This window comes from Euleptes europaea, chromosome 11, assembly GCF_029931775.1.
Source record: "Euleptes europaea isolate rEulEur1 chromosome 11, rEulEur1.hap1, whole genome shotgun sequence".
Taxonomy (NCBI): Eukaryota; Metazoa; Chordata; class Lepidosauria; order Squamata; family Sphaerodactylidae; genus Euleptes; species Euleptes europaea.
The window spans coordinates 18,831,262-19,403,357 of NC_079322.1; the positions used below are offsets into that span (position 1 = coordinate 18,831,262).

The following is a 572,096-nucleotide window of genomic DNA, read 5'->3' on the forward strand; positions in this document are numbered from 1 at the left end:
TGGAGGTTGGCAACCCTAACTACCTGAGACCTTGGAAAGCCGTTGGCATTCTGGATGGACAGTTCTGAGCTTGATAGACCAATGGTCTGATAGACCAATGGCAGCTTCATGTGTTCTTTATAAGACTGCAGGTCAGGGATAACAAATTTGAATGCTCATCCTGGGGGGCGGGAAATAGCTAACATGTAGACAACTACCATGGCAGAGAATTAGCCAGAATTTTTTCATTGTTGCAGCCTCAACCTGCAATCTCTGGAATATTCTAGGACAACTATATTGTGTGACACCACTACATGTGTTGATCAGTGTTCAGCCAGGCTCGGGATGAAAAAGCATGCTTCTTTTTACCTTCAGAAGGAGTTCAGTACCTTCCCAGGTGATGATTGCCAATCATCTGTCTGTGCCAGGACTTCTCTATAATGTATTTTCAATCCATCTTCAATGAACTTTGCAAAAGGATTTGACTGTGTGAAATGGCAAAGTCCACTTGCAAACAATCTCGAAAGTGGATTGAAAGTGTATTATTCAGCATGTGTGAAAGCCCCATACATTTGTGGGGGAAATTCCTCAGTCTCCTTTTGAATGGGTTGGTGGCAGTGGCGGTCAGGAGTATTACCCACCCGTTTTAGTTGGTGAGCCAACCCTGGCCATTTCTGGGTAAAAATATCTTGCCACTGTGGTGCATGCCCTCGTAATATCTAGATTAGATTACTGCAATGTGTTCTGTGTGGGGATTCCCTTGAAGTGTGCCTGGAAACAACAGATGGTACAGAACGCTGTCGCGAGAATGCTGGCTGGAGTGGCTCTCAGGGGCTACACTTGAAGCTGCCATTGTGGGAATAATGAAGCTTGGGAATGACAAGAAGGAGTTTGTATCTGTCTCTGCCTGCTTACAAAACGGACTTTCTTAGTTTGAGTTGGTATAGTTGTTAGAAGGCCATACAAAGCAGGCAGGGTGGATTTGATTTAAATCGAATCAATTTGAATCACAATTTAAATCACGAATCACTAGTCAGTAAGACTAGATTTTCATGATTTAAATCACTAGTCAGTTAAACTATATTTAAATCTTGGTTTTCTACATAAACAGCACTTCTCATGATATTGTTTCACTTGGGCCACCAGGCCTTGCATTTCTTTGTTGCAGGGTTTGCATTTTGCACACATGCCCGCCCTACCCATAGGGAGAGGAACTTTATTAAAATATTCCCAAACTGGGTCTCTTTTATGGCCTGCTGTCATTATAGGTTTTCTCCCCCAGGGAGAGAATAATATGTTACCCCTCAGGCTATACACACAAAGATCCCAAGACTGGTGGATAGTTCTGCTCAAAAAGTTTCACTATCATTTTTACTGCTTGCCCCTCCCTCCTCACACCTAGCTCCTTGTGCAGATCTGCTCCACTCCAATCAATCTTCTATTTGTTGAACTTCTTGAAACTTAGCACTTAAGAGGTAAGGGGTTGATTCTGTGTACATATATTTGCAAAGGAGCAATGGGATTAAGGTCTTTTTCTCAACTCTGTATGTTTGTTTTATAACATTTTTGCTGTGAAGAAGAGGCATACTATTTCTGTAGACTAGGGTTGCTAGGTCCCCCCTCTCCTCTGGTGGGAAGTTTTTTGGGGAAACTGAGGCAAGAATCGTGCGTGGCTGCGCCGGCGTGATCATGTCACTTCCAGTTTCTACCCGGAACCACCCCATCGCGACAGGCCACTTGGGGTTTGAGTGGTAAAGTGGCCCATCGCGATGGGGTGTTTCCGGGTGGAAACCGGAAGTGACATTGCGTCGGGGCAGCTCTGTGCGTGCATGATCCCCACTCCTGAGCTGGCCAATGGATTGGCGGGCAATTGCCCACCAGTCCAAGCAACCTGGCAACCCCTACTGCAGACACAAATTCAGTTTTGAGGTCTGCAAAACCAAGCATCTGTGATAATATCTTCTAGAAAAACTGCCCCAAATAATCTTACAGAAACCTCTGGAAGAGCATGACATTGAATGGATTAATGGAATTCATTTACCAAAAAATGTAAACATTGCATCAATATACAGCCTCATGCTACATAATTAAAAACTAATCCTTATTTCATGATGAATAACCTTTGGACTATAATGTATCTTAAACAGAAAACTATCTTCAGATAGATTTTTCCTCAAAAAGCATTTTATTTAAAAAATCCTGTTTAAATAAAAAAATTTGATTAAAAAAATAATTGTTTTTTATCCAAAAAGAACTCTAGCAGTTGCAAAAAAAGGTCTCCTTTTGTTTATTGCAGGGATGTCGAACTCATTTGTTACGAGGGCCAGATATGACATAAATGTCACTTGGTCGGGCCGGGCCATGCCTTGCTAGACCAGATCGGGACTGGGGGGATGGCTGCCTCGGCTGCCTCGCAGGCCGGATAAGAGCGCTCAAGGGGCCGTGTTCGGCCCCTGGGCCTTATGTTTGACACCCCTGGTCTATTGGGTAATAAGTGATTAACAACAGCTATTCACTGCTCAGGATCGATGTATCATACAGCTTTTATTGGATGAAAAGAAAGGAAAGATTCTGGACTCAAATCAAGTCGAGTGCTTCTGGACTCAAATCAAAGCGGGAGCCATGTGTCACTCCGAGCTCCTAGCAGGAAGGATGAGATAAAAATCAAATCCATAAATAAAATAGTTTGAAGAGAGTGATCCCAGGTTCTTTCTGATGTGGGAAACTCTCTCATTTGACCTTTTCCCTTTCATTTTGGTTCTTCTGCTTTGGACTCCACATGGGACTAGTGGGTTTGTATTATACAGATGATGGGATACTCCTGTTGGAGAGAGTCTCTCTCTCTAGGGCGAAAGATTGGATTCATCATTATATCAGGTAGTGGGGAGGGATGGTACCACTGATACCTTGTTATGTCTATTTCTGTTGGCATTTCCCCAACCCCGGGTGGGTTAAAGTGCATGCTTTCGCTCTCTCTTTGAAAGAAGCATAGTGGGAAATATCTATTTCTCCTTTACAGAAAAAAGGCTTTAAAGGAAGGGGTGCATTAAATCTCTCTTCTGGAAACGGATTTCTGTTTTCTAATGAAATGCTTTTCTAGTGACATTGCGAACACAAATTTAGGAGCCACAATCCCCAGGATGTTTGAGTGTCTTTTGTTTCGTTTTTTATTAAGCAGGCATGGTTGACCGAGAATTTTTTTAGCAGCGATATTCTTTGGCTTTTACCATGCCAGCGTGTGACACGGCTGCCAATAAAGGCCAGGGTGCGTTTATTCCCCTTATGCAGCGAAGGACAAAAGGGTCAGAGAGAAAGTGCTTCGGCTGCTTCGTTTAGCCGCTCGGTTTCGTTACGAGAAAGTTGCTTTAAGCCAGCCCTGCTCAGCCCAAAGCCCTGTTGAGACGCCGGAATCGTATCTGGCTGATCCGGCTACTCCCGCCTTGCATTAGGCTCGCCCTCCGCAGGTGCCTGGAGGTTGGAAAAGGCAGCGTTGAGACTCATGCCGTTTTGACAGAGAGCTTAAAGCGGCTCAGCGAGTTGCAGTTGGATGCGGGGTGCTGGGGCAGCCTGGGTGTGCTGTGTTTAAACTCTGGGCTCTGCAGATCAGCATCTTAATAGTGGGAGGTTCTCCTCCCCCCTCCTCCTACCTTCGCAAGCTGCTAGGTGGCCGGAGCCAACTGTTAATTTTTGCGCCTCTTCATCTGCCTGATAAGGCTTTCCTAGGCTCAAAAGCCACAAGGGCCTTAGAGAGCATGCAAGCCTCCTTTGTAGTTGTTTTAACAAGGATACGCTGGGATTTCTGCAGTCGGGTTGGGTCGCTCTTCTTTCAACCCCGTGCGAGAGCACTAAATATAGAGAGATCTTTCTAGCGGAAGGTAATATGTACAAAACAGAGGTGGTTCAATCCATCTCAGACAAAGATGGGAGAGAAGGAAGGGACTGGAGTATACAAGAAAGAAGCAAATGAGTCTTCTACATGTTTCCAGTTAGGAACAGTATGTCCAAATGGAGTCAGAAGTGTGTACAACACAGTGGGGTTTATTTCCGCCTAAGGCCAGGTTCAGCATAATGCAAAACTATGGTTTATTTAAACGATTTACGCTTTAATGTGACTTTCTGAATGCAGGCCACTCCACTAACTATGGTTGGTTAGGGTCCGTCAAGCCAGGATTTGAAGTTGTTTTCTTAACTGCAGTTAGTCTTAACTGTGGTTTTGTATGATGTCTGAATGCAGACATCTAGGCTTCATAATAGATTCATAGAGTTGGAAAGACCCATAGAGGCCATCTAGTCCAACCTCCTGCTCAATGCAGACTCAACCTAGAGCATTTCTAACAAGTGTTTGTCCAGCTGCTGCTTGAAGACTGCCAGGGAGGGGGAGCCTTACCCACCTCCCAAGGCAGACGATTCCACTGCTGAACTACTCTTTCTTACTGTAAAAAGTTTTTCCTAATGTCCAGCTGGTACCTTTCTGCCCATAATTTATGTCCATTATTGCGAGTCCTATCCTCTGCCACCAACAAAAACAGCTCCCTGCCCACCTCTAAGTGACAGCCTTTCAAATACTTAAAGAGAGCAATCATGTCCCCCCCTTAACCTCCTCTTTTCCAGACTGAACATTCCCAAGTCCCTTAGCCTTTCCTCATAGGGCTTGGTCTCCAGGCCCCTGACCATCCTTACTCCTTTCTGTCCACATCCTTTTGGAAGTGAGGCCTCCAGAACTGCACACAGTACTCCAGGTGCGGCCTGACCAATGCAGTTTACAGCGAGACCATGACATCCTGCGATTTGGATGTTATGCCCCTGTTGATACACTCCAAGCCTGCATTAGCCTTCTTTGCCGCTGCATCACACTGACTGCTCATATGCAGCTTGTAGTCCACCTGTACCCCTGGATTTTGTTCCCACCCAGTGTTACCCAGAAGTGTATCCCCCATCCAATATGCGTGATTCTCATTTTTGTTACCCAGATGTAGAACGATGCAGTTGACCTTGTTGAACTGCATCTTGTTCACATCCGCCCATTTTTCCAGTGTGTTCAGATCTTGTTGAAGTCTATCTTTATCTTCAAGGGTGTTCGCTACTCCTCCCAATTAGGTGTCATCTGCAAATTTAATGAGTAGTCCCTCTACCCCTCCATACAGATAATTTATAAAAAATATTGAAAAGTACCGGGCCCAGAACCAAGCCCTGTGGCACCCCACTGGACACCTCCCTCCAATCAGATGAAATGCCAATGACTCTTTGGGCACGGTTCTCCAATCAGTTCCCTATCCACCTGTGGGGAGGAGCTGTGGCTCAGTGGTAGAGCATCTGCTTGGCATGCAGAAGGTCCCAGGTTCAATCCCCGGCATTTCCAGTTAAAGGGACCAGGCAAGTAGGTGATGTGAAAGACCTCAGTCTGAGACCCTGGAGAGCCGCTGCAGGTCTGAATTGACAATACTGACTTTGATGGACCAATGGCCTGATTCAGTATAAGGCAGCTTCATGTGTTCATGAACCTAACTATCCTAGAGTCTAGTCTGTAGATTGTTCTCTGGTGATTGTTCTCTAGTGATGCCCTCCCTGGCAACAGAGAGAAGGAAATGAAACCAGCATTTGTTGAGGCAAACGAGGATTTGAGTGATTGGCTGTGAGGCAGATCCGGATTTCACAAACAATCCATAGTTTGGGTCCACATACTCAACCCCTGCGCCCTCTACCCTATCCTATAAAAAGCATTATTCAAAGTAGGGGTTTGTATGACTCACTAAAGAAGATAATAACAATAACACTTCAAAACAGTAACAATTGATTGCACATCTATTCAAAATCAAATTAAAACTTTTTAGTTGAAATTTACTCAGCAAAACTGATGAACCTGATCCAGTGGTACTAGCTCTTCAAAGTCTGGAAAAAAATTCTGATAGTTTCCACCAAATTTGCCAGCGTGATGCCATAGCTTGATCTATTGTGAATTAGTGAACAACACAGTTGAAGGGGCCCACCTCTAGCGCCCCCTTGCTGCCCCCTTGCCTCTTAGTGCACCCCTAGGTAATCCCACCCCCCCAGGGGGTGGTACTCTCCACTTTGAGAACCCCTTGTTTAAACTAAGCCATGGTTTCATGTTATGTCTGAACCAAGCCTAAACGTGCAAATGGTTGCAGCCTCTTCCGAGAAGCTCAGACTGGCATAGAACAAGGTAAGTTGGGTTGAAAGGTAGTGATGTGCCCAAGCACACCCAGTAACCTTCATGACTGCCCAGGGAATCCGTCATCCCATAGCATACCACACCACAAAGCTGCTCCCATATGGCTTTGCATCACAAGGCCTCAAAGCCCCAAACCCACAGAACTTCCATTACATGACATTTTGCAATGGGATGGAACGGCAGTCTGAAATTCCTCCTTACATTCTTTTCAGGCATAAAGTATAGTACACCCAAAATCATGTTTTCTGAAGTCTTAAGTGTGACCTCTGACAGGCTTTTAAAAGTGGATTCACAGGATGACCGACCCAACAGTTAACAAGCCCAATTTATCCCATCCTTTAACTGAAGACGTATCAATAGAGTTTACCGGGGCCTGACCATGATCCGCATCTCTTGAATTTCCAGCCTAGTTCGTGTTCATCCTTCCTTGGTCGGATCATGTTAAAGCTGCACTGCTGAGATTTACCTTGCAAACTCTATTTAAGGCGCATGCCAAGGATACTCGCTTAAAGTTAATTCTAGTGGTCTGGAAAGCCAAGCAAAGCTAAGAAAGTCAAGGTTAGAGGTAAACCTCCGCTCCACCTTTAGAAAATGTAGCTGTTTTCGGCTTATGCTTTATAGAAAGTGAGATTACAAATTGTTTGGCTTGTCTTGATGTATTACAGCTCTAAGGAGGATAGGTTGTATTTCTGAGAAAGCCGTTCACCCTGAAATATGGTCTGTGAAACGTTGCTGAAAGGATTAAATGGCAAAACATCTGGGCTGAAATCCGTGAGCTGTTTACTCTAGAGTAATCTCAGTCTGACTGCTCTCAAATAAGTGGCTTGATCACTGAGACCAGGTGAAGCTTTTGTTCATTTACTTGCTTTTTTGGAACAGACACAGGGTAGTAACAAGCTCGCTAATAAATTCCTTCGTACCTCCCTCTCCCTCCCTCACCCCCTTCCTTGGTTCCGTTTGTTTATAGTGAGTAATTTGCCAATTATTCATTTACTCGAACAATTTATATCCTGCCCCTCAGCCTGAAGACTCTCAGGGCATCTCACAGCATAAAACAGATAGAAGTATATGAAAAGCCCACCCAAACCTACATCGAAACAATATAAAATAAGAGAACCAATTCTCTCATCCAAACAGCAGTCTTATCACAGGGGACTGGTGTCTAGCTCTGTATGTGTAGCCCCTACCAGGGCCCCCGTTTTCATAATTTTATTTATGTGATTTCTGTTTGTTAGTTTGGTCTTTTTTCTGTTGCTGTTGAACTCATCTATATCGACCAAACAGAGGCAATCAATGGAGTACCCCCTACATGATATCAGCATCAAATCCAAATCAGCAAGCCTCTAAAGTTTTTCATGAGTGTATTCCTTCCACACCTTCTGCATCTTAAAACTAGTCACCGTTTATCATGGGAATTTAATGCTGTTCACTTCATTGTTTTTGCCTGTTTCTAAAATCTTATCTGCCCACTCTTCTTTATTTTTATAGAGCCATAATTTTCTTCCCCATTGCAGAAAGTCCCGTTCTAATCTGTTGAATGTCTTCTTGGCATCTAAAAATACTAGGGCGGTTGTGATATCTCTGTAATTTAGGCACTGGGTAACATTTAGCATTCTGTGTATGCCGAATGACCTTTTCCCATGGAGATGAAATCATTTTGGCCCTGATAGATGTATACTTTCCTGTAACTATATTTGATTCAGCTGTTAAAATTATTGCTGTCATCTTATAATAATAATTTCATAATATGTTGGTTGGTGTGATAGTCTGGTTTGTCTATTACAGCCCATTCCTAAAGGGGGGGGGTAGTTACATCACGGCCGGGAACGGCATAGCTGCACCACCTCCTAAGAGGCTTCCTGGCCGGAAAATAAATTTTTTAAAAGCATTTAAAATAAAAACCCATGAAACTCGCCGATTGAGTTTTACGGGGCTATGCCAGCTATTTTGCAGGTGTAGCTCCGCCGCAGCATAAAGAGGTATTCCTGGGCCAAAAGGGGTTTGGAGGCTGACTAACGTCAGCTCCGCCCCTGGGAATGCCCCATGAACCACCACCCCCGGACGCCAGCACTGCCGCTTATGCCAAGACAATGCTGCTGGGTAGGCAGTGGCTGTGCCCAAGGCCCGCACCGTTCCCGGGGGCTGGCGTAAGTTGCCCTGTGCTGGCATCCGTGCCACTTTGCACGGTGCAAGTGACAAGGATGCCGGTGTAGGGGTCACGCCAGCTCCTATGTAGCTCCACCACCACCCCAATTCAGGATTGCACAGTTTGTGCTATATTTGCCTCAGTCCCAGAATCACCCAAGTTTTCTTTCAAATGCATTTTAGGTATGTCCTAAAATGTCTGATACTACGAAGTGAGAGGTGGCAAGTGAGAGGTTAATATGGCACCTGCTTCCTTTGCTAGTTGGATTTACCATAGGAACAAACCCTGTAGGAAAGTGGGGGCTGGGCTTCCCTCAAACGGATTTATTTTTGGTTTTTTGTTTTGTTTTTACTTCTGATTTTGCTTTTATTTTCAGGTTGGAGTTGCTGCTGGTCACTGTTTACCTTGTGGGTTGCTAGTCCCTGTAGGTTTTTTATTATTTAATTATTTCACGTTATTGTTTTAACTTTGGAAACCACCTCCTGAATATTTAAACTCAAAGTCAGGCTACAAATATTGTCTATTGTATGTTTATTTTAATGCATTTTTGGTTATCGATAATGTTTACACTGTTTTATAATTTTATTGGATTCTGTTTCGCTTTGGAGCTGCCTCAAGCAGATCTCTGGAGAGGTGGCACATTAGAGTTGCCAACTTCCAGGTGGTGGCTGGAGATCTCCTGCTATTACATCTGATCTCCAGCTGATAGAGATCAGTTCACCTGGTGAAAATGGCTGCTTTGGCAATTAGACTCTATGACATTGGAGACCCTCCCCAAACCCCGCCCTCCTTAGGCTCCACCCCAAAAACTTCCCGCCGGTGGTGAAGAGGGACCTGGCAACCCCACGGCACATACATTTTCTAAATAAACATAAATGAAAATAAATCAAGCTACTCTTTACTAGGACCTATGTTGAATCATCTTCAGCAGCGGATCTTCTGTGGTGCAATTAGAATGCCATTTTTAAAGATGGTCTGCAGTAAAGAAAAGTAATGTTAGCAACTGGGAGTAGGGTGGGGTATAAATTAAATAAAGTAAGTGTGATATGGCTACCTACTCAGGGTGTCATGTCTCAGAGCACCCTGCTCAAGATGTAACTTCCCCAGTTAGGGATGCCAGCCTCTAGGTGGAACCTGGGGATCCCCCGGGATTACAGCTCATCTCCAGAATATAGAAATCAGTTCCCCTGGAGAAAATGGATGCTTTGGAGAGTGGATTCTGTAGCATTGAACCTCACTGAGGTCCCTGTTCTCCCCAGGCTCCACCCCCAAATCTCCAGGAGTTTTCCAATCTGGAGCTGGCAACCCTAGCCCCACCCCACCCCCTGCCAGGGGTAAGGAGGGACCTGGCAACCCTACCCCAAGTGGAATTCCTGCGAAACGTTCTACATGTTGGGTTGGATCCTATCACCTTTTCCACCCAGTCTCGCCTGATTTCCCTCCTCGCTGCAGTGCCCGACCCACGTCGCTGTTGTCCATGAGGGTCCCATGATTCCCAGCTAGGGTTGCCAACATCCAGGTACCAGCTGGAGATCTGCTGCTTTTACAACTGATCTCCAGCCGATAGAGATCAATTCACCTGGAGAAAATGGCTGCTTTGTCATTGGACTCTATGGCACTGGAGTCCTTCTCCTCCCCAAACCCCACCCTCCTCAGGCTCTGCCCCAAAAACCTCTCACCAGGGGCGAAGAGGTACCTGGCAATCCTATCCTCAGCACAGCTTTTTGTGGTGATCAAAAGTGTTCCCTCCTCCTTTTCGTTTCACCAGAGGAGAAGGTGGTAGGATCTGACCCAGTATGTGCTTGCAGTTCTCTTCTGTAGTGACATCTTCCCTTTATGTTTTACTTTCAGATTTGGGAGTCTTTGTTCAGGAAGTCTTGGTCTCTTGGTCTCTTGCTCATATTTCTTTTCCTTCTTATTAGAATTATGTGCAGCTGTTCCTAGCTGCCCCAGTTAGCTCTTTGGACCATGAGCCCATATTCAGCTATGTAACTCTGTAAAGTGCATTTATTTCAGTGGGATGGATCCCACTAGTGCATGTGACTTGTAGTGGAAGGAGTCTTCCCCAGATACAAGATGCTCTCCTGTTTTTTCATCGGGGAAGGTTTCTTTTGCCAGAGGAAAATGCCTTCTCTAGTAGAATGGAAATCGCCCCTGCTGCTGGGATCCAACCCACTGAAATCAATATAAAGGAGCCAACCTGCTATATAAATAATCCTCATTGAGATAATAACAGTGATGGGGTACTTGCCGTGGTAGTTGTACTAACATATTCCCAGTGCAAATGCTTTGTTCAAAACCGAGCTAATAAAAAAGGGAAGCATTTTAACCTATATAAACACCACTAGAACAATTTAAAAGCAAAAGCGGCTTATTCCTTGCTGTTTGTTTATTTACAGACAGCTTCTGCCTTGATAGGCTTTTTTTTAAAGGGTGCCAGCTGCTTTTTTTTAAAGGGACAGCTGTCATAACCATTCCATTTCCTATTCATTTCCTTTTGTAGTGACAGCATTCCAGCTCCAGATGTTGAGCTCCTGCTTCAATGGCAGCTGAGCTAAAGGGAGAAGGAACACTTTAAATAAATAAAGGCTCAGGTTTTCCGTTATAAATCCTGAAACAGGGGTAAGTTTGCCAGGATATTTCTGGAGGCAATCCAAACCGAAGGCATTTGTGGAAAGTCCCGTGTTGGTCCACCTTGAAAAGTTCAACAGAGTCTTAATGGCCTGTCTTGTAGGTGTGCTCACATCCACCTATATATATTCTAGACTGAGTCTGTGGCATCCATTTTCTGCCCAAGGAAAGAAATTTATCCCTTGTTGCGCTTTCCTGCAGAATTATTGGCCCCTGTATCCTTCCACAGGCTGGGTTTTAAAGCTGGTCCGTCTATCTGTAAAGGCACGGTAAGTAGGTTCTAAGCACCCAAACAGTCTGTCTCCTTGCTGTGCTGAAGTTTTAAATGGTGCCACAGTTTTGTTGGGTAGTGTCTTCAGAGGTTATAAGCCCCTGAAAGGACTGTCTCTGTTTTATGTCCTGTAATGGGCCTTGAGTCCTAGTGAGAAAGGCGGACTATAGATAAAGTAAGTAAATAAATACCAACGGCCTGAATTATGGTAGGGGAGTATACCAGTCACTGACATGCTAATGCGTCTAGGTTATAACTATAATAATTTATTATTAGGTCTATGACCGCAGCCTTTGACCAAGGGAGGAGGAAAGGAAGGGAGGAGAAGACGAGGGAGGATAGGAAGCATAATACATAGTAAACATGATAAGGGTAATACAATCTTAAGTTAACAATGCTAAAAATTAGGCGTCAGCCCAATAAGTAAAAATCCTAACTAAAATAAACTGGGGGCGGAGCGAACTGACTAAAAATTGCCAGAGGTAGGCGTTGAGAGTTCTTTCTTCTTAAGAGGAGCCACTCTGGCCAAAAAGCGGGCAACATTCAATGTGGCTGCACCATTAGTTGAGTCTCCAAGCAAAAAAGGCAACACCCAGGCATGTAGAGGGAGGTTCAAGCTGGTGAGGATTGGAGCAATGAGACCAGAGAGGACAGCGGAGCATCAGATGGTCCAACATTTCAATTTCATCCATGTTACATGGGCAGAGACGGTCCGGAAAAGGTATCCTGGTATATCTGCCCAACATGACCATGGATGGAAAGGCATTTAAATGATCTAAAAGGAGAGCCCGACAATGTGAGAAGATTGAAACCGTAGAGTGGAACTCTGGAAGCTTCTCTGGTGGGGGGAGTCCCAAGACCAGACCGGAGCAAATATGTCTGGCCCTCCCAACCGTACTGGCCCAATCTAACTCCTTCAGTCTCTTCAAGATTGCCACTAAATGAGATGGAACCAGGTTGTCAGAGGGAACAGAGATTGGGAGTCCCAGTACTTTTAGTTTTTCCGCTAACGTCTAGGTTATTTATACTGCGCTTGACAGTGCTTCACATATGTACCTGTAATCCTTACGGCAACCTTGCAAGGTAGGCCAGTATTGTTCTCACATTGTGGAAGGGGAGGGTAGAAAGTAGATGAACTAATCACAGGCTCAGAGTGGGCACAATGCTGGAATTCATGAATGCACCACCTGCTATTTTCTTTTTAAACGTTAAATTGCAGTTGTCTAGACCCTTGCTTTGGATTAGGGCTATGGCATGGGGGAAAAGGTTGACTCTTTGGCCCCTTGTGCCTCTTTTTGTGATCTGAATTGCCCCCTCCTTGCTTGGAAATAAGAGCCAGCGAATGACAGCCCAGGGGGCAGCCAAAGCAGGTGCAGGGACAGAGTGTTAATCCCAAAAGTTCCCCCAACCTACAGCTCCAGTTCATATCAGGGCTGTCATTTAAAGCTTTTAAAAAACAGAGGGGGATCCTTTCAGCAGTCTCCTAGTGTTATGTCTAATTTGGTCTTTAGACAATTAGTGAGAGAGGCGATGGTTTATTTGGGAATCTGTTGATGTGTAGCACATTCTCTGATCAGTACCTGCGTTGTCTGCTATCAAGGAGATCAGTGAATTGCATGAGAGACGTGGCAACTTTTCTCCTTATAGTGTCAAGAAGAAATTAATCTTCATTCCCCCCTTTTTTGAAGTGTGAAATGGCAGATGAATAGCTAATGGCTGTTAAACCTAGGGAAAGGAAGTACCTTTCAGCTTGCCCTAATGGAGCAAATAGTGGTATCATTTTGCAGTGAGGCCACTTGAGGTCAGGAAAACAGTCAGAGCTCAGCCTCACTACTTCCCTCTTGGCACAGTTCCAATTGGAATTGGGCCCCCACTTGCTTGATCTTCACACAGTGCATAGTTAAATTGTGGAACTCCCTGCCCCAGGATGTGGTGATGGCTGCCAACTTGGAAGGCTTCAAGAGGAGAGTGGACATGTTCATGGAGGATATCCATGGCTACTAGTCAAAATGGATACTAGTCATAATGCATACCTATTCTCTACAGTATCAGAGGAGCATGCCTCTTATATTAGGTGCCGTGGAACACAGGCAGGATAATGCTGCTGAAGTTGTCTTGCTTGTGGGCTTCCTAGAGGCACCTGGTTGGCCACTGTGTTAACAGACCGCTGGACTTGATGGGCCTTGGCCTGATCCAGTATGGCTTTTCTTATGTCTTATGTCCTTATGTTTACAGGGGACACCCCCCCCAGTGGCAGCTCCATTGAACCCCTAGCACCTCATATATTTTGAACCTTAGTCAATATGTCTCCCCCATTTTTCACTGCACTAAGCTCCAGTTTTGTTTCAGGCTGCATCCAACTTCATGCTTTCTAATGGCCAATCTGTTGCAGTTCTTAGGTCACAGGACGAAAAAGTGTTAATTCACCCTGTTTCACTGCACACTCTCTCAGTCATCCTGACACTGGGCCCTGTAAGATTTGTCAGTATGATTATATTGCAGATCGGAGATCGAGACTGAGGGATTGTCTTGACAAAGGCTGCCGGAGTGAGTGAGTTTGTTGGCAGAGGTGAAATTAAAACCCGGCTCCTACTCTTAGTCCACCACACCACTGCATTTCTCACAAGTATCAACTCTGAAATCACAACAAATTAAAAGTGATTTCTACCAAGGATTTGACAAAGCATTCTTTTTTGCACTCTGTGTTCATTTCATTTGGTTTAAAAGCTCAGAGTTTTGTAGCCCTCTAGAAATTCTTCGGTTTTATGAAAACGGTCTCTTGATTTTAGGAATGTAAATCGATGACCGAGTTTCACATACAGTGGATTTTTACCCGCTTTGGGCTCTGTGCCATTCTTGAGCAATGCAAAGCAAATGTAGGTGTCAGGTGGGTTTTTGGTATTGCATCCACTGTTTCTACAGCTCCTTTTCATCTCAGGGGACAGACAAGATTAAGCATGATGATGAAAAAAGAAAAAAGTTATCTGCAGCAATAGGTTGAAGTATCTCCTATCGAATTCCAGGTTTCCTTTGATTTATCAATGTCGTGTTTCACATTAAGGCACCCCACTGTCCGTTTCCTTCATTTCCTTTCTAATTACAACTCTTCAGCTTAGTAATTGGCTGTTGCTCTTTTATTCCCCCCCCCCCCCCGTTTATTCAGTAAAGAGAGACAGAGAGAGACAGAGAGTAAAGTAAAAGGAAGTAACTTTGAAAACAAAGGTTCCGGAAAGACTGTTATTTCCTATCCACAAGATTTCTAGTTCTAAGTGAGTGGAGGAAAGAAAACATACACTGCAGAGACTTGTCTTCATTGAATTTCCCATGTGTTGTACTCCTATTATCGTGTTGAGATAGAAGTTCTTTTTACTGCAGTAGTGACTTGTATATATTCTCCCATTTGATCAGTCGTCCCATACCAACATGTGTATGATGTGAAAGTTGTGTTGCAGTTTTCTAAGGCCTAGTTTATATATGTCACCATGACAACATGATTGCTATTTCCATTTAGCTGGCACTTCAAAGTACAACATATGTTGATTAGCACATGCAGTTAATTTTAGGGATGCTGCCAATTTTGTGTTGAACATGTTCAACTTACTTGCAATAATGGGTATAAAATATGGGCAGAAAGGTACTGGGAGTCTTCAAGCAGAGGCTGGACTAACACTTGTCAGGGATGCTCTAGGGTGATCCTGCATTGAGCAGGGGGTTGGACTAGATGTCCTGTATGAACTCACTGGTGCTCACGTGGACAAGAGCCAGCCACAAAGCCAAGTTCACAAAATGACTAGTCAAAATGTGGATGATCTAAATATGGTGATCCAGTTACCAGTAAAGCAAGTTTGGTCAGGCACTGTTCATAGCACCAAGGTCAGTCCAGGAAGCCAGGTTCAAGAATAGGATACTGGGGAGATAGAAGAAAGTACACCAGCAAGATATTACACTGTCTTCATAGTGCTGAAACTCAATTATCTGCTATGACATGGCCATAATTGCAAATGGAGGATCTAATCCAGCTCTCGCACAGTGTACTCACTAGGAGATTGACAGTGCAATCCTGTACAGGGTTACACCTGTCTAAATCCTTTTAAATCTTAGTAGGATATACCTGTTTAGGATTGCACCATGACTCTTGTTAGTGATCCACCAATTTGGAGACTTCTTATTTGCTCTTGTGATACTGCCTTTTCCCATATTAATTACCCCATACTGAAAGCATTACATAATTATATTGTTCTCTTTGATGCCAGTGTCATTACTCCATTACCCCATCCTAGTTAGACTGCTTAATGTTCTTAAGCTGTTTACCATTCCATCTTCGTTCACCTCTCTTTGTATTCCCTCTATTTGTGCTGAGTTATTCTTAGACTGCAGAACACTTTAATAAATGAAGAACTTTCTTTGCTTGAAGTTTCAGTCTGTAATATTGCTCACTGCATATTTTTTAAAAACACACCAAAAAAGCATGAAGTCTGTTTAATTTCCGTATATTTTTATGAACTCGAGGATTGGGAGGGAGTATGGAGGAAAGAGAGAGAAACGCATAAAATGAAATTAACGGGAAGAGTGGGTTTCAGTTTCAGAAAGATACCTTAAAGATGAGCAATGTGAGTTGACAATTTCAAGAACATTTTGTGTTGTCAAAGTGTAGCTAGATAAACGTTTGCCAACGTCTGAATCTTTTCCTTCTCCATTGTTGAAAAGGTCTCGATGCTTTTAACACGCTCTTCATTAATTTGAAGACGCTGACAGAATCCACAAATCAAGCTTTAACATTAGGTACAAAGTGTCCAATTTGTTCTCTTGTATTCATATGCAAACTCCCTTAGCCCATTCAATTTATTTTCATGTTAAGGATCACATCCAACTCTCTTGGATGCCAACAGTTCTGTTTTTTTCAGGCTTATATGTTATTTCCTTGGCATTTTGCTGCTATTCTTAGGAAGAGTAATACGATTGAGCATGCAATACAAGGTTGAAAACCAGAAAGTGCCTGAAATGGAACTGGGAAACCCAAGTTCATCCAAACTTGTTTATAAAGAAGGAGACAATTCCTCCAGTAATTGGCGGAGGTCAAAATAAGCCATATTCAACACTCATACTCACATATATGATTAAAGCAATAAAAATTCCACTTGGTTTCATGGGTACAGTAGGATACTAGATCTTGTGTGTGTGTAAAGTGCTGTCAAGTCGCAGCCGACTTATGGTGACCCCTTTTGGGGTTTTCATGGCAAGAGACTAACAGAGGTGGTTTGCCAGTGCCTTCCTCTGCACAGCAACCCTGGTATTCCTTGGTGGTCTCCCATCCAAATACTAACCAGGGCTGACCCTGCTTAGCTTCTGAGATCTGACGAGATCAGGCTAGCCTGGGCCATCCAGGTCAGGGCATACTAGATCTTAAGTACCAAAATAAGGAGAGAGCTGCTGAAGAAACATTATAAGGAAAGTATATGACATCTTAGGAATCCCATTCCAGAGCTAAACATATTAAGCCCCCTGGACTTTCAGCTTCTTTAGCCCAATATGGTCTATGCCCTTACCTAGGTAACACTCTCGTCAGCGTTTAACAATCTCAGAAGCATCTGGATATCACTGTGCAGTGTCAACAAGATTAAAGTCTCCAGGCTGCATTTCTGAGAAGCTTTGTACCCATCCCATTTACAGCGGCTCATTTTTCTCTTGGTAGAGGGTATGCACAACCTTCTGCAGGTGAAATACTGTTAATGGGCAAACCTTCTTTAGTTTGGTGAGGCTGTGTTTTTAGCTGTGGTGGGGGTACCATGAGCAAGAATATACTGGCATCCATTTCTATAACTCCTTTTCCAATACCCGTGCCAAATTATGCGGTAATCCACAATTCAGTTACTGTTTCTTTCCCCCACCCCCAAGGAACTTTGCCATTTTCCTCTGTGGTGCCTGCACCTCCCAAGTAATCTTCAAGGTGCCTCCTACTTGATCAGATAATTCTCTTGTTGGATTCCAACCTGTCCTGTTGTGTAGTCCATTGCATTGGTCTGTGAGCTCAGTCAGGAGTACAGTCAGGAGTCTTGGCACAACATAAATGGTTCATTTTGTAATAAGGATATCTGCCCAAGAAATCCATTCATTTATTTAAGTGTTTGTACTCCGCTTTTTCCCCAAAAGCAGCTTACAACAATATCAACAAACAGTGTCTTGGGCTGGTCCTGGATTTCATTTCTGATTCATCCAAAGGACCAGGCTATGGGCCAAAAGTCCTTCTCACCTTTTGGCTTGCATCTCTGGCCATATTACCTGCAGCAGAAAGTGGAAAACATATGCTCAGCAAGATGTTACATCTGGCTAGGGTGAAACAAGACAACATGATGGTGGAAGCCTTCATCAACTGACTGGAAAAGCATGTCAGGTAGCTTTCTTAGGGGGGCTCTCTCTTCAAGAGGGAAGACGGATATTCTTTTCCTAAGAGGAGAACATCTAAAGGGTACATTGACTCTAACTGGATTGGTCAACAGAAGAAGTTGGACTGGGAGAAGCAATCCTTTGCTCACTGAATATTTCAGCAATTTTTTTTTTTTTTTACATTACAAAGATGAAGGGACTGCAGATAAATCGCATGATTTATATGCAAAATGTTTCCAGGTTCAGTGTCCCCTGCCTGGAGAACTGTTGCCAATTAGATTAGACCAGTGGTTCCCAAACTTTTTGAGTCATGGAACACTTTTCAGGAGAGAAATTCGTCACGGAGCACTAATTTTCACCTAGCATCTATATGAATGAATGGTTTTATTTGCATTTAGCCATAGGCCATTACAAACCTGTCAAGGATACCACAGATACATAATGAAAGGAAATATTAGGTTAATAAAACTCTGGATTAATAATAAATATACATAATAAAACTATGCTAAATCGATGCATACAAAAAAAATTACTAAAAATTGTGGTGGTGTCCCAATCAGCCAATGGGACCTAGCGACCATTAAAATCAACTTGAAGGATCAGCTCCCATAGCAGCCATATTGGACCTTATTTTCTTTGCTGCCAGAGCATCTAGCACCTATATGCTAAACTGAATGACTGGGCTGCATCAGGTAGGAGGAGCTGAGAAAGCCCTACTCTGCTGATTGAAGTTTTTTTCCATCAATGCAGATTTTCTTTGGGATCCAAGCCTTCAAAGACATAACGGGCAGCCCAATCCTAAGCCGAAAATACATTTTCCAAAGAAATCCCATGGAACTCTCCATAGAGTTCCATGGGGCCACAACTGCCTTTGTGCAGGTCTAACTTGGTGTCTGAAAAAAGGGGTGTTCCTGGCCTGAAAGGGCTTTGGGTCAGCTAAGGTCAGCTCTTCCCCCGGGAACACCCCCTTTGACACTGGAGCGAGCTGTTGCGCTGGGAAAACACTGCCGGCGAGGCTGCGTCAGCTGCTGCGCGGCTCCCCAAAACTGGCGTAAGTGTCCCTGTGCTGGTGTTAGTGCATCTAGCCGGCGCAAGTGGCACTAACACCCACACAGAGGTCAGGCCGGCTCCTATACCCCTTTGGTATCCCCTTTAGGATTGGGCTGTTAGTCTCCCCCCCCCCAATTAAAAAAACACACATAGTAGTGCCACAACATCTTGTGGCAATTAAGTCCATAAATTAATTGTATATTGCATGAGAAAATACTACCATTTGTTTGTCCTGAACCTTCTCCCAATGAATTTCATTAGATGACCCCAAGTTCTGGTGATTTGATGGCTGGAGAATAACTTTTCTTCATTCTCTGTGCTCATAATTTTATACATTAATTAATGGGGAAGAGGCAAGTGGGTTTTTTTCTTAATCCCTAACATAATGCTTGTAGCTTTTGTTTATCTTTAAAACAATGCTTGCAAAAATCCCAATTAAAAAAAAAAGACACAACCAAAGTGGAAACTGTGATTTCCTCCTCGTTTGCCAATGATGCTATTGCAACAGGCTGGAATTTCTCAAAGAAGTCCTTGCACATTTTTGTTTTATTACATCTCAGAAAGCTTCCCTTTAAAAAAATGTTTGCATGCTTGCCCAGAGCATTTAGTCAGCTGGCTGTGTTCAGACCAGAAACTGAGGACTGAGCTGATCTTGAACATTTTCCATTAGATTAGTCAGTATGCCGAATTTACAAAGGAAAAAATTAAATGACAAAGGAAGGTCCCAGCCCGATGTGGAAACTATGCTGATCTTTATCCTTGAACTGGGTCTTCAAAAATTTCTGGCAACTTATAGTGTAGTGATTTCCCCCTTGTTTCAGTCCAGTGAAGAAAAGTCTATTTGCCTAGATGTAGAAAACATTGCAATACCAGTAGCCTGACCATCTTTTTTTTTTCCTGGGCGTAACAGTAATGAGCAAAAAGTCCAATCAATAAAATTAAGAATTTTAAACATGGTCCTCAAATGATATTTATGTTTTGTATTTGATTCTATCCCATCCTAATGGAATAGATTTTGAATATGATTCTGTTGGTTGAGACTCCTGTTGGCTGAGACTCTAATAAGGGCTTACTACCAACCACATCTTAGTATCCCTATCAAGTATTCTGTATGGGAAAACCATCCCAAAAGTTAATAAAATGTCTTGCAGAGCTTCAAAAATAATGCTCATGCACTGAATGATGCAGTTTGGCAAGCAGTGGAAACTGAAGAGACTTTAGTGCGTGTTCTCGCAAATTTATTGAATTTAGAAGAGATCTCTGAAGAGATGGGATGGTTAACGCATACCGCCATTATGTTAAAGAGTCTATAGGGATGCAGTAGGAAATTCTATGCAGGTCTGCTTGACATGAGTTGTGAGCAAAGCCCTTTGAAATTGTTTTAAGAGTCAAACAGGAGAACATTTGGAAAAGCAGAGGTTGACGGAAAATAGCCAACACGGTTCCAGGAAGGGGAGGTCATCACATCTCACTAACTCAGCAGAATTCTTCTTGCATCTTTTCAGCTATGGCAGACAAGGGAGAACAGAGTATGCATCATATTCATCAGTAGGTGTTTCTAAATGCCAATGTGCATGTTTCTCAATGGAAACTAATGTGCAAGGTGTCAGGTTTATAGACTCAGAAGAGGGAAAGGGAGACCAATGGGCACAGTTGGATAAAGAAAAAAATTCTCACAACTAAAAGGTTTTAAAAACTTTGACAAGACAATGGTAGAATGCACAAAATGGCAGTAGTGAGAGAGCTGTTCAGATTAGTGAACAAATGCCAACTGTTACAAAACCAACAATGAACAAAATATGCCATAATCCTTTAAAACTATGGTTGCAGTCTGATGCTTAATCTGTACTTGCCACAGAACGAGATCGAGCTCTGGGGTGATAGAAGGGACTGTCCTACTTCAGATGGCAGATAGGGAAGCTGAGAATTACTTGCCAGACATGTTCAGCAGGCAAAGATACCATTTTTGGCAGGCGTGATGAGATGTGAGCTGAGCCTTGGACTTCCTTGCCACCATCCAACTCAAGCAACTGTCGAATAGTTTTGCGGCTGCGCAGTAGCTGTGGTTTCTAACTTGAGTTTCTTTATGATCGGCTTACATGGCAGATTTTATTCCCAACAGGGGAACTTGCTTTTAAAATGTCCTTTTTGTTGTTGTTGGGTGATTCTTGCCATACAATCATTTTTAAATAGTTTGCAACTAGAAAACAAATCTTTTTAAACGCACGCGGGAACGTGGGGAAGTGTTACCCCAGCCATCGAAAATCCAGATTGTGTTTATCTGAACAGCTCTGAGGTCTGCTTTTTGTTCAGGCAAGAATGGGAGTGGGATGTTGGGAACTGGCTCTGCACTGTATTCATACGTGTGGTGCCTGAGTCTTCAATTCCTCATTTAAGAGACAATGAACTCTTGGGATGGTCAGATTTTATATAGTTAACTATTCCAATTTTGCCATCTGGCTTTGCTCAAAACGGGAGGGTAAAGATTACTTTTGATTTACTTCACTGTTGTTTGAAACTAAACTAGAATATCTCCTTTTCCATGGCTGGGTAAACATTCTGACATATCTAATTTTTATTCTTGCCTTAATTCCTGCCCAAGTGAGAAAGAAATTACTTGGTTCCATGGCTAAGTGGGCCTGATCCTGGCCAGGACCTAGATGGGAGTCTAAGGTCGTAAGTTAAGCTTCTCTTTACTCCTTCAAGAAAAAGATGATGATGAAGAAGGGGTTGGGGTTGTGATAGAAATGCTGGTCTAGTGTGTTAATTTGAATACCCTCCCTAAGGCCACATGTTCAAGTAGGCAGTAAAGTTAGTTGAGAGTGCTTGCATGAACCTGTTGGAGTTGCTGCTTAGATTAAAACTGTTTGAACTACTCCTTGTTCTTCTGGTCTCTGTTTTTGGAACCCAGAAACATTACAAATATTAGAGAGGGTTTAGGAATAGGGGTGTGGTGTGTCTGTAAAAGAGACAACTTTCTCTGTCTTAAAACCCATCCAATATAATTGATTGGCAGGATTTTCTGAGTAAGCAGAAGAACTTTTTTTGTTGTAAATAGTTAGCTTATGGAATTCATTGTTACATGGTGATAGCTTCTACCTCACCAATGGCAGGCAGGCAGTTAATTGCTATTAGCCATGATAGCGAAATGTCGAGTGCAATGTTAATAAAGTTACACCTGTCTAAAAGCCCATTGAAGTCTTAGGGAGGTTGTAACTCTTCTTAGGATTTCAATGGTAACCTCCCATTTTCAGCAATCACCACATGTTAGGCCTTGCCTAGACGGACCTTGGAGGCACTAAAACTGGCAAACGTTATTTGACGAAAGGCAACAGTGGGGAAGTAAAAATTAATGTGTATACTGCAGGCAAGTGAGCCGGCATGGGATAGTGGTTAAGAGAGCAGTGGACTCTAATCTGGAGAACCGGGTTCAGTTCCCCACTCCTCCACATGAAGCCTCTTGGGTGACCTTGAGCCAGACACAGTTCTCTCAGAACTCCCTCAGCCCATGCGGAGGCAGGCAATGATAAACCACCTCTGAGCGTCTCTTGCCTTGAAAACCCTACGGGGTCGCCGTAAGTCAGCTATGACTTGAAGGCACACATACCACAGGCAAAGATGACTGGGGGGGGGGACACTTAGTTGTCCAGAATTCAATCTCCACTCTCACCGTACCTGACATATTCTATCAAGTAGAGATCAGAGTCACTAATTAATTTTTTTAAAATCCCAACAACAATCTTTTAAAGAGTGTAGGCTATAACTATGCCACAAGAACAGTTAAGGATCAGCCTAGGAACCTTTGAAATTTCTTGTCTCTGGGATTTCCACGGTGATACAATCTAAGACATTGCGGGGGAGTGGCTGGGAATGAATTCTGTTCTGCTGAGATATCCACTTTATCTATTGATTTTATAATGTTCATGAATCTTAACCAGTTCCTCAAAGAACTCTGAAAACTCAGTTTAACCATTTGCATTTCGAAAGTGAAGTTGTGAATACGTAGCTCAGAGAATGGACGTTTCACTAAAGTTTCTTAAACAGCTATTCTGAAATTAACGCAACTGTGCAACCCAGTATGAAAAAAAACCCCATCTAGATGTTACTTTTTTCATACAAGAGGGTATATCAATACTCAAAAGTTACATTGGGTTTATATCTTTTTAACTGTGTTGACTTCCCTCAAAGATTTCTGGGAACTGTAATCTGGTCAGAGATCCCATACCCATAAGGTTGCCAGGTCCCTCTTTGCAACCGGTGGGAGGTTTTGGGGGCGGAGCCTGAGGAGGACCGGGTTTGGGGAGGGGAGGGACTTCAATGCCATAGAGGCCAATTGCCAAAGCAGCCGTTTTCCCAGGTGAACTGATCTCTATCGGTTGGAGATCAGTTGTAATAGCAGATCTCCAGTTACTACCTGGAGGTTGGCAACCCTACATACCCACCCCTTCCATTCTCAGTAAAATGGAATGATTGTTAAACCCATGTAAAAACATAGTGCAGCTATGCCTGAATCTCTGTTCCCCCTTTCTCTTTTTCCCCCTCCAGAAATATCACCTATGAGAAAGCTGCTGAATCCATCAGTTGCGCTAGTGCTTATATGGAACACAAAACTCCGTGGATCACTTCACAAGTTATGAGGTACGTGTATTTTCTAGCACGAGGATTAATCCATGTTTTTAAAAAAAAAAAAAAAAAAAACCTTATCACTTTCTGTGCCATAAAATAAATGTCTGGAGTGATGCAGCAACATCACCGGCAAGAAATAACTTCAAATTCTTAGGCAGACATGCTGGGGCCAATAGGGTGCCACCCCTCTCGTTTCAATGACAGGATGATGGCTTCGATCCAAATTAGCAGGTTTACATGGTTGGGAGCAGGGCTTTGTTTAATGTGGATCCAGACCCAGAATGCATTTCTGTACATTTGTGCAGTTCAGACTTCCAAGGCTTCTGCCGGAGGACCTTGTCACTTTCCCAGTTTGAAGGATTTTCAGCCGCTCTGTGTAGGCTTGTATGCATACATGGAAAATGCACAGCAGTATGAATTACAATCACATATTGCTGTGCAACACCAAACTTTAAAAATCATGCTGGTTTGGGGATTATAGTGTGCCTCTTGCCTCTTGCAGCGGAAATGTTTTCTACAAGCTTTCAAATTCTGGGGATACCTAGGGACGCCCAATGAGGATTGGTTGTGTCAGCTTCGTGCTCTGCTTCTGGGCTTCCTGTGGGCATCTGGGCAACTGTGGTTGAAAAGAAGATACTGGACATGATGGACTGTCTTTGGTCTGATATAGCAGGGCTTTTTAAGGATTGTGATCTGAAAATCTTGGTTATGCCAATGTAATCAAAGAGCGATCAGTACAATTTAATTGAATTCTGCATGAATAAGAGCACAATCTACCCCTTTTCACTCCATCCAGCTCCAAATCTGGTTTAGCATTTCAACTTTCCCCATTTGATTGTAATATTTTCTACTCTTCTCCGAATACTCATCCTGAAATCATACCTAAGTGCCGTCTCATTTTTATGACTTCATTTCATCTGCCCCGGATTACTGCAATTTTGTCCCGGCAAGACTGATGGAATCTTCCATTACAGAGTTTCCAATTAGTCCAAGGGAAAAAAGCTGCCAGACTTTGCGTCTTTGCTGTTACCTCTTGCGATAAAACAGAGAGGCGGAATGAGAGGAAGGCAGTATATATTTAACGGCAAGAGACGAATCTGTCAACACAATCTCATTTTAGTTATACATTTGGGGTCATTAGCCGCAGCACTAAAGCAAACTTCTCCTTGTTCCTCATTGTTTTAGGAGGCCTCTACCCACCACCCTCTATTCTTGCAGTAAATTGCAGATGGTCACATTGCAATTCACAGGAGCCTAATTACTGGATCTGTCATTCAGCTGCTTAAGGGCGTATGGTCTCTCATGTTCCCCACCTGGTTGACCTCCAAGAGTCACTATAGAGCCAAGGAGGTTGACGCGAGGAAATATGAGGCATAGCTGGAAGGGAAGGAGCCATGAGGAAAATCCTAGGTAATCCATTTAGGAGCAAATGATGGCAGAAACAGCACAAGCTTTGATACCTGCAATCTCATAAGGACTTCCTTGGCAATATGTCATAACCTTTGCATTGAAGGTTATTCTGTTAGGCATAGGGTGACTTGCTTAAATTGGTGTTGCACCAGAACTTGTGATGCCTTTTTGGCTCACCCCCCACCCCCAAATTGGACGTGCCATTCCTTAGGAGGAGATAACTATATCCATGGCTGCTTTTGTTTAATTTTCATTTATTTATTTACAAAACATATATCCCGCCTTTGTGGCCTTACAAGGGCTGCCAAGGCAGCTAACAATTTAAAACATACATTATGAAATTACGTTACAAAACCATTACAATAACTCCCCTTTCCAAACAGACCTCATTAAAACAACTTCAAAAAGAGTTTTAAAACCGAGTTAAAGTACATATAAAACAGTTAAAATACATGTGTGTGTATTAAGTGCTGTCAAGTCGCTTCCGGCTCATGGCGACCCTATGAATGAAAGTCCTCCAAAATGTCCTATCTTTAACAGCCTTGCTCAGATCTTGCAAATTGAGGGCTGTGGCTTCCTTTATTGAGTGAGTCCATCCATCTCTTGTTGGGTCTTCCTCTTTTCCTGCTGCCCTTAACTTTTCCTAGCATGACTGTCTTTTCCAGTGACTCTTGTCGTCTCATGATGTGACCAAAATACGATAGCCTCAGTTTAGTCATTTTAGCTTCTAGGGTCAGTTCAGGCTTGATTTGATCTATAACCCACTCATTTGTTTTTTTGTTAAAATACATACAAAACATAAAACATTTGTTAGGAAGGAGGGATCATTGAGGGAATGCCAAATGAAACAATAGAAGTGGCCAGATGAATCTTCCTGGGGAGGGAGTTCCATAGCGTTGGTGCCATGACCGAGAAGGCCCTCTCCTGGGTTCCCACCCACCTAATATCCTTCAGGTATGTTGGTCTCAAACCATATAGGGCTTTGAAGACAAACTGGAAGCCAGTGGAGGTGGGCCAAGGCTGATATGGTTCCTATGACCCCGTCCAGTCAACAGCCTGGCTGCAGTGTTCTACACAAATTGAAGTTTCCAAACACTTTTCAAGGGGCAGCCCCACACAGTGCACATTACAGTAATGTAATTTAGATGTGACCTGGGCATACACCACAATGGCCAGATGTTTTCCTTGAAAAAATAGAGCTGAGTGTCATCCGCATATTTGTGACAACCCAGGTGACCTTAACCCAGCGGTTTCATGTAGATGTGTCAGCTGGGGTTGCCAACCTCCAGGTACTAGCTGGAGATCTCCTGCTGTTACAACTGATCTCCTTCCAATAGAGATCAGTTCACCTGGAGAAAATGGCCACTTTGGCAATTGGACTCTATGGCATTCAAGTCCCTCCCCTCCCCAAACTCCACCCTCCTCAGGCTCCACCCCCAAAATCTTCAGGTATTTCCCAACCCAGAGCTGGCAACCCTAGTGTAAGCACATAGGGAACAAGATGGAACATTGTGGGACCCTATAAGCCAGAGGCTGAGAGGGTTGCCAGGTCTCTCTTTGCCACCGGCAGGAGGTTTTTAAGGGCGGAGCCTGAGGAAGGTGGGGTTTGGGGAGGGGAGAGATTTCGATGCCATAGAGTCCAATTGCCAAAGCAGCCTTTTTCTCCAGGTGAACCGATCTCTGTCGGCTGGAGGTCAGTTGTAATAGCAGGAAATCTCTAGCTGGTGCCTGGAGGTTGGCAACCATAGAGAACAGCAATTACCCCAGCACCACCTTCTGAAACCTACCCTTTAGGTAGAACCGGAATCACCCCAGAACGGAGCCCTCCCAATCCTATCAGCATTTCTGCTGGGGAGAAAGGGACAAAGTGTCCTGTTTGACCACCAGAAAGCCTCTGCTGGGACCTGCGTAAGGCCCTGTGGGACAAGGACTGAAGTGAAGAAGGGGAATGAGGTGAGATTAAATAGAAAAGCAGATAAGAGCCAACTCTCTGACTTAGTTGCAATCAGTGACAAATGGCTTTAAGGTTTGCATTTGGTGAACAATCTGGGAATGAGGATAGAGCTAGAGGTAGTGGAGAACACACTTACACGTCAGCTTCCAGCTTGATTTGCAAACTCCATTGATCTCTCTCTGATGCACGTACTGGGTTGGGTTAGCTTTGCTCCCAGCAGAGCAAAAAAAAAAAGGAGACCGTGTGTGGGAGAGAGTGGTGAAATAGGATGAGTGAGCATGATTCTCATGATGTCATGCTCATGACAGCTTATAATGGAATAAATTGTGTCACTATTTAAGGTGGGTGGATTTATTTATTTGTTCATATCCTGCCTTTCTCCCCAGTGGGGACCCAAAGCAGTTTTCATCTTTCTTCTCTCCTCCATTGTATCCTTGCAACAACCCTGTGAGGTAGGTTAGGCTGAGGGTGGGAGGCTGGCCCAAAGTCACCCAGTGAGCTTCCATGGCACAAGTGGGATTCGCACCTAGGTCTCCCGGATACTAGTCCAACACTCTTAAACACTACACCATGCAGGCTTTCATAAATGAAAGAGTACGTGGTGGAAGGATTAAATCTCCCGCTTCCCTCCTGATGTGTCTCCAGGTGGAATATTATTTTTTTAAAAAAATATTTAGAAAATGCTTATGCCACCTCTTCAGAGGACCTATATAGGGGCATGTATGCCTGGAGGGGATTCAGGCATCTTGTCTGTTTTGTTGAAGAAGAGTTAGTTTTTATATGCCGACTTTCTCTACCTTTTAAGGAGAATCAAACCGGCTTACAGCCTCTATCCCTTCCTCTCCCCACAACAGACTCCTGGTGAGGTAGGTCAGGCTAAGAGAGCTTGAAGAGAACTGTGATAGCCGAAGGTCACCCAGCAGGCTTCATGTATAGGAGTGGGGAAACCAACCCAGTTCACCAGATTAGAGACTGCCGCTCATATGGAGGAGTGAGGAATCAAACCCGGTTCTTCAGATTAGAGTCCACCGCTCCTTTATTTTTTTAATACATTTTTATTATTTTATATTATTAAAAAAACAAAGAATAAAAAATAAACAATACAAAAGGGTACATACAAATTATTAAAAATTCATAGCATCTTAAAATTACAGTATTCAAAATACCCTTAAAACCCACCACTGCTCCTAACCACTACACCATGCTGCAAATTCCAGGAGAAGATCAGTAATGGTTGGCAAGGACAGCCTACCATTACAGCTCTCATTGCAGTACCCCGATAAACTTCCGAAGAACTGGGGCTGGTTCTCCATCCAAGCCATCCAAGTTATTTGTGGTGGCACAATGTGGTGGGTGGCAATGTACTGTATACTGAAAAAAGAGCAAGAAAATGAAATGCAGGACTGAGGAGAGAGGGGGCGCAGAGAGGGTAACAAAGGTTGCGATGGTAACCAAGACTTCCTATTGGATAAGGCTTCTATTTCCTTTAGGGAAGTGGCTTTGAGGACAGACTTTTTAATTGGTGAGTGTTGCTTAAGCAGCAGGCATGCAACTCCAGACACCTGGCATCGCTGTTTCCCTGGTGTGGTTTGCTGTGGACCTCCAAGGACTGTGCAAACATCTGAAATTCATTCTTGAGATCTCAAAAGCCCTCTCCATCACTGACAGAATTTTGGGGGCTGAGATTCTTTCTAGGGCAGCTTATGATTTATATGTGTGATTGTACAATGGGGGCCATTCATGTTTCATATTGTAATTACTGTCACGTATAAAATTAAAAAATGAAGACAAATATAGCATGGACGGCATATCAGATATGTCTCATGGTGGACTTGTCACAGGGAGAGTCTGCAGCATAGCAGTGGTAGGGTTTGCATTCCTAAATTCAGTCCAGAGTGTGTCTTATTAAAAGTATAGTAGAAGCTGTCAGAGTCCCTGTGGAACTGCTGTTAGGACTCAGTCAGACAAGAGGATGATCACACATTTTGTCTGTCTATAAAATGCAAATTGCAGTCTTGTGCAACCTCAATTTGCCTTGGAGCCGTATGGGAAACTGCAACGAGAGCCTTTTAAAACCATGTATTTTTTCCCTTTTCCTTTAAAATGCTGATAACAAAGCAAGAAGCCCAGTGTTGGTCAATTAAACCACACAGAGTTTGAAGGGTTAAACCTCTTTCTACTCCACACTGCTCCAAGGCAAACTGAGGCTGCACGAGTCTGCAATTTGCTTATTGTAGCCACGTAGAAATATGTGATCATCACCTTGTCTGCTTGAACCTCCTACTAAGGATTGGTGGTAGTTTGCAAGGTGGAGCAAAACTGCTTCACATGATACAATCCCCCCTCATTCCAGGCTTTGTAGAGTGCCCTTGCATGGCCGCCCTGTGAACCAGCAATCTTTCAAGAGGAGGTGCTTTAAGGGCCGAAACACATAGTACCTTGCTGCAGGAATGCACCCGAGTGGCAGCTGTCTCCACCCTTTGTTGTACCATTTGGAAATACTTGCTGCACCAATTGTAGCCGTCAGTTTTGTGCCACTGCGTCTTCATTCCTGTTCCTGACGGCTTCAGTGGAGGAAGTAAAAAATATATATCCCTAGTTCACATTCTGAATATTTCCAAACATGATGGTAGTGACATGTTGCCATGGAGACACCATGGTTTGGGGCATCTCCATAGCAAAAGTAACACCCCCGGCCTTTTGCCCGGGAAAGGAAGGGACCAAGTAACTCACCTCAAAGTTCTCCATCTTCTAGCAGTCTTAAACCCACACAGTTTCAAACAGAATATAGTAAAATAGAGTAGCCTAAAGCAAAATTTCAAGGAGAATATATTGATTCCTGCTTAGCTGAAATGTCTGAGGAATTTCAAGGAAGGCAAAGAGGGTGTTGATAAGGCTACTTATCAAATATCTCAGCGTACTTTTGTACAGCTCTAAAAATAAGCTAAAGTGTAATCGTTTTCTGTTGTGTGAAATTGAGTGGTTATCCGCACAAACTGTCAGATGAATTTGACTTATTCATTTGAAAGGATGTTTTTTTGTATTTGCTCCAGTTCAGACAAGAATGTGACTGTAAAGAGTTAACTTTAACAAAGCCAAAAGCTGTAGTTCAAGGTACTTTACAGGCATGTTGTGCCGGATCCAAATATCCAACGATATCATTGCGGGGGATGTTTATTGCCCTCAATAGTTGTTTTAATCCATCTGAACTGTGTGTAAGTGTTTCACAAAACACTGGCATAATGTCTGGATCTTCTTTGTGAGAGTTCATTGCTGAGACAGAATGAAAATTGGCAGCTGTCTTTGAAATCCATAGATGTTGTTCAGTGGGCCCCCGTTTAGGGGATGCCTTGTTAGACGCTGATTGAGAACACGATAACCGCCCCCCCCCTTCCCAAGCATCCTTTCCTACAAACTCAAGCCAGGCTTCCAGCTCCTTCTGTTTTAATATGTGTGTTTTTCTTGCCTAATTACATTTCAGGAGGGATTTCTCAAACCACCTGAGATGAGGTCATAGCCACAGCAAAATGAATTGAGAGAACTTGCTTGCTTTTACTTGTTTCTTTTTTTTTTAAGTCATAGCTAACAGATGCTTGAAAAAAGTGTTCCCTTTCAGTAATTCTTTCAAAAGCCACGCGTGATCTCATGCATTTTGTGACCATTCCACTTCGCTGTGTAGGTTTTAAAAAACCGTATTTCCATCATGCGCTTCTTTGAAATACCATCCATTTCAAAAGGGAGGGCTATGAAAGAGGAGATGCTGATGATAACCCATGGAGGCGACACCCCCCCAGGGTGCCTCTGGCGGTAATGTTGAGTCTGAAGTGAAATTTCGGCTGCCATCATACTTCACTGTTCAAGTTTAACAAGGATTTCCACTTGTTCAGTTGAACACAGCGACACCCGGGAATGGCTTAAAACTTGTTTTCAAAGACTGAGTCAATCTCTAGCCGATTGGGTCCCTTTGCCTTCAGAAACATTTCATGTGCCAACGAATGTTTGCTGAGGCATTATCAGAAGCTCCTGCTCAGTTGCCCCAGCTCTTGAGAACTGAAAAATGCTGTTACACTGTATTGGCCTATCTGTAGTCCTTTTCAGATGATATCGGGAGCGGACCAAACCCACAGATCAGGAGTGCACACTACCTCCAGTACTTCCATATGCGTGGTCCCCATGTTTTGTTCACGGGGGCAACATGTGTGTTTACCATGCATGCAGAGCCTCAGCGTGTGTGAACATGAACCTGAAAAATCCAGTGGTCAGTTAGCACATACTGAAGCTGGATGTGCAATGGTTAACACGTCCCCCGCATTGACACCCCTGCATATCGGGAAGATTGTGGGCGGCAGGTACTCCTGTTATACGCAGTTGGTGGTAGGCTCCTTGTATGTCTGACCGTAATGTCTGAAAAGGTCTTGTTCTGTGCATTTTCATCCCACCCTTCCAAAGTGCTCAGGGTGATGCATGTCATTCTCCTTTCCCCCATTTTATCCCCACAACTACCCTGTGGAGTAGATAGGGTTGCCAACCTCCAGGTACTATTTGGGGACCTCCTGCTATTACAACTGATCTCCAGCCAATAGAGCTCAGTTTACCTGGAGAAAATGGCCACTTTGGCAATTGGACTCTATGGCATTGAAGTCCCTCCCCTCCCCAAACCCCACCCTCCTCTGGCTCTGCTCCAAAAACCTCCCGCCAGTGGTGAAGAAGAACCTGGCAACCCTAGTTGCATCCAAAGAAGCTGTTCTGTTTGTGTTATAGCCTTTATACAAGGAGAACGGCATTTCTATTGGCAGAGGAGGGGGCTAATTTTTGCTGATTCTTCCTCCCACTGCAGACTTCCCCACAATTTGTGAGGGGGCCCTGACTCCCAAGAGCAAAATTGGGGGGAGGGGTTTCAGTAGGGGGCAGGAGTGATTGCGTAGGTGGGAAAACCCTGCTCTACAAATTTCACACCACTCATGTTAATTTTGATCTAACTCTAGATATTTTTGTTTTCTTTACAAAAGAAACTGTGACATCTCCAAATTGTTGTGATGACAAGAAATTACTGGGGTATATTTTTACAGCGTTTTAGGGTAACCAGCTGCCGGTACAAGTGCAGAAGGTTAGTAAAACTTCCCAGAGGTTACCTATTACAGTGTTGCAGTTTCTGTTTGTGTAAATGATAATGACTGAAGCAGATGAACACAGTAAGTTCAGCAGTTAGTTGATAGTGCCAGGTAGAAGGTAGCCATTTGGTAATCAACCGTATGTCCTGGATAATGTAGATTTTGCATTAGAGATGCAAAAAGAGAGACTTGGCAACCCTAGAAGTAGATGAGACCGAGAGGATGAATAGCCCAAGATCATCCAGTAAGCTTTATGGCAGAATGGGTATCTGAACACTAGTCTTCCAGATGTTCTAAACATGACACCAGACTGGCTCTCCCTTGCCACCAAGTGAAGTGAGTACAAAGTTGTTGTGTAGTTAGTTGGTACCGGTGCTTATGGGCTGAGCCCTGAAGGCTAGAAGATACTGGGTTAAATGAAACATTGATTTCTTTGGTTTTGTGGGGTGGAGAGAAACCCATTTGGAAGCTGGGTGTAGCTAGTAAAGGAAACAAAACCTGAGTTCTTGCAGGCAAGAACCTGGCTGGCAAGAATCAGCCCAAGAGAGCTGCAAGAGCTGAATGCTGTTTGCTTTGGAGGGACTGTTGCTTCCATAGATAAGCGCTGTCAGTCTCGGGGCTCTCTTACTCCCACACATTCAACTTGCAGATTTGTAACAGAAAGAGACATTTTACAAAAATACCATAAATCTCAAGCGCTTTCTCAGCGTAAGAAAATGGTAACTTCCTGTCACTTGGAGAAATGTGTGTGTGTGTGCACGGAACATTATTACTATTTTTTTTACCAAGCTCCCTAGCCACAATGCTCATAGGGATGTACAGTTCCCTTCAGAAACTCAACAATGGCTGGTAGTGGCTCACCTCAGTTCACAGAATGAGTCCATGTCCAATGCGGGGCTTGGAAAGATAACTTCATGGGGGCGGAATAATTAAATTGAGGAACTCCCAGCCCCAGGATGTGGTGATTGCTCCCAACTGGGAAGACTTTAAGAGGGGAGCGGACATGTTCATGGAGGAGAGGGCTATTCATGGCTACTAGTAAAAATGGATATTAGTCATGATGCATGATGAGCCGGCTCAAAGTTGACTCAGCCTTCCATCCTTCCAAGGTTGGTAAAATGAGTACCCAGCTCTCTGGGGGTAAAGGGAAGAGGACTGGGGAAGGCACTGGCAAACCACCCCGTAAACAAAGTCTGCCTCGTTGGGATGTGACGTCACCCCATGGGTCAGGAATGACCCGGTGCTTGCACAGGAGATGACCTTTACCCTTTGCCATGATGCATACCTATTATCTCCAGGATCAGAGGAGCATGTTTATTCTATTATGTGCTTTGGAACACAGGCAAGACAATACTGCTGCAGTTGTCTTGTTTGTGGGCTTCCTAGGGGCACTTGGTTGGCCACTGTGTGAACAGACTGCTGGACTTGATGGACCTTGGGTCTGATCCAGCGGGGCTTTTCTTATGGTCTTATGGAATGATAAGAGGTTTATAAAATTATGCAGAGGGTGGAGAAAGTTGATAGAGAACTTTTTTTCCTTCTCCTATAATACCAAAACTTGGGGGCACCTTGCAAAGTTGGTGGGTGATAGGTTCAGCACAGACAAAAAAGAACGAATACTTTTAACACAGCTAATAATTAAATTTTGGAATTCACTGCCAGTTGGCATAATGATGACCATCAGCGCAGGTGGCTTTAAAAGGGAATTGGACACGTTCATGGAGGAGAGGTCCATCTATGGTTACTAGCCATAAGGACTAAAGGGAACCTCCACATTCAGAGTGAGGGAATCTGTGAATGGCGGTGCTGGGTGACAACATCAAGGAAAGGCCGTGGCTTCTCTGCCCTGTTATTGGCCCTCCAGGGCAACTGGTTGTCCACTGTGTGGAACAGAATGCTGGACTGGATAGACCACTGGCCTGATCCAGCAGAGCTCTTTTTATGTTCTCATGCATATTCCTATGAATTGAGGGCTTCCAAGCTAGCTAGATATAGGTGCTACACTACTGCCCATCCTGTTATCAAAACTTTATGGCCGCTGTCTTAAAAACACATTCTGTGCCACAGTGCCCTAAATTCTGAAAGGAGCTAAATTCATGACCTGTATAAATTATGCGGCTTTATAGGCTTAATGGGTTGCACATTGATCTGGGGGAACCGAAGTATGGGGTTTCATATCTGCAACATCTGTTTGTGCAAACAATTCTTCCTCAAATCCTGTGCTAGATGAAAGAAGCCTGTGTCTGGATTAGAGCACATGTTATTTGTGGATATATGTAAATCCACCCCTAAAAATCAGGATCTTGAAAGTGCAACTAAAGTTTAGGGAAATACACAACCCTTAAGTCAAGTCTAGGGATTTGTCTTTTTATGAAAACTTCATAACAGTTCCATCTTTGTGAACTAGCTGAGAAACTAGCTCAAACTTGAGGAATGCATGGATATCTTTCTGTAGTTAAGTAATCTGGCTATATTTTGGGATCTTTCATACAAAACATCTCAAAGGGGGGTTTGATTGGCAAGATTTTTTTTTTTGCGATCATTATGGAATTCCTTATGACTAATGTTTGTGCAATGCTTTTTCTTTAATTGTCCCTAAATCAAATCTGCCGGGGTTTGTTTTACAGCAAACAAGAGCTTTCGGTCCAATAACAGTCTCCAAAGGTTGTCCCTATAATCTGTCGGAAACTCACCAGGAGGTTATCTGATGTTTTGTCTGAGGTATACTATTGTGTCTTTAAAAAAAAAAAAAAAATCTCACAATCTTGGAATCTAGAAACTTGGAAGGCTCCTTTCCCCTGTTTGCTGAAACAAGAACTAGCATATAGAATGTTATAAAGAAGAGGAGGATTTACCACTTGAACCCGGTAGGCTCTGTGTCAGTCTGGTGTCTCATCTTGGGGACATTATAGATGTAAGCATCTGTATGTTTGTTTGTTTTTTGTTTGTTTTACTTTACCTGCTTTCAGGCAAAAATAAAATAAAATAACAGCTTCCAAGCTTTATTGCCCCTGTTGTTGCAATACAAACGGAAGCTTTGTTCAGTGATGGCCCTCCTCTTTTCTCTGTCCCCCTCTCTGAAGGGTGTTTTTTGAGCTTACAGGGTTAAGTAGCCCTGTTCTTTATACTGGGAAAACACAGCTGCCCCTGTCTCATCTTCAGCCGTAGTGAATTTCTTTGCTTAAGTGCCCTATTGCTGATTAGGCTGAACACAAACTGTCCCCCATCGTACCACACTTATTGACTTTGGACTACGAGTGCTTTGAATGTCAATAAAAACAGCATTCTGCGAGCAGCTTTAAATACCACCGGACATTAAAAAAAAAAAAGGTGGCTGTTTAAGGGCACTGTCGCACCTCTGAAGTGGTAGGCTGGAGTTAATACTCGGAGTGAATGAATGAGGAAATGTAAATAAGAGGGTGATTTTTGTGTTCTGAAATCTGTTGCCCTCAATCTCTCAATGCTCTCAATCTCCCTTTGCTCATCGGTCCTTGACTTGGAAGGTGGAAATGATGAGGCTGCCGTGTCCCAGAGACATCTTTGGCAACAGAGAAGTATGACCTAAAAGAGAATGCAGAGGACGGTTGTGCCCTAAGCAATTACCTCTTTCCATGTCAAGCGGAGGGATACTTTCAGGCCTATTATGCTCCACTTTTCTGGCTTCTCCACAGTCAAAAGCTCAGAGTTTCCTATTAGCCTCCATTCCTACCCCAGTCATTAACCCTTCACCTACAGGCAAAGAAAACAAGCAGTTGGCTCTTCGGTTGCCCTGAAAACATCCCCTTCGGTGCCTCATTAGCATTGTGTGGACTGGACGTTAATTTTGCAGAGACAGGGAAGCTGTTCTATTTGGACTGGATCCATTGAGAGGCAGGGAACAAACCTTTTTTCTTCAAAGCCGGCATCCAATTTCCCTCGAAACGTTCAGCAATCAGCAAATTCCTTTCTTCTGTTAGAAGGGTATCCCAGTATGGTTTAAAGACGAGGAGGGGGGTGGGGAGGCCCCCTTCCAACAGAAGAAAAAGCTAATTTTTGTTGTTTGTTGTGTAGGAAAAAATGCCCAGTGCTACCATTTCAGGTGAATTAGGAATAATGTGACCTGGTTCACATACTGGCCCGGTGTGTCAAATGCACATTGTAAACCAACCAGGTAGTACAACTCAGGAAGGAATGCCCTTTCCTCATGTGTAGGTTATTTTCTTTATTGAAAAAAATGTATCTCCTGCTCCTCAGCTCAAAGGTTTACAACATACTAAAATACAAGAAATGCCATGACTTGCAATAAAATTAAAAACATACAATAAAAATACCAAAGGCATAAACCCATCCCGCCAACAAAGTAGTTAATACAATACCAAATTAAGACTAACATAAAAGTACCTAGAATGTAGAAAACAGTAGACAATGGAACAGAACGGCTGAAACCACCCAGTCTTAACAAAATAGCTAGAAAGTCACCAGATGTGGCACTAGGTGAACCTCGGAGGGAGGGTATTTTAAAATCAGGGGTGCCACCACTAAAAATGACCTGCTTCTAGTCACAGTGAGTTGCTCATCTGCTACTGATGAAAGATGAGGCAGGGCCTATGCATGCAGATTTTAATTGCTAGTGAAGCCTTCTTAATCCAGATCTTCTTTTCTGGACTAAGTAGGTGATTTTGTTAAAAACAGAGAACCTCCATGTTCAGATGCAGTATACCCCTGTTATCACCTCCTGGAAACAAAGAGAATATGGCTGTTGCCATCATTTCATGTCGCAGACATCCTTGGAGAATCTGGATGGCCCTTATTGGAAACAGAGAATTGGACTTTTAGTCTGCTTCCGCACAGCAGTGTTCTTCACTTAACCAGAAAGTCCTGCAGGAATCTGATACAACAGATCTGGCATATCTGAGAGCTTGGAATACCCTGCCCTAATTAACTGCAAGAATAAACTGCATTCCAGATCATTAAGCAAGCTTATTTTTGTCCAAAGATTACTAGTACAAACAAATTAAAAACAAAACAAAACACGGGCAGAGCAAATCCAAGGTGTGCCTGTGCCGTGGCGGCGAGCCACGGCATAACTAGGGCGCTGCTAGTCTGCTCCCTGTAGGGTTTGTTCATGCAGTGGCTGGCAGGAAATAAGTGTCAACAGCTGACATTCAGTGGCCAACTTTCAGTGGCCGCAACCACATCAGTATCTACAGCAACCACGCCGTGACACTCCTTGGAGGTGTTGTAGTGTGGCAGCAGGGGTATGACGGACAGGGCAGCCAGAACCAATCGGGCTTCCTGGCATGGGGGCTGAGCCAAGCGCCTGTCAGAGTCAGGGGCGGAAAGGGGTGTGGCCAGGGATGTTGCCTTGTTGTCAGTGGAAACCCCCTCCCCAATGGGTCCAAGTCCTGCCAGAAGTCCCTGGACTTCTGCCAGTATTGGCATTGGCCCCAGCATCCCCTCCCAATGAACACCCTAAACCAGCCACCTGCCCACATGGAATAGCGGGGAAAGGGGGGATGTTGTGGGCAGTCTGATCAGTCACGGCTGCCCTCCACTCACCAGCCCTCATAGCCCCCCAGGAGGAACTATGTATATTGAAACTGCCATCGCTTCTACAGTCCTGCGATCACCAGGGCATCTTCACAGACCTCATGGCCAAGTTCCTGAGCAACATCCACGATGCACAGATTTTTACGGTATCTGGCCTCAGCTGCCTGCCTGGTCACATTGCCTGAGGTCAAAGGTGGACTGCTGGGTCAGTAGCTTCTGCCATCCTGCTGGACTGCCACACTGCTGGGCTCGGGTGCAGGAGGCAGCATTGCTGGGGCGACTCCTGGCCACTGGTGGAGGAAAAGGGGGAAGGAGGTTGGAAGAACAGACCCCTGCTTACCTGTCAGCGTGCAGCTGCCCCTTTGGGTCCTGCTTCTGGAGATGAGGTACCTGTTAGGGTTCAGAACTGGGAGAGGTCACAGAGTCCGGTTTCTGCTCTCCCTGTTGAGTGTTAGCACAAAGTGCTCACCTGGTATTGCTTAAGTACCTTCTCTGTGTTGTTCTCGTCACCAAGGTACCTTGGTGCTCGCTCTACATCCACATGGTAGGAAGCTGTCAGACAGCGTCCTGTGCCATGTGCCCTACCTCATGAGTTGTGGGGCATTCTGGCTGGAGTATTTGTGGGGCTGGGGGCCATGATTGGGTGCTGGGGAGGAGGGTGATTGGCCGCGCCTGTAGTCGGCATCCTGAGCTGCTTGGGGCCTCATGAGTGTTGCTGCTGCAGTGGGGGGCATTTGTTTTTTTATGCTCAGTGGGCCCCTATTTATTCATTTATTTTTGGCTGTCTCACATGAACACATGAAGCTGCCTTATACTGAATCAGACCCTTGGTCCATCAAAGTCTGTATTGTCTACTCAGACTAGCTTTCCAGGGTCTCAGGCAGGGTCCTTTCACATCACCTACTTGCCTAGTCCAGGGGTCTGCAAACTGCAGCTCCCGAGCCGCATGCAGCTCTTTGGCCCGTTGAGTGCGGCTCTCCGAACTTGGTTTGGAGCCCCTGCTCTCGCACCCGCTCACGCCGGCAGCCGGGCTGCGGAGCCAGCGTGCCTGAGAGAGAGAGAGAGCAGGCGAGCGGGCTCGCTGTCTCTCCCCACCCCCCCCCGTGCCATGGAGAATGGCCAGGTCCCCCTTTCCCTTGCCCTCAATGGTTGGGAGGCTAAAGCCTCCCCTCCCCTCTAGCCGCACGAATGCTGGGCGGGTGGCTTGGCGGTTCCTCTCCCCCCCCCCCCGCCTATCAGCTGTTGGGCAGGGCGGGCTTCCTTTGGTAGACCTGGCCTCCGGCTGAGTCCCATTGGGAGGCCATGTCTACCCACTGGCTTTCTTGGCAGTAGACCTGGACTCCGAGGAGGGGAAAAAGTCCCCCTTCAGAGGCCAGGTCTACCCATTGGCTTCTATGGGCCTCCAGAGGCCAGGTCTACTGCCAAGAAAGCCAATGGGTAGACCTGGCCTCCCAATGGGACTCAGCCGGAGGCCAGGTCTACCAATAGGCTTTTATGGCGGTAGACCAGGCCTCCAGACGAGGACTAGGCGGGGAGGGGGAAATGGTGGGGACTTACAATTTAATTTTTACCAATAAATAAGATCACTATTAAGTATGATATCAAGTTTTATTCAGTGTACCTATAGTTTAATTAAGACTTTAAACTTTAATTAAAGTTTATTAAGTTAATAAACAGTGTACCTACCTATATAGTTTAAGTTTAAGAAATTTGGCTCTCAAAAGAAATCTCAATCGTTGCACTGTTGATATTTGGCTCTTTTGACTAATGAGTTTGCCGACCCCTGGCCTAGTCCCTTTAACTGGAGATGCCGGGGATTGAACCTGGGACCTTCTGCATGCCAAGCAGATGCTCTACCACTGAACCACAGCCCCTCTCGCTCTACCACGGCCAAGGCTGGGCTCAGAGCGGCTTACAGCATTAAAGCATCAATACAAACAGCAGTCAAATACACTAACACAAAATAATTTACAATTAAAACCATAAATCATAATTCTAAAATCCAATTGGTGCATAATTTATGCACACAGGGTGGCAGCCAGCCTGGGGAAGAATGGCCAGGGGCCCCAATCAATTGGTTCAATCAAGTGAAGGAAGAAGTTGGTGCAACTTTGTGCCTCTGTCCGGGGGCCTTCCTAGGCTGAAAGGGCTTTGGGGGTGGACTAACTCCAGCAGCACTCCGTGATCTGCTCATGACACACCAGTACAGCGGCCTATGCCTGAGTTGCGCTGGTGTTCAGCCACAGCAGAGCTCTGAGAGCCGCACAGTGGTGCTGGGGTCCTGCACTGGTGTAACTGTCCTTTACTCCAATGTATCGCAGAGATACACCAGTGTAAGGATCAGTGGACTTCCTGAGAGCCAGCGTGGTGTAGTAGTTAAGAGCCGTGGTTTGGAGCGGTGGACTCTGATCTGGAGAACCGGGTTGAATTCCCCACTCCTCCACATGAGCGGCAGAGGCGAATCTGGTGTACCGGGTTGGTTTCCCCACTCCTACACATGAAGCCAGCTGGGTGACCTTGGGCTAAACACACTCTCTCAGCCCCACCTACCTCACAGGGTGTCTGTTGTGGGGAGGGGAAGGGAAGGTGATTGTAAGTCAGTTTCATTCTGTCTTAAGTGGTAGAGAAAGTCGGCATATAAAAACCAACTCTTCTTCTTCTTCTGAAACTATTCCCCTCCCCTTGAATTGTGCTGTAAATGTGCAATGTGTTTTTGATCAGCCTACCTCAAATGATGGGATATCAGCCAATTTTTAAGCCTTATTTTGACAAATAAGCCAAATTCTCCTGATTTTCTTAATGCTCTTTTTTATTGAACAATCACTCTCCTGTAACGTTGGAGAAAGTGGCACAATTTCTGAGATTTGCTGTGAAAGTTTGCCAGCAAGTTAATTAGAGGGTTTTTATTAATTTTAGCATCCTTTTATCTATCTGTGTTCTAACCTTGTCAGCAATGCTCAACTGCAACAATTTCATGTTATTATGCAGTCACCCCGTGTTTTGATTTTATGCCAGTAAAGGAGATGGTGTGTATATGATGGGACGCCCCTGGTCTTAATACTGGGGTTGTCAACTCCAGGGTGGGAAACTGCTAGAGATTTGGCGTTGGGACCCGGGGAGGGTGGGATTGGGGAAGGGGAACAACCTCAGTGGGCCATAGTGCCATAAAGTCTACCTTTCAAAGCAGCCATTTTCTCCAGGGCAACTGCTGCCTGTCGTCCGGAGATCAGTGGTAATTCTGGGAGATCTCAAGCCCTCACCTGGAGGTTGGCAACCTTACTTAAGACCCCAGTGGTATGCATCGACCACTAACATTTGCACAAACATTCCGACTGATTAATACTACATACAAAAAAATCATTAACCCAGACAAATAAAAGAATATAATAACTTATTATTTTTCTTTCTCAGCAACCTTGGAGCGTGCCCCAAAAGTACTTTAAATATATTATCATTTTAAAACCTCTGGAAGCCTTTGTTCTTGTGAAAGAAAACTGCTGTTTCATTTCCCTGAAGCCATTGATATAATATGATGCAAGAACATCAGAGGCGATCTAATCCAAGATAGTTGCCATCCCCAAGGGAACCCACTCTCCTTTTGTTTTACATTTCCATTGGAAATCTGGGAGATTTTGCATGCAAACGTCTTATTTCATGGAAGTGCTTTCTCAAATTGACAGATCCTATCTAGGGCTGCGTTCCGGGCTTTCCAGCAAAGTGGGGGTGCAGAGTCTTCTGTTTACAGAATATTGATGCATCATCTGATAGGGCCGAAATTGCTAACTTCTGTTTCTCTGAAGCTGAAGGGATTTTCAACCAAGCCATTATCTAATCAAGAAGAACAAAATTCTCTCCGCATCTTGTTTTTTCACATACCTGCCTGGCAAGCGGCACTTGGGCTGTTATACATCACGGCAGATTTTTGAATTAGTTGGGAACGTTGCTTTTTTGCAGAACTATTCATCACAGGCACAGGATTTGAAAAGATATTGGAAGTTCCACAAACAGCTATTATCATCTTATTTTTTCCACCTCTCTTACAGATTAACATTAATTAGGGCAGTGTTACCCAATGTTCTGATAGCCGATACGCTTTCTTTTTCTGAATTAAAATTAAAGGCACACTCCCATCTTGCATTCAGAAAAGGTTTACGAATATTTAACTGAATTAATTTCACACTCACAGAACAGCTTCAGGAGGGTAGCCATGCTGGTCTGCAGTAGAACAGCTAGATTTTAGCATTTAACAGGTAGCATTTTAGAGACCAACAAGATTTTCAGAATATAATCTTTTGATAATCAGAGTTCCTGCATGGGAGTTTTACCTGAGGTTCCTTGCTCGCTTGACCCACACTTTCCTGTTGGGAATCTATGCACCAGCAGTCTCCAAGCTCAAATCAAGTCCCCGCCCCTTGAAATGCTGCTTTGTAATTGGCTTACTTGTAGTGCTTACTGTGAGAGAAAATTCCCCCCAATTGCCACATAAAAAAGCATTTTAAGAACAACAACAACAAATGGCCACTTTTATTAGTCTCCTGAGATTTCGGGGCTTGACCCTTCTCTGGCTTTCACAGGAAGAGATTCTACAACTTCATTCTGCAATTTGTTCCGCAGACTAACTTTTTCTTATATTTAACAATGTTTCTGCTGTTAACCTGAACTCATCCTGCTGTGTGGTTTGCCCTTCGCTCTTTGGTTCAGCTGTTTCTCTGTATGCAAATCCACCACCCTTTCTTAAATCTTGTAATCGAGGGGAACAAAATTCTCAGTTCTCTTGACCTTCTTTGTAGATCATATTCCAAGTCATTTATTTTCTTTCCTTTTCCCCCTTCTGTATCCTCTCCAACTTCATTATCTTTTAAAATATGTATTGGCCATAACCAGACATTGATGCCCATCCAGGGACCCGTGAGCACCTCAGAAGGCTGCATGCCTGTGTTCTCCTGGAACATTCAAGGGAAGAATCTGCTCACAACCACAGCTGTAGGGAGCAGGTGGAAGAGGGGAATCTTGGCTCATGGTGAGCATATCCCAGCACTGCAACTGCAGAATGAAAGAATTCTTATGAGGATAATACCTTACAGCTGATGTCCTACTCAAAGGGCTGGGCTGAAGATTGGGTGGATATCCCTGTCCCTGTGCTCCAGTTCCATTTTGCATCTGGTTGGTGCAATGAAAGTCCTTCACCTCTGATCTGCTTCAAAAGGTAGGGGCAAGATGGCAATCACCTTCTGCTGACATTAAGACAAATGGGAGAATTTGACAAAAAAGAAAGAAAAGGAATTACCAATTATACTCTCACGCCTTACAGTAATATCACATGAAAAGGGACTAGGTGTAAGACCACTGCAGTAGAAAGAGATAACATTAAACTCCATCCTCCAAGCTGTACGTTGGAGTTCAGAACTGATTTCCTCCAGTTTTGTGGTAAAGCCCGACAAGGAATCCACACTTTGAGAAAGATGTAAGCAAAATGGAACAGCTTCAAAGGAAGACAACAAAGAAGGTTGGGAGGAGGGGGTCTGGAAAATAAGTCCTGTGAAAACAAGCTGAAAGAATTGGTTTCACTCTCAGGTTCAGTTTATTGCATATGGCCAAAGGCCGTTACAAGAGTTAAACATACCTAAAGGGCTGTTGCACAGAGGGCAAAGATTTCTTCTCTGCCATTTCAGAGGGCAAGATTAAATGTATCGGGTTTCAATTCAATTCCCAGCATCTTCATTTGAAGGTTAGGACAGAGTTTGTGACAGTGAAAGCAGTTTGACATGGAACCAATTACTGTGGGGAGGGTATCTTCCTCCCTGGATGTTTTCAAGCAGAGGATGGACCCTCCTCCGTTGGAATTGCTCTAGCTATGAATTTTATGCATTGAGCAGGGGGCTGGGCTAGGTGGCCTATGAGGCCCCTTCCAACTCTAGGAATCTATCCTAGATTCCTAGAGTTGGAAGGGGCCTCATAGGCCACCTATATTTTAAGCAATGAACAAACAGTTCTATTTTCACCATGCTTTAAAACACATTGCTGAATCACCTGTCAATGAGGCATTTGAAAGGTAGCAGAACATAAAATTTATGCACAGAACATCTCAAGGAACACAAAACAGGATACTGACAGCATATGGCACCCCAGTAAATTTCAATGTGAAGAAGGAGGAGTGGGAGGAGTTCGTTTTTATATGCCGATTTTCTGTACCTTTTAAGGAGAATCAAACTGGCATACAATCTCCTTCCCTTCCTCTCACCACAACAGACACCTTGTGATGTAGTTGAGGCTGAGAGAGCTCTAAGAGAACTGTGACTAGCCCAAGTTGGCTTTTCCCTCGTGGGTAATGTTTCTGTGAGTTTTCTTGCCACGCCCATTCCCCCCCACCTCCAGACCATTTTTCGGCGACTGGATTGTTGTCATCATCAAACCACTCCCTCCCCTCCCCCCTAAAGATAAGTGGTTTTGTTTTTGATTTTTTTAAAGGCCCTATATTGATATATTGATATAGTGTTGCTGTGAGAATTTAACCAGGTTCTCTGAATTCCCAGCTTTCATGTTTTTAAACACGTAAGTCTCTAGCGTTTTCCCTCCCTGAGATATAAAGAAAAAAGCATAGCTACAGGAGGGAAGAGGATGGAGACTTACTTTAAAAAAAAAATGACAGCTGGAAATTCAGACAACTTGCTTAAACTATCACTGCAACACTGTAGCATGCACAAAAAAATTAAAAAGGAGGTTGGTGCTGTGATGCCACCAATGACAGCATCACCCTCATTATTTAAGGCACATGAGGAAGAATCACCCTTTCTATAAAACTGGTTGTTGAGGTAAGTTGGATTGGCCATCATGGCTTCACAATCATATCTATACAAACTCCATAAATATTGTTACAGGCTTGCTATTTGCCTGTTCTTGTCTTTGAGAGCCAGCGTGATGTAGTGGTTAAGAGCAGTGGTTTGGAGCAGTGGAAGACTTTGATTTGGAGAACCAGGTTTGATTCCCCACTCCTACACATGAGTGGCGGAGGCTAATCTGGTGAACTGGATTTGTTTCCCCACTCCTACACATGAAGCCAGCTGGGTGACCTTGGGCTAGTCACAGCTCTCTCAACCTAGGGTTGCCAGGTCCTACCTCTCCTACAGCGGAAGACTTTTAAGGCACAGCTCGGGATCGCGCATCACTTCCAGTTTACAACCGGAAGTCCCGCCTCGTGAGAGGCCTTATGCCACTCAAACTCTTTTGAGTGGCATAAGGCCCCTCGCGAGGTGGTATTTCCAGTTGTAAACCGGAAGTGACCTGCAGTGGCGTGTACGTGCGTGCACGTTTGCCCGCCGACCATCAGCTGGTCGGCGGGCAAAGGGGCAAATTGCCGGAGGGTTGCCCCCTACCACCGGGCACATGGCAACCCTATCTCAGCCTCACCTACCATACAGGGTGTCTGTTTTGGGTAAGGGAAGGTGATTGTAAGCCGGTTTGATTCTTTCTTAAGTGGTAGAGAAAGTCGGCATTTAAAAACCTCTTCTTCTTCTTCTTCTCCTTCTTCTATGAAATGTTGTTTTAAGCCAAAATAATGCTTTTCAAAAGCATTCAGCATTTGTCTGTGTTCATACCAACACCAAAAACAAACAAAAAAACCCCACACCTGAGTCAGACCATTGCTGTATATTTTAATACTATCTTAGAATTTTTGAAACATTCAATCTTAGTATAATAACTTCATTTCTCATTACAGAAATCCATGAGATCACAAACACACAAAAACCCTACTGTCGAAGGAGTATATAAAAGAACTTTCATATGCAGCACATGAAAACCATTCCCATTCTGTCTAGCATCAGTCTAAACTAAAGTAGCTTTTCTCTCCTTGGCGCCCCCCACAACCTTCACCTTCTTTTTAAAATATGTTTATAACATAAATATTATACAGCCCACATGGAAGCCATAGTTCATTCAATCAGTACTTCTTCCTGGACCAACCATGGGCCTACTGGTGGTCCCATGCCCCCCTTCTTCTAGAGGAGGCTGAATGGAGCTCAAAGCTCTTTGAATTGGCCCAGTGTGTAAGTAAATATGGAGGTAACAGTAGCTTGTACAGCACAGATTGTCACGTCTTTATCTTGAATTCTGGGGTGCGACGCCCCTGATGTGGAAATCTAGACAGAAGATTTACCCTCATTGTGTTCAGAATGGAAGCAATTAAGTATGCCTTAGAAAATTTGGTCAAGCATTTTTCCAACATGATTAATAAGACACACTCCTGTTAATTCCTAGTAGTACAGAGGGATGCAGTCCTGGGTCAGATAGAACATGTTGCTCCAAACTAAAAGACTGGAAGTGGGACTGAATTTGAGACCAGATTTGTCAGCCTTAGAACATGTTTCAGTGCTTGAGACTGAGAATGTGAAGGACTAATCAAGAGGACCATGTCTTTGACTATATGTAGAAAGGTTCCTTCTCACATTTGATGAACCACAACCAGACTTCATACATTACAAATGAGAACTTTTGGCAGCCCAATCCTGAAGGGCGGGGGCAGGGGAGATTAAAACTTAAGAAAGGCCATGCTGGATCAGACCAAGGTCCATCAAGTCCAGCAGACTGTTCACATAGTGGCCAACCAGGTGCCTCTAGGAAGCCCACAAACAAGACAACTGCAGCAGCATTATCCTGCCTGTGTTCCACAGCACCTAATATAATAGGCATGCTCCTCTGATCCTGGAGAGAATAGGTATGCATCATGACTGATATCCATTTTTAATAGTACTGGTGGCTGGGAGTGGCGTGGCCGTGCCGCCTCCTCACAGGCTTCCCGGCCACCGCGGAGGCAAAAAATGTCGTTTAAAAATTAAGAGTAGTTTAAATATTAAAAAACTAAAAAGGGAGGAAATCCCCCATTGCCTACAATGGGGCAGTGCTGCCAAAAAAGTTGGCTCAGCACTGCTGCAGCATGAGGGGGCATTCCCAGGGTGAGGAAGCTGCCTAACGGCAGCTGCTTCCCCAAGAACCCCCCCCCCCATTTCATCGCAGCCTTTCCCTTCTGGGAAAGCCCTGCCAGCATGCTGGCACTGCTGGTGGGGGCCAGTGGCTCCTGGACGCCGGCATGTTTGCCCCTGTGCCAGCATAGGTGCCACCTTATTCTGTGATAAGGTGGCACCTACGCTGGCACGGGATCACGGTGGCTCCTAAGGAGCTTTCCCCCCCCCCTTCAGGAATGGGCTCAAAATTACAAATTAGGACTTCTGGGCAGGGTCGAGCCCTGGTACCGTTATTTAAGAAATCAAGTTCTGGTTGGAAGAAAAAATTAAGACATTACTGATGAGCAAAGGCTAGAGATTGTATTATATAGAACAGATTTTAAACCTATGTTTCAATTATGGCACAATCTGGAGGTCGCCGTGGCAATCTGAAGCAGGAAAGGGTACAGCAGAAAGAAGAGCTGATTTTTATTTCAGACATAAATTATATACTCATCATGGCTGGAAGGAGGGATGGGTGTGGGAAACTGTACTTGGGGAGGACAAAAGGGAAAGATGATTTCAATTTGAAGTATATTTATTAAATCGTAATTCAAAACAGGACTTGGGTGGGAATCTGCAGCTGGAAGTGATAGGCAAAGGGAAAAGATAGCTTTAAAAAGTTATTCTAAACATATGAATCAGAAAGCGATCTAAGCAAAGCAATGAGTGGGGGATTTGCATGTTGAGTATCAAGGGAAGGCAAAGGGAAAGACTGTTTGGTTGACTTCCATTTCAGCGAAACTTAAACTTTACTAATGAACTACTGAACTGACATTTTTGGCTGATGGAGTTCCTGTGTTATATACACTGGGGTAGAACCCTTATGTGCCTTTTGACCTCTGCCCTTCCCTCTACAATACAACTTTTAATGGTCTTGTAGCCAATCAGTGACTGAGTTCATAACTATGATTATAGTTGTACTAACTAAAGGCCCATTGAATTTGACAAGCCAGTGAAGGGGGAGGGATGGAGAATCCCAGTCTCTTCCCTATCCATTGAGGCTGGTTCCTCAGGCAGAGCATTACATTGTTCCGTTGAACTCAATAGAAACTCCTGAGAACTAAAGTAGCTCCTATCTGTGTAGCCCTGCCCTTGGTTCTGTTTCTGAGGCCTCGTTCCTAGGAAGAGTAAGAGAAAAGGTAGATAGTTTCTTGAGTGCATTGCTTTAGGATGTAAGTCGGGTGCCCATGCAAAAGGATGCTTCTCCATGTAGGGGTTGGAAGTACCCCCCCCAATTCTCACCAGGGACAGAGCTCAGCCCCTTGGGGGAGGGAAGCCAGTTGCTCCACTAGGTGGTAGTGTTCTGGCCACAGCAGGGAGCCCCTTTGGCCATTCAGCCAGGCCAACAGATATGGCCCAGTAGCTTGATGAAGATCAGGAGTACAATTGTGGGGTTCAACCGGGAAAGGAAGGGGTTAAAAAAGTGAGTATGAAGCTAGATCTACCAGCCAATCCGGTTGTTGGACTGGTGGAAGGGAATCAGAGTACAGAATGTGGCACTCCATGCAAAAAAGAGTTCCTCTGAATCGAAAACTATCAGGGAGAAGAGTTAAGCTTTAAATACTATGAGCCACTACTTACAGCCTGACAAAGACAGTTGAGAAATACATTAATCTCCTCATTTACAAAGTTTGTTATGCTGGGTGGCAGAAAGTTTGCTGTATACATGTAGGCACATACATATGCAAGCTGGGGTACTGCAAAGGAATTGTAGTAGGTAAGGTAATTTGAAAATCTTGGGTTTGAAAAACCCAAGGTAATCTGAAAATCTACTCATCCACCAAAAATCTCTGCTTCCGAAATTCTATAAACTCTCAGGGGTAGGGTTTTTTCTCCTTGAACACATTAAGCTGCCTTATACTGAATCAGACCCTTGGTCCATCAAAGTCAGTATTGTCTACTCAGACCGGCAGTGGCTCTCCAGGGTCTCAGGCAGAGGTCTTTCACATCACCTACTTGCCTAGTTCCTTTAACTGGAGATGCTGGGGTTGATCATGGGACCTTCCGCATGCCAAGCAGATGCTCTGCCACTGAGCCACGGCCCCTCACCTTCTCCCACAATACTAGAATTTAGGGGCAACTAATAAAGTTGTTGGAGAAAAAGGTTCAGGACAGAAAAGAAGAAATACTTCTTTAGCTCAATGAATAATTTAGCTATGGAATTCACTGCTAGTGCAGGCCATGAGCATAGCTTTAAAAGAGGGTAGACAGATTCACGGAGGAGAGGTCCATCAATGGCTATTAGCCCTCAATCTACAGAGGAAGCAAACCTCTGAATACCAATGCTAAGAGGCAGAATCAGGGAAGGACCCTGATCTCTACGCCTAGTTTGTTTGGCTCTCCAAGGCAATGGGTTGGTTGCTGTGTGAAGCAGTATGCTGGGCTAGATGGACCATTGGTCTGATCCAGCAAGACTCGTATGAAGACACAAATCAATATGTACATAGACATATTGAAGTCTATGTACAAATCCCTTAAGAGCCTTCTTCTCGGGTTGATGTTTTCAAGATGTTCAGCATGATAATGTGACCAGGATCTCCCATGTGTGAGATCCCCCACCCCCATTCAGATCTTTTATTAGCAAAAAGGAAGTGTCAGCAAGTAATGATAAAACTTTCCCTCAGCTGAATTTGTTGCTTTCAGATATTTTAGACATTCAGAACTGTACAGTTCAAATAAAGATTTCCTGCCCTTGAAGTTCATGTTTATAAACCGAGTCCCCCCATAGCTGAGGTGAGAGTCTACTTTTTACAATCTGAAAGGAAAACCACGGCCCTCATACATGATAATCACTGTCTGAAGGCTTTTGTTTCCTAAAATTTCTGTCACAAAAGATTAGACTTGCATATATGAAAGGGCAACTTCACTGCAAATCTTTGCTGCAGATGTATGCATCCAATAGAGATCACAGCGTTCAATGGGAGTTTACCTCCAAATGGCAAGGCTTGGGGGGGGGGTCACAACAGAAGGAGCCATTGGCTTCTGTGCTACCACAGAGAATTCCTTCTCTGGTTATGCACTCAGCTGAAGGTGAGGCACCCAAGCAAAAACCTTTGCTGAACAACCTGGCTGATGGGCAGGTTCATATGGGAGAAGGCGATCCTTTCGATACCTTGGCACCAGATGTTTTTGGACTTTATTGGTTGAAGTTAGCAATTTGAACTGTGCTGGGTAATGGACCAAGAGCCAATGAAGATCTTCAAGTACAGATGAAATACATTTGCCGTGGTGAGTCCTGGTTTACAGTCTGTTGGCCATATTGTAGATCGGTAGCAGTTTTCAAGAACATTTCAAAGGCAGCTCTGTGTGTAACGATTGTAGTAATCAAGCCTGGACATTATCAAAGCCTAGATTACTGTGCAAGGTCAACTTTTTCAAGAAGAGGATGCAGCTAGCATATTAACTGAATTTGGTGAAACACATTCCTTGAAACAGATGCTACTTGCGCATCCACAAGCAAAGCAGGATCTTATATCTCCCATAAGCTGCAAACCTGCTCCTTATGGAGAGGAGAAACCCCAGCCAATGCCAGTCAAAAACTATTTCTGTCCTTTGTTGAGACACCTTCCAACAGGACTCGTTGCAGCTGGTTCTAGCAGGGATTTTTCCTCTGTTCCTTATTCATCGATGCATTGTTTCCCCTTGCGAATTACATGAGTCTGAAGTGCTGCAGGGAGGTAAGGTGGCGCGGTATAGCCCAATCTAATCAAATCTCAGAACCTAAGCAGGGTCAGAACTTGGATGGGAAACCACCAAGGGAGGCTCTGCAGAGGAAGGCAATGGCACACCACCTCTGCTTCTCACTGGCCTTGAAGGCCCTTTGCTGGGGCCGCCATGAGTTGGTTGCGACTTGACGGCACTTGCATACATATGTGAAGTGCTACAGTCTTATCCTCAGTCAGTGGGCTTTCAAACGCGTACAGGATTGGGCAATTAGGGGGACTCACTCCATTGTTTTGGTGTCATATCATGATATTCTTGCCAAAGATTGAGTCTTAAAACAAGAACAGATGAGCAGTGCTGGCTCTAGATATTTTGCTGCTGGAAGCAGAGCACAAAATGGCACCCCTGCCCTCCCATCTGGACAGCCTGCAGCTTCTCCTCTAAGTGTTCTAACATCCCTTGTGTGGACACTCTTTCCAATGCCTATAGCTCTGACCAGGTGTCACAACAGCTAACCTTCCTGGTCCTCTGTCTTCCAACCCTCCTTTAAAACAGTGTGGTAAACTGGCACATCAACTGAAGCTGACAAAAGGTACTACGTGCCATGGAGGAGGCCTTAATCTCCAACCATAGCCTGGGTCCTATTAGTACTGCCAAGCTCCTTCAAGGGAAATGAAGTCCCCTCCAGGACAGGCTGACTCTTCAGTTCTCAAGCAGATTTATCATTAGCCACGGCCTCAGCCTTGCTTGGATAGTTTCACCCGTCCCATTACCTTTGCTAGGCAGGTTCGCTGACCCACCTGACTCAGCTGATAGGAAGCTGGGTGTCATCCCCATATTGGGATTCCCTCACTCCCAGTCCACAGAAAGTCTCTCCAAGTGGGTTCATGAAGATGTTGAACAGTTTACCCCTTTGTGATGCTGTCCTGAGGATAACTGTAGGGACCTTGTGTGACTAAGTCAGCTGGTCTATAGAAGCATCATGTGGGTATACAGTAAGTGAGATAAGGGTAAGCAAGGATACATAATGGGACATTTTGCTGTGGGCGGAGTTCCAGCCCTGGTTTCTGGGCTTTAGCTGGGCCAGGCCGGGTGCCACTGTTGATGGGATGGGTCCAAACACAAAGAAAGTTGGCAATTTGATGGCATCAGGCAGGAACCCAGGGCAAGGGAGCCGGAATGTTAATCATTGTGGCTGAGATCTATTCTTCAAGGCTAATAGTTTGGAATCCCTTTGATGTATGGCTTGAATATATTAGAGCAATGATATGCCTAAAGCACCTCCCCTCATGCCGATCTCTGAAGCCAGATTTAATTAGGAATCAGGCCGGAGAAAAAGAACAAATGACCCCGTATGATGCAGATCGGTTTGTTCTTACCGGTGCCAATCATTTAAGTAGAATTTTAATCAGCTCCACATAGTGGCCGGCTAATAATATGCAGCAGCCTCATGGTAGCTTTCATCCCTCGTAAGACCCTTTAATTATTCATCAGTATGCACAACAAATTCGTAGATGCCGAAGGTACCCCACACAATTCTTTGACCTGCCTGAGTGGGGTATTTGCTGTCTTTCATCCTGAGCTAATTCCATTCTAGCTTGCGTCAAGATGTGAGACATTAGTTCTAAATCTTCGGCAAACACGTGGTCTTTGAAATACCACAGCAAGAATATTGTGGGGTCCAGAGGTGAACTCTGTCTGGTTATATTTCTTGTAAGAACAGTTACTGATCTTCAGATTCTTTTCATCTCATCCTTGGGCCCCCAGCAACGGGTAAAGTATTGTTTCCTTATTGTTTCCACATTTGCAATATCTAATGTTTGTGCCTATGCCCAAGCCAAAACAGAACTCATACAGAGAATGTGGAATGCAGCAGAGACCGTTAAATTAACAAATCTAATGAAATTTGGAAATGGAAATAATTTAGCCAATAAATCTGAAATACAATGGCATCTGGAGCAAATTTGTAGGATACAACAGGCCGTTGTGGGTTTATTTGCAATCAGTAGGAGTTAACATTGTATCTTCTCCATTCTGTAAGATTTATGGTTTCTCATGTTTTCTCCCTTTTTTATAAGACCAGCAAACAACCTTGGCAGAAAAGAAATGTATGTCCCATGCCACAGATGTGTTAGTTCATTGCAACAACATTTAAAATAAATTTCATGGCACCTTCAAGATTAACTAACTTTATTCTAGCATAAGCTTTCATAAATCAATCAACGTTCACTTCATACAGATGCATGCCCGGTAGGATCTCTTCGCTGCTTTTCAGTTGGTATGGTCACCTCTAGTTTCAGTCATTTTCCTCTACATATTTGGGATGTAGATGAATTCACATAAACATATCTTGTCACCATGAAGTGACCCCCACCCCCATTGGTAGTAACTTCATGGTTGAAATCTTTGCGAAAGGCATTCATATAAATGTGTTCAAGACAGAAACACTAGCTCCACAACTATGCACATGATAAACCTCAAACAAAGTTAAGCGATATATACTTTGCACACGAATGTGTACAACAGTGTGTATAACAGTATCCCAATTAGGGATGCTGCAGATTTCACAATGAACGTGTTTGGCAAACGAGCACACTCCTGATCAGGCGTGAGCCAGTCCTGGATCTGTTTGCATCTACACCAAACAACTGGAGCCGTTGCCTAACAGGTTTGAGGCTGCCCAGTTGCTGCTAACTTTGGGTGGGAGTCTCCCACCCAGCAAAGCCAGCAGGACTCCCCCCCCAGTCAGCTGGCTGGCTGCTAGCAAGGAGGGAAAGCTTGGAGCAGAACGAGCACAGGATGCTCTTTCCACTGCAACCCTCCTGGGGTCGGGCTTGGAGGGAAATGTGCATCTGATGTGCTTTGTGCTCCCAGCCCAGACCCCCTAATCAGCTGTCTGGTGATGACTGGTAGAGGGAGGCTTGCAGCAAGAAGGCCATTCTGTGTGCTTTCTACTCCATTCCCCCTCTTTTTGCTACCACTGGCTAGCTGACTGGAGGTCTTTCAGAGGAAAGCCGATGGGACATGCTGGTCCCTGCTTCATCTCCCTACCACTGCCTCCTTCTTCCCTCCTTCTGTCATCTCTTGCCATTGCCATCACCTGCCCCTCCTGTCACTGATGGTGCCGACTCCTTCTCTTTTCTTCCTTCCTGCTGCCACCTCCCCTCCCCTCACTAATGAATGCCACTATTACCTCCTCTTCCTTCGCCCCTTCTATCATCATTGTTGCCTTCTTCTTCCCCACTTCCTCGCTCCCCTCCTTACTACTGTCTTCTCCATTACTTTGGCATTCCTTGTTTTTAAAGTGCACGCTTGTATGAGGTTGCTAGACAACCCTGGAATACTGACCATGATCTCATGAGAACTTGGTAAGCATTTTTTGAAGTTGCAGTTTATGTATGGCTTTCAGATTTTTTATAAATCAGCCCCCCAGGTTTTCGACTTTTTTGTAAGCCTGGGGGTTCTCCTGAGTTCCTGGGGGTGGGGGAAATCCCCCCTATTGGTACTTGGCCCCATTGTGTAGATTTTTTGATCTGCACTGTGGGAGCTCTATTCAGGATTATAGATATGTAGATGGTGGAAGTGTGGAAACTCCCCCCCCCCACACTTGCACCTATACCCAACCTCTGTCTGTTACAGTGGTTCTTTCTGAAGCACTACTCTGCTTTCTGAGATTTCATCAGACCTTGTTTTCACACTTTCAAGGTTATGGTTAGATGCATGCTTTTAAACGGTGAGAGCTGAGAATCTCAATATGCTGAATTCTGTGCCCATTACCACTAGAGCTGTGCTTGCTACACGGAAGTTTACGGAATAGAATGGAGAGACAATGTTGTATAATGGTTAGGTGTTGAACCTGGGAGCCCTGAGCAGAAGTCAGCTATGAAGCATAAATAGGCAACAAAAGGGGAGATGGGGGAAAGGGGGGGACAGGGAGGGAAAATTCAACCATAAAAGTACAGGGTGCCTCAAAGACTGAGCTGGAAACTATAACTTCTTATAAGATAATTATATTTATTAAGTGTACACAATAGATATGATAAAAACACAAGGCCTGGAACACAGGCTACATATATAAGGATTATTAAAAACGCATCCAGAAATTAGAAAATCTTAAGAGAGGGGAGAAAAAGGATTTAATTTAATTTGGCTTTCCTTTTCCTCTCCCCACTTAAGGAAGGGGGGAGAAAGGCACAAGAGGCCGAAACATGAATGGTCTATTGGTCTTTTATATTATGTGTTTGGGAGGGGCCTTGGCTCAGTGGCAGAGCACCTGCTTGGCATGCAGAAGGTCCCAGGTTCAATCCCCAGCATTTCCAGTTGAAAGGACCATTAGGTGATGTGAAAGACCTCTGCCGGAGACCCTGGAGTGCCACTGCCAGTCTGCGTCGACAATTCTGACCTTGATGGACCAAGGTTCTGATTCAGTAGAAGGCAGCTTCATGTATTCATGTGCGTATGGTTAGATCTTTTTTGTGAGGAGGGGCTGTGGCTCAGTGGTAGAGCATTTGTAGGGATACAAGCACAACGGCCTGTTGTATTCTTACAAATTTGCTCTAGGCAGCTTCATGTGTTCATGTGTTCATTGTGCGTTATCATCAACTGTGTTGAAAATGTCTGTAACAGTTTATACTGGTGGTTATTTGTAGCCCATGTTTCAGCTATGAAGCTCACCAGGTCATCTTGAGCCAGTCACTCTCAATCTGTTCTATCACAGGGTTGTTGTGAGGATCAAGTGTAGAAGGGGAGAATTGTGCACACCACCCCTACTCCTTGGAAGAAGGCAGGGTAAAATTGTAATAGATATGTGGAACCCATGTGGCTTTACAAACTGCTAGCTCCTCTGGTAGCTGTAGTGTAAAAACATATTACCTTCTAAAGAGACCTTCTAAAAAGACAAGAACAATGAAGAAGAAAAGTTGCTTTTATATGCCAACTTTCTCTACTACTTAAGGGAGAATCAAACCGGCTTACAATCACCTTCCCTTCTCCTCCCCACAACAGTCACCCTGTGAGGTAGGTAAGGCTGAGAGAGCTCTAAGAGCTGTGACTAGCCCAAGGTCACCCAGCTGGCTTGGTGTGTAGGATGGGGTTAAACAAATCCAGTTCACCAGATTAGCCTCCACTAACGGAACGGGGAATCAAACCCAGTTCTCCAGATCAGAGTCCACCACTCCAAAGCACAGCTCTTAACCACTGCACCACGCTGGCTCTGTTTTCTAGCCCCAGTCTCTCCCCGCCAGCCTGTAGAAGCACAACCTGTCCACCCCATAGGGCAGTGATGGCAAACCTTTTAGAGACCGAGTGCCCAAACTGCAACCAAAAACCCACTTATTTATCGCCGAGTGCCAATGCGGCAATTTAACCTGAATACCACCCCCAGAGGGGGCCCAGAGGGAGAGGCTAGGGTTGCCAAGTTCCTCTTCGCCATGAGTGGGAGGTTTTTGGGGTGGCGCCTGAGGAGGGCGGGGTTTGGGGAAGGACTTCAGTGCCATAGAGTCCAATTGCTAAAGTGGCAATTTTTTCCAGGGGAACTGATCTCTATTGGTTGGAGATCACCTGTAATAGCAGATCTCCAGCTAGTACCTGGAGATTGGCAACTAGTTCCTTAGTGTTTTCTCTCTACATATCAAGACAAATGGAAAGGTGTTTGGAGGATAGCTTGTGGGCACTTCAAAGGTGGAATAGGACTGCACGCCCCTCCGCCCGCACAGACCCAGAGGGTGCCGGAGAAGCCGCTGGAGGGAGAGAAGGAAGGAAGGAAAGAAGGGAAGGGAGGGGGAAAGGGAAGGAAGGGAGGGAGAGAAAGAAAGAAAGAGAGAAAGGGAGAAAGAAATGGAGCAAGGGAGAGAAAGAAAAGGACAGAGGGAGACAGAAAAAGAAAGAGGCCATTTATGCATGGGAGGTTTTGCCTTGGATTTGCCACTCGGTGGGGCGCGGCAGCAGGCTTGTGAGAGGCGAGCAGGGTGGGGCAGAGGGCGCCTCCTTCGCACCCACCGACCAGCCATGCCCCTCCGCCCGCACAGGCCCAGAGGGCGCCGGAGAAGCCGCCGGCCATGCCGAGTGTGAGCGCTCGGCTTCTGTTCCCCGCTCTCCCACCCGCCTGGCTGGCCGCGCACGCTCCAGCGGCGGCAATGGCGGCAGCTTCTGTGGGAGAGTCCGGGGGCCACCGCCAATCATGTCGGAGGTTCCCCACCCCTGGGCTACAGCCTCCCCCATCCGGGGTGGGGCAGAGCCGGAAAGACCAGTGGCTTGGAGGAACCGTGCGTGCCGGCAGAAAGGGCTACGCGTGCCGGAAGTGGCACCCGTGCCATAGGTTCGCCAACACGGCCATAGGGGATGTGGCTGCACAAAAGAATTTGCTGAACAAACCCTTACAATTTAAAACGAGACTGCCATGGACAACTCTGAAAAAAATTTAAACAGAAGCATCTGTTCTAAGTTCCAGATAAATGTGGTTGACACTCCCTGAGCTCCACAATCTTCCTGTTATGAGGTTCTGGGCTGTCTTTTGGCTGGCATAACACGCTGGAACAAGAATTAATGTCATGCATCATAACCGGTACAATTTAAAAAAAACACTGGCCGTGATCCAGCCACAGCTGTGCACTTTTAAACGCATGTAAGTAAGCTTGCTCACATTCATTTCTGGTTATCCTCACCTCTCCCTATTTTCTGCTTCTGCTGCTTTCTTGTCACCAGCGTCAAAATCTGAATTGTGAGCTTGGAGGGATGGTTAGGGTTGCCAACCTCCAGGTGGTAGCTGGAGATCTCCCACTATTACAACTGATGTACAGCCGATAGAGATCCGTTCCCCTGGAGAAAATGGCCACTTTGGCAACTGGAGACTATGGCATTGAAGTCCCTCCCCTCTCCAAACCCCTCCCTCCTCAGGCTCCACCCCCAAAATCAACCCAGAGCTGGCAACCCTAGTGATGGTTAAATTTTACTCTGGATTTTTTTAGAGCAAATGGTAACATCTCCCCATCAATAGCCATGTGTTCTGAACTCTCACATCATATTGTTCATTAATAGTAATTTGCCTGTTTGTTTCTCGGCTCAATTTTAAGAGTTTAGTTCTGATAATTAAAACCTAACATGATCTGGAACCTACACATCTGAAGATCTGTATAAGGGTACTGTGCTCGTCTCACAAACTGTGCTCTTCTCGCCAGCCACTGTGACAGTACCACCCTCTAAGATGGGTGGGGAACCTTTTTTCCGCCAAGGGCCATTTGTATATTTATAACATCATTTGCAAGCCATACAAAATTATCAGCTTAAAAATTAGCAGACCAAGCCCCAAGCAGGCAGCTGCCCCAGATGACGCCCCCGGCATGGGCAAGCAGGCAGGCATCCAACCGGTGGTGCAGTGGCCCACCTGGTGGCACAGGATTGTCTGTCGCGCCAGCCGGACGTAGCTGTCCAGCTGCATGCCGGAGTTGCTCCTGCTCTGCATGGTCGGGGCCGGATTCTACAGCCAGCTCCTGCTACCTCTGCCTGCAGGGATGAAATGAGGGCTGTGCCACTTCCACCCCCAGCCCTCTTGTAGTACAGAGGAAATACGTTTCTCCATGGCCTGGGTGGGAAAGGGTTAACACAGTTTCTTGGGCGGTCCTAGCAGCTCCATAGCTAACGACTCTTCTGCAAGGGGGGGGAGGTTCCTTTTCTCGGCAAAAAAACTCACATCCGCCTTGAATAGAGGCTATTCCTGTCCGCGGGAGGGAGCGGATCACCAGTCTTAGATCCTTTTGAGCTAGAGATCTGCCAGGACCCACAAAGGGCCAGACCAAATGATTTTGCGGGCCTGAAACTGCCCCCGGGCCGGACGTACCCGACCCCTGCTCTAAGAGTATGCAGATTCCCCCATCAATGCACATACTATTTTACAAAGCTTCATAAGCAAAAACAACAGGTCTCTGATATCAAGAAATGTAACATTTAAAGTTGATGGTGGACAAGAAACCAGAAAGGAAAAGGAGACCAGGATAACAAGGGATGAATAAGAGTAAATAAAGTTAGGTGTTCTTAAACTTGGTCACAGATAAGTGTGAGGTCAATTGGGCAATGCTCCCATGGCTATCTGGAGAGGAAAGAGAAGACCAACCAAAACTACATGACCATAGGTGCATGAGGACAAACCTTACAAGCTTCTCCCCACAGGGAGTTGTGTAGAAGTCAAAAGCAGGAAAGCCTAATCATAACTCAGTCCTTTTTCATAATTAAAGAGACTTAACAGCAGCCCTCAATTGTCAAAAGCAGGAATGAACAATAAGCCCTCTTTTGACTTGGTGTATGAGTTATGTGCCATCAAGTCGCTTCTGACTTATGGTGACCCTATGAATGAAGGACCTCTGAAACATCCTATTGTCAACAGCCTTGCTCAGGTCTTGCAAATTGAAGGCCGTGGCTTCCTTTATTGAGCCAATCCATCTCATGTTGGGTCTTCCTCTTTTCCTGCTGCCTTTGACTTTTCCTGGCATTATTGTCTTTTCCAGAGACTCTTGTCTTCTCATAATAAGACCAAAATATGGTAGCCTCAATAGTCATTTTAGCTTCTAGGGAGAGTACTGTCTTGATTTGATCTAGAACCCACTTATTTGTCCATAGTATCTTGATTGGGGGGAGGGCAATATCATCTGGATCACATTTTACTATCTTCCCCCATTCTTGAGGAAATTGTAGCAGAAATGTTGGTGTTAGCTCTTATTTACTTTTTTATGAGAAGATAGTAACAAACTCTAGCAGTGGATTCCTCACCTGACTTTGAAACTTGAGTAGAAAAGGTCACTTTGTATGAGGGTATGCCTTACATTTCTCATTATACCCTGATGAGGTATTTCATAGAATCATAGAGTTGGAAGGGACCACCAGCGTCATCTAGTCCAACCCCCTGCACAATGCAGGAAATTCACAAATACCTCCCCCCCCCCACACACACACCCAGTGACCCCTACTCCATGGCCAGAAGATGGCCAAGGTGCCCTCCCTCTCATCATCTGGTTAAGGTCATAGAATCAGCATTGCTGACAGATGGCCATCATCTAACCTCTTCTTAAAAACCTCCAGGGAAGGAAAGCTTACCACCTCTCGAGGAAGCTGGTTCCACTGAGGAACCGCTCTGACTGTTTGAAAATTCTTCCTAATGAATGAATGCAGACAATCATTTATAAAGTGGCACCTTGCCATCGTGGGCATGCAACCATGTAGCAAACCTAGGTGGTAAATGTTTTAGCAATAATCAAAAATGTTGGAAAGCAGATGAATAAGAAAGTGTTATTGTTGCTCTGTTTTCTCAGATATGGACTTGTGGTAAAATGCTCCTTACTATATGGACTCTCCATTTTGCATTATACCCACTGTGTAACATTAGAACCTGGTCAGATGTATTCACTTCATTGCTGTCCAAAATCTGTCCCCTTTAAGCACTGTTGGCCTTCTTTTCTTAATGTTGCTCCCTCTCAGTTTCTTTCTCAGTAAATAGAATGCCTAGATAAGTTCTTTTTCAAGTTGTTTTGACCCACCTGCATTTAATTAAATGTTCCTCTCATGGCATCCTGGGATGTCTACAGGACACAACAATGGATGCCATTGAAGTGAAAGGGGTCGTAAATATGGTCATGGTGTTACTGGTATCTCATTCGGTGCTTTGTAAAGTGTACTCTGAGAAGGAAAGGCATTATATAAAATCTAATTCTCTTCCTTTGTGTCAGTGGCATGGAACAAAAAAAAAGGCTCAACTGGGGGCAATGTAGTAGCGTCCATACTGATTCCAGATGTTCTTCAAAAAGGTGCTATTTATGAGAGGATATTTATGGGAGGTTATTATTGGGAACAGTACTAAGCTAATGCCTCAAGGATTACACAAGCTCAACATTGTGTGTGCGAGTGAGCAGATGTGCTTTCCCTAACAATACGAGAATTCTACAAATGTTGTGGGAAAGAAGGTACAAAATTCACTCCATTTCTAAAGCATTTGAGCTGCCTAGGTGAAATCCTCACTGATGTCAATGGGTCTATTAAATTATACGCTAATTAGCAAATCTCATCACTAAAATTAACTGTGGATATTGGCATGCAAAAAGCAAAGATACCAATCAATCTTCTTTGAGAAAATAATGGTCAACTCGCGAAGAATCAGAGAATACATGAAATTGAATGGATGACATTTGACTTTGTGAATTCCAGATCAAAGGTTTCTCTAGTGGATATTCAGATCAGAGTATGGAAAAAATTGGCATTTTAGCAATAACATGCAAAGCTGAAATGTGAAATATATTGATGAGAGGACAGTAAACTCATCTTAAGCAGAGTTACCATTCTAAGACCACTGATTTCAACTTGGTCAAACATACTGGCTCTGTTGCTGCTTAGGATGACATTGTTATTAGAGGAGTTCCCAAGTTTAATGCTTATGGCCTCACACACTTTCTTGGTGGTGGTGGAGGAAAGTGCCATCAAGTTGCACCTGACTTATGGTGACCCCTGTAGGGTTGTAAGGCAAGAGATGTTTTGAGGTGGTTTGCCATTGCCCACCTCTAACTGTAACATATATCAATTTCGTCACAAAATATTTTGAAGCTTTCATTTAGAGGTGTATTAATTGCTTTTCCATTATGAGACTTTTTAAAAAAACAAATAAATCTTCAAATCTTCAAGAGAAGGAAAAAAAGGATAGGCTGTATTCTTCACTGAGGGCTAGCTGGCAAATGCCACAATCCAGCACAGAGCCCAGCAATGTTGAATTGCTGTTTTGGTATACTGTCCTTCAGTGAATTTCAACACAACAAGTCTGTGATGGCCTGTTTTCAAAGTTTGGGAGCCCAGGGGGGCAGATATATTGAGCGATGCTCTTGGGTGTTAGTGTGACATTACTTCCAAGTTTTCCTGGAAGCGATGTCACCATGCCTCTCTATGAATTGCTGGAAATGCTATGGTAAAAACATAGCATTTCTGGCAATTCCTATAATGGACTGATGCTAGTTCTGGGTCTCCCCCAAAAGTTTTGTAACACTATAAAAACCAACCCTTCTTCTATTCATTATTAGATTGCTATGTGGATTTTCCTTGAAATATTGTCTTTCCATTGCATGTTACATATGATTATTTTGTATTGCCATGATGCCTGTTTTTTTTTTTAAAAAAAAAAAACCTTGGCACAGAATTAATTGTCCATCTGAAAAACAACAACAATAAATCAAAGGTTTTAAACAATTGAAAGCAGCTACATTTGGATGTACTCACATATGTTACTTGTTCCAGTGGTGACGGAATGCCCCAGCACCTTACCTAATCGGGAAGCAATTAAATCTTCCAATGTGTCAATTAACCACTGAGCGAGTAGATTTCCTGTTTGCTAGTGCGCTGGCTGAAGTGTCAAGGGACTCTGGGAAGTTTCAAGAGTGTTGCTGTCTGGGCTTTTCACACATTGGGGCGATTTCTTGAAGACATTAAAAGCCCAGCCAGGCGCTGCCCAATTACTGATTATTAAATGTCATCTGAAATCCATGGGCTGAGGACGGAGTATGGAGACTTCAAACCAGAAAGTGAATTGCTGCTTAATTATGATCCTCGAGTCAATAAAATCTTCTGATGGCAGATTTAGAGGGACTCATTAGGAATTGGAATCTGGTCAGGCATAACTCAAGACGCTTTGGCTCTAGATCCTGGCTGTTTCATTAAGGCCTGGTAATGGGATGGAGGGGGGTTTGCTGGTAGTGGCTACTGCATAGTACACCTTCCAGGATATTATTATTTAAGAGAGAAGAATGGCGGGATTTCATTGTATACAACAATAAGCAAAAGCTACGGGATAGTGGATGAACTTTGAAAAAAGGCCTTTGAAAGCTTTTCGGTGACTTTGAGCAATTTTAAACCCTTTTTTTACTACATTGTCGAGTGAGGTAATACGTATTACTGGGTGACATAAGTGCAATCTTTGTGTATATGTTATTTTTTAAAGTTCGGGTATTTGCAGTGGTCTGCATGTGTAAAAATAATTAGCTACCTTATTTATCTGAAAGGAAGATTAGGATTCCCCTCTCCCACCTGGAATGCCATTAAGAAAAATGTAATTTTTCCTTAAATTCACATATCAGTTACAGTTATATGTGTTAATAACATGTGCGTGTGTTTAGCCTTTTAAAGGGGGCCATCTTACATTCTGGGCCGTCTTCCTTTCAGGTAAATATAGGGTTGCCAGGTCCCTCTTTGCCACCGGCGGGAGGTTTTTCAGGTGGAGCCTGAGAAGGGTGTGGTTTGGAGAGGGGAGGGACTTCAATGCCATAAAATCCAATTGCCAACACAGCTATTTTCTCCAGGTGAACTAATCTCTATCGACTGGAGATCAGTTGTAATAGCAGGTGGTCTCCAGCCACCACCTGGAGGTTGGCAACCCTAGGTAAATATGGTAAATACCTACATCACAAAAGGCAAAATGCTGTTCACCTTGGCATGTTCTCTATATATTAATCCCTCCATTCTTGCTAAAAATTGTACATGTGGCATACTAGCTCCAACATTGTTCTAGGTATCTGGGGTTGTTCTACCTGAAGGGACAAGTTTAAGCAAACTTCCAAGCATCAATTAAACATTTTCTCCTAAAGCTGTGAATTTATGCAGCCTACTTGTGTGGTTAAGTGTTGTGTTTCTATGCTAAGCGAACAAAACACAGCTTTTGACTCACCAAACATCATATCAAATTCAGTAATTTTCTATCAAGGCAGTTCAAAAAATCATGTGTATGATGAAGCCTCCAGAGATAATCATGTATACATCTATCAGTCTTCTTCCAGGAATCCACTGATAGTCTTGCTATTAATTTCCTACTGTCCTTCTTGTTCTGGCATAGGCTGTTTTCTAGTTTTGGTCATGTTCATTTTGAAGGCACAGGAGATTCACCTTCTTGCCTGGCTGCATGTGTAGAGGTATCAGGCAAGATGGCCTGGCCACAAAATGCTTTAGGTTAACTGACATCTCAGAGAAAATCCTCAGACTACATCAAGACCAAAGCCAGATTAAAATTCATAGAGGGAAGGCGAAACAAAACAAGGAGGTGACACTGCAACTCTAGCTATGATTGCTTCCTTTCCAGTGTCACAGCCAGATATTCTACCAACATGTCAAAACCTAGCTTACTTTTTAAGGTTACAGTCTTAAGCATAAATATCTGGAAATCAGAAAGAAACTGAACTTATTTCTGAGTAACTCTGGTTAGACTCTGGCTGTTAAATGCTTTCTGCTGCTTCTGGAAGGTTTCCAAGAAGTCAACTTGAACTGAACTCAGGTATTTTCCAGTCCTGAAACTGAGATTGGGTCCATCATATTTACTGACTGCCTATTATTTCTTCTGTAGGTCTGCCCTATGGGTTACCAGGAATGTGGTGAAGTTGGCAGATGTGTCATTATCTTAAGCAGAAGACCTTCGATACAGCAAAGATGCCCAGAACTGGAAAATATTTTTTTTAAGTGTGCAAGAACCCTCTATGAATTCATGGCTTGCACTGGATCCCTCTTCAAGAACAGCAGCACTCTCCGTCATTCAAGGGGCATCAGGTGCCAGTTCAAACCAAAAATCAGTGATCTAGCTAGCTTAGTATTATCTATTTTCCCTTTAATAGCTCCACAGACGGTAGAGGGTTTCTTCCAACACATGCAATCTTTTGTGGACCCACGGGCCAGCGGCTCCAAGGGAAGGAGAGATACTTTAAGTAAACACACATACACATGCTCTTTGGGTGTAAATGGCCACAGTTTTTTATTGATCACAACAGAATGGAGCATTGGCGGAAAAACATGGGGGCGGATCCAAGATATCAAGTCACCACCCTGTAACTTGATACACGTATCGAAAGCATCGATAAACAGCCCAACCACCAGTGGGCACCACACCGGAGTAGCACTTATGAGGCCCCACCAGGACGGACATCTCTGTGTGGAGCAAGTGCCACTTGGGATTGGAGTACCCACTGCAGGCCCCTTACCTGGGCATCGTTGCTGTACTCCATCCCAAGACCCCTTATGGGGGTCCCCATAAACGGGAAGGAAAAGCCCCTTTTCCCTTCTTGGATCAGACCCCATGGAAAAAACCGCCAGAACAAACTGTGACGAAGAAAGAACAACATAACAAAACACAGGGAGGGTGGGCGGGTGACCTCGCTGTCCCGTCGCAAGAGGACGGCAGCTGGGCTGCGCCGGCTTAAAAAGGCGCGGGGGGTGACGTCAGGACCCCCCCCCGCATTGGAAAAAAGGGGGGGGAGAAACCGTGAGGCCAGCTTGGCCTCGCGAGCGGCAGCAGCCCCACCCAGCGAGATCAACTCCCCTCCCCTTGTCTCCAGCCCGGTAAGTCCACAAGGGTGGGACCTGTTTATTCAGGTCCCCCTTTTTTGTGGACCCACGGGCCAGCGGCTCCAAGGGAAGGAGAGATACTTTAAGTAAACACACATACACATGCTCTTTGGGTGTAAATGGCCACAGTTTTTTATTGATCACAACAGAATGGAGCATTGGCGGAAAAACATGGGGGCGGATCCAAGATATCAAGTCACCACCCTGTAACTTGATACACGTATCGAAAGCATCGATAAACAGCCCAACCACCAGTGGGCACCACACCGGAGTAGCACTTATGAGGCCCCACCAGGACGGACATCTCTGTGTGGAGCAAGTGCCACTTGGGATTGGAGTACCCACTGCAGGCCCCTTACCTGGGCATCGTTGCTGTACTCCATCCCAAGACCCCTTATGGGGGTCCCCATAAACGGGAAGGAAAAGCCCCTTTTCCCTTCTTGGATCAGACCCCATGGAAAAAACCGCCAAAGAGCAGGGACTACCGCCCTGCTCCCGCCAACGCTCCTACTGCTGTGACCAACAAAGTAGCGAGCCCCGAACCTCATGCAACCACAGATCCTGACCCCACTCGGACAGGTGCACACCATCTGGGCGATACAGCTCCCGCAACCTGAATGATATCTCCTCGTGTCGAATCACGATGCCGCCTAGCGACTCAACGAAACGGCCCACTGTACGGCACACCTTCTTCCTGGCAAAGTCCACTCTGTCCGGCTCAGCCGCGCCGCGCCACACGCGCCGCTCCAACAACTCAGACCAAAACAGCTTTATGCCCGGCCACTCCGCATGTAAGTCCCCAACGTCCCGTATAATCGAAGACCGCAGATCCAGCCCGTTCCGTCCCGGCAGATCGTTCTCCCCCAACTGCACCACTATGGCGTCCGGAACGCCAAAACGGTCCATGTTCAATCGCACAGCCGACGAAAAGGATTCCCAGCGCATCCCTCGGCGGCCGATCCAATGCATGGTCACAAACTCCTGCAGTCCCAGCGCTCCGCCCCATCCTGAGGACTTAGCATAGCAGCCAGCCCAGTGCACAATGCTGTGGCCCAGGATCCACACCACCTTCCGATGCCCTAAAGAGGAAGGAAATACAAAGACCATTGCCAGGACAAAATTACAGGCACATCACTTACGGAGGTAGGTGCGAAACGCACCAGACTTCCACCGACCAATCGAGCGAATGACCTCAGGTGACAAACCGCAATCGGCGGCGTAGGATGCCGCTCCAATCCGGAAGGAATGCGTACCAAACTCCTTAGGGGGCAAGCCCGCCGACCTGAGACAAGCTCGTAGCACTGCCATGAATTGGTACCTGGTCAGAAAAGCACCATCTGCATGTAATAAAAGGGGGCCGGCGACTGAAGGGCGAACCTTTAGGTAAGACCGTAGCGTGGCCACCGGGCAGCACGGCCGACCTTTCACCGCATGAAGCACCACCGTGGCTCCGCGGCCGGACTGGTCGGTCTTAGACCACCTCAACGTGATGGTAAGGGAAGATTCATGGACCGTAACGTCCCCCATCTCTATGGCACGACCGGAGCCATCCTGGGCAGAGCCCGGGACGATCTCACTGCAGCGAAAAGCCCCGTAAAAGGACAATACAAAGGCCGTGGCGAACAATTTTGCCTCAAATTTAGAGTGACATAAGGAAGGGAGGAGTGCAGTCAGTTGGCTGAGGACAGAGAATGTAATAGGGCGCCTGGCGTCCGGAGGACGAGGGGAGATCCTCTTCCATCCCTTTATGGCACGCTGTATGGCAAATCCACGGCAGGGATCCTCGTGGCCATATGCCTTACTAAAGAAGGCCACGGCAGCCATGTGCAGAGACATCGTCTTGGGAGCCAGGCCCCGTAGTCTCATCCCAGCCAGGTACTGAAGGATCGTGTCCTGCGCCAAAGGCAAGGTGCCATCGCCCCCAATACTCAAATCAAAAAGCATTACCTTATCGAAGGCCCCCGAATATGCCCTCAGAGTAGCAGATGAGATGGAATTAAATACCCCCTGCAAAATTATATCCCTCCAAGTGCCCACAGCTCGGCCGGGAACGGATCCGGGTCGTGGTTCGCCTCCGGTGCCAACGTCCGGAATCTCCCCTCCTGAAAGCGAGATAAGGCATCTGCGACCTCGTTATTAACGCCTGGGATATACTTGGCAGAAAAGGAGACATTGTGTGTAAGACAGGTTAAAACAAACCTGCGCACCAGGCGCATCACCCGCTCAGAGCGTGAGGACTGACGATTAATCACCCGAACGACAGCCTGATTATCGCACCAGAAGAGGACCCTGGAATCAGCCAGGGAAGGACCCCAAATGGCGACAGCCACTAATATTGGGAAAAGTTCTAAAAAAGTGAGGTCCCGTAATATCCCTGAATCCTCCCAATGCTGAGGCCATCGCTGCGCACACCATCGCCCATTGAAGTAAACGCCGAAACCTGTGCTGCCCGCTGCGTCTGAGTGAACCTGCAAAGAAGGACTGACCTCCTGGGGGGACTGCCATAGAGATATACCATTGTAGTTCGCAAGGAATGACTGCCAAACCTGGAGGTCCGCCTTCATGCCCTTGGTCACCCTGATACGATGATGTGGGGACTTAACCCCTGCTGTGGCCCTGGCGAGCCTGGCGCAAAATGCCCGGCCCGGACGAACTACCCTACAGGCGAAGTTAAGGTGACCCAAAAGAACCTGTATCTCCCGCAAAGTGCATTTTCTCCTAGCTAGAGCCAAGGAGATGAGCGCCCGAAGTGCGGCCAATTTCTCCTCTGGCAGGCTGGAAGTACCCGCCACCGAATCTAAGAGAATGCCCAAGTACACCAATTTTGTGGTGGGACCCTCCGTTTTCTCGGGAGCCAAAGGGACCCCCAGCTCCCCTGTGAGGTCCCGGAAAAGTTTCAGGCTGTCTGCACAGTCAGTACCCTGACGTGGCCCGGCGAAAAGGAAATCATCCAGGTAATGAGTCACCCAGGGGGAGCCCGCCCGTATCTTAAAGACCCATTCAAGGAACGTGCTAAACGCCTCAAAAGCAGCACAGGAAACTGAGCAGCCCATTGGCATCGCCTTATCCACGTACCAAGCCCCGTCAAGCTTAAAACCCAGTAGGCAGTGGTCCCTCGGGTGTACTGGTAGCAGCCGGAATGCGGACTTAATGTCGCATTTTGCCATAAGAGCCCCCCGGCCACACATCTGAACTATCCGCACGGCATGATCGAATGACGCGTATCGTACCGTGCAGTATTCAGGGGGGATGGCATCATTCACTGAAGAGCCTCTAGGGTATGAGAGATGGTGGATCAACCTATAATCTCCCGGGGTTTTCTTGGGAACAACACCTATGGGTGACACCCTGAGATTGTCAAATGGGGGGCCCGAAAAGGGGCCAGCCACCCTGCCCGCGTCGCACTCTTTCTTTACTTTAGCAGCGACCACGGCCGGTAATTCCCGAGCCGAGCGCAAGTTGGGTGCGTCAAAAGGGGTGCGCGGGCCATGAAAGGGGATCCTAAAGCCTGAGGAAAAACCTTCTAATAAGAACTTAGCCGCCTTCCGGGCAGGGTACAGCGCAAGCCATTTCCTCAAAGGGAGGAGACGAACGGGGGAAGGGGAGAGTGGCAAGAGACTGCCACTCCTGGCGGCACTATTTACTTGCGCCAGAGTTATCTGCTGCGGCGGCGCTGGTACCGCCCTCCTTCCTGACGGCACCTGGGAGGGGGCGGGCACGGCGAAAGGGCTGCGGGGTATTCCGGTCCCGGGGGCAGGAAAGCCTGGGATGGGGCCCAAAGCAAACCTCACAATCGTGACCGTATTTGCAACGGGTCCGATTGCACCGCCCTTGATTAAACTCCCAACATACCTTCCTGTTGGAGTCCCCCCTAAAACCAACCCTGGCCGGCCTCCGGCCCTCAGGTCTACCCCTCTTGGGCCCTACCAAGCGGATCCACAACTTGTCATTTACTAGATCCCACCTAGTATGCTGGCTATGTGAAGCCCTCTTCCGAAATGCTTCATCATACTTGAAAGCAGCCACCTCACCAGCCACGTCCACTGCCGTCAGCACGTTGGACATGTGGTTGTTTAAGTGCCAAGCTCTTTCCGGAAAAGCCGCTTCCACTACCCCCCTAAACACCGCGTACCCTGCCATCCAGTTAAGCAAGGTACGCTCCGCACATTCTGGTTTGCCCCGGTGCTTACTGGAGCGAGGTCCCTCCTGCCCGTCATCAGATTCCGGCTTAAGCAACGAAAAGACATTTACGTAGTAGCCGTCTAAAATTCTCTCTCGAACTTTCCTGGCTAGGTGAATGCCAGGGGGGTCTTCCGCATCCAAGTAGGCAGGGAGGGTCCGTCCCGGGCCGGACGGGGCATCCGGGACCCACCCTGTTGCCGGGGAAACCTCTTGGGCTAACTTACGCCTCCTAATCACCCACCTGGGGAGCCCTGGGACCCGTGCACCCGACACCCAATAACAACCCCCCGTATGTGCGGAGTCATCATCAGAGGAAGACTCACCCGTGGAGGATTCATCCGTGGACAGGTCCCTGGTCCGTCGAGGTCTACGCCGTCGCCTTCCCCTCCTCGTCGCAACCTCCGATGTCCCCACTGCATGAGCCGTAGGTTCATCAGATGAGCTGGAGGACAGGTCTTGTTGTCCTGGCCCGGCCCTGGTCCTAGGAGCCCGCGTGCTCGTGGTAGGGGGATCCATTGGTATGGAAACCACCGGCCCCTGCGACCCATGGGGGGCCTCCCACCTGTCCATCCTCTCAACCAAGCGGGCCACAGTGTCAGTTAAACCCACCAGAATATCCGGTGACTGGAGCCCAGCTTGGGTTGCCATCGTGGGGGCTGCGGCTTTGGCTACGGGGACCCGTCCCCGCCCAGCTGAAGCTGGCTTATCAGGCCTGGCAGGAGCCTGAACCCTATTAACCTTAGAGGCAGGCCTAGCCGGGGCTTTTGGTAATGCTGACCCCCGCGATGAACGCGCTGAAGCCTTGGCTGCCCCCGGCTTCGCCTTTTTGGCCGTTGGAAAGGCCTTGCCCATCCCCTTATCGGCAGTGGCCTTGCGCTTAGGCGCCCCAGCCCGCGTAGGAGGCATGGGAATAGCAGTAGTAAGAGGTCCAACCAGGAACTGTATCCAAAGCCTTGCCCCTTAATGAACCCAGGCAAAACCACCAGGCACCACTTACAGCTGAAGCAATTACCCCCCCGATCCCAATCGATTAACAGAGGTGAGAATACACTGACGTTGAATTAGTGAAAGTGGAATCAATTAAACTCAATTTATTACTATACACCCTCAATTAATTAGCACCAGAATGAACTACTCCCAGGTAAATGCCCTGTAAACAACAACAATTAATATATCACCAACAGAACGAAACCCCCCAAAACTGGGAAAAGAAAATAGCCACAAGGTAGCACAAATTAGGGAGGCGGGGGGGGGGGGTTACCGCATGGTCAATAGCCACCAGAATCCACAAGCGAAACAAAACCCCCAGAAAGCACGCTCTGTTTTTTTTTTTTTTTTTTTTATTAACCGCGTTTACAAATGGGCGGCTGTTCCCAGCGAGTCTTAGAGGGTGTGTGGGGCAGGGTGCCTGTGAGGCTGCCTGCGCCCGCTGGTGAAGCCGCCTGGGAAATTACAGGAAAAACAAAAAAAAAAACCCCACCGCGTGTCCAGGACTGCAGGGAATGGTTTAAAGTCAGTATTGACTACTCTGACTTGCAGCGGCTCTCCAGGGTCTCAGGCAGAGGTCTCTCCCATTGCTACTTGCCAGGTTCCTTTAACTGGAGATGGAAACCAGGGACCTTCCGCACGCCAAGCAGAAAATCCACCCCAAAGCGACCGTCCTTCCCCGGAACCACCCAAAACGTGGGGGGGGTAGCAATTGAAGCCCCTGCCCCGGCAGTGTAAGCCGAACTGAAAAACGACCCCACGCGCTGCCGTGCGCCAGGAAAGAAGGCGGGGGGGGTGCGGGGGCCCCGACCGGCGCCAACAATTGCCCCCAAGGAGAAGTCCTGCTGCTATAGAGCTGCCGCCGCAAGGCGGAAGCAAAATCCCCAAGCCGAGCGTGGGGAGATACGGGGGAGGGGCGGGTTGCAGCCGCCGCTGCAAAAGGTCCAAAGCCCCAAACCGAGTGAGGGAGGAGAGGGGAGGCGGGCTAGCGTGTTGCCAGCTAACCTTGCCGCCGTTGCCAGGAAGAATGGAGGTCGCGGGGGAGGGGGGGTAGGAAGAAAATTAGCCACCACAAGGAAAGTTAAGAGCCTGCTACTTGCGCTTCCAGAGCTCCTCTCGATCCTCCGCACAGCCACGTGGTCCTGAGCCCAGCGTTCCCAGCTGCTCTCCTCGCCCTCGCTGTCCCGTCGCAAGAGGACGGCAGCTGGGCTGCGCCGGCTTAAAAAGGCGCGGGGGGTGACGTCAGGACCCCCCCCCCGCATTGGAAAAAAGGGGGGGGAGAAACCGTGAGGCCAGCTTGGCCTCGCGAGCGGCAGCAGCCCCACCCAGCGAGATCAACTCCCCTCCCCTTGTCTCCAGCCCGGTAAGTCCACAAGGGTGGGACCTGTTTATTCAGGTCCCCCTTTTTTAAGTGGAGTCAGGAGAGAGTCAACTTGGACCTTCTGGATGCAAACAATCTGTTCTGTCTACTGCTAAGCCATGGCCACTGTCTGCTAACTTATATAACATGAATGATTTTCTCTCCTTCCACCCCACTATTTAAATTCACAGAATGTGTTGGATTGTATCCATGGAGAACCATGAGCAGAGTTCAAACTATATAAACTATATAACTTGCTGTGCACCAACCAAAATGCCCCTCCCCCCGAGTTCAAGGCAGCCCCCAGGAAGAACACTGGATACCATGTATAGGGTTGCCAACCTCCAGGTACTGATGCAAATAAAACAGTAGTAGGCAAAATTGAATGAGGCAATAGGCAATGGATAGCAGGCAGCAAAACAGCCAAAGCTGTAGCTATATTACAAAAAAATTAATATCCAAATAAAGCTAAGCAACAAGGGTTACAAAGCAAGGAAGCTCCACTTTAATCCTAGGAATAGTAATATTAAGCCTTTTGGCTGATGAAGCTACTTTTGTAGTGAAAACGCTGGAACACGTCCGGAGCCGCGTTACCATCTGTATCTCCGTTGCCTGAAGACACATGACATTGAAATTGACTATAATATGACTCTATGTCTTAAATGAACCTTTTTGCACTCATTATCAGCAACTCCAGCTGATTTTTTTCTTGACGTTGTTATTTCCTTGCTTTGTAACCCTTGTTGCTTAGCTTTATTTGGATATTAATTTTTTTGTAATATCGTTACAGCCTTGGCTGTTTTGCTGCCTGCTATCCATTGCCTATTGCCTCATTCAATTTTGCCTACTACTGTTTTATTTGCATCATTACTATTTACAGTAGAGTGAGTTATTGGCATAACCTCCAGGTACTAGCTGGAGATCTGCTAGAGTTCAGTTCCCCTGGAGAAAATGGCCTCTTTGGCCATTGGACTCTATGGCATTGAAGTCCCTCCCCTCCCCAACCCTGCCCTCCTCAGGCTTCACCCCCAAAACCTCCCACCTGTGGCAAAGAGGGACCTGGCAACCCTAACCATGTAGGAATGAGGTAGTGGCATAAATCAGCCCCGCCCATGCTAACATAAGTGTCTGCACGAGGGGAAAACACAAATGGATCTAAAACGAGTGCTGCTGCATAGCTGATTCATTTTCAGAGTGGTTATTTGCAATCTTAGTTTCAAGGTTTTTTTATAGTTATCTTTTGTTGCGTTTTGTATGGATGTCATATACCGGGATGCTGCTTTGTTGAGAAGAAGTGATAGGAATGACCGATACAGTTTGCAGCTGAGGGAAAACTGTTTCAAAATGATCCACCAATAGTATCTAATGCCTGGAGAATTTTAGCACTTTTTTTTGCAAATTTAGACTGTGTAGATGAAGAAAAACATAAATGAACGTGCCTCAGTTTTTTAAAAAATCCCCTTAATGTTGATAACAAGATGCCAGGGAGAAGGGACAGAGACATTTGGTGGGCAATCTAAGTGCTTCTTGACAGAAGAAAGCAGAGGGAAACACACTCCCTTAAAAAGATGTAGGCCTCTCAATTATGCCTTCCTTTTGTTGAATGAAAACATCCCTCTCTTTCTTTCTCCCTTGAGCCATAAAGGTTTAAGCTGAATCGAACCAATCTTCCTGTGAGCAGAGTTTCCAAAGCTGTGTTTCTGGAAAATACAATCAGTGTCTGACTTAGACCTATGAATATGTAAAACTCCTTGCTTATTTATTATTTGCCTGCCATGTCTCTTCAGCTTACTGCCCAAATTGGAACAGGCAGACTGGCCTTCTCTGTGAACACAGCGCAGAGTTTTCCACGAGTATATTAAAAATGTAAATGTGTGATGGCCTCCGTTGCATCCAGTGCCTTGGTGTGTGCCTGTTCTCCCTCTGTTTTATCAGGGGGGCTCCCTGGCAAGAGGCTTGGAGAAGAAGCAGCTGTTTCAAGTGGGGCTTGTGAAGTCTCTGCAGAGAAGGCATTTAAAATTATTTTTAGGATTTTTGTGCTGGAAATCTAAGTAGCGTTGTGAATTTGGCCTGCGAATGACTGTCCAGAGACTTTAACAGGAGGTCATTAATAGTCCTTAAAGATGGGGATGATTTTCTATACGGCATGGAAATCTAAAGGTGACACCCATCAGAGCTCCACAAAGGCAGGAGGGAGACAATGCTTGGGGCCGGGCTAGCACAGAGAACTGTGGGTTGGCTGAAAGCTGCAGAGCTTTCTAGGAGTCTGGTGTAGAGTCAGCAGGTTTGTTGCTTGGGTAGGAGTGCTGATTTTCTTCCAGCATGTTCTGGACTGTATATTACAAATATTATGAAGACATCATGAAGCTCCAGTGCTCTCTCACCTGAAGGCAACTAACCCTACAGCGTTGCCGGTGAACCTTTTGCCAGTTGGGGAAATGGGTAGCACATAATAGTACTATGCATGTTCCTGCTGGAAGTGGAAACCTACCACATAGCATTTGTCTGTCCCGTGCGATCAGTGTGATCCAGTGAATGTGATCCAGCTCCTGTATCTAATGTGCTTACTTGGAATGAGGGGCACATTTTATTTGGAAGAATGGAGGGAAAAAGCAAAGCCAGCAGGTACAAGCAGATTATTGTTTAGATTTCACATTCTGAGCAGCTGTAACGGTTTCTGTTTAAGCCCTGCTTAATACAATCAAATCTACGGTTAAATTCAAATTCAGCAAGTATTTATGCTACAATAAATCTTTGAGATGTCACAGAACTTCCTTTTGTTTATAAAGGAGCGCAACTTTAACTCCCATTAAAATGCATTTGGCCACGGAGTAGTGTGATCCCTGGCAATTAGTGTTGCCAACCTCCAGGTGGTGGCTAGAGATCTCCCGCTATTACATTTGATCTCCAGACGACAGAGATCAGTTCACCTGGAGAAAATAGCTGCTTTGGAAGGTGGCATCTCTGGCATTATGCCCCATTAAAGTCCCTTCTCAAACCCTGCCCTCTTCAGGCTCCACTCCCCCAAAATCTCCAGGAATTTCCCAATCCGCAGCTGGCAACCCTACTTGCAATTAATTAGTAGACATTATACATTTAATGTTAAAGAAGAATTCCAGAAACTGTAGGTTATTTTTCTTGAACCTATGAAATGCTGTTTGGGAGGTAATGGTATGGTAGGGTTGCCATCTCTGTCTTGGGAAATTCCTGGAGATTTGGAGGCAATGTCTGGGGAGGGCAGAGTTGGGAAGGGGAGGGATCGTATTTGCAATACAATAGGTTTTGCCCTTTAGATCTGCTATTTCCTCCAGGGGATCTGATCTTTGCAGCCTGGAGATCAGTTGTCATTCTGTGAGAACTCCAGCTCTCACCTTAAGGTTGGCCACCTTAGGTGTGAGGGAGGCAGCAAAATTCTACCTTGCTGGGGATGACAAAATACTTTAAGTGAGCTCTGCCTCCAGGGCTGCAATGTTTAGACATCCAGTTAAGGTTTTAAAAGCCTCGTAATAATGATAAAGGTAACCTTAAATAAATGGGCAACTGTGCCTTTTTTTTTTAATTTAAATTATTTTTGATAGAAGGACTCTGTCTGACTGGTACCTTCTTGGGAAAGACATTGTCCTGTCTCAGTTGTCTTGCTAAAACGGGGTCATAAGAACATAAGAAAGGTCATACTGGATCAGACCAAGGTCCATCAAGTCCAGCAGTCTGCCTCTAGGAAGCCCACAAACAAGACGACGGCAGCAGCATTGTCCTGCCTGTGTTCCACGGCACCTAATATAATAGGCGTGCTTCTCTGATCCTGGAGAGAATAGGTATGCATCATGACTGATATCCATTTTGACTGGTAGCCATGAATAGCCCTCTCCTCCGCTGGTAGCCATGAATAGCCCTCTCCTCCACGAACATGTCCACTCCCCTCTTAAAGCCTTCCACGTTGGCAGCCATCACCTCATCCTGGGGCAGAGAGTTCCACAATTTAACTATGCGTTGTGTGGAGAAATACTTTCTTTTATCTGTTTTGAATCTCAGTATGGCTTTTAAGGCTTTTAAAACCTTTTATCTGTTTTGAATCTGTTATGACATCTCAATGCATTATCTAAAAACCGTTGGTATTTAAACCAACCCTTTAGAGGCATTGTTAATATGTTCTTAATATGCAAAAGTATGCAGGCTTAATTGATTTCTTTAGTCAGGTGAAATTTCGCTGGTATCCTAAATCTACTCTGCTGCATTCTTGCGAGCTCCTTATTGGAGCCTCTGTAAAACGAAGAGTATATGGAACAGACATTAGTAGCTTGCATTGAATTACACTTGGATTACTTTGCTTATTACTGTCAGGAGGTAATCCACATTATAAACCACAGGGGAGAATAAGGGCAGCTCTGTGGGCAGCGGTAATCCAAGCGGTGGTTTGCAGACATGGAGCCTTTCAAGGAGTGCCACAAATCTCCTGGATTTCATGTTGGAATCTATAAATGGGCTAAATAATCACTGCGTAGCAATGCAATTCCCTACTGAGTGCGCATCTTGTTATTTAAAGCTTACATGGCCTTTCATTGTACCTTTGCGGGAAAATTTGCTCTCTATCTTTCTACAGAAATAATTTGAGGAGAAAAGATGCATATGCTTTCTTTCAGGATCTTTAGAAATAGATGTAAGTGACTTAACTGTGTTGCTAGGAGGTTCCAAAAGGCTTCCTGAAAAAAAAAACTTTTATAGAATGGTAACATGAGTACAATGACATTGTTGAAAGGGCCAATTCTCTCATTTTTATAGCTGCCTTTCAATGGAAGGAGTCCATTCTCCAACAGAAGACCCCTTAGTTGAGGAAAGGGGAACTGTTAGGTCGACCTGAAGTAGCCTTTTCTGCTAGTGAAAAAGAAAGTGGGGGTCCCCTCTGATCACCCCAAATGTCTGTAGATCATGGGACCTGCATGTACAAAAGGCACGTTGGACGGGAGCTATTGTAAGGAGGAGAACTGGAAGAGACTGACAGTGCCATCCTAGGAACACTTTCCTTGGGAGTAGGCCCCCACTGAATAAACTTGAGTAGAGTTTTGAATGAGAGCCAGCATGGTGTAGTGTTTAAGGTGTTGAACTAGGATCTGGGAAACCCAGGTTCGAATCCCCACTCTGCCATGGAAACTTGCTGGGTGACCTTGGGTCAGTCGCACACTCTCAGCCTCAACCCTGGCAAGTATTTGGATGGGAGACATCCAAGGAATGCCAGGGGCATGACGCGGAGGCAGGCAATGGCAAACCATCTCTGAACATCTCTTGCCTTGAAAACCCTATGGGGGGTCACCATAAATCAGCTGTGACTTGACAGCAAAAAAAACGTGTTTGAATAGACCTGCTTAGGATTACATTGTGACTGGAAAACAATATTCAAATTCCCCATGCATTAAGTCCAATTTCTGCAGCAAGTAATGTGAAATAATGTCTAACTGGACAAATTTGTGTGGTTTTATTATGATTCTGATTTTGATAGATTACAAGAACAGTGAATCCTTTTATTCAGCCATTTCTCTGGTATCTTTCAGCAGGAACTGCCCATATACTTTGAAGCGTTTATTTGCAGTCATAGAGACTAGAAAATTGTTCTTTTTGGGGAAAAAGAGGATGAAAGTTTCGATTTTCAGGAATCACAATCTGCACTTTCCCCTAAATTCCTATAGAATCAGGCACATGCCCCTTGCGTATAGCAGAATATTTGTTTAAGAGTTTATTTGATTTTTCCTTTGCATTGGTCTCTGTTTTCTCCAGCTATGTGGGTATATATAATGGGTAAAACATATTCCAGAAGGCTTCTCTGTCTTCCCATCTTCCCCATTACTTCCAGACATCATGGACTCTGTCATTTTCTTAATCATGTGCTTGGTTTCAATTTTATTAATTTTGGTTGTGTTTGATCTTTGGAAATGATTTATCCTTTAGGATGAGAATATATATTGCCGAGTGAATTGGAAGATGTTTCTAATTGCTGGCTGATTGGGGCTGTTTCTATGAAGTTTAACAACTGTGTCATATATACGTATCTGTTATATTGTTCAACCTCAAGTGTGTTTTCAATAATTGTGTTACCGCCTATGATATGCATGGCCATCCTACAAAATCTTAATTTAATGCATATTTTGTCATCTTAAAGCAGTACCATTGGGGAAAGAAGCCTTTTAAAAAATCTTGCTCTATCTTTTAAAAGTTAAAACTTCCAGTGATCTGGTGGAAAGACACTTTTACAGATGCTTAGTTTCTTTGTACAAAACACTAGCATTTGTTTCTTTGGGCAATTGTACAAATAAGAGCCTCTTAGCAAATGGTCCTGCCAGCCTCCACCAGGCATACTGGAACTCTGTTTATTATCCTCTGTGCTGGAGATTGTAAGTTTTTTGGAACTGCAACATTGGGAATATGACATTGGGAATATGACATAAACCAGAGGGTTGCAAGTAATTTGCATAGATAATTATAAGTAACCTAATTTACACATCATGTTTTATTTATGGGAGCCAGAGCAAACTACAGTTGTGTTGACATTATGAGTTTATTTTACTTGTAGCCTGGTCCTGTGCTTTGCTGCACAGTGATAGTAGAATATTTGATCATATTCTTGGCTCCTATTTCCTTAAAATTGGCTTCTAGCTTAAGAAAGTATATATAGGACATACGAGGTCAACTTGTGGCATGAGTGCCAGTAGTAAACCCATGAAGCTGCCTTATACTGGTATATCAAGGTCAGTGGTGTCCACTTTGACTGGCAGGGGCTCTTAGGGTTGCCAACCACCAGGTACTAGCTGGAGATCTCCTGCTATTACAACTGATCTCCAGCTGATAGAGATCAGTTCCCCTGGAGAAAATGGCCGCTTTGGCAATTGGACTTGATGACATTGAAGTCCCTCCCCGCCCTCCTCAGGCTCCACCCCAAAATCCTCCCGCTGGTTGCGAAGAGGGACCTGGCAACCCTAGGGACTCTCCAGGTTCTCAGATGGAGGTATTTCACATGACCAGTGACCTAGTCTTTTTCATTGGAGATGCCAGGGATTGAACCTGGGACTTTCTGCATGCAAAACTCTGCCTTTGAGCCATGGCCCCACTCCAACAAAAGTGACATAAGAGGTGGGTTTCTGGACAAGAGCAGGAGGGTCTATGAGCCCAGTATGATGTAAAGTCAGACTTGCACTCCTATGTGCACTATAGTGTAACATGATACACCAGATGTGCCTTGTGATACATTTGCCAAAAAGATTGGTCGTTGCTGATTCTGGAGAGCACCATGGAATGGATCCAGGCTCATTTTTTGAACAGTGAGACGAAACTTTCCAGACTCTGCCCTCCCACTGTACCCGCTAATCTCCATGAAATGCTGCTCCTGTTGGGTAAGGGACCTTGAGGAATATCATGAGAGGGGTCTGCAGTGGGAAGGGGGAATTGGTGGAAATGCCAGTTTAGTCTGGATTATTAGGGTTGCCAGGTCCCTCTTTGCCATCAGCGGAAAGTTTTGGGTGTGGAGCCTGAGGAGGGCGGGGTTTGGGGAGGGGAGGGACTTCAATGCCATAGTGCTCAATTAGGTGAACTGATCTCTGTCAGCTGGAGATGAGTTGTAATAGCAGGAGATCTCCAGCTAATACCTGGCGGTTACAACCAAAGGAAAAAGCACCTAGTGCTGTATCAAGCCTATGTAGGAAAACGGCAGCACACATGCTCACAATAAACTATAATAAACAACAATCTTCTAAGTTTCAATTCTTATTATTATCACTATAATTATTTACAATATTTACAACATTCAAACAATATACTCAGAGGTGTACAAAAAACGCTAAGGTATTCAAAAGTCTTTATATAGCATGGAAGCGAAAAAGACTGAAGAACTTGCAGTCCCCAATGGAGTGGTGAAGAATAATAAAGCTTTGGCAGGGTGCAAACCCACCGGCGAAAGTATCACAGTGTGATCGTTTGGAAGCGTCCAGGACTCACAGCACAAACGCCTGGCTGGCTGAGGCAATCTTCGCCCCGCGAAGTGGGGCGGGAGACCGGGAAACTCCGGCAAGACAGGAGGTAGATGGAAAAGATGAATGGGAACGCTTTTCCTGGAATAAGTTCCCGCGTTTTCGCTAATAAGCTTCGTCAGCCAAGTAAATACAAGTTTTCATTGCCCAACCTACTGGTTCTCTAGCAGAATTCACAAAGGCTGTTACCGCACTAAACATTCCCAGCGATGTATCAAAGAGTTTGGAAATGTTATAAAAAACATCGCTTTAAAAGGGTTTTTGGATGCCACGGTTAAAAAATGGTTGGAAGACGTCTTCACAGCTAAAGGGGCCAAACAAAGTGCGAACAGTATTTTTTATAACAGTTTCAGACTCTTAATACATCGGTGGGAATACATAGAAAGTGTGAAGAGTATTTTTTATAACATTTTCAAACTCTTAATACATCGCTGGGAATACCTAGTGCGGTAACAGCCAAAGATTGCCTCAGCCAGCTGCAACTTCTTCAGTCTTTTTCGCTTCCATGCTATATAAAGACTTTTGAATACCTTAGCTTTTTTTGAACATCTCTGAGTGTATTGTTTGAATGTTGTAAATATTGTAAATAATTATAGTGATAATAATAAGAATTGAAACTTAGAAGATTGTTGTTTATTATAGTTTATTGTGAACCTGTGTGCTGCCATTTTCCTACTACCTGGAGGGTTGCCAACCTCCAGGTCAGGTTTGGAGTTTTCCCAGAATAACTGCTCTCCAGATTACAGAGATCTGTTGCTCTGGAGGAAATGGCACCGCTGGCAGGTGGACTCTATGGAATCATATTTGAGCTTCCTCCAGGGTTGCCAACCTCCAGGTGGTGGATGGCGACAACTGATCTCCAGATCAGTTCACCTGGAGAAAATAGCCACTTTGGAAGGTGGATTCTATGGCATTGAAGTCCCTTCCAAACCCTGCCTTCCTAAGGTGCCACCTCTAAAATCTCCAGGTATTTCCCAACCCAGAGTAGGTAACCCTACCTTCCTCTCTTCCCAAAACTCCACCTTCTGCAAGCTACAACTTCAGAATTTCCCAAGCCAGATTTGGATCAAAGCCCATAACTGTTGTACCAATTATTTAGGAAATCAAACAGGATGAATAGTTCGGTGATGTAGATGGAAGACTGAAGGAACAACGACCAGGATGTGTTTCAGAACAACAGCAAAGACAGGCAGGAGGTTAAGCAGTTTCATTTAATTAAAATAGTTTGTTGTCAGAGTCCTAATTGACAGACTCTTAATTGACAGTAAGCATCTCTTGCTACCACTGTTCTTTCTTTTGCTTCTGCACAGAAGGCTGAAACTTACAAACTGGCAGTTCTTTATCTGAGATAGGGCTGATGATTTTAGGCCCCAGGAACTCTAGCAATATGGTGCTTGGGCCATGGAACTGTTGCCTTGTCCCTTCAGCCTCCACTTTGTTGGTATTAGGATACAGAAAAGAATTACATTGAGTACAGACTAACCCCACATTATGGGGAAGCACTGGAGGAGCAGAGCCAGCATATATGCTCCAGTCAAGCCAAAGAGATAAAAATTTTATACATCCTAAATGAATGAGCCCTTGAACAGTTGGTCATAGACCAAACCAGAGGGGAGGTGATCCTGGATTTAATACTCTGTGGTGCTGCCGGTGACTTAGTGCGGGATGTGGATGTAGTTGAGCCAGTTGGCAATAGTGATCACAATGGCATCAAATTTAATTTATATGTAAGTGGGAAAGTGACTGGGAAATCTCACACAATTACCTTTGACTTTAAAAGAGGGAACTTCTCTAAAATGAGAAAACTGGTACAGAGGAAGTTGAAAGGAACGGTTAAGAGGGTTAAATCTCTTGAAAAGGCTTCGGGGTTACTCAAGTACACATTACTAGAGGCTCAGCTAGCTTGTATACCGCAGGTCAGGAAAGGTAGTAATAAGTCCAAGAGGTCACCACCATGGCTAACGGGTAAGGTGAAGGAAGCAATTATAGAGAAAAAAAGTCTTCCTTCAGAGACTGGAAGGTTTGCCTAAACAAGGCGAACAGAAGCAAACACAAACTTGCACAAAGGAAATGCAAGCAGATAATTAGAGATGCAAAAAAAGATTTTGAGGGGCATATTGCTAAACACATCAAAACAAACAATAAGAAATTCTTTAAGTATATTAGGAGTAGGAAACCAGCTAGGGAAGAGGTTAGACCATTGGATGACAATGGGAGTAAAGGAACTCTAAGGGAGGATAAAGCGATTGCTGAAAAACTAAATGAATTCTTCTCATCTGTCTTCACTGTTGAAGATACAGGGCAGATTCCTTCTCCTGAATAGAGATTTTGGAGAGGGGGAAATGAGGAACTGAGGCAAATAGTGGTAACAAGGCAGGAAGTCCTAGAACGTCTAGACAAACTGCAAACTAACAAGTCACAGGGACCAGACGGTATTCATCCTAGAGTTCTTCAAGAATTCAAATGGGAAATTGCTGAGCTTCTAACAAAGATATGTAATATGCCCCTTCGATCAGCCTCTGTACCAAAGGACTGGAGAATGGCAATGTAAAACCCATTTATAAAAAAGGTTCCAGGGGGTACCCAGGAAATTACCCAGGAAGTTAGCTTAACGTCTGTTCCGGGTAAATTAGTGGAAAGCATTATTAAAGATAGAATTGTCAAGCATATAGAAGGGCAAGGTCTGCTGGGCAAAACCCAACATGGCTTCTGTAAGGGTAGGTCTTGTCTCACTAACCTATTAGAGTTTTTTTGAAAGCGTCAATAAGCATGTGGACAGGAATGAGCCTGTGGATATTGTGTATTTGGATTTCCAAAAAGCTTTTGACAAAGTCCCCCACCAAAGACTGCTAAGCAAACTTCATAGTCATGGGATAAGAAGACAAGTCCTCTTATGGATTGAGAGCTGGCTGAAAAATAGGAAGCAGAGAGTAGGAATCAATGGTCAGTTCTCCCAATGGCGGGATGTGAGCAGTGGGGTGCCTCAGGGATCTGTGTTGGGACCGGTGCTTTTCAACCTGTTCATCAATGACCTGGAGTTGGGGTTAAACAGTGAAGTAGCCAAGTTTGCAGATGACACCAAATTATTTAGGGTGGTTAAAACAAAATCGGACTGTGAAGAGCTCCAGAAGGATCTCTACCTACTGGAAGAATGGGCATTAAAATGGCAAATGAGATTCAACGTAAGTGTAAAGTGATGCATATTGGGGCAAAAAGTCCCATCTTCACATATACACTGATGGGATCTGTGCTGGGAGCAACAAACCAAGAAAGGGATCTTTGAGTGGTAGTGGATAGCTCAATGAAGATGTCAACCCAGTGTGCGGCTGCTGTAAAAAAGGCAAATTCCATGCTGGCCATAATTAGACGAGGAATAGAAAATAAAACTGCTGATATCATACTGCCCTTGTACAAATCTATGGTGAGACCACACTTGGAATATTGTGTACAGTTCTGGTCACCACACTTAAAAAAGGATATTACAGAGCTTGAGAAGGTGCAGAAAAGAGCAACCAAAATGATTAGGGGACTAGAGCAACTGTCCTATGGGGAGCGGTTAGGACGCTTAGGGCTGTTTAGCTTGGAAAGAAGGCGGCTGAGGGGAGACGTGATAGAGTTCTATAAAATTATGCATGGTTTGGAGAGAGTGGACAGGGAGAAGTTTTTCTCCCTCTCCCATAATACTAGAACACGGGGTCATCTGCTAAAGCTGGAGGGCGAGAGATTCAAAACAGATAAAAGGAAGTATTTTTTCACACAACGCATAGTTAAATTGTGGAACTCCCTGCCCCAGGATGGGGTGATCGCTGCCAGCTTGGAGGGCTTTAAGAGGGGAGTGGACATATTCATGGAGGAGAGGGGTATTCATGGCTATTAGTTAGAATGGATACTAGTCATGCTGCATACCTATTCTCTCTAGTATCCGAGGAGCATGCCTATTATTTTGGGTGCAGTGGAACACAGGCAGGATGGTGGTGCTGCAGTCGTCTTGTTTGTGGCTTCCTAGAGGCACCTGGTTGGCCACTGTGTGAACAGACTGCTGGACTTGATGGGCCTTGGTCTGATCCAGCAGGGCCTTTCTTATGTTCTGATGTTCTTTTGGTGTAGTTGTTAAGAGCAGTGGACTCTATTCTGGAGAACCGGGTTTGATTCCCCATTTTTCCACATGAGCAGCAGACTCTAATCTGGGGAACCAGGCTGGTTTCCCCACTCCTACACATGAAGCCAGCTGGTTGACCTTGGGCCAGTCACAGTTCTCTTCAAGCTCTCTCAGCCCCACCTACCTCACAAGATGTCTGTTGTGGGGAGAGGAAGGGAAGGCGATTGTAAGTCGGTTTGATTCTCTTTAAAAGGTAGAGAAAAATCAGCATATAAAAACCTTCTTCTTCTTCTTCTTCCTTCGTCTTCCTTCTTCCTTCGTCTTCTTTCTTCTTCTTTCTTCCCAGTAGGAGAAAAGCAGCTGTGAAGATGGAGTAGAAGCAAAAAGCAGCATGTGGGGGGCATGTTCAGCACTCTCTGTCTGCCCCTCATTTATCTGCTTTAAATTGTAGCATTTCACCACGTTTTATATGAATTCGATGGCAACGATGTCCTAACGTGTGTCCGCTGCCATTTGTATGTACGTATTCTCTGAGACATAATCATCATCTGCAAGGTTTTTGCACAGAATTCTGGAGCTGTGGCTAACGACTTTTGTGCATTCCCTGGCCATTATTCTCAGCCTGTTTGCTTATAGGTTTTGAGTGAGCGGGTGAGGGAAGAAAGGCAAAGGACATGAGAAATCAAGTCCATGAGAAATTCATCCATGAGAAATCAAGTCCAGCAAATGAATTGATAGCTGACGCAGCGGCTGCCAGAATATCACAGCTTGCACCTTTGCGGGTCTAGGCTGATGTAGGCTAATACCACAGACATTAATATGAGTATTTTTTTATGGCTTTATCAAGTGGCACAATACTGCTAGGCTCTCTGCCACACAGAGGACCCTTTGAATTTAAAATCACAAAATGATAAAAGGAAACTGCTGTTACATTTAGGATTTTTGAAAACCTCTTTTTCTTTTCCTCCCCCACCCCACCCCGCTTCGCATTAAGCCCAAGTTTTGGATCAGCTGTAATTTAAAAGTGTCCTTTTGACATTCATGGGATTTATGGGCATACAAGAAGGCAGACTACATCCTTCTGACGGATTTGAGTCAGAAAGATCCCAGAGGTATATATTGTACTTACGAAATTTGCTTCTGCTTTTCATTGCTAATTCTAGGGCCCTCGTTGGCATACATAATTGATTAATCTGTATTTTGAAAGGTTTAACACATTTCCGCGGTCTAATCCAAAGGCCCAACATTTTTCATTTTCTTCCTAATTTTCAAGGTCTCTGACTTTTAGTGTGTATGTTTTTAAGTGTCCCTAATGTCATTAATTAGGATCAAAACTAGATGTGATGGGGGAAGACTGCATTTATTCATTCATTCATGCGTAAAGTTGAGGGGGGGAATGCATAGGTAAGGCGACAGTATGAACGTTTGTGAAGTGGCTAGATAAATTAGCTTGTTTACCTAATTTATAGACTGCCTATCTTGGACAGATTCAAGGTGGGTTGCAAAAATTAAAAACCGGCATCACAATAAAAACCATAAACACAACTAAATCAGCATACATGCAATAAAAACTAAAATTTCCACAGACATTGAAATTTAAAATGACATATTAAAGATACAGAAATGCCCTCCTAAACAGTTCCGTTTTGTATAGTCTGCAGAATGATAAAAGTGTGGGAGCCCTCTATCTCCTCAGGCAAGCCATTCTGCCAGGTGGGAACTGCAGTAGAGAATGTGAGGGTACTTAAAGCGGTTATCAATTTACAGACAAGATATTAGTTCAGGTAGTTTGAAACCAGCACAGGAACATTTAAGTTGCAGTGCCAAATGATGCTGTAACCCTGAACCCCAGAAAAGCATATGGATTTCCATCCTGCCACTTCTCTGCCTGATGTTCTGATTTCAGGATCGAGCCACTGAGAACAAACAGAGGGCTAGGGTTCACTCGTGACCTTTTGTCAGTTGTGCTGATCATTGATCGTAATAAAATTAAGAAAGTAAGTGTCCACCAGTTGATGACTACCAGGTAGGGTTGCCAACCTACAGGTTCTAGCTGAAGGTGCATATGTGATCTTGGTTTATCTATTACAGAGGTCGTTGTACCCGTTTACACGTTTGATAACCCCACCGGGGTAAGGAGAACTAGAACTGGACATTTACAACTGATGAAGCAATCATAATTGCGAAACGCCTACTTATCCGGAAGTGACGTTTTGTATTTCTTATTTGTGATTTTTTGGACTTTGCACCTGGAATTCATATTTCTCAGTTGACTTATTGGACGTTGCGATATCACCGTTTGTCTTCTGTATTATTTTCTGACCAAGGATTTGGCAGGGGTGAAGCAACCGTTCATTTTGTTATACTTTTGTGGTTTTGGCATATCTTCAATAATATCAACTAATGATGTACAATTAATTGTGATATTTCATGGTTATTGTTAATTAATGAGCTGGTGCTGTGGTTTCATCAACCTACAGGTTCTAGCTGGAGATCTCCTCCTATTACAATTGATCTCCAGCCGGTAGAGATCAGTTCACCTGGAGAAAATGGCCACTTTGGCAATTGGACTCTATGGCAATGAAGTCCCTCCCCTCCCCAAAACTCGGCCTACTCAGGCGCCAACCCAAAAATCTCCCATTGGTGGCAAAGAGGGACCTGGTAACCCTACTACCAAGCATGAATGACCCATCACAGATATAAACCCACAGGATAGAAGGTTCATATCATGTAGGTGTCTAATACTTCTCTTGATACTAAATGCTGCATTTTTTATTGCAGGTGGAGAAATGCTCTCCACCCTAGAATTCATCCCAGTAATTCAGTAATGGGGTTTACACTGTTTCCATATTTCAGGAGCCTCTCTGCAAATCTGTAACCGGTAGACAGGAAAAGTACAGAGAATGATTCATTCATCCCCCAAGCACCCAGTACTTCAGTACTTACAAATGCTTATGAGTCTGTTCCATCACTCACCATACTCTGGCTAATGCCTAACCAATTATGTCATAAGTTGTTTAAAAAATAATACTTGGCATCTAGCCTAGTACAGTATTTGTGATGATAGCCAAGCAGATATCCTAGGACAATTCACAGAGCACCATGATGATAGGCCATCCCCTATTTAGAGTTGCCTCCAAGCTTCACCAAAAAGGGAAATTTGTCAAGGGATGTCTTTAAAAAATCAGAAGATTAACAAAAATTCTGAGATGGATTTTGCACATCTCTAGTTGCTGCCAAATGTTGCACAAAGTGAAATTTGAGGCAAATTGCAAAGTCCAACTTAGTAGTAGTAGTAGTAGTAATTTCAAAGGATGTTAAAATAATTTTGATAAAGGTAAGGAAGCTACTGGTGGGAGGTTTTTTGGGTGGAGCCTGAGGAGACCGCAGTTTGGGGAGGGGAGGGACTTCAATTCCATAGAGTTCAATTGCCAAAGCGGCCATTTTCTCCAGGTGAACTGATCTCTATTGGCTGGAGATCAGTTGTAATAGCCAAAGATCTCCAGCTAGTACCTGGAGGTTGGCAACCCTAGCTACTGGGAATGGGGTGGGGGCTGCATCTGTCTTTGGCCCTGTTGTTTGTCGCAGACATCTGATAGCCAGAGGTATGCTATTACTGTCTTTGAACATGAAGTTTCTGTTCTTGACTATCGTAGCGAATGGCTACTGAGAGATCTGTTTTCTCGGCCAGTTAGGCTAATGTCTGTACATGATATGAAGTCTCATAGGAGACTTCATTATCATTCTTTCTCGCTCTTTACTTGTGGTATGGAAGGGGGGCATAGTTCAACAGCAGGGCATATTCTTTGTGTTTATAAAGGCGTCTGGTGTTCCCTGCTATATCCAGTTAAATGGATCTCAGGTAGCAGGGTGGGGAAAGAGTTCTGCCTGAAGGGCTGTCTGTTATATCCAAACACATTTCACGGAGCTGCAGGAGAGGGAGAGGTGCTTAATACTTTTTTTTCCTGTTTCTTTGTTCTAAATTGTGAGATTATCCACAAATGCATTTTCTCCTTGCAGGTTTCCAAAAGTATGTTTCCTCTGGTAAAGAAAAGAAATAACTGGAAGGGGGAGGGTTGCCACCCTCCACGTACTAGCTGGAGATGATCTGCTATTACAACGGATCTCCAGCCGATAGAGATCAGTTCACCTGGAGAAAATGGCCACTTTGGCAATTGGACTCAATGGCATTGAAGTCCTTCTCCTCCCCAAACCCCGCCCTTTTCAGGCTCCACCCCCCAAAATCTCCCACCAGTGTCCAAGAGGGACCTGGCAACTCTAGGGAGGGGGAATTGGACCAGAGGATTGGGCCGGGGAGAAAGAATTTAGCGATCTTCCTTCTCCCCTTCTCACTCTGCATATCACTTCCTGGCTGTTAAAAATGTTAGATCTGAATTACAAGCAGTGTCTGGATTTATGTGTGTGTGTGTTAAGTGCCGTCAAGTCGCTTCCGACTCATGGCGACCCTATGAATGAAAGTCCTCCAAAATGTCCTATCTTTGACAGCCTTGCTCAGATCTTGCAAATTGAAGGCTGTGGCTTCCTTTATTGAGTCAATCCATCTCTTGTTGGGTCTTCCTCTTTTCCTGCTGCCCTCAACTTTTCCTAGCATGACTGTCTTTTCCAGTGACTCTTGTCGTCTCTTGACATGACCAAAATACGACAGCTTCAGTTTAGTCATTTTAGCTTCTAGGGTCAGTTCAGGCTTGATTTGATCTATAACCCACTGATTTGTTTTTTTGGCAGTCCACGGAATCTGTAACACTTTCCTCCAACACCACATTTCAAAGGAATCTATTTTCTTCCTATCAGCTTTCTTCATTGTCCACTGGATTTATGCACAAGCTAAATAAGTAGTGTTTAGGGCCTCAGATTACAAGGAGTCTCTAAATACCATCCCTCCCCTTCAAAACTAGAAGTTACTAATTTCCCATGTTTGGTAATGACATGGGGCTTCTAAACTTATTTGTCTTAAACATTTATTAGCTGCCTTTCTCCCTTACAGAACTCAAGGCGGCTTACAGTATAAATAAAACATTAACAATAACAACAATTTATAAAACCTATAAATGTCACAGTATAAAAACTCCAATCGGGACTGACAATAAGAAAAGCTAAATCAATCAAAATGCAGCCCTAAATAATACTGTCTTCAACTGCCTCCTGAAGATCGACAATAAGAGAGCCAGGCACATTTCCCTGGGGAAGTTTGTTCCATACTTGTTCTTTGTAAGTTTCCAATACATATTCTTAATAGCATTAATTGCTATAGTTTGGTCTTCTTATTATAGAAAGAATTGTTTTGTGCTACTTTCTTGATTTCCACACTCCCTACTTAGCACTTGCAAGCCATTTTTTGATTACTAACCTCCAGGTACTAGCTGGAGATATTCTATTACCACTGATCGCCAGCCGATAGAGATCAGTTCACCTGGAGAAAATGGCCACTCTGGCAATTGGACTCTGTGGCATAACTTCGGATTCGTTATTTATGATTTCACTTCAGCAAGTTGTTGTTAACATTGTTTGCCTGTATTCCCTCGGTACCGAGTATTCATATTTTTGTGGTAGTGTGTTGTATACACCTTGTTTAGATTACACTTTTGTAATTTGATAAGTTTGGAGCTAGTGCTGTCTTTTTCTTATTGACTAGTCACCATTACAGCGCTGTTTGTTTATTGTATTTGCATTTTGAACCTCCAGGTACTAACTGGAGATCTTCTGCTATTACCACTGATCTCCAGCTGTTAGAGATCAGTTCACCTGGAGAAAATGGCCACTCAGGCAATTTGACTCTATGGCATTGAAGTCCCTTCCCTCCCCAAACCCCGCCCTCCTCAGGCTCTGCCCCAAAAACATCCCGCCAGTGGTGAAGAGGGGCCTTGCAACCCTAATTAAAAGCAACAACTTGAATTTAGCTCAGAAGCAGATTGGCAGCCAGTACAATTGCTGTAGTTTCAGGGTCACATGCTCCCGGTAGCAGTCTAGGAACAGCATTCTGCACTAGTTGCAGTTTCTGAACACTCTTCAAGGATCGCCCCAAACTTGACAAAGCATAGGACTCAGCATATCCTAATCCAGCCCTGGCAGTAGGGCTGCCAGTTCCCTGGTTCCCCTACCCCCATCTCTAATTTTCTGTTCTCAGTGACAGTGGGAGTAAAAGAAAAGAAAAAATGGCCATCAGGCCTATGGCATGATGTCACTTCTGAATGACATCTGGAAGTGATGTCATTCTTCTCCAGGACTTGCTGGAAACTCTAATGGTAAAACCACAGCATCTCCAGTGATTTCCTAGAAAGGACTGATGTCACCTCCTGTTTTTCCCTTAAGAGTGTTAATTCCCAGGGTCTCAAATTACCTAACTGTCCCACTGAGCATAAACTAATTTCATATGTTCAGTGCTCCCAAGTAGAAAGAGTACTCTTAACGTTAACATTTTGCAGGTATTTTTGAGCCCCTCGGAATAAAGCAAGGATTTCAAGTAGTAGACAGTAAAATCTCTTGGCTTCCTCCCTTGTACTTTAAGACTTGTCCTCCAACCATATTGCTAATGACTGGAAATTAGTGTCCAATTCCTCCCCCCAAAAAAGTATTGATCATTGATGAGGAGTTTCATTTATGAGTAGACCATTGAGTTTTGTATTTCCTTGTGTACTTTTTGTATTCTTGCCCAGCTGCCTGGCTTAGATTCTCCTTATCAGAAATCACTAGTGTAAAGCAGCTGGTTCAAGTTTTGAATTGGAAGGTACGATGGGACAGGATGACAACTGCAGAAATTGGAGGGATGAAAATATAATTTTGGGCAGTGAATTAACAAACAAAGCTGTATTTTTCTAACACGGATGAATCTGTTTTTAAATTGAAAATACAATGCATATTTCTACTGCCGAGAACCACATCATAACTTCTATTTCTCCAGCGACATAAGGTTGCTCAGAAGGACAGCAGAATTTCATAAATAGTGTCTGCATTAGAGACATAACAATTACATATCCAAAACTGTAGCAATCCTGTGCCACCATCATTTGAAAAGTAGTGTAGCTCAGTCCGCAAGTATTTGGGACACTTCCATAAGCCCTTCCCTGCTCATGTTCCCTAATCAGCAATTAGATATTCTGGAGGGCTTTGACAATGAAGTCAGCAATGGAGGGCCTCCAGCTCCTAGGTCAATGGAATTTGCTGACAAGTCCTACTGATAAAAATGTCACTCACTTTGTACCCCTTAGTTTTCTCTGGGCTGGCAAAGGGAGTTTAGTTCTCCTTGTGTGTGTGCAAAGTGCAAAGTGCCGTCAAGTCGCAGCCAACTTATGGCGACCCCTTTTGGGGTTTTCATGGCAACAGACTAACAAAGGTGGTTTGCCAGTGCCTTCCTCTGCACAGCAACCCTGGTATTCCTTGGTGGTCTGCCATCCAAATACTAACCAGGGCTGACCCTGCTTAACTTCTGAGATCTGACGAGATCAGGCTAGCCTGGGCCACCCAGGTCAGAGTTAGTTCTCCTTAGTAAGGCTATTTTTGCTAGGGTTGCCTGCTTCCGCTTTGGAAATTCCTAGAGATTAAGGGGTGGTGCATTAGGGTTGCTAGGTCGCTTGGACTGGGGAGCAATTACCCACCAATCCGTCGCCTGGCTCAGGAGCGGGGATTGCGCGCACGCAGCCGCACCAATGCAATCACATCACTTCTGGTTTACACCCAGAAGTGCCGCATCGGTTTGGGTGGTAAAAGGCCCATCACGATGCGGCGCTTCTGGGTGTAATCCGGAAGTGTTGGGATCGCGTCAGTGTGGCTGCATGCATGTGATCCCTGCCCCAGCTCCTCCCCAAAAAAGGAGAGGGGGGACCTGGCAACCCTATGGTGCATGGAGAGGGTGAAATTTGGGGAGAGCAGGGAGCTCAGTGAGGATGCGATGCATAGACTCTACAATCTGCAACTGCCATTTTCTTCAGGGGATACTGATCTCTTGTCGTTTGGAGATCATTTGGAATTACGGGATAATGTGTGGCCCTACCTGGAACTTGGCAACCCCGCTTTGGCCCCGAGGCCTCCAGTTGCAGATCCCTACTTTAGGAAAAAGATCACAATGCACTGTGAAGTGGCATAACATTTGAAGGTTCCTTTTCAAGTTCTTTGGCATAATCATATGCAATTATATGTCAGCACCAGCCTTGTGTGTTTATGTACACATGCGCATGGTGCTCATATGAACACACAAGCAAGTTAGTGCACAAGATAAGAAGCTCTCAGCACTGTTTTGCTTTATGGAGCTCCACCAAGTAAAAACATGAGGGATAGGGTTGCCAACCTCCAGGTGGTTAGCAAACCAAGGAACAGCATACAATTGCAAAAGAACAAAAATTACTTCTTTATGCTACCATAAGCATATAAGAGTACAACCAAACTTTGGTACAGACATAAATAATGTCAACAATAAAACAATTGGCCACACTACAAGGAAAAGTCCTAGAATGTAACTAGGAGCATAACTTTCTTTCCTTTTCTTTTCCAAGAGGTAAGGAGTGATGGAACAGAAGCCCGGTTTCCTTTCTGTTTCGGCTTGTACAAACAGCCTTCCTCAGGGGGCCACTATATAAACAAAACAGACACTATGCAATATATCGGCATATAAAATAATCATCGCATTATGTTGTTACATTTGAAAAGAAATCAGATACTTACACGCTAGCTGTAAATTACATTGCTTCCGCGTTGGCAAAAAACGCCATGTTAACATCTCATTTAAATATTCCCACATCACATGGGTAAGCTGACACAGAACTAGCCGCTTAAAGTTACAGTGTCCCAATATCATAACAGCAACGAAACAAGCTATAGAACATTATAAATAGCAAGATAAATCAAGCGCAGTATTTAGACCTTTTGGAGATAGTGTATCAAAGAACTGGATGTATTTAGATTCCTGTCGTCTAAGGACTAAATCCAAATCAATTTTATCATGATTTTGTGTGCTGACAAAACGCCATAGGATAAAAAAGGAAAGGTCTTCATCAGAGTGATTGTGTTCCATAAAATGTGACGTCAGAGGAGCCTCAATTACCTGATTCCTCAATCTCGATCTGTGCTCGCTGATCAGTTCCCCTGGAGAAAATGGCCACTTTGGCAATTGGACTCTATGGTATTGAAGTCCCTCCCCTCCCCAAACCCTGCCCTCCTCACACTCCACCCCCAAAATCTCTAGGTATTTTGCAACCCAGAGCTGGCACCCCTAATGAGGGATATAGGGTTTGAATCAGCCCTAAGCTAAGTGTACACCAGCAATACATGTTCCTCACACTCTTAATTATACTGTGTTTATATTGCACTTTGCAAGAACAAAATCAGATTTTTCAGGTCATGGTGTTATGACCTGATCTTGCTGACCTGAAAAATCTGCTTCTCTTACTATCTTTTAAAATTTTGTAACATCCAGACTGACGAACAGTTCTGGTGAGCTCAAAAGCTTGCACAATGTTTTGAGTCAATTTGGTTGGTCTTAATAAAAGGTATTACATGGATTTTGTTTTTGTTTGGGTGAGAGGAACCAATATGGCTGTTTACTACTTATTGCACTTTTAATATTCTAAGTCTTTTCACATACATAGGGGTTCCCAGGTGCCCGCTAATGGCACGGAATTACTCACCAATTCCTGCTGCCTCCCACCAACACTCACCTGATTGGCGGGGGGAAGCAGGCCGGCTGAAAGGAGGGGAGAAATTGAGGCCCACATGCGATGACATCATTTCCAGTGCAATGCGGAAGCGCTGGCATTGCACCAGGGGGAAACCATAGAGGTTTTGGGGCAAGTGCTAGTGTATCCCGGTGTGATGCCGGCGCTTCTGCGTCGGAAGTTACATCATTGCGCGTGCCAATCGCCGCCCTCTGTACTCGCCCAACCAGATCTTCTGCCTGTTGCCAGGAGGGACCTGGCAACCCTACAAATACATAATGTCAATTATCCATACAACAGCCCTGTAAAGTATGTCAATATTATCACCCTCTTATTGCAGATGTGGGGTGGAGACTGCCAGACACCTAATAAACACACTGAGTTGAAGCAAGATTTGAATTTAACAGTTCTGTTTTACACTCTTAGCTTTTGTTTTAGCTTTTAGCAGAACTGTAAATCTGACACTGTTTATCTTTAAAAATGCATTTTACACTTCAATAACAAAGTGTATAATTCCATTAAAAGCATTTTTTAGATTTCTTTTTCTTTTTGTTAACAAAACAACATTCTTTTGAAGTGGGAAGAAGAAATCAATTATGCTGTATCACGATACAACTGAAAAGAACATTATAGTAATTTCCTTTAGTTTGCTGAAAGAAAACAAAGACTAATTGTTTTTTTTAGAAATGAAAATAGAAGTAGCATAGTTTACCAAGCTGGAGAACTAAAGATTGGTTTTGATGTGTGTTGCACAGCTGGAAATAAAACATGTGCGACACACACACATACACAAGGAAAACATAGAAACCATTGAGTGATTAACTCCAACAGTGGAGCAGCAGAAAAGTTAGTGTGTGTTTTCTTTGTCCAATAAAAATACTGTTTTGGGATAAATGTTTGCATTTCAATCAGGCTTTTTAAAGCGCTAAACAAAACTTAGTGAAGAGCAGAAGCACAGAAATAATTAAGAATGTGATTTCAAACGAAGATGTGATTAATTAGGGGCAACGCCCAACAGCAGGAATCCAAGAAAGAGGCTGAAAGAAGAAACAAATAAATCCTTGTTTGATTATTTTTTTGGGACAGCATTCGGAGATACAGGATGCAAATAAATAAAAAACAAAACGTTGCTAAGGAGGAATAGGATTGAAAAAGGTTTTCAAAATTTTGTTTATAAACAATATGTCCCCCCCTCCCACCCTGAAAAGCTATAACTAGATCCCAGGAGGTTAGGCAAACAAATGTTGCATTCTTAAGTGTCCAAACAAAGTCCTTTGAAGCCTTCTTGGCATCTGGATGCTGCAGCCTCCATGTCTTTTCAAGGCTCAAAGGCAGATAGTAGCACAGCACTGGAAACTCTTTGGTATAAAATGTGGCAGGATGGGTGGAAGTTGTTACATAGATAGCTGGAAGAAAGATCTCTTACCTCTGTGCTTCAGCCACCGTCAGATTGTGCAGGCATATGATTGCTCATGAATGGGATTCTTTGGAAAACCATAAAAACATTGGTGCAGAATGGGAGAATTTATTGCTCTCCAAGAGCACCAAAACAGAAGCATTCATCATCCATTCTTGGACCATGAAAGGTGTCATCTGGCAGAGGAGCACGGAGAATTGCTCTTATCACGATGACTCACAGATAGAAACTTTTCATCCTGGCTGGAGTCCACATCCTCCTAGAAAGCCAAGATCAAAGTTGGCTTCAGGTACTTTCGCACTGTAGGAGAAATGTTCAAATGTATTTTTTCCCTCCCAGGGCTGCCAAGAGCTACCATGGGCCCACTGGACAAAAGACTCCTCCTAAGACCCTTCACACCACCCAGAGCCAACCCAAACATCTTATGAAAACTAGTCACATGAATTGCTTGATTCCGTGGGCCCCAGGGTTTCCAGGGCCTTGGGAATTTTGTCCCCATAGTTCCTTACTCTTGGCAGCACTTTTCATTCTTCCCTCTCCCCCAGCATCTTTCCTGCAGTGTCAAAGGTTCACCTTCCTGGACCCAATGTCCCAGGCTAAGTCATTCCATAGGGGATATTGCTTTTTGGGAGGCAAAAGCTTAAAGCACTTCATGTACTGCTCTCCTTGAGCCTCAAATTCATAAAAGCTCAAACACTTCTTAACAGTGTTTACAATCCGGAAAAGTAGACTAGTACAGTCTATACTCCTACTGACCCCTCCTGCCCTGCACAGATACCTTTTCAGTAGGATAGAAACAAAACCACTCCAAGGGTGTGAGCTGTATACATACATACAATCAGTCTCTTAGTCACCTGCCTTTTCTGGGGCGCTTCTGGGTCAAAAGGGCTTAGGGAGCTAACATCAGCTTTGTCCCCCGGGAACACCCCATTTGACACCAGCACGGGTCCCGGTGTGGGGAAAACGCTGCTGGCGAGGCTTTGCTGGCGCCCAAGCATGGTGCTTTTGTGCAACACCCCAGAGCCAGTGTAAGTGCTCATGCTCCAGTGTTAGTGCCACTTTAGCCGGCGCAAGTGGCATTAACACCAATTCAGAGGTCACGCCGGCTCCTAACCTCATTTGACCCTCCTGTTAGGATTTAGCTGATAATGTAACGTGGACTTAAGTTATACTACTGCAGAACTAAAGTAGATTTCAGAGCAGCAGGTGCATACCATACCTCTGTGTTCTTCTGTAATGAGCAAAGACCGACTCTAGGAGGCTGAGGGTTTAAAAGGGGGAAATGGCATAGGAGAAAAGGGGGAATGCTCTTCTCCAGTAGCACAGCCCTGATCCATTTTTATGGGATTTGTGGCTCTCAGTCCCAACACACTCAATGCAACTTGGCTCTACATGCTCTCAAGAAAGGTGAACTTAGGCAATCAGCAAGGGGCTGGCAATGGCAAAGGTGTGCACAGCAACGGTCCACAGCAGTGCCCTCACACTGCCAAGTGTATGGCATGTATCACCACTTGTGACCCACCCCCTTTAGAGTCAGTGTGATGTAGTGGTTAAGAACGGTGGTTTGGAGTGGTGGACTCTGATCTGGAGAACTGGATTTGTTCCCCCACTCCTGCACATGAAGCCAGCTGGGTGACCCTGGGCCAGTCACAGCTCTCTCAGCCCCACCTACCTCACAGGGTGTCTGTTGTGGGGAGGGGAAGGTGATTGTAAGCCGGTTTGAGTCTCCCTTAAGTGGTAGAGAAAGTCGGCATATAAAAACCAACTCCTCTTCTTCTTCCACTATATCAATCTGTCTTTTTTGGTTTTCCTCCTAGGTTCTGCCCAGCAGGCAGGTCAGTTGGAGATTGATAGACTTTAGGTTTCAACATTTCAATTTCTTGTTTTGCTTTTGAGCCACAATGCAAGTGGTTCCAGTGCACCACCAATTTAACCGATCACCCTATACCAATGGGCAAGAGGAGGCAATGGGCGATACAGCTCAGAATGTGCCAGCGACAAAAGGAACCTCCTCTCACAGAAGCTCTCAGCTCTTGTAGTTCTCTCTCCCTCCAACGTGCCTCTTAAATCGTTAAAACTTTTTCTACTTTCTGTTTGTCATGCACCATTGTGGCCAGTCTGAGCCCAATGAGAGCCTGATTTTCATGAGTTCATAAGTACAAAAGTCTATTTATTTTACTAAAAGGGTCTTCTCATTAAAGCAAGCTAGCTTCTGATTTGATATGTGTTGACATGGATCAGAAACAACCTTGCAAGATGAGATATTGTAATTACAACACTGATGAACAAACAAAAATAATTCCTTGTTATCTTCAAGATATGACAGAAACAATTTACATACCCCAAAAGATCTTGACACGTGAACATAGTTTATTCATCTGTCTGTCTGATTATAGCACATTAGCTACTGTATACATAATCTTGACTTCAGATACCAAAAATTATTACTGCCGTTTAGTGTACTGATTGTTTGTATTCGTGGATGTCTTTGTATATCACTTTCAGTGCCATTTTGGGCAGGGAATGTGACCTGTAAGTTAAAACTTCGTAATTCAGCTTGAGTCTCAATGAGAAGAGTGGGCTAGCTATGATGTTAATAATAATAAATAAAACAAATGCTAGTAAGACAGTTGGTTAATGATAGACTCTGACTTCGCAACAGATCCACCCCACGTTCCCAGGTACCAGTTCTGATGTTTTAAATTCCTCTCCATTGACAGGGTGCTAAGAGCCACCAGGGGCCCTGGGACAAAGATTCTATCTGCCTCTCCCCACACATATGACCCTGATCCAAACCAAATATCATAACAACACAAATCACGTGGCTGGCTATTACCAAGCATCTCTAATAACAGGATCCGCATGTTCATCTGTCTGTCCATTTGTAGCAGGCATAACTAACCAGAAAATAAAACCAGACATCTCAAAATTGGCCAGCAGCTTCAGAATGATTGTGGGAGTTCCAGGGCCAAAATTGAAGTAACCGGAATCTCCTGGCCAGGTTATTTCCAAACACCCACCATGCCACATGCAATGGAAGCTAAGCTAAGTTCTAACTCCTGTTCCTTGTTTATTACTACTGTTACCATGCATGTGGAGGGGGGAGCATCCTTCTACTACTTTGATAGATTATGGGGAAATATTAACTCCCCCTTCTGTTCATAATATTAGCAAAGTTTTGCTGCTATACTACTATTAAATATCTTAAATTGCCAACCAGGATGGATGAAGAGCAGAGACCAACACTGAAAAATAAGGAGGTGGGAGATAGAGGGAATAGAGGAATGGCAGATCTGCGGATAGAACTGGGGATAGAGGAATGGCAGAAACAAAGGAGAAAAAGTGTGGAAAAGAGAGAAATTAAGGAAAAGACAACAAAGGGTTTGACATTTTTTTGCTACCACACACTAACAAAGTTGAAGTGCAGACAAAAATATGGACTCGGGTGGAACTAAAGGAAGAGGGAAACCATAGATTGTGAGAGATAACAACCTTATTAGGAAGCTGGATCCTGGCAGTGACTATTGCTTGTCGTGGCTGGTCTTGCCTTGCTCCAACGCTGGCTCGGCTGATGGGTTTAGCAGAATCTGAGAAGCAGACTCCCTCAGACGTAAACATTGCATAGTAAACATTGCAGAAAGCCTCAGTCAGCAGAGTCAGAACAAATCGTGTATACTTTGGCCTGACTTCCCTGCACCCCTAGTGGCTGTACTGCAGAACTGCATTAGAAGTAAAATATATCTGGATGCAGTCTAACTGCAGCATGATGCTAGTTTCAGGGGCCCTTCAGCTGACTTAGACCCTAGGAATTTTGTCCCCCCAGTCCCCCCCAACTCTCAGCAGCCCTGCTCACTGAAGAACTAATGTAATAACCTTATGCATCTTTGACTTTTCAACAATTTGCATGAATGTAGTGGTATGTTTTCCAGCTACTGTAGGTCTGTAACACAATGGACCAATAGCACCAGTATTGCAGGGAGGAATTACAAGTATCTCAACTACTGCCAAGAGTCACGTTTTAACTTCAAAGATGCAAACAGCCTATACAGAAGACCCTTATTATAACACAGGCTCTCTGCTCTTGAGGTAGGGTTGCTAGCTTTTTTACTGCTCCTTGTGCCTTTAATAGCAACTGACTACCCCAAAGTTTCACTAGTGATGCATCTCCTATTATGAAATACCAGAAAATATTTCACTTGCTTACTGTACAACCATCGGGCTGTTGTTAGGTCACTAGAGTGTGCCATACAGCTATGGATAATCCAGCATTTTGGTGCACACCCCAAAAAGGGGGAGGGGACAAACTGGGGGGTCACAAGAAATCACAGGAAGGGCAATTTGTAAATCCCATCTCCAAAGCTCATTTTCCAGATTGGTAGGGGATGGTTTCCCTTTTAACTCAAACTCATCTGCTTTCAACATCTGTCTAGTACATTTTTATCTCTTCCTTGTTCCAAGATGCTCAGAACAACGTACACGGTCTTCCTTTTATCTTCACAACAGTCCTGTGAAGTAGGTTAAGCTTAGACTGTGTGACTGGGCCAAAGTCTCCCAGTGAGCTTAATGACAGAGAAAAAGAAAACTTGGTTTTTATATGCCGACATTCTCTACCACTTAAGGGAGAATCAAACCGGCTTACAAGCACCTTCCCTTCCCCTCCCTACAACACACACCCTGTGAGGTGGGTGGGGCTGAGAGAGTGTGACTAGCCCAAGGTCACCCAGCTGGCTTCATGTGTAGGAGTGGGGAAACCAACTTGGTTCACCAGATTAGCCTCCGCCGCTCATGTGTAGGAGTGGGGAATCAAACCCGGTTCTCCAGATTAGAGTCCACTGCTCCAAACAACTGCTCTTAACCACTACACCACACTGGCTCCCCGTCCATCTGTCTGTGTTCAGTGTGGATCTGAACCTGGGTATCGCACATCCTAGTCTGACACCACAGTGATTCATACTTCTATGTGAGCCCTGTTCCTCCTACTCTCAGTATCCTCCTTTTGGGAGAAGCATTTGGCTTCCACAAGATCTATGGCTTTCTTGGTGGCAGCATCCACTTTTGCAACGGCCTACCAGAAGAGGTCCATAAGGCATCTTCTGTGTCAAGGTTTAAAAAGCTTTTAAAGGCCATTTTGTTCCTTTGAAAATTAAACCTAATCATTACTTCGTTTTTCTCTGAAAATATTGCAGGGCTCTGGCTGTTTTGGTACTTTGCAGGGATAATGAGTTTATTCCCATTTGGGTTGTTTATTTTAAGGGGCAAATCTTCTGTGACTGCATTGTAATTATTATTATCTAGTGATAGTATGCCTTTGTGTTGAGCTTGTTGTTGTTCTCATTGCATTTATTAATCTTGGAAGCTGCTTTGTATGCTGTAGAAATTGGGTGCCAATTTAAAAATAACTAATAATTCCATGCCTCCTACAGCATTTTTAGACATCAAATTGTTGCTTAAATATTGTTGTTTCTTTTTCTTGGTTCATTTACAGTCATATTTTGCTGCATAATTGGGGAATCCCCTGACTATGTAGAGACCCCTTTCTTGTCCGATGGCTTTTTTGCTTTCATGATTGGCAAGGGGACTAGCCACTTTAGGACTGCATATAGTGATGGCACTTTCCACCGCCACATAGTGATGGAGTTAGGAAGTAAGAGGAAGGACACAGGTACAGAAGAAGAGATGTACAGGTAGAGATCAAGAAGATAGCAGAATTGAACTACTATGCCTCTGGGTTGCCACTGGAAAAGTTCCAAAATAAAGAACACATGTGGTTGGAGCCCATGACGTCATCTAAGCCAACTCCCTGCACAATGCAGGAAATTCACAACTATCTGTCCCCCACACCCCCAGTGACCCCGAGAGCCAAACACTGATGCAACCTCCCCCCCCATGATTTGTTCAGATGGCAATCTAACCTCTGCTTAAAAACCTCCAAAGAAGGAGAGCCCACCACCTCCCGAGGAAGCCTGTTCTACTGAGCAACCGCTCCGTCAGAAAGTTCTTCCTAACGTTTAGCCGAAAACAATTTTGATTTAATTTCAACCTGTTTGTTCTAGTCCGACCTTCTGGGGCAACAGAAAACAACTCCACAAGATCCTCTATATGACAGCCCTTCAAGTTCTTGAAGATGGTTATCATATCACCTCTCCATGCTAAACATACCGAGCTCCTTCAACCTTTTCTCATAGGGCTTGGTCTCCAGACCCCTCACCATCTTCATTGCCCTCCTCTGGACACGTTCCAGCTTGTCTACATCCTTCTTGAATTGTGATGTCTTACCTCATTGCAGGCCTCAAAGGTGTCTGAATGTCTTCATGAGGGACTGTGACTTCACACCTACCCCCTTGTAGTGTCCTGTCTGGCTTCAGCGGGGATTTTCTTCTCTGTCAGGTGATGTTTACTACTGGCATCCTTTTCTTATGGTTCTTACCCTTCTCTGAGGCAACAGGGGAGGACTTGAGGCTCTTATCTCCTTCAGATCAGTCTCAAGCCGCTTGGTGCTTTGGCTGCTCTCCAGCTACCCTGTTCCCCTCGGCATCTTTATCATAAAGCCTGCTGCCAAAGACATCACTTCTGGTGGAAGCTGGTTGACTTCCAGTCACCACCAAAACTGCTCCGGTGGCCCAAGAGGGGCTTCTGTGCAAGGCATGCCACAGATCTGTACAACACCCTATGCTATAGGTTAAAAGAATCCACCTGGCTCCAGGCTAAAACTAAGCCAATATGGAGAATGCTGTGAACCCATACCTGTCTATCTTGGCTCCACTGACAAGGGAAGCAATACAGAAATGTATTCTAGAAGTTGGAAAGCACAATCCGGTTGATGGCTGGTACCAAATGAGATGCTTGGTAGAGTTTTCCACTGGCAAACCACCCCATAAACAAAGTCTGCCTAGGAAACGTTGGGATGTGATGTCACCCCATGGGTCAGAAATGACCTGGTGCTTGCACAGGGGACCTTTATCTTTACCTTTTTAATTTCTTTAGGTCTGTTTTGCACATCGTATTGGACGGGTGACAGCTAGTCTTCTCGTGAGTTAGAGCACACACGTTTTTTGCAAGATTTAGCATGTTTGAAAGTGCTGGAAGGAGGGAAAGGAGGAACTTGTTGTGCTACTGAGAAATGTAAACCCACTAAGTATTTGTAGATGGCACAAGAATGAAATGTGGAGGAGAACTGAATCTATAAAGAATGAGAAAAGCAGCTGATGGATTGATTCTCAAACACCAGACAGATCCTTACAGACCCAGTTGGCAAGATGCCTGATGGCAGAGTCTCCATTGCCTTGGAGGCACAGAGGAATAAATTTTAGGATGCCAAATTATTCAGCCAGCTTCATGCTCAGTCAGCAACTTAGTGAGGATATACGATTTGTTGTATCATCAGTACATGGATCATACCGACTCGATGTTATTCCTGTCTGATTAATCTGATAGCAATTGAGTGCCTCTCCCAGTGTCTGCCTGAGATAGGATATGGATGTGAATCAGCTTGTAGAGACTCATTCTTGATAATGCCGAGCAGATAGCAGAGAGATGGAGAATGCCTTTCTATGATGTGGCACTGATTTCTCCTAACTCACAAAATGAGGGTGTGTGCCTTTTATAATGTGTTCATAACTGACTGCTGGGTGGTCAGATTACAATGTTAGCATGAAAATATTTGCACGTTTATGATGGCCCGGGAGTTCACAACAGTTGTACTTAGATTGTATCTTGGCCTTGGTACAGTAATTGGTGTTTTATTTGGGTTTTATCTAGCAAATAGGTAAACTATAGAATGCAGCAGGCCAGATGCTAAAGAGGCTGCTGAAGCCTAAGGATTTGAGAGCCTGCCATGGTAGCTCAGGTCAGTAATCTCCTAGCTCAGCACTATGTCTTCTAACTGTGGGCAGCAAAAATAATATCTGCCTTTTAACCAAGTAATTGACTAGATTGATATAAATTGGTTTATTACCAAATTATTGAAATAGGTGGGGGGTTTTTTGTGTGATTTTGAAGGGCTAGATACCTAACAGCTTGATAAACAAAGGCTGCCAGTGTCGTTAGAAGGAAAGGCTATCTTTGGTGTGTGTGTTTTTTTCTCATTCACTCATTCAGCAACTCAATAGAATCAAAACAGCCTTTTAAAAAGTAAGCTTTTAATTTACACCCCACACAGTATTACCAACCAGAGCGTTAATTGACAAATGGAACAATTTAATGTTTGCATGCTCAACCCTAGTTCTGATTTTCCCTAATGGTACAACAAAGAGATATTAGACTTAAAGATCCCCCCAAAAGAGAAAACCCAGCTGTTTAAATCCTCTATAAGAAGCATGATTGGTACCCACAAACAGAAGAGATGCTGGGAAATCCATGAACAGAACTCACAGATTCCACACACACACCCAGCATTAATTGTGCCAGAATCTGATTCATGACTGGAAGATGGGGATTACCTTCACGCCAAACTATTTTACTTATCCAAAATTGCCGTGGAGAGCTGCTATTTTCCCCACTGGGAAAACATTCTGGTACTGATATTGTGTAGAAAGGTAGTAGTTCCATGTGATATGCTGACTAGTCTACAGTAGAAAGAGGCAGATCTGTCTCCAAAAACTCTAAACTGAAATTTTGTGTTCGGAGTGTGGGGGGAATCAGTAAAGAGTGCATGTCTCTTCTAGAAACTTCTTATGTCTCCCTTTGAGGGCTCTGATAGCATTGGCATACTGCTGGAATTTCTTTTATGCAACAAAAATGCTTACATAAGATAAAAGTTGGGAATAAGCAGCTTTGGAAAAGTTGATAGGGTGCTGATAATGAAGAAATCCAATTAATCCTCAGTAGACTTGCTCAATATAAATGTTGCAGCTTGTCTGTAGTATCAGCCAAGTTCCATTCCAAGTCATCACCCTTCCACCTCATCTGTATAAGAAGCCTCAAACATCCTAAGAAGAGTAATGCTGAATATTTCATGAGCTCTTGTTGAGAGCTGTGCTAGACATTTTATTTGAAATTGAGAATACATTTTCTACTTAAATCTTATATATATTTCTAAATGACTTTTTTGGGATATGATTATAGTTTCTTTCAAAAAATCATCCTTTTTTCATTTCACAATGCTAATTTCTTTTACATGGGTACAGAGATTATTACATAAATAGGACTCACCTCATAATTAAGGAACTATTTCAGATGTGGTATAACTTATATTATTGTATCCTACCCATTTGTATATTGGAAGTGACAATGATAAGGTTCACAAGATCATCTCTGTTAAGTTTTTACTGTGTTATAGTACAATAATATCCAATACATAGATAGATAGATAGATAGATAGATAGATAGATAGATAGATAGATAGATAGACAGACAGACAGACAGACAGACAGCATTTGTGGTTCATCCTTTAATACTCTCCAACTGTTATGCTTAGGTCTTTGGGAAACTGCAGCTTTTATAATGTAGAGGCTTGAAAATATATTCTTGACATGTTTGTTGTGAAAAATTTATATGCTATAAATTAATATAGGTGATATTAAGAGGTAATTTTTGCAGTATTATTTGTACACCAGAGAACCATTCCATTTGAGGTTAAAAAAGTATAACAATATCTGCACAGTTTAGATCAACGAAGCCTGTTTTGAGGAGGTACTTCCTCTGAAAGATCAGATTTTCTGCTTGGGCTACTATTATATTATCCATGTGAGCAGTTGAATAATCATATTTCTTTAAGTCACTTTACTGGTTTACTAGGTCCACTCTTCCTTGAAAAAGTAAGATCTGCCTGTAGTTGTCCAGGCTCTGATCATGTCCAGACTAAATTAGTGCAAGGTGCTGTACATTGGGCTGCCTTTGAAGAATTTTCAGAAACTTTAGGTGGTTGAGAATATAGGTGCAAAGTTGCCAAGTGCTAGATCTGCCTGAGAACATCTCATGCCAGTTTAAAATGCGCTTAACTGGCTACCAATTTGTTTTTGAGTACAATTGAAAGTTCTGGTGTTTGCCTACAAAGACCTAAATATTTAAAGAATGGGGTACCTTATGGTCAAAAAGCCTAAATGTATCTGGGATTCGATCCAGACTACATTATCCATCAGCAGAGTGGAACTTTCCTGCTTCTCCTTCGCACTGCAGCCCAATGATATCCTGGGGGATAGGGGACCCTGTGAAGTGATGTGAAGGGAACTGCAGCAGGAAGGGGGAATTAGCAGAAATTACCAGTTTAGATCCAGTCTCTAGTTTGGCAGCCTAGTTGCGCGTGTTCTGTTTAATGAAGTGAAGTGAATTGGGGGGGCATGGTTCAGGGGTAGAACATCTGCTTTACATGTAGTAGGTCCCAGGTTCAATCCCTGGCATCTCCATTTGAAAGGACCAGGTAGTAGGTAGTGTGAAAGACCTCTGCTTGACAACCCGGAGAGCTGCTGCCAGTCTGATTCCGTATAAGGCAGCTTGTTCATGAGTGGCCATGAGAGGCAGGGTCTTTTCTATGGTGGCACCATGTGTGCAGAATTCCCTTTAATCAGTTATTAACAAGGTTCCTACTTTATTAAGTTTGATTATTTTATCATGTGATTTTATCTTTGTTGATCACCTTGAGAATCTTGGGGTGTAAAAATGATTTTCTCCTCAAAAAAGATGGTTTCAAATGCATTGGAAATCAAAAGCACTGGCTAAAGACCCAATACTCGTGCAGTTTTTCCCCATGGAGTTATTTCAGCTGTCTGGTCCCTTTTTGGTTGCTTTAGGAATCCATATTGTTGGTTCAATCCTTGACAAAAAGGCAAGGATTAATTTGTAATTTGTTTAGCAATCACTGTGGATCTTGATTTCACTGAGTAACTTAAGCAAAAAGACAAGTTCCTGCCTCAGTAGAACAGACACCAGGAATCCTGAGATATTTAATTTTCCCAGGACGCCTGACTTTCATGTCAGGTGCCCTGTGAAATATATTTCCCAGCATTCCTGGCAAGGGAAGAGGTGCCAGGGAGGGGGGGAGACCTCTTTTTTCCCACTGCTACAACAGCTGCCATAGGAGCAGCCAGATAAAAAAGGGTGGGGTAAGAGTGGAATGCTACCCTTGCTTAATATTGAAGGTAAGTAGCCATGAGTTGGAAGCAACTTGGCGGCACTTAACATACACACACACACAGTGCAAGTTCGAGTTGAACATACATTATTAAGGTTTTTACTCTGAGCCCAGAAACTACAAATTTCAACAGCTGTGAATATGATAAAATTTTACTTCCACTTAACAGATTACAGTAATAGAAGGTAAATCCTTAGGTGTCTGTTCGGGTATGTCCAAGCGGTTTCTGTATTTATCAACTTTTGTTGGCTCCCGATACAGGAATCCCCACCCACCACGCCCTTCATCAGATCCACATTGCAGCAACAATACTTACCTTAACATTGCTTGTTCTCTTCTACCATCCCTGCAGTCCAAGCTACTTGACTGCTTTATTGTGTCATTTCTATGAACACAAAGAATTCATTTACAGATAACATTCTGTTTAGCATTGAAAGTTAGATTTTTTTCAGGAAAATCAGCATAATGTGATTTATCTCATGTGTGTCCAGTATTCCTGCAGTAAATCCTGTTTTTCTGCTGTGAAGAATTCTGTTTTAAAAAAAATGTGCTCTAGGCTGAGCCATGTGCCATCGGAGGACTTAGGACAATCTTTTGTGCTTGCACGTAAGTGTTCTGTTCCACTGGATTCAACAGGAGCCGCACAGAGTTCCTTGTTCCTTTTCATCTTACAGGCTGATCCTATGATCCCACTATATTGGGTGGCTGTTCCACAGCAACTTACTAGTGATCCTATGTGCTCTCAGCAGTGCTGCCAAAAGCATCGTAATTGCAACAGAGTCAGCACAATAGCACTGACCACCACTCTCTCCACAAAGTCCCTGCAAATCGTTGTCGGCCGTCAGTCACAAAGACTCTTGCTGTGATGCACTCACATTAGACATGCATGAGAGACACAAATCACATGGCAATGCCTAGAATGTCGTGATGATGTCAAGGACCCAGTCCCAGCCCCCACTTCACACACACAAATACTGGCAGTACAGCCACAAGCTGCAGGGGTTTGAATGCCCCTGACCGTCCAAACACAGCCAGCAACAACATACAAACAGCCCTTTTGTCAGAGATGAACAGGGAAGTAAAAACTGTCACTGAAATCACAGCTGACTTCAGAGTGGGTTAAGAGGCTTACATATGAAACTGCTATGTACCAAGTCAGATCATTGATCCATCTAGCTCATTATTGTCTGTGCTTACTCTGAGATCTCAGGCAAAGGAAGGTCTTTCTGAGCACCTGAGATCCTTTTAACTACAGATGCCAGGGCAGGGTTTGAACCTGAGACCTTCTGTATGCATATCGAATACTCTGCCCCTGAGCCGTAATAACTCCTTATAAGCATGTGGTGTTCTAAATCTCTGCTGCAACAGAAAATACCTGTGGAATCCGGGAAAATAGTGAGAGAGAAAATCAAAACCAATAAATCCAAAAGACAATGAGCAAAATACTGTAAAACACAAAATTGAAACTTCAGTAAAGGCTGCAAAACAAAACAGATTTGAACCTTTTCCTAAATATTGTCGAAGGCACTGTTCCTGCAGTGTTACTCCTCTGAAGATGCCGGCCACAGCTGCTGGCGAAACGTCAGGAAAGAAAATACCAAGACCACGGTTACACAGCCCGGATAACCTATGAGAACCTTTTCCTAAATATTTGAGGGGGAGGAGTCCTCCTTACCTTCTTCAGCAGGCCATTCCATAGAGTGTGTGCTGCAGTGGAGAAGGTACGAGCTCTGGCAGATGATGATGAAGAAGAAAAAGAAGAATTTTATATGCTTTCTCTATCTTTTAAGGAGAATTAAACTGGCTTGCAATCTCCTTTCGTTCCTCTCCCCACAACAGACACCTTGTGAGGTTGGTGGGGCTGAGAGAGCTCTAAGAGAATTGTGACTAGCCCAGCAGGCTTCATGTGTAAGAGTAGGGAAACCAATCTGGTTCACCAGATTAGAGTACACCGCTCATGTGGTGGAGTGGGGAATCGAACCTGGTTCTCCACATCTGCTGAAGCGTTGGTTTTTATACCCCTTTTTCTCTACCTTTAAGGAGTTTCAAAGCTGCTTACAATCACCTTCCCTTCCCCTCCTCACTACAGACGCTTTATGAGGTAAGTGGAGCTGAGAGAGCTCAGAGAGAATTGTTACTAGCCCAAGGTCACCCTGCAGGCTTCATGTGGAGGAGTGGGGAATCGAACCCGGCTTTCCAGATTACAGTCCAATGCTCTTAACTGCTACACCACGCTGGCTCTCAGCCAGTAGACAACCCTGAGAGGGGATGGAGAGAAGTAGCCTACTGGAAGAACACAACTGGTGCATGGGTTCATATATGGACAGATGGTCCTTGAGATGTGGGCCTCAGGTCATGAAGCACTTCAATGGTGCTACCTTTAAAGTGAGTGTGGAAACAATGCAGCTGTTTTAGCACAGGTGTAGTATGTATTCTCTAGCAAGCACCCAAGAACACAACAAAATAGGCATTTTTCAGAAACTGATATTCCCTTTAAGGGTAGCCCCATGTAAACTGTAAGGCATAGACTCTGATAGGGCTTTTTCAGCTGTTCTCCCCAAATTATGAAAATACACAGTCTCTTCACATCTTCTGGAGGAAACTGAAAACGTTTTTATTCTTCAGTGTCATTCTTTGGGTTGGGTAATCTTTTTAGTGTACTGTGATGTAGCTGTCTTCATTATATTGTATGTAAGCAGCTTTGGGTATGGAAAAATAGCATATAAATACTTTAAAGGTAGAAAGACTCACCCATCCATTGCATGGAGTTATACTGGAACTTTGTCTTCAGTTACTATTTTTCTGCAAGAAATATATCATGAGTGTTTAGCAAGCATTGCCACTGTAGGCAAAGGGTTTGATGTTCCCTGATAAAGATGGCTGTGCTCCACATAGTGTTTCCCAGAGTATTTTGGCAGTTCACTCAATATGATGGTTTGTGACCAACCACTCCCTGAATGGGTGGTTTCTTCATGGTGGTTACTGCTACAGAGTTGTGTAATGGAGGATTATCGAGCCTGCACATAGTTTTGTGGGGGAGGGAGCTTCTCTGTGGCAATGGATGTTTGAGCATTCTGTATACCTCGGAAACTTAGGGGCTATGGATGGAGGGAGTTAATTACTCATATTTTGTGGTTTGGCCTCCTTCTCTCTGATGTGTTCTCCAACCATCTTTGAGTGGTTGTATGGGGTGCCTTAGCTTGCAGTCCCAGTTTCAGGAATGGAGCTGAGGTTCTTGGTGGTTGTTTCTGTCTGGAGCCCCGAAAAGTCTTGTAAGAAATCTAAGAAGATGTGTTATTTGCAGATACACCTACCAGATTAAATCATTCTTTTTTAGCTAGGCTCTGAAATGCAAAAGTTTACAACATATTTTAATTTTTCATAAAAATGTGAGCCTGTGATGGTTAGTATTCAAACTTGAAACAGCAATCAATTAATTTATCAATCAAATTTTATTTTGATACAATATCAGCTCTGAATAAAAATCAAAGTTAGGTTAAAATAATAAAAGTTGATGGTTCTGGGAGGGATGATTTGAAGAAGAGGAGGAAAGATCTTCTATGGGGAAAGGTTTTCAATCAGCCATTTACGAAACCCACAAGACAAAATTTGGCAAAATTTGGCTACTTGAGTTGTTATCTCCTGAGAGGAGTCTGCTAAGAGAAGGGAAATGTCAGCTTCTTCCGATCTCCCAGTAAAGGATGACAATACGGGGAGAATGTACTGCGATCTTCTATCATTGTAGAAGAGACACTGCAGCAGAACATGTTCTATTGTTTCCACTTTCTGTTTTGCATGGGCATAATCGTTGATGAAAGGGAGTATGGAGATACTTGAAACATAGAATCATGTACTGAATTTCATTTTGATATCCCAGTGTTCAAGAGAGTTAAACGTTGCAAACAAACAGACAAAGAGAATAGCAAACTAACTGGTTAAACCAAAGGCCTCAGTTTGGTTAGCTCCACTAGCTCTGAGTGATATGGAGCTGGGGAAATGGATGAAGTAAAGCTCATTTTTAATGGGCTTGTGTGTCTGTTGTATGAAGCAGAAACTTTAACCTCCGTAGGCAGAAATGCAGATGAAATCTCTTATTGCAGAACGTGATAGCAATGTTTGGAGGTAATAGTAAACCTGTTCCCAGTACAAATGTTTGACAATAAACAAGTGGGTTTTTTTCCTGTCTAGGTAATGGAAATAATGACACAAACTTTCTGGAACAGACATGAAAGATAGTTAGGAAGGTTGTTCCTTCAACAGAGAGTTGCCTGTTTTCATTTTGTTTTGCTGAAGGGCCTAGGATGTTCTAAGCTTCTGCTAAGTATTTCATTGTCAAGGTGATGAAACATTTATATTACGTTTCAATTGGCAAAAGTAGGTCTCTCTCTTTAATTTTTTTTGGCTTATTAGCCTGACCTATTCAGCCATAAACCACCAGAAAGGCCTGTTCCTCTTCTTCTCTCAAGGTTTCCATACCTGTGATCTTGATCTGCCCAAGGTCTTTTATTTTTTTATCTCTTAAGTAAAAGTCAAAACACCCTCGGTGCTGTCTCGAGAAAGGCATGCTTAACAGAAATAGTAATTAAACTGTACATTGTACAAAGGCTTTTTGGAGAGAAATAAATCAGTGGAGGAGAAGAATGTGCTGGGGGAATAGGGCCTCACATTTGCAAGATCTGGACAGCCGTTTTCTTGATGTGCAGTAATTTGTGTGGTGAGTTCCTACACTGTGAGGGCTGATTCACACATGGATGTGTAACCTCGAGGCCCAAATGGCAGAGAACAAGATGGTGGGGTAAAGTCCTTGAAAGTGGGCCATATAGTGAGCCCCTTCCCACCAGCAACAAGGTCTGGATAATCGCTGTTATCTTCTTCAATGGGGTTGTTCTATGGCAGATGTATTGCTTCTTTCTCTAATAGAGAGGTAGAAGGTTATCAGAGGGGGCTCGTTAGGATAAAGAGGTGAAAATCTGATTATTTTTGTGTTAAAATCCACAAGCGAGATGTAGCCTGAATTGAGAATTCAGATGTCTTTTTATGGTTCTGATTGGCTCTAGCCTAAGGGCTGAGCTATAGAACTATTAAGTCGTGCACCAATGAAGGATCTGAGGATCCAGCTGCCAAAATGTAGGCTACCAATAGATTCTGGTGAGCTCAGTGAGCCCATACAGCTAGGGGTTCGGGTGCTGCAAGCCCCCAAGAAAATTTTGAAATTTGACCAATTACAGGGACATTTTGAGGCCATATGAAATGGGTATTAGAGCATATTCTAAGGTCAATATTAATTACTTCAACCCATTGGCTTATGATTCTATCACTAAAATAACCAACCCTGGCAAGAGGGTCGGCCTTGCCTTCATCAATCCTGGAGGGAAAATATAGGAAGTTATCAAAATCTGAGTGGGGATGCCCCTGCAGATCAGGTGAAATTGAAAGTATAAGTCATGTTCTATTTAGGTGTATCTATTACGAGGGACTCCTTCAGAAGCTAATTCCGCCTCTCATTAACACAATGGAATCCAGTCCGGAGGAAGAGAAAATGAAATTCCTCTTATGGGAGGGAGACTTTCAGTGTTACTTACAGGTAGCCAAATATTGTTCTGCATCAATTAAAATCCGCTCGGAAAAGGTTACTAGTGTTAATAAGGTTAATTTTAATTGATATAATTTTATCTGTATTTTTTACGAAGAGATTGTTTTATCATGTAATGGGTTTTACTGACAAGGTTTTTATGTTTTCTGGCTAATGCCGTAATAATAAATCTCTCACTAATATAGCCTTATTTTAATAACTAACACTTAAAAAAATTTCATCGATTTTGTTGAAAAATTCACTCATAAAAAAAAAAGTTGCTTCAGGGCCCCTCTGGGATTAGGGGCCCTGAAGCTTAAACTTCATTAGTTTCATAGTAGATCCGCCACTGATGGTGGGAGGGGGTAGGGAGCTGCTGGCTCCAGGCCTTGGTACCGCCGATGGACAAGGATATTAATTCATAGTGTGCAGTACAGGCATTGTGGTCCGTTAATGGGACACAAGTTTAAAGTTGTATGATTAACGTCTTCTTTAAATCCTGTCAGTTTATCTCTGTGACTTATTTGGAGATAACGTCAAAAGCCTAATTTTGAGGCCCTCCGTGAATGTGAGGCCTGGGCCAAATGGCCCTCCCTGTGATAGACCCTGATCACATGCCTCAGACAGATTTTTGGTATCATCTCTTATTGTCGTGGAAGAAAAAAGAGGAGAATAAGACCCAACCTAAAAACAGAATCTGGGTACCCGAGGTTGGGTAAAAGGAATAAATAAATAAATAAATGTATATAAATACTGTAAATATAATTTATTGGAAGTGCTATGTAAAGGTTAAAAAATATTTTAAAAACATTAAAATAGCACAATGGCATTATCCTAAGGTTGACATCTGTAACCACAATCAAATGCGTTTCGGCCTAACCGCGTTTGGTTGTGGTTATGGATGTCAACCTTAGGTTATGCCATTGTGCTATTTTAATGTTTTTAAAATATTTTTAACCTTTTTACCCAACCTCGGGTACCCATCATCTCATATTGTCTCCAGGTCAGTGTTCATCCATGGATAGTCTAACCATTACTTTTACCACAGGTAACAGCATTATAATGATGATAATGCAAGCATGTACAAAAACACACTTCATGCGTAGAACACACATACTGGCATTATCATGAAGCAAAATCACCACATTAATTACACCAATTACATCAGGTTCTTAAATCCTTCCAGTTGCCACCATTTACCATAAGTGATGAACATTCATGTGTGAGCCAGCTCTTGAAGACTCTCCGCTGGATGTGTGAAGTGTCTCTATCAAGACAACAATGTAGAGGAACACAACCAAGTTCTTTTCAGGGATGTTCTGGTGACTAGGGCTTGGATCCTAGGAAAATGTTCTCCATGCACTTCCTCTTGCTTTAGCACATCCATTTGTGCAAGGGCTCATTGAAAACCACTGATCTTGTGCGAGTGGAAGTGTTAGTGCAAGAAGAAGCACACTCTGCAGTGACTATTCAATGCACACTGAACTTATTCATAGGCTCCAAGCCTAGGTCAGGAAGTACAGTTATCGAACAGTACAATTCGAAATAGCATCGCACCCCTCTACGTCCATTGATTTCAAAGGGATTTAGAAGGGTGTAACTCTGTTTAGGATTGCACTGTTAATCCAATAAAAATCTTCTCCTAGAAGTCTTGATTTTTTTCAATAAACGGTATAATATAATTTTTTAAGAAAGAAATATAAGAGGTAGATGGTTAATTTCAGTGTCCATTTCAGGAGGAGTGTCTGGCACCTGATCATATATTGTCAGGCATTTATGTTTCTAGATCCCAGTCCGTACATATACTGGAATTACTGCCCTTGTACAAATCTATGGTGAGACCACACTTGGAATACTGTGTACAGTTCTGGTCACACCTAAAAAAGGATATTGCAGAGCTTGAGAAAGTGCAGAAATTAGCAACCAAAATGATCAGGGGACTAGAGCAACTGTCCCATGAGGAGCAGTTAAAACACTTAGGGCTGTTTAGCTTGGAAAGAAGGCGGTTAAGGGGAGACATGATAGAGGTCTATAAAATTATGTATGGTATGGAGAGAGTGTACAGGGAGAAGCCTTTCTCCCTCTCTCATAATACTAAAACGCAGGGTCATTTGCTGAAGCTGGAGGGTGAGAGATTCAAAACAGATCAAATGAAGTATTTCTTCACACAACACAGTTAGATTGTGGAACCCCCTGCCCCAGGATGTAGTGATGGCTGCCAACTTGGAAGGCTTTAAGAGGGGATTGGACATGTTCATGGAGGAGAGAGGTATTCATGGCTACTAGTAGAAATGGATAGTAGTCATGATGCATACCTATTCTCTCCAGGATCAGAGGAGCATGGCTATTATATCAGGTGCTTTGGAACACAGGCAGGATAATGCTGCTGCAGCTGTCTTGTTTGTGGGCTTCCCAGAGGCACCTGGTTGGCCACTGTGTGAACAGACTGCTGGACTAGATGGACCTTGTTCTGATCCAGCATGGCCTTTCTTGTGTTATACCTGCCCTGTTTAGACTTTTACTGTACTGCGAGTCTATAACCAGAATACAAACTAGCTCTTGGTCAGTGAGGTGTGTATTGAACTGATCAGATCTGAAGTCAATGCTGATCTGGTGTTTATACTTATTTAGATTCTTCTGTGTATCAGGTGTATTGTATAATGTTGAAACTTTGAAATGGGTTTCATGGGGATTTTTGTTACGGACAAGAATAGACCGTCTACTGCCAAGTCATATTGATTTTCAGGATTATTATTTTTCGTTCAGATGCAGAAATCTAATATTAATTCATTTTCTTTAAAAAAGTGTTAACAATCCAAACAATTTATTAATTATCAAAATATTTATATCCCATCTTTCCTCATGGTTCAGGATGGCTTCCAAATCATAATTCAAAATAGCACTATTTAAAACCAACAAAATAAAACCCCAAATGACTCTTCAGTGGATTCACTGAATAATAAAAGTGAATGCTGAGTATATATCAACAGTCTAGTTTTTACAAATAGCAAATTAGGAGGCAAAGCTGTTTCTAAATTATAATGTTTCAGATTATATGTGGGGGTTCACATGATTCTTGACCCTCCCCCAGATCCCTACAGTAGAAAAGTAACGTGTCAAGTGGAGGCTTCTAGTCTAGATTTCTCCCTGATATATTAATTGAAGTCCTTGAAGACTGTCTGGAAGCTACAGCTGATACAGATTGCTGCATCGGCAAATGAAGTTGACTTAGTCCATTTATGCACGGGAGGTTTTGCCTTTGATTGGCCGCTCTCTAGATGCACATTTCCCCCCATCCAAAATCTCCAAACTCAACAAGAAGCCCTCATGCAGAGTTTGGAGAATTCGGATGGGGGAAATGAGCATCTGGAGAGCGGCCAATCCAAGGCAAAACCTCCTGTGCGTAAACAGCCTCTGTGAGTCACAAGTCTGCAGTAATAGTAAAAGGAGTAGAGGGCTTCCGGTTTCCGGTGCTAGCCTGATGGTCGCTATTAGTTTGTGCTCCACGAAGGAGCTTTATTTTCTTTTCTTAGCTTTTATCTGATTTTAATTTGTTTTTAATTCATTTTGGTTAACTCTGCCTGCTTGGTATAAGCTGTTGGCTTGCTTTCTCTTCTTTTGGTTTGTTTTCTCTTTCCATGCATGGGTAGAACTGAGATGTAACAATGAGCCGGTGCTCACTTTACGGACCATTTTGTTTTGTTTAATCTTATCATTGTTTTGTTTTGTCTATATTTTGTGGTGTTCCCGTTTCTTGTAAAAAAGCCTAGTCAGGATATTTCATTACCCAACTCACCAGCACCAATTCCCCTTGAACCTAAAATTCAAATTCAGTCTTTTAACCCTAGTGTTGCCTTTTCAGCTGGCCCAATTGAAAATGATATATCTGGAAGTCAATGATAATACTCCCATAATAATATCCTTTCCTGTTATTTCAAGCTCATCCATCCAAAGATCTTGAGCGCAACATACACAAGACATAAACAAAATTTACAACATCCCATAATAATATAAGAATAGTAAGTTGGAATATGGCTGGTTGGAAAACAAAATACCTTTTCTCTGAGGTCAACTCTTGTCTACATTTGACATTATATTACTATAGGAGACTTGGTCAAGTAATCCCATAGATTTTCCAGGATATGTTACTCAAGAGAGGCCCAAAAGGGTGTGAAAGGGGGAAGGCCAAGAAGCGGACTTGCTTGCCTTATATCATCTACTCTTAATATTTACAACTTGGAAGTAGTTGTATCATCTGATTTGATATTGGCTGTTTTGATACAACAGGCTGACTTTGATGCTGTAACAACATCCATATATATCCCCCCTACCCAAAATAAATATACATTGTCCTCTTATTGGGCCTCTCTACTGATGGTCTATGACGAATTGGTCTCTCGGTTCCCTAACTTTCCAATCCTGATTGCAGGTGATCTTAATGGCAGAATTGGTCAAGGTGATGAGCAGTTGATTAAAAAACGGTTAGGGGATAAACCTGAAGAATCTATTCCTCCTTATCTATATAATACATATTCAAAAGATAAGATAGTTAATGCTGCAGGTCTTAAGTTATTCAAATTTTCTATCCAAAGAGGGTTGGTCATTCTGAATGGACAAAAAGGAATTGATGGAAAAGAGGACATTACCTTTTTCATATATAGGGGAGCTAGCTTGATCAATTATTTTATTATAGCTGCAGACTACCTAGACAGTTGGAAAAGTCAAAGGGGAAGATTATATGGGAGGGGATCATCTCCCAGTTTCCCTTAACCTTCTTGTTTCTGTAAATAACTGTTCACATGACAGATATTTGAACAAACTGAATGATAAACAAACATCTGTATATTGATTTTGATGGTCTACAACTATTGAGGAGGCAGTAATTAACCAGTTTAACTCCCAAGAGTTTCAAGATAAGGAAAAATTTTAATGAGTAATTCAGAAAATGATTACATTACATATTTGTACTCTCTATTCAAAGTTTTTGAACCCCCTATATCTAAATATCTCAGAAATAAATAGATCTAATAGTTGGTTTGACAGAGAATACAAACTTTCAAAGAAAGCAATTCATCGCAAACACCGTGAATTTAAAAGGAATAACACATTGGGAGTCCTTAGGGATTTGCTGGGCCTCAAAAGTCGATACAGAATAGGAATAAAGAGGAAGTGTATAGAATGTGGGCCTCTTGATTTCTGCAACTGATAATAACAATTCTAGTTTGTTTTGGTCATTGACTTCTAAAAACCTGAACAGCAGACTCTTTTCTTCATGTGTATTGACTCCGACTGACCTCCCTTTTGGACTGCTGTTACTAAGCAAGAAGTTATCTGTATGATCAAGCGTTTGCGCCCAGGGAAGGCTCCAGGCTTATATTTAGTATTTAACAACTTATTTAAGATGAACCCAATGCGCTGGGCCATGATTTTAGCCCCAGTTTTTGTCGCGAGGAGCTTGGCGGATAAATTATAGAGTCCTTAGCATAGAATCCAGAAACAGCCAAGCTACAAAAAGCCAGTGATTGTTTATTTACAGTGCATAAAATCCAACTCACACACTCTTGACACTCCACCAACTATCTCCCGCGTGTTGGTTACATTCCTCAGTACTTTTATACATTTCAGGTGTACAGGAACCAATCAGCACACAGCTGACTCATTTGCTTAGTCGTTGCACCTTCTTGCATCAGCTCATGAGCAACACCTGCTCTATCCAGCTCAATCCAGTTTCCCATAGTGCAATGTGTTCCTGACCTCACAGTTCCTGATATGCAATGACTTGCTATCTTGACACTCCTTCTCAAGCCATGCATATCAGGTCTGTCAATTTTACAAACCTCTGACAGTCTATAGTCTTGGTGAATAGATCTGCCACATTCTCCACACCTGAACATTTTTTCACACTGTGGAGGTTCCTCTCCACAGCATCAGATAGGTTTTCATACCATATCCTGATCTGTTTACTCTTGTTCTTAAAACACTGTTCGTTGGCTAATTGTTTCGCTGCCTCATTATCTGTGTATATCACTACAGGTAGTGGCACACTTACACCTAATTCCTTTAACAAATACACAAACCACTCAACCTGAGTACTGCATTCACTGATAGAACTGTACCCCGCTTCACAGGTGCTAGTAGCCACAAATGATTGCTTCTGTAACTTCCAGTGTATTGGTGCCTTGTCTAAATAGATTATATACCCTGTGGTAGACCTGGCGTGTTTCTCATCGGCCCAGGAAGCATCTGCATATGCTTCTAACTTTCCACTATTGGCCTTCAAATAGTCTTTTGTTTATGGTACCCTTTAAATACCTCAGCACTCTCTTTGCTGCTTTCTAGTCCCTTTCTTTGGGATCAACACTGTGTTTCCTCAAACAATTTACAGACTGATATATTTCAGGTCTTGTCCAACAAACTTCCAATCAAAGATTGGTACAATGTTTTATTACAATCATTGCTATCTGTTTCATCTTTTGTATAGCCTGCTGTCATAGGGGATTCCACAACATTTGCATCCAGCATATTATAACGTTCCAATAATTGCTAGCAAGCTAGCTTCTCTTCTTGGAGATCTTTGCGGGGAAACACACTCACTTCAGGCTGTTCACTAATTGGCAAGATAAGAGTTTCATTTTCCTTTTCTGCTCCATGCAGCCTTTGCCAATTCTGAGCTTCTGCAAAGCTTGCTGACCTACTCAGTTATTTTATTGAAGTCATTTGCAAATCTATAGGATTTAGCTGCATTCTGGTACCCTAGAAACAGCATTTGCTTAGATTTCTTGCCACCTTTCCTTCTCAGTTGAAGTGGTATATTCACCCATGCCTTGGTATCAAACACTTTCAGGTGTTTTAAAGGATTCTTCCCATAAAGTACCCTATAGGGAATGTCATTAATGGTTGAAGTCCACAGTCTGTTTATTAAATAGCAAGCTGCTTTAATTGCCTCTGCCCAGTATGTAGGCTTCAGATTAGCATCCTCGAGCAATGCTTGCATCATAGACTGTAAGTATCCTCCTCTCCTTTCAGCAACCCCATTTTCTTGTGGCACACAGGGGTTAGCCAAGCGGTGCTCTATCCCCTTACTCTCTAGCCATTGGATCAGGGCCTGAGACTGGAACTCACTGCCTCTGTCACTCTGAATGGCTCCCACTTGCAAATCTAGCTGCCTCTCCACTCTGGCAAGTCAATATTTCAAGGTTTGATAAGCCTCAGTCTTCTGTTTGAGCAAGTAGACCCACCCGAACCTCGTGAAGTCATCTGTGACCACCAAAAAATACTTGTTCCCTGACACACTTGCCTTGAAAGGGCCACAGATATCTACATGGACTAATTGTAGGGGTCTTTGGGTCACTCTCTGGCTTGCTTTAGCTATGGGGCACCGTTTACTCTTAGCAGATTTACAGACTGTGCAGTCCAAAAACTTACTGCACTTATTTAATTTCACACCATCACCCAATAACTCTAGGGTCTTTTTTATGATGTGGAAATTGGCGTGACCCAGCCTACGATGTAATAAATGAACACATCCATCATGGGGATTTACATTCTCCACCCCCAAAACATTCTTGGCTTCTAGAGTCTCTCTGCTAACCACATATACATTCTGCTTCAGGTCCCCTGTTAACAGCAAAGCTCCTTCTCGACTTACACTGCATGCTTTATCTTTAAACACTACAGTGAAGCCAGCTTTTGCAAGGGTTGACACACTGAGCAAATTGTTTTCCAGGGAAGGTATGCATAATACTTTCTTAAAAGTGTAATTTAAGGTAGGAAAAAACAAATCCCCCTCACACTTTACAGCCAACCTTGTCCCATCAGCTAGGCTCACATGTGTTCTGGCTGACTCTGTTTTATTGCTCAAGTTAATAGCCTCATTAGTGAAAACCTCACTTGCTCCGCTGTCGAGCAACCATAAATCAGAGTCCTTACTGGCTTCTGCCAGAACAACAGCTGTAGACATATCAAACGACCTTGTGCTGTCCTGTTTATTTTGCTTTCTTTTCCTTTGCAGACAGTCTCTTTGAAGATGCCTCGTTGAGCCACAGCTGTAGCATTTCTTTACATAACACACGTGCTCCTCCAGCTCCTGCTTGTAATCTTCATGCCCATGGCCCCCAGCTCCAAGAGCTTGCTTCGGCGCTTTCTGCATAGGGAAGACACTTGCTTCTCTGGGTTGCCAATTCTCCAGGGCTGTTGTCATCTGCGTAGTCTCCCAGAATCCTCCCGGGTGACCCCCCGCCTGGGCTGACGTAATCTGCAGGAATCCTCTCGGGTGAACCACCGGCTGGGCTGCCGTCATCCGCGATGATTGATGAGCTGCTCTAATCACCGGTTGTGTTCGCTGCATGGCTGAGGTCCTCTGCCCTCGGCATTCCTCCCGTCTTGCTTCATCCTCAAGGATTCTCCCGGTCACATACTCTGGCGTGAGCTGTGTTGCATCCATGCACTCGAGACGTAATTAGCACATGGAATCCCTCGTCTAAAGACCCGAGCATGACATACATCCGGTCTTCAGGAGAGTATTGCTTTCCCCTCAGCTCCAACTGTCTAAACAACTCAGTTAGCGTTCTGAGGTGCTCACTGGCTGGCGTCATGGACGATTTATGGCACTTCTATAGCCTCCTTGTTAACGCAAGGACAGTCCCGGCCGAAGTGTGTAGGTGCACGGCCCGCAAAGCCGCCCACACGTCCTTCGCATTGTTTTTACTAGCCACATACGTTAGCTGGCTATCAGCTACTGTCAGAATATTTGCCAGCGCCTTCTGGTCTCGGTCCCTATCTGCTGCACTAACTGGGGCTTCCATCATCTTCAGCAGCAGGGCCCCCCTCCACAGCACCCCACAGGGACTCACGCTTTAAATACTTCTCCATTCGAACTGACAAGACGTGGTAGTTCTCAGCAGTCGGTTTTCCACCGGAATTCCAGTCTGAGCCATGTCTTCACTCAGACTCTCACTGCTCTGTAGCCTTCTGGATCTTCTGACTCAATGCCACCCCTACCTACTCTCCTGTAGCATAGCGGGCTGGGCCCATAACCCTGTCATGAGGAGCTTGGCGGATTAATTATAGAGTCCTTAGTATAGAATCCAGAAACAGCCAAGCTACAAAAAGCCAGTGATTGTTTATTTACAGTGCATAAAATCCAACTCACACACTCTCGACACTCCACCAACTATCTCCCGCGCGTTGGTTACATTCCTCAGTACTTTTATACATTTCAGGTGTACAGGAACCAATCAGCACACAGCTGACTCATTTGCTTAGTCGTTGCACCTTCTTGCATCAGCTCATGAGCAACACCTGCTCTATCCAGCTCAATCCAGTTTCCCATAGTGCAATGTGTTCCTGACCTCACAGTTCCTGATATGCAATGACTTGCTATCTTGACAGTTTTTCCTGAGATCAATCACATGGAAATGATCCCCCCAATCTGGAAATATTCCATCATAGTGCCAATCTTCAAGAAAGGCTCCAAGGCAGATCCAACTAATTACCGCCCTATCAGTCTCCTCTCTTTAGTGGAAGTTATATGCTTCATATTTATATCTTAAATTGGAAGAATGGATAATCTCAAAAAATATTTTGGAACATGAACAAATTGGTTTTAGGAAGGGTTTTGCCCCTCAAGACAATTGCTTGATCTTAGCCCATTTAGTTGAAAAATATACCCTTTTACCTAAAGGTAAACTATATGTTGCATTTATAGATCTGGAGTGAGCTTTTGACACTATATCTAGGAACAGATTGTGGGGAAAACTGGAGCACACTTCAATCGATAAAAGACTCCTTTGGTTGATCAAAATTTTTTATTCTTCTTGTGTGGCCCAAGTGCGTTGTAGTGATAAGGGACTAATTTTGGGGACTTTCTGCCTGGATAGAGGAGTGAAACAAGGTTTTCAAGGTGCCCTTTGGCACCTCTACTTTTAAATCTATATCTGAATGACCTTTCAGTTAATCTCTCCTCAGCAGAGTTCCACCCCCCATATTTATCTTCAAAAACACTAACTTTACTCCTTTATGCGGATGATGCCATTCTTATGTCTTGCACTCAGGTAGGCTTGAAAAGACCTTTGCAATCATTTTCAAAGTATTGTAAATCAGAGGAACTTAAAGATCAATTACACAAAGTCTAAAGGTATGGTGTTTTCAAAAGCTAAGGAAGTCACCTCCATAACTTGGAGAATTGATGGTATTCAATTAGAACAAGTCTCCCCATTTCCATACCTGGCATGATTTTTAATTCTAACCTTAAATGGAAACCCCATCTTAAATTTATAACCAAAAAAATCAAACCTCCAGTGGCAGTGATTAAACATTTCTTCTTCCATAAAGGAGGTAAATATATTCCTGGGAGATTGAAAATGTTCAACATGAAAATTATCCCACAGCTTTTATATGGTACTTCAATATGGATTCTTCAGGTCAATAAGAGTATTGACCTCCCATTGTGACAGTTTTTGTGGTGAATTAGAGGGCCCCCAAGATGTGTAGCTGGAGTAACTTTAAGGTTAGAATTAGGCCAAGGTTCTATTGAAGCTAAAGTGTGGCTACAAGCCTTCATAGACTATAGGTCATATTTTCAAATGAGAAGGATGGCCTTATCTGCAAACTAAAACAAGACCAGTTCTGCTCCCACTGGATGCAATTGATAAGAAATTATCATACCTATCTAAGGATACCTTATTAAGTATGGAAAAAAGAGAATCTGTTTTAACCATCAATAATTATATTAAAAATTAGAGTATTCCAGCTCTATAATGAGTAAAATATTGTCGAAGGCTTTCACGGTCAGTTTTCATTGGTTCTTGTAGGTTATCCGGGGTGTGTAACCGTGGTCTTGGAATTTTCTTTCCTGACGTTTCGCCAGCAGCTGTGGCAGGCATCTTCAGAGTAGTAACAGTGTTACTACTCTGAAGATACCTGCCACAGCTGCTGGCGAAACGTCAGGAAAGAAAATCCCAAGACCACAGTCACACAGCCCGGATAACCTACAAGAATCTATAATGAGTGTTTGGAGAGTATACCCAATTTTGGGGTATCCTTCCATCACAATCCCTTCCTATCCCCACAACAGGCACCTTGTGAGGTAGGTGAGGCTGAGAGAGTTCTAAGAGAACTCTGACAGGCCCTACGATACCCAGCAAGCTTGTGTGGAGGAGTGGGGAACTGAACCAGGTTCTCCAGATTAGAGTCTGCCCCTCTTAACCACTAGACCACAGTGGCTCTTAAAATGTGGCATCAAAACTTTGCAACTCCCTCCAAGATGAACAGATGACTCTCCCTCTATCGTTGTCTTCCCCAAGCAGGTGAAAACTTTTTTGTTTTGCTTGGTGTTTCCTCACTCTTGGCCCCTCTTCCCTCTTTGTATGTTTTATGTGCTTTAACTATGAATTTATCATGTAATATTATATTATTATTTATATGGCCCTGGTTAGTATTTGGATGGGAGACCACCAAGGAATTCCAGGGTTGCTCTGCAGAAGGCGGCACTGGCAAATCATCTCTGTTAGTCTCTTGCCTTGAAAACCCCATGGGGCTGCTATGAGTAGGCTGCAGCTTGATGGCACTCCATATACCCACACACACATTGGGGATCCTAATTGGGTGGAGAGGTGGTATAGAAATGTTTTAAATAAAATGAATAATTTTCTGTGTATGCTGGATTTTTTTCTTTCCTGTCTCAAAAAGCAGACTAAAAATGCTGCAACTAAATAAATACATATGGGGGTGGGGAGAATTCACATTCAGTTGTGTGAGCTTCCATCTTAGCCCAAAGTAGTACACTCATAAATAGGTTTGCCTCTCAAGCTACCATTTGTGAGAACTGTAGGGTTAGTGAGCTTTCACTATGGACAAATGGTCCTGTTCAAACAACCTGGTACCTAAACATTTGTCAGGGATGCTCTAGGCTGATCCTGCATTAAGCAGGGGGTTGGACTAGGTGCCAGTATGGCCCCTTCCAACTGTATGATTCTGTAATAGAGATTGTTCGCCAGGTGCACATCCCAGTGCCACACCGTCTCTGCTACAGCTTCTTGGAGATTACCTTGTTGAGGTTGAACAAACTGTTCGGCACACCTCTGGGCCCTGATGGAACAAATATCCTTCCCTGGATATGCCTGTATGAAACAAAATCAGAATTAGCCCCAGATCTCAGCGCTTGTATTGGCATCTTCATCTTGCATTTTGGAAGTATCTTGAGGCATGATGCGTGCTTTAACACTAGCAACATTTTTTTTTAAAGTAACGTAAGATTGTAAATGATGAGGCCTTAAACCAGGGGTGGGGAACATCAGGCCTGGAGGCCGTTTGAGGCCCGCGAAATCATTTGGTCTCAGAAGGATCAAAGACTGGTGATCCACCCCCCACCCCCGCAGACAGGAATAGCCTCTATTCAAGGTGGATGTGAGTTTGTTTTGCCGAGAAAAGGAACTTTCTTTCCCCCTTGCAGAACAGTCGTTAGCTATGGAGCTGCTAGGACTGCCCAAGAAACCGTTTTAACCCTTTCCCACCCAGGCCATGGAGAAACGTATTCCCTCTGTACGACAAGAGGGCTGGGAGTGGAAATGGCGACAATGGAGGGGTTAAAGGAGGCAGGGCCAGAATGTGTGTGTGTGTTCTTAGCCAGTGTGTCCTCATTTCATCCCTGCAGGCAGAGGTAGCAGAAGACGGTTTTAGAATCCAGCCCTGACCATGCGGAGCAAGAGCAACCCCAGCGTGCGGCTGGACGGTTACGCCCGGCTGGTGCAACAGACCATCCTGTCATCCTGTGCCACCAGGTGGGCGAGTGCGCCTCTGTTTGGATGCCTGCCTGCTTGCCCATGCCGGGGTGGGTGGGTGGTCATCTGGGACAGCTGCCTGCTTGGGGCTTGGTCGGCTAATTTTTAAGTTGATAATTTCGTATGTACCGCGAATCATGGTATAAATATTCAAATGGCCCTTGGCGGAAAAAACCCTGCCTTAAACAGTGCCAAAAAACTCCACCCCTGCCTTAAACAGTGCCAAACAGCTAAAAAGTGTGACATTAATCCCATGTCATGAAGAAATAACTGAATTTGAAGGAATGAATACACAGAGGTTCTTCCGCTCTTTCAAAAATAGAGGTTCTTCCGCACTTGTATTCCCAGCGATGTATTAAGATGGTTCTCTTCGAGACACTGTCCTTCAGTGTTACTCCTCTGAAGATGCCTGCCACAGCTGCTGGCGAAACGTCAGGAAAGAAAATACCAAGACCACGGTCACACAGCCCGGATAACCTACAAGAACCGATGAACTCTGACAGTGAAAGCCTTCGACGATGTATGAAGAGTTTGAAAACGTTATAAAAAATACTGTTCGCACTTTGTTTGGCCCCTTTAGCTGTGAAGACGTCTTCCAACCATTTATAAGCCGTGGTATCCAAAAACCCTTTTAAAACGTTTTTTTTTTTTACATTTTCAAACTCTTAATACATCGCTGGGAAGACAATGTGCGGTGCCCCCAAAGTATGGGTTGGGGGGGGGATCCTTTTCTGATCTTGAACCGCCTGACAGATTAAAAACAAACAAGCAGGCGTGGTGGAGCCCACAGAAAAATCACAGTGGATGGCCGTGTTAGTCTGTCTGCAGTAGTAGAAAAGAGAAAGAGTCCAGTAGCACCTTCAAGACTAACCAAAATATTTTCTGGCAGGGTAGGAGCTTTCGTGAGCCACAAAAGACTAACACAGGCTCACGAAAGCTCCTACCCTGCCAGAAAATATTTTGGTTAGTCTTGAAGGTGCTACTGGACTCTTGCCCTTTCTGGTAGGGTATGAGCTAGAGTTCTTCGAAGGGAGCTGTGGCTCACGACAGCTCCTACCCTACCAGAAAATATTTTTGTTAGTCTTGAAGGTGCTAGTGGACTCTTGCTCTTTTCTACTACTGCAGAAGTGAGCTGTGGCTCTCGAAAGCTCCTTCCCGGCCAGAAAATATTTCGGTGAGTCTTGAAGGTGCTCCTGGACTCTTGCTCTTTTCTACTCCTCAGGGTCACGAAAGCGCCTACCCTGCCAGAAAATATTTCGGTGAGTCCTGAAGGTGCTCCTGGACTCTTGCCCTTTTCTACTCCTCAGGCTCACGAAAGCTCCTTCCCGGCCAGGAAATATTTCGGTGAGTCTTGAAGGTGCTCCTGGACTCTTGCTTTTTTCTACTACTGCAGAAGTGAGCTGTGGCTCTCGAAAGCTCCTACCCTGCCAGAAAATATTTTGGTGAGTCCTGAAGGTGCTCCTGGACTCTTGCCCTTTTCTACTCCTCAGGCTCACGAAAGCTCCTGCCCTGCCAGAAAATATTTCGGTGAGTCTTGAAGGTGCTCCTGGACTCTTGCTCTTTTCTACTGCTCAGGCTCTCGAAAGCTCCTACCCTGCCAGAAAATATTTCGGTGAGTCTTGAAGGTGCTCCTGGACTCTTGCTCTTTTCTACTACTGCAGAAGTGAGCTGTGGCTCACGAAAGCGCCTACCCTGCCAGAAAATATTTCGGTGAGTCCTGAAGGTGCTCCTGGACACTTGCCCTTTTCTACTCCTCAGGCTCTCGAAAGCTCCTGCCCTGCCAGAAAATATTTCGGTGAGTCTTGAAGGTGCTCCTGGACTCTTGCTGTTTTCTACTGCTGAGGCTCTCGAAAGCTCCTACCCTGCCAGAAAATATTTCGGTGAGTCTTGAAGGTGCTCCTGGACTCTTGCTCTTTTCTACTACTGCAGAAGTGAGCTGTGGCTCACGAAAGCGCCTACCCTGCCAGAAAATATTTCGGTGAGTCTTGAAGGTGCTCCTGGACTCTTGCCCTTTTCTACTCCTCAGGCTCACGAAAGCTCCTGCCCTGCCAGAAAATATTTCGGTGAGTCTTGAAGGTGCTCCTGGACTCTTGCTCTTTTCTACTCCTCAGGCTCTCGAAAGCTCCTACCCTGCCAGAAAATATTTCGGTGAGTCTTAAAGGTGCTCCTGGACTCTTGCTCTTTTCTACTACTGCAGAAGTGAGCTGTGGCTCACGAAAGCGCCTACCCTGCCAGAAAATATTTCGGTGAGTCCTGAAGGTGCTCCTGGACTCTTGCCCTTTTCTACTCCTCAGGCTCACGAAAGCTCCTGCCCTGCCAGAAAATATTTCGGTGAGTCTTGAAGGTGCTCCTGGACTCTTGCTCTTTTCTACTACTGCAGAAGTGAGCTGTGGCTCTCGAAAGCTCCTGCCCTGCCAGAAAATATTTCGGTGAGTCCTGAAGGTGCTCCTGGACTCTTGCCCTTTTCTACTCCTCAGGCTCACGAAAGCTCCTGCCCTGCCAGGAAATATTTCGGTGAGTCTTGAAGGTGCTCCTGGACTCTTGCTCTTTTCTACTACTGCAGAAGTGAGCTGTGGCTCTCGAAAGCTCCTGCCCTGCCAGAAAATATTTCGGTGAGTCCTGAAGGTGCTCCTGGACTCTTGCCCTTTTCTACTCCTCAGGCTCACGAAAGCTCCTGCCCTGCCAGGAAATATTTCGGTGAGTCTTGAAGGTGCTCCTGGACTCTTGCTCTTTTCTACTACTGCAGAAGTGAGCTGTGGCTCTCGAAAGCTCCTGCCCTGCCAGAAAATATTTTGGTGAGTCCTGAAGGTGCTCCTGGACTCTTGCCCTTTTCTACTCCTCAGGCTCACGAAAGCTCCTGCCCTGCCAGGAAATATTTCAGTGAGTCTTGAAGGTGCTCCTGGACTCTTGCTCTTTTCTACTACTGCAGAAGTGAGCTGTGGCTCTCGAAAGCTCCTGCCCTGCCAGAAAATATTTCGGTGAGTCCTGAAGGTGCTCCTGGACTCTTGCCCTTTTCTACTCCTCAGGCTCACGAAAGCTCCTGCCCTGCCAGGAAATATTTCGGTGAGTCTTGAAGGTGCTCCTGGACTCTTGCTCTTTTCTACTACTGCAGAAGTGAGCTGTGGCTCTCGAAAGCTCCTTCCCGGCCAGAAAATATTTCGGTGAGTCCTGAAGGTGCTCCTGGACTCGGGCCCTTTTCTACTCCTCAGGGTCACGAAAGCTCCTTCCCGGCCAGGAAATATTTCGGGGAGTCTTGAAGGTGCTCCTGGACTCCTGCTCTTTTCTACTACTGCAGAAGTGAGCTGTGGCTCTCGAAAGCTCCTTCCCGGCCAGAAAATATTTTGGTTAGTCTTGAAGGTGCTCCTGGATTCTTGCTCTTTTCTACTCCTCAGGGTCACGAAAGCTCCTTCCCGGCCAGGAAATATTTCGGTGAGTCTTGAAGGTGCTCCTGGACTCTTGCTCTTTTCTACTACTGCAGAAGTGAGCTGTGGCTCTCGAAAGCTCCTGCCCTGCCAGAAAATGTTTCGGTGAGTCCTGAAGGTGCTCCTGGACTCTTGCCCTTTTCTACTCCTCAGGCTCACGAAAGCTCCTGCCCTGCCAGGAAATATTTCGGTGAGTCTTGAACTTGCTCCTGGACTCTTGCTCTTTTCTACTACTGCAGAAGTGAGCTGTGGCTCTCGAAAGCTCCTTCCCGGCCAGAAAATATTTCGTTGAGTCCTGAAGGTGCTCCTGGACTCTTGCTCTTTTCTACTACTGCAGAAGTGAGCTGTGGCTCTCGAAAGCTCCTTCCCGGCCAGAAAATATTTCGGTGAGTCCTGAAGGTGCTCCTGGACTCTTGCCCTTTTCTACTCCTCAGGCTCACGAAAGCGCCTGCCCTGCCAGAAAATATTTCGGTGAGTCCTGAAGGTGCTCCTGGACTCTTGCTCTTTTCTACTACTGCAGAAGTGAGCTGTGGCTCTCGAAAGCTCCTTCCCGGCCAGAAAATATTTCGGTGAGTCCTGAAGGTGCTCCTGGACTCGGGCCCTTTTCTACTCCTCAGGCTCACGAAAGCGCCTGCCCTGCCAGAAAATATTTCGGTGAGTCCTGAAGGTGCTCCTGGACTCTTGCTCTTTTCTACTACTGCAGAAGTGAGCTGTGGCTCTCGAAAGCTCCTTCCCGGCCAGGAAATATTTCGGTGAGTCCTGAAGGTGCTCCTGGACTCTTGCTCTTTTCTACTACTGCAGAAGTGAGCTGTGGCTCTCGAAAGCTCCTTCCCGGCCAGAAAATATTTCGGTGAGTCCTGAAGGTGCTCCTGGACTCGGGCCCTTTTCTACTCCCACAGCAACCGGCGGCCTGTAGAGTCCCTCTGAGGGGGAATCAGCGACCGGCGCGGCAACGGTCAGCGGAAAGGGCGGGAAAGTGGAGCAACCGTCGCCTGAGGGAAACGCCCGCCGGAGGGAGAGGAGAAGACGAGGCCTCCCCGGCGGGCCCTCCCGGCCGAGGGAGCGGCTTCTCCCGTGGGAGCCGGAGGAGGGGGGAGAAAAGTGTGGAAAGATGAGGACGAGGAGGAGGAGGAAAAGGGGTCTCCACTCCCATCCATTTTGTCTGCGGGGGGGGGGGCGAGGACGCCGCGGCGGCCCTCGTTCCCCTCCCCCCCTTCTTCATCCCTCACACCGATTCCCGCCATCCGCTGCCTCCCTCCCGCCTTTTTTTGGGCTTTAATAATCAGCAAAGGCCGCCCAGCCGCCGCCAGAGGGAGGGGAGGGGGATTCCTCGCCTTCCCCCCCCTCCCCACGTGCAGACCCGCTCCGGCCAAGGAAGTTGAGCGAGCCGGGATAGCTGCCCTCCCCCTCCCCTCCCACCGAAAGGCGGGGAGGAGGCGGCGGCGGCGCTGGGCTAGGCGGGGAGGGGCGGCGGCGGAGGCCGGGGCCGCCCCCGGGACCTCTGCACAACTTGGGGCGAGCGGGCCCGCCGAGAAGACAACTTTTCCGAGCACGTGAGTAGGCGCGCCGGAAAGGTCCCTCTTTTCTCCCCCGGCGGGTTGGGAAAGGAGCAAAGAAACGTGGAAGGAGGGGGGGATAATAATAATAATAAAACCGCTCCGTGGTTGCAGGAGGAGGAAGTGGCGGCGGGTCGGAAATGGGTTGCCGCGTGCAAGTTTTGCAGTTCTTTCTTTCCCCTACCCTCCTCCTCCTCCTCCTCCTCTCTCTTTAAAAGAAAAAATCTCTTCTTTTGCTTTCGGGAGAGTTTGTGGTTGGACCCGGTCAGGGAGATGTCACTCAGGGTGAGCCGAGTGACTCGGGAGGGATCGGGTTACGGGATCCCTGGAACCGAGGCGAGATCTGGATGGGGAGCAGCCCGCGCCCACAACGGGGGGGAGCGGGCGGGCGGGCGCGCGCTTGGGCGAGTGTTAAGAAACATCCAACAACCTTAAACGCGCGCGCGCGCACCCCAGCGCCCTCCTCCTCCCCCTCCCCCCTCCTCCTGCCTCTTCCCCACTCCAAAACAGAAGCCAAAAAATGCCCCCATTCATCCTCGGGGATCGGTGCTGTTAAAAGTGTCGGCCGCCGAGGAGCCCATTGTGTTGCCGCGGCGGCGGCGTCTTGCGGGAGGCAGATCCCCCCCCCAAATCTCTTTCCTATGGGAAGTTCGGGGCTCCTCCTGACCCCAGCAGAAGCAGCGGCTGCAGCAGGTACGTTAAGGGGCGAGTTTTGGAGACAAACACGCGGAGGGGTGCGGGGGGGGGGAAGAAGAAAAGTTCTTTGTTTAACTTGCAGCGCGCCCGGCGGGGCAGGAAAGAAGCTAGAACGGGATTTTTGTTTGTTTGTTTTGGGGGAGCGGGAAGATCCTTTTCTCCCCCCCCCCCTTCTTCTTCTGGGTTTGATTTCTCATGGAGTTGGGCTGGAGGGAGGGGATGCGAGGGACCGCGGGCGGCTCTTTTGGGAAGTGCAACCCCGAGCGCGCGGTTCCCTGCAGAAAGCGTCGCAGTCCTCTCTGCCCGCTTTCTCGGGAGCGAGTCCCGTGGAAACCTTAAGGAAACTAGGAGTAAGAGCGGGCTGCGGGATATTCCTTCTCCCCCTTCGACTGGCAGCCTCGGCCCCGCTGCGCTCGGAAAGGGTTTGCAGGCTTAGCGTCCCACAGTTCTGCTTAACTGCACGTTTCGCAGGCTTGGAGCAGCTGCTTGGCCTCTTCCAAAAAGGGAAAAAAAGAAAATAAAAAAGGAAGGAAGGAAGGGGAAAAAATATATCCTGCCAGTAGTTTCTGAGGTGACTGGAAGTTTGCCACATCTGGAGTGGTGGAAGCAAGTGATCGGATGTGGTACTGTACACAACCTTGTGCTGTTGTTTGTAGTGTCATGAATCTGCCCCTCTCCTGTTACTTTTTCTTTCTTGCTTTCAAAGTTTGATTCCCGTGCTGGAAAGTTTGGGGGAAGGAATTGAAGTGGGAGGGGAGATGAGGGCGAGGCTCCTCGCGCACAACTGGAGGAAGGTGAAATTTTTGCTTTTAAACTTAATGGTCATTTCTGTTGCTGTTGCAAAAAAGGAGGAAAAGTTCCTGTGTCTACTTCAAGGCTGGTTGGTTGCTTTTGGCATGAACTTTTGGACCCAGGAGCATCAGATGCTTAAATTTCCATTGTGGTTAGTTGAGACTTGCTAATTTTTTGGCAAGGTGCAGACCGAAGCTCCTTGGTTTTGAGTATTTTTCTGTTGTCGAGACATCTCTCTTTCCCTTTGGTTTTTGGCTTCCTCTTCTAAACCTCATTATTGGATGGGGAGGTCTGCGTAGCTGGAAGAGTTATGTGAATCGCACCGGGCAGTTAACTTTCTCAAATTTGGAAAGAAAGCTGGAGAGGGAGCCTTTGGACAAAGGAGGCAGAGTAAATACATGAAAGCAAAGTGATTTGGACAAGCAAACACATCAAAGGAAACTTAGAAGGGTTCAGCAGAGAATCTGTTTTGTTGTGTTAGTTTAGCCCTTCAACTTTGGGTTGTTCACAGTTGCAGCGTTTCTAGCTGAGGGGCTGCCAATTGGGTATTGTCCCTTGCAAACACCACATGAGAAAAAGGGGGGGAACCCCCTCACACACCCTAACCCCAGCCCCCAATTATTTGAATCCTCTGGTGTATTGTGTTCATCCCATCCTTTGGGTCTTGTGTTTGTGGCCTTCTGCCAGTTTATATGTAGAGATATTTATGTAAAACATTTTCTCACTGCTCTTTGCCAGCTGTTCCACATTTTCCAGCTGCCACATCAGTTTGAAGTGATGCACCGTTTGCATCCCAGCCTAACGGAACCTCTTTTTAAAAAAATTTTAAGCCCAAGGTATGGGTGGCTATCTGTTTTGGCAAGTTAATGTGTACATCCCATTAAATAAGCCTGCATATCTGGGCATATAATAATAACAACATGCACTAAACTTCTAGGGCCTTGTCAGTTTTTGAAACTTGAGCCTGTAGTTTTGAGTAAATTTTCAGGGATCATATTGAAATCCAGTGATTTCCATTTAAAAAATAAAACAAAAAACGAGGTTCATTAAAGTACAAACTATTTTTACTAGAAGGGATTTGATTTCTGTTTTTCTTTGTCCGTGTTCTGTTAAAGCATCAGCTTGTTCGGTTCAAATGAACTCCAAAGAACAACCCAAGTTTATTTCTTTGAAGGGAGTAGTGTAAAAAAGTGTAGAAGAATTTCCCCCCCTTCTCATGATTATGAGCTGAGACTGTTTGGAGCATTTATACAATTATATTCTTAATTTGGAAAGGTGCCTTAGTGATTGATATCTGTAATTGTTTCCTTTAGGCTCTTTATTAAAAATTAATTAGAATCTGACAGTTTATTAATTGTATATCTCAAAAATTATTTTGAAAGAAGAAGAATGCAATGTTTAAAAACAAAGAAATCTGAAACCTGTGACATACTTTCTTATCACCTTACGGTAACTTAGTTGAGGCTGTCTGTAAAATCTAACGGTGAATGACTTCAATAGTGTAAACTCAAATATTTCAAGAATTTACTTATGAAATGAAAATTAACTTGTGGTGCACTGGTACATAATGATTTTTAGAAGATTTGTTTTCTTTTTAAATTAGGCTACAAAACAATGTTAAGTAACTTTGTACTGATTTTAAGAGGAAACTACTTTTTTGTTTAACAATACGGTTGCCATCATCTGCACAATCCCCCAGTGGGACTTCTGAATGATGGTGCAGTCCTAAAAAGAGTTACACGGTTCTAAGCCACTTGACTTCAATGTGCTTTGAAGGGTATAACTCTGTTTAGGATTGCACTGCCACATGTGTAGGTTAGTTGCAGTTTAGGTAAATGGTTAGGTACTGTGCTTAAGCACACACTTATAAAGTTCCAGTGAAATCAGTGAGATGTTAGTTATTTTGAAATAGTTATGATAAGGATTGGGGTGCCAGAAATCTAATGATTAGTAAGGGAAAGATGAAGGGTAATTCTTATAATTCTTAAAAGGAAAAAAATCAGAGCTGGAGAGTAAGTAGAACTGTTTTGAGGTGTGAGCGTGTGTACACACAGTTTACTTAACATCACTGCACATGGTCACCGGTGTAACATTGTTTGCTGAAATGTTTGTCTCCTGAAGAAAAACAAAACAGAAGAAGATATCACATTGCATTATCTTGACAAAAATTTGTGCAAAACTCATACGTTAGCCAGGACCCAACATTCTGTTTCAGAAAAGTCAAAACTCTTTTGAAATGAAAATGTGTCACTTTCCTAAAAAGTTTAATTTTGAATCAAAAGTATTTTGAAAGAGGCAGAATTTTCTCAATGAAAATCTCAGCTTTTGCAAAATAAAACACTTTCTCCAAATGTTGAAAAGTTTAATAAATGCATGTGGGGAGGGGGACCAGCTTTCTACTAAAGCCGCTGCCTAATCCCCCATTGATCCCAGTGGAGTTAGGATGGCTATCCTTGCTGCAATTATTATTTATCTTTATAAATAGTGCTTTAAAGAGTATACATTGTTTTACAGTTCTTATCTCATTTCTCTCTTTCTTGCTTGTAATCATGTGTAATTACTTGAACACATCTGCATTGCTGCTGAGGTATATATATTTGACGTTAGAAAGCATTTTAGAAAACTTTTCCACAGTTTTCTCTCTGAGTAAAGCATCTGATGCTTATTAAAGGTGGGGATCCACTCTAGTAAGGGGGAACGCTTGAGAGTTATGAAAGGAAACGGTTTAATGGCCATTGTTGCATGCATTCTGGTGTGAGGAGACAGTAATGTACTAAGAAGAAGCAGGCTCAGAGCAAGAGTGAATCAGTGAGTCATGAAATCCTCAGGAAGACCTTAGTAATGGAATGTTAATGCTTTTAGACTATAGTAGATTATCTCAAAAGTCAGAGTTTTCTTCTATATGCAATTGTGGTAAATCCCCTAAGCTAAAGAGATACTTTGAAGAAGGCTTTCCTATAGCCGGCCCTCATATTCTGCACTTTATTTGAAGAGTCATGAAGTCAAGACATCTTGTAAGAAATTAAGATGCTAAACTGACCCAGAGATCCTTTTGTTCAATAACAAGCAATGGCTCAGCTCTAATAATCAATTTCAGTTGGCTTTTTAACTAGAGTGTTTCTAAAACACACACCTTTGCTTTTATCCTCCCCACACACACTCACACCATCTTTGTTCTCTTGTTCTCTTGCCATTGGGATTCATTTGTTCCAGTTTAAAATTCAGATAAAGAGAGATGGAATAAACAAAAGAAAAAATGGGAGGGAGGCACACAGCAAAACTTTTTTCCCTCCTCCAAGTTCTCTGAGTGTATTTTCCTCATCTTTACTTTTATTTGATAGGTCTGTGAAATAGAGCTGTAGACTGGCAAAGACTTTAAATGAAATTTCACACTTTGATGATTTTTTTCCAACTTTGATATATTGACAGCAAAAGGAGCTGCAAAGCTTTTATATAACTTGAGCAGTAACGCCAAGCAGCAGTCAAACGTCTCTCTGCATTTGTGTTTAACTGCAGAAGAAAAACATGTCCATGGGCAGCTGAGGTTCTTATCAACCCCCTAATCCCAGATCCCAGCAAACCTTGAGGGCATGCCTCAGATCTTGCTGAAATCATTGTAGACTCTCTCACAGTTTGCAGATTAAATATGCTATGTGTTCCTGGCTCCAACAACAGTTTTATGAGCTTACTAAGCTTCCTGTTTTAAGATCTTTCTCTCTCTCTCTGTCTTTTTCTTCCCTGAGGTTTTTAGGAGCTGCTAAAGGCAGTGCTGTCTGGGCTAAGTGGCTCTTGTTAATTTAGAGACACTTCAGATATTTTATTCTGACTGTAAAAATAGTCTAAATTGTTGTTTTTTAAATTTGAAGGCTATTTACATTGAAGGCAACAGCAACAACAAATAGTTGCTGTTGTCCTGGGGGCATTTGTGGTGGTTGAGGGGGGCACACACCATTGCAAAGTTTTACATGGGACTTGATTTATTCGATAACGATTGCTCTGTTTACAAATTAGACCTATTTCTGCTTGAACTGCAGCAGTTAAGCAAACTCTTAGTGCTTGCTTTCTTACTGCTTATTTTATGGGTTCTGGAAAATGTGTTTCTTCTCCTCCCCATTCCTCCTTACCCATGTGTTCCACCACTAACAATAAATTGTTATAATTCATATACTTTAAAAATGGGATACTTTTCTTTACAACCTACCCTCCAATTGGGAAAAAGCTGTTTTGGTTAACCTTCTGGGTATTATTTTTTCCATATCTAACCAACAAGTAAGTTAACTTTAAGTTTCATTCCCCGCAATCGTGTTTATGTATTTAGCATAAGGACGGCTCGTTAAAAAGAAGGGAAATGCCTCTATCATTGTTCAACAACATGTGTCAAGTTATTCCCAAGGGAACTTGAGCCAATTTTGTGCTTAAAGGTTATTCAGTGAATGAAATTGTGAAAGCCCATTTGTCAAGGTGTACTGCATGGTTTCTCTTAGTTTTCAACCCCCAAATTCATTGTCTTCCTGGCCCAGTCATTAGTCATCAGTGTATTAGTGATGCCTTTGGGCAATGCTGCCCAGCACTTCTTCACACCATGGTAGCTCTGGAAGTGTACTCCGCCGACTTGTAGAATTACTGCTCTGATTTCCACTTGGCTGGGTTTTGAGGTAAGTTCCCTCTCTCCCTTCTAGCTCACTCACTAAGCCCGTGCTCTCTTTTGAAGGCTGCCTTGTGCAGTTTTTGGGGAGGGGGAAGGGTGAGGGTTTTTCTTAAGGACTTCGTTAGATTCATCCTGTGGGTTTGTTGTGGCATGAGTGATAGGAATTATGGTAATCTTGAATTGTATACTTTGCTTTCTTTCTAGCAATCTCATAGCTGTTTAGTGCTTTATATTCTATTCCAGTGTGAGCACTCATAGTTAATGTAAGTCCTGGTATTAAAATCAGCATTTAGTTCGCAGAGTTTCTGAATATGTGCAGGCCTGTCCTGTACATGTTTAATTGAGAGTAAGTTACACTGAATTAAATGGAATTTGCTTCCTGATAAGGTGCAATCCTGTGTGTAAATCCTATTGAAACTGCTGTGACTTTAATTCTGAATAAATACATTTGCTTTAAGCTGCAATCCTGTGTGTGCTAACTTGGCCAGTGTGTAACATGTGCATTAGTGCTGGTCTTCAGTTTCCAACTTGTATTTATCTTACAAATTCTTAGAAGGGGGAGGAGGAGGAGGAAGTAGCTGCAGAATTCTTTGATTATTGTAGAATACTTGGGGGATAATTTCTATTGCAGCAAGCAGCATGGTTCTCTTTCATCCCCATCCCCCAACCTTACAAAATTTACCAACCAACCCTCTCTATAAAACATTCCGATACTTAAAAAAATACAAGACAAGTATAAAGCCTAAAATGAAGTTTATAAGATGTAAGAAGGAGAGACTTTATAAAGTCCCTTTTTTTTACAATTGGAAGTTCTTCTTGGTGTGTAAAGTTAGTCATGCTCTTTACTGGGAAGGTGAAAAACATCTGGGTTTGCTTTACCATGTGAAACTGTGCTCCACCTTTAACCAAAGTACGTAGAGCAGAGAGAATTCCAGGAGTTGGACCCCCCCCAACACTCTTAATATAAAGAAATCTTGCCTTGACACCTCCATTGGTAAAAAGTGGAATGCTAGATGTCAGTGATTTGCACATTTAAGATCAGAATAAGGCCTTGTGCAAGCTGTGGCAACATTGCCATAGCCCTGCGTCAGAGTCCATTGTATGTTAAGTATATTTTTTATTGAGCTGTGTTGTTGGACCTTGATAGATTTTAAATTTCAGTTTGATTGGGATTGGTGCCATAAAGCAGTGCATCAATGAGAATGGAGAATAAGCTATACGAAATTCCTTGTGCCACTGGGATTTGGCAGTTTGCAATACAAGGGAGAAAGATATCTTTGTCAGAAGTGGCTTTTTTGTTGTTGATCAAACAATAGAAACCAGGACACAAATAGTAAAAAAAATACAGGTATTTGTAGTTTATTTACTACTCAGTTATGTGAGAGAGCAGGAATTGGCCTCTCTTGCCACCAGCTCTGTCCATGAATATCCTTGCTCACAAGCATGTGTGGTAATAAGTGGAGGAAGTATTAAGGCCTGTTATCACCTTAGCAAGAGATGCTGATTGTTCTCTTGGATGTATTTTCATCCTTTTGAATCTGCTTTGGGAGATCAAGATTATAAAAGTACTTTTACGATAGGACTTTATATTACTGAATTTAAAGTTTTTTGGGGTTTGGCAGTTGGCATGAGCTTACATTGCGATGGAAGGATGTTAGTGGTGACTTGGGAGAATCATTTAAAATATGCTTCATCCAAGAGTTTGCCCATCAAAATATAGGTGTTTTCCTCCCCACATAAATGCTTATTGCAGATTTTCTTCTCTCCCTAGTACTGTGGGGTTGTAAACAGGGCCAAACAGGAGAGCTTTGGATGTATTTCTTAGAATTCTTTAGGTCAGAGATATGGGACCTTTCTCCCAGTTCTCTGCAGTTGTCAGCTATACTATAGTATCAGAACTGCTAAAATACAAGAGACAAGAAACCTGAACATCTCTCTCTCTTCCTCAATTTTCCTTTTGGTTAGGCATAATATTTATGAATTCCTGGCCACTTGTTCTACATCTTTTTTTTTAAACTCTTGAATATTATATAAGAAGGCATGGGGTTAGAAGAGGGAGTTAAAAAGGATATCTAATTCAAGTTAGGCGTGGAATTCATGAAGACCCTCTTGTTTCATGTCAGTATCAATTTTAAGAGATTCTGAGTGCTTTATCAGCTGCTGTCAACAGGACTTTAGCAAGATATGAGTAAGTCTTTTTAAGACTTTGGTAGGATACGAATTAGACCCTTGTTAGTGCTTGAGTAAGGTATGAAGTTCACCCATGCACTACTGCATGGTAGTAAGTCCCAAATAGTTGCTGTGATGTTTATATCTGTGCTTAGAATCCGGATGTTAAATTCTCAAACACTTTAAATTCTATTAAGAGATGCTTGTCCATTACGTAATCTAAGGTCTTGATCCGGCCACATTTGCTCATGTGAGCACACGTGATTAACTCAGAGGGAGATATTTCTTTGTTGGGGGAATGTCATTTTAGGTTACAACATCATAGTTTTAGGGAACACATCATCAGACTCTGAGATTATAACCCTAATAGAATATTTTATATTCCATAATGCCAGTATCGGACTTTTATTCAACCAGACAACTAAATACCTAAAATGCACAAAATTGTTGCATTTTGTTGTTAATTTTCTATAATAGCAGTTGAGTTATTGGAAAACAGACTTCAGTCTTTACTCAGGCAAAATATTCCTTCAGGCTAGTTAAAATCTGGAAAAGAACTGCAGAACGGGTCTCTGATCAGAACTTGCACTGCTGTTTTATTTTGAGGCAGAATTTCAGCTTTTGAATTAGTAGGAAAACATTCCTAATCAGTATCTGGCTAATTGCTTCCTTTTTGATTTAGTCTTGTAGTACAACAGTTAAACCTTCTGTGGTACTATAGAAGTGTAGCATAGTGTATAACACTAGACTATGAAGAATCCCATTATTGTTTGTAGTTTAAGACATATACCGTAGTTATTATAGCATTAGGAGATTTTCATAGTTGGGATAAAATTTAGCAAAAAATGAACGGGCAACATAAAGTGATTGAGAAAGTTTCCTGCAGTTGTATCACAGGAAGAAAGTAACTGCCGTGCTGGATCATACCAAGGCCCATCAAGTTTAGTATTTTCTTCTCACAGTAACCAGCCATATGCTTTTGAATACTCTGAAGCAGAGGATGAAAGCTTTCTTTTTTTTGTCTCTAGTACCTAATATTTGCCTTATTATATAGAAGTTTCATTATAGTTTCATCCCTAATTGCCACTGATAGATTCTTCATTAATTATCTGTCTTTCATGGAATCTGTGCTGGTAGCCATCGCAAGACCATGTGGTAGTGAAATCTAGAGATTAATTATTTGCAAACAAAACCCTGAACCTACTCTTATGAGCTTCGATGGGTGATCCCCACATTCTAGTATGATAGACAATTTTTTTCTTGTATCCTCACACACCATACATAAATTTGTCAATAATCTCTGTCATGAACTCCTATAGTTGTTTTTTTAAAGAAAGCAACAAGTCCCAAATGATTCAGCCTGTCTTTGTAGGAAAGGTGTTCTGATTCCCTTGATAATTTTGTCTTTACTTTATTGTATCTGCCTCTACTTCATACCAATTTTATTTGGATTTCTGTGTGGTATTATTTGATTTAAACCAATAAAATGGCAAGTAATGTACTGGGCCTGAATTTGTTCCAGAAAAACAGACTGGAAACCAGAAATGATTCTAATGAGTTCTTTAAAAAAATTAAGCAGTTGAAGTAGTTGAGGAATGTCTTATCTCTGCTTATTTGCTAAATGTTTGATTATTTTTAAAAATGTACTCTTTTTGCAATTTTTACCCTTCCAGTCAGGATGCATTTTAAATGCATTAAAACAAATAAAACATTATCAGGGAAGAGTGGGCATCTCCCTGAACTATAAGAACATCTAGAATACAAATGGCACTTTTGATATGATGAGTAGAATCTTGTCTGTACTTCAGAAGATTTCAGGGATATATGAAGAGAATGAGGAAGGATGTGTATGTGTTTCTGCAGATCTTCCTCTCTGTATTAGATAGCGTAGAGGCAGAAAGATTGCTATTGGTGCGTCCATGTGAAAAACAGAAAGGCAGTTTTAAATGTGCTTCTGCACGTGTGAAAAACAGATTGAAATGGGCTTGTCAGGTTTCTGGATCGATTTGCAGACTTTCAGGAAAGTCAATTTCAGTTGTGTTCCAGTCTTTCTGTGCAGTAAAGGTTCCATATTAGCTTTAATCTAGGAATTTGTGAAATTTGCACCTGGAGTACATTGCCTGCACAGCTCAAATTCCAGATGTTTTGCAATTCTAACCTCACTCCCAACAACCCTCTGCAACAATGTAATTGTTATGTCCAGTTGTACTGAGGGCACAAGAACATGAGATGCTGGAAATCTGTGATTGAATAGTCACGTGGCATTAGTTTACAAGCAGATGGTGGGGGTAGGATACGATTTGGATGAGCTTGCCTCATTTTTGTAAGTCACTCTGAGCCCAAAAAATTGAATAAATAATAATAATTTTTCAGTACTAGGGCTAATAATAGCTTAGAGGAGGTATTTCTATCTAGGGAACAGTACGGGGAAAGGGTTAACTCCCCCTCCCACCGCAGTGTGTTGGTTCTGATTACATTGGTACTCTCTCATAGCTTCCTTTAAAGAAAAAAGAAATAAAAAGACATTGAGCTAGCTGATCACGGATAGAATGTATGAAATGGCCATCAAAAGATAGAGTAAATGTCTAATTCAAATTTGTGTTCAGACATGAATTGACTGGGTAGCCTTTGAAAACTCACAATCGTCATCCAGGTTCTCTCAGGGCACAACCAGACAAGGTGTGAGTTTAGTTGTTCCCGGGATGAACCTGAAGAAGTGTGAGTTGTTGAAGACCACCCAGTCAATTCGTGTCTGAACAGGAATTTGAACTGGCCTTTTAATTTGTCTACTGGGCATTATTTCACACATGACATAGAAGCTAAACCAGGCTTGCTACGGAGTGATCAACCAGTGTCAAACTGCAGCCATTCTCCCTGCCTGGTGTACCTAGATTGTTCCTGTATTTGTTTCATTAATATTTTACACTTTTATGCATGTATTTTAAAAAATCTAGATGTGTGAAGTAGCCTGATACGTCTACTCTGATGTAGGGTTTTTCTTCAGGGGGAGTAATTTGGAATTATTCCCACAAAGAAGTATGCACAGAGGGTGCTCTCAGAAATGGAATCTGCAGGTAGGGTCTTTTTGACTGGAACCAGCAGAAATTGACTTACGCCTATGGAGGAGCAATGTTAGGTTGGCATTTCCTTAGAGATAATTCAGAAAATAATTCTCAAAACAGGGAGGAAGGGAGGCAGTTTTGTTGCGACAATTTGTGAAAAAAAGAAAGGGGCGGTAGAGTTGAAATGTGATGTCTTTCTTGCGTATGTTTAAAGAGGGCCTGTAGCTTAGTGTAGCTTAGTATATGCTTTGAATTTAGAAAGTCCTTAGTTCAGTCCTCAGCAGCTCCAACTGGAATGACCTCTGGGTGAGATCTGAAACCTGGGAGAGCCAGTCCTGTTTCGTGTGAACAATACTTGGCCCAGATGGACCAATGTTCTGACTTAAGCAACTTTTCCTTGATGAGACTTCTTTTCACACATTAGCTTAAATGCTTTAGTGTTTGCTTCATCTTCCCTCTCTGCTGCTCCCATGCCCTGCTTTCTTTCTACATCTCTTTATTTTTTCTGTTTTTAGGCCTCCCTCCTTTCCTTCCTAGAGCACTCACGTTCCCCCTATGAATCACACACAGTAGCCACACTGAAGGTGCTGCAAATGTTTAAGGAAAAAGGACAATTACTAAAATTTCATTTTAGAAGAGTGTAAACATGCTCCTTGTTGTTTATTTCCAGTAACATTTTTCAATAAAAACACAGTTCCTTACTATAATAAGTATTCTTTTTCGGCCTTAATTTTTACTTTTACATATTGGTTTTATAGGGAAAGGACAAGTTTTATACTGGAGTGGTAAACTGTAACAAGTGGAGAGCAGAGGTTTTTTTAAAAGCATATCATGGAATTACTTCTGGTTTTCAGGGGAATTTTGTCACTGCAGATTTGCCTGAATTGGTGTTAAACATAACTGAGGGCTTTGGCTTTTAAACGTAACAAGTACAAGCTTGAATGAATCTAAATAAAATAGCTCTCATATTAAATTTTCTCATGTACATTTTGAACTGACCAAGATGGAGCTTTCTTCATCTTGAATATTCCCAAGGAATGAAGTAAACAGTTTTGATGCATCTGATAAAAGGCTCTTTATGCTTGAAAGACACTGTAATTTTCTGATTGTTCTACATGCTGCTCCTTGTGTGTCCCCCCCCTTTCACACAGTTTCCCTCTTTTGAGACAGATCCCCAAAGACTGCCTCCAGTAGTGCAGATCAAAACGGTGCATGTGAATGCCCCAAATACCCAGAGATATTTCTGGGGGAAAATTAAACATCCTATGTTTGCTTGCACACTGATCAGGCCACTCTGGATGCTGATAGCAATCAGTATAAACTTTCCCTACTGCTGATGTAATGATGATGAATGCCGTGGTGCTCTTACTTCAGACAGCTCTTCTCAGCGGATGCAAACCACTTGTTAATGAATGGAATACAATTCCGGTGGCATCAAATAGAATCAGGGACGAGAATTTGAAAGGAGGCAATCAGTTAAAAAGAGAAAAGACAATAAACCAACAGAGTTGGGAAAGGGTGTGTGTGTCAGGAAAAGATTGTTAGAATTTTGCAGCACACCTTGGGAAACCCGGTAGGCTTGTTAGAGGCTTAGAGATCATCTAGATCAGGGGTGACAAACATAAGGCCCGCGGGCCAGATCCGGCCCCTTGAGAGCTCTTATCTGGCTGCGAGGCAGCCGAGGCAGCCACCTCCCCTCGATCTGGGCTGGTGAGGCATGGCCAGGCCAAGGGATATTTATGTCATATGTAACAATTGAGTTCGACACCCCTGGCCTAGATGATTCTCATTTTTCTGCACTCCTGATAACCCCGTGTTCAGATATGCAGAATGTTTCAGTCTGAACTCAACCCCCAGTTTGTCCACGCAGTTGAAAGGAACCAGCATGTGTGCTGTACAACCCACATGGCTGTGTTTCCTTGCACGTAATAGAGTGTTAGAAAAAAAAGATATCTGCCCTTCCCTGTGACAGTTCCTTGTTACTTTTTGTACAATACAGGACTATAGCAAGTGTGCTGGAAGCCACTATCTGAATAAGCCATAGTCAAATAATGGAACTTACATGACCAGAAACATTTGTGTGAAAATGGCTCAGCACATTACTAGGAAGTTCTGAAAAAGATAATACAAGGGAAACTCATGCATCGTTTTAGGGAGATTTATGTGCTTCTTATATAATTGCGGCATTTCTCCATGAGAGAGATAGATCTGCCCTCCCCTTGCAATTTCTCCCAGGAAGTACAAAGTGAGGAAGAACAACTTTGGCTTCCTGGTATACTTCTGTTGCATGTTTGGAGACTTGTATCTTCCCTTCCTGTTTTATGCGCGCTTCTTACCAGGGAACTCTGGTATAAATATGGCATCCTTTGTAAAAAGCTTTGTAAAAAGCAATGAAAAATAAAAGAGGACTTGTATGAAAAGACCAGACTGCAGAGGCAACAAATAGCAGAATTTTCTCACATAGCAGCGTTACTACAGCTGGATTATCCAGGACAGTGTCTACTTTAAATGAGCAGTTCTCAGACTGCAAAGGTGACATATAAATAACCTGAATAAAAAAATGGACCTTGTGGTGCTGTGCTGTTCTGTGTACAGTGGAGAAAACTGTCCACACAATTAACTATTGTACATAAAACAGCTTGTTCCCAAAAGAGTCTTGTGGGGAGCTAGAATTGCCCCTCTATTTATACCCAATTGTTTCTAAATGTGGTACTTTAGAGGTTAAGAAGATGCTCTTTGTCAGTCCCAGAGATTTCATTGGGATACAGAGATGATTTCTTGGTATGGAGCCAAGATATCTAAGGTTTTTACAGGCAGGGTTGTGGGTGCGTTATATTACCTTCTCCCCTCCTCCCTCTTCATAGAAGACTTTGAAGCTCAGGAAGAACTTAGCAGTGACCTGTTCCTCTCAGAAGAGGACGCAGACCCAATGCTGAAATCGTCCTTAGTTAGAAGGGAGTGGGTGAAGCCCCAAGAAGACAGAGAGGAGAGAGCTGCAGGGAAGAGCAGCGATGCTAAAACAAAAGTGCCAAACTGTGCAACCAAAAAATGGCACAAAAAAGGAGATTGGCCAAAAGGAACATTGGCCCCAACGACCACCAGTTTGGCCCAGAGCGGCTAGGGTGGTGAGCCTACCCCTCTGGAGGCCATTCCTTGACCCAGATGGCAGCAACGGAGCACCTGAGGGGTAATGTACAGCCACCCCCCTCCCCTGAGGCTGTGGGTGGGCAGCCATATGGCTCATCTGAATTATTGGAGGTGATTAGAAAGGCCTTAAGGGAAGAGCTAAAGCAAATCCACTCTTCCCCATTGTCGCCCTGGGGTCCTATTACTCCCCAGAAAGATCCTTCTGCATGTCTCTGTGGCATGGTTCAGGAGGAAGGAGAAGGAAGGAGAAACTACTACTTACATGGAGGATTCACATCAGTGACCCGCTAAAGCAGCAAGAAACGCCACATACGCTGGCACCAGCCACCGTGCAGGCAATGAGACTATTCTCATTGTCAGACAATGAGAGGAGGGGGAGTTATATGAGAAAGAGCCCATAGTAGAGGAACAACCAACCCATCTGTTCAATGAGCCCATAGTGGGAGGATTACCAGTCACTGCTGGCCAAGGCCATTACAGCACTGGACCTTTCGGAGGACCCTGACCCCCGGGGGGAAATAAAAGGGGGCAAATCTCATCCTAAAGGGATTAAGGAATTATTTCCCTGACTAACCTTCTCAGAGAGATCAGCTCCCTTCCCTGAGTACTTTGAATGTGTTGTCAAGGAAGAATGGTTCAAACCTTTGTCTAACAGACAGTTGCTCAACGCTACAAAAAAGCTGTATGCCTTAACTATAGAACTGCTGCAAGTACCCTTAGTGGATGCTCCCATCACAACTTCGTGATCCACAGACCTGTTATCTGAGGATGGACAGGGATCCATCATTCTTACCACATGCTGTTGCAATCCAGACCTGACCAGCGGAGAGTGCAGTGGTCTAGTAACAGAAGGTCTTTTAGAAGAGGATCTCACTTCAGTTGGTCCCCTCCATTCCAATCCTATCGATCCCCCTTCAGGATTGCACAAGATAAACAGTGACACCAGGCACCTGCCAGTGGATGGAAAGCTCCAAGAATTTCAAGCTAAGTGGCTACAATCACAACCAGACCTCTGGGTTCAGCAAACCATTCAGTTCGGCTACTCCATAGAGTTTCTCAGTCTTTTCCCAGACCAGTTTCTTACATCTCCCAGATCTCTGCAGGAGGAAAACGACTCCAATAGTAGCCATAGAGCATCTTCTGAAAATTTGAGTGATAGAACCAGTTCCTCCATGCAAGCCAGTTCCTCCATGCAAGCATCACTCAGGCATATACTCTGTCTTCTTCAGCATCCCCAAGAAAAATGGGGACTGGAGAGCCATCTTAGACCTAAAATATATAAAGTTTGTGATGCACAATTGCTTCTGCATGGAGACACTATGGCCTATCACAGAAGCCCTAATGCCCGAGGTCTTCATGACATCCATAGCCCTCACAGAAGCATACCTGCACATCCCCATCCACATGGATGTTTTTCTTTCCTGGATCATCATTTTCAATTCAGAGCCTTCCCCTTCGGCTTGGGGTTGGCCCCTCGGGTTTTCTCAAAAGTGCTGGTGACGCTTGTGGCGCTAGCTTGCAGACCCTTACCTGGATGACATCCTGATCTGTTCCCCTTCCTGGGAAATAGCCATCAAGGACACCACCTGAACCATACAAATATTGGGAGTCCCACAGCTAACTCTTGAACAGAGAAAGGAGCAGTCTCAGTCCTCAAAGACTAACACACTTGCGGGTCATCATAGGCACACAAAGGAATATGTTGTTCCTTCCAGAGGAGAAGATGAACTAGATATCTTCTATGGCCAAGACAGTAGCCAAGGCCAAATCAGTCCAGCTAATGGCGTTGGCACACCTCCAGGGTCTGATGATAGCATGCATTGGATCAGTCTCAAGGGCACAATTCCACTCCAGACTGCTTCAGTGGTTCCTACATCCTCATTAGTTAGACATCTTACAAAAAAGAGACAACCGAAGTAAAGTATGATATGGTGGATCAAGAACTGCAGCCTGAAAAGAGGGCACCCTTATATTCAAGAGAACCTTCTTCAAATATTCATCGATGCCAGCCTGTCTGGATGGGAAACTTCCCTTCACAACCTTCCTGCACAGGACCCTTGAACTCAAGTAGAAAGCGAAATGAGCAACGACATTGTGGAACTCAGAGCCATCAAAAAAGCTCTTCTAGCCTTCCAGCCACAAACCAGGGGTCAACACGTCATCATCAGGACTGACGATATCTCTGCTAAGGCCCATATCAACAAAGAATGGGGCTCCAGATCCTCTACTCTGCAACAAGAAGTGAAAAGCATCCTTTCATGGGCAGAAACCACTCACCTATCAATTGCTACAGGGCATATCCAGGGATCTCCCAATACTGTAACAGACTGGTTGAGCAGACAGAGGATAGACAAGAACGAATGGTCTCAAGAAGGAAATCTTCCAACAGGTCATGGACAGGTTTGGAAAACTGAGAGTGGACCTCTTCACCTTGGCTTCCAATTATCAAATACCATGGTTTTTCTCCAGGTACCACCATCCTTGGTTGGAGCAAGTGGATGCACTAACTTCTCAGTGGCCAAAGGTCTGCTGTATGCTTTCTCGCCATTACCCATGGTTCCGAATGGCTTACAGAAGATACATCAGGAGCGAGTGGAAGTGAGCTCCAGAGTGGCCCCGCAGTCTGTGGTTCCCATCCCTAGTGGAATTATCCATTCAAGCTCCATATTTATAAATGTCTCATTCCTACAGTTAACTCCTTTTTTTTTACAGAAGTAAAGAAATTCATTTACCATAATTGTGCCCATGGCACACATTAGATTTGCGGAGGGCCCTTAGGATATACATCTGATGCACAGAACCCATCAGGAAAAGGACTTTCTATTCATTTTCTTAACAGCACCAAATAAGAGAGACTGATGATGTCCAGGTCAGCAATCAGCTGTAACATCAGACAGTGTATCTGCCAGGCCTACAAAGCCAGCAACACTCAGATTCCACAAGGCATCACAGCACACTCAGTTCAAAGCGCAGCTTACCAATGTAACATTCAACCATCAAGCCTCAGTGGAAGAAATATGTAAGGTGGCCAAATGATCCTCCGTATCATTTGTCAGGCACTACAAACTCAACTCCTCTTCAGCTGATGCCGTCTTGAGCAAAGGGTGCTACAGCACATGGTAGATGATAACTGATGCCCACCCAAATTGAGGGGGACTGTTATTGGAAATCCCAAATTCAAGATGTCCTCCTCAGAGCAAGAACGAAACCTTGGATACTCACCATGAGGGTTCCTTCTGCTCTGAGGGAAGGAGGGCATCTTGCCCGCCCTGTAAAAATAAAAACATACAACAACAACAAAACAATCTCAAAGAACAGATATGATATCAAGCTGACTGCAGGAACAGAGAAATTGCTGAAGCCTTCTTTGGCTGGTAAACGACTTGTGCAACAAAGTGCCAAGGGAACACAGATGATATACCTCTACTTTCCCTAAAATACCTCTTCTTTCTTGTTACCTAACACTTTCCTATGTTATAACAGAATTTTCCACCTGTTCTTGTTAATGTTCTTGTTTATGTTCTTATATGTGTTATTATATCCTTTCTGTCATTGATCTAGCTTGGTGTACTCAAACTGAGCTCTAGGGTTTCCCGTGACGGAGTCAGGAAGTAATGAAGTTAGCCCTGCCTCCCTGAACAGCTGGTAGGAATAACCCAGATTCAAGATACCTTCCTTACCTCAGAGCCAAAGAAACCCTCACGGTGAGTATCCAAGGTTCCGTTCTCACTAGGTATTCTAGTTGGTATTCCAGGCTTAGTCCTTACATGGTGGTGCCACAGTGGAAGATCAGATGCACACAAATTTATTTTATGAATGGAAGGGAATCAAAATTAATGTTTTCCCTGTTTATAGAAGGGATTGGGTTATCTCGCGTTATATTTTCTCCAGCCCATGAAACAGAGCAGTCCCTGGTACATTTAGACACATGATTACCCCAGTGTTTCTGTAGTGAAATTGATTTGGCATAATTGAGAATTTATTTGCAAATCTATGTAATTTTCTTTGTCCACAATTCTACTTTCCTAGTCATCTTTTCAGTCTGGTGAGAGAGAGCCTTGGAGACATTCAGAAAGTAGCAAGGCTATATTCGGAGTGTCTCAGAAGTTAGCATAAAGCCACATATAGCCCTGCCCTTCTCTGGAGATGGGTGAAGCTCTTTCTGATGTCACACTGAGCCTCAGAAATGTTCAGGGAGCAGTGAAACATCTGTCCCCCCATTGTGTCCATGGTAGGGATGAGCCTCCTCCTATCACTGAGAGGAGGTTCTGAGGTATGCCATTGCAATTGTCTTGCGTCCCAATTAAAGTTCTGTGTTTTGTCACAGACAAGACCATGCCTTTCTGCTGTGGGGGGAAGGGAGGGCTGGAAGCTAATTCCAGTAGAAAAATCTGTGGACCTCTTTGTCTTCACAAATGCATGCGGAGGGAATGTATCAGTGCAAGTTATGACTGTCAGGATATTTACACATTTTATTTTAGTGGTGGTTACTTACTTTTCTGTCCATTCACTTATTTGTTTTCTCCAGTAAGGTGCCTTTCACAATTTATTCTTGTCATCGTTCTAATTTTAATCATAACTTGGTGCAAGCTTGCGTTTTGCAGACTTGAAAAGCAGAGGTGCACCTGCGAGCAGGTTGCTGGTTTGCCAGGGATTAGCTTGAAAGTGGGGCTCAGATTAATTTATTGAATGGGTTCAAGCCTGCGGGAAAATTGCAAAAGATTCCCGCATGGTTGAATGGAAAAAGACCATGACTGTTTGCTTTCACGGAGGAATGTTTATCCTTCTATTTTACCTATAAAGTTCAGGGTTGTGTTTTCTCTTAGCTACGGTCGGTCGGTCATTCTTATGCACATGCAGGCAAGCAAGGGGTAGTAATAGAAGAAACTAGTTTGCCAGTGTTTGAAAGCAAGGCTTTGGAAAAATGCATATGTGGCATTGAAAGGAGGCGATTGGGAAGGGGCTATTCAGAGTTTCAAATCCACCATAACCCCCATTTCTTGCAAAATGTGTTGGATTGTGTGCCAGTTGGGGGAGGGAATCACTTGGTTTATAGCTCCATTTATAGTTCATAATTTATTGGTGCTGAATTATTGTTATAAGTCTCAAATATTTAGAGTGTATTGGAAATCATTGTTTATTTGTATATTAGTTCAAAGACTTAATAAAAAGAAGAGAAGTTACCAGCTATGCTGCTCAAAAAGAAAAAAAAATCCAGAATATAATCCATATAGTACCTCTTATTAGGACCAACCAGATAACACATAATAGTGTGCTCCAGAATTCTTCTTCAGGTTGAGTGTTACCAAAAACAAACAAATAGATGAATAAATAAAAGGAAAAGGAAGAAGCTTCAGGGCATGGTGGGAAATCCTGGTGTAGTCTGCTGTGTTGTGCTATAGATGTTAGATGCATTTTATGAGCAAGTGGCCATACAATGGCTGCATTTCACAGGAAACACAAAGTATCCTAAGGTCACTTTAAAAAAGTCATGTCTGGGCACTGGTCCCTTCTCCTACTAATGTTCATTGCTAAAGCATCTTCTCTGCCTCTTTTTCCCACTATATTCATTATTTTGCAATAGCCTGTTACGCACTGATTTAGAGTTGTCAGAGAAGGTCTTTCCCAAATGCTCAGCATCCCCCTTATGCTTCAGTTGTCCCTGTCTGGGACAATTCTTTTTTTGTGGTTCCTGACTCTGGTGAAATCACCAACCTTCTTTTGATCCTCTTTTGTCTTCTGGGAAGAATTTTGGGTTCTCTTAATTTTTGTGTGTGTGTTGCTAGAAATTACCATCATTAAAGTTTCAAATCCCTTTTCCTGGTTTTCTAGAAGTTAAATATTTTGAGTTCCTGTACTTTGAAATGTTGGAGAATCTGTATCGTTGCTTACTTGCATCGAGGGCAAAAGCTTCTGTTGTTGCTATGGCCAGCTAGGATTTATGGTATTCTTGCATGGAACAGCTTCTGGCTTTTGTGATTTTGGGGAAGATTTTGGGGATTAGAACATGACATCTTAGAGTAGAATATCCTACAGGATTCATTTCTTTAGGAGTGCTCACATTTATTCTGTTAGGGAAAAAGAGTTACTTGGGCGTTTTTATGCCTAAATGATATACAGCTATATATGCTGACATGGGAATTTATTGGAATATAGGATTTGATTGATTGTAAATGAAATGAAACAAGGCATACTAAGAATCTCTCTTTAAAACCCCCCACAGATTTCCAATCCTGAAAATTATATGGAACAAGCTTTGAAAATGTGCAGGTGAACATAACTAGAGCCTGCTGGATCAGGCCAGTGGTCCATCCAGTCCAGCATCTTGTTTCACTCAGTGGCCAATATTGTGGCCTCCAATGAGAACTCAACAAATAGAGAACTTTGATTGGAGGATGGGTGTTATCGTATTGCCTCCAATATAAGCCTATGAATATCATCTGCCTTTTCCCCCTCTGAAGAAAGGGCATCTTGATCTTTGGGTGTTTCTCGCCCATTGCTAGGGGTAGGCAGGACTAAACTAACAACTTCCTGTCTCCTGGTGAGGAACACCTCCCCTTCCAGTTCTTCTCCTGCCTTCGCTGGGGTGAGAGCGTTGCAGCCGTAGCTGCTGCCCAGGTCTAGTGAAATTAGGTTAGAATAGATTCTTCTCCTTACCTTGCCGTATCCAATTGTTTTCCCTCCCTACCCTCCCTCTCGTTTGGGTACGTTTGTTTTTAAAATTTAAGCTCCCGGCTCTGCCGACCATCAGCTGAGCCATGGGAGAAACAGCTAAGCTGCGGGAAAGACGCAGCAAACAAAATGGCTGCCGGAGAAGCTGCATCGGAGGACATCGAGCTCCTTTCTGATGCCGATCAAGAATTGGCCTTAAAATCGGCTCCCGCCGTTAGCCGCCCTGGCTGACTATTGGAGAGGGAGCCGCCATCTACTTCGGCTGGAAAATCGCTGAAGAAAAACATGGTGGGGGAAAAGGCAGCAGCCACAAGCACCAGCTTAAGCAGAGTTCCGCTTCGACCTCTAAGGTCCCCGCTGGATCCTCTGCTGCGCCTTTGGATGTGGAGCCCAGGATACCTACAGAGGGTAAAGTAACTTCCCCTTCTGAGGAAGGGGGATTCCCCAAGAACCCCACGTTTGAACAGGTACATAATATGATAGAAGGCTCCATGGAAAGACATTTTCAGAGGCTCCAATCTCTTATCCTACCCTTCCAGCAGGGTTACCCTCCTCAAAGACTCCCTCAGCCACTTCCTCAAGGGTTTTCATATAGTTGGACATCTTCCCCTGGGTCCTCAGTCATATCTGAACCCATGCAGGAGGAGCCTGGCTACAGCCAAAGAGCCCCCTCTAGGCAGTGGCCCACTAAGGCAGCTATGAAAGCAGTGCCAATTATCCAAGAGCAGAGAAATGAAACCCTGTGGATAGAGATTCTGGGGCTGACGATAGGGAGGAAGGAGAGTTCGTTTCAGACGAAGAACTCCTCATTGTTCAAGAACAGCAGCCTCGACTGTTCTGTTCTGATGATTTCCAGCCTCTTTTGGCCAAGGCACTTTGTGCTTTAGACCTCTCTGATGAAGCTGAATCTCCTGAGGAATCTAAGCCTAAATCCAGACATAAAGGTTCCAAAGAATATTTCTCACAATGTGAGGCCCAGACTATTAAGGTCCCCTTACCAGAATACTTTGAGAAAGTTATTAGAGCTGAATGGGACAAACCCCTACATAATAAACAGTTCTCTGGCAATGCCAAGAAACTATATGATATGGCCTCATATGCAATGGATATGTTGGAATTGCCTGTGTTAGATGCTCCTATCTCTGCCCTTCAATCCTCTGACTTCCTGGCAGAGGATGGAGTGGGCTTTATTAAAGATCAGCTCAATAGAAAAATGGAATTTCTTTCCAGAAAGGTGCATGAGGCAGCTGCACTGTCTATTCAGGTCAATACCACGATCGCACTGATGGCTAGGGCTTCAAATGCCTGGATAAAGAAGCTCACTCAGCTTCTACCCACAGCCGAGGGCCTGTCTCGTGTGCTAAAGGCGTCCTCCTTTATGGCAGATGCCTCCTTGGACGCAGTGATCTTCGCTGCTAGAGCGGTTGCCTCCAATATGACCATTCGCAGGGCCCTACTGGTAAGGCCATGGTCGGCTGAGTCCAGGTTCAAGACCATATTAATGGGTCACCCATACAAGGGTGGAAAGCTATTTGGAGAGCGACTAGATAAGATGCTCTCTGAAATTAAGGATAAAAATGAGGCGATCCTTAAATCCCATAAAAAGGAACCCCATTTTGGCCAATACTCTCAGTCCTTTCTATCCTACCATACCTTATCCAGGTTCAGACAGGATCAGAGACACCCACACTGGGCTCCTCATAGAGGGTCCTTTCAACGTTTCAACAGATTCAAGCGCCCCTCACAACCACAGTCCTTTTGGGAGGACAAACCTGACAAATTCTTCAAAGGAAATAAACAGTGACGCCAGGGATCCAATGGTGGGGGGAAGATTACAACTTTTCCTTCCACAGTGGCGCCACTCCCAGATGGATGCCTGGGTACTACAAATAATTCAGCAGGGATATCTAATAGAATTTTATCACAAGCCTCCAGATCGCTTTGTCGCATTGCCATGCTACCGCAGTGCTGTAAAACATCAGAGAACGATGGAAGCCATTTCTCACTTGATCCAGATTGGGGCCATAGAGGAAGTACCTATTCAGGAACATCTCCAGGGAGTTTACTCCATATTTTTCACAGTCCCCAAAAAGAATGGGGACTGGAGGGCTATCCTGGATCTCAAATTTCTCAATCGATTCATCCAGGCCAAACATTTTTGCATGGAGACACTGCGAACCATCATAGAGGCACTGCGTCCAAACACCTTCATGACATCCATAGATCTCACAGAGGCTTATATGCATATCCCCATCATCGCTTTCTGAAATTCAACTATATGAACCTTCATTTTCAGCTCAGGGCACTACCATTCGGGTTGACATCTGCCCCCCGAGTTTCTCCCAAAGTGATGGTGGCTATTGTGGCGATGTTAAGGAAGGAAGGAATCCAAGTACATCCCTACCTAGATGACCTACTCATATGTGCCCCCTCATACAACCTGGCACTTCAGCACACCACTCAAGTCATCACGGCACTCAAAACGCACGGCTTTCTTATAAACAAAGCCAAAAGCTTGCTAAGCCCGTCGCAGAGGATCCTACATCTGGGAGTGGTCATAGATTGCACCACCAATTCAGTATTCCTCCCAACAGACAAGGCCCGCAAAATTGCAGCGGTAGCGAATTCCACGGTAAAGTCGTCACGACATCGACTGATGGCTCTGACAAGGCTCCTAGGCCTCATGGTATCTTGTCTAGGCCTGATTCCGTGGGCTCGCTTCCACTCCCGACCACTTAAAGCAGCACTGCGTCCATTCCATCTGTTCATCACACACAAGATAGACAAGATCCTCTCCCTCAGTCCGGTGGCCAGGACGAGCCTCTTATGGTGGACCAAAATCGACAGTCTAACAGTCGGACAACCGTATCTACACGAACAGCCAGTCCAGGTGTTTACAGACGCCAGCCTCGAGGGATGGGGAGCCATGGTGGCAGACTCCTTTGCTCAGGGCATATGGAGCCAGTCAGAAACATCTCTCCACATCAATCTTGAACTCAGGGCAGTACGCCTAGCCCTCATCAAATTCCCGACCTTGTCAGAAACAAACGCGTGCTAATCAGGACAGACAATGCGGCGACCAAGGCCCACATCAACAAGCAGGGTGGATCTCGCTCCTCTCGCCTGCACCAGGAGTCATCGGCCATCATGATCTGGGCAGAAATATGTACGAGGCATCCACAACACTCAGGCAGATTGGTTAAGCCGTCAGACCCTCCAGGAAGGGGAATGGATGCTGAATACTCAAATCTTTCAAGCCATCACCAGCTGGTTTGGAACGCCCACGGTGGATCTGTTCGCCTCAGTCCAGAATCGTCAGGTGGAAACGTTCTTCTCCTGGTTCTACCATCTGGAAGCAGAGCAAGAGGACGCTCTTCTGACTCAGTGGCCTCCGGGTCTCCTATACGCCTTTCCACCACTGCCTATCTTTCCGAAAGTCATCAGGACGATAAGGGCGGAGAGAGTGGAAGTCATCCTGATCGCTCCCAATTGGCTACGCCGGCTGTGGTTTCTGGCACTCACAGAGTTCTCCGCCAGGGCACCTTGGCAGTTTCCAACATCCTTGGATCTCCTTCAACAGGGACCAATGATTCATCCAGATCCTGGATGGTTTCAATTGACCACTTGAAGGTTGAAAGGGCAAGGCTCTTAGCCCTTGGGCTTTTCGTGGAGGTGGTGGGGACCATCCTTAAAGCCAGACGTCCTTCTACTACAAGGATATATCAACACACCTGGAAAACCTTCTCCAGGTGGTGTCACCAGAAGACGATCAACCCTATCTCTCCTAAGCTACCTCAGTTACTGGCCTTTTTACAGAACGGTGCGCAGCAGGGCCTTAGAGCGGCAACCTTCATTGATATTGATGGGATTCCTCTGTCATCGCACCCTCAGGTTAAGGTGACTCACCGCTTCCCTACCTGGAGACTGAACACTGTACTTTCTGCTCTAACCAAAAGTCCCTTTGAACCTATGAGGGAAGTTCCCTTACGATTAGTAAGGATGAAGACCTTATTTTTAGTTGCCATAACCTCTGCCAGGAGGGTTTCAGAATTGGGTGCCCTCTCTATTCGCAAAGACTTATGTATCTTTCACAAAGATAAAGTTGTGCTACATACTGATCCCTTGTTCACCCCCAAAGTGGGTTCCCGGTTTCATCAGTTTCAGGAACGTCACCTCCCTTCCTTTTGTCCTAATCCTTCTACTCCCAGAGAGCGGAGTTGGCACACCTTGGACCTGTGTAGAGCTATTCATATTTATATATCTACAACTGAATCCATTAGGAGAACATAATTGATGTTTATCTCCATTTGTGTATCCAACAAGGGACTTCGCATGTCCCCACAGTCTATTAGCACATCCATTAGACAATGCATCAGAGAAGCCTGCCTAGCCAGTGGTCTCCAAGTTCTGAATGGGATCACAGCCCATTCACTGCGAAGCGCAGCCATGTCGGCGGCATTTTTCAAATAAGCCTCAGCTGAAGAGATCTGTAAAGCAGCTACTTGGTCCAACGTGACTACCTTCATTAGACATTATCGAATCAATACTATGGCATCCGCCAAAGCTGCATTCGGCAGACGTGTTTTACAGCACGTGGTGGAAGATGATGAGGACTGAGTTCCCACCCATTATTTCATTGCTCTTAGAGATCCCAAAGATCAAGATGCCCTTCCTTCAGAGCAGGAAAGGTACATTGTTTACTCACCGAGAAGGTCCTTTCCGCTCTGAAGTAGAAGGGTATCTTGCCTACCCGGAGATGGCAACATCATCTTACAAGGGTGGACTGAAGCACACCAAACTAGCCTACAGATTCGATCGGCCTAATAATATTGTAGCAATAAATATAGAATAGTTCTAAGTTTATCGTTCAGTTTATTGTTGTTTGTACTCCTTGTTTGTGAGTTCCTTTCTCTGTCTCTTGAGCTTGCTGTAGAATAACTAGAAGAGGAGGTGTTCCTTGCCAGGAAACAGGAAGTTGTTAGTTTCGTCCTGCCTACCCCTAGCAATGCGCGAGAAACACCCAAAGATCAAGATGCCCTTCTACTTCAGAGCGGAAAGGACCTTCTTGGTGAGTAAACGATGTACCTTTCCCACCTTTGTCTTTTCCAAATATTTTACATTTTAAAGTATAATCCAATATAATGCAAATATATACATTATGTGTAAAGAGTTGTCAAGTCTCGACTCACTTATGGCAACCCCAGCAAGGGGCTTTCAAGGCAAGTGAGAAGCAGAGGTGGTTTGCCATTGCCTTCCTCTGCAGAGTTTTGCTTGGTGATCTCCCTTCCAAGTACTGCCTCTGCTTAACTTCTGAGATCTGATGAGCTCCAGCTATACCATGACGCCTTACCTCCTCAAATATATTAATCAAACAAAATAACCTTTGCATGAAGATTATTCTGAGCACAGAATCTGACTTTCCTTTTTAGAGCATTATTTTGGAGCCCAAGTATGCCAAGCTGTGCCTAGCTGTGATTCTACCAACCCCTGTGGTGCTCATGACTGGTTGAAGAGCACCTCCCTGCCATTTACTTGGGTTAATAAGGCAGCAGTAATACCTTGAATGAAGGAAAGAGGCTTAGAGGTGGTATTTCCTTGGCCTGTCAGGTTTCTCTACTTATAGTATCTTTGAGGCACTGCAATATATAAAACAAGAAAATCGTAAAGAGCTGTATTCTCTAAGTCTACTTGTAAATGAGAGACAGTTCTGTTCTCCTAACTGAAGGCCTCTGGAAACTGTAGTTTTAGGAAAGGAATGGAACTGTCATGCAAAAGAAAAATAATTTCACAATGACAATTACCGGGCTTTTGGGGGAAAGGCCTTGGTATTTAAACCAGTATTTTCAACCACTTCAGATGTGTAGGATGAATTGCTTCCTTCAAGTGTGTCTGGCAAAGCTGTGTTTTGCACAGATACTACCTTTGTTTTTTTAAAGTCTCAAACCTGCCTCTGATCCACTCCCATGTTACCAAGATACATGCTTGTATGCCTGTGGAGAACTAGGTGACGCTGCTTCATTGTTGCAGTGTTCATCCTGTGGGGCATTTTGCTTGTGAGTCTCTCCCAACCTCGGAGAGGAGTTTGAAGCTAAATGGCAGGCTGCTTGAGGAAAGGGAATGCAGGAAAAGATAGCTGTTCCACCAACTCCTTCAATGAACTTTCTGACTGTATCCAACTCACTGTACCTTGTCTTCTTCCTAACATGGTTTTGGTCTTTAAAAAGGTAAAGGTCCCCTGTGCAAGCACCGAGTCATTCCTGACCCATGGGGTGATGTCACATCCTGACGTTTCCTAGGCAGACTTTGTTTACAGGGTGGTTTGCCAGTGCCTTCCCCAGACATCTTCCCTTTACCCCCAGCAAGCTGGGTACTCATTTGGTCTTTAGTAGCATAAATAAGGGTTGGCAGTGACAGTGCAGGAAGAAGAATAGTTTTCTTAGTAGATGCTGGAGTTCTTCACGTGTGAACCCACTAAGAGAATTTTCTATTAGCTTGAGATCTTGCCCAGTTGTTCCAATCTTTGAACTGAAACTGCCTTGGCTGCTTCTCAATCAAGGGGTTGGATCCTGTTTTCCCTTTTGATGCTTTCCTCAGGGTGGAAAGAGCCCTTCTTCTGTTGCAAGATACTCCAAGCAGTCCCTCCGAAGTTTTCAAAGAGAGTTCATTTTAGCATGATGACTAACATACAGTAAGACCTGTTTAAGATTGACCTCTCCTCCACTTTGACAACGACTCTTTGCATGTTTATCTGTTCTGGCCAGTTTTCATGTGGATTATAAGCAATTTTGATAAGAAATGTAAAACGGCTCAAAGCTAATTTGTGCAAAACACAGCTTATGCTTTGGTTTGTGGTTACGCTTCAGTGTGTCAAATCACACTAAACTTAAATCTAGTATACTGGTTTTCATTCAGGTGGCCTCCCTGGGGAGATGAAGAACACATCCAAGGGAGGTGCGATCTTCTCCTTGGTCTCCCATGGAGGCCACCTACTGCATGCCGAAACCCAGTATACTAGATTTACATTTAGTGTGATAATTTGACACATTGACCACAGTGTGTGTCTTGGTTGGCCAGTAGGTAGAGTATCAGCACACCTCTTCTGAGTCAGTTAAACACTGAAGGGTGTGTATTCTGTTCTATGTAGGCTAATCGAAATGCTTTCTTCCTGCAGTGTTTTTTTTTTTTTTGCTTGCGTGGTATTTTTTTAATGTGAGGGAACGTTTAAAATATTTTCTCTCACCTGCAGGCCACTTTAGTGCCTCAAGACTATACCACCTTATTTGTTTCCATATGTAGCTTTTACCGTGAGTCAGCCAGAAGTTGTATATTTGGGTGCCAACACAGGCTGATGCTGATTCTGTCTTGCATTAATAGTTTGTTTGCATTTGCTACATACTCGTTAACATTTCCTGCTGTCATTTCCAGTGGGCGTCGCTGTTGTCAGTTTCAGGCATGTGTGAAAGAAAGGACCAATGAGCAAACTATGAAAGGGTGATTACAGGAGAGAGATATTATGTGAGCCAATATGGATGTCTCTCTCTCTCATGCAACTGCTTTATTGGGAATATTTGCCAGAGGATGGGTTGATTTGCCTTGCTTAACTTATAATGTATCTTCTGAAGGATGAATTTACACCAGTTGTTATCCTGGAATGTCCTTGGAAAAGGTATCTTTCTTTAAAGACTTACACTAGTTGGGCCCAGGTTTTCCTATGGATTGCCTTCTTTCCTGGCAATCTGCCTGGCTATTAAGAACCTCATTGGAGGCTGTGTTTTGGGTGTTCCCACCCTCTGATGTGGGGTGGCTGACTACTAGAGCTAGGGCATTTTCTGTTGCGGAACCCTTTCTTTACTTGAACACAGGAGCACATGAAGCTGACTTCTACTGAATCAGATCCTTGGTCCATTGAAGTCAGTATTGTCTACTCAAATGGCAGCAGCTCTCCAGGGACTCAGGCAGAGGTCTTTCACATCACCTACCTGCCTAGTCCCTTTAACTGGAGATGCTGGGGATTGATCCTGGACCTTCTGCATGCCAAGCAGAGGCTCTACCACTGAGCCACAGCCCCTCCCCTTCTGTTTGCCTGATGCCTTTTCTTTTTTAGTTCTGCATACCACATGAAAACATGTCTATTTTTTAGGGCTTTAGGTGGTAGCTAAATTTTGGGGCATTTTTTTCCCTCTTCCTGCCCTCTTGACTTGTTGATATTATACTGTGGTGGTGCTTCTTGAACTGTTGGTATTATTAGGTTGATTATTGTTGTTTTTGATATTACTGATTATCGTAGTGATTTTATTGATGATATTGATGCATATTTTTAAGTATATTTATTTTTATCTCCTTGCATACCAGCTTGATAGCTTTTTGTTGGGAGGAGGCTTGGATATACATTAAATAAAAAATTTATAGTAAAATGCTGCATCCTGGGTAGAACCACTGGTTAGTATTCCACTTTCCTATCGTGTTTGGTGTGATGGATTATCTGGATCCATGCTGCTGGTTGAGGCGCTTTCCTCTTGGAATGCTCCTGTAGTGGCACAAATCCATCCCACAGGATCCATCCCCTTGTCTAAATGGAAATTGCATGGAGTTTTGTCCACTTCCTGACTGAAGCCCTGTTTAGCCAGTTGGCCCGTGACTAACAAATGTCACATTTCAGGTGATAAGTTGGAGCCTTTCCTTTCTGCAGTGTACCAGATGTTATGCCTTTTGAATCAGCAGGCTGTGGTGCATACTCACAAATGGACCTATTGGTGGGAAAGGCCCCAGTGCTGACAAGGAAGGCCTCCAGCAGTAGGCTTCATCTTCAGGGCAGATTAGCTGTCTGGGAAATGTTCTAGCTTGTCTGTGAAGGTTCATTTACATGGAATTTAGGGGGCAAATGAATTAATCGAAACACCTGCAGTCTTTGGAGTAAAAATTATGGAAGTAGATGTCAACTCAAGAGGAGGGGAATTTCTTTAAATTAAACTAATGGTGCTGTTTGCTGCCAGCTTTCGGAAGCCCTGACTTCTAGGGCTGTGAGTTTTGGATAGAGTTGCCACCTAAAGATCTCCCAAAATGAAACACATTGTGAGATCTTAAGGAAATGATGTATTTACATATGTCAGAATATTACCAGTTCTTTACTACCCTTGTAGTGAATTAACTTAAAGTGCTTTTTGAAGAAGAAGAAGAAGAGTTGGTTTTTATATGTCGACTTTCTCTACCACTTACGGAAGAATCAAAGCTTACAAGCACCTTCCCTTCCCCACAGCAGACACCCTGTGAGGTCGGTGGGTCTGAGAGAGTGTGACTAGCCCAAGGTCACCCAGCTGGCTTCATGTGGAGGAGTGGGGAAACCAACCCGGTTTACCAGATTAGTGTCCGCCACTCATGTGGAGGAGTGGGGAATCAAACCTGATTCACCAGATCAGAGTCCACCACTCCAAACCACCGCTCTTAGCCACTGCACCACGCTGGCTCTCAAGCTGTGGTGCATCTCTTCCTTTTTCCTTCCTTTGAGTGTTTCTCAAAATAAACCATAATCACTCCTTGAAATAAGAAACAGGTGGTGAAGAATTATGGTGTTGCAGGGTTCTTTTCCACCACCAAAATGTCTATGGCCACTGCTGCAATTCATCTCTGTATTTTATTGCAGTGTATTTTTAGTTCTAAGCCTGAAAGATTGTGGTACTTGATTGCATTTATTTTATTTATTTACTCACAAAATGTGTATCCTGCCTTTCTGCCCTCACAAAGGATACCAAGGCGACTAACAAATACTTCATAAAATCGCATTTAAAAACCAACCACCCCACAAAAAATGAATAATTAAAACGATTAAAAACAGAGCTAAAATACGTGTGTGTGTGTGTGTGTGTGTGTGTGTGTGTGAAGTGCAGTCACATCACTTTCGATTTATGGCGACCCTGTGAATTAAGGACCTCCAAAATGTCTTTTTGTTAAAAGCCTTGCAGAAGTCTTGCAAACAGAGGGCTGTGGCTTCCTTTGTTAATTCAATCCATCTCATGTTGGGTCTTCCTCTTTTCTTGGTGCCTTCGACTTTTCCTAGCATTATTGTTTTTTCCAGTGAGTTTGATCGTCTCATGATGTGACCAAAATATGATCGGTCGCTTAAGAATCTTTTCTATCTCTCTCATGACCGCCCTTCCCAGTCTTGGTCTCCTTCTGATTTCTTGGTTGCAGTCTCCCTTTTGGTTGATGATGGAGCCAAGGAATAGAAAGTCCTTAACAATTTCAGTTTCTTCATCGTCAGTCTTAAAGTTGTGCAATTTATGTAGTCATTACTTTTGTCTTCCTGATGTTCAGATGTAATCCTGCTTTAACACTTTGTTTTAACCTTCATCAATAGCTGATTCAAGTCTTCACTGTTTGCTGCCAGTAATGCATTGTCATCTGCATGTCTCAAATTGTTAATGTTCCTTCCGCCAATTGTTACTCAAATACATGCAAAGGTATAATAATAATGATAATAGTAACAACAAGAACAACATTGATTAGGAAGGAGGAATCACTGCTACTGTCCAGGTGACAGTGTCCTAAGAGGAAAAGGTTCTGGAGCTACATTTCTCTGCATTCTGTTCTTTTAGCAAAATACAACAGGAGCAGCTAATTAATTCCAAGTGATGTTTAAAGGTTTTATGTTATACATCAGAAAGATTTGTCATCTTTCATGGATTGTTGTTGGCTGACCATAGTTGGCTGTCCTGCGGTCAGATCATAGTTGTGCAGAAACATTTGGGTATCTAACTTCATTCCTAAGGAGAGTTACTCCAGTCTAAGCCCATTTATTTTATTGGGCTTAGACTGGAGTAACTCTCCTTAGGAATGCACTGTTAGTTTGTATGGTGAAGTTCACCGCTCCAAGAAAAAGGTGACTCAGCCTGAGAGATATAAAATGAACTGTGAGCAGCAACAAATGACTCCAAAAGTAGAAGGTGAAAGACAGAATAACAATACTTGTTCCCTGTGGGGATTTCCATTTTAGGGTTGTTGTTTAGAGAAAGCGATCCTACTGTTCCTGGTAATCACCTCCCCCCAACCCGGGTGTGGTGTTCTAATAACCCTTTTTAGAATTACATTTCTAAAACAAACAGAATGAACTGTTTATGCGATCAACCTTGAAGATATAATTCACTGCCGTGTAGCTGGACTGATATAAATGTCGAAGTTTAAATATTTGGATTTACAGTCAAATGGGTGATCAGTTCAGCTTCTGCTATATAGTTCCAAACTGGAAGGAGAGGGGGAAATACTTGGCTTTTTGCCAGATCCCTTAGAGATTATTCAGTTTGCTTTCCTTCCCCCCTTTTTTTGGGAGCAAAGCTTCTTGCAAATGCTTTGTTCTTTCCACGCCACTTGGAAGTAACTGAATTAAGTCAAACTTGCTTCCATGTAACGCAGTGAAGACAGCAGCCAGTGGAGCTACAAGTAAGAACAACTAATAAGAATGATAGATAGTATGGCATAGTCTATACCAAGGGTGTCAAACGTAAGGCCCGAGGGCTGGATCCGGCCCCTTGAGAGCTCTTATCTGACCCGCGAGCCAACTGAGGCAGCCACCTACCCCACTTTCAATCTGGGTTGGCGAGGCATGGCCCAGGCCGACCAATTGACATTTATGTCATATCCATCCCTTGTAACAATTGAGTTCGACACCCTGGTTTAAATCCAGTGTTGGATTTGGACAGAGGAGATCTGGGTTTAGCTAAGCCTAGGCATAAACTGAAAACCAAAGTATGCAAATCAGTAAATAAATAATATTGAGCTCATTGGTGCTGATTGCACACATTCTCCATCTAATTTGCTTTGCAGGGTTGTAGTAAGGACAAAATAATAACCCTCATCTATGTTGCCTTAAGTTCCTTTGGTGAAGGATGGAGTACAGGATGTGATGAGTAACAGAGAAAGTTGATTTGATGGGTTTTGTTGAGAGGGCTAATGCCAAAACATAGCATGATGTTCTTTAGGTGGGAAGCATGTCAGGGTTTCTAATCCATCTTTGAAGGTTTATGGTTCTGTTGTTTTGTTCAGGTATTAGCGTGAAGAGAGCTGAAGTAATGAGAAGTCATCATGGAAGCCCAGTCCCATAACTCTACCACGGGTGAGAAGAAAAAAGTTGAGAATCCTATAGTGAAATGCTCCACTCGGACAGATGTCAGTGAGAAAGCTGTTGCCTCCAGCACAACATCCAATGGTGAGTAACAGCAGGGATTTACTAGCAGCCAAACCTGCCATAATTTAATGTGCTCCGCATTCCATGGGACTTGAGCGTTTGCACCTGGATTCAGTGTTTGTTCTAAAGAGAAACTGAAGCAAGTAAGCAGAGCTGCGGAGGGGGAAAGAAGAGAGTGGAAAAGAACGCGTGTGTTTCTGTGTGGAATTCAATGAGCCCAGTTCTGGCATCAGACTTGGTCTTTTTTTCTCCAAATTATCTAATTTGGGTCGTAAATAATGATGTTATTTATTATGGGAAGTTCCTATTGTGGCATTTAGGAAAATCATGATTAGCCTGGAAAGCATTCAAAATACGTTACATTTTACCATGGAAATTGCTTACCCTAGTTAGATAATTGGTTACTATAAAAAAGACAAAAGTGGCCTTGTCAAAAATTAATGAAAGGCGTTTCTTTTCTCCCCCCCTTTAAAAAAATGTAAATATACTAGTCTATTGTAAACATCCTCCCTCTCAAACATATTCCTCCTGGATTTCTTTAACCACTCAGGCAGAGCAGAGAACTTATGAAGGAAGCATGCTCTTTTTGGAAACGTGAATATGCAGTTGGAAGAAATCTACTCATTTCCTTCCAGAATGTCATTGCTTGGTTGGTAATTTGACATGCACACCATCTAAGCTTTTCCCTTTTCATCCCCCACCTGCTTTCCAGTTTAATTTAGAAAGACTAAGGTCATTGTTCAAAGCCCCTGCTGTAGTAATTGAACCTTTTTTGTTCCGTAAAACAGCCAAATAATTTGAACCCATGACTTTTGTCTGATGTAGTTTTAGAAATATCTGTAGAAACAGTGATATTTCCCCCCCCCCAAAAAAAAAGACGGAGAGGAGGTGTTCTCTTTTCTCCTCCTCTAGGACTTTCCTGAGTATTCCTGTCAGATCTCTCCAGGCGTTTTATTTAAATCCAGATAGGACATGTTGCATGTGTTTGGTAATTTGGAATACATGAAACTGGTAGAACCGTATGTCTAAATTAAATTAAATTGGACATACCAAGGGTGTCCAAGCTTTGTACAAATTCATAGTGAATGGGTGGGTGGAAGGGAGATGTGAAAAATAAGTGACTGGTCTAACTAATGGGAATGAATACAGCAGCACTGTAGGAAGTTAGTAAGAAACAGATATCCAGCTTCTCATGCTGGTAGCTTGGCAAGTCTCCAGAAAATGAAGGCTTCTTCACCAAGAGCTCGAAGCAGGAATCTATGGTTTGAACTATAGAGTCCCTATAGATTCTTGGGGTCTAGGGGTGACCATCACAGGCAGAAGTCCATTGGGGTGTCTTATCTTCTGAGTCCTGTGAATTTGTGTTTTTAGCCTCAAAATGTGGTTGGAGTTCAGTTACTTTCATATGATCTTCCCATAGTACTGCAGCAAGTAGCAACTCTTCTGTGGCTGCATGCGGATGTCACACTGAAGTTAAGTACAAATTCGTGTGAGCTTAGTTTGTTGCTGGACTTGTCAGCTCCTGGCTCCTAACTCTCACCCCTCCCTGGAGAATTGCAGATAAAATCTTTCTCCAGTTACATGTGACATACTAATGCCCGTGTGTATATTAACCAGGGTTGGAGGAAAGCATTTGTATGTCATGAATAATGGTTATTAGTTTTTAAGAGAAGTGTGAAGAGCAAGGCATTTGTGTGAACCTGGCAACCGAACCACATTCATGCATATTTTTTTTTGCTTTGCCACAGTTTAATGTGATGTCTGAATGCAGCCCATGTACTACTTACAACACAGAATGAATTCTACGAACACTCAAGGACCAAAGGATTCAGCTAGAGATGTAAAAATCTGTCAACTGTGACTTGACTGCAAAACACACACACACTAGCAGATGTACCATGGTCTGTTGGCCGATAGTTAATAACATTTACATAACACGTTTCAGAGCTCGCAATTCTTTGCATATATTACCTTATCTTGGCAAATGTTTATGGTAACCTTAAAAACTACTACTCCACTGAGCTGGATCTCTAGCTTAAGGAGACTCCCTCTAATGTAAGTGGCTCTTCCTTCAACAGATAAGCTGTTTAAGGTGGAGGAACTGCTCCTTAGGGTGGAGTAGGGTATCTGTCATCTCTGTCTTACTGATGAGGAGGTGATGTGACGAGAAAATAAGGCCTGATTGAGCCCATGGCTGAGGTGAGATTTGAAGTGAGAATTCGTAGCCACTGTGCTACATTCACACAATGTTCTAGTTGTACTTAGTCAATAAGCATGGGTGGTTCACTTTCCACCCCACTTATAAATGGACTTATGCTGACAAGAACAATGAAGAGGTTTATCAGACTGGCACTTAGTTAAATCAAGGGCCAGTTCACATGGTGCTTTTTGATATGGTAAAGATCCCAAGATGCTTCTACCTCATCAGTTTCAAGTAATGAATATTTCTTCGAGACATGGCCACATATGGCGATAGCTGGCGTTTATCATGTTGGAGATCCTGTTAGCTGTCAGGCCTTTCCCCAGATCAGCCCGCACGCTTCCTGGGCATGTGGTTCCCATGAGTTCGCGTGCAGCAGTCTCCCTTTCAAACGCCACTGAAAAGACGAGATTTCGAAGTGCAGGGATTGGCCTTTTCTGCAACATGTGAAATTGGTCCTTAGCAGTAGCTACCTGTCTTGGGTGGGGGCACACATAAAGTTTGTTTCGAGCTTGAGACCTTTCATTCACTCTGACCTCATTTTAAAGAATATTAATCCAGATCTTTGTTTAATGTTAACAGTAGTCACACGTGTCAAAGCTGCACGACAAACAGCTTCTGAAATGGAGGGGAGTTTTAAAACCACCCTGTGATATGGCATATATGCTATACTTGTGTATGCATATATGTCAGCAGCTAGAAGAAAAATGTCAAAATGTTCTTTGCTGCTAGCGCAAGCCCCGTGAATCTTGGCCAGCAGACTTATTTTGATTTACAAAAGTGAAAGATTTGGGGTCACTGTGCATGAATTTTCCCCTGGAATACAACTTTACACATACTGGCTAAAACGCTCGTATAAAAGCATACCTGAAGGCATATGTAAAGACCCTGGTGGGTAGATCCAGCTCCAGTTATGTCAGGCACCTGTGTAATAATTGGAACGTGGTTAATGGGGATATTAATTACCTTTGGGGAAGGAGTGAATTTGAAATTCATTATATAGTTGCCCCAGACTCTCTAAGGGAAGATGATTTATACAAGTAAAACATTCCTAATATATAAAAATGTTGGAAATGTTCTGTGGATTAACACACTAAATAAATACTGTTTTCCTTTCAGCAATATTGTGCAGTTTTGGAGGGACTGGGCTTTTACTCAGTTAATTCCGTCATTTGCTTACATTATTGTTTAAATAAGTTTGCCCCATTCATGTTCCCAGGAACTACCACTGCATTTTTTTTAGACAGGCAAAACAGGCCAGTCTTCCATTCCTTCAAAGTGCCATGCAATTGCCTTCAGCTTTGTACTTCTTTATATGGGAGAACAATTCCCATGTGCCATCATCAGGTTGGGTTACCAGACACAAGGGATTTTTTTTTTTTTGCAGCCCCAGGAATACATTTAATGATGGCACTTTACTGTTAATTTAATAATTTGTGTATGGATTTTGGCAGAGCTGGGCCCTAAAATAAATACCGAAAGTATAGTTAAGCACTGTAAAGTTCAGCACCTTCTTAGCTGTTCTCCCCTGTAATTTTTGACACCGGCAGGTGTTCAGATTTTGGCTACCTTGTGCTCATAGTCTCTTCCTCATAGCTAAGTAGGGCTGTAAATTTTAGTTGGTTTAAGCAACCGATTAATCAGCGGATGCTTTTGTTGAATGATTAGCGGAGTCAACTTTGATTGCTGGGACTGTAGGCTATGGATACATTTGCTTATTCTTTAGTCTAATTCAATAGCCTACTATACTGTGGAAAAGACAATATTTAAGATGGCTCTTCCCTCCTATACTGTGGAAAAGACAATATTTAAGATGGCTCTTCCTTCTATTCATCAGTGGCAGCTTTTTAAAAATTACTTTGAAATTTATCTGCGTCCTATAGCTCTTAAAAAAAAGAAGAAAAGAAAAAGCATTGATAAAGTGGGTTTGAAAGTCTATGTTTATTGAAATATAACAACGAACAGCCCATTTCTGAAGGGGGGGATAGTTAGTTGATGGCTGGGAGCGGCGCAGCTGTGCTGCCTCCTCAAAGGCTTTCCAGTCGGAAAATACACAAAATACAGTATTTAAAAATAGAAACCTGTGAAACACCTCCATGGAGTTTCACAGGGCTACGCCAGCTATTTTGCTGGTGTAGTGATACTGCAGCATAGAGTGGCATTCTCAGGCCGAAAGGGGTTTGAAAGCTGACTAATGTAAGCTCTGCCTCTGGGAGTGCCCCCAAGACGCCAGCGCAGGCCCCTGCTTCCAGGTTTGCCTGTTGCATCGCTCTGTGGTGCCAGCATAAGTGCCCCCACACTGGCACCTGTGCCACTTTATCACGGGGTTACGCCGGCTCTTACGGCGTTTTGGGCCCTTCAAGATTGCACGGTTAATGAATTGGTTAAGAGGAAGGCAGTCAATTAAAATTCTTCAGTAGCTGACTGCACTAATATTAAAGAATAATTTAAAAAATAATACAATAGTATGGTTCATTTGTGGCAAAACCACAATGGTTAATGCCACATGTGATACTGTGATATAGATCCATGTTTATACTGGTCTTAAAACTTATCCCTGCTTATGATGACCAAATGACCTTTTCTGTATTGCTATTGGGCTCATTTATGCATGTCCCACAGAAATGTGGAAACAAATCTATTTATGTAGTAGGGTCTCATGTGCGTTTCTTGACATGGGAGCCACAGCAGGAAACAGTGGGATCCATGGGGATTTTGTGTATAGTACAGCTTTATCACACATACAATGTTCCTGTTAGGTGTAGAAGTGGATTGCTGAGACTGGGAACTAATTTAGTAAATCAGTACCAAAATAAAGAATGATCTCAAGGTTTTTACATATTTTCAGAATTCAAAAATAGATATTTTAATAAATATATTAATAGTTTGCTTAATCACTATTCAGCTACTATTTTTTCCACCGATAATTTCATTTTTTTGTAATAGCGGTATACTTAGTATTAAGTCATCTCTATTCAACTTTCTAAAGTATAGCCTGTTTGCATATTTAAAACAAACAAACATGTTTAGAACAAACAAAAAAATTGCATCTGTTTAGTAGAAGGCCTGGTTGCACAGAATGCTTCTGATTTCTCTTTGATAGATTAAAAAGCAAAACAAAAACAAAGCTGAGAAACAAGGTAAGGTTGTTCAAAATGTACTAAATGACTACTGACGTGTTTTGCCAAATAAGCCCCCGTATGCATCTTCCAGCCATACCTGCATCACCTCGTAAACCTGTCTTTAAAAACAACCACCCCAAACCCCAAACAGTGTTCTTTTTTTCTGGACACCACATTCATTAGCGAAGTTCGCAGGGTAACATATGAGTTGAGTGACAGCTGTCTGGGGTATAAGCGTGCATTTTTCTCATTGGCTCCACCACTTTCTAAAAGGCTCAATCTGTTAAACAGGTTGAAATATCTTAAAGGGTATTATGCAGAGTTTCTCATCATGCAAGCGAAGAAAAACTGTCTAAAAAAATTGCTTTTATAACTACTTGTAGATGGATATTGGACACTAGCATTACATGGCTTTAAAAAAACAACAGCCTAGCCTCATGTAACTTTCCTTCATCTGTCAGTTGCTGTTAGGTATGACTGGTTAAATAGAATATTATGATCTTATAAGTACTGTTATCAGTTGCTGGGGACAATCAGGATGTCAGTCTCCAGCATGCCTTCCTTACGAGAATCAAAAGGCATCTATGGCTGCTTCCAATGGGAGACAGTCTGCTGGGTTTAGATGACCTCTGGTTTGATCCAGAAAGGCAGCATCTCTCATAGGGAACACTGGGGGGGGGGGTCCCCTCATGGCTGAGACTAGTGGTCACACCAGATCGAAAAGATAAGGAGTACTATGTAACCTGTTTTTAAGAGGGTTCCTTCTTGATCTGGTTGGCTACCATGGAGGTACCCAGCGCTAGGTAGCGCTACTCAAGATAAATGTCTGATATCTCCCCAGCTTCATGATCTGCAGCAGGCTGGAGTCCTGACATCAAGCACCTTTTATACAAGTTTCCCAGACTGCCTTTTAAGCTCCCAAGAATGTAACAGATAAGAGCAGAATCCTGTCCAGTGTTTGTGGGTATGTGTAATCCTCTAGATTGCTGCAGAATGAGTTCAGGTGTATGGGATGTTGTGGTGAATAAGGATGCTGAGCATGTGCATATCTCCTCCACACAAGCCTGTTAATACCCTTGAGTTCTAGTTTTCTGAAAATCTGTATGTGCCAAGTGTTATCCCCTTATAGAATACTGGCATTGCACTTGGCTAACCACAGACTTTGCTCTAGGGTTAAAATAGCACCAAATGTGTTCCGAAGCTGCCAGCATTTCCATTATAAAATCTTAATTTCATCTCCTCGGCCATTAAAATCTGCTCCAGGCTGAAACTTACATAAAAACTAATTCTGGCACAGGATATAGTTGGAAAGCATGTACTTAGAAACTTGTAAGCATGCTTTCGCTTTATTTTAAACAACAACAACCCCCCCCCCCCATTGCTCTACTGGAAAACAGCAAGACTTCTTTATTGAAATTTAAATAAAGTTTTGGAGATTGTTGGTCTTGTCCCCCCCCCCCCTTGCTCTTTTTAATTGCAGCATTTCCAACTTTAGTAGTGTCCAGGAGCAGGAAGTATGTCTTGGTGTTTGGTGCAAAGTTTGGAAACGTTTCAGTTATTTTTTTTTAGAGCTGTTTCATGTCATGCAGTCAACAGTTTCCCTGCGTATGTAGCCAGTTTCACTGGAGAGAATACTGTCAGGGTGCACACCCATACTATTCCCTGAGCTTTAAGAACATAAAAGTTGTATTGTTGAATCAGACCCAAAGTCCATCGAATCCTTCATCTTGTCTCAAACAGTGGGATTCGGAAGATGGCAGAAATTCATGCAAAGAGCAGGAGCCGACTATGACTCCTCATGCAGTGTGCATAAAATAAAAAAATGTTTAGGAAGGTTCTTACGGTACAGTTGAGGGAAAGTCACTGGAAGAGTGGCAACATGCAAGTTGCCTATGTCTGTTTATTACCAAAGAAATGCAACACCTCTATGTTAATGAGCTAATGTGCTAATAAAAATTCAACATAGAAAGGCTAACAATAACAGAATCAAGTACCAAATAAATATCCTATAATAATTCAGTGTATCACAACATTGTTACTAACCCATGTAACTCATTCTAATTGATATACACAAAAAGCAAGTACAAAGAATATGCACTGGCTGGTTACAATACAGTCCATATAAGGGGAAGCCATAGTTCCAAAAAACGATGAAGCTCCAGCAGTAGGAAAATGGTCCTCTAGAATTGCTCCGTTTCGGTGTCCTTCTTCAGTCCCACAACTTTATGAATCCCCTCAAAATTCTCATAACATTACACTCTCTTCCAAGGCTTTCAGCCCAGCATCTCTCAAGTTCCATAATGGATACTGGTACTATGTGTGTTTATTGCATGGACAAGAGCCTAAATGTGTGCAAAGTGTATGTGCATAGGTACTTTGCACACAGTCAGGACTCTGCGTTCACTAGGGTTTCTGATCAGGCAGACAAAGCCTATGCCTCTGCATTTGCATGCATGTAGACTTCTGTTCACAAGTTATGCCAAATACGCTCAGGGCACGGCTGGGGCCAGCAAACATGATCCTGTTCTTTATTTTGACAGTTCATACTCCCCGGATAATAATGTGTGAACTTTCGTGTCTCAGACATTGCAGGGTAATTGTTATGTTATTAATAGTCACTTTAACCATGATTTCATGGGAAATGGGCTAACTATATTCAAGATCAATAACAGTTTTATTGGTTCAATCATAAGCATAGCCAATGGGCTTGGACACGAATAATTTTATTTAGGATTGCACTGGAAATCTACTAAATACCTTTAACTTAGACTTGGATTTTCAGGATTTTGTGGTATTACACTGACATGTGATAGTTTCTCCAGCGTAATCTTATATTCCAGTGCGCTAAAATGTCTTGCAACAGGCCTGCATGTGGTCAGGGGAATCCAGATAAGCACTTCTGCTGTGCTTCATTTTACTGTCTCGCTACCGCTCTTTGCATGTCTCCTATACATTTGTACTTCCTCCTTCCCGAATTGCAGGCTTAGGAAAAAAAAGTTGGTTAATGCACAGTTATACCTACGTATGCTGGTTCTGGAGGGGATGTGTGCTGAGATGCCCCTTGAACTGTTGCAGACACTGTAAGTATTATCTGACTATCTCTTCAGTTGCTTGATAGACAAGTACTTCTTTTCATTTGGGCATGTTTTGTCTAGTTTTTCTGACCCATGAACTCTTTCTAGCGTAATCTGATATTCCTTATTAACCTATTATTCTGCCTTAAAAGAAAAGAAAAAGAAAGAGCTAATTATAAACATATGTAGGTTGTGGCCTTTGACTACCTTTATCAGAATCAGATAGTTATTGAGAACATACTTTAATGTGATAGAAAGCAGAAATGGTTATCTTACTGGTGAAGAAACTTGAAACCCAACCTGACAGATGAATAAAGGAGAGGAAGTCCATTTGTTCTCTCTGGCCTTTTTTTAAGAAGAGGAGGCATTTTGAGCATTCTGAAGAAAAAATATTCAGCAGAATCCTGCTTCATAAGGAATTACATTTCCATGCCCTTTTCTTATACATTTTAAAATTTTTGGCTTTCAGACACACCACAAAAATAGTTATTAATCCTGTTGGTCCTTTTTTAGAGGCTTTTACATATTTGATCCCATGACAAGATGCAAAAAGTTCAAAAGGATTGCTAGTTATTGTGTACTGCTTGTGGTATTTAATAATTACAGCATACTGCAGTGATTATGGGGCAGCCCAGCCATTCACCTTCCCAATAACAGCCTGCAGTGATCAAGTATTGAGTTGGTCTTGAGATTGAGCATGCATGCCACTGTGTTAGGAAGTCACTTGCCATCTGGGCATGTTGACATACATGCAATTTGCTTGACTTCAGTAATCCTGTCCCCTTCCAACAGAAGAAGAAAGCAGAAGTTAGGTGAATCATGCATAGATGTACACCTGGGTCATACATAATGTTCAGTATGTGGTTGTGTGTAACATTAAGCCTGTCCCGCATAGGCAGACCCATGTCTAAATCAGCAAAATTTGTCTGTTCTTTTCATAGGCAGCCATGGGAGTGTCTTAACATTTTGATTTGGCCTAGTATTTAAGTGATAATCAAATATGTTATTTTTCTAAAATGTGTTCTGGATTATAGGCAGTGAATATTTTAGTTTAGTATTTCAGAGATTCTCCGAAAGATAATCACCAGACGCTATCAATCAAGCTTTAGGCTTACTCACTGCCTTTGCTGTGTGGTACTTGACATAAAATAAAGCCACCTGGTTTTTGTTGTGAAGGATCCTGAGCTTGAGCGCTCACTTGAATGAGCTCACTTGAATTCAGCAATGATTGCCTTCCAAAATTCTGGTCCCATCTTTAAGCATGGCTTTAACTGTGGTTGAAACTTGAAGTCTGAGGCTCTTTTTTCTTGTACCTTGAACCAAATGATTGCTGCATCCTTAATGATTAATGCCATGTTGCTCATAGGAGGCGTGTGTCTCTCTGTACATTATTATCCTGCCCTTCCTCCCAGGACCTTAGAGTGCTGTACATTGTTCTCCCTTCCTTTGCATTTTGTCCTTCCAACAATCCTGTGAGTTAGGTTAGGCTGTAAGAAGGTTACTGGCTCAGGTCATCATGGTTGAATGGAGATTTGAACCTGGATTTTCCAGGTCTTAATCTGACACTCTAAAGTATCACCTTCCATTGTGGGTCAAGGGGGTAGGTGGGAATTGTATTACTTCAAGTATGTGTAAAGGGGAGGGGAATTGACTCATCCATTCAGCCAGGCTGGACTTCTCCTCCCTGCCTTTGACCAGCCAGTATTAGCCAACATTGTACTCTCAAATACAGGAACATCTCCAGGGTCATAGTTGGAGTACACATGAAGCTTTCTTATACTGAATTGGTCCTCAAAGTCAGTATTGTCTACTGAGACCAGCAGCAGCTCTCCAGGGGCTCAGGCAGAGGTCTTTCACATCAGCTCCATTGCCTAGTCCCTTTAACTGGAGATGCCGGGGATTGAACCTGGGACCTTCTGCATGCCAAGCAGATGCTCTACCACTGAGCCACAGCCCCTTTAATGGTTTTTTAAAAATTTTCATATTTGATATGCTAAGTATAGAGTAGGAACCGTGTAGGAGAGCAGATTTGCAGTGCTGATTGTGAGGGGTGAAAGGGTTGCCTGCGTGTGTATGCGCTGGCAAAGCTGTGGAGGTTCTTTTGACATTTAGCCTTCCTTGGCACTGTAAATTGAGTCACAAACCTCCAAGACTTGTGGCTAGTGAAGTTCAGAATGTGAGAATTTTGGATTTTCTGTAGCAAGGTCATTGTCACCAGCTGAAGTTCGAATGACTTCTGTAATACTGTGCAAAAAGGATTGGCTTCCATTCAGCAGTGATCCCAGGTGAAGCCATCCCCAAAGAGAGAGGATTTCTTAATGATCTTTCACCACTGCACTACCAAGATAGCAGAGCTTTACTACAGTGTTATAGGAAATATTATGGCAGTAATACAATTGTCAGTGGAATGGGCTTTTGGCGATAAAAGCATTTGTACTTGAAGAGTTCACTGGAAATTTAACATTTGACATTTCCCTCATTTCATACAATTTTTAAATTTTAATTACCCCAAACTGAAATAAATAAAAATATCACACAGTATATAAACAATGGTGGTAAGTCTACAGATAGGCATCTATAAAATGTTTCCAAATATCTAAAAATACACCCATGCACAGTTGTTGTCTATATGCCATACATTCAAATATTGATCCATTGGATTACTGGAGGTGGGCATTTATCTTTCCAGTGTTGTGATGTAAGTCTTTTAGCAACAGTAAGGGCAAAAAAAAACAAAAAAAAACAAAACCTTCATACAAATGGTTTGCAGCTGGTTCTCTAAAAAACAAAATACACGGGCCTAGTCCTGATGGCATTCTGGTCTACAGTTGTACAAACTTGTTCTGCAGGTTAATTGGTGAATTCTTGTTAAATTGCTTAACAGTGCTATAAATGGCATGCAATTTTATTAGTCTGGAGGTGTTCTGTATTTTTCTGTTTCCTGTGTTCAGAACTGTTCCATCATTTTCTGTAAAGCTGAAAGGTATAAATCACATATTGCAATCTATATTGGCCACAATCCAGTGAATACAGTGTTAGGTGCTCTTAAGCCCATTAATTTCAACAGGTCTGAACACTCTTATCTCTGTGCTGGATTTATGGCCATTATATTTTGATTTCCTTAGTCCTGTAAAGTAGATCACTGTTACGTCTATTTTATTGTTGGGAAATTGACTTAGAGAGAGGGAGAGACTGATTTGCTCAAATTCACACAGTGAGTTTGTGTTGGGAGTAGGACTTAAACTTGGGTCTTCCAGGTCCAAGTCCAACGTTTAAAGGATGCCATATGATGACAATATTAAAATATCTTCTGAATCATAGAGTACACTAGAAACTGGTTGGCACATTCTGTTGCCAGGATGTATACAGAATACTGAGCTGTTGAGTGTGTGAACTAATCCTGAATTTTAAATGGCACCTTCTTGAGCTTATGAATTTTCTTCTTAATCAAATAGTCCTTTCTGTATAGTTTTTCTATTGTGTACCACCTCTTATTTCTTCTTCCACTATCTAAATCTTTAAGGGAGTTTGCAGTAGATGTTGTCCAGAACAGAGGGACCACTCAAGATAGAAGTTCAATTTATATGCTAAGTATAGTGCCTGGCTGTTATGCTAAGCAAAGTTGGGGGCCTCTTCTCATCACATGACAATAGAGCCTGTGACCATAAGGCTGTGTTCTCTGGACTTGTGCGTAGACTACTAGTCTGCTCAGCATGAGAACAGAGTATGAGTACTTTGTATTTGTGAGGGATTATCCAAACAGAACAGAAGTGTGGAACATTTAGGATTACTGTGTTTCCCAGTTGGCCAGGTTTTATGTGGAATCTGGGCATCCCACCCCTGGCTGGTTGGCCTGCTAGATGAATTTCTATCTTTCATTTATTTTAAAAAGGCAGATATTTAGACCTTCTAGATCCGGCCCTACAAGTAAACAATGAAGGTAGTTTTCTGGTTATTTTGCTCTGTGGAAACATCCTCATTCCACCATCCCTTTTATTCTAGCCAACAATGGAAGTTACAGCTGTGATTGACAGGTATGGGATGCCCAAGGGAATGCTTGCTCCCTGTTGCCAGGAGGGTCTGCTGCAGAGATTGGTAGCTCCATCTATGTTTTCTTCTACTTAGGGCTTTAACTGGCTTCTAAAAATAAGTAGGTGTAAGGAAAACACCTTGGACCTTGTAAATATCCAAATTATTCCCAAAAACAAAACAGTAATGTAATAAAATAGATATTCTTAAAAAATATCAAATATCAAACCCCCTTCATAGCTCTGTCTGTAAGATTCAGAGAAGCAGAAAAAAACTAAGTATTTTGAGAACCGGAAAATAATTTTAGATAGTGTACTGCCAGGTCAAAATAGCCAGATTGGGTGGCATTATTTGGTGGGGATATTTGATGGGCAATAAGTACTGGACAGACAAAAGGAAACACTTCTTTGCTCAACGAGTAAGTAAATTATGGACTTTGCTGCCAGCAGATATAACGATGGCCGTGAGGATAGATGGCTTTAAAAGGGGATTAGACAGGCGGATGGAGGATTGGTCCATCAATGGCTACTAGCCACAGTGACAAAATGATCCTCCATATGCAGAGACAGTTACACCTTTGAACACTAGTGGTAGGAGGCAATACTGGGGAATGGTGGCTTGGCCTCCATGCCTTGTTGGTTGGCCTTCCAGAGCAACTGGATGGACACTGTGTAAAGCATGATGCTGGGCTAGATGGTCTGATCCAGCAGGGCTCTTATATTCCAGTTGTTCTAAAGAAATTTGGAAGTTTGTACGATTTGAATGTACAGGTTTTACTTTGGAGTAAATTAGGGTTAGACTTTGAGTCCACAGTCCTATTCACACTTCAGTGACAATAAGTTTCCTGGAAACCAATGAACCCTCGATGAAATGAACAGGAGGTTGGTGTGCACAGAACAGAAGCCCAAAGGTTATTACAGCAACCATGTGGACTTTCTCTTTCTGTTAACCAAGTCTATAACGTCATAAGCTTGTATGTGTTCAGTGTGTAACTGTCAGGTGCTCAAGGCTCCAGAGAAAACAAATGAACTCATGAAGCTGCCTTCTACTGAATCAGACCCTCGGTCCATCAAAGTCAGTATTGTCTACTCAGACCGGCAGTGGCTCTCCAGGGTCTCAGGCAGAGGGCTTTCATATCACCTACTCACCTAGTCTCTTTAACTGGCGTTGCCAGGGATTGAACCTGGGACCTTCTGCATGCCAAACAGATGCTCTACCACTGAGCCACGGCCCCTCCCCAAGAACCTCCTACATGAGAAATTCTGTTTGTGTGTGGACTGAATTGATGCAGAACCATGTAGCTGCAAGACTAGAGTCCCAAAGGCCTGGGGACTTGCTCCATCATTCTTTCTCTCAATCCAGGTTTCCTTTTGTCTCAGAAGAGAAGCCTGAGTAAATCCTGGCATGAGAAAAGGGAGAAAGATGTTTTTCTATGATCCCTCCCCAATTTTTTTGTGTGCATGCAACTTTTATATTTTTTGGCCCTTGGTTAAAAGGAGGAGACACAAACTAACTGGTAGATAACTCAACAGTTAATATGTTTAGATTAGCAAAATTAGCAGACAGTTTGCATAATATGCGAATTAGGTTATGGGGTTTGGGTTCTGGAGAGTGCCTCAGTTTAAGGAACTCTCATCCTTTAAAGTGAAAAGCGTGTATAAACAGGCACGCAAACTGGGATCTTTGCCTCTCCTGCAGCTAAAGCCTGCATGCTTTTTGCTTTTGCAGTGGTTTTGACAGAAAATAATGGCCAGTAGATTGAATGCTGACTCAATAGCTAGTTGTTATCTCTCTCCCCCCTGTGTTTCAGGTGAGCAACGAGCCTAAAAAAAAAAACACACCAGTTGTATTCTAATGTTTTTTGTCCCATTTTGCCACTTAAAAAAAAAGGACCTTATTGAAAAACTAGTTCTCGGGTGAGAAAGGGGAGGTTACCATCCAGTCAGTGCTGTGCTTGGCCAGCTCCTGCTTTAAACACAGAAAGCTGAGTTTTTTTGAACTCAGTTTGGAAGTGACTGTCCCACAGAGGGTTCAGCACTCGAAATCTGGAAACACCCATAGAACAGCAAGAGGGCATTTACAGTCTGATCTTTTTTTAAAAAGTTTACTACGGAGCTAGTATTCCTGCTGTATTCAGTGGACTTGCTTCTTAGTAACTTTATTTATGATAGCAGCCACATAAGTTATAATGATATCACCAGGCTTTGACTTCATACTTCTTATATATTGGATACTTTACATGCTTTGCACATGGACGATATTCTGAACAAACAAAACAAGTCTGAAATCGTCATCCTAAACCTTACACAAGCGTGGATATAGATCTAAAGATGTTATTGTGTGCCATAAGATTTGGGAAGTGTAATCTCGTTTATATTCTGTTTCCAGAAAAAAACAAATGTAATTTCATGTTTGCAAAACCATAGTTGATATTCTAAAATTTCTTTCTTTTTCTCATTGCAGGAAATACTGCACAAAAGTTTGACTCACATCCCTTGTGAACCAGACTGTTTCCCTCTTCCTATTTCCTTTTCTTTCTTCCCTTTTTTCCTCTTGTGCAACTTTCTTTTTCTTTCTTTCTTTCTTTCTTTCTTTCTTTCTTTCTTTCTTTCTTTCTTTCTTTCTTTCTTTCTTTCTTTCTTTCTTTCTTTCTTTCTTTCTTTCTTTCTTTCTTTCTTTCTTTCTTTCTTTCTTTCTTTCTTTCTTTCTTTCTTATCCCAATTATTAAATCTTTGGAGACCATTCCCACATGGTTCTGTAAATGGTAGCTTCATCCTGAGTTCTTTCATCTCTTTTCCTGCTCTCCTGGCTTGACAGTTGAAAAGGTCTGACTGCGCCACACAATGGTTTGATTGGTTTCTCTAGGGGAGGCTTTTCCCTGCCTCATCATTCGCCAGGCAGGTGGACCAGAAAGTCTCTTGATTCTTTTGTTGCCTCTCAAAGTCCGAGGTCTTTGACTGAATAAATCCTCCGTCATGGGATAATTTTCTAAAAGGAGACTGAAAGATGTGAGAGAAAAGCCTCACTACTTGGGTGCTGAATTAATGAAATAACTGGGCCTTGGAGTTTGCAATTGAAAAATCACCAGGAATGCAATGGGTGGAGACTGGCTGCGGAATGCTCGGGCTGTTACTTCCCTGCCAATAAAGTAGGAGAGCTTGGCGCTCTCTTGCTAAATGTGTTGGCGCATCCGGCATCCTTTTGGCTTTATTTGCATTTGTCACCATGTTTGTGCAGGGGAACCAGGGCAGAATAAAAGTCATCCTGGTGCAAGGTCTGGTTAGTCATTAGATTATAACAAGTGGATGGAAAAGGCTTCTATATGACAGAACTGGGGTTGAGTTAACACAGGATGAAAAGTAATTTACAGATAGGCTGTCCTCAGCCATCTTTGTAGCCTCTGATAAGGTTTCATTTCAGAATGGATAGGCGACATTTCCACTTACGGGCCCATTCTGCAACACCTGTGATAACAGCTATTGGATCCTAATTGAAATTGGTTTCAAAATGGATTTTCACTTTTCTCTGTCTGTGGAAAATATTGAATGGATTCAGAGCTGCCAGAGAATCCCAGACCTTGGAAAATGGAGCAGGAAGCCGGGATCATCTTTCATAACAGTGTCGATGATATGACAGTCTTGTTATCTGTCTTATTAATGAAATCATTGATCACCTGATGAGGGAGATAATAAACGGTAGTTTGCTGCCATTCAAGAAACTCAGATTCATTAAAAAATATAGGGGGTGGGGGAGATGGAGCGTAGAAAGCCAAAGAATAAAACTTAAGCCATTTTAAGATGTATTTACGGTGTGTTTGTGCGTGAGGATAATTTTCCAACTTTGACTCATAGCTTGCAAAGCAGACAGACCATCCTTAAAACCTTCCTAAGCAAGGTAAAGGGGTGGTTTTGTTTTGGTCATTGGTATAATAAGTATTGTTTATGATCACAGGCTAATAAGCCTTAGGAAAACTTAAAGCAAATATAATGATATTAATTTGTGGTGAGTTAAATTGAGTGAAAACAATTCCTTGACGTGGAGGAACATTCAAACAAGAGAGCCCCCACCTGCAATCCAATGTGGTACATCCCTGACAAAGATTTTCCCATCTCAGAGTGAGGCCTTAGGTTCTTGAAGTGCAAGGTTGTTTATATACAAGGAAATGGGGCTTAAATTATGGACCATGATTGAAAGGAGTTCCTTCAAGGGCACACAAAAATCTTTGCATTCGTACAGTGCTTTTACCCCTTCCACATTTCCTTGGATTGCTTGTCAAACTGTGCAGACTGCCTGTTGGAAGGAAGGGCTTCTTGGAAGCCATACCTCATATTCAGGGCTTGGTTCATGGCCCTTTAGATCGATAATGCCACCCACAATCACAATATACAGGGTTCAAATATGCTTATTTTTCAATTGGAAAGCTTATGGTGTAATTCCATAACAAAGTGTTGGGTTGCATGCAAATTCTCTGATCTTCAGGCAGTGAAAATATTACTTGGAGGCCATGAGTGATGTCTTGTCATTTCCTGTGAATTTAATCCTAGTTTTCTTCCTTCTCCTCTTGCTCCTCACTGCAAACATGGATCAGCGTGGTACAGTGGTTAAGAATGGTGGACTCTAATCTGGAGAACCGAGTTTGTTTCCCCATTACTCCACATGAAGCCTGCTGATTACCTTAGGCCAGTCACAGTTCTTTCAGAACTCTCTCAGCCTCACCTACCTCACAAGGTGTCTGTTGTGGGGAGGGGGAAGGGAAGGTGATTGTAAACCGCTTTGAGATTCCTTAAAGGTAGAGAAAAGCGGAGTATAAAAACCAACTCTTCTTCGATTGATCCCCCATTCAAATCTGAAAGAGGAGATGTCATCAAAGTCTTTAATGATGTCACTGATCTCTGAGTGACTAGGAACAGAGGTTTTTAGAATTTTGCAAGTCTGTCTTTTCCTTATTACCTCAGATCAATTAGCATTTTACTGTTATGGTTTAGCTGTCAACCATGGTTTAATATTAATTCTACAGCTGACTTTGTGGTTCATTTTAAGTTTCTCACTGCATTATATATACCATCAGTGTACATGGTGTAAATTTTTGTGTTTGTCCATTGTTGAAAGTTTGCCTAGGAGTACCAGTTTCCTGTTTCATAGAACAATAAAATCTAGCAATAAAAACAATAGCATAGCAGCAATATCAATACACAAAAAAAAAGCATCAGCCATGGACTTCCTGAGGTAGGGAGTTCCACAACTTTAGTGCGACCATGAAAAATGGCCTGCTCCACATGCCAATCAGCCCAACTTCCACCACTGGACGCATACAGAGTGGCACCAGATGAAGACTATAATTCTGGGTAAACTCATGTGGGTGGAGGCAGTCCTTCAGGTGCCATGGCTTCAAGCCGTTTCTGGAATCACAGAATTGGAAGGAACCGCCAGGTTCATCTAGTCCAACCCCCTGCACAATGCAGGAAATTCACAACTACCTCCCCCCCCCACAACCCCAGTGACCCCTACTCCATGCCCAGAAGATGGCCAAGATGCCCTCCCTCTCATGATCTGCCTAAGGTCATCGAACCAGCATTGCTGACTGATGGCCATCTAGCCTTTGCTTAAAAACCTCCAGGGAAGGAGCGCTTACCACCTCCCGAGGAAGCCTGTTCCACTGAGGAACCACTGTAACTGTTGGAAAATTCTTCCTAATGTCTAGACGGAAACTTTTGTTTTAATTTCAACCTGTTGGCTCTGGTCTGACCTTCTGGGGCAGAACCCGTTGGTTCTGGTCCAACCTTCTGGTCTTTAAAGGATTTTAAAGATGAACACTTATAATTGGGTTTGAAAAAATGGCAATCAGTTGCCGTAGCACGGGAAGATACGGTCAGAACAGTGGGAATTTCCAGACCATCTTCAAAGACAGCACCATGTAGTGGGTTATAGTAGTATAATCTGGGTATGGTGACAAGGGCACAAGTGACTGGCCATATCATCACAGCTCAAATTATACAGTTTTATTCCACTTTTCCACTGTGTAGATGCACAGTTAATACAATAACACAGCTCTGAAATAATGAATTATTTAAAACATTCCTAAAAAACACAAAAACAGAAGAAGGCTAAGACGATCTGGCAGAATAGGAAGGCCTTGTAGGGGTGAGCATTCAAAGAGCTACCACTTGAAAGGCCTTGCTTTTGCTATGAATTGTACCTAAACCAGAGAAGGTACCTGATGCAAAGTTTCTCCAGAAGACTTATAAGGAGAGAAAGTGCTCATTAGGAATATTGATCTTTTTTTTTTTTTGCCTTCAAGTCACAGCTGCTATATGGCAAGGCAAGAGATGTTCAGAGGTGGTTTGCCATTGCCTGCCTCCGCATCACCCTGGTATTCCTTGGAGGTCTCCCATCCAAATACTAGCCAGGGTCAGGGCCGAGAGTGTGTGACTGGCCCAAGGTCACCCAGCAAGCCTCCGCGGCGTGAGTGGGGATTTGAACCTGGGTTTCCCAGGTCCTAGTCTGACACCTTAACCGCTACACCACGCTAGCTTTCATTGATCGACTGCATCTTATGAAACAGCTACATGGGAACCAATATCACAGTCTGCATCAGAAGTTTAAAAAGAGCTCACATGATCAAAGTTGCTATTTCTCTAAAGGGCCATTACCCACATTAGGAGATACAAACCTGGACTTGCTATGGGACATAGAGTTCATAGGAGGCTACAGCCAATTGCGTGGTAGACACTTGCTGATGAAAGGGATTTCCATCAGCAAAGCAGGACTTCCTTGCTCCTCCCCCTGACACCATAACCTTAAATGCGCCACGAAAGGCTGCTCCTTGGGACAGTGTGAAGGAAGGTCAGAGGTTCAGATCGATTATGGGGCTTTGAGAATGCCTGTGTTCATGCATGTATTTCAGAAACCCTGCTGAAAGCTATAATGTATGTGTGTGTGTGGCGGGGGAGGGGGGAAGATAACTGGTAGTCTAAGAAAGCTCTCTGAATCTATCTGAGTTGTACTCATAATTGCTTTGGTGTTTATCAAAAGAAGGTCATTTGCACTATCTTTAGATACTCATCCCTATCTGTAAACAGTTATCACTCCCATTCTCAGGCTAGTCCACAAACTGGAAGTTTTCTAATAGAGAGAATTAGCAATAAACAAGCCCGAGGCAATTTTCTTTGACAGCCAATGGTAAACCATAAGAAGTAATTGGTTCTTGTAGGTTATCCGGGCTGTGTAACCGTGGTCTTGGAATTTTCTTTCCTGACGTTTCGCCAGCAACTGTGGCAGGCATCTTCAGAGTAGTAACACTGAAGGACAGTGTCTCTCGACAACATAAGAAGTAACTTTAATGGTGATTTACAGTTCTCTTCTGGTTTCCATCCAACTCCCCCCCTTCTTGTGCTTCTGTTCCATCTAAAAAGGAATTTTTCAGATATTCTAATTTCCCTTTCAAAATGCAATCAATCCCAACTCAAGGTGCATCTAATCCAATTTTTATGGTATGTTCACGGGCCAGTACTAAAAGAGAAGAGAGGAGGAAAGAAAGTCCTCTTTCTTTTTCCCCCCCCCCCCAATGGCCTCTACTGCCATCATAAGTCTTGTCTCCACCTGGTGTGAAATGAACAACAGTAACAAAAAAGAGAGGAAGAGGGAAGGGGAGAGCTGCCCTATCAAATGTCTGTAGGTCACATACATGACTACACTAGCAAGTTTAATCAAGTTGTGCTAACTTTTCTCTGTAATCCAAAGCATACTTACTTGGAAGTATGTACCAATGAATTTATTAGGACTTTTTTCAAAGTAAACTTGCTTAGTGTCACTCTGCACCTAACGTTGCATAATGAAAGTCCTGGGCTTTTATCAGTTAAAATAATTAATGCCCTGAGCCTTGCACTAATTGGGGTTCCAGCACAACACTGCAGGGGTGTTACATCAACATAAATGTTTATCATTGACTTGTCAAATCTTTCATTTTTAAATAGGCCTATTTCCTTTTCATTGGGTCGCTATGAGTTGGAAGCAACTTGGCGGCACTTAACATACACACATTTCCTTACAAACTGCACAATCAACAGTATATAGGAGCATGAGCAGGAAAGTCCATAGTTGGAATCTCATCTCTGTCACAAACTCACCTGCAGTGTGGTTCTAAATCTGCTAACTTCAATGAACTTAGAAGGGTATAATTCATTTTAGGATTGCGCTGTAGGCAAACCAGTATTATGTTAAACGTAGGGTTGCCAGGTCCAGGTTGGGAAATACTTGTAGATTTGGGGGTGGAGCCTAAAGAAGGTGGGGGTTGGGGAGTAGAGGGCCTTCAGTGGGGTATAATGCCATAGAGACCACCTTCCAAAGTGGCCATTTTCTCCAGGTGAACTGATCTCTGTCGCCTGGAGATCAGTTATAATAGCTGAAGATCTCCAGCCACCAACTGGAGGTTGGCAACTTTAGTTAAATGGCTAGAGAGTTAATCATTTGAATGAATGCTGAAGATTCAGAGAAGCTTCTGGAATATCCCTGAGGGGCTAGGACTCCTTATACCTCCCCATTGCTATTGCCCTGAAGACAAGGTATGAGTGTTATTAGGTTGTGTTTGCAAGAAACAAGAGCATGGGATGGTTCCTAGCTGTCACCGGCAGAGTGAGGAACTTGCCTGTCCCTCCTACTGCAGCTCACAGAGGTTCCCAAAATTCTACTTGTGTGTGCGTGTGCACAAGCGAATGCACGTCAAAGTCGGGGTCTGAATGGGAGGGGAAAATTGACAGAAATTGTCACTCCCTCCTCTGCAGTTGCACTGGTAGAGTGGCAACCTTTGGATCCAGCCCTGTGCGCACCACAGATTATGAATATGATCCCCTTCCGGAGCATTTTTGCCTTGGCAGTGAGGCTGGTCTTGAAACCAGAGGCCTGTTTTGATGCACAGGCTGCTTTTGCTGGAGTAGAGCATTTGTTTGTAATTGTTGAAGGATTTAAACCCAGTTTATGCAAAACAGCATGGAACAATCAAACAGTGGCTCCTCCGTGTCTCTCCTGTGGGTGCTCTTGGAGTTTCAGAGTATTGTTAAATCCTGTTCTGGGAGGGATCTTTTGAGCACAGGCACAGCGAATAGCAGGGCAGGGGATTCACAGAAGGGAATGTGTGCCATGTGGTTGAGCTGAATTCGAAGAATTTGAGATTAACATTCTTGGTAGATCACATCGATGCAGGGGAGATGCTGTATCTTCTTTCCAGTCATGTTCCTGCCATCTTTTTGCAATGAACGTTACCCTTTAACATAATAGGAGAGAGAGAAATGACTCAAAGTTCAGATATAAATGTGAGCCCGTCGCTTTGTGGCATCTTACTCTGTTTATGAATCTCTGTGCATCTTAGTTTATAAGTAGCATATGTTCTCTATTGAAACAACATGTCTTACATTCTGCAGTTTGTGTTCTGCTTTTGGAATGATAATAAACAACGTGGTTTTCCATTCACCAGGGGGGAAGTAGGATTCCTGGTGAGGACTGCCTTAAAAATTAAAAAGCAGAAAGCCACCTCTCTTCCAATGTATAACTTGAGAGCTGAATTTCCTAGCAAGTTTAGTAAAAAAAAACCAAGAAACGAAGTAATATAACTTTTATCCACATATGCAGATTAAGCTGTTGGATATAATACAGTTCTCTAAAAGAGAATGAGAGTATGAGAAGTAGAAGAAGAGTTAGTTTTTATATGCCGAATTTCTCTGCCACTTAAGGGAGAACCAAACCGGCTTACAATCACCTTCCCTTTCCCTCCCCACAATAGACACCCTGAGAGGTAGGTGGGGCTGAGAGTGACTAGCCCAAGATCACCCAGCTGGCTTCATGTATAGGAGTGGGGAAACAAATCCAGTTCACTAGATTAGTGGCCACCACTCATGTGGAGGAATGGGGAATCAAACCTGGTTCTCCAGATCAGACTCCACTGCTCCAAGGGCAAAAAGAAGTTGGTGTCATAGGACTGCACCCAGATGAATTGCACCCAAGGGTACTCAAAGAACTTGTAGGTGTAATTTCTGAACCTCTGTCCATTATTTTTGAAAAGTCTTGGCAAACAGGTGAGGTGCCAGAAGATTGGAAGCAGGCAAATGTTGTCCCCATCTTCAAGAATGGGAAAAGGAGGATCCGGGTAACTACCGACCCATCAGCTTGACTTCTATACCAGGAAAAGTGTTCGAACAACTCATCAGTCAGTCCTTTAGCATTTAGAAAGGATGGATTTGATCACTAAGAGCCAGCACGGGTTTCTCAAGAATAAGTCATGTCAGACTAATCTTCTTTTTTGAGAAAGTTACTACCTTGCTGGATCAGGGGAATGCTGTAGACATAGTTTATCTAGATTTCAGTAAGGCTTTTGATAAGGTTTCACATAGTATTCTAGTTGACAAATTGGGAAAATGTGGTTTAGATCCTATTATTGTTAGGTGGATCTGCAACTGGTTGACAGATCGTGCCCAAAGAGTGTTAGTTAATGGTTCCTCATCCACTTGGAGAGAAGTGACTAGTGGAGTTCCTCAGGGATCTGTGCTTGGCCCTGTGTTGTTCAACATCTTTATAAATTATTTGGATGAAGGAATAGAGGGGATGCTTATTAAATTTGCAGATGATACTAAATTGGGAGGGGTAGCAAATACGGTAGAAGACAGAGCCAAGATGCAGGATGATTTTGACAGGCTGGAGAAATGGGCTAGAACTAATAAAATACACTTCAACGAAGACAAATGTAAAGTTCTGCATTTAGGTAGGAAAAATCAAATGCATAATTATAGGATGGGGGAGACCTTTCTAAGCAGCAGTGTGTGTGAAAAAGATCTTGGGGTCTTAGTAGACCAAACACTGAACATGAGTCAGCAGTGTGATGCGGTAGCTAAAAAGGCAAATGCAGTCTTGGGCTGCCTGAACAGAAGTATAATGTCCAGATCACGCGAAGTGATGGTATCGCTTTACTCCGCCCTGGTTAGACCTCAACTAGAGTACTGTGTTCAGTTTTGGGCACCACAATTTAAAAAAGATGTGGACAAGCTGGAACGTGTCCAGAGAAGGGCAACAAAGATGGTGAGGAGTCTGGAGACCAAGTCCTATGAGGAAAGGTTGAAGGAGCTGGGTTTGTTTAGCCTGAAGAGGAGAAGACTGAGAGGGGATATGATAACCATGTTCAAGTACTTGAGGGGCTGTCACATTAAGGATGGTGCCGAGTTGTTTTCTGTTGCCCAAGAAGGTTGGACCAGAATCAACGGGTTGAAATTAAATCAAAAGAGTTTCTGTGTAGACATTAGGAAGAATTTTCTAACAGAGCGGTTCCTCAGTGGAACAGGCTTCTTTGGGAGGTGGTAAGCGCTCCTTCCCTAGAGGTTTTTAAGAAGAGGTTAGATGGCCATCTGTCAGCAATGCTGATTCTGTGACCTTAGGCAGATGATGAGAGGGAGGGCATCTTGGCCATCTTCTGGTCACTAGGTGTGGGTGGAAGGTAGTTGTGAATTTCCTGCATTGTGTAGGGGGTTGGACTAGATGACCCAGGTGGTCCCTTCCAACTCTATGATTCTATGACTGTGGCGCATGAGAGACAAATGGAAGTCTCTCACCATTCAAGTGACCTCATGAAACAGATAACGTGTAATGGATGACTTGTTCAGAGTGGGAGCAAGAAAAACAGTGGAAGAAGGCTTCTGGGAAGTTTGTGCCGCAGTCCCACAAAAGAGTAAAAAATATAGCATTGGCTGCAGAATTCAGGTTCTTGATGCTCTTGGCTTTTACTTAATTTTAAGCAAGTTACTAGTTTCTAGCAAAGGAGATAGGTTGAAAGATGAGAGGCAAATGTGTGCTGAAGTCATAGAAGTACAAGGATGGCTGAACAATGATTTTGAGAAGAAACAATGACCTGCAACACCTCCCTGACTAGCAAACTAAGAAGAAATTATGCAAAATAGTAAACAGTTCAGTTTTTTTTCAAAAAATTCAAATAGGTCTGGTATAGCTTATGTAGTGCTAGGCAGGCTTTGTATCACATGTGTCCGGGGAGGTCTCTGCCTTCCGGGTAGGTGGGGCTATATTCTGATTGTGACCATGGCATGTGTGGAAAAGGGGTTTCAGTGTCTCCCACGCCTGCCATTCTCATGAACTGAAATGGCCTCAGGGTGCTGTTATTGCTCTGCTGGGAAACTTAAGTGTAATGAAGCAATGAAAACTTTGTATTATGTGAATCTGTTTTTGCTCCAGAAAGGTCCTGGTTTGCCATAATTTCCCCTCATCAACGGGTGGGATTGGGGTAAAAGAATGGCTCCAATATGTGATCACTGATCATGTGACAGATAATGCATGATCCTCAGTGTTTTAAGGAGCATATAATATACATGATTGTGTGTGTTAAGTGCTGTCAAGTCACTTTTGATTCATGGTGACCCTATGAATTAATGTCCTCCAAAACTTCCTTTCCTTAACAACCTTGCTCATGTCTTGCAAACTGAGGCCTGTAGCTTCCTTTTTAGCATCAATCTTATCTCTTTTCCTGCTGCCTTCAATTTTTCCTAGCATTATTGCATTTTTTTTTTTTTGGCCATCAAGTCTCAGCTGACTTATGGCGACCTCATAGGGTTTTCAAGGTTAGAGAAATTTGGAGGTGGTTTGCCATTGCCTGCCACCGTGCCACAACTCTGGTATTTCTTAGAGTTCTCCCATCCAAATACCTGCCAGGGACTAGGCTGAGAGACTGGCCCAAGGTCACCCAGTAAGCTTCCATGGCGCGAGTGGGGATTTGAAACCTGGGTTTCCCAGGTCCTAGTCTGACACCTTAACCACTACATCACACTGTCTCTCCCTATTGCATGCTTAGGGAGTGAGAAAAGTAGAAGTAGGAAAATAGTTCAAGTAGATAATACTTCCCTCTCCCCCATTAAACAATCTATAGCTCAGTGAAAAGTTAAGTGGATTTTGTAGCAAATAATGGCTCAATTAGGATAAATGGGACTACCATGTGATTTTGCTCACAAACTTGATGAGTGATCAGAGAGGTAACAAAAGGGCTTTACCTCGCCTGAAGGACATGATGTCTCTCTGCAGCCTTGGGAATTCAACACCTGTGAGGGTTTATGGGAAAAGACAGGTAGCAAAAATGAGTTGAAGTATGAATTTGGATTTGGATTTGAAGGACAGAGACACTGTCCTTCAGTGTTACTCCTCTGAAGATACCGGCCACAGCTGCTGGCAAAACGTCAGGAAAGAAAATACCAAGACCACGGTTACACAGTCCGGATAACCTACGAGAACCAATGAACTCTGACCGTGAAAGCCTTCGACAATATTTTGGATTTGAGTGTTTGAGCTGGTCTGGGGAATCTGTTGGACCTAACTCTTGAAAACAAAGCCTGGAATTTGGCAGACTCCTGCAACCCCCCCTTTAGTTTTTAGAAGTCTGTTATCTACTGTTAGGTTATGCTTGTACAATGATAAAAAACAGATTACAAGTATATCACCAGTCTCTAAAGCTCTCTCATCCTAAAGCCAGTAGTGCTGCCCCATATCATATTATTGGTCCAGGCAATGTGGTACACCAAGCCTTTTGTTCGACCAAAAAAGAAAGGAAAAGAACCCAAAAACGTTTGGTCTGAACTTCACAATTTTAAAAATTAACATCATAAGAAAGTAGTCAAGAAATACCAAGGAAATAACAAGTTTATCCTACCACCTTCTTTCTACTGTGTATTACAGCATGAAATCATTTGGGATATAGCTCAGCATCTCTTGTTCTTGTTACTTCTTATTGTCTGGTCCTGGAACCATAAATAGGAATCACATTTATTTATTCACGTTTCTGGGCACACATAATGTTTCTGAAAGACTTGGCAGGTTCTTCAAGAATTTGAGTGATCCTGCATTTACAGGAACAGGGTGTGGCCTTTTTCTTTTTCTTTTTTGAGTTTCACTGACATGGGCCCCCTGCAAGACATCAAGTAATGTTAGGTAGTGGAGGTTATGTTGCACAGTGCCATGTTCCCAGAATGCAGGTGACTACAGACAATACACGTCTTGTTTGGTTTGGCCTTGTGTTGCCCTAGAGGAGATTTTGGCCTTGTTCTCACAAACCTATGCTAGGACTGTACTACTTCAGATTGCAGGTGGGAGGTTCACATGATTGAACGTTCATCCACATTTAAAAAATGCTCATCTTGGTTTGATAGTATGTCTGAGCAAGTTCTCAAAGCTTTTGGAAATTATTAAACTTTTAAGACATTTTAAAACTTTTGAAAAATGTTTTTATAAAACAGTTATTAAACTTCTGTAATAGTGATCCAAAACCTCCTTTTGCATCATTACAAATTTATAAAACAACCAACAACAAAACAAAACAACCACTACCAACAAAACAAAACAACCAAAAAACCAGTTACTAAATTGCCTTCGTTCAAATATTTTCTTATTTAGGACCGTGTTGCTAAACAGGAATCGATCCTGCTGGTAGCTACAAGAAAATGTAACTCAGTGGAAATAGTTCTGGATACTAGGGTCCAGCACAAAATTTTGGGGGAACAGTTTTCTTAAATGCTGATGAGATCCCAAAACACATTATGTAAGCCAGGCATTTCTTAACATTTACCAGCAAACCCCAACAGTTCAGTAATTTTGTTGTTGGGTATTAGAAAAGAAGGGTAGATCCTATTGCTTACTCTACTACTCCACTGAGCAAAATGTGAAGCCTTCCTAACTTAAGTGGCTCTTCCAGTAGCTGGATCAACTTCACTGGATACCTATTCCACATTCTCTTACATTACAGTTCAGTGAAGAACTACAGTAATTCATTTGGAAAATAGTACAAGCATGTGCAAGTAGCTGGTGCAGAAGATGCTGATAAATGTGACGAACTTAGCATGTTCCTGGAAAATCTAGACTTTACCTCAGAAGTGGACATGGGGACACACATACAGGCATACCTTGGAGATTATTGCAGGTTTGGTTCCAGACTGCCGCAATAAAGCGAGTCACATGAATTTTTTGGTTTCCCGGTGCATATAAAAGTTATGTTTATATTATACTGTAGTTGTTTTAAATGTGCAGTAGCATGATGCCTTTAAAAAGGTACATACCTTCATTAAAAAGGTAAAGGTAAAGGTCCCCTGTGCAAGCACCGGGTCATTCCTGACCCATGGGGTGACATCGCATACCTTCATTAAAAATACTTTACTGCTAAAAAATATGACTCAGAGACACGAAGCGAGCACATGCTGTTGGAAAAAAGTGACCCGTAGACTTGCTTGACGCAGGGTTGCCACAAACCTTCAATTTGTAAAAAACGCAATATCTGCGGATCACAATAAAGTAAAACACAGTAAAACAAGGTATGCCTGTACTTTACTTTTGCTTAGATTATAGCAAGGATTTCCAACGAAAGGGCAGGGGGGGGAAAGAGAGGAAATTTTGTAGTGGAATGATGGCCATTACAAACATCCTTTAAAAAGATGTTTACAGGAGATTCTCTGCTTATTAGGGGAATATATTTCCTTTAGTTTTGGTAAATAGGAAATGGAATTAAAATACACAGAACACAGAGAGGAAAAGGACACGGGGAGGGAAGAGACAGATTTGCTCAGTTTTATGAAATTATGCTTGCTTTTGTCATTGTAAGAAAAATGATTTTTACAAGGAAGAGCTTTTTTGTCTTTTTAAAAAGAAAGACAGTTTTAAGACATAAGACAGTTTTAGCCTGTTGTGTAAGAGCTTTCAAATGACTTTTCCGTATGCATTTAAACAACACATTTCAAACACTTGACAGGAAGTGTCCTGGATACTTCCATTCTTTTTTTTTTTTTGAGTCATCTGTCCAAGGAGACCACTTGTGTTAACTGACATCAATGGAATTGTGATGGCATTTTTCATTAGTTTGGGTGGGAGAAAACCTGTTTCCGATTAGATCCTCTTCAGTGATTCTTTGTTATAAATTAATTGCACTTGCTCAATGGAGAGCTGCCATTGATGCAGAAAAAAAAGTTGGGGCCACATGATATATTTAACCAGGACACGCAAAGGAGTCGCATGTTATGGTGAGTATGATTTAGCTATTACAGTACAGCATGAAAACTCTGTAATGTTCCAAAAAACATGTTAAATGTTCATTCTCATCCAGTCTGGATATTGTCAGCTTCTTTGCTTTAAATCTGGGCCCAGTCGATGCATCTTCATGTACCACTTTGAGACACAGGTAGAGGGATTGTGTAATTTTATTGTTACCATGTAAAACAGCTGTAGAACTAGCATATTAGCCAAAGCTGGTCCAGAATTCTTTCCCTTGATATTCTGAATGGGAGCACCATTCAATAAAGCGATTCATTGTCTGCATTTTGGAGCGGCGCAGTCCCAGGATTCCCAGGGGAGCTGTAACTTCTGAATGTGTACATCAGCCCTTGCTAGGAAACGAGCTTACCAGGTGCTAAGGGTTTGGAGCCTATTATTTACTAGATTTATTTTATGTAGATCTCATTTCAACCATAGCAACTTCCAAGGTGGTTTACAGTAAAAACAAAGCAAAGCAATTCAATATTAAAATCCTGACATAAATCCCTTATGATGGCAGAAAGGGGCAGAGCAGTATCTGTTTGACCTTCAGAACTTCTCTCTGGCCCTCCAGTTGTATTGGCTGTGTGGCCAACGAAACATCAGTCTCCCCCCCACCCCCCCAATGAAAGGTTGATCTTCCCTTAGTAAAGGGCCCTCTCCTCACCTGGTTGCTGATGATACTGTTGCCCAGGTTGTGCTTGTGATTGCAGAGGCTCTGGTGAGCGGAAGAACAGTCTTCTTTGTGGTCTCTGGCCTTATACCAGCGAACTTCGTGCCTGCCCAGAGCAGCAATCTGTAATTGTGTAGCGCTAGGTTTCAGGATTGAAATCTCCTCCCTTCAGAAATGTTGCCTCTGAGTGGGCATGCCCAAGTGGGAGAAGTTGGCCTTCCTGCTCAGTTCCCTTTCATCCATCCTGACACCATTTTAGGAACTTTGCAGAGAGTTCCTTTATCCTTTCAGAAGGTAGTATTAGCTCCCCCCCCAAAAAAAGACAGTCTGGTGGCTGTAGTGGGCAGCAAGGCTTTTATTCGTCTTTGTTGCCTTCCTTGCAGTTTCTGCCATGGATTCCGCTCGTCTTCTGTCAGACAGTGGTCTTCAGCCTTTCCAAACTGAGGATCATGTGAAAAGAGGGGGAACTACAATTCGTCATTTCAGTGGGGGGGGGGAGTGCCTTTATGCTACAAGTGTACATGAGCATTGAAGGGGACTGAAAGGCAGGGTGGGGCATGGCTGGACAAGGTCAGGCATGAGGAAGGGAGCAAAAGTAAAGGAGAAGTTTTGCATGTGCATGAAATATTGAAGGGCTGAGTGGAAGACGGGTGAATGGGCTAGGTTGTCTCTGGTGCAAGGAAGAAAGAAAAAGCAAGGAGGGTATCTCTGAACTGCCTGTGCTGAAGATGAATCCATGCCACCCTACTTTACTGCCCTGCTCTTGGTCTTAGCATGTGTTCAAGAGAGGCAGGAGGTGTAGGACCCTTTCTACACATGCACACTAGGAGAATGTCTTACTGGAAAGCGGCACTAAGAGAAATAATGGGCACTTTTACACAGCCCAAATAATGCACTTCCGATCCACTTTCAATGCACTTTGAAGGTGGATTTAACTGTGTGAACTGGCAAAATCCACTTGCAAATGATCGTTAAGGTGCACTGAAAGTGGATTGAAAGTGCATTGTTTGGGCTGTGTGAAAGTGCAGATAGTGCCTATAGGGGCTCACAACACAGTAGGTGGGGCTCCACAGTCCTCGGAGTAATGATCACTGGATTGAAGACCACTGTTCTAAGGGAACTGTTTGTGCCAGATCATGTATCCTATAGAAAACATATCCCTTATGGGGACATCTGATATATGGACTGACCCGAAAACTGGACTTTTTGAGCCGGCATGCAGGCATTACTCACAGGCCCTCAGCAGCATACCAGTTTGCTTTCTGATGGCTCAATGTACACAAAATTATTAAAAATACTGTTTAAAATGACATTCAGGCGATGTGTGTAAAGGGTATATAAAACATATATAAAACATAAGTGAATTTCGTGTTTAGACTTTGGTCCCATTCCCAAGGTATCTCATTATGTATATGCAAATATTCCAATATACGGAAAGATCAGAAATACGGACCACTTCTGGTCCCAAGCAGTCCTGATAAGGGTTTCTGAACTTATACTTGAAAAAAAAAATCCTATGCTAGTTGGAATTGGAAGGGGAAATGAAAGTGGGAAAACTTAAAACATTAAGGGTAAGTTTTATTATAATTTGGGAGACTTTTAAAAAGTTAATCAGTATTCTGACTTTGTTGCCCCTTTTGCATAATTTTTGGTTAGACTAAAAAAATAAGGTTTCCAGTTTTATTTCTCTTGTAGTCCACAAGAACCAAGTACCATCTAAGATCCTTTTGTGTTTAGTGATTGGAAAGTGTTGATTGTTATCTCAAGGGCTTGCCTTTATCTCCCTCTGATTATGCATGGGGTGAGAATTAGCGGCCTCTGGTGATGCATAATAGAGTGATTAGATAATTCAAACAACATGGGTTATTCAAACACTTTATAAACTGCCATACAGAGAAGTCAATGATTTTTGTTTCCCCTGGCAGATTCTCTCCCCGCCCCCATCAGTCATTGTATATCATTATAATGGGGCCTTAATTGTAGCATTTGTGTAACTATTTGAATACAGATTCTTCTCTCACAGTTTGACATTAGGAGAAACTGATCGGCACACTTAGACCTAAATCCCTAAGATTTACTGTGCAAACTTATAAGTATTAAGGATCAAATGTTGGCATCATGATGTTAGGTCCTGGGCTGGACTAGACAACATGCTAAAGCCAGTGTGGTGTAGTGGTTTGAGCAGGCATAGGCAACCTTTTACCTGTGAAGTTGTTGGTGTGCTGGCAAACCAAACAAGGGGGAGTGGTGACGAGGGTTTTGTCAGACAGGCATGCTTGTAGCAAGCAAAGCCCCAGTCCCAGGGATTCACCGTGGACTCTGCTGGTGGCTGTGCAGGTCTAGGAGGTGTTAATGGGCCTAAGCCATGTGTCACTGGCCACCAAGATTAAGTTAATTCATGCCATCGTATTCCCTATTACTATGTATGGGTGTGAAAGCTGGACATTAAAGAAAGCTGATAGGAAGAAAGTACATTCCTTTGAAATGTGGTGTTGGAGGAGAGTGTTGCGGATACCGTGGACTGCCAAAAAAACAAATTTGTGGGTTATAGATCAAATCAAGCCTGAACTGACCCTAGAAGCTAAAGTGACTAAACTGAGGCTATCGTATTTCGGTCACATTATGAAAAGACAAGAATCACTGGAAAAGACAGTCATGCTAGGAAAAGTTGAGGGCAGCAGAAAAAGAAGACCCAGCAAGAAATGGAGTGACTCTATAAAGGAAGCCGCAGCCCTCAATTTGCAAGACCTGAGCAAGGCTGTCAAAGATAGGACATTTTGGAGAACTTTGATTCATAGGGTTGCCATGAGTCGGAAGCCACTTGACGGCATTTAACACACACGCGTTTTGCATTCTCCCACGCCGCTGGCCCCAAGCACGCTGCCAGTACCTTGGATGCCTGGGTGGAGGTCTGGTCCTGGATGCCAGGCAAAATGGTCTGGTATGCCTGTGTTGGCAGTTGTGTCAGGGATTGCCTGCTCCTGGGTTAGAGTATCACACTAGGACAGTGGTCGGCAAACTCATCAGTCAACAGAGCCAAATATCAACAGCACAACGACCGAGACCTCCCCTGAGAGCCAAATCTCCCAAACTCAAACTACATAGGTAGGTACACTGTTTATTAACCTAACAAACTTTAACCAAAGTTTCAAGTTTCAACCAAACCACAGGCACACTGAACAAAACTTGACATCATACTCAACAACTTCCCTCCCACCCAATTCCCCAAACTCAATGGTGGGGGCGGGGAAGCCCGGCCTCCCATCCGCGCACAACCCTCGCAGCCCAATCCCTTCCCCCACGTAAGAGCACCGCGGGGGGGGGGGGGAAGAGGGAAGAAGCCCGGTTCGAGCCGAGGAGGATCCAGTCCCAAGTGGGAGGGATGATAGGCTTCCCGGCTACTCAAGCCTCCTTCCCAGCCCGACCAGGCTTCTCCCTGCCAGCCCGTCCCCTTCTCCGCAGTCTCGAACAATGGTGGCGGCGGAGGAAGAGCTCAGGACGCCCCCCCCCGAGCAAAAAAGGGGAAGGCAGCCCGGAAGTAACACCACCCCCAGCATCCAGGCCCCTCTCTCTCCTCCCCAGTCCCTAATTCGGCCTGTCCAACTCCCCCCCCAACCCAACCCGGCTTCCCCTCCCGCGGCCCGAACACGAGGAAAAGAAGAAGCCGTTCCCCTCTCTCTCTCTCCGTCCCTCCCTCCGCCGCGGCCACCACAGCAAGGCCCAGGGAGGGGAGAGGGCGCGCAAGAAAAACAAGAGAGACAGAGCCGCCGCCGGGATAGGCGGAGGGGGGGGAGGGGGCACTCCCCGGCCTCACGCGCGCTCCCGAATCCCCAACCGCCACCTGGTCTGGCCGACTGTCGCTCCGACCAACTGACCTAGCGCCCGCCTCGCTCCTGTCCGCCCCGCCCGGGTCTCCCCGGGTGACGCCCCCGGCAGATCCCTTCCCGGCCTCCTCGCCGGGGCCTGCAGCGCCGCCGAAGTCGTCAGCAGCAGGAGCGCCGCCACCGCTCCCTCCTCCCCGTCCCGCTGCCTCCCAGGCGCCGGGACGAGTGCTACCACTGCGGCTGCCCTGGGAACAGGGCCCTGGACCATCTCTCCGCCAGAGCCACACCCAAGGGGCCAAAGAGCCGCATGCGGCTCGGGAGCCGCGGTTTGTCGACCACTGCACTAGGACAAGAGATTTTGTGTGTGTGTGCCGTCAAGTCACAGCTGACTTATGGCGACCCCATAGGGCAAGAGTCATTTGGGGGTGGTTAGCCGTTGCCTGCCTCTGCGTCACGGCTGTGGTGTTCCTTGGAGATTGCCCATCCAAATACTAACCAGGGCCAACCCTGCTTAGCTTCTGAGATCTGACAAGATCAGGCTAGCCTGGGGCTATCCAGGGCAGGGCAGGGCTAGAGATACCTGGGTTAAAATCCTAGCTCAGCCATGAAGCTTGGCGGTTCAATCACATCCTCTCTATCTGTGTCTAAGTTACCTTTCCAGGATTGTTGTGAAGATAAAAATGTGTGGTAGAGGTAGTGTGCACTGCCCCGATCTCCATGGAGAAAGAATAGGCTTAACAATCTAAGAAGTAGATCATGAGGTGTCTGAAGAAGTGAGCTGTAGCTCACGAAAGCTCATACCCTGCCAGAATTTTTTTTAGTCTTTACGGTGTTATTGGACTCTTGCTCTTTTCTACTAATCTAAGGAATGTACAGATGCTGCTGAAAACATCAGGCCATTTACTGAACCCCCTTCATAAGGTCTAATGGAACTTACCTACTGATTCAGTGTAATGTCCTGTTTGGTCCCTTGGAGAGCCAGCATGGTGTGGTGGTTAAGGGCAGTGGTTTGGAGCGGTGGACTCTAATCTGGAGAACTGGGTTTGATTCCCCAGTTCTCCACGTGAGCAGCAGATGCTAATCGGGTGAACTGGGTTGGTTTCCCCATTCTTCCACATGAAGCCAGCTGGGTGACCTTGGGCTAGTCACAGCTCTTTTAGAGCTCTCTCAGCCCGGCCTACCTCACAAGGTGTCTGTTGTGGGGAGGGGAAGGGAAGGTGATTGTAAGCTGGTTTGATTCTTCCTTAAATGGTAGAGAACGTCAGCATATAAAAACCAACTCTTTTTCTTCTTCTGTAGTATTGTTGATGGAGTTTCAGGTGCAGCTGGAGATACAGAAGAGCTGGGCTTGTTGATTGCCTTCAGCACCACAATGTGAATGGTGCATGAGCTCTGTCTGTCTCTGAATCTTGTCACCTCAGCCCATATGAAGGTGCACCAGCACAAATGTTTAAGATGTAGGTGATAAAATATGCTTTTTGCTATTTGCTTTCTGCAGAGTTGTGTAGGTCAGCCTGTTATAAATTATTCCAAAAGGCTTTCTTAAAAGACAGAAATTGATCGGGTTTTCTTCTTCGATATGTAATGTCTCCATATAGTCCATACATCTGATATGCTAGAACGGCATAGTTTTATCTTCAAAATTTGATGTGAAAAGGGCAATTCTCTTTAAAGTTTATATAAAATCAAGCCTTTAACCTACTCATTTATTTTTTATGCTTGTATCTCATGTTTCCTTCAAGGAGCTCAAAGCAGTGTCCACCAGGGGGTGGGGTGGGTAGAGGGAGGCCCCACAGCTGGGCCACAACTAAGGGTCACACCTTGAGGACTGTAACATGTTTTTTTTTTTTTCCAAGTTGTGTGTGCATGTGTTAAGAACAAGAGAGAAAAGCGAAACGTACAAAAATTAAAAATGGTTCCTGGGTTTCAGGTCAGGATGAAGTAAATAATCCACCCTGGATGTGAAAACACTGGAGATTTCTGCCTAGAGAATGCTTCCTTAGTGTTCTGTTTAAATGTAAATTTTATAAAAAGCCACTTAAATGTAGATTAAGGTGAGACCTCTTTCCTGTGAAATGTTAATAAAGTCCTTCTGTGTGGCACCCTTCTTCCAAGATAAATATTAACACTGTTGTGTACTGAACTTCTCACTTTGGTCTCTGTTTCTTGAGGAGGTGTGAGGATTTCCTTTAATTAGTGTCTCAAGGATAGAGATGTACATTTGTGGAAATTTTATAGTCTTCAAGAAAAGCTTGATAAAGTGTATGGCATATTTATAGCATATAAAATTGTGTGATTTATCATATTTATGAAATTTAAACAGTATAAATTATTGTTTTGTATAGGCAAAATTTCAAATACATCCTGTACTAAAGAGGGAGACAGAGTTGCAAACTGCTGCACCCTGTACCATGTGTCTTATTTTTTGCCATCTGAGGGATAGGAAAAAGTAAAAGTTGAAAGTAGGAAATACAAAGAAAGTGTTACCTGGACAGAAACAGTCATGATAGGACTAGCAGCATACATGGACATAGAATTAAACTTTATAACATTGAAAAGATTGGACTCTTTGGTATTATATTATATATGTTATAGCATATTAGTTGTGGACAAAATTGGTCACACCTCAACAATAAGTATGTCCTTGAAAATAATAGCACGGCAGGGCAATGGTTTGCTTTCCCTCTCTAGTCTGATAGTGTCTCTGGGCCAAACTAGACGTGATGTTAAAAATATAACATTTTAAAACCAATTTAAACCCTGAATTTAATCACAACAGCTTGGGGAATTGATTTTGAAAGCACTGCAGGTGCCCAATTTGGATCAGGCTTGCATAACAAGGGAGGAGCAGTATTCTGTGTACGTGCAGCTCTAAAATGGGGGGAAATAATGCCCGGGGCCATTTAGGCTCATGAAAATGCTGCAGAAGGGGAAGGCAGAAGCCCCACCTCTGCTGGCACCAAATTCTCAGTCTGAATCAGGCCCTGTGATGCTTTAAAAATTACTCTCCTGCAGCTGCTGTGAGGTTGCAGGAAAAGCAACGCGGGTCCAGAGAAACCTACGTATGGCTCTGGGTAGAGCACACGTGCACGAAAGGCCTCAAATCCAATCCTTGGCAAAACCTCTTCTTAAGAGCTGCTGCCATGCAGAGTTGATGGTACTGGGCTAAATGGTTCGATGGATTCAGCTTAATGTAGCTTCTGTATGTGATGCGTGTGGCCTACCCACTGTGTCCTGCATGTGTAGAGCCAGCATGGTGTAGTAGTTAGGAGTGGTGGACTCTTATCTGGAGAACTGGGCTTAATTCCCACTCCTCCACATGAGTGGCGGACTCTAATCTGGTGAATTGGGATGGTTTCCCCACTCTTCCACATGAAGCCTGCTGGGTGACTTTGGGCCAGTCACAGTTCTCTCAGAACTCTTTCAGCCCCACCTATAGGGTTTCCAACCTCCATGCACTAGCTATTACAACCAATCTCCAGCCAATAGAGATCAGTTCACCTGGAGAAAATGGCTGCTTTGGCAATTGGACTGTTTGGCACTGGAGTCCCTCCCCTCCCCAAACCCTGCCCTCCTCAGGCTCCACCCCCAAAATCTCCAGGTATTTCCCAACTCGGAGCTGGCAGTCCTACCACCTACCTCACAAGGTATCTGTTGTGGGAAGAGGAAGGCGATTTGTAAGCTGCTTTGAGACTCCTTAAAGTTAGAGGAAAAAAGCGGGGTATAAAAACCAACTCACCATCTTCCCTTCTAGTAAGACATCCTTTGTTTTCCATCTCGACTTCCCAGGTTCACACTGTTTTTTCTTCACTACATAGTTCATAGTGCGTATATGTGCTTTGTGTTTTTGCTTGCTCCGAATAGGTTTTCCTTCAGGTCGTTTGTTCTACTCTCTGATACGGAACATTGATCAGGGCAGGAGAGGAAGTTATTTTATTTTTATTTTTTTAACCAGGGCTCTCTTCCAGTTTCCTCTGGTACTGCTGCATATTTCTCTTGGTGATGCTTAATAAGTCTGCGGTTAGCATAAAAAGAAGTTTTGTTAAGTCTGCACCATTAATTCACCTTGCTTGACCTGAAAGTGCTTGGCTGTGCAATCACATTTTTGCTTATGAAGAAAAATCTGGTTGTCGCAGCCTACAGACAAAATCTCCAGTCTGTGCAGCATAGTTCTCCTGCTGGAGGGGAAATGTTCAGTGCAAAAGATGGCCACTTTTTGGGGTTGTAACATTCAGACGGAACAGAGGATATAAAGAGTGCAAAACCAGGAAGAGGGTGAGGCAAGAATCCCCCCCCCCATCACTGGGTGCCTCTTTTCCTCACAGACACCCTATGAGGTAGGTGGGGCTGAGAGAGCTCGGAGAGAACTGTGACTAGCCCAAGTTCACCCAGCAGGCTTCATGTATAGGAGCGGGGAAACAAATCCAGTTCACCAGATTCGCTTCTGCCGCTCATGTGGAGGAGTGGGGAATCAAACCCAGTTCTCCAGATCAGAGTCCACCGCTCCAAACCACCACTCTTAACCATTACACCACGCTGTCTAGTACAGATATCTTCTATATGGAGTAAAACGATGATAATTAACTAAAACAAAAGAATTAAAAAGTAAAGTGCCAAATATTTTTTCCTATACTTATTAAGTAACAATAAAAATATAAAAATATCAAAGTATCACTCTCAACTCGTGAATATAATTTGTCAGAGCTAAAATGGAGGCCTTTGGGAGATCTTTTGGGGAGGGCATATGAATGGGGCAAAGATGTTGCCCAAATAAAAAAAAAATACATCCGTTTGTCAGTTCACCCTATATAATTGTTTCATTTTTCTATTCATTGAAACTGGATAAAAATGACACCAATGCTCTCAAGAATATACATCATAATCTACAAAAAATTACAAGTGGGGGGGGGCAGAAGACACCATAGGTCAATTGGCCTCATTAAATTTGAGGGATATGCCAAATATGGGGTCATAGAAGATTTATAAACAACGTTTTATCACACTTCCTTCTAATTTTCCAGATGAATTTGATTCCTTACCCTTTTTAAATTAATTAAAACAGCAACAGTCACTTAAAAAATGAGGTGGTCGGCAGCAAAATGGGCAGCATGTCCCCCCCCCCATTTTTCCAAGAGTGGAATGGGATCGGTACCTGGATGTGCTTCTTTAAGACAGCTGTTGCCGCCACAGCACTGATGCCCATTGTGATCCTTTCCTGTCTCTTGACAAGTGTTTGTCCAAAGGGGGGTGGCGGAAGGAAAGGATAATGTGTCAGGAGCAAGCCATGAGGATGGTATGCGGTAGTGTTATTGAGCTGCCTCCAGATGCTGTTGTGCTATTCTGTCCAAGGCCAGTCTGTGCTCCGTGTTTAGTCTTCATAGATTCCCATACTGTGGGAAATGCCAAGTACTCCTTCCTGCTTCTGGGAGGGGGGTTGCCTGGGTTACCAGTTATCTCCTTTTGCTCTTCCATATATGCCTGTGCCTTACTTTTGCCCCTTACTAGTGTCCTTCTGAATATGGCTTCTGAAACCTGTCGATTATAACATTTAAAACTGCTTTTGTGGACTTGCCATCTGCTGGAATCTGTTTATGGGTTTGCCGCAGGGCTAGAGCTCACATTAGGACACCAGTCCTGTCCTTACTTGCTGACCTTGGCTAGAGCCCTGGAGGGTTCGCCTAGGCACTCGTCTCCTCGGATTGGGGCGCAGGACGAGCTCCCCGAGGACCCTGACATGCTGCATGCCGTCTTGGAGGAGGCACTGCGAACGGACGCGGAGGCCACCCGGCTAGTTGGGCTGGTGACTGATCAGTGGCGTCGCCTGGCAGCGTTGACCCCTGGGAGGTCCCAGGACGCTGATCTCCGTGCCCGCAACGACCTTTTGGGGCTGGATACTTTGCTGGAGGAGACCCGGTTGGCGCAAGAGGATTTTGCTCTGCTAACTCGGTTGTTGTCTGAACTTACGTTTAGCGAGGCGCGATGGGAGTCGGCAGCCCCAATCCGGAAGCGCAAGACCTGTTTCCCAATGACGGGGGCTCGAGAGGGAAACTTTCCGCAAACTGTTCCGGATCCCACCTTATGCCACCGGGAGGCACAGAGTGTTGCCGCCCGGACAGTCCTGGCCCTCATGGACTTACCGCCAACCACGGCAACGGCAGCTGACGTCGAGAAGGTACTAAACCCTGAGTTTGGTCTTTCCTCCACGGACCTTGCTCAACAGGTCCAACCGCTGTTGGGCCAACAAAAGGAGATCCTACTACTCTTGGAACAAGCGGCTGAACCAATTGTGACGGCTACCACCGCCGTCAAACTCGAGGCGGACCGGGCGCTCTCTGACCAGAGGTGGGTGGAAGAGCAACTGTTGGCAAATGAAGACGCTGCTTGGGCATGGGCGTTGCCCCCATTTTCTTTGGGCTCCCCAGAGCTTGGTCTACCCCGGGAAGTGGCTCGCAGGCAACGGCTCACTTTTGCTCCTGATATACAGGAACATTCCGATGAGGAGGACTTGTATGCAGAGGAGGGTGACTGGAACACGAACTACCGAGTCAGCCAAGCCCGATGGACTGGGGGGGGGGCTGAGGAGGAGATCCATGCCTTGCGTTTTCAAAACCGAGAACTGTTGGATCGTATGACCCGTCTGCAGGACCAAGTGGACATATTGATGCGTGAGTACGGTAGCCTACAGCAAGCTCAAGTGGCATCGGTCCCAGGCCAGCACCCCCTCGGCCAGCAACCTCTGGCGCAGCCAGTACCACAGCAACCTCCGGGACAAGCGCAGCTGGGACAGCCGGGACAACAACCCCCCAGCCGGCAGCCTCCAGCGCAGCCGGTGCCAGGACAGCCTCCTGCACCTCCACCAGTGGCACCGGTGGTGCAGTGGAAGCAACCCCGATTGCATGTGACATTTGATGGCTCCGCGGATGCATTGCCCTGTTTTCTTCACCAAGTGGACAGTTACATGAGAGAACAAGGGCATACCCTTCCCATGGAAGACAGTCGAGTAAGGTTCGTTTCCTCACTTCTAGCTGGAAAAACTGCAGAATGGATGGTCCTCCAGTTTGATACCCGGGCCCGCTCCATACGGTCGCTTAATGAATTCATGCGAGCGTTGAGAAGGCGTTTTGAGGACCCGTTTCAAGGGGAGAAGGCCAAAGCAGCCCTCCTACAACTCCGTCAAGGATCCTCCTCAGTCTGAGAGTTTGCGGATGAGTTCCAAAGACTCGCTAATAAAATAGTGGACTGGACTGAAGCCACCCGGGTGCATTACTTCAGAGCAGCATTGCATCCAGAGATTCTAAACTGGGCATAAATGCAGCAAGACCCGGCCACCTTGGAAGAATGGATTTTACTGGCGGAAGAAGTGGAAAGCCGCTGCCAGTTTATTTCTCTTGCCCGACGACAAGCCAGGGAGGGGAGGGAAGTCAGAAAAACCCTCCCAAACCTGCCGCTCCTCAGACCCTGTGGAGGCCGGCTCTACCTCCACCAGACCGAGCATTGCGGTTTCAAAGGGGAGCCTGCCTCGTTTGCGGTACCATGGGTCACTTCGCTGCCACTTGCCCGGGGCTGCCGAGTCCCACTCCCTAGCCAGGTGGGACTCCCCGCGGGAGAGGACGCGCCCAGGGGAGAGGCACTGCAGCCGAGCGGAGCATCCCTCCAAGACGAAAAGCACCTCCAGCACTACACTCCGGAGAAATGACGACGGACCTTTCGCCAGCAGACCCGTCGGGGTCCAGGATTACAATTACTACTCCTGGAGAGGGTAGCCCCGCATCTTCAGAGGAAAGCGACCACTGGGACTCCCCAGCCCTTAACTTGGAGTCTCCCCTCGACCAGCCAAAAAACGGACTGGGTCTGCAGTAGAGGGAGCGATACCGCAGACCTCCGCAGGTGCTCCTGCAAAACCCAAGGCTCCTGTCATGGTGAGTGAAGTAGAAGAGACTGTGTATGTAGATGTTATTTTACGACATTATAGAAAAGGTCCTCAACTACAAGTTAAAGCCTTAATAGACTCTGGGTGTGCTTGCTTGTTAATTAACGAAACCACCTTTAAGGCGCTCCAAGTGAAGTCAGTCCCTTTACTGGCACCTGTTCACTTTGCTCAAATGGATGGCAGTAATTTCGGGGGGGGGGGCAGTCGACCGTCGCACTCACGGAGTGGCAATGGGAATTGGCCACCATTGGGAACAAATCAACTTTACTATTGTGCCCAATGTTCGATATGCTGTGGTGTTAGGAGCAAATTGGCTCAAAGGGCACATTCCCACCATAGACTGGAAAGCTGAGACCTTAACGTTCAATAGCCAGCTATGAATTACACCGATACGAAGTGGCCGTTAAAACCGTAATCAAAAAAACTCCTGCCCTGATCTCGGACATCTCCAGTCCTACCCAATTGCCACTCGACTATCAGGATGTATTTAATGTGCAGGAGTGTGATGAATTACCCCCCCCCCCACCGCCGGACGGACTGTGCTATTGAAGTGGTGGAGGATGGAAAACTGCCAAAGAGTAAAATCTACCCGATGAGTCCTACGGAACGGGTGGTGCTCCGTGAATTCTTAGACAAGAACTTGGCTCGCAGTTTCATCCGACCCTCCACCGCGCCCTATTCGGCACCGGCTTTCTTCGTACGTAAGAAAACAGGAGATTTACGTTTGTGTATTTACTTTCGAAAACTCAATGCTGTTACTCAAACGAATGCTTATCCCATCCCCCTAATTTCTGATCTCTTGGGACAGTTAAAGGAGGGACACATCTTCACCAAATTGGACTTAGTCGAGGCTTATTACAGAGTCAGAATCCGTGAGGGGGATGAATCTCTGACTGCCTTTTCTAGTTGCTTTGGGATGCTCGAATTTATGGTGATGCCTTTTGGATTGAAAGGACCCCAGGGGTCTTCATGCAACTCATTAATGAGATCCTCCATGATCTACTGTTCAAAGGAGTGGTGGTCTATTTAGATGATATTCTTATTTACTCTAAAACCATGGATGAGCACGTTGCCTTGGTTTGAGAGGTGTTGCAACGCCTCAGAGACAATCAGCTGTATGCTAAAGTGTCAAAGTGCGAGTTCCATAAGAAGCAATTGACTTTCCTGGGTTATATTATCTCACACCAGGGACTGACTATGGATCCTAAAAAGGTACAAGCAGTGCTTGATTGGGAACCACCCTCTACTCGTAAATAGGTCCAAAGATTCCTCGGGTTTGCGAATTTTTACAGGGCTTTCCTCCCACATTTTGCTTAATTGCGCTACCCATCACGAACCTCCTTAAGACTAAGGGAAAGGGGAATACAGCCACCTTACCCAATGCCCGGGTGGAGTGGACCCCCCAGTGTCAAGCCGCCTTTGATAGTCTTAAGCAGCTTTTTACATCCGAACCTGCTTTGCGGCACCCGGACTGCAATCAACCATTCATAGTGCATGTAGACGCTTCCAACGTAGCGATGTGGGGTGCGCTCCTGCAGCGGGGGGAGGATGGGCACCTGCATCCGTGTGCCTATTTTTCCAAAAAGTTCACTCCATCCGAACTCAACTGGGCCGTTTGGGGAAAGGAAGCCGCTGCGGTGAAGCATGCCCTGACAGTGTGGAGGCACTTTTTAGAAGGTTCCAAGCTGCCCTTTGAAGTGTGGTCCGATCACAAAAACCTAGAGGCCCTAACGGGGGCTCGCAAGTTGCCCACGAAACACGTGTGCTGGGCGGACTTCTTTGCCCAGTTTCGGTTCGTCCTAAAATATGTACCAGGGAAGCAAAACCTTCTGTCTGATGCTTTATCTAGACTTCCCCAATATCCCACCAAGGTTGATCGGCCCACAGAGTCACTCTTCACTCCTGCCCAATGAGGTCTGTTGCCCACTTTGGCCATAGAAACCCGTTCTCAGACCCGATCCCCACCGCCGCACTTTTGGTGTGTGTGGGGGGAGCCTCACGCCCGGCTGAGCCAGCAGCTCCACCCGTCTCACTTCCTCCTCACCCTGAGCAACCGACAGCTACGGTCCCCGAGGGGCAGGGACCCGAGCACCCTGTTCAGTTGCTTCCTGCACCTGTGTCGGCTCCATCCCCCGTCACGCTGCCCGCCGACGCAACCCCGGAGGGGGTGGAAGGACTGACTAATTCCTTTAAGGAAACCCTTCTTCGCAGTTATCAAGCGGAACTGTCCTCGCAGACCCTTCCAGCTACTCTCATTAAACGCAGGAACTTTTGGTACAAAGATTCTAAATTGTATGTTCCAGAAGTGTTGCGGGGGGAAGTTTTGGGTTTGGTTCATGGCGCCAAGACCGCCGGACATTTCGGGTTTCTCAAGACATTGCATTTGCTATGAAGACAATTTTGGTGGGCGGGCATGAGTTGGATGTGGACTCCTTAATCCGCAGCTGCCCCATTTGTGCAGCAGCCAAACGCTCTCAGGGCAAGCCGCCCAGACTTTTACAACCATTAGAGACTCCCTCGAAACCATGGGAAATAATTGCAATGGACTTTATGACGGACCTACCCCTTAGTGGGGCAAAGACAGTACTTTTGGTTATAACTGATCTGTTTTCTAAACAGGTGCATCTTGTACCCTGCGCAGGTATCCCTTCCGCCCCGAAATTGGCCCGCCTTTGTGTCACATGTCTTCTGTCTCCATTCCTTTCCGCACAAGATAGTGACGGAGAGGGGGCCGACTTTCGTGGCTAAATTCTGGAAGGCTTTTCTTAAGTTGGTCGGAATAGAACAAGGACTGTCTAGTGCCTTCCATCCCCAAACGGACGGTCAGACCAAACGGGTAAATGCGGTGTTGGAATGCTATTTACGCTGTTACGTTAATTACCTTCAGGATGATTGGGTAGACCTGTTGCCATTCGCTGAATATGCTTATAATAATGTGGTTCACCAATCCACAGGGTTCAGCCCTTTCCAGGTTGTCTATGGTAAAGAGTTTGGCCCCGCTGGTCATATCGAGGTTTCTGAGGAGGAGGGGGGAGCTGACGTGGCCGGATGGGTACGTTCAATTCAAACAACCTGGCCATGGCTGGTTAAAATCTGGAGCGAGCCAAACGAAAGTACAAGGCTCAGGCTGACAAACATCGCTCCCCCGGTAAGGAATGCAAAGTGGGGGATCTTGTCTATCTGTCCACCAAGAACCTGCGGTCCACCCGCCCGTATGATAAACTCAGTGCCAAGTATGTGGGTCCGTTCCCCATTTCCCAGATTATTAATCCAGTGGCTGTGGAACTCTCCTTGCCCAAATCCCTACGAAGGATTCATCCAGTGTTCCATGTCAGTCTGTTAAAACTGTATGTTCCTTCCCAAAAATGGCATCCTGAACCACAACCCTAAGTGCCTGAAATGGTGTGTGGGGGGGGGGGGAGCATTTTGAAGTGGCTAAAATACTGGATTTTCGCATTCGCTATGGTACCCTTCAGTACCTGGTCCGCTGAAAACATTTCGGTCCCACCCCGGATGAATGGGTGCGTGCCCGTGATGTCTCCCCCCCGTTTAGTACAAGAATTCCATGCTGCCTACCCTCACAAACCCACGGTGGGGGGTGAGGGGAGGTCTTTAGGGGGGCAGAATGTCAGGAGCAAGCCATGAGGATGGTATGCGGTAGTGTGATTGAGCTGCCTCCAGGTGCTGTTGTGCTATTCTGTCCAAGGCCAGTCTGTGCCCCGTGTTTAGTCTTCATAGATTCCCATACTGTGGGAATCGCCAAGTGCTCCTTCCTGCCTCTGGGAGGGGGGTTGCCTGGGTTACCAGTTATCTCCTTTTGCTCTTCCATATATGCCTGTGCCTTACCTTTGCCCCTTACTAGTGTCCTTCTGAATATGGCTTCTGAAACCTGTCGATTATAACCAATAAAACTGCTTTTGTGGACTTGCCATCTGCTGGAATCTGTTTATGGGTTTGCCGCAGGGCTAGAGCTCACATAATGATGCCTCTGCAGTGAAGTGTGTTTTTTTCCTCCTAAAACTTTGTCCTTTTGAAAGGATCACCTTTCACTGCGAAAAATATTGAAAATCTCGCACATATCTTTTGTGATACTTTGTACTTATTTCGTGCAAATTTTATAAACGATGATCATATTAACTCTCCTCCTGCCTTGTCTGTTGTGTGCAGAAGTAGTATCTTCTGTCTCTCCTGACCCTCCTGCCAATCAGTTCTCATTCTGGTTGGAGGTCATCTTGAAACTCGCGGGTATTACTATCATGTGCCCAGGGTAGGCAGGACCAAAAAATCTTTATTCTACTTCCTGCCGCCTGGGCGGGAACTCCAGTTTCTGTCCTGCCTTGATCAGGGTAGCAGCTTCGTTCATGAACTCTGACTCGTTTTCAAAGACTTTTCCTTCGTGTGTACTCCATTCATTTTAACCTTTGTCTAGTTCTCTGTGAGTCTGTTTTCCTTCCCTCACCTCCTTTACCGTTCGTCAGCTTTAGCTGCAAACGTCCCTTCCCCCCGCTACTTTCGATTTCCCCCCTCCTTCCGCTCCCCACTTCGCCCCATTGGGCAAGATGGCGGACGCCAAGAGAGACTCTGACTCGGACCTCCTGTCTGAGGAGGACCATGACTCAGCCCTCGTCGTTTCGACAGGGCGCCGTCAAAGAGAACATCCTAACAGCCGCGGTGGTGGCTCCGCAAAAGGCGCGGAAGGGCCAACCGCCCCCAAAGGGGCGCGAAACACAGCAAGAGGTGAGAGACTGCAGTGATGGCCACTCCAGCTAGGAGCGTCTTAGAAGAAAGCTCTTAACTCATTCCGAAGTCTCCACAAGGAGGTAATATAACGTGTACCGAGGCAGAAACTTCTCTAACTTTGCGGGAATTGTGCATGTGTTTAATGGGGTGTTGGATATGCAGGCTCAAATGATGATGGCCCTCAAGGAATCCCTTTCCCCTCTCATGCAGGGCACAGGTTCAGACCCTGCTCTAATCACCGCACAACACTCCCATCAGGGACAGGGAGGCCAATCTAACCCGCAGTGGCACACTAAAGCGGCACTCAAGCCCCCCCCCCACTCTCAATCCCTTCAAGCCCTGGAGGATACCTCTTCAGTGGCCTCCTTGAAGAACAACATCCCCATCTATTTTCAGCGGAGGATTTTCAGGGACTCTTAAGTAAGGCTCTGGTAGCCCTAGACCCAATGAGGATCCAGACCCTGTAGCCGACTCCTTTCTTAAACCCAGGAAAAAGGGAGCCAAGGAGTTCTTCCCAAGTACCAAACCTCGCACCTGGGAGATCCCCTTCCCAGAATATTTTGAAAACCAGGTACAAGCTGAATTTGACAAACCCTTGGCCAATAGACAGTTCCCTACCAATACAAAAGACTGTACACCATGGTTCCACAGGCCATGTCTCCTTTTCAGCTTCCCATGATTGACGCCCCGGTAGCGGCAGTTCACTCACCTGATTTACCATCTGAAGATGGAATGGGGGCAGTTAGAGACCCACTAGATAGGAAAGCGGAGATTCTTTCCAAAAAGGTTCATGAGACCTCCACCCTGGCAATCCAAGCCTCGGTAGCAACCTCCATTATGACCAGAGCCTCCATCGTGTGGCTCAGGAAAATTATTCAGCTCTATGCAGGGGAAAATTGTAAGATTGCGGTAGGCCTTAACAGACTTCTGAAGGCATCTGCATTCATGGCAGACACATCTCTTGATGCCATGTCCTTCACAGCTCGAGCCACTTCTTCCAACTTTGGAGGAGGAGGAGCACTGTGGGTTCATCCCTGGCAAAACTAGCTCAAAACCAAAACACTGACCATGTCATACCCCTACACTGGGGGAAGACTCTTCGGGGAAAGACCTGATAAAATGCTTGTTGAGAACAAGGATAAGAAAAAGGTTCTTCCAAGATCCCACAATAAGGAGGGAAGACATTCCTCTGCCTACCCCAGTTTCAGAACTTTCCACTCTCTGGCCCCCTTCAGGCCAGAACAATGCAGGGGTTCCTGGAAGGATAATAATAAGGGCTCCTTTTGCAGAAGGGGAAACAGATTTTTTCGTTCCCCCCAAAGACAACATGCCAAGTCACAGCCGGTGTGGGGGGGAAGACCCCTACGATTCCGCCACAAATGGGAAAGGTCTTACACAGAAGCATGGGTTTCTCAGGTGTTATCAACAGGTTATCTCAGAATTTACGTCTCTCCCAAGAGACAAATTTGTGAACTCCCCAAAATCTCTTCGCAGGGACAAAGCATCAGCGAACCCTGGACGCCATATCCACCTACACCAAATTCAAGCCATAGAACCAGTCCCTCACCCCGAAATTGGCAACGGGGTATATTCCATCCTCTTTACAGTCCCCAAGAAAAATGGGGACTGGAGGGCTATCTTGGACCCGAAACATCTAAACAAAGGGTCAGAAACAGGAAATTCCGAATAGAGACCCTCCGTTCCATTATGGAAGCCCTACAGGTGGGCCAGGTCCTAACCTCCTTGGATTTGAAGGAGGCATACCTTCATGTCTCTATACACCTGTCCCACAGGAGGTTTCTCAGATTTTGCTATGCCAAGAGACACTACCAATTCAGGGCACTTCCCTTCAGTCTGGCTTCTGCTCCCCATGTCTTCACCAAAATACTGGTGATGCTGGTGCCGTTACTCCGACAGGAGTGAATTACAATATTCCCATATCTAGACGACCACGGGTTTCTTGTCAATCTAGAAAAGAGCCAACTGAAGCCAACACAGAGATTAGAACTCCTGGGGGTCATCATAGACACTCACAGGAAACTGATATGTCTTCCACAGGACAAGATCACCAAAATCTTGTCCATGACTCAGTCAGTAATCAGCTCCAGCCACGGCAGGATCATGTTCCTTGCCAAATTGCTGGGGAAGACGGTAGCCTGTCTCACCTCGGTCCCGTGGGCCAGGTTCCCCTCGAGACCGCTCCAGGGAATCCTACAACCCTATCGGGATTTGATCACACAGAGCAGGGACAAGTCCATCCCCCTGCCCCTGAAATTGCGCCAATCCCTCCTGTGGTGGTACCAAAGCAACAATCTCAACAGAGGGGTACATTTCGGCATAGGGGACCAGATACAGGTATACACAGACACCAGTTTAGAGGGTTGGGGAGCTACCTGCCAGGGCCAAATAACACAGGGCCAGTGGTCTCTAAGAGAAAAGAGATTACACATAAGCATAGTAGAACTAAGAGCCATTCAACTGGCTCTACAGCACTTCAGGAGCCTCCTACGTCGCAGACACATTCTGATCCGCACGGACAATGTGTCCACAAAAGCGTACCTCACAAAACAGGCGGGGGGTCGAAGTCTTCCAGGTTCCATCAGGAAGCTGAGATCATTCTCTCCTGGGCAGAAGTGAATCTTCTGTCCCTTTCAGCGGAACATGTCAGGGGAGTTATCAATCTCCAGGCCTACTGGCTGAGCCGTCAGGTTCTGGACAAAGGGGAATGGTCTCTCAACAGGATAGTTTTCAATCAGATCGCGGAGAGATTCAGCCAGCCCAAGGTGGACCTGTTTGCCTCGGCGAGCATTCACCTTCTCCCGCGATTCTTTAAGCGTTATTTCCACCAGGAGGTGGAGAACATGGATGCCCTCCTGTCCCCATGGCCGAAGGAACTACTGTTCGCCTTTCCGCCCATTCCCATTCTACCAAGGGTAATAAGAAAGATCAGGAAGGAGGGTGCAAACGTCATTCTCGTTGCTCCTCATTGGCCGAGAAGACCCTGGTTTCCCAGCCTGAGGGAGTTATCTGTCCAGATTTGGGAACTCCCAAACATCCCAGACCTGCTCCATCAGGGTCCCTTATTTCACCCAGAACCCCAATAGCTTCACTTAACCGCCTGGAAATTGAAAGGAAGTCCCTCTTAGAGGAGGGATACAGCAAGGTGGTGGTTGATAGAAGCGAGGAGACCTTCCACTAGAAGGATTTATAACACCTCCTGGAGAGCCTTTGTTCTGTGGTATAGGCGCAAGCACATCGATCCACTGTGACCAGGGATTCCCAAGATCCTAGAGTTCCTCCATGATGGAGTTGAACAGGGTCTCAAGGCTGCCACATTGCGCAGACAGGTGGCAGCATGTCCACCGTTCTTACGATCTCCGAAGGTTTTCCCTCCTCCCAGGCATCCCCACATTCTGACATTTCTAAAGGGAGTGGTTCAAATGAAGCCTCCAGTAGTCCATCGCTTCCCCGCGTGGCGCCTCAATGTGGTTCTCACAGCATTGATGCGACCTCCCTTTGATCCCATTAAGGATATTCCCTTACGGATGCTGAGGATGAAAACCATCTTCCTCATAGCAGTGACTTCAGTCCGGCGTGCCTCCGAGCTTAGGGCACTCTCAGCGCGTGAAGGACTCTGTATCTTTCACAGTGACAAAGTGGTCCTCAGACCGGACCCCACCTTCATGCCAAAGGTGAATTCCATCTTTCACCATTCGCAGGAGATTCATTTGCCATCATTCTGCCCCAATCCGGTTCATCCCAGGGAAAAAGAGTGGCATCATTTAGACTTGAGACGACTTCTCAAGGTTTACCTTAGTCGTATAGAACCTATCAGACACTCAGATGCCTTATTTATCTCATTAACCAATCCATCTAAAGGTCAGAAAATGTCTAACGCCGCCATCAGTTGCGCGGTGAGACAGTGCATTACTGAGGCATACAAGGTCAGTAAGATTCCTCCTCCTGCCGGCATCACCGCACATTCAGTGCACAATGCAGCCACCTTGGCGACCTTTGATAGGCAGACCTCCTTAGACGAGATCTGTAGAGCGGCCGCCTGGTCTATGGCATCTACATTCATAAAACATTACAAGATTGATGCCAGGGCCTCTGCTGACGCAGCCTTCGGTAGAAGGGTCCTGCAGCACGTCTTGGATACACCATAGTCCCACCCGGTCAAGCAGCTCTTGGATATCCCGCGAGTTTCAAGATGACCTCCAACCAGAACGAGAATGGAGCCTTGTTTACTCACCGTGAAGACTCCTTCTGTTCTGGATTGGAGGTCATCTTGCCCGCCCAAAATCATAAGGGTATCAGGTTATCAAAGATTTAGCTCCTATTGTTCATTGCAGTACCTAAAGGGTGTGGTTGCCTAATGTTAGAGGCATAATACAGAGTGCTCTTTATGTTCACCATCTTACCCGAATCAAGTAGATTCTACTTACCTGTTTTTTCCTGGTATGTTAGTGTTTATAGGAGTTCATGTTCTTTGTTTATAAGGTACACTGTTGTTGCCTGGTTGGCCTTTTGCACTTACCTGTCTCCTTAGCTCGGCAAGTCTGTAAACTGGAGTTCCTGCCCAGGCGGCAGGAAGTAGAATAAAGATTTTTTTGGTCCTGCCTACCCTGGGCACGTGATGGTAATACCCGCGAGTTTCAAGATGGCCTCCAATACAGAACAGAAGGAGCCTTCACGACGAGTAAACAAGGCTCCGTTTCATTGGGTGACTCTGAGTTCTCGCATTAGGACTGAAGTGGGAGAATTTATATCTATGCTTTCCACACTAGAGCTGCTGTAGGGTTGCCAGGCATGGCCTTGCAACTGGCAGGAGATGGGGGGGGGGAGGCAGGAACTTACCAAGGAGGGGTGCAGTCATCATAGAGTTTTTGGCCAAGTGCAAGAGCATCACCCCCTGGCATGACACCGTTGCTTCTAGACCACTCGTGTGGAGACAAGGATCCACCCGCCATTTAGCCGGCCAATTTCCACCTGGTGAGCATCGGTGGTTAATGGTTGCAATTACCTGGATGTCTCCCACCATAAGCAGGCCAATGGTAACCCTAAGCTGCAGCCGTGACACCTCTGAAACTGGACTGAGGCTACACTAGATGTAGAAGGTCTGTTGCTGCAGAGACAATGAGCAGAGGTTGGCTGGGTGTATAGATGAATAAGGGAAGTGGTTCTGGGAAAGATGAGGATGGGTTTTGGTATCTTTGTGTGGGTGGGTGTGAATCAATGTCCTCCAAAACATCCTATTTTTAATAGTCTTGCTCCGATCCTGCAAATTGAGAGCTGTGGCTTCCTTTATAGAGTCAATCAATCTCTTGTTGGGTCTTTTTTCCTGCTGCCTTCAACTTTTCCTAGCATGATTGCCTTTTCCAGTGACTCGTGTCTTCTCATGTCGTTCTGTAAAACTGGGACCTTCAAATGGCACCTGCCATCTTCCACACAGGTAATGGTGCAGGATGTAGGGTGTATGGGAAGTAAGATCAAATTATTGCACATCTATTCAAAATGTTTTCACTTGGAATTAACAGAGCTATGTCTGTTTTCATGTAGTCACCCGAGGACTAACAGAGTCATCACAGAGTTGGGGGTTCAACTGGACACAACAAAAGTTTAGGAGTAGTTTGAATTGCAGGATATTATGAGTTTTGGAGAAGAAGTAGGCATACTAGAGATTGGGAATGTACGAATATGCTCTTTTTTGTTTCTAGTATGTTATAATGGTGAGGGACGAAGCCTCCTTGCTGCTGGTGCCCTGCCTGTGGAATGCCCTCTCTTGCGAAGCTCATTGGTGCCTTTATTACTGGCTTTTTATTCATTCAGACTTTTAACTGAATTTTATCTTGTTCTCTTCCCACTTTCATGTTGCTTGCTGCTTTTATATTTGATTAGATGCTGATTTGATTGGTTACTTTTTAAAGAGCGCCATTGCGGTGTAGTGGTTAGACTAGGATCTGGGAGAACCAGCTTCAAATCCCCTCTGTGTCATGGAAACTTGCTGTGTGACCTTGGGTCAGTCACATTCCCAGCTTAAGCTACCTCACAGGATTGTTGTGAGGATAAAATAGATGAGAACGACATAAGTTGCTTTGGGTCTTCTTTGGGGGAAGAGGAAGTAAAATAAATGAAAATATTACTGTTGACTGTTGTTGCTTTAGTTGACTGAGTTTTTAAATTTATTTTAATTGTGCATGTATGTAAAAACAATTATCCATAATACAATTTAAAATGTGTATATATACTGTTTCATTTAGAGGTGTTAGCTGCATCAGGCACACTCTGGAGTGTGTGCAATAGAAATCAGATTCAGATTCAGACACCTTTATTGGCATAGTAAAATAGCAACAAGGAAGCATAAATACAGGCACCCGCAATAGAAATCGTTTAAATAAATAAGTAAGTAGACTCAGATTTAATTCTTACAGGGAAGAAATACACTGAAAGAGGATTTAAAAAAAAAGTTGAACCAGCAGGGATAAGAAAATGAATACTAAAGTGGAAAATAGTTTTGGTTCTTCTCCCCTTTAATTATCGCAGCTTCTACATTTCTTAATGAGAGTATTCAAGATTGGTTGAGACAAGGTAAAGTGATGAATGGTTGCCTTGGGCTCCTTCATTGAAAGTAAATAATGGAATTATAAGCATTTCTTCCTACTTAATGAACAACACACCTGTTGGCACATGTCCTCCAGACATGCCAACATACACAAGACACCACTCTAATAAATCTGTTAATCAGAAAGGATCACTGCTTGCAGTGATAGGCACTACATGCCATAGCAGATAGTATATGATGATATTTCTACGCTATAGGCGTTATTTGTACAGCTTAAAATTCCAGCCTGCATTTCTGATTTTGCCTTGTGTATTAGGTTTGTAATTGTGTTTTGTTTTGCTCTTTAATTCCCTTGCTTGCGGACAGAATATCAAGATGTTTGTTTTTCTTTCTTGCCAAACTTAGTTTTTAAAGACTGAAAGATTCACCTGGTGATAGCGGATTTCCTAAAAATGTTAACAGCATCCGCAGGGCCTTTTTTTCTTCCTTAAGTCTTATTAGCAGTCAAAAACCCTTCCTAATGTTAAAGATATGATATATAGTGTGAATTTGGAATAACTTCATCTGTGCGGGGAAGCCTGAAATGTACGATGTGGAATACTTCAAATATTTTGTGTAAAATCCTATACTTTGGAGTTTATATAGCATATAGCCTGCAAACAGAGGTGTATTCCTTCTTGCCTTTAGAACACTCTTCCTATTCAGTTCAAATACTGCCAACATCCGAAAATGGGAAAACCCCATATATATGCACTGTGTCCCATTTTCAGACTTACGTTTATGGCAGCAAATGTGAATGCTCTCCTCTCCTCCCCAGTATGAGCTGTGAAGGGAAATGGAACAATCTGTCTCATGTTTGGTTTGGCTTCCTCCGTGCTGGTATGAAAATGACCATTGGCATGTCTTTGACTGTATGTGTACCAAATGGAAAAGAAGTAATGTACAAATTTTGATACTTCAGTCAGTCCCAACCATCTATATATAAAGTATGTGTATATTGTATGATGAAATATATATTATACATACATATGCTCTTATACGTACTATAATATACATATGTACTGCACATTGCACAGATGGCATATATACATAGCATTGTGTGTGCATGTGGGGTGTGTGTTAGTGCGGTATCGTGCACAATATGCTTGCTTGTTTTGGAGAACTGCTTATGCCTGCTTTATTTTTCTCCAGTCAAGCATTTTACAAAGTTTGCAAATTTATGGAATACTAGCACAGATGTTAAAATAAGAAGCAAAAGGCAAACCCATAAAGTTGTGTTGGGTTATAACAGGTATATGTCAAACATTCTTTCCTAACAGATCTTTTTCAGTGGCACTGTTTTACCTTGCTGTATGTTAATAGCTGTTAGGAACCATGTTGTGTTCCTGCATAAGAAGTGACTGAGTGCTGAATAATCCACATGCACCAGATGTTGAACAGCCCAAACAAGTTGCTTCTAAAGGTATTAAGAAAATGTGTGGGTTGGGACACAGTAATGGTGTTGATTTGCTGAAGACGTCTATATGTTGGGGAGCTGCTGGCATAAATTGATCACTGCTTTGTCATCCAATTGACTCTCTATACAAACTGCAAACAAGTTGGGCAGCCCATTTCTGGGAGGGGGGAAAAAACACGGCAGCCAGGAGTGGCGCAGGCACGCCAATTCCTCAGAGGCTTCCCAGCTGCAAAATAAAAAAGGGAAGAAAATTAAAAACCTGTGTAACTCCTCCATGGGGTTACATGGGGCTACGCCAGCAAAATGGCTGGCGTAGCAATGCTGCAGCATGAAGGGTTTTTCCCAGGGCGAGAGAGGTTTGGAAGCTGACTAACATCAGCTCCGCCCCTTGAAATACCTTGGGAACGCCCCTTGACGCTGGCACGGGCTTTCTCTTTCAGGATTTCACTGCTGGCGTGGCAATGGCGGGGGCTGGCACAGCTCCGTTGCTTCCCAGTGCCGGATAAAGTGGCACGGACGCTGGTGTGGGGTCATACCAGCTCCTGTGGAGCGTCAAATCCCCCCTTTGTGGATTGCATGGAATGAATTGAGAGTTTTGGTCACAGGATCACTGTTAATACAACTCTATAGTTTAAATTTGGCTGGGCCAAGCCCATTATGAGCACATTTAAGTCCCGTTGGTTTTAATAGACGTATTCAGTATATCTCGGCTCTTTTCCAGTGAACTTAATGGGTCTTTAAAAGTGCTTACCTACGGCTGGATTGCATCCGGTAATAACTAATGCACTGTGTTGACAACATTGATCATATGACCCAAAACATGTGCTTCTTTCAATCTTAATAAGATGTTTGGGCACAGAATAGTAATGGAGTTTGTAAAAACTATTGGAGCAATTTAGAAAAGTTTATGTTTGATTGATTTGAAAATCTGACTGATTTGAAAATAAAAATGAAAATAATTGTAGAGAACAGGTGATGGAATTTTGCTTGTTTGAGAGCTGTTGATAAGGAACTGAAGAATGGTTTGAGAGTAAGTTTGTACAGTTAAAATGCTCATTTTTTGTTTAATTTGTTACATTCATTTTTGTGTTCGTTTTTCTATTGTCAGTGAGAAATTTATATAGTTCAGCATTCCCCCCACCCCAGACATATTCGGATCAACATTTTAGTGGTTGTGCCCCTCATTGCTTTTGGGTTGCTTTTGGCATCTCAAGAAGTGCAGGGTGGGTACCCAGACACACATTTTGCCATCCCCAGGAAGCTGCAAGCCTGTTCATATTCTTCTCTAGATATCCATTCTTTTCTGATCAGCATACTCTGCAGACTCTGAGAGAGCAGATCTCCAAAACGTTGGAGGTGAGATGCTTTGCCTCTGTCTTGTCTCCCAATCTGCTGTTTCCTGGCATACAGGGGTACAAGCAAAATGAGTGCCTCTGTTCCCTCCCTCTGCTTCTGGGACAGCTTAGCTTGGTACTAAGCGCTGTGGGAATGGGGGTGGGAGAAAAAAATCAATCTACATAGGTCAGATAAACAAACAAACAAAAAAATCCCTAGCTGAATAGAATCAAGGCCATACCCCTTCCCCTGTTTCCCCACAGTATTTCCATTTATCAATACTCTCCTTTTCACCCTTACCCCAAGAGAGTTTGGCTTTTGAAATTACCTTGGTAGTATTGAGAGAGAGCTGCAGTAGAGCAGCTCCCCTGCTGCTAAGATACATACAGAATGTGCTTAAAATCCTATTGAAAACTAGGTCCTGAAGTTGGTTGCAACTATCACTTTACTTTCAACAAGACCTTGGTGCTGAACTTTCTCTGTGTTTGCACCTTAATGTTATATTTTTAGATGTTCGATGGAATAAATCAAATCAAATACTTTTATTGCATTGATTCAAAGTCATAGCAAACAACAAATTCAGAATCATAAAATCACAGCACAAACAGAAACATAGTTACATTGCCAGCTATAGTATAAAATTCACAACCATAATAACAATTTCATATCTTCAATAGTAATGAACTACACCATAAAATTACTTATCATAATAAACAATTCATCAGTAGGACTTACATCAAGATATTTTAATGATATCTTAGTCTTAGCAACCATGGCAATAAACTTTGCCATTTGTGATGTTATCCGTTTACCCCTATCGTTATATGGAATAAAAATGTTAAAGTCAGGATTTGTATTGGAGTGGATCTCTGGAGTGAGCACAGAGTTCTTTGTTAGTCACTCTGCAAACAGTCAGAATCTGGAAATGCTCAATGTGCAACATTGGGATACATATTTCTTCAGCACTGAAGTGACCAGGGGGCCAGCCCCCTCTATTCTACATGAAGAGCTCCACGTGCAGCTGACAGCCCCAGAATATTTCCTAGAGCTACTGAATCAGATGTATTATGTTGAAATAAGTTCCGTTGGAGTCAGTAGGTCTTAATTGCAAGTCAGGGTGCATATGCTCATGATATATGAGTATGGTCCTCTCTTTATAAATTCTTATCAGTTTACTCAATTTAAACTGGCATTAGAAAATCACTTTATTTAGCTTTTATTTGTTACTTGTCTAAGAATAACCGATTTGCCTCCCTCTTGCATATAGAAAAAACATATAAAATGAAGCCTTGCTTAAGGAAAAAAATAGAGTATTATAACGTGTCCTATAGAGAGAGCATTTATAATCTTATTTAAGTAGTGACCTGCTCTGTGATTTCCCAGAAGAATTTTCTTAACTATCCTCTCATCTCCTTAGCTCCCCCGCCCCCGTTTCAGAATCCTTAGTTGACATGAGTTTTGAAATTCTCCCATACTCACTTATCTGTCTATGGCAAATAGAGTCTTCACAACATTTAAGATGGCGGATTCTGATAACATAAATTTAAAAATACATAAGCATTCTTGAGCTACAAATACTGGTGCCTTTGCTAGGAACTACTGGAGTTGTTCATATCCTTAAAAAAAATACGCCTAGCAACAAACCACTGTTACAGAATGGACTTGAAGTTATATTGAGATGCTAATGTCTCCATGTAGCCTTTAAAAAATAAGAATATAAAATCAAATACAGGCAGGCTATTGAAAACCACTGATTTAATGTAATCTGGCTCCAAATAATTGAACCTTACGTTGTTTAGATTGGTTTGGTTTCTTCAGTTACCTTTATATCTAATTCTGAACATGTCTGCAGACTGAGGGTCAAAAACCCATACAATGGGACCATTAACAGGTATGGGTTTTTTTTTTTTTTTTTTTTTTTTGCAAGGTTGGGGGAACCTTCTGGTTTGCAGAAACAATCTGGAAGGCTAAATAAAATGTTTCTTTTTTTAAATACCCAGCCTGGAAAAGTTGTGCTTCTGCAGACAGTGCAACTCAAAGAGGAAAAAATGCCAACTGAAATCTTGTGAGATCTTGATTGGCATTATAACCTGGCATTTTAAAAACAGTGGGTTGGATCCAACCACTTTTTCTGCTGGTGAAAAAGGAAGGAGGCATAATCTTTGACCTAGGCTGAGTGTCATGGGACCTCCATATACTAAAATGTGGGGTGGGAGCTATAGTACAGAAGGGAGTCGGGTGAGATTGTGTGAAAAAGCTGCCTAGATCTATCCTAGTAATATTGTATGGGGTATAGATCTATCCTAGTAATATTGTATGGGGTATGTGTGAGAGAAACCAAGAAGAGGAGGGCACACAGTAAGGGGAGGCGGCTGCAGGGTGAAGGAAGGGGAAGGGCTGTGGAGTGGCTGTGGCTCAGTGGTAGAGCTCTGCTTGGCATGCAGAAGGTCCCAGGTTCAATCCCCGGCATCTCCAGTTAAAGAGACTAGGCAAGTAGGTGATATGAAAGACCTCTGCCTGAGACCCTGTAGAGCCGCTGCCGGTCTGAGTAGGCAATATTGACTTTTGATGGACCAAGGCTCTGATGCAGTATAAGGCAGCTTCATGTGTTTATGTGTTCAAGGAGGAAGAGACAGAAGCAGTAGGTGGGGAAGAAGAGTATGAAGGGGGGCAGCTGCAGGGTGGGGCAATGGCAAGACAAGAAGGAGATGGCAATGGCGATGGGGGCGGGCGGGGTAAAGAACAGTGGTGTTTGTGGATGATGGGATTTTCCCTGTCCTGTGACTCCCTGCAGGTTTACCTTTTTCAGGCAGCATCTGAAGACAGGCAGCTGCTGCTGGGACTACATAGTATTTCCACTCCTATGCATATTTCAAAGAAGCAACACAGCTTGTTATTAGCGCTTGAAAACTAAAATAGATAGATTTTTTTCATCAATGAAATAAGCACTGATTTTAAGGCTGAAGAAGCAGTGTAATTGCGAAAAACGTTACTATTCCAGAAGACGTTTTCCTCTTGTGGCTTTGGAGAATTCCTCCCCCCTTTACCCTTTGGGGCTCTGCCGTTGTTTGAACTTCCACTACTCCAAGGAGCGTCCTTGTCCTTCCTCAATACCATCTCTGTGGAACTATTATTTCCTACGTGAATTTCCTATTGGACTTTTGTTCTTGTTGTTCTTGATTGTTTGTGAGTGCCTCGTTGATTTGTAATACACTGTTTTTAATTGTACTATTGAGCAGCGTGCTGGTTCTTACTGGTCAGTAACTTCACAGTGCGGGTGATTTCTTTTGTCTACTGAAGTGGCATAATTATATCATGCAGATGAGAAACAAAGATGCTGTCTTTCTGTAATACGTCCTTTCTGTCTATCCAGTTCTAGACTGTGATGTGCTGTAGGGGGAAGTAGCATAATACTTGAGCCTTTTAAAAAACATATGGCGGGATATGTTGCAAAAAGTTGCAAAAATAAAAGTAGCATAACTATTCAAGGCTCTATTAGAATCAGAAGACTACTCTGCTCTAAGTCATTTTGGGATGGATCATAGCAGCAAATCTGCCATCACATTTTATAAGATTAGCCATTCAACCCTAGATATGTCTACCTGGAAGTAATTTCCACCAAGAACTTTCAAATATGTGTACGTATGATTTGGCTGTATAACATGATGAAATTACAACATAAAGCCAGCACAGGAGTCAAATTCAAAACCACCTTTACATTTCCATTATTTCCCCCCCCAGAAATCCTCTGGGAAGATGTGGTTTTGCAAGTGCTGTTATTTTTTTGCCTAAAGGCAAGGAGACTTTAAACTGCACTAAATCAAAAAGCAGGAATGACTTATGAGCTCCTCACCCACTGAAACCAGTTTTTTAAAAAAAGAAAACCAGTCACAACATACCACTCTAGTCGGAAGTTTAATTTTAACATTTAGTTATAATATACTGTGAGTACATAAAGCATTTCATACCACAAACTTTGTTGTCATTGTTCCTGTTTCTACTTTAGTGCATATTATACAGATAAAATGAACAGCCTAGCCGCTTTCTCCCCCATGCAAATAAATGAAGGGAACTACTGCCACAAATAACACCACATAATGCTATCCTTGCCAGGTTGCTACTTGTTCCTGTGTACAGTCTAGGAAGATTTTTGAATTTTAGGTTCTGCGACAGGCATATGCTACTGTTTAGTCAGCTGTGTGCTAAACTTTGACTGTGTTTACCTGAAACAGCAGTTTACATCACTTTTTCTTAGAGATAGGACTGTAAATGAATCTCATGCTTACCTGAAAATGAACCCATTGGGCCCCAATGCTTGCTTTGGTTCTTGGAGAGCCAGCGTGGTGTAGGGGTTATCATCATCATCATGTGAGCCTCCCACTTGCAATCTGAAGTGGTACAGCCCTAGCATAGGTTTGTGATAACAAGGCCAAAATCTACTGGGGAGGCGTGGGGGGTAGTTGAGAATTTTCTGCATTGTGCAGGGGGTTGGACTAGATGACCCTGGTGGTCTCTTCCAACTCTATGATTCTATGAGGCGCTGGTAGGGTTTGCTCAGCTTAGACTTGGACCACAGAGACAGCGACAATGAGTGAGACTTTACCCTTTGTCGTTGTTGCTGCAGCTCAGCTCTGCTGCAGGGGCCACTTGGCTCAGCTTGTTCATGGCCACCAGCTGCCCTTTATTGTCAGCAGCCCATGGGGATCCTTCTAGATAAGTTCAATTGCCAGTCCGCCCCTGTGCTTGGGTATTTGTTTGTGGGTTCTAGGCAGTGATGGAATGTACCAGCTTTTAAGTTTTTCCACTTTACTGAGACTTTCATTGAGTACAAGTGAATCCTGAAAGTTTTCTATAGTTTATGGAGGAGATCTAAAAGAGGGGTTATTTGGGGCTATCGTGTTAGATTTCACAAGACTCAAATATAGAAGAAGAAGAAGAGTTGGTTTTTATACGCTGACTTTCTCTACCACTTAAGGAAGAATCAAACTGGTTTACAATCACCTTTCCTCCCCCTCCTCACAACAGACATCCTGTGAGGTAGGTGAGGCTGAGAGAACTCGAAGAGAGCTGTGACTAACCCACAGTCACCCAGCTGGCCTCATGAGTAGGAGTGGGGAAACCAACCCGGTTCACCAGATTAGTGTCTGCTGCCGATGTGGAGGAGTGGGGAATCAAACCTGGTTCTCCAGATTAGAGACTACTGCTCCAAACCACCACTCAACCACTACACGACCCTGGTAATTATTATCTTGACAAGTTTGTTAAACTGAGAAAAACTTTGATAATAATGACAATGAAAATTATGGGTGCATTCTTTCCCTGCATCACTTGCAGTGCCCCATAAGGCTCAATAGATCTCCCTTTTCTCATCGTTTATTGCCCGTCTTCAGCCCCATAGTGAATAATCCAATTTAAGTTTCTTTCAAGTGTCTCTCTTTACTATGATATCTATCTTTTATTGTAAACCTTTATTCATTTCAGGAAATGAAACCATAACTTGCATACAAATACTTTGCCCTCCCTTCTCTGGATTCAGAAAGCTTTATTGCTGAATTATATGAGTGCTGCGTACATCGAACCAAACATTAAGATTCTGGCTTGATGTCCCCACAGGAAATGGACTCAGACTGAAAGTTAAAGCTATAATTCAACTTCTTCAAAAAGTTTTTCCCAGGAGATTACATGTTTTATCCCTAATTACAAGCTGTGTATGTCAGCCTATTCATCCCCAGATGTGCACTGCATATAATTTTTTGTGACTCATAACACTCTGCAAAATTGACAGAACAACTGAAATTACCTTTAATTAATTTTTTTAAAATGAGAATAATTAAAAACAAAGCTGAACAGCCATGACTGACAGCCCATTCCTGAGGCTTGGGGCTGAATTGCCTTAGGAGGTGACATGACCCCTATGCCAGCGTCTGTGCCACTTGCGCCATGCAAACTTGCATGGATGCTGGCGTAGTGCCACTTGCGCCGGCCCTCCTAGTCTGCAGCAGCATGGCCCTTGGACGGCGCCGTGTCTTCCTGACGGCGTCCTCCAAGTGCAAGTCCCTGTGCGGACGTCCCAGGAGGTGTTCCTGGGGCATTCCAGGGAGTGGGCGAGGTTTTTCTCTAGGATATATGTGATGCATATGACATGTCTCCTACATAGAGCTGTGTCAACTAATTCTTGACACTGGTGTGCTCATTGCCTGTAATTCAGAGGGGTGCATGTCTACACCTGTTCCCCCCCCCATAAATTTCCAGTTCTGCCCCATTGAATCCTGCAAATGTTTTCCAAACTTCACAGAGGTTAACTGTTTTGGTGTGGAACTGCTGAAAATGAACCCAACAAACTCCAGGTGGTTTGCATCTGTGCAGAAATACCAAGGATGTTTATTTAGAAAAAACTAGCACCCTTTATTCCCAGTACATTTTAAGGGATGTAAATTTCCAGAGGTATATAAATTTTTCAAATTAAGCAAAGCAGCAGGCTTGCGTTTCTCTTTGACTGACAGTGACACCAGTCAAAGGTGTTGGCAGTAGTAGTCTGAAAAACTCCCAAGCAAGTGGATTCCACACTTGCTAGAAATCTTGTTCCATTACTAACCCTCTGGATTTCCTGACATTTTACCTCCAGTTTTCAGCTGTAACACAAAACAATTTTTATGCAAGGATGATATCTTTCGCTTTCCACTTGGGCACCCACATACATAAGCTCCTCTTAGCTTAGATTTTGGTGCTTTTTAAATGTTATCAGCTATGGCCGTTACTCAAAAGCGTGATCTGGTGCCTGTGATCCATACTCTGATTACATCCAGGTTAGAATAACGTAATGTTTTATCGATTTTATGCCAATAAAGGAGATTGTATGTGAGTACCGTAATGTGCTTTACATGGGGCTGCCTTTGAAAACAGTCCAGAAACTTCAACTCACCTAAAATGTAGCAGCTAGACTATTGTCAGGGGTAGGATACATGGATCATACCACCCTGTTGCAGAAAACCAGGGTTCGTGGGGGGAGAGAGAGACCCAAGACCGTTGTCAAGAAAAACAGTTTTATTCGCAGCTGCGGCTCAGTTACTCTAGCAAGCAAAACACTGAGCCCCGATTGTACTTGGGAACAGACATTTATCCCAAATCCATGCTCTGACGAGGCACATCAACATTCCATGCTTATCTGGTTGTTTTACACAGACTGGAGCCTAAGAGCTCAGCGGTTCTATCCAGTTCCCGTTATCGTTCACCATGACTTTCCATGACTTTTCCCCTACTACCTTAGCACACACATAGCAAGCTTGTATTGAAGCAGACATTTCCCCCCTCCTGTCTCAACCCTAATGCTGAAAGGTCTGCACCTGCTGCCCATTTGTTTCCAGGCACACTTTGAAGTGCTGATTTTTAACTTTAAAGCAATGAATGGCTTGGGGTCAGGGTACTTGAAGGAATACCTCCTCCCATACTGTCCTGCCTGCCAGTTAAGATCCTCCTTACAAGGCCTGCTGTGTACCCCAGCCTTCAGAGGTGGGTAGCAACAAGAGACAGGGCTTTTTCAGTAGTGGCACCTCACTTGTGGCATATCCTTCTCTTTGAGGCTTACCTGGCACCTATGGCCTTTTATGCATGGCTGTTTCCCTTGTGGTCACCCCTCTGACAACTTTGGGACTTTTTTTTATTATGCATGCTGCTTCTGAATGTCACAGGTTGCCTTGCTCTCCCCCTGCGTTTCCACATTCAAGATAAAACAGGTCTCTGAAAACGCAGAGAAAACTCGGGGGAGAGAGAGAGACAACCTCTGATGGTCAGAAGCGGAATGCGGAATCATTCTTGTTGGAGCGGTGACCATGAGGGAAACAGCCATACTTAAAAGGCCTACGTTGCCTTTTTTTTGGGGTGCCAGGCACAAACATTTCAGTTCACCCAGAATTTCAATTAAGGGATTGATGTTTTAAACATCATTTTAGCCCGGAAACTATTGCTGCTGTGTCTAATTGCATTAACTTGGCTAATAACCTATGGTATAGTGCAGTGGTTCTCAACCCCATTGTTCAGAATATAATTCCCCCCTTCCCAAAATAGTCTATCTCAAAAGGTGCATTCCAAATAATATGCACTTTGCTGAATAGTAGTCCCAATCCCCCCCTGGAACCCTAAAATCCCCCCCGGGGGGAATTCCCTCCTTATTGAGAACCCCTGGTATAGTGTAGTGACTCTGTTTTCTGGTGTGGTAAAAAAAAATCAATTATTTTTCCATATGGGGTCTTTTTCACTAAAACCCCTAATCATGTGAAAATTACTCATTGAAGCTTGTGTCACAAAAATGAGTGAAGTATCCCTTAACGGATGGTGTGGCGGAAGGCAGCATGGCACCCTCCTGTTAGCCGTAAGCATTTTGTTTTCTTGGTGACTCCTTCCCACATGGATTAATTTATACAGAATCCTATATGCTTATGGCCTATCTTTTATGTCTGTTGTGGGGAGGGCAAGGGAAGGTGATTGTAAGCTGGTTTGATTCTCCTTAAAAGGTAGAGAAAGTCGGCATATAAAAACCAACTTCTCCTCCTCCTCCTCCAATGATAAAACTCTACAGGGTGAAGGAAACATGGAGTTCCCAACCTTGTGTTTCCTTCTTAGCACTAAGGAAGGGAAAATGCATTTTCAGTGGAGAATACCAGGGAGGGATTGGGGTTTTCATTCTTTTCACCTGCCATTTCTCCTTGTGGATGTGTGCACAAGCCATTGGAAATATTTTAACTGCACCCAGGATTCGAAACAGAAAGTCCACTTTGGGAACATAACTGTGGAGGATAGGTTTGTCAGGGCATAATTGGCAGAAAGGGTCCCTTCTACTAATTCTCTCTGGCAAGAGACCCTCCCCCAATCGAACTGTCTCTTGAGAGTAGATTTGGGAACTCATTTTGCTCTCAGAATGACATTTTAGTTTCACTTTGAAATAGAGTTGGCTAAGAAATATTGAGTTGTTTACTGTCATCCAGCGAGGGATAGTTCTTTTGTCTTTGCCTGGTTCTCCCCCACCCTGCCCCATGGCATGCAGTCATTCCAGATTCCCATCTTCCAGTTTTTGTTTCTTTGCATCCTCCATTGAAGTTATTGGCGTGGATACTGATGAATGCAGGAAATTGTCCACATGTAACATAAAAAGCTCACTTGAAGCCACAAGTTTTAGAGGAGAAAGTAAATAAATCCATAGAAATATAGCAAAGGTTTGGGATGCCCTTGTGCGTTTAGGTGTATATGCCAGGTGATCATCTTGGCCTGGGTATTTTGAAAGCTGACATCAATTATGTTTTTTGTGGACATTTTGATGCAATGGGACCACACCAGAGAAAACTTCCTTGCGTTTTCTAAATGCAAAAATGAGCCTGTTATCCACAGCTATGCATAAACACAGTGTTTGGACAGAAGGGAAATACCATTTTGAACTCTCTTGTGAGTTTATTGTAGCTCCTTTGATGTGACTTAATTAGTCCACTCAACAAAAGCAAAAAGTCTAACAATTGGCTAGATGGAAGGTACTTTGTCACATGTTTTGATTCTAAATCAGAATTTAAGCTTTTTATTGCTTTGGGGGAAGCAGTCTTTAAAACAATTGTGAGACAATAGCTGTGAAGTATGTATTGTCCCTCTGATGAACATCTTCCTCAGTTGCTTCAGCTTTAACTTGAAGGTTGTACTTTGGGGAAACAGGTGAGCATTCATAGAGAACGACTTCCCTGGTCAAATACAGAAAGATTTCCCATTCTGGCCAAGAAACAGGCCTGTAGACATTATTTGAAAACCACACAGCTAGTAAAGAGGCAAAGTAACACAGAACAGAATGTAGTCCTGTCTGATACTTACATTTTCTATCCAGAAACATTTCCCCTTTTCTACATTAGCCTTTAGTAGTATTGCTGAAGAAGTATATGTTGGACATGTATGTAGGAGAACTTTTTTCACAGCTCTTTTGGCATATTGATAGGAATCCCCGAGAAGATCCATTCTGCATTTTGTGTCCATGCTAGACCGTTTCTGTCGCTTTTTTTTTTTTTAACCAGATGGGGCATAATGATCAAAATTAATTATCTAGCACGGAATTAGACATCCTGAGAATCACACTTTAAAGTTTCCAGTCCTCATGGCTGTAGAGAAAAGTTTGGTGAAACAACACTGTTAGAGGGAGACAGACAGATCTCCCTAGGGAGGAAATTCCAAAGTTTTGGTGCCATGACAGAAAAGGCTCTTTTACAGTATGAATACAATGTGTGTCATGAAACACAGAGCTGTGATTGGCTGCAGCTTCCTACTGAATGTGTTTTCAGCTGCAAGCTTGGGTCTGCTTAATGTGTGAAATGGCTCTCAGAATTCCTTGTATTTTGTAATAGTCATTGACTAATGTCATCCATTGAAGAAGAGTCTAAAACTAAGACTTGTTGAGAATCTTCGGAATTTAGTTTGCCTTTTCTTCTTTTTGCTATCATTTGAGACAAAGCCTTCACAGTATATTAATATGACTCAGCTAGAAGTTTGGAGCTCATGGTAGATATTTCTGTTCCTGGCCCTGTGCCGAGAGACGACTCAGACTTCAGCTGGGCAGCTTCTCCATACAGAAGTGGGCATCTCTTTCTGTTCCCAGCTGACCTGGGTGGGATAAAGACAGATTTAGTTGCCTTTACCTCTGCCCATCCTTTTAATCCTTTTGTGAATGACAGAATAAGAAGGGATGGATAAGGAGGGTTTTATAGTTCCATGCTGAACTGAAGTGCAGTTTTTGTGCACCTGTAGGAGGGTGGAGAACAGATGTTACATTTCTGTAAAGCAGATGGAACATTTCATTATTGCAATGTGGAACTTATCCTTGAACACTTTTAATTTTGTTTTCCTTACCAACATTATGAAGAGAATTTCATTGAGAAGGAATCCGTCGCAGGATATGTCTATAACTCTAATCCTAAATGCAGTGTGGAGAAATAAATTTGATTGGTGTAATACCAAATGAGTTAGCTTTTTCCTCTCCCCACAACAGACACCTTGTGAGGTAGGTGAGGCTGAGAGAGTTCGGAGAGTACTATGACTTGCCCAAGGTTACCCAGCTGGCTTCATGTGGAGGAGTGGGGAATCAAACCTGTGTGTTCCAGATTAGAGTTCGCCACTCCTAACCACTACACCATGCTTTCCATTGACAATGGAAAGTTCTTTCATCTTCCAAACTTCAAAAGGGCTATATGTGCCTTGGCATACACAGAGCCACCCTAAGAGATTTTTGGGGTGTAGGTCTGAAAATCCCAGTAGCTCCCCTTCCCACTGGTTTCGTATAGGTGATATTAGCACAACTCCCATTCATTGCAAAGGGGCTTGTGCAAGAAATCTGCCTTGCAGTTTTCTGCCTTAAGCAAGTCCCCAGTATGTTGCCTGAGATCATTGTGTCATCTGGCCCCCTTTGTACAAATGGCTCTCAGGATGCCCTTCCATAATTACGTACAGAGCTGCGGTCTCTGGTCTTGACTCTGGTAATATGCGATTAAGTTTGGAAGAAGTTTGAGCTTGGAGGCGTATTGCATTTGACCTGGAAAACAACTTGCCTATGTCCTCCGTGTTTGTGTGTGAGTGTGTTATGTGCCGTCGAGTCGCTTCCGACTCATGGCAACCCTATGAGTCAATGTCCTCCAAAACGTCCTATCTTTGACAGCCTTGCTCAGGTCTTGCAAATTGAGTTGTTGTGGCTTCCTTTATAGAGTAAGTCCATCTCTTGTTGGGACTTCCTCTTTTCCTGCTGCCTTCAACTTTTCCTAACATGATTGTCTTTTCCAGTGACTCTTGTCTTCTCATAATGTGACCAAAGTACCATAGCCTCGGTTTAGTCATTTTAGCTTCTAGGGTTGGTTCAGGCTTGATTTGATCTATAACCCACTGATCTATAACCCACTGATGATGTCCTCCATAGGGTAGCAAATTGAGGCAACTGTGCAGTACGAGACAGTAGGGCTTTGTAAATTCAAGGAGGTAGGTAATTAAAGGCCTATTCACACACAAGGCAAACTGTGCTGACTGAATGTAGGAGGGGCAGTGGGATCACATCCACTCCTCCCTCTAACTCCATGAGAATGCAGACTGGAACAGAGGCACATATGTGCCATTTGGACTAACAGAGGAAGGTTTGACCAGGAGTGAGTATGATCCATTGTTGTCCACATACTTAAGTCTTTAGTGGAATAAGGTAAGTTCCTCATTATGAAGCACACTTGTGAAACATGCATATGCACCTGTCCAACTTCCCTGTGAGAATCATAGTGCTAAGAAGTATTATGATTTGTTTATTTCTGATGACCAAGCAATGTGCCTGGTGTTATACAAACATTACGTCTGAAATAGGTCTTGTCAGGAAGAAGCTAGACAAATCTAGTTTTAGCCAGAAGAAGGTGAACACAGAAGGAAAGACAGAAGTTAAAAAAACATTGATAATTGCAGTAAAAACTCCTGAAGGGCTGGATAATCTTGGAAGGAAAGGTGCTGATGTAAAGCCAAACGGAAAAAGATATGCTTTAAAAAAAAGAGATTTGAAGATAGAAATTGAGGAGGCGTGAATGTGATCTGGAAGGAGGTTCCAATTGTAGGGAAGTCTTTCTCCCCCTTTATAAGTTTGTGAAATAAAAGGACGAGCTCAAACTAGAACTGTAACGTGTTCAACACTGAGACTGCTATAAAACATTGAAGAGCATACTGGCCAGTAAAATATTTGCTTTCAAAATGGGGGCCTTTCTTCTACGTGCTGTGAACTTCCATTCTGATTCTATTACAATGAATGGCCACATTTTCATTGACTTTAGTGGGTTCATGATTATGAACTCATGTACGCACAACTTACTCCTTGAAATGCAGGGGACTACCCACCACTCCTAATTCTCTTGTGTGGCAGTGAGTATGAGGATAGGGTCCATTGCCTGAATGTCTCCCAGTTTTTTCTCAGTATACAATTTCTGTCCTTTTCTTCTTCTTCTTCTTCTTCTGTAACCTCAAAAGGGCCTGGGAACGAAAAGCAAACTAAGCTTCCCCACCCCCAAATTATCTAGGTGGAAAAATAAAAGACAGCGAAGGTATTGTGTATGGGCAATCCAAAGAGTGCAAAAAAAAAAAAAAAAATTACTGATAAGTTGAAAATCCATTACAAAGACGAATATATGTCTATACATTTTTAATATTGTTAGGTCCGATAGTATAGACTAGCAGTAAATCGCAAAATGTTTGTACAATGCTCAGGCACCACATATAAAGAAAGTTCAATGTTTGCTATCTAGTCCACTGTGATAATTTTGATTTATATGCTCATGATGGGCTGGGAATCTGCTTTGTGAATGGCTTCCTGTGTCTGTCTTCTGCAAGGGCTTACATCAAGAATAACTTTTTCGTATGCCTAGAACAAAGATGCTGGTTAGAAACCCTCCCCCCCTTTATACTACACTAAACTTTACAGTCAGATCATCTATGTGTTTACATGGAAACTCAGTCCCATTAATTTCCACAGAATTTACTTCCAAGTCAGAGTGTCGAAGATTGGGGGTAGTAATAGCTGTAGAATTCAGTGGGAGAGTCTGGGTGTGTGTGTTTTGTTTCCAAGAGGAGAAAAATTGTAGGGGGGGGGGATTTCAATGAACCTTCAGTATGGCCAAAAACGAGTGACTGAAGTGCATGAGAAACCAGAGATACCAGTGCCATGTGGCCATGGCTCTCTTACATCGTTCAAATAGTGAGGTCCCTGGTCCCCCTTTTCTTACATGTAGAAAATTTCTTCTTTATTAGTTATTAGTTATCTATTCTATTAAGCATCTTAACATTAAACTTCATTGGGGTGGGAGCCCGTCAGCCATTAAGTGCTACCTTGCGGAGAGAGACTGCTATTCTGCCTTCAGTTTGGTAATTTAATGATGGCGAGTTCCCTTAGTAAACCAAATTTAGAGTACTAGAATGCTTATCTTATATCCAGACCTTGAACATAAAAGGCATTTTATACCAGCAATTGTTCATTTAATGAGCAATTGCCGAGCGCAGGCCGGTTAAGGGATTGAGCTATATGCACCATTATTGCGAGAAGTATTCCGAAATACCAGAAATAGGACGTAAGCTCTGATCAGGGAGACTGTGAGCACAATTACCTTCTTTTCAAATCCTTCTGTGACACTGCGGGAGGAAAAAGGACTTTGAAACTTGAAAGGATAGAGCTTGCTTTCAACCTCAAAAGCTAGGAGGAAAGGGCTCTGAAATTTGCTCAGTATTCCCAATTCACCATTAGCCTGTTTCTTCCTTTAGCCTCAAGGCATTCTACGCTTTTTGAAAAGATGTTAAGAAATTCAGTCACAATAGAGAGCCTAGTTTTGAACATGTTTCACTCGGTCCATTGAGGTCTGGTCTTCAGCCTTTGTGTGGGGTGAATTGAGCTGAGCAGCTAGCTGGATGGGGAGAGGTGAATGAGCAGTCTCTACGCAAGTCACCAATTCTGGCAAAAGAAAAGATTACCCTTTCGTTTAAAAAAAAAAGGAGAAGAAATTTACAATATGCATTCCTGCGCAAGCCTGCCGGTGGCAATCTGTGGCGCAGAGCTTGCGCTCAAGTCAATATGGAGCACTTTTGGTTTATAGCAACTCTTGTTAAGTTTGTCTTGTAATTGAAGATGCTGTTGACCTTGCTCTAAGACCGTTTGTAAAACCGTTTATTTAGCATAAACTGAAATAATAAACCCTCCTTCTCTTAAGGCCGATTGTGATAGGGTGACATTAGTTTGATTTAATGATTAGCCGGCCTGACCCCTCAGCTTGAGAGAGCGGCTTGAATAGGGAGAGTTCACTACCAAGCGCACAGGAAGAATACTAATGAGCTTGTTAAATTTAGCATGGCACCAACCAATTTTAATTCCTCTAATGGGAGAAGCGCTGCCTCTGAGAGAGAGGGAGGGAGGCAGAGTAAGAGAGAGAAGGAAGAAAGGGGGGGATGAGACAGAGAGAGGGAAAGAGGGGAGGAATGTCCACATAAGCAGTAGCTAGTGAATTTTAGTCAAGGCAAGAGGTTCCAGAGAGCAAGCCAAGGTCTATTGGATTGAGTTGTAAGTACCTTCTATGTCTGGCTTTAAAAAAATAAAATAACCTCAGGTAACATACTCTCATTAATTGCCTGTAAGACAGTAATATTAATGGAGATATACTTATATACTGTAAAGTTCAGACCATGTTTTTTCATAGAACTTGAACTTAATAGTGGTATTTGGGGCATTCTCCCATGCCCACTGAACAAAACTCTCCTTTTTGAACTTTTTATCAGTAATCTTTGGAAATGGGAAAGTTTCTCCTACTTTGAAATGAGTGCTAAAGTGCTTTGCAGAAGTTTTTCTGAGAGGCACAATTTAGCAGATTAGCTTGGTGGTTGTGTGCATGTGTCTTCCTTCCCTGTTCTGAGATAAATGAAAAGGCTGGTACTAAATTAGACTTCTGGTAGGCAAAGAGTTCTGTGGACGAACATCCCTGCTTAGTAAAGTGTTGTGACCCTTTGGCCTTTATGTGTGATTTGGTATAATTTCCATCAATAATTCATTTCGTATGTTCCTTGGGAGAACACAGAATTGGTTTGGTAACCTTGGGTTGTGTACTTGCCTTTGTGTTTTGCTTCTTTTTTGACAAAATAGCAGCAGACAATGGCTAACAGCACAATCCATAAGGGAGGCGAAAGTAGTGAGTAGGCGGCGTGACCCAGGCGCTGGCGTAAATGCCCCTTGTGCTGGCGAAAGGGGCACTTGCACTGGTGCTGTAGAGCGGTGCGGCAGCGCCACATATGGGCGCCGGCGTACTGGCAGCACACCTCCAGCTCTAGGGCTCACGCTGGCGCCAAAGGGGGTGTTCCTGGGGGCAGGGCTGATAGTTGGCTCCTTGAGCCCTCTTGCCCTGGGAAAACCCACACCTGCCGGCATGAACTTGTGCCTGCAAAATCGTTGGCACAGACCCATGGAGCTGCATACAGCAGTTCCACAGGGATTGGGGGAGTGTCCTTCTTGGCTTAGGAGGCAGCTCGGCTGCGCCATGGCTGTGCCACGGCACAAATACCTGGCCACGGCACAACTACCTCTCCCTTCGGATTGCGCTGTAAGTTTTGTGAAGCTCAAGAGATGCCTAGACACTACACTGTCCGATGTGGAACTCTCTTTATGCTCTGGGATGGGTGGGGGAAAACTCTCTGCACATACTCAAAGACACGCTCTTCTCCACCCAGCCTGCCAGTCTAGGAAAAAGCTGACTCTCAAATAGTCATGTGGGAGAGATGGTCCTTGATATTAGTTTGACTCCTGGCTCAGCTTAAGTCCTTCAAACAGAAAAAGGAAAGAGGAGAGAGTGTATACCTGGAATGGGAGAAGGTATAAGTGTGGTGTCCTGTCTGTGCCCTTTCTCTTAGTCTGCAGTAAAGCTGAAGAAATGTATGGAATAATAGAGCATGATGTGATTAAACAATATAAAGCAAGCATAATTGAAACATTCCTGGCCCTTTGATTTTCAGGAGGAGTTTGACCTGTTGCACTTTTAAATATATATAATTATATAGAGAGAGCAAGAGAAAGAGCAAAATAGACTTTTCCTTCCGTTGACAGTAGAGAAGGCGACATCTTAAACACAAGCGAGCAGTAACAGTTCGTTTTATGTGTTTTGGCTACGAGACTCGATTGGCAGATGCTGCCAGGGAAGTGGCTTGTTTGCCTACATTTTTTCCTCTAGACTCGCACTTGTTGCCATGGCGGACTGTCTGTTTCTGTCAATAATTTGGCCTGGTGCAGCTTGTCTGCACTGACTCTTAAATTTTATTGAACAATCCAGCTGAAACAGAACAAGATTAGACAGCTTTCACCTTTTGGCTTGCTGAAGTGGTTTTACTGTGCTTGTAAGAGCCGGTGGAATTATTGCAAGAAAAGTGTGTCTCTCCCCCCCGCTTCAAGCGTGTAGAGAGTGATTTCAAACCACTTGGCTATTTGTATTCTGGAGCGCGTGTACTGTTTGGTTTTTCATCTGTCCCCTTTGAAAAGAAACTTGGTAGTGCGGGACATGCAGCAAACTCTTAACAAGCAGTTTGTCCATTGGAATTTCTTATTATTGCCGAAATGCCATTGCAAGACAAAGGGGAAGGGGTGGTAGTCTTGGCTGGCAGCTTTTTGTGTTTCATCAATAAGTGGTATTATTTTCATGCTGGAAAAATATACACATCACTGCTAGAGTTTTCGCCTCCTCACACTGTGCACATATCTGTTAAAACCTAATATAGTTTTATTTTCAACTTTATAGACACTTGCAAGTTTTTAGAACAACGCACATCTCTAAAAATCTTTCACTTAAGTCAGTGGAGTTTAACACTCACCATATTGTTTATTTGAGAGACAGACAAAAAGATGACGAACCTTTTGATTGATGTGTTGCTTTGGTACTTTTGGAGTGGCAAATTTATTTTATAATAAATTTGTACTCCAGTATTAAGCAAATTAATTTGTAAGCAAGTCCCATTGTTGGACTTTGCTTCTAATAAACTGTTACAGGTATGGTTATGATCAGTACAAAGTAAATTACATTTCTAAACTGACATCTAAAAATACACTTATTTTTAACACTTGTAAATTAAACACTCGGCTTCTTTATCTTAATATAGTGTTCCAGTCTAAACTTGTCTCATTAAAGTGTCTGGAAGCATTCTGAACGCAATATAGATCTCTCTTTAAAAAAAAAAAAAAGGATTTTCATCTTCCTTTCCAAAGTTTGCAATAGGCTTCAACAGAACATAATTACGATGCTCTAGCTGGAAAGTTCTAACTGCTTAGTTCGTAAGAATTTTTAGATATTCCATGGACACTTAATCATTCAAAACTAATTTAATTATAAAACAGATGAAAAGATTTAATAGGACACTGCCTAATCATATGAAAGCAAACAGAAAAAACTGGGATTGCTTTTCTCTAAAGAATGTCTTCTCAAAATACTATAAAATGTATCTAGTTCTGAGAGTTATATGGAAGGTGAATTGGGGCCTGTTGTCTTTCAGCATTCTTAAAAAATGATGGAATGTAATTTACAATTACATTTTCTTAAAAGCTTGCAGGCATTTCTGGTAACACTGAACTATTCCAGGGCCATATCCCAAATATTTTTCATCATCATCCATTTCTCCATCATTGTTAGAACCTTAAGTATACCTGTTGTTTTTTAAAAAAAAAAATTGCAAGGAAGTCTGAATCAGATCACACAGAATCATTCTCTGATCTATGTTCCCTTAGTAGCAGACACAGAAGAACAAGTTAAAATTGAAAAGTTGACATTATTGCAATTATGGGGTCATTCAAAAAGTTAAAAAAAAATACCCCATATTCCTCCCCAACTCTAAAAAAAAGTTTTTAGAGATAATCTTTTCTGTCCTGAACATTTGATCCTAAAATATTCTTGGGCTTTAATTTTTTTGGTATGTATGTTTTTAAGCCTAATAAAAACAACTTTTCAAGGCTTGGTGCTGCATTATTCCATATCCGGTCAGATTAATCTTATCTCATTCAAATAAAATAAATGGAAATTAAGACTATTTTGCCCAATACATAAAGGAAAACGTGGGCATGTCACAGAGTATTCACATGTAATGGAGCTGTAGCCAATCACAGCTCGCGACTGAGTATACTTATATGATAAGTATATTTACCAATGCAGGTTTATTATTATTCATTCTTTACTTTTCCAACATACACTTTAAACAAGTTAGGTGTACATGCAACAATAAAATATGTCAGCTGGCCCTTAGTGAAGAATCAGAACTTGGGTGGTGGAATGCAAAGATATTAACATATATAATAAAATCAGCTGTATAAATTTCAACACAGCTTTGCAGTGGCTGCTTGAGTAGGTTAGGGCAAGGTCAATCTGAAATGCAGGGCTGTTGATTGACCACTAATATTAACCATGTTTCCTTAAGAGCTGCTTTGAGATTCACAAGGGGAGGGTTGAGGAATGGGATTGCATCATGAGAGGCAAGTGGCTTTTAATGAACAGGAAAACTTTGCTTATTTTCCCACACTGCTCCATTTAAATACACACACAACTCTATTTTAATGTACTAATTCCTACTTGGGGCTATGGTGAGGAGCTGTTCTCCCCCACCCCCAGTTGAAAACCATTTTACTGATGCTAGGAATACAGAAGTTGAATTGCTGTAGTAGGGGACGTTCTGTTTATGTGGGGAGGAAGAGGTCCATAGAGGCTCAAGCAGGGCAGTTTGGAGAATTGCTAGCTAAGAAACCCCAAAGTGTATTCAGCTTATTCATAAGTATATAAAAAAATCTGATTCTTTGGGGTAATGGATAAAACCGTGTGTGTTGCCCCCAGAAAATGAGTTAACACAGCATTTTTTCTTCTGCTTCTGTATTTTTCTCTGAGAATTCATTGTGTGACTTCTCTCAAGTGAGTGAAAAATAAGTTAGGATGCTCTGATCCTTATATTTTTCTGAATGGTTAACTTGTGTTGATGAATCATACATACATGCATGTTTAAGAAAAACAAACTTAACAAAACAAAACTTGCTAGAGATAGCCGGTTGCATCTTGCAGATCTGTTCTGCTAGCAGACGTGCTTTCCTCTGATTGAAGAAGATGTCCTTATAGGATCTGCAGAATCCAACCCAACATTTTAAACTCTTAAACATTTTAAATATTGTACTAATACTGTTTAGATATCCCCCCCTACTTACACATGAAATACACTTACCATGAAATTTCTCATGATTCTAGTTGTATCTGAAAAAGTGAGCTGTGGTTCATACCCTGCCAAAATTTTTTGTTATTCTTTATGGTGCTACTGGACTCTTGCTCTTTTTCTCCTGAAATTTCTGTTAGCCCAGTGAAGAACATGAACTTTGTAAGCTTGGTCCACTGTTCTTCTCTTTCCCCAATGACAGAGATGGGTGCAAGTGGGATGAGGAGAGATACACTGATTTGAGCTAACAGTTTAAAATGTAACATAGGTCTGTGCATATCTTGGTTTGGGCAGATGAGTAGCATTTTAAACTGTTAGATCTCAGCATCCAAGGCATAGCAGGTGGCCTTGGATATAGTCTGTTAACTTTAGTAGGCTTCATGTGTTTTAGGAGCTCTTCCTTAATTTCAGTAACTTGCAATCTCCTTTTAGTGGCAAGGAGTGGTTCTCTTTCTATCAGTGCGTCTTTGTGGGTGTAAAGGAACATGCACTGGCCAAAACAAAGCATCAGTGGGTGGCTAGGCTTGATTTAGTCTCTGCTAGCAAAGTTCACCTTCTGCGATTTGTGACAAATTGTTTTCTCCCTCCCGGTCAACCAGCCAAAACTTCTAAGCCTTCTCATCCCAGAGGGTAGAAAATAGCAAGCCTGTATCCATTCCTTATACGATTAATGGCCCCACTGGTAAATGCATCAGTGAATGGGGGAGATGATGATCTACTGCACAACTGCCACTCGTTCTGAACGGTTAGGTCCCCCCTCCCACCCTTTATATTCAGAGACATTTTTCAGAAGCACACATGTGCCTGTCGTTCCAAACTTGCATTGTAGCGTCAAGCATGCTAAATGGCAAAGAAAACACAAAACTTTTATTTGCTACAGCCGAGCTAAAAGTTTCTCTTCCTTGCTCTTCTCCCCCTCCCCAACCTTTCCTTTTCCCCCTCTCTAGAGGATGAAAGTCCTGGACAGACCTATCACAGAGAGAGAAGAAACGCAATCGCAATGCAGCCACAGGGTGGGCAAGGCCTCTGTAAAATCAGCGAAGAGCCTTCGACATCTAGTGAAGAAAGGGCCTCATTAATCAAGAAGGAGATCCATGGATCTATATCACACCTTCCTGAACCTTCTGTACCTTACCGTGGGACAGTTTTTGCCATGGACCCCAGGAATGGTTACATGGACCCACATTACCGTGAGTATTTCACACAAGTTCATTATCTAAGGCAAAGTTAGGATGATCTAGAAGCCACCGCTTTCTGTTGCATTTTGAATCAGCATTGCTTCAAGAAGGATTGTGTTCTAATACGCTTTTAAAAATATTTTTTTTCTGTTAAAATGTTTTTCTGTTTATTTAAAAACTGGAGACGATAAGATCGGGGAAGAGAAGGGAGGGATTTTTTACATTATGCTGTTAAATTTAACGAAAGACACAGTCCTCAGGAACTTCTCCTGAACAGGGTCCACTGGAGTAAATGGGAGTGTTGTTGCGTTAATGTGCAACTCCTACCTGTTTCCTGGGAGCTCTCATAGAAGTTCTCGGCATCTTTGCAAATAAGGGAATACTGGCCATTGCGGGTTCTGTTTGCTAGAGATTAAGTAGCACGTTGCGGAGCGGTGTGACAGAGATAGGAAAGTGATGAGACGTATAAACTATGAAAAGTCCTCAGAACTAGAAAAAGTTACCTAACTACAAGAAGTATTCTGTACAGTATTACTTTTAACAATAGTACCACAAGGAGGTGAAATGCAAGCATCTATTTGTTTTGTCTACAGACCAGATATGTAGGTAGAAAGGGAGAACATAAATAGACTTAAACTTTAGAATTCCTGATCAGATATTAATAAAGTGTAAGAAATTAAGTGACACTTGGACACAGATGTGTAGAAGACTTCTTCATTGGCAAAAAAGGGAGTTTAAAAGCAGTTTTTTCATCTGTTTCTAGTTTCCGGGGGGGGGTCATTTAGTTGGGTAGTAATGAAGCACATCTTGAGGTAATGAAGCACATCTTGAGGTATCAAAGTCTGAGCCTTTTGATTATAGATTTATCAGCTAGTCAGTGTATATGCCTGCCATTTAACCTTTCAGTCTCTCATAGCAGATGATAAACTGCAGCCCATGAGGAGGGGCAAGTCTGGGTCTTGGGCCTCAGACTTGCCCCCCCTTTTTTCAACTACATTCAGAAATATTAGTGTTTTGAGGCAAAAAGTCGTTAGCCCAGATGACTGATTAGTGAGGACAGCTGATTAGTGCATTTTTTTTTTTTTTTGCAAAGAGTGCCAGGGATAAAAGCTAATTTTATCCCTTCATTAGTTGGGTTAGCAGCAAAGGAGAATGTTCACTCATCAGGGTGCAGATCAAAGTATGTCTTACACACAAATGTTAAGTCTCAGCCGAACTGCCTTTATTTAAAACAGAGTCTGATTCTGATTGATAATAAAGATGGCGTCTGGTAAGAAAAGGGAACATTAGTTTATATTGGCCTTCAAAAGGACAATTTATGTGCCACAGAAAATTTTCACATTACATACTCTAGCTGTGTTCTGAAGTGAGTGCCAATAGGAACTGTGAACACACCCCAAGCATTCTGTTTGTTTCTCTGGAGCTCTTCTGCATTGAATTCCTTCACCCCTTGAATATTTTTAAAACATTTTTATAAAGCATTTTGTGTGTATGTGTGTGTGGCCATGAAAAGCTGACAGGAAGCATGCATGTGCTATTATTTACACATGGATCATAATCCTGCACCTGCTTACAGACATGTAAGTCCCATTTAGTTCACTGGGACTTGTATGTATATTGCTAAACTTCCAAAGATGTTTCCACTAACTGGTACCTAAGTGCCACTGAATTCTGCTTGGAGATGGCAAAGTTCACTAACATCAAGCGGCAGCTCTGAAGAAGTATACCAAACAGTTCTGTCCTGTCTTTTAGATCCTACACCATTTGTACATATTTGTACACTTTGGAGTAGTTTTCAGGTAGTCTATCACAGAGTGTTAGGCTCAAGGATTGTATCCAGCATTTTGAAACATCAAAATACCGTCTGTCAGTGAGTCTTTCAAAATGGTGCTCATAGAAATGAAACGTAAATGTGTCTTAAGATGTCACAAATGCTACTTGTAGATGTCACAAATGCTACTTGGGCCCCTTGACTTGTTGCCATTCCTGCTCCAAAATATGCCACAGGTGTCACAGGTGACAGTTCATAATGTGGCAAGCTCACAACCTGAGGCTTAAAGTGATCTATACAGTGTGCAAAAAGCATTTGGTGGAGCACAATTCCCCAGGGCCCGCTGTTTCACTTAATGGGTTCTAAAATTTTGTATCTGTTTGTTATGCTACCATTACCATGCCATTGCAGTTTCCTTCTGGGCCATATACCACGGCTGTACATACAGTGCAAATGCGTTAAGAACCTTTAAACAGTACCCTGAGTGACATGCAGCCTTTCACAGGAACTGGTTTTTTTTGCATGTTTTGTGACCTATATAAACTCGAGATGTTACAATTTTCGCTACAAATTCATTTGCTTGTCAAACTTACTGTTTTTGAAGGTGTGGATCAGATGCAAGTTGATCGCTTGACCTGTTAAGCTCATGCTGAACAGTTGCAAATGTATGCCAAACTGGTTTGCTTTGGGTTTTTCCAAACTTTGCATTCACAAAGAGGCTACCAATTCAAACTGATTGGCAGCCATTAGTGTCACTAAAGGCTAACTAGATGAACACCAAAGGGTGGGATTTTTATTGAAACACAGCATTTATTTATGACTGAGCTATATGATTTGTGAGTGATCTAATTGTCTATTTAAGCAATTGCCGGCTGCGCGGAGCAGTTACCAGCAAGGGTGGGGGAAGTAGTAGAATTCAAATCGAGCTGTGGAAAAACAAGCATGCACGAAAAGCCAATTGTACTGTACGGCATGGTTAGGATAGAATACAGTGAAGCTGCCTGTCAACAACCAACAAACAAACTGTTGAACTGATTGATTGACGAATAATCAGATCCCCGTTTGTGACTGGTGAACCAGATGCGAGCCAAGTCAGTGGTTGTTCGAGCATCCCTAGTGTAAACCAGCTTTAGGTAGCTCGTTAGGTAGCTTTCTCTCCCCCCCCCTTTAAATTAATTTGTGAGAAGATTTCATAATTGTTTCTTGTGGCTAATATTGCCATACCTACACATTTAGCACCTCTTCCCCTGCTGTTAAGAATTTAGTGGTTTAAAGATATTTCAGAGAAAGTGTCCAAAGTTGGAGCACAAACGAGATAAAAAAAGAATGCTAGAACTTCCTTACATTTTATTAAATCCTTCAATCATTACATACCAATTAATTACAATTATTAATACATAAAATACATTATGTTTCCATGTACATGTATCAGGTTTCTAGATGAAAGGAAGGGTGTCCAGCTAACTAAATAGGAAAAAAAGGAGAGATGCAGTTTAATTTTAATTGGCTAATATATTGATGCTAAGTTCACTGTATGCATCTGCAGTTGCCTTTATATATGCCTTGTTGGCATGGCTGCCTCAGTTTCCACTGTTACTTGTAAGAACTTCTGCCCACATGGATGAGTTTCTTAATTTGTTTATAAACCATGCAAGCAGTGCCCAGCTTCTTGGGAGGTTTGTTGCTTGTGTTGTTTGTAAACATGCCGGATAACCAAACCATATGGACAGATGTCTTTACGTGTACTATCATGGGCTTAAGTGGCACTTTTATCAAGTTAGTGAACTTAATCTATCAAGGTAGTCTATGTGAAGAATACCAAATTATGTAATTGCATTGCGGCCCTCTTGTAGGTGCACAAGAAGACTTAGCTGGACAGGTTGCCCCTTTTCCTGGTTAGTGTCTTGCTAGACAACTGGTAAGAAAAGGTTGGTTTTTTTACACGGTAGCTGGGCATGTGGAGAGCCCTAGTAATTCCGTCATTCTCTGTGGTTGGAAAATGTGGCCTTTTCAGGATGTCTCATTTGTGCTTCTAAATATATACTTACATTGTACTTAAAAGTGTGGGCAGTTTTCCCGTAATACAGGGTAGAGGGGGTGAGGGGAATAAAAGAACATAATTTCTCTCTTACTTTTTTTGAAGGTGGACATCTGTATATTTTTATTGCACACACCCCCACCCCCACCCCGGAGCTTTTAAGTCCGTTGTGTTTGGAATGCATACCCGCTCTGGGAGTTGCAATTGTTAGGATGGTCTTGAATGCTTTTCATTTGTAAATGTCGGCATGGGGGTCTTTGCCTAGGATGGCTTCTTTTGTGTGGGTGTGTGCTTTTTAACAGGAAAGACCGAAATTAGTTACCCTTCCCACCCTATAGGCCCAATAAACTTAATCAGTGGGTAGGAGGACAACATCCTGTCTTAAAGTAAATAGCTGAGATTGTGTTTGGAGTAGTAGTGATATTCAAGAGAGCAACTGCTTAGCATAGAGCAGAAGTTCTGCAGAGAACTCTCATGGACCTATCCAGGTATAAAGGCCCGTTTCTCACAAAGTGGCAAACTTGTACCTGGGCTGTTATTTATTTATTTGCTTGTTTGTGTTCATTTTTTTGCCTTCCTCTGGGCATAGAGCAGGGGCCACTGGGGGAATGGGCGGGTAGTTGTGAATTTCCTGCGTTGTGCAGGGGGTTGAACTAGATGACCCTTGAGGTCCCTTCCAGTTCTATGTTTCTATTAATTGGGAAATTCTTTGGAATGCCACCAGTCTTTATCCTGATTATCTTTTTTCTTTCAAATGTTATCACTACACACAAACCCCAAATCTGTTGAGCCTTAAAGGACTTAGAAAAAGAAGAGTTGGTTTTTATATGCTGATTTTCTCTACCATTTAAGGCAGAATCAAACCAGCTTACAATAACCTTCACTTCCCCTCCCCACAACAGACATCCTGTGAGGTAGGTGGGGCTGAGAGAGCTCTTAAGAGAACTGTGACTAACCCAAGGTCCCCCAGCTGGCTTCATGTGTAGGAGTGGGGAAACCAAACCAGTTCACCAGATTAGCATCCACCACTCATGTGAAGGAGTGGGGAATCAAACCTGGTTCTCCAGATCAGAGTCCACTTAGAGAGTGAGCTGCTTCCCAGTTTACTTTCAGCAGCTCACCCATTCTGTTCAATAAGGAGGTTATGTAACATAGAACATGTACGGGATGCGTGTCAGTTGTGATCTGTAAATGTATAGCTTCTATTAGACTGTTTCTGGATGTATGGAAATACCCCAGAATTTACCATAATAATCTACAGTGGGTAGCCGTGTTAGTCTGTCTGCAGTAGTAGAAAAGGGCAAGAGTCCAGTAGCACCTTAAAGACTAACAAAAATATTTTCTGGTAGGGTATGAGCTTTCGTGAGCCACAGCTCACTTCTTCAGATACAGCTAGAATGTGAATCCATGTGTCTTTAAGTAGAGGTGAGTGAATTCATGGCTCATTACCAATGCTGATTTCTCCGCACCCATCTCTCCCCTGGACATCACAGACTCTTCTGCATACCACACCTAATCCCATCACGCCTGCTATTCACATTTACATACTGTTAACATTTACATACCAATGCTTGTCTGAATTCACTCTCCTCTACTTAAAGACAGATGGATTCACATTCTAGTGTATCTGAAGAAGTGAGCTGTGGCTCACGAAAGCTCATACCCTACCAGAAAATATTTTTGTTAGTCTTTAAGGTGCTACTGGACTCTTGCCCTTTTCTACTAAATAATAATCTAGTTATGTCCCTGTAAATTTAGAATAGGACTCCTGGCGTTATCTAATTCTGTTATGGACCCAACAATTGTACTGTGGTCTTAAGTCTCAGTAGGCTTATGTGAAGTCACAGCATGTTGTTGCAGGCCAGTGATACCAACTAAATATGAGACCCAGGCCTAGTGCGGCCTGGTCACTGCTGCCATAGATTGCTGCCAACAAGGAGGAGTGGAGAATAAACCTTCCCTTCTTCTGTGGAGGCAATATGTATGTTTGTAGCTTACAAAACTCTTTTTGGAGTTATAGCAGAGTCCAGTAATTTTCCCAGGATTCATTTGCCAAATCTGGAGGGGGGAGGGCAGCTCCTCAGAAATTAAATTATCTCCAGTGTTCTCCACCATCTGCCTGAAATTTAATGTACACAGCTGAATCACAATCACAGCCTATAGCTAGTTACAAGTCTCTTTGCCATTTTGTAATCATTTGACTTCTTCAGTTTCTAATATCTTAATCAACCCCATGCAAATGTTTTCCTTCTAGTATCACCTTTTCCTTGAACCCACCATTTTTTTTTCATCAGTCACAGTCACAAAATATTTGTATTGCCCTCATGGATGTTTTCCTGATTCTTTTTAATGTATTAAAGTCTTTACCCTAGAACTAAACTTTATAAAGCTATTTCTGTACTTACTTTCTGACAGGTTGTAAAAAGAATGCTTATTTCAGTAGCTTGCATAATAGAGTTGTGTAGCACTGGGCAGTTAACACTGATACTTCTCCCGCACACCAGCAAAGATAAAAGTGTTCCTTCTTTGGGTTTGCCTAGTGGTCCGTCTATCCTGGAACTGTCTGCTCTGACTGGCAGTGGCTGTCAGAGGCAAAATTCATGTTAGAGGCGAAAATGTGTAACAGTTTTGATGCCTTAAAAAAAGGCTACTTTGGGAGAGGGAAAATTAGAACAGAAAAATGGTGACCAGCAAAAGCATGAATTCCCTTCTCCACTGTATGCTGCCTCCCTCTTCTAAACCCCCCCGTCAGAAGGTGTGGGGAGAGACACTTTTACCTCTTTCTTTGTGTGCCATTTTCCTTGCCTAAACTGTCCCCAACAACTTTCATCTCCTGCGGCCCCCTCAGTGGTTCATTTGCAGACATGCATTTGAAATCCTGTGGGAATGAACAGACATTTTTGGGGATAGATTGATGTGGGGAGATGGCAGACAGGAAAGTCTCCTCCCTATCTCTTTAAAAAAATATTTGGAGTAGTATTATGATGTGTAACATGCTCCTTAGTCAAAGGTCCCTGAAATCCATCTTAACTGGATATGGTTGAACCTAAAGCACCATGTATCCAAAGTATGCAGTCTACCATGGCATGATGGATCTTCTCCAGAGCTGTCAGAAGAAGAGTTGTTTTCTAGACCCCACTTTTCTCTGCCTTTTAAGGAGTCTCAGAATGGTTTACAGTCACCTTTCCTTTCTCTCCCCACAACAGACACCTTGTGAGGTAGGTGGGGTTGAGAGAGTTCAGAGAGAACTGTGACTAGCCCAAGGTCACCCAGCTGGCTTCACCAGATTAGAGTCCGCCACTCTTAACCATTATACCACCCTGGCTCTCAGATGTATAGACCTTTCAGTTGGAAGTTAACCTATACATTGGTTTTACGTTAGCATGAAATCTTTATCCAACAACTGTAAACATCCTTTTATTTTAGGAGCAAAACACTTTTGACTGTTTATCTGCAGAAGATTCCCCCACCCCATAAAAAACAACAACACACTTTCAGGTACATTGGGGATGTCATCAAGTTTTCCAGAGACACCAGCTATAAATGAGAAGTTCAGATCTGACTGTGTTGAGAGCCTGTGTAGCTGTTTGTCTTTTTTCATAGTTAATTATTATTATTATTATTTTGGCATACAGAAAATGAGTCAAATTTTACCTTATAATTGGAAATGATATCGTTTGAAGAGAAGAACCATGTCTTAGAATTTGTTGCGAACTCTGGAACTTAGAACCTTGAAGTTCATGGTGTGAAATGGGAAACTAGTCAACACGCTCAGAATATGGGTGCTCAGTACCCAGAGCACTTTAAGGCATAATAAAAATGAAAAAACAAAACCAAAGATTTGCTGAAATTGGCTACTATTGCTGATAGGATGTCTTTGAAGTGGCCAGACTTAGAGTAAATATCTGGAACTCGGCCTTTTTTCCTTGGCCTGATCAACAGAGAGGAGTATGTTGCTGAAATATTCAGGCTCTAGTCCAAGTCCTGGCTCTGCAACTCCAGCTTGAGTTTCCAATTCTTTCAATGAACAGCAAGGTCCCTGGCTTGAAAAGCCCTGCCCAGGTCTGCAGTCCAGTATGGTAGCCCACAAGCCTTTCTCCTCTGAGGCTCGGGCATCTTGGAACTGTGGGTTATTGTCCACGCCCCTATTCGGGGAGGCAGGACCAAAAAGATTTCCTGCTGCCCCCTATTGGGACACTAACCCGCTGATCCTCAGTCTTTTGTCCTGCCTAGCGGGGAGAGCAGTGAGTTTTCACAGCTCTGTGTTTTTAGGCTAGATTTAGAGGCTTTTTTGTGTCCTTTCCCTTAATCCTTTCCTCAACCTTTCTTCCAATACCTCCCCACCCGACCTGACTTACCCGGTGTCTTTTCCCCCGACCTTCCTGGTGTTGTCCTGAGTGTTGGGGCGAGAAGAAGAAGGGGAGAGAAAATGGCGGACGCCATTTTGAACAGAGAAGACGACCTTCTCTCGGAGAAGGACTACTCTGTGGGGCTGGTCCAATTCGCCCCGAACAACAGCGCACCGGCCAAGGGCAGCGAGAACACCACCCTGGCGACGGAAGAGAGCGGAGAGCCGCAGGAGGCTCGCGGAGGCGCCACTCAGCCCAAGCTGAAAAAGGCGCGAAAAACGGCGCCGTCCCTTGCCGGCGCTAAACGGAGGAAGCGCGGCAGCGGGAAGTTCGCCAGCGCGGCGAGAGCCAGCGGGAAGGCCCCGACTGTCTACTCGCGGATCCAGCCCTCCTCAGCAACTACTTCGCCCGCGACATCAGATCCCGTGGCGACGGACGGTCTCCCGTCGGGAGGTGGTAACGTACCCCCCCCCTTTTCGGAGCAAACAGGAGGACAGCCTGCAGCACCTATTCCCGCCTTTTCGCTGGGTCCTATAGGGGGCCACTTTATGCCTATGCAGCAGGCTCCAGCCCATCAACCATTCTTTAACCCCTTTCCCACCTCAGGGGCGGCAACAGGGAGGTTTTTAACAGCAGATCAGGCTAATGACATGGTTAATATAGCCTTACAGAGGCAGTGGCAAGCCTTCCAGGCTTTTCAAATGCGCTCACCTCAGTCCTCTGGCGGGTTTTCAGGATCAGTCCCTACTTTAGTTCCCCAACCCCAAGCAGTGGGGGAAGAGGGCAGTTCATCCACCTCGGGGGGGCCATCCAGAGAGGAGTCTTCCTCTTCTTGGCCCACTAAGGCCGCCAGAAAGGCACAGTCACAGCCAATCTCTCAAACTGGCTCTGACTCCTCTAGCCATCAGGATACCATTACCACTGATCAGGAATCTGAAGGGGAAGAGCGCGAGGAAGGGGAGTTCGACTCCGAGGACGAGACCCCCCGTCCTGATGACCAACAGCCCAGATTGTTCTCGGGAGAGGATTTTCAGGGCTTGTTGGCAAAGGCTATGATCGCCTTAGATCTTAATGAGGAGCAACAGCCCTCAGAGGAACCTAAGTCAAAATTTAAAGAGGGAGTGAAGGAGTGCTTCCCTAGAAGGAGGACTCAAAGCAATCTGGTTCCTTTCCCAGAGTTCTTCATTAGGGCCCTCACGGATGAGTGGGATAACCCCTCCTCTAATAAGCAGGTTCCGGCCTACGTCAAAAAACATTATAGCCTAGCCCCTCACGCCATGCAGATGTTAAAGGTTCATGTAGTGGATGCTCCAGTGGCTGACCTTCAGACCCCTGGATTGATTCCCGAGGATGGGGTGGGATCCATCCGTGACCAGCTGGACAGAAAGACTGACCATTTGGCAAGAAAGGCTCACGAGGCTTCGGCCCTAGCCATTCAGGCTAGCGCTACTACCTCTATTTTTGCAAGGGCTTCCTATTTATGGGTCAAAAAACTCCTACAATTGGTACCGCCCGACAACCGCAGGGTAGTTGGGGGTTTGGAAAGAGTGCTTAGTGCCATCACTCTTATGGCAGATGCCTCTCTGGACACAATGTCCTTCACGGCTAGGGCCATGGCTTCTACCACATCCATTAGAAGGGCCCTGTGGCTAAGGGCATGGCCGGCCGATTTCAGATCTAAAACCATTCTCATGTCCTACCCCATTAAAGGGGGTCGGCTTTTCGGAGAAAAAATGGACGGGATTTTGATTGAAACTAGGGATAAGAAGCACGTTCTCCCTAGGCAAATTCGGAAGGAGAATAGATCTTCTTCCTACCCGTCCTTTCGCTCTTCCAAGGTTTCTCCCAGATATCGGGCAGACTACAGAAAGGGCTCCTGGAACCAGAGTAACTCATGGAACCAGAGTAGATCCTTTCGAAAAGGGGGGAAGTTCCAGAGACAAGGACCGACTAGGTCCGACAAAGGGGATAAGTTCCCCAAAAACAACAATTCACAATGACGCCTCACTGTTGGCAGTGGGGGGGAGACTTCAGGCCTTCAGTCACATATGGGCCAGATCCAACCCGGATTCGTGGGTATCCCAAATAATATCTCAGGGATATCTCCTGGAGTTTTCTTCCCCACCCCGGGATCGTTTCCTTTCTTCCCCCTTACCCCTAAAAAAAGAGAAGAGGGCCAGAACCGCCACAGCAATTCAACACCTTTTGCACATAGGAGCCGTGGAGAGGGTCCCCAACCAGGAGAGGGGGTTGGGGATCTATTCCATCTTCTTCACGGTTCCGAAGAAAAATGGAGACTGGAGGGCCATCCTCAATTTAAAATACGTGAACCGGAGAATGAGGCGCAAACATTTCCGGATGGAAACGTTAAAATCTATCATGGAGTCCCTTCAGCCTCAGACTTTCATGACGGCGGTGGATTTGACAGAGGCCTACCTCCATATCCTTATCCATCCAGCCCACAGGAGGTTCCTTCGGTTCACCCATGGCATCAATCATTATCAATTCAGGGCCCTCCCCTTTGGGTTAGCTTCCGCCCCCCGGGTTTTCTCAAAGACCCTGGTGACTGTTATGGCCATCCTCAGACAGGAGTCTATCCAGGTACATCCGTACCTGGACGACATCCTGATCTGTGCACAATCCAGGGAACAATCCCGGACCCATACCAACAGAGTAGTCCAGGTTCTTCAAGACCATGGATATTTAGTGAACTTCGAGAAAAGCTCCCTCAGCCCCACACAATCTCTGGTACACCTGGGAGTGCGGATAGACTCTCGGAAAAATACTGTAACCTTGTCCCGAGAGAGAGTGGAAAAAATTGTCAGTCGGGCAGTCTCAGCCTCCAGTTCCAAGTCAGCCAGGCTAATGTCCCTAGCGAAACTTTTAGGGCACATGATTTCGTGCATAGCAGTGGTACCTTGGGCCAGGTTCCATTCCAGACAATTACAGTGGCTCCTCCGCCCATACCAGAGGGACATAGGGATGAAGAGGGACAGAATCATTCCCTTACCACTCAGTGTCCGCAAGAGTCTGCGGTGGTGGGCATCCAGGGAGAATTTAACCAAGCCCACACAGTACCTGCACGAGGATCCTCTCCAGCTCTTTACGGACGCCAGTCTGGAAGGGTGGGGAGCCACCCTCAATGGGCAAATGGCCCAAGGACGTTGGTCTGCTCAGGAGTCGACTCTTCACATCAACGTGCTGGAGCTAAGAGCGGTGAGACTGGCTCTTCTGTTCTTCTCAGCGGACGTTTGCAACCACCACGTCCTAGTCAGGACGGACAATACGACTACCAAGGCCCACCTGAACAAACAGGGGGGCACGAGGTCATCCACGTTACATCAGGAAGCAGTCAAACTGTTCCGCTGGGCCCAGTTCAAGGTTCTATCAATACGGGCGGAACACATAAAGGGCGCTCTCAACGTGGAAGCCGACTGGCTGAGCAGGCAGCAAGTAAACGAAGGAGAGTGGTCCTTAGACCAGGACTCCTTTCGTCTCATCACTCAAAAATTTGGTCTTCCAGAGGTCGATTTGTTCGCCTCGTCAGACAATTCCAAACTCCCAAGATTCTTCTCCAGATTCTTCCACCCAGACGCAGAGAGAATCGATGCTCTTCTCAGTCCTTGGCCAAGGACTCTGTTGTACGCCTTCCCGCCTCTGCCAATCATTCCGAAGGTCCTTCGCAAGATCCAGATGGAAAAAGCCAACGTGCTTCTAGTGGCCCCTTTTTGGCCTCGCCGTCCATGGTTCGTCACTCTACAAAGACTAGCAGTTCAAGAACCATGGAGAATACCAACTCAGTGGGGGACTCTACGCCAAGGTCCTCTAGTCCACCCAGACCCCCACTGGTTCTGCTTGACCGTCTGGCACTTGAGAGGATGAGCCTAGTCAAACTGGGTTATCCTACAGAGGTCGTAAACACCATTCTTGAGGCGCGCAGACCTGCAACCCGTCGCATATATTCCGCTTCATGGAAAGCGTTTGTCAGATGGGCACGTAGAAAGAAGTTTGACCCTCTTCAACCAGGAGTTAGCAACATTCTGGGGTTCTTACAGGAGGGAGTGAGGCTAAACCTGGCAGTTTCTACCCTTCGCAGACAGGTTGCGGCCATAGCAACAGTAGTTCCAATGGTGGATGGAGTGACGTTGTCTAAGCATCGGCATATCGTCTCCTTTCTGAAGGGAGTTTCCCAGACTCGACCTCCTACTGTTCATCGGTTCCCTACCTGGAATCTTAACATCGTTCTTAAGGCCCTAACGAAGGAACCCTTCGAGCCCCTTCGGACAACTCCTCTTAGACTTCTTAGGATGAAAGTTCTATTCCTCGTAGCCATCACATCTGCTCGTCGAGTGTCAGAATTGCGAGCCCTGTCTATCCGCCAGGGACTGTGCATCTTTCATAGGGATAAGGTGGTATTAAGACCAGACCCTACCTTCATCCCCAAGGTTAACTCTCCTTTTCATCGCGGTCAGGACATTTCCTTACCATCGTTCTGTCCTAAACCATCTTGCCCAAAGGAACGGTCTTGGCACTCTCTCGACCTACGTAGAGCTTTGCGCATCTTCATTGATAGAACATCAGACCTGAGAAAGACAGACTATTTGTTTGTTAACATATCCAATCCTAACAAGGGTCTCAGAATGTCAGCGGCATCCATTAGTTACACCTTAAAGTCAACAATAGCTGAGGCATACAAAGCCGCGGGGGCTCCTCTTCCACCGGGAATTACGGCTCATTCGCTTCGCAGCGCCTCTACAACGGCGGCGTTTGACAAGCAATCTCCTGTTGACGAAATTTGTCGTGCAGCCACGTGGTCAAGCGTGTCAACATTCGTCAAACACTACAAGATTAGTACATGGTCGTCTGCACAGGCGGCTTTTGGCCGCAGGGTCTTACAGCACGTAGCGGAAGAGAACGCATAACCCACCCGGATGGGAGCTCTTATAGGTCCCACAGTTCCAAGATGCCCGAGCCTCAGAGGAGAATGGAGCCTTGACTACTTACCGTGAGGGCTCCTTCTCTTCTGAGGCGGAGGGCATCTTGCCCACCCGGACGAAGAGTCAAGACAACGTGCTATCGACCATATCTTCAGAAGACAGCTTCAGACCTAATGCCGGTCCCAATTCTTGTCTGTTTGTCAAGTTCCTTCCTGTGTTATTTGGTTAAGGTTACGTTTAATTCCGATAGACCTCGTTTTATCCTGTTTAAGAGCTAAGCAAGCCTGTGACTGAGGATCAGCGGGTTAGTGTCCCAATAGGGGGCAGCAGGAAATCTTTTTGGTCCTGCCTCCCCGAATAGGGGCGTGGACAATAACCCACAGTTCCAAGATGCCCTCCGCCTCAGAAGAGAAGGAGCCCTCACGGTAAGTAGTCAAGGCTCCAGTCTCTGCCCTGCCTCTTGCAGTGTCTTCAACAGGCCTTTTTTCCTTTTGGGAGATCAAAATAATTACGATTTATTAAGTTTGTATTGCTGTTCTGTGATATCGTGTAAATCTACATTACTATTAAAGCAGTCTTCAGTGTCTGAGATGCAGTTTAATAGGTGCACTTGAGATGCTTTTTACAATTAATTCATGTTTGTGTATCTGAATGAAAATACAGTTTGTCTTGGGTCACTTTCTGCACTCATAGGAATTATCTGTTCATCAGAACAATGTTATACACAAACTTAGAGCAACATATCTTAGTTATTTATGCATTTCCAAATGTACACTTCAGTTGTGTGCAAACATCTATGACCTGAGAGATTCTGTCGTCCTTGCTTCATTCACACTTCCACGAGTGTAGTAAAGCGTACAAAGGAGTCTTTGAATCTGTCCTATTCTTTTCTACAGATATAATTTCTCATAAAAGTCCTTTGAACTTTGGAACCTAGAATACTGTAAACCAGTGGTCTTCAACCCATGGGTCAAAGGCCCTCAGCTTCCCACTTGGCTGATTGTGCGCTAACCAGTAAGTGAGAGAAATAGTACAGGACAAAACACAACAAACTTGTTTCCTTGTGGGTGTTTATGTGCAGCAATCCTACTCTAGAGCAACTCCATTTTGCTCTGCTGAGGATCCAAGTCTTTGTTTTTGAGGTTAGCCTTAGGTTTGGAAAGTCTTTCAGTCATTCTGTGTCCTTCATCTAATTTATGCTTTCAAACTCTCTTCACCTCTGGCCAATTGTACAGTCTCAACAATGCTTTCTTTTGAAAAGCTGCAATATAGCATTTAGCCCTTCTTCATGCACCCTTTCAGTCAGTCCAACTTGTGTTTTCAAAGACTTTGAACCAGCAGAAACTATTCAATGATGCAGATTCAATCAAGGACTGAAATCACAGATACTCTCACCTTAGTTTTTATTTATTCCCATCCTTCTCAAGAAATTGAAGAGCCAGGATTGGAGATGAGGAATATTATATGGGTGGAGTTCCTGCTAAAGAACAGTTCCTGCAAAACAAACTTCTCTCCTTGGTAGGATAAATGGGAAATTTTCATTTCATACTTAGAGTTTATATTCTCACTGGCAAACAACATATGCATATGTCAGTAGCTTTGGCCTTTCCTCATTATCTATTGAAATTGATATATTAAATGTGTAAACCATGTGATCACAATTGTACCTGGCTGCAGTTTCTCTGCTGACAGGTGTAAAAAGTGCTTCAGTAGTCAGATAATTTGCTGTTAAGTGATATAGGATTGTGCAGACTGCCCATTACATTTATATCCCAAGTTTTTTACATTGTCAAGAAATTTTTTTTGTGAACTGGTCTTCAGTGGTTGTCATAGTTCAGGAAATCATTCAAGTTAGACTGGATAAATAAAGTGAAGTTTCCTAAATGTGTTTATTTTCCTACAAGTACCAATTACATGGCCCATATTGCCTTCTGCAACTTTGTTTATGGTACACTGTAAGGGGGATGACATAGGTTAAACCAGGGGTCCTCAAACTTTTTAAACAGGGGGCCAGTTCACTGTCCCTCAAACACTGTTGGGGGCCGGACTGTTTCGGGGGAGGAGGAGGCGGCGCGAGGGGGCTCTCCGGAAAATCATCCTCCTTACAAGCCCGGTCATTCCCCCTGTAGTGGTTAAGAGTGGTGGTTGGGAGCGGGGACTCTAGAGAACCGGGTTTGATTCCCCACTCTTCCATGTGAGAAGCGGAGGCTAATCTGGTGAACCTGGTTGGTTTCCCCACCCCTACTCACGAAGCCAGCTGGCTGACCTTGGGCAAGTTACAGCTCTGTTAGCGCTCTCTCAGCCTCACCTGCCTCACAGGGAGTCTGTTGTGGGAGGGTATGGGAAGGGGATTGTAAGGCAATTTGAGTCTCCCTTTAGTGGTAGAGAAAGTTGGCATGTAAAAACCAAGGCCATTTATTCATGGAAGGGTTTGCCTTGGATTTGCCGCTCTCCAGATGCACATTTTCCCCATCCGAATTCTCCAAACTCTCCCCTGGGGTGGGGGTGGGAATTTACTTTTGAGTTCTGAGAATTCGGATGGGGAAAATGTGCATCTGGAGAGCGGCAAATCCAAGGCAAAACCTCCTGTGCATAAATGGCCACAAGTCTTTTTCTTCTCCCTGGAGATATGCCCAGCCCCCCCCAAGGGGCCCCTACAATTACCTCCAGGCCACAAGGATACCCCCAGGAGGAGAGAGAGCCCCGAGCCGTGAGAACGATGCCAACTGTGGCCAAAACAGGAACGCACGGACAGGAAGGGGGCGACTGGGCGGCGTGCGAGGCAGCAAGACGCCTCACGCACTCAGGAAAGGAGGTTTTGGGCCTGGGAGGGAGAGGGGGAAGGGGGCGACTGGGCGGCACGCGAAGCAGCGAGATGCCTTGTGTGCCCAGGAAAGGGGTTTTGGGCTGGAGAGGGAGCAGGGAAGGGGGCGACTGGGGCGGGAGGGAGGCTTCCAGTTGTGCGTACACAGCCAGGAAGCCCAGAAAAGCTCTGGGGAGGGGGGCAAGGGGGGACTGGCTTCCTTGGTCCCCGGGCCGGACAAAAGCCCTCCGGGGGCCGGATCCGGCCCTCGGGCCTTAGTTTGAGGACCCCTGGGTTAAACTATTAAGGGTAGCAGTATGAAAGATCCCTAGTGAAGAAGTTGGACAACATGACTTTCTATTTCTTTACAGCCCTTCTGTTTCTATGCTTCTCTTCCTTTTGTGTGTGTTGTTGTAACATCATTGTGTCACTAGCAGCAAATTATTACCTAAAATATGATGGAGGTAATAAATTTTAGCTGTTGAATGTAATTTAGCTATCAGAATTATGATGAACTAACAGATATGTAATGGTCAACAGTAAACATTTTGTTATTTGCATCTTTGCCCCATTTTTGAAAAAATATGTGTAGGTCAGTCTGTTTCAAGACACAGTTCTTGGTTGCAAGTGTGAACAGTAGAGCTGAGTCTCTCCCACCCAGTTCTTCAAATAGAGAATTAGGCTTTCTAAATGGTTCATAGTAAGTTACAGCATGTCAAGGCAGAAGTCTTGCCCAAATGCAGGGGAGACAAGATTTGGAATTAGTCTGTGGGGAAAAACATTACTACAGTATATGAAGTGAGTTGATTGGGCAAAGTAAGAAGAGGACAGATAACTTACCCTCAAATATAGCTAGGGTTAGATGTTGTCAAGTTTCAAGTAAAGGCTGTTTTTTAAAAAATATATTTGATTAGCCCATGGAACTGTATGCCACTAGAAGTGACAACAGACAAGGATTTTTGAAGTTAGCCATTAAGAGGTGCCTCTGCTAATGCTCTTGACTTTCTGTATCTGATTTTGACTTCAAAGGGAATCTTTGCTCCTATAAATTTAAAATAGTGGATTAGCACTCTAGAAAGGCAGCGCAAGAGGACCACATATGATGGTTATGCAGCCAATTTGCTTCCTCTTTATTTCCACCCCCCATACGATTCTTAATATATATCTGTAGTAAGAGTCTTCTTGTTTTAAAGTTATTTCTGACATGTAGCCTTCCCATCCTGGCTTCCAGCAATATTGGACCCCCTATTTTCAAGTCATCCTTGTGTTAAAAAACAACAACAACCCAAGAACTCTCCAAAATAAGAGGTTTATCATTTGAGGACAACTCTATGTTGCAGAGTATAATCCTTACATTTCCCCCCCTCCCCCCCCCCACCCCCTTCTGCTTTCAAATAGCTGGGGACAGCGAGTCAAGGAGTGAGAACTCCTTTTGTTTCATGTAGTGTGCGTTTCAGGGAAAGAATGTAAGAGAGTGGAAAATGAAGAAAGACATAAAAGAATCTCAGCTCAAGGAGGTCAGATCCATCACAGGCTTAGCATTGCCTTCAAAGATGCCTGGGACAGGTGGCAGTTCAAGACAATCAGAGTAGAAGCATCCGCTAACGCTGAGATAAGGATTCTTACAGAATCCTACTATCTGGTCCCAGGTTGCTTTGATGTAACTCTGCTAGAGAAGACTTCTGGGAGCAGGCTACTGCTACCATCGGCAATAGGCTGCTGTCCTTGATCCTTTAAAGGTCTCATTACTGTGGTCCTCGAGGATTACTCCTCTTAAAGGTTTACATGGAAATGGTATTGTTGAAGGACCAGCCAGGGGACCTTGGTTCCACCTGTACAAAACAATATTATATTCTTTCCTTCTTCTGTTTCCCTGCTCTCTTTCCTTTTCTGTGTTATCAGTGTTCGACTGAAAGCTAAAACCCAATCATCTAAGCCTTTCTGCTTCCTTCTTTGGTTGTTACTGGGTTTTTTTTGTTGAGCACAGCTTGAGCAGGTCTTTACCGGCACCAAACCATTAGCAGGATTGTCAACTTCTGGTAACTGGGCTTATTTAGCCTGCTGTTTTCTGCAGGTTCCCTCCCTCCCCCTTTTCTATCTACTTTTTGTCCCTCTGGATTACTCCTGGGCAAAATTAAAAAACAAAACAAAACCAGACATGATGTTATATCTCTGAAACACTATTTCCTGTGTGAGCATATTTAGGATTGGATCTAGTATTCAAACAGGAATTTAGAGCACGTAACGGTTCCAGTCCAGTGATAGTCATGTGTAACACATCTGCTGTGCACAATTAGAAGCCTGTGGGTTGGAGATGTACATTTGCAACCACATTGCAGATGGGAACACGCAAGTTTTTAGTGCAGAAGGGAAATTGTATCGGGGGCTTTGCATTCAGATAGGTATCACAACACAGAGGCACATCTGAAACCAATCTGCATGGGTGGTTCTCTATCCAGCAAGGCAGTTTATCTTTGGAAGCTTACTTCTCCCTGTAAAACTCCTTTGCTGGATCAGTGTGGTTAAAGTAAGTTATTCATGCTAAAGGTGTAAAACTGACTTTGGCAGAATTGTAGCCCTTGTTCAAAGCTGCAGATCACTGAGTATTCCTTAAGTGTTGTGGTCAAGAATTAGAATGGCCTGTACTTCTTCTGCACAGCGGAGATTACAAATTTGGTGAAAGGGCTTCATTTGAATAGCCACAAGGCCAGATCTGGTGTACGGCTACCCTAGAAAAGTTGTCAAGATGTGTTGTATTAGGACCAATGGGGATGTGATCACTGAAGCTGCTTTAGCCACTGCTACCATTGCCAGGTGTGACACTGGAGCTGCACAAAGCATAAAATTGGCACAGAAATGGTGGCGAGTGGATGAAACAGGACTAGCCAGAGGGGTGTAGTGGTTAAGAGCAGTGGTTTTTTATTTATTTTTGAAAGTTTTTTTATTTTATCAAATGGGGGATACAGAAAGGAAAGAGGGAAAGGGATAAAAAAGGATCCGTCTGGTATAAACAAGCACAATTTTGTTCTCTGAAATTAAAAAACAATCAACATATTCAACCTTCGATTGTCAAACATATTCATTAAGTTGGTTTAACTGCATTTATCTAAATGTGTATTCTAATAATATAATTAACTAATTATCCGCTGACATATAGGTATAAAATATTTGCCATTTCTCATTGAACTGTTCTATTGACTCATTTATAGCAGGGTTCATCATAAAAGTCATTTTAGCCATGTTTGCATAGTCAAGCATTTTGTCTTTCCATTCTTCTATATCAGGTATGAATGTTTGTTTCCAAGTTCTTGCCAGTACGGTTCTTGCGGCTGTTGTGACATATTTGAACATATCTCTGAATCTCATAGGCAAGTCAGGTGGTGTTATGCTTAGTAAAAAATATTTGGGGTCCAGTCTTATCTTCATTTTGGTTATATTCTGTAGTTCATGTTGAATCTTCTTCCAATACGTTTGCAGCCTTGGACACGTCCACCAAACATGAAAATAGGAACCATCTGACTGTTGGCACTTCCAACAAGCCCCTTTTCCCCCCTTCGTAATGGCCATCTGGGAAATCATGCTGGGCGTCATATACCACCTATAGAACGTCAAGAGCAGTGGTTTGGAGCTGTGGACTCTGATCGGGAGAACTGGGTTTGATTCCCCACTCCTCCACGTGAGCGGTGGAGGCTAATCTACTGAACCTGGTTGGTTTCCCCACTCCTCCACATAAGGTCAGCTGGGTGACCTTGGGCTAGTCATAGCTGTCTCAGCCCCACCTACCTCACAGGATATCTGTTGTGGGGAGCAGAAAGGTAGGCGATTTGTAAGCCGGTTTGAGTCTCCCTTAAGTGGTAGAGAAAGTCGGCATATAAAAACCAACTGCTCCTCCTCCTCCTCCTTTTTCTTCCTCTTCCTCTTCCTCCTCTTCTTCTTCTTCTTCTAGAAATGACTCACATGCATGCAGTCCGAACAGAAGTTTGGCCGTCATGAAATCAGCTATGTTGACTCCTTCTGAAATAAGCCTCTTGGAAGACCTTTAATGGGTGTCAGGTCCCGGGCGGGGCTAGGAGGCTGGGTAGTCGTGCGGTCCAAGGTCGAGTCAGTGGAGATCAAAACAGGAGTCCAAACATGTCCAGAAGAAGAGTCGTGAATCAAGCCGAGGGTCAGAGTTTCAGGAATTCAAGCCGGTTGGAGAAAGGGTCAGAAGCTGAAGTGGATGCGAAGCAGTCCGGAAACTGAATCATTGCTTCCACAGAGAAACTTCCCAACAGCCTGGAATATATGGTTCTCTGGTGGTGCACTCCTTTGCCCCACTAATTACCTAGCCTGGCTCCTGTCAGTATTCAGGGCTTTGTGTTCGCCTATACTCCCGTGCATTCCTGCGGCGGGTGTCTAAATCTTTGCGTAGTCTTTCCCTCAGCCTAGTTACAGGCGGAGTGATTCTACCAGCTGCAGCTGTCTTTCCTCATTACTCATGCTAGGAGCGGGGGCATCAGCCTTTGATAGAGACCATTTGCTAACTTCCGAGGAGGTAGAGGGCCCAGCCTCTGCCTCTGCTGCCAACTCATCCGGGAGCTCTGTCTGTTCAGTGTCCTGGTCCCTGCTGACCACGACAATGGTCCCTGTGGCAGAACAGAGATTTAAGAAACTATCTAGTAGCTTTTGATCCTGCCCTTTCCTCAAGCAGCTCAGGGCAGTGTACTTGGCTTTGCCTCCTCTTAGTTTTCAGAACAATCCTCAGAGGTGGATTAGCCTTCAGCGAGTGACTGGCCCAAGGTCATGCAGTGAGCTTCCGTGACAGAGTAGAGATTCGAACTTGGATCTCCCTCATCCTAGTGCGGTGCTCTTAACAACTGCTGTGCACTGGCTCTCAAAATAATATGTGGCAGAAGCTGGTTGTAATGACATTGTACTGAAATGCAGCTGCTCCACCTCCCTTGTTCAGGATGTTTATATAGTACAATCCACTCCGTGTTTACAGTTGGATGCTGTAAATATATAATTAATCTTTCTCATCACTTAATAGCAAGATCTTAAAACTAAGGAAACTGGTAGTTAAGAACACATTATGCCTTTCGCAGTTTCCATAATTTCCAGACTCATTAATCAGGCATAAGTGAATTCATATATCACCCCAGTGCAGCAAAAGTAATTGCGCCTTTAAAATAAACGAACAAATAAATAAAGATACTCACAATAGAGGAAGGCAAAAAAAAAAGTACATTCTTCAAAAGTGCAACATGAATTATATCATGTTTGTGAAGGGTGCAGGCGTAATTTTCTCATAAATCACCTATTTGCATATTATTCAATAATGTGAAACGTTCCAGTTATTAAACATTTTGTAGTGAACTTTAGGTTTTCTTTTTTATGGACTGATTTGTGAGACAATTTTCGATTGGAAAGTGGGTCGACAATAAATTAGAATGTTATCTATGTACATTCTTGCTCAGAGTTCAAGTTGTTATGATTCAGTTCAGTTTTACATCCACATAATGTGCAGGATTATCATGACCAGAATCCAAAGAGCTGCTTAGATTGACATAAAGAACTAGTGGGTGCCCAATGAACTGTTCTACTCCCCCCCAAACAACTTTATCCCTCAGGCTATATCAAAGGGTGCTTTTAAAAAAAGGAAATAGTATAAAGGGCCCCTCTTCCCCCATCTTTAATAGCATAGATTTTTTGGGATGCTGAATGTGATCAGGGTTAAATTTGTAATACATACCTTTTAAAACCATTTGCTGTAAGTCAAATGTGGGCCACTGTGGTCAGAAGAAGAAAGAAGCGCTGGTTTTTATATGCCAATTTTCTCTATCATTTTTTAAAAAGGAGAATCAAAGCGGCTTACAATCTCCTTCCCTTCCTCTCCCCACAACAGACACCTTGTGGGGTAGGTGAGGTTGAGAGAGCTTGAAGAGAACTGTGACCCAAAGTCACCCAGCTGGCTTTATGTGTAGGAGTGGGGAAACCAACCCTGTTCACTAGATTAGAGTCCGCCGCCCATGTGGAGGAGTGGGGAATCAAACCCGGTTCTCCAGTTCAGAGTCCACCGCTCTTAACCACTATACCACGCTGGCTCTCAGGTGGTTAGAGGATTTACCTAGGATCTAGGAGACCCAGGTTCAAATGCCCACTCTATTGTGGAAGCTTGCTGGGTAACCTTGGGCCGGTCTCACACACTCTGCCTAGTCTACCTCACACAGTTGCTGTGAGGATAGAATAAAATAGATGAGATTGATATAAGTTGTTTTCGACCCTTTTAGGGAGGAAAGTGGGGTATAAATGAAGTAAATTAAATAAACGGATCTATTAGTCTAAGAGTTCCAATGTAAGCCTTGAATGGACTTCTTGCCTGCAGGACAAGAATGGGAGTGGTACAAGAAACAGCCCTTTCCTACCTCTATATAGTTTATGGTGAGGGAGAGGAGGATTGATGGGAATCTGAACCCACATTATACATCCCAGACGTACTGCTCTGTGCAGGGATGTTGTGCCTATTACTGGGTTTGAAAGCACCAGTCTCCGAGTACCTAACCAAATATCCCTTTCATCCTCCTTGTCCTTTCACTATTAAGAAGTAAAGGAGGCAGGCAAATTAGATTTCTTTGTAGTGCCCCGCATAAAGAGCCTGGGAGACAGATAACAGGCAGCCTCACTGATGTGTTTTAATAAACATTAGTTTACAGCTTTTGACAACAGCGAGCAAATGCACACAATTACTTGGAAAATGTCTCCAGTGTTTGCATGGGTTTAAATCTCTCCCTAAATCTTCTCAGCTGGGAGTTAGGCTAGCCCTTCCGTGCAGCGGAATCCAAGCTTTGTTCTCATGTTCGGTTTGGCTCAGTCTGGAATAATTCAGAAATGTATTAGATAGATTGCCGCTCCCAGAAGGCCTAATGGAATAACCTTCACTCCCAGCCTTTGGGAAATAGGCTCACAATCAGGCAGATTTCTCGATTAAAGAAAGAACTAACTGTGCGCAAATTGCTCTGTAACAATTTGAAAACAGTCCACTTTTGAGAATTACTTGCAGAGGGAAAGCTGATAGATATATAAGCAAAGCAGTGGGCCTTTTAAGGCCAAGGGGGTCTTCAGTATTTTCCCATTGCTTCCCAATTAGCATCTAAAAATGTGGTTTTGCATTCAGTTGAAAGCCAGTGCCAGGAAGTTTGGTTGTAGCTGTTTAGTAAAATCAATGAAATGTTATATCTAACCCATGCTTTTTAGAAAAATCCTGTACTTAATATACATAGTTAAGTCAGGCTAGCTGGAACAGGCCGGTGTTAACTTTGTGCTGTCAGTTTTTATTTTGGTAAATTTTTTTTGACTGGGTTCAACAAAGGAATGGAAGTGATTGTGTGTAATGTCGTTGTCACTCCAGGTGTTTTTCTGGAAAATTATTCAATAAATCAAAATCAGGCCTCTCACTATAGGTATTGTTTAGAATAAGATATTTAAAAGATTGTCAGTAGCTTTCCATTGATTGAACAAGACACTGGGGCCCGGCACAAAACGTGTTGTATTTTGATGAATGGCTGTGTTAGGCGACCAAGCCTAGGGACACTGTAAAGAGCAGTTCATATTTTACTTTGCATTTAAAAAAGAAAACGTGTAAGCTTATGTTGCATAAAACGTAACTTTCGCATATGCCTTCAAAACTGCTCATCTGAAACTTTAGCTTTATAATGATATAAAATCTCCCCACTGCATTAAAGAATGTATTGCGACTTATGTTTGTTAGCTTGGAACTGATTACCTCTTTAGTTAATTAGATAGTTTTAGCCCCAAACTAGCTAAACCGCACAGGAATGTATTATTGTATTTGTCTGTAATGGCTGGGAATTTTTAGTCTTCAGCTTTCTTGGAAATGTGCTGAAATTGTAGGTCCCCAGTCTCTTCTAGAAGGACTCTACAGTTCTAACATGTTTCTAAAATTAGAGGAATTACATGGGAACAAGAGATAAGAGGATTAGGCTTTCTCGGTTCCCTGCACATGTACACAAACATGTCTCCAAGGCCTTGTTCTCACATTTTCTTCTTGGGGCACCTTGGATGTATGAATCAGAATGATGTCTGGTTCCTTTTGTCTTAACCGGGATCATATCTGAGCTTGCCAAATATTTTTGTGCCTGTTTCCTCTTCAAGTTGAAACAGGCCAGGACAAAATTTGTCTAGTATGTGTTTACCCCCCACCCTTCCTCCAAGGAGGTCCAGGCAGCATAAATGGTTCTTCCTTCCTCATTTTATCCTCATAATAACCTAGTGAGGTAGAAAGTGAGGGAATGAGAAAGTGTCACCCAGCGAGCTTCATGGCAGAGTGTGGATTGGAACCTGGGTCTCCTAATCTGAAACTCTTACCATTATAAAAAGGTAAAGGTCCCCTGTGCAAGCACCGGGTCATTCCTGACCCATGGGGTGACGTCACATCCCGACGTTTCCTAGGCAGACTTCGTTTACGGGGTGGTTTGCCAGGGCCTTCTCCAGTCATCTTCCCTTTACTCCCAGCAAGCTGGGTACTTGTTTTACCGACCTTGGAAGGATGGAAGGCTGAGTCAACCTTGAGCCGGCTACCTGAAACCGACTTACCATTATACCACACTAATATGTCTAACTGTTACAAATGTAATAAATGCCTAAATTTTACAAACAAATGGAAGCCTGCATCGTCTCCTCCTCCTCCTCCTCCTCTGTTTCTTAGAGTCATCTAGTAATACAAAATGGTGCGTCACCCTGTGAGTTTTCATGACTCCACTGCACTAAGTTGGCTGCTTCTTGTTGGAGTGGGAAAACTTGCAGAGTGGTGATTTTAGGTCATCCTTTTTCTATTACCAGATGTCACTTGAGACAGAGGAAGAGAGACAGGGACCCTTTTTTCAGTGGTATCCGCCTCACTTGTAACATTTGCTTCCTGTCTGATAGCTACCAAGATGGCAAAGAGTCTAGAAGCAGGCTGTATGATATGGATAATATTTAACTTTTTCTAAAAACATTATAAATAGTAGGGAGAGGGTACTCTGTCAGTGTTTTATACAGTGATGAGGCTTATAGGGTCAGACTAGATGATACCATGTCTCTAAGTCTGCCACAGGGACACAGTCATTTTAGGCTCGTTTTTTTTTTTACCTGATCCTGCAGGGCACCGTGGCACGGGGTAGCAAGGGGCTCCTGTCACACTTTCTGTGTCATTTTCAAGAGCTACTGTTTTGGCTTTCGAAAACGGCATTGGGGGGGGCCAACAAGAGCCCCTCATTGCCCTATGCTGCAGTCCCCAGCAGGAGCAAGCGCCTGCAGTGTTTTGAAAAACTAAAAGACAAGGTCTGAAATAGCGCTGCATGCTGTGGCTGGCTCAGGGATGTGGTATCATCTAGTTTGGCCCTCAGGTAACAGTTGTGGCTGCTTAGCTCTGGCCATGGGCTCTGTAAGTGGCTCTCGTATCCCTCAGCCATAGATGCCAAGTGCAATATGGGAACAATAATATACTTTATAGCAGGGGTGTCAAACTTAGGGCCCGGGGGCTGGATCCAGCCCCTTGAGAGATCTGGCCCATGAGCCAGCCGAGGCAGCCACCCTCCCCACTCCCGATCTGGGCTGGCGAGCACACTGCAAACTTGCCAGCCAAGGCAGCCCCCCCAGTCCCAAGATGTCAATGATCAAAGAAAATACTGTAAGGCCATTTATGCAGGGCCGATTCTGCTCCTCGCTCAATGCTGATTATTTAAATCTGACCTTTAAAATGATTATTCACGGTCCTGATGCAAGAGGAGAAAGTCAAACAAATTCCACCCCCCCTTGCCTGCTCCTTCGTTCCTTCATTTGCATAGCCATTAGCAATAGGCGTTTACATAGCTAAACTGCGGTTGGGATTCTGCATGCTTCCTTCAGTGAATGCTTCGATGCAGGGGCAGAGCAAATACAAAAGGACATGTTAAAGGGGCTCTTGCCCTGGCCTGGATGGCCCAGGCTAGCCTGATCTCGTCAGATCTCAGAAGCTAACCAGGGTCAGCCCTGGTTAGTATTCGGATGGGAGACCACCAAGGAATCACGACCCCATTTGGTGTTGCGTAACTGAATGTGGGGGTCGCGAAAAAAATTGACAACAGTATAAATTTCTTTATGATTTATTATCAGTAAATGTTTGATTTGTGTACCTATTTTATATACCTGTATACCCGAGGTCGCGTAAAAATCTCACAGGCACAAAGGGGTCACGAGTGGGAAAAGTTCAAGAAGCCTTGGCCTAGACAACTGAATCGGTCCTTTCCCAAGTCTGTGGAACTCTTGTAAGTTTTCTTGTTATTCGGTGTTTCTGAACTCAAAAGTTGTGTATCAAAGGAAATCCCACTTAGTATCAGAGGCAGAGTTGTTACAGTAACCATTGAAAGATCTTCAATTAGTGTGTGAGTGATGTCAAGTGAGGAAACTTTCTACTGCAAGCAGTTTACGTTAGATGCTTGATGCTAACATGTAAAACTGCCTGTCAGCTGAAAGAGTCTGTCATGTAGTCCTTTGCTTTTCATTTGGGTCCCCATATAGAGATGACATGAAAACCCTGTATTGAGGTGTGCTGTTGATCTATGCAAGGGTTGACTTCTGTTATGCCCTGGAATTGAACCTGGTGTAGAATTATGAGTATTTAATGGAACAGTACTCCAGATGTGTTTCTAGTTTGAGGCCTGTTACACATACGATGTTTCAGTTGTTTTTTTTGTACTTCCCCGGACTAAAGTTCACATATAAGGTATATATTGATCTTTTCAAGGCTACTGTTCTCAAGTGTTTTAAGGGGTGTGTGATTTTGTACATGTATGCCTTCAGAATGCCCACAAATTTTGTATATGAGTTTGCATGCCCAAGTACAGAAACTAAAATGACAACTAGCCCTTCAGTATTTGACAATCTCGGGGCAAGGTAATGGCTTGGAGCCTGCTGAAAGTTTCCATGGTCACAAGGAGTGAGGATGAGTTTGCCGATTATCTCCTCCAGCATCAGCTAGAAACATCCACTGAAATGCAGCTCTTGGGGGTATGGGGAATCCCCAGAAGTAGCTTGGGGAGGAATAAGAGGTGTCTCACAGGAGGGGGAAATAGGCACACACACCCCGGCACCATGGAAATTCTAGTCAGGGTCCAAACCATCATCCTGATGACTTTACATTGCCAATAATGAATTTGATAATCAAATCAGAGAGGTTAACAGGTGAAGATTGGTAACTTCTGGCAACCCTTAAACACAGTCTGGGTTTCTGAGCTGACCTAGCACAGATTATGCAAAATAATAAAAATTGTAGAATACATTATGCAAAATCATAAGCAAAGTCATTCAAATTAACTCACTTCCAAGCCACAAAATCTAACTTTTAATGTAGAAGTTGGATTGTCTGCATGCAGAAATTCATTTTACACACACACACCTTAGAACATATTTTAGTGAAATGTGAAATATGGTCTGATTTGAGAGAAAGGTATTTGTCCTCGCCGTTGATAGGTTATATGAATTTACCATCTCAAAAATTGTCCAGTTTTTCATTGTGGATGAGAATTGGAAAACTACCTTAGCAGTTGCTAAATATTGCCTCTAAGAGGGTTGGATTTTGATCTGTTCAAGATCTTTGAGTCAAAAGAATAGTAAGATCAGAAGAAGAATCACTATTTTTTAGCATGGAGTACATACAGTACAGTGTAAGGACTAATCTGGAAAGCAAGAGGATAAATAAACAGTTGCAGGTAGAGTTTGTTGGGCTACCACAACAGGCATTCCCAATTGCTTCAAGGTTAACAGGAAGTTCCTGAAAATAATCATGACGGGATTCTACAAAATGTGTTCCAAATGGATTGAAGTGGGAAGAGAGGACAGAAAATTTGATTTCCGTTTGTGTTAAGTACTGTGATAAGCAGGTTACATATCCAAAGACATAAGTGGGCCAGACTTTAATTTACTTTATGGATCCTGAATAAGCTGATCTCAGTTAATTTAAGTGTGCACCTAAAAATTTACATACATGTAAATTTTTAGGTGCACACTTAAGACTACTGATGGCAAATTAAAGTTTGTTCAAGTACCTATATGATCCAGGCACACTTGTCATGAGCCAGGTTTTCTGGTCAGTATACATCCAGCACAACCTCAGATTTGCTGTTCTGTAGTGTGTGAAAGGGCCCTAAATTATGGATTTGCTGCACTTAGCTGCCGCTGAAGACGGCTTTAAAAGACCAAAGGTAATTAAAATGGAGTATTTACAGGAGAGATTTTTTTCCTAGTGGACTAACAATCCTGTTCAGAAGAGTAAAGATATAATTAACTCAGAGGTCAACAGCTATTGGTCTGTTTAAGATTGCATTGTTAGGCTTGTAGTCTGATACAGAAGTGGGAAAAGGCCATTTAAATGAGTGGGTTTAAGTATATCTGATTCTGTGTTCAATTGCAGCACAGATGTTATAATGTATAATAAGCACAGAAGAAACTTGATCATAATGTTTATTCATCAGTGATAACCACTTATTTTAAGGTTTGATTTAAACTTGTACATTTTACTTTATTCTCACATGACATTTTTCCTAACCTAGAGATATTCAGTACATATTTTTTCTACTCAGAGAATATTTCTACAGAGAAAAAATGTGTAACTTGCTTTCAGTACATATGTGGTATGGCTTCCCAATACACTGATTAGTTATAATAAAAATATTTATGAAATGGTATTCTAATCAGACTTCACAAACGGTTATAGAATAAAATAAAACAAATGCATGTGTTTGTGATGACAGGAACTGTAATGTACACAGGTTTCTTTAACAGATCATATATATTTATAGATTTGTGAAGCAGTCCTAAGTGTTGATCCTAGGTGTGATCAACTAAAAACATTCGTGAGTGTTTTGAGTTTTACATCAACACCATTCAGCCACAATTTGTTCAAATACACCAACTCCTGGGGGTCATGTCAGAATTCCACAGCTGGTTGGCTGATATTTCACATATGAAGCCCCCTTATCACCTTCAGAACTGGCCTACAGTTCTCCGGGGATCTTATTTAAGACCCCAACTATCAGACTACCACCAGGGAATTTGCATTCATAAAATAACTAGTAATTAACCAAATGCCAGGCCAAACACATCCTGCGCATTCATCTCAGAGGGGCAATTAACTGAATAGATTTTCTGCCATTTGTGGATCTGAACTGAGCAGACAATTCTGGCCTTTCATTCATTCATTCATTCATTCATTCATTCATTCGTTCATTCATTTAGTGGCAGCACCATGATAACTGAAGCTGAACTCTTCCTTCAGTTTCTGCACACTGTCTTTACATTTCTGTTTCTTTGAGATGGGGTATGATGGGGAGGGACAACACAGGGAGAAATTGGTTCAGCAGACATATGACACGTTGTCCAGTCAGAACACTTAGCCCATGTTCATGCCATGCAGTGTTGTCCGTAATAATTAGCATTTCTGTACATAGCATTTCCCCCCAGTCCCATTACTGGTTCACTGGCTTGGATAGTGCAGTTACTGTATATAAGCAGAGGCATAGTTTGTCTGAGCCATTCCGGTCTTGAGGTGGGCTGATGGCAGAAGCAGGCAGATGCTTTCCTTGTAACCAAAAGCAGCATGGCAGAAGGTGGGCTAGAGAGTAGAGGCAGGGAGTAGTTTGTTTTTCTTTTTTGCCTAATTTCCCCCTCCTGCCAAGAAAGCCTGCTGTGGGCATGGGTGATTCTTTTTAAAGGGAAACATGCAGATAAAACCCTTGTCTTTTCATACCTTACTCTCCTGTGCTCTGAAGTGTTTAATTCTCTTTGGGCAAGCTTTCTGGTTCCATGATGAATACCAGGAAGTAGTTTGTCAGTCAGGAGTTGGAAGAAAAATGCTGAAATAAGTGAACCGAGTTCAGGGTTCATTTCTGTATGTGGGGTTTGGCATTTTTTGTGTTTAGCTGTGAAAATATGTAGCAAGAGCCAGGCTTGTATCTATGATAGCATTTCCCAACCTGTGGATCCCAACCCAAAAATAGGTTGTGAAACCTGTGTGGATCCCAGATTTTTGCCATTTTATTGATTTGTGCATGCTATTTTTAATGGGTTACCATGCCAAGTAAATTTATGCTTGTACATCACCATACCAAGAAGGATCGGAACCACTGATACTGTCATAGAATCATAGAGTTGGAAGGGACCACCAGGGTCATCTAGTCCAACCCCCTGCACAATGCAGGAAATTCACAACTACTTCCCTCCCACACCCCCAATGACCCCTACTCCATGCCCAGAAGATGGCCAAGATGCCCTCCCTCTCATCATCTACGTAAGGTCATAGAATCAGCATTGCTGACAGATGGCCATCTAACCTCTTCTTAAAAACCTCCAGGGAAGGAGAGCTTACCACCTCCTGAGGAAGCCTGTTCCACTGAGGAGCCGCTCTGTTAGAAATTTTTTCCTAATGTCTAGACGGAAACTCTTGATTTAATTTCAACCCCCCAGTTATTTTTGTCCGACCTTCTGGGGGAACAGAAAACCACTCAGCACCCTCCTCTATATGACAGCCCTCATAGGACTTGAAGATGGTTATATCACCTCTCAGTCTTCTCCTCCTCAGGCTAAACATACCCAGCTCTGTCAACCTTTCCTCATGGGACTTGGTCGCCAGACCCCTCACCATCTTTGTCTGTGCATGTGTGTGTATGGATTATTCTTGCCCTCAGAATGTGCTTTGTTTAAAAAATGCAGCATCAGTCAAAAGCTTGCTTGTCCGATGAAAATTCTTTAAGAGCAAAAACCATTGACTAGTGGCACTGGAATGAAAGAAGCCATATGATTCAACTGACTTGTATAGTCTCTCCCTGGCTATGTGGAAGCAGTTCCCATACCTCTGTCTCCCAAGCAAAAACTGGGCATGACAGCCCATTGCATAGTTAACTGGAAACAAGTTATTAGGTAGGGTGAGGTAATTTGCCTGAGGCAGCAGATTTTGGGATCAAGAAATAGTCACTTTTTTGGTTTATTATTATGTGTTTTACAACTGTAGGGTGGGGGTGCCTTTTGAGTTGTCTCTGAACCAGTATTTACAGGACCAGGGCCGGATTTAGGTTTGATGAGGCCCTAAGCTATTGAAGGTAATGGGGCCCTTTATATGTCCAGCTGTCCTTTGTCAACAACAAATTGTCGCTGTTTTTTGTGTTGAATATATGCTATATAGTAATTTATGGACCTAATAGCTATCTAAAGCCATTTGCTCATAACAACATATGTATTTTATCAAAGTAATTGTTGATTTTGGAAATGTACATCCAGTTTTTTTTCTTTAAATTTTTTGGGGGGGCCAAGAGAGTGGGGCCCTATGCTATAGCTTGTTTAGCTTATACGTAAATCCAGCATTGTACAGGACTGCAGAGTAAGGGCATAGTCCTAAGTGTACTTATCAAGAAGTGTTACTGAGCTTCAGTAGAGGCTCCTTCCTACTAAGAGCCAAACTAGATGATACAGGCACTCCCAAAAACGCCTGTCATTTTGATGTAGTGAGTTTCCATCCAGGAACTCCTTTAAACTGTGCTGTGGGGCCTGATTCTGGTTGAGAGGTCATGGGGCATGGGTCTCCTGTCTTCCCCCTGTGCTATTGTTCTGACCTGAAATGGTGCCTCTAGTTTGGCCAAGTAACTGCAGAATCATGCTGCAAGTTGATAAAGCATCAGGTCTGGAGTGTATATTATTGTACCGGTAAGTGGGAGACGAAAAGGCAGGATTTTTCTATCCCCCCTCTCCAAATTTTAGTGAGAGAAAAAATGTGAAATGTTTCTTTTCAACTGGCCAGGGGAGAAAATGTTCTGTCCCTTTAATATGTGGAAATAGGCCGCTGAAGCTTTTCATGGCCAAAAGTTTAATAGTACCACCTGACCATTGCCACAGATCAAACTGATATTAAAGGGACAGCCAGAGGGACTGGTTTAAAAACTGGCAGCCCAATTTTCCACACACCAAACAAATAATGTGAGAAAGTCTTATAATTTGCTTTTAAAGTTGATTTCCCAATTCTGTCTTCTTTGCCCATTCATTAGGTGACATACATGATTTTTAAATTCGTTGTACTATGTTCAGCTGATTTCATTGGTCAAGTTACACTTGCTGCTTAGAAAACAGGTATTGCTATTATGGGGCACACCTGGCTGAAATAAGCACATTCAAATTAATAACATTTCAATCTAGGAGCTTGTTTTTTAGGTCTTGTTATTTTCTCAAAATCATAATGTCCTATTTTTTTTCCAGATTCAGCCCCTGCTTTGAATTCTATAAAGTACTGTAAGTAATCTTCTTTGTTATATATAGTTTAATACAATTAATTTTGATGTGCATTTATATGTTTCTATCTTGTATTTATGTAATGTTTTGGTAACAAACATTGCACCTTTTATAATTAAAGGATATTTGAAATAGGAAGCTGGTGAAACCCCATTCTTGCTCTTTAGAAATTTTATCTAGCATAGTTTTATCTAAGACAGTTAATTAAACATGGCTGGCCCTGGTCAGTATTTGAATGGGAGACCACCAAGGAATACCAGGTGTGCTACACAGAGACAGGCAATGAAAAACCACCTCTAAATGTCTATTTCCTGGAAAGCCCTACAGGGTCACCATAAGTAGGCTATGACTTGATGGCAAAAAAAGAAAGGCTGGCTTCCTTTCAGATTCCTCAGATATTTTGCTATAGGCAAATAATAATCAAATTTAGTCAAATATTGATGGCGTCTCATGTGGAATACATACATGAATATATGAAATTGCATTATACTGAAACAGACCATCAAAGTCAGTATTGTCTACTCCAGATTTTCAAGGCAGAGGTCTTTCATATCACCTACTGCCAGATCCTTTATCTGGAGATGCCAGGGATTGAACCTGGGACTGTATGAATGCCAACCAGATGCTGTGCCTGAGCCACAGCCCCTCCTCTCCAAAATGAAGAAGAGTTGGTTTTTATATGCCAACTTTTTCTACCACTTAAGGGAGACTCAAACTGGCTTACAATCACCTTCCCTTGCCCTGCCCACAAAAGACACCCTGTGAGGTAGGTCAGGCTGAGAGAGCTCTAACAGAGCTGTGACTAGCCCAAGGTCACCCAGCTGGCTCTGTGTCTAGGAGTGGGGAAACAAATCCAGTTTACCAGATTAGCCTCCGCCGCTCATGTGGAGGAGTGGGGAATCAAACCTGGTTCTCCAGATCAGAGTCCACCGCTCCAAGCCACCGCTCTTAACCACTACACCACGCTACATTAGGCATTGATGGAATATTGGGAAGTAAACCACCAAGGGACAGTCCCATAACCTGTTGGTCTTTTCTAATCTTGTTGGTCTAGCTCTTCTACTGCAGACCAACGCAGCTACCTTTCTGAAACTAACCTGTTTGTGCTTGATATTATCTTCTTTCTCCGGGGAGATGCTCTGGTGCTCTCCACACATAGAACGATACCATTTTTGTTCTTTTTAAAAATATGAGAAAATCATAATAATTCTATGAATATGTCAAAAAGTATGAAACATGGCCAAGTACTGTAACAAATGCAGCAAGCCATTTTTTTCCAGATGTTGAAATTGTGGCTTCTCCCCCTGGGAAAGGGAGGAAGTGGCTATTCCACACCCTCCCATTAAAAAAAAAGGATAATGGCTGGCAGCCAGCTTCCCTTGCTCTCTGTATCTGTGATTCAAGTGCCAATTTCTTTTCTCTCTTTGCTTTACTCCCATGTGGGCATTCGCTGCCTGTGAGATCTATAACCAATTCAGCAACAATTAGGCTTCACAAGGGCTGTTGGTTTACTCTGTCATGCCCCCCATTTGCTCCTCTGCTGTTTTGTTGTACTCCCATTTTTTAAAAAGTTGGTATCTTCTGTCCAGCTGTGTTCGAAGGGTATTTTGTAGGATACATTTTGCTTTCTGGAACAAATTCTCATATTGTGCGAGGTAGAAGGAGTACCTGTGTCTATAAACTGTCTTTTACCATTAAATTATATACAGTTAGTCACTGGGAAAGGGTTGGCGCACCATTCACACAAGGGAAATGCCGCAGTTTAGGACTCTTTGGAAGTGCTTGGATTTTGTACCTTGGGATCCATTTTTAGGGGGAGGGTGGAGTATGCTATTAAAAGGCATCAAATTATATGCACAGAATTCTGATGAGGACGGGTATGTTTTTTTCCTTCCCCCCCCTGGCCTTATTAGGCTGACCATGCACTGAAAACAGTTCTTGGTATCCTGGAAATTCTGTTGACTTAGGGGGGAAAGTTACAACCAAACTTAAATAGGAATTAAACTAATAAACTTGCTGAGGAAATATAATGCATTAGATCCAGGCTTAATTTTCCATTAATGGAAATGGAATGGAATTGAACTTGTCTTCCTGCTGCAGCCCAATAATCGCCCTAAAATGCTGCTCCTAGGAAGCGGGAGCCATTTTGGGGAGCTCAGCAGGCTGAAGGGGGAGGCAGAAAAGTGTTTTTCAAAGTGTCTTCTGGTCTGTTGATCAAAGTGCCTTTTGTTAGTGGAAACAACGCAGTATTTTAAGCACAGTATTGAATGTTCCCTCCCAAAACTATATTTTCTGTCTGACAGTGAAGGCTAGCTTACACATTACAGAATGGAGCGGCTACCACACATACATCTCTTGTTCATGTGGCAGCTATACTGTGTAGATCAACCCTCGAAATAAGGTTGCCAGGTCCCTCTTCGCCATCGGCAGGAGGTTTTTGGGGCATAGCCTGAGGAGGGTGGGGTTTGGGGAGGGGAGGGACTGCAATGCCATAGAGTCCCACTGCCAAAGCAGCCATTTTCTCCAGGTGAACTGATCTCTATCGGCTGGAGATCAGTTGTAATAGCAGGAGATCTCCAGCTAGTACCTGGAGGTTGGCAACCCTACCTGGAAGGATGAATAAAACCTTGCATTTATGTTATGCTTTTTTAACGTTCAAAGCACTCCATGTACATTATGTTCACAGTCTTTACAACAACCCTGCCATGTAGGTCAGAACTATTGTTTCCATATTGGGAGACTGAGAGATGGAATGACTCCATGTCACAATCTTTTTATGCTACTGAAGGATCCCTTTTCCACATCGTGGTAGAATTGGAATTGCAACAACAGTTCCGCACAGCACTTAGAATAGCATTATATTTCCATTAAAAATCTGGCAATGCTTGCCTTCAAGGGCAAGATCATACTATATGTCTACTTAGAAGTAAACCACATTCATTTGGGGCTCTCTCTCCCTGCATTTTTCCTTTAGTTCCTGTGTTTTGAGCCTAATTAATTTATTCCTCATTTTTCAGGCACTTACTAAATGGTTAATGATCCGCTCTTGAGAGGGGAGGGCTTAAGAACTGTTCTTTTACTTTTTAACAAGCCGAAATCAGAGCTCATAATGTTTTAATTTTATTGTTTATTATTGTAATAATGCAACTAACTATGCGATAATGATAATTTAAAAAAAATGATAAAGGATGATCAGTAAGTTGGCTTCTTACAAAATAAATGGGGAAAACACCAATGTTTAAATCCCCCTGCCATTTATTTATGAATATTGTGAAGAAAATCAGCTAGTTGGCTGAGAATATGAAGTAACTAATAAGACTGGAAGGATTTTAAAGAGGCTGTAGTTCTGAGAAGCCTCAGTGCTTTAACTCTCGCTGCAGAACGGCCTTGTACTGCAATTATGTTTTAATTTTTTTAAATGCCACAAATCAAGTCTGTAAAAACATGAAAAAGTTAAATAGTACTATGCTGTCATCTGGATTGTCCATAAAAAATGAGTGAATAAATCATGGCAGTTCCAGACTAAACAGCTAGATTGTATTGTGATAGTTTAGATTGTATAAAATAGTTTGGAAACATACAAAATTACCTTTTAGAGATGTGAAAAGGAATTTGAAAAGTGGATGGCATTTTGTCCTAAGTGCATTCCTGAAGGGAGTGAGGACTCTGCTTCTTTTCAAGCTAATAAAACTTAATGACACAAAAAGGCCTCTAAATATTGAGTAGCCTCAATATTTCTTTGTCTGTTCACTTGAGACTCTCTTTCTGCAAGGATTTGAAAGTTTTTAGTTCAACCTTATAGCCGTCAAGAAAGGTAGGTTAGGCAGAGACAATGCCCAAAGCCATACAGAAAGCTTCGTTTCTAGTACCCGAATACCAAAATTAAACAGCAGGATCTTCCTTAACTTATCCCATTAGCAATATAAAGTAATAATAAAGGAAACAGGGCTTTTAAGCATATGTAAGTATATTTCCCTTGTGGCTCTCTTAGATACAAGTGTAGAGTTGGAAGCACTGCCTGCTGGGAGATGTAGGACCGGGAATAGAAGTGTGGAGATTTGTCCTGTGCCCAGCGTTCTTTACAGTGTTTGCAACTTAAATTGTTCTCAATTGCTTAATGCAACACTTTGCCAGAAAGTAGCTACAGCCTTCCTGCAATTATCTGGGATTAGGAAGAAGCTGAGTGGCATTGACTTGGAGAAGATCTACATGTGTCTTTTTACATATTAAACACTGTTTTACCTTATTTATTAGCGAGCAAAAACATTAACAGCCCATTCCTGACCTGAAAGGATGAAAGTTGCGTTGGCGTAAGTGGGATAGCTGCCAGTGCCCATGCCACTTAAGCTGTCCAGGGTGGCACGGACACTGGCGGGGGGACCTGGATGCCATTCTCCTGGCACTGCTGCAGCAGCAGCAGCACCCAGGGACGCTGGCTGGGTGTTCCGCTGGTGTCCCACCAGTGCAAAGCCCTGTGCCAGCATCCCGGGGGCGTTCCCGGGGCATGCTGGAGTGTGTGTGGAGTTGCCAGTACGCAGCTTCCTGTCTCCTTTCACCCCGGTACATCAACGGCGAAAACAGCATTGCTGTGCCAGCTTTTTGCTGGCGCAGCCTCGCTGTTTTCAATGGGGCAAAATGCTCCATTTAAAAAATACAAAGCCTGCAAAACGCTTTTTAAAGACTTTAGGCGGCCAGGGAAAAACTTTGGAGGTGTTGCAGCGGTGCCTTGGCGGCACCATCCCCAGCCACCAAAGGCTCAGGAATGGGCTGTAAAAATCACTGAAAGTTTGTTGAACTGAAATATCTTTTTATGTAAGCATGGCTCCTCATTATTTGCTTATCATCCTGGCCAACGATCCAAAGGCATCTCAATGGCCGAGGTCGTGTCAGGTTTCTGCTGCTATCTGATTTTTGACCAATGAGAAGAGATACCTGTGAAAAAATATAGAGCACACGCTGATGTTGATTTTCCTTGTTCACACCCTGTTATCAAGAAACAGTTAATACCTGTGTGACCATTGACAATGACCCTGGATGAGAAGTTCTTTTTACAAGAGGAGTGCCGGAAGGCAATTAGGCAAGTGGGGTAGAGTGATTTTACATTTGCAAAAGTGAGTAATAATTCTTTGTTTCTGCCCAAGTTACCTTTTATTTATTTATTTTTGGTCCTTTATTACATTAACAAGATGAAATTCCAGGGTGGGGGGAGTCAGGAGATAAGAGAATGTTAGAGCAGTACCTTTGTTAGTTGTAATTCTATTCTGTTGCACTTATGACTCCTGTATAAAAGCATTAGAATGGCCTTGCTGAGTCAGATCAAAGGTATCGCTCGTTGAGCCTCCTGCCTCCAACAGTGGCTAAACAGATGTTTCTGGAAAACGTGCAAGGCAGATGCGATTATAATGTCTACATGCTGCTTTTGAACAGGGAGTTTCTATTTAGTTGTCAAGGCCAATGGCCATTATAGATGTGCTTGTTCTCATTTGCCTGTATGGGAATCCTATGCAATGATGTAGAATGTTCTACATATTCTAACCATTCAGGGAATAGCTTGATGATCTGGTGTCATTTGCAAAAGTGCAAGTGGAAGAATCATACACGGTCGACATGGGGGAGTAACAAAAGACAGAGGAAGTAGTGTCAAAGGCTTTCACTGTCAAGAGTTCATCGGTTCTTGTAGGTTATCCGGGTTGTGTGACCGTGGTCTTGGTATTTTCTTTCCTGACGTTTCGCCAGCAGCTGTGGCAGGCAGCTTCAGAGGAGTAACACTGAAGGACAGTGTTACTCCTGAAGGACAGTGTTACTCCTCTGAAGATGCCTGCCACAGCTGCTGGCGAAACGTCAGGAAAGAAAATACCAAGACCACGGTCACACAGCCCGGATAACCTACAAGAACCGGAGAGGAAGTAGTGCTAGCAAAGAGTGAGGAAAGGATCAGAGACAAGGTAGATCAGGGGTGCCTTGTCTTGTTGAACCTGTGGAGACTTTTGGACGTTTGAGAACAAGTAGTGGGAGCCATAACAAAATGGCTACCTTGGGAGATGGGAGCAGTCAAAACATTTGGCAGGTGGTGGGAGTTTCTAAGCCAAGCATCCTTCTATTATGACAGCAGCAATTTCTGAATGGGTGCTTCCTGAAGTCATAAAGCTTATGTTTCCAGGGCTCTTCTGAACCACTTTGCACTCCAGGGAAGTGGAGGAAAGCCAGGATTGGCTGTTTGCTTTGGAGAAGAGATGCTTTGGGGAAGTGGGTGCCATGAAACATACTGGCAGATGCCATGATTCTCACAGTGGGCATGTTGGCAGTCACTGGGGTAGGTGAAGGAACACAGAGTAGGGTTTGGGGTAAGAATAAGTGTTTGATGATGGTTGACTGGAAGAGAGAAGGAGGCAGACACAGAGAGTTGAAGGAAAGGTCCAAGGCCAAGAAGCTGGAAAAATCTTTAAGAGTGGGAGCCCACTGAAACTTTGAGGACCTTTCCCCTCCCTCAGTGGTGCAGGTACAGCATAGTTCTGGGGCAGTGGTCAGCAAACTCATTAGTCAACAGAGCCAAATATCAACAGTACAACGATTGAGATTTCTTTTGAGAGCCAAATTTCTTAAACTTAAACTATATAGGTAGGTACACTGTTTATTAACTTAATAAACTTTAATTAAAGTTTTAAGTCTTAATTAAACTATAGGTACACTGAATAAAACTTGATATCATACTTAATAATGATCTTATTTATTGATAAAAATTAAATTGTAAGTAATGTAGCCATAAAATTAAATCATGACAATGACTGACAAACAATGTGTACAATGGCCTTGCATCTCCTTGGAAAGTTTGGGTAAGTCAGGTTTGTATGTTGTTGTTTTTAATTTTAGGCACGATTCCAGGTTCTCATCAATAAGATGACTTCTCAATTTACTCTTGATAATCAACGTCCACCCGTCCTTCGCCCCCACCCGCAATACAGAAAGGGGGGGTGGCATCAGACCCTCTTCCAAGGCCCACAAACAGAGCCGCCACACACCCCACCGCAAATCAGGAGGCAATTTCTGCACTCAGCCTGCACAGGCCCGACCACCTCACCTCATGGGCGCCGCTGCCTATAGTGCAGTCTTCCCCACTTTGAAGCGCGGTGTCCGCCGCTCCACTCCCTCCCCCAGACTTTTGTGTTTTCTGAGGAGATTCTCCTGCGCCTTGCCCCCTACGCAAGGTCAACGCCATTGGGCAGTGGCAGCGGCAGGAACATAAAAGCTGTCCTGGACACTTCCTCTTGGAAGCGTCCCTCCGGCGCGCCTCCCTTCCCTTTCCCCTGGTCTCAAGGGGTCACCTTGAAGGCGGGAGCAGACATTTTTAAAAAATATATAAGAACCCAAGAAAGGTGTAGCGAAAATCAGACCAAGGCCATTGATGCACGAGAGGTTTTGCCTTGGGATTTGCCGCTCTCCAGAATCACATTCCCCCCCCCCGAATTCTCAAATCTCAAAAAGAAGCCCCAGTTTTGAGAATTGGGATGGGGGAAATGTGCATCTGGAGAGCAGCAGAGCCAAGGCCAAACCTCCCGTGCATCCAAGGCCCATCAAGCCCAGCCGCATGTTCACACACTGGCCAACCAGGTGCCTCTAAGAAGCCCACAAGCAGGATATATATGTGTGTTTATTGATTTGGCTGCCAGGCCGGGCTTTTTGCAGGTGCCTGGAGAGCTCCCATTGGGGCCGCCGAGGGAGTGCGCCCAGTTCCCAGGAGACGCTGGGGCAGCTTGGGAGCCCGCCCGGCTGCAGGGCTCACAGACGCCGCGTCTTTCTGTCTTGCAAAGGCCCGAGGCGGGGGGGGGGAGGGAGGGCTCTGGCTCACCGGGGAGGAAGGCGAAGGGCTGGGCTGGCCCAGAGCAGGTGATCGGCTGCATCTCTCAGATCCAGACACCAGAGGGAAGGGGAGAGGAGGCGCGGCTGGCGAAGTGGGCAGTGCGCTGGCTGCCGGTGCGGACCTTTGCGCCCAGCTCGGCCAGCCGCAGCGCCCCTGGGGCTGGAGAACCGCGTCGCCTGCCTTGCATGTGAAGAAACCAGGGCCCGATTGCGGATCCCGGGGGGGGGGGCCCTTTGGCTCAACGCCTCTTCCAGTGCCGCGCTGCCGAGCGGAGAGGGGGACCTGATGTCTGCGGCCCCTTTCGCCCTCCTCCGAGGAGACCCTGCCAGTCCCGAGGACGGCGGCTCTCGCCAGTCCCCCAGGCTCTGAAAAATGACCCCCCCACCACAACTCGGAAAGAGCTCCGTCCTCCCCCTCCCCGTGGTTCATAACCCAGCTTCGACCCCAGCATCTCCCCCACCCCCAGCCCAAAAGGGCACTTTGCAAACACTTTGTGCGCACGCACAGTACTAGGGTGCTTTCTGCTTTCTTCCTCTCCTGGTACGGCAGAATTGCACTCAAGGGGCCAAAGAGCCGCACGCGGCTCGGGAGCCACGGTTTGCCGACCCCTGTTCTGGGGTGATCCATCACCTCCTTCTGCAGCTGCAAGCTAATGAGGACTGAGATTTGTGTGTGGCATACTGCTTCTGAGGGTCTGATTCATTATAAGGCAGCTTCATGTGTGCATGTGCTATATCTCTTGCAGGCCCTATTTTCTCCTCCTCCTCCTTAGAACCCCCTTGTTGGTGCCAGCAATCCTGCCAAAGGAAGATGAGCTATCCCTTGGTAGTTCAGCTGACCAGCTGGCTCCTTCAGTGGAGAGGATGGGCACTTCTGTGTGTGTCCCATTTCTGTTTCCAGCCCCCCTGTTGTTACTGCCAGCCAGCTGATTGGGGGTCTTGTCTTGGAACAGAAAGCCTGACAGACACGTTTTTGTCTCCAAGCTGACTCCTAGATGAGCTCACTGGCAGCCATGTTGGAGAAATACTGGTCCCCTTTCCCCCTTTCCCCCTTCTCTCACTGCTATGGTAGCAACTAGGGTTGTGCATTTGGGATCGCTGAGCTGAAAAAATAGCCAAAAAACACATTATCTGTATTTTTGGGGCAGAAAAATGGTGTTTTAAACTGTAGCCTGCAATCCCGATCCCAAATTTTTTCAGGATCATTTCAGGATCACCAGCTACAGCAGTAGAAAGGGAAGAAACCCCTCTCAAAGGGAAAAAAAAACTGCTTCTGCACATTCACACCTGGTTCTGCCGGGCTTTGAAGTTTAACCCGCACTTTGGCTCCGTTATAGCCTATAGCCTTCTGGGGCTCTCGGAGGGCTGTTTTTTAAGGGAGAGGCACCAAATTTGTAGCATAGCTGCTGGTGAGTCTCCTTAGAAGAACCTCCATGTTTGGCAAAGATTGGGTCAGGGGGTCCAATTTTATGGCCCCCCCTAACCCAATCTTTACTAAACTTGGGGGTTCTTCTAAGGAGAGTCACCAGCAGCTATGCTGCAAATTTGGTGCCTCTACCTTAAAAAACATCCCCCCTCCGAGCCCTGGAAAGATTTACGTAGGCTACAATGGAGCAGATTTTTTTCGGATTCCTGAAAAACACTAGAAAAAGAGACCCATACTGTTATGAGGATTCAGGAATGCCAAACATTTTCGGCTCCAATATAGCCGATTCCGATTTTTTTTTTTTTTTTTTTTTTTGCACTCTCCTAGTAGCAACCTCTGCTGCTTCCTCTTCTTTTCCGGGGTGGTTGCATGGGTTTATTTTTGTGGCTCAGAATATTCAGAAATTTCACATCTCTGGTGTGAAGCACTACCTGGTCCTTTTTGATGTATAGTTCTAGCTTTGTACCCTTGAGAGACATCGACTGGATCATGGGTGTTATGAGGACCACCACATGCACTTCAGCTGCCCTTTGTGGCTGTTAAAATCTTGCAGGAATAAAACGAGGAACTAATGAATGAGACTTATTAATGCTCCTCTGTTACAGAGGGATTTTCCAAAATTTCTAAATGTAGGTGCTGTTTGTCCTCTGCTTAAAAAGTGCTCCCTCAATAGAGACAGCTAACAGTAGACCAGTCTGAGAGTTACCTTTTTGATGAAGCTAATTGAGAGGTTCATAGCAAAACAATTCCATGGTTTTCTGGATGAATGATCTGCCCTTAACCCTTTTCAATATGGCCATAGAATGAAGATGGCCTTGGTTGCTTTGGTGGACTGTTCCATTGGCAAACCAACAAGGGAAATGTTTTAAATAAATGTGGGGATATTCTAGTTGGTGCCCCAGTTGACAAGTTTTGCCATAAAGCCACTTTGAGATGAGGTAAGGCCAAGACTGACAACTGCTGCTCAGAAAGACTTTTCACAGTTGTGACTCCATATCCCCATTTCCCTTCTGAGGCTGGTAAATGTGGAGCCATTGCTTGGGCAGTGGTTCTCAACCATTCATACCTTGGTTGTAGAAACTGCTGACAAGTCACAGCCGACTTATGGCGACTGATAGGATTTTAAAGGCAAGAGACAAACAGAGGTGGTTTTTGATTACTTGCATCTGCATAGCAACCCTGGACTTCCTTGGCGGTCTCCCATTCAAGTCCTACCCAGGGCTGACCCTGTTTAGCTTCCGAGATCTGACAAGATTGGACTAGCCTGATTGTATCTTACATCCCATCAATCACTCTACCAAAGAGCCTGGGTCCGGACTCACCATGATAGAAACAAAAAGCTCACTTTCCAAGAAGGACATTTATAAGTTTACAGGCATTCTGTTATTACTACTAGTATGGCAAAAGTTAATAGATGGATAATCCTTGGCAGATAGGTCAGCATGTCACATCTGTGGGTAGATGAGGGGATTGAGGGAGGATGATTACTTAGTAATTTATGAAAACCCTGTGTACAACCTAGACTACTTCTGCATCCCACATGTACCACCGGTTGAGAACCATTGCCTTAGGGGACCAGATTTGACACAGAGTGGTAAGCTGCAGTACTGCAATCAAAGCTCTGCTCATGACCTGAGTTCAGTCCCAATGGAAGTCAGGTTCAGGTAGCTGGCTCAAGGTTGACTCACCCTTCCATCCTTCTGAGGTTGATAAAACAAGTACCCAGCTTGCTGGGGGTAAAGTGTAGACGACTAGGGAAGGTAGTGGCAAACCACCCCATAAACATATCTGTCTAGTAAAAGTTGTGATGTGACGTCACCACCCATGGGTCAGTAATGGCCTGCGCCTTTACCTTTACTGCCTCCTAAGTTAGAGTCTACTAGTCAAGTTTGTTTGCTGCCTCTGGTGTGTAAAGGATGATGTGATGAAATGGGCATTATAGGTAAGTCTTTGGAGGTTTCTCAGTACCCAGAAGCAACAGAGAGGTGTAGAGAAAGAGATGCTATGGCAACAGGACTTGCTGGCAGACCACCTTACCGAGGTTACTTAAATAGACCTGCCCAAAAAGCTAGTTTCAGATCAGGGCATGAACATTTCTGTAATTGATTATGGTCTGTAATTCTAGCTTCAACTTTTATTTTATTTTTTAAAGTATGTACATTTCCATCTTAATTCATTCCATCTAGCTGTGCAGCAATAATATCCCTAATTCTGTTTTTTCTGTATCAGGCTAATATCCAGAAGTGAACTTTCACATTTCCCTTTTCTAGTTCTCGTAACAGCGCTGATAATCAGCAGAGGATTTCAGCCCCTGCAGATAATCTCTTCAGGGTTATCACTTACTTAACAAATGGATGTGTGAAGTATTTGTAAAAAGGCTTTTTGAAGTGAAGTTCCACATGGTTGCAGCTTAGAACTGTAGGCAAGGAAGTGTTTACACAGGGGCAGAGGGTTTTGTCTGCCCAGTATGGTTCTTCTCAAGTACTGGTATTCTGAGGCTAAACTGTTTGCCTTTCTAATGAAGTGAACTGTTTGTTTGAAATATGTGGTAGAAGGTATTTAAATAGGGCCTAAAGTAAACTGTAGCGCTGTCCAAATATGCCCCCTGCATATCTGCTTTGTGAAGGGAAGGAAAACAATTTGGCTACAGCTTACCTCAGGGAAGAGCAGTTAAAGAGAACTGTTTAAATAATAAGCAGGATGAAAACGGATATTGCCTCGGTCTCTTACAGGCCTTTTGTGACAATTGTTGCTTGTAGAGAGATTCCTCAGGGTTTTGTCAGGAAGGGCAGGGCCGCCATTAGAATTTTGTGTCATTTTTATGATTTTGAAAATACGAATTTTTTCCTCATTAGCTCTGGAAATATGAGCTATAACTAAAGCAACCACCCCTAATATATTACAGTCTTTTGGGAGCATGCATATGTTGTTTGCTTTATAGGAGACCTGAGAGGGTATACATTTAAAAATAAGATGGTGTCCGAATATGTGGACATCTGTTTCCTCCTAAAGCCAGATGGAAACAGAGAACCGCTAATTCATTCTGAGGAGGCTGACAAAGATGTGGGGCTGACAGTCTACTTGTTCATTGCTTAAATAAGTAGGAATCTTGTGGCAACAATGTTTAATTCTACCATATGCTTTTGTGACTAGATAAAGTTTTTCAGAAGAGGGCTCTAGTCTACAAAAATGTATGCTGGAATGAAATTTTGTTAGTCTTTAAGGTGTCACAAGACTCCGGTTTGACAGATGAACAGTGCAAGTCTGTGCAGAGTTACAGTAAACCTAGCTATTTCAGTGGGATTAAACTGGAGTAACCCTTAGTAGGATTGTACTGTAACTCTGCTACCACTTTGGAATTATTGTTCATAGCTAGTATCAAATCAAATCACACCTTTATTTGGCATTAAAAAAGGTACATAATAAGGTTAAAGGAGATTTATAAACTTTTGACAAAGATCTTCCTTACAACATTAAAAGTTTAAACTTTAATATAAATCCCAGGAAGCTAGCAACCCCTGCAGTAACCTGGGGATAAATATCACTTAAAAGTAATAGAACTAGCTCCTTATCAGTGCCACCAGGGCAACCTGTCAGTAGGGGTTCGATGACCTGTTCCTGTAAAAGTGAGCCATTCTTGCAATGTAGTAGTACATGGGCCACGGTTTCAACCTGTCCAGAGGCACAAGAACACAGCCTTTTTTCATAGGGGACTCTGGCATATCTGCCCGTAGTCCAGGCTGTGTGTGTGTGTGTGGGGGGGGAATTTAGACGAGCTTGCATAGCTAGTATACTGTATTTGATTAGGTTTCAGTGAAGAAGAAGAAAAAAAATAAGAGTTGGTTTTTATACCCCACTTTTCTCTAACTTTAAGGAGTCTCAAAGCGGTTTACAATCACTTCCCTCAGAGAACTGTGACTGGCCCAAGGTCACCTGCATGTGGAGGAGTAGAGAAAAAGCCCTGGCTCTTGTCGAGGACAGCCGCACGCTCTTAGGGCCAGGTTCCACCAGTAAATTTTCATCGGACGATCTTAATGTCCTTCGGGGGGTATACCAGGAGAGGCGGCCCCTCCTGGTATACCCCCCAAAGGGAATTATACCCCCAAAGGGGGGGTATCTATCTGTTTAAATAAGCTTATATCTGTTTAAATAAGCCTAAGAGGAACCAACTGTTGCTGGCTCCTCTGACTCAGCACTCTTTGCTGGAGGGAGCTCAATATCCTCATTGCTGTAAGCCAGCAGTGCTCTTTCTAATGTAGCACTCCTTCTACACTCAAGTAGGAATGTTCTGTATCTTCGGTGCCGCTATTGCAGCAACTGTAGATGGCTGTTGCTTGGCACAGGTGAGTCCCTTGTCCTGGGTGGTTGTAGGCATGGGGAACATTCATCAGTCCCTGCTCTGCCAGCTGGGGCTCCTCCCTTACTCTGTCTGCTCCTTCACAGTCCCCTCCTTCTGGGGAGGCCTCTGCTTCAAGGTCCCCCTCTTCCGAGGAGGCCTCGGCAGGCTGACTCATGACAGGCCTTTTATGCATGGCTGTTTCTCTCGCAGTCATCCCTCCAATGACTTCAGGTCTTTGTTTTGATTATGCATGCCGTTTCCGACCGTCAGAGGTCGCCTCGCTCTCCCCCTGCGTTTCCCTGCATTTTGCCCGCTTTTTCAGATTTAAAACAGGTCCCTGAAAATGTGGGCAAAACGTGGGGAAACGCAGGGGGGAGAGTGAGGCGACGGTTGGAAATGGCATGCATAATCAAAACAAAGACCCTGAGTTGTCAGAGGGGTGACGGCGAGGGAAACAGCCATGCATAAAAGACCTAAGTCACAAGTATGTTTGCTGCCTTTTCTTTCCTTTTTCTTTCTACTTCTCCTTGTGTTCACTTCCATGGACTTTCCCACCACTTCCTTCCTCAGCCTCATTTTTGCTTTCCCCCCATCTCCTTCACTTGCTTGCCGTGTCTTCCTTCTTCCTGAACTCAGTGATAGCAACTGCACACAGCGTTTTCACATTGCCAAGACTCTCCCAACAATTCACAGAGAGGGCCACACTAGATGTGCCATACTAGATGTGACATGGCAGATCTGTGTGTCTAAACAGGGCCCTAATTATGTAGAATGATAATGTATTAACAAAAGAGACACATAGGTGAACGATGCTTAACCTTCCCTGTATCGGCTGATAACCTCCCTTCAGCCATTTCTCCCAGCCAAGATCACTTCCAATATCAGAGTCTGGCGGAAGAGAAAAGCACTGGGGCCAGAGGCATGATATGGGGAGGTAAACACAGGTGTGCTGCAATTTTAGTGCCTCCTAGGAAGGAAAAAAGGCCAAGCAATATGGAGACTTGGTGGTGACAATGGATTCTTGTTGCTGTTCACACCAGATCTCACCCCTTTCTTTCTTTATAGTGCAATTTTATGCAGATGTTATTCCAGTCTAAACCCATAGTGGACTAATTCTGCATAGGACTGCATTGGAAATTGTACAGAAAATATTTGTTTAAATATGTCCAGTTTGGCTCTAAAGGAGTGTCGGGTACAAGAAGGGTGGCTGCACACAATGACTGGAAATATGCTCTTATTGACCTCAACAACACGTACTTCTGAATCTAGGGAGAGAAAGAGCAATGTAGGTATTGTGACGCAGGCAGTCTCCAATAACTACCCATCACTCCCTGTTTATGGGCCTGGGCAGGCTTTAGATGTTCCTGCAATGATCTAGAAAAAGGCCACACACAAAAAAACAGATGCTAGAATTCCTGATGATGCAAGTTATTGGTGAGGGGGTCGGAATTGGCTTTCAGGCTTTATTTGTGCAGGTCTGGATAGGACAGTTTGACCTAGATTGGGAGGTATATATAGAAGACAGAAAATTTTCGCACAGTTTGAAGAACGTCATAATTTTATTCAATTGCCATTCAAATTAAGAAAGAATCGGACAATTTTGAACAATTTTAGATGTTGCTATGTACTGTTAAGGGAATTATTTTCAAAATATGTAAGTACATGATATGAAGAAGCAGTACCTAAACTGATACCGCAGACACAGACTGGATTTTCTGAGTAGATCTTTGAAATGACCTTCATCTGTGCTTGGTAAAGCCTTGTAAAACAAATACAACAAAAAGCCTTTTTAAAAATCAAATGCTCCCAGAGTGCAATAAACACGCTAGAATTTCAATGGTTTCTCAAAGAGCTACAATAGCAGCATTAAGAACAGACATTCTCTTTGAGGTTACTGACCAAAAAGCGACTGCTGTCATCTCTGTCATGAACATTTGAACTTTTAACCTTCAACCTTAATGTCACAGCGCTTTTCCATATGGATGTTAACATAACTCTCCAGACCTAACCCCCCTCCCTCCTCTTGCTTTTTCCTGGCCTTGGTGGGGGTATGAAACACTGAAATGGCAGGAAAAATCACTTGTCCCCAATCCCCAAGTTCAGGCACCATGGATTTCACTGTGAACAGCCATTGTTGTAAACTATATAGCCTAAGAGGGAGTGGGAGAAGTTGAGTCAAAGGAATAAGTCTTATCACTTTGCTTACAGACTTTTTTTTTTTTTTTTTTTTGCTTATTGCAGAGGAACAGCCACTACTCTGGGCTGTTCTGGGTGCATCTAAAAAGCTGTTTGGAATTAGCTGCTTTATTTTACGTACGTGCAGTTTGCGTGAGCGAATCCCTTGCAGGCTGTGAATTTGCTTTACTGCTGCGATTCTGTGACTTGTTTTCCCTTGAAGACTTACTGACAGCCTGGGACATGAGGCAGATGTCTTTCTCCCACTGCACCCAGCGGGGGAGGGGAGGGACACAAGAGATAAGGAGCTGCAAATTCCTCAAGTTCAAAATCACGAGGCAGGTATAAGATGAGTTCAGAAGCCATGCCATTTAAAAAAAATCTTATTGAAAGCCTTTGGAGAGTTTAGCCTCTGTTTCCAGAATCTTTCAGATATTCTGTGAGCTCTGCGAGCTAGAAACGGTAAACCTTATAAAAATGCTGAAAATCTTTCAGTGCAGTTTGAAATAGAGCCATACCCTTCTAAGCCTATTGACTTCAGTGGTGTAAGAAAGATGTAACCCTGTTTAGGATTGCACTGTTAGAATTCCTGATTTGAGTTTTACCTTGTGAGCAGGACCCTGCGGATGTATCAGACAAGTGTCTACTTGCCTGCATATTTAGTACTGTAAAGTTGTGATCCCTAGATCTCACCCACAGTTAGGTCCACATGCCAGATTTTGACTTCAGATCTGTGTATCAGTGATTCATGCGGTACATTACTAGTAGATAAGAGGGATAGATTATTCTTGCATTGATATCCCACCAATGAGGTGATGTCTGAATCAGTGTTTATATGCCCATTTACTTGGCAAATCTGTCTGAAAGAGTTTATGATTTCACTCTGTGACCCTAATTACACATGAAAGTAAAGTATTCTTTAAGTCACTTGGCCTTATTTCAGAGTATGAGCATCCTTGTTTCAAATTTTAGTTTTACCTTCTGCAGTAACAAAGCCATTTTGTTGCGTACAAGTTCAGATGAGAAATGCATTGAGGGATTATTTAATGAATATACAATAATTATTGCTGAAATGTTATTTAATATTATTGCAGAGGTAAGAAAGGGCTGGAAAAACCAACCTTTTCAAAGAAGAAAGGGAGATCTTGGCAATTATAGCCTGGCAGTAAGTTGAATTACTCAGTCCCTATTAAAGTAACCAAGTTATTAAGAGACTTTATCTGTAAAAATATACTCATGGACTAAGGGAGTTGATCTGGAAAAACAACAACAACAACCAAGCCAGTATTAAACAACTAATTCTCTCTTCGGAAAGAATTACAAATCTTGTGGGCAAAAGAAATGAAGTAGAAAGAGTAAAATGCCTGGCACTGAGTCAGCGTTTGGTACAGTGCCGAAGACATTTTATCCAAAAAGAAAAATCAGATTTGGTGGGAAAGGAAAACAGTTGCAAGCTCATGCTTGGAGAAACACAAATGCCATTTTTAAATAATGAGATTTATATTAGGAAAGGTAATCTATTCCCCACCTTGGATTTAATTTTTTTAAACTGTTCTGACAGAGAGCAAACTGCGTGCATATAACAAATGTAAGCAGATATCACATTGGGAAGTGGTGGGTTTACATGAGTAACAAGTTAAATGACAATTTTCCGTGGAATTTAATAGCACAGTAATGGATAATACAAAAAGCATGCCTTCCAGCATAATGGGAGAGAAAAGCCTTCGGCACTGCAGGACTCAAAGGAGAAGAAATTAAGATGAGTAGGGCATAAGGGCAACACTGTTTGCAAGTTCGAGGATTATGCAAGTAAAGACATATCTCCGAGTACGCATTTTGCCCTGCTGTTAATGGCCGCCTGAAACTGATATTCAGGCATATGCCACCTCTGATCATGGCTATTCTGTTTAGTAATCATAACTAATAGCTGCTGCTAGATCTAAGGATTTGTCTACCCCCCTTTAATGTCATTGGTTTTCTCCACTTCATGTGGCAAAGTAACTTAATGATGACAGCTAATTACAGAACACGCTCCCATTCTGAACACCATTCCAGGGATGTGCTAATTTTTGGCATTGGGCATATGATGCCTATTTTTGGGTCTGTCCTCACTTGCATGGTAGTCATATTTGCAAATGTGGTGTTTATACATACTGCATGCTAGTGAGCTGCTGATACAAGTTCCTTTGGCCAATATAGGTAGAAATGAAATGTGTTATAACAAAGTGCAGTGTTTCCTTGTCCTCCTGGGCTGCAGGAGGTGCATTAAACCCAGCTGTGAAAGCAAAGTGTTTGAATACTGCATGACGGAATGTAGTTGAGGTCATGCTCTATGACTTCAGCCTTAATAAGCCATCGGGAACTCTCGTTTTTAGCCATTCCATTTTCTCATTATTCTGAAAAGTTACTGATGCGTTTTGAGAACTGCAAATGTCTGCACGTTAGGACTGATTTATATGCAGTAGTATAAACTTTTCAGGCGTTATTTATTTTATTGCTACCACCACAGAAGGAAAAGATATGCATATGGGAAGTTATCGTCTGCGCATGTCCAGACAGGCTAGCATGTTCCAGCACAAGGCTAGCTTATTGGAAGTTGAATGTTAGACCATTGTTGCTCTCTTGGGTATGCTTGTTTGGGTGTGAAATTTAGCTATGGTGAACACACTAGTGTGCAAGGAAATTAGGAGAGCAGCAAATGCAACCGGGAATGGATGCTTGGAGGAGAAAAAGATGAATTGGTTTTCAGTGCAGAGAGAGCATTCGAAGTAACGAGGGAGGGTGTGTGTTTTTTGTCAGTTTTCTGGCAGAGCCCAATTTGTCATTTTCTTGCGGAGAGCACGTTATTAAGTTTGTTAAAGAACACCACAAGGACTCAGAAGTTATGAAAAAAAGGGCCTGTGGCAAAACAAGATCTCCACGCATTCCAGGAAAGACCACATTTCCAAATAACATTATGACATGGTCAGAATGTTTCATTCGTTCTGTTTTGAATTGTTTTGAGCCAATACACATGCACTTGTGATGTCGAACCACAGATAAATTGAAAGAGGTGATATAAGATTTGCCAAGGTGGGAATATGTGAGACAACTATGCTTTATCCCAAGTAAATTTCTTTGCACTTCTCCATTGAAATCAAGCATGCACTTTACTTCAGTTTGATGTTTATTATATTAAATAACCACACTATATTTTAATTTAAAACAAATGCATCTTTTAAAAAAGCATTGTATGACTATATCTTCGTCAAATTGTCTACAGAAAAATATACAGTTGCATCCAGCTGTCTTTTTCATTGAATCTTACCCAGTTCCCCTCCCTGCCGCCACCACCACAGTCCCACATGGTTTTTGTACATGCAGGTCCCATGATCCCCAGCATAGCTTTTATTCATGATCAAAGGAGAACTCTCCTTCCTTTTTCACTAGCAGAAAAGCTGGATCCAACCCAGTGTGTCCTCCTTTGTCAAGCTGACCAGAAAAGCTGGATCCGACCCAGTGTGTCCTCCTTTGTCAAGCTGTCCATTCCCAGTTATAATGGTATAGCAGCAAGCTTGATGACCCTATGGGGAAAAGGAGCCAGTGTTATCCAGTGTGGGTATAGGTCAATGATAAGAGGGGTCTATATAACACTGTACACATTTTTTAGTCATCAAACATTAACAACATGTTTCCTTTTGGGCAGCAGCTTGTTGCTTGGCTATGCACTTTCTATTTGCTTGGGGATAAGTATGCCCAGATGACACTGTGGAGGCTGGGCTGAGAGTAGGAAAGAAATGCATCTCTACCTTTTCTTGGTATGGCGTAGCCTAGCTTGTCCCTTCATAAGGAGGATGGAAGCTGAACTATGCTGAGAAGTAAAGAAGTCCTTCTCCTTCCTCCTAGTGTAACTTGCGAGGTTCAGACATGAAGGGGGGGGGGCATGCCATGACCCTGCTTTAATTGGAGACATTGTATTTATCTCTTGGTCATGCTTGGCTTACAGTGTCCACATGCTCCCTAGAGGATGGGAATATGTTATGCATTGGAAGAAGTTCATTTACAGTGTTATGACTTGGGGGCCTTTGGAGCACTGTTCCTCATTTCTCTTTGCCTGATCAGGTTGGTGATGGATAAAGTCTAAACTACTAGCCTGAGATTTTAAATGCCCTTAAATTAAGAAACAACTGTATTTCTTATTGACAGTTCCAGAACCTCAGTGAAAAGCTCTTTCATTCAAGACTCCTTTATACTTGACAAGCATTGACAGAAGATATTGTATTCTCTTGGCTGCCTCTCGTGGTTTGGGCCACAACCGAAAAGGCCCAAGCTGAGGAGAGTCCTACACTCGTAAAGGGTGGAAGAGCGAGTAAAAGTTGAGTTGCAATTGCTGCTTTTGTGGGTACACAAGGAGGTGATCCTTCAGATATGAGTGTCCCAGGTTTACAAAGGGCATTGTAAGTAAGAACAGGCATCTTCGATTAAACCCCCAAACGGGCAACCTATGGAGTTATTGCAAATTGAGAGTTGTATGTTCATATCACAATGCTCTTGCTAGAAGACGAGCAACCTCATTTTGCACTAACTGAAGTTTGCAGGTTTTCATTCAGGGAGCTCACCTCCAGCGCATTTCAGTAATCGAACTTCAAGGTTACAGTACACTGGATTCACAGAACTAGACCTGAGTAAGTATACTACCTTGCTTCTGTGCAGTTAAATGATTGCATCATGATAGGGCCACCTCCATCTCTTTATTGTACAGCTTGGATGAGAATAACTAAATAAATAATATATCAGATTTGGGTCCCATGTGATATTCTTTTAAGAATTTTAAGCTCGTTATGTGTTAAGTTTAAACCTGAACACAGTAGAGCTGCAGTGACTGTGGAAAGCAATAAAGCACTCCAGTTGAAAGCCAGCCAGCAGCGTGTAGCCAATACCTGCAGCAAATCCGGCATGCTAAGGAGCTTTCAGTGACTGCCAGTTGATGAAATCATTTCCAGCCTCTTTTTACTTCCAGCTCAGATAGCTACTTCTCTGAGCATTTGGCACCCAGATTGTTGGGGAGCCACTGAAAACAAATAAGGCATGTTCCCACAAGGTGTTTTGGTTTACATAAACACAAAGGTGGTAAAATAGACACCAAGCAAAAGTAATACTAGGTCTCGCTGCTTTGCCTTGCCAAGGCGCGAATTCCAGCTGGAATAATGTTCCATTTTTTGATGTTTGCTCTGGATCCTCTGTGTTAGCTTTTTATACTGTATAAAGAAATTAGCTTTGGAACCTCGCACGAGAGCCAGCTGCAGAAGTGAAATGAGCGAAGCTAATGCTGCAGTTCTCCAATATAAAGGGACTCCATCCTACCTGACCCACATTTTCTTAAAAACAACCACCACAAAAAAGTGTCCAGTCTTTCTGTTATGCTAGTCAGGGCCAGACTTGGGACACTGGGGCCATACCAAAATATGTTCCTGGGGGTCTCCAGCTTAAACTGGAGTGCAATAACCGGGTAATGCTACTTTGCTGGCCAGCTGTTGCTGGTTATCCTGCCTCAGCATTTCCTGCCTGGTCAAGCTCATTAATCTTATCACTGTCCACAGGGAGTGCTCCTTACTGGGCCTGCAGTCAAGCACTCCTTCGCTCATGTAGCTGTGCCCTGAATCTCCTGTGCCTCTGCTCCAGTGGCTTTGGGGGCTCTCTGGTGGCACTGCCTGTAGGTGGACATCTGACATGTGAGTCTCCTGTGTTAGGTGGCTGTAGACATGGGGAGGACCCATCTACCTGAAGCTGCTCTGCCTGCAGCTGTTCAGCCTGCTGCTGCTCATCTCTTTCATAGGCTTCAGCTTCAAGGTCTTCATCATCTGAGGAAGCCCCAGAGGCTGACCCATGACAATCAGGCACGTAGTACTTACACTTGGCCAACTGAGAGACTCCATCTGACCTGCCAATCACAAGTGTCAGTATTTACATTCCTGTTCCTCTTTGTGCCAGAAGTACTCTTTGAGGCAATCTTGAGACACTGCATAATAGCTATGGCTGTGAAGTGCCACCACTGGGGAAGAATTGGAGGGGAGATAACTATACTCAATGGTGGCAAATAGAACAGCAGAGAAATAGGGGAGCCTGGCTTCCTTGACTTAGTCTCTGTGCTTCTCCCATAGAAATGAATGAGGAAAAATAACATCTGAAGTAAAAATAGAAGAAAAACAGTACACTCACAGACTCCATTAGAGAAGAAACAAAGCCTGCTCTTGGAAATGGAGTTGTCATACTCTGGTGGGTGCAAATGTTTACCCCAGCATCGGTAGCCCTGGATGTAGTCATGTGAACACATGAAGCTGCCTTATACTGAATCAGACCCTTGGTCTATCAAAGTCAGTATTGTCTACTCAGACCAGCAGCAGCTCTCCAGGGTCTCAGGCAGAGGTCTTTCACATCACCTACTTGCCTAGACTCTTTAACTGGAGATGCCGGGGATTGAACCTGGGACCTTCTGCATGCCAAGCAGATGCTCTACCACTGAGCCATGACCCCTCCCTTCAGTTTCCTTTTTTCTTCATACAAGAATAAAATAGGTTGCAGACTGGAGCCCAACTGGGAAACCAGTCATAACCCCTCCATCCGTAGACCGTAGTTCTTTTGTTTTCTCCCAGCAGGGAGCCATTGAGTTGAATGGTTTAAAAGGCTACGTTTGTGGGCTTAATTTTGGGGAAATTGCACCCAAATCCTTGATACTGCAGTCTCTACTAGGATCTTGGCTGTCACAAGAAGAGGGCAGGATTTGAACCTTTCTCCCCCACTCCCCCCTTCACACTTCTGCTTTCTTCCATACAAGCAAATGGCTGTGGAAAAAGTAAAATACAGTACACGGGGATAAAGTTGTGATGCCATCACCCTATTCCTCTCACCAGAGGGACTTAGTGGCCAACTGCGGATCTACCCAGCAGCCCGTGCAAAATATTTAGTCTTTCCAGAGAGGAGGAGGAGAAGGAGTTAACTGCTCTTTACTTAATTTGTTTTTGGGCCTAGAAAGAAGGTCGCCAGCTGTTCCACCCCCCAATTTGCACTTGATTTAAAGTGTTATGTGCATTTTCCAGACAGTTGTTAGCAGCGTGGAGAGATTGGCTTCGGTTCTCCATATAAAACAGAGCCTTGCATGAGGGCCCCTCTTCTAAAAAACATGAAGCATAATTTCTACATTTTGCACTAATGGCAGGTGTGTTCCATGTGTGCATATTGGTCATTTGCAAAGACAGTCCTGGAATGTTGATTGTGCAAATCCAGTTGGATAAATAATAAATCAGAAAAAAAAGAGCAGAAAGGAAACCTTGTCTGCCTGTCTAAGGACTCCTACTGGTCTGAGTTACCCAGGCCTCCAGTTCAGCAAGCCTCCCAAGAAGATTGCTTTTGGTTTGACATTTTTATAGAAAATGTTATTATCATTAAAGTTTCTTAGAAGATTCTGTTTTATTCATTATGAAAGTAGACGGAAAAGTCTTGCTTTCAAACCCAGGGGAGGTATCTGGTTTGACAAAGAGAACGTATCCCTTTCACTTGAAACAATACTCTAGCTCTCAGCGCTGTCGGAGATGAAATCAAGGCTGAGAAGAAAGGTGAGAGTTGAAAGCCCGAGGTTTAGAAGGGGGTTCCAAGAGGAGGCATGGACTTTAGAGTCAAGCATCCAGCTTCAAGGGCAGAATGGCAGAGTGAAACGAGTTCCCCCCCTCTGTTGGGTTCAACTTTCTTCTCAGTCTAGAGGCTCCTGGAAGACATGCCTAGTAAGTTTCTCTATGTTAGAATTAGGCCTAGTTATCACTGAGTTGATAAATCTATATCTGGGTTCTGTTTCAGATCGCAGAGGATTCACATGACGCCTTTTCCATGTAAAAAAAATTCTCTGCACATGGAAAACGAACATGTTCGGAAGAAAGCTAGGACTAGGTCTCCTTTCCCTGAGATTCAGTTTTATACGTTCAGGGACTTTGTTTTTGCGCTGTCTAGCCAGCCAGTTAAGCTCCTCTTCCCGAGCCCTCCTTACTGTGCCCCCACTTGCAAATGTGATGCAGGTGGAAATCAGAGACAGGGTTAGGTAGCCCATTTTATCATGTTGATTTTGATTTTCATTTAGAAAACAAATTTTAGAAGTAGCCCATGTTAATTTTATTTCTCAGTGGCAACAAATGTTTTGGTTAGGGAAAAAATGTCAAGAGTGGTTTAAATGTTATATTAAGACAGATTAAACAGTTTTATGCTGACATTTTTATTGGAATAATTCATAAATATTTAAAGGCAATATGACATGTATTTCCCTTACCTTATTTAAATTTAAAAGAGGGAAAGGCTCTGAATATTGCTGACACACTTATTTTAGCACATCCCAGAACTGGGCATGATGTGCCAGGTGGACGTCATTGCTGACTCATCTTTTTCAACAGAATTTTCCATGGGGGTCACTGGGGCACTACATCATTTTCGTTACTTTTTCTTCCACATCAGATTGGTGATTACAATATCCATTCCACAATGTGAGATGAAAGGAATCCTAGAAATAAGTATTTTAGCTTTGGTTTTGATTTGACGTGCGCAGCTCATCCAGTGAATTCTTAACTTCATTTTTTATTTGGAGTACACATATTTGTGGTTTTTATCCCCACCCCAGTTTACAAATTAGTAAAACATGCATGTACTTTCTCTCTCTGAGCTCAGGGGACATCTTCAGCGACGGGTGTTTCCATTCCTATGCTCAGGGAGAGGCAGGATCTCAAACTTGTAACTTCCTGCCCTTGTCCTGCAACGCCCCCTAACTTCCAATTCTACTCCTGCCTCATAGGGAGAAGCTGTGTCGAGAGCGAGCTCTTGAGCTAGGCTTCTTTTCTAAACAGATTAATTCCTTACTAAATACCATTTCCCCCCTCTAAATCTACTCAGTCTTCCCAGTTAGATACCCCTTTTTCTGTGTGTCAGCAGTCAGCCGCTGCAGCCTTTCTGTCCCCCTTTTAACCTCCCCTCCTCCCTCGCCTATTCCTTCGGGAAAATGGCGGCTCCAAACAACCAGTTCGGAGAGGACTCCTCTCCAGAGACGAGATTGTGGCCGAGGGGATCCTTCCCCCAAACAAGCGCAAGACGGCGGAGCAGGGAGGAGAAAAACAGAGGAAACGCCGGGAGGCTGCTGTGGCCGCGGCAAGAAAGAAAAAATAAGCGGTGGCGGGAGCGAAGCCAGGCGCGAAGAAAGCGCGAAGAGGAGGCGGCTGTCGCGTCCCCCCGTTCGGCCCAAGAGGGCTACGAGGGTGAGGACGAAGAAGAAGGAGTTCCTGCTACAGGCTCCAAAGGGGATCCAGCCACTGGCACAGGAGCCGGTAACGTACCATCCATCCTTTCCCTTCTTTTGGTGTGTGTGTGTGGGGGGGGGGGCTTCAGAGTGAAGCATGATTGACCTAATGAGAAAGACACTGAGAGAAGAATTTGCCTTTCTCGGAGAGCCATCTTCCAAGGGGCCCATGTTGGCCAGAGCCTCCTCCCCTTCTAGGAGCTCTCTATATTTGGATCACACAGAGCCCACAGCATCCACCTCTGGCAAGCCTTGGCCTACTAAGGTGGCCAAAAAATCCCAGTCAATCCCCCCAGACCTAGCCAGGAGGATTTCTCTCCAGATGAAGCAGAAGAGAGAGAGGAAGGGCAATTCTCTTCTGCAGATGAACAGGAGGGGGCACAGCCTGGCCAAGACCTCCACCCTTGCCTATTCGCAGGGGAGGAATACCAACCCTTTTTGTGCAAAGTCATGGCAGCCCTCGACCTCCACGAGGCAATAAAGAGCAAAACTAAATTTAGAGGGTCAAAATAATTTTTCACCAGGCTGCAAACCAAGATACTGTCAGTGCCTTTCCCAGAGTATTTCGAGGATCTGGTTAAGGCCGAGTGGCAAAAACCAATGTCTAGCAAGCGGATTCCAGCCTCTACTAAAAGGCTGTACACCTTAGAACCTAGGGCCATGTCGTTACTACAGGTTCCTTTGGTGGAGCCCCCTGTGGCTGACCTACGGGGCGGGGAACATTAAAGATGCCCTGGATAGAAAAATTGACTACGCCACAAAGAAGGCCCATGATGCAGCAGCCTTCTCCATCCAGGCCTCAGCAACTGCCGCCCTGGTGGCTAGTGCCAGCATCGTGTGGGTGAGAAAAATCATCAACCTTCTGCCACAGGAAAACAAACGAATTCTCACTGGTCTCAATAGGCTCCTTAAGGCTTCCAATTTCATGGCCGACACCACATTGGACTCTATGTCCTTTTCAGCCAGATCCCTGGCGGCTTCCTCCGCTGCTAGGAGGGCCGCATGGATTAGAGCCTGGTCAGCAGACAGTGGGTCTAAGTCTATCCTGTTAGGGTATCCCTTTGAGGTTAGTCGCCTTTTCGGCCCCAAACTAGACGACATTCTCATAGAGACGAAGGACAAAAAGAAGGCCCTTCCAAAATTCCTCAAGAAGGATGGGAAACCTCCATATTCTTCTTCCTTTCGTCCCTTCAGGACGTCACATTTTCTCCAAAGACCCAGACCAGACGGTAGGCGTCACAATTTGAATCAGCCCAGAGGATCCTTCAGACGAGGATCCAGGTTCAACAGAGGCTTCCAATCTTTCAACCAGGGAACAGACAAATCTGGATGCTTTGGAGACAAGCCTGCCAAACCATGACTCCCAGTCCAGCCCGGTGGGGGAGAGGCTCCAGTTCTTTGCAAAAACTTGGGAACTTCAAAACCGGATGCCTGGGTGCAGCAAACAATATCTCAAGGCTGCGAAATAGAATTTTACAGGCATACCCCAGACCGGTTCTTAGTCTCTTCCATTCCTCAGAACCCAGAAAAGTCTCTACGTACTCAAATGGCCATACAACACCTCTTAAGTATTCAAGCAATAGAGCATGTACCAATCTCACAGCGGCACAAAGATTGGAGAGCCATATTAGACCTAAAATTTCTGAACCGCTTCGTGCTCAAAAAACACTTCAGAATGGAGACCCTCCGATCAATCGTCGAGGCACTGCGGCCCCAGGTCTTTCTAACATCCTTAGACCTGACAGAAGCATATATGCACATCTTGATCCACCCAGATTACCGCAATATTTGCAGTTCACACACAACCAAGCACACCTACAGTTCAGGGCACTCCCATTCGGGTTGACTTCAGCCCCGAGGATATTAACCAAGGTCCTGGTCACCTTGGTGGCATTGTTGAGGGAACAGGGGATCCACATCTTCCCCTACCTCGACGGCATCCTAGTGAGTGCACCTTCAAAGTCTCTAGCCAGACTTCACACTGCCACAGTGATCCGGACTCTTCAACAACACGGTTTCTTGGGGAATGTGACCAAGAGCCACTTGCATCCAACACAGACCATTCAACACTTAGGGGCCACCATAGACTCAGCCCAGACCATGCTCTTTCTCCCAATGGACAAGATATCCACAATAATTACGCTGGCAAAGACCACCATAGTCTCCAAAAGGATGGACCTCTCATCGCTAGTGAGGTTGCAAGGTCTCATGGTGGCATGCATAGGCCTGGTTCAGTGGGCACGTCTCCACATGCGGGACCTTCAGTGGTTTTTAAAGCCATACCAGCTCCAAATTTCCCAGAAAAGGAATCCTCTAATCATGCTATCCCTCCAAATCAAGGACAGCCTACGCTAGTAACCAAAAGTTCCAATCTCAAAAAAGGTCTGCCATACATTCAAGAACAGATGACGCAAATCTTCACCGACGCCAGCCTAGAGGGCTGGGGAGCAACCCTTCACCAGCACCTTGCGCAGGGACAGTGGACCCGGACGGAGGCGCCTACACATCAACAAGCTAGAGCTGAGAGTGGTTTACAACGCGCTTCTTCAATTCCAACCCATGATAGAGAATCAGCACATCCTGGTAAGAACAGACAACGTGTCGACCAAGGCCTACATAAATAGGCAAGGAGGGTCACGTTCATCCTCCCTCCACGCAGAGGCTCTAAAGATTCTCAACTGGGCGGAAAAACATCTTGCATCCATCAGGTCGGAACACATCAAGGGCGTGCCAAACCTTCAAGCCAATTGGCTAAGCAGGCAGCAAGTGGACGAGGGTGAATGGTCCCTGAACAGGGAGATTTACCAACTCATCCAAGCATGATTCGGTCGACCACTTTCTTTTCTGAACACGAAGGTGCTTTTTCTTGTGGCGGTGACGTCAGCAAGAAGAGTTTCAGAATTGGGAGCACTGTCATCAAGGGACAGTCTATGCACCTTTCATGCTGACAAGGTCGTACTTCGGCTAGATCCAGCCTTCATGCCTAAAGTGAACACGACCTTCCATAGACAGCAGGAGCTTATCCTACCCTCCTTTTGTCCAAAGCCACAGCATCTAAGGGAAAAGAACTTGCATTCCCTGGATCTCCGGAGGGCCATTCGAGTTTATCTCAAGCGCACTAAGTTGTTCAGAAGATCGGAAGCCCTCTTTGTCTCCATCTCACCTCCAAACAAAGGCCTCAAGTTATCTAATGTCTCCATCAGTAGATGTATACGACAGTGCATACACTTATGTTACCAACATTCGGGCACTCCATGCCCGCAAGGTATTACGGCGCACTCAGTTCGCGAAGCAGCGGCCTCAGCGGCCTTCGAAGGGCAAGCTTCGGTGTCAGAGATCTGCAGAGCGGCCACTTGGTCAAGTCTCTCCACATTCATAAAGCACTACAAAATCAACGCATATGCCTCAGCAGATGCGGCCTTCGGGAGACGAGTATTACAACAAGTGGTACGAAGCAGTGATCCCACCCAGATGGATCAGCTTTAGAAGATCCCGTCGCTGAAGATGTCCCCTGAGCTCAGAGAGAGAACGGAGCCTTGGCTTACCTGTGAGGGTTCCTTCTTCTCTGAGGGAAGGAGACATCTTACCCACCAACGGCGAAGTAAAAAAAAAAAAAAAAAAAAAGCCAAAGAAAAGAAAACCAGACTATCAGATATGCTATAGAACCTGAGAAGTGATTAATTTGTCATCTGACCAACTTAGGTTCCCATTAAATAATCAACTAACACCTTCGTGTTGTATTGCATGTTTATATGTTAGGACTCATCTACAGGTGGTTTTGTTAGTTCCGTGTTGACGAGCCAACAAGTTTTCCTGCCTTTATGTGTTCTGTTTGATATGTTATGTGCTTCCTGTCTTTTACCTGCTTTGGAAGTCCTCGAATTGGAAGTTGGGGGGGCGTTGCAGGACAAGGGCGGGAAGTTACAAGTTTGAGACCCTGCCTCTCCCTGAGTATAGGAACAGAAACACCCGTCGCTGAAGATGTCCCCTTCCCTCAGAGAAGAAGGAGCCCTCACAGGTAAGCCAAGGCTCCGTTCTCACACAGTTCCTGGAGATAATCACCTGATAAACATTAATTTCAATTTTGAAACTGCCATGTTTGCTTAATATTGTGATGACATCCATTGTTGTTACTTTAACGAAACAACGAATCTTTAGAAATGGAAAGTACTTAGTGGAAAAAGCAAACATTGGAAAAGTTTAAGACCCCCATCTTTAGTAGTGGAACCTCATGCTTGGAATGCTCCCCCCACTATTTTAAATATATTTTATTAAAAATTTAAACATTACAAACACATAAACATACACATACAGATTAAAACATCTTCCAAGGAGATCAGTGAATAGTTGTAAACAAGCCAATAAATGATCAAGTACCACTCATTTATACAGTCAATTCCACTTAATCATGAACTGCTGTAAATTGCATATATATCACATAAGCCTCTTACTCTTTAACTTTAGCAATCATCTAATTAATTAAAGCTCTGAGTTCTCACATTACAAACAATATCCAGTACTGCTACTCTTAGTCATACTTATCACCCCTAGGAATACTTTCCCCCTTGAAGCTGGCCTTTCTGTTAGCCCCATTTAGGGGTTATCTTTTGTACCCATTTTATGGTCTGCTTCTAGCATGAGGATTGATTATTGTTTTAGGCTGTTATTATTCTCATGGCTTGTTATTATGACTTGTTTTATTGTTGATTTTTCCTGTGTTTTTATTATTTTCTTGTATTTGTATATTGGGAGTAACCTCAAGTAGGTCTCTGGAGAGGCAGCGTAGGCATTGTCAAAATATGTACATATGTGTGGTGTTCAGTTTCATAAGTCCCTATCAGTAATCAGTAAAAACTAAGCACTGGAGCTAAATTGTTTGCATTGTGAGTAGTCCTGCTATTGAGAAGATTTTTGGGTGATGAGTGTTGTAACTACTACAGAAGTAAGCCAACCTTTACGTCCTGAGTGTAAAAAAAATATGATGCCCACCTACAGTGAGGGAAAAAAGTATTTGATCCCCTGCTGAATTTGCCCGTTTGCCTTCTGACGAAGAAATGACCAGTCCATAATTTTAATGGTAGGTCTATTGTAGCTGTGAGAGATAGAATAACGACAGGAAAAACCCCAGAAACCCAGAAGACAAAAGTCAGAGATTGATGTGCATTATAATGAGTGAAATAAGTATTTGATCCCTTTGCAAAAGATGACTTAGTACTTGGTGGCAAAATCCTTGTTGGCAATTACAGAGGTCAGACGTTTCTTGTAGGTGGCCACCAGGTTTGCACACATCTCAGGAGGTATTTTGCCCCACTCCTCTTTGCAGATCCTCTCCAAGTCAGTAAGATTTCGAGGCTGATGTGTAGCTACTCGAACCTTCAGCTCCCTCCACAGATTTTCAATGGGATTAAGGTCTGGAGACTGGCTAGGCCACTCCAGGACCTTAATGTGCTTCTTCTTGAGCCACTCCTTTGTTGCCTTTGCCGTGTGTTTTGGGTCATTGTCATGCTGGAATACCCATCCTCAACCCATTTTCAATGCCCTGGCTGAGGGAAGGAGGTGCTCACCCAAGATTTGACGATACATGGTCCCATCCATCGTCCCTTCGATGCGGTGAAGGTGTCCTGTCCCCTTAGCAGAAAAACACCCCCAAAGCATAATATGTCCCCCTCCATGTTTGACGATGGGGATGGTGTTCTTGGGGTCGTAGGCAGCATTCCTCCTCCTCCAAACACGGCAAGTTGAGTTGATGCCAAAGAGCTCAATTTTGGTCTCATCTGACCACAACACCTTCACCCAGTTCTCCTCTGGGTCATTCAGATGTGCATTGGCAAACTGCAGACGGGCCTGTACGTGTGCTGTCTTGAGCAAGGGGACCTTGCGGGCTCTGCAAGATCTCAGTCCTTCACGGCGTAGTGTGTTACCAACTGTTTTCATGGTGACTATGGTCCCAGCTGCCCTGAGATCATTGACAAGTCCCCCCCGTATAGTTCTGGGCTGCTTCATCACCGTTCTCATGATCATTGCAACTCCATGAGATGAGATCTTGCATGGAGCCCCAGACCGAGGGAGGTTGACAGTTAGGGTTAGGGTTAGGGTTGTCACCTTCTCACCAAGCTGCTTGGCAATAGCCTTGTAGCCCAGTCCAGCCTTGTGCAGGTCTACAATCTTGTCCCTGACATCCTTGGACAGCTCTTTAGTCTTGGTCAAGGTGGCTAGTTTGAAATCTGATGGATTGATTGCTTCTGTCGACAGCAGAACCCTAACCCTAACCCTAATCTGGCTGGTTGATAAGGGATCAAATACTTATTTCACTCATTATAATGCACATCAATCTCTGACTTTTGTCTTCTGGGTTTCTGGGGGTTTTCCTGCTGTTATTCTGTCTCTCACAGCTACAATAAACCTACCATTAAAATTATGGACTGGTCATTTCTTTGTCAGAGGGCAAATGGGCAAATTTAGCAGGGGATCAAATACTTTTTTCCCTCACTGTACGTGTGAAGACGTTGGTATGTCAAATCAAATCAAATCACACCTTTATTTGGCATTAACTTTGGTATGTCTTTAAACAGAAGAGGAAGGGAAGAGACAAGGGTTGAATTTGCCCAGACATGCTGGGAGCAAGCTCAGCATTAGTGGTGCTGCTAGCATCTCCAGGACTTACCTGGCTGGTGGCTGTGCAAATCAGGAGGCGATGATAGGCATAAGTCACTCATTGCCTTCTTCCTTGCCTCTGGTGCTGCTTGTGCCTTAAGGGCTCAGATCAGTTGCTTGGGCATAGAAACAGCCTAGCATGCCAAGCAAAATGAGCTGGCATGCTGCTATTTGACACATGTATCAAGGGTGTTAGTACAATCCCAGCACTGTGGTGAAGCCAGCTAACCTTTGGTTGGTAGCCTGTATGAATTTGGTAAGTCAACAGTACTCCCTATGCACCTATGAGATTCCAGGGTGGCATTGATCTTCATCATTCATGAGCCATTGCAGCTTCAAATAATACTTGTCAATTACATGGTCTAATGTGTGTGTAAAGTGCCAAGTCGCAGCCGACGTATGGCAACCTAGTAGGGTTTTCAAGGCAAGAGATGTTCAGAGGTGGTTTGCCTTCCACTGCATAGCAACCCTGGTAGTCCTTGGTGGTCTCCCGTCCAAGAACTAGCCAGGACCAACCCTGGTTAGCTTCTAAGTTCTGATGAGATCAGGCTAGCATGGAACATAGTCTAATACAAGCTCCAAATTTCCAGGGAACTATATTGTCAGTAGTATGATAATATATTATTAGTAGGTACATTCACACAAATCTGTGACCAGACCCCTTAAGAAAGAGATTGTCTCACTACTGGTGCCATGTTCCCAGAATAGCTGCATGCTTTGCTATTTTCAAACTGCTCCTTTCTTGTAGGCACCATTAATTTCAGTTCTTATCCCCTCATACTGCTTTGGAAACCACACAGTCAATGAGTAATGTGTTCAGTGCAAAAATACATTGGGCTGAAATTTAGGGAGTGCTGTGGGTTCAAGAAGTGATAGTACTTACTCTTCTGGATAGACTACAGTAAGAAAAATTGTACTGGGAAGCATGAGCCTACAGGAAACCAGACTTGCAGCTATATCCAACCCCACACACGTAAGTAACATATTTATATGGTTTCCAGTCTGCTCCAAGACGAGCCCTCTCAATAGGAGCCCTTTCATATAGCTATTGGAAGATTATTTCCATTTAAATATTCAGAGCTTTTCAAAGACCCCCTTTTTGTATCTACAGGCATGTAGAATTTTCTGCTTACCTGTGTGCAGAAGAATTTTAATTCCCGTAGTAAAACTGATTCCATCAGTTAGGTACATTATTCTCCCTGTCTCCCATTTAGTATGTTACTTTCCTGGCAGTAGAGTACACAGCACTTAGCAGCTGGTTTGTGAAACCATCAGTCAGGAAATTGTATGATAAATAGGGGGTAGCCAGGTTTAGTGGCACTTTATTCTGCTTCAGCAGTTTTAGCTTGACTTTGGAAAAATCATCATGTGGTATTTTGTCAAGGGCTGCAACAGGAGATGACTAGAGCGCAGGCAACTTATTACACATACCGCTTGAGTTATGATGTTCAACAGCTGTATTGCTCATGTGTAAATAATAAACTCTGAGCTGGATAATTATGGCGAATGCCAGTTATATGGGTTTCTCCTCGTCATGCAGAGTAGATGTAGACAGCTCTGTTACAATGATGGAATGCTTTGCCTTTCTCTTTTCCTCTCCTCGGAAACTCAAGGCACAAGTCAAGATGCAATGAGGAACTTAATGCAAGAGGGTTACCCAGAAGTACTCTTTGAGACTTATGACCAAGTTTGTTTTAGGGCAAGATGATGCTGTTTGAAATTTCAGGCAGTGTTGTCATATTCCCATAGATTTATACGACAAGTTGTAGTTATTCAAGTTATATGTAGTTATATGTAGTTATATTGTAGTTATATGCCTTGCAGGAATTAACGGCAAACCTGTTTATAGGGCTTTTTAAAAACCTGGTGTGCACACCAGGAGCCAGAAACACCATGGTTTTTTCAGCCATGTACAGAGAATGAACAATCCATTGGTGACATCCATCCATGTAGGAATGTTGCAGTTTATGAAGTGACCATAATTCTTTCATGCATGAAAAATGTACATCATGCTGTTGGGACAGATATGTGCCTGGCTTTCAGAGAATTCTATCTTTGTAAACTGGTGAGCTGAATTAAGGGTACAATAAAAGGATCCAGGAAATTGTGCTTTAAGGAGCTCCCCTGGCAGACCCTTCCTCTAAATGCTCCATCTTTATTTGGTGCAGTAGCTCTTAATATGAAAAACACAGTGAGTACCATAGGCATATGATTATTGGTTTTGCTATGTTTAAGGTGTGTGCTTGCACATATATTGTGCCCATGCATAGAATATCTGGGTCAGGAATTCCATCTAACACTAAACAGAATCAAGCACTTTATTATATGATATAACATTAATTTATTAAGTGTCTCGGTTGTAATCTGTTTTGGTCATAACTCTCACGAAGCTCTATAAAAATTAATCTTAAAATTCAAGATGGCACTTAATCTCTTATTTCTCATTTAAAACCCTATGGGAACATGGATTTGGGGAGATGGGAATAAGATTTGAGCCACATCGCTTCCTCAGAGGCTTCCCAGGTGGCGCAGCCCTGCCACAGCTCAAGGGGGCATTCCCAGGGCGTAAGGGCTGTGGAAGCTGCGTAAAGGCAGCTCCACCCCTGGGAACACCCCCCATGCCGACACGGGCTTTCTCTTCCGGGAAAGCCCTGTCGGCATGGCTGCATTGACAGCAGGGGCCAGCGGCGCCCAAACACCAGCGTGTTTGCCCTTGCGCTGGCGTAGGTGCCACTTTATTCTGTAATAAAGTGGCACCTACTCTGGCGTGGGGTCATGCCTGCTCCAAAGGAGCTTTGCCCCCCCCTTCAGAAATGGGCTGTAAGTAGCTACTCAACTCACCCTATCCCTTATCTGCAATACAGGGCTAATAACACTGGCCTACCTTAACAGGGCCGTTGTAAGGATTGCTACAGAATGACGTGCATGAAGGGTATCAAATGCTGAAAGTACAATTCTTTGTCATCATCAACATCATTATTTAATGTGTATGTTTGCTATTAAGTGTCATTGTTTTTTTGTGGCTGCATAAAAGGCAGAATCAACAAGTGAAACCTGGCATAGAGAGTGGGAAACTTTAAGTGAGGATTTCTGACTGTTATGCCCTTATTAAAACTGCAGAGCCTGTCTCCATAAAAAAGATGCAGCTCTTTTAATTTCCAGGCTGCACAGTTTTATAAATCTAAGTCCACTGAAATTTAACATTGCACTGTTAAAATGTGTTGCTTAAATACAGAAAGGGGACTCTGCATCCCAAATAAAGAGGATTACGTTTGATAGAATGATATTCTACTTGCAGTAAATCTTTTTTGGTGCCTCACTCAGATCACGTCCCTTAGTATGGCTCTCTCTTTTTTAGGATATGCTCGTTCCATAGAAACTGCTTCTGAAAGTCCCTTAACGTGCCTGTTTCAGTAATATGATCTTGGCAACCCAAGTCTTGGGCAACGGGCAGGGACATTTGTCTTTGGAGGAGATGGATGCAAGCAGCCTTTTACGAGGTATCTTGGCAGTTATGGTTAATGCTTCAACTGGATAATCCAAATGCCAGGCTCTTAAGTAAGACTAAGATACCTACTCATCTCTCATAAAAGAAGTAAATGGATTCCTCTTTATAGCTGAATTACAAAGCCCTTCTTACTCTGGAGTAATCCTGGGGTAGTGCTGTATTCTTCTTTGGCTTGCCATTGAAACGCCTCCAGATTAAATAGTTTGTGGATTGTAATCTCTGTCCTTTTTATTTGTGAACCTCCCTTCCTCAGTACATTCCTTCTTGATTTCAGACTGCCCTGTGACCTCTGGGGCTAGTGAATGATGGAAAATGCTCCACAAGTACTGAAATGTCTGTCAGCTGTGCGCTCCTGTGAGTCTCTATAATTCATGCTGAGCCTTCTGGAAGCTGGTGGGGATTGGCACTGCTGCAGAGAGCTTTCCCATATGGAGTGCATTGGGGATCAAGGCCTAGATGTTTATGTTGTGGGGAGGAGGGGGTGCAGGCAGGCAGGCAGGCAGGCAGAGGCATTAAGAAATGTTAGTGTAAGTAGTGCTTTGTTGTTCACGTTAGCAATTTACTGCAGTTCTCCCAGATGACAGATCAGTTCAAAACTTGTTGGCAAAGAAAGTGGTGGACAAGGCAGAATCTAAAGAATTAGGAATCTTTAAAGAAAGAAAAGACTTTTTTATGGCAACTAGGAACTCATCTGTTCAGAATCTGATCTGTGGCAATACTTGCTTATGGGAGTGCTCTAGTAATGTGAAGATTGTAAGTCTGCACAGTTGAAGTGTTTGTTTGCATTTTAAAAATTGCTGTATGGCCTTTCTCCCAGTGTGCGATCCAAGGTAGCTTACAGATCATCAGTAAAGCAGAGGATGAAAACTGTACATTAAAATCCATTAAACATTTTAAAACACCAGTATAAAACTGAAGACCAACTTGAAACCAGGCCTGGAGGCAGGTAACACCCAGATTGCATCCAGAGTGGCCAGTAACAGGAAAGGAAGAAATGGTGGCAGGGAGAAAACTTACACCACAGAAACCTGAATGATCAGTTTTGTCTGGTACATAAAAGACAGGAGAGAAGGGGCCAGGTAGATCTACCTCAGGTGAAGAAGATGCATCACAGTTTTTTTAAAAAAAACGTTATATAGTGAATTGCTGTTCTGGTTTGTATGCTGTAAGAACCCTTCAGAATTTTCATTTTTTGTTGTTCATGAGTTTGGAGGCACCTTAAAGGCACATCTTAGCCCACCTATGCTTCCCAGTATGAGACTAACTGCTCTGTTAGATACTTGTGAAATATCTAGCATGATAAGATTTCAGATTTTTCAAAACCTCATGAAGGAATATTTGCATAGAATTTAGTTACTCATCTCCTAGCCTGTGACTTCCTTTCTGCTCTTCTGCTGCTGGATTTATTGTGAACATAAAAAGTATTCTATTCTTGTGACCCATTGCATAGCTTACAAGAGGCTAATTGTTTCTCCATGTGACTTAAGTAAGGAAAACATTAATGACTCATACATCTTACAAGCATCGACAATGACAGTAACTGTGAGACTTTGAAAGCCAGTAGAACTGTAAAGTGAAATTAAAATAATCATTCTAGATTGAATGTGCATACATTGGGTGTTTTCCATCTCCCTTCTTTGCAAATTTAGGGTAATCTTCACCTCCTGTCTTTATTCTCCTTCCACATCTGTGTAGTTGCCAACCATTCTCTCACCTTGCTTTTTTTTCTTGCTTTGTTTGCTGCTAAAAAACTTTGATCAGAGTCTGATGTCATCTCATCTAGGCTACCCCAAAAGACATGGTGTGTGAGATCATCAAAGACAGAGGTGTAGTGTTTTAGTAAACTGGAGATTCAACTGCCTACTCTGAAAGGGTGTTTTACACGTGTGAATTTTACATTAACATATTCTGTGAAAATTGGGGAGTTCTCTTGGACCCAGCCCCCTTTTGGAATATCCTGTTAGCATGCCAGCAAAAGTTGCTTTTTATCAACTGCTTTGAACTTGAACGTTGTAGCCAAAGAGATGTACACCATTGTAATTTTTAGATTATAGAACACACTGTATGTGGGGGTGCAGTTTGGAACCTGCAACTGCTTCAGAATGTTGAATTGCTGTCTGGAAGGGATTGCCCAGTGTCCATTACTCCTATCTTAAAATCTCAAGTTGCCACTTACTACCTTGAAAGCCCTTCATTACCTGAGACCCACATACCTGAAAAACAGTCTCTTCTGGTACAAGCTCCAACAAGCGGCGTCTCTGATAATTTACTGTGCATTCCTGAGGTTTTCATTTTTTGTTGTTCATGAGTTTGGGGGCCGATTCCTCTTAGGAGGCGGCATGACCTTGCCGTCAGCGTAAGTGCGTCTAGTCACAGCACAAGACACACTTATGCTGGCGGCAAGGGCAGTTCCGTCAGCAGCGTTCCTTCACCGGCACAGTCTCCCCGTGGCGCAGACCAAGGCGGAGACTTGCGGCACTGGCGTGGGGGGGAGCGTTCCTGGGGCGGGCTAGGGGGAGAAGCCGCTGGTAGGCAGCTTCCTGTGCCCTTTCGCCCCATTATGCCGGCACTAAGAACAGCGTTGCTGCGCCTGCTTTTTACAGGCGCAGCCTCGCTGTTCTCTATGGGGCAAAAGGCCCCGTTTAACCAAAAAAAAAAAAAAAGCTGCGAAAAGACTTTGTTTTGTTTTTCGGCGTACAGGGAACGGCTTTAGGAGGCGGCTTGCCTGCGCCTTCTCCCCGCTATTCCCATACGCCGAATCTCAGGAATGCGCGGTAAGGCAGCTTATCCTGATTATTCCCTCTTGGAGGCAGATGAAAATTTATCCAGCCCTTTCTCAGGCTTCCTCAGTTGTTTGTATGTACAGTTTTATGGAATTGTCTGAGCTGCCGTTAACCTCTTGGCCTTAAGGAAATTGTACAACTGAACTGTACAAGGGGGCTTTTAAGGGTGGTTAGTGAATCCGATGTTTATTTGTGTCTTGTGTCATTATTCTTATATGGGTTTGTTCCTGCTTGTGATTTATTCAAAATTCTTGCTTTGGGTCACATAGAAGGAGAAAAACAGGTTGCAATCTTTTAATGACCTAAACAAACATAGTTATTTAGAGCTCTTATGAATTTGCCATTCTTGGACAGTGTGGTATAACTGGGGACTTTCATGAGACTGTGCCAACTTGAAGTTCTCCCTAGAGACTCTGGCCATTGACGCTTGGGTGTTTCCTCGTGGTCTCCCCGCCAACTACTTCGGGGCTTTGCCTTGACTATGCATGCATTTTCCGACCATCTACCTGCGCATTTCCACGCGTTTTGCCCAGGGTTTTTTGGATGCTGGCTAAACACAAGAGTGAGGCGTCCTCAAAGTAGTCGGTGGGGTTACCGCGAGCAAATGGCCATGTATTCTTTGATGGATTCAATGTCCCCTGTGTCACAGCTTTAATTAAACAAACAGGTTTCTAGCTCCTGCAGTTGAGATGAATATGTGAGTAATTTTTGTTGCGGTTCACAAAGCCAGAATGGGATTGAGCTAAACTTTTGGTGTGTGAGGCTTCAGTGCTCTTAGTAGCTCTTTTTCATTTCCATATCAACATAATTTGCATAATATGTTTAGGTTATATAATTTTGTCTTTTGTGATACACAGTTTAGATTTTTTAAAGTCATACTTAGCCTCCTTAGTTAATCGACTAGATTTTTATTCCTCCAGGTTCTCTTGATCATATAATTGTACTGGTTCAGATATAACTCTGCACTTTTAGTGTTTTGAATACTCACCTCTATTTGATATACTTTGTTTAACAATTTTTAAAATTTATGTTTCACTAAGGTTTCTTTCTTCTGCATAAAAATAAATAATATGAGGGGCGTGCTTATGAAAGGCTAGCTGATCCCTTTGATCTGACACTTCACATATGCGCACTGTAATTATTTATTAAAGACTTCTTTATGTAATTTTCCATTAAAGCTATGAAAAGAGAATATTAAAATTGAGACATGAATATTCATGCTTGCCAAGGCAAATTGGATGAGCCCAGCTTTGTCTCCTGTGCTTGGTTTGGATTTGTGCAAATGAAAAGTATTTTGGATGCAGTTTAGCGCTATCCTCATCATGAGCCTCTTCATGTTATTGATGAGACAGGAAGAATTTTAAGATGTGGTAGTGACAAAATCAGCTTTCTGAAAAATCTCAGCTCTCACTAAAAAAAGGAGGATGTTGTCAGCCCTCGTGGCTATAAAGACAAACTGGATTGTGTTAATGCATGCTCAAATCTGAGAAGCCAGAGGGGTAGCTGAATAAGATGTCCCGTTTGAGGCAGGTCTTCAGTGCCTTACGTAACTCAAATAGCAAAACCAGAAGAATGCATTACACAAGATTTTAAAAGTTACGCAAAATGGATGTATTTGCATAATTTTCACATTGACTGTACTGTTGTCTAGATGCTCTTGGTGCAGAATCCTTATTTTCTTGGCACAGAATATTAATATTTTTAGTACAGCATCCACACAGCCCTGCTTATTGGATCTTCTTTTCAATTTACATTGCTAAGAATTAGAAATAACACTAAGATCTGGGGACCAATTTTCTTTTTGCAGATCCGCCTCACCTTTTCCCAGCATTCCACCCTCCCGTACCAATTGACGCAAGACATCATGAGGGGCGCTACCATTATGAACCATCTCCCATTCCTCCGCTGCATGTGTAAGTACAAACATTTGCAATATCAGAAGCAACTTGGCATGTTAAAGAACATCTGAAAAAGAAGAGTGAGCACTGCTGGGCTTTTTTTTTTTTTTTTTTGCTGCCTAAGGCATGATACTTCCATTTGCCAGCAGACATATCAAGGGGAGTTTTCTTTCATATAAACATACGCAGCTGCCAAGTTATACTATTGGTCCATCTGGCTGTACCTCTTCAGAACCTCTGACAGAGGTGGTTTTTCCTAAAAATTTGTTACTTGGGATCCTTTCTAGTTTGGGATGTCATGAATTATATATAGGACCCTCTGCATGCAAAAGCATATGCTCTGCCACTGGGACATAGCACCTTCTCATATAACACTTCTTCAAATTTATAATGATAAAGCTGTTGGGGTTCAATCTGCCTCAAAGTCACACTTCTTACTCCACACGTGTTCTTATGACAAGTCATTTTGGGTCCTATTTAAGGAGTAAAGCAGGAAAAATCATTTAAAGCAAACAAATATAAATAAGTGTGGGTGATTGTGATGAGGAAAGGGCACATCTATCAGTCTGCCTATCTCATTGTTATCCAGCTCTTCCTCTGAGGATCTTCTACAGGAGTTCCAGCCTGTCTTTTGTATTAATCTCATTTATATGTATAAATTGAAAATGGTTGCAAATTCATGGCATACCTTCTTAGTAATGTTGTGTTCTGTTAGTTCAGTTCTGTTCACACAATAGGATGTTTGGGAAGCACACCTATGAAAAGCCATACTGTATACCCCCTGGACACTCTTTTGCTGATGGTGGTTAACACAATGACAAAAGTCCTCATTTTGCTCCTACCATTGTCAACTGAATGGAAGTTTGGAGAGGTCCTGGAAATGTACTTTAATGTATGGCTCAGTGTGGCCTGGATGCACCCTTGTTCTGCTTAGCTTCTTATTCACAGTAGTTTGCAGTATAGAGGATTAATGCATGTTGAGGAATTCTTCATGGCCTCTTTACAACTCCACATATTTAGAATTATATCCCACTATAGCGGGGCTCAGGGCAGGTAACAACAAATCAAATACATTTAAAAACAGAAACAATTAAAATAGATTAAAATCAATAAAATACAAATAAGATGGCACCCTGAGAATAACAAACCCTCCACAAAGTAATTGAGGAGGGAGACTGAGGGGAGCCTATGGAAGAGAGGGGGCTCTGCTTGATGACTGGTGGATGTAATAGATGAAAGTCCTCAACCATGTGCCTGGTGGAACATCTCAGTCTTGTAGGCCCTACAGAACTGGGCCAGATTCCGCAGGGCACTGGTCTCCTCAGAAAGAGAGTTTCACCAGGCAGGGGCCATGGCCGAAAAGGCCCTGGCCAAGGACAATTCGACTGCTCTCAGGCCAGGGACTTCCAGTAGATTTTGGGAAGTAGAGTGAAGCATTTTCGGGGGGACATAGTGGGAGAGGTGGTCCCACAAGGATGAGGTTCTCACACTGTTAAGGGCTTTAAAGGTTAAAACCAGCACCTTGAATCTGATCCAGAAGCATATCGGCAACCAGTGCAGCTGGCGGAGAATAGGTTGAACAGAAACTCCAAAGGGTTCTTGTTAGGACCCTCACAGCTGCATTCTGTACCAATTGAAGCTTACGGAGTAGTATCAGGGGCAACCCTGCATAGAGTGAGTTACAGTAATCCAGTCTGGAGGTGACCATTGCATGGATCACTGGCCAAGTCAGAACGAGACAGGTAGGGGGCTAATTGCTGAAAACGGTGAAGATGATAAAGACCTGAACTGGTTACAGTCAAGACCTGCTGTTCCATGGTCAGCGATGCATCCAGGATGACACCCAGATGCCTGTCCTCTCAAGTGCTAGTAATTGTAGTTCTTGCCTTAGTGTGGTCTGGCTCAGCCATAGGACCTCCGTCTTAGATGGATTCGGTTACAGCTGGTTCAGCCTCAACCACTTTACCACCACCTCTAGGCAACTAATTGGGTCCACTGCCACCAATCCCAACTAGTCGTCCATCAACAGGTAGTACTGGCTGTCATCTGCATATTGGTGACAACCCAGCCCAAAACCTCTGACTAACTGGGCAAGATGGCACATATAAAGAGAAAAGCACTGGGAAGAGGACTGACCCTTGTGGCACCCTGCAGAGCAGGGGGAGATGGGAGGATACCCTTCCTCCTAGCACCACCCTTTGTCCCCGACCCTGGAGAAAGGAGGGAAGCCACTGTAAAGCCATTCCCCGAAGTCCAAGGTCGGCTAGGCAGTGATTTAACAGATCGTGATCAACCATATCGAACACTGCTGAAAGATTGAGTAAAATCAGCAGCACCGACCCATCTCGATCCAGTTGTCAGTTCCATGACCAGGCTGGAAGCTCAATTGAAAAGGGTGGAGAGCTGTTGTGTCTTCCAGGTATTTCTGGAGCTGCTCAGCCACCACTCTTTCCAAGACCTTACCCAGAAATGGAAGATTCAAGACTGGGTGGTAATTTAACTGGTCAGCTGGATCCAGAGTAGGACACCCTCGGAACATGAGAATTGGTGGTTATGCCTCTTCCCTTTGAGAGGAGCCGTATAAATATCAGTCTGTTCATTGCATGGAACTATCTTTCTTTTGTCTCTTTCTATTTTCTATTACTAGGGCAATGCTCTTGTAATTCTATAGATTTTTAATACTGCACTTCAGATGTTCTGGGACATTGTACCAAAAACAATTTGAAACGGAGTCCTGACATGTAAAGCAGAAATGGCGTTTCATATGGTTCCACATGAGTCATTTAGTCTTTGTTTACCTAATTTTGACAGACAAAGCAGACAATGTTTTTGGTAATCCATTGTACTCCAGTGTTCTCTGTGTTGTTTTCCATCTTTCTCATGAGCATTGAAGGGCTGGAGAAGGTGCAGAATAGGACAATTATAATGATCATGAGATCCAGCTTCTGCCATATGAGACAAGGCTACATCACTCTGAAGTTTATTAGCTTAGAGGAAATGGTGACTGAAGGGGTAACATGATACAGAATTATGCATGGTATAGAGAAAAACTTCTCTCATAATGCAAAAACTTGGGGTCACTCAGTGAAACTAATTGGCAGAGGACCACCCGAGTCCTCTGCTGAAAAGAAGGTGCAGTTTATAAACCGAATAAATTAAAAATAAAAACCCAGAGAGATTCAAGAAAGACAAAGAGATTCAAGAAAGACAAAGAAAAGTGATGCATGCAATGGGTAGTTGAGTTGGGGAGTTCATTGCCACAAAATATGATGGACTATGGGGCCTGCCAAAAGTTTGGAAAATAGGACTATCATCGTCTGTTAGCCCTGGTAGCTACATGGAACCTCCATGGACAAAGGCAGAATGCCTCTGGTTGTTAGATGCTGGGGAGCAGTCAGCAGGAGAGGGCTGTTGCCCGTGTACCTCAATTGTGGGCTTCCTGTGGCATATGACTGGTCACTGCTGGAAACTGAATGCTGAACTAAATGGACCAATGGTCTGATCCAGCATGGCTGCTTTTAAGTATAGAACAGATAAATGGAGAAAATAGGATGGGAGTCAAGGCACGTCCAGGCTCAAGAGGGTAGGGAGAAAAAGGGAAATAAAGCAGGTTGGTTTATGGACAGAGCGCTCAGGAAGACTGAACTAAGGACTTCTAATGTGAGCTGTTGGCAGGCCTCTGGCGGTTTCTTCCTGCTTCCTTTTACAAGGGCTTCTAGGAGATGGGACATGAGACCAGACCAGACAAATTAGTCCCAGGTGAGGCTAACTTGAAGCCAGCAGGACAGGCATGATTCCTGACATTCATGTGCAAGGGTAACATTTTCAGCAAAATGTAAACGAACATTAGGCCACTAAGCTGCCTTACAATGACATGGCATGTTACAGAGACAAAACCAGAAAATTTCAGGGTGGGGAGGGGGGTCAGGGTACCCTACTTATGAAAAACTACAGAGTTAGCCATGTAGGCAGATGTGCAAATGAATCCTATGTGTGAAGAACAAAAATCATATGCAAGTCTATTTCTGACTACACAATCAGGTGATTTGACTCCAAGCCAGGGGTGTCAAACTCATCTGTTGTGAGGGCCAGAAAGGACATAAATGTCACTTGGTCGGGCTGGGCCATGCCTTGCCAGCCCTGACTGGGACTGGGGGGGGGGCATGGCTGCCTGGGTTGGTGAGCCTGCATCGGGCTCATCGGCCCAGATCGAGAGTAGGGGGGTGGTTGCCTCGGCTGAATTGTGGGCCGGATAAGAACTCTCAAGGGGCCGGATCCAGCCCCCGGGCCGTAAGCTTGATACCCCTGCTCTAACCATTTATCTCTTTGTGAGCACTTGTCCCCGTAGTAATCCCACAAACAACATCCACAGATGAGTAGTCCAAAAGAGAGTTGATTTATTAGAAAACCTACAGGTATACAGAGCTAACAGGTAAGTTGGCACGAATGAGAGCTAAAGGCACGGCCTAAGGCCGATATGGAAGAGCATTGGTCATATCAGATAGTAGTGGCAGCCATGGCAACCACCCTCCCTACGAGGGCAGTTCCCACAGAGTTAGCGAAAGGAATTTGACAGTTAACAGGCCCGGCCTTGGGACGCACCTGGTGAAACCAAAACACACACGCACCTGGCTGTCTTGGCGGAGAGCAGGCCTGACACTCTTTTGAAAACTGTGGCCACTTTAGCCGATGTGTATTTGCATGTACATGTTTGCAGCCTGTGACATGGTATTCTGATGCTTGGTCCTATGCAGGAGGTAACGCAGGTGATGGTAACATTCTCCCTACTCCTTCTCCCCAGCACAGATTCCCTGCTTCCTCCACGTGTTGTGCAAAACCAAGGTTGAGGCAGACATGTGAAGGGTCACTGTGGTTAATACCAGCTAGGGTTCTCCCTTAACTCTGGTTTACAAACTATTTCATAGCCTGATTGGGGTGGGACCCTGGATTGCATTCACCATAGTTAACATTCATGCAGAAGTAATACTAAACCAGATTTAAGAGAGAGATGAAAGAAGGAAAAGGAGATTCGCTTTGGGGAAGGGGAGCGTGCATTCCTGAGTCTGCCTCTTGATTTGCAAGCTGCAGTGCTTCAAAGTTTTACTGTACCTTTGCAAAGGTTTCCTTGTACAACCAAAGGGCAAGATTTACTTTTGTAGTGCCTGGAGTTTATCTGTCTGCGGATTCAGTGAAGCAAAACGGTGCCACTGCCTTAGTGGTGCGCCTGATAATAGGTAGCTGGCAACTGTTGCCTATATATTTTGTTGACGTTTATTCTGCGGGCTGTCATTCTATAAGCACTAAATTAAAAAGAACCAAACCTGGTAAAATACCACTAGGCAAAACAGGCCTGTTCGTTGTCGTTGGGGTTTCTTTTCCCCTTTTCTGTTCCACTTCTTGGAATTCTTCATGGTTAAAAACATCCCGTAATGTCAAAAAGCTTTCCCCTAGTGATAGCTATGAAAGGTAATGAAATTTTGGGTAGAGTTTTGTAAGCCTCATCGGCCACACGAGTGCAGGCCCGATCAGTTGATTGATGGGATTGTCCCCCAAACAAAATGGCAACTGTGACAGAGTGCACAGTTTACACTAAGATAAAGGAAAATACCAGCGATAACAGTTTAATAATAATAATTTATTAATATGGTCACTGACCAGCAAAAAACAACAGCAGTGACATCCACAACAGATAATAAGAGAACCACAGCTACTACTACTACTACAAATAATCTAAGCCTAAAAATTACATATTACATGTATGAATAAAATTTATATAAACATTGTATTACTTGGTGTGACCCCCTTAATATTTTGAGTAATAAAGTATTTCTGTTACTCTTATCCTGTCAGGATATGACGTGTTTGAATAGCTGCAGTGCAGAATTTAGTAAACTGTGATTTTTCATCATTTAGGAGATTCTTAGCCAGAAACTCATCTGGTTGGTCAGGGAAAGAACCCTTGTGGGGACTTCTTGGTAGAATGAACGGCGGATCAAGGCATGTTCTGAAGGTTCTATAGGGACCTTCATATATCTACAGTTTATTTTCTAAAAAAGGGAATCTTTATGTAGAGTTAGACATTACCTTACTGTAGATGAAGTCAGGAATGTCAAAAACATAGAAAGGGAGGGGGAAACGTATCCAGTGTGTGGGATTTCAAAATCCGAAAGTGCCACTGTAATCCATAAAAACCCAAAGCCACAAGGCTGGTTTAGTCCTTTGCTAAAAGGCTTGATATATACATTTAATCATCTCTAATAATCCCCCACTCGCACTGTGGAAAGAAAAGAAGAAAAGCACAAGTAATACTTTGAAGAATAATGCTAGTTGTTTAGATGGCAGATTGCTTTGCCACAGCTATTAGTTACAGCTGTGTAATTACATATATGCTGGAGAAAAAAAATGAAGTTGTTTTAAAACAAGTCCTCCTCTGTGAGCAGAATTAATTGATATTAACAATCCTAACTACATGCCCAAGTACACACACAATATTTTACTGGCAGTTATTTTGGATCAGTCTTATTAACCAAATTGTAATTTCAGTAGAAATTTGCCTGAAGGTTGGCAATAAATCTGTGTTGCAGTCTTCCTTGGGCATTAAAGAAAAACTGGGTATTTATAGTTGGGATGGGGTGGGGAGGTAGAGAAGAGAGGAGGCTTCCAGGAACTGGTGATTTATTTTTCCATTGAGGTTATTTGCGTCTGTTATTATTTGGATTGTACTCAGTTGTGCAATAAAATGCATTTGAAAGGTCTGAAATAAACCAGCTCAAAGGGTTGTTTCTGCCTTTAAAAGACACACAGTGCACCCATTTCTGAAGATATCTGTGAATGCATCATGAGAATAATGGTATGCATGCCAGCTTGGGAAGAAGAGCTGTGCTCTGCTGAGCTCCCCCCTCCCCGCCTCATCCTAAACATGTTAAAGCAGAAATAAGTCCCAATGAATTCAGTAGGTGTGTTTACTTATTTAGTACATTTTTATTCCGTCCTTCCTCACAGGAACATAGGATATCATACATTGTTCTGTTTTCCATTTTAGCCTCACAGCAATAACCCTTTGAGGTTAGGTTAGGCTGAGAGTGAATGTTTCACCCAAAGTCATGCAGTGAGCTTCCATCGCAATGGAGATTTGAGCCTGGGTCTCCCAGATACTAGTTTGACATATCACTACACCTTACTGGGTCTTGAATAGGGTTTAGGACTCAGTCTGAATCAATTAGAATCTGAATGAGCTAGAATAAAATTTGATTTCAGAATATGGCTTTATAGTTCTTAAGACTGCAACCCACAGAGTATAGAATGTGGTATTCATGGTAAAATATCTGGTATTCCTAGACTATATTGTATCCATTGTTCCAAAACAAAGTCTGATAAAATACTTAGGGGACGATTTATACATTCAGTGGAATTAGCGGTAAAGTTTTTTCTGTATTATTTTAGACTGCAGGTAAGGGATACGTTATTCTCCCTCAATTTTATTCTTACAATAACTCTGTGAAGTAGGTTGGTCTGAGAGACAGTAATAGGCACAAAGTCATTGAGTTTCATGGCAGAGTGGGGATTTGAACCCAGACCTTTATCATCCTCATCAGACATCCAATCACTGGACCATACTTCCTCTGTGCTATTTTTCTTTGCGCAGGGAGGTTTTGGTGGGGGGCTGTTCAGACACGGAATGCCATACCTGAAGTGGTACAATCCAGGAAAAGTTTTAGAATTTGATTCTGCTGAGTATATAAACTGACCTCAGGAGTGAAGGATTATTCAAGTGAGCTCTGTTCTTCCTTCTCAGTTTTCTTTTGAAAATCACAATCCTGTTATAGTCAAAGGGAAGTATTTCAGTGGATTCAGGAGGATAGAGTTGAGAATTTGATACGATCCTAGTCAGCATTTGGTGCAGAGGTAAAAACCTATCAGCTTCCTTTTACAGCAGTCCTGTACAAGTTGTTTCTCACCAAGTCAGACACTGCCTTCCAGGAATTGGTGGTGGTTCAGCAGGGGCTCATTAAATGTGCTCTTGTTTTCCTGCCTGCTCGAGACTCCATAAAAGGGGCTAAAATGCATTAAATACTTCAGCAATTTGATCCACTCCCAAGTACCGTGGAATCAAAGAAAGAGATCCCTGCAGTCGAGCGGTGTTACCTTTCGGTTTAGTTACTCTTCTACCATCACTGTTTGCGTTCCTGGATCTTTGTAATCAGTCTCTGCATCTCTCTGGCAATGCCCCATGTTCTTGCAGTGTTGCCATAGCATTTCTTAAAAATGCAAGTATGTGGTGGAGAATAATGCCATGTTGGCACCATAATTTGGTCATGCAGATTGCACAGCTCAGACCGGCCCTGCAGTTGGGCCCATCTGGATTGCTTTTTTGTGGGCTTCCTAAAAGCACCTGGTTGGCCATTGTGTGAACAGACTGCTGGACTTGATGGTCCTTGGTCGGATCCAGCATGGCTTGGTCGGATCCTGCATGGCTCTTCTTATGTTCTTATAGATATTTAGACAATCAGGGTGGCTTAATGGTAAGAGTTGCAGGTCCACTTCCTTCCCATCAGTATGCAAGGCTGGGAAATACCTCTATCTGACACCCTAAAAACTTCATTTATTCAGAGTGACAACACTGGGGTAGATTCTCCTTATATTTAAGACTGCTTTCATGTGAACTTTCCCGACAATTGAGGTCTTCTAATGAGGTCCCATCTTCAAAGGTCAGGTAGGTTATCATGAGGAACTGGGCATTCCATGTGGTGGCACCCAATTTATATAACTTCTCTGCTCTACCTGGTTCCTAGTTTAGTGAGTGTTAGGTACCAAGTTATCGGCTCACTAAGGTTTTTAGATATTTTCCTCTGTGCCAACCGCTCCTTTTGAAGTTGTTTCTGTTGTTATTCTGGGACCCTGAAAGATTTATTTACATCAGATGGCTGTGCTTCATTTTATTCATTGATGCTTTAACATTTGTCATGTCCTGCTTAGTCCACTCGATTGAGAATTTGATTGTTAGTCACCTCGAGTAGGCATGGCAGTGCTATAAATAAGGAACTAATATAAAGCAACTCCAGACATCTCTCTTAAGGGAAACTAAAGGGCCAGTGTGTACGAAGTGGGGATTGGTGGGTAGGATATGCATTGAATATTCTTCCAACCCTCATGCGGATGTATGGATTTGGTTAATTTATCATGTTCAATGCACATTTCATAATAGTCTCCTTAACACAAAGAGAATGATTCTTAGAGAGACAATATGTAGCGCCAGCTCTCACTTCTTAAAGTAAGAATTTCCTTGATTGTATTGGTTTATGTTCACATGGTAGTTAAGTATACTCTCTGCCTTTCATTGAGTTGTTGTTCTTGTTGAAATCATAGGCTGTGCTAGCAAACCAGGAGCCATCCTGAGCTCTTTAATCAAATGTGAGTACATAATTAGGCAATTTACAGATTGGGTGGAGGGTGTGTCTGTGTGCTCGTTCTCATGGTAGGTGTTGGGGACTATCACGCCTGTACAATATTCAGACACTTACACTTAGCAAGATGCAGTCAGTTTTCTTAGGATGGTAATCTTTTATTTAAATCCACATTGAGAAGCTTTGCCCTGGAAGATTTTAATGGTAGCTTTAATTTAGCCAAAGGTATCTTAGATAGACTATACTGTGCTCAGCTGACTCTGCATTTTGAGGTGTTTCAGGGCCTAATGTAATTTTTTTAACCTGTTGCATTTTGTTTTTCCTGTGGGATATGCATGACTCTCCCCATGCTATTTCTAAAAGTCTCTTGACCTCAAGGAGCACCGTATTTATTTATTTAAAACATTTTAATGCCGCCTTTCCACCCAATCAGGATCAATGAGGCAACCAACATAAAGACATTTAAACAATTAAAATAAGTTAAAATATAATTTCAATCATAACATAACACTATAAACAGGGGCAAAAAAACGTTATTGGGGTTTTGCCAGATGAAACAAAAAAGTCTTCACCTGCAGACAAAAGACAGCAATAGGCAGACAAATGTCCCTCAGGAGGGAATTCCAAAGTTTTGCTTCCATGATGAAGAAGGCCCTTTCTCAGGTCACCGCCCATCTAGCCTTAGAAGGCGGGGCCAACCGAAGCAGGGCTTCCGAGGGTGACCGGAGTGAGCAAGTAGGTTCATATGGGAGAAAGTGGTCCTTAAGGTATGTTGGCCCAGACAGTAAAGGGCTTTAAAAGTCAATACCAGTACCTTGAATTGAGCCTGATGCAAATTGGAAGGCAGTGTAGGTGGAACCAGACTGGAGTGATATGATCCCTATGACCTACTCCAGTCAATACTGGCTGCAGCATTCTGTACCAGCTGTAGTTTCCATACAGTCTTCGGGGAAAGCCCACATAGAGCTCATTGCAGTAATCTAATTTAGATGCAGCACAGAGGCAAGACCTTTTCTGTCCAGGAAGGGCCGCAGCTGGCTCATAGCCAAAGCTTCTGAAAGGCATCCTGGCCACCGCTGTCACCTGTTTATCCAACAGAAAGCCTGCATCCAGGAGTACCCCTAAGCTATAACCCCTGCTCCTTTAGAGAGAGTACAACCCCATTCAGAACAGGAGATTCCCAATTTCTTCAGTCAGACCTTCCCGCCACTGGTAGGACCTCTGTTTTGACAGGATTAAGTTTCAGCTTGTTAGCCGCCATTCATTCCAAAACTATCTCCAAGCACCTGTTCGCATTTTCCCCAGCCTCCCTTGGGTCTGCTGATAGCCCAAGATAGATCTGAGTGTCATCTGTATATTGGTGGCAGCTCAGCCCAAATCTCCGGATGACCTCTTCCAGCAGCTTTACATAGACTCCCAGCACCACACTCTGAAACCTACCCTCAAGGTAGGACTGTGGAACCAATGCAGAACAGTGCCTCCCAGTCCCAGTTCCATAAGGCAATCTAAAAGGATACCATGGTTGATGGGGGGTGGGGCTCAGTGGTATAGACAGGAAGAGGGAGAAGGAAATGGCCCACTCTGTCAGCGCCACTTTGCTGGTGGTGTTTTGGATCCAACTGCATTGCCCTTGAGCCCACCAATATATACAACAGTTGCATAACTGTTAGGAAAACCGAATAATCAGCGTTGACTTTCATTTTTGATACCTTCACATTTCTTAAGTAGTGGCTGGGTGGGAAAATCTTCTCCCATAAAAGGGAGATGAGTTATTGGGATTTGGGTATTTTGTTCATTGAGCTTATTGACGTAAAATATCAGATCAGGTCAATAAGACTTGATTGGTTGTTTTGCAACTTCTCCTTCCTTCCTTCCTTCCTTCCTTCCTTCCTTCCTTCCTTCCTTCCTTCCTTCCTTCCTTCCTTCCTTCCTTCCTTCCTTCCTTCCTCCCTTCCTTCCTCCCTCCCTCCCTTCCCACCCTCCCACTGTTTTGAATGGAATAGAGTTGGGGTGGGGAATAGCGTGCTTGAAATATCTCTTAACTGCATGAGGATGTTTAGGAATTCAAACTTCATATGAGTCAAACAAAAGCTGAATACAATGAGGAGTATTCTTAATAGATCTCATTGAGAGAGATAAATGATATCTTAGCAAGTTATTTTAATTACTCGAGGACACATATTCTTTATCCCATTTTACTCAGGAGCAAAATTACATAAATATGAGTCAGAAACTCTTCAAAATAATAGTTTAGCTTGATAATGGAATTGCTGTCAGATGTTGTAGTGTACACTAGGACAAGCAGCCACTGCTGTAATTATGCTATCATATGCTATCATTAAGGAGTCCATTGAAAGAAAAGGTTTATAAATGACTCCTCTTCTTAGATAAACCACCCCATATTAAGGCATCAACGATATGGTGCAGAATTAAATTAGAATCTCATAAAATGAAATATGTTCTGTATTAGCTGTTTGACACTTAATTTGCTTCCAAATGAGTAGAGGAAATCACAAATTAACCTGCCTTTGTTTTTCCAACCATAGCTTATTAGGTGTTAGAACAACTGCAATTACAGCCAGATAATAACCCACCCACCCCCAGCCTTATGAATATGTACTGAAATGTGTCACTTTCAGTTAATGAAACCAGTTTGTTAGGACTTGTTTAGATTTCCTAGTATTCCTATTGTACATCTTCAGTTTACAGCTTAACATGAAGGAACATAAACTGTTTTTCAATATCAGCATTTAAAGAGCATGAGGATTTGTGTGTGTCTCGCTTTCTTAAAACAGGAACCATTTGTCTTTTTAAAAAAGTACTGTAAAAAATAGCCTGTTTTCTTAGTCTTATTTAAAATATGTATATCACACCTTTCCATATGTTAAAGGCAGGTTGCAATAAGGAAAAATAATAAAATATGAAACAGACATAAAAACTGTAATTTAAAAATACATTAAGAACCAGTAGAAGACGAGTCACTGAAAAAGACAATCATGCTAGGAAAAGTTGAAGGCAGAAAAAAGAGGAAGACCCAAGAAGCGATGGATTGACTCTATAAAGGAAGCCACAGCACTCAATTTGCAAGACCTGAGCAAGGCTGTTAAAGATAGGAGTTTTGGAGGACATTAATTCATAGGGTCGCCATGAGTTGGACTTGACAGCACTTAACAGACACACAAAAAACAGTAAAGATAACAGCATAAACATTTTTTTGTGCCGTCAAGCCACAGCTGACTTATGGCGACTCCATAGGGTTTTCAAGGCAAGAGTTGTTAGGAGATGATTTGCCATTGACTGCCTCAGCAGTCCCTGGTGAATATACAAGCCCTTTATTAGGTATCAGTAGGAAAGCAGTAATTCACAAGTTTTAACCTTTGTAATCCAAACACCTTAGAAAACAAGAAGGTCTTAGACTGGGAATGATTCATTCCTACCACAGGTATGATACTTAATGGAGGTTTCGCATAATATTTATTAATTTAAAACATTTCTGTTCCACATCCTTCCCCATTCAAGGAGGCTCAAAACGCTTACAAAACAGCAAATACCATAATAACCATAAGGCATAAATACTAGTCTATGTCACAGCCCCCCCCAAACACTACTGCTTTCTAAAACCTGTCAAAGTGAGCATCCTTCTAGCCTGTTCTGTGTGTGTGTGTTAAGTGCCGTCAAGTCGCTTCCGACTCATGGCGACCCTATGAATGAAAGTCCTCCAAAATGTCCTATCCTTGACCGCCTTGCTCAGATCTTGCAAATTGAAGGCTGTGGCTTCCTTTATTGAGTCAATCCATCTCCTGTTGGGTCTTCCTCTTTTCCTGCTGCCCTCAACGTTTCCTAGCATGACTGTCTTTTCCAGTGACTCTTGTCGTCTCATGACGTGACCAAAATACGATAGCCTCAGTTTAGTTATTTTAGCTTCTAGGGTCAGTTCAGGCTTGATTTGATCTATAACCCACTGATTTGGCAGCCACCATACGTTTGGGAACATCAACACATATTCAATAACACCTTCCCCAACACTAAAAATGTTGATCCAAATTGTTGTTCCAAGTCTGTTTTGCTTTGCCCTAACCCATTAAAAGTGGCTAGCACATGCTGATATCATCAGTGAACTATCATACCTCTGCAAATACAGTCCAGTTTTCTCATTTTTTTCCAAGTAGTATTTTTTCTTGGGAAATCTAAGTGGATGCGTTGCAGGGGAGTCGAAACTGGGTAGTTAAACACCCAGATTGTTGTCCTGTAATAAAACATAATGTGTTTGCATATGTTTGCAGAACTTGTAGCAGTTTGCTTTTTTCTTTAGATATGTCTTGATTCTTGTAATTTTAAGTAGATGTTCACAGGGTGGATTTGATTTAAATCACAATTTAAATCACTAGTCAGTAAGACTAAATTTTCATGATTTAAATCACTAGTCAGTAAGACTATTTAAATCATGGTTTTCTACATAAACATCTCTTATGATGCTGTTTCATTTGGGCCACCAGGCCTTGCATTTCTTTGTTGCAGGATTTGCATTTTGCACACATGCCTGCCTTACCCATAGGTAGAGGAACTTGAATAAAATATTCCCAAACTGGATCTCCTTTACGGCCTGCTACCATTATAGGTTTTCTCCTTCAGAGAGATAATAATATGATAAACATCAGGCTATACACATCAAGATCCCAAGACTTGTGGAGAATTCTGCTCAAAGGTTTTCACTTTCATTTTTACTGCTTGCCCCTCCCTCACACCTAGCTCCTTGTGCAGATCTATTCCACTCCAATTAAAAAAATCCGAATTTTGATTTTAAAAAAATCATTTATTTTTATCCACCCTGGATGTCTTCTTCATTACCCATAAGAAAATACCAAGTACTTCTCCCACTTCCTAGTACTCAGCAACACTAGCCCAGGCAATACATGCTGGATGACTTATGAGTCCTAGCGCTAACTTGTTTCATCATGTTATTGCTAATTTTATCATTAAAAAATTAAAAATAGCACAGTAAATGGAAGGAGGGGTGGGAGAACAATAACAACAATACTCTTGGCTAGGAGAGGGGCTAGCTCCTCTTCCGTCTCCTCCTCAGTGCAGTGAGGGTGTAGAGGGGGAAGAAAGCAAGAGAACTGCCGAAGGAAATCCCTCAAGTCTGCTTCATCTTCTTCTTTCTGTCTTGCCTCCTCCGCCATCTTAATTCACACCAATATCCCACCGTCAAACCGAGGGAGGGAGTAAAGGGAGCCAGCAAAGTGAATGAAGGGGAGGAGGAAAACGGCAGGTTTGTGGGCTCTTGTCTACTGAGGCTTGTTCCTTCTCTGCTGTTACCACCTCCGCTTGGGCTAGGTGAGACCGCTCTGGAACGGAGGAGGGGTGAAAGAGAGAGGGAAGGAGGGAGAAGAGAAAAAAGAGAGCAGAGGAAAGGGGGAGGAAGCCTCTGTGAGTGTTGTGTGTCACTCTCAGTCCTTCACAGAGCAAAACTAAAAATGGAGGTGTGGACAAGGGCAGGCCATTTGGTGGGGTGGAGCAAAAAAATTAAAAACGTTTGGGGGATTTCTCTCGTGCACTGAAAGCCAGCTCTGAAACAGATTTTTTAAAATCATGGTTAAAGTGCTTGGAGAAAAGACGGAGAAAAAACGAAGAGAAAAAGTTTGGTAAACCAAACGGGAAAATATGTGCGGAAATCAAAACATAACACGAGGCATTTGACAGCATGAAATGATGTAAACCATTCATGCGGAAAAGGCCTAGGTTTTCCCCTGACTATTGCAGGGCTGGGGCAAACAGCCATCAGTTCTGGCTTTATTAACAAATAACATAATAATAAAAGAAAAGTTGCCATTATACTGGGGCAGTTTTGACTTTGTGGAATATTTAACTATAGTTGACTAGTCAGTTGTTTGGGAGGCCAACCTTATATATCTGTAAAGGCTTTGTTCACTTTCCATTGAAATAATGGGTTAAATTTAATTAAGAATAAATGTAGATAACTTAGAATGGGGGGGGGAAGACATGATGAAAAGAATTGGGGGGGTGTTGTAGCATCCCCCCTCCTTTTTGCTGGCTTATCATCCAGTTTTGAACTGGCTTCTAAAAGATTTTTTGCCTCAACTATTTTGTTTCTTGATTTAGCCCTATGCACACTTACCTTCTTTTATTGGTATAGGTAACAGTTGCTAACCAATAGCTGTTGGAATACTCATAATTATGGGAATATTTAAATGTTCTTATTTCGAGTTGCTTAGAGAATGAATCACATCCATGTTACTGATTCACCACGGACAGTGGACAGCTTGGGTAAAATAGTTTTCGGTAAAACAATCAAATAATAAAATTGTCACTAGTTTGAACACTGCCATGAGGGGAAGAAGGGCTCCTGGCTCCCCCATGACATTTCCCCATGAGCAAACAGTGTTTGGGGGAAGTTTTGCTGTTCCACATGCACAGAATACTCCACGTGGAGCAGCAAAAATGGGGAAATAACTCCCCCCAGTGCTGTTTCCTCATGGGAAAATGGCTTGAATGGGGGTCAGGAGCCCCCCCCCCCCGCCCTTCCACAGTACCATTCTTTGCTGGGCTCTCCCTTATTTTTAAAAAGATATTTCCTGCAGATGCTGTGTGGCTACAGGGAACCTGAATTGGGTTCCGGGGAAACTTCAACCCAACTCGCTAAAAACGTGAACATGTAGTTTGGCCCCAAATAGAATGGAATTCACCATACTGAAAACTTCTTCTAAAAAACATGCAGAATTCCGGAAACCCACTTTTTCTCAGATACTTTTCATTAGGGACAGTACATTAGGTTTTGAACAACTGAATCTGCCTTATACCAAATTAGGCCAATGGTCTGCGTAGGTTAGTATTGTTGCTTACTGGTGTTAGCTCTCCAGGGTCTTGGGAACTTGAAGGTCTTTTGCAACACTTGTTACATGAGTTCTTTGAAATGAAGATGCCAGAGACTGAAGCTGGTACTTCAAGCGTGCAAAGCAAGTGCTTTGCCACTGATCCATAACCTTCCCCCAAGGTTCTCTCTTGCAGGATTTATTCTTGTTCATATAGCAATACAATTACAATAGTGTTTAGCTTATATAACAATTGGTCCACATAGCGTTCAGTGTCAATGTGTTGCTTGGGAATCTGCAGCGATTAGTCCTAGTAGATCGCTGAAAGTTCTAATTTGGAGAGTTGGACCCAGGATTGCAGCATTTGTATCTAAAATGGACTGAGGGACAGAAGCCGAAAGAGGGAGAATGGACATTTGATGAAAAGAAGCCCTTATTTTGGATGTATTCTCATGTTTACACGGAAAATAGAAAACGTTATTTTCTAGTAAAGTGCGCCTGTAGCTCTCGGGAAGTTGAACGAGTCTGTGTGAGGGAAAATCCTGTTGGTGGTACTGATGCCTCTGTGGTAATGGTCTATATGGTATATGGTGCTAAACAGAGAAGAATAAAATGGGTGCCTTGGGCACGAAAAAGAAAAAGGGCTATTAGGGAAGAAATGCGTGTGTCAGGTGTTGCGTGTGATTTCCAAGAGGCAGTTGCTGAATTACATGAACCAGGACTGGGAAAAGAGCCAATTAACACCTTGTATGTTGAGCAGAATATTGAGGCCTGCACCTTACTGTGGGATTGGAAAGTCCGTTGTAAATAGTTTTTCCAGCAACCAGCCTCTTGTGAACCAGGAAAGAGGAAGCCTAGAGTCTAGACTGGAGCTCCTGCTTGGGTACAGAGTATTGCATCATTTTGAAATCTGAATGGAAGTTTTGTGTGACTTTAGTAGCCTTTTCAGCAGTGTATATGGACCATTATGATCAGAGTTCATAAATCCTCATTTGGAAGTACACCTGCAAAACAGGTTAAAAATTAGATTGAGCTTCTGGCAAATAATAAGGTGTTTCTGATGAAGCCATAGAACAGTGCAGTATGGCATGGGATACTTTACCTTGAAAGGGGACTTCTGTGGACTTCAGTTCTGTGAGAGATGGAAGTGGGACAGTCTTGTGTGCAAGGAATACAAAAAGGGCCACACAAAATCCAGGAGACCCCCATAAAGGTCAAAGATGAGTATATCGTTTCTGAGGCAGAGTTTACCTTTTTATTAGTTCCATGGGTATTCCACTCTTCTTCCAAGGAACTCGGGGAAGTAGGAATAGGATCGCTCCACTTTTGAGAAGGTAGGGTAGTGAAACTGTCACTTGTCCAAGGCCACAGTGCCCAGGTGGGGATTGGAAGCTTGGACTTCCCACTCCAGGCCCAGTACTATAACCAGCATACCTTACCACACTTGCTCTCTGGGTCAGCTCTCTGAGATGAGTCCTCTGAAAATGTGTATAGATTTATTTTGCAAATCCAGATACACACATATGTTTATGGAGACAAAACCATGCATCCCTCTTTCAATCCAATTGATTTTATGTGATGGCAATATGGATGCATTTTTTAAAACAGAGATTTGTAAGTGAAAGTTTGCACAGAAAGTCTGATATAGGAAGCTGGATGCAGTTGTTGAATAAAATATTCTCATTTTGCCAAGTTAACAGTGCAATCAGTTACTCTCCTCTAAGCAGTTGATTTCTTTGGGTTATATTGGAGTAACTCTGCATTGGTTCGCACTATAAAAGCATGTCCTGCTAACTCAGTGTCTATGTTTATGTTTAGAAAGCAGTATATTGTTTTCTTCTCTGCTGCAAAGAATATAGTTCTCTCTTGGGAACTCTGTGCTGTGGCTTCTTGGGCAAAATTCCTGTGTTCTTTGTGCGGCAGTCAGCAGTATTAAGCAAGTGAGCAGATATTGACTGAGGTATTCACATTCAGTGAACCAGAAGCAAGCTGGCTCTATAGAAGCTGCTGTCAAACCTGTTGCAGTGGCCTGTGAGGTAGTAAAGTGTGACAGACTTAAAAAGAAAGAAAGAAAGAAAGAGAAAGAAAGAAAGAAAAGTACAATTCTTCCACTCATGTTAAGTCTTGCTTCAAAGAGAGCTAAAATTTACAGTCTTTAATTTTTTTATTTTTATTTATTTATTTATTTACAAAAAAGCCACTAGTGAGCTGTCTGTATTTTACAGGAATGATCTATGTCAAATAAAGATAGACATGCTTTTGTAAAAGTGATACTAATATATCTATTAGCCTGTAAAGAGAAGACAACCTTTTTCTTCAACATTATTCATCACAATTTTGGTTAGTGGTCACTCACCTTTTCTTCCCCGCCTCCAAATGATGTATTCATTCCTCAAAAGTACATAAAAAATAAATATCTTGTTGAGCCACATGTATTGGTTCCTTCTCTCTGTGTCTCTGACTGACTGTCTGTCTCTCTCTCTCTCTCTCTCTCTCTCTTATGCCCCAGTAGAGGTTAGAATTATATCCATGTATCCTGCATGTATAAAATTTACCACTAAAATGGCAATTTTTGTGTTTGTTGAAATGTTCTAAACTGGTATTAAAACCCCTCATGCCACGGACATTCCAGTAACGTTACTGGTCAGAACATCAGCAGGTAATGCGCAGGGCTGGGCACGTGAGAGCGGTCATAGAACAGTACTTGAGTATAATTAGCCATCGCTCTATGAGTAACCCTTACCTGAAGTAGGGAACATGCATAAGTATCTCTGATGGTATTGACATAACCCTGCGGTAAGTTCTAGAGGAGGAAATTCCTGTCAGAACTGGTGTAAAAAGGGGTAGTCAGACTTTCTTAGTTGAGCGGGTTCACGCTGCTATTATGTTGCCTGAAAATACATACTGAGACTTAAATTGAAAGGTTGTGTCACCAGTGACCTTAAACCACATTTTACATATGGTTTTGGACTACATGACAACTTTAATGGACTGCCTGCTGATAATCAACACAATAGCTAATCTTAAAGGATGGAACTGAGTGTTAGTTTTAGATGGCCAATGCAGAAATGAAAACCTCATGGAATAATGAACATTACCAATCCCTATTAAGAACAATTATTAAATTTTCAATATTTTTTTAACAACTGCTTTCTTCACAGACTCTTAGCAGCAAATCTACATTCAGCGAGACATTTAATATTTCAAGAAATGAATTTGACTTGGAAATTTACAGGCACCCTCTCCCATTTATTTTCTTTTAATTCACAACCTCACGTTACAGCATGTAAAACTGTAATTAAAACAGAAGTCCCAGAGGGCTGTTGCTTAATATTGCGATCATGACTTATTTTAGCTGTTTGAAATGGAATGGATTTTTTTTTTTAAAAAAACTTGAAAATATGTTAGAATCACAAAGCAGACATTGAAGACTGTGTGCGTGCCGGGTAACCTGAGAACCTTGGTAGGCAGCTAGCCAGAATAAAGAATGCCTTCTCTGCTAGTAGAAATACATAAGGCAAGCGGAGAGGCTCAAACTTGTTGAAATAATGACCAGTTTGGCATTTTCAAAGTTTAGCTAATGCTGCTTCATTAGGACCAATGATAAATTGATAGGCGGCAAAGATGCTTTTATTAATCATTGTTAATGTTGCAACCCCCCCCCCCCCAATATTCCCTGAAGACTGATTCAATGAACCTATGCTTGGGTTACTTTAAAAGACTGGTCTACAGCTCTCTCCTCCCAACTGAAGTCAGTAGTAAAACTCATATTGATTTTAACATAGGTGGATCTTATGCAGAGGGTACATTCCTACAGTTGTCTGACAGAGCAACTTTATGCAGAGTTACTTCAGTACAAGCCAACTGAAATCGATAGGCTTAGACTGGAGTAAGGAACTCTTAACAGGATTATACTGTATGTCATATAATTTATTCTCATTAGCTCTTTGAGTATTTATATTCCATTATTTTTATCTTTAAACGCTGAAGGCAGCTAACACAACGAGGATGAGATACAGATAAAGCAAGACAGCAGAGTTTGTAAACCATATTTTGTGTAGCTGATACCCTGAAATCGGTTGGTCTGCTCTAAAAGTCAGTTCTTTGACAATTTGCTGCCTTGGATCTGCTGCCCATCATTGTAATATATAAACTGAGGAATCCTTATAAGGCTGGTTTTAGTTCACTCTGGTAATCCTTCTCACATAAATCTTTTTTTCACAAACAATAGGAGGACAGTCCTTTTGAAAAGATCCTTGTACTGTAATCATGTTAAATGACATCAGACTTTGGCCCAAGGGACTTAGGAAAGTTAGAGAAATTGCCATACTTGTATATATCAACAAACACTTTTTGCCTTGCAGCATGTAGTGAGGAGTGACTAGTTTTCCAGAGCGTCACCTCTTGTTGTTTTCCTATAAACTATGAAGGATTTGAGGGGGGGGGGAAAGAAAAAATCATAAATAATCATCAGGATTTCAGCTTTCTTCCTAGTATAACAATGACTTTTTGTTGGATTATCATTGCTCCATCTGTCTCTTGTGCACCCATTTTTTTTAATCTTGCTTTTATTTATTTTTTAAATACCTTAAGAGATTTTTGTGACTTGTTTTTTAACTCAGCGCTCTATTTTGTGGGTGCATTTGATTGCAAAGAGGCCTTCCTTTGATGGGGTTTTCATAATGGGCACCCACTGACGTTTCAGTGTACTCAAGCGCTGGAAAAGCCCTTATTCCAGAGGCTTTTGTTTTCTTTGTCAGGCTGTTTGTTTTGTTTTCTTCCCACTCGGTTCTGAGTCTTACTCTGGCAACTGCTTTTCTGCATGAATTGCATTCCTCAAGGGCCGCAAGTCTCCTAATTCTTCCAGTCGATTTGGTTCCTGCCTGCATGATTACGCCACAGCTCCAGCTTGCTATTGGTCTGTGCCAAGCTAGCAAACTGCTTGTTAAGTACCTTAAACATGAAGACCTAAGTACATTTTTTAACCTCATTAGTGCGCAGGGCACTACTTTACTTCGTTTTAATAGTACATCTATTACTCGAGCCATCATTTGCTTTAGGAACCAGTTGAGGGCTGATTTACACAATCTCCCCCACCCCCACTGTAAAGAGACTTTAGTCCAGAAATCTTGTAGCAAAGATCTCTCTGCGAATCAATTACTGTCAGGGCTTCACGAGGCTCCCCTTTGACTCTGGACATTACTCTATAACTCTGTTTTTCTGGCCCTGATAGGTACATGGTGGAAGTGTGGAGAATAAGCTCATCAACAAGATTGCATGCCATGTAGATTTCGGCTGGAAAACATCCACCCAAAAGCCACCTTATGGCAGAGCAATGGTCTTATTTATTTAGAGCACTTTTATTCTGTCTTTCTTGTACAGAGAATTTGGTGATAAGTTTAAACATCCATAGGATTTATATCATACAAGCAAACAACAATAACTAAAACACGAATCTGCAAGAATTAATCTCATCATCAGCTTCAGGTATCAGCTGGTAAGACCTGCCTAAATAGTTCAGCCTTACAGAACTTAGCAAAGCTAAACGAAGTGGTGGCTTTGCTGATGCTTTCAGGAAGGGCATTCCATTACACAGGAGATTCCAATTGAAAATGCCTAAAAATGGGCCAAGGTTGTTTTCACATGCCAGCAGGATGGAATTACCAACAGGCCATGTTCTAAAGACAAGGTGGATTTGATTTAAATCAAAACGGTTTAAATCACAATTTACATCATGATTTAAATCACTAGTCAGTAAGACTACACATAAACACATGAAGCTGCCTTATACTGAATCAGACCCTTGGTCCATCAAAGTCAGCAGCTCTCCAGGGTCTCAGGCAGAGGGCTTTCACATCACCTACTTGCCTAGTCCCTTTAACTGGAGATGCCGGGGATTGAACCTGGAACCTTCTGCATGCCAAGCAGATGCTCTACCACTGAGCCACAGCCGCTCTCCAACTAGATTTAAATCATGGTTTTCTACATAAAGACTCATTCTTGCATGCATAATCTTAATATTTACAACCAGATGATTTCATTTTTAGAATAATAAACTTTCAGATTAGTTTTACAGTTATATCAAAAATTACTGATTTGATTATACTATTAGAAATATATAGATAGTTCACCTCGCAATAATTTCATAATTATCTATCTCCATTTTCATTCAGGCCACCAGGCCTTGCATTTCTTTGTTGCAGTGTTTGTAAGGGGAACTTTCATTAAAATATTCCCAAACTGGGTCTCTTTTATGGCCTGCTGTCATTGTAAATTTTCTCCTTCAGGGAGAGAATAGTATGATAAACCTTAGGCTATACACATAATGATCCCAAGACTGGTGGAGTATTCTGCTCAGGAGGTTTCACTTTTGTTTTTACTGCTTGCCCCTCCCTCCTCACACTTAAGCTCTTGTGCAGATCTATTCCACTCCAATCAATCTTCTATTCATTGAACTTCTTGAAATTTAGCATTTAAGAGGTAAGGGGTTGATTCTGTGTACATAGATTTGCAAAGGAGCAATAGGATTAAGGTCTTTTTCTCAACTCTGTATGTTTATTTTATAACACTTTTGCTGTGAAGAAGAGGCATGTTATCTCTGCAGACACAAATTCATGGTTTTGAGGACTGCAAAATCAAGCATCTGTGATAATATCTTCTAGATGGAAATGTTGCCCAAAATAATCTTACAGAAACTTTTGGAAGAGCATGACATTGTGAATGGATTAATGGAATTCATTTACCAAAAAAATTTAAACATTGCATGAATATACTACATAAATGTTGAAGATAGAAAAGGGAACATGGGATCGTGGTCTTCCTATCTGTGGAAAGCAAAAAAATCGGAGATATTTGCAAAGAAGCACATTATCAAAGGTGAACTGATGAAGACATGGACCTGGAACAAAAATAGATTGAGTCCTTTACCACCTCTAATGATGTCTCCTACAGATACATACCTAAGCAAGGGAGAGAGAAAATGTACAGATTTTATAAGATACCAGGACATGTTAAATGAACAAGAGGAAATAAAATCTTGGGATGTGATGAAGCAGAGCAAAAAAGTAGATTGGCTAACCTACAATCAAATGATTATGAAATTACAACAAGACTGTTATCAACAGGCTAAACTAAAAAAAAATACAGAATTTGAAAATCTAATCAGTAAAGAGACAGAACATATTTTGGGAAAAAATACTGCTCAAATTTGAAACAGAACAAAAGCAAGTTAAAGTATGCATGATTAAATGGATGGAAAATTTCAAGAAAGAGATAACAATGCAGCAATGGGAAAGACTATGGAGTAAGTCAATTAAATTTACTGCCAGCAATAATCTGTGAGAAAACTGGTACAAACAATTTTTCAGATGGTACATCACACCAGTGGATATTAAAAAGATAGACAAAACATATGATTGCCGCTGCTGAAAATGCAACGATAAAGACGGAACCTACTTTCATTTGTGGTGGACTTGTAAAAAGGTGAGAAAATATTGGATACAGATTCACCAAGAAATGCAAAAGATTCTTAAGATCAAATTCCCAATGAACCCAGAAATTATGTTACTGGGGATAGAACCAGAGAACCTGGAAAATAATCATAGAGAACTTTTTGGATAGCTCACGACTGCGGCAAGGGTAGTATTGGCAGCATCATGGAAACAAGAGACTGTTCCGGACTTAGAAAAGTGGCAACAAAAAATGGAAGAATTTGCGGTGATGGCCTGAGTAACCAACATCCTGAAAGAAAGAACGATTGATGACTCACAGAAGAAATGGGAATGCTATTTTGAATATGCTAACTAGAAAGTGTAGAATAAAAATTTAACAGGGATAGAAAATAATAGTCATATATTTTGAACAAGTTATAAAGATAAATTTAGAGCATAAGTGAAGACAAGTTCAGTAATGTTTAAGTAAATATCATAACAATAGAACAATGTTTATGTAAATTGATTCCTGAAGTAAGCGCAAAATGTATGAATGAAAGTCAGCAGACCAATCTCTAATAGGCAGTAATTCTGGCGACTTGATTCCCATTGGATCATAACACCATTTTGACATAATGTCTTGGTAGGTCTCCCCAACACAATTTTTAATGGCAACAATCTTGGTGTAAGTGAAACCTAATGGCAGCTTATGTTTATTGTCATTGGGGAAAAGGACATTTATTTCAAGCTGTGCTAAAATATGTGAAGCAGACAAAATTAACATATCTTAAATAATCCCCTGCCCTCACTACAATGGCAGGATATCTAGACAAACTGAATATTCATAGTTTGTTCTGCTTTGGGTGTAAATACCTCATATTTGCTGTTGCAGGTAACTATCCAGAATAGGTAGCAAGCTTGTGATTAATTCTGTCCAATATGCAAAAAAACCTGGATATTCAGATTTTGTGCAGTTAAGTCAGTAATTAATAATATAAATGCAGTGTACCCATATTCAGATTTGTACGACACTGCCTAGAGATGCGCTTCTGCAGCTCTCTGTGGATGCGGAAAATGATGGGCAATGAAGCCAGCTGTCGATAATAATAGCAGTGTGAAGTGCCTAAATGCGTCAGTTCTCCGTTATGAAAAATTGTGTATCTACTTTTGCAGACCGGTGTCCGGTGCATGCGTTGCCAGCCTGTGAGAGGGCAGAAATCCACACATGAACAAAAGAGGCAGGTTTCCCCCCCACATTTTTTAACTAAAGCACAGGAACAGGGCGAGTGGGTTGCATGCCACTTGCAGCGGTGTATTTGTGCAGATGCATAGCACAGCCACTTTTGAGGGTGAGACTTCATGATTAATGGTGTTTATTCTTGACAGAAGCCTCCTTTATTTATCTCCAATACAGTTTAGTGATTTTATCAGTCACCTGAATGAAAAATATTCAGTCATACCAATATTGCAGTGTAAATTGAGTCGAGTCACTTTTTATTATATCTTTCAGCCTTATCATCTGCACAGTAATTTTCTAGCAAAGGGGTTTTGATATAGAAAGGCAGGATTTAGCTGTATTTGACAGAAAGCCTCTTCAATTTCCCCTAAAAGTTCAGGCTGCTCTTAGAAATGTATGTGTATATATAAAAAAAGCCTCCACTCTTATCCAAGCAATTTCAGGATTTGAAAGAATAAAGAAGATAAAATGCAGAGACCTGGATGTGAGAAATATTGTTAATTTGGAAACATCTAATGGCTGTGAAGTCTGTGGTGAAAGGTTCCTTAGCATTTAAATATGTGGTTTTGTGTGAGTGTGTGTTTTATATTGTTTGCATTGCTACATAGTTCTGCCGTCTTCTAATCAATCACCATCCACCTCCAATGAGCATTCGTGCAGACCGTATCATTTGTCCCGGATATAATTTCAGAACTGAAGACTCTAATGAACGCATATACTACATCAGTTACTCAGATAATGGCCAGAGAACCTCCCCAAAACTGGTTGGGATAGAATTTTTCTCATTCTCTCGATGCATTAGTGAAATAGGAGGACATGTTAAACAAATGCCTATTAAATTAGCTTAGCTTAGAAACATTAAGTGAGAGAAGGTTGGTGACATTTCTTTGACCCTCTCAATTGGAGGGGGTGGTATTATGTGTCTGCACACTAATGTAGTCTTGACAGGCTGTTTAAACACATCAAGAGGCTTCAAGGGGATAAAAAAAATTCATGGCACACATGAGCTCATTTCAACATATATCCAGTCATATAAAGAATTTGCAACTCTCAAAGTCTGGTTAACAAAGAGGCTTTTTAGTCTGGTGGTGGTGGTGGTGATGGTTGAGTCACCGTGAACGACATAAATAGTGTAAAGTTTTTAATGCACAAAAAAAGTGTGTGTGGGGGTGGGGTTGGCATGAGTAGTGCCAGTTCCTCAGAGTGCAGCATCCAAAACTTACATAATTTACTTTTAGGTCATTCTGTAGGAAAGAAGTAATTGGTAAAAACTGCTCATTAGAAAAGGCATGTGTTTGTATGTACAACCCCTATATGCTATCACAAAGAAGTCAGACCCAAGGCCCATCTAGTCCACCATTCTTCTTTCCTATGACCTGATTCTGACCTGAATCAGAGCCCTGCATGCTTGGGAAATTAGAACATAAGAAGAGCCATGCTGGATCAGACCTAAGGCCCATCTAGTCCAGCATCCAACCAGCCACTACTAGGAAGCCCACAAACAGGAAGACTGCAATAGCATCATCCTGCCTGTACTCACCAGCAACTGATTTAAGGAGGCATACTAGCTCTGGTACTGGAATGAATTCTATCACACCTGGTGTCTCATTGTCTCAGTCAATGTCCAGTATCTATCTATCTATCTATCTATCTATCTATCTATCTATCTATCTATCTATCTATCTATCTATCTATCTATCTATCTATCCTCCTTGGTCCCATTCAACCAATTTGAGTTCTAGGGCTGAGGGATTGGTCCCCAGCAGCCAATCAGAACATTATCTGGCTAATGCTTTGAGGTGATAGGAGAGCTAAGTAGCTGTCGGCAGCGACAGGTCAATGAGCTCATACCCTTTGAAAGAGGGGGAAGTTGGTTCTGTCTCCATCTTATGAGGTGGAGTGTCTTATCCCTGTTCTTAGAAAATTGAGAGGTCCCCATTTTCATGTTAGCCAAATGGCTTGAGCAGGACTTGCCCTGTATCTTTGCAAGGGGGGATCACGGAAGTAACAACAAACAAAACAAGTAGCATGGATGGAAGTCCCTCAGAACTAACAGCCTAGGGGATCTCAATTACCAAGCTTGAGAATGTCTACCTCAGTCAGGGTATTCATTGGCAGATGATACATCAGTAAGTTCCTTCACCTGTCCATGGAACCTATTTTACATACAGTCATAGCCAGCCACTAGCTGCACTGGGTATTTATGAAAGAAGAAAATTTCCAGATTACTTCCACACACCTCCCTGTTCCCCCAATTGAGGTAGATTAAGAACTACATGCCTAGCTACCAACTGATGTAGAATAAATCCACTACTACATCCAGCTAGGTTTTGGTCAAGTGAGGTCGAAATCATCCTCTAGAATTAAATCAAGGGTTCTTACTGACTAGGTAGTAAGTGGCATCAAGGTTGATTTGGGATTTGGGGCTCATATACTCTGGGATTGGTTGGAGACCATACAAGGAGTCTTACCCTATTAACTCTTCTCCCATTACCATATCTCCCATTCCCACATACCATAGATACATTTGTCGTCCACCCTGATGTTACCAGTCTGTGCACAGTAGAAAGCGATATCGTACTTTTGACTGAAAGACCAGTCCTGACCCCTGTGTTACAAGAGAAGGAAAGAATTGCGGCTTTGCTCTCACTTCAGTGGCAGAAGTGGTGGTTGTCTATCAGCCACACTGAATCTTCTATGCGAGTGGCATCAGGGTTTCCGGACACTATTAGTGGCTGTCCTGAGTTCAGGGTTGTGGAGTATAGGTGAGGCTGGGGGATGTCAGAGGAACCAGGAAAGCATGGAACAAGTGGGATCGGGAAGGAAACCACATTGTTTAAGCGGCAGTCAGTATGCTCTGAGGAGGCTTGGAAGTGGAGAAGGGGGGCTTGAGTGATATGCAGCATGAATCATCATCATCATCATCCCTTTTTTGGCATACAAATTCAAAAGGTTACAAAAGGAATGGAAATGTTTAAAGGTGCCCTTTATAATATGGTTAAAAGGCAGTTACATTGAGAAATACAGTTCGTTGGTACTGCCGTCTAATTAGCTGTTTGGAGGGCTTTTAAAACAAACTTTAAAAACTGTCCCACCGTCTCCAATATTTGGGGCGAACGATTGTTCAATAAATAGAGAACGTTGAAAGAATCTGAGACATTCAGTCTATTTACCAACAGGGGGCTTAGTAGTTCATTATGAGATTCTGTGTGGAGCATGAATCAATTTGACAGGAGTCTGGGATAGAGGGTAGGAAATACTTTACCGTTCTGGATACAGGAGCCTAAGGATTGGGAGGAGGTAGAGGTTCTACTGAGGAAAGGAGGGATAGAGGTTCTACTGAGAAATGGACGGCTTGTTGCTTGAGACCCCCTAAATCCTGGCACTGCGTCCACTAGAAATGCATTCTTGGAGGCTCTCGACTAGGATTTATGAGAAAATGAATTTTTTCATATCACCAGCATACTATTCTGAGTGCTACAACAATTTATTAGGGCACTGTAACCAGCTAAATAAGCAAAGAGCTCGCAGTGTTCATATACAGCTAAACCACAGGGGAAGGTGCATGAGGCCGGTCAGAACTCAGTGCCACCTAGCTAGCTTAGTTAACCACGACTCCCGCTATTGCTGTGCCCTGGGATTTGAGTCAGGCTCATAAACGTAATGAAAATGGTTCCCTAAACCCTTAATTGTATAAATAATAACAGTCGAAATTCATTTTATTTGCCTCCTGGTTTTTCAGCTTTTCCTAGCCATATGCTGAAGTCATGTTTACAAGGTTTTTTCTGCAAACATGAAGGGGCGGAAAAATGTTTTTAGAGGAAAGCTGAGATTTGACTGACTTTATCACAAGTCCCGAGAGTTGTGGAAGAGGGTTGAATGTTATGTGCCCCTGCTGTGGAGGCTGACATTTTTAGGCCTGGAAACACTTCAGTGATTCAGTTATAAGCATGCAACCTTGTTGCAACTAAACCCTCTTGACCTTGATGGCAAATTTGTGAATGTTATGCCCGGATCTAATAGGATTAGATACATAAATAGGCGCTGTCCTGTGCAAATGGTTGCTGCCCATCTATTGCCTAACACCAGCCAAATTGCTGGCTTGGGGCCAGGGTGCTTGAAAGACTGCTTCCTCCCATACTGTCTAGTCCACCAGCTAAGATCTTCACAAGCCCTTTTCTCTCTGCCCTTGCCTTCAGTCACCACTTTGGTGGTGGTGACCAAAGTCAGGGCTTTTTCAGCAGTGGTGCCAACCTGTAGAATGCTGTTCACCTTGAGGCTTGCCTGGCGTCTGTCTTCCTCTCTTTTAGGCATAAAGCCAAAATATTTTTTTTCTTACCCAGGCTTTTAATTAAGGAGTTTAACATCATTTTAATAGAGTGCTTCTAGCCTGGGAACTATGTTATAAGACTCATTTTAAGCTGTTCAGTATTTTTATGTTGTGGCTGAGTTTTTAATACTGGGTTTTGAATAGCTTATTAATTGTTACTAACTTTCTAGAATTTTATTTTTTTACTTTGTAAGCAACCTCAAGCAGGTTCTCTGGAGAGATAGTGTAGACCGGAGTCCCCAACGTGGTGCCCATGGCCAACACCTTTTCTGGCACCTATGAAGTGTTTTTAGGAAGTGGGTGGAGCCAAGTAGGGCTTTCACCCAGCAAGGCTTCTGATTGATTATTGGAGATTTGATTGGCTGTGCAGATTTTTTAAAATGTTGCTTTGGCAGCCGCTACCATTATAACACATTGATCTACACTGTGTTACTGAAGTTAAGCTAATTCACAGTGGGTTGCCGTGTTAGTCTGACTGCAGTAGTAGAAAAGAGCAAGAGTCCAGTAGCACCTTAAAGACTAACAAAAATATTTTCTGGCAGGGTATGAGGTTTCGTGAGCCACAGCTCGTATCTGAAGAAGTGAGCTGTGGCTCATGAAAGCTCATACCCTGCCAGAAAATATTTTTGTTAGTCTTTAAGGTGCTACTGGACTCTTGAAGTTAAGCTGTGGTAGTCATTTTGTGACTGGCTCTGCCTCCTACAGCAACCATCTTGTGGCAGCCATTTTATTGCTGCGCCCACCATGCCATTTCAGAATTCCAAATGTGCCTACAGGCTCAAAAAGGTTAGGGACCCCTGGATTAGATATTTTCAAAATTAATAAACCTGTGTAATGGGCTGTTCATAGATCCAGGATTACCAAACTTGGGAGAATTTCTTCAAACCAACTGATGTCCTTCTTTCTTTATAAGGGTAACCAGTATGTCCCCGCCGCAGTTAAGGTATTCAACTCCAAAATCTTACCCCAGATCCTGTACGGTGTACCTATCTGGGCAAATGCGTTCAATCGGGACTTAGAATCCATTCAAGCTAACTTTTTTAGAAAAATGCTTGGTCTCCCTCGCTGTGTCTCTTATTATGCTATTATCTCTGAACTTGGTCAAAGCTTGTGTGAAACCAAGGCATGGCTGCTAACCATTCGTTATTGGCTTAAACTGTTTTTTAGAACAGAGCGTGGTTCTCTGATGTCTCTGCTGCTAAAAGAACTTCATAATACCTCCTGGGATTGTTTAATTCTGTCTAAAATAAGATCATCTGGAATCTCTGTGGAAGACCTGGCTTTAACTAGTGAGGCCCACATTTTTAAAATTGTTAAACAGCGTTTCTTGGATATGGAGCGTCAGACGTTACTCCCCACTCAACCCTTGGTCTGCTCTCCAGCAATGTTGGGCCTCAAGAATTTAACCAACAATATTCCCCATTATTTTCATACGCTGGACATCCCACCCCTCCGCAGAGCCTTCTCTCTTGCTAGGGTTAATGCCTTTCCTTCAAGGATGTTATATGGAAGGTATCAACAAATACCAATCCAGGATAGGACTTGTCCCTGTGATACCTATTCCCTGGACTCAATTGATCATATTCTGTTGGTCTGCCCCTTATATGAAACACCACGTGGGAAATGGTTAAAAAATTGGCTTCTTTCCAAATATCACCTATCTACCCAAGCAAAACGTCAATTTTTATTAAATGATTCCGATCCGGAGGTTACCTTAGATGTTGCCAATTTTCTAGTGGAGGTGATGAAAGTTCAAAAAGCCCAAAGTTTGTAATTTCTACTTTTGGAATTTACTGGCCTATGTTTTTATCTTAATGACTGCATATTTTATGTACCTTTGTAACAACTGTAATATTACTTATGCCATTAAAGGTTTTTCAAGTTCAAGTTCAAGTTAATAAACCTGTGTGCCTCTATGAATGGTACTGTGACTTCAGGCCAATTTATTTATTCAGCCAACTTGAGTAGTAAGCATTCTCCTGGACTATAACGTGCTTTCAAATGCTCAAGGTGGGTTTAGGGTGTAGGTGTGTGAATATTTGTGTGTTGTATGTTTATGTACAATCCCTGCAGGGGGCAATACACTTTGCAGGTAGCATATCATGAAGAGTGCTGGGCTGCCTCTTCCTCCATGGCATGCACATTGAAACACTTGATCTTCCACCTGAGGCCTGCGTGAACTGTCCATAATAAAAGCTTCTCAGTTCTGGTGAATGTACAAACTGTTTCTTTGATCTAAGATAGTTATTCCTTCCCTAGTTTCTGGTCCTCCTCTAGACAGAACCTGCATCCCATAACCTCAGGACATGTATTGATCCTATTAACTCCCCTGCGAGCTAATATAGTATAGTGTCCAAGAACTGACAAACTTCAAAGTTCATGTCACCACGTATTCTCTCGTGGCCTTAGGCAAGTCACTGTTTCTCAGACTTCAAACCTCTCCCTCCACCTGCTATTTAGGGATAATAACCTACATTGGAGAGATTTCTTTTTTAAGTATGGTGATTATGTAGGTGAACATATTCTGGGGGAGGTTGCTTTCGCTATTTGAAATGTGCTGAATAAATGCTAAATTATGGGTTCAATCAAAACGTTCCATTCCACTTACAGTAGAACCTTCCCACAGCGCAAGAAATCTTCTTTTGATGCAAAGGGACTTCCACCCACGAAGCATGCCTCTTCCATTGGAAGAAGGCTTGTTTCTCCAGGGAAGGCTTTGCACTTAGTAGAGCACAGCTTTTGAATCTAAACTATTGTTCCTCTTCTGTCTTCTGTGCAGCCCTCTTTGGGGACTGCGCCTGCATGCAGGCCTGCTGTCCGGGTAAATGTTTCTAGCCTCCAAGCTATGGAAGGGGCACCCCTCCCCTCCAGAGAGAACATGATAGTTTTTCCCCACCTAAACCATCATGTGTGCCGGAGAGGCGCACCCCTCTCCCTCAGTTCTCTTCTTGGTGCTGTCACGAGTAGAAGCTTCCTTCATTCCTCCGTGTTTTTTGCATTGCTGTTGGAAGTTTTCCTTCTTTTTTTCTTGTTCCTGATGATCACAGTGTCTTAACTATCAGCTGTTACTGTGGGTGACTGAGGCAGCTTTCTTTGACCTAGCCCCTCCCCCATGTGTCTGGAAGAGATAGGGGATGTGGATAGCTGTAAGAGTGTCACCAGTAAGAGGAAGGGCCATAGCTCAGTGGTAGAGCGTCTGCTTGGCATGCAGAAGGTCCCAGGTTCAATCCCCGGCATCTCCAGTTAAAGAGACTAGACAAGTAGGTGATGTGAAAGCCCTCTGCCTGAGACTCTGGAGAGCTGCTGCTGGTCTGAGTAGGCAATACTGACTTTGATGGACCAAGGGTCAGATTCACTAAACCCCTGTGTTCATGGGTTTAGTGTCACCCCGCCTCAGTGTGGTGCGTAGCTTTCAGCTGCGCTGAAGACCTTGATGAAAACAGTTGCACGTACCAGTAACTGTTGTTCCTCAAGGTCTTCTGTGCAGACACACATTCCCTCTTTTCTGCCCCACTGTGAGTTCTCTTACTGTTACTATTGGTCTTTAACTGCAAATAAAATCCATTCATTCATTCATACTGTTATTCTTGGTGGTGTACTGTGAGAGCTGATGGTGGCAAGCAGGAACCGGGGGAGAGGGGGCTCATATCTCCAGAGCACGTGACGGTTTAGGCGGGGGGAAACCATCGTGTTCCCTCCAGAGGGGAGTTGCTCCCCTTCATACCTTAGAGGCTAGAAACCTTTACTGGGATGGCAGGCCTGTGGGCAGGTGCAGTCCCCATTGTGTGTCTGCACAGAAGACCTCAATGAACAACAGTTACAGTGCAACTCTGTTTTATTATTTCTTTCCATTAATCCTTCTTTCAGGCCACCTGTATAAATCATGAGGCACTAGGATTCATAGAAAAGTACCTGCAAATAAATCTGTAAATGGTCAAAGACCAATTTGGGCCATATAAAGTTCCTAGAAGAGGACAGTTTGCAGTCGAAAGAAGTAATATGGAGAATTTGGTCTGTCAAATTCCATCCAATAATCAATTTATGGATGCTTATTGGATGGTATTTCACATCCTAAATTCTCAATATCATTTAATCTTTAGGTTGTGATTTGTCTTCTTCAAGGAAAATGTTGTGTGTTTATAGTGCTGTCAAGTCACAGCTGACCTCTGGCGACCCCAGCAAGGGGCTTTCAAGGCAAGTGTGAAGCAGAGGTGATTTGCCATTGCCCTCCTCTGCAGAGTCTTCCTTGGAGGTCTCCCTTCAGCATACTGACCCTGCTTGGCTTCCAAGATCTGACAAGATTGGGCTATACGATGCTGCTTTCCCTCCCTCTAGGAATTTTTTATTTTTTGCCATCATCACAGCTGACTTATGGCAACCCAAGTCTCAAGGCTATTGCCTGCCTCCGTGTCATAACCCTGGTGTTGAAGAAAACTGGATATTCAGCCCACCCAATTCTCTCCTTGAAATCTTTATCAAGCCCAGCCCTTCGCAGTTGTGTGGGATGATTTTCTGAAAGCTAAGATGTTTTGGGTCTTAAATTGTGTGGCTGATAGCCAGGTTTCACATTGGCAGATGTAGAGAATCTTTTTGTTAATACTTTTTTTTAAATACTGCAAGAAGATCATTGTTCTGCTGATTCAAGGGAGCTAAATGAGTAAGTAAATACTGCAGATGTTTATAGGTAGTATGACTTGGTTCACAGTCACATATTCATTGCTTGAAAATGGATCTTCATATTGCCTCATGGCTCATCAAACAATTTTTTTAACATTGAATCCATCCCCATCCTATTTTAAAATCTGCTTGGGGTTCTTTTTTGTTTTATTAATGATCAGGGGCCTGGAGACCAAGCCCTATGAGGAAAGACTGAGGGAGTTGGGAATGTTCAGTCTGGAGAAGAGGAGGTTGAGGGGGGGGGGGCATGATTGCTCTCTTTAAGCATTTGAAGGGCTGTCACTTAGAGGAGGGCAGGGAGCTATTCCTGTTGGCAACAGAGGATAGGACTCGCAATAATGGGTTTAAATTGTTGGCGGAAAGGTTTCAGCTGGATATTAGGGGAAAATGTTTTACAGTAAGAGTTGTTCGACAGTGGAATCAGCTACCTAGGGAGGTGGTGAGCTCCCCCTCACTGACAGTCTTTAAGCAGAAGTTAGACAAGCACTTGTCAGGGATGCTCTAGGCTGATCCTGCATTAAGCAGGGGGTTGGACTAGATGGCCCGTATGGTCCCTTCCTGATTTAAATGTTAGTTTTATCTGATTATAGTTTGCCTTGTTTTTAAGTTGTAAACCACTTTGAATATTGATATTGAAGTATAATGCAAAACGTTAATAAATAGATACGTATGTCTGAAAATTTGATTCCTAGTCAGTTGCCAATATGGATACTTCCTGCGGATGCTTAATGAGTATGGCCTGATGCATTAGATGTCAGAGTTTGGTTCAGTTTGAGAGCAATATTTTGGCCCCAAAGACCAATGTAATCATTGACATCACTGTCAATATTCTTTAATGTTTACATAGCCTCATCGATGAGCAAGGCTTTGCTCTGACTATAAAATCATTGATGGAATGAGTGCAAACAGAAAATGGAAAATAGGCTGGTTATAAGCTCTGTTTTGTCTGTTTCTCAGCCATTATTTCTCAACCATTCAATCTGTAAAGATATATTTTTCACAAGCACAACATAAAGATGCAAGAGCTTCAAAAAGAAGTGGACCATATAGAATGCTCCCTAGGAACATGTGATAATCTAAGAACATGGACAATAAACCAGTATCAGTGGTTCATACTCATCCTCCAGTTAAACACAAACTTCTCTACCTGGTTACCCTGAGGTGATTCCTACTCACCTCAAGCATCCAAGCGATTGGCTGTTTACAAGCCAGGATTATTAACTAATATTATTTTAATTTTTTCCTGTCAATATATTATTGGGACTGTAAACCTTGGCTTGTAAAAGAATTATTATTAAAGGTTATTATAACATCAAAGCAGTTTGCTGCCATCTGTGGTTCCCTCTGCTACCTGTTGACTTTACTGTGTCTGTGCTAAATTAATAGAAGAAAACAGGGCCAAAAATCATTTAGTCAAGGTCACTCTGTTGGGCCACTGCGCATTCATGACAGGCCTAATTAATGCTTTTGCTAAAGAATGAGCAGGTTGGCTGGGCAGGCGGTTGCAGCCTTTCCTGATGAGAACTGTTTCTGCGCCCAGCTTTGTGGTGTTGATGGCTGCAAATATTGTCATCTCAACGTATCAGGTTGTTGAAGTGTGGTGACAAAGGGCCTTTGCCAGGCTGGTTATTTCCTTTTTGTATTAACAGAAGACTTGAAATGTTCCTTAGGTCTCTTTTGCCAATAACACCTGGCCTCTCTAATTTTCTTACAGTTTCACAGTTTGGTGCTCAGAAATAATGGTTCTTCGCATTTGACAATAGTGGTGTGGTTAATTAACGGATCTATCTCCACAGTGCTTTGCTTTGCCACACTGAAAAATGAACACATGGAGGATTTTTGATGTATTGCCAGCTGATTGTGAAATGGCCCATTCAAGTAAAGCATCCTCCAAGTCTGTCTTACAATGCTTAGCAAACTCGGGATTCACTGGGAGTAATTTGGTTTATAATTGAACCAGAGCAGTTAACCACAAGGATGAGCTAGGAAGTCAAAGAAACAGGTGAAAAATTTAATTTGCTGTCCAGCCCCATTGTATTGCACTCTTAGCACACAACTGTTCTTTTAATTGCCAGGGTATATACATTGGTCAGGGAATCTGGGGTGTGAGGCTGAGACCTGGTGAATGCGCTTACCACCATCTTATGACACAGAAGAGAACAGCAGTATGCTGTAGTCTGTGCCGCAAAGTGCACCAAAATGAGTTTTTATGGGGCGAATTTTTAATTAAGAATTAATTATAAAATGATGTCTTAACAATGTTGTGTGCCGCCCTGAGCCCAACGTTTGTTGGGGAGGGCGGGATATAAATTTAATAAAATAAAAATAAATAAATAAACATGAACCTCTATGTTAGGAAAGAGAGTATGAAACCCCTGTATTGGTTAGGCCTTGGATGAATACTGTAAACCTATGCGTTTGCCTGTGCTTGTTCAGCAAAGCAAGTACCATCTGCTTGCTTCACTTCAGGCTGCTGTTTCTGCCCTCCAGTCCCTGATCTCGTGGCTTCTGCCCTAGCAAATTATAAAGTACATTTCACATGCATATTTTCCCAAATCCAGTCTCTGTTTTATTTAAATTGCAAGTGACAGGTCTGAGGCTGGATGGGCGGAAGCAGCCACCCTTGCTTCACCCCCCCCCCCCGCACCACAACTATTGCCCCCTCTGCCCAAGGGCCAGAACAACTCAGTGTTGTGTGTGTTTTGGCTGAGCTAAGCCTCTTGGGGCTTACACAAAGGCATGTGTGCATAGAACTGCAGTCTTAGATCAAGGCCTCTGGAGGGATTGCACAGGGCCCCCTCTCCTGGTGACACCCTCTCTTCCTTCTCTCTCCCCTCAATTAGCACATCCCAGCCTGGCCGTCCCCCACCCTCTTCAGTCATCCTTGGTTCCTTGCCTGTACTTGCTGCATGGATCTTCCTTATCCATGAAAAGAGAGTTCTGCACTGCATAGAATAGGGATGCCAGCCTCTAGGTGGGATCTCCTGGAATTACAGCTCATCTCCAGACTACAGATATAAGTTCCCCGGGAGAAAATGGATGCTTTGGAGGGTGACAAATATTTCTAAAAATGTACCCCCCTAATTTGGCTTAGTTCTGGGTGTAAAGGGCATTTGGTCTATATCGCACTCAGTCATTAAGTATTTTCTTAACTTATAAAGAGAGCAGGTATAGCATGGTGGCTAAGAAAAAAGCTGTGTTGGAAAGTTTCCAGCTCAAGTCTTGTCTCTGCCATAGATTCACTAGGTGGCATTAGCTGACACCCCCCCCCCCACACACACACACACCCATGCGCAGTATGTGGATAATATTAGTGGCTTACATTACAGGGCTGTGGTAAGGTTTTTTAAAAAAGATATTATTGGAAAAGTACTTTTAAACATTGAAAGCGCTGTATCAGTGCTAAGCAGCTAATAGTAAAGTGTCTGGTTTCTATGCAGATGATAAAAGCAACAAAACCAGGCCACCCCAGACAATGGGGGAACTGCATATACTTGGAGGACCCCCCCCCCCCGTAACCCACAAAATATGATGGGTGAAAATCAGCTGAAGAGGGGGAAGAGACATGAGGACTGAAAATGTTCCAGAAGGGGCAGAATGTTGAGAGCAAGTGGTAAAAGAGGGGGAAAGGGGGGGTCAGCCTGCTCAAAGACCCGAGAGCACGTTGAAGACTAGAAGAGGAGGTTTGGGAGGGTGGGATTTCCAAATTACAACCCCCACCACCATGACTCCTTGTGTGCTTCCAACATAGTCGTCTGGTTGCCCCCTGTGTAGATGATGAAAGTAGCAAAACCAGGCCACCCACAGGCAAAGCAGGGATCTCTGCCTACTTGAGGATTACCCCCCATGTATGCCAAAAATGTGAACTTTTTAAGTCAACCCAAAGAAAAGCCTTGAAAATCAGCCTTATGAGGGCTAAACATGTTGAGCGATTGACTGTCAGTTGAAGAGGGGGAATGATGGGGGCAGGGAGAAAGCGGTCTGCTACCAATAGTAAAGTGACTGGCTCCTGTTATGATAACAAAAGCAGGCTGTCCACAAATGAAGTTTGGGGCTGATGAGGGGGGTGATGTTCCAGAAGCATGGAGTGTGAAGGGAAATTGAGTGTTAGTTAAAGGGAAAGGGGGAGTGGGGAAATTACCCTGATGAAGCCCCTGAGAGCTTGTTGAATCCTGGGAGGGGACATTTTGATGTGTAGGATTTGGAAATAGTTCCTTCTCCCATGCTGCTTCACAGGCCCCAAACTTATTTGTTGTTGTGTAATGTTTTGACCTGACCTGGATAGCCCAGGCTAGCCTAATCTTATCAGATCTCAGAAGCTAAGCAGGGTCGACCCTGGCAAGTATTTGGATGGAATACTTCCAAGGAATACCAGCCCTTTCTCCCCACTTGCAATGACATCTGACAGCGAGTGGAGGAAAACTGTTTTATACCACTTATCCCATGCTGAGGATAAGATCCCAGAACTTCAATTTCTCATCCAAGTCCTAAAGTGGAACACAGCACATAGGAATCAAACCTATCATTAAGGAGTTGGCTGGTGGCCATGAGGAACAAGGATCTCATTGAATGTATGCCCGAGGTCTGCGTATCTTATGCATGTGTCATAAATACCCCTGTATAAAAGAAAGTTGCCTTGTCTGGAGTGCTGTTTTATGTCCTGACTTGGGCCAGGAGAAAGGCAGGCTTATAAATGTTTTTAATTAATTAATTATTATGTTCTAATTTTTAACGTGTGGTTTGGGGGAATTCAACAAGAATGCATACTTGCCGGGCTGTAGTAGAGTAAAGCATTGCTATAGGCTTTGAATTTAGCTTCTTACCTTCATGCATAATCATAATATGTGTTACATTTTTACTTTTACAAAACTCGTATGCCTCATTACTGCACAGAACCATTAAATCTTGTACCATGTGTAATTTGTTGCAAATGTTGTTTTCAGCTCTGACTTTAAATGTTTTCATATTAGGTGTTCAGAGTTGGCCTGGCCTGGCCTGGTAAGACTGAGATCTGAGAAGACCCCCATTTAGATCCGAAGTTACTGTCAGTCTGCCTCAGTCCTTCATCTGCAATAATGGAATAGTAACCCTGAGCTATTATATAGGGCTATTGTAATGGTTACTAAGATAATGGATGCAAAAAAATGATGTAAATGCTCTAAAAACACTATATTATTGCTATTGTTACTTGATGTAGCAGTGGTTAATATGCAGTATACAGAACACATATTCCTTAGATGTTGGTGGGTTATTGGTCTTTTGGTCTTGAATAGATGAGGAGTAAGGCATATTTACAAGATATCGAGTTGAACAGTTATTGAGCTGAAAAGTGTTGATGACAGTTCAGACTTTGTGGGAGAAAAAGATAACACCTTCCCTATTTTTCTTTTGGTCAGTGCAGTGAAAAAACAGTACCTTTATTGGCTTTAACGCAGTGAAAATACACTAACTTATACCTTCAGAGATTAAAAAGTTGTTTCAATGCAGGTTGAGTATCTTTTATCAGAAAATCTGATATCCAAAATGATCCAAAATCTGAAACTTCTGGTGAGATAGTGACACTTTTGCTTCTGATGGTTCAATGTATACAAACTTTGTTTCATGCACAAAAATATTAAAAATATTGTATAAAATTATCTTCAGGCTGTGTATAAGCTGTATATAAAACATAAATGAATTTTGTGTTTAGACTTGGGTCCTATCCCCATGACATATCATTATGTATATGCAAATTTTCCAAAATTCAAAATAATCCAAAATCCAAAACACTTCTGATCCCAAACATTTCAGGTAAGGAATACTCAACCTGGATGTATTTTTTCTTTCTTACTCATTATTGTAGATGGCAGTTAATTTTAAAGGAGGGGAGATAGCAAAATACATTTTTGCGTTTTGTTTTCTTTATCATTTAGGCCTTCCGCTCTATCAAGTAGCCCAACGTACTCGGACTTGCCCTTCATCAGAATTTCCCCTCATAGGACTCCTGCCGCAGCGTCCGAGTCTCCCTTCAGCCCGCCTCACCCATATATTAACCCTTACATGGACTACATTCGATCCCTGCACAGCAGCCCGTCTTTGTCTATGATCTCAGCAGCTCGTGGACTCAGCCCTACGGATGGTGAGTTTCAGACTGGCTTCCTGTTTGCTGTCATTTTTGGCAACTATTGCATTAATCTTGTCACGGCGTCTCTTCACCTCCTTCCAATCAGCGGCAGCTGATTTGTCACACATTTATTATGTCATAAATGTTTCAATACTTCATCAGCCTGTAGCTGGTAATTTGTACATTTCATTGAAACATCAACCAAAGGTACCATCTTATTAAAAAAAAAAAGTTAAAAACTGAAGAATATTTATTGCTTCCAACACCTTCCTTTTGTGGATCAGAACATAATGGATAAGTTTCATCCTGCTTACAGCAATGTAGATTAGAAATCGCTGAAGTTAGCAAGACAAAAGTGGTAAGAGCAATTTATGGCATGCACACTGCTTTTTAATTGAGACAAAAAAATTTTTTTAATATTCCCTGCATAGCGTCCTGACCATTTGAGACACTGGGGCTCTGTTTTACTGCATTTGCAAAAATGTGATGTTTGACAATCCCAGATATTTTGGGGAAATGATTTAAGCAGAGGGATTTCTTTGGATTCAAATTTAAGAGGTGTGGATTGGATCCATTGGCTCCCTTTTTCTAAGTGAGGAATCTTGTACTGGAGAAAGAGTCTTTCCGTTAGCTGAAGAAACCCATAACTGGAGGAAGACTTACTCTGTTGGAGGAAGGACTCCTTTCTCCAGCAAGATTCTTCGTGGCAGGAGAGAACCATTGGATCAGCACCTTGAATTTTGCTCCTTTAAGATTGCAAACAGCCAGGATCCTTCTAAAGTTAGGCATGACTAAGTCCCATAGACACCAATCAGACAAATTAGTCATTACTGCTTTGTCCCATTGGTTTGATGCCACAGTGTTTTCTGCTCCATTTTATGTATCTGAATTCCAGTCCTGGATGTGAACTTGAGAACCTTGACTTATGATTCGTTCTAGACATATGCAAAATGATGGAAAAGGCAACACTTGTGGGTTCAAGAAAGTTTTATTCAACCTGATAAGCACATTTTCAACATAAGGAACCTGTTGTCAATCAGAGCTTATATCAGGGTATCCAAAATCTACAGTACTGAATACTTTTAGATAAAATTAAAATATACTACCTATCTTTCCACTAGGACCTTTTTGTGTATATTGAATTATTCTGCTCTGCTGTAGATTCCACCTTCTGGTTATGGTTCTACACATGTACATAGAATTATCTATAATCTGGACGTTTATTGAACTATTCACAAGTTCAAATAATGTGCATACTTGAAAATGTTAACTCCGATTTTTGGGGGGACGACTCTGAAAAGATATGAGTATTTGAATCTGCCTCTTAACATAATAACGTCATAGCAATTAAACATACAATTCTCACTGAGAAAAGAAAATGAACATTGGCTTAAATAGCAGTGTTATACAGATGAGCAACAAAAAGAATGAAGTATAACCTGGGTCCTGTTAACTTTACAGTAATGAAAAGGCAGTATGAGTATTCAAAATTGTAATTTCTGTTAAATTGAGCTATAATGGGTCAAATTAGCTAGCTAATACATATGGAAGACAATTAAAATACTATTTTAATTAAGGGCAAAGCCCTTCCCACCACATAGGAAAATAGCAGATTTACAAAACAGAGACAGATTTACAAAACAGAGACAATCTGCCTTTAGCTGAATTTGAAAAATGAGCTGTACTCTCTGCTCAAATGGATAATACCGTAACTAATTAATCCTCACATGTAAGAATATATACCTTTACAGATAATCCATTACTTATGGGTGCTTGTTCTTATGAGAATAAATTTTAATGACCAGTTGTCAATCAGAGCTTATATTAAACATGCAAGGCATTTGTAACAGTGATAAAGAAAGTTCAGCAATAGTCTAAAACATTTATTAATACCTCAGATGCTATATCAAGAAATTTTAGGTAATTGTTTTTAAAGCATTTTTGGATACCACTTGCAATAATTACAGCTTTATCCAGTGGATCTTTAGAAAGGTATCTCCGGAGCCTCTTTCTTTGTCTCATATAATCATAAAAACGTATACATCCTAGTTAACTATAACATTATGTGTCTTCTTTGTACAAGAGCCTCTGGGAGTACAAACACGAAATGATCTAAATCCTGCTTCGTACATTAAAATAATTACGTTTAAGGAATTGTATAAATTTTGTCTCCAAGATAGGCAGAGTGGGGAAGATTTTCTTGAAAAAAAATGAATTTCCCCTAAGATTTTTCAGTGTAACAGATTGTTCAGTGGGCTAAAGGACATCCCAGTTCACTTGTAAACCTCAAAGTTTAAACTTCTGGTTGAGTGATCACCTTGTTGGACAAAGTCTGGGGTACAGGAGACATTGGCATATCCCAAAATCTGCTGTTCATGTAATTGTTGTGATTTCAGTGATGGTAGAAGCTCAAAAAAGCATAATAATGTGGGAACCACTAATAGCTGCTTTGGCCATAATTGGAACTAACATCAGAAAGATACAGAGCTTCCTCTTTTTTGCACGTGCATTATCATTTCTAAAGGAGAATACCTGCAGGAGACATGGGTTCAGCAACTTAAAGCTTGTGCATCTTTCACTTTGTGCAAGTTCTCCTTCACCCTTGCAGTGGAAGTACAAACAGCATAAGAGCAAGGCACTTGAACATCTGATTATAGCAAAAGCTGCATTTGTATATACAGACCTAATGTTTTAAAATTTCAACCAAGACAATCCCAATTACGCACTCAAAACATCTCTGCCAAGGAGAACCCTCAACTCATGTCTTACTGTGAGTCATAAAGTAGCAACACAATCCCTGGCTCTGGAATAATATGGTAGTTTCTGTTTGTATATTTTTTTTAAAATTGCTATTGAGAATATAATGTTTCAAGGGGTGGGGACAGCTGAGAAATCATCTTCTCAAAAATCTACATTCTGTGCGACATGATGATATTCTTCGTTTCACTGCAAAAAGGAGGGAAACCTTCTCACATTGACTAGTCTACTGAGAAACTGCTGCATGCCTGCACAGAACCCCTGAACTTTGCTGGGAATTTTGGAGCAGCCTGTCCCCAGCACACACAGGAAGATGGTCAGGCCTGTTCACAGCCCACGTGAACCAAGAGCAGGCCCTACAATGCCCTGAACATTCTCTGTAGCGTTGCTTGGCAGGGGAAGATTGATAGTAATGGGCTTTCCTCTCTTTTAGGGAAGGGGGTCAGCCATTAATGATCCTTTCACTGAGAAAACACTGTGAACTTCCAAGGAGGCCCAGCATTACAAAGAGCACAGTTTGAAAACCATCTTATTGCAGAAAAAAGCTAGGTCTTCCTTTAGCAATTCCACTGTGTATGCAACGCACAGTGAAACTAGATTGGCTCCTTACCAAGAGACTCTTTACTTGGCTCCGTTCTTTTGGTTAGAAAGAAATGTAAAGGGTTTTCCTCTTTTCACAAGCTAACACATCTTCCAGGGACAAGAATGCTAGTCGTGTAATTTATCTTTATATGCTCGCTTCATGCCCTTGCAAGTTCTACAGGCTTTCCTTTTAAAGTTTGCAGCCAATGTTATTGTTAGTTAACCCAGACACTTATGTCAGAAAGCTCAGGAAGTATTTTAAGCGTGTCTGGAAAGATACCGCGGTTGTCTCATACTGTAAAACTTTAAAATCAATGATTTCCTAAAAGAAATTTGGCCCCAATGTTTTTCTTTCCCATTTTATGGATGGTAAAAATAGTATGAGCAGGACTTTATGCTGTAAGGCATGTTGCAAAGTTTTTTTTTTTTTTTTAATTGCATTGAACTTCCTTAGTTAAATTTTCATTCCTGGAAAGTAGAAAGTTCTTTTGTCTCCTAGCCAGTCTTGATAATTGGATTGTGAATATTTAAACCTTTCACGTGTGTATTGTATCATCTCAATAGTCTGATCTGGAGAACCGGGTTTGATTCCCCCCTCCTCCACATGAGCGGCAGACTCTAATCTGGAGAACCAGGTTGGTTTCCCCACTCCTACACATGAAGCCAGCTGGGTGACCTGGAGCTAGTCACAGTTCTATCAAGAGCTCTCTCTTCCCCACCTACCTCACAGGATGTCTGTGGTGGGGAGGGGAAGGGAAGGTGATTGTAAGCTGGTCTGATTGTGCCTTAAGCGGTTGAGAAAGTCAGCATATAAAAACCAACTCCTCCTCCTCCTTCTCCTTCTCATAAGGATATAGGCTGGGATCTATAGAAGGACGTAATGTTGAAAGGCATTGTGCGTGCAGCCAGAAGTTGCCCTGAGCCCAGCTTTATTGTTGGGGAGGGCGGGATAGAAGTTTAATAAAACAAACAAACAAATAATACAAACAGTTTGTTCTTTCTGCTGGGGCATTTTTTACTTTACTTTACAAAGAGACAAGCCACTTTCAGAACCTCACTGGGGTTTGCCTCTACCCTTTTGCTCAGAAACCTTTAGTTGTGTAGACTGAAATACATACGTCTCCTATTTCTCCTTTTAAATGAGCGACATCCTTCTTTGCGCTGTCAGTAGATCACCTTAATATGCAGTTAGGCTTTTAAAGTGCCGTCCTTTAGCAGAGCTGCACCCTTCTGAGTCCATGAAAATCAACGGGTTTAGAAGGGTGTAACCTATTTTGGGATTGCATCGTCAGGTTAGTTTGCTGAGGCATATTCATTTTGCCAATCCACTCCACAGGAGCTCCTTTGAAAACAGTGATAACTTTTGAAATCACTATGCGCTCATGTTACTACTTATAACCAATGTTTGTTTATTTGTTTGTTTACAGAATTTTTATCCTGCTTTTCTCCCTGAAGCCTCACAGATGAATACTGAACAATTAACAATTTTAAACAAATAATACAATTAAACAAACACATTTTGGTCCTGTTCTACAAGGCTGCCCCAGGCTGTGAACTAAGAGCCTTTCTCCTTGCACCCAGGAGCTTGAACCTCTGGCTTCACCTAGGTTTTAAGTACCTGCAAGGAGAGTAGAGGGGGAAAGACTTAGCCCAAATGGAACTCTGCTGCTGCTAGCTTGCTGCCAGCAAGAACCGAGCCGTGGCTCAGTGGTAGAGCCTGTGCTTCGCATGCCAAAGGTCCCAAGTTCAATCCCCGGCATCTCCAGTTCAAGGGACTAGGCAAGTAGGTGATGTGAAAGACCTCTGCTTGAGACCCTGGAGAGCCGCTGCCTGTCCGAGTAGACGATACTGACTTTGATGGACCGAGGGTCTGATTCAGTATAAGGCAGCTTCATGTGTTCATCATCACCATGCCTGGTATTTAGTGGATTCCTTGCAGCGCCTCTGAGTTGGATGTTTTCCAATTAAACAGCATATCTACAGCTTGCATTTTTTTTATATCTATATATATACGCTCTAGTGTAATAGGCAATAGGAGGAGTAAATGAAATAAAACTTTGGGACCTGTTTGCCATATGTCATTTAATGGTGTGCTTTATGTCCTGTTTTTAGCTCCACATGCTGGCATTAGTCCAGCTGAATATTATCATCAGATGGCTCTACTGGCAGGTCAGCGCAGTCCATATGCGGACATAATTCCTTCAGCAGCCACCGCGGGAGCTGGTGCCCTTCATATGGAATATCTCCATGCCATGGATAGTAAGTAATAATTGTACAACGAAAGATTCTGAACTTGCTGAAAGGACATGTTGGTATATGATATGGAAGAACACAATGGAACTTTTGGTGGACAACACTAGTGTTGTCCAGAGTCAGCTGTGACTTGACGGCACTCCCCACCTCAATACACTGGCCTGTTAAAGCAGTACAGATGCCTTTGATCAGATGAACTCAGCAGGTGTGTCTTCCATAATTCCAGGGCACTGTCAATGGTGTTCAACAGTGTGTAAGGGCAACCCAGTTTAGGTGAACTCCATGGAAGATATCTTTAAAAGAAGTCCTTTTGGGTTCTTGTATCTCCAGCATAAGAAGGCTTTTTCAGAAGTTGCAGGTCATGAAGAAAGCAAATATTTATTTATTTTAATTATTTTACCAAATGTATATCTTGTCTTTGTGCCCTCACACATGCCACCAATATAATGTCCAAAACGATATCTTATACTTGGCTATATCCATACATACCAATGTATCAGTTTATTATTTTTAAATAGAAAAAGTGCCCCACAAAACTATAAATACAAATGGATCAAAGTAGGCCGTTGAACAGGGAGCTTTCCTACTGCAGAGGAGCTGATTGCTGATCAGAGGCCAAGTAGCCATTGGGCTACAATGAAGAACTGGGTTGGATCCACTAATCAGTCAACAAATGGGTCAGTGGGTTGGTGGGCTGAGGGGCTGAGGACAAAAATCATCCTTACTCCACTGAGTGCATCCACCAACCATTCTTGAATCAACATTCCTGGCCTTGGAAATGGCTGCTGGGGTGGCAGAGTGGTAAAGGTCCTTCATCACTGCATGAAGATCCAAGATCCTTGTCTGAGCAGATTGCTCGACCCAACCCTCTCCTTCTTCTTCTGCTAAGCTGCAGAATGACTGGCCACTGATTATGTCTAGGAGGGGAGGAACAAGGTGATAGTAGTCCAGGTGAGTCACTGGAAAAGCTCTTTGCCACTCCTTCTCCTCTACAGGAGAATCTGGCCACTGGCGAACTTCAACAGAGGAAAGAGTGAGCAGCAGATGTGCCCCCCCCCATTTCTGCTAAGCTGAATGTACACTTCTATTTGGAAAATGTTCTAACTTAAGATCGCACATTTGAGATTCATTACAGCAACCATTTTTCAATTAAAGCCTGTTTCCTGTATTAAAAACGCACACGTATGCAGCGGTATTATGCAAATTGATTGTTTTTTAAATAGTAAATGGAGAATTAAACTAAGAGTGAATCATGGGGAGGTCATATAGCCTCACCTTCTCTATTTGATGAGAATTTGTTTAGTCAGGCACTAGCTGCTTTTATCTAAACGGAGGCTGAAAGTACCCTTTTACTTTGTAAAAACTAATTAAAACTATCTTAACTTGCATGGTTGTACAGTAAATTAATTGTCATTAAGCAGGAATCTGAATGTCCTACCATTCATCATGCCAAAGAAACCGCTTTCTTCTTTGTCAGAATTTTAGATGAGAAAAGGAAAAACAAAACAATTAGCAGGAAGCCAATATTAAGATGCTGAAAAACAACAACAGCAATAAAGATGCCCCTGCTTGCATTTAATAGAGTGTGGGTGGGAGCCAACTTATTTTCCTGCAGGTGAAAAAAGAAGGAGGAAGTGTTCCCTTTGACCAGCCAAAAAGGCTTTGCTGGAAATCAGGTTTGTAATAAGGAGGGGAATTGAGTGAGATTCAGTGAAAAAGATGGCTAGATCCAACCCTAAGAGAAGAAGTGAGAACCTGGGAGTGTGGGGCGGGGGAATGGGAAAACCAGCCAGCATAGGAAAGTCTGGTTGGCTCATCCACTCAGCTGGAGCTCGTCTTTATGGTCACATTTCCATACACATCCCAACTTTGTGGGAATCGTGCTAGAAATGTTAATAGGGGCAGTGACCTTGAAGGGCAGGCTGGAGCTGAGGAAATTGTATCCACCGTTTTATTACGAGGATCCTCTAGTAGAATGATACATTTATGAGGGCCCTGTATGGTGTACCTGTTGGTCCAAACCCCAAATCCAGAAGTCAGAGTTCTCTTACCAATAAAATGTTTACATTGCGTGTATCTCATTATTTTGCATTATGGGACATCAGCTTCTCCGAGCTGTTAGGAGTACAAGTCATGAGGAACATGCACAGATACAATGCAAAGAACGACATGCTTGCTTTTTATCTTCGGCTTTGACTTCCATTTATAATATTCCTATCAATTCAATTCAATACCTTTATTGGCATATACTATAATATTCACAAGTGATGCATTTCACGTATTAGTGTCAAGTGTGAAGGTGCCTTCAGGCTTACTGTTTGTTGCTAAATGGAGTAGGATCCAAAGCTGGATCCTGCATCGTCACTCAGCGTCAATTGGTGGTGGGCACCGTCTATCCTCCAGGCATTCCCTTTGGTGCAGTGGAAGTGAGAACAGTGCCTATTGGTGCCACGTGATGCCACAGAGCCTGGTGCCCACATCCTCTTTGCTTTGTTGTCTAATTAGAGCTACTTAAGCGTAGGCTCTGGTTTTGTCATTTCTGGAATGGCGCTCCCCCCACCCCCGCCTCCTTAATGGAACAGCCAATTCTTATGAGCTTTGATAACTGTTTTCTGCTCTTAAGGCAAACGAAAGACATCACCATTCTCAAGTATCAAAGCACTGTATTGAACAAAGCAGCAGACAGCCACACAGTAAAGTAGCAGTCCCATAAAAGAGAGATGAAAAAGGCTAAATTATAAGGAGCTAGGAATTTTAAAAAAACCAGACCAAAACCTTTACATTCACTTTTAAATGCTGACTCGTCAACACGGTATCCAGAGAGAGATTGGAACAACATGGACACATGCTGGTTACACAGATGTAGATGAAGGGGGGAAATAACCACAAGCCAGATGCCAAAGATAACTGACACTGTTGTTGGCAGTTTTATCTGTAACAGGGTTAAGGCCAAAGAGAATTCCACAATGAAGCACAGATGGAAGCCTAACTAGAGATCAGATCACACAGTGATAGAAGCAATAAAGTGAGAATTCAAATACCAAATTTAAGACTTAGGGCAAATGCAGAGCAGGGGAAGACCAGGAGACCCAGTACTTTATGAGCGCCATGTGCTGACATTCCCCCCCTCCCCAGGAATCATGATCCAGATATTGCTAGAGAAAGAACACTGGGCTAGGTTATTATTGGCTTCATCCAATAGAGCTGTGGTTTTTTTTGTTGGTGTAAACAACAGATTAGTAGTGAAGGGAGAGAAAATAAACATTGAACAGTATTTAATTTTAATTTTATTTATTTTTAGACTTACATCCCGCTCTCTATCCCAGCCCAAGGCTGGGCTCAGAGCAGCTAACATCCATTAAAATTCATACAATATCAATACATAATATACAAAAAAAATGTCAATTCAATTTAAAACCAGCGTCCTCTAACATTAAAATCTAATTGGTAACATTCATTGGCACACAAGTCCGCGGCCAATCCAGGGAAGAGCAGTCAGGGTCCCCAGTTAAATCTGCTCAGATGAAGAGAGAAAAAGGGAAAGGGAGGCCAACTATGATGGAAACCGTTGCAGCCCTCAACCATAGGCTTAAGAACACTGTCCTGGGATTAAGCCCCATTGAATAGATCTGGGTAGGATACCGAGTAGTCCTCCTTAGGACAGAACTCTAAGGCAGGGACAAGCTCTTGAATTAACTGAGAAAGATTAGCAGTATAATTGTCAGAACAGATGAAAACCAGATAGACTGGGCACAGTGTCTGGGCACAGTCCAATCCAAAAGAAACACTTTTAAGTCAAATGGATTTCAGTGGGTAGGTTTAGCATGTGCTTCACAGGGCAATCCTATACAGGGTTACTCCAGTCCAAGCCTATTCAAATCATTGGGCTTAGACTGGGATAACTGCGTAGGACCAGACCGTAAATCTCTCCCACTGAACTCAGCAGAACCAGTGTACTTATCCTCGGCAGGACTGTGTTTTTTGTTTGTAGCATTTGTTTATCGAAAAGGGAATTCCAGAGTTAATTCTCTGAAAATGTCCAGCCTTCAGTTGTAAAAAGATGTACAATACATCCCTATCCATATATTCATTGAAAGATAGAATCATAGAATCATAGAGTTGGAAGAGGCCTTACAGGCCATCTAATCCAACCCCCTGCTTCATGCAGGATCAGCCTAGAGCATCCCTGACAAGTGCTTGTCCTATCTTCTGCTGCCAACAGGAACAGCTCCCTGCCTTCCTCTAAGTGACAGCCCTTCAAATACTTAAAGAGATCAATCGTGTCCCCCCTCAACCTCCTTTTCTCCAGACTAAACATTCCCAGCTCCCTCAGCCTTTCCTCACAGGGCTTGATCTCTAGGCCCCTGATCATCCTCGTCGCTCTCCTCTGCACCTGCTCCATTCTGTCCACATCCTTTTTGAAGTGAGTCCTCCAGAACTGTACACAGTCCTCCAGGTGCAGCCTGACCAATGCACTGTACAGCGCAACTATGACATATTGTGACTTGCAAAGTTTGAAAGATAGCTACCACATTTTATCTCACTCTTCCTGGGGGTAGCATACATGATTCTTCCGTTCTGCACTTTATTTTCACAATAACCCTCTGAGGTAAAGTCAAGCTAAGACGAAGGGACTGGCCCGAGGTCACTGTGGTAGCTTCCGTGCTTCGTGCTCCTCCCCTGGTTCTAATGCAGTACTGTAGTCTCTAAAACCATATTGGGTCTCAGTATAACTGCACAGAAGAACTTGCAGAATTTGTAATAAAATCCTGCAGTTTGCCTAGCTCAAGAGTATGAATGGAGAACGAATGAGCAATAGTCGTGTCATATGGAACAAATGATGAAATACAGTGGTTAGAGCATTTGGTCTTGTTTGAGGTAGGGAACCTAACTTCAAATCCTTACTTAGCCAAGAAGCTCAGTCAGTGATCTTGGACAAATCACTGTGTCTCAGTATACTACTGAGAGTACAGAATTACTCCCTTCTAAACCCACTGATCTCAGTGGACTTAGAAAAGTGTAACTCTACTTAGGATTGCACTTTGAGCTCCTTACAGAGGAAGGGTGAATGTAAATACACATGTTTTGCAAAGGGCGTTATTTATTCAGAACTTTTTGATATAGCATTATTCAAACAGAAATCATGAATGAAGGGGGGGATAGAATCTTGATCTCTGTTGTGTGTTTTACAAGTCCTTGTTGGGGCTTTTCATTAATATGGTAAGGCTTTAGGTAAGCCAGTAGCTTGGATTTGAACCACTCCATTTCCTCGCTTCTAGTGAATTAATGATGTGAATGTCTAAGTAGCCATCAGCTTCATAAATCACCAGAAATGAGAGGGATAACACATAAAAGTCTTTTCCTTTTGTTTAGCAATTTATCATTTTGCTTGCACATTAATAAACAGAGCTCCCCTGGGGTAAGCAACGGAAAGATAAATTTTTCTTCCTAATTTTCCTCAATCGTAGCCAGTACATCATAAGTGGAAAGAGTGGGCTTGTCAAAAGCACGTCTCATTGTGGTGGTGACTCTTTATAACCAATGCCAGTAGTGATATATAAAGAAGGTAGAGTACTCGGGTAGATAATTGTTTTTGTTTACATAATAGGCGCCAGGTTTCCGAGTCCCAGGCTGTCAGCGAGACCAAGCCGAAAGCGAACGCTGTCCCTATCTCCGCTGTCTGATCATAGCTTTGACCTTCAGACCATGATCCGGACATCTCCCAACTCCTTGGTCACAATTCTCAACAATTCCCGCAGCAGTTCTTCAGCGAGTGGCTCTTACGGCCACTTATCTGCGAGTGCAATAAGGTAAGGCTTTGCAAATTGCAGTGATCCTTGGCATATATAAACCTTGCAACCGTGAATCACCAGTGGCTTCGTTATCCACTGGTGATAACTTTCAGTCCAAAATACTGCATCTCTAATCAACAACAAACTCAGTTTCTTGCTAAGGTATGTTGCGGCATTGAAATGCCCATTCCTAAAATGCACCTACAGTGCAATCCTGAGCAGAATTAGACCCTTCTAACCTCATTGACTTCAGTGGATTTAAAAGAGCGTAACTTGGTTTTAGGATTGCATTGTCAGCATAGCGCAATGTTTCAGCTAATCACAACAATCCATCTTAAGCAAGAGTACTTAGATAAAAGGTATTCCATGCTTTTGGAGGGGAGGGGGTGTTCTGGCTGTGCAGCATGATTCTTAATCATGGTTGCTCAGAGGTTTGCTGCACTGTGTCCCTTGAGATCTTGTCCCTAGTCAGTATACAGATTGCAGCTTTAGAGATACATGAGTAGTTAGCTGGATCTGCAACTTTTCTGTGCTCTTGATATGAAAAGTCCATCTACATCACTAGCCTTTTTTTTTGCATTTTGCCCAATTGTGAAAAGTATAAACAAAAATCAAATAAATTTTAATTGCTTAATCATATACTTTTAATATAATTAATTGATTTTGTGATTGTTCAACTGGGAAAAAGCTAGGCTCACACTGCAGATAAGAGACCTGCTCTTTCAACACTATGCCTGTCTTGGAGGAGAAGAAAAATGCTGAGATCCTCCTAGCCTCATCCCAAGGGCTGATGCTTGAAGAAAGCCTTATTGCAAAAGTTGGCAACATTTCTGTGGAGTAAATTTCCTCTGAGGGCTCTTTCAAAGTTTGAAAGCATTGTGGTCTTTTCTTCTTGGATATCTGACCCTTTCTGTTCCCTATTTGCACAGGCTACCTGAGCAGAAACATGAAATTAACAAGGTCTTGTTAATTACAGACAGCTTCTTTTTGCAGTATCTGATTACCTTCACCTTGCTGCATGGCTGAGATTAAGCTAAACAAAAAAGGGAAGAGATTTAAGCAATTGGGAGCAAGGGGGTGAGGCCAGTTTAAACAGCAGGAGGAAGAATTGGAGCAGTCAAAGCTGAAAGGTTGGAATACAGGAAGGCAAAATTAACTGAGTTGCCTAAATGAGTTTTCTTCTCAAGCCAGCTGTTGTGTAAGAAGAAAATTGGCTGCAATTGTCCTGTGATTTTAACAGTGACTCATTTTACATGGAGAAATGAATTTAACTATTCTTAGATATTGAACACATATGAACACATGAAGCTGTCTTATACTGAATCAGACCCTTGGTCCATCAAAGTCAGTATTGTCTACTCAGACTGACAGCGGCTCTCCAAGGTCTCAGGGAGAGGTCTTTCACGTCACCTACTTGCCTGGTCCTTTCAACTGGAGATCCTGGGGATTGAACCTGGGACCTTCTGCATGCCAAGCAGATGCTCTACCACTGAGCCACAGCCCTTTTATTGTCTTTTAGTGGATGATGTAATTAACAGCTAGGGTTGCCAGCTCCAGGTTGGGAAATACCTGATTTTGGGGGCAGAGGCTGAGGAGAGCCAGGTTTGGAGAGGGGAGGGACTTCAATGCCATAGAATCCAATTGCCAAAGCGGTCATTTTCTCCAGGTGAACTGATCTCTATCAGCTGGAGATCAGTTGTAATAGCAGGAGATCTTCAGGTACTATCTGGAAGTTGGCAACCCTGTCAACAGCCCATCATGCATGCTTTGACCAAAATCCTATACTTTGTCACTCATGTTGATGTGTTGTTGAAGCCAATTAATGGGATTTACTGTCAAGTAAGTGGGTTTTGGTGAAAGTGAAAAATGACCTAGACCATGCATAAGTGAAAGTGCAAATGACCAAGAGGTCTAACATGTGGGATGTCACAAAGTGAGAGATTTTGGTGAATGAATAGCCTATTATGTCAGTGGAGCTTTATGTGTCACAGTGGGATTGCGGCTGTTGCAAAATATAGCAGGATTGGCCCAAGACCAGGAAGGGCTGCAGGAACTAAGTACATACATTATTACATAAGCATGGTGGGGCACTTTGCCTTCGCTCACTTGCCCATCACAAGTATGTCCTTTCCAGTTTACAGATGGTATAAACTAGCTCTGAAACTGTTGAAAAACAGGACCCTTTCAGTTAATTTCATTAACCTCTAAAATGTATGATTGCCTGGTAAAGATCCCAAGTGGGCTTCTGGAAGGGTTGCACAGACCGAGGGCAGAGGTTCATCAGTATCTCCTATTAGAGTTTTACAAGGATGGAAGAAGCTGTACAGGCAGACTTTTCTCTTCTGTGAAACCTTTAAGTGTTTCATTTGTTCAAGTATTTCTACCTGGTTTGTCTCCCATGTGGGGACTCAAAGCAGCTTACAAAATAAATACTAAAATACAATTTACATTTAAAAAAATTAGTAGTACAATACACCAGTGTACTGGTCTGGTCCTGAATTCACCATCCTGGCTCATCTAGGACTACAGATTGCAAGCCAAGGTCCATGAGCTCTGTAGTTCTTGCCCTTTACCTCATAGTTCTGGCCATGCCCAGACTTAAGTGCCTGTAACTCCATACAAATTTTTTTTGAAAATTATCACCCAAGTTTATGGTGCTACAGAGAAGCAGGTTGATAGTGCTGGAAGGACAGAGAGGTTATTCTTTTCCAGTAAACCTACAAATAGAAGTTTATGCATGTAAGTTGTGTGATGTACCTGGGCTCATGGAAAATAGCTGATTCTTAGAGCCTAGAGATGTTTTTGGTGCTCCTATGGTTGTCTGAAAACTAGGCTGTGTTGATCTATTACGTCCTACCTCAGGGGTCCCTAACCTTTTTGAGCCTGCATGCACCTTGGGAATTCTGAGACAGTGTGTGTGTGTGGGGGGGGGGAAGCAACAAATGGCTGCCACCAGAGGCGGAGCCTACCATACAGTGGCTGCTATTGCTTACATTTAGTCACACAGTGAAGATTGTGGTGCTGTGGTGGCAGCCGCTGCTGAAGCAACATTTTAAAAAATCTGCACAGCCAATCAAATCTCTAGTGGCCAGTCAGAAGCCTTGCTGGGTAAAAACCCCACCTGGCCCCACCCACTTTCTTAAAACACTTGATGGGCTCCAGGAAAGGTGTTGGGGACCCCTGTTTTATCTTAACAAATGCATACAAACTAGAATGTATCTTGTCAACAACAATCGCTCTGAGGTAAATTCCACAACTGTGACCAGAAACTACACCGCTTGCTTAGGAGGACAACCGCAGAGAAGCCACAATGTTTGGATTTGATTATAAAGTCGGATTTTCTTCTTTTGGAAGTCAGCTCTGTGAAATATGATGCCCTTATGTAATTGAAATGTAATTTGCTGACCTGTTTTGCCTCCAGTTTAGAGCACAGGTTTAAAGATCGAAGAGAGTTGCAGTTGTAGGAACATAGAATTAAAGGGGAGGGTTGAAAACGTATAAAAGTAAAGTTTGCCTGAAATCTGTCACACTAGTGCAGGGGTGGGGAACCTTTTTCCTGCCAAGGGCCATTTGCACATTTATAACATCATTCGGGGGCCATACCAGGTGTAGATCTCCCGGTGGGGGGAGAGGCTAGGGTTGCCAGGTCTCCGGCCACCACTTGGAGGTTGGCAACCCCAGGGGAGACCATGCAGAGAAGTCTTGGAGGGCACCCCCGCTCCCCCACTCCTCCCCCCTCCCAGGTGGGAGGGCAGCCAGCAGTGGGCCCGAGCAAACGAGGCACCAGGGGGGCACAGCCCACGGTCAATCGGCAAGGGAGGAAGGAAGGAAAACAGAGAAAGAGGAAAAGGGAGAGGGAGAAAGAAATGGAAAGAGGGGGAGAAAAAAGGACGGAGGGAGACAAAGAAAGACAGAAAGAGAGGAAGAGAGAAAAGCCTTCCCCCCCCACACACACACACGCACGCACACACACGCCAGCCCCACGCGACCTGGCTCCAGGCTCCATGCCCTCACACCCCCAGAGTCCACAAAAGCCCCCCCCCCCGAAGCCGGATTGTCTCCTGTGCGCATGCTCTGCCGCCGGGAACCGCGGGCCTCTTCCCCTCCCCCCATGCTGCTCAACAGCCGACAGGCAGCAAGAGGGGCTTACAGTGTGCCCCGGCGTTCCTGCACGCTGCGGCTATAGGGAGCAGCTTTGGGGGAAGTGTCCCTCCCCCTCCTCTTGCCGACTAACAGCCGTCAGTCGGCGAGAGGAGGTCCAAAGGGCGCTGCAGTGCCCCTGCAAGCTGTGGCCCCAGGAACACCCTCAGGGAGGGCCGCCCTGTGCCACGCCTCCGTGGCGGGGCCCTGGAGCTCCCAAGGGCCACAAAAAATGTCCTCGGGGGCCGCATATGGCCCCCGGGCCTGAGGTTCCCCATCCCTGCACTAGTGGAACCTGAATGTAAAATGAATGTGTTAAGCCTGCTACCCTTTGAGTCAAGCACAGATACATTAAAAGGGACTCCCCCTTTTTAATGACAGGAGTAGTTGAACCCCTATTGCAGAGTTTTAGAAATACTCCAATCTGAAACCAAAACTCAGGCAGTTTGTGTTCACCTTTTGAGCAGTCATATGTACAGAAAACAGCTTGGCTGTAAACCAGCACAGGGTTACATGGGCTTTGGCCTGCTGAAATCAATTGGAAAGTATACTCTTCCCCAGATTGTGTTTTCATGATGGTTTCCTGTTCTGGAGGAGCAACTCCTCCCTTCCCTATTCTCTACGCAAATGATCCTGATTCCTAATCAGATGTTCCGATGCGAATACCCAAATCCTGCAGTGGATTTATTTGCATGATTTCTGTGCTTTCCCCTCTATTTGACGAGGAGAGCTTGTCAGAATTGTGTGGGCCTCTGTGCAGGTGAGCATTGATGCACATGGGGGAAGAGGGAGAGAGAGGGTATAAAACTTCTCTACCATATGAAGACTGCAAGTAGTATATAAAACGGGGCACCTTCATTTGGCCTTTTCACCTTGGAAGTGGTAGGATGTGCTACTTGAAAATTCTCACACTGCCCTTTATCTTCCAGATTACTCTGTGCAAGGTGGTAGCAGAAGCATTATTAGGATGCTGGGTAGTTAGCTAATTTTGGGCCTGTCTGCACTGCCCTCTGTCACAAGCCTTGCTGGTTTCACTTCTCTCACAGCAGTCCCTGCCTGTGGAGACCTCAGTCATCACTTGATCAGCTAAATTAGGGTTCTGCAGATATTATTTGGAATTGCAGAGCAACCGTAAGCTTCTAAAGGAGATCCATTTTGCATTGTCAGGGTTATTGCTGTAACTGTTTTTGAATGCAAGAGATTGAGATATTGAATAGACAGCTGCAGCCGTTAAATTACAAGCAGCCATATATTTTATATTTCCCTTTCATAACACATACGTATTTGTGTGTACATCCTTTACAAGATAAGCCTTTACATGGTAAGGAATTATTTTGGTCTGCCTACAAAGTTCCTTATTGATCCAGGAATACATGGAATTTTATCCCTGCCTTTTAAAGGACTTGTGTGTTCCACATAATGATAAATAGGTATTTGATTAACCACTGGTTTTTATATTCACAATGAAGACTCTCATTATTCTCAGCCTTGTTCCCCGAAGGCCAAGAATACCTGAAAATAGCCCCACCCAGTACCCAACATGTCCTAAGTCTGTTGGATTCTCCATACAGCAGCAGACAAAAAGCTAGAGGTTCATCGCCTGAAACGTCTCTCTTTACCTACCTGTTTGTTTTTAAACATCCAGTTTTAAGGCCTATAAGAGGCTTATTGGATGGTTCATGTGATAATTTTTCACTATGTAATATTGCTTTTGTGCATTGATATTTTATAGTACTCTTTTATCACAGATTTATTATACCTCTAAACTGCCTTAAGTACTGCTCACCAGTATGAGGACCGGGTGCATATTTTTCTGTAAATAAATATATATACTGAAAGGTTGGAAGGAAACTGTTAAGAAAATTCCGTTTCTGGAATTCCTTCTAAAAGAATGCCAGAGCTGAGGCCCACCAACCATTGCAGATCAAATAAATGAGGTAGCTGAAGAACATTACATTTGAAGTTCATGAGTTAATCTTGTTGTGCCTAAAATTATGCTAAGCATGTTGTTTGGTCTTAGTGTTGCCCTGTGAATCAGAAGCATTGTTCGGATGTTGGTTTTTGTTTTATGTTCTCTTTCTACAACTAAGTACATTTATTAAGCCCAGTCCATCAAGTAAAATCCATGCGCAGAAATTGACTTTCATGAATGTCTTTGGATGCACATCATAGCTTCCTTGAGCCGCTACCAAAGGGAAAGTTTGGGATATAAATGTTTAAATGAAAAGATGAATCCATATTGTAATGATCGTATAGGTATAGGCCAGATGGTGTCTTTTGGATGTGGAATAGGTGCCTCATTCTTAAAAATATTACTGTCCGTGAGTTCAATGTGGATTTCATATTAAAGTCAGCCTGAATTTTTGACTCATCAAGCAATATTAAGGGAAGAGTTGGTTGGTGCACCAGCGTTCAGATTTCTCCTCTGTTTCCAACATGTTATGGTTTTTTCAGCAGTTTTACCCTCTTGTTATCTTCTGCCACTGTCTGTTCTCTAATATTTTGTCTCATCTTTTCTTCTCTCCCGTCTTTCCCCTGAAATCGTAAAGATAAGACCAATCCTCCAGATGACAGCATCTTGTATTTAGGCAACCCTTAAGCCTAACCAGGTCATTTCTTCTATAAAATGGTTTTTAGAAGGCACTGGGGAGACTTATTTTTATTTATTTCACATTTGTATCCCGCCCTCCCCAGCAGGCCAGGTCAGGGCGGGTAACATTAATACATAACATACACTCAATAATCATATAAAACAATAAAATTCTAAAAATCTTGTTCACAAGCAGGAGCCTACTTTAGTTAAGAAGTTGCCCTGGTGGCTCTGTGCAAGTTACCATTTCTGCAAATGTTGGTGCTCCAGTCCTCTTCAATTAATTGATGCACCTTCTTTGCAAGTCAGGTCTTGTGTCAACCTGCAGTGTAGTTTTAACTTACAGAATGAGGGAAATAAGATCCCTCAGCGCTAAGAGAATTTCCAGCTATCTTCAAGCAGGCATAACAGAGCCCTTTGAGTCTGTTCCTTTACTGACTCTTTTTTTACTTTCCTGGTTTGCCGCCACTGCTGCTGCTTACTATGTTTCTACTTTCATTTGTGCACTACCAGCTACAGAAGGCTAAAAATCTTCTGTACAGAAAGCTGTTTGCAGAGGTGCACCATGGAGAACTGAGAGGCAAGTGTAGGGATATTGCTTTGGAGTAGCAAGTCAGAGATTAATGTCCATCATTTGAAGGAAGTATGGGTAAAGAAAGTCTTGTGGAACAAAATGGTGGCCACTGTAAGTCATTGGTCCTGGTATTTTACAGCTGTGTTGGGGATGAGAATAAATCCTGCTCTTGAATTTATAGCTGAAACAGTTGTTTAAAAAGAGAGAGGGGGAGAAGAAAAGAGAGGACGGAATATGGCCGCCAGAGATGATTAATTTCATTCATTTTACTACTGGTACAGACCACTCCCTTTCCTCTTATATGATTATTTTTACTGAAAATTTTGTTATTCATCTCTCATTGTGAGTACTCTTACCTATGAGTAGATACACATACACGTAATGGTGAGCTCGCTGCAGAAATGCACGCACCGCAGTTACTTAAAGCAGCTTACATCATTAAAAACCATCTTAAATGTAGTATGGGTAAAAAAGAGATGGAAAACAAGCCGTTACTCCTTGCCCATCACACTAACTGACCTCTACTCAAGGGTCACTAAAAGAAAATCAGAAAAGCTCTCCTTTACAGAGCTTCTGAAATCTGAAGACTAATCAATAGAATTGCTGGGAAAGCCTCAGCAATAACAGTTCTTACTGCCCAGAGTGGGGAAACAGCTAGTAATCTGGAGTCTCATAAAGATGGAGGCGGTCCTATATGGTTTCAAGTCCAGCTTGAATAACACATGAGGAAAGGTTAATGTTTCAAGCCTGGCTGTGCTTTAGGCTTCTTTCGAGGAATTCCAGGATTGCAGTTGCAAGAAGTGGGTTGGAGTCATTCACAAAACGCTTATGCAGCTAGCCAGAGTTTCTCCATCTGGATCGCTTGGTTCTCATATCTGTCACCTTTTCGTACGCTAGATAACACTTCCTCTTACTAAGCCAGGAGTGCCATACTGGGGACAGGTGCATCGCTTGGCAGTGGGAGCTGTGTAATCCAATGAATTAAGTAGCCATGGTGAAGAGCTATAGGGAAGTAAGTGCTCATTTCCCTCATTCTAGACCTCCTTTTTACACAATGTGCTTGCAATGGACCGTATGTCAGAGGGTACCATGAGATTTTATGTTTTTAGGGGTGTCTGAAGTTTCAACTTGCACCATAACAGAAGAAAAGTTGGCTTTTATATGCCGACTTTCTCTACCACTTAAGGAAGAATCAAACCAGCTTGCAATCACCTTTCCTTCCCCTCCCCACAACAGGCACCCTGTGAGGTGGGTGGGGCTGAGAGAGCTCTAAGGGAATTGTGACTAGCTCAAAGTCACCCAGCTGGTTTCATGTGTAGAAGGGAAACTAATCCAGTTCACCAGAGTAGCCTCCGCCGCTCATGTGGAGGAGTGGGGAATCAAACTCGGTTCTCCAGATTAGAGTCCACTGCTCCAAACCACCGCTCTTAACCACTACACCACGCTGGCTCCGTTTGTGTAATCCTCTGTCTATGTAACCTGGAAGCTCCTGAGCTGCCAGCAGCGCGTGCAATGCAAGTCATTGAGGTATGGACTAGAAGTGATGGTGGTAGTTTGTGTGCTTCAACCTGGGAGTTAGGGGGTCTGATTTAAGGAGCAAACGGGGCTCGTGGGTGAGGAGCACAGAATCCTTCCCCTACCTGCTGCTAACCTGCCTGCAGATTCTGCACCCAAGCTGGGATCTGCACTCATGACATCTCCTTTGGCTCTGAGATTGTCATGTTAGACTCCCCTACTGGGGTGGGCAAGCCCCATTGAATTCAGTGGGGTTGACTTCTGCACAAATAAATATGTTTAGGATCATGCTGCACGAGTGATGGTTTTCTAACATTTTGTATATTTGTAAATCTGTGCCTCGGTTATGAATAACAGGATTTTTTCCACTGTATTCTAACTTGATGGGCAACCAGCAAAAAACAAAATGATCATGTGATTTAAATAAAATATTCTTTACTAAAAATAGACCTGAAATAAAATTCAGGGGGGAAAAACTGTAGTAAGAAAAGGCAAACTATTCAATAATAGCTATTTATTGCAATAACAAAACTTTAGATAAAGCAAAAGGGTAGGTGACATGGCGTTTTACAGCACTTTTATTGATAATGTTGCTCTGTTACATTCCTCTGTGTGAAGCAATTTCTTTAATCTTGGCTTATGGCCCACTCTTTCATATGTCTCTAGATCTTATTACAAGGGAGAGAGAAAATCAATTGGTTAAATGTGTTTTGAACACCATGCTTGTCATATCACTCATTTGTTTGCAGAGATGGAAAGCTCAGACCATCCAGAATGTCACCTAAAGAATTTCTATCAGTGCCGTTTGGTTGCAGAAACTGATGGATTAACCTCTTCCCCCCTCTGAAATTAGTGATCAATGAGCCTCAATGTAAAAATATTCCAATGGGAAAGGTCCCACTCTCTGTTTCAGTTAAACAACAATAAATATCTATTAAAGCCTATTATGCATGCTAATACCTGTCATCACTTCATTACTGTAGTTCCTAAGGAATGCCTTACAGCGATGTCACTACAAAAATGGTCCTGGATAAGCTATTGTTGGTGACATAACATAAAAAATAATTGTTCGAAAAGAAAGCCCCTAAAAAACGTAACAGGCTATATAGCAAAGTTTTGCCATCAGCTTTATTTTTTTAAGTATAATCTGTTAGGTTGACAAAAATCTGCTAGGTTTTTTTAAGTGTCTATAAAACCATGTGGACGGATCAGCTTTGCAAGACTCCCGAGGATGCTGTGATGCCAGTGATGGTTTTAATGCAAATTTAAAGCCTTTTGATGTAATTACTACCATGGCTCAGCACATTAGCTGAAAGTACTACTCTTAAAATAATTTAGTTTTTCCCCTCACCCATTTTAAAGAGAAGTCATGGGATGCATGATTTTCAGTTTGACTAGTCCGTAAAGAGGGTTTTGGGGGTAGTATGGATAAGTTACTATTATTAATGAGGTTATCTCCCTCCCTCCTCTAGTTTGCCTATTTAAGACAGAATAATATTAGGAATACCCAGGGAGAGTTCTGCAAACCCTTTCATTCATTCTGCATTGTATTCTTTTAATAAAAGGAGGCAGAAATGTCCCCAAAACAGTAATTGTTCACAGTGAGAGTTAGAAGGAAATTGGTAATAATATTCAGTTATTGTAGTCCCTTAGTCCTTGCCTGTGTTCCCTGTAAGTAACTATGAATGATTACAGCTCGACTTAGCTAAGGTAGCCTCTATGGATGATTGATAGGACATTAATCAAAAGATGCATATCAGCTTCAGAATTTGTTCACAAGCTTTCTTCTAATAGCTGATTTCATGTTCACTGAGCTCTATGCCAGTTTGTTCAATTTATTCTTCAGTGTACAAGCCATTTATCACCGAACACAATGATTTAATACACACACAAACACACGCCCTTTCCTTTTCAAGAACCAGAGATCAGAATGGTGTAACTATTCTGTTTGGTTCATTAAAATACTATGTAATACTCCATGTTTACCCATGCGTGCCTGCTATATTCATTTATAATTTTAAATCGTCTTCACTTGTAAAAGGCACTACACTAACATGATACTGGGGTCAAATATACACCCATTAAGTTTTAGCTTCAGCCCAATGGTATATATTGGACAACAACTACAATTTAATGTTATCACTGACATTATATCAAGTTTTATTGTTTAAAATACAATCCCCACAGTCTGGAGTTAATCTCATAGAAATGATAGGGTCTCTCTGACCATGCAGTTTTTCCTTTCACCAAAGATATTCCCAAAGGTATGAATAATAATTTTTAAAAAAAACTAAATGGTTAACACCTCCTTATCTTAACTACTGTATCAACACCAATTACGGTATTAGATGTTAAATGAAAGCTTTCACCATAGTGGGTTAGTTTCTCCAGTACTTTGGATGTCCCATGTTTCATTTATCCCTTATTCATTTTAATTACAGTGCAATCATAAGAGCCAGCCTAGAGGATACATGTGACACAACTTCTGACCTCACATGCAGACATATATGACATTGGGAAACTAACATTCCCAAGGGCCCTGGGACCCAATTTAGCTCGGGAGCACAGCATAGGGGAAGGAGGGGCTTGTGTACTGACTGCAGCATGTGCAGCCCCACAGCGGGGCAAACAGTGCCCCCCTCCACTGTCATTACAGCTCAGGGAAACAGTGCATGAGGGAAGGCTAAAGCCCCTCCCACACACACCACGCTCCCTAAGCAAATCGGGCCTCAGCACAATCGGTTCCCTGATGTCGTGTATGTCTGCAAGGTGGGTCAATGACCCTGAACCAAGCTGGAACTTTTCCAGAGGAGGGCAACAAAGATGGTGAGGGGACTGGATACCAAGTCCTATGAGGAAAGGTTGAAGGATCTGGGTATGTTTAGCCTGGAGAGGAGACGAATGAGAGGTGATATGATAACCATTTTCAAGTATTTGAAGGGCTGTCATATAGAAGATGGTGCTGAGTTGTTTTCTGTTGCCCCAGGTCAGACCAGAACCAATAGGTTGAAATTAAATCAAAAGTATTTCCAGCTAAACATTAGGAAGAACTTTCTAACAGAGTGGTTTCTCAGTGGAATAGGCTTCCTCAGGAAGTGGTGGGCTCTCCTTCCCTGGAGGTTTTTAAGCAGAGGCTAGATGGTCATCTGTCAGCAATGCTGATTCTATGACCTTAGGCTGGTCATGAGAGGGAAGGTTTGCAAAAGTTTTTGGCTCTCATGGCCCTTTCTTGCATGCCCAGGGTAGTGCCGATTGCCACTCTGGGGCCAGGAAGTAATTTTTCTTCCAGGCCAGATTGGCCAGGGATCCTGGAGGGGTTGTTTGTTTGTTTCCCTCTTCTGAGCATGGAGTAGGGGTCACTGGGGGTGTGGGGGGGGAGATAGTTGTGGATTTCCTGCATTGTGCAGGGTGTTGGACTAGATGACCCTGGTGGTCCTTTCCAACTCTATGATTCTAAGAGGGAGATGCATAAGCCACATGCAATACCACGCAGCAGTTGCGTGGGCAGAGGAGTGGCAGGGAGAGAATGTGGAGGGAGGATGAGCATGAGTGGAGTAGAGGATGGGCACCAGCCTAGTAAATAATTACTTGCAAGCCTGATCTAGAGCCTAGAAAACAGTAATCCACTCAGTGTCTTGTAGCTATTAATCTGCTTTTAGTCAAAGAGCTGGATAGATAAATGTCTACATTTCTCTGCCTGGCAGTCACGCAAATCGCCTCAGCTCATTCAAACTTCTCGTCAGAATTCTGCTGTATTCTATGGTGTTGAACTGTTGTGGTGGTCCAACATTTCCAGTGTTCAGTCCACATAACTCTGATCTGGATTAAGTTCCCTTTCTCAGTCAAGCAGGCGCTTTTCATTCTTAGATAAGACAACTTCACTTTCCCGTTTGTAAACCATCAGAAGCGGTGACCCATCTCATGAAGTGCTTTTTGGTGATATTTTAAAATACAAATCTCTTTGCATAAATGCATATTTTTGATCGGTGATCAGCACAGAGAAATCCAGAAAACAATGTCTAAACAATTAATAGTATGTTATCCTAATTTCTCTATACTGTTTTTTGTTCAGCAATCTAGATACCCTTGTTCTTCAGTTAATCTAAAAATTTTAACAGTGGATGGAAACACTGTGAGGTCTACAGTTGCTGATGTATTTCGCTTCCAAGAACGATTGAAGTGGAGATGATGTTTTTAAATCCTTGTTTTGAAGACACTAAAAATCTCTTTTCATCTGATTCTGTGGTTGATTTATTTTGTTCCCTTTCCCTCCCCCCTTTCGTGCAGCCCTGCCCTGAGCTTCACGTACCCTCCCACGCCAGTTTCCCTTCAGCAGATGCACCAGCAAATCATCAGCCGCCAGCAAAGTTTGGGCTCAGCCTTTGGGCACAGTCCTCCACTCATCCATCCTGCGCCAACCTTTCCTACCCAGAGGCCTATTCCTGGCATCCCTAGTGTCCTGAACCCTGTCCAAGTCAGTTCAGGTCCATCGGAGTCCACACAGGTAAGGAAGGCGTTGCTTCATGCACTGTATATTTTTAAAAGCCAGCCACATTGTCAGTTCTAGCAATTAATCACTGCAGCTGCTGAGCAGATTGGCTAACAGGTTCCTTAAGGGCTGTGGTATATGCAATATTTGATTATGAATTACCCGGCGTTTATCATGCTATCAGATTGACAGAGCATTTTCCTGTCCCTTATAAATCAGTTGTCATTCTGAATTGCGTTTAGGATCTCACCGTTTGAAAATGTTCAGACACAGAATAGGAAGCAGCAGTGTGCTAAAGTAAAGGAATGCAGTGGCAAAATTCCTGTTGAGCTAATTGCTTTTGGATTGCACCCAGGGACCAGATAGCTAAGGACTACTTTTGTACCCATGACCACATGCAACACACTTGCATGCAAGGTCAGGGAGACAACCGATCCTTTCTGGTTCCATCCTCTATTGCCTCAACAGTTTCTGTTTTGGACGGTCCCCCAACCTACAGAAGCAGTTTTTCAGGGGATGCAAAAGGGTTTAGCAGGGAGGCTGTGTGTGTGAAAAGTCATGATGTGTGTTTCTAAGTACTATATGTAGCCCTGTGGATTCCAGCCATGTGGAGGCATACCTTGAAGTATATCACTGAGGACTGCAGGATTTTGCTGCTTTCAGCAAACCTACTTCAGCTATCCTGTTTTGATAGTGTGTGTTCACTGCATACTAAAGGTAAAGGTAGTCCCTTATGCAAGCACCGGGTCATTCTTGACCCATGGGGTGAAGTCACATCCCGACGTTTACTAGGCAGACTTTGTTTACAGGGTAGTTTGCCAGTGCCTTCCCCAGTCATCTTCCCTTTACCCCCAGCAAGCTGGGTACTCATTTTACCAACCTCAGAAGGATGGAAGGCTGAGCGAACCTTGAGCCGGCTACCTGAAACCAACTTCCTTCAGGATCGAACTCAGGTCGTGAGCAGAGCTTGGACTGCAGTACTGTAGCTTACCACTCTGTCCCACAGGGCTGTTTCACTGCATACTAGCTGTGTGAAAAAATGAGGTTTCACCGAAAATCAGGGGACTCTACTAATGTTAAATATGATGATGGTAGAGCAGAAAAGAGAAATAACCATGATGCATGTATTAGGTTGGATCCAGACTAAAATTTCCAGTGGCAGAATTGACATCATGCTTCCCTTCTCCCACTGCAGCCCATCAATCTTCACAAAATGCTGCTCCCGGAGCATAGGGGACCCTGAGGAATAACATGAGGGGAGTCTTCAGTAATAAGGGGGAATCAGTGGAAATTGCCAATTTAGTCTGGATCCAATACAGTTAGGTAAACACTAGACCTTGTACACCTTGATGCATTAGTGCATGGGTGTCCAGTGTGATTCTTGTGGGTGCCATAGCACCTGCTGACACCTTTCCTGGTGCCCACGCAGTGTTCTTAGAAAGTGGATGGTGCCATGTGGGTCTTTGGCCCAGCAAGGCTTCTGATTGGCCATTGGAGATTTGATTGGCTGTGCCGATTTTTAAAAACGTTGCTTTGGCAGCATCAGCCACCACAGCACAAGGAACTTCACTGTGTGACTGAAGGTAAGTTGTGCCAGCCATTTTGTGGCTGGCTCTACCTCCTGTTGCCGGCAGCCATTGTATGGTAAACTCAAGTTAGCCTGCTGTATAATGTGTTGCTTAAGAATCCCAGCAGAAAATTTGCCAAATGCAATACAGATTGTGAAACAGTAATTTTATTTTAGAACGTGTTCACAGTTTGCAATAATAACAATTACAAATGATCACGTAACAACAAAAAAGAGAGCGAAGGCTACATAGATAAAGTGACTTAGCTATGTCCCGACAACATATGTCAAAGTTGGTGACAAAGCACAGTCCGGGGGACAAGAGCGTTTTACTTAACAGCTAGCTGGCTTCTGAGGAAGACCGATTGGGTTGAAACAGGGTGATAACTGGACCCCTGTAGCTGTACCCCAAGAAAATAAGGGGGAATCATCAGGACCACAAGGCTACAAAAATCGAAACAGACGACAGCAAAAATATTGCGGAAATCATTTAACGCACCTTTGCGGAGGGACTGTGCTTTGTCACCAACTTTGACATATGTTGTCAGGACATAGCTAAGTCACTTTATCTATGTAGCCTTCTCTCTCTTTTTTTGTTGTTACGTGATCATTTGTAATTGTTGTTATTGCAAACTGTGAACACGTTCTAAAATAGAATTACTGTTTCACAATCTGTATTACATTTGGCAAATTTTCTGCTGGGATTCTTAGGCAGCCATTTTGTGGCTGTGCACATCACACTGTGCCAGAATTCCAAATGTGCCAGTGGGATCAAAAAAAGTTTTGGGACCCCCACATTAGTGCATGTGAAAGGGGAGCAGAAAGTAAGAGCCTTAGCCCCACCCTCTCCTATACACTTTCACCACCTGTGCAGAGTCTGCAGATATCTGTGTTAGTGCTGCCTTTTGGGGTTTCGATCTAATTGCCTTTTCCCCGGTTCTTGCGCAGCAGAACAAACCTACGAGTGAGTCTGCAGTGAGCAGCACGGGCGACCCGATGCATAATAAGCGCTCCAAGATGAAACCAGACGATGACCTCCCCAGCCCAGGTGCAGGAAGCATGCAGGTAAAACATTCAAGGGCTTCAGATCTCTTTTTTTTTCTTTTTATGTTTTTCATCAGTCACAAATGATTGGCACATTTTGTACCTTCTGTACCTTCTGTAGCGTTAACCATGGCATACCTATCCTTGATTCTATCCTTAGCATTGAATGTAAATAGTTGTGTATAAATAATTATGCTTACTTATGGACTGGTCTGGACTAGAAGAGCAAGATTAAAGTCCAGTAGCACCTTGAAGGCCAACAAGATTTCCATGCTATAAGCTTTCGAGGGTCGAAGCTCCCTTCGTCAGATACTTAGAACAAAGCATAAGCCGTTTTTGTTTGCTTTGCCATGCCATTTGGACCCCAAAACCTTAATCACTCCAATAAGTCTTCCTTACCATTGTCATTTGGGAACAGGCCAGGGTCAACTTTTTAAAGATAAAGGAAAGTAGTAAAGCTGCAGATTCATGATAACATAAAGTAGCAATCTGAGAAAATATTGTCGCTCTTGGGCACTTTAGAAGCCATGGCAGGGGGAATGGAATCTATTTCTCACTGTGCTGGTTGGTCAAAACCCATATTTAGCCTGTGGTTGTCAATCATAGCTCCTTTGGCACAGACTCACCCATGCCAGAGAGGATTGTCCTTGTGTTTTTAGTCATTGTGCTTAGACTGCATTAATTCTTCATAGGGCCCATTAACTTTAACATTAATAGACTTAAAAGGGTACAGGTTTGTTTAGGGTGGCACTGTCAGATTCAGCACTGACTAGGCTTAGATTAGGCGACAGCATTTCCATATTTTGTTTCTGTATGGTAGGCATTGGGGTGCTCATTTTGCCAACTGGGATCTGCACCTATGGAGGAGCAAGAATTTGAATGGAGGAAATCGAAACTGGACACCAAAGCGTGCAGTCCTAAGAACCTTTTCCTGGGAGTTAGCATAATAATAAATAATTCTGAATATTAATATTTAGGATTGCTCTCAAAAAAATTATTATTATTTTTTTTTTTTTGCTGTTAAGTCACAACTGATTTATGGCAACCCCTGGTGGGGTTTTCAAGGCAAGAGACGTTTGGGGGTAGTTTGCCATTGCCTGCATCTGCATCACAACCCAGGTATTCCTTGGAGGTTTCCCATCCAAATACTAGCCAGGGTCAGGGCTGAGAGTTTGTGACTGGCTCAAGTTCACTCAGCAATCTTCCATGGTGTGAGTGTGGATTTGAACCTGAGTTTCCCAGGTCCTAGTCCGACACCTTAACCACTACACCACACTGGAACAAATGGAAGCAACTGTATAATAACTTCCTTTTTTCCTTATAAGGTTAGCTATGGGTTTTGGATTTTACCTGAAGGTGTTGAACGAGTTGCTAGAACCTCTACAAAGCTATATTTGCTTGCCTTTCTGTTAGTTTTGAAGCTAGGTGATTTTTTTCTCTTTTCCTCCCCCATTCTTTTCTCCTGCCCCGCTCCCTTTCTTCCCCAGGAACCGCCTGAAGGAATGACCTTAGTGAAAGAGGAAGGGGATAAAGATGAAAGCAAGCAAGAGCCCGAAGTTGTCTATGAGACCAACTGCCATTGGGAGGGCTGTTCTCGAGAGTTTGACACGCAGGAGCAGCTAGTGCATGTAAGTTAATGGCATTCAGGAGCCCGGTTGGAAAACTACGTGACCTTTTCTTCCTGCAGGGTCAGGTTCTCTGACCCTTTGCTGAGTCAAGTTTCTTAGCAAACGGCATTGCCAACTGGCAAGGGGTTTTTATGAGTTTCTGCGAATGAAGCAAAACTCCGAGCAGTAATGTTTGACCTGTTCAGTCAGCTAAAGCTTAGTGTAAAATTCAATAAAGCCTTCAATAGAGAGTGTAATGGCTGTGATCCTGTAAGACACGAAATACTATTTTGAATCAGAGGCTTTGATAGTTATTGAGTAATAGTAAGCTGAACATGAGTTATTATTAACCTCTTGCCAAGTTTGACTCCCCTCCTCTTTTGAGTGGGACTGTAACAATGGAGAAGGGCGGTGGACAATTCCCCCCCCCCAAAGGATTTGTGGTGCATTCTGTGTATCAATTTACTCTTGCGTGTGTAAGCTGAAGTGGATTATTTCGTGGAATAAGAATGCATTGTGTTACTGTAATTCTCTTGAATGAAGACTAAACTGTATGGCCTTTATTGTCTGAACAGAAAATATATCCTAAAGCAAAATAGTTACTAATAGATCTCACAGTCCCCACTTCCTTCTTAACAGCACCCGTATGTTACAAGGAATATCCAAAATGTGGTACAAGTTAAAATTCACACACGAATGCTGATAATTTATTTGTTTGTTTTATATCCCGCCCCTTCCTGGGGACGGCTCACAACATTATAACACATTAAAACATATGTTTCCAGTTAAAAATTCCAGCATTTTAAATGTTCTAATGGCGCCCTGAATCATTCTAGTGGCGGGTGCCAGCCGAGTAAGAATAGAACAATCCCAGCACAGTGGCGTCAAGGCTAGGGTAAACTAATTGATAATATAACTAAAAAACAGTAGAGGGGAAGGGAAAAAAAGGGGAAGGGGGGAGGGAGGCCAGCTAAGATAGAAACTGTTGCTGTCCTCAACCATAGGTCTGGTGGAACATCTCAGTCTTGCAGTCCCTGCGGAATTGCATCAGATCCCACAGGGCCCTGGTCTCATCAGAGAGAGAATTCTACCAGGCCAGGGCCAGAGCTGAGAAAGCTCTGGTCAAGGACAACCGGACACTCTTTGGGCCGCAGACTACCAGTGAGTTGTTTCCCACTGAACATAATGTTCTCTGGGGGATATATCAGGAGAGACGGTCCCATAGGTACGATGGCTCCAGACTGCTTAGGGCTTTGAATGTCAGCATCAAAACCTGAACCTGATCCGGTATTCAGCTGAGAGCCAGTGCAGCTGACGTTGCACAGGTGTAACGTGTGTTTTACATGGGGTCCCTATAAGGACCCATGCCACTGCATTCTGGACCATGGCATACATGCCTTAGACAGTTGGGGGGGTTGATAAAGGAGCTTGGTGAGAAGAGCTGCCACATCGGAAGGGGCTGTGGGTAGAGCATCTGCTTGATATGCAGAAGGTCCCAGGTTCAATCCCTAGCATCTCCAGTTAAAGGGACTAGGCAAGTAGGTGATGTGAAAGACCTCTGCCTGAGACCCTGGAGAGCCGCTGCTGATCTGAGTAGACAATACTGACTTTGATGGATTAAGGGTCTTATTCAGTACAAGGCAACTTCCTGTGTTCATGGAACATGCAGGGAGTGGTGGTCCTTCAAGTAGATAGGACCCAGGTCTTGAGGAGATTTAAAGGTAAGCACCAGCATCTTGAATTGGACCCCAAAACTAATTGGCAGCTAGTGAAGGAACCTCAGAATAGGAGTAACATGGTACCATTAGCTAGCCACGGGATATGCATTTGATATCTCAAGGGAAAGAAATGCACTGGGGTAGGGGTAGGTTTTTAGCAGTTGAGTGATTTCCTGTCTCATTGTATCTTTGTTTTCTGTTAATTCACAAAATAGATTTTCATTTTTTTAAAGGGGGAAGGAAGCTTTCACATTTGTGTGCAACCAGTATTTTGGTCTTCAGTGACTTCTCAGTTCAGCCTTGATACTACACTATTGGTCACTGTTAGTATCTTGACATCTTTTCTTTTTAAGCTGAAAAGTGGTGTGTAAGTATTGTAAATAAATAAAGAACTGATTTAGAGGGTGACTTGCTTAAATCCATGGCAGTGATTAAACTGGGCCTTCTGGGTCCAAATCCATAGGAAATGGAGCACTCTAACGTTCTTTGAAATTCTGAAATACTGCAGCGTTTTAAGGATTTAGTGAGCACCAGCTGTCTGATTGAAGAGCAGCAGCTTTCAACCTGTGCTTCATGCAAAACTCCCAGGGTGTTCTTGGATAAGAAGAAAGATAATGGTGGAAAAGTTACCTGCACTGCTCTTTTGGTATATGTTCTCAGCAGTTCATTGGTGGAGGGGAAATCCTGTTTGGCTTAATCACTGTTTTGTGCAAACTAAGGTCATACATGCATGGGTACTTGGACTCACATTTGCCCCCTGCCTGACTCAGTTGTTCCTTGGAGTTCTGCATGAATTTTCCATCCATTAGAAATTACCTCGCTGCCAGCCCTCACAATGTCTGGGTCTTCCCATTCCTCTGTTAACCCGACGCTTCCCTCTCCCCTGAACTCAGCCTGGCTGAAATCTCCATGCAGAAGGCAAAACACTGGACACATATTTTCTCTCACAGCCAATCACAAAGCAGCGTGAAAAGAGGCGGGGATTCAAATGCTTCCTGCTTCCTCGGAGCTCTGAGCAAAAGAAAGACTTTTTAAAATCGAGGTTTGGATTTCTCCCCTCCCTTCCTTTCAGATTGCTCCCTTTTTTGTTCTTAAAATGCTTTTTTATTTGACAATTGGGTTTGGGGGGATTTTCTCTCACAGTGAGCACTGCAAAGTAAGCCAGTTACAAAGCAGCATTTAAAGGGACGGGAACTTGATTTGAGCTTGGACACTGCTGGTGTAGAGATTCCCAACTGGAAAGTGTGGGTCCATCCAGCAACGAACCTCAGGTAAAACTCCCGTGCATAAATGACCTAAGTGTACAAACTGGCCAGGAAGCTCTCCAAATAGACTACACGGCAGATGACCCAATATGTAAAGAGTTCCCCAAGACCCAAAAGTTCAAAAATTGTTGTCCTAGAAGATGCTGCCATAAGTGGAATACAGCAACTGTCCCGCCAATACATCCCATAAACCAGAATGTTTTGCTGCTGTTGCTGGGATATTACAGTAGCATTTCAGATATATACCACAGTTTAGATGTTTAAGATCATAAGAACGGCCCTACTGGATCAGACCAAGGCCCATCAAGTCCAGCAGTCTGCTCACACAGTGGCCAACCAGGTGCCTCTAGGAAGCCACAAACAAGTTGACTGCAGCAGCACCACCCTGCCTGTAGATCAAACTACTGGCATTGATCATCCTAAATGGAAACAGACGATACTTTTTATTCATCACTTTTCCATGACTTGTGCCTTTTAGTGTTCAGAAATGCAGGAGGGTGCATGCTGAATTGATAATCCAGACTACCTTTTCCTATGAATGGATAAATAAAATTATCATGCAGACCCATCTGAGGGGGTGGGGGGGAATCACACCCGCCTAGGTAGATTTTGACATTATAGCAATTTCCAGCAGTTTGGTACTTATTTTTAAATTCTGTCTGCCCGGGCTCAAACGTTCATCGTGCATACTCTAAGAGGCAACGTGTTAAACTATTCAGACGGCCTGCCTTATTTATAGCACCTATCCATCCTTTTCTCTCCATCCTCTCCCCCCCTCAAATCCTCCCTCTCCCTTACAGTTAATAGAAAGATTCATGATTCTTCATGGTTGTCTATCTAGTGTCTGACAGCGGCTGACTCCCCTTGCTAAAGCAAGTCACTATCTATAATTGATATCCTTCTAAGGAATGGGGTGCTGACTGCAATTGAAGGGCTTTGCTGAAAGCTCTTAAATCCTGACAAGCTCTGCCCTTGTTCTGGTTCAGTCGCTGAGCTACACTCTTGGAATTCCAGGGTTATTTGAACTTTGTGCAAAAGGGATGCATGTGTTTCACATTAGCAAATCACAAAGTTGGAGACCAGAACTCTGACCTGGGCGGCTGGGTTTCCTGCCAGTCTCATTTACAATGCAGGGAACTCCTAAAAAAAAGAAAAAAGATTACCTACTTATATTACCATTTGAAAATCTTTTATTTTGCTTTCAGAAAGACCTTATTTATTTTTGAGACTCATGTTTGCTGCTGAGCTCTTTATCATTCTTCTCTTTAATTAATTTATTTGCCCAACAGATATTATAGTTGGGCTGAACAGTGCACAACTTTGTTTTAAATACATGATAAATTTATTCCTACACCCAGAAGCTAATAAGATACTGTGTATACCCCTCCTTCTATTCCCATCACCCTTTAAATCTGCTTTTGGTTGAACCTCGTCTTTTCCCTCTGCTGTTAAATTATAAGGAAGAAGAAAAAATTACAGCTAGGAGGGGGAAAGCGGGTAAGACATCAAGATAAATGTTTGTTTAGGAAAATCTCCCCCAGAAGGAAAGGACTGAAGTTATCGATAAGTATGAATACAATGGAAGTCAGAAAACTGAAAAAAAAACTGCCTTGCTTTTTTCACTATTGCTGTGAAGCTTTAGCATTAACAATTTTTTATTTGAAAGTACAAATAGTTTTATTCAAAAAGCCTCTTCGTTTATTGTTGCTGCTGGTATTCTCATATTGATTTTTTTTAGCAAAAAAAAATCCTTCCTTTGATGAAAGCTTGATTGCATAGGACCAGAGAACAATAATTATATGCCGAAACCACAGACCTTTTAAGACTTCATATTTGTGAGCTGTCTTTAGCAGTGACATAGAATAGCCCTGACCTAGCTGTAATTGTGCTCTGTCGCGTGAAACTACAGATCCTGGATCGGGATGTGCATTTCTATCTACAGCAGATGTACCCATCTGTTCCTTGAGGCAGGATGAGCATTTTAAGGCACACAAACCTGGCTGGGTTGGGATGATTGTATGCCCATGGATGACTAGCGGTGCCATCCTAAGTAGCTGCACCTTTGCAGTCAACTGGCTTAGAAGGGTACAACTCCGCTTAGGATGGCACTGCAAAGCAGCAAGATTGTCAATAGTTGGCTAAATTAGTGCCTTCTATTTTCCATGCATTGGTATCTTTGTTTCACATGCAAGTGCAACAATTTTCAGATTGTTAGTCACTATTCTTTTTAATTATTCAATTTGATTCCTTATTTGTATAAAGCTGGTATCAGTCTCAGATTAGCTCAACATGTCCCCGATCTGGGCCTGGCTTTGTGCAGTTAAATACGCACAGATTATTTATTTATTTATGTGTACCCCACCTTTCTCCCCAATGGGGACCCAAAGCAGCTGACATCGTTCTTCTCTCCTCCAGTTTATCCTTACAACAACCCTGTGTGGTAGGTTAGGCTGAGAGAATGTGACTGGGCCAAGGACACCCAGTGGGCTTCCATGGCATGAGTTGGGATTTGAACCCAGTTGTCCCAGATACTAGTCTAACATTCTTAACCACTACACTGCACTGACTCTCAGATCTTTTCTGTCTACTACCCAGAGCCATCGTAGGCCGGGTCTGCACTTATGGCAAAATGAAGTTGTTGAATTATAGGGTGGTAGAATGGGCTGTACTATTTCAGGCTGCAGGTGGGAAGGTCACATGCCTAATGCTCCCCCATGTAAACAGTCCCTGCAGAGAGATTGGTTCTAATTTAAGGGAACTTTGCATAAGGTAAAGCTTGTCAAGGTTTCCCCAGATTTGATCATAGTGCACATTTCGGGCAGCCCATTCCTGAAGGGGGGGACAGAAAGGCAGTGGGCAGAGGTGGCACAGTTGTGCCGCCTCCAGAGCGGTTTGTTGCCAGTGTAGCACACCCAAATTTTTTCTTTATTTTTGAAGAAAACCCCCATGAAAGTAGGAAGGCAGCACAGGCACAGGACTACTGCACGACGCCTCAAGACATGTCACTCTGCATCGGCATCCATGCCAGTTCACATTGTGCAAGTGGCACAGACGCCATCCTAGAGGTCACGCCAGTTCCTGTGTGGCTCCATCCCCCCCCCTACAGAATTGGGTGGTTAAGATAAGAAAAACCAAAAACAAAGACTTGTTCAAGGCTACCCAAGAAGTAGTTGAGACAGAATGTCAAAGAACACTAACCCTTGTGCTGAGGCAGAAGAAGAAACCAAAGACATCACAGGATTTTTTTTTACTTCTTAACAAGTGTTAGGGCTTGATGGTCAGAAACTTCAATAATGCAAGTAACCCAATAAAAATAGGGATTTCTGAAGCCCAAAATAACACAGCAAATTATGATGGGGAAGAATGGAACTACTTAAAGTGCAATAAGATGGTTGTGGGAAAATATTCCAACTTCTGACCTGATCAAGACACCTATGAAAAACAGACTGGAGGAATGGGCGGGAGAGAGGTCACACCTCAAACTTTGAGAATTAAGAAAGAATCTAGAAGAGTTTTCCTGACCACCCAAATTTGTGCATATGTATTGGCTGTACAACCAATCTAACCCTTTGAAGATTATTAAGTACCCACACTTCAACTCCCTTTCTATATTGCTTCATATTCTAAGGAACTTCTGCTGCAGAATGACATGTGCATTGCTGAGGATTCGGGCATGTTCTAGAGTGCAACCCAAACACCCTCAATACTCCTGAGCACCTGTATGTTGCAAGGGGAGATAGGTGGTGCTGGGCCAGCTGTTCTTGCTGGGGAGTTCGCTTTCCATTACTGAGGGGCAAATCCACAGTAGATGATTGCATAGCCCTGGCTCATCTGGCCCAAAAATATAGCGACTACAAAGGGAGGAAACTCTATGCGGCCTTTTTAGGTCTGAAAAGTGCCTTCGATCTAATTCCTAGGGGTCTTCTCTAGGAGAAGCTGGCTAAGATGGGTATAGACCCCCGTCTACTTTTTTTCATACGCAATCTGTACTCATCTTCTCCCTGTCAAATCCGCTGTAAAAACAAAGGCCTCCAATCCCCTAAAATTCTATCAAACAAAGGGGTTAAATAGGGCTGTGTTCTGGGGCCCCCATCTTTTCAATTTGTTTTTGAAGGATCTTGCATCTCACCAGCACAGAGTAGATGGCCACTTTCCTCCGTTGGCATCTCAAGTGGTCCCCCTTCTTTATGCAGATGATGCCGTCCTGCTCTCTCAAACCCAAATGGCCTAAACCGCCTTTTGCAGGCCTTTGCAACTTACTGTGGAACTCACTAGAACACAGTTAGCAAACACTGTACAAAGGAATATCTTAATAATCGTGCCGATGGCCAAGAGCACAGTTAGGGTTCTTAGAGAACAAGGCATGCTAATAGGGGACTGGATTCCTGGCAGATGTTGGCCAAGATATCAAAGGCGAGCCTCAAAATTCTCATAGAATTCCTTGGCCAGAAACTGTTTAGGAGACTTATGCTATTCGTGGACTCTAGAGGATTTCATGCAGTTAACTGCATCTCATTCTGGACTCTGTATAAAATACGTGGTTGAGGATTCCCATCTGGTAAGACGCTTACATTTCTGCATTCAGCATAATGCGCTAACTTGATACGGTCTTCTGGTAATGTCAACCAGACAAGGTCTCCAGCTCAGTGGGAATTGCATCACTAACGAACACTGTGCGGCTGACATCCTGACATCCACCCCATCCTCTCTTTCACTGTAAAACTGCTGGCAACACTCCTAGGCATCCAAGAATGGCACTTCTGGGTGAACAGAACTTCTTTGCAGCTTCTGAAAGAGGGTGGAGAGTCTTCGATCTTAAGTTCATCGTGACGGATTCATAAGTACAGCAAAAATTAACCTTCTCTTGGGTTCAGTGACAAAAAACAAACAAGGCAGGCTTGCCGGGTCTACATCTATACGGCTCCTATGGTTTGTAGGGAGCAAAAGGGCAAATCTTTGCCCCGACGTGCTCTCTTTCTTTCTGTCTCCCTCTTGTTCTTCCTTTCCACACACTGAGCAATAATGTGGAATGTTTTTGTTAAAATATATACAAGAAAATTACATCCCAGACCTCTAACCCTCATCAGAAGTAACTGCATAAGTGTTCTTGGTCTCAAGGGTAAGTATTTCCAGATGCATCTCATGGTTCCTTTGCAGCTGTTTTGCATGTGTAGCTTGTGACGCCGGTAACCTTCCAGCACATTCCCTGTCCCCTTTCAGGCTGCATCTTTTCTCATCTAGACAAGTCAAGAATATGTTTGCTGTGAATATACCTTTTGTGGCCTTGAGAGACTCTTAGCATAACCACTACTGAATTTTGCTGCTTGCCAACGAGGTGACGTAAAAATCAGTGAAGTCTGCGGAAGTACAGTCTTTGACAGTGACTAAAATCCACATGCGCAAGCTTCCCTCCCCTAGGTGCTTTGTGCTTTTTCCTTAAATGTATTCCACGTGTCCCATTTTTATGGGAACAACCATCACTTCAGTACAAGTAACTTGTCCTGCTTTGAACATCTGTGTTATATGTATTAAAAGAGATGGAGCCGCTTTGCTCCTGTGCCTTCCAATGCCTTTCTGAAAAATAATTAGATCCTCCTCATGAGCCCTGCTCTCTATGTCCTTGCCTGGTGTATAAATTGCCCAGATTTTAAAAAAAGAAATACTAATACATGGGGAAAATATTGATCTCGCTAATTGTACTCTTTGTGGAACATTTATTAAGTAAGGTATGTAATAATTAGGAATAAGCTTTTCCCCCAGCTTGTGGCTGTCTAAACAAAATCTGTTGTTTTGAGTGTCCTCTCAAACAGTAGCAACTGAGGTCAGAGCGGGCCCCGCTGCCGCCTAAGGCTTCCCTCCAAACTGGCTGTACTGCTATTTTCGGTGTGATACAAGGCCCAACATAATGGAGAGCTGCCCCGTGGCATAGAGTGGTAAGCTGCAGTACTGCAGTCCAAAGCTCTGCTCACGACCTGAATTCAGATGTTGCTTTCAGGTAGCTGGCTCAAGGTTGACTCAGCCTTCCATCCTTCCAAGGTGGGTAAAATGAGTACCCAGCTTGCTGGGGGTAAAGTGTAGACGACTGGGGAAGGCAGTGGCAAACCGTAAACATAATCTACATAGTAAATGTCATGATGTGACGTCACCCCATGGTAAGCAGTGCTTGCAAAAGGGATTGATTACCTTTACCAGAAACTTACTTATACGTGGCTGATCTCACACTTAAATCAGGTTCCAGATCAGGTTTCAGAATCCACTGAAGTGCTGCCACGAAGTGTGACTTTCCATCCATGGAGTGTGACTTTCTCATCTTCTGCAGTTCAGTAGTCCTCACATTTTTGTGTGTGTATGTGGGAATTTGGGACTGCAGCAAGAGGGGGGAGGTGAGACAGTTGCCCTCCGCAGATGGAAATGCTCCAGTGGAACCCTCCCACCCAAATGCGTGTAATATGTGAAGTTGGAGGTCTGTGATAGGCTACGCCAACTTGTAATTGAAGCTCAAAATGCAGCCGCCATGTTAAGGGGCAATTTGGGTTGCTTAGGTGCTGCTGAGCCAGAGTTTTTTAAAACTCTTTTTGTCCCGTGCCATTTACTTTAACGAAGGCACCATTCCACCTGTGGCCCTATCCAAGCTGCTATTAAAACTGGCAGGGAAAAAGGACAGGTCTAATGTGTGTGTGTAAAGTGCCTTCAAGTCACAGCCAACTTATGGCGACCCCTTTTGGGGTTTTCATGGCAGGAGACTAACAGAGGTGGTTTGCCAGTGCCTTCCTCTGCACAGCAACCCTGGTATTCTTTGGTGGTCTCCCATCCAAATACTAACCAGGGCTGCCCTGCTTAGCTTCTGAGATCTGACGAGATCAGGCTAGCCTGGGCCATCCAGGTCAGGGCTATTAGACAGGTCTAATAGAGCTGCATTATTAGTTTCTTACATGGTGCTGGACCTGCTTTTCCAACATCACATGCACTTTGGACGATAGAATACCAGAACTAAAGTAGGTGAATTCCATGCTGGTGTGCTCATACTGCACAAATAGGAACTGGAAACCAAATTTAAATGTGACATGGCTGTTTCTAACCGTGTGTCTAAGTATTTTAGTACCCAGCATAACATTAAAATTCAACCTTGTTCCTCCAAATGGAATAAGGAATGGCTAATTTTATTTGCTTAGGATATTTATTTGGGAAAGAATGTGGGTGTGTGTGGAACCAACTAGGATATTTTCACGTTCAGTGTAACACTGGGTAAAACAATTAAAGATCATTTACTCTCACAAGTAGAAAAATCTATGAAGATTTCAGATAAAATGCAAACCTTCTAATTAGGTATTTGCTGGTATTCATGTAAGGTTTGTTCTTGAAATAGCTTGAGTTTTTAATTAATAGTCAACCTTTGCACCTCATTGCACATTACCTATGGTTGAGGACAGCAGCGTTTTCCATCTGCTGGTCTCCCTCCCCTCCCTCCCTCCCTTCTTTTTATTATTTATCCACCTATTTATGTATTGTTTTCCCCACTCCTTCCCTTGGAATGGGTCCCAACCAGTGTCTAGTGATATGGTTTTAGGGTGCCTGGGTTAATTTTTAAGTGATTCTGTAGTTTTAAATTGTAAATCGTTGGGTTTTTAACTGTATTAATCTGATGTAAGCTGCTCTGAGCCTGACTGTAAGTCACATAAATAAATAAAATAGTAAGCAGAACAAAAAAAAAATCCCGCTAATTCAACTTTGTAAAATTTTGCTTCTTTAAAAAAAGGGAGCAAGAATGACCCGTCATAATAAAAAAGAATAGCCATGTATTCCAACAAAAGTGAAACAGTAGCCATTTCATCAGGAAAACAAGAATCCATGGGAAATGGTATTGAATTTCTACTGGGAATAATAAGAATTCTACTGTAATCCATCAACAGAAGACACCTGAAAGTAAAAACTGAATAATAAGCAGAATCTACTACTGAATATCCAACTGTGGGTACCATTTGTACTGTTATATTACTTTTTCCTGTTTACTGACTGCCATGTGCTGATTTTTGCATTAAACCCTTGCCATTGAAGCACTGCATACAGAGCAATGTCCACAAACAATTTATCAGAACATTTATGTGCTGCTCCCTTAGGTCGGTGGTTTCTTTAGCCCAAAGTTTAAGATGACAGCTGACCCAACCATAAACAAACTCCAGCATTACAGGGTATTTTTTTAATGTATAGTTGTCAGATGGGCTATTTAAAATAAATATATCAGCTGTAATGCAGTCATATAAATTCTTTTCAAATGATGTTCCCTTTCAGAGCATTTGGGCAAGTAATTCAAGAGACTGCCTTCTCCCACAAATCCTGCCTTGATGGTTAAAGGCTTAAAGTGAGCTCATTTTGGACTATCTCACACACTTTGCAAGTCTGCTTGACAAGGGAAGGTGGTGCAACTGTTCCTCAATTCCAGCATTATTTTCCCTAAGTGAAAGGCCGTGCCTAAATGTTTTCCAAAACTCTTCAGGGATGTCTTTATAGGGCATAGCTTTTGGCCGCAAAGTTTAAGCCTCTGGTGGTGCTGGTAGAGAGACAGAAAGAAAGCTTGTTTTTATTTCAGTTAGTTTTAGTGAAAAGTGTCATTATCCCTGTGGAGATGCTGGGAAAGAGTAAGCAAAATGGCTGGCTGAATGAATAAGTACTCCTTTTATTACGGGTTGATGTCTTCTAGATTAATATTAATTCCTTTGGGTGGTATCCAAGGATTCCCTTCTGCTTTCCCCCCCTTGTATCGGAAGAAGACTCTTATATAGCAGAAAGGAACCCTTGGATCCAATCCCACATCTTTAAATTTGCATGGAGGTAGTCCGAAGAACGTACTGTACTGACAGAGAAGATTATAACTATTTACGGTACACAATTTGGATTGGTGTACAAACATGTAAATTAGGTAATTTGGTGCTTGGTCATGCATGCGAGTATGAGTTTTGCTCGTGCAAATAAAGACTTAAGGCAGTCTAGCAGCAGATTCTCCCATGCAAATATTACTGAAATGAGTGGGGGCTGAGCAAAAACTTGTACTCGTTTCAGTGAGGTTTGTGCTGGGTTGACTTCAACAGGGCAATGTCTGTTTCCACTATAGTGCTCTTATACAGCTTTGATTCATATTAATCAGTCTTGTGCAGGAGAATTGAGTCTTTATCAACTATAATATTAAAATTAGGCATGATGAAAGGTGCAGAAAAGAGCAACCAAAATGATTGGTTGAGGAGCAGTTAAAACGCTTAGGGCTGTTTAGCTTGGAAAGAAGGTAGTTAAGGGGATTCATGATAGAGGCCTATAAAAGTTTGCATGGTATGGAGAGAGTGGACAGGGAGAAGCTTTTCTCCTTCTCTCATAATACTAGAACGCGGGGTCATCTGAAGCTGGAAGTATTTCTTCACACAACGCATAGTTAAAATGGTGGAACTCACTGCTCCAGGATGTGGTGATGGCTGCCAACTTGAAAGGCTTTAAGAGGGGAGCAGACATGTTCATGGAGGATAGGGCTATTCATGGCTACTAGTCAAGATGGATACTAGTCATGATGCATACCTATTCTCTCCAGTCTCAGAGGAGCATGCCTATGATATTAGGTGCTATGGAACACAGGCAGGATGCTGCTGCAGTCGTCTTGTTTGTGGGCTTCCTAGAGGCACCTGGTTGGCCCACTGTGTGAACAGACTGATGGACTTGATGGGCTTTGGTCTGATCCAGCATGGCCTTTCTTATGTTCTGAATTCTCTGTGGTAACACTGGAACATGGAACCACCGGTTGGCAGTAGGTTCAGGGGCAGAATGGGAACTTAGAATGGAGCCAGAGCAAGCCAAGCTGCTTGGAGCTTATGGCGCTACAAGCCACAAGGGCTATTCAGCTCAGACCCGGCCAGGGGCAAGCCCAGCTCACCAATTCCCTTTTCCTTTTAACTGCTGCCAACCAGAGGCAGTGCAGGAGGCAGCAACCGATGAACGGACACTGATCATTATTCCCACTGAATGGTCCAAGCCAAGCAGCCCTGGTGGCACCAGCAGAATTGCCACCAATCGCCCACCAGGAAATTACTCTGCAGGTTAAAAAGAAAGATGGTGCTTCATGACACTGCACGAAATCACATATGGAACAAGATACAGTGCTGGCCATTAACATAGATTGAGAGGGACTTGTCACATTAATGAAGGATAGATATCCAAATGGTTAAATGAAATATCCGTGTTCGGGGGCAGTATACCACTAATTAATAGGCACAGTGGACAGACAACAGTTGTCATCCTGTTGTGCTTGAGAAGCATTTGGCTGACCATTACTGGAGAAATGAACCATGGCTCAGTGGGCCTTTTATTCAATCCAGCAGAGCTCTTACATTTTTAATATTCTACACTGAGCATGGATACAAGTTTATTCTAAACAAGTGGGGCATCTAGTGTAGTGCGTTTGGCTCAGAAGTTAGTTCACATCATACTTTGGGGGGGTTGTTTTTGCTGTGCCCTTTGTTTGTTCATCCTTTTAATAGAAGGACGCATCTGATCCTTTTATCATGGTGTAATAAATCCAGCAGTTTTCCCTTTTGGAAACTCGCAGGCTGCCGTGACTTTTCTTCAAGGTGTCGGGTGTCTAATCTGGAAAATGAATGGGTGGTGTCTTTGTCAGGAGTGGGTAGCTGCGGTGGCTTGTAGTGTAGGTATGGGGTCTGCGAATACCATTCTTATGGTATCGCTGGGGCTGAGATGCTGCAGTTCTTAGAGTGAGATAAAGTAGTCAAGCTGAAAATGAAACAAAGCTTTAACTGTATTCCTCCTTGTGTTTAGCAGAGATAAACTTCAGTAGAGTCTCAGTGCTGCCCCGTTTGGCTTCTGGCAGCAGCTTTAATTGGTAAAATGCAGATTTTTTTTTTTGATCAAGAGAGGATTATTCTTGTTATCAGTCTGGAGCATCTTATTTCAAGATGAAAAGGCTTTGCTGAATTACAGATGCCAACATTTTTACAAAGGGCTTTGGCGATTGACATCTCAAAGAGAAAGTATGATTTATTAGCCTATAATGGCACCGAGCACTGGGCTAGGTCCCACTGATTTGTGAAAATGCTTAGTATGAATTGCCTTTTTGTGTAATTCAAGCCCCACGTTCCTCAAAATATATTTTATGTGTGAAGTACGAAGCATTATGTACCTGAAAAGCAATGGAGAAATGAAGTGGGGTGAGGGGGGAGAGAGAGAGAAGAAACTGCTACTAAATCCATCTTGGTGGTGGTTTTTACAGTAGTTTGGCTGATAAGCTGGCAGGGTAAAGATTAATAACGAGCCTTGTTGCTATCAGTACCTGCTTGTCGATCCTCTGTAACAGGCCTGTCTGTTCAGCATGGAAATTATTGATTAAATAAAAATTGCTATTAGATTGTGATGTGATCCATAATCGCAAACAATGGCGGACGTTCTACTTTCAGATCCTGAGCCATGCATCAAGTTTCCCCTCCACTGTAATTTATATTGTGCTGACACCCACACTCATTAGCTTTTACCCTCTCCTACATGTGTCAAGAAAGCGCTAAAAGACAGAACAGTAGTGGGAAATGGAGTGGCAGGTAAGAAAACGCTAAATTTTCAGATGGAAGGAGATGATTAAACAGCTGAGCTATGTCCATCTGTTCATTAGCTGCCCCCCTCGCCCCGACCCCAGCATTTTTCTATATCCGTAAGACACCACGCTTACCCTCTTCCTTCCAGAATTGCTTCCATATTCATCCATGATGAACACATATAGGTACTTTTATCCAAAAGTTATTTTCATGGTTTTCACTGTCAAGATTTTTTAACTTGCCAAGTATTCAGGGTCCCAGGGGTAGATTTGAGCAAAGTTTTGTTTTATACGAGGGATGTGAAACATATGGCCCACGTGCCGGATCCGGCCCCTTGAGAGCTCTTATCCGGCCCGTGAGACAGCCGAGGCAGCCACGCCCTGATCTGGGTTGGTGAGGCATGGCCCAGCCCGACCAAGTGACATGTCATATCCGGCCCTCGTAACAAATGAGTTTGACACGTATGTTTTATACTGTTCAGGGCCTTGAAAAACTTAGTTTTGGTCTGTTCAAGCAGCAGAGTGTAGTGGTAGGATGAAATGGAGGTACAGTTTTGAATTGAGGGTGCAGTTCTTAAAAATGTTATATATATATATATATTATAGGTGCATTCATACACCCACACTTTCAAGTAAAAACTCAAATCAGCACAAGGGAGAAAGGTTTCCACTCACTTTGCTCGATGTGGAATTAGTGGCCTGTGCATAGGGAGGGATTGTATTATTATTCTTTTTTACACAGTGTGTGGACCTCTTCCGCAGTCTGAAGTGGTATCACATCAGATTTCTGTGATTCTGCTGCATAGGAACTCTACCATTTCATACCACCCCACTCTCAAATGCCATTTCTAGTTGAGCCACTGATTACTGCAGTTACGGTTGTTAATCTATACATAATCTCGGCAAGTGGGCAGTTCAGATATACAGACCTTGAGTTTTAAATGCCTTGCTCTTTTGTATGCATGCCAAGTTTAGAGGCTAAGCGTGGCATAGGGGACAGACGGGTGATTCTGCTCCTTCACCCCACGCAAACCAGGTCAAATTCTCAGCTATCCGAATATTTTTTAAAACATCAAATCATTGTGTAGTGGTCAGTTTGTAGGACCTCTAAATAAATTTTTAAGGTTAATAAAACAAAGCTTCACAATAATCTCATACGTAACCCCAAACCTCTATTCTGTGGGAAACATTATTTTGAACCATTTTTGCTGCTGTTTTGTAGCCAACATAATATGTCTTCATTATTCTCACAGTGCTAACTTCTTTTCATTGATCCCACTAGATGGGGAATTATGTATACAACTGGATGTGAAGTGTAATGTTAGTTTTAAAGTTTATTATAACCGCCTTTCTGTAGAGGCTCAAGATGGCTTCCCGAAGCATTTAAAAGAATGCTAAAAGCTCAGTCCCTAATAAATATAAGACTCACCCTATCTCTGCCAGGTAGTAATTCAATTCACCAGAAACGCACAATATTATAGGTCAGGAGGGAAGGAACTTGGAGCACCAACTCTTGCCATGGAAGCTTTCTGGGTGAGCTCGAACCACTCACACCCAGTCAGCCTAACCTGCCTCACAGGAGGAGAGGAGAACAATGTAATCCGCTTTGGGTCCCCACTGTGGAGAAAGGCGGGGTATAAATGAAGTAAATAAATAAGTTATGCAGCAATGGTGTGACAACTGAAAGGGCCCAGTGGCTAACCATGGCAAATAGAACCAGACATGAAGAATAGTCAGATCATTAGACAGATTTAAGAGGGCATACAGGTTCATAACGGAAGAAGAAACCCTTCAGATACAGACAGACTGGTTGAAGGAGGATAATTTTCCTAGCCAGGTGTAACAGAAAAAAACACTTCACTACAGCATGATTTATACCATATGATACAAAAGACTGTTTAGGCAAAGATAATATATCTCCTTAAATAAGCACATCATCTTCCTCTAGAACATCAGCTGTACCCACCGGCATCACTTCCAACTTATCTGGATTCCACTTCAACTTGTTACCCCACCCAAGGCTGAGCATGTGGGGCACCCCCTTTTAAAGAGCTAAAATCTCCGCTATCATCTGTTTATTGGGGGGACGGACAAAAGAGTGGTTTCTCTGGTTTACATCATCTTACTGCCGAACAGTTCTTCGGCCAGTCCACTTTTTTAAAAGAAATCAGGTCACCGATCCCCACAGCTACCCATCTGTGTACACTCTAGTTTCACTTTTGGGGTGGATTCTTTAAAAAAACAAAAAACAAAACTTTAATGCATGCCTAATTGCAGGAGTTGAAGTATAGTGTGGTGTGGGTCATTCCCCACACCACTGATGAGCCACTAGTAGTGCCAAGGACACACATCACTGCTCCAGATGAACAAGTGAAGCTGCCTTACTTGAATTACAGTAAGGTTAAAGTTTGCTTAGTGTTATCTACTCTGGCTAACTGAGGTTCTCCAAGTCTGCTGGCAGAGTCCTTCACCAGCCCTGCTAGTTCCTCTTTAACAGGAGATGCTGCAAGATTAGAGCCTTAGGAGTGTAGCATGCGTTTTCCCGATTGTGGTTTTCAGCATATGGTCCCAGAGGACATAATGGATTCCCTTTATATCACAAATTCAACTGACCCTGATTTCAGGGGTGGGGGGGGAGGAACTGGCTGTACTAGTGCGGATGTGTGTGTAAAGTGCCATCAAGTCACAGCTGACTTATGGCAACCCCGTAGGGTTTTCAAGGCAAGAGACGTTTCAAGGTGGTTCGCCACTGCCTGCCTCCGCATGGGCCGAGACAGTTCTGAGAGGACTGTGACTGGCCCAAGGTCACCCAGCAGGCTTCATGTGGAGGAGTGGGGAAACGACCCCCGTTCTCCACATTAGAGTCTGCTGCTCTTACCCACCACACCACACTGGCTCTGACCAGTGTGCATACATGTACTGTAAATGCCCTGAACAGTTAACACTCTATTGGTCTCCAGCTGTGTTAACTTGCCAATTTGTGCTATCATGAACAGCACAAACGTTTTATGGAGAAAATGCACATTTTGCTAAGCCATGTGGATGTTGGATAAATGCAGGCGTTTGGAACTCTTCAAAACCTTATTAAAAACAGCTCTCTGTCGCTCTGCTTTGTTCCATCAAGCTACAGCATTTCTTAGATTTATACATTGGCTCATGGGATTAAGTAGTTTGTCTCTTCTAATATAAAATGATATAAAGCTGCTGGGATATATACTTACGCTTTAACTCAAAGAGCCTGTTGGTACAAACATTCCTTATGGTCTGTTTCCAAAACCCAATGCTGAACCATCATGTTAAAATGTTTAGTTTTTATTGTTATGGTTTAAGTTGTGCAATCTAAGGCGACATTGTTATGGCTTTTGTGTACACGTTTCCACCCCACCCCTCCGACCCACCCCCCCAGGGTCATCCTCCATTACTGCAGCAGTTTTATTTCTGTGGTACTACTATATAACAAAGAAACTGAATTTATGTTGTGAAAACAAAGCAGAAGAAATGTGTTTTATTTTAGTGACCGTGCCATAGTTACTCAAATATGAACAGTAACGCTGATGTTATCAGTACGGAAGGAATCCCATATCTGAAAATCCTTTGATAGAAACAAACCTGTTCTTGTAGGTGGTAGAATTGCAACTGGAAAATATGTGGACATATTTGTGATGGTGCAGCTCTGCACATCAAATGGAAAAGACTATTTAGGAATGTATCTCAGATAGGCGAGAATGAGCTCTGCCCCCAAGCCTCTCATTTTGCACTGCACAATTGCTCTCAACCAAGTTATCAGGGGCATTGGTTGGACCAAACATGGTGTCGCTGCCTAGCCTGGGAACTAATTCCTGAACCGTGTCTGGTTCACACATGCTTGTTCCCTCCTCTAGTGACTGAATTTTCAAGGGGTGACTTGGGCTGTATCCCTATGGGATAGCCGTATTACCTCATCTCACCTGCAGAGTGTGATGCTTCTCACATGTTCGGCTGCCACAAATCAAGTGATCCATAGGCACACGTGTAAACTGTTCTTCAGCCTGCACTATTGACATTCCTCAAAGGATGACAGAAGGAACACTAACAGTTTTATTCCACATCCAGCGGGTTGCATGAGGGGAATGAAATTCATCCTTGGGGCATGCATGCTTTGAAAATGTAGAGGTATGAAACAGTGTTGTAGTAAGTGCAACCATTCATGGCCGTTTGTCTGTATTCAGTAGCCAAAATTCACTTTCAAGTTCTGACCCAAAATTGATCCTCCCCTGGATTTGTTCTTTGTATGATATTATTTCCTGTACTGTTTTCTAGTAATCCTATGATTTAATGGTACTGCTAGAGTATCGTCCTTTTTTGAGCACCTTATTTTAAAGAAAGATGTCAGCAACCTACAGAGATTTTACAAGCGAGCAACAGAAATTATTAAGAGCTTGGACTGTACATGATATGGAAGGACTGGCTTAAGTGAAAAGATATGCAGAAACTTCCCAGGGTCAAAAACAATGGGGAGTGAGGGAACTGTAGTGTGAAATACATATACATATTATGATCCTGGCTGTATCTGAAGAAGTGAGCTGTGGCTCATGAAAGCTCATACCCTGCCAGAAATTGTGTTAGTCTTTAAGGTGCTACTGGACTCTTGCTCTTTTCTACTGCTACAGACAGACTAACACAGCCACCCATTGTGATCTATATTACGCTCCTGTAGCTCTACAGTAACCCACAACCTCCTCAGTCATCTACCAATTCCTACACAAATAATGTTCGACTTCTTTTTCACCTGGGTGTACACTGGGGGATAGTTATTGTGTCTGAATATTATAACAATCCAAATCAGTAGGATGTAAATACACTGTTGATTTCAGTAGTGCTAAGCATATCCCTCCTTGAGTCATAGTAGATGAGATCCTGGAAGATTTGCAAACATTCATTGTTGATGTGACGGCAATGTGTGTGTGTGATTTGTATCAGGACTGCAGACTCCCTTCATTATTTCCCCAAACTCAAGCATCTTTATCCACTCCCTGGTGACCTAGTGGGGCAATAGCAGCTGGGGGGGGGGGATTTAAAATTGGGAAGATATCATGGGTAGAACACGTCCCGCATCATGTCCCTGATCCAAATCTCTGGGCCCTACAGATTATATTCATCAATCAAACATGCACCAGGGATCCGTTCATGACTCTTTAGAGCAGTGGTTCCCAACGTGGGGCACACACCCCACAGGGGGGCAGTTTGATTTTTAAGGGGCAATTTTAGAAAGTTATTAACAGTGAATTTTTTGCATTTCTTATGGTTCTCATATACAGTATATATATTGTGACATACACATTTTTAAAATTAAAATCCGAATGTACACGGCAGTCAGCTGGTGACAATGTCACAGGGGGGGCATCAGGATTTTAGAGATGCTTAGGTGGGGCATAGCCAAAAAAAGGTTGGGAACCACTGCTTTAGATTATTTAATGAATGGTTCTCCTTTGTGGTTGAGTTTTGCCTCTGTACTGTAATCCTTGAACCCAGAACATTTTGTGAGCCTCCTCACATGGTGGAAATGATGATTTGTCATTTGGCTTTATTGTAAAACAGATGAATCTTGGGAGATTATCATGCCCAGCAGACATCATTGAAAGTTTCATTTCATCCACTAACCTACATTAGAGAGCAAATGTGGCGTAGTAGTTAAGAGCGGTGGACTCTGCTCTGGAGAACCGGATTTGATTCCCCACTCCTCCACATGAGCGGCAGACTCTAATCTGGTGAACCAGGTTGGTTTCCCCACTCCACATGAAGCCAGCTGAGTGTCCTTGGGCTAGTCACAGTTGTCTCCGAACTCTCAGCCCCACCTACCTCACAAGGAGTCTGTTGTGGGGAGAGGAAGGGAAAGAGATTGTAAGCTGGTTTGATGCTCCTTAAAAGGTACAGAAGGTCAGCATATAAAAACCAACTCTTCTTCTTCTACATGGAACATCCTTCACTGAGGAATGGGTGCTTTAATTTGAAATTATTATTTCACACGGAGGAGCTTCAGGGAGAGGGGGTACAAAAGAACAAAGCTTGTTAAGGCATCCATGCCATTATGGTAGATATGACGATCAGACTGGCCAGGGCAGCCCTCCATGAACCAGACTGGGAGTGCATGTTTTCCAACCCAGGTATGGGACAGTCAATTACTGGAGCTTTGAGTTGGGGGATGGGCCCTGAAGAACAGCAGGCAATCAAAGACAAAAGGCTTGTGTTTCAGAAGTTACCCATTGCCGGGCCGATCTGGTGGCCTCATCCTGCCTGTCAATCACAGGCCAATGTGGCACATCCACATTTCTTCCTATGCCTGCATCTGTGAGGCTTAGGCATCCACAGACCTGGATTGCTTACTGAGTCCTATCTAGCAGGAGACCATGAGATTCCTCATTCAGATCTTCCATTCTCTGATAACGACTACCTTTACAGGGCTGTCTTTTTGTTGTTCACCTTTGAGTTAACATGAGGACACGTGTATCTCATGTTACCCCACAACAAGATGTGATCTTATGGGAAAGAACCCTTCCAGCATTTCATTATTTCACGACTAAACTTTCAAATAAATGCCCAGAGACTCTGAATCAGTTAAAGGAATCCCCCTTTCAGCTCAGCTGGAGAAATGCATTTATTTTGCATGTAAAAATACTATATATAATTTAACAGAGATTAGAAGGAAGGTCATGCAGCATTATGAACGGCTGTCTTTATTTTTAAGATTAGATGGCTTCCTTTCTGTAACTCCCCCAGCGGATTGACTGTATGTCCTAAGGGTAGGTCCTTTCTCTTGGGTCAGGAATGTAATAAGGAAGGTTTTCCTCTCTCCAGGATATTGTGTCTGCCTCACTGTGCTTAAATTGCTGCAGAAAGCTCTTCAGCAGAGAATACAGTGTTTTCTTTGTGCAGTGGCCAACAATTGACGCATCCTTGGGGACCCCTCCGTCTTTAGAACATACGTGGTGGACATAGTTAACCTATTGATGGGCGATGAAAACACCAATAGGATTGATTAATAGGCATCAGAAGGGAGAAAATACTTTACATGTCAGATGGTAATTTCAGAAGCCATGTTTCAAACAACATTTTGTGGGGGGATTAGATCTGTGAAGGCAAATAATCTGCTCTGCAGGAGCACTAAGTCAAAAGGAAGTCTGATCACTGTCTACGAACATTAACATGTTCCTATTTAATGGTGAAATATGCATATAGAGACATAAGACCCCTTTTTGAACATATAAGAAAGCATCCAGCTAATGATGGCTGGAGTCAAATGACAATTTGGAATAATTGGTTTGTCTTACTATAAAGTTTCCGTAATGTCCCAGGGCTGTGTAAAAATATTACATATGTGCATGAATCTTACTTTATATTAGTAGCCCACAACAATTTTTGAAGTCAGTGTTAGCTTTATGCATGATGAGAGTACAGCTACTAATGGGAGTGTATTTCAACACATGCAATGATACTCCTTTCTCTTAACTTTTCTCTTCAGACTAGAGTGGCCCTCAAAATTTTGCATAAGGCAAAATTCAATTCTAATTGATGATTCAAACTGCAGATGATTCAGGATTACTTTTTAACTCCAGGCTGTTGCTGAAGAAACAAAACACATTCTCCTTGTGTGAAGTTCTGTGGATTTTGGCAACTGCCCACGGCTCATGGCCCAATTCCACCTTGACCATGGGCAGTAGTTTAGAGGTCACACTTTTGAACATGGTTTCTCAGCATGCTGTCTAGGAACTGCTGTTTTACCCCATCCTATTCTGAGCTGTGGCAAGATTTGGGGTGGGGAAGGATATGGAATAGGGGACAGTAAATGGAGGGATAAATAAGTTGAACAAAAGTTGGAATTGGTTTCACAGGTCACCGGGGTTGACATTGCAGCCAGGATTCAGAATTGGGCAAGGGGCCAAATTATAAACCTCTAGGATGAAAAGGAGTGGAGAGTGCAAGGGGTCTTTGTGCTGCTGGTGGAAGAATGGCGATTTTATTTACTTATCTTTTCAAAGTCTCCCAGTTTCCACCATGCTCTTCATTTTAGGCTCCATCTAGTAAACCTATAGGAGTTACAGTCCTGTTTACATAACAATAGGCACAAAACTATGTGATACAGCTGTCCCAGGGACTGTACCATTTCAGATTGCTGATGAGTTATCTCGTGTTTGAATGACCTCCCACTAAACAAAAAGCTCCTTGCACTTAGAACATTAGCATGTCATGAAAAAGGCTGGATTAGAACCCTCCCCATGGTAAATGAGCTTCCTTACAGACAGGAAGTCTTTGATGTGGAGAAGCCAGAGAATCCATGTGTGCGATTGATTTACCCACCTATTGTCTGAATATGTAAACTTCCTGCAAATTTGTATGATGTTATTTATTGGTGCATTTGGATCAGTCCTAAACCTGTGATTATCAACTTGGATAAAAAGTGCTCCATGGAGGGGGGGGAGGCGTCCCTAACAAGTGAAAAAATGTCTGGCCCATTGGTGGAAATGAAAAAAAATCAAGATTAATATACAGAATTTGAGGAAATGCAGCAAGGGTGTATGTGTCAAAAATAGTGTAAACACGGAGGTGTAGTTTTGCTTGCTTTTCCAACATGCATTAATGAACAGGCCCTATTTATCCCTGAGAATGTAAAGAAGCTTAAGGATTTATAGAAGCTGTTGCGCTTCATCCCTTCTAAGAGCCTCAAAATGGCTTAAAGTTTTATGCTGCCTTAATGACATAAGTTCAAAGATTTTTTTTATTAATCTTTATGCGTATTGGAGGTTAGGGGAGCACATAATTGTTGAATGAGGCATAGAGGGACCTTTCCAAGTTCAGGATGAAATGCAGTGATGTGTCTTATTATTATTGTGATGCGTCTTACGTTTTTCTGCATTGGAAGCTCAGTCTGTCTCATGATTGTATGTTTGTATCATCATCCTATTGCATCAGCATCCTGTAGATTGGAGAAATAGGATGTAATAAGGAAAGAATGGTCCATGACAAAAATTTAACACAGCAGTTTCACTCAAACAGTAAATCGTACATCTGTTATTTACTACTTAGAAAATTATCCATCATGTCAGCTGAACATGTGAATCAGCCCTTGTTCACAAGAAAATCTCATCTCTCCCGTGCATCTTCCCTAAGGTAGATGTAGAAGATGTGCAATTTGTAATTTGTATATACCAGAAAACACCCCAGTGAAAGGTTAACTTCCTAGGGTTAGCTAAAGGATTCCATCCTGTCTCGTTTTTTGTATGTGAGATCTCCACATTTATGTAGCTATTGAACCACTCAAATTTTCCTGAACGCTGCTTGCTTTGCAAAATATATAGCATGTACACAGTCTCTCTTGTACCACTCTCTCTCCTTTTGTCAACTTAAGAGTATAGGAACAGCCTTCTAGAGCAGGCGAACACTCTTATGTAGATCCCCAGTATGATGCCGGGGGGGTGGGTTACATGGTGCCTGTCATTGGTTTCTTCTTGCCCACGTGCTTCTTCAGTCTTGGGGGATAAAATCCAAAGAGTCTTTAAAGGTAAAGGACCCACCATGTGCAAGCACCGAGTCATTACTGACCCATGGGGTGATGTCAGATCACGACGTTTACTAGGCAGACTATGTTTACAGGGTGGTTTGCCATTGCCTTTCCCATTTATCTACACTTTACCCCCAGCAAGCTGGGTACTCATTTTATCAACCTTGGAAGGATGGAAGGCTGAGTCAGCCTTGAGCCAGCTAACTGAAACCAATTTCCGTTGGGATCGAACTCAGGTCGTGAGCAGAGCTTGGACTGCAGTACTGCAGCTTGCAGAGCTTGGACTGCAGTACTGCAGCTTGCCACTCTGTGCCATGGGGCTCCCTGAAGAGTCTTTAATGGAACAGAAAAACAAACAACAACAGGGAGCTTCAGGTTGCTGCCTACTAGCTGGCTTACTAGCCATCCCAGGTGGGCTCATCATAGTTGCTTGCTCACAGCTTGTCCACAGGTGTATGCTCCAAGCCTGTCCTTATGTTTCCAGGCTTGGGCAGTCTCCCCGTGGCCCTGCAAGGAGGAAACCTCCCCCTTCCTTTCAAAAATCTACTCACACAACCTCTTCTCCAAATAGCTGGACCCACCTTTTCTTGCGTTAGTGCAGGAGGAGCTTCAGAAAGAGGTTTTGGATCTGTAGAGAGCGCCTTTTTGGAAACAGCTGCCTCCATTGTAGGCGGAAGCTTGGCTTGGAACCTCCTAACATTCTGTGATGGACCCAGCCACCGTGGCAGTCAGTTATGATGCTCATTATCCTTTAGGAAAATTCCAAAAGTGCCTGCAGACTCCATGATGCTAGGCCAGCATTCTCTTTCCAGCAATAGCCAGGCAGATACTTCATAAACCTCATTCAGAGTACAGGAAGGTGATGATCCCCACTTATTTGCCATCTTATATTCCTTTTTACATGAAGATTCCATGTAGCTTATCACAGCTAAAAGTAATGAAAAGACCTGTTCTCCAAATTTACCTAGTCCTTTTTACAAGCTGTCTAGTTTAGTAACCATGAATTCCATATATTAGGCATTGTGTTAAAAAGTATATTCTTTGGACTTTCTTGAAGCCTCATTGGGGCTTCTTTGTGCCATAAAGTGGGAAACAATACACGTGATGAATACAAAAGAAACACGGTTTTTTTCCACCATAATCTTAAAGCATGTGGCTTGTTGCATCAGAATTCAATTTTGCTAGGAAGAAATAAAATCCTTCTCATCTAGTCCCTGGAATGTGACATTTCATGGGTATAATAAGGTTAAAACATTATAAATTGAAACTCCCTAAATCCTTATTATACTCTGTACTAAAGCTTCTGTTTTACATAATACTCTTATTTCAGAAGATTCTTTGTTTTGTAGACTAAAATCTAGCCATTCTCTCCCATAGCGGAGACCAAGGGAGTAAAAAACACCATGAAAAATCCAAAGGTAATTATCAGAATGAAAGAACCTGGAAGTAGATCACAGACTTTGGAAGATTTTCAAGGGAATTCTGTTGGAAGTTTTATGTTGTTTGAAGTGTTGTGTATTATTTGTGGCAACTTCATTCTTTGATATATACACTTCCAGAGGGTAGATAGATCCCTAATTGTACTAAGTGAACAGTCAGGCATACAGACAGTGTTCTGCCCTGTCTAGAATATGTGTTTATTTAAGATATTCATATCGCGCCTCCTGTCCTTGGACTGTAGGTGGCTAAAAGAGCAATGGTCTATGAATGAGTTAAAACAATTCACAAGTTAAAATAGCAATAGAACAAAAATGAAAAGTCCAGTGTAAATTCACTTAGAACTTTTTAGGTCCAAGGCATAGCGAGGGAAATTATGGTTATTCAAAGAAAATACAGATGAGTTCTTAAAATGTGTTATCTTCTTAAACCATACCAGCTTGATCTGTGTATGTGCCATACTCAACAGTATGGTATTCCCATGTATCAACTTGCCAGAACTATGAGCTAATGTGGTATAGTGGCAATAGAAAGAAGAAGAGTTGGTTTTTATATGCCAACTTTCTCTACCACTGAAGGGAGACACAAACCAGCTTACAATCACCTTCCCTTTCCCTCTCCACAACAGACACCCTGTGACGTGGGTGGGGCTGAGAGAGTGTGACTAGCCCAAGGTCATCCAGCTGGCTTCGTGAGTAGGAGTGCAGAAACAAATCCAGTTCACCAGATTAGCCTCCTGCTGCTCATGTGGAGGAGTGGGGAATCAAACCCGGTTCTCCAGATCAGAATCCACCGCTTCAAACCACCGCTCTTAACCACTACACCATGCTGGCTCTCACCAGCACTGAGAGAGTGTGGGGCTCAGACCAAGGAGAGCTTTCCTCAATATCCTGCTCATTTATGAAGTTCCCCTATTTGAAATATTGTCGAAGGCTTTCCCGGTCAGAGAGACACTGTCCTTCAGTGTTACTCCTCTGAAGATGCCTGCCACATCTGCTGGCGAAATGTCAGGAAAGAAAATACAAAGACCACGGTTACATAGCCCGGATAACCTACAAGAACCAATTCCCCTATTTGCCTTGGGAAACTTCCCCACCAGCACGTTTTCTCTGCTTATGGTGAGGACAAAGATGGGTAACCCTTGAAAGCATTACAAACAGCGTCTAAGCTCTTTGGTGGGGAAGTTCTTTGGTGGGAAGGTGTGATAGTAGTATGATAAAAAGATTGAATAATAGACAACTAGATTTTCTTCTTGACCAAGGGAAACTCATTATGATAAAATTACAGAGATCATGATTTTGAAGAGTGAGCTCTGTGGATTAAGACCTTATTATCTTTAACTAAAATAAGAAATAGTGAAAATAAGTAGAGTCTTCTAGATCAGACCAGTTGCCCTTGTGGGCAAATAAAATGCATAGAGGCCAAAGCCTTCCCCTGTTGCTGCCTCCCAATATTGGTACTCAGAGCTTTGCTGCCTTGGTATATGGAGGCTCCTTTTAGTCATAATGGATGTCGTATGAATGTAAATTGAAAACAAGGGAGTCTTTCACACATCTCCATAAAATAGGTGCAACATTAGCGGCACATAAGCATTTTTTCATCTGCGTGGCTTCTATGCAGTCCCACATTGTGGGGGACTGCGTAGGCGCAGGCCAGCCACGGATAAGATTTGTCAGCTTGTAGCAAAATCGAAAGTGAGAGTGCTCCCCCTCCCCTCGGGGCATGCAGCCTTCCTGCCCAGCGGTCACATGACCCAGGGGGAGGGAGCACTCTCCCCTCCAGTTCTCTTTCTGCCGCCACGGAGAGAGAACGTGTCTATAGCTTCTCTTCTACTGCTATTACTGAATGGAGTCTAAGAAGGCTCCGCTTTTCAGTCAACGTCGTTCTTGTCACTCCAAAATGCGAAGACTTATTGCCACAAGGTTTGCCTCCTTTGCCTGAGGGAACGGCACTTTCACTCCACCCTCAGAGCATGGAGGGCTTGTACTGATCGTCTGAAACCGCTCGGCTGGTTACTGGAGGTACGTCTAAGCATGCTAAATCCTCCCTTCGGTCATCAAGACGTCCAAGTTGATCATTCTACCAGCCAAGTTCCTTGCCTCAGCTCCTTCAGACCGTCGTCCCAATCTCCGTCAAAGTCGCCTCAACGCCATCAGATGCCGAACTTCCCTTTGGCAGTGAGGGCCTCGATGCCTTCGGACGTCGAACTTCCCTCGGCGCAGAGCGCCTTCGACCTCCTCGGCAGTGAGGGTCTCAATATCTTCGGGTGTTCAACTTCCCTCGGCGCAGAGCACCTTTGACCTCCTCGGCGGTGAGGGCCTTGATGCCTTCGGACATCGAACTTCCCTCGGCGCAGAGCGCCTCAGCGTCGGTCTTCCTCGAGGTCTCCTTGGTGCCGATCGGGGTTGTCATCACCTCGGCGCCGTTCGTCGGTGGTCGTCGACGTCTCCTTGAGTCAACTGACTCCAACGATTGCTCATGAGGACTCGCCTCTTCATGATTCCCTGGTATATCCCTCTGTTATAATTCAGGGCAGATCCCAGGATGGCCGGCGGTTCCGCACTCAGTTCCTGACGCAACTGTACAGCGATGCGCCTTTGCCGTAGCTGAGCCCGAAGGTCGCTGTCGGCGTCATTACGCCAAATCCTCCCAGCCTGCAGGCGGAGGTGTCGGCGCTGACTCAGACGTCCATGTCATCTCGACGCCTATGGTCTCGGTGCCTATGGTCTCGGCTCCTACGTTCCCGGAGCCTATGCTCTCTGCGCCCACAGCCTCTCAGAGCTGCAGCCCCTCGGCACCTACGGCCTCTCGGCACCCACGGCCTCTCGGCGACCTTCTCGGTGCCCATGGCCTCTCAGCGACCTTCTCAGTGCCCACGGCCTCTCGGCGTCCACGCCTTCTCGGCACCTACGCTCTCGGAGCCTACGTTCTCGGCGTCGACGTTCTCACCAATCCAGTTCGTCACTTGTCAACCTCTTACTCTGGGTCCAGGCGGCGTAGAGGGACCCGTCGTAGCAGCTCGTCCTCTACACTGTCCCACAATCGTCAAAGTCGGCCGCCTTGCTGCCTCTACTGCGATAACTCTCACCATCACCCTTGACATCAGCATTGCAAATGACAGCGCGATGACCCTCGGCTCTGAGAGCCTTCTCGGAACCGTACGTTGCTGAGGCAAAGACTCCCCCTGGAGACTTTTCCAACCAAGGTCTCCTTCTACATTAAAAGATATGGTCCATTCTGAGTCCGATGCAACGGCTACTCAGGTCTCTGACCCGGAATTCCGCACCTCGCAACCCTCACCTGTGGACATTGCAGGAAATACTAAATCTCATCCCGTTCGGGGGATGTGAGATTATATGTAGAATTGATCCGTCTGGCTAAGGTTCTAATATACATTCCCTCCCTGACGTCTCGGACAACGACCATCATGGGTACACTGCATTCCTCAGAGACAGGTCCGGTGGCCCTTCCAATGGTTACAAGCATTTGGAGGTCATCGTTTCTAATCGGACCAAGCCAATTTTTGGCTCCCTCTTCACCAGATGAGTTTACAGCCTTTACAAGATCCACTGTGAGGATGGTTATTTTCCGTACCAGTAGCCTGTCCCAAATTCTATGGTGGTCAAAGCCCCTAACCGGGGAAGACGCAGGCTGGATGCTTTACACAGGAAAGTTTATACTTCCAGTGCCACTGGTTTTCACATTTCTATTTCTTGGCAATCATGGCCAGATACTAATATGCCCTCTGGGATGAATTACATCCCAAATTAGTATCCTACCAGAGGATCAACGCCCATCAGACTAAACTGCTCAGAGCATAAACATGACCCTCGACAAATAGCAGTTTATTGCGGCGTGTCACGTTGCGGACCCTTCCAGCAAGGTCATGGCCTCGTCCATAGTCCTTCGGAGGCAGGCATGACTTAACCAATCCACCCTTCCGTATGACACCCGGTTGTGTATCTAGCACCACCCTTTGAGGGCACCTCGCTTTTCAGTGATTAAACGATGCCTTTCTTGATCGTCTCAAGAAGGATAACCGCTAAGTCCTTGGGCATCGCCCCACTGTGCCAGGTTACAGCCAACACACTTTGGCAGCCAGTCTCAAGCATCTATACAGGTACCAAGGTATCTTCCACCCCCAATCTCACTTCTGCCCAGCAGGATAGGGAGTTTTTTTGGGGACTCCTAGACCCAGCAAGGGTCCTAGCCCATCTCTCAAGCCCAAGCAGGCGTGGCTAGACGCTCAAGTGTGTTTCACAGACCAGTTGTCTGATTGTTACAGTATATGACGTCCATCACTGATGATAATTGGATTCTCAAAATGGTAAAACACGGATGCCTTATTGAGCTTGAGACGCTGCTTCCCTACCTCTTTCCGGCTTTCACTACGTTGCCGGCTCCTGCCCAACTCCTACAGGAGGTTTGGGAACTTCTACGGAAAAGGGCCATCTGGGAGGTCCCCTCTGATTGGGACTATGGGTACTATTCCCGTTTCTACCTAGTTAACAAAAAGAGGGGGAGCGCCCCTCTCTAGACCTGGGGACTTGATTATGCGGTCAAGATCCACAAACTCATATGTCGCTCATATGTTAAATACCCAAGGTCCTGCCACTCCCAAATGAGCAGATGGGGTTGGCCGTTGGGCTTGTGTGATGCATATTGCACATTGCAGTCCTCAAAATCTGCGGACTCTGTCGCATTTTCTCTGCAAGGGCAAGCACTGTGGATATGCAGTTCGCCCTTGGTCATGCTACAGCACCTCACACCTTCATGACGTGCTTATCTGTGGGAGTTACACACCTGGCCCTGCAGGGATGTGTCATTTTCCATACCTAGACGACGGGTCGATAGTTGGTTACTCAGGCGGAGGTTCTTATTTTCCGTCCTAACTGACATGGGTCTCCTGGTCAACTATAAAACCCTCCATTGACTTCTTCTAAGGTCATAGATTCATGGTACCCATCTGCACTTGGCCACAGCTAGAGCTTACCTTCTAATGCAGGAAATACACTCCATTTGGAAGTTAGTTAACCTATTCTAGAAAAGGTTCCGAACGACCCCTAAAATTCATTACTTGAGACTCATGGATTTCTCCACTGCAATTGTTGCCTTTGCTCGTCTGCGGATGCTCCCCCTGCACACTCGGTTTTCTGACAGCATTCCAGCTGAACATTGACCCTCAATACAAAAAGCTGTCTATCCCAACATCGATTTTTGCCTCCTTAGACTGGTGGTCCTCTTGGTTGGTGTTGCCTTCCAACCACCTGCTCCACAAGCTCATTGTTCCTGACGCCTCCTTATCAGGATGGAGAGCTCATTGTACGGCTCTTAAGGCCCCTGGTGTTTGGCCTGCTCAAGAGTACCCTGCACATTAACCTTCTTGAGCTTCATTCTATTAAGCTTGCTCTCTGTTCCTTTACAAGGGTCCTCAAGGATCGACGTGTTCAGGTCACAATAGACAGCACCGCCCAGCACAAACAGGGCGGCACAAGGTCCATTTGCTGTGCACAGAAGCCATTGCAGTCTGGACCTGGCCATAACACATGGCTCCACTGTCACTGCCATTCATATTGCAGGCATGCGTTACGTTCTCGTAGACTTCGTAAGTTATCACCCTGACAATTGTCACAAGCTCAATGTAGACTCACGTTGTCTCCGTTATCTCTTCCTAGTCTGGGGCACCCCGCAATGTATCTCTTGTGACTCAGCACAATTCAGTGTTTCCTCAATGGTCCTCCAGAGTGGGGGTGAGCCCACGCTCCATGGGGGACGCTTTCCAATTACTTGCTTGCCCCCCTTCCCCTTGCTGGGCAAGGTTCTGTTCAAGATCTGGGTGGACAGGACAAGTGGCATCCTGGTAGCACCGTCTGGCCCAGGAGATCCCAGTCCACGATTCTAATGCCCCTGACTCAAGGGAGTACTGTTCCTCCCCAAGATATTTCTCACATTCCTTCCAGAATCAAGCTGGCAGCATGGAGAATTCTATGTAATCTATGGTCAGATAGGGTGGCTCAGGTGCTACTGCACCCCATTAAGTTGTCCACAAAAAGTTTTTATTGATGCCCAGCGGAAACGTTTGTCCCTGTGGGCTGCTGACAATGGTTTGTCCAGAGCTGCTTCTTTCCTGTCGTCAATTTTTGGCTACCTCGACTACAATTTGGCCCTTCATGCTGAATTGGACTCTCTTTCTGTGTTCTTTTTTCACACCCAGACTCACAAAAGTTTTTTTTACGGGGACACATCAACCTCTATCCCTGGGTATCTCCACCTGTTCCTCAGTGGAGCCTTCCCTCCATGTTGTCCCAACTCATGAAACACCATTTGAGCCTTTGGCCACCAGGAGCCCCTCTTTCCTATCTGTGAGGATCCGTCCCTTGGGCCCGGCCTCTTCACCCCCGCGGCCTGGCCTATTTGACTCTGGGGTGCTTCCCTGGCCTCAGGTTGGGTCGGATGAGGACTTTTCTCTCTCTCTCCTTCACACCCACGGCCAGTCCCTGCTCCACTGAGCCCGAAGCTCCACAGCGGACTGCCCCCTCTTCCTCCTCAGCCTCCGCGTTCCTCCCCCAGGTCATCTAGGCCAGGCCCCTCCCGGCTCCGCCCCTTCCTGAACCTCCCCACCTGCCATGTTGAGGCTCCACCAATCGTCCCCCGCCCGCATCTCTGATCCGCCTTTGCTCTCAGCGGGGCCGCAGCTCTGGCTCCGCTGTTCGGCAGCTCCTGCCCCGCCTCTCTCGCTCGCCTGTCTCCCCGTCCCTTCCTCACCCGGCTCTTTCTCTACCGGGGAAGGCTGCTGCGGGGCAGGGAGCCCAGGCGCGGCTCGCGGATGCAGTGCCTCGGGACCTCCCGCTGCGGGGCCACGTGGCTGGGTTGCCCGGCTCTATCCCTCCCTGCCAGGCCATTTGTCCCTCTGAGGGCTTCGCGGGCGGCGGAACAGCCAGTTCCACCCCCCCCCCGACCATGGCCGGCCAGTCTTCCCGCCCGGTAAGTGCGCCGCCGGGTAGTCCCGCTGCTGGGGCTTGCCCGGGCGCGGGACACTATCCTATGAGACTGCCTGTCTGGTCACAATTACCTCGGCCGGTCATGTCAGAGATTTAGCGGCTCTTTGTCGTTCCTCACCGTTTACTAAGTTTCCCGCTGATTAAGTGGTGTAGAAACCGGAGCTTTCTTTCTTCACAAGATATCGTCTTAACCGTGTTATTGCCGAACCCTTCTTCCTGCGGAGAGGGCTCTATACTTTAAAATGTACGGAGGGCCCTTCCTTCTTATCACAAAGAACCTTGTTTGCAGGGAAAACATTAATTTGTTATTGCTGTAACGACCACTGTAAGGGTCACCGAGCCTCCCAGAAGACCCTGTCCAGGTGGATTACCTCAACCATTAAGCTGTCTTATGAGAGAGCATGCGTGGATGGGCCGCACATGTTCAAGGCGCACTCCACAAGAGCTTATGCTGCCTCCGTCGCCTTTTCGTTTAAAATTGACCTCTGAGACATCTGTTGAGCAGCATCAGCGTCGACCCCTTCTACTTTCATTAAGCACTATGTGGTCGACGTGGATTCATCTAGAGAGGCAGCACTGAGACATGCCGTCTTGCAGTCATTGTTTTGGTGTCTGTCCCACACCCGCCTCTTGGTAACCGAACTCGCTACTCTCCCAATGTGGGACTGCATAGAAGCCACGCAGATGAAAACAGTTTCACTTACCTGTAACTGTTGTTCATCTGGTGGATCTTCTATGCAGTAACACATCTCTCCCTCCTTCCCTGCTGTGGGACCTCTCCGCAATTCATGTGGTTGTTGGTTCCGTGGCGGCAGGTTGGAGAACTGGAGGGAAGAGTGCTCCCTCCCCCTGGGTCATGTGACCGTTGGGCGGGAAGGCTGCATGCCCCGAGGGGAGGGGGAACACTCTCACTTTCGATTTTGCTAGAAGCTGACAAATCTTATCCGTGGCTGGCCTGCGCCTACGCAGTCCCCGCCAATGTGTTACTGCATAGAAGATCCACCAGATGAACAACAGTTACAGGTAAGTGAAACTCTATTTTCTTAAATACACAAAGCATTTGTAATTTTAAGTGGCAACCTTCTTTACCTCTGCAATGTTGGTTGCTTTTATGGCTGTTTTCTGGGTTTTTATAAATTATTTTTACCATTTGCTTCTGCATCTCCTAGCAACAGTTCATGGGTTGAATCCTATGGATGCAGTCCATAAGTGGAGCTACTTTCCTCTGGTGGAAGGATGGATCAAGGGAAGGCTGCTACCACTAAAGGAAAGCATCTCTGCTAGTAGAACAGATACACAGGGCCCAATCCTATATCAGCAGTGCATGTTCTCCAACTTGAGGACTCTAGGTCAGTTGCTGGAAGCAAAGGTAAGGATGGAATGGGACCTGGGTATCAGAGCAAGGGCTTGAACTTCAAAGTGAGGTGAAGCAGGCAGGAAGTACTTCTGTGTTGACCAGGCAAAGGTTCAGATATTAAGGACAGACTTCATATTTCTTATTTTACTCTGTGCATGTTCAGTGTGCACAACCGGCATGGTGTAGTGGTTAACAGCTGTGGTTAGGAGCGGTGGACTCTAATCTGGAGAACCGGGTTTGATTCCCCACTCCTCCACATGAGGGTGCACAGTCAGGTCATGCAAAGTGCTGGATTGGCCTGTTAGGGCTCATCTGAGAGTGCATCCTGTAGAGAGCCAGTGTGGTGTAGTGGTTAAGAGTGGTGGTTTGGAGCGGTGGACTCTGATCTGGAGAACCGGGATTGATTCCCCACTCCTCCACATGAGCAGCAGATGCTAATCTGGTGAACCAGGTTGGTTTCCCCACTCCTACACATGAAGCCAGCTGGGTGACTTTGGCTAGTCACAGTTCTCTTTAGAGCTCTCTCAGCCCCACCTACCTCACAGGGTGTCTGTCATGGGGAGGGGAAGGGAAGGCGATTGTAAGCTGGTTTGATTCTTCCTTAAGTGGTAGAGAAAGTCGGCACATAAAAACCAATTCTTCTTCTTCAGAAGGCTGGGCACATACAGCACCAGGGTTGAGATATCTGGTACAAGCCCCCGAACACCTAATACCTCTTTAGGGAAACCTACCTCATACTTTGAGATGTGTGTACATGTTAATCCCAGCTCCGCCTCATGCATTGAAAGCCACTGCCCAAAGTTCTCTAAGAACTTTGCTGTCTGGTGGTGCATGAGGAGCGTGCTTGGAAGGGCCTTGGTATCTTGAAGGAACTTCCCATATAGCCTTGTGGATCTCAGTCCATGGCTGTGGTGCATTTGTGTCACTGAGTGTGATACTGAGCGTGACTTTAATATGACTAGGATCTGAACTTCAGTTGTCAAGGGGTTTGGTTGCATAGATACAAAGGAATGTATGTATTATGTGAGTTTTAAAACTTCAAGTACCTAATACCTACACACTGCCTGTGCTGTTTAGCCAGCTCATCCCTTTTTTGGCAGTTGCTCAAGAAACAATCCTATAAAAGGGGTTTAATTTAAATGAAGCACTGTATTGTTTTTTTTGTGTGGCACCTTTTTGAAAGTTGATCATATGGGGGGATTGCCATACATTCCTCTGTAAACATATATTTTTATGATGTTTCCACAATTGGTTTTGATTAAAAAGAAGGGATAACCTAGCCAAGCAATCTGTATCGAAACATCACAAAATGCAAAAAACAGACATCAAGCTAGAACTGCAAGCTGTAAACATGCCAGCCCCACACACTCTTATCCTTAACGTGGTATGGTGTATCTTTGGGATGGATTTTAGTTGCTGTAAGTTGCATTGGTATCCCATCTTGGCTGAAAATCAGGGTATAAATTAAACTTAATTTGTGTATTTGAATGCTATGCGAATCAATGTATTGGCTGAACAGAATTACAAAAGGTTGCAGCAGGAGAATCTTGAGGCAAGCTTTGATAAAAAGCAGGGTAAAAGAGGCCTAAACTTGAAAGGAAGGTGATTATTGACCTTGTAAAGAAGGGAAGACTGTCAGTCTCACATGAATAGCATTTGAAAAAAGCAAGAGTCCAGTAGCACCTTAAAGGCTAACAAAATTCCTGGCAAGGTATGAGCTTTCATGAGCCACAGCTCACTTCTTCAGATACAGCTAGAATATGAGTCCATCTATCCTTAAGTAGAGAAGAATAGCATTTAGAAGTGATAAAATCAAAATTTAAATGTATTCTTGTTAACCTTTTCAAAAACGCCAGATGACCCTAGAAGCACCTGGTTGGCCACTTTGTGAACAGACTGCTGCACTTGATGGACCTTGGTCTGATCCAGCATGGCCTTTCTTATGTTCTTATGACCCATGGGTGGATTTCCACTGGACCTAGACAACATTTATTGTCTTTATGTGACTGTGTTTGCATTCACATGAGAAATTTTGGCCTGAAATGTCTGCTTCCATGTGGACAATCCCTGCCATTACTGTGACTTTAGTTGCCCCCTTTCAAGCTATCTGGGGCTCATAGATGTCCATAACTGTCATCAAGATGGTTGGTCTATATTAAATTTTCTCCATGCCATTGTACATGACTTCATGGGGATAATAAGAAGCTACTTGCTTGTGTGCTGAGCACTTGGGTGTGCCGGGGTTTTCTTGGATAATACCCTTAGTTCTAAACCTTTTTAGAAGAGCTGGGGACATTATAGCACTTCTGAACCCCTTTGGGGAAAGAGTGTGCAAGCTGTTCACAAGGAGGCAGGTGTCAGGGGGCGGGAAGAGAACACTTTGTTGTTGGGGCCACCCGGCTGATGCTCCCTCACTTTATCATGTGCATCCAAATGCACATCCTATTGGACATTAATGTGGTGCAGAGGGAAGACATTTGTGCTCAGAGATCCTTTAGATGTGTCTTCAAACACGCATGTCATTCCAGTGCACCACATTACCATGGATATGATTTTGGGTATACATCACAAAGTGGGAAAATATGAGAACAGTTGCCTTGCCCATGGGGTCAAGCTCCTTCTCTCCCCATACCCATCCACAACAGATACAGGGTAATAATAGTGGTTAGCAGGTGCAATAAATAAATAAGTACATGAAAGAATGTCAAGTTAGAGTTTTCCACGCTTTTTTTGTGTGCACCCCCCCCCCTTGGAAATGGCAATTTTTACAGTGTGCCTCATGTAGCCACCGTTAGTATTTAGGCTATGATCTTCAGTGTAGTTTTGAAGACTGCGGCTTTGGAGGAAATACTGGATGTAATTTAATGCTGATTGATTGCCCTTAAATCCTTTATGCTCTAACAGCTTTTTTTTTTTTACTCACTGCACGGGTGATAAAGAGAAGGAACTTTTGCCATCTTTCAGTGCATGTTTTGCAAGGAGCAGCTATTAATCTGGATGAAAACGGTCCCATTGATGTGCCATTTAGCAATAGTCCTCATACCGTGCAGTTTACGGAGAGAGTAGAATAATCTCTTTCCTAGGATCCTTGTTCAGAATACACTAAGCTACAGTGGCGGATCTACATTTTGGGGGGCCCTTCGCAACCAGAAACAATAGGGCAACTTCCAACAAGGCCCTGGCCCCAGCCTGATGGAATGTTCTTCCAAGTAACATCAGGGCCCTATGGGACCTTCAGAAGTTCTGCAGGGCCTGTAAAACAGAGCTTTCCCGCCAGGCCTACAATTGAGGGCAACCACAGGTTGTCATTGTTACTGGCCTCCCTCTCCTCTCCCTCAGGGCTTGTGATATGAGGATTTGGCTGCTTGGTCGGGCCTCCAATGGCTCTGTAATTATATAGATATATATGATTTTATTATGATTGTTATCTTCAGTAGCTCCCACCACTCTGGTGTGAGCCTAACTCAAGAAGGCCCAGAGCACCCTGCCTGCCCCTGGCTGCTTCTTCTCCCAACAGGGTATACTTTCTAGGTGGCCAAATGAGGCATGAGGACCCAGTTTATTAAACAAACAGTTGATTTAAAAGGTCTAATAATAATGATAACTCAAGCCACAATTGGACGACAAAACCAGTAAAGGCAGGCAATCAAACAAATAAAAACCCTAACACATCTATCTTTACTGTCCCTAGCGCTCTCCTGGCATTGGGCTTCAGGCTAACTCACCCCTATCCCGGAGGAGGGATCCCTCCGTCTGCAGCAGCCTCTCCCCAGCCCAGCCCCGCCCCCTAGGAGTGAACCCCTCCCTTTTCAGGCAAGGCCTTTTATTCCTTCTCCCCAGGCACCACTCCCTTACCCCTGATTGGCCCTAGCCTTCCCTCCAAATCCTCTTCCACCAATCACGAGGCCAGAGGGTGCCTGGGAGATGTAGGCCTGTTAACTACTTTAATATAGGCCTCCCTAGGGCCTGCAGGCTGCACTTGAGGCCTAGGATTATGACACCCACCCTGAGCCCGGCTTTGACCCGGAATGAGGGTGGGCTACAAATTTAACTAATAAATAATAATAATAGGGAGGGGGTCATCAGAGGGATAAAGAGGTGAAAATCTGATCTTTTGGTGTCAAAATGCACAAGTGAGACAAATGCAGTCTGAATTGAGAATTCAGATGTCTTTTTATGGTTCTGATTGGCTCTAGCCTAAGGTCTGAGCTATAGAATTATTAAGCCGTGCACCAATGAAGGATTTGAGGATCCAGTTGTCAAAATGTAGGCTATGAATAGATTCTGGTGAGCTCAGTGAGCCCTTACAGCTGGGGGCTCGAGCACTGCAAGCCCCCAAGAAAATTCTGAATTTTGATCAATTACCGCAGGGGTGGGGAACCTTTTTTTGGCCAAGGGCCATTTGGATATCTTGGACATTATTGGGGGGCCATACAAAATTTATATATAAAAACATTTATATATATAAAACAAAAAATGATCAGCAGTGCAATCTTATGCAGATCTATTCTAAATCCTACTCAAGTCCAGTCAGCGGAGTTTACTCATTGGAAAGTGTCAGTAGGTTTGCCCTGCAGATGTCTAGGATCTTAACCTGTTGGCAACCTACCCATTTTGGCCCAGAGAAACTATGAAGTACATTTTGTTTATTAAGAAATTTTACATGCTGCCTGGAACTTGACTTGGATGGCCCAGCCCAGCCTGATCTCATCAGATCTCAAAAGCTAAGCAAGGTCGGCCCTGGTTAGTACTTGGATATGAGACCACCAAGGAATGCCGGCGTCGTTATGCAGAGAAAGTTAATGGCAACCCACCTCTGTTCATTTCTTGCCCGAGCCAGCAATGCTGTGGATTGGGGAGGGGCACAGAGTACACAGAGAGAGATGCTGCACATTTGGTAGTCCATCCTACACCTGGGACTTCTGCATGCCAAGCCAGATGCTCTCCCCCTGATCCACAGCCCCTGCCAAGCAGATGCTCTCCCCCTGATCCACAGCCCCTGCCAAGCAGATCCTCTCCCCCTGATCCACAGCCCCTGCCAAGCAGATGCTCTCCCCCTGATCCACAGCCCCTGCCAAGGAGATGCTCTACTGAAGCGCGCCAGCCGGGAGATCCAGTAGGGAGAGGCTTAGCAGGGGGCTTTCCGGCTGCCGCATGGGAAGTGCACACCAGCCGGGAGATCCAGTGGGGAGGGGCTGGCCAGGGGGCCTTTTGGCAGTCGCGCGGGAAGCTTGCTCCCGCCGGAGGTTCAAGCGGAGAGGGGCTTGGCAGGGGGCCCTCCGGCTGCCGTGCGGGAAGCGCGCCCCAGCCAGGAGATCCATCGGGGAGGGGCTGGCCAGGGGGCTTTCCGGCTGCTGTGCAGGAAGTGCACGTCAGCTGGGACATCCAGCGAAGAGGGGCTGGCCAGGGGGCCCTCCGGTGGCCACGCAGGAAGTGCGCCGGGAGATCCAGCGGGGAGGGGCTGGCCAGGGGGCCCTTATTACAGGGACATTTGGGGGCCATGTAAAATGGGTATTAGTTAGAACATATTCTAAAGTCAATATTAAGTACTTCAACCCATTGGCTTATGATTCTATCACTAAAAACCTCCATCATTTTGTAGAGAAATTCACTCATTAAAAAAAAGTTGCTTTGGGGGCCCTGAAGCTTAAGCTTCATTAGTTTCACAGTAGATCCGCCTCTGCTATGCTAGTTTCTGGAACTCGATTTCTGACAGAATCTTCCAAAATAAGACGTTCAAGGAGAAAACAAGGTGTTTTGGAATGAGGCTGTAGTGTTCCACTTTTACCAGTTTAAGGCAGTTTTTTGCAAGATGGCAGCCTTCAAAACATTTTCCCCATAGTCCTTAATGTGGGGGTTGTGCCTTAGCTGAATGAAATAAGCAGGATAAATCTTAGAACTTCTATGTAAGAATAATCAGTAAAATGTGTGGGTTATTAAATGGAAAAGAATGTTCATGCAATGGAACAAATCCCACAATTGTGGAATTATGCATCTGAGCTAGTTTTAAACCCATATATGCTTATTTTCCATTTGTTCTTCTCATCTAAGGAAGCCAGGCCTTTTCTTTTCTTTTTAAAATAAATTTACAGTAATTCAGAAAGATGTGCCCAGTTGTTCATTTAATAGATTGAGTTTTCTGCGGTCACTTATTTTTCTTTCAGGAAATAGGAGTTCACATAAACCTCTCCATGTTGCCCTGATTCACTTTCAAAATACTGGCCATCTGTACGCTCTCAGTGCAGGTCCATGTAATATGAATGGACTACAGAGATATGCACTTGAAACATAAACTCTTAAAGATTACACGCTGTACATAGTCCAGCACATCTGTTTGGTTCATATGCGGAGTGTGCTGTCGTTAACTTTAAAACAAATGGTAATAAAGTTTTTTTTTAAGTTCGCTTTTATACGAAACGTACATCTGTTTGCCACAGGGATACCATATAATTGTGAACATGAGCAAGTTTATTTAGTTGGCTATCTTTTTTGGTCCAACTACTGACTGTCTGTAAGTCTGACTTCAATGAGTTACTTAGGGAAACTTCCCACCCAACCGTTTGTGGCCTGCACGTGAAACCTGAAGTAGGGCCCCATCTAGTGGCACGCTGGTGATAAAGATCTTATTTTTGGATGCTGTGTTCTCTGCGGTTCACACAGCTCACGATTAAGTCAGTCCCAAATACCCTCCCCCAAATCCATGAAGACCAATTCCTAATAAAATTATAAGCAATAAATCAAAGGGAAAAATTCTAGTTATTTATTAAAAATATGTCCTGCTTTTCTCCCAACTCTGTGACTCAGAGTGGCTGATATCAATAAAAAAACTAAAATCTCTATTTTTTAAAAGATTTTTTTAAAAATTCAAAATATAAACAAAACAGAGTAGAAAAGACAAAGATAAAAAATAACATGATCTCATTTATATTTGAGACAGTTAAGACTATTACACCAAGGGAAAACCAAAGAACTATAACAATGATAATATAATGAACAATAGGTGATAAAAGATAATGGCAGTTATAACCAATATGTAATAATTAAAACTTATTAAGCAAAAATTATCATGATTTTAATCAAAAATCATAAGAGTATTTGTTTGATACTTAATAAACACAATGTTTGTATTAACCAAAGTTTTAAGTTGAGTTATGAAATAATATAGGTCAAATACGTAACATTTAAAACCAACTAAAATCTCAGTTCACAGAAATATAAATAAAAATATACAGATCCATAACATCCACTCGTGAGTTGTCCAAAGCATGTTGGAAAAGCTCTACTTTACAGAGCCTCCTAAATCTGTTTAAGGCGGAGGCCTCTTTCACGTTCTCAGGAAGTCCATTGCACAGCACAGGTGCATCCCCCGAGAAAGCCCAAGGAAAAACAGTTCTTACAGACCTGTGAGTAATCCCTGGTCCAGTGAGCAGAGTTGCCTTGGGGAACATATGGCCTAAAGCAAGCCACGCAGCCGCACACCTTTCACCTACAACATGAGTATAACAATAATGACCTGTGTTATGGGATTATTGTAAGGACTGCAAGATATTGTATACGAAGAGCTTTGACTGTTCCAAAGAGATGAACTTCAGCGCTTTTTATTATTATTGCATGTTTCCATGCCTTCCCATTTTATTTATTTCCTGTGGAATGTTCTTCCAGCTTAATTTCAAATGCATAATCTTAGAGGCAATTTACATTAATTGCTCCCAAGATGTTATCTATCATGTATTTTATTGACACTTTCAGTATTTGCAGGATACAAAGGTGCCATGAAATGATTGCTTATTGGTGTTCCACACGGGCTGTTGTATGATAATAGCAATCGTTATGTGGTGATGTGCGTGTCAGTTTTATATTCAGTCGGTTAATTGTATTTTAATTTTATTTGGAAACATCTGTCTCTGTTACTTAGTGAATTCTAGGGACCAACCTGGCTGACCAATTGATGCTGAACACAGCTTGCTCAAGATAAATTTTATGTGGATTACTTGAGCAAAGCTGAGAACCTGTGCCATAGCAGGTGATGCTGCATTCAGAACCTAAGGAATTAGCAGAAAAATAATAAGCAAATTGGTCAGGAAATGCAAAAATAAAGTGGTTGCAACTGTGAGCTCTTATCCGTCTATGATTCCAACATTTCATTACTTTGTCACATTTTAACAGTGTTGTGATAAAAGAAAGAAGTAAGAAACTTGGCCCTGGAATGGAAAGAAGGGTGGGCATCAGAGGCATTTCTTGAGCCAAGAGTGACATTATTCACTCCCAAAGGGAATGGCAAAGCGAAGCCTTTGGGAGCTGTGGTGTAGGAGGGGGCAAGATCTCATCCATCCTCTACCAACAAGGGCCTCATGGAGTCCAGAAAGGCAGGGTGCACAGTCACACAATCTCACCCGACTGTCAGTCCCTGCCATGTATGATGGACATTTTACTAGTTGTTATATTAATACCCATATGGAGGAAAGTGTCTCAAATCAGTCAACAGAATTGCAGAAGCTGAGAAATGTTCATCTTATCACTTAGAAAGTTATTCAGAGTAATGAATTACCAGCTGTCCCTGTGCCTATACAAAATCAGTTGTCATTCATGAAAACCCACACACCAGTATAAGCAGATGTAACATGTTTGCTATTAAGAATAGCAGCCTAGTAGACAGCATACAGAAGTACCATTGTGTTTTTATATTCTCAAGACCTCTTCTGAAAGCCATAGGGGGGGAAGACAAATTGGCCTAAATGGTGTTGTAAACATATCTGAAGGCTGCTCGAAAAAATACTAATGGTAATGTCAATACTGGTCACAATTAACTCTTATGTAAATTTTAGGACAACGTTTTTAAATGTAATCATTTTGTCTTTTAATATATTTCTGTTAAGTTAGGGAGATACTTTTAGATTTGATACCTATCCTTTTAAAATCCTGTCTAAGATTGTAATTGCTTACTTTGTTCTGGCAAAAGCTGTAAATAAATTATTCATTCATTCAACATATCTGAAGGGCCAGTGTACCTGAACTTTAATTTTGCTTGTATCCCTACAGCACATAAACAATGACCACATACATGGTGAGAAGAAAGAGTTTGTATGTCGATGGCTGGATTGTTCTCGAGAGCAGAAGCCATTCAAAGCCCAATACATGCTGGTGGTACACATGAGGAGGCACACAGGAGAAAAGCCACACAAATGCACTGTAAGTAAGCAGCCCTTAATTGGAGCCTAATACTACCTGATGAAGCTGTGTGTGCTTATTTGCAGGAATAAACAGTTTTCTCAATGGGGGGAAGTAATTTGTGGAGTCTATAGTGGGACTAGTGATATTAACCCGCTATGAAATTGTCTATAATATTTATGAGCAAGGGCAAGTTTGCTACGATACTACATTGGGTTGTATTACATTGGGTTATAAATGGACTTTTACAGATCTGGGACAAGCATACGAAAAAATTATCACCAGGCATATTGCCACTGGCATCTGCCCTAAGAAATTTAGATATCTTGCGAAAGTTTAAATTTAATTCCATGGCTAAATGAGAAATATGCAATATAGATATATATAATCTCTTGATAACAGGCTTTTAAGAATTCAATCAAACGCAGTGGCAATATTAAATGGTTTTAATATTTCCAACTTAGGAGCTTCTTGTATAGATGCATGCATTCAGGCCCAGGTATAAGAAGCCTGACAAAATTTGAGGAAACTATAAGTAAAAATCAGGAGAAGATGCTTTCCAAAATTCTGGAGATTTTATGCCAAACAGCCAGTGTATCTAAACACTCGTTTCAATTAAAGTGGGAAAAGGATATGGGCTATGAAATTCCCGGAATTAAATGGAAATATATCTTTGCGTGCCATTTAACTTTCTCTAGTTCCCTTGGATTCAGAGAAAATTCGATAAAAATGTTATATCAGTGGCACGTTTCGCCACATAAATTGTCTAAAATCTATGGGAATATGCAGGCTAAATGTTGGTCCTGTAAATTATCAAATGCAGATTATCTGCATGAGTTGTAGAGCACAAACCTATTGTTCCTCTATTATAGCTTATCTAAAAAAAGGCTTTGATATAGATTTTCCCTTTCCTGCTGACGAGGTCATGCCACTAAGCTACATAGCTGTTTTTCTAAAACACAAACAGAATTTAATTGCACATCTGTTGACAGCTGCTAGACTAGTATTTGCAAGATATTGGAAATCAGACCTAAATCCTACAGTTGATGAGTGGATTCTGAAATCTAAGGAAATCTTTCTCCTAATCAAACTGACACATTTAAAGAAAGGATATAATGTGTCACAATTGCAAAGAACCTGGGAAATGTTTCTTTTAAAATTTAGTCTTTGCCTATGCATATACTATAGCAGTGGTCGGCAAACCGTGGCTCGCGAGCCACAGGTGGCTCTTTGGCCCCTGCCGCTGGACTGTTCCATTCCCAACGCAGGAAGCGGGGAGGACTCCAGCGCCGGGCCGGCGACCTCCTCGCCACCGACTTCTCCCGCTCCTTCGACCCAAGCGCGGTCCGGCGGAGGAAGGGCCAGCAGCGGCCTCAAGAGACTCTCGGCCCAGCGGGAGGCGGGGAAGGTGACGGAGCTCCCGAGCCTCCTGACTCTCCCACACACCCCTTGCCCCCTGCTCATCCAGCGGCCCTGCGTCCTGGGTTGGGATGCCTGGCGGTGGCGGCTGATTCGAGCTCTGGCTTGGGAAGGGGCTCTGGAGAGAGCGAGCCGAGGAACGCACGCCGCGGCCGGTCCCCAGGCGCGTGCGGCCAGGGTGGCCCCCCGGACCTCCCCTCCCGAGGACTAAGGTGAGGCAGAACAGCGCCGCCACCCGCATGCGCTCGCTTTTGGGGAGCCTCTTTTCCTCCCAGGGGCGTCCTCCCCCCCGCCGCCAGTAGCTCCTACCCACACAGCTTTTCTTTGCACAAACGTCCGAGGGAGAGTCAAGCTCTGACTCCCCCTTGGACTGGTCTGAGACGGAAGAGACTGTCTCAGCCCCGACATCCTCCCGGGCAGAGACCCTCCCAGCGGCCGGGACTAAGCCCCCTCCTGACACCTTCCCCCCACCCCTTAAGTTTAAGAAATTTGGCTCTCAAAAGAAATCTCAATCGTTGTACTGTTGATATTTGGCTCTGTTGTCTAATGAGTTTGCCAACCACTGTACTATAGTGTATTAATAAACCTTTTATTCTGCATTTTAAAAAAAGATACTACATTGGGTTGTATCCTAACGCTTCTCTAACTATGTGTGCCGCCTTCCTCTCCCTCTGAAGGAAGGCTTCTTGCACTGGAAGAAGGCTTGCCGCTTAGCCGAGCAGATACAACCCATTATCTGTGATGGAGAAATCCCAGTTAGACCAAAGAGAGTCCAGACTACATGTCCAAATTGAGAGAACAGGCAAGAAAATGGCAAGCGAGCATCGACTGAAACTGAAACAAGTAGCATTATAATGCCGTTGTTGTGCCGTGATGCCTCTATTTAAAATAGTGTGAGCAGTTCTGGTTATCTCCTCAAACAAGAGCACAGGAAAGGTCCAAGGAAACGGCAAGGAGAATGGAGCAGTTTCCCCAGTAAAGCCCTTCCAGATCCAAAATTCATTTGATTGCGTTTCAGAATCCTAGTTTGTGCAAATCACCCTTCAGAAATCACCCTTCAGAAACATAAGAACGCAGCCACAGGTTGTCATCAGTGCTGGCCTCCCTGTTCCTCCCCCACTGTTTGATCTTGTGGGGATATTAATTCGCTTTGCTGTGCTTTCAGAGCCTACTTTGATTGGTAGTGCCATCTTGCTATATACAGTCAAGTTTATTGTATAAGGCCATAGGCCATTAAACTCTAAAACAGTATAACAACCATTTACATGTGGATCATTTTGCTATACTGTTTTTAGAGTTTTATCACAGATTTTACGGTTTTATTACATTTTATTGTTAACTGTTGTTACCCGCCCTGAGCCCGGTCTGGCTGGGAATGAGGGTGGGCTATAAATACAAATAAATAAGTAAATAAGAGGCACCAAATGTCCAACATTATCTTAACAATATGGGCCAGGCAGCCCACAACCAGGGTATGAAGGCAGCAGCCCCCTTCCCCCTGCTGTTCGTATTCATCCGTTGGCACATGTCCTCTGAATCTGTGCACAGATTCCAGATTCCAGTTGCCTATTATGACTAGTAGTCATTAATAGACTTAACAGAGATAGTCCTTGGAGTTAGGACTGTGTCATTATTTTCCATGAATTTGTTGTCTTTCTTTAAAGAAACTGTAAGGTAGTAGCCATCACCATATCTTGTGACGGTGAATACTACAAGAATCTAGAAAGTTCACTAGATGAATCAAAAGCAAGCAAGGGGGGGGGGGAATCACACTGTGTGACAGTTTATAGTGTCCTCCCATCCCACTTAGCCATCCTCCATCCCAAGAAGCCCCTTCCTCTTCTGTTCAATGAACGATTTTCAGGCCAGAGGCAAGCTTCAGACTTGGCTGAATGGAATGGTAGGATAGAAACCAGCATCAAAACAACTGTTCCCTAAATATTGATATAATGTCACCTTTTATTTTACATAGTTCAGTTTATACATTACTATAAGCATCCTTATACGATGATGATGTTGAGCATTTTCTTCTGCCAAACGAAAACGTTTCAGTTATTGCGCTTGATCTTGGAAATCTACTGCTTCTCGATATGGTGTCGTTCCATTAGTTTGCCCCCGCTCCAGCCCTGCCCTTCATTTCCCAAGCAGTAAGAATAATCCAAACATTCATGTCGTCTGCAGTTTGAAGGTTGTACAAAGGCCTATTCCAGGCTAGAAAACTTGAAAACCCACTTGAGATCGCACACTGGAGAGAAACCATATGTCTGCGAACACGAGGGCTGCAACAAAGCCTTTTCAAACGCGTCGGATCGGGCCAAGCACCAAAACAGAACTCATTCCAATGAGGTAAGGAAGCACATGGGCAGTAAAAAAAATCCCCCAACTGCTCACAGACATAACGTTGTCAAAAGAATTTATTGTCAAATACATACCCCAAGAATGAAGCCAGTATGTTTTTATATAGATTTTCGAAGGCGATCAATCATTTTAACGGCATATTTATATGTGTTAAAAGGCTCCTGGCTATTTTATCAAAAAATCTGGCACCCCTAGTCTGGTTGTCGGTGTGCTTTTTTAAAAAGGTTTCTTGGAAGGAAATCCCCTTGATGTCTGTTGAACTTCTTGCCAAGTAAGCATGTCTGAAATCACAGCTCACTCTTACGGCTGCTGAATAATAAACAGTGGCTTTGCCACCCTGCTGCAGCCAAAGCAGTTAGAAATATCCTGACAAAATTAAGTCAGTAAATCAATAAATAAAGCAGCACCCCTATGCTGGAATGGCGGGATACACCCAATTGGTACAGCCTATAACTCTACATTATATAGTATAAGGAAACTTGGGTGCGTGTGATTGCATTCTTTGAGCTTGTCCGGCATAGCCTACTTTGTTTATCTTCTACTGCATCAGAGCTGATATCCAGAATACATAGTGCTAACTCTGATGACCGGAGCAAGAATGCTGGTTCCTTAGGTGGCCAGCCCACTATTCTTCTGTGCTTGCTTATTTTGATTAAGATCTTCTATATATTTTTTTGAAATTTTCAGTAGTGCATCGTTATCAGTGCTCTGCTGGTACAGTGGTTTGCAGGATTGTGTCCTCAGAGGGGCACCTGCTGAATACTTTAATGGAAACATTAAGGGGAGGGGCCGTGGCTCAGTGGTAGAGCATCTGCTTGGCATGCAGAAGGTCCCAGGTTCAATCCCCAGCATCTCCAGTTAAAGGGACTAGGTGATATGAAAGACCTCTGTAGGTGATATGAAAGACCTCTGCCTGAGACCCTGGAGAGCCGCTGCCGGTCTGAGTAAACAATACTGACTTTGATGGACCAAGGGTCTGATTCAGTATAAGGCAGCTTCATGTGTGTGTTCAAACATGAACTAAGTTCTGAAGTTCTACTTAAGAAGATAAGTAAGGCCATGCTGGATCAGACCAAGGCTCATCAAGTCCACCAGTCTGTTCACACAGTGGCCAACCAAGTGCCTCTAGGAAGCCCACAAACAAGACAACTGCAGCAGCGTTATTTTGCCTGTGTTCCAAAGCACCTAATATAATAGGCATGCTCCTCTGAGCTTACTTAGGGCTCAGAGGTTACCGTTTTTAACAGGTTGAGTTCCACCAATCTGACTCGTTCCTGTCAGTCAGATGGCAACTTTCCGACAGGGGCAAGTAACATCTCTCCCCGCCAGCAGTTTCAGGTTAGGGAAATAGTGCAGAGGGGAATGTTGAAGCCCCTTCTCCTCTTGCACCACAGTCCTGATCTGAATCAGGCCCCTGCAGCGCTTGGGAAAATAGTTTCCGGCAGCTGCGGTCTGACTGAGGGGAACAAGCTTAACCTCAACCCAACGTTAAAAAATGTAATGTCTCCTTTGGCCCTTCGGTTGACAGAAGGGGGTTTCACCAGCCAAGTGAAAGTTTATTTATTTTAAAATATTGTCTAAGGCTTTATTTATTTTGTCTTTCAACAGCTAACTTCTCTGCCATGTCATTAGCTGCTTTTGAAACTCCTCTTTCAAGAGCGCTTTGTGTTAAAAAAAATACAAATAAAGTCTGCTTTGGCTCATAGAACTGCTTTCATGGTTCTTTGGGACCTGGTCATGCTGTGTAAGATCTGGGCTTCTGTGCAGTTGTAAAAGTAATTGTAATTTCACAACTCCTAAGGGCCCCATTGTATAGGACACTTCCTGATAATATGTGTGTAGAGAAAAATGCTCACACACTATACTTAGTTTTGCATGATGCTAGCTTCTCAGCTTTCTAATCTGTATGTCTTCAGAAAAGTAAAAACTTGGGCCAACTTTACACAAAATGGAACACTTGTTATCTCTTGTGCAAAAATTGCCTTTGAGAAAAATAAGATTGTATGAGAAGGGCAGTAACAAGATTTCAAGAGAGAGGTGTTTACCAGTGACAAATACTGACTCATCAGTGACTGGGTAAACTAAGATGGGAATTCTTCCAGAGTTTCTGTTTATGGGTCATTGATATAATTAGTGAATCCACTTCTTTGGTAAAGAAAATCAGGTTAGAGTATGAGAAATTTGCAGCCGCAGTTACCATGAGGAAATTTTTAAAGGATTGTTCTCTCTTTCCCAAAGATCTTTCACATAGTCAAATTATGCATCACATGTAAGTGTTCTAGATCGTCCTTACTTCCCACGCTATCATCCTTCCTTTTCTTTTCTCTGGATCTCATGGAAAGGAAACATTTGAGAAGATTCTCTGCTCTAGGTTTAATCCCCACCTGACCCTCCTGGAAGGAGTGGGAAGGGCACACATACCGTCTGCCTTCCCTTCGGAGACATTCTGGCAGAAGAACCTCAGGATTAAGAGTTTTCAAATGGACATACTGTGGCTAGATTTAGAGATGTAACATTTCTGGCAATTTTGAAGCCATGGGGATAGATAAAATTCCCTTCTGGTTGTTTTTTGAAGAAAAAAAACCCTAGGAAATTTGGAAGTATACTGAAGAACAGGCAATACTTCATTTCTTATGAACCCTTATGTAGTTTACTGCTTTAACAGCATAATACGCATACTTTATAACTTAGTGTATAAAATTGAACTATTTGGTATATTTATGAAATTTAGTCAAAGGTAGGACATTTTGGAGGACTTTCATTCATAGGGTCGCCATGAGTCGGAAGCGACTTGAAGGCACTTAACACACACATGAAATTTAGAAGTATAACAGTGCGATACTGAGCAGCTCTTCACGCCCTTCTAGGTATACTGACTTCAACGGCGTTGGAAGGGTGTAATTCTGCTTAAGGTTGTGCCGTTAATGCCTCCATTTTCTACAAGTAAACTAGTGACTAGACTCAGTAAACTGCAAACTGCTTCACCCTATGGATATGTATAGCAGTTTTTGGCATCTGAGAAGTAGGGGAAAAATAAAAGTTGAAAATAAGGGGGAAACCTTTGTAGTAAACAAAACAGAGTGTATTGTTTGGATAGAAGCAATCTGACACAGGTACAATAGGACTAGCAGCATATCTGGATATCAAGTAAAACTTTATAACACTGAAAACACTGACCTCTTCAAATTAGTCACATTTAAACAAAGTGTAAACGTATTTTTGGAAATATGTTCTATATGGCCACAGCATACACAGGAATTGTGATTCTGTAATGCTTTAAACTGTCTTTCAAAGAAATCTTCATATTACTTGTTTTGACCTTGACATAAAGAACATTTGATTGACTCCAAAACAAAAAACATTTCATGGGAGATTTTATTTTATTTTTTGAGAACTCCACACTTCATTTTTTCTGTTAGAAAACGGAGGGAAAGGGTTTCAAATTGTTTTCCCTTAGGCCTTCACATCTCAAAGTCACATTTTGCTATTTCATTTTACTGTATAACCAATTCAGGGACCAATGGCAACGAAGCCTCAAGAAACTGATTTCATAGCACAAAGTAAGTTGACCCACCTCCCAGCAATGTAACAGTGTTGTCGTTTGTGGAAGAACCAAAAAGCATCATTAAAATGTCTTTCCATCTACAGAAACCCTATGTTTGCAAGATCCCAGGGTGCACCAAACGCTATACGGACCCCAGTTCTCTCCGAAAGCACGTGAAGACCGTACACGGCCCCGAAGCGCACGTCACCAAGAAGCAGCGTGGAGACATCCACCCCAGACATCCGCCCCCCAGAGACCAAGGCAGCCATTCTCAATCCCGGTCGCCAGGCCATCAGACTCAGGGTGCAATGGGTGAGCAAAAAGACCTCAGCAACACTACCTCAAAGCGTGAAGAATGCCTCCAAGTTAAAGCTGTCAAGTCGGAAAAGCCAATGGTATGCAACGTCTTGAACTTTTATTATTTAATGTTCAAGGGTTTGTTATTAATTAACTGCAGCTCTATCACCGCTGTTGGTTTTCTTCAGAGTAAAGTCTTATAGAACATGAATGATAAGTGTGTCTGGTGGGGCTAATTAGCCTAATTGTTAATGGAAATCACTGTCACAGACAGAATGGGAAACTTTTTGTAGACTGGTGGGGCTGAATTTTCATGCGATTTGCATCTTGAGTCAGGCCTACCAATCAACAATCTCAAGGAACTTGGAATCTAAAATTAATTCACATATGACCTAGAGGAGCAGGGTCTTATATAGGTCTTTTCATGAAGTAAAATACCTAGTTATCAGAAGTCATTAGGTACATAGGTTTCAAGAGTATGTGAAATATTGCCTCGTTGGGTAACCCTTTAGCCAAAGGGACTGATCTAAATGGCTTTGGAAAAAGTGGGAGAGTTTAGGAACCATGTAGAAAACAGAATTAGCATATATTATTAAATCTTTCACAATCAAAAGCAAGTTCTAAAAATAAATAATATCATTTCTTTGAGTTTCTCCCTGTGGTGTGACATATAACATAATCCAATGCATGTTTACTCAGAAGTAAGCCCTGTTATGTTCAATGAAATGTTCTGATTGCCACTTTTTGGCATTTCATTTTTGTTATTTTTGTACTAATCTAATGTTTCTTCTATTTAATGCTCTTTAATGACTTGTTCTAACTTCCTAAGGACAGTGGGTAATAAGGTGAGGGGATTTTAACTTCTCCATGGTTTTTTCATTGTTCCTTCTGAAAAAAACCCTGCTTGCTATTTGGGGGGCATTCTTAGTAGTTGAATCCATTCGTGACTTTAATTTTACACCAAATGGCATGTGATGCAGCTAGATTAGAGTCTAAATCTATATAAATGAGTATTCATTCACATGCACATCTGTGATCACTCTGTTTTGTGAATGCACTTAAATGTTGTGAACAACTTGTATGCTTCAAGAACAGACTTCTGGCCCTCGATTTCCTTTGTTCAGCTACAATGAAACTGCGGCAAGCAATGAATATAGCCACCCCAATAAGGCATTACTATTAATTGATCAATTTAAATATTGCCACTGCATATTTAAGTGAGGTTTACAGCCCGGTGCACATAACACAATGTTAATTGTGTGGCAACCCACCATCACACACACACACACACACACACACACAAATCTTCGTTTTGTTGCTGCTGACAGTACATTACCAACAAGAAACGCGTTCAAGATCATTTTGTTAAGATCTTTGAAACAATACTGATATGTTTAAAATTTCTAGTTAATTAGCCCAGGATAACAGTGTTAATACAGATCAAAAGCGGAAAGGCAATTCAGAACCCCAAACAAGTAAACTGCAAGAGAATATTCAGGAGGCTGTTCTTGAGAGCAAAATAATGTTGCATGCCTTAAAGCAGGGCCCAACTGTATGCCGCGATTCTACAGGGGCACAGGAAGAGTGCCAGTTATGGGATGGAGCACAGAATTCAGTGTTCTGATTTTTTTTTAAAAAAATTAAGAGCCCATTCCTGTATTAGCCCTTACAGCTCTGAAGATGTGGTTGAAAGTGCATGGGCCATACCTGCCGAAAGACAGAGGGGAAGTGAAACAAAGTTTCTGGTGATTGGTGGTTGGGCTTAATTTGGTTGCGTAGCTCATTGCTTTATCCCCATGACTAGTCAAAACTAAAATAAATTATACAAAATGGTAAAACTAAGTTGAGGGCCCCAGAGGAATCACAAGGGTAAATGCTTAGGAAAGTGGTGTGCCCCACCCCATCCCAGCGCTGACCTTGGGGTTCAGTTAGTAACTTCCTGTTCACCTAACCCTGAAGCTAAGCAATTTAGTGCTGCAGGCATTTGTACAGGATTTTGCAGCTAAGAAAGCTGCTCATGGTCCCTGAGTCTTAGTGGTATAATGCAGGAAGCCAGGAGGTGGTTTGTTTGTTTTTAATCTCTCTGTGTCAGGGAGATTGGGGTTGGGAAATGCATGTGTTCTCTGATACTATGAGCTGGGAGCCAGCTTGGTGTAGTGGTTAAGAGCGGTGGTTTGGTGCAATGGACTCTGATCTGGAGAACAGGTTTGATTCCCCACTCCTCCACATGAGTGAAGGATGCTAATCTGGTAAACTGGATTTGCTTCCCCACTCCTACACATGAAGCCAGCTGGGTGGACCTTGGGCTAGTCACAGCTCTATTAGAGCTCTCTCAGCCCCACCTACCTCACAGGGTGTCTGTTGTGGGCAGGGGAAGGTAAGGTGATTGTAAGCCAGTTTGATTCTTCCTTAAGTGGTAGAGAAAGTCGGCATATAAAAGCTAACTCTTCTTCTTCTGTTGTGGGAGGAAATTTGGAGGTAAGGCTTAGTGGGTGCTCCGTGGTAGAGCATCTGCTTTGCACGCAGATGGAGAGCCATGGTCAGTCAGAGTAGACAATACAGACCTTGACATTGATTCAGTATAAGGCAACTCCATCAGTAGTGGTTAAGAGCGGTGGACTCTAATCTAGAGAACCGGGTTTCATTCCCCACTCTTCCACATGAGCAGCAGACTAATCTGGTGAACCGGGTTGGTTTTCCCACTCCTTCACATGAAGCCAGCTGGGTGACGATGGGCTAGTCACAGTTCTCTTTGAACTGTCTCAGCCCCACCTACCTCACAAGGTGTCTGTTGTGAGGAGAGGAAGAGAAGGAGTTTGTAAACCGGTTTGATTCTCCTTAAAAGGCAAAGAAAATCGGCTGCTGCTGCTGCCTGAGGCATGCATGCCTCAAACCTCCTTTAATCATCCAAGTTGTTATAAACTTTTAAGGGCTCACTCAGGCCAATTTAGTTTTATTTTTTTTAGTGCAGATTGCACAGAGCTCAAGTCTTAATAAAGCTATTCTGATAATATCTTGATGATATGTCCTTAATTTGGGGGTGTCTTCTAAAACTCTTATGTCTGCTTATCTCTCTAAGATTACTTTAGGGTGAGGCTGTATTGATTACATGAACCATTTGAGTGAGAGAGATTGTTACAGAAACCTGATTATCACAGCAAGAAAATACAGTTTGTAACACATCTCTCCAAATTGTTCCTTGGAGGAAAATCTGTTTAGGCACGGTAGGTACAAAAACCATCATGTAGTGGGATCTCATCAGATTTCATAGGAAACGTGGCTTCCGCTGTCAGACACAGTGGAGGGCAAGCCTTCCAGGAGAGTGTTGCAAATGAGTAACATTTAAGCTACTAACCAGTGTAGGTATTATGCTGAGCTTCCCTGCTGGTGGACAGTTTCTGATAGCATAATGAAGAATCTGTGTTTTGACACAGGATCTGTGTTTTATTACAGCTGGACTTCTCAATGCCACACAAGACTTAGAGCTACTAGCTAGCGGTCTGCTAGCTTGATCTCTTGATGGTGAATGCATAAGATGCAACGTTGAAATAGGAGCTCATTGGAATATAGTTTGTAATAGCAACCCCTCCCCCCATTGGAACAGCCAATTTCCAGTCTCATAAAAGTTTTAGAGCCTCCCCCCCATTTTCAGGTTGCATTGTAGGAGTGGAGGAAGTATTTTTTTTTCCAGAGTCATAATTCACACTCAACCTTGACAGTGTAGAAAAAGTTATTCGGAGCCAGGACATGGTTCCTAAATGAGATTTTAAAGAATATATTAGAATTAAAATAATCTTTAAGAGATCTTTAAGGACACATGCATTTTCCTCTTATAATTCATGGGGACTTTAAAGCACTTATATTTCTTTAGAATATTCCCAGTATTTATAGGGTTCAACATTTTCTGAGAGAGAGGTTATTCTCCCTCTCTCTTTCTCAAGATACATTAGTGTACTAGCCCAGAAGGTGCTGATAACATTGTATTTGGGCACATCTGTGGGTAGGATTTCTACCTGCAGAGCACTACTTTCTCACCCCTCCCCTCCGGTTGCAACCCAAAATTCTCCCAGATGTTCCTGGTGGTACCCCAGGAGTAGCATTTCAAGGGGGCACTTTTGGCAGTAGTGGGAAGAGTAAGACAATAAAGTTTTGCTCCATAGCTAGAAATCCTTCCACCCACAAAAATGGTCCTCTGGATTGCAAACCAAATGATTCTAAAGCATCCTTCCCTCCATTTTTAAAGTGATGTGCCCTTTAAGGGAATATATAAAAATACTAGCATCCTTTTATTTATTTATAAGTGTGTTGTTCATACTCTGTATTACTATATTTGTAGCATCTTTTTCTGGCATCTTTATACTAGGCTAGATGGACCGTTAGTCTGATATGAGTCTTTTCTCAATAGTGAATTATGATTAGCTCTCAGATACGTTGCAAGCACCACATTCATTTGTTCAATTACTATCCTATCATCCTCCAATCCAAGCCTCATTCTGATCCTAATCATATTTTTTCTAACTCTTTTTCTCCTTTGAACAGACATCTCAGCCAAGCCCTGGTGGTCAGTCTACATGCAGCAGCGAACAGTCCCCCATCAGCAACTATTCCAACAATGGGATCGAGCTTAATCTGACCAGTAGAGGTAGTGTAGGAGACCTCAGCGTCATCGATGAAACCCCTATCATGGACTCTACCATTTCCACAGCAACCACGACACTTGGCTTACAAGCCAGGAGGAATATGACAGAGACCAAATGGATGGAGCAAGTCAAACTAGAAAGGTTGAAACAAATCAACGGAGTGCTTCCAAGACTGAACCCCATGCCGCCTTCCAAAGCCCCAACATTGCCACCTCTCATAGGAAATGGTGAGATCCTGCTGCGTTAATCATTCATATATGTAATAGTGATGGAGGGTCCACCTTGAACTTTCTGCAAATGGTCTGCACAAAAATATATAAATGTTTCAAAAACCATTTTTGAGTAGGGTGTCTACAATGCATGTGCAGACATCACGAGGGGGAAAGGTTGACATCTTGGGGCTGCACAAAAATATTTTTAAGACTGGGGATTTGGACGGAGAGAAGAAATGCTGCCCAGATGGCCAGTCGGGTGCATTGGGAAGGATGGAGGGAAAGGGACAATCGGGCAGGTGGCGAGGAGAGGGGATATAAAGACAGAAAAAGAGGGGAAGAAGTGGGGACAGATGCAGGAAGGAATGTATCCCAATCCCTGCAAGTACTTGCGGATTTCCACCTGGTATTTCTGTTCTCGACATCAGAGTTTCTGATTTTTAAGGTTTTAGAGAAGTGAGTAGCTGAACTGGATTCCCAAATAAGTCCTCCAAACTTGATACCAAATCGTGGAATATTATTAAGCTCTTCCCTGGCTAAGGTGGTCAATTAATGCTGACTCTGAGCTGAGCAATACAATCAGCAGAATCATGTGCCACAGCTTTGGCTGAGCTCCCCCAAGTCATCCGTTCTTGGAGGAGGAGTCTGCAATTTCCAGTAATTCTCCCCTCACATTGCAGACTCCCACTCTCCCCACTGTGCTATTCCTGGGGGTCTGTTGACCCCCAGAAACAAAAAGGGGACTTAGGGCTGCAGCAAGAGTGGGGAAAGCAGGATAATCCCACTCTACAAAGCCTGTAGATGTTCGGTTAAACACCAGCATGAAAGAAGTTTGCCATAAAATTCACCTTTCAAAAAATGTTCTTGCATCCAGAAACAATAAGGGGGAAAGCTAGAGTAGAGTTATATTTGTCATGAGAAGACATGGTAAATCTATGGAGTTTGGTCCAAAAGGTGTATAGATGGGCAATCATCACATATGGAATTATAAAACAAATCACCCTGAACACACTGAGCCCTGAATGTCTTGATACTGTTTCGTAACAGGCAGATTTTGATTTTGCCCAATTTTCCTCCTGGCATTGTTGCATAATATTCTATAAACCACTCAGCTACAGCTGTCCACAGAAAATATTTGTGGTATTTCTTATATCTGGCATAAGCCCATTCCAATAAAGGGAACTATATGAAAATAGATAATTTTTATTATTATTTATTTTACAGGGCAAAGAAACAGAATTGTTTTGAGCAGTGCACTAAATATATTTAGGATTTGTTTTTGGATTGCCCTAAATACTATCCACAATTGCATATTTTGCAGCTTTGGCATCCATTTCTTAAAATCTGGTTTGATTTAAAATGCAATTTACTAAAGTTGTGCTTAAAGACATACTGCATCATTTCTTAGTTTCAGTTGGTGGAGTCCCCCGTGGGACAGTGGAGTTAGGCAGACATAGACCTACTTCTCACTGAGGTACTGAACCCATGTCTGGACAATATCATTTCAGGCTGCAGTGAGGACTCACTGGTTGGCATGTTCCTCATAGAACAGATTCTCTCCCACCACATTGAAAGCTAGAAATCAGTGAGAAATCAGGTTCTAGACTAGCACGCTGGTTTGCTGTGGGCAAGGAAAAGTGTGCATTCAGTCATGTGAACTCCCACCCGCAGTCAGAAGTAACAGAGCCCAGGTACAGGTTTACCACTTCCATGAGAACAAAGTCAAACTAGTGGCCACAAGGCTCCATGTCACAGAGCTGGTGACTGAGCTAGGCACGGGGCAGCAGAGCCCCGGCTCTTTGGCTGACTCTTCATGTGTTGATACATCGGGACTGCCAAGTGCAGGGAGCTACAGTCAAGCAAGCTTTGTTTTGTATTACTCTGAGCCAATATCAGGCTCTTAGGCAATAGTTTGGTATTCACCTTACCAAGAATGCTGTTGTCCTGGATAGAAGAATGCTGTTGGCCCTGCTATCCACTTAGCTGTACAAAAATCTGAGACATTTAAAAGCTTTTTGACACAATCCGTTCTACAAGAGCTTTCTGCACTTCTCCTGGCTGCCTTTTAATTTTTATGCATTGACTTTTTCAAACCATTTCTTTCCAGGTACTCAGTCAAGCAACAGCTGCAATGTAGGAGGGAACGTGACTATTCTGCCCAACAGGAACGAACTCACAAACGTGGACATTACTGTGCTAAACATGCTGAACAGAAGGGACAGCAATACCAGCACAATTAGCTCAGCCTACATGAGCAGCCGTCGGTCGTCTGGGATTTCACCGTGTTTCTCCAGTCGGAGATCCAGCGACGCTTCACAGGGCGAGGGGAGGCTCCAGAACATCAGCGTCACTGACTCCTATGACCCGATTTCGACAGACGCTTCTCGGCGATCCAGCGAGGTCAGCCAGTGCGATGGTTTGCCAGGTCTTCTCAGCCTCACGCCTGCCCAGCAATACAGGCTGAAAGCCAAGTATGCAGCAGCTACTGGCGGGCCCCCACCAACACCACTGCCTAACATGGAGAGGATGAGCTTGAAAACAAGAATGGCGCTACTGGGCGACTGCAGGGAGTCTGGAATGTCACCTCTGCCCCCAGCGAATTCTCCTCGAAGATGCAGTGATGGTGGGACAAACGGTTACGGCAGGAGACACTTGCTGCATCACGACGTATTGGGCAATAGCACAAGGAGAGCGAGTGATCCTGTGAGACCAGTCTCCAACAACCTGTCTTTCCCCAGAGTCCAGCGGTTCAACAGTCTCAATAGTTTTAATCCTCCTGCTTTGCCTCCATCCGTGGAAAAGCGTAACTTCATCCTTCAGAACTACACCCGCTCCGATGGGGGCTTATTCCGCAACTTCTGTTCTCCTTGTCCTCCGAGCATCACTGAGAATGTGGTCATGGAGACTGCGACCATGGAGGCGGATGGCAGTCTGAATGATGAGGATCTCCTACCGGATGACGTGGTCCAGTATTTGAACTCTCAGAACCAGGGTTTGTACAACCAGCTGCCGAACAGCGGGTTAGACAACAACAAAGTGCAGCACGGGTCACTGTTGACAAACAACAACAGCTTTGACCAGTCCCCTCAACCAAACAACTCGGAGACCAGTAAAAATGATCTGCCAATTCAGTGGAATGAAGTAAGCTCAGGAAGTTCTGACTTATCTCCATCGAAATTAAAATGTGGGCAGCGTTCCATGCTCCAGCAGAATCAAAACCTGGGCCTGTATAACAACATGGTTGTCCAACAGCAGCACCATGGACTGGAGAGAAATTGTATGATCCAACAGAATGGCTACCAGCATCTACTAGACAACGGTGGCTCTTGCAGTTTACAGCAGAACATGATTGTGAACAATGACACCAGTCATTCTTACCACATGCCGTCAAACAAGGCACAGCTATATGGTGAAAGTATTGGCCGACAACCAACGGAAAACACATGTGACATGATGATTCAAGGGCAAAAGCTGAGAAATAATTACATGCCAGCAAATGGGAGTCAGCAAAATTGTGGCTACCCAGTGGTATCAGATGAGCAATCGACCAGTGTAATTAGCAGGATGCAGAGTAGAAACATGGCTGTCCAGGAGTACCTTCATAATCCACCAGCAGATGACCTCAGTCACTACCAAGAAGTAAACCATGCCAACAAAATGTTGCTGGAGCCAGTTGTAGCCCCTTCACAAGCCAGCCTTTACCAAGGCCCACAGAGTTGTATGCCACTCTCTCACAACATTGGAGTCCAGCCGGTAGGCCTGGGGACCACCAAAGGTTACCAGCCTTGTGCAAGCTACTGCGGCGTCAGACGGCAGAACGCATTAAGGAATAACCTGATGCGGCAACAAGGACACATTAAGGATGCCAATCAGCCACACAGGGTAAATGGCATCAAGATAGAGTCTCAAGATCAGTCGCAACAGTTCTGCTCTAACATGCAGAATTACTCTGGTCAGTTGTATGACCAAACCACAGGGTTTAGCCAGCAAGCTCTGAAAACAGGTGCTTTCCCCCTTTCAGAATCCAACTGCATGCTGCAGGAGACTGGTAATGCAAATTCGTCAGAGCTGCTTTCCCCCGGGGCCAACCAGGTGACAAGCACAGTTGACAGCATAGATGCCAGCAGTCTTGAAGGTGTGCAGATTGATTTTGACGCTATCATAGATGATGGTGACCACGCCAGCTTAATTTCAGAAGCCCTCAGTCCCAGCATCATTCAGAATCTCTCCCACAATTCCTCTCGCCTCACCACTCCCCGAGCGTCTCTTACATTCCCGGGAATGCCCATAAGCACAACCAACATGGCTATTGGGGACATGAATTCTTTGTTGACCTCACTTGCAGAAGAAAGCAAGTTTCTTGCTGTTATGCAATAGACATAAACAAGTTAGGAAATGGAAGATATTAAAAAGGAACTCATTTTTTTAGTTGTTTTAAGTACTTTAGCAGTCTCATCTCACCTAATTGGGATGTGTTTCAAGTATATTCCTTTTATGGAATACGAACTCTAAAAAACCCTAAAGTGTTCTAGGGAGAAACTGTCTTCCGTTTCAGTTTTAAATCAGTATTGTTACACCCACACTTCCTTTTTTTTTATTTGTAATGTTTCTATGGCTCTCTTTATTTTATTTTAATTTTTGTTGTTGCTTTTTGTCATGGTAAACCAATGTAAATGTGTGATGTGCATGTCAGTTTATTTTTTAAGAAAGATCTGTTGAAATGATTTTACAACTTCCTGCGTAGTCGAAAGGAAACAGTCTTGTGGGGGCAGTTGCCAGCATTCTTATACATTTGTGTTCTAAAGTGTAGGAACACAATGACCCAAGGAAAGATATAAACAACTTCAGTTCTATTGCTCTAGATCAGTGGCTTCCAAACCTTCAAAGAACCCATTCCGCATCAGCTTGCCTGCTGCAAAATTGCTGCAGTGAAGAGTTTATAGCATCCTTTGAGGGTGCACAGTCAGGTCATGTAGAGTGCTGGATTGGTCTGTTAGGGCTCATCTGAGAGTGCATCCTGTAGAGAGCCAGTATGGTGTAGCAGTTAAGAACGGGGGTTTGGAGCGGTGGACTCTGATCTGGAGAACCGGGTTTGATTCCCCACTCCTCCACATGAGCAGCGAACTCTAATCTGGTGAACCAGGTTGGTTTCCCCACTCCTGCCTATGAAGCCAGCTGGGTGACCTTGGGTTAGTCACAGCTCTCTTAGAGCTCTCTCAGCCCCACCTACCTCACAGGGTGTCTATTGTGGGGAAGGGAAGGTGATTGTAAGCCGGTTTGATTCTTCTTTAAGTGGTAGAGAAAGTAGGCATATACAAACCAACTCTTTTTCTTCTTCCTCACTACTAGCTGCAAACTGCAGGAGAATATCAGTTGGCAGTGGCTAAGTTGTCTTTCATGGAAGCTTGTTTACTATTACAGTCGGCCTCATTGCAGAATCCCCGATAAGTTTCCAAGGAACTCTAATATTTCTAGCTAGCAGGGCTATGGCTCAGTGATAGAGCATCTGCTTTGCATGCAGTAAGTCAAAGGGTCAATCCTGGCACCTCCAGTTACAAAAAGATCAGGTAGTAGTTGATGTGAAAGACCCCCAAAGAGCTGCTGCCAGTCAGATTAGACAGTACTGATCTCGAGTGACGAATGGTATGACTCTGGAAAGCAGCTTCATGTGTTTCCCAAAGCACAGTTTGGAAGCCACCGCTCAAGAGTGGGAAAAAATATATTTCATAAACAGAAAAAATCTGAAACATATTCCAGGAAAAAGAGAGTGTCTTCTAAAGTCACTGCAAAACAGCTGGCTGCCTACTATTTCTAAAACACCAGAGTACAATAATCCTCACTCTCTTCATTCGCCACAAAATGCCAATCTTGAATAATTGTACTGTAACCTTTCTTATCTGAGACTTAACTTTAAACACAAGTCGCACTTTTAAGCAGGTGTAGTTCCAATTTTTGGCATTGTCCTCCGCACGATATGCAAGAAGAGGTTTAGAAGCTAAAGTAATATTGAGATGTCTGCCTGATTATAAACACACACATTAATTGGAGCCCCCTAGGGTTTTTTATTTTTGCCATCAGGTCATAGCTGACTATGACAACCCCATGGGGTTTTCAGGGCAAGAAACATTCAGAGGTGGTTTGCCATTGCCTGCCTCTGTGTTGCAACCCTGGGCTTCCATGGTGGTCTCATTCAAATACTAACCAGGGCCAACCTTGCTTACTTCCAAGATCTGGCTAGCCTGGGCTATCCAGGTCAGGGCCTCTAGGGTTTACTACATATTAAACCTGAACAGTGGAGCTTTGGTCTCACAAAAATCCTGTTGGAGTGACATCATTCCGAATAGCCTGTTACAGGAAGGACTGAACAATATCAGGTCATTGAGAAAGAGACTGGAGCATGTTAGGCATGTCACATGGAAGCCAAGGCTAAACATACCATACAGCTGGCCTTGGATAACCCAGCCCAGTTGTAACCCAAACATACAGAATGTATCTGGTTTCATGTTTTCTTTGAGGCATCAGTGTACCAACATTTCATCTCTTAACAACAACACAGATAGTGTTCCTACTGATCTAAGGGTCTACTGCTCAATAACAAAACTACTCTTTTCTCTAGGAGGGTCTGAATAGGATATATAATGGCATTATGTCACCTGAGTCCTGTTCTGAATGCTCGGTGTGGAGATCCAATAGCTTCTACAGTCCAGTTTCCCCCCAACCTCCTCATGTTTCTCTGCCATTTTGCTTGCTTCTCTTGTGCTATGACAGAGCCCAATGCAAAAATTAAGCACGCTTAAGCCCATTAATTGCAATCAGCTAAAGCATTTTTAATTAACCATGTGTGATTTGGGACTCTTAACGTAATATTCTTAATGGCAGTCAACTACCTACTGCTATGGTCCAAAGAACTATCAGTGGAGAATCTCTGTTAATGAGGTGGATAATCATTATTAAGAAAACAAAGGTTATTCCAGATGGGCAAACTGAGGAAGTTTCATTTCCATCCTAGATAAAAAGTTTTAAATCAGGTTTTTATTTTTTGAACTGCCAAGCAAGTTTGAGTTCCACTGGTCTCAAACGAGTCCTGATAGACTTGGAGAGCCAGGTTGTCATTTTCCCCTAGAGTTAAACAGCTACACTGCTTCTGCAACCCTCGGGCCTGCATAATGTTATCAGTTGTGTACCAAATTTCTTACATTTAAAACTTGAGGGGTGTTGACAGTACTATGATTCGAACCTGCCTGATTGCATCTAGTAATAATTGTGTTAGATGAGATGATTGGATTGATAATTTCACTTGGTCATAGAAAATGAGTTTTAGCTGCCTCATATTCTAACTCCCTTTTCTCTGAAGACCACCATAAACCCTTCTGCCTGGTGGCACTCCACACATAGGCCATAACATTTCAAAACAACTCACCATACTGATATCCGTAATTATGTAGAGAATCTCCAGGGCAGTGGCAGACATTCCTAGTAGGAGTTGATGTGGAATCTTCCTTACGTTCACTGCTTTGTGTATGATTAATTCTAGTTACCATCATTTTAGATACCTTTCTGAGGTAAAAGCTGGAAAGATATGAATGTTAGATAAACCAGTTACAAACAGATTCAGGTTTATTCCATATGGCCAAAGGCCATTACAAGAACTGATAAAAATCCATATAACAATCATTGATAAAAGTTACATTTTGATAACAAATTAAAACTCAACAAATAAGAAAGCCAAAGTATTGAACCATCACAGGTAACATTTGTGTCTAGAAGGTATTCTGAGTTATATGTTAAAGTTAATTTATAGCAGTTGATCTTTGTTGAATTTTGTACTTTAGGGCCCCTTCCAATTTTACCTTTGAGTCATGGGAGCTTCAGAATGTATCTCTTTTGATTCATTCCCATAACATCCGGGTTACATGGAATGCAGCTCCTTCAGTGCAAATTCGACCACTATCAGCATTGCACCAAATGGCAACTGGAGACAGAGGCCAAGGTCTTCCAACATCACTGAGAGGACATTCTGTAGACGTTCCACACATTGTGAAAATAATGTTGAATCGGAAAGTTAGCTGGAGATTAAACTTTCCAGTTCTCTGCCTATTCTGTTTACGGGTACAGTCCTACCATAAGTTAGGAAGTCAGTTAAGACTTGAGAAAATAGGTACAGAGCCAGGACCTAGCAGTTTAGCTCATGGTTTATTTCCCCCCCCCTTCACATTAGTTGTCCCACTGAACTTATGCCCACACTATCAGCATTTCTTTAAAAAATCAGCCATATTATTTATTTACCTGACCCTTTTCATGATGGTTTAAAATTGCTTGTTATGGTACTATGAAGAAGCAAACATTGAAGGCTGAATTTTAGAGTCCTCCATCTAATTAGACAGTCTTCAGGCAAAACACACTGCCAAGTCACATCCTCCCGGCACATCAGGACAAGAATCTTGGAGAGAGTTGGTATGTTCACTGGGCTTCCTGTTGGCCTAGTTTTCTGTTTTATGTGTACCCTGCAATGCCTCATGCTGTGTCAGAAACTGTTTCTGAAACACACACACACCATTTTTGCTTGGGCAGTGTTGGGACCTGTGGATGGAATGGAGAACTTGGAGACTCGTGGCATGCATGCCTTCTGGAGCCCAGCCAGCATGAGGACAGCTAAGTCATAGCTGTCAGTCTCAGTGTTATGGGAATGTCCTCCTCCTCCTCACTAAAGACTGAGCCTGTTTTTTTAAGAAGCTCTGTAAAAGACCACCTCTGCTGACTGATTTCCAAGGGCCAGGTGTAGACATGTTAATGAATAGTTTTCTATTTCCCCTGCCACATACTTTCACAGTGTGTTAGGCTGTAAGGAAGAAGAAAAACCAACCATTCAGTGGCATACCTCATCCAACGTACCAATAAATAACTCATGCTGTGTGCAATATACCTAAAAGACCATCACCACAGACCATGCTGGCCATAAGTATGGCAGCGCATGCCCAGTTCAGTTCACAAGCAAATCCACTTGGGAGGATAGGCTCTTGAGTTTTTAATGGCAGAAACCTTAAAACACAGCAACATAGGAACAGCAGTGGTTATTGTTTACTTTTATAAGTGTTACTTTGTTGACCTTCACGTGTAATATCCCCGGATGTGTCAGTTTGCCCCATGGGAAACCCACCACCACCACCACCATCACCACAGTTGTGGAACTCCCTGCCAGTGGATGTGGTGATCACCATGACATAGATGATTTTAAAAAGAGGATTAGATGGATTCATTCAGGATAGGTCCATCGATGGCTACTAGCCATGGTGACAATAAGGATCCTCTGTGTTAAACCTCTGAATGGCAGGAGGCAACATTGGTCTCTGTGCTCTGTTGACTCTTCGGGGCAGCTGGTCGGCCGCTGTGTGAAACAGGCTGTCAAACTACATGGACCATTGGTCTGATCCAACAGGCCTTTTCTTATCAATTGTTTACACAAGGTACAGTTGGGATCTACAAAACCAATATCAGGCTATACCTAAATCTGCAGTCCCAAGGAACTCAGTCCCCCTTATGAGTAAAGATCGCTATGACTGGGTGGCTAAGAAGCCTCTCAGCATATCCCTGAACCCCAACACAATGGAGCTGTACATTGAAGCTGCAGTTTTGACTTCCTGTGCTTGCTGAGTGGAAGTCTTAATATGGTACTATGTATTCAGTGTAGGCTTCTGATCCTTGGTTGTTTCTGTTTCAAATATGTTTTCCTTTTTCAATAATACCATGAGGCTGTTGGATAAATAAATCATACAGGTGTGTTATCCTACAAGCTACACACTTTAACCATTCAATAGTATTTCTGTTCTTGTAATGGATGTGCCTTATTTGAGTTGACCTGATAAAATTGGGGGCAAAGGTGGGGGGGCGGTTGCGACCAAAAATTGTGCCAAATTTTAGTTCTAAGACTATGTGTACAATTCAGCAAATAGCACATACCAGTGTTAATAAGACTGTCCAAAATACTGTCTTGTGAATCTTGGGCATTCACATATTATTGTCCATTGTCCTCTTTGGCAAAGTTAACTGTTGTCAGTCTGCAGGTCTGTAAGATATAAAAAAAAATGTTCATTTTTTTCCACCTCAGCTTTTTGTTTGTTTTTTACTTTTATAAAAAGCGTAATCTCTCTCTTTTTAAAAAAAATGTAAATACATTTACATACAGTAGGAATAGTGTCCAGATGTAAGAGACCTTTAGCGGTCTTTGTTTGATAAACCTGCATTTATGATCTGATGTTCTCTGAGCCTTGGATCAGTCGGAAAGGTCTGTAGCACTGTGTACATATCAGCTGTACTGGGGCTTTCAGAACCACTTAGCCCTTTTGTAACAAGGAATAAAATGTTTCTTACAGTGTCAATAAAAACATTGTTTGTACTTAAGCACCCTGCTTTTATCTTTATCTTTAAAAGTGACTCGGGGAGGGCAAGAGTTACGTATAAATAATGGTTGCCACGTTTCTAGTCCCCATGATTGTGAAAAAAGACAGGGAAGGAAGCAGCAGATCCATCCAGAGCTCTCTCTGAGTTCCAAGTGGCAGAGCATCTGCTTGGCATGCAGAAGGTACCGGGTTCAATAACCAGCATCTCCAGTTAAAAGGACCAGGCAGCAGGTGATGAGAAAGATCACTCCCTGAGACCGTAGAGAGCCACTGCCAGTCTGATTAGATATTACTGACCTTGAAGGACCCATGATCTGATTCAGTAAAAGGCAGCTTTGTGTATTCGTGTGATCAGGATAATGTTCAAGCTTTATATTCTTTTTCCAACGTAATAAATTTTCATTAAGAAAAACAGAAATCTTTTTAAGAGCACTATCATAAAGATTGTTATCATGCAAATAATCAACCAGTAGTTTAAAAAGAAGAGTGCTTTCTTAGGAATACCTAGATTAGCAAATGTCGTTTCAGATCAATCCCAATGTGTGCATGGGAGGAGGTCCCCCCAGGGAGCCCACTGAGATGTTCTTATCTCTCCAGCTGTCAGCTAAGTATTCATTGCACACTTTAATTCATCTGGCCTCGATGGACCAAGGGTCTGATTCAGTAGAGGACAGATGCATGTGTACCTGGGTAGGAGCACCATATGCAATCTATATGAGTGTGCTGAGATGCCATTGGGAATTAAAGAGAATGGGCCAGACATGAGTAGGAGAGCGCCATGTGCGCATCAGAACCCCTGAGCATGCAACACATTACTGGACTGATATAAGCCTCTAAAAATTTTAGTGCTTGGGTATAGAGCATTGCTTTCTGCATCTGTGTATTCTTTAAAAGTGCTCCCAAGGCCTGTCTCAAGTCTTTCGGTTTTTTTATTAGGGTTTTTTTTTACCCTGGTTTTCTTCCACTGTGGGGGACCCAAATCATAGGGATGCCAGCCTCCAGGTGGGAACTGGGGATTCCCCAGAATTACAACTCATCTCCAAACTATAGAGATCAGGTTCCCTGGAGAAAATGGATGCTTTGGGGGCGGGGGGTGGACTCTGGCATTATGCCCCCTAAAAATCCTCTCCTCATTTGGTTCAGATGCACCAGTGTTTACAGCCCATATACGTACAGTGATTTTAACAGTGCTATAGTTACGTCTAAGCCCACTGACTTCAGTGAACATGCTTTGCTTAGGATTGCACTATTAGTGAGCAGTACAGCAGTCAGATATGGTTTGACGCTGTCCCAGCATGATTATTTGTCCTCTAATTGAATTGGTCTCGCAGAAATATTTTCCGGTATTGTTTAGAAGAGGGATAAATAAACCAAATGACTTGAGACTGGCTTAGAAGTACCAACCTTGCTGAACATGTGGGCAAACTTGAAATTTTTAGAGCAGGTAGTAGACACTATAACGAAAGGGCTACCATGGGATGGATGGGACCAAACACTGGCTGCCGTGAGGGCAGTGTCCACTCTCAAAATGTGAGATTCCACAAAAATGTTAGGAGGTTCCAACAGAAGCATCTTTCTATCATGGAGACATCCATTTTGAATGTGTCCTCCCTGTAGCTACCCAGGTGATGCCCAGGTTCTCTGAAGCACTTCCTACTGCAATGAGGGGGAGGAAAGTCAGGCTCTTAGCTTTGGAGGAGAAAGTAATCACCATGAACCATATTGGTGCATGCCATGGCATCCACAGGCACTACATCATGGGGCACTGGTTTAAAATGCTTTGAGCCTACTGTCAAATGCATTAATCATCCAGCCAAAGGACTTTGCTGGTAAAACCATCACGTTGATGCAAATGCAAAGGATTCTGCTCAGGTAAACATCAATAGGAATTTAAAGGGAAATTAATTCAACCAGATTATCAACATTCCTGGGGGGTAGAGAAAGGTTTCACATCTTGAAAGTGAATTTAGAAGTGTAGGCATTTTGAAGGAAGTTAAAGGAATTTCTGTAATACTCCCATTTTTCAGGAGAGTGGTTTGCATTTCTACTGGCAGAATGCCGTGAGGATAAATGAAAGAAGCCCTGAAAATATTACTCAAATTACAAATCAGTATTAACCTGCCAGGTTGCAGTGTGCTCTGTATGCTAACCAGGGCTAAAATGAAGATTCAGGCCATGCTTTACACTATGTAACAGATTGGCCTTTGGGTATTACACCTCAATTGGACAATTTGCCATAATAAAGATGTGCATAAATTTTACTTGCAAATCTGAAACAAAGGAGGTCCCCCCACAAGGCTGTTGGGACTCAAATCTGCAGCAAGCCCTGACCAGTGAGATATCAGGTAAGGACACAGTTGATGTACCACAACTCAACTTTGGCTAAGAGCAAGCTTACAAATAGGGGTGTGCACCATTTTTCCAGTATTTTTCACGTTTAATAGACTCAGAATTTTTTTAGAAAAATCTGAAAAAAGCCAAAACCCCATAGCTATGGGGGTTTTCGACTTTTTTTGGAAATTCAAAATCTTTCGGGTCTATTAAACCTGAACCTGAAAAATTCCGCTCTGCCTCCAAACTCCATGTGGTTCTTGGGAGGTGGCCAAGCAGCACAGAACTGACCCCTGGCCTCAGCCAGCCAGTAGGTAAGGGAGGGGGGAGAGGGAGGGGGGAAGGGATATCCTCGCAGTCTTTTTTTTTTTTGATGGCAGCAAGCCCAAAGCAGCCTGGAAAAAGCTGGGAAAATTTTGGCACTATTCGGGATTTGCTTTTCAACTCCCTTAAATCACTGCCCATTTTTGGGTAGGAAAAATAATCCAGAAAATACCAATAAGGTATTTTTCAGGGGTTTTCAGTTCAGCTCTGCTGAATGAACACCCCTATTTATAAAGCAAAAAGGAAATGCTTAAACACTAGATTCCGAGTGGATCCAAAGTTTCAGAGTAAGGTTTACTTGTTTCTCAGTGGGGGCCCATGCGCGATTGCCTTTGTCTCCCTCCACAACTTCCCAGCACACTGGCAGATGCTGAAGCTGCTACATCCTAGTTTTTAGCAAACCCAGTTTATGCCTCTTTCCCACATATTTTTTTTAAAAAACAGATACATAACCCATGTACCTGTAATATGGGAAGGATTTCTATATACGTAAACTGCAGCTTAATTTCCCCCCATGTTCCAATGCTCATTTGAAGGAGTCCTTTTGCAGGCTGGATTAATTGAATTGCCAGTTAGCAGGATAGGAGTATACCAGCTGGTTCATACTGGTGATAACTTTTGCAATAAGGCTCAAAACATTTACAGGCAAGCAAATCTGTCTGCCTGGTTCTGAAATGCTTTGTTGGCACGGGAGGCTGTTGAGAAAACCTTGGGGTGAGATCCCCCTGCAAATGCCACATGGGACCAAGGTAAGGCCAGTGCCCCGTGGTATCACCAGGGAATACAACAATCCTATCCCCCTCATCTCAGCTATTTTCATCATTCCTGCCCCACAGCATGGCTGTTCCACTTTTGAAGGGTAATCAGCATTCTAGTGCCGCTGGTCAAAATGCTTTGTGTATAATAATTTGCCATAATAAAGATCTGCGCTCAGGAGAAAATAATCTGAGCAGTGTTTTGTGAAGTGTTGTGTCCTGGCAACAAACCCTGATTAAGTAAGCTGCCACTGCTTCCCCAGCAGCATTTTGCTCACCTGCTCTTAAACATTTTGAACAACACATGATGAATCAAGAAGAACAAGCAAAGGAAATCAGTGGCAGAGCATTTGCTTAATATGCAGGAGGTCCCAGGTTCAATCCCCAACATCTCCAATTAAAAGAATGAAGTAATTAGTGATGTGAAAGACCTCTGCCCAAGACCCTGCTGCCAGTCAGAGTGAATAATACTGACCTTAATGGACAAATGGTCTAACTCAGCATAAGGCAGCTTCATGAATTTTCAAAGCCTGTTGTGGGTGGGGGAAGCGGCTAGAGAGGATGGTTGCCATGTGTACCAGATCTGGGGAACTTTATCCTTTCAGATAATTATGCAATTCACCACCTCCAAATTCATTCCAAGCTCCTTTGTTTATTTTAGTGCATCCTTTAGAACTTCAGACCTTGCTGGGTTTCTGTCCTCCCTCCTGAAATTTTCCCCATATCACACCCTGCATCCTTTTATGCATTTTAGGAACCAACTCTGGTTTGGTTTGCTGGTTATATGAGCTCCTATAAATCAGGAGTGAGCCAAAGTCTCTGGGGAGTGACCAGTCAAGGTCCAAGCAAGTACAAGTAGCTTTCTTCTCCTTCTCTAGTACTGCTATAATTATTATCTTATCCTTCCCTTTAAAGCTACCAAAACAGCTTCCCTCTTTTCCTGGCTTGTGCAAAGCACATGCACCTTTGCTCCGGATGGGAAAACAGCAGCCTCAGGGCCCTTTCCCACCTGTCTCTCCTTTCACAAGCTGCCTCCCCTTGCTCCAAGCAGGGAAGGAGCATGCTATTCACTTCCCCTCTGCATTAAAGTTGCTCTTTGCCTCTTCCAGGGAAAACACAGAGGAAATTGTCTCTCTCCACCCCCCATACCCCTGCAGCGCAAGTTACAATTGGTGGTGGTGGTGCAAAAACAGCAAAAGAAATTTTTTTCCTGCTACACCACTGCAGACCTGGGCTAAAATGAAATAATGTTTGCCATTTTGTGGGATAGTTCCCAAGGATCTTGATTTAAAAAAAAAATTAAGTAGCTCCCAGAAACATAAAAGTCTGTCACACCCCTCTTTAAGTTATCACTTTTGAGAAGTAATTTTATGAGTGGTGATGAAACTTTTGCCTATTTGCTACCCACACTGCAGGGAGACTAGCCACAGCAGCCTCAATCTTCTTTGGATTAAGCTAAAAAAATTATATCCTGGGAAGATCATGCTTCTTCCAAGGAAAAAATTCCCTCCTCTCCACAACCTGTAAACTGGCACCCCTACATTTCCTGTGTGGTGAAACTTGTGCACAACGGACAGCCAGTAGTGTCCAGTCTGGTCCTCACTGTGGCCCCTCATCCCTCACCCTTCCCAACTGTTTTCTCCTGAATCGGTACCCAAGCATGAGGCCCTGTGACTCCCCACCACACACACACACACACACACACACACACACACACACACACACACACACACACACACAGAGCCCCAGAGGTTTTGTCAGCATTATTTCATAATGTACTTCAGCCACTCCCTCCTGAGAGCTTCCCCAGGTCAAGGAGATGTCCCCTGTACTGTTAGCCTGGGGCTCAGTCCAATGGGAGGTGTCAGCTAGGAATGTGGGGCTATTGCAGCCATCAGATAGTATTCTATCGTACTCTGTTGGGCATGAGCTAATTCTTCAAGAGTGTTGAAAATGGAGGAGCCTCCATTAGTGCCGAGGGGACACAATGACAGGACTTTCAGAAGACCCATTTCTACATTTCAGGGCATCACCTCAACTGATACTTACGATAAAATGGGAAGGGGTTTTTAGCAAAGGCAAACGAAAATTAGTTGAATAGTGCCATCTAATGGTTCTACAGGAATATGGCCTCAGACACTTTTCCATGGGTTTCCCCAACCAATGTTTTCTTCATTCTCTTTTCGATATCTCCAGTACAAAGTAGGCCTCAGTAAATTTCTAACCAGGCCAAATTAAGGAGCAGGTGAAAATATTTTTAATCAAGTGGCTGAGTTTATAGAAGTGTTTAGCCATATGTGTTTGGATTTTCTAACACTAAAAAATAAAAATAAAATAAAAAAGGAAGAGAGATCCATTTAGGTATAAAATGCAACCAAGCCCTCACTTGCATCGCTTAACATTCCAGTTGATATTGGACTATGTACTACCTTCAGACGCCTTAAGCCACATAAAGACTTTCCATCGAAGGGCACTGTCCCTTTAAATTTCACTCAGCTGTGGTGGCCCAGGACTTTTGATAGCAACACTATTTTTGTGCTTCCCCTTGTTTTCACCTTTCGACCCTGTCCAGTCTTTTGTATATTGATTGTGTATATATTTTGTATGTTTTAGGCATAGTTAGGTAGACTGATAGTAATAGTTATAACTGTGACATTATTGTTGCATTATAAATTGTTGGCATCCAGTACTGAGTGACTTGTTGTTTTGTGGCCACTTTGCTGCAACTTTTTGTAGTAACTACTTTTGTAGCACAAACCTCCAGGTACTAGCTGGAGATCTCCTGCTATTATTACTGATTTCCAGCCGATAGAGATCTGTTCACTTGGAGAAAATGGCCGCTTTGGAAATGGGACTCTATGGCATTGAAGTCCCTCCCCTCCCCAAACTCCGCCTTCCTCAGGGTCCGCCCCAAGAATCTCCAGGTATTTCCCAACCCAGAGCTGGCAACCCTATCAATGGCTTCCCCAACTGACTGCTTGCTCCTCACACAACTCTCTGGACACACAAAGAACACAAGAATCAGAGGTCAGCTTTATAGCATCAGCATGAGGAGAAACGTCTGCCCTGAGCAATAATATCCATCACAATCATTAGAATTGTCATCACAAAAACATTCAGTGAAAAGAAAAAAAAGAAAAATGTGTGCAACTAGCCCAATTCAGCAAGTTAGTTCTAAGAACCAGGATCCACATGATCCTGCTGCATGGCACTGTATTTCACTGCAGTGTTACATGCCCCACGCCCCACGCCCTGGCTGTGGCTGATCCTCCCCTCCCCTCACAACTGTGCAAAAGTCACCAATACTAGTGGGCCTAGTAGAGAGGTTGCAAGACAGGCCATGGCACTGATTCTGACTAGGAGGATTTGCATGTGCTCTGACAATTCACAAAGAGTGTAAAGATTTACTTATTTATTTCGTTTATATCCCACCTTTCTCAAAAAAACATAGGGACCCCAAGGGTCATCTAGTCCAACTGTCTGCACAATGCAGGAAATTCACAGCTACCTCTCCCCTCACTCCCCCAGTAATCCCTGCTTCATGCCCAGAGGAAAACAAAAACTAGGATCCCTGGGCCAATCTTTCCTGATCTCAAACTGGTGATCAACATTACTCTGGGCATATAAGAAAGGGCCACAAGAGCCATCTAGCTCAAACCCCTCTGCCCTCCCTCTCACCATCTGCCTAAATTCATAAAGAGTCATAGAATCAACATTGCTGTCAGATGGCCATGTAGCCTCTGCTTAAAAGCCTCCAAAGGAGAGCCCACCAACCCCCGAGGAAGCCTGTTCCACTGAGGAACTGCTCTACCTTTGGAGTATTTCGTCCTAATGTTTAGCCAAAATCTCTTTTGATTTAATTTCAACCTGCTGGTTCTGGTCTGACCTTATTGGCAACAGAAAATAACTCTGCTCTATTCTCTATAGGACAGCCCTTCAAATACCTGAAGATGGATATCATATCACCTTTCAAGCATCTCCATTCCAGGATAACCATACCCAGCTCCTTCAAACTTTGCTCCTAGAACTTTGTCTCCAGACCCCTCACCATCTTTGTCACCCTCCTCTGGACACGTTCCAGCCTATCAACCTCTTTCTTAAACTGTGGTGCCCAAAAACTGAACACAGTACTCCAAAGAGATCTAACCAGAGCAAAGTGATACCATCACTTTGAATGATCTGGACAAAATTGCATTTGCCTTTTTAGCTACCACATCACATTGCTGATTTTATCTACTAAGCCCCCTAGAACTTTTAGCTTGTACTACTACCAAGACAAGTCTCCCCCATCCTATAATTATGCATTTGATTTTTCCTACCCAAATGCAAAACTTTATATTTATCTGTTGACATTCAGTTTTTTAGTTTTAGCCTTGTTTTCCAGCCTGCCACGATCATCCTGAATCTTGATCCAGTCTTCTACCATGTTTACTACCCCTCCCAATTTAGTATTATCTTTAGATTTAATGAACACTCCCTCTATTCCTTCACCCAAGTCATTTATAAAGATGTTGAACAACACAGGGCCCAGGACAGATCCCTGAGGCATTCCACTTGTTACTCCTCTCCAAGAGCATGAGGAACCATTAACAAGCACTCTTTGGGTGTGATCTGTCAGACAGTTACAAATACACCTAACAGCAGTAAGATCCAAACTACATTTTACCAACTTGTCAACAAGAATATCACATGAAATCTTATCAAAATTCTTACTGAAATCAAGATAAACTATGTCCACTGTGTTCCCTTGATCCAACAAAGTGGTAACTCTCTCACAAAAAGAAGATAAGGCTAGTCTGATAATGATTTGCTCTTGAGAAATCCATGCTGGCTCTTAGAAATCACTGCCATCTTTTCTAAATGCTCAAGGGCTGACAGTTCACCAGATATGGACGTCAAGGTGATGGATCAGTAGTCACCTGGATCCTCCTTTTTTCCTTTTGCCTGGCTACAATGTTCTGGTACCTCACCTGTTCTCCAAGAATTCTAAAAAATGATGAACAGAGGCTCCAAAATTATACCAGCAAGTTCCTTTAGTACCCTTGGATGCAATTCATCTGGCTCTGAAGACTTGGTTTCATTTAAAGAAGGCACATTTATGGGATACAATAATTTAAAAGATATGTTTATGAGATACAAGAGAGATTTGTGACCATGAAGGATAAGATCCTCTCTCTAAGTGAAAGAGAACCACTGATTGAAGAACTGAGATCTCCTGGATACCTATATTGTATCTAAAAGTATGTGTGTGCGGGAGAACACAAATATGTCCTCTGAAGCAAATTTTCTCCTGGCCAGACTGTGAAGGAGTTCATAGGTCAAAGCTAGCACCTTGTGTGTGTGTGTGTGTGTGTGTTAAGTGCCATCAAGTCGTTTCCGACTCATGGCGACCCTATGAATCAATGTCCTCCAAAGTGTCCTATCCTTAACAGCCTTGCTCAGATCTTGCAAACTGAGGGCGGTGGCTTCCTTTATAGAGTCAATCCATCTCTTGTTGGGTCTTCCTCTTTTCCTGCAGCCTTCAACTTTTCATAGCATGATTGTCTTTGCACATATTATGAGAAGACAAGAATCACTGGAAAAGTATGACAGCCTCAGTTTAGTCAGTTTAACACCTTAATTTGGGGCATTAACCTAACTTGTATCCAACATAGATGTTCCAAGTTTGATTAAAAATGTTGCAATAGGTGGTTCTGAAGGTCAGAAAGGTAAGGATGTTTTTGTTTGTTTTTGCAAGAAAAATGTCATTTACAAAGGGACTCTGTCAATAAAATCCAGCCTTGCCGGATGAGACCAATAGTTCATCTAATCCAACAACCTATTTCACAAAGTGGCCAACCAGAATGCCTGGTATATCATATGCAATTGCCAGTAGGCACTTCTGACCTTCACTGTCACTTGCTTCTTCAAGAACAAAGCAGGATCCAGAAATACCTCCCAGCCAACACAGGGTTTCTGACAAAATAAAAGGCATCCAATTTATAACAGACAAAGCTCATTCAGAGATGTTTGTAATCCGCATATTGATAGTAGGCAGAGCAGTTCTGGTGAAGGAACTGTGATGAAAATGGAGGGTCACAAGTCTTTAAAAGATGGCGTTCTTCCTGCGCACTTCTAGAAAGTATTATAATGCATGTAAGAATCTCGGAGATGAACTGCTTTCATTGCTACAATGTGACTCAAAGTAACTGTAAGCACTGTGGAGAGATAGGCATTTGACTAATGTGGGAAATGTTGATTTGTTTACTTTCTACAAATCCTCCTTGTTCTTACTTATTCATTGTGGACAATAGGGCACGTAAGGTCTCCAGCACCCTTTGTGGTAAGCCCTGGCAGAGGACTTACATTTTTGCATGAACACTTCGTTTCATCTTTCCAATTCTTGTCAGATAAGAGACTCTTTCAGTGTCCTCAATGGCTCTGCTAAACTATTCAACTTCCCATTTATTTCAGCTTTGCTTCTGAAGAAGAGAGGAAATGCTGCTTCATTTCAAAATCTCCTGCAAAGCAATGTCATGCCACGTGGAATGAATTAGGTTAGCGTGTTCTAGACACGCTTGGGCTCCTTCCCCTGCCCCAACCCCATGTTGTAAGGAGTGTATGTGGCAAGCAATCTGTTCCACACCTTGCCTTCTTCATGGCTAGTAAGGACAAACAGGACTGGTGACAGCAGGAAACCAGGGGTAGTCTTAGTGATTCGGATGGAGCCCCAGAATTACTTGGGGAGGGGAATGGTCAGCCCCCCTACATGTGGGGGCTCCCAATGAAGGGTCTCCAGAGCAACTTCACCAAATGCCGCATGTTTAAGGCTGCCCTATGGTAAACACAGTGGGGACAGAGAAAATCAAGGGGGTGGTTGTTTGGTGACTGTCTTACCTATGTCTGAGGTAGAACTTGCCTCAGAAAGAATATACTTGATCTTGGATGACCGTAGTCAACTACTAATCAGAGGGATTTGTCTCTCAGCCTTTATGGCAGTGGTTCCCAACCAGTGGTCCGCGGACCCCCAGGGGTCCGCGAGAACTAAACCAGGGGTTCGCAAAACAAAGTTTACCACCAGGGGTCCGGCACGCAGCTCTCTCCCTCTCTCTCTCAGTTGAGCTGCGGCCGCGGCTCAGGGGCCGTGTGTGAGGTAAAGTGCCCTCCTCCTCCCCCCTTTCCCTCTCCTCACAGTGCGGCCGGGTTTTGCATGCGGCGTTCGAGGGCCGGCAGCACCAAGGCGGGCGGCGGCAGCAGCCAATCAGCGGGCAGGATTTTCCCGCTGGTTTTGGCTGGCGGAGGAGGCCGAGGTGCTGAGAACAGGCGGATGGCAGGCCCCCTGGGGAGGGAAGGTAGAAAGGAGCCCAGGCGGCAGCGAGGAGGAGGAGGTCTTGGATTTGCCTTCCCGTGGCGATCCTCCTTGGCCTCCACCCCATTCCCTCTTTATAGGGCCGTGTCTTCTCCCCCTCGCTCGTCCTCCTATCTCCCAGCCTTTTGTGGGGAGGTCCCTCGGTGTGCTCCTCTCTCGTGACAGCTTCCTAGAGGAGAGGGGACGTATTGGCAAGGGACCGGCTGGGCCTCAGTTCCCCCCGGCCCCCAGGCCATTCACGCGGCCACCATCCTCCCTCGCCGGCGATGCGACCAAAGGGGCGCTTGTTGGCACGCGTGCTGCCCTCCCGGCTCCCTCCGTCGGGGACGGAAGACGGCCCCCCGGGCTAGCCTTCAGGCATGGGTTGCCCCCCTGTGCGGTAAGTATGCAGCGTTGTACAGGGCTAACAGCCGTCGCGGGACGGGGTTATTGGCCATTTGTGAATGGGAGGTTTTGCCTTGGATTTGCCACTCAGATGCACATTTTCCCCATCCAGATTCTCAAAAAACTGCATGGGGGGTTATTGGCCATCTGTGAATGGGAGGTTTTGCCTTGGATTTGCCTTTCAATAAAAAGTTGTTTGTATCATTGAAAGCTCTGCTATTGTGTTTTTCTTTTAAGGCAAGAGATGTTAACATATGAGTTGTTTTTTCTAAACAAAAACCTCAGTATTCAGGTTAAATTGCCGCATTGGCACTCAGAACTTTTTTGTTCGGTGCAGGGACCCCAAGGTTCAAAATAAAAATTCCAACGGTCCCTGGTCAAAAAAAGGTTGGAAACCACTGCTTTATGGTATGGTTGCTGAGGCCCACATTCGAGGGCATCAGGTCTTCCTGTAAAAGTCCATTTGGGCAATGCTACATTGATAGCGTATGGGCCGCCTGGCAGCCCCATATGCAGGCACTCAACTACTGTTCTGGCCGCGTGCCCGCCCCAAACACTACGGGACGGTCGCTGCGCGCTCCGTGGAAATGGACACGGCCGCTTCTGCGAGCACCGTGCAGCCAGCAGCTAGGAAGCAGATGCAAGGGCAGACTCCAGCGAACCTGAGAGAATCCATGTTCCTGTGCAATCCTGTTCCAGCCGCAGCCATGTCGTGGAAAGCAGACCGTCACATAGTCAGTGCCAAACACCCCCCTTCCCATTGCGACATCCACAGCTTAATGGGCAGTCAGCAGCAATGCTGATAAGAGCGATGAGTCGTTCCTCCAGCTATGCAGCAGAGATCCCCGAACGTTTGCAGAGATCGCACCCATTGTTCCAGAACATTAATCACTTCAGCAGAGATCTCCCGGTTCCTCCCGGGTTGCAAAAGCCATTGGAATCAGAATAGATTTCCAAATTCTCACTACCCCACCCCGGTAGCCACAGATTAATTCTTTTGTCACCTTTTGTCACCTGGGAACCTAGGAGGGGAAAATCCCCTCTCCCCACCCCCAGAAAAACAGTATATCTGGGGTGCCCCCAGCCCATTATGTCACCTTAGGTCTTTCCTGGCACCTTTGCCATTACTCTGTCGGTTTGGATTTTGCGCAGCCCAACCACACTCCCTCCCACTTTGCTGGTCACGTCTACGGGAACCCCTGCCCCCATCTCGGCTTTAACTTTTCTCTGTCTTAGTCTGCTTGAACTTGGACAACACCGCATCTGGAAAGGTAGATATCACCCCTCATCGATACCTGCCACGTTGGCATCTGTGCTTGTACTCCTCTCTTTGAATTTCTTAGACATCTTGTATGTGTGTATGCAACACTGATTTGATTGAAAACTACATAAACTCTATTTAATCTGGAATCCATTGTTTCTGTCTTTATTTAAAGGTCACAGTTACGGGCTCTGGTAGACAAAGGTTGCGATACCGCTATAAAAATAAATATTGTAATTTGCCATCTTGCTTAATAATTCCCCAAGTTAAAGGGCAATTTGGCTAACAACATCTTTTCTCGCCCTGACCTGGATGGCCCAGGCTAGCCTGATCTCGTCAGATCTCAGAAGCTAAGCAGGGTCAGCCCTGGTTAGTATTTGGATGGGAGACCACCAAGGAATACCAGGGTTGCTGTGCAGAGGAAGGCACTGGCAAACCACCTCTGTTAGTCTCTTGCCATGAAAACCCCAAAAGGGGTTGCCATAAGTCGGCTGCGACTTGACGGCACTTTACACACACACACACAAACACACACACACACACATCTTTCCTCAAACAGAGCTGTGCTTAGATACAGTGTTGCCCAATGGGGAGGCTGCTCTTATCAAAAAGCAAGAAATCAAATAGAGAAATCAGTTTTCAGCAAACCATGCTTCAGTCGTACTGAGCCAGAACTAATCGCTGTATTTACATGTTTTATTTACTTAGAAATTTCCTATCTCACCCTTCTGTCTGCCCAGTGATATCTGGTAGACATTTGGACTGGTGGGGCTGAGTGCAGGCAGAGGTAGGTGGGGCCAGGACAGCAATGGGAGGGGCCCTCCCTACCATGGTCCAGTTTTCTCTCTCAGAACATGGCCTGCTTAGAGTTACATCCTCATTAAAAACTCCTGAGTTAAATACTCAAAGGCCATTTATGTAGGGTCAATTTTGATGCTCGCTCAAAGCTCTTTTTAAAAATGCGACCTTTAAAATGCCTATTCATGGTCCCGATGCAAAAGGAGAAATTCCACCACCCCCTCTCGCCTGCTTTTTCGTTCCTTCCATCAGCAACCTCCGTTTGCAGAGCTAATGAGCGGCTATGTTTTTGCATGTTTCCTTGAGGGGATTCTTCAAGGCGGGGGCGGAGCAAACACAAAAGGTCGCGTTAAAGGGGCTCTTACGAAATGCGAAGCAGGTATGTGCTGGCTTTGCAGTCACTCCCTCAATGATGGTTCAGCGTGAAAAGCTAAAAAAAAATATATGGGGGGCACTTCAGCCTGGTACGTGCTGCTAATTACCAAGCATAAATGGCCCAAAACTGAGAAAGGCAGAGAATGCTCAAAACAGAGAGACCTACCTGCTAGATTTTGCAGGCCCTTACAGAGTAGTTCAGACATCCTATAACAAGCAAAATCCATGTCACTGTGTTCATTGGGGCCTCTTCTGAAGTTCCCAGAGTAGATGATGGAACTGAAGCAGCAGCACAAGAGTGAAAGGCATGAATTCTACATCCAGGAAGTTCTCACATGCAAACAACAACTTAAAACAATGCCCGTTTATTAATGTACTCCACAGCAGAAATGAATTCACTGTAAAAACTCTGGTCAACTTGGCATTGGAGTGGGGGGAAAAAAACTATGCTCTTAAATTATTAACAGACTCCTTGGGTAGAAAAAAAAGTAGTCTAACCATGACAAACATATGGTATCTTTCTTGGGGTTCACGGAACTCTAAGGGTGGTTAGTTAGTTGGCTACATCCCAGAACAAAGAAACACATCCTCCCTTGCTTCCCACCTTACCCTTTCCTTCCTTTTCCCCCTGCTCTGCTTCCTCTGATCCAACTCCTCTGGAGTATACAGTTTTAGGAGAAATTTCCTTGCACCTGCTCAAGGCGTGATGTAACTGTAGTAATAACTCACCCACGGCAAATATTGGCTGGGAATTCACTATTCTTTCTTAACTTCTATTTAACTTTTTGAGGCTGTACTTAGGGACCTGATCCAAAATGCCACAGAACAGCTTAGTTTTAAGTGCACAGATGAACTCCGATGCACCTGGGCCTTTGTGTTCCCTTTTGCAAGAATTTAAATGAGGAAGGGGCTGTTAAGATATCACATCCTGGAGGTGAAAGTTCTACCACAACCCACTAAAAAATGGTAGCAGAGGAAGAATTGGTGTTATAGACTGAATAGTATGTAATGGACTTTGTGGAGCACCCAGTTTCAAATCCCTACTCTGTTATGAGCTCTCTGGGTGACCTAGAAGAAACTGCCCTGAGAATCATTCAGACAAACTTTAAATGTTCTAAAGTACCATTGATTTCAGGGAGCTAAACTGCAATCCTGTGAAGAGTTTTTCCCCGGTTTAAGCTCCGTGAAATCAGTGTAGTCAGAATCAACCATATTGGTTGGACACAAAAGCCATGTAATAGCTTTGAATAAGACCGATCAAATAATACAACACATGTGCACAACACATTGTGTTGTTTGGTTGGCCTTAACAGAAGATAAGATGTGTCTTTCGTTTTTCAGTTCTGCATAGGATTTGCACTGTACATCTCTTGGATCACACCCATTCTTTTTAACCAACAACTGTTGCTATACATTGGAACATTAAACATCATCCATCAACGGAGGCATGGATAGATTTACTGCATTTATAAAAGAAACTTTTAAAAGAGACATGCAAGAGGCTGGTGAATAAATCCTATCTGTCCTCATTAACCTTTACTTTAAAGAAATGTCTTCTAAAGTCCACTAGAAATTACATTCTCTGATTCACCACATTGTCTTTCCCCATTTATTCCTTTTACCGTTTTTCATGCTCATTACATATTTGTGTTACTTGCATTTTCTTTTATTTTTACCATGATACCTTGGCTTCTATTTTGGTTATTCATTTTACTCTTAACAAATATTTGTATCTAGGGCTGAATGAGCTGGAAGACAATTTAATTATTTTATATACCAAATGTCGATACAAATAATTATGTAAAATTACTTCTACTTTTATATAAATTCTCATCCTCATGTAAATCCATGTGCAAAATTGCTAAAGTTACTTAGCTTTAGGACTACAAAGACCTATACTGCAGTACAAACTTGAGCAAAATGTATGTGTATAAGACCTGTAGCCTAGTCCTATTCAATTTATTCAGAAGCAGTTCTTACCTTTAAGTAAGCATATGCTCCATGACAGAAAGTAATGTATGAATAAAACTACTGCCTTTATTGAAGTGAAAAATGTAAAATACGGATAGAACAGCAATGCCAAAGGAACTGGCTGAAATTCAAACAAGCGAATGAATTTTCTGCAGGAATCCACTTTGGAGATCAGAAAATAGAACTGGCATTCCTCCCTTCCTGAAGAGTTAAAATGTACTTGCCATCATCTGATCTTATGTGGTCTGAGAGAGGCACAGTCAAAATCTTATAATCTGTATTCTAAACTAAGACTGGTCCAACATGAACCAACTGGTGAAACTCAGTGTAGAAGAATGATCTTTGCCTCTAGTCAAGAGTTAGAGATAGTATGTTGATTTAAGCATTCACTAAATAATTCCACCATATAAGGCAATAGAATGTCAACGATTTAAAAAAAATAGTATATACCACTACCGTGTGACCCATGGTCTTTGCTTCTTTGGGGTGACGTACTGCAAGAAAGACTTCCAGAACAGAGTTCCGAGCATTCAAAAATGTTACATCTTTTTAGAATGTGCATAGTCTTATAACTAAATGAAATGGAAGTTTTAATGTGCGGATATTATATGTAATTTTATCTTTTTGATAACTTGTAACATCCAGTCATGAAACTATTATAATACAACTAAATATGATGGCCCATATGATGCAGCGCGTGCTGAAATGACCTTTGTGGGAGGGGGCCCTCCATTAATTTCTCCCATCACTAATCTTAGGTTCAATTTGAATTGTGCTGGACAATCAGCAGCCCATCTGCCTAATACAAGGAATGCAAGGGGCCTTTCCAGCTCGCCCATAAACGGATCCAGCAGCATTAGGGAGATGTTGGTGTGTTTCATGGTTATCTAACACACAGTACTGAAAGGAATGAGAAAGCACACCATGAAACACAGTTAGAGCTGTCAGGTCCAGGTGGGAAATACCTGGAGATTTTGGGGGTGGAACCTGAGGAAGGGAGGATTTGGGGAGGGGGAGGGACTTCAATGGGGAATAGTGCCATAGAGTCCACCTTCCAAAGTGGCCATTTTCTCTAGGTGAACTGATCTCTGTTACCTGGAGATCAGTTGTAATCCCAGGAGATCTCTAGCCACTACCTGGAGGCTGGCAAACCTAACAGCAGTAGATATGAGTAGGCTGATCACCACTGTTCTACCACTGAGAAGAAGAAGAGTTGGTTTTTATACCCTGGTTTTCTCTACCTTTAAGGAGACTCAAACCGTCTTACAATTGCCTTGCCTTCCTCTCCCCACAACAGACACCTTGTGAGGTAGGGGGGCTGAGAGAGTGACTAACCCAAGGTCACCCAGCAGGCTTCATGTGTAGGACTGGGGAATCAAACCCAGTTCTCCTGATCAGAGTCCACCTCTCTTGACTACACCACTCCGGTTCTCTGTCTTAACTGCCCTAATTTCTCCCCTCTTTCCATTCTACACTCACTTCATCTTAGTCAAAAGGCCATCCAGGGGCTTAGAGGCTCCCCTAGAAGCTAATTCTCTTTATCCAATAAATCAGTTTTGTTTACTTGCATAAGTATACTTTGCAGTATGAGCATCTTTTCAGTTCACTGTTTTCTGAGTAATTTGTAACTCTTTATAGACAGCTTTAGAATGGACGGGCTAAGTTAGCACTTGTTCTCTAAAGCAATCATTTCTTGTACATTTGCCAGTCTTGTTAAAAACCCTGTTTTCTTAAGATAGGCTGTTTTCTTCTACACTTGAGAGGAATCCCAAACAGTAGCCAAGGGCTTTTGAGATTTTATGTTTAATGTTGGGGGGGTGTTAAAAGGGTCTCAACTCCCCAGGCCACTTCCTTTAAATTGTTTGCCTTGTAATAAGATATTATTGACGTTGCAAATGTTTGTTCAACTCTCTGCTCTCCAAAGAATGGCCAGGTTTTCTAAACCAGAACTAAGCCATGCTTTGCCTCCTGACCTCGTCCTTCAGTTGACTGGTGAGGGCATCCCAGCACGTACCTGAAGGGCCACTGGGCCACACACATACATTTCTTGTGTGCATGGCCTTAAACCCACTGAACAATGACTTCCTGAATGGATAGTGGAATGCGGTGGGAAGTACCACATGAAATCCCCTGCACTCATGGAGCTGCTGCCGGTCAAAAGATAAAAGATATCTTGGCCCAGCTTCAACTTAGGAGGCATATGAACCGCATCAGCTGAGGCTGAATGAACTAGAACAAGCCGGATATTGCTCCCATTTCTGGGGAAAGGTAACTTCCGAAGCCAACGCAGGATGATTTATCTAAAAGCCCAGGTGCATTGGAATACACCACGCACTATCGTTGCTGAAATATGTTTTTAAACAAATGAATTCAGGATGTATTTTGTGTGGGTCGTTGGGAAAGAAGTCCTCTTCAGGAGGGACTGGAGCGAGGGATGGGCTTGTGGGGAAAAAAAAAGAATCCCAGTGTCCTTAGAGTCTCTCTCTCTGTGTGTATGTGTTTGTCCAGACTTGGCCAACTTGGAGGCAGCCCACTCTGCCTTAGATGAGAATTTAACAGAAGTAAGGACTCCTGAAGAGACTCTAAACTGATCTGGGCTATGGCAGATCCATGACCATGTTAATCAAGTACATTGAGTCTTCCCTAGTCCTTGACATTATTGACTATCTGGACAGCTGAACTCCTGGCTACTTGTCAAATGATCCCCCCCCCCATATTCACCTTCTGAAAATATGTGCAGGTGCTAAGATAATACCCTGAAGTACAAAGCTTTGTGGTGTAGAATTGGCCAGTAACAAGAATGAAGGCTGAATCAAATTGCACTGCCCCAACATGAACACATACCAAAAAACACTCTTCCGTGTGTTAGCACTTCATGCAGGACTGGCAACATCTCCTAGTGCCATGTGCATTCATCTAATGACGTGAAATCTCCCAGACACTTCTCTGTGGTTTGTTTTTACAGGACTATGATGCAGAGCATATTTTCTCTCTTTGTGGAAGGTCTTTAAGCAGACCTCTTTGGAGGTCTTTAAGCAGAGGTTGGACGTCCATCTGTCGGGAGTGGTTTGATTGTGGGATCCTGCATGGCAGGGGGTTGGACTCGATGGCCCTTGGGGTCTCTTCCAGCCTGGTGTGATTTTGTGATTTTGTGGAATGCTGTTAGCTAGGGGCCTGCTGAAGGATCAGCCATTGTGTAAGTCTTGGGGGGTGATGTTATTGGAAATGGCATGCTAATATGTGCTAAGTGCCCTTTCAGGAGTCTACCCACCAGATCTCTGGTGTTCTAAATAACTGTGGTCTATGGGAGGAACCAGTCTAATAAGAGCCCAGAGAGAAGTTGACAGATGGATCATTATATTATTAGGAATGGCTGGGCACACAGTAGCGTGGCTAACATAGCGACAAGATGACTGGCCGGAAGCTGACCTGGGGGGCATGACAGGAGGAGGATTAGAACAATAGTCTTCAGCCTTTCTGGACTAGAATCAACCTTTAACCCCAGACAGCAGCATGGGATCTACTGTGGTGCAAGCTCATCGCAGGAAGTCACAGGACATCACCATAATGTGAAAGGAAGAGGAGGAGCCAGACTCTCTGAACCTGCCTATGCTACAAAGGAATCTTCTCTAACACTGGATGACTTCAACTTGGTGGTTTGATATGTGTGCCGAGAGGCAGGAAGTGTGGACTCCCTTGCTGTCTATGTAACTGACGAGAAACAGGCCCTTCCAAAAAAAACTCTTTAAAATGGCAACTCACGGCCCAGCAGATAAGGTTTTGAGACTCATTTTAGGATCCCGATACATGGGTTGAAGTCCTCTTGCTTAGCAGAACGGGTGATCCCTTCCATGTTCGCAGAAACAAAGAGAAGAAAGGAAGGGATATAATGTTTTGTTTCATAATTATTGGGGTTTCATTAAGTCCTCTTGGTGGGTTTTTTTTTTTAAATTATTTGGTAGCAATGACATGTCCTTAGGCTCATTTGGCAGTTGCCCAGTTGTCAGCCCAATATGAATTTTAGGGTAGCCGTTAATCCCTGCAAAAGAGGATGAGAAAACCACTGAGCCTCCCTGTAACAGTAGCAGTGGGAATGGCGCCTTCCTAATTAAATAATGTAAAAAATGCTCGATTCCAGAAAGGCATATTTGAATGGGGAGGGGGGGAAGGTGGAGGACATGCAAGTCCTCAATCATCACCGGTCGACAGTCCCACTTAGTAAAACAGCAGGGTCGGTGCCCTTGGGGGAGGGAGAGAAGTGTCCCTTGTGGGAGCCGTGGGTTGGTTTAACTCTCTCTGTGAAGTACCCAACCAGCCAGGGAGGAAAATGGTCCATATTATGTTGAATACCCTTGAGCAATCTGGCAGCATTGCCCATCAATATGACCGGAGCCTCTCTGGTTACAGTACTTCAGAAATAAAGCATCTCGACTGGCTTTGATGGCAGAAATTGGGGCAATACAATCGCCCTATTAAAAGCCCCTCATTAGCCTCTGGCTGACCTTGGCAATTTTGTGTTTCTCTCCCAACTCTTCCACAAATTGCCTTTATGGAGACCCTCTTCATTCTTCCAAGACACAAGGATAGACTGTGTGATTCACTTCTCTCTCTCTCTCTTAGTCACTCTTTAATAGGCACAAGGGAATTTTGTGTGCATAACCATGTGGGGGGAGGGAGCTTAAAATACACAAGCAGCCTTACTAACTACCTATTTCCTTTTTATTTTATTTTAACTTTTGCCTTTAAAAAAAATCTGTCTATTTTGTAATTAGATCATTAGTCTTTGAAAAAGGCACCTAATGTGTCAAAGTTTTTTTAAAAAAATAAGGGGCTGAGCAATATAATGATCAGCAGCAGCAAGCCAGTAGTTACGTAAGCGCCACTGCTCTTTCATACGTTATGGAAGTCGTGACAGCGGAGGTGTGAGTAACCGTGTGTGGGGGCTCTTTTCACACTTCCTCATGCAGAAGGGGACATGCGCATTTCCCTCCTATATTCTCACATAGCGAATTGATGGGAGATGTGTGAAAAGAGGAAGCCAACGGGAGAGCGCCAGCAGACCCAATTCAGGGAGGAAGCTAATTGCTGGCAGCTTGAGGAAAACATGTTCTTTTGGACAGACAAACAGGCTAGCTGGCTGGAAACTTGTAGATTTCACTTTCTGCTTCCAGCAATGGCCAACCCCTTGCCCGCATGTTGCATAACATTGCTGTAGGCTTGCCTTCTAGAATGGAGCATGTAGATTTGGCTCCAGATGGTTTGGGACTTTGCATGCATACAGAAAGAACAAATTTGTGGTCGTCTCTACGTAGCTACCGCAATCCCCCGCTCAGCTGCAGAGTGGGGGGGGGGACGGGAGGCGACACAAAAAAGAACATGGCACATCACTAGCCAAGATCATGGCTTGAACCCTAAAGGAATTTCTGTTAAAATTTACAAAAGACTGCAAGACTCTTTTGTAAGCATGCATTTGTCTGGAAGATAAACAGGAAACATGCGAGCAGTTCTATTTCAGTCCATCAGAGGGCAATAGTACAAATGAGTATCCGGTGGAAACGAATATCCGGGAGGCATCTGATTCCTCCCACCCGTTACCACTCAGCAGCAAAGAACAGGCCCTGACTGAGCTAGACAAGCATATGCTCCAGAATCTGGTTAGGTGGACAACTATGAACCAGGCGCACGCTGACCACACAATGCCTAGCTCAGGGGTCTGCAAACTGCAGCTCCCAAGCCGCATGCGGCTCTTGGGCCCATTGAGTGCAGCTCTCCGAACTTGGTTTGGAGCCCCTGCTCTCGCACCCGCTGTTGCCGGCAGCTGGGCTGCGGAGCCAGCGCGCCTGAGAGAGAGAGAGCGAGCACGAGAGAGCAGGCGAGTGGGCACGCTGTCTCTCCCCCCTGCGCCATGGAGAATGGCCAGGTCCCCCTTTCCCTTGCCCTCAATGGTTGGGAGGCTAAAGCCTCCCCTCCCCTCTAGCCGCGCGATTGCTAGGCAGGCGGCTTCCTTTGGTAGACCTGGCCTCCGGTTGAGTCCCATTGGGAGGCCATGTCTACCCACTGGCTTTCTTGGCGGTAGACCTGGACTCCGAGGAGGGGAAAAAGTCCCCCCAATGGGACTCAGCCGGAGGCCAGGTCTATCAATAGGCTTTTATGGTGGTAGACTAGGCCTCCAGACGAGGACTAGGCGGGGAGGGGGAAATGGCAGGGACTTACAATTTAATTTTTATCAATAAATAAGATCACTATTAAGTATGATATCAAGTTTTATTCAGTGTACCTATAGTTTAATTAAGACTTAAAACTTTAATTAAAGTTTATTAAGTTAATAAACAGTGTACCTACCTATATAGTTTAAGTTTAAGAAATTTGGCTCTCAAAAGAAATCTCAGTCGTTGTACTGTTGATATTTGGCTCTTTTGATATTTGACTAATGAGTTTGCCGACCCCTGGCCTAGCTTAATCAAGCAACTGGAGTTGCACACAGATAGCTGCAGTCAGAAATACTGCAATGATCAACTGCTGATATCATACTGCCCTTGTACAAATCTATGGTGAGACCACACTTGGAATACTGTGTACAGTTCTGGTCACCACATGTAAAAAAGGATATTGCAGAGCTTGAGAAGGTGCAGAAAAGAGCAACCAAAATGATTAGGGGTATAGAGCAACTGCCCTATGAGGAGCGGTTAAAACAGTTAGGGCTGTTTAGCTTGGAAAGAAGGCAGTTAAGGTGAGACATAATAGAGGTCTATAAAATTATGCATGGTTTGGAAAGAGTGGACAGGGAGAAGCTTTTCTCCCTCTCTCATCTGCTGAAGGTGGAAGGTGAGAGATTCAAAACTGATAAAAGGAAGTATTTTTTCACACAACGCATAGTTAAATTGTGGAACTCCCCGCCCTAGGATGTGGTGATGGCTGCCACCTTGGAAGGCTTTAAGAGGGGATTGCACATATTCATGTAAGAGAGGGGTATTCATGGCTACTAGTTAAAATGGATACTGGTCATGATGCATACCTGTTCTCTCCAGGATCAGAGGAGCATGCCTATTATATTAGGTGCTGTGGAACACAGGAAGGATAATGCTGCTGCAGTTGTCTTGTTTGTGGGCTTCCTAGAGGCACCTGGTTGGCCACTGTGTGAACAGACTGTTGGACTTGATGGGCCTGGGTCTGATCCAGCATGGCTTTTCTTATGTTTTTATATTCTTATGATGTGAAAAGCTGGATATGGGTCAACCTTCCTCATTCCAAACAGCCAATCGGGGCTACCTCTGATTATCTAAACAGAACTTCCCATGCATGCTTCTACATTAGGGCCAGTATGTGAAGGTTGCGCATTTCAACTGAAGTTGCTACAGTGGGTTGTATTCTGGACCCCAGCACTCTTCTAACAGGGTGGGGCGGGGCTCCTCTTTTTTTAATCTCAGAAATTATGCCATTCCCCCCACCGCCCTCCTCCCAGACAGGCTTCACGCTATAAAGAGACAGCAATTTTGAAGGAATCCAAAGCTGACTGTGAGGTTTGCACTGAAATTAAAATTAAAACGAGTGCAGGTTTGGACCTCGCCACATAAATCTATTTGTAGCTCCAGTCACTCAGAAGCAGGAAACAAAACAAAACAGATTTTCTTTGGATATGGTTGGGGGAGAGGTCAATGCTAAAATCTGTGAATTCCTCGTTGTACATATGAATTGGTTGTGCAAGCATATGGTATATGGGAATGATACTGCTGAAGAACTCACCTGCGAGATCAAAACTTATGGTTGGGGTGCATATTTGTTGTATATATGTATTCCACCAAAGCTGCATTGCTATGTATTCTGAAGTATTTGTGGTTGCAACAAATCATTCCAAAAAATCTATATGTACATGAGCTATAGCAACCTGTCCCCAAATGTGCAGGGGGTGTTACGAAACCAATGTGAACTTTGGGAAACATGCCAGCACTTGGATAGCACAATTCAGAACTTGTAGTATTCACCTCAAATTTTGCTGGTTAGTTTTGACAGCAGCTTTCATTAAAAACCTAATTCCAATCAGGGTCTAAATTCTTGCACTCAATATCAAACCCTATTTAGGGCTCAATTCGTACATTCAAGAAAAAGATACGTGTTGCAGAAACTGACAGTCCTGACAGAATATCTGTGGCTTCTGAATGAAGACTAGCAAAATTTCATCCCCTGTGAGATGTGTGTGCTTAAGAGTCTAGAGACTTCTTTGGGTGTAAAGTCTGCAACAGAGATTCAGAAAGATTTGTGGTCCTGAAATTTTCCAGCAGCATCTTTGCATCTCATTATTCCTCCTTTGTTAGCAGCCTGGAAACTTAACCCAACGCCCACCCTTTGACTGGCAGTGTGACCCACTAAGCCAAAGTTCACCAGCTATACATGATGGCCTACCATAAATCTAATTTTGTTGCTTCTGGGCAAAAACAGGGAAGAATATCCAGCACAATCTATGGGGTAGCATGAACACATGAAGCTGCCTTATACTGAATCAAACCCTTGGTCCATAAAAGTCAGTATTGTCTACTCAGACCAGCAGCGGCTCTCCAGGGTCTCAGGCTCGGGTCCTTCCCATCACCTACCTGCCTAGTCCCTTTAACTGGAGATGCCAGGGATTGAACCTGGGACCTTCTGCATGCCAAGCAGATGCTTTACCACTGAGCCACAACCCCTCCCGTGGTAATGTGGTATGTTTCACCTACAGAAGTGGGTAGGAGTCATATCTGACTTTGGCAATCACAAATTGTGCAGGGCTGATATTAACCCATCATTTAGGAACAATTGTTCTATAGGCCTCTAAAGCAAAAGCAAACACAAGTGCCTTAAAATAACATCTCATTTCATTAAACCAAAGAGAATCATAATACGGCTGTATGCAGTATCGTTAAATCAATTGTTTTAAAAAATCAGACAATACGACCAATCTTTTCTGACCTAGTCCTTTCTGTCACTCTTTTGTAAAACATTTTTAGCTTTGGCTGTATGGTTTTTCCCATTGCCTTCTTATTACCCAGCAGCTGGAACCTGAAACAAAATGTCTGAAATTCAGTAGTCAAATTAATTGTACTAAGCAACTGATAATGCAGCATTCTCCCTCCAGTACTTGAGTTCTATTAATTCACCCTAGACTGTAGACAATAGGCATGCATAATAAACACATAACAAAGGCCATGCTGGATCAGAAACAAGACGACTGCAGCAGTGTCCTGCCTGTGTACCACAGCAACTAATATAATAGGCATGCTCTTCTGATACTGGAGAGGATAGGTATGCATCATGAGATGGTGGAAAGAACAGGGCTGGTCCCCACCCAAGCGGCTGCTTGGGGCGCCTCAACAAGGGAGGGCGTTGGTATTCTGCAGGGACTAAGCTTGGTTCCCACCCAGCATGGGTCCCGGAGGCAACAAGCACATCTTGCTTGGGGTGACAAAAAACAACAACAACCCTTGAACTTGCCCTGAGGAAGAACCAAAAGGAAGGGGGAAAGCATCCCATTTGTTAATATAATATTGGCACTGAAATTGGTATCAGATGATGCTGTGATGTTTCTGACCTATTGCCTATTATGTATAATGCAATGTTTGCCCTAACAGCAAAGCTTCAGAGTATTACCAGCAATAAATGAATGTATTACAAACCATGACAGGTCTTTGGTTCTTGTAGGTTATCCGGGCTGTGTAACCGTGGTCTTGGAATTTTCTTTCCTGACGTTTCGCCAGCAACTGTGGAAGGCATCTTCAGAGTAGTAACACTGAAGGACAGTGTCTCCTTAGTCACCCTTAGTCACCCTTAGACAGGTCTCTTTAGTCACCCTTGCTTAATTTTATAGACTTGTATAGCTCAACTTGAAGCATCCAGCCATGAAAGATTTCTCACCAGTTTTCCTATGTTTGCTCGATGCTTCCAATTCTTTGTTCCAAAATATTGCTGCCTCTAATAACAGACTGATAAAAGATGAGATGACTCTGGGAAGCAGAAAACATGGAGATTTCAGATTTGGTATGTAGCTGCTGATGTTTCGGGACTGTGGCCTGTATCCTAGCACAGCCTAAGGAAGTGGCACTTCTCCCAATGCAAGAACCACTTAAGTTGAAAGAAGTCTCTTTAGGCAGGTCGATGGTTCCTTGTACTGGAGGTTCCTTCTTGCTTGGGACTGTGTGGTTCTTAAGCTGTTGATGAACCCTCTGAAGTTGGTGGCCATCAGGTCCAGGATAGACAAAAGGAAATACTTCTTTACTCCACAAGTTATTAAATTTTGCAATTTTCTGCCAGTGGACGTAGAAATTGCCGCAAAAATAGATGGCCCCCCAAAAGGGGGATAGACAGATTTATGGGGCAATGGTACATTAATGGCTACAAGTCTTGGGGCAAAAGAACCTCCATACACAGAAAGCAGTAAACCTCTGAAACCCAGAACTAGGAGGCAACATCAGGGGAAGGACTTGGGACCTATATGTTCAAAAGCCATGTGGGAAGCAGGCTGTAGGAGGGAGGGGTATGGGGTGAGACTGAGTGAAAAGTCTATCTGGACCCAACCACAACAATCCTTCTTGCTTTTTAGATGGGATAATATTTAATTGTACATCTTCAGGAAAAGTGTGCATTTGTCTCTCCATGACAACATACTTCTTGGGCTGGAATCCCACCATCTGTATTCGGCAACGTGTATGTCATCCCAGCCCTAAACTTTAAAGGGCTTTTCTTTGACTGCAACATTTGGTATCCAGATTGGTCTTATTCCCCCGATTAAATGATTGTCTTACACCCCAACCACTTTAAGAGTTTAACCTAATATGACATGCTCTGTGCTGAAGGGCTCAATTTCCTGTAGCACAGTTGTGCTAAGCCACATCATATTAATTATCTCCCATGCTGAGCTATTCACTTTCCACCACATGCTGGGTCTCAGCCTCCAACTCATACCCGTTTTGCAATGCTTTCGCCACTGCTGATTTCACTTGAGTGGCTCCTGATTTACAACGAGTGGGAAAGAAGAATGGATACCACAGCAGTGTGTGTTAAGGATCTATCCTTCAGGATAACCAGAACTCTGGGGGTTGGATTTGCTTTTTTGAACCTCTTCACCTATGCCCCAGAGAGAAAGTGAGTTCCATTCTCTCTTTTGCTGCATCGCAAACAGAAGCTTCCTCTTGTGTTACAGAGGAGCAGCAATTGAACAGAAGGAACAGGAAAGCAAGGTCTAGAAAGAAGATCAGTCTGCCCAAGATATGTTGGTGATAGGTAAAAGGCTGGTTTTACACTGTGGTTTTACATTTATGCATGGCTGTTTCCTCGGGGTCACCCTACCAACTACTTCAGGGCTTTGCTTTGATTATGCTTGCATTTTCCAACTGGCTTACAATTACCTTCCCTTCCCCTCCCCACAACAGACACCCTGTGAGATAAGTGGGGCTGAGAGAGCTCGAAGAGAGCTGTGACTAGCCCAAGGTCACCCAGCTAGCTTCATGTGTAGGAGTGGGGAAACAAATCTAGTTCACCAGATTAGCATCCGCTGCTCATGTGGAGTGGGGAATCAAACCTAGATCTCCAGATTAGAGTCCACCGCTCCAACCACCGCTCTTAACCACTACATCATGCTGGCTCTCCAAGGATTCCACTTTTTCAGTATTCAGGGACCTCACTAAAGAAGGGACATATTTGGCATTTAGCCCCTTTTATCAGCTACGGCTGGTTTGCCAGCTACAGCCTTTCCTCAAAAAGTGTGATCTGGACACAGTGATCTATGCTCTGATTGCATCCAAGTTAGATTACTGAATGCGCTCAGTAACTTCAATTGGTCCAAAATGTGGTCTCCAAAACATATCAACTACTATAAGGCTACTATGCCCTGACCTGGATGGGCCAGGCTAGCCTGATCTCGTCAGATCTCGGAAGCTAAGCAGGGTCAGCCCTGGTTAGTATTTGGATGGGAGACCACCAAGGAATACCAGGGTTGCTGTGCAGAGGAAGGCACTGGCAAACCACCTCTGTTAGTCTCTTGCTATGAAAACCCCAAAAAGGGGTCGCTATAAGTTGGCTGCGACTTGACGGCACTTTACACACACACACGAGCCTCAGAACTGCATCTGAACAAGTAAAAGCATGCATGATTAAATGGATGCAAAACTTCGGTGAAATGATTCCAATGGAGACTTGGGAATGCTTGTAGACGACAGGAATCAAGTTCTCTTCTTCACAAGTGATCAGACAAAATGTGGTGCACAGGGTGGATCACAAAATGTGGATCACAGGGATCGCATCACCCCTGTGCAGACAGATATATACAGGCTACCCATCTGTTCCTAGGCACAATTCAAAATGCTGGTTCTTATCTTTAAGGCCCTAAATGGCTTGGGGCCAGACTACCTGAAGGACCATCTCCTCCTGTACTATCCAGCCTGCCAGATAAGATCTGCCTCTCAAGCTCTGCTCTCTGTGCCCACACCTTCAAAGATGAGGTGGCTGGCAACTAACAACAGAGCATTTTCTGTGGTGGCACCTCAGCTTTGGAACACCCTCCCCTTTGAGACTCACCTAGAAACTACTTTGTTTACTTTTAGATGCCAGGCAAAAACACACCTTTTTACCCACACTTTTAATTATGGGGGTTAGCTTATCAGCTTTTTAATGGTCTGCTTCTATTTTTCGGATAGTTTTTCCTTGCCTTTATTCTGTTCCATATGCTTGCGGACCAACAGGTCATTAGCAAAACAAATCAATAAGTGTAGTATTACAGAAGTAACCAAACATACAGAAAAAAAACCCCACAGAATCTAAGATATACAGATAGTAAAAGTATCATTAAAAGCCATAGATAAAAATTGCCACGGTGAGGGTTACATTTAGATTAGTGTCAGCCAATAGCTTTGCTGGATAGTTTTTCATGTTGCTTATGTCTAATATTTTAATACTGTGGGTTTTTCAAATTGTAAGCCGCCTTGAGCAGGACTCTGAAGAGTTGACATAGAAATGTAATAAATAAATTAATATTTCAGATGCTTGCAGCTGAATTTCTTATAGTTAAATTCATAGTTAAATTATGGAATTCCCGGCACCACAATGTGGTGATGGCTGCAGACCTGGAAGGCTTTAAGAGGACATGTTCATGAAGGAGAGGGCTATTCATGGCTCCTAGTAAAAATTGATACTACCTATTCTCTCCAGGATCAGAGGTGCAGGAGTACTATATCAGGTCATGTGGAACACAGGCAGGATGCTGCTGCAGTTGTCTTGTTTGTGGACTTCCTAGAGGCACCTGATTGACCACTGTGTGAACAGACTACTGGACTTGATGGACCTTGGTCTGATCCAGCATGGCCTTTCTTACGTTCTTATGACCTTGTTTGGATGTGTTAAGCCCTGTTGGCTAGTTCTCCCTCACTTAGTCTTCCTTTAAGCACCCTTGCTTTACATGTGAAGGGAGGTTTTGATGTGCAGGAGGAATTTCAAAACCAGTACAAAAAGTCCAAAGTCCTTCTAGATGTGTGTCAAGTAGCTATTAGGCTCCCCCAGTATATATTCAAGACAAAATATCAAATAGAAAATCAGGCTTCCAAGGTACACGGATCTCTGACACAGTGATCTCTCCTTCACTCGAACTGCATTAGCATACCACAGAGCTATATAAATTTTGATCGAAAGAGAAATTGTACAAATACATTTAGCAGAAAACCTCTTTTCTCATAAGAGAAGACATAACCAGTAATGGACAGATGGAACCGATTATGGGTAAATAAATATTTTGTTATGATTTTAAACTATAATAAAATTAATAGGATAATCTCTGTATGACAAGGTAGTAGAGCACATACATACACATTTGGGGATTCTCTGTAACCTTGTAAAGATCTTTGTGTTGTAAAAACAATCATGAATTGATTCCTCCAGGCAAGTGGGGTCTTTGCTGTAATTAGATGGGTGGAGGACATTAAGAGATGTGGTTGGTTGAAAAACCACGGGGAGCATTAGGAATTTTAGTGTGAGCATTAATATGAGGAAATCGAGAAACAAAGCGAAGCTGGTCTTTTGACCTCCAGCTGTAAAATAATCATTTACGTTTCCAAGATAAGCTCCTTGACTTGATCTGTGAAGCAAATTCTGAACTGTGGGAATTTCATTCCTGTGAAGTGAGAGGAAAATTTGGCCCAAAAATGTTTAAACTTTAAATCCTCTGGAACCAACTTCTAGGAACAAGTGATTTTGTTGATGATACATGCGTAAGCGGACAGAGGGGAGAATGGGGTCCAGGGAAAAGAATTGTAATTAGAAGCCGGAACTGCCTTATATTCTGAGTATTTCATTAGAGTTCATCCAGGTGAAATGTCCAATGAAAAATGAAAGCTCATTGGATATTTTGGAACCAGTGTAAATGAATGAAAGTTCAATGTATCTTTTAGGAAAATGCCACCTCATCACATTTATCCTTTTATCCAATACAATAACTGAGCTTGAAGCACAATATTGTATCCAGAAGTGACCTCTGGAAGACATTTTTACATTGTACATGACATTATAGTACAATAATGTTTTCCATCTCTATGAAGCTACAGTCCATACAGAAGATAATTTGACTTCATATCTGGACATGGCAAAACCTTTCTTATTGCAAAACTGTAAGATGAATGACCAACAGCCAGTGTGGAACAGTGGTTAGAGTGTTGGACTAGGACCTGGAAGACTCAGGTTCAAATCCTAATTCTGCCATTAAATTTACCAGGTAACCTTGGATCGATCGCTCTCTCCGGGCCTTACCTACCTCACGGGCTTGTTGGGAGGATAAAATGGAAATGAGGAAATAACTATTTATGCTCCCCTGAGCTCCTTGGAGGGATGGTGGGGTAAAAATGTACTAAACAAATGAGCTATCCTGGGAGGACAGTATTTGGTTATCTATACAGGTGAACTCATTGGGTTGCATCCAACCAGCTTCTCTCTTGTTGAACATGGAAGGAAGGGTTCTCTTTGGCCACCAAAAAAGGCTATTCTGCATATCATAAGACCTCAGTAAAAGCTATGGGTGAATGAGGATGGAGAATGGAGGAGAATTTAAGATGATTAATTTACAAAGCTGGCTGGATCCAACCTTCTGATTTAAAGTCAGCATCAATGTCAGCAAAACCTTCCAAACTGAAGTTATAATTGTTCTGTTGCTCCTAAAAAGAGAGAATGAATTAAGTTGCAATAAGGGTTGTGCAAAAAAAAAAAAAATCAGTTTTGGGTTTATTGGGCCCGATTTTTTCAGTAAACTTGAAATAAGCTGAGTACCTATACCAGTAAATCTATACCAGTAATCTGCTTATTTTCAGGTTTCCTGAAAAATCTGGGTCCATTACAGTCTATGGGAATTTTATTGAAGTCCTGGGGGGCATGTTTGGAGGTAGAGTCCTCAAATTTTTGGCATGGCTGCAAGGGACTCTCCTTAGATGGTCACCAAAGTTTTGTGAACTTTGAGGCTGGTGGTTCAATTTTACGGGCCCGCAAAGGGGTCACCCCCATCCTCTAGGCATTTGCGAGCTGAGCTGTCCAAAAGTTCAAAAGTTCAGCGTTACCAAGGACTGACAGAAAGAGCCGATTGCCTGGCTGGCACCTCAAAGTCTGGGGGCTGCCTTCATTTCTGGGTCGTTTTGCATGATGTCCATGCAAATTAGCTTCCAAACGGAGGAAAAAGGCTTAAATGCAAGAGAAATAAGGCACGGAAAACATTTATTTTGGTGGCAAATGACATCCTGTGAACAATCCTTTATTATGGTAATCAAAAATCTGATTTCAAGAGATGGTCATGGTGTGGGGAAACGAAGCCTCTACTCGGGGTGACCTTCTTTTGAAAAGCAGATTTTCATTGGGGGGAGTGAGATCGGAGCCAGTCGAAGTCTTGACCAAGGGGGCTGTCAGAAGGAGATTGCTCATCCACTTGGATGAATAAATCTCCTTCGGAAGCCTGGTAGGGTCAGCAGCTGTTGAAGCTAGCTCTTTTTAGTTGGAGGGTATATGCTTCTAGACGGGACTGGGTAAGCCCCGTCTTTTAAATAACCCTTATGCTTGATGCAGACTAGTCTTCTGTTGGGAGATATACCTGGAAAGTTGGCTCCGATTACACAACCTTGACCTCAAAAGGGCCCCAATTGTGAGGCCCTGACAAAAACAGTCAAAAAAAGATATAGAAAAATGCAGAGGCATATCTACTGTGAAACTAATGAAGCTTAAGCTTCAGGGCCTCTAATCCCGGAGGGGCCTCCTGAAGCAACTTTTTTTTTTTAACAAGTGAATTTCTCAATAAAATCGATGAAGTTTTTTTTTTTTAGTGATAGAATCATAAACCAATGGGTTGAAGTCCTTAATATTGACCTTAGAATATGCTCTAATACACTTTTCGTGTGGCCTCAAAATGTCCCTGTAATTGGTCAAATTTCAAAATTTTCTCAGGGGCTTGCAGCGCCTGAACCTCAGCTGTAAGGGCTCACTGAGCTCATGAGAATCTATTCACAGCTGACATTTTGGCAGCTGGATCCTCAAATCCTTCGCTGGTACACGGCTTAATAGTTCTGTAGTTTTATTTCATCACTGCATGGGCCATTTTCAAGGACTCCACCCCACCACCCTGTTCTCTGCCATTTGGGCCTCGAGGTCCTTGAAAGGGCAGCAGGGCCGGATTTAGGTTTGATGAGGCCCTAAGCTATTGAAGGTAATGGGGCCCTTTATATGTCCAGCTGTCGTTTGTCAACAACAAATTGTCACTGTTTTTGTGTTGAATATATGCTATATGGTAATTTATGGACCTAATAGGTATCTAAAGCCATTTGCACATAACAAAATATGTATTTTATCAAAGTAATTGTTGAACTGAAATACAATTACGAAGAAGTATATTAATAGTGAAATAATTATTAAGCTCTAACTTAAAATGATTTTTTATTCATAACAAACTTAATAATGCAAACACATTGGCAAAAACAAAAGTTCCTTTAGAAACACAATGTACATTCAGTTTTTTCCTTTAATTTTTTTTGGGGCCCCCAAGAGAGTGGGGCCCTAAGCTATAGCTTGTTTAGCTTATACGTAAAGGCCCTTTGGACCTTGTTGGATGTTGCCCTATTGTTGCTGGTTGCGAATGGGCCCCCGTAAGCTTCAGGCCCCCAAAAATGTAGGTCTGCCACTGGAAAAATGGGAGAAAGCATAGAGCTGTGACTCTGAGCAAAGGCGAATAGCCTCTGAACAAAGGCGAATAGCTTTTGTTCGGCTTTTTTGGGAAGCGCTTATTTGGCTTTGGCTTTATCCCCAGGCGTTGGTATCCAGTAAACTCAAATCCTGAAATTTACCAAAACGGCTAATTTTGTGTTTATTTTCAGTTTTGGTTTATCAATATGCACAACCCTAGCTGAAATAGATTGTCTCATTATTCCATTATGATATTACTCTTGCACATTGCTTAATTCACATTTGGAGTGCTACATGGAACACTCAGAGCCTGGGATCCAGCAGAATCAAAGTACAGATCCTAGTAAATATGGGTCCAATCAGCCATGATTCTATATGAAATGATTTACACATTAACAACTGAAGGCAAACATGTAATCCAATAAAAGTTTTACTTCAGAACAGGAATTGGTTGAACTCACATTTTCATACACTGGCAGAGTTTCAGCAGCACTATCATCCAAAAGAACCCCATGTTTGGTTTGGTTTAAGGTTCATGCTTAGAACTTTTGTTAGTGGACAGAAGACTAAAATGGAGTTAAGCACAGAATCCAAGTTTAATTTGTTCTGGCTCATGCCTTCTGTGTGATTTTTGTCACTCTTCTCAGGCCATCGGTCTTCCGTGCTGGTCTCAATAAGTTGCTTATATGTCTTTTGCCTGTTCTTGCTCTTTGAGATTATGCACGCGAGATAAAAAGCGTATGTTCCTTTGACAAATGCAAGACCCAGAGACCACCCTCTGTTTTAAAGCAAAATTAGCTTATCTTGCCTTTTTTAAAAAGTTACTAAATATTGCCCATTTTTTGTGTGTGGCCTGAATTAGACGCTCAATCATTTTCTTCAGAGTTATCCTTTGAGGAGCTGTACAAGGAAATACATTGTTCTTAATTATTCTTATCTCAACAGCTGCTTAATGCTTGCTCTTGATTAAAAAAACTGTCTTCAGATGGAGGAAGTTAATGATGGATCCAAGTTAATGATGTCTACAAACCAAAGTACTAAGATCAGCAGGCCCTAAGCATGAACCTTGAGAACATTCAGATTTGGGTCCAAACTTAAAACTTGCTTCAACTGAAAAATGTAACTTGCCTGTAAAAAAACTATATTTGATTCACTTAAAATTTTCGTTTTTTTAATCCAGTATTTTAGAAAGTTATATATACAGTCCCTTCACAGTTTTACCATGAAACTGAGGAGACCAAAGTTAGAAACTGAAACTCAACAGAAAAGCAGAATAGCTTTGAGATTATCTGAATGCAGCTCTATTTTTAAAAATTAAGCAGCAATGAATAGGGTCACCAGGTCCCTCTTTACCGCTGGCAGGAGGTTATTGGGGCAGAGCCTGAGAAGGGTGGGGAGAGGATGGACTTCAATGCCATAGAGTCCAATTCCCAAAGTGGCCATTTTCTCCAGGTGAACTGATCGGCTGGAGATCAGTTTTAATAAAAGGAGATTGCCAGCTAGAGGTTGGCAACCCTAGCAATGAAGCTACACACTGCAGAGAGTGCCACTACCCAGGTGCTCTTCCAGTTCCTAGGCCCCTTGGTGTTTCTTATATGTAAGGATTCACCTGTTGGGGGAGACCATGTAGTCACTGAACCAATACTCACCCATCCTTTGTGGGGTGATCAACTGATATTTTGCCTGCAAAGTCTACTACTCCATGGGACTCTTGTTGTCCAAGGCAAAAAGGAACATCAGTGTTTGGTCAGAGATGGCATGATATTGCATCAACATCACAATGCTGTTCTGCCAACATCTCTCCAGAGGGAAAGAACCCTTTCTGCACTACACATATATACCCTCTGCTCCATGTGTGGGACACACTGCAAGTAACTCTTGAGGGATGTAGGGTTGTTGAGACAATGCAGGGTAAGAACATAAGAAAAGCCATGCTGGATCAGACCAAGGCCCATCAAGTCCAGCAGTCGATTCATACAGTGGCCAACAAGGTTCCTCTAGGAAGCCCACAAACAAGACGACTGCAGCAGCATCCTGCCTGTGTTCCTAATATAATAGGCATGATACTGGACAGAATAGTTATGTATCATGACCAGTATCCATTTTTACTAACAGCCATGAATACCCCTCTCCTCCATGAACATGTCCCCTCCCCTCTTAAAGTCTTCCAGGTTGGCAGCCATCACCACACACTGGGGCAGGGAGTTCCACAATTTAAATATATACTGTGTGAAGAAATACATCCTTTTATCTGTTCTGAATCTCTCACCCTCCGTCTTCAGCAAACACATAGTGTGAGTGTATGGAGGGAAATGCACTAGTCAAATTTTGGGGGCAAGGAATATCTCTTTTCCTTTGTGGGGGTACATTATCTTTGCTTCCTCAGGGTTGCCAATTGCTAGGTGGGGCTTAGAATTCTCCTGGAATTATAAGTGATCTCCAGACAGATCTACAGAGATCACTTCCCCTGGGAGGAAATGGCAGCTTTGGACAGCAGACTCTATGGGAACACATCCCTGTTGAGTTCCCTCCCTTCCTTAAGCTCTGCCCCCAAATCTCCAGGAATTTCCCAAGCCAGAAATGACAACTCTAGTAGCATTGGAGGTCCAGAGCAGTTTCATGTCCAGAGGTGGAGTACCTCTAAGGGTTCTGAGCAGAGCTGTGTTAGTAATATGAAGTAATAATGTTTGCTCTCATCCTTGGCTGTTTGGGTGAAGTGCTTCCTTTCTCTAGTGTTCCCATCACCAAAGTCCTAAGTGTTCTAAGTGTGCATGCTAGGAAGCCACAGAGAGGTAGCCCAACGCCACATGCCCTATCATCTGAGGCAGAGGTTGGTTGGGGTTCAAAGAATGCTTAAGACAGCAGTGGTTGGCTTCAGACTTAGTTGGAATCCTAAACTATGTTGTGGCTCTGTAGGCATGGCAGGAAGTAGATGGGCCAGTTGTGTTTTTCATTTCCACTGAGTTAAGAACATAAGAAAAGCCATGCTGGATCAGACCAAGGCCCATCAAGTTCAGCAGTCTGTTCACATGGTGGCCAACCAGGTGCCTCTAGGAAGCCCACAAACAAGACACCTGCAGCAGCATTATCCTGCCCATTTTCCACCGCACCCAAAATAATAGGCATGCTCCTCTGATACTGTAAATAAGAGTATAAGAGTATTTATACTTACACCAGCATTGGTGCCCACAAAACACTACATTGGTGCCAGAGGTGTAACATGGACTGAGGGAGCTTGAAAGACGGAATAGACCCCCATTTCTGGCCCCTTTGATGGTCTGGCCATGCTGGTACCAGGTTTACACTGTTGTGGTATCAGTGAAATGTTAGGCCAGTAAATCTACAAGTTATGATTGTGTACCTCTGCCTTACACCAGTATGAGGCATGGTTGCTATTCTAAGCACTTTCCGGACAGGCTTTAGGGATGCACTATAACTGTAGTATTCAAAGCAATGCCCTGATTAGGTCCACAGTTTTAGAAAAAAGGGAGACACGCTTCTGAAAGCCTCTTAAAAAGTGAGATTGTCACAATGATATGAGCAAAATCAGATTTTTCCAGACTACAGCACTCCCTTCTACTTAAATGTAACTTCCGTTTAAGAAGCAACAGATTAACTTTGGTCATGGCAAGGTTTAGAGGTAAGGCAGGGATAATATGCCCACAGTCCACAAGAACAATGGCTCCAGTGTTCTGTTTCAGCTTGAAGTCAGGTCTAAATATTCCTGAGAAACATCAGCTGTCTTGATAAGTTGGGCTAGCAGAGCATCTCCTGATTCAGGTGATGACGGTTCTACGTTGCATCACTTTGTTGCGAACACTATCTGATAGAAACCCTGCATACCTCTTCATTGGAGATGTCATTGGCATGGATTCCACACTCCCTTGGAGAACTCCACCATAGATTGGGAGGTGATGTACAAGGCCAAGCCAAGGACCCCCTAGAAGACCATATGAAGTGGTGGAAAACACTTTACAAAAGTTTAATGAAACAGTGTTTTAGGGCCCAACTGAGGACTGCTGTTATTTTATTTTATTTTATTGCTTTACTAAGAGCAGTAAAAAGTCTTTAATGGGCTCGTATAAAGCAAGGACCTCATGCCATGAGCAATGAAAGGGGTTATTCCTTCAGCAACACCAAACAGTAGAGCTCCTCTTGGAAAGCTTAGCAATTATCACCCCTCCGTCTTGACAGGTTTGATTATCTCACCATCTTGGCCTCTTAAAAAACTGTGATGTCATTCAGCACTGGGGAAGGTGAGGAATTTCAGGGTAGTGCCATGAACTCCATGTTTCCCCACACAGGATGTTTCAGCTGTGGCCTACAGTGGCCCAGCGGTTTCTGTCATTGGCAACCATTTTCTCAGGGTTTAGGTTTGTTCTTTAAAAACAACAACAATCAGAACTACCCCGTAAGAAAGGGCCACACTGATGCAAACCGTCAGCTGGAGATCAGTTGTAATAGCAGGAGATCTCCAACTAGTACCTGGCAGTAGGCAACCCTATGTAGAGAGCATGCACTTCTTAATGTTTTTGATGTGCCCATAGCTACGATGCTGGTGGAGGGCAGGCCAGCCATGGATAAGATTTGTCAGCTTCTAGCAAAATCTAAAAAGAGAGTGCTCCCCCTCCCCTCGGGGCATGCAGCCTTCCCGCCCAACGGTCACATGACCCAGGGGGAGGGAGCACTCTTCCCTCCAGTTCTCCAACCTGCCGCCACGGAACCAACAACCACATGAATTGCGGAGAGGTCCCACAGCAGGGAAGGAGGGAGAGATGTGTTACTGCATAGAAGATCCACCAGATGAACAACAGTTACAGGTAAGTGAAACTCTGTTTTTCATCTGTGTGGCTTCTATGCAGTCCCACATTGGAAGAATAGCGAGCTCGCTTACCAGGAGGTGGGTGTGGGACAATCACCGAAACAGCGATTGCAAAATGGCACGTCCCACGGCTGCTTCTCTAGCGGAGTCCACATCCACGGCGTAGTGTTTCATGAACGTGGATGGCATGGACCAAGTAGCAGCTTTACAGATGTCATGAAGATCAACCTTAGAGGGAAATGCGATGGATGCCGCATACGCTCTGGTCGAATGTGCCCTAATCATGTTAGGGCAGTCTTGACCTGCAAGTTCGTAAGCCAACTTGATGGCCGATGTGATCCATCTGGAGAGGGTCTGTGGGGAGGCTCGACAACCTTTATGATGACCACCAAAGCAGATGAATAAATTATCGTCCTTTCTGAAACTGTGTGTTCGCTTTATATAGAAAAGGAGAGCTCTGCGGACATCTAGGGGGTGTAGGACTCTGTCTGCACTTGAGGACAGGTTAGGGAAAAATACTGGTAGGACTATGTCTTGGCCAAGGTGAAAGGCTAAGACAACTTTGGGTAAAAAGGAAAGTTTTGGCTTTAACACAACCCTGTTGGAATGAAACTTAGTATACGGAGGTGAATGTGACAGTGCTGAGAGGTCACTAACCCTCCTCGCCGAGGTAATGGCGACTAGGAAGGCTGACTTAAAAGACAGTAGGGAAAGCTCGCATGTAGCCAGTGGCTCAAATGGCGGCTTCATGAGTTGTGAGAGTACCAACGACAGGCTCCATTGCAGAACGGGAGGTGAAACCGGAGGGTATAAGTTGGTGAGGCCATTAAGGAATTTTTTGGACAGCGGGTGAGAAAAAACTGAAAAAGAGTCAATATTGCAGCGAAAAGCCGAAATAGCGGCTAAATGAACTTTAATGGAGGAGTTTGATAAACCATCATCTTTGAGGAACATCAAACAATCCAAAACAGAGAACAACGGGCATGTAACAGGAGAAAATGATTTGGCTGTCGCCCAAGTAGAAAACGGCTTTCATTTCGCATTGTACAAACTGCGGGTGGAAGACTTAAGGGAATGTAATAGAACTCTGGCTACTTTATCAGACCACTGCCCTAGGGACGAATCCTCCAGGCTGCCAGCTGGATGTTTGGGGGGTAGTGGGAAGGGTCCTTGGGTAGGTGGATGAATTCCCTGTGGGCAAGGGACATTAACACCACAAACCACGACCTCCTGGGCCAGAAAGGTGTGATCACTATGGCATCGGTGTGGTCGTGACTGAGCTTGGCAACTACTCTCTGAAGTAGAGGGAAAGGAGGGAACAGATAAAACAGAGCCCCGTTCCATGTCGACTGAAAGGCATCGCCCAGGGAGCCTGGGCTCGCCCCCGCCCTTGAGTAGAACTGTGGACACATGGAGTTGAGATGTGTGGTGAACAGATCTATCTGTGGGCGACCCCATAGATGGAATAGGTGTTGGAGGCAGTGCGTGTTCAGAATGATCTCGTGTGCCCAATTGGAATGACGACTCAGAGCGTCTGCCAGAGTGTTGCTTGTGCCTGCGATGTGTATCGCCACAAGTGTCACTTGATGTGCTATGGCCCATTCCCAGATGCTTGTGGATTCCCTGCAGAGCGAAACGGACAGTACGCCTCCCTGTTTGTTCAGATAATGCTGAGCGGTGGAACTGTCTGTAGCAATCTGAATGTGATGCCCTTCCAGATATCCTGTAAAGGAAGTCAGAGCAAGGCGTATAGCACGAAGCTCAAGCAGGTTTATGTGCAATCTGGATTCTGACTCAGACCAAATGCCTTGAGCCCTGAGGTGATCACAGTGAGCTCCCCATCCTGATAGGGATGCATCGGTGAAAAGATGCAACTCTGGGGAGGGAAGGTGGAAGGGAAGGCCTGCAAGGAGGTTAGAATCACTAGACCACCATTGCAGAGAGCATATCACATATCTTGGGATGGAAAGATGCTTGTGTTGTGAGTCGATATTAAGCCTAAAAGTCCTGAGGAACCAACCCTGAAGTGGGCGAATACGTAGACGCGCAAACTCTACCACAGCCATGGTGGAAGCCATAAGGCCCAGCAATTTCTGAACCTGGAGGGCGGTTTGGAACCTATTCATGGTGAACTGAAGGACCATAGACTGAATTGCAGGGGCCCTTTGCATAGGGAGAAAGGCTCTGGCTGTCGTGGCATCCAAGTGGGCCCCAATGAATTCTTGTATCTGGGAGGGGACAAGCCTAGATTTAGAGAAGTTGACTAGGAGGCCTAAATTGCTGAAGGTCTCTAGGATGATATCAAGCTGAACAAGCAGCCCTGACTGTGAAGTTCCTACCACCAGCCAGTCATCGAGGTACGGGAAGATTACACAACCTTCGAGTGCAAGGTGAGCTACAACCACCGCAAGACATTTGGTGAACGTCCTAGGGGCTGTGGACAACCTGAAGGGCAAGACATTGTACTGATAACATTTGCCATTGCACTCAAACCTCAAATACTGCCTGCAGTCAGCATGGATCGTGATGTGAAAATAAGCATCACGGAGATCTAACACCACGAACCACATATGCTTATCAAGAAGGGGGAGCACTTCCGGTAGTGAAAGCATGCAAAACTTTCTGGTCTTTACAAACTTATTCAGCTCTTGGAGGTCCAGTATAGGACGCTTCCCCCCCTTCTTGTCTACAAGAAAGAAATGAGAGTAAAACCCGCAAGCTTGATCAGCGGGGAGGACCTCAGAGATGGCCCCTTTGGAGAGGAGGGTGTCGACCTCCTTTAAAAGTGGCTCAGGGACCTGTGATGTAGAGTGGCCTGGGGCTCGATAAGGGGGTAGAGCATCGAATTCGATGAAATATACAACTTTTATTATTTTCAACACCCAAACATCATCAGAAATAGCAACCCAGGCATCGTAAAAGGCAGACAACCGGTCTAAGAAATACACTGGAACCTCTAGTCATGGCTGCTTAGGCTTAGTAAAACCACCACCAGGGAATACCCTGGGCCCTTTGCGGCCTCTCGGTTTAGCCTGGAATTTCCTGTCCTGTTGTGGATGTGGAAATGAGGGACGGAAGTTAGATTGTTGAAAGGCCCCCTGGAACCTATAGGGGTGGGAAGATTGAGGGGCTTGGTGCCCAAAGTACCGTCGTTTCGGGTCAGATGTCTGAGGGGCGATTCCCAGCGACCGTGCATTGGTCTTATTCTTCTTTAGATGGTCGAGGAATGTATCCGTCTGGTCACTGAACAGGGATGTGCCTTCAAAAGGAAGGTCTTCTATACGTGCTCGAGTGTCATGGGGAACTGCAGATTGGATAAGCCATGCATGTCGCCGAATGACAATGGCGGTGGCTATAGCCTTACTAGATGAATCCGCCACATGGCGCACTGCTGTGAGCTGTTGTCTCACGAGAGACATGCCCTCACTCTGGATGGCCCTAGCCGAGGGCCTCTGGTCATCGGGAAGTAAGGAGATCTGTGGGGAAACTCTGTCCCACAGGGAATACTGGTACTGAACCATAACAGCTAGGAAATTAGAGATGCGCAACCCCACCGCGCTAGAAGAATAAATCTTCCTAGCGAGGGTATCCAATTTCCTCCCCTCTCTATCCTGTGGTGAGGAATGTGGTCCCGACCTATATTTACCAGGGAGTGCCTCCACCACTACTGAATTGGGCGGAGGGTGCTGGTACAAAAACTCCCCGCCTTCCCTGCGGATCTTGTACAAGTTTTCCACTTTCTTGGAGGAAAAGGGGACCGAACAAGGTTTGGCCCAATTGGCATGAGCCACTTCAAGAATACTCTTTATCATGGGAAGTGCCACTGGACCCGCATCTGGGCAGTGCAGTATATCCATAATGGAATCTAACGGACTAGCATCATCAGGCCTAAAATCAATATTAAGGGCTTTCGCCATACGGATTAGTTGCTCCACGTACATGCGGATATCACCTGTTGGGGATATAGGTTTAGAGTCCCCCACAGTGTCCTCCGGGGAGGATTGCAACGTACGGGACTCTTCATCCAAGTCCAGAGACACCTTGGTGTCATACTCTGAGTGCGCAATGTCTTTCGACACAGAAGGAGATCTGGACACGGAAAGTCCACGATGGGACGCTTGCCTTGGACTGTCCGGAATGTTGACATCAGGATGGCGAGACGGGAGGTGACGATGGTTGTCATGATGGCGAGATGGGATGTGTCATGAACTGTGTCTGGAAGAACCACGACCGTCTCTGTAGACATGTCGACGTCGACGGGAGTCCCATGACATTGAGCGGGTGGCCAATCGACGACTGTGGCGACGAACCGAAACTTCTGAACACACGGAAGGAGTAATAGAACGTTGGCGTCAAGACGGTCGGCGTCGACGGATGTCTCGATGTCGAGAGGAAGACTGGCTCCGAGAAGAATCTCGATGTTGACAGGAAGCTGAAGAGCGACCACGACGTGTCGACCTTTGTGCGGACGCAGAACAACTTCAATGGGCCGATCGGTTCCGACGTGAAGCGGATCGACTCTGACAAGAGGTGGATCGGCATCGACAGGAATCGGATCAACTCCGATGGGCAGATCGGCGTTGAGAAACAGCCATTTGAGGTCGTTGAGATACGGACCGGCTTCGACAGGATGATCGGCTCCGACGAGATGTGGATCGACGGGCTGAGCGGCTCCGATGAGTGGATCAACTTCGACGAGGAACCGAACGGTGCCGACGAGACTGGGATGGTGTCGGAGTACGGGATCATGGCCGAGGCACTTGGCTGGGCTCAATGTGTAGCGATCCTTGAGGCAAAACTGCAGGGCCTTTTTCAGCGGCCGACTGAGTTTCCTTAGTGATAGTGGATTGCTGTTCAACAGCTCCCGACACATCACCGGTGTCGGTGTCGGGCTGCGCCACCGATTTGCTGGCCACCAAAGGCACATCTTTGTAGAGCTTGATGAGGTGTTGCTCCATAAAGACTTTAACCTCCTGGGCCCTGCTCGGAGTCGGAGCCGAGGGGGTAGCCAGGGAATGAGGAGGCGAGTCCTCAATGGTAATGGGCCAGAGCCCAATGATGTCGGCGGCGAGAGAAGCCAGTGGATGAGGAGACTTGGGCTGAGTTCAGCGGCGAGGAGAGGTGGATTGAGAACGATGTAGAATCGACCTTGGGGCCCGTGAAGGTGACTTTTGGCATGGAGATCTAGAACGAGAAGAGCGGCGAGAGGAGCCGCGGCTGTGGCCATCTTGTGCCACTGGTGCGATACATTTTACGGGTTGAATGACCACCGAGGAAGGGTTGTCCCGCTTGGAAGTCCCTCCCGTCGACTGTTTGGAAACTTTCGACGCTTTGGACGAGGGCCCAGGTTCAACCGACTGACCTTGCGATGAGGTTAAAGGGCCTACCGCCAGTCCGGATGGAGAGACTCCTTGTAGAGGTGGGAGAGAAGGCGGGTCGAACAACCCCTCAGGGCCTTCGTGGTGAGTTTGGTACAGCTCTTGCAGGATGCAGAAATATGGCCTTCTCCCAAACACAACAGGCACTCTTTATGAGTGTCTGATTTAGCCATTGTTGTACCACAGGTGGCACATTTCTTGAAAAGAGGAGCCTTTTTGGACTCCATTGCTCCAGCAGAAGCTAACACGTTCTCTCTCCGTGGCAGCAGAAAGAGAACTGGAGGGAAGAGTGCTCCCGTCCCACTTGGTCATATGACCGTTGGGCGGGAAGGCTGCATGCCCCGAGGGGAGGGGGAGCACTCTCTTTTTAGATTTTGCTAGAAGCTGACAAATCTTATCCGTGGCTGGCCTGGGCCTGCGCAGTCCCAATGTGGGACTGCATAGAAGCCATGCAAATGAACATAAAGGGATGTACCATGATGAAGTCAGAAAGGCGGTCTGATCATGTCCTTTTTCTTTTTGACATCAAGTAACAGCTGACGTATGGCGACTCCATAGGGTTTTCATGGTAAGAGATGTTCAGAGGTCCTAGTCCAACACCATAACCACTATACCATGCTGGCCCTCAATAGTGTTCATAACATAACATTAAATAAGGAACCTGAATGGGGAAGGAAGCTGTGGGAACCATTTTTGCATCCTTCTCCCTCGAGTTCTGTTTCAAATGTCACATCAGATGTGGACTCTTGCAGATTTTCTCATGCCACTTTAGATGCTCTGAAACCACTTGAGACCAGAATAATCTCCTGAATGTGTGTCATTCTGAAAGTATCTCCTGTCCTACATTATAGTTGGACTGAATGACTGTGGCTAAATTCTTATCTATTGAAATGTAGCCCTTTTAAATGGTTGGATTCATTATACCAAGGTTCCTCTGGCTTAAGGGAGATTTCAGACAAAATTCTGACCAGTGTCTAACGAACAAAATGTATGTATGTATTTATTTATTGAAAATATTTGTTAGCTGCCTTTCTCCCTTGCAGAACTCAAGGCAGCTTACAATATAAATAAAACATTCTAAAACAGAATTGTGAAATAAGAAAAAATGGTGAAATGAACTATACAACCAATATGATGTCAAAACCTAGCAAACGAAATTGTATGAAATGCACATTCTGGAATGGGTGATATAATCACTTCTGTGAGCAATGCCACAATTTCCCAAGAAATATTAAGATAGCACTGATCAAGCAGAAAATGCAGTAATGCTAAAACATTAGCCTGACAGGTTATGAAAAATGTACTAACATAGGTCACATCCCAGACAAACAGATTGTCATCCCAATGAGTGTTGAGGGAGAGATGAGTTAAATCTCAGAAAACAATATGACGTCAACTGCGGCGCTTTTCAGTCATTATCATCAACCATGTATAAAGGGAAATCAATATGTGCAGTTGCCATTTTGCATGAACCAGGCAATGTGTTTTCCTGTTTCGGTATACACAATTTGAAAATGCTTCTAGAAAATGCACTGGGGGGAAAATGTACTTGCGTTGTGCACACCAAATGCCAACTGTGCATACGAAAAGGGTTCGAACGGTAACAACCACATTCACAATAAACCTACACGTCTGTTTGTCCCATTATAGCATACATTGTGCCAGTTATTACAAAATAAAACAGGGGTCCAGGGTCATACTGAAGACTGACAACCTTGTTACCCAAATCGCTACAGAAGTGGAATCCCGTAATGTGCAAAGGTGTCCCCTTGTTAGCATGGAGCAAACACATGAATTTCAGGGTATTAAATATGTATTTGAGATTGTAAACCTGTGTATACCAAAATCCAGATTCAGACCAACACTTGAAAGAACAAGGGGGAATAAGCTTTCTTAAACAGGAAAAGGATTTTGTTTAACATAAAAGAAACTAAATAAATTGAAGCAATAAAATGGAGATGTACAGAAGGGGGGAAATGAATGGATAAAAGATACAGATACAAACCCAAAACCTTTCCCTAATAAGCTGCCTGCCTACTGGGGAAAAATTGAAAGGGGAAAACCACCAAAATGTACAAGCCTGGTCTAGAAGAGAAGAGGAATTTCTCGGCAGTCATGAGGCAGCTTTGGAGGCTTGAAATTGACCAGGAGGGAAGAAGGTGCAGGAAGGTGGGTCCATGGAGTGATAGAAGAAGTAGAAAGCCAACCGCGAAGTTGGGGTTAATGGATGAAGTCAAACCAGCTACAAAATCTGGGGCTGAGGGATAGCTCTTAGGAAAGAAGTGTTGGCATTGGAATGTGAGACTGATGAAAGTACAGATGGGCTAGTTAGAAAAGACAGCCTTTGTTTGCATTGTGGTGGAGATTCTTCTATTTTTGCATTGAAAGTATCAAAAATGTTCCCTCGGGGAGACATGGAAGTTAGATAGCTAAGTATCTATGGTTGGGCACTTGACATGATTACAGAAAGGCAGAAACCTTCCTCTCCAGTCATTAAGATATGGGGGAAATTGCTGGCATCAGCCCACTGCTTATTGTCTTTGAGATCTGGGTCATTTGTTAAGATCAACTTATCAGGGAGTAGGCTTCGAGGTCCTTGGGGGAAATTCACAGTGGGTAGCCGTGTTAGTCTGTCTGCAGTAGTAGAAAAGAGCAAGAGTCCAGTAGCACCTCAAAGACTAAAAAAATATTTTCTGGCAGGGTATGAGCTTTCGTGAGCCACAGCTCACTTCTTCAGATACAGCTAGAATGTGAATCCATCTGTCTTTAAGTAGAGGAGAGTGAATTCAGACAAGCATTAGTATGTAAATATTAACAGTATGTAAATGTGAATAGCAGGCGTGATGGGATTAGGTGTGGTATGCAGAAGAATCTGTGATGTCCAGGGGAGAGGTGGGTGTGGAGAAATCAGCATTGGTAATGAGCCATGAAAGCAAGGTCTTTATTCAGCCCAGGTAAATGCATTGTCTTTAGTTTGAATATCAACTGTAATTCAGCAGTTTCTCTTTCCAATCTCCCTTTGAAATTCCTTTGTAAGAGAACTGCTACTTTTAAATCTGCAACAGAATGTCCTGGAAGGTTGAAATGTTCTCCCACTGAATGATACCCAGACACAACTTACTACAAGATAAGCCCAAAGAGAATGACAACAGAACACCTCTGGTTGTCACTTACAGCTCCCAACTAAAACCAGTCCAACATATTATTAAGGACCTACAACCAATGCTGGATTGTGACACTTCCCTCGCTGAGGCACTGGGGGGGGGGCGTCCCTTTCTTGCTTACAGACAGCCGGCTAACCTAAAACAACTTCTCACCCATGATGATAAACTACTTAACAGGAACATGGACTCTGGCACCAAGGCCTGCAACAAACCAAGGTGCCAACTTTGCCCTCATATAGATTCTAGGAACATCATCTCTGGACCCACCAATGTCAGCCATACTATCTCAGGTTCATACTCCTGCTCATCTTCTAATGTGATTTATGCCATCACATGCCAGCAATGCCCTTCCACAATCTACATTGGACAAATAGGTCAGTCTCTTAGACAAAGATTAAATGGACATAAGTCTGACATCAGAAACCACAATATTCAAAAACCAGTGGGAGAACATTTCAACCTTCCAGGACATTCTGTTGCAGATTTAAGAGTAGCAGTTCTCTTACAAAGGAATTTCAAAGGGAGATTGGAAAGAGAAACTGCTGAATTACAGTTGATATTCAAACTAAAGACAATATATTTACCTGGGCTGAATAAAGACCTTGCATTCATGGCTCATTACCAATGCTGATTTCTCCACACCCACCTCTCCCCTGGACATCACAGACTCTTCTGCATACCACACCTAATCCCATCACGCCTGCTATTCACATTTACATACTGTTAACATTTACATACTAATGCTTGTCTGAATTCACTCTCCTCTACTTAAAGACAGATGGATTCACATTCTAGCTGTATCTGAAGAAGTGAGCCGTGGCTCACGAAAGCTCATACCCTGCCAGAAAATATTTTTGTTAGTCTTTAAGGTGCTACTGGACTCTTGCTCTTTTCTACTACTTGGGGAAAATGGTTGACTGACTTCCTCTGAGGATGGGCTTTGAATGACTGATGGATGAGTTGCCCTACATTCCTTAGGCCCTTAGCGTGACTCATTGCCACTTAATATTAGTTTGATACAGACTCCACCTATCATTTCTAGGCCCCTGATGAGATGTACAAGTGGGGACCAAACATTACAAAAATGAGGGTCCCCATAGGGTGAGAGTCCCAGGGGCACCAACATTTGTTCCAGCAGAAGCTTTCGTAAATCACTTCTTCAGATTAAGAGAGTAGAATCTGGATTTCCTTGGAAGAGATTTTCATTTTATATAGCCTGGAGTATACATAGCCCTGGCCTTAGTCTTTAGATGTATCTTCCAGGGGGGATAACTTCAGTGCACCCCACATAACACAGGAGATCCCATGCTGAATAAGTATGCCCTCATCATCCTTCCTTTATTCTTTGGGGGTGTGATTCTGTCCCCGTTTGGTACCTTCCCTCTCCATTCACTCAGAAACACCAGCATGGGACCTCAAAGCTTCCGCTATTTCCCTGCCATGGTTGCTGAATCCTTTTTTTGCCTATCCTTATTTGGAAATCCTGATTATGAGACCCTCCTGCATTTTCTTCAGTTATAGCTTGTCAGGTAAACAGCAACAGCATGTGTATAAAAAACATGTCGAAAAAGAATTTCCCAGTTCAGCTACCTGAGAGATTTATTGTTGAGGCCAGGGCCTGACAATCAGACTTTACCAGATCAAAGCAGGCAACCGTGAGCTATATAATGTTGGGTGGCATCTGACATCAGGCTGGAGGAATTTCCTTCAGCCTAAAGAGCCTTCATCCAATTTAAGTGGCTCTTTGTTGAAAAAAGTGTCACTTAAATGGGGAGGGAACTCCTTAGACTGGAGGAAGGCTTCACACTTTGTGGTAGGATATAGGCCATCACGCAGTATCCTAAGTAGCTATCCAATATCATCGAATGCAATGGGTCTCAAACAGTGGGAGTGGCCATCTTGGGTACATTGAAAGCTGAAACCGGGGGGGGGGGGATCCAAAGGCAGGTAGAACCTTCCTTTTCCTGAGAGCCAATATGGAGTAGTGGTTAAGACTGGCGGACTCTAATCTGGTGAACTGGGTTTGTTTCAGCGCTTCTCCTATATGAAGCCTGCTGGGTGAGCTTGGGCTAGTCACAGCTCTCGCTGAACTCTCTCAGCCCCACCTACCTCACTTTGAGACTCCTTAAAGGTAGAGAAGAGCAGGATATAAAAACCAACTCCTCTTCTTCTTCCCAGCAGCCTAAGTGTGCTGATTTGGCCCTAGCGGAGGACCTCTACTGATTCATCTTATATGAGCTCCTAGTAGCTCCATCATTACTCCTAGTAGCTCCATCATTTCAATCTGATTGGGGGAGAAGAAATCAGAGAAACAGATGCAGCTTTCTTCTAATGATAGTTCCCTGAGCATGGTTTTCCAAAGCCATCAGAAAAGTCCTCCCCCATTTTTCATGTGAGTGTTGTATAAATACCCAAACCCACAGATGCTGACATGTAGGGCACATGCAACTTGTGGAACAAATTATAGGTGTTGGCCTGGGCTGGGGCACAAAAGAAAGGAAGGGCAGAAAGAAGAGCAAGTTTTTAAAACTGAGAAACACAGGCCAATTCGGTGGCTCTGGAAACACAGTGTTTTGAAAGGGACATAAACTGAAGACTGAAATCACATGAACACAGGAAGCTGCCTTATACTGAATCAGACCCTTGGTCTATCAAAGTCAGTATTGTCTACCCCCAGAGATGAGTTTAATTCATCATGCTGTATTTTAATGTTCACTGTCTTGTATTTTATTTTGTCTTTGTTTTGACTTCGCTCAAGACCTTTGGTCAGAGGAGTGTAATAATAAACGGAATATATACACAGTATTGTCTACTTAGACTGGCAGCTGTTCTCCATGGTCTCAGGCAGAGACGTCCTCCTTCACATCTAACTACCAGGTCCTTTGAACCTGGGATCTTCTGCACGAAAAGCAGATGCTCTATCAGTGACCTACAACCCCTCCCCAGACTCCCCATGTATATTCAACATATATTATGGAACATATATATACACACAAAAAGAGCTGGGTGGGGAAATCTGCAATTCAAGCCTGAAGTCTTCTGAAGCAACCGATTTGGAATCAGCCATGCTGTGCTGACCTGGGTAGCCCAGGCTAGCCTGATCTCGTCAGATCTCAGAAGCTAAGCAGGGTCAGCCCTGGTTAGTATTTGGATGGGAGACCACCAAGGAAGTCCAGGGTTGCTGTGCAGGGGAAGGCACTGGCAAACCACCTCTGTTAGTCTCTTGCCTTGAAAACCCCATAAGGGGTCGCCATAAGTCGGCTGCGACTTGACGGCACTTTACACACACACACACGCTGTGCTGGTAGCATCAGCAAAACTCATGAGCACCAAACATCTGAGAAGATGAACATAGCAGTTCATTAACTATCCTTGCCCCAGCAGCCTGCACTAAGCTTTTTCAGTTTCTGATCTTAATTTGTGTTCATTAGGCACACCACAAAATTTGCCATAATTGCCAAGTTACCAATCCCTTTGAATTAGTGCAGTTTGAAAACATGAATGCATCATCTACAAGCATGCAGAAGAAAGCTAAAAATAAACAAAGAGTCTCGGAGCAAGGGCTTCTAAAAAACCACGACTCCAACCCCTGATCTAAACCAGACTTTTCCCTCCCTCTTCTCTTGCTCTGCCTCTCTCTTGCCCTTGCACTTATTTTAAGAGAATTGGAAAGGAAAACGCTTTCATCAGACTGAAACGCTGCAATCCTCCCACCCTAATCTCCTGTAGAAGACTTAAAGAGGAACCCGTCTGGAATAAAACATGAAAAAAAAAAAAAAGCTGCTCTGAAAAATGACTAGCGGCTTAATGCTGTCACTGTCCTGTTTATTTTTCTTGCTTTGATGTCTGATGTCAAAGAGAAAATAATGTCATCTGCTGGAAACTCAAGCATGTTTGCGTTTTGAGGTAATTAGAATTAATGTTGGAGGGCAAAACTAACACCAAGCAAGCCCAGTCATTCCCATGTGAGGAAAACATTCAGTAATGACTTACACTTAATCTGGAACTTGGCAGCCAGTCAGGAGAAACACAGATCCGTGCAACAGGGTAACATTTAAAATATATATTTTTAATTATTCACAGGTTCAAAAGATGAGGGTAAGCGCTAGCTCCTTCCCCATATCTCGTATGGATGCCATTTTATTGAAATCGATCGAATTGCACTGTTAATTGTTAGAGCAGTCCTTCGATGGTTTCTGAACCGTATCTTTGTGGATCAGGTAGCTACAAAAGTGGTCATGTTTTCAAGAGAGCTTGAGCGCTCCCTGGTTGTGTGACCTTCATGGGAAGCTTTGCAGAACCCACCATAACGACCTCTTGAAAACCTGGCTGCTAATTTTGAGATCTGCATAGGAGAAGAGGCACTTTCAATCATCTAACCACAAATGTTTATTGTCATTCGCATTCCACCTCTCTTGTTAATAACTGTTGTCAACAGCTGTTTGATGTGTTAAAAGGCTTGAAGTGGCAAACCTATCTGCATTGTCAACTAGCTTTGTTGGTATGCGAGGTCTTGCTCAACTCTAAATCACTGCCCTTTCTTGTTCTGGGTTTCATTCTACCGGAAGATGAATTCTCCTAAAATATGAAACACCCATTCTCCTCCACAGGCTATTTATTTAGAGGATTTCTATCTCACTTTTTTATTAATATGGTTACTAAAGGTGGCTTACAATGTTTCAAACAAAAGCATTACAAGGTTTGTTTTAAAAGATCACACAGACCCCGACTGAGATTGACAGCCCATTCCTGAGCTTTGGGCTTGCGGGGGTGGGGAGGAGCCTCCGCAGCCTCCTAAGAAGTTCCCCGCATGCCGAAAGCACGAAAAAAGCCTTTAACCAGCTTTTTTCATGTAAAATGGGGCAAAAAGCCCCATAGAGAAGAGTGAGGCTGTGCCTGTGCTGGAGTCCCTAACGGCAGCATAAGTAGCCTGGGCAGCGGCGGCCTCTTCCTGGCCTCCTAAGGACTTTCACCATTGAAGGTCAGGAATGCGCTGTGAGAGTCCTTTTCATCTTTCTAAGGCTGCTGAAGAACTGTGGGGGTGGGGGCCAAAAATAGGCTTCCCTGGGATGAGTGGACATAGTCTCTCCTCCAGAAGTAGCTGCAGAGCAACCTCAGCAACAGACATGAGAAGTCACTGCGAGAGAGGGGCTTTCCTTCTCTCAAGTGGTCCCAATGGTACTTCCGCAATACAGTTAATGTAGGATGAGGACAAAGCTAGCCTAAGTCCCCACCCTGGCCTTAAGATGGCTGACTCCAGTAAAAGGTCTTGTAAACTTTGTCCTTCATCCTAATCATGACTGGTTCCAATTTTAGAGCACAAAGAACAAATGTTTTTCAGTGTGACTATTAGGGAAGCCACCCTGACCTGAATGGCCCAGCTAGTCTGAGCTCATCAGATCTCAGAAGCTAAGCAGCGTTGGCCCTGGTTAGTACTTGAATGGGAGACAACCAAGGAATACCAGGGTTGCTATGCAGAGGAAGGCAACGGCAAACCACCTCTATTAGTCTCTTGCCTTGAAAACCCTACTGGGTCGCCATAAGTCGGCTGCGACTTGATGGCACTTTACATACACACATTAGGGAAAGTTAGTTTTAATTATTTAATATCTTATATAAAGCAAGCAGAGTGACAAATAAGTTCATAACCATGATAAAAGATAATGCACTAGCATTATCATTCCAGTGTTCAACAAAGGAAGATTGCCTTGGCGCAATTTTATCATTCGTCTCATGCATCTAGTGAGTTGTATCATAGCTGCAATTTCCCAGACTCTAAGATGACAACAATATATATAAGAGGAACATGAATCTTCCATCTGAGGTTGTACTCATTTTTCTAACTGTCCATATGTATAGAATATAGAAACAGTATATACTGTTTCAAACAATTATTTTCCAATAACCCGGAAGGGCAACAATAAGGCCATGTAACTAGTTACTTCTTGACTTTTCTCTCAGTACCTTTACCCACCCACTCACCCAAATTATGATGGGACACGTCTAACAGATTTTAGGAAAGCATTGTATGAAAACCAGGACAATGGGATACGATTTATAAGGCTTTTCTTTCAGTGGACATTTTTAAAGCTTTACTGGATTGTACAATCAATGTATTTTGCCAGAATTCAGGGGTTTGAACTTGCTGTTGATGGGAGTCCCTTTCAACCTTGTTATGCTGTGTTTTGTGTTTTCCCTTTGTAAACCTCCAATAATTAAAAGCATCAGTGCCTATGTTACTGTCTCTGGTGGACTTGGTCATACAGTTCCAATCCTTCACAGCCAAGGGATCATTGGGATGACTATAGGAAAGCCCCAGCTTTTAGCTCATTGGATCCACAAAATGTTTTGAAGTGTGAGAGACAGAAAAAATATTAAACTTAGCTCACTCAACGCTGGTCCTGCCTGTGCTTCGTTCCAGTGGTTCTGTTAAGTCCTTCAGTATCACTGGAGTTGCTGGACCGCTTGACGACTATAATAAGGAACCACATTGTCCTTGGCGATGAAAGGCCAATTCATTTCCTAGTTGCCTATGACTTTCCTGGGGTACACCACAAAATCGCTAAGGCACAAGAATCCACCAATGGGATCAAAGCTTGCTTAGATTAATCTTCACTTAAATGAAAATCACAAAACAAACTAAACTTTTTGCACAGGATTCCAAAAGGTGGATTATGGGGAGGGGCTGTGCCTCAGTGGTAGAGCATCTGTTTGGCATGCAGAAGGTCCCAGGTTCAATCCCTGGCATCTCCAGTTAAAGGGACCAGGCAAGTAGGTGATGTGAAACACCTCTGCCTGAGACCCTGGAGAGCTGCTGCCAGTCTGAGTAGACAATACTGACTTTGATGGACCAAGGGTCTGATCAGTATAAGGCAGCTTCATGCGTTCATGTGCACTGTCCTTCTTGCTCCAGTCTGAAACTTCCTTCAGGGATTCTTCAGCATAATAAGAACCTGCTTTTATGGATACCTTTTTGTGAAAGTGCCCCCATTTCAAAGGATCACATGGACTATTTCATAGGAATATCTACTCCTCTGGGTATTATTTGTGACCCAGTGAGGTGTTGTGGATTAGAATCTGGTTTGAAATCCTTACTCTGCCATGGAAGATGGTTGGGTGACTGGCTCAGTCCCTCTCTCTCTCACCTTACCCTACATCACAGGGTGGTTGTTGTGAGGATAAAATAGAGAGGGGAGAACAATGTTGTAAGCTTCTTTGGGTTCCCATTGGAGAGAAAAGTGGGGTATAAATAAACAAAAAATAATGAGGCATACTATGTAACCACAACAAATGTTCTTAAAATATAGTGATTTTGGGCAATTTCATTTTTAGCCTATCCAAGAGCAAACTTTACATGAAATAAGCCCTCCTGTGAAAGCTCTTTGCCCTCCCATTAAAAATAATAATCCTGAAGTGTTGTCCCTGCTTCCCCGTCCCATGTGCTTCCCATAGATCCTAAGCTGTTGGACTGCCCTTTTGGTACAAACATTACCAATGTTGCTATTCTATTACACACAACACATTCATACACTCATGGATCCTGATAAATAGTCACAATTGGAGTTGCTTATCATTATGTGTTTTATTGAAAACCTGTTTTAAAAGAAGAGGACAAGGGACAACTTTTCTAGAAAGATTCATGTTCATGGAGGAGAAGAGTATTCATGGCTTCTAGTAAAAATGGATACTAGTCATGATGCATCCCTTTTCTCTCCAGGATCAGAGGAGCATGCCTATTATATTAGGTGCTGTGGAACACAGGAAGGACAATGCTGCTGCAGTTGTCTTGTTTGTGGGCTTCCTAGAGGCACCTGGTTGGCCTCTGTGTGAACAGACTGCTGGACTTGATGGGACTTGGTCTGATCCAGCATGGCTTTTCTTATGTTCTAAAGCAGGTTGATCTGCTAATTGTTACTGAGGACTAGAAGAAATTTTCTTAGATTTCTAATGTCATATGGGACAGATGCATCAACTGCTGTTGTAGAGAAACATTTTTCTTGAAATGAAATTTCCCAATATTTGTATGGATCTTGGCAGCTAAGTCCGAATCCTTAAAATTTCCCATGATCTGGATCAGAGATTCATACAAAATCGCTATGGCCCAAGAATCCACCAATGGGATCAAAGCTTGCTTAGATTAATCTTTGCTTAAATGAAAATCACAAAACAAACTAAACTTTATACACGAAATCCCAAAAGGTATACTTTAGTGATTGATATTCTCTTCTATGTACTTGGATGGAGTTAAAACATACAAGATGTTTCTTTGAACTCTATTTGTGGAACTCCTTATGTACCACCTCATTGACTTTCTTTCCTTCTGATTTAATTCCTTGGTTTTGTAGCACATTGTGTTGTGAAAATCCATCCATATGTGGCTCCCTTGGGGAAGGGAGGGGAGAGACCTCAGAGCAATAAAGTCTACCCTCCGAAGCCGCCATTTTGTCCAGGGGAACTTTTCTCTGTAGACTGGAGATCAATTGTAATTCTGGGAGATCTCCAGGCCCCACTTGGAAGCGGGCAATCCCACCACCCACTGACACCCCTCCATTTTGATTTGGTTCCTGTGCCACTTCTTGTGAAATGGTTTGAGATGACATACAAATGATACAACTATATGTACAGGATTGTCATAAAACCTGCACATCACCAAAACTAAACTTAATAATAATTTAATACAAAAATGAAAGTGTTGCTTTGGTACAGGGAGGGAATTATTAGAAATTCATATGTGGAACTGGTTTTAAACTGTCCAGCATTGGCAAAGGTCTTGGTTGTGAAAGAAAAACAAGAGGAAACGTGCTTTTTTTCCACCACATTTGGAAGAGAATTGTCATCTTTCATGTTGTGTATGGCAGGTAATATGAAATTAATTCTGTCACAGTTTGGAAAAGTATATACATAGATGATGGCGCTTAAAGGAAATACTTATATAGTGAATATATAATGAATGTGAATGGCATGGGTATCTTTTCTGGTCTTTGAGTAACTTCTGATATGCTCTTTTTTAATTTGTTGGTGTTTTTCATTTGTATAATAGGTTATGTTTTATTTTATTTTCGTCCCTATCTGGTATTTTGTATGAACTGTTTCTTCTTTAAAATAAAATTAGAAGTGAAAAAGGAGTGCCCTATAAAAGAAATTTCTCCCAACAAGAACAAGGTTAGTTGCCAAGAATCCAACAGTCGTAAGGACAGAAATCACTTGCCACTTGATCTTAGTTTTTTAAAAGGACAGTCTTATCAAAGCATATTCAAGTCCCATACATTTCAATCGGATGGGTGATACAGGAAAATCTTAAACTCGTTTATTCATTCTCACTGTGTTCAGTGGGATTTGTTCCCCAGCAAGTATAGATATCAATGTGACTTCAAAATGCCTAATTTAGGCTGAATCTGGCCCATACTGTTAATCGTTTCTTAAGCTATAATAAACCAATAAACCTCTATTGCTATAATGCGCAGCGAAAATCCAAGTGACTGTTTATGTATTCAGAGGGGCACTTCCATCTAACATGAAAAAAATAGCTACTTTTCTCAAATATTTCCAACAGGAGGGGAAAGGCATGACTTTTCCATATAGCGCCTGTGTGGGTTTGGCCCTTCTAGCTATAAATTCTGCAAACGTTGTAGTGGTTTAGCATTAACTTGATTCACGGTAACTTTTCTCTGTACTGAAAGGAAGTTTCCTGGTTTGAGGCGAGGGCTGCCAGGATGTTCCTCAGATTCGCTATTAAAAATAAGTACAGTAGGCAGACTTGCAAAGCTCCAGGAATAACAGCTAGATTTAAACACATATAAGAAATTCTCTTCCCCCCCACCAATCCCTCAACTACTTCACACTTAATTTCTCTCATACCCCTTCAGTGAATGTTCTCTGGCTCTGATGATTTACGGGTTGTGAATTTCTCGAGTTGCTCTTTAACTTCCTCTGTCAAGATTTCAGTTCTAACCAAGGCTATTCTCTTAATTTGCTTTTAAAACTGTCTTTGAAGCAAGGGAGGTTCCATATTCCACTATATTGCTACTTTGCATGGTCAGGGGACACGCGTATCCTAGGCACATGAACGCATATGAAGCTGCCTTATACTGAATCCGTTTCTTGGTCGGTATTGTATACTCAAACTGGCAGCAGTTCTCCAGGGTCTCAGGTAGAGGTCTTTCACATCACCTGCTGTCTGGTCCTTTCATTTGTTTCTTTGTTTATTATTTGGTTTTATGCCCCGCCCTCACTTCCCGGCTGGAGAGTGGAGATGCTGGGGATTGAACCTAGGACCTTCTGCATGCAAAGCAGTGGCTCATCCACTGAATCACATCCCATCCACGTGTCTGTATGAACAGAGCCCACTTTCTTCTTCAGCTCCAAATCATGTTAGGCCTTCCTTTTGCTGGCTCTCACTGCTCAAAGCGTAAGCCTTAGGTTTTATACCTAGCTGGGTACCCAGTGTACCCAAGGATCAACTCAAGCAGCAACCAAGGAATCCTCAGACCTAGCCACCACCCCGCACAGGATTTCTCCCTCCAGCACAATACAAGTGTCCGCCTACCCCACTGCACCAAGATTCCCAGTAGGAAGATAAAGCGGTTTGAGGGGATCTGGGCCTGAATATAAGCCACCCAGGCTTGGTTGGCTTACTTTTCAAAAGTGAACAAAAAAGAAGTTGATTCAGAAAAGCACACACAATGTAGGTAAGTATCAGGAGTCAGGACAAATGGGATGTTAGGTTTTCAGCACTACATGCCTCAGGAAAACACTCACAGGCAGGGTTATAACATATTAATACAGACTTCTGCTACAACTAAGCTATACACCAGAGTAAGGATGTGCATGCCAAAAAAAATAATAATTTTGGATATGGATTTCAGGAAGGGCACTGATTTCACTATCCTGAATTTCTGGAAGTATCCTTACCAGTTCTGGATGTCATTTTTGGGTGTGTTTTTTAATTCCGGAATTTTGGACCCATTTTTTCATACACCCCCACCCCCAGTGCAGAATAGGGTTACCAATTCTGGGTTGGGAAATTCCTGAAGCTTTTGGGTGGAGCCTGGGAAGCTAGGGGTTTGGAGAGGGGAGGGGCCTCAGTAGAAAATGGGAGGGAGAGGAAGCTGGCCCCAGCAAACAGGTGTTAGTCGGCATCTCTCTTCCTTTTACATTTTATGTTATATGTTATAACCTGGCCTCCAAAGTTTTGGAGGCTAGGTTTACTCCCACATAAAATAGCCGTTTAAAATTTAAAGAAGCCACAGACTACTAACAGCTGATAGTCTGGTAGACCATCTTCTGGCCATTATATTCCTTTAAAGTTTAAAAAGACAGGGAGGACTGACCTGGTCTCAGTCATAACTGCCCAGCACTTTTGCCCCTTCAGAGCTACCCTGCAGTCCTTCTTTGCAGTTACAGTCCCTGGGGGCAGTTAGAGCCCACCCTGACAATGGCAGCGGGGCTTTCACGTGGCAGATTTCCCTGCTTCAGTCCCCCGGGAGCCGACATCCCATCCCCAAGCCACTGCAGTTCTTTTTCCCCCCCTGTTTTTATTTTCTAATCAGCAATTGATTTATCGATACGCTATAATAATATGTGTAACTCATTCTCTGAATTCTCAGCTTTCATTTTTTAAAAGTAAGTTTCTAGACCCATTGCAGTGGCATGCCTTTCTCCTTATATCTCTGCAACAGAAAGGTTATATTGTTATAATGTTATATCAATATTCAATTGTTGATTAAAAACAAAAAGCTCCCCTAGTGGCAAATGGTAAAGGTAGTCCCCTGTGCAAGCACCGGGTCATTACTGACCCATGAGGTGACATCACAGCACAATGTTTCCTAGGCAGACTACATTTATGGGGTGGTTTGCCATTGCCTTCTCCAGTCATCTACACTTTACCACCAGCAAGCTGGGTACATCCCCCTGAGGGGGGATGACCACTGAGGGGACAGTATCAGGGAAAATGGCAGCAACGAGAGCAGGACAATCCCAAATTTCCTACCCACATGGTAGCCATCTGGATTTCCCAACAATTGGCAGCAAAGCAGGTTTGTGAAAGATTGAAGAAAAGCTGAGGAAAGATTGGAGAAAAGTTGGTGAAACTCTTTGAAGGTCTATCAGGTGTTAGTTGATATCTCTATCCCTGTAAAGGGCTTTATACTGTATTACAGTAGACCTGGCCCGTTGACGCACTAGCAACTTACCTCGCAAATTACACGCATCCAGTACACAAGAATCCAGACCGCCTTTAAATTCCTGTTCCCACCGCGCCTCCTTTCCCCGCTGCACTTGAAAATCCCCAGACCGGCAAGCTTCCAGGCATGCCCAGTCGGCGCTCCAAGCAAGGACAGCGATTGGTTCAGCTTTAGTAAGGGAGGCGGGGGGAGTGCAGGGGTTGGCTGGCAGCAGGATTGAGGACGCATTGCATGTTCCCACTTTAAGCCACCGAGTGTGGAGGACTTTTTGTTTTTTTAACTCGCCTTATCAGCGGATCCTCTTACCGCGGAGAAACTGCGCTCTGGAGACGTCCTGGGAATCCTTCGGGTGAGTTGCAGTGGGAACATGCAAGGAAAGTCCATGGAAGCCGGCGCCGCAAATGGTAAATGCGGACGCGGCCCTAGTTTCCAGAATTTCAGTTCTTCTTATAGAACAGGGATCCCCAATCTTTTTAAGCCCGTGCACAAATCTGGAATTCTGACACAGGGTGGTGGGCACAATCACAAAATGGCTGCTGCAGGAGGCAAAGCCACTGACAAAATGGCTGCCACAACGGGCCCAAAAATGTCAGGGAGTGAGGTCATGCATATTACTCTAATGTTAACTCTTCAACATTTCAGGCAAAAGCTTTGTTTAACAGGATGCCTTTAAAAATGAACATATCGTTAAAAAACATTTTCTTGCATGCGCACAGCTTCAATGCCTGACTGAAGGTAAGATCATTATGCGGTGGTGGTGGTGGCAAGCAGCTGAAGCAACTTTTGAAAAATCTGGACAGACACTCACTTCTCCAAAGTCCAAGCAGAAGACCTACGTGGCAAAAGCCCCACGTGTTTCTCAAAACACTTGGCAGGTGCCAGGAAAGGAGTTGGTGGGTGTCCTGCCATAGAACACGATGGCCCTTTAGAATTTAAAGGGAAGAGAGATGCTGACTATCCGCTGTTTGCTGGGGCTAGCTTCCTTTTTCCTTCCCTCTCCGGGCCTGGCCTCCTTGGAACCTGAAACATTCCCTAAATTTCAGGAGATGCATTACCATTACTCCTGGAATTTCAAGTCATTTTGGATATCCTCAGGTCGGCCCCAAACAGTGAATTTCAGGTATATTTTTGGTACACTCATGTACCAGATCCAGCAAAAATCCTGCTGTCCTAACCTAATACTGTGTACACTCAGTTCCCCAAACAAGGGAACTTAACCAATGATCTGGTATCCCCTTATATCTTTAATTCACACTCCTGTTAGACTAACCCTTCTCTGTCAACCCTCAAAACCTAACTTCTGACTCAACCCTTCAAAATAACCTTCCCCTGCCAGAGCTCTACTTATCCAGTGCACAGCTCCTATTGGCTGATTTGGAGCACTGTTTTGATTGCTTTCCTGGATCTCTGGGGTTTCTTTGCTCTACTTGTCACACCCTGCTTAAATGAATGGAACCACATCTGTGTTGGTACACAACTCCCATTCATTTGCAAACGAGGGCTTCTGGGTGGTCTGTGCTTATTCCTATCTAGTTTATAAAACCTTTTGCTCATCAAATTAAGCTTCCATGTTCACATATTATATATTAACTCCTGCCCTTCTGTATGAGTTGGGTCTTCCCTATAAAATCCTAAAATGAGTTGCCTTTTACAAAGCAATTTTTCATGCTATTCAGCAGCTGCTTCTCAAAATCATCCCAGATGTGCTATTTGACCAGTTAATGTTGGTTTCATTACAGTCACCCACTGTTATTATTGTACCAACATACTTTGCAGTTTCCATGATTTATTTCAATGTATCTCGGGCCAAGAAACTGCATACTGTTCAGGACTATGTTAATTCTACAGGCTGGCTCTACCATGCATAGCGAGTGGCCTTTCCTGGTGAAAGTGGTGACTGGGAAAATGACAACTTGTCAGTGTACTGTCCAGCCACTGTGCATAGAGCACATTTTATTGATGTTATTGTTGAGATCTTGCTGGTCAAATGACTGTAAATAAACTGAACTGAATGCTGTTGTTGAGATTCTCATCCCATTCCCACATCTACCACAACTATTTATTACAGAGATTAAGAAAAAAACAGCACAATTTTTTCCCTTTCTGCCAGTAGAACAGGCAGAGATTTTTTTTTTATTGTGAGTAATAAGGCTCTTCTTCTTAGAAGACAGTTCTTTAGGAGAGAAGACTATAGATTTGTATCACAAGTGAAACACCATCCTAACAGTGATATTTTAGATACAGAGACTTTAACTGCATCCTGACATTTGTTGTTTATACATAGTATGAAGCAGTGCTCTTCAACCTCTCCAAACCCACTATAAACCCCACATGGCAGCTTGGGACCCAATGAGATGAAAGCACGTAACACGAAATACTGTAACATCACAGTCACATGACAGGAAGAGGTTGTTATGACAGTGCTGGCACTTCAAAGACATCATCCTGTGGTGATTGCAATGAGTCTTGTGTGTCGTCTCGATAAAGATGGTGTACGAGGGGGTGGTAGATCCTCCACTGCGCTGATTTCTGGAGACGGGTGTCGCAGAGTAGAAGAGTCTGTTCGACTCTGAGATGAAATCGACCGTTGAACCCTCATCGAGCAATTTTGTCGACATCTATGCACTGAGTCCTCCCATTGTTGAGGGGATGGTGATTGTCCTCATTGAGGTGCAAGTGTTGGATGGTGTCAAGGTGAAGGCTTTTTTTGGCATCGAGGAGATGGTGATTGACATTGAGGTGAAGCCAAAGGTATATGTTTCACTTTTTCCCCACTTTTATTGGAGGTGGTTCAGAGGCCGCCCTTTGGGCTAGTGAAGCTTTCTTTGCTAGATCCACTAGTGTGGCGGTAGGGGAAAAGACTACCGATGGCAATGTAGCCCTCTTTTCAGAGTGAGTCTGCTGCTTTTCCGAGTAAGGATCTGTGGACCCCAAGGTTTTCTCCCACAAGGCCGCTTTCAGCTGCGATGCCTTCTCATTATGGGCCTTCCATGTGAACAATTTATAGGCACTACAGGCCGAGATGTTATGTGCCTTTCCGAGGCAAAACAAACGGGCATTATGCTAATCATTTTGGGCCATTTTGGTACCGCACTGAGTACATTTCTTAAATAAAGCCATCTTACATACAAAGCTGCCCTTGCTGATGAGAAATCCGATCTGAGGTAAGTTTATGACAAATACTTTCAGAAAGGAGATCCTCTTCTCATGGTGGTGAAGAGAGAATTGAGGGATGAGTGCTCTCCTTGCCTCTTCTCTTTAGAAGAGAATTTGAGGAGCAAATTGCTAAAAACATAAAAGCAAACAGTAAGAATTTCTCCAAATATATCAGAAGCAGAAAACCAGTTAATGAGGCAGTTGGGCCATTGGATGACGAATGAAACGGTTGCTTATGGAAGATGATGAGATGGTAGAGAGACTGAATGAATTCTTTGCATTTGTTTTCACAATAGAAAATGTGAGGTGCCATCATCATGGTTTTTTGGGGTTTTTTTGGAAAAGGTGTCTGAAGAATTGAGTCAGATTTAGGTGATGAGAGATGAACATCTAGGACTACTAGGTAAACTGAAAACTAATAAGTCTCCAGGTCCAGATGACATACACTTGAAGGTACTTAAAGAGTTTGAATGTGAAACTGCTGATCTTCTAAGCAGTATATGTGTCATGTTGGCACATGGGTAACAGTGATCCAGTAGACATTATATATTTGAAATTCTAAAAAGTCTTTTGACAAGATATCTCACAAGACTCCTGAGCAGTTATGGGACAAGAAGACAAGTTAAATGAAGGGATGCAGACAGCAGAAATAAATACAAAGTTTTCTCTATGGAGGGAAGTGAGCAATTAATTTTTGCACTCAGCAAGAATTTGTTGGAACTTCTGTTCCCCACACTCAAACCAAACTTCCTCTCTACCAAGGGAACATTTGCCCAAACTTGAATGTATACTTACATGTTGGTCATCAGTGGTTTATAGATACCTTAGTGGGGTGGGTAATATGATCCCATTCATAAGGTTAAGTATTAAAAATGCAACAGACAGCGGGTAGAAGCTGAATCCTAAAACATCTGGAATAGCACTGTATGTGTCTGCAGCAGACATTCTTCCAGATCTAACAGGAAAATTCCTGTTTACGTGTGATTTCTATTTCTTTACCAGACAGCCAAATCGTGAACCTTACATGACCCTCAAGGCTCTATGTAATTAGTGTGATTAAAGCCCCAGCATGATTTTAGCACCAGAGATCAAAACCGCAAATTGCGAAGGATTGCATAGGTTGCAAAATAACACAATTGATGTGATTATTTTTGTGTGTGCTTTAATCGTTTCTGAACTATTACCCTAGGGCATGGATTTGGGCTGCTGGTCATAATAGTTTGCCAGTTCATGTTTTCACTGTAAGCCATTACAGAAATACTTCAATTGCAAAGGAAACCTTGACTGGACTTGTTCATTAAAAAACCTATGGGTTAAATCAAGGGTTTGTCATAATGGCTGCTAATGAGAACTGTTATGTCATGTTACTAGGGCTGCCAGCCTCCAGGTACTAGCTGGAGATCTCCTGCTATTACAACTGATCTCCAGCCGATACAGCTCAGTTCCCCTGGAGAAAATGGCCGCTTTGGCCATTGGACTCTAAGTCCCTTCCTTCTCCTCAGGCTCCGCCCCCAAAACCTCCTGCTGGTGGCAAAGAGGGACCTGACAACCCTACATGTTACAGTTTCTATACCTTGATAGCCTTTTGCTCTTGCAGTGCTCCTTTTTCTGAATGTCAGAAAAAGAAAAGGATGAAATAAATTAATGGCCTACACACTGATAAATTTTGCAGGTCAAAAAAGACAGTAAGAGCAGATCTCTCCACTGAAATCTGTAGCCCAAGAACTGGTAAGCAGAGCTAACAGAAGTCCTGAAATTAATTCTTGTCCTGGATTTACTTTTTCACTGACTACTTTGAGTGTCTTGCAAGTAAATGGATCTGACACTGAGAAAAAGAACTGTGTCAAAATCGAAGTGTCTGCCTTCATGTGGGAGGCCTGGAATGACGGTCTCCATTCTCTACCGACGCCTTTAAAAGACTTGGGTCAGATAAGAATTGAGCCTAGGGTTGCCAGGTCCCTCTTCGCCACCGGTGGGTTTTTTGGGGGCGGAGCCTGAGGAGGGCGGGGTTTGAGGAGGGGAGGGACTTCAATGCCATAGAATCCAATTGCCAAAGCGTCCCTTTTCTCCAGGTGAACGGATATCGGCTGGAGCTCAGTTGTAATAGCAGGAGATCTCCAGCTACTATCTGGAGGTTAGTACAGGAAATTACTGATATCAACAATGCAAAACAAATTGTATTAAATGCTGGAAGACAAATAATACTGAAGTGCTATATACAAAAGGTGAATGGTCAATGCAATATATACAACAATTTATATAAGTCCATATTATATGTCAAATGATGTCCAAGATGATAATCATCATGCTGAAGAACAAGATGGAAAGATGGGATACGATCGTTTCGAAGTCTTCTTCAGTCCCAATTATATCACCAAGAACGTATGCACTTGTTTCAATCACAACTCATTGTCTTAACCCACAAGGGGAATTAACAAGTTCCTCAAAGGGATACAAGTTGTAGCTGCACAATGACTCTTTGCAATAATCAATAGTTCCAAAGGACTCAAATATGCCAGTGCAAGCTAGGTAAACACAATGTCTTACAGTAGGTATACCACGTTCCCACAAGGGATACCCTCCCACTGTTTAACTCTTGCACTGTAGGATTTAGCTGGGAAAGAATCATTCTCTGACGTTGTAACTTCCTTCCAAGCAATGCGAATCATTTAAAGTCATGAGATCAAAAATAATTTGGAAGTTTCTTAATTTCCTTTTGACTTATTTGACTTAGGATGTATGTTTTCAAGTCTTTTTTAGCTAGAGGAAGACTGTTTTAATTAATTCTGTTTTGGGTCGTTCTCCCCACCACCACCACCACCATGGTACTTCTGCTAGCTGCAAGTCTTCTGGTAAAAGAACAAAACCAAAGTATTCCCTCTACCTCAATCTGCTCAGTCAAACATCAAGTTCACTTTTTCACTTGGTTATCTCTGTTATAAAATGAATCTTCTACGTCCGTCACCATCTCTTCCAAAACATTACACTGTTCTTACAACATTTATTTATTTTTTGGCTACACGTCAGAAAAAGAGTGCCTTTTTAAAAAGAAATTGCCCTCCCTGTGAATTGGATTATGCTGTAATCCTTTCTGACTGAAGGTCAAGCCTGTTTGCCTTCTGAGGTAAAATGACAACCTTCTGGAAGGTCCATGAGTTGAATTTGCAGGGCAATCGCCAGGAGACTATGATACAGTACAGGTTTTACAGTCAGAAGGAAAAAACCTGTAAACAGAGCTGGCTTTATGCAGCTGCATAACACATGGTGGTCCAAGTTCCCTCCTCCCATGAGGTAACATTACTGGGAGAGCATAGAAACACCAGCCTCATTTGGGAGAGTAAACTCCTAGTAATTAATAATTCACCTAAAGGTACCACGAATGACACACATCTTGTTACATAAACTGGGCAAAAATATGTCACGGTGATCATGCGGGATACTTCCATGATGGGTTAGAGTAACATCAAAAATGGATCTCATATACAGAGCATTTTTGGTGGCTAGATTTTTCTCACTGTGCAGTGAGTTCCCTGGTGAATTTGGTATACCTTAGGACAGTTATATTACATGGGAGCCACATGTGACTGATATGCCACCAGTTACTCTTCTGAGCGCTGTTCACCAATGTGGCACCTGCCCCATGTTTCAGGAAAGTCGGCAAGGCCCTTGGTTTGTGGAGCCTGTAGTTGGCAGGTGGTTCCCACCTTGAAATAGCTGCCACCAGAGGAACGTGTAAGCTGTTAGCCTCTCTGAAGTGCAGGCCTCATGCCAGGGATGAAAGTAAATGTGGCTTATTTGGTTTATGGTGAGTACCACCTGGAGTGAGTAGCACTGTCTTAAGAGGTCCACAACAAAATGTTCTTCAATGGCCATTGTATTTTCAGCAAGCTGTTAAATTCAAGCCAGTCAAAACCTAGTTGGACTTCTTTCAACTGCCCAATTCTGTGAAGGATCCTTCGGCATGCTGATCACAGCTTTACGTGCATACATGACCAAGAATTCAAAACATCATTATCTGTCTGGTCTCCTATGCATAGTTAAATATTATTCGTAGTATTTTTCTGTGAGTATGACGAAACTGAAAATATCCCTATTCAAATTCTTCAGGTTATAGTAAGGGGGCTGTGGCAGTAGGCATGGTCTAATTGATAACAGCTACGTTCATACTGTAACTTCTGCCTTTTCGTTAGCTATGCCTTTCACAGGGGCACCCATTGAAGCTGATGGGCAATAGAATCAAGATAGACAAAAGGAATTATTTATTTGCTGAACAAGTAATTAAACTGTGCAGCTCCCTGCCAGAGGATGTAGTGATGTCCACAAGATGTCTTTAGAAGGGGACTAGATAAGTTCATGGAGGAGGACAGGTCTATCAATGGCAGTAAATGGTAAATAAAGGGAACTTCCATATCCAGAGGCAGTAAAGCTCTGAATACCAGTGCTAAGAGGCAATATCAGGGGAAGGACTTGGCCTCAGTATCGTCTGTAGGCTCTCCAAGGCAAGTGGTTGGTCACTGTGTGAAACAGCATGCTGGACTAGCTGGACCACTGGGCTGATCCGGCATGGCACTTCTTAAATTCTAGGAGATTTACAGAATAGATATGCCTGAGAAAGAGGTGAAAGCAGCACATCTTATAAGGGGTTGCCCAAAAGGAGTACATGCTGAAATGGATCTTGCCATCTGAAATATCGCACCCTTTCCCCTCTAGCTGTCAGTAATTTTATTTCAGTGTATTGAGAGAAACCTCAAGGGACAGTTTTTCTCTACCCATTGGATTAACTTTCATATTTAATGGTAAGAGTGTCATGCTACAAAAACCATATCCACTATTTAAAAAAACCGGCAGAGAGTTTGACAATGAAATCATCAGATGGGGAGGGGCACTTAAGATAGTTGGATAATGGTATGTACTAGGAAGGTAACAGTAGATAATGATATAGTTGCAATGGGCAATAATGATTCAGATCTTCACTGTATGGCTTGAAGCTGCTGCTTTTTGAAAGGGAAACATGATATATGGTTGTACTCTAACTTGAAACAATTATTCAGACTTGTCTTAAGAAAACTGCCTTTTGCAGGTAAGAGAATATAATGACCTTGTGCAAGAATGCAGAAATATCTGTGGAAATCAAGAGACACATCTGACAAGAACTGAGAAGAAGAAAAGGATATTGTTTGATTTTGACCTTCTGTGTGACTGGGCCCTACTGCATTCTTGTCTACAGTTCTGACAAACACAGCCTACTCCCATCCGGTTACACTTTACTAGGGCTCAAAGGTCCAGAGGGGCCTGGTGGTGGCCCAAGGCTGCAATTCTCATTACCAGGAAGCGGGGGGGAATATAATTTAAATCAATCAATCAAAAACCTTTAATGGCATATAGGGGGAAAATATCATTGCTATTTGGACCAGACTTTATTTTTGTCAGTTCCAGGTTCGGGGAGGGGGGCTGGGCAAAGAGTGCCCAGGGCCTCCCCATGCTGACTACTAGACCCCCCCTTTCTTAACCTGTGCGCATACACCACCTGCACACCTGGGCAGTGGGTGCAGCTAGGTGCCACTGCCAATGGCTACCAGGAGCTGTGTGCACCACCCACCTGCCCTTCCGGACAATGCTAGGCAGCATAGGCAGCCAAAACGTGGGTGACAAAGCATTCACAAGCAGGCAGGGGAAGGCTGTATCAGGAGATGTGTGGGCCCTGCAACAGAAGCCCTAACGTGACCTTAGTCAGCAGCAGTGGGGCCCCACCAGGAACCCTGGGCCCTGACAGCCCCACCTTAGGGTATTTTGACATCAGCCCTATGTCCAGTCATCAAAAGTGCAGCACTGAGGAAGGATGAGGCTTGAGAGCCAGAGTGGTGTAGTGGTTAAGAGAGGTGGACTCTGATCTGGAGAACAGGGTTTGATTCCCCACTCCTCCACATGAAGCCTTCTGGGTGACCTTGGGCCAGTCACAGTTCTCTTAGAGCTCTCTCAGCCTCACCTACCTCACAAGGTGTCTGTTGTGGGGAGAGGACGTGAAAGGGATTGTAAGCTGGTTTGATTCTCCATAAAAGGTAGAGAAAATCGGCACATAAAAACCAACTCTTCTTCTTCTTCTCTGGATTCTGAACTGTGGAGCTATTGCTGTGAGTCTTACCGTCAGATTATACGTAGTTTGAATTGACAGGAAGTTGGAGGGACTTCAGACAGCAGGAATGATTAAAGGATTGGGGAAGAGATGGAGAAACCTGGAGAAAATGGATCGCATATTGTTTGGCTAGGGGAGGCCAAAGTGGAATGGAACAATTCCCTCTGAACATGAGCTAGAAGTAGACAACTATGGGCAAAAGGATTAGCTTTAAGACAAGGCCAGGGAATTGAAATGGGGTGAAAGTGTGATCAGAGGGAAGAAATTACAATAAGGAATATTTAGGAAACATTTTCTCATAGTCTGATGACCTATTAAACTGGAGTTGGACATTAGGAGGTGATGGAAGACCTGCCAGTTCATTAAAACTGGATAAAAAATTCTGTAGGGAGCATTTCTACACTGATGAGAGGTGCAAGGGACAACCAACATATAACCTTCTCACCTCAAATGTATATGGCAGCTCTAAGCAGTGATAAAAGGGGGAAATGCTTAATGGCCTTATGCAACATCCCTTATGAGAGCCTTGCTTGGACTTAAGTTGTGTGATCTGAATTTATTAAGGTATACATTATATCCAAATCAAAACTCGGAAGCACAGAGATCCACAGATCCCTCCCTGCAGGGAACCCTTCTGAGCATCTAGGAACAGCCATCGGGATGGCTTCTTTTTGGTTTGATTTTACAAGCATGTTGCATATTGCCCCAGATCAATTTCTAACAAGAAGGAGTCCTCATGTCACTAATGCAAAAGAATAAAGACTAGGAGTTTGCCCTTTTATTTGATACTGGCAGCAGCTTTCAATGGTAGGTGCTCTGTTTTCTAATTCCTTCCTACAGTCCAACCTACCAGGGTTGTTGCTGTGACGTTTAGTGGTTAGAGTGTCAGACTAGGATCTGGAAGACCCAGGTTCGAATCCCTACTCTGCCATGGAAGCTCATTGAGTGACCCTGGGCCAGTCACACACACTCAGCCTAGCCTACCTTGCAGGTTGTTGTGAGGATAAAATGGAGGAGGGGAGAACAATGTAAGCCGCTTTGGGTCCCCATTGCGGAGAAAAGCAGGGTATAAATATCTAAATAAATAAATATCCAACCCATTACTTGTTTCTCCTGTTCCTTCTTCCCTCCCTCCCTCTTCAGTCTTCCCTGCTATCAAAATTTAAATTGAATTTGTAGTTCCTTGGGGCAAGGACCTCTCTATTTTATGCTCGTCTCTAAAGTGACTAGTACACTGATGGGGTCATAAAAATTATAATGATATAACTATAACATTGGCATCTGATTTCATGCGTAACATCCTGGTAGAAAATTATGAACCAATCTGCTGTTTTACACAGCTCCTGAAGCAGACTGAAAGCTCATCTACACAGATTTACTAACTTTGGACCCTCAGGTTTAAAGCATATAAATAACCCTAGTGAAAACTGGAATGGAGAAGGATTTATATTACCAATATTTTGGTTTTAAATTTTCTGATGGGAAAAGGGGGAAAAGGGGAAGAGGCTTAATATAGAACTTATTTTCTGTGTTATGCTTTCTGTCAGATCCTGTGCTAGAGAGACCTAAGGAACTTTATTTGGCCATACACCAAACCAAATACAACTTGGTGCAAGTTTGTAATAATGGAAAGAAAGTTGTGGTGGGAAAGTGTCTTGAGTTGATTTTCAAGACAGAAGGCCCCTAAATTGGCTGCAACAACAATTTCTTTTTTCGGCAGGTCCTCTTCATTCTAAACACACACACATACACACACACACACGGCTTCAATTAAAGATCTAGCCTAGAATGCTGTTGCCACATGCCCAGGAAATTCATTTGGAGGTTAGGCACGGCTTTCGAAACCAAAGAATCACTACATGTTTGCACTGAAATGCAATGGAATATTATCTTATCTTGTTTGTATGTTTTAGCTGACATGAATATAAACTGCAGAAACTGACATGTGTGTGTTAAGTGCCATCAAGTCGTTTCCGACTTATGGCGACCCTATGCATCATTGGCCTCTAAAATGTCCTGTCATTAACAGCCTTACCCAGCTCTTGCAAACTGAGGTTCTTGGCTTCCTTTGTTGAGGCAATCCATCTCATGTTAAGTCTTCCTCTTTTTCTGCTGCCTTTAACTTTTCTTAGCATTATTGTCTTTTCCAGTGACTCTTGTCTTCTCAAAAGGGATATAGATGTGCAAAGATGAATTGCAGCAACATAGATTAAGTGACACTACTGTTCTGGTCAGTGTAACATATTCTAGTTTGGCTGAGAATTCAGCAGCATCTCTGTTCAGCATGTCTTTGGGGCACCTCTGCAAACCTGTTTTATGTAGTGGACAGTAAATGGATAGAAAGTGGATAGTAAATTAGGGTAAGGTGGCAAGTACAAAGCCATATTTGGGGAGGGGGGAGTATTCCAGCACCATAACATCTGTCTTTCTATCTAGAAAATTCATATGTCACTGCTCCAGGGACTAAGGTTGCCACTTACCCAGTGATGGCAGGGGACCTTCTGGTGATGCTTCCTCTGCCCCACTTTTACTCAGTGGGGGAACAGTAAGTAACTTTCTATTTCAAGAAGTCATTTTTGAAATTACTGTTTTAAAACAGGAAGTGTTGTTATGACATTCTAGGAATTTCAAAAACATCTATGGTTTTACCATGACTTTACTTCCTGTTGAAATTTCTAGAGAGTTGTAATGTCACTTCCTGTTTCAAAAGAGGAAGCAGCTTCCAAGAAGTCTCTACCTTCAAGTGCTCCAAGGGATTGCCAGCTAAGGCTTAGCCTCCCTACCAAAGACCTGCTGGAGGCAGCTTACAACTAAAATGATAAAACAAAAGCCTTAGAACTCAGCCAACAAAACAAAGCCAATAAAATGAGCCACTAAAAACAAGCTGAAGCTGTTAAATATAAGCCAGGGAATAACAACAGCATAAAATAAGCAATGAGCCACCTTAGTGGCTCTGGTTGGTCAGAAAAGCTGACTTACAAATGTCCCACATTTTCTGCTGAGCAGAATCTTCCACATCCACCTAGATTTTTTTTATAGGTGAGCCTCAAAGGCTACTTGAGGAATCTGTGGGACCTTCTGCCCAGCTTACAATGAGAAATGTAGCTTGTCTTGGTGAATTTTTGTTTCTTTCATTCAAAAATCCTCAAACATTCTGCTCAAGCCAGAACTGCCACACTCACTTTAGGTGAAAATTGGTGACAAATGTAAGTATAATCCGCCTGAGTCCTTTGCAGGAAGAAACCAAATAGATGTTTACAAAGATAATGAAAGAGCTTTGTGTTGGTTGGAGCTCTCAGAGGGTAAAAGGCGATTTCCAGCTTTACTTCACAGGAAATCTGTTCTTCTAGGTTTTCCTTTCTGGGATGGATCCTCAACTCCCGCCAATGAAAGCATCTAATAAACTATCCTATATTCCTTGTTTACAGCAGAGTCTGTCCTTTCCAGTAAGGCAAACTGAAGTCAACATCCTCTCCTATAAATTCACTTCTGTAAAAACCTCTCTTGCTAACCAGTGGCTTTGAATTCTGGTATTCCTGTCACTACACATATCTTCATCTTCTACAGACAGTTCATTGTTTACATGACAAATGTTTTCTCCAAGCTCTTCTCCTTGATTTTGGATTGCACAAACACAATTGCTGCAGCCAGTCCACTTCCTTCCCAGCCCCTGGAAAGCTCCTTGACGACAGCACTTGGCCACCGCAAAGGGGATATTGCAATACAGAGGATTTCCCCCCACCCTCCCTTGTCAGTGATGCATGATGTTCCTATTTCTCCATCTGGGCTTCTCGTTCCTTGAAAAATGCTGTAAAAGAAAAGTTGCTGTGGATGTACAAAGAAAGGGAGTCAATCGGCTCCAGTCTGAGTTTATCCAGATGATCCCTGAATACACACTCACTCTCCCAACTGCCTTACAACCTTTCGGTAATAGCCCCACATGTCATCATTCAATGTCCGTGCTATAATACATGAATAAAAGATAGGCAGGTTCTGCATACACCAAGCTGTCATCCACCATCATACGCAATGGCAAGAACATGGGCTTTTGGCAGGCCATGATTCAGGGTGACCTCCTTTTAGTCTAGAGAGTCAGGCATTGTTCGACTAGAGACTGCCCCCTTAAAAACCAATCTAGATAGATGACTGCTCCAGCGTTTCATTTTAAATGAGAAAAATAAAGGCAAATATAAAATGAAATACAAAATGGTCATGAAATTAGAGGTGTTGCTGCTCACAATTTTGTTGTTGATTTTTAAAGGCTACATGAGTGCTTCACTGAGGGATATATATACAACTAACCTTTGTAAGGTTACAATGAAGTATGCTATCTGAAGTCTCACAGCATATTTCCAAAATATTAAGACTTAGATGAGGAGAAGAAGAAGAAGAAAATGAAAAAGAGTTGGTTTTTATATGCCGACTTTCTCTACCACTTAAGGAAGAATCAAACTGGCTTACAATCATTTTCCTTTCCCCTCCCCACAACAGACACCTCCCGTGAGGTAGGTAAGGCTGAGAGAGCTCTAAGAGAGCTATGACTCGCCCAAGGTCACCCAGCTGGCTTCATGTGTAGGAATGGGGAAACCAACCTGATTCACCAGACCAGCGTCCATTGCCCATGTGGAGAAGTAGGGAATCAAACCCGGTTCTCCAGATTAGAGTCCACCGCTCCAAACCACTGCTCTTAACCACAAAACCACACTGGCTTTATCTGAACCCCACTCTTCCTCAGCTCCTCTTTTCATGACTACTGTCCATTGTTTTCATGCTTATTGTTTCAGGTTATTGCTCTTAATTCTTCAGCATTTCAAGTACATAATTGCTGGCAAGGGAATATATCTTATGTAATGACAAGGGCCAACAAACTGAAGCTCAGTTCAGATAAAACAGAGAGAGGCTGTTGGACAATAACATGGCTAACTGGGGAATCATATCCAACTAACCTGTTCTGATGGGGCTTCACTCCCCATCAAGAGAGAACATAGGACACGAGCGAACCAGCTTCCATGATATGGTGGCCCTTATGAATGGGTGAGCTGCTTCCACTGAAACCTATATCACACAGTGTCAGGAGAGATGAGGTGATTTAAGCTCTTCCTGGAATGTTTATAGTGCAGGCTTAAGCAGAGTTTATACTTTCCCTTCTAAATCTGGACATAGAAGGGTGTAACTTTAGTTACGATTATACTGCTATTCTGGGATGGCTATTTTCACATGTAAGTCACCCTTTGGGGGAGTAAAGGCAGAATGGTATAGCCTGATCTTGTCAGATCTCGGTACTTGTCAGGGTCGGAACTTGAACGGGAGACCAACAAGGAAAGAGGAAGGCAATGGCAAACCATCTCTGTTTCTCACTTGTCAAGAAAGCCACTTACGAGGGCATCATAAGTTGCTTGCAACTTGATTAAGATTGCTGTCACCCAGTGATGACCATACATGCATGACCTTATTACCTCATTTGATCTCAGAGATCAATAGGTTAGAAGGAAGGAGATTCTCAGTACAGGGCTCTAGACTGCTATGCACCTTCATTTAATTCAATGTTACTTGGAAGTTTAGAAACTTTCATGTAGGAGCATAGCTTCTGGCACCTGGTTTGAAAAAAACACACAGATTTCCTTTAGAAAAAATATGCTGAATTTTCTTTGCTTCAGACCTTTCGACTCCTCCCTCCCTTGCTCTTCCTTTCCCTCCCTCTTCCTTTGTTCAAAGTGTAAAGAGTTTTTAAGAGGCTGTTGGCTGACTGTATGTTATGAAACACTACCACAAGAATAACACTGAAAGTGTTACAATATGTTTCCTTTTGGTTTTTGTACAAATAAATCAGCCCGGCAACCCCAAAAAAGAGACCTGCAATAATAATCACCAATATTTAATAAATTTCGGATGGACTCGAAAACCTGCTCAAACATTTGGTACCACCCACCAGAGCATTTGTAATAAATCGCACTGTAGTAAAAATCCTATCGCACCTAATTACTGGCATTATGGTTAGTGTTCTTCTGCTTCTCTCTCTCTCTCTTTTAAAGGAGGGTATAATTGGGTTGAGAGAAAGGAACTTTTTAGTGTCATTTCTTAGGTTAATTTTTTATACATTGCCTGGTGGGGAGATAATTTTGTGATGCTAAAAATAAAGTAATGGATAATAAATGGATAAGTCCACAATAAATAAGTACTGATCAGAACGGCATTTCCCCACAACTTGGATGAAATTCTGCTCCATCTACAGTGGGAGTGCTATGATTTGGCTTTATTTCTGTATGGGAGACAAGGATGGAAAAACTTACAGAGGTGCTGCTTTTGGAAGAGAACAATTAGGTCCCAACAGAGTCTAACTTTCATAGCAGAAGACAGAATTTCAGTTTTCCTTGTGCTTTTGTAGCAGAAGGTGCAAATTTGTAGACTGTTGCATTGTTCCATGTTTATACTTGAGCCGGTGTAAATATCTGCTTTCATGAACTGTGGTTTTCGTGGCAGTCTTTCCCTGTGTGCTTAGATGGGTTTGGATGAGGCAAAAATAAGCCTATTTTGTGGCTTCCCTATTATGGATCTGGATGAGGAAAAAGAGAGATGAAAAGGAGCAGAATATTTGTGGCAAATGGGAACAGAACGTTTTAAAGAAGACGGCACTTATAATTCCAATGCGGATCAAACATGGGAGGTAGGGTGTTGATGGAAAAGAAGACCACCCTGTCTCTCACATTCTTAGGAATTTTTAATTGTTTTCCTGGCACTAGCCTAAAAGTAATCTAACCCAACTTTCTCCACAGAGAAAGAACTTTCTATTTCTAACACATTAACAGACTAGATAGATGGGGTTGGAGTTGGAATCCAGAACAAAACCAGAACACAGCTCACAACTGCCACCACTTCATGATCTACGTATTGAAAAATACTAGCCTCAACACACTCACAGAAACATGTAGGAGAACGCACCTATAGCTATGGTGTAATAACAATGGGTTGGATCCAGTCCATTTTTTCACTCCACTTCACCCAATTCCCTTCCATACTAAAGTTGCCGTTCCACTTGGCTTTTGTACATGTAAGTCTCATGATGGCAGCATAGCCTTTTTGGGAGGTCAGACAAGATGCATCATTTCTTTTTCATCAACAGAAAAGCTGGTTGGCTCCAACCCAATAGAAATTATCTAGATTCGTTTTGGCTAAAAGTTTAGCAGAAATGTTTGCAACATATCAATTCTGTATGCTGAGTTGTCATTGGACTACCAGTCAATTTCATCTTCAGTATACTGGGTAAGATTTGAGTCCAGGATGGGGAGGAGTCATGGCTCAGTGGTTGAGCATCTGTTTGGCATGCAGAAGGAGAGCAGCTGCCAGTCTGAGTAGACAATACTGACTTTGATGGACCAAGGGTCTGATTCAGTAGAAGGCAGCTTCATGTGTTCATGCATGCTCATGACCTGTTGGTCCACAAGCATAAAGAATGGAATAAAGAAATAATGTATTCATGCATACCCTTGAAATCTTGTTGGTTGAATTTTGCTCTTCTATTGCAAACCAACAAGGCTATCCACCTGAAACTGGTATACTTGGTAAATGCTTTAGAGACCCATCTTGCCCATTTCCTGTCTTTACGATAGCCCCCATCCCATACAGTTTTTCCCCCTTGCACCTCCCATGACCCCCAACATAGCCTTTCCGTAGCCAAAGGGGGAACCCTTTCTTCCTTTCAGCACCAGCAGAAAAGATTATTGGATCCAACCCAGAGGCTATCTATGCAATGTCTGTATTTCAGAAATGGCATCGTTGTGTGAAGAGGAAGCATGCACATCCTTTTCCTGCACAGCAAGATGTCAGAAGCAAGTATACTTTTCATTTGATTTGTCTTAGCTGGAGGAGAACCAGGGAGATAGAGGAGATTAGAAGCTCAGCAGACAGGACATGCACGGGCCACATTGCCAATTAACATACCGGGATTCTCTTGCTCAGACATGTTATTTTGTTTTCATTGCAGCTGAACAACAGTTGCATTCAGCTGCTCCTTTACATGGAAAAAAAATCATCTTCAAAAGAGTGGTTGGGACTGACCCAATTTTTCCGTTTTGTTTCCTATTGCTACCATGGTATGTGCATTGACACACAATACACTGTGGAAAATTGCTTTCGTCTCTGAAACATCTGTGTTGAGCTACTGTGGAAAAGGATGGACAGTTTCTGGTGAAGCTGTTTTTTGGAATGAGAATGGTTATAGTGACTGTAAAGTCTTGCGGGGGTACTGATGGTAGTCAACATAAAACCCATCTGAGTTGTGGACCGGGGTGTGACCATATAAGTCCACAACATTTTTTTACTGAGAGTCCTTACCAGGGGAAATCATGCTACTAGTGACTCAGTCCCCCATCTGTAAGATGATAGTGTTAATACTAGTATGTTTTACTGGGCTGTTATGGGTTAATCCGGATAATGTATGTGAAAAAAATGTGAACACACTATAAACATGCTATATAATTGCTTGTTGTTGTTGTTGCAATTATCCATCATGCTTAGATCAACAAAATCTGGGCCACTGGACACAAATTATTCTGGGTCCAGAACTATATATGCTAGAAATAACATTATGTTTATTACAATATGTTAATAAATATTATAAATCATCTTTGCATTAGCCGGTAGTTTCCATATACAATTTAATAACACATTGTGCTCAGATGAGATCTGAAAAGGACTTTGTTAGTGTGTACCTGGGCTTGGATATTCTTGGCTCGTTTTTAATTTGTCTCACTCCGTCTCATTAACAGATGACAATAATATGGACATTGCATGTATCCATATTATACAACGAAAGGGCCAACAGGTATCTCTGGGTCACCTGCTACAGGTGAAGCCCAAAAGCAGTACACCATTGGTCATCAACTATAGTTTCAAAGCCTCAACAGTATACCATTAAGGGTCTACAGCTTATCTTGGATATTACCCTCCCAAAGGAGTTAGGGGGGAAACCTACACAGGCAGCCCTACTTGAAGTAAATATTCAGTAGTAATAATGGGTCACCTAACAGAGATATAAATCCAGGAACTATCCCCCGTGTGAAACCCTCATGTCAACTTCCTCCCTACACCTGCTCAAGTGATGCAGTCACGGGCCCTACAGCATCAGCCCTACAAAGGTTCATTGACCTGCACAACTTAAAATGTGACGTGAAGCATCATGTGCCAATAACATCCTTCTGACATGTACACTGGCCAAACATGAGTGCTTCTGTAGCAGAGCATTAATGAATGCAGATTAGACACGTAAAAGGAAACACTAAAAAAAAACCCAGTGGCTGAGCTCTAACAACACAGTCCTAAGCAGAGTTGCACCCTTTTAACTCCATTCAAATCAATGGGCTTACAATGGTATAACTGTACTTAGGATTGCACTGCAAGTCTCCCTGCACAACCAATAAGACTTGAAAGCTGCCAAGTTTCAGCAGAATTTTTTTTCCAAAGGAGACTCCCTAGGAAAGCTGTTGAAAGTTGGAAATAATATGTAGATCTGACATTTGAACTTAATATTGTATTTATTTAAAGCCTTTCAATGCTGCCATTCTACCCAACTTAGGTCCCCCAAGATGATGAGCAGTCAAACGCATTAACACAGTAAAAAAAATACAAGTGTATAAAATAATTAAACAAAATGCATCAATAGGAATGAGGTTCAGTGTTGGGACACAACACTGTAACAGAAACCTCTTCACCTACTAGCAGAAGACAATAACAGAGGGATGAAGACTTGGTAGAAGGGAGTCATAGATCCAACCCACCAGTACCCAACCCTTACGGTTGCCAACCTCCAGGTAGTAGCAGGAGATCTCCTGCTATTACAACTGATCTCTAGCCAATAGAGATCAGTTCACTTGGAGAAAATGGCCGCTTTGGCAATTGGACTCCATGGCATTGAAGTCCCTCCCCTCCCCAAACCCCACCCTCCTCAGGCTCTGCCCCAAAACATCCTGCCAGTGATGAAGAGGGACCTGGCAACCCTACCAACCCTCCTTTCCAGGATTCCTGCCATGGGGACAATAGGCTTGATTCTTTCTGCATGTTCTGTGGAGTTACAATTGTACTGTATGTGGAAGTTGAATTCAAGGACTGGAAAAACACTTCTGTGTTTGATCCCTGCCAATCTGCCCCTTCCATTTGCTTTTATCTTTCACAGACTATTTAAAGGACATTGCAATGATTGAAACCTGTGGGTTCAATTCTAAGAACCTGAAGTGGGAGTTCTACTTGTGGAATGGGACTTTCCATCTTCCAATGATTTTCACAGCTCCCCTGTACCACCCAAAAATCTAACCCTGAGGGTCAAGGGATCCTCAGGAACAGTGTATGATTCAGTATGGGGGCCTGCATCTCGATTGGATGCCCTCAGAAATCATGGTGGGGGACCTACTTGAGTGGAAGGATCGCGTACTGGTGCATATATACCTTTGGACCCAATCCCAAACGTATAATGGTAAGAATGTTCTAGATTATTGATTCTCAAATAGATGGCTTTGGATCCATTATAGATGAATTGAAAGAATATGCTCATTACTAAGGGTAAAAAATCCAGATGGTTACCACACTTCCAATAATCCTGAACAAGAAAGTGAGAGGCGTATTGTTAAGGATAATTACTCTGCATTAAAGATTGTTCAGAAGATGCTCTGTGCACATCTGTAGTTTTGACTCTGATAGGAATACTTAAATCATTGACATGCATTTTTGCCCTGGGATAATTTTTTATTGTGTGTGAAGGGATTTGCTTACTTAAATGTCATTTATCATACTTGAAGGCAGAAGGTGGGCAGATCTTTGGAGTTTTTAACCCGTCTATTTCTTCCCAGCTTGCTGGGGGTAAAGGGAAGATTACTGAGGAAGGCACTGGCAAACCACCCCGTAAGCAATGTCTGCCTAGTAAACGTCGGAATGTGACGTCACCCCATGGGTCAGGAATGACCCAGTTCTTGCACAAGGGACCTTTACCTTTTTTTATTTCTTCCCATAGCATTATTTCCTCGTATTATCTTATGAAAGAGAGACTTAAATTGGGCAAAATATTAGAAGGGCTGGCCAATTCAGACTCAAAGAGTTTGTTGTTTATTTAATCTGGTGACTGTATGCAGATATGATTCACAATTGCTTTAGCAATGGGAAAACTCCCCACCAAAGAATATTTCTATTGAAGTCCTGCCTTTCTCGCACAGCTGCTGATGCTACTGGAAAAGCTGATTCATTTATTGCACACGCCAGTTCAGAGGAGAGACGTAAACATTCTGTTACATTCCAATTTTAAAGGAATTTCCAGAATGAAATAACGGTTGGTCCAAGAAAAATGCCGAATAGCGGAGGAAGGTACTGGTTAGAATAGTATCCAATGTTTCAAGCTAACCGGGAGACCGAACCAACAAAAAGCTGGGGGATCCATGCTCAGATCTTCCTAGCATCTTTTAAAGGTGAATCACAGCTATACTAGCTCCTGCTTAGGATAATAGTGGCATGGGAAGAGAAGAAGGGGGTTGACCCCTTTATGTTTTCACTGTCCTCCCCCGTGTAGCTATACCCTTTTAATTAAAAAAAAAATACTGGTTTACCCATTGTTTGCAAGAGATTACCCATTTAACTGTTAAATCCTCTCTATGGTCTCCACAGACCCTAGTCCAAATCGGGGCCATGGAGGTTGCTATTTGCCTTTAAAATACAAACTGAGATCCATGACTGATGCCACATCTAGTTTGACCCTCTGGTATTTGAAAGAATGGAGAGAGCTAAAATCTATACAGAGAAGATGTTCGATCCCTCACGTAAATATAGGTGCTTTCACATGGAGTTCCAAAACTACAGTGGGTTTGAGACAGGGTTGCCAGCTCCAGGTTGTGAATTACCTGGAGATTTTGGGGGTGGAGTCTGAAGAGGGTTTGGAGAGGGGAGAGACTTCAATGCCATACAGTCCAATTGCCAAAGGGGCCATTTTCTCCAGGGGATCTGATCTCGGTTGCCTGGAGATCAGTTGTAATAGCGGGAGATCTCCAGCCACCACCTGGAGGTTGACAACCCTAGTTTGGGAGGAAGGGGCTTGTGCACAGTATCATCATGATAAAATACCATAGCAATGTACCTACTGCTGATTAGGAAAAAAAATAGCAAAAAGCCTTCTGGAAGCAGGGGGAATGGCAGCTGCAAAGGGGAAGCATGGCGATCTCCAGGGGATCTGATCTCGGTTGCCTGGAGATCAATTGTAATAGCAGGAGATCTCCAGGTATCATATAGAGGTTGGCAGCCCTGCACAGAGAAGTCCCCTACACAGAGGCTCCACTGACAGTGTGAATACCCCTTGCATATCCTTTGCAATGATGCAAAATGGAGAATTGTCCCTGTGTAGAAGCAACTATGTTGTGATCTAACTATTCTGTGGGAAGTTCTGAGCAAGTCCCTGAGCATTTTACCAATGAAAGTGTAGCTGGGATAGAAAACTCACCCCAAGATTGGATTCAGGGTTAACCCTGTAACCCAGTGCTGAAAAAACTTACACATATTGCATATATGGTATATTTCGACCCCAAGGTATCTTTGGGTAGAAAAATTCCTTCAAAAACAGAAATATTTGAAGTGGCAGAAGTTATTGTGTGACGCAGGACTAAAACATCCAGACGTTAAAAACATACTTTGACATGAGGCAGAATGTCTCTTTTGCATAGCTCCACCTCTTCCCTGTTGCATTCTGAATAATTCACACCAGTATGGCTCCTTTGCAAAGCTGTATTTTTAAAACAAATTAGCAACAATAAAAAACTATGTTCAAAACCTAAGACTTTAGACTATTAACCTAAACTTGAACACATTTTAAAGGGAATCAGCTAAAACCAGTAGTTTCTAATGTTTTTGTACTATGGGATATTTTTCTACCCCCTTTACCATAATACAAGGTTTAAAAAGTCCTAATTAAAAATGAATAGATTTCTAGGATAGTTTTCTACCCTGGGTGCTTTTTTGTGTACAGAAAGCAAGCTACATGTGGCTGTACTTTGGGACATAGTTTACTACTGTATAGGTTTCCTAAGAGGACAAAGTTGTATAGCTACTTCTCTATGCATATGGGCAAAAAAGTTCAACTGGGGGAAGCTAATTCACCCTAACCATGGTAACTCAATTACTTCAGATCCAGCAAACCAAATATCCACCATTTCGGCAATGTTTTTCACACAACCTATTTCTCAATTATTTTTCCTTTTAGGATCCACTACCACAGGACTGGCCATTACTGGTGAGGGTCCAGGAAGCAGTAAGCCTGCTCTGCCTTTGTTGCCTTCTGTGCCACTTATGGTTAACAGCAAGCTTAGGGCTGCCAATTTCCAGGTATTAGCTGGAGATCTCCTGCTATTACAACTGATCTCCAGCCGATAGAGATCAGTTCAGCTGGAGAAAATGGCCGCTTTGGCAATTGTACTCTATGGCATTGAAGTCCCTCCCCTCTCCAAACCCCACCCTCCTCAGGCTCTGCCCCAAAAACCTCCCGCTGGTGACAAAGAGGGACCTGGCAACCCTATGCATCTCTGCAGTAATACTGGTCGTGTCTTAGGCCAGGGCTCAAATCAGATCCATCCACCAATGATGTGGGTTGGGGAGGCCAGGATTCCCATTGGCTGTTGACTTGAGAGCATGAGTTTTTCTACCTCACTAAGGGAATGAGTGGGCTGAAGGAGGGGGAAAGGAAGGAATGTGGTAGCTCTGTCTTCATTTATCCACTTCCTGCTACTGGGAAGAGGTAGGCCTAGAGCTACCTCTCCCACCCTCATCCTTCAAGGAAAAAGCATTGATGCACCACCCTAGTCCTTCTCCTCCTCCTGATCATGTGACATACCTATGAGAGAGTCACAAGCCACTCTGGGGCTGTAGCCCACAGTTTGGGAAGCATTACCTTAAAGCATTGTACACAGGTACGAGTGTCTTCACTTTGATTATCCTTTCCTTATTATTAAACTCATATGACCAAAGATCTTGAGCATGACGAATACATAAAACAGTTTGATTATCCATTGTGTTTGGGTCTTCATGGTACCTGACTCTTTCACAATTTTGAAAGAAAAGGAATTGTTGCCTTATCTGACTCCATGGAAAGAATATTCTAGAATGGACAATTTTCCTTTGAGCCTCTGATCTAGAAATGTAAGGAGTGTAGAAGCATCCTTGTGGTCAAAAGCAGAAGTCAATTTAGGGAGGGCTCAACTTGCCTTGTATCATGAGATTTAAAAAAGAAACGTGTCTTGAAAAAATGAAGAGGCTTGATTGAATTTCTTCTAACCCTGATGTGAAAACAAGTTACAATTTTCTCATGAGAATCAGGCAGTCTCATAAGAAATCCCCCACAGGGATTTTCCTTCTACTCCTTTGCTGACAACCTGAAATCTCAATCTTTTTTGAGGTCAAGACACATGGCTTCTAAAGAATTGCACCCCAGACCACAATAATCATAAATAATCATAAAATAAAATTCTGTCTTAAAAGAAAATGGAGAGATGCTTACATTCTCACACACAGAAAATTTAAACAGTACTAAATGTCTAAGGATAATTTCACTTGGGACTTCTCCAGACAGATCACTATGCAGGTCCCAAAGGGATATTTATCTACAATGTCACAAAGTAAGTTTGCAAAACCAGGATACGGAAAGTCAGGGTTAAGAGCTTTTAGGGCCGGAGACAGCACAAGCTTTTTGTTCTCTACCTGGCTTGGAGATATGCTAAATTGTAACAGCTGCCTCTGAGAAAATGGTTTCTGCTAAATTGGGCTCACCATGGAAGTGTTGTGCTGAAGGTCGAACAACAAAAAAGGCACCTCTCTGGAATGTCTGAACAGATAACTCTCTTCTTTAGAGTCTTTGATTTACTTTTTCACTAAAAAGGGCAGCAAATGCTTCAATCCCTGACTGGAGGAATTCATACCCAAATGCTCAGAAAGTGAAAAGGGAGACAAAAATAAATAGGAATCGAAGTCTGCAACCCTAAAAGTATTTAATTAGAAATCAATGTGTTTGAGACCTCAATAGTAATTTGTTTGTCAATGTGCATCTTTTGTAAGTATCTTCTAAGACCCTGTCTTCTAAGCGAGAGGAGCCTACCTCTCGCTGGGGATTTTAGCAGAAAGCTTCGGAGTGCATACTGGACAGGCTGCTTTTAAAATTCTACAGATACCCAAAAACCTAAGAACTTGGGCCAGTGCCATTACAGACAAGGATGTCAGCACATTATGTACTGTGTTTGTGTGGTAGTGGCCCTGTGACGGCCATTTTACAAAACTAACCTGTTATGTGTAAACTGCAGTTATCACGGGGTGCATATCATAATGGCCTAGGCGCAATCAAATAGATACACCATATTTTAATGGTTAGATGGAATGTACATATGTGTTCTGGAAGTAGCTCACTCCAGCAGAGTGAAAACGTCTCTAGGGCTAGATCAAAAGTTGAAACTTGAAAATGTTCCATGTATTCAGATAAAAGGAATTCTAACCTTTTATTTTTTTTTTACAGACTTCAAACACAAAACTCTAAAAGCGTTTTCATTTTAATCATTTCGATTTACAGTTGACTGCATCTCAAACAGGGAAGTTATCTCAGAAAGGACAACAGCATATTTATAGATATATTTCTTACTCCTCCTCCTAAAAATATATAAAAGAACCCCCCCCCTCTAAAATAGGCTTCCCGTACTTGTTTTTTGAAGCTAGAGGAGACCGAGAGAACAATCTTAAGCCTAGGTCTACTCAAAATCTTCCTCATGTATATTCAAAGGGTCCTACTCCCTTGAAAGTGTTCTTACGATTGCATTGTGGGGGCAATGAGCAGAGCTTTTTCAAAAAGGTGCCCCATCAGTCTATGCGTCACAAGGATTCAATGGCCTGAACATGTTCATCACTTGATTTCTGAAAGATCATTTCAAAATTCAGAGATTTTGGCAGAGACTGGGAAAGAAGGAGATTCACAGAAAGACACCAAGGCTTGATCCAGAAACAGAAGAAGAGTTGGTTTTTATGTGCCAACTTTCTCTACCTTTTCAAAGAAGAATCAAACTAGCTTACAATCTCCTTCCCTTCCCCTCCCTACAACAGACACCTTGTGAGGTGGTTGGGGCTGAGAGAGTTCAGAGAGAACTGTGACTAGCCCAAGGTCACCCAGCTGGCTTCATGTGTAGGAGTGGAGAAACCGACCCAGTTCACCAGATTAGAGTCTGCAGCTCATGTGGAGGAGTGAGGAATCAAACCCCGTTCTCCAGATTAGACTCCACCGCTCCTAACCATTACACCACCACCCTCAAGCAGTACTTTTCAGACATTCATGGTTACTTTTCCATATTTCATCACAATGGTGGCAATGTTATCAACACAAGTTGAACAGTCGTTCCTTTTGTGACTTGACATATATACCTAGTACACAGGCAATGTGATTATTTATTATAATACTCAGAGTTCACAACCAGACACCATGGGGCTTCAAACATGGGGGAGAAGGGTCACTGCCTTTTGCTTCCCCAATGGGAGACCTGATGGTTATCCACACTTGATGGTTGTCAAGTTCAATCTGTGCTGTCTGATCTCGAATGTTTCATTTGGAAATCGCTGCACCATAAGTGGAATGCCCTATTGCTGATGTTCCTCGCTTCATGCCAGTGAAAACCACCACCAGTATTGCCCCAAGACTGCACCTTTCATGGAGTTTCTTTTACTGTCCTTCTACGTGTGTGTGTGTGTGTGTGTGTGTGTGTGTGTGTGTGCAAAGCCATGCTTTAGTGCCTAAATACCAAGTGTCAAAAAGCTGGCCCACAGAATCTATCATGCTTATGCAGAAACGAAATCAATGAGATTTCCTCACAAATAGAAATATTTCTAGACCTATATTTGCATGGTTTTCTTTGGAACAGTCTTAGTCTTGATAATTAAGGTGGGGGGAGCTTATTTTTAGTCTCTATTGTGCTACTAAAGAGATAATCTAAATGCACTCCCAGTGCTGTCCCATAAATCATGTAATTAATGGAGTGCCAACATTCCAGTCAAATGTTGCCACATTCTATTGTAAGGAGATTACCAGTATCTAAAACCTTAAAAAGCATTCAGTTCAGCCAGACAACTTCAAAGGCATGCCGAATGGGTAAATATATATTCTTCTGGAGGGAGACTGCTCTTCTTGATCTAAGCCACATGGTAGTATTCTGTTGCCAAATTTCTGCTATGCAGGAATATACCACCCAGTGTTTTAAAAGGTGTATGTCCAATATCCCATAAGACTGTTCTAATTATCATGGACTACTTCTGTACGGTAAGAGGTTAGAGGCAACATTTTTATTTGGAGTGTGCAGCCGGCCCTTATCATCTGCATCAGTGGCATATCTAAGGGCGGGTTGCAGGAGAGCAAAACGGCTATCTAAGATCACATAGTACATTGACCGTAAATTAAAACAATAGTAAACTGTGTAATATATTCTGGTACAGAGGCTTAAAAAGGGCATCAGGCCAAGCATAGTAGCACTAGTGAAGTTCCTCATTGGCCCTATGCCTTTAGCTTAACAAAGTCAATCACATTCAGACTCTGATTATCTCTGATGAAGGAGGGAAAAATTTGGCAGCATAAGAGTCTGGGGGTAGTACATGAGCCTCTTCATTCTGCACCATTTTTGCCCTACTATTGAAGTTTCTGCACTGCCTTCAAGGGCAGCCCCCTGTAGAGCATATCACAAGAGTTCAGCCTCAAGCCTAATGTGGCATGGAACAGTGTGGCCAGGTCAGCTGAGTCCATAGTAGGGGGCCAGCTTCTGAGCCAAGTGAAGATGGAAGAGCATTCTTAGCAACTGACTTTTTTCTCTAATAACATTGTTGGCCTAGCATAACTCCCAGACTCCTCAGTGAACCAGACAGGGGCTGCTTCTACATGGACATTTATCTCTGACTCACTTCCCAAATTGCAGCAGGGTTTCCCCCACACATACAAACTTTTTTGCACGATATCTTTACTCAGTTGTCGGCCTTCCAGGTTTCCCCCCGCCTCACTGTGACAACTCTCCCATGTGCTTTGGTATGATCTTTCTGGGAAGGCCATATTTAAACCAGGTTTGATCACCATGTGGACAGCAGCAGGAGGAGGAGGAGGAGGAAGAAGAAGAGTTGGTTTTTATATGCTGACTTTCTGTACCACTTAAGGCAGAGTCAAACAGCTTACAATCACCTTTCCCTCCCCCTCCCCACAACAGACACCTGTGAGGTGGGTGAGGCTGAGAGAGCTGTAACTTGCCCAAGGTCACCCAGCTGGCTTTGTGTGTAAGAGTGGGGAAACAAATCCAGTTCACCAGATTAGCCTCCGCTGGGAGTGGGGAATCAAACCCGGTCCTCCAGATCAGACTCCACTGCTCCAAACCACTGCTCTTAACCACTAGACCACGCTGGCTCTCTCCAGATGTTTAGATCTCCCTGCCCATATCACTGCCTTAGGAGTGAATGGCGAGTACTCAGCGAATATGGTGTCCCCTATGATACCATCAGGGCAGGGGCTAAGCCCTGTCAAAAGTATTCCCCCTCAAGAGTGACCCCAATCAGACTCACAATTGTTCCTCTCCTCACAGCGCCCTCCCTGGTACAGCCCCACCCTGGGTTCTGTTTCTTACAGTGTAATCCTTTGCAGAGTTACTCCAGTTTAAGACGGTTGGTATCAATGAGTTTAGACAGGATGGCATCATGGCACTGTTAGTCACTTTAGACCAAAGCTGCTTAAACTGTGGGTCGCGACCCCATATGGGGTAACTGAATGTGCGGGTTGTGAAACAAGCACATCCATCTCCTTAGCATGCAAATTTGCTTTCATCTTTAATAAATGGTAAAATTATTTGTATACCAAAGAATTGTCTTAAAATAAATTTCTTTATGATTTATTATCAGTAAATGTTTGATTTGTATACCTATTTTATATACCTAAATACCCGGGGTTCACGTAAAAATTTCTTGTACGAAAAGGGGTCGTGAGTGGAAAAAGTTTAAAATGCCCTGCTCGAGAGCAGGGGACGACAACCTTTCCATTAATGACAGCTCCTTCTGAGTAATGAGAAATATCCTGAGCTGCTCCCCTACACCGACACGTTACCAAGCTTCGTTGTGTCCCCGAAACAAAATGCCAGCAATGAAGCTGCCATCTGAGCTTCACGGAGAAAAATCCTATGAAATAAAAGCTTTAAGAAAAGAAAAGCCTAGAGCAGCTCTTTTCATGATGTTTTCCTGGGTCTTTCTATAGGGATGTACGAGCTATTCTGCAGCAGCTGGCAAACTACTAGTCGCTCGCAGTCTACCTTCTGAAGATACCTGGTCCCTGGATCTCAGCTAGTCAGCTAGATACTCACTGTTTCATCCCACAAGCCATCATGAGTGAGGAAATGGCTCCTTTGGACCTCTGCCTTCCATGCCACCGCTCTTCTGGCCAGCCTCAGCTCCCCACGGCCAAGTCGCTAAAACTATTTTTAGTGCCAAAGTGAACTCCTGGAACATCTGAAATAATAATACAGGGAACTTCTGAAGATGTGTGCAGTTCCGCATCCTAATCAGAGTATAACCACAACAATCCCCCCACGCATCTGGAACAGGGTTTCCATTGGAAAGGAGAAATCAGGGAAGTTCTTTTGCAGGTTCTCTTTCAAGGTTCTCTTGGCATAGAAATCAAAACACTGAAACGAAGAAGACTTCCAACTGACCATACTCTGCAATGTGTGTGACATGAGATAGAAGTCCCACAAATCAGTTTAGCCTAGGTCTGCATAAATTGTGACCCACTCAGCCAATTAGCCTGCTTAACCAAGTATGTGGGGTAACAGGAGCCCGATGAGTCTTCTGCTTTGCCTAGCAACCCACCAAAAACAGTGATGCAGGGAGTGGGACGGCAGGGTGGGTTATAAAACACCTGGAGGGTGTCCAGCTGGGCAGATCGCAAATTATGAAGGAGTGGGGTAGCCAGTGCAGTAAGCCATTCATTATGGGCACGACAGAAAAACAATCACAGAGGGCAAAATAAAATAACCAATTTATAGTAAAAATATTATTTTCAATCTCCTCCCTCACCCAAAACCTCAACATTATTAAATAGATAGTCCTTAGGTTTACATTTTCTTGTTTGGTGTGATTATTAGGCAGATGTTCTCCTTTCATTTTGCAGAATGTTTACCTCTTATCACAGTTCATAATTAAGACAGCTGTACTGTTTCCTTCTCATACTTGCTGGCCATTAAAATGCCTGGCAAATCTGCCTTCATTGTATAGGTCAAGGAGCTTTTCTGACATTGCATTCCTTTTTTTCCTACGTGAAATGTTAAATGTAATAATGCCACACTTCCACAATCAGAGGCAGTAAACTTCTGAACACTAGGTCTCAGAGGCAATATTGGGGGAACTTAGGGTTGCCAACCTCCAGGTACTAGCTAGAGATCTCCTGCTATTACAACTGATCTCCAGCTGACAGAGATCAGTTCACCTGGAGAAAATGGCTGCTTTGGCAATTGGACTCTATGGCATTGAAGTCCCTCTCCTCCCCAAACCCCGCCCTCCTCAGGCTCCACCCCAAAAACCTCCTGCCAGTGGTAAAGAGGGACCTGGCAACCCTAGGGGAAGTTCTTGCTGGCCCTCCAGAATAACTGGTTGGCCACTGTGTGAGACCTATTCTCTTCAGGACCAGAGGAGCATGCCTATTATATTAGGTGCTGCAGAACACACACAAGATAATGCTGCTGCAGTCGTCTTGTTTGTGGGCTTCCTAGAGGCACCTGGCTGGCCACTGTGTGAACAGACTGCTGGGCTTGATGGGCCTTAGCCTGATCCAGTAGGGCTTTTCTTATGCTATTACAGGATGCTGGACTAGATAGACCACCGGTCTGATCCAGCATGGCTCTTCCTATGTTCTTAACACAAACCCACACTACAGCTGTGATGGTCTGCCACAGACGAGCCAGATTTGAGTCCAGTAGCACCTTAAAGACCAAGAAGATTTCCAAGAGATAAGTTTCAAGAGTCAACGCTCCCAGGGAACTTTGACTCTCGAAAGCTTATCTCTTGGGAAATCTTGTTGGTCTTTAAGAAGCTAGTGGACTTGAATCTTGTTCTCCTTCTGTAAGTGTCCTTTTATAGGAACCTGTTCTTCTGCACTTGTATCCCAAACTTGTTCAATGTTGCAGTGTTTGCAGCCCTTTCCTATTTTAAATTTTGAAACTTTATTCCTTTCAATGGTGGCAGCTTTGGCACTGAAAACAAGCATCATAGGTCTAGTCCTCTACCATCTTCATTCATGATACACTTTAGTCGAAAAAAGCAGTCAAACACATAATTCTCAGAATGGTACAAAAACACCTTTTCTATTTAAAAGCAGGACTTGCTGTACAATACCCTTCATATTGCCACAAATCTACAACCTATGACACCCCCAGTTTTAAAATATTTAAGATATTAATGTATTAAGATGGTTACATAAAACAGTCTGAAAGTAACCACTATGAAACATTTTACTGAGCTGCTATAGCAGTTTCATGCACTTTGCTGTTTTGGGTACAGTAACCATTACCAGCTGATAGCCTATATTATTATCTCCCTGTTTGCAGAGTTGGCCGTTTACAGTAGAATCCTAAACAGAGTTACACGTTTCTGTGTCAATGGAAATCAATGGGCTTAGAAAAGATATAACCCTGTTTAGGATTGCACTGTTAAGCTCCCAAGCATTCATGAAAGTTGTGAGCATAAATCTTTATGTCTTGCAATGAAATACACTCCATGAAAAAACCAAACTTCTCTTTTTCTGCATGTGCGCCATAAAACTTTAAAGAAGTGCAAATTTTAGCTGGGAGGGAACTTTTACGGCTGAGTTATAAATCTCTGCAAGAAGCAGTTTGCGCTTGAAACTCCAACAGTCCTTAAAGTAGATCTAAGCAAGTGGGCACGCCAGGAACAAATTCAACTCCACTGTGCTCAATAAAGGTAATGCCAATATCCTCAGCATCCAAATAGGAACATTATTTAGAGGGAACAGTGGTCATTTTTGAATAACTGTCCCCTCCAGAAGCTTACCACAAAGCCTCAGTGGATGTTGTCGCTAGAACACTATGGTTCATATGTGTCAAAGAAGACACTGCCAACGAGGAAAACAGCATGTTCGGCACAGTCCTCAATTGATGTGGCATGAAAACTACTAAACACACCGAGCTTGTTATGAAGGAGTATTCTGAGGATTTTTGCTGCTTTCACATATGTAAGCCAGAACTGCTTCCTCTCCCATGGGGACAAAACCCTTCTCAAACCAGGCAACTACTCAGCAGCCTGTACCGAGTCATTATCGTTTATGCAATTGTGAAATGTCCAACGTCTTACCAATCAAGCTGTATGGCAAAAAAATCCCCCTGTCTGTCTGATTTAATAGTTATCATATGATAGCCTCAAATGCAAATTAGATTAGATACCCAGGCAGAGATACATATTCATCTGACACAGGAAAATCATAAAATATAGGTGCTATGATATAAAAGGGTAAGGCAGCCAGCATAACTTCTGTACACAAGCTTGCAATTACCAGGCATGTTCCTCTAATTTATTTATTTCTCTAATTAAAAAATGCACGTCTGTATTACCACATTTTCCTCTCCTGCTCTCATTCAATGTTGTGTAGACAACATTCACTTTCTTTCCCCCCCCAACTGCAAAACAATGTAATTAAACAAATAAAAATAAATGCCATGACATGGTGGTGTAATATTTTCTAATACATCACTGTGTCAAATTGTTCTGTTGAATCATCCATTCCTGTTTGAATGATTCCCCTCCCCATCCTGGCAAACGATTTGGGAAACAGAAGAAGGTTTCTTGTCTTGGGGTTCTACTGATGGAATAATTACTGTTGTTAACCCATATCTGAATTTATTCTCCTGCAGACTGAATAGTAGCATTTTTGCTTCATCTGCCTGTCACTCATAGTTATAACGACCAACTATATCACATGTTGCTTTTTTAAGTGAAATAAATTGTTTGCTTTGGGACCTTGCCAAGAATAGGGTCATTCCCAAACTTGCAATAACATCTCCTTAGCTGATGTCTCTTAGTAACACGTGTAAATAGGAAAAAACAGCTGCACTGCCGGGGTTTGGCTGGGCCACATGTAACTCCAGTGCAAGAACCTGGGAAGAAAATAAGTGGTCCTGTTTGGGCCAAAGATCAGATCTGCTTGTAAGGGTCTTATATTGACAGGTAGACAGAAGACAGCCATTTTCCTTGCAGGATGCCAAGCGAGCACGCAACCAAGTCCTTCTAAAACCAGAAGGGCCTGAAACACTTGTAAACGTTATAAAATTATGTACATAGATGTTGGAGAATGAAACAAAGGAACCCATCTCTTAACTGGATGCACATCTTCTTCAGTATTTTAAAAGCTGCTCTTTTATATTATTATTCTTACCTAGTGTTCCCTAAAAATGTATTCATGCAACAATTTAGGTACAAGTAGATTCTGAGGGTTGCCAACCTCCAGGCAGGGCCTGGAGATCTCCCGGAATTACAACTGATCTCCAGACTACAGAGATCAGTTCCCTTGGAGAAAATGGGTATTTGGCAGGGTGGATTCTATGGCATTATATCTTGCTGAGGTCTCTCCCCTCCCCAAACCCCACCCTCACCAGGCTCCACTCAGGAATTTCCTGACCCAGAGTTCTCAACCCTATTCCTATTTGATATTGCTATTTTGAAGGGCTCATACCTGCTTAAAGAAGTTTTGGGTATGAGTGTGCATAAACAGAGTGCTAGGTAGCAATATTTCATTCCTGTGTTTGCTAGGCAGCTTTCCCGATTCCTTTGGAAACTGCCTACCCACCAACCCCAAGTTATCAAGGGGCAGTTTTAACAGAGTCCTTCTGATTATCATTGGTCATTTATGCATGGGTACTTTCACTCATGGTCGTCCCCGGTCTGTCCGGGTCTTCCCATTCCTCTGTTAACCCATCTCTTCCATCTTCCCTGAGCAAAGTCTGGGTGAAATCCCTATGCAGAAGGCAAAGCGTGGGACACGCAAGCTTGGATTCTATCACAGCCAATTACAAAGCAGCATGTCCAGAGGTAGGGACTGAAATACTTCCTGCTTCCTCTGAGCTCTTTCTGAGCAGAAGAAAATATTTTTAAACCAAGGCTTGGTTTCCTCTCCTTTCAGATTGCTCCATTTTTTATGTTGTTTTTCTTAAAATGCTTTTTTATGTGGCGATTGGATTTGGGGGGGGTTCTCTCACAGTAAGCTCTTCAAGTAAGCCAATTACAAAGCAGCATTTAAAGGGGCGGGACTTGATTTGACCTTGGAGACTGCTGGTGCATAGATTCCCAACAGGACAGTGTGGGTCCAGTGAGCAACGAACCTCAGGTAAAACTCCTATGTATAAATGACCATTGTCTCCCTTCTCCAATACTTCCTGCAAAAATATGGCTGTTTCCAGTATAATACCAGGTCATACTTGTGTTCTTAGTTGGAATCTAGAAATGCATGTATGTATGAATGCATCTATGTATGTGTATATGGAAATAAACATGGAGTTGTTCATAGGTTTGTCAAAAGAAATTTACCAGTATCATAAAATATTTGTCTGAACCCATTAAACTGGTTTAATCTGAATCAAGCCACTGATCTATGAAGTTCAGTATTGCCTACTCTGACAGGCAGGGGCTCTTCAGCTGAGATCTCTCACATCACCTGCTACCTGATCCTTTTAACTGGATATGCCAGGAATTGAACACTTGAAACTGCTTTATACTGAGTCAGATCACTGGTCTATCTAGGTCAGTATTGCCTACTCAAATTAGCAGCACCTCTCCAGGGCCTAAGGTCAAGATCTTTCACATTATCTGCTAACTGATCCTTTTAACTAGACGTGGCAAGGATCGAACATGGAATCTTCTGCAAGAAAACCAGGTGCCCTACCATTGAGCCACAGACACACCCCATTTGGACTTGTTTTTGAGTGATTTTGTTGAAAACTGAATGTTATCAGCTTTCTTCTGTCCCTCTCCATTCAATGTTGCTTGTGCCTCTTTATAACAGTCTAAAACACCTCCATAGTTCCCTGAAGTTCAGTTGTTATTTGCTTTGTTGTGCTCCATGAGGTTTATAAGAAGAGACTTCAGTATTTTTCAGTGGTTACTAGGCTTTCTATATGACCTTTACCCTTGAAACAGTTTCTTTTCATTTCCCCCATGCAATCATGTTTCACAAAACCTTAATCATTACAGCACATATCAAGGTGTTTATTTCACTGTGTGGCTTAGTGACTTCAGCAGGGTCTGTAGGGTGTCAGGATACCTGGGAATGGAGGATTCTATGATGTATATGTGATGGAGAGCAGATGTAGCTATTTCGAGCCAAATCAAGTACATGGAAAAAGGGGGAAAGAAAAGATGATGATGGTGATAATGATGAAGAGGGAAGAAAAAGAATAGGGTTAGATTAATAACCTCATCTCTCATATCCTTTAGCAGTATAGCTCAAACCATTGCATTGCCTTTGATGTGGCTTTATTAATCAAGCAGCGTTTCTATTATTCTGGCACACCAATTTCTAGCATTGCTATGGGGAAGAGAATTTCTTTCCCCGCCCCAAAATTCACATTTTTGGGATAAAGCTATTTATTATGTTTATTCTCTTTTTTCTCTTTTTAAAGAAGGGATTTCTTTTTCATTTCTCTTTTCATTTCTCAGTGCACTCTTGTGTAACTTAATTCCTTACAGTTGTTTATGTTACACCGCACAGGGTGGTGCTCTATAAGGAGGAAGGGAAAGTTTGGGAAGACATTGGCCTTTTATGCACGGGTTGTTTCTCTCGCTGTCAAGACCCGAGTACTTCAGGGCTTTGTTTTCATTATGCATGTATTTTCTGAGCTTTAGAAGTTGCCTCAGTCTCCCCTCACGTTTTCCCCACGTTTTGTGGATGCTGTTTTACCCTGAGTTTAATGTCTGCCTCAATCCCAAATCAAAAGCTGGTCCTGTGCATACTTGTCAATTTGGGGTTTTCTCCCCTCACCCATTCTTGCTTCTCCCTCCCATTTGTCTTTCCCTCCCATCCAACCCCCTCCCCTTGAAGCTGGAATACTATGAGGCTGCTTATTTGGCCAGTTTCACAGTGAGTGTGTCAGTTTCAGACCTGGGCAGGATGGACAAGTGTGAGAAAATGGCTTACCTAGCCCAGCTGATGTAGAGACACACAAACAGAGAACCGATACAAACACAGACGGATGCACGCAGTAAGGAAAGCACTTGCTCAAAAGGGCAGCCGGGGGGGATTCAAACACCAGAAAGTGGCCATGAAAAGAAAACCGAGGAAAAATTTGGGGTGGAAGAGGGTTTGTGGTGAATTGCGGCTACTCGGTTCAGTTCAAATGAAAGAATCCTGCTGCATGGCTGGTGGGGGCAGGTGACTTATTTTTAAAAAACAGACTACAGCCAATCACAAAGCAGTATTTGAAGGGGGCGGGGAATAATGCATATGCCATTAGTTCTGAAGCTCTGCATTTCCCCCGGTGATGCATAATTTAACCCCAAGTACTCTGGGAATTTATTCGGGGGGGAGGGGGAAGCCCCTGTGCATAGTGATTTGAGAATTGGAGTTCAAATACTGTGCATTGAGAGAGCAGCACATCCAGCGGAAACTACCCATGCATAAAAGGCCATTGCCTGACTGAGCACCTGCAAAGTGAAATTCTGAAATTTTGCAGAACCTCCCTTCCTGCCCCTCCTCTCTTTGAATAAAAAGGAATTGACTAGAAACAGACTCCAGATTGCTAAAAAGAGAAGACACAGATTGTTGGATTTCAGGGAAAAATTTGGTAAAGAGGAATTAGAGGAATTCTCTTAACAACACTATCAATTTCTACTATCAATGCAGTGAACAGTGCCAAGAAAGGGACTTGGCCAGCAAAACATGTTGAACGTAACTCAATTAATAAGGTCCAAGTTGTTTAGCCCCCGTGTTTAAGTGGTCTACCTGTTTAACCTTTGGAGGTGGGGCTATGACTGAGTGGTAGAGTATCTGCTGTGCATGCAGAAGGTGCCAAGTTCAATTCCCAGCACCACCAGTTAAAAGGTTCATGTAGGAAGTGATGCTATCAGAGTAGACACTATTGACCTTGATAGACCATTGGTCTGACTTGGTATAAGGCAGGTTGATGTGTGGGCCAATATTAGCAGAGGAGTTATAACTCAGTGGTGTATCATCTGCTTTGCTTGTAGAAGTTCCCAGGTTCAGTTCCTGGCATCTCCAGTTAAAAGGATCAGGGCAATGTGAAAGACCCCTGCCTGAGACCCTGAAGAACTGCTGCCAGTCAGAGTAGACAGTATTGATCTCCATTTTGCTGTTCGGAATATCTGAATTGTATGCTACATTGTATTGTCCCTATGACGGGGAATATTCCCATGCCAGTGAAGATCAGTTCTGACAGTCTTATTCTAGCCTGCCCCTTCAAATGGACTTGGCTGAGATGCAGGTTTGCAAATAACTGTGCCTTCAGATGGACCCAGCTGCATGATGTAGTGATTAAGAGCGGGGGACTCTAATCTGGAGAACCAGGTTTGATTCCCCACTCCTCCACATGAGGGCGGACTCTAATCTGGTGAACCGGGTTGGTTTCCCCACTCCTACACATGAAGCCTGCTGGATGACCTTAGGTTAATCACAGTTCTCTCCAAACTCTCTCAGCCTCGCCTACCTCACAAGGTGTCCATTGTGGGAAGAAGAAGGGAAGGAGATTGTAAGCCGGTTAGATTCTCCTTAACAGGTAGAGAAAATCAGCATATAAAAACCAACTCTTCTTCTTCTTCCTCCTGGACAATGACCCCCCCCATCCCGCCCCAACCCCAGTCCTACTGGGATTCATACTTCAGTTCTTGGCATGCCTTGCTTTGCACAGCCTAATTCTGAGACTCCCCCACTCTAAATCATGAATTCATCCACTCCAGAGAATAGTGTGCCAAGCCACAACTAAAGAGGTACCGGTCACATAAATATCTTTAGATAACTTGTACAAGCCAAACAAGTACAAAAGGAAGGGGAAAATGCATGTGATCAGAGCATAAAATTCCTTCTTCATGTCAAAGATGGTGATTAGTCGCCATGCTTGTCTGATGATGCACGCTGAATCTGATAAATACTAGTAAGGCTAAAAGCATTAGCTCTAAAAATAAACAGCTTCTCAAAATATGTTGAATCGATGCTGATCTGGGAGGGGGGGTAGAAGAACTAAATGGTCCATGTCGAAATCTCACTCTCCCAGATGCCATCGGGGAATCTTGAATTTGCTAAAAAGCTTCCAGTGCTCTCAGACACCTCTAGCCCTGGACATAAAATTTGTTTTCTTTGAAACAGGGATCTATATTTGGCATATCAAAAGTTCAGAAACTGCTGTTTATAACTAGTCGTGCCTGGGACATAGTGCATCCCGCCCCCCCCCCCAGTTGCTCAAAGTAAAACTCAGTGTAAGCACAAGCTACTTATTTGTATGTCTATTACAGCCTCCGTCTACAGGCCTATCTAATTCAACCAGAATCATGTGGTACAGTTTCTGTTGGACTGTACTACAGTAGACTTCAGGCAGAGGACTGCATATTTGAAAGCTCCCCCATATATATAATATACAATGAAAACAATGAAGCTGTCTTATACCATATTAGACCATTGGTCCATCAAGGTCAGTATTATCTACTGAGACTGGCAGCAGATCTCCAGCGTCTTGGGTGGAGGTCTTTCACGTCACCTACTGCTGTGCCTTTTTTAACTGGAGATGCTGGGGATTGGAACTTGGATATTCTGCATGCAAAGCAGTAGCTCTTCAACTGAGCCACAGCCCCTCCCCTAATACCTCCTTGCACAGAGAATTCACAGTGTGGTGAGCTGTGGCTCACGAAAGCTCATACCCTACCAGCAAATATTTTTGTTAGTCTTTAAGGTGCTACTGGACTCTTGCCCTTTTTGACTATTGCACAGAGAAAACTGGTATGCTAAATTTCTGCTATTCTAGACTAGACTAGAACACTAGTCTAGATATACCAGTTTTCCAAGTGCATACATATTGAGAATTTGTCAAATATGTGATTCCCACTTGTACTCAGAAGAGGTATAACTCATCAAAACCAAATCCTGTTATTCTGGTGATTGTATAACTCTGATCCTTAGTTATCACATCAGCTTACTAGCAGACATAACTACCCTTAAACATGTTAGAAGGACATCTTCATCACTGGAAACTGGAACTTTACTCATAGTGATCCAACTGAACCATGGCCCATTCAGAAATTTAACAAATGATACTACATAAAACAAAATGGTTTCTGATATTGGGGAGAAGTTGGAAACCTTCTCCTTGGACAATTATTCTGGAACCTTGTTGGCTGATTTTCTGGGGCAATTAGAAGGGGAAAATAACTTACCATCAGCAGATGAGGACATGACAAAGCATATTTCCTTGAGACTAATGAGTCTAACATGATATATGAGATCCACAAACAGGATATCCTGCAGGTTTGTTTGTGTGTGTGTGTGTAACTTCAAAGTATCTGCATGAGGTTGTTAATTTGACCTGAGAAGCACAGGTGGTACAGAGGGGGTTTAACTCTTTCCTCTTGTGCTGTTTGCCTGATCTGAACTGCCTCCCACCCAGCTGATATTAGCCCTGAAGGGGGAAAACAAGATACTTAAAGATGTAACACCTGAAAAGGGTTAAAACTTCCTCCAACATCCCCAATCAAATTAGTAGCCTTACATAGCAGCAATAAAATATTATTTTTTAAAGTAGGAAATCCTGATCTGTACTTCAGATGTCATGCCTAGTTTGGAATGAACAGATGAATAGAGGATTTACCATGCAGAAAATTAACTCTACGCCGACATATTGCCACTAGAACAATATGGATATAATCTCAGCACATGAACATATGACAAACAAAACTGCAGCAGTTTATGGCAAAATAACTACAGAAAACTGGCTTTAATCCTAAGGGCAATTTTTTGTGAGTAAGCCTCACTGAATAACATAAGACCTACTTTTGAGTAGACCAGCTTAGGACTGCTCCCATAAACCCCCATCTTTGGGAAGTATCTATCTAACACATCTTTATCATACCCAGAACAACATTTCAAATCTGGGGTAACAATATTAAAATATAGCAAACACTTCTGTCCCTGTAAGGAATATTAAGAACTGCTACAGTGGGGGTGGGAACAACACCTGTTGAATATTTGACACTATTTTTAAAGGGAGAAGCCCTGCCTTAAGATATGGAGCCATAACCTAAGAATATCAATGTAACTGAAACAATTACAAAAATGGATTTATATTGGCCTGGCAGAGTGGAAGCTACTCCTTTTGACTGGAGAGGCCAGTCAACCTGGGGGACCAAGCTGATGCTCTACAGTTGATCCATATCCCTTCATTATGTAAGACGATCTAGACCATATAAAAAGAGTCCACACTGACAGGATTCCTTACGCCTCACAGAAACTGGGTAAAAGCTGATACAGAGAGAAGCTGCAGAGTTAGATTCCTCCTACGTGACCCTTGGACGTTGTATTATCTCAGTCATGTGGCAAGTGCTTATAGTTTTTCCTATGCTGCTGCCATGATGTAAGAAGCAAAACAGAATTTGCCCTGAGACATCATTTGGAATGCTGCATCCCTGAAACTTTGCAATCAGAAAACTCCTTGAATTTCCTTGAAATTCCTACAGATCTTTTCTCGGAGAGGGGACCCTCCAAATTATCTTGAATTGTGTTTTAAGTTCAGGGGTAAAAGTAAGCATGTATGGGCTAGTACAGAGCAGCAGTAAGAAACTGGCTGACATGGTACTTCGTATCTTCTGCTCTGAGCCCCCCACCCCGAAGAAGGCAAGACCAGTAAAAAATTTAAACATGCTTTAACCCCTGCTTAAGAACAAATGAAGAAACCCCTTTCTTCTTGTTCTTTTTACGGTGTACTTATTAAAATGCCTTGCCACTTAACTTCCTTTTTTAAAAATTTAACTATGTCTGATGGAATGTAGATACTAAAGAATCTGGTCTTACCACACTTCTGTCTATGTTCTTGGGTTCTTGATCCCAACTGAAGCATTCTTGAAAGCATTAGAGTTTACGTTAGAGATTCAAAAACTATGTTACTTTCAGTGTTATTACTGGAGGACCCTCCTCCCTTTTTAAAAGGCTTTTATTTTAGGACACACCCCCCCCCCATTCATTTCTCTTTTGACACACAATTTTTCTACAGGCCTAATAACTCCCAGCTGCACATTCTGCTTTCAAAGGTTACTGTTTCCCTCTTTCCCGTAAGGCCATCGCAAGATCAGTTTCGTGCCATTTGTTCTCATAAAACATACAGATATTATTTGTTCATTTACTGGACTAAAGGCACCAAACTGGCACCAAAGTGTTAGCTGCAAAACATCACAGGCACTGAACATCACTGGAGATTTGGGTTAGTCTCTGTTTATTCTTTCTGCATATAGACTACACACAGCTGGACAAAAGGAGGGCTATTTACTCCCCCCCCTTCAGAATGTCATATGTAATTGAACTGGTGGATGGATTTCATTGGTGGGCTATATCTAACCATTCTATGCTGGTGAGTCCTTGCGTCATGTGATATAAAACCTTGTAGGGCTGAATGCAGGGCTTTCTCAGTGTTGGCACTCCAGCTCTGCAACCAGTTATACCAGAAGACCTGCCAGGCTACTTCATTACTGGAGTTTAAACAAAGACTCAAGAAGGGGCTCACATAAATTAGCCAGACACTTAAATGAACCAGTGCCTGGATTAATTTCTTTTTCTACCTGAGACTGACCCAGCCAGGCAGGTCCACAACTTTTATTGTAACAGTATAATCTGAAGCATGGTTGAAGTCGATGGACTTTGAAGGATGCAACTCGGCTTGGTACTGCACTTAGTATTGAACTGATAGGGTTGCCAAACACCAGGTACTAGCTGGAGATCTCCTGCTATTACAACTGATCTCCAGCCGATAAAGATCAGTTCACCTGGAGAAAATGGTTGCTTTGGCAATTGGACTCTATGGCATTGAAGTCCCTCCCCTCCTCAAACCCCACCCTCCTCAGGCTCTGCCCCAAAAACCTCCTGCTGGTTACGAAGAGGTACCTGGCAACCCTATGAACTGACCTCTATTGGCTGGAGATCAGTTGTAATAGTAGCAGATCTCCAGCTAGTACCTGGAAGTTGGCAACCCTAGTTTGGGTGCTGTGATGTACTTCGAATATTATATCCAACTGGGTGTTAAATCTTAAGTCAACAGCTCTTGCACGGATAGGAGTGAGGAACAGTGGAGGAGAAGATTATTTCCTGTGCGTCAGTAATTTTGCACATTTCTTGGTCCAGTATTGGAAGAGGACCCATCCGCACAAGACATATATCTAACTGACACATATAAGATCACACCAAGTGACAGATAGCATATTCAACACGCAGCTCAAGGCAGTATGACATGAGAACAAGGAAGCGGTAATTATATACAGTAACAACCAGTTCAGAACTGCATATATTTGCTTCCTTCCTATTCATTCCACAGTACTTCTCCAGCCTAAAACCAGAAAGAGTTTAAACTGGGTGCTCCCGCACAGAACAAGCTTTTCACAAAAGGGCTGGCTCTATGTTCCAAAATTAACTTGGGATCATTTGCAACCAGTTTCTGCTATTTGAACAGAATCAGGAATACAGGATGGCAAAAATATGTTAAGGTACTATCTGTGTAATTTCAACTGGCCTGTGTTTTGCAGACCAAATACACTGTGATCTTCAGGAGAAAATGAGACTGCTCCCAGGTGGGGTCACCTTAGCACCAGTCCATCCTTCTGGTTCCTTTCCAGAATCATGGATTACTTATTGGGGCCCAAAGAACCAACTGTCTATCTGCCTACCCTGTACTCACTCTCCTGTTGCCAGATACCCAACCTTCTAGCAATTTGTAACTGTTGCTGAATCTTAAACTTTTGTGTATGGTGGAGTCAAGTAACCTCATCCAGCTGTGACAGATTCCCAATACTTACTTTTTTTTTTTTTAGGTTGGTTGGCTGGGCAAAGATGGACAAGTCAAGCCTCATCTCCTGCAATGTGAGTTCACCCAGCTACTATCTTCTCTCTCAATACCTTTAAAGCTGCAGTCAAATTGAATCCTATCCTTTGAACATCATTTAACACATTGGGGTAATTCCAAGCAAACATACCTAGGATCTAGCTGTATGATGGCAATCTTAAATACACTTATTAGGGAGTCATTCTTATTGAGCTCAGAGGGTCTTATTTCTGTATAAACATACATATGATGCATTTCTGAATGGTCCAAGTTCAAAATGCCTTCTCAATTAAAAAAAAAAGTATATAGAGAAATAATAGAATCACAAATGCAACTTCTGAATTCACTCAGGTATAATATTCATGTGGCACTAGGCTCTCTGAAGGAGCACATCTTGTAGATATCACCACAAGTTTCCTATCTGGACAAGGTCCAAATGAAGCAGCATTTGTGTGAACTAACACATCTATGCAACTTGTATACAGATACACTCCAATTCTCCCTCACCACACACACACAGGTACTGCCTGAGCCGCTTATAGGTAACTATGTGGTTCACAGAAATGTTGCTTCCATGCAAGCCTGGAGGCAGCCAGGAACACACCCAAGGAGAACCTGGCTCCCATATGTCTGACCCCTTAATGGTCTGACGCGGTTTCTGTCAGAAATCTTCTATCCCCAAATAGGAAATAAAATATCACACATCACTAGAGACTGTTTCACACATACCATGATTCCTGTTCTCATGACAAAATCTATCATGCACGTCAGCAAAATTTTACGAGAGAGTATATGTGCCTTTACTATACGGAGATAACCTCTGACTTGAAATGGGCATCGTTTTATTGCTGAATGAAAACTCAGTTTTAAATTTCACTAACGGGCAATGAACTTAAAATGGAATAAGGGTCACACTTTGACATGACAGCCTGTGACAACCAGGTCTGGTCCAGTAGAGGGAGCTCAAACATTAAGTTAAATAAACTGTTTTATTAATCAGCATTTCTTTTTTAATTAAAGTTTCTGCTTTGGATTTAAAAAATAGCGAAAAACCTCTCCTCGCTTTCTGGAGATTTACAATCCTTTATCCAATCTGAAAGATGAGAAATGGAGCATATATTCCATGAACTATAAAATACAGAAATCCCCCCCCCCACATGCATATACCAGGTTCTCCCCCCAAAACAACCCTTTCTTTCCAAGTTTTTTTAAAAAGCTAAATGATACAATTAAGAGAGCAATAGCTGTTTAAAGCTGTCCATCTTTCTGATACGAAGTTGTCATGCTAAGTAAAGCCTTGAAGCCCGTTTTTTCTTTCTTTTGGAAGGATCATATACGAAGGACAGAATTCTGTCAATGCTAATCATATCTATTGATTTCCACGAGCATGCAAAGGGCTTCTTTACTGTTCTCCCAGTGAACCAAATGGGACTTGTGGATGGATTACTTTCCACATTTTAAAAGTTCATTGCAAGAGGGAATAGGAAATCGCTGGGTGTTTTATTCTCTCTAGGGCTTTCTTTTATTTTCTTTTAATACTAACCTTGAAACTGTATACCTTTATAAGAAGAGATAAAGAACACAGATAAAGAACCAGTGCTAGCGGTGATGATAAGGAAGCAGCAAATTCAGTGGTAGGAACAGGTCAGTGCTGAAAGTTTCTGAGTCACTTCTGGTTTACAGAATGCCACACACATGGCAGAAGAATTCAGTGATCCATCTCTGAGTCCTTCTTCGGTGTGTGGTCAAGATTTAGCCATAAGCTGTCAATGTCTGGTGTATGAGTAAGTCTATTTTTCCTGCACTGTTGCTTGTGCTTTAATTTATTGTAACCCATACACAGATGAAATCCATTCACAATGTTCCTTTGTGAATTAGTAACTGGATTCATTTGATAGTGAAGGAACTAGGATAGACTCTAATAATATGTCACCATCTGATTCCTAACATTGTATTCATCAGTTCAGTTAGGAAGCAACATGCCCTTATTCCCACTTGCAGGTCTTTCCCAAGGCAAATTCAAAATAATGGCTGAAATGCCTTAAAAGATACTCTTACAGTACACTTCTAAGCAGACTTGTACCTTTTAAAGTTTGACGACTAAGTCCATTGACTCTGCTTAGGATGGCACTGTTAAATTGCAGGCATTTTGAACCAAGCTCACAGGGTGTCCCTCTAGCCAGCGCCTGAAATATTAAAGGAAAGGAAAACCTTCCAAATGATATTAATATTAAACTTTTTGATTTGAATTTTATTTTTAGAAGTTCTGTAAGAACATACAATACCTTCACTTTCCTATCCTCCAGCATCCCAACCTGCTTTCTGAAAAAACAAATCTACAGTTTTTGCCCTGATGGGTTTAAAAATAATAATATGCCCATATTGTTGCAGGTCACACATACTACAGGCCTGACTACCTATCGCTCCCTATTGAAAACCAGAATAATTGTGAGTTATAGGATGGGAATCAAACAATGATGCACAATATATGCTAAGAAGGGGATCTGCATGGACTCACGGGGGGAACCTAATCACCCGCAGCTGATCATCTTCCTCAAATTATCACCACTTTCCCTTCCATCACAGCCCCCACAGTTTTGCTTTCCCCTGGTTCCTTTCCATCCCTCCTATCTACCCATCTGCCACTTTTGCTCTCATCCTTCCTTCTTCCCTCTTGTGCAGCAGTTCTGTTTTTTCCTGCTTTCTTGACTCCCTTCAGTCCCCATTTGTCCATTTTGCTCATTTTTATTTCCTTTCTTCCACTACCCCCACCATCTTTCTTTCCTTGCCTCTGTCCACTCCTTCTTTCCCCAATTTAGGAGCTCCCTTCTCTGTACATAGCCCTAATCTGTTGATTTGGCAATCTACTTCTAGGGCCACATCCAGAATCAGATAAAATGATTATTGAATTAATTGTGCCAGAGCTTGCACAAAAGTCTCTTCCCATAGGTCTGTGTGTTCACAAGCAGGGATTCTGATTAGAGAACTGTTTTCTTGGTTGAATGCTAAAAATGAGATGTATTAAAGCAAGCTAGAGTATCCTACATGCTGAGAAGGGTGTGAGGCTCTTCAGAATTAATTGAACAGTTTAGAGATGGATCCATAGTAAAATAGGATTTATATGCATGGGCGTTTTCTGTTTTGGAGTTTATGGGACCAGGAGAATGAGAAAGTCCTATAGAAGACCTGTAGAAGCAGGAAGGACATGAGTGTCTGGAAAAGGTTAAAGAATTATTTTTCCTTTTTGGAGGAAGTAGAAGCAGGACCTCCAACATCCAAGCCCCTTAAATCTTAGGCAGCCCTGTCTCATGGACTATGATGTCTAAATAGTATGTCTTGCTGTTTGGCTGATTTACCAGTGACCCCTTTATATATTAACAAAGTCCTACTTTACAGGGGAAATGGTGGATGAATAATTGTGAATACATATTGAGTTAGACCAAATGATATGGAAATGTTTGTGGGATTGACAACAAGAGCAGGCCTGTTGGAAAGAAGAAGAAGAAGAGTTGGTTTTTATACCCTGATTTTCTCTACCTTTAAAGAGTCTCAAACCGTCTTACAATCACCTTCCCGTCCTCTCCCCACAACAGACACCTTGTGAGGTTGGTGAGGCTGAGAGAGTTTGGAGAGAACTGTAACTAGCTCAAGGTAACCTAGCAGGCTGCATGCGAAGAAGTGGGGAAAACAACCCGGTTCACTTGATTAGAGTCCCTGATCATGTGGAGAAGTGGGGATTTAATGAAGAAGAGTTATATATGCTGACTTTCTCTACCACTTAAGGAAGAATCAAACCGGCTTACAATCAACTTCTCTTCCCTTCCCCACAACATACACCCCATGAGGTAGGTGGGGCTGAGAGAGTGCGACTAGCCCAAGGTCACCCAGCCGGCTTCATGTGTAGGAGTGGGGAAACAAACCCAGTTCACCAGATTAGCGTCCACCGCTCACGTGGAGGAGTGGGGAATCAAACATGGTTCTCCTGACCACAGTCCACCGCTCTAAGCCACCACTCTTAACCATAACACCATGCTGGTTCCCTAAAGTCCACCATTTCCAGCAGCAACTGGAAGTCTCTGGAGGGTCTCAAGCAGGCCATGAGGGTAATGGTGACCCACATGATATTTGTCCCCAGTTTCTGGTACTCAGAGATATGATGCATCTGAACACAAAAGTTCTGTTTAGCTAACAAGACCAATAGCCATTTATAAGCCTATTCTCCATATATTTGTCTAACCATTTTTTAAATATCATTTAAACTAACAACCTTTATCTTGCGGTAGTGAATGCTGTAGTGTCATAGAGCATCACATCTTGCAGAATGACCGGTGTTTAAAAACAACAAAATAAACCTTCTTTTTAAATATTGTGGCCACCAGAATGCCGTAAAAATTCAAACAAGCCACCAGGAATGTTGAAGTAATTAAGATTATCCTCACACTCGAGCAAGCCAAGTAAATGGGGGGGGGGATATTTGCCAAGGTCACTTCAACCAACTAGCTGTTTGAGGATAAAGAACTTATGCCAAGGGAAGAAAATATGTGCAACCCTGCACAAAAGAAAGCTGTGAGGTGCCAATTTCCCCCTGCTACCCTTCAAAGGGAAGCAAAATGATACCTTGATTTATCTGTAATACAATGCTTTGAAGTCCCCAAACCCTGATAGAGAAAGGGAAGCAAGTTTCGTACATAACTGCCAGAAAGGTACTCCATTTTGTAGTTTTTTTTTAATTATTCCAAGAGAGATGAACTGGGGCCAAAGGGTTAACAATTAAGGCAAAAAAATAATAATCTTGGTCTTCATAGGGTAACTACTATTTGTATTATCCAAGAGGCAGAGGGCGATCATCTTGCTGTTTAACTCCCAGACACTGGCCTGCTTTGTAGCTTCAGCTGATAAATTACAAGGTTAACTTTAGTGCTGGCTAGAGGTTTGTCTTCTTTGAAGCCTGGCAAGCAGAAAATCCTGTTCTTTAAACAGCCAGTCTTTGCATTGGAAAGGCACTGGACTCTGTGAAGAAGTGTGTACTAACCTGTTTATATCTAGGCGCTCCATTTTATTGGCTCTGTTCTTATTACTTTAGCACAACAGCCTGAGCTGTAGAAATTCGGTAGGTAGAGCTTTCCCTATAATTTGATCTTTAGAGTAGGAACCTAGAGATAAAGAAGAATCAACCACAGCTCCATTTCCATTTGAATACTGACATATGGAGTGGGGAGGAGGAACCCCCACAGGAGCCTAATGCAAAATAAAGTAGGTACCCTACCCCTAAATCTCTATAGCATTCTAAATTGGTTCTTTGGAACATTTATTGAAAACTGCAGAGGTCCACAGTTTATTAGGTCTGTAACCCCTGGATTAGGAAACTTAATTTTCTTAATTTCTGGATGATGAAAGCAAGTGTGGTGTAGTGGTTAGGATGTTGGACTAGGATCCGGGAGACCCAGGTTCGAATCCCCACTCCCACATGGAAGCTCACTGGTTGACATTAGGTCAGTTACTCAACCTAAACTACCACACACTGTTGTAGTAAGAATAAAAGGGAGGATGGGAAGACGATGTTGTAAGCCACTTTGGTTCCCCACTGGACACATAAATATGTAAATAAACAAAATTAGCAAATAGAAATAGACCAATAAACACAATAAATTAATACATGTAACAGGCACAGAAGCAAGGTGACACGTATATGTTCATCTGACTCCTTTTATTCATATTTAGCAGTGCAAACACTTGAGCTAATACACACAACAATTGGTGCAGTCAGACACATACACTTACTCCCTCATAATAGACAAAGAAACAAGGCCACACACATACATCCAAAGTCCTTCAGGATTCAGGAGGCCCTTCATATCTTGAGTTTTTGTTTATGCCCAACTCTTATGTAGAGAGTTATCACTGCAGACGCTCAGTAACAAAAACACAAATGTATTAACTTCCCTTCGCAAACCCTTTCAAGCTGCCTGTGCTTAATTGAATCCTGATCCCCATATCTAATGACTTAAAGGAGCATGAAACTCTGTTATGGAAAACAAGCTCCTTCACTATTCTACCAGACTTGTTAACTAAGATGTAATGTTGAATATATGTGTGTGTTTCCCATACGGTCAAGCCATAGATGCAATGTAATCAATTTTTGACTGTTGTTGTGTGAGATCTGTTGTGTGTTAGGTCTGGGGTCTTTCCTGGGCAGCACATCTGTTGTTCTCCCACATTTCAATGAGTGTCTTTAGTCAGACAGTTGACTTTGCCAATACATCAATAATCTCAAAAGTTCTCTTTCTTGTAGGCCTAGGAAAAAGTGCTTGCAGGACAAAGCTCATGACAAAGCTGAACATGCACATGGTCATACAGATGATGATGACAGCTATAACTGAATGCATTAGGTACCTTTCCTTTCCTTTCCTTTTATCCCTTAGAAGCTCCTTGATCAATTGATCTTGAGCAGCATATATCTAGTATTGGAGGGATATAAGAACTGAAACAAATCTTGCCACTGACAATGTAGCCTTGGGGTCCCTATCACTTAGTAAAAAAGGCATTATGTCAGTCACAGAGGCATTGGATTTGTATATTAAAAGGGGGGAAATATAGTGCGATCGAAGTTCCTCGTAAAAGCGGCATTCCCAAAGGGCATGGGCTAATGAGTCAATAGAGCCAGAAGAGCAAGGGCAGATCCTGTCAGAGTATGGTATATTCAGAATTCTGCCCTGCATTACCATAGAAGGGTTAGCATTCAATCTAGCCAAGCAAAAAGCTCTACAGAGACGAGGAGTTGTTAGATAATATGTATAGGCAGGCAGACCACGTGGAGGGGGTATTCCGAAGAACTGGGATGAACAGACACGACGAGCACGAAAAGTAGTGCTGGCATTAGGTACCAGTGCTGAGAGTGTGGCATTGGAATTAGGTTACAGTTCATGTAATATTTAAGTTAAAAACCCTCTGTGTCCCTAAACTTGTGTGCTGATGACACATAATGTTATGTCCAGCAGACAAAGTCCACAGCAGCAGGTTGAAACAAATAGATTTTAAGGAAAAAAATAAAATGCAGCTAGTACATACCTCTGGATACAGTGCGGGGTGGGGGGATACAGATAAGATTGTTTCCTAACTGGAGACCAAAATCACATTCCCAAGACTGCTCCAAATGTAGTTTGCAATTTCAGATGTACATGGAAGTCATTACTTACTCCACGCATTGGGAGGGGAGGACGAAAGGGAAGTACCGGTATGTGAGATAGGGTGCCAAACTGGCCAGCCCTGCATCAGCAAATGCTGGGAGATTTTGGGGTGGTGCCTGGGGAACATGGAGCATCAGGGGAATGTGACCTCTCTAGGTGACACACTAGGAATTTCCCCAAACTCTGTAGTCTTCACTGTAGAGATGGGGGAAATTTCGGGCGCATCCTCAGCGATACTATTTTCTCTCCTGGCAGGGGACTGAGAGCAGGGATGGGAAACTGCCTGATGACACCAAGCAAATGGTAAGCCTGGTGTGAGCACAGGCTTCAGTCTAGAAATGAAAGGGTATAAAGGAAGGCATAACTATGTAAACAAGGATTTCAATGCCATAGAGTCCAATTGCCAAAGCGGCCATTTTCTCCAGTTGAACTGATCTCTATCAGCTGCAGATCAATAGCAGGAGATCTCCAGCTAGTACCTGGAAGTTGGCAACCCTACTGGGTACTGCCTCCGCTGTCTCTAAAGGCCCCACTGGTGGCAACTGAAAGCTGAAGGGGTTGAAATGGAGAGGTGCCTAGCTGTTGCCTGCCCTCCCTCCGATGGCCTCACCAATGGTAGCTGAAAGATGGCGTCATTGTTGGCCAGGAGGTAGTTTCCTTCCTAGTGAGCCCAGATATGCAAATAGATACTTGAAACAGAGAAGGAATTTGAGACGAAGAGCAGCAGAAGACACTTTGTTGATATATGCAGAGTCTCAATAGCTTCTTTCAGGGCCCATGCTATAAAGCACTGCTAGCAGTTTTAATTCCGGCATTCACTAAATAACAAACCAAGATGTGAGCAGACAGAATATGCAGACACTTGTCCATTTTCTGTGGTTTTGATGTGTTAGTTGAAAGCCCCAAACTGAGCAAAACAAAAGCAGTCATTTCAAATGGAAGGTATTCCATAAATATCTAGCATCTTGAAGGAGCCATTCATCAACCTTGACAGGGATATACACATGAAGGCTTTTACTGATTATTTTCTTAAGGTCATCCACTTATCTAAGAATTCCCATTTCAGCGAGTGTTCAGGGGAAGGTTAAGTCATCAGTTTATATTGTTTACAGTAGGAACTTTTTAAAAAGACAGAGAGAGGGAGAGGGAGGGAGAGAGGATTCCTCAGCATTGGGTGAACAGTATGAGGACAGGCAATCTCTTACGAACAGTTGAAAATCTTTGTTTACTGATTTAAAGTATGGATGCCTTTTCTTGCTCCATCCTGGAAATTCTTCTAGGTATCAGAGACTGATGCAACTAGAAAAGGGACGGCGGATAGACAAAGGTCTCAACAATATTTCCCTGTGGGAACTACTGTGGGTGGCTTGAGAGAGAGAAGGAACAAATTTATACCGCAATCCTTTCAAACCCTGTTGAAGTCAAAGTGCTTAGAAGGGTGTGACCCTGTTTAGGATTGTATAGCTAATCTCCCAAATTCATCTCTACGAAAAGGTTATGTTGAATATTTACCAGATATTTTTGGAATATACAACTATTTAGTGAGCATTCACAGAACATTTGATAGGAGTACCAGATGACAGTTTTATTAATTCACGTCCTATTTCTATTGTGGGACTCAAGACAGCTTACATAGGTCCCACACCCATGCACTGCCTGAACCCACTTAGCTTCAGCAAGGTCACTGCAGTATGCGCTCTCCAATCACACCTCAATGGTTGAGTTCAGTATCCGATAGCTGATATTTGATAGCTGGAATGCCATGTCACAAATTATGCACCCTTTAGTGCAGGGGGAAGCAACCTCAGTCCCATTTCACTGAACAGCAATGCACCAGCCGTTTCATTGATTTGTTTCAATGTTTGTAGCCAGCTTTTCTTCCCAAAAGCCGCTTGCAACATAGTTCCCCCATTCTCCAGTTGAACCTTACAACATCACCCTGTGAGGTAGGTTGGGCTGAGAGTGAGTGACTGGCCCAAGTTTGCCTAGCGAGTTTCCACGGCGGAGTGGGGATTTGAACCTGGGTCTCCCAGATCCTAGTCCGACACTCTAACCACTACACTGCACTGACTTTCAGCACACGGGTCTGATTTTTCTACCCAAGCAACTGAGGGGAGCCCTTGAGAGGCTAGAAACTCCACTGCGGCCTGAGGTGTCAGAGAAGACAATGGGTGTGGCATATACCATCATCTCTTGGGTTACCAACCTCCAGGTGGTGTCTGCAGATCTCCAGCTGATAGCAATCAGTTCACCTGGAGAAAATGGCCGCTTTGGCAATTGGACTCCATGGCATTGAAGTCCCTCCCCTCCCCCAAACCCCACCCTCTTCAGGCTCCACCCAAAAAACCTTCTGCTGGTGGTGAAGAGGGACCTGGCAACTGTAATCATCTCCCAGACTTGCACCGCCACTGACGGAGTCTGAGGTGATTGCCTGAGGTGATGGCAGTCCTGCCAGGGCTCGGCTTGCTCCCAGCGTGTCTGGCCAAATGCAACCGCTCCCCTTTTTTGGTTGTCGGTGCAGCAACATTTTTACAGGAAGACCACTGCATGTGATTTGGCAATCAGACTGAAAAGTCTGTCTACCTCTGCTTTAGCGCTACTTCATGCTCATATTTTAGGTGTAAGCCTGTGATGTTTTAAGGGTACATCCGAAAATATTACAATATTACAAACTACATGTCAACAGGCTTCCTGGTTTTGCCTCTGTGTAATGTGCGAAATACCCCTCATAGGATGCCTGTAGGATACCAGTCATTTTTGCAGGATTCAGGAATATAACCTGACCATGTCAGTTGCCTTCTAACAACACACAAATAAAGCATCATATTTGTCCTTCCCGGTCCAAGATGATGGTTCAGTTTTCATTAGAAGGTGCTTTAGTATTTTTTCCTCAATGTCTTGATTAATATTTGAATGGAAGCAAAGGAACTATTTAATTGAGACAAAGAACAAAGACAAACATTGAGAGCTGGATATGAGCAAGATTGCTAAGGCTGTGGTCCTAAACACAATTAATGGGTTTTCTTCTAAGGATCAGGGTTCAGGAGATTTATTTTCCAGGAGGTCTGGGGGGAGATGCTTTGATTTACTATGTAAACAAAATATAATTAGTGACTTTAAGTACACCGAACACTTAGCACAACAGAGCTTCTGTACAATGTTAAACCATTGTTATGGTACCTGCAATAAAACAAGAACATTTTAAATGTCAGTCTGAGTTTCACGTAAGCACTACTTCTGCAGAACAAGAAGAGAAACTAAACAGATGAGTGCTTCAGATGCGCATGGGCATCTAGATCAGAACTGTGCTACATAAGTAGCACAGCTGAGTTTCATCCGGGCCTATTCACTGCAGAATGGCAACTGTGAAAGGCAAAGACATTTATTGGTGTAGGATATCTTCCAATTCAAAAGTCTCTGGGCACGATTCAGCCAAGGTTAAGCAGCCGGTTGCACTGATTCCAAGAACCGAGCATGTGTTTCACTGAAATCAGGGCAACAATAGAAGTGCTTACATTTTTAGTTTATTTCTGTGCTCTATAGGTGGACCTCCTAAGGCAACTGGACAAATGGAATTTATACACATATATAATCTAGAGAATTCTACCATAATAACGATATATCCTTTCTAGATATTCCAATGCTCCATCATGTTCTAGCCAAAAAATAAAAAAGAAGAATCCAGGGCAGTGGCTACATGGATTGAGTCACTTATAGTTCAATCCTAAACAGAATTTCATCGTTCTCACTGAAGTAAATGTGCTTAGAAGGGTGTAACTAGAGACAGGAGTACACTGTTGGTAATTTCAGGTGATTCCCCTTGAGTTCTGTGAAACAAAATAGCTTTCCCTGAGGCACCAGCATCAGCGATGGATGAGAACGTAAGTAGTGAGGGTGGGAAAAGAACTGTGATTCTCTGTTCCTCTCCTGTCTGCCACTTTGCAGGTTTTTAAGTAGTTGTCATCATCATCATCTGGCCCTTTGTAAAGATAATTCCGTGACTGCAGTCTTCAATAGTCCAGTAGATAGACAGAGGGCTGGATGTGTACCAAAGCTTCACTGTAATTAAGAATAATCTTAGCAAATGAACAACCTAGTCCATACTATTTTTGTTGCCAGAGCTTCAGAGTTTTCTTGAGGTGTACTCCATAGGCCCTGGAGCCTTAAAGGTCTTCAAGATGGATCCAACCAACAGCCTGCCTTAGGAGGTCAGGTAGGTTCCCACAGTACTATCATTCCACAAAATGTGCAGAACAGAAAAGTTCAGGAGGGCATTCTTGAAATGGAATTGATCTGTAGTGGAACAGAACAGTCCAGAAGGGTGCCTTCATATTTATTTTGTTCATTTAGAACATTTTTATGCCACCTTTCCATCCGATTAGGGTCTATAAGGCAGTGTACATTAAAAACATTAATAGTATTAAGTTACAGCTAAAAATGTTAAATTCAATTAAAAGCACATACATGAACAACACTAGAAGGACAGCCAATAACCGTTATTCACATGGGAGTAAGGAGAGGATACTGCATTGCCTTGTACCTTTGCAATCCCACATTCTGCATTGTTCTCACTATGCTGGCCTGGGCAGTTTGCACTTCACGCTGTATTTTAATTTTGTATTTCTAGTCCGAGTGCATTGATTTTGTCATTCCTTTTTGTATTCCTAGTCCTATTGCACTGTTCATTGGCATTGTTTACTGTATATCTTATACTGAATGTTCACATGGCATTGTGGTTAAGAGCGGCGGACTTTAATCTGGAGAACTGGGTTTGTTTCCCCACTCCTCCACATGAAGCCTGCTGGGTGACCTTGGCCTAGTCACAGTTTTCTCCGAACTCTCTCAGCCCCTTCTACCTCATAAGGTGTCAGTTGTGAGGAGGGGAAGCTGCTTTGAGACTCCTTAAAGGTAGAGAAAAGTGGGGTATAAAAACCAACTCTTCTTCTCCTTCATTGTCATGCAGTTTTGTACTCCTAGTCATATATCATTGTTCATTTGGTATCCGATACTGTACAATTACATTCTCCCCTCTTTCTGTGTTTGAGTCTAAGTGAGAAAGGAAGGCTATAAGTTAATTAAATAAACAGACCAGCTTTTCTGCTGGTAAAAAAGGAAGGAGGGTCTTCTTTGACCACTGAAAAGTGATACTGAGATTCATGGGACCTTTGTGTACAGAATGGAGTCACTACTATGGAGGGAAACTTGGCAAAATGGAATAAAAAGGATAACTGGATCCAACCAATCCTTTGGAGAGTTTTGAGCAATTTTGTCTGTGTTCTGTTTAGTGACCAACATTGACAAGAAAAGCAGAGAAACTTTTAATTTTCACTTAATTATGCAGCAAAGAGATCTTCTTTATTGAATGGGTACATTTTAATTAAAAACCCAAAACTCAAAAATGTGACTTGGTTGTAGTAGTTAATCTCTTTACCAAGAGTCTGTAAAAATGTAAAATAACTGCTCAGAGTATTTTTGGATTTATGAGCTCAAACAAAGCCAGTATAATGGTAAATAATAAAACTATTAACAAGAATGATTGAGTCCACTTGATAACCTCTGAGCAACAAGCTGTAATGCATCATGCAGCTAGGCCACACGTTTGGGTCAGAACACTGTGCCCTGAAAGGCAGTCGTTGTAGACTTTGCAAATTAGGAACCGTGGCCAGAAAAATAAATTCTGCTGTGAAGTATTTGCTCTTTGGATTACTTTCTTGGGAGCTGTCCTGTTGAAAGCAATGAGGATTTCTCTCTGGCATATGCACTATAAGAGTCATATTGTAATGCAATACTAGAGTGGTGGCCAACATTGTGGGTTAATCCACCATACAAGTCGGGTCTACGCTTTCCCCTTTTATGCTACAATACTGGTATAGTACCTAAGGAGTTCCAAAGGCCATTGGTTGTCTCTCTTAATCTGCTAGGTCAGGGATTAGGATTAGAGAGCGGCATCTCACTGGAGAGGCAAGCAGGAGCATAGGCTTAAATCAGTGCCATAATAGGCCCATGGGACTTCCTGGCTCTTGTCCATTCAGGTCATAAAGTCTCATTGCCTATGCCATTTGCACAGGTCCCTCCCCCCATGAAATAGTAGAAGGGAGATGACACTGGTGGCAAGTCTAAACAGATTTACTCAAAAATAAGTCCCATGATATTCACTGGGGCTTACTCCCAGGAAAGTGTCTGGAGGATGGTCCCAACAGAATAGTATGAGGAGGGTGGCCTTGGGGGCAACCCTAAACAGGTCTACTTGGAAGTTCAATAGGGCTCACTTAGGGTTGTCAGGTCCCTCTTCGCCACCGGCGGGAGGTTCCTGGGGCTGAGCGTGAGGAGGGCAGGGTTTGGGGAGGGACTTCAATGCCAGAGTCCTATTGCCAAAGTGACCATCTTCTCCAGGTGATCTGATCTCTGTCAGCTGCAGATCAGTTGTAATAGCAGGAGATCTCCAGCTAGTACCTGGAAGTTGCCAACCCTAGTCTCATTCCCAGGAAAGTGTCTTTAGGACTGCAGCCAATGTATCTGTATTTTTATGATTAAGACTACTGAATTCACCAAGGGTGATACCTCTTATTTTGGGGGCCACCTCAGAAAGGAGGAGAGAAAAATGTGGGTGACTGCTATGAAGCATCAGATCAAAATACCTCATATGAACACCTTCAATCTATTTTATTCTGTCTTTTAACTTGCAAGACTTGTTCTCTCAAAACTGTTCTAGGGATGCCAGAATGCCACTCCTTAGACAGCTGAAAACCTGGTTCTGATCAGTAAACCTAAATTTATGAATGCACTGTTTATATCCATATGTTCTTGTGCCCACGTTCTTTAAATTATGATTTAAGCATGATGTAATCTCTTTGATATATTTGCATGACTAGGCCAAATGGGCTGAGATAGCTATTTTAACCTAAGAAGACTGGTTCTAAAATCCTTTGATCACTCTAGAATCGCCTCTTTGCACTTCATATTGCCAATACAAATTCAACGGGTGACCAAAATTAGATAAACAACTACTTATTGTTTTTTGGGGGGGGAGGCTTAGCTAATTTAGAATATATCAAGAATGAGATTTAGTTATCTTGAAAGACAAAAAGGATGAGCCACTAGCTGATCATCTGCAATTTGGGGAGGGGGGCGTGTCATCAAGTCTCAGCTGACTTATGGCGACCCCATAGGGTTTGCAAGGCAACAGATGTTTGGAGGCGGTTTGCCAATGCTTACCATCACATCCTGACCCTAGTATTCCTTGGAGGTTGCCCATCCAAATACTAACCAGGGCTGATCCTGCTTAGCTTCTGAGATGTGATGAGATCAGGCTAGCCTGGGCCATTCAGATTAGGGCACCATCTGTGATACAAGCATACACTAGGACTGCCAACTGTAAAACTGGCCTCTCTAGTTATCCCTTTAATATTAGTATAATCTGAAGCAAGTGTCATGTGATGTTACATAGCTCCATGCCATGAAAAGCTTCAATACTCCACTCCTGAATATTAAACCTCTATTAAAGGGAGACTGCAGCCAAGAAATCAGAAGGAGATTGAGACTGGGAAGAGGAGCCATGAAGGAGCTAGAAAAGATTCTTAAGTGTAAAGATGTGTCACTGGCAACCAAGATCAAATTAATTCATGCCATAGTATTCCCTGTTACTATGTATGGGTGTGAAAGCTGGACAATGAAGAAAGCTGATAGGAAGAAAGTAGATTCCTTTGAAATCTAATGTTGGAAAAGAGTGTTACGGATACCCCGGACTGCCAAAAAATAATAATAAAATGGGTTATAGATCAAATCATGCCTGAACTAACCCTAAAATGACTAAACTGAGGCTGTCGTACTTTGGTCACATTATGAGAAGACAAGAGTCACTGGAAAAGACAAGCATGCTAGGAAAAGTTGAAGACAGCAGGAAAAGGGGAAGACCCAACAAGAGATGGGTTGACTCTATAAAGGAAGCCACAGCCCTCCGTTTGCAAGATCTGAGAAAGCTGTTAAGGATAGGACATTTTGATTCACAGGGTCGCCATGAGTTGGAAGCAACTTGATGGCACTTAAGACACACGCACAATTGGAAAGGACATTTTCCCCCTGCCCAGCTGGCAACTGTAGTCTGCCTTGAGGCCCTTTTGTCAGGTGGCAACAAACATCTTCTTTCAGTTTTGCTGCGACAGACTAATGTGGCTACTGCGCCAGAATCTTAGAAGTGCATTTTTGTTTCTTCTGGGCCAGTTGGAGGCTCATCTTTCTTTTGATCCTTCAACATACTTGACAGTGCAATCCTAAGCAGAGTTGCACCCTTTCAAGTCTACTGAAGTCAAAAGCCTTAGAAGGGTGTAAATCTGTTTAGGACTGCACCAAAAGTCTCTTTCCTTCTTTGGTGTTTTTCTTGATATGTTCCCAGGAGTAGTAAAATGCTTTTTAAAATCCCCTTGGATATGCCCTTTCTTTTAAAAGGTAAGTTCTGTTTTCATAATTATGTATGTGAGATACAGAAGTTTACTTCTCACGAACAGGGCCTATGCTATATTGTAGTGCCGGATGAAATGCGAACGTCCCAATCTAAGCCATGAATTCTTTCAGGTTCAGTATAGAAATAATGCTGCCAGATTGCCTAAGTATGGTTAGGTGATTAGTAGCGCTGCACGGGCTCTTATAGTCCTTCTCCACCTTTGATATGTGGACATTCCTTCCTCCCTTTCAGTTTCAAAGCTACCTATGGCTAACATGATGTCTGCCTTGCTGTTTTTACGAACCACAGCACCAAGTCACAGTGAACAATCATAACCAGAAGCAGGGTTGCAAATTGTGGCTTTGGCTAAGTATGATTAGCGTTCACATCCGTGCAGGAAGGAGGCTAGCCATAGCTTCGAAACTGAAAGGGAAGGGGGAATTCCCACAAGAGCAAGGAAAGGAAAGGACAGAAATAATTATCCAAGAATGCTGGGTGCTTCCAATTGCCTAACTGTGGTTAGACAATTGGGCAGAATTACTTCTGCTCCAGGGAATTCACTATCTTTTAAGTCTCTGATATCTTCAGTATGGGGAAATATTAACAGTGCAAGACAATAGATACGTGTAACAATGTTTAGGACTGCACTGTAGCAGATACTTCACGGTTGCTGGAAAGAAGACTGGGATGATGCTTCTCTCCTCCTCTTCTGCATGATGATGTTTTATTAATGACTGACATTTTAAATGCTTCTCCATATGCAAACTCCATGCAAATAAAAATATAGAACATAAGGGAGAAAAATTCTGTTCTAGATTTCTACATGCGGTGCTATTTTCCCATGTACAGTGGTACAGGCCATTCTAACACTGCATAGTAAGTACCACTTCATTCTGCTGCATATATAGATTAGGTCCAAGACAAGGGGAAATGACAGGTACAATAGTGGCACTAGATGCTGTGTCCTTGTAAAATAATTGGGGCCCTTATGTCTCACCGTCCCATATTATAAATCTGATGACATAGGCCTCTGGGCACAATAATTAAAGTCTCCTAAATGTCTAGGATGTTTTTCTCATTTGTCTTCTTAAGAAAATGGTGCAATCACAGTGTGGAAGTGGAACAGTGACTGGAATGTTGCGTTTGGATGTGGACAAACATGTTCACTCAGGTCTTTTATGCATGGCTGTTTCACTCGCCGTCACCCCTCCAACGACTTCGGGTCTTTGTGTTGATTATGCATGCTGTTTCCGACCGTCAGAGGTTGCCTTGCTCTCCCCCTACATTTCCCCGCATTTTGCCCACGTTGTCAGAGACCTGTTTTATCTCGAATTTGAAAATGTGGACATAACACGGGGAAAGGCAGGGGGAGAGTGAGGCGACCTCCGACGGTCAGAAATGGCATGCATAATCAACACAATGACCCAAAGTCGCTGGAGTGGTGACAGCGAGTGAAACAGCCATACATGCAAGACCTCAGTTACGGAGCTCCTTCTTGGTTTTAATCAAGTTATTATGTGCCAGCCTGACCTACCTCACAGGGGACAGCATTCCTTGAGGGCGAGTGTACTATTCTTTTACTGTATTTTTCAGCAGTGTGCTTTATGGCCACTTTACAGGAGTTCCGTAGCATTGTGAGTCAAGAGTCTCTAGGGTTGTCAGTCTCCAGGAGGTGACTGGAGATGTCCCAGAATGACAACTGGTCTCCAGGTTACAGAGATCAGTTCCTTTGGAAAAAAATGTTTGGTTTGGAATGTGGATTCTATGGAATTATATCCCACTGAGCCCCCGCCCCAAACCTGCTCTCCTCAGGCTCCACCCGTAAAACCTCCAGGAATTTCCCAACCCAGAGATGGCAACCTTAGGAGTGTGCCCCCCCCCATCTAATGAATACAGCAGGAGTTGGGTGAAAAGCCAAGCAGAAATAAAATAAATATTTTTCTGACTGAGCCACAGCAAGTCCTTTCTTAGAGACAGCAGTACCTGGAATGGTGTCTACCGTTCTTGAAACACAGTAGAATGTGACATACATGTAATCATTTTTTTTTAAATCCAGGTTTGAAATAAAATTCTTTGGTTTGCTGAATTTAGTTGATCTTGTTTCTTTACTGTATCCACCCACGCCAATTCAGTCAAGTTAGCTATTAATGGACTTCTAGTTTATCCTTCTCTCTGTTGAGTGCTACATCATTTGTGACAACTTGTCTACTGGCCAGCGTCTCCGTCATTTTTCTTTTCTCCTTGCTGTTGAATCATTTCCTTAATATCTCACCTTCCAACCTTTTCATCCTTTACAGCTTATCTTTATCTCCTGCCCACGAAAGATACTGCAGATTAATGCCCGACTATATTGTCTGTTTGTGCCCTTCTTAGAGAACATTGTAAAAAAATTATTATATAATGGTCACATAATAAAACCGTATCTGGAAACATTGGTTCTTTGGCGTTGACTTAAAAAAGGACAAATTTCTTCTAAACTTCTTTCTTCTTGAGGAGGGGGAAGAGACTCCAAGAATCTCAAAAGATCCTCATTCTCATCTAAAGAACAGTAAACTTGGTTGTATTGCACACCACTAGACTGCCAAAATCCCAATTAGGTCAATTAGGCCAAACTGTCTGATGGATCAGTCTCAGGGTACCTTTTTTTAATTAAAAAATGTCTTTGATAGAATAACAACATGGTAAATTTTGTCAGGCTAATAGTGCAACCCTAAGCAAAGTTAAACCTCATTGATTTCAATGGACATTGAAGGGTATAACTCTAATTAGTTCTGCAATGCAAAAAGAAGTAAAATGGAACAAAATGGCAATCAGATGCTTTCATTTTGCTGATTGATAATATAAGAGAACTAATCCACCATCTTAAAACAACTTAGATGTTTCAGTGAACACTGATTTCATACAAGCCTGTAGAACTTTTGATCCACCAAGCTGAATACAACTCATCAGCCATTATCCTTGGAGCATTTTTTAAAAAAAGGATAAGGTTTGTTAAACACCTGGCTAACCATCCATAGTTGGTGGGCTGTATTCAACTCCTGCTTTCAGCACACACTTCAAAAACACTTCTAGGGTTTCAAGTTTATATTTCAAGTAACTGAAAAGGAACACTTAACACAAATCAAACTCACCAAGAAAATGTGTGTGGATGAGCAACACGTTAATTTAAATATATAAGCCTATGTTTAAAAAAAAAACGAATTTCTGAACATGTTTTCTGAAAATAGGGACTTTGTCATGAGATGACGATGCTGAATATTGCCGGTGTCAGTTAAGGAGGCTGGGTCTTGGACCCACCCAGGCTTCCTCTGGCATGAACTTGATTCCAGGGGCAACTTGTAGGTCAGAAGGGAAAGTGACGATTGGCTAAGACAGTCCAAGTGAGAACGAGTCATCGTTTTTGCAGGACATATGAGAAATGTTTTCATAAAGCTGACTAAAACTGACGTTAGCCAAACCTTGTGGATAATGATGTCACCCATTTCTGCTTCCTTCAAATTATTCTTAATAAAATAGGGGATTATTGCTGGAACTCACCCTTACTAGGCAAGAGTGACATCAACAGCAGCTGAGCAAACTTACTGAACTTGGTTGTTTGTGTGTGTGTGTGTGTGTGTGTGTGTGTGTGATTCCCCCCCCTTGAGTAATGACCAACAAGGGGCTAACAGCTTTTGCCGAAACAAAGGGCCCCTTGCAATGGAGAGGACCTGTTTTTGAACGGGAGCCACCATTTGCCTTCTCTTGCTTTGTTTTACAGTCAAATGATGTTTGGGTTGGCCATGAGATGTTTGTGCAAGTTGTTAAAAATCAGAGGTCAAAAATGATCCTGTGTCCTCTTCTGACACAGTATGAGGTCAGCCTCTTCGATCTCTTCTCGTTTGCTTATACTGTTTCCCCCTCTCCACTGCTAATTCCCATTTGTCTTTACTTGAAGAACTGAATGTATCTTTGGAGTGTGGATTATTATAACTGTTTTAAAAAAAAGAAGTTAAAAACGGAGTGCAGAATGACTCCAAGATAATCTCCTGAAGAATGCTGGTTTTAATTACATTTTCTTTTCCCAAACTGATAGTGCCTTATAGAAATCCTGCCTGCTATTTAACCTTTACAAAGTTGACCTCCCAAAAATGAGAGCTGGCCACCTGGAAATATTTACCAATTGAACTAAAATGCTCCGACGGAAGCCCTGCTAGGGCAAGTTGCCTTTTCAGCCTCACCGAGAAACAGGACGTTCATTGTGTAGCCCCGAACTTAACTTGGAGCTGTCTGACAGGTCAGATCCTTTGGACTCTTGCTATCAGGTGAATGCTTGAACATGAGGCAGGACAGCAGCTAGAGGGATCATTTAAAAAAAAAAAGACATGAAGGATTACCTCCCCCAACTACAGTCCCCCATTTCCATCTTGCTGAGAGGCAGTCAATCACAGAGCGTTAACAAGTGGTTCCCTGGCCAGGCATAATTTTACAGAAATGTCTCCTCAATCATATTACGATCTGTCCAATAAGGCACCTGCATTCTGAACCTCCTACATACCCAAAGCCTAAATAAATGGATCATATCTCTGTTCAAACCATGATATCTTTTGCACAGTTCCCAAAACTAAAGCAACCTCTTACCAAACCCAGCCGGAAACTGTGACAGAAATAGAAAGAGGGAAAGTACTGATGACTAACAAACAACTGTATGTTTTGAACTTCTTCACACTGGCTGACTCTTGGAAATCCATGCTCAGATGTGCCACATGGGTAGAGCATGGAAAGCAAACTCCGGGAGCACAGCTGTAGATATTTCATTATTCCGCCTTCCTTCAATATCCTAGACTTATTTCAAGAATTAGCTAATTAATTTTTGTGTAGTACTCTGAAAGCATACAGATAGCCACTCTTAGTAGTATTGCCAAACAGGGATCTGCTAACACTCTAGGGATTGCTGCTCAGGTAAATAAGATCACACACGCACACGTAAAACACAGATTACTAAAAGCAAGGAAGGACTGTACACTTGATAAAAAGAGATGTATATGGCTTGACTTCAGAATGCCCTGTTTTTTGCATTTTGCTAAATGTCACATGGTGTAAGTATGAGAAGAATCACTATCATATATCTAATTCCAAACCACACCATAAAGAATATGATCAACAGATCCGCAAAATGGAGACAGATGGGGAGAGGATTTCTCTAGAGACAGATGGGACAAACCTGAAGAAGTCCCAGGTTTGCAAAAAAAATCTGAAATCTAAGATAGATAGATGTGTGTGTGTGTGTGCCGTCAAGTCGCAGTTGACTTATGGCGACCCCTTATGGGGTTTTCATGGCAAGAGACTAACAGAGGTGGTTTGCCAGTGCCTTCCTCTGCACAGCAGCCCTGGTATCCCTTGGTGGTCTCCCATCCAAATACTAACCAGGGCTGACCCTGCTTAGCTTCTGAGGTCTGACGAGATCAGGCTAGCCTGGGCCATCCAGGTCAGGGCAAGATAGATAGATAGATAATCTTTATTACGGTCAATGACCAGCACAAATCTGAAATCTAAAAAAAAAATAATCACAGAGGGAACTAAATCTTTTCAAAATAATAAAAACAATGCCTATAGCTCTCATTGACTTTTTTAGAGGTTGCTAGGAAACTGGCCCAGGACCACCAGCCCCCATACAATTTGACCTGATGGTTCTTGAGGAAAGGGTAGAGTTGCCAACCTCCAGGTGGGGCCTGGAGATCTCCTAGAATTACAACTGTTCTCAGACTACAGAGATCAGTCTCCCTGGAGGAAATGACTACTTTGGAAAGTAGACTCTATGGGCTTATGTGCCCCAATGAGGTCCCTCCCTTCCCCAAACTGCATTCTGAGGGAATGTTGAAGATTGGGGAGGGGGAAAATAATGGTAGGTTTGCTGGTAGATGGGAAGGAGAAAAGCATGCGAGAAAGGGCCATGGAGTCTGCCAGGGAAGGGAAAGAGTTTATGGGGTCCGCCAGGGGTAGGTGAAAGGGGAAAATGAGATGCCCCCTTCAATTCCTTGAGGGTTTTCCACGTCAATAAATAATGCAGTGTTTCTTGAAAAAGTATAAAAAGATTTCATGCAGAACACATCAATGGTCTATTTGGCCACAGAGATCAAAGTAGTATCTAAGAAACCAGTGATCCTACAATACTATGTCAACTCTGATGTTTCCTGAAATAAGGCACACTGTATATGTTAATGAACATCCCTGCAAGAAATTTCAGCTAACAGTCTTCCAGCTTGCAATTCTGTATTTCCTCTAAAGTCACTGTGCCTTTCATTTTAACAATAACAATTGAGCATTTATAAAAGTGTTCAAATAACCCTGCATAAATAATTTCAGTAATTATAATCGGGGGTAGATACAATTATTGTAGAAGCAGGGCTGAAGGTGATTGAAAGTGGTTTGCCTAAGCCTGCCCTAGTGAGCTCATGGAAGAGCCGAAGTTTGAACCACCAATTTCCCATTACACAACTCAGCCTTTCAGCCGCAGCTCTGCACATGTTCTCTAACGTACACTTAAGTACTATAAACCATGTCCAAAGCACCTGTAGCAACTCCTGGGACTCCTCTTTAATGTCAACTAGGCATGATCCTGGGCCAGCCCTATCATGAGGCAGTGTGAGGCAAACATCTCAGGTGGGAGATTTTGGGAAATAAAACAGAAGTCCAGTGGCACCTTAAAGACGAACAACATTTATTCTAGAGTATTTTGAGCCAGAGCTCAGTCCCTCAGATATTGTGAAGAAGAAATCATATTACAAATTTTTATAGGGAAACGTAGCAATGGGGAGTGGGAGGAAAGGGAGGAAATTTTGGAGCCATTACATTTTGCTACTCATTTAAAATACTGATAAAACCCCCCCAATCCTTATTAAAATCTATTTTGACTTGGTACACTTCTTTAGCAAGAAAAACAATCAAGATATTTAAGTGAAATTATATATAGATAAATTATATAGATAAAAACCATGCCACAGTTTGTTTTTAAAGGGAAAGGTAGGCAGAAAAAGAACCAGGAAAGCAAAACGGATGGAATTCTAACCTCACAATTTCATGAGTTCCAACTATCTGTTTTCTGACCATATTCTGTGGACAGATTTTATTCTTTCCACGGAGACCGACTGTGATTCTTGAAAAAGTGATGCCAGGGGTTAGGGGAATAATATGGATGACAAGCTGTGCATCATGGGTGGCTATACAGGGATTGTGAGTGGAATAACCCCTCTTGGCTCTTCCAAGAGAATTAAAAAGGCACAGCAAATTTCTCCCCATCCACTGATATTAGTGACTATATTTAAAACTGAACACTCTGCACTACTTAACTATCGCATGATATTTTATATAACTTCATTTATACCTTGCCTTTCTACTCAATTGAGACACAGAGTGGCTCACATTGTTCTCCTTTCTTTACCTGGTAAGGTGAGACTGAGAGAAGTGTGACTGGCTCAAGGTCATCCAGCAAGCTTCCATGGCCGAATGGGGATTCGAACCTGGACCTATCAGATCCTAGTCCAACACTCCAACCACTACATCTCACTGGCTCTGACATATCTTTTGTAGGATTTTTATTTCAGCCTTGCATGTTATATAAAACCAACATTCATTCCATCACGTTTTTACGTAGTGGTGGTGGTGGAAAGTGCAGCCAAGTCACAGCCGACTTATGATGACCTTGTAGGATTTTCAAGGCAAGAGATGTTCAGAGGTGGTTTGCACTGCCTGCCTCTGGGTAGCAACCCTGGACTTCCTTGGTGGTCCCGCATCCAAGTAGTAACCAGGGCCAACCCTGTTTAGCTTCCGATCTCTGCCAAGACTGGGCTAGCCTGGGCCATTCAGGTCAAGGTTCTTACTTAGTAGCATTTACTTATTCGTTCGGGAGGGGAGGAGGTTATGTCATCCTGGCACTTAACGGGCTCTCAACACAACTTAGAATAAAACAGTAAGAAACAACTGTGTTTTACTTGGGAGTTATGCAATAACAAAGCAAAAGAAGGATCAAAACAAGTCAAAAGAAAGATCAAAAGTGGAATAGAAGAGCCTGTATTATCTTTCTAAAAAGTCACTTGAGAACAGGTCAGGAAATCCATCCCTGAATGGACACCATTACGGACTAGCCCCTGTTCCTTGCACTTAGCAGCCTTATCTCAAAAGGCTAGGGCATGAAAAAAGAGCTGTACCCATCTAATCAAGTGATTTCAAATATTCAGTAGACAGGCCATTATTATCACTTTTTATGGCTATGTATCTAACAAATGGGTTTTTATAGTTTATTAATTTAAATTAATTTAAATTTTATGCTGTTTTTATAACTGTATTATGTTTTTCTCTGAGGGATGTCTTGAACAGGTTTCTGGAGAGGCAGCATATAAATTGTCTAAATAAAACAATAATAAATAACTGTTGCCATATTGCAGGTGGGGAGGGCTGCGTAGCGATTTCATGGCTTACACTTTGTGCCACAGCACCACATAGGGTTGCCAGCTATTGGGAGAGGAAGAGGTGGGGATGGGGGGAATGACATTGTGCCATTAGTGAATACTTGGAAGTGACATTGTGTCACTGGCTTGATTTGATGAGACACTCTATGATTCAGATAAAACTTGATGGCAAAGCCATAGAGTTTGGCCTGAATTATAGAGTGTTGCATTAGCGATGTTTTGTCACCTCTTGGCATTTGCCAGAAGTGATGTTGCACAGTTGGTATGACTACTTTTTAAAACTTTCTTTCCTCTCAGTGGACTGGCAGGCAAAGAAAGGGAAGGCCCTCCCCACCTCCCCATGCCACTGGTTCCAGTTTACTTCATTCTGCTCCAACTACCATTTCGAGCATCCACAACGAATGCTGGCCACTTCCCACCCACACGTTGCCCTTTCTGTATCCGAACGTTAGAAGTCTGCCCTGGAGGATGAGCCACTTGAGAAAACAGTTTCACATACAAGAAAAAATGTTTTCTTAACTTTTCATCTTAACCAGAACTTGGTGTAAAAACGTAATGGTTGAGGAAATGTTTCCAATTGTGAACGATCAAAGCAAACCAATAATAACAATATTAATACTCAGCCCTTACAAAGCATTTTTAAACTTCAAAGGACTAACAAAGAATGACTGGCTGGCTGAGGGGATTAGTAATGAGGTGCTGGACTATGAAACTTTGCCACATCCAGATCAGCAGTTCAGATCCAACTAGGGTCAAGAGCCACTCAAATGATGCATCCATGAAAATTTATTAGTGGCTGTCTTGCGAACTGAGTCACTCGTTCAGCTCGCAATGAGCAGGTATCCAGATTACAAAGCCAAACTTGGCAAACCCTGCCTATGGTCTCAGGAGAGTGAATCAGCAGAGTGAAGAAGTTAACCTCTCTGCTCCTCTAAAACAGAGAAAGGAAGCTAACCTGCAGCTTACTTAATTCTCACAGCCTGTCAATTGGTGGAAAACATTAATTCACAAGGCAACCAAACATGTCACCAACCACAAAAGGTATATTCTGTTTCACAGCAACAAAATTAGTCAAGGAAAACCTGCTTTATAAAGAACCTCTGAACACTGATTTGTTAATTTCATTCCCTGCAAGAGATACTGTGCTTCCTGCATTCTTGGTCACCGTCCCTGCATGGGCAATTTCAAAGGAGCAATTAAAAGATGAGTGCATGGACACACTGATGAGTCCTGATTGCACACAAAAACGTTATTCTGAGCTACCTTATATCACCCCTCTTAGTCGGCCACCCCCAGGAGTCATCGTGAGGGCATGACACCAATAAGCAGACAATGAATAAAGAAAATAACTGTTTGTAAGTTCATGCTTGGAGCACAAAAGTTATTGAAGAGGAACTGATAAGGTATGCGATTAGGGTTGCCAACCTCCAGGTAGTAGCAAGAGATCTCCTGCGATTACAACTGATCTCCAGCCGATAGAGATCAGTTCACCTGGAGAAAATGGCCGCTTTGGCAATTGGACTCTATGGCACCTCCCCAAACCTCGCCCTCCTCAGGCTCCGCCCCAAAAACCTCCCGCCGGTTGTGAAGAGGGACCTTGCAACCTTATATGTGATGGTGCCGCCCTCCATTTATTTAGGGAAACCTGACAACTCGGACATTTATTTAAGCCCTGTATGTGTCCCAGTTGGACATACGTATATTGGCACCTGCAAACAAACAAATACAAAAACCCCACAAGGCGACACCGGCAAGTTATGGTGAATACAAACAAACGACCAAGTCAAAGGTTTAAAGCGTAAATGGATCCAGCCAATTTGAAGCTGTGTATTGAAGCCAAGGTAGTCTGTCATATTCACTTCCACAGATTTCACCAAGTTACAGAGCAAGCTCTTTAGGTAGAAAGTGATGGAAATGCGACCGGCGACAAGGAGCGGGAGAAAAATGACACTCATAATATATGGAGTTCCTTCAGAAAAGCATAGCACAGATGGACCCATGCCAAATCCCGTAGCCAAACATCTTTGGACTTTGGGAAAGTTCATGTGTAGATCTGGAACTCAACTTTGCAGCTGTCCCCTATATCTATAATGGGCAGTGCAAAACACCTGGGTCGAAACATTCCTGAACTCTAGAGGAATTTGGTCCTGCATTCAGATCTGCAGCTCACAAGTTCTCTCTAGTTGCTGTTAATGGGGCTGCAGGGACGCACAGTACAGAAATACATTTTAACTAACATTTTCAAATCCTTTTTCCTTCTCTTAGAAATCTTCTTAGCATTCCTTGCTTCACTGAGCAAATTCCATTGTGTATGTTTAGTAAAATTGGCCTGTTTGGACCAAAATGAGAATTCCAGAGCCAGATGCTAATCTGCATTACTGTATTCTGTAAATCCACTGACTTTGGTGAAGTCACTCTGCATTCACTCTACGCTGGCCACTAGAAGCCATAATAATGAATTGATTTATTTATTTTGCTCTGGCCCCTTTCTCTTTATTGCATAAAGAAATTCTGGGATCATTTCATTTTCATGGGATTAATGCCTCAAAAATATGCTTGTACAGAATCCGATGGAGGGTTAGCGAGACCAAAATTAAGCCAGGGCTGAGGAATGTTGACCATTCTCTCTGAAATCACTAAGAATAAAACTGGTTTCCTGCTAAAGTCTGGCCTTCCACCTGTTACAGGCTTTAAAGAAGGCAGAATTCTAGAGAAATGTTATAGACT

General features: G+C 43.4%; 1 protein-coding gene across 1 annotated transcript; it reads left to right on the forward strand.

The window, feature by feature from the left end:
* Window positions 1-129,087: 129,087 nt before the first annotated feature.
* GLI3 (GLI family zinc finger 3) lies at window positions 129,088-438,694 on the forward strand. The gene is made up of 16 exons (XM_056857509.1): window positions 129,088-129,104; window positions 161,634-161,796; window positions 237,452-237,694; window positions 269,841-269,873; window positions 309,730-309,835; window positions 349,644-349,849; window positions 355,286-355,432; window positions 361,035-361,236; window positions 374,325-374,541; window positions 377,042-377,158; window positions 378,625-378,765; window positions 421,675-421,824; window positions 425,404-425,568; window positions 429,229-429,519; window positions 433,961-434,288; window positions 436,381-438,694. Exons 2-16 carry the CDS (start codon window positions 161,673-161,675, stop codon window positions 438,648-438,650), a joined length of 4,740 nt encoding a protein of 1,579 aa, XP_056713487.1. The 5' UTR covers window positions 129,088-129,104; window positions 161,634-161,672; the 3' UTR covers window positions 438,651-438,694.
* The last annotated feature ends 133,402 nt before the right edge of the window (window positions 438,695-572,096 follow it).

Excerpts from the sequence above, each read along its gene's own strand:
- GLI3 (XM_056857509.1), top strand. The coding sequence starts at position 161,673 with ATGGAAGCCCAGTCCCATAACTCTACCACGGGTGAGAAGAAAAAAGTT. Across the intron at positions 361,237-374,324 it reads TTATCTGCGAGTGCAATAAG|CCCTGCCCTGAGCTTCACGT; the intron begins GTAAGGCTTTGC and ends CCTTTCGTGCAG. Across the intron at positions 421,825-425,403 it reads AAAAGCCACACAAATGCACT|TTTGAAGGTTGTACAAAGGC; the intron begins GTAAGTAAGCAG and ends TGTCGTCTGCAG.